Source organism: Ochotona princeps, chromosome 8, assembly GCF_030435755.1.
Source record: "Ochotona princeps isolate mOchPri1 chromosome 8, mOchPri1.hap1, whole genome shotgun sequence".
Classification (NCBI taxonomy): domain Eukaryota; kingdom Metazoa; phylum Chordata; class Mammalia; order Lagomorpha; family Ochotonidae; genus Ochotona; species Ochotona princeps.
Genome location: NC_080839.1, coordinates 53260311 through 53768369, shown reverse-complemented (window position 1 = coordinate 53768369; position 508059 = coordinate 53260311). Strand labels below are relative to the sequence as shown.

At 41.2% G+C, this 508059-nt stretch overlaps 4 protein-coding genes, 2 long non-coding RNA genes and 3 pseudogenes across 17 annotated transcripts; 4 read left to right on the top strand and 5 right to left on the bottom strand.

Moving 5' to 3' along the window:
* Positions 1 to 45792: 45792 nt before the first annotated feature.
* Positions 45793 to 84748, bottom strand: CDKL4 (cyclin dependent kinase like 4). Of its 3 annotated transcripts, XM_058667424.1 has the most exons (11): positions 84306 to 84742; positions 76642 to 76864; positions 69804 to 69925; positions 63760 to 63832; positions 58608 to 58698; positions 55781 to 55978; positions 54384 to 54466; positions 52590 to 52646; positions 48630 to 48764; positions 46297 to 46421; positions 45793 to 46133 (listed from the first exon to the last, which is right to left on the bottom strand). In XM_058667424.1, exons 2-10 carry the CDS (start codon positions 76807 to 76809, stop codon positions 46320 to 46322), a joined length of 1029 nt encoding a protein of 342 aa, XP_058523407.1. In that variant the 5' UTR covers positions 76810 to 76864; positions 84306 to 84742; the 3' UTR covers positions 45793 to 46133; positions 46297 to 46319. The 3 variants fall into 3 exon arrangements, with proteins under 3 accessions (XP_058523407.1, XP_058523406.1, XP_058523408.1); XM_058667423.1 differs by lacking the exon at positions 45793 to 46133 and having other exon boundaries at positions 46200 to 46421; XM_058667425.1 differs by lacking the exons at positions 45793 to 46133; positions 55781 to 55978 and having other exon boundaries at positions 46200 to 46421; positions 84306 to 84748.
* On the bottom strand, positions 64545 to 65030 carry LOC105941686 (nucleophosmin-like; annotated as a pseudogene).
* Positions 84749 to 87285: 2537 nt separating the features above from the next.
* Positions 87286 to 243993, bottom strand: MAP4K3 (mitogen-activated protein kinase kinase kinase kinase 3). Of its 2 annotated transcripts, XM_058668039.1 has the most exons (34): positions 243584 to 243962; positions 185750 to 185807; positions 167958 to 168048; positions 155643 to 155707; positions 153083 to 153138; positions 152542 to 152589; positions 147274 to 147316; positions 144565 to 144637; positions 141707 to 141838; positions 141465 to 141527; positions 141287 to 141368; positions 141082 to 141192; positions 133463 to 133541; positions 130422 to 130480; positions 129183 to 129245; positions 121168 to 121226; positions 114671 to 114709; positions 114074 to 114127; positions 111970 to 112012; positions 110128 to 110287; positions 109548 to 109660; positions 107704 to 107745; positions 104923 to 105007; positions 103266 to 103345; positions 101247 to 101307; positions 101044 to 101161; positions 98379 to 98437; positions 96516 to 96619; positions 95633 to 95804; positions 94623 to 94691; positions 94452 to 94544; positions 92942 to 93012; positions 89363 to 89418; positions 87286 to 88719 (listed from the first exon to the last, which is right to left on the bottom strand). In XM_058668039.1, exons 1-34 carry the CDS (start codon positions 243677 to 243679, stop codon positions 88632 to 88634), a joined length of 2685 nt encoding a protein of 894 aa, XP_058524022.1. In that variant the 5' UTR covers positions 243680 to 243962; the 3' UTR covers positions 87286 to 88631. The 2 variants fall into 2 exon arrangements, with proteins under 2 accessions (XP_058524022.1, XP_058524023.1); XM_058668040.1 differs by lacking the exon at positions 129183 to 129245 and having other exon boundaries at positions 243584 to 243993.
* Positions 94177 to 94272, bottom strand: LOC118760751 (U6 spliceosomal RNA; annotated as a pseudogene).
* Positions 243994 to 244132: 139 nt separating the features above from the next.
* On the top strand, positions 244133 to 301487 carry LOC131481012 (uncharacterized). Of its 2 annotated transcripts, XR_009245985.1 has the most exons (4): positions 244133 to 244283; positions 246688 to 246891; positions 286988 to 287076; positions 301400 to 301487. It is a non-coding gene; the product is annotated as an uncharacterized LOC131481012 (long non-coding RNA). The 2 variants fall into 2 exon arrangements; XR_009245984.1 differs by lacking the exon at positions 286988 to 287076 and having other exon boundaries at positions 244139 to 244283.
* Positions 249371 to 249482, bottom strand: LOC118760796 (U2 spliceosomal RNA; annotated as a pseudogene).
* Positions 278058 to 282732, top strand: LOC131481013 (uncharacterized). Its single transcript, XR_009245986.1, has 3 exons — positions 278058 to 278184; positions 281207 to 281289; positions 282604 to 282732. It is a non-coding gene; the product is annotated as an uncharacterized LOC131481013 (long non-coding RNA).
* Positions 301488 to 301502: 15 nt separating the features above from the next.
* Positions 301503 to 505041, top strand: TMEM178A (transmembrane protein 178A). Of its 8 annotated transcripts, XM_058668032.1 has the most exons (6): positions 315189 to 315231; positions 410778 to 410871; positions 417476 to 417565; positions 484585 to 484698; positions 487675 to 487812; positions 504086 to 505041. In XM_058668032.1, exons 3-6 carry the CDS (start codon positions 417538 to 417540, stop codon positions 504325 to 504327), a joined length of 522 nt encoding a protein of 173 aa, XP_058524015.1. In that variant the 5' UTR covers positions 315189 to 315231; positions 410778 to 410871; positions 417476 to 417537; the 3' UTR covers positions 504328 to 505041. The 8 variants fall into 8 exon arrangements, with proteins under 8 accessions (XP_058524014.1, XP_058524019.1, XP_058524020.1 ...); XM_058668031.1 differs by lacking the exons at positions 315189 to 315231; positions 410778 to 410871 and adding an exon at positions 301503 to 301584; XM_058668036.1 differs by lacking the exons at positions 410778 to 410871; positions 417476 to 417565 and adding an exon at positions 301503 to 301584 and having other exon boundaries at positions 315093 to 315231.
* On the top strand, positions 398789 to 400424 carry LOC131481011 (polycomb group RING finger protein 5-like). Its single transcript, XM_058668038.1, is given in 1 exon segment — positions 398789 to 400424. A coding segment is annotated over 1 exon segment (771 nt). The 5' UTR covers positions 398789 to 398927; the 3' UTR covers positions 399699 to 400424.
* Positions 505042 to 508059: the final 3018 nt, after the last annotated feature.

The window sequence follows — 508059 nt, the reverse complement described above, 5'->3', positions numbered from 1 at the left end:
CGCACCAGGATTCCATGTGGGTACCAGTTCTAATTCCAGCAGCCCCACTTCCCAATTTCTTGGGAAAGCAATTAGGACAATTCAAAGCCTTGGAACTCTGCACCAGTGTGAAAGACCCAGGGGAGGCTCCTGGCTCCTGGCTTTGGATGGAACACAACTGCGGCCACTGTGGCCACTTAGAGAGTAAATTAATGGATGGATGGTCTTCCTCTCTGTCTCTTCTCCTCTATGAATATCTGACTTTCCAATGAGAATAAATAAATCTTTCCAAAAAAAAGTCATCTTAACTGATTGGCTGAACGCCTACCTCACAATATTATTTTTATCATTAACCTTTTATAGAATTGTATATCATTATCCGTCAGAATCAGATACTAAATTCCTTTCATCACAAGTACTTAATGAATTGTTGATTGATTGACGAAGTTATGTCTGGACTCCACATTTATTTTTAGAATAGATGTTAACTAATTTACTTGAGGTATTGAAAGAGGAATAAGTGACTTGGTTTGTCTGGCTTGTATTCAAATCAAATGTAGCTTTCTCTCTCTCTCTTTTAAAGATTTATTATTTATTTTTAATGGAAAGGCAGATTTATAGAGAGGAGAGACAGAGAGAAAGATCTTCCATCTGCTGATTCATTCCTCAGATGAACGCAATAGTTGAAGCTGAGTCACTCCAAAGCCAGGAGTCAGGAGCTTCGTTGGGGTCTCCCACATAGGTACAGGGTCCCAAGGCTTTGGACTGCCCTCTACTGCCTTCCCAGGCCATAAGCAGGGAGCTGGATGGGAAATGGAGCAGCCAGGACATAAACTGACACCTGTAGGGGATGCTGGAGCTTGGAGGTGGAGGATTGGCCAGTTGAGTCAATACACCAGGCTGACTTATTTTTGATCTATCATTGCCTCCACCTATTTTTATTTTCAAACTTCATTTATTTTTATTGGAAAGTCAGATTTACAGAGAAGATCTTCTGTCTGCTGATTTACCACCCCTCACCCCAGTGGCTGCAACAGCCAGAGCTGAGCTTATCTGAAGCCAGGAGCCTGGAGCCACTTCCAGATCTCCCACATGGGTGCAGGGTCCCAAGACTTTGGGCCATCCTCGACTGCTTTCCAAGGCTACAAGCAGGGAGCTGGATGGGAAGTGGGGCCACCCGGATTAGAACTGGCGATCATATGGAATCCCGGTGCATGCAAGATGAGGACTTTAGCCACGAGGCGGCTAGAGACCCAGAAGAGCTCCTGGCTTCTGGCTTTGGACTGGTGCAGCTCTGGCCGTTGTAGTCACTTGGGGAGTGAATATTCCAACGAAAGATCTTCCTCTCTGTTTCTCCTCCTCTTTCTCTCTCTATATATATATCTGAGTTTGCAATAAAAATAAATAAATCTTTAAAAAAATTATTGATTTATATTTGAAAGGCAATTTTACAGAGAGAAAGATCTTCCACCTACTGGCTAGTCCTCTGTTGCCACAAAAACTGGTTCCATGAGCCAGGAGCTTCCTCTGGGTCTTCCACGTGGGTGCAGGGGCCCAACCACTTCAGACAGTATTCCAATGGTTTCCCAGGCATTTTAGCAAAGAACTGGATGGGAAGTAGAGCAGCTGGAACTCCCACCAGTATTTGCTATCTGGGCAACAGGCATGGCTTATCTCATTACCTTATAGCTCGGTCCCCTTTCATTTCTTCTCCAACCCCCTTGTTTCTGAGATTAAGCTGCTTTTGAAATATCAGCCTTTTGTTGCTGCAAAGAAGAAGACAAAAGGGAAAATGAAGTTGATATCATCCTCTCTCTGGAAGAGCATCCAAACTAGTTTGGTGAGTTCACTGCTGAGGGCAAAGATAGGTGTTAATACAGAACAAAAGAGAGAGATCTAAGTCAGCCCTGAGGAGTTGAGAAAATGCCTGGGGTTGAGAAAGCCCTGAAGGGAGAATAGTGTTGGCCAGGAGGTTTCAAGCAGCAAGAAGGGAACCCAATGAGCCTCCAGCAACAGACTGGAAGTTCACATACAAGTAACCTAATAAGAAATCTGAAAGTTCCAGCTCTGGAGATACCTGCAGGAAATGTCTAGCAGGCAGGTAAGAATGCAGCTGCAGAGCTACCAAGAGATGTGCAGATAGGAAATTTTCAACCTTATCTTAGGTGGCTTGGAATCAGCATTGGCAAGAGCCGGAAGAAAGTTCAGTATCAGTCATACTGTGTACGCATCTCTGCCCATCACTTCTACCCTAACAATATGTGCATGAAGCTAAACGCTGCTGGGTAGCGGCTGGGAGGTAGGCAACGGGATGGCTCGATGGCTAAATCCTCACCTTGCATGTGCTGGGATCCCCTTCAGATCTGGTTCACACCCTGGCTGCTCCGCCTGCCATTCGACCAGATCCCTGCTTGTGGCCTGGGAATGCAGTCGAGGACCCAAAGCCTTGGGACCCTGCACTCGCATGGGAGACCCAGAAGAAGCTCCTGGTTTCTGGCTTTGGATTGGCGCAGCTCCGACTGTTGCAGCCACTTGGGGAGTGAATCAGCAGATAGAAGATCTTCCTCTCTGTCTCTCCAGCTCTCTGTATATCTGCCTTTCCAATAAAAATAAATAAGTCTAAAGAAAAAAGTTGGTTTTAAAAAAAAATAAATACATCTTGAAAAATAATTGAACATGGCATGGCAGGCATTTAGCTTTATCTCATAGCATATCCATGTCACAGATCACAGTGCCTAGCTTGGATACCCGGTTCTACTCCCGAGGCAACTTCTGCTAAAACAGACCGTGGGAAATAGCAGTTGTAGAAGTCTTTCCGGGCCCGGCAGCATAGCCTGGCGGCTAAAGTCCTCGCCTTGAAAGCCCCGGGATCCCATATGGGCGCCAGTTCTAATCCCGGCAGCTCCACTTCCCATCCAGCTCCCTGCCTGTGGCCTGGGAAAGCAGTCGAGAATGGCCCAATGCATTGGGACCCTGCACCCGCGTGGGAGACCCGGAAGAGGTTCCTGGTTCCCGGCAGCGGACCAGCGCGCATCGGCCCGTTGTGGCTCACTTGGGGAGAGAATCATCGGACGGAAGATCTTCCTCTCTGTCTCTCCTCCTCTCTGTCTCTCCTCTTCTCTGTATATCTGACTTTGTAATAAAATAAATAAATCTTAAAAAAAAAAAAAAAGAAGTCTTCCCAAAGAAAGAAAGAAGGGCCGTTTCTAAGGAAAACTACGTGACAGCCTCAGCAACTGCTTGTCAGCACAATGCTGTAGTCTTAGCCAATCAACACATAGTTGACTAGCTATAGGTGGGGTAAGGCGGATTGCTAAATCTGTTCAGGGGAACTGGTTAACATTATCAGGAACTGTGTCCACAGGTGCAATCCTGGCAGCCCTCCAGCAACCCTGTAACTTTACACCACGCAGTCACGAGGTACATTGCCATACCTGGGTGACAAAGATGAAAAGTATGTAAGGGAATGCCCCTCCTGGTTCATGGTGCCAAAATACACCTGCTCCCTGCAAAAAAAGCCTTGGTTCCAGGTCTCTGTGAGAGAACCTTGCTAGGTGATAGAAAGTTACCAGGTTCCTGCCACAGGTGTGATGGACATGGATTGAGTGTCTGGCTCCTAGCTTTGGTCTGGGGTATCCCTGCTGTTGTGGACATTTTGAGGGGAGGAATCAGAGGATGGAAGGGAAATCTGTCTCTTTTCAAATAAATAAAGTGAATTTAAAATTTCTTGTCAACTCAATAGGCACAAAATAGTATTTCAATGAGGGTTGTTTTTTTTTTTAACTTATGGGTACCTGATTGATTGTAGCTCATCATTTTCTTAAAGTAAAGTATTCTGAAAACTGACTCTTTTTGGTTATATGAGTTGCAATGGCTTTCTTCTACCTTATTTGTATCTTGCCCTTTTCCTTTCTTAATGGAATATTGTGATTTTCAGATCCTTCGTTTCTTTTTATTTGATTATAATACAGCTCCATAGACTCTGGGAAGAAATTCTTAATTTCAATGAAATCAAATTTACCAGAGCCAGTGTTGTGGTGTAACAGGAAAAACCACTGTTAGAGATGCTGCGCTCCCATGCAGGCAAGAATTCAAGTCCTACCTGCTCTACTTCCTGTCCATCTCCATGCTAAAAGCCTGGGAAAAGCAGCAGAAGGTGGCCCAAGCGTTTGAGCCCCTGCCATCCGTCAGGGAGATCCCAATGAAGCGACTGGCTCCTGGCTTCAGCCTGGCTCAATCCTGGCTGGTGTTGGCCATCTGGGTTTCTACTTGTTAGCTTTGTCTTTCAAATAGAGGAATTTCTTAAAATAAAAATAAGGCAGAGTCCTAGTGGCTAAAGTTCTCAACTTGCATCCACTGGGATCCCATATGGGCACCAATCTGTTTTCCAGCAGCTCTGCTTCCCAACCAGCTCCCTGCTTGTGGCCTGGGAAAACAGTAGAGGGTGACCCAAAGCCTTGGGATCCTCCAACCACATGGAAGACATAGAAGAAACTCCTGGCTTCTGGCTTCGGATCTGCTCAGTTCAGGCCCTTGTTGCCACTTGGGGAATGAGCCAGCAGATAGAAAATCTTTCTTTTAAAAAAAAAAAAAAACAGTGTAATTTATCAATAGTTTCTTGTTTATTTTCTGATATTTTTTTATTTGGAAATTCTTTCCCATTTTGAGCTCATTAAGATATTATTCTCTTTTCATAGAAACACTTTCGATGTTTGCAGTTAAGCCTATAATACAATGGAATTGTCTTGTCTAGGGTGTGAGGCAGGGATATAATTTAATTTGTAAAATGTATTTACCAGCTCTCCACGTTACATTTATCAAACAGTGTGTCATTTCCTCACTCCTCTGCAAGGCCTGCTGTGACATCAATTATGCATTTATGTATCTAGCCCTCACTTTAAATAATTTTTTATTCTATTTTCATTTGAAAGGCAGAGGTATAGAAAGAGAAGTAGTGACACAGAGAGATTTTTCATTCACTGATTTACTCCCCAAATGGCTAGAACATCCAGAGCTGTTTTGATTCGATCTCCCGCTCGAGCACAGGGGCCCAACCACTGGGCCATCCTCCGCTGCTTTTCTGGGTGCAGCAACAGGGGGCTGAGTTGGAAGTGGAGCAACCAGGGCAAAAATCAGCGCCCGTATGGTATTCCTGTGCTGCAGTTGAAGGCTTGGCCTGTTAGGCACCATGCTACCACTACTGGCCCTCTATGGACCTATTGGTTTTGTCTGTTCCTGTGCTGATACCACTTTGCTTTTTTTTTTTTTAAGATTTATTAATTTTTATTACAATGTCAGATATACAGAGAGGAGGAGAGACACAGACGAAGATCTTCCCCAAGTGACTGCAATGGCTGGAGCTGAGCCAATCCGAAGCCAGGAGCCAGGAGCTTATTCCGGGTCTTCCACGTGGGTGCAGGATCCCAAGGCTTTGGGCTATCATCAACTGCTTTCCCAGGCCACAAGCAGGGAGCTGGATGGGAAGCAGGGCAGCTGGGATTAGAACCAGTGCCCATATGGGATCCCGGCATGTTCAAGGCGAGGACTTTAACCACCACGCTATCATGCTGGGCCCTCCACTTTGCTTTAAATAACTTTGCTGTGTAATTGTTATTCATGTGCAGTACATCAAAATTTTCCCACCTTGTTCTTCAGAAGGAAACTAAAGCTTTTTGCCTTTTTAAATTTGCATCTAATTTTTAAAAAATAGATTGTGTTTATTCGAAACATAGAGAACACCCCCCACCCCCATGCCAGTGCCCTGGGAAAAAGGCAGGAGCACAGAATTCAGTTCAGCCTTCCACATTGGTAGCAGAAACTCAATGAATCACCTGATCATCACTGATGCCTTCCAAGTTGAGAATCATGCATGGGTGATCCAAGTCGAGAATCGAACCCAGGTACTCAGGTATGGGTCACAGGGTCTTAACTGGCAGTTCTTGGCTGCCCTTTCAGAGTCAGACCATCATATTCTGCCAGAGACCAGCTCCAGCTGACTTGAGAACTTGCAAAAGATGTGTGGTTTGGCGAGAAGACAAGAAGAGATGTGGACCACTATGGCATGATGCTCATCACGGGCAACTCAGCAAAACTGTCTTCTTTATACAGAAATCATCACAAGTTTTTGCACAACATCCAATTGTTTCATTTTTACTTCATGGCTAAGAGAATACAAAAACAGTCCTTTAAAAAAACATTTTTATCATTTTACTTCAGAGAAAACATTTTCAGCAAAACATTGCTCATTCAAATCTGCAGTGACCTGGCTGAAGCCATGAACTCCACGGTTGGCAGCACATGCGGTTACATAGTGACAGGTGGTTTACTTATATCCAAAATCAACCTTCACTAAACCTAAACTGATATTACTTAAGATATCGAGACTACAGAATTAGAAAGAAAGAAGGAACATATATCACAGATTCTTTATTAAATGTTATAATCAGTCATACACAAATTACCATCACCTTCACCTAGTACTGATTCGATTTTTTTGTTGTTCTTTTGTTAAAGGGCAGTGAAAAGAATCAGGGTAGCTCAGCCTTTCTATGGACGGAGGGCTTTCCCAAGACACTTCTTGTTATCTTTTTAAACTTTTCCTAAATATAAGTGCTAATATAAGATAGATATTTCAAGCCATTTTCCCCTGGGGGCTCACAGCATTTGTCTCTCTTTAGAAGACACCCCATAAACTTTCTACTTGGCATGGGTGGGAAGCCAAAATGTGTCATTTCATGTAATGCAGCAGTTTGAGGCTGCATGGTAAATCAACTTTATAAGACACTTTCTTCACTTTTTGGCCAATAAACTACGAGCAACTCTAAAAAGAAGAGAAAGAAAACAAACACAAATGCAAAACCATGTCTTGTGCAACAGCCTGTTTCCCTAGTCTTTGAACATGACTTGTGTCTGTAATTTTGAATACCAGGAACACAGCTTCGTGAGGATTACACTAAAGACTTCTCTGCCTGAGGCAGAAGCACTGTTGCTTCAGAATTGCTTTCCTTGTAACCCATCTGCACAAAGAATGAAGAGTCTGCTTTCCTTTCTACAGTGTTTTTGGTTTTCTTAACTCTCACCAAACAAGTGCAAAACAGCAAAGGCTTGGGATGGAAAATGGTGAATACAAAAGGAAAAAAAAAAGGAGTTGAATTTTCATATACTCAACTGATTAGGTGAAGAAAGGCTTTGGGGGGCTAGCAGAGTTAAGCATAGTCTGCAACCCCAACATTCCGCGTGAGCACTGGCTCGTGTTCCAGCTGCTCCATTTCTGACCCAGCTCCCTGTTAGTGCACCTGGGCAAGCATCAGAAGAAACCCCGAGTGCGTGGGCTGCTGCTTCCCTGCGGAAGACCTGGCTGCAACTCCGGGCTCCTGGCTGCATCACTCTCACTCGGGCAATGGACCAGTGAATGTAAGAGTCCTCTCTGTCTCTTCCTCACCCTCCCTCTCTGTAACTCTGCTTTTCAGTTACATAAAGGAGTCTTTTTTAAAGTAGATGTTTCTATTACTGAGACTTCAGTTGGAATAGCTCTTGTGAAGTATTTTGTTAAAACATTCCTTTTAGTTGTTCATTGATGTATTAGGAGGGTGCAAAACAGGCTCTGAAGGCGAAACAGAAAGAGGACCAGAACAGGATTTGTGTGCCAGGATGTCTAACACTCCTTTTTGCTTTTAAAAAAATGTTCAATTGGAAAAGCAGATATATAGAGAGAAGGAGAGACAGGAAGAATGATCTTCCATCTGCTGTTTTCACTCCCTAAGTGGCCACAATGACCAGAGCTGAGCCAATCCAATACCAGGAGCCAGGAGTTCCTTCCAGGTCTCCCACGTGGGTGCAGGGTCTCAAGGCTTTAGGCCATCCCCAACTGTTTTTCCAGGCAACAGGCAGGGAACTGGATGGGAAGTGAAGCAGCTGAGATACTAACTGGAGCCCATATGGGATCTTGGCAGATGCAAGGTAAGGATTTAGCCGCTAGGCTATTGTACCAGGCCCTAGCACATTTCTTACAAGCTTATTTCTGGTCCTTGTCAATTTTTGTCATCATCTGTAATGCAAATTTTAAATTACACTTTATCTGATTCTTTCTAAATTTAAGAAAAAACATTTTTTAATAGTTGGCTAATGCACAGGCACCTTATTTTTCACTTTCATTAGTTTTAATATTTTTCCTTTTAAAATATATTCCATGATTCTCTACAAAGGAAACCATTTTGTGTGCAGATCCTGATAATTTTGCCTCTGGTTATTCGGCACAGGCGACAGTATCAGGCCAATGATTTCAGCAGCAACTTGGGGACCCCATTACCGCTTTTTCTCTGCCAAGATTAAGAATACAGCCATCATCAATGCTGAAAGCTGAGGAGTTAAGTGATCTGCCATGACCGGCTCCAGACCACGCCTCTTCTGCCGGTCTAACCAATCATTCCAGCGCTACTCATATCATCTCGTTCTCATTTGACTCAGTGGCAGATCAAGGACTTCCTATGAATACTTCTGTTTGGGGAGATCCAAACCCCAGCTGGAACTCTAGTCGCGGGAAAGTGTTGTTGTTTTTATAAACCTTTTTTTTTTAAGATTTATTTTATTTTTATCACAAAGTCAGATATACAGAGAAGAGGAGAGACAGAGAGGAAGATCTTCCATCCAATGATTCACTCCCCAAGTGACCGCAATGGCCGGTGCTGCACCGAGCCGAAGCCAAAGCCAGGAACTTCTTCTGGGTCTCCCACGTGGGTGCAGGTTCCCAAGGCTTTGGGCTGTCCTCAACTGCTTTCCCAGGCCACAAGCAGGGAGCTGGCTGGGAGGTGGGGTTGCCAGGATTAGAACTGGTGCCCATATGGGATCCCGGGGCATTCAAGGAGAGGACTTTAACCACTAGGCCACCGTGCTGGGCCTGAAAGTGTTGGTTTTCATCTTCTGTCTGTGCATTCACTCTAGAGCCAATACGTAATATTTGGTACAGTATTATCTAATGTTTCCCAGGCCACAAGCAGAGAGCAGGATGGGAAGTGGGACAGCTGGGATTAGAACTGGCACCCATATGGAATCCTGGCACTTGCAAGTCGAGGATTTTAGCCGCTAGGCTACTGCGCCGGGCCTAGATGAAAGGTCTTTTGATGTAGTATTTAAGCACTTGTACATTTCTAGAATAAACCTTGCGCATGCTACTTTTTGGTTTTGTTTGCTAATGTGTAGAGGATAATTCCATTTCTCTGCCTCTCTCTATTTACAATACCTGCCTTGAATTAATCCAGCTTCTGACAATCCCAGACACCTGCCTGGGGACTTGGGTATTGCTAGAGCAGTTGCACAGCTTGTTGCCATCTTCATTTCCTAATCATAAACTTCAAAACTTGGCACCCCATATCACCCAGCCATCCACCCTATCTCTGGAACACTTCCTAGGTCAACCTCAGAACGTCTAATTTACACCTTTCCCTCTCTTCTTGTATATTTTTTCCCTCACCCGTTTCCATCTGCTGCTTGTTCCTCATCTTCGCTTTGTACTTTAAGGAAAGCAGAACCATCCGCCTGGAAGCCTCTTCACCCTGCCAGCGCCTTCCCTGTCATTGTCCACACCCACACTGCCTCTCGCAAACACCTGACTTGTTGGAGCATCTCTCCCATCCCAGGTACCTAATCACTTCCCCAGGAGTTTCTGAAACAAGTGTCAATAGCCCCATTTTTTTTTTTTTTCTGAGAAGACTGAGGCTCAGTTAAATGCAACACTCTGCTTTCTGTCACTCAGTGCAAAGTTGTTGGTGAACTCCAAGGTCAAGGAGCCTGATTCCATCTCAGGGGCTCCTAATTATCAAGAACAGTCTGTGCACGGCTGTTTCAAGATGCATCTTTTTGAAAATGAGGCTGTCCCAGAGAGAAACATTCCAACACTTTGTTCTATAATCTGTCAAGGACACCAGTGTGTAAGGCTATTGTCACGTCCAGCTGGGCTGATGACAGGCTGGGACTTGAAAGGTCCCTTGCTCAATCCCAGTCTTGTTCTTCAGCATTTTGTTTTTAGTAGGCAGATTGGATCCTTAGTCGCTGTTCAGCTCCTCTCTTTACAGCTGAATCCTAGAAAAATGGCTCTTTGGCCCACGTTTGTGAAATCAAGGCATATTTTTGTGTTTATAATATCTACCTGGACTTATTGGGAGAGCCTAAAAAATGAGATCCGTATGAGCCATGCTAACTCTGCAGCATTAGAGGTAGTGGGGGGGAGAGGCTATTTCTTTATTTTTAAATTTTAATTGCCATTATTATTTCCCACATTATAGTTTTGTAACTATAGGGATGCCCCATTTCCCTCTACCACCCTTTTCTCCATTATTATAGTAATATAATCCTTTAGTAACAGCCATTAGTTTAATATTCTGCTATTTAGTGCATCATGGCACTGTAGGTACAGGCAAAGTTAGAAAACCTGGTATCGTGTTGTCAAGGTATGTTTAACTGTTTCACTGGGAGTTCTCTTTTTATTTTGGAGTACAGATGCTTCCTGTAGTGTGTCTTCACTTCCCAGTGTATGCTGGTCTCCATTTTACAGTCCATCTATGAAAATATATGTACGTTCGTATTCACTCATATATCTATTTGTTTTGTATTTTATGTGATGGTTAAGAGGGCTATTTTCTATATATTTTTTCAACTTACGAAATATTGGGACATTTTTAAAGAGCCAAATAGCTAAGCATGTATGTGTGTGTGCACGTTGAAATGTCTTTAATTATGCGTTCCTGTTGTATATAATTACCATGGAATGCAGGTGAGCTGAAGGCTGGACGTACTCTTCTCTCTGGGTTCTTGGGTTGCCGCGCTTGGCTTTGGCCTTGGTGGAAAGGCAGCAGCAGCAGAGGAATGTCCATGGGCGTCACACACGTGAGCTAAGGAGCAAGAAGTGGGGCTCACAGGCTTCACCCTGTCCACGTGTCCTGCCTCTTCAACCCATGGCTGTGATGGAGAGTCACAATGGACCTGTTATGTTATTTCAGCAGAAGAGGAGGACATGGCGAGACGGGAGGTAATGCTGATTGAGACACGGGATAAAAATACATAAAAATGTTTTGCCCAGAACTGCATAATTTCAGCCTTATCAGCTCTGGTGAAGGTGATATTTATAAACCACTTGCAACATAAGGGAAAACGAAAGCAGGCCTGGTTTTTCTGGGCTGTGGTCCCTCACCTGATAGACATACTCAGCCTGCAGTCTGCCCAGAGCTTCATACGACCCCTGCTGCCCAGCTGGAGTTCCGCAGGATCAACGCAGACTTGCTTTCCAAGCCCCTCACTTGCCTAATCCTAAATTTCTGACATGTCATCTGTGGTTTTGCCTGTCCTGCTTCTTCTTCCCTTCCTCCAGTGAGGGCTTTCCATCTGGGGGCGCCTCATCTGGATGTGTACCCACGAGGATGACCTGCCATCTCTTGGATGAGAGCATGTGACTTCTGGAGAAAGGCAGGCGCTGGAGAGATGGTCTTATAAGGTGTCCTTCAAATTGTGAACCTGATCCCATCCAGCTCCCTGATAATGTGCCTGGGGAAGCATCAGAGGATGGCCCAAGGGTTTGGGCACCTGGCATTCACATGGGAGACACAGAAGAAGATTCTGCCTCCTGGTTTGGTATGGGCCAGCTCCAGTCCTTGCAGCCATTTGGGGAGTGAACTGTCTGGTACAAGATTTCCGTTTAGATGTGACCTCAGAGCCCAAGCAGCACACGTGAGAACCAGGGAGGAAGGGAGCAGAGCCGGCAGGGGGAATATAGGGAGGCTCCCTTGCTGGACAGCTACTCCCCCTGGAGAGCGCATGCTGGGATCAAGGCAAACCGGACTAGGTAGGGCTACAACACCTGTGGGCCTAGATCAGGATGTGGACTAGATCAGTGAAAAGCCAGGCTGGGCTGATTGTTCCTACTAGTACAAACTACAATTAGAGTGGGTGAGGGTTGTTTGGGTTTAGCCATAGCATCAACTGGCAGAAGCTGGCTCTGGGGGCTAATTCAGTCAAGTTAAACCGCAGAACCACCTGGAGAATGCATAATCCGGGAGTGGAAATGGCCTAGGAGGAAAATAGTGGGCTCCTCTCTCTTGGGTTACCACTCCCACTAGAGGACACGAAAACAGGACAGGGGCTGGGGTGGCTAGACAGAAAGGCACCCAACAGCATGTGCATGGGATAGATAGTGGAGCTGGTTGGGTTGAACTAGGCTTCAATGCCCATTGACATGTATGAGAGCTGAATGGGATGTGGGACAGACTGTACTAGTCTGCTGCACATACTTTCAAGCACGGGAACCAGGGCAGGGGGCGGGCCTGGTGGGGGTTATTGTGGGTTGCTCTGACTACGATGCAGCTCCCACTGGTTTATGTGAGAGCCGAGTGTGTGCTGGGCAGAATCAGGCTGGACTGCAACGCCCATTGGTTCCAGTGGAAGACAGGGCTGGAAACAGAACCGACCCAACAATTGCAACCACCAACTGTGCCGGGCCCTATACTTGCTAGTACACACAAGAATCTGGTCTGGGAACACCTCACACAAAGTTTCTTTGGGGACCTCCCCAACTGAATTGCTGCACTGGGAACACTAACCATGAAAAGACAGAGTACAGAATAAGTCAGTCAACTACCTCAGCCATATGTTGGCAGTGAAAAACTGGACAAACGGAGACTCTAAGATGGACCACGCCAATCAGTGGATTCTTCAACGACCTCATCGTGCTTGGAGTGGCGAGATTGGCAGCAATTCACAACTGTTGAACTATCAAAACCACTTGAGCAAGACCCTCGGAACATGCCCCCCATCAGGGTCCTGGAATGGGTGGGAGATTAGGTGGGGCTTCTCCCTTTATCTCTCCCTTTACTCCAGATACATGAAAAAAAAACAATGTGGAAATAATAGTCTTGCCAACTTTCCTGTAGCTCTTGAACTTTTATGCCCTAGTTAACTATGTAAAGATTGTCAAAAATAAAGAAAAAAAAAAGATTTCCATTTATGTGCCTCTGTGTGTCACTCTGCTTTCCAAATAAATAAATAAATCTTGTTTAAAAATTATGCTCCTACACCTACAACTCCACTTATTCCCTAGAATTACTCCAAGACTAGAAAGTGGGTATTTGTAAAAACAAAAAAGACGGTGATCTGTCTAAATGGCACTGGGTGCCAACTCTGCTTTTTGCAGATAGCATGTAGCAAAGAACACACAGTCTCTGATAGAGCCTTTGTTAGTCTACTTTCAAAACGAGAGTGAGTTTTTATCTAGCAAGAAAGTAATACTGAGCTCAAAAGAGCCAAGTTCATTGATTTCTGCAGAGGAAAGTGATTCTTAGTCCCCCATCCAAAGCTGATGGCTGCCCCAGCGCTGACTTCTCTCAAAACATTCATCGTTCATATGTTTTTTTTTTAAAGATTTATTTATTTTATTACAGCCAGATATACACAGAGGAGGAGAGACAGAGAGGAAGATCTTCCGTCTGATGATTCACTCCCCAAGTGAGCCGCAATGGGCCGGTGAGCGCCGATCCGAAGCCGAGAACCTGGAACCTCTTCCAGGTCTCCCATGCGGGTGCAGTGTCCCAAGGCTTTGGGCCATCCTTGACTGCTTTCCCAGGCCACAAGCAAGGAGCCGGATGGGAAGTGGAGCTGCCGGGATTAGAACCGGCGCCCAAATGGGATCCCGGGGCTTTCAAGGCGAGGACTTTAGCCGCTAGGCCACGCCGCCGGGCCCCGTTCATATGTTTTTAGAACCTATGATGTTAAGAGAAGCATCTTTCTTCGGAAACATTATGAAAATAATTTGCGCTAGAGATGGTGTCGCTGTGTGTTAATTTCTGATATCACACCTGTGGGAGGCAGTACTTTCTTCTAGGTGAAGTTCTTCGGGCTTTGTAACTCTGACTATCAGGGAAAGTATGAAGTTCAAGATGCCCTTTGGAAAGAATGTGAAAAGGGACAGACCTTGAGAGAAGCTGAAAACCTGCCTGAGGTCCGACAAGGCTTCTCATAGCAGAGACAATGGCAGCTCTTGCACGGTATAGACGCCGGCTTACCTGCCGTTCACCTCGCATGATCCCACTCCCAGATAACAACTTGCACAATCTCTAATTTCGACAGGAAAAAAGGATTGCGAATTTCTTCCATTCTTATTCGGTCAGGTTGGCTGGAACTCCCTTTGAAATGTTCTTTCTGAAAAGCCCTTCCATGTGTGGCTAGCCTGCTCTTCCTCAGCCCATTTAGGATTAGTGGTTCTCAAAGTGTGGTCTTGGCACCAGCACCCTCTGGGAGCGCTCTACCCAAGACCTGCTGAATCAGAACTTCGAGTGGCATCCGGGAATCTGTGAGTTGACAAGCCTCCGGGGGGTTCTGATGTACACTGATGTGTGAGAACCATTGGATCATAGACTCCTTGCTTGAATTAATTATAACACTGGGATTGCACAATGGTACATTTCTACCCTCCAGGGAACACGTATTAGTTCCCATTCTTTTACACAGAAAAGTTTTCCTGTGTTCTGTCATATCTTTCTCTTTATTCCAGTCCACCTGTCGCAATGCACTCATCATAGATTAGGGAAATTCAGTATGCTAATTCTTACGTATGCTAGCATCCTTTTCTTCCCTTAAGATTTATTTATTTATTTAAGCAGAAGAGAGAGAGAGAAAGAGAGAAACAAGATACAGAGGAAGAGAGATCTTCTACAAGCAGGTTCAATTGGACCAGGCCAAAGCCAGGAGCCAGGAGCAAGGAACTCCACCCAGGTTCCACACATGCGTGGCAGGTGCCCAAGTACTTGGGCCATCTTCTCAGATGCATTATCAAGGACCTAGATCAGGATCAAAGCAGTCTTAACCTGGAATCAGCACTCTATTATACTACAATGTTGGCCTGATGTTCTTTTGGATGTCAACTAATCCCTAGTTTACCTGATGGAATCTGCTTGGAGCTATTTTTAAATTTTTATTTATTTTTATTGGAAAAGCAGATAAACAGAGAGGAGGAGAGACAGACAGGAAGATCTTCCGTCCGATGATTCACTCCCCAAGTGGCTGCAACAGCTGGAACTGAGCCAATCCGAAGCCAGGAGCCAGGAGCCTCTTCTGGGTCTCCCATGCGAGTGCAGGGTCCCAAGGCTTTGGGCCATCCTCAACTGCTTTCCCAGGCCACAAGCAGGGAGCTGGATAGGAAGTGGGGCCTCCGGGGTTAGAACCGGTGACCATATGGGATCCCGGCGTGTTCAAGGTGAGGCCTTTAGCCGTTAGGCCACGGCACTGGGCCCTTGGAACTATTTTTTCTGTTCTTTACACCTGGTTCTGAGGATTGCTGAGGGTGTACTTGCTGTCTGATGCAAGTACAAGCAGACTTTGTGTACCTGGCTGTGTGTTTGCCTGTTTTATACAACCTCTTCAGGAGTAAAAAAAAAAAAAAAAAAAAAAAAAAAAAAAAAAAAAAAAAATCCTGAAAGTGTGCTACTTGATCTTTCTTGAGAAGACCTAATATTCAAATGATGTTCTCTGTAATGAAAGCATTTACACAAGGAAAGTGGCCATTATTTTGGGTAGAGAAAAGGGCTACTCATAATTAAATTGTGAAGTCTAGTGCTCTTTAGAGGATTCCGGTGCTACAAATGGCAGTGTTTTGTGAAGATTCTGAGGTCTGATCACTGATCAGATGACATAGATACTTGTTCATAATGTGCAAGGACAAGCTAAAGACAGCGGGATGAGATATTTGGTTCCAGTCTTTAATTGGTACACTTCTAGGATCTATGGAACACCACATATACAGAGTCACTTAAAAATCATAGTGTCAGAGTAAGCTAAGCATAAAAAATCAATTTGCCAAGACAACAACACCATGCACTTCTTAAATAATTACCATGACCAGGCATTGCACCAAGAGCTTAACAAGTAACCAGCTCATTTCTTTCTTTCAAAACTCCTATGAGGTAAGCATTTTGTCTTGTAGATGAGAAAACTGAGGCAGAGAAACATTTAGGAGCTTACTTCAGGTCAGGCAGCTAAGTGGTAACTGCATTCCATGGTCTTAACCACCACACTGTAACACCTTTTCTAAATTTGCACCAGCAAATATAATTAAGGAGTTTACTTAGTGATTAACTTATTTAGTTTCACAACATTTTCAGGAAGAGAACCGAAGCAATGGAAAGAGCCCAGGAAATTTTGAATGTCAAGACCTGACTGTGGGTTCCAACTAAAACTCATGTTTGACCTTGGGGGGAGCTGTGCAGAGCTTCGGCTTCTTAATATATAACACAGGTCTAATGATGGCCGTGCTAGCTACCCCATGGCTGTCAGGAGCACCAGGTAGTATAATGTGCAGGAAAGTGTTGGACACATTGTTTAAATCATGCCCCAAAAATTTTTAAATACTTTTCTATTTACAAAACAGCGACTTTCGTTCCCAGTTTTAAACTTTCTAGATCCTTAAACTAGTTCTCTCTCCATGTATGACTGAAGTTTTTCAAACTGGTAACATTTTCTTCATTCCTTTGTAATTATTTGGCCTGCCGTCTTGGATTTTATTAACGACTTTATAAAATTGGTATGCAATTACAATCTTTTACCCAAGGGCAAATTTTAACTTGTCATATTTCCATTTTATCTGCAATATTCAAGTGACATAATCTGCCGCTCTGTTAGTTCATGCATTTGCACAATAAAATAGAAAAAAAAATAAAGAGGAAGAGAGAAAAGTTGGCTTGATGATTTTTTTCTTTCCAAGTAGAGAATAAGTAGGAAAAATGTGCATGGTCATGACCTCTTCGGCAGACAAAGGATGCTTGCTTTTGGTAGTGGCAATTGGTCACAGGGTAACAACCCATCTCCAAATTCCTGAGGCAGCCCTAGGTTTACAAGCTGAGGCTCTGAAATAGTTCCTAAGATGCAATTATTTCCAAATTTAATCACCCCCCCCCGAAAATAGCCAATTAAAAAATAATCAATAAAACAGCAGGCTCTTTTTGCAAAAATTAAAAACATGCTTTTCTTTTATTGGCTGCCTGGCCAAGTCTTGCCAAAACCTAGCCACCTGCTAGGTGGGGATGCAAGGCCACGGTGCTAGAGGTGCTAGAGGGTGGCTTTTCTGGGCAACCACTTCCTCCCAGTCTTTCCTGGAATCTGTTGCTGTCAGCTTCTGCTGAGATGTGACCTTGCACTTGCTGAGTAAAGATGGGCAAGGGATTATTTGTGTGTGTGCCCCCTTTGAATACTTCTTTCATCATTGCACTTGTATTCTTTAAGCGGCATCATTCCAGGGATGCTCCTAATTCGCTGTGTGCCCGGAGAAGGGTTCCGCCAGAATGATCTCTGCCCTCACTTGCTTTCCCACAGCCCCTGCTGCCCCATTTCCCCACGCTCAGCCCGACTGTCCAGGAAGTTGGGTGTGGTTTCCAGAAGGTTTGGTGGGTATTTTACATTTTAGTTTGCAGATGAGTTAACTCATTGTTGGGGCTTTTCTGTCAGCAGAAACCAGAGAGATTACTCCCGTGCCCCAGATTTGTTGAAATTCAAACTTCACGGGACAGAATGGCATCAGCAGAACTCCTGTGCAGGAGGGTATTTTTGTAAAATGAGGAAATCCTCCAGATGGCACAGGCTTGAAGGGAGAGAGTTGGAAAATCAATGCTGTGGAGTTGAGGTTCAGGCTCCTTTCTGCTTGCTTTCCAGAGAAATGTTCATTTACCCTGAGGCTAAAACAAACAAGAAACAAAGAAATTTAAGTTCATGAGCATTGTGAATTTCTCGTGTTGATGTCACTGAGCCGTGGAGAGCGACTCCAGTGATAGAAAAAACAAGCACTTGGTCCCTGCCACCATGCTCCAACCACCGGAGACCTGGAGTGAGTTCCAGGCAGCTGCCTTTGGCATGGCCCAGCCCTGACTGTTGAGGGCTTTTGGGAAGTGAATCAGTTGATGGGAGATCTCTTGTATTTCAAGTAAATACATTAAATAAATTAAAAAATAATAATAAAAGGTGCTCCAGTGAACAAAGCAGAGGAGGCTGGCTTTATTGGCAGTAAAGGGGCGAGGAAAGCCGAAACAGGGAACAAAAAGCACAGGTTGGGCAGTCTGAACTTGCCCTTTCCTTACAGAGTTTAAACTGAGGGTCTAAAACTGGCCTGTCTGGGAATTCTGCCTCTCCTAATTTCTGAGTTCAGATAAAAATGTTGATTTCAGCTTGACGATGTGGGACTTCTGCACAAGTGACTCCATTTCGATTTGGTCTGCTGGGGCCTAGGGCAGGAGTTTAACATCAGTGGCCTCCTACCCGCTTCATGTATCAAGAGGCATATCTAGACTCATGGGCTCTTTTGGTGTGTGGATTCTTTGTTCAACATAGTTTCCTGTGACTGGTGTTGTTGTATAGTGGGTAAAGCTGCCCCCTGGTATCTAGACATCCCATAGGAGCACAGGCTTGTGAATCCTGGCTGCTGCATTTTGATCCAGCTCCCTGCTAATTGCACCCTATCACCCATACGAGAGATTCAGAAGGAGCTCTTGGCTCCTGGCTCCAGGAGGACCCAGCTCCAGCCACTGCCCGTTTAGGAAATGAACTAACAGATGAAAGACCTCTTTCTCTCTGTTTCTCTCTCTCCCTGTTACTCTCCCTTTCATATAAATAATTAAATCTTTTAAAATACTATGCGATGGCAAATCTCTCATCTATGTTGTTGCGTGCATCAGGAGTTTCTTCCTTTTTTTGTGATAAAACACACACAAATGTACAGTTTCACTGTTTTTTCGAAGGCTGTGTTTATTTACTTCCGTTTTATTTGGAAAGCAGAAAGAAGGAGAGAGCTGGAGAGAAGCCTCCATCCATTGGTTCACTCTTCAAAAGCCTGCAATTGCCAGGGCTGGGCTAGGCTGACATCAGGAGCCAGGCACTACATCGGCCTCTTTCACATGGCTGGGCAGAGGCCCAGAGACTGTAGCTGTCATATTAGCCAGAAACCGGAGTAGTCGCAACTCAAACAAGGTACTTCACTGTGGAGTGTAGGTGTCCCAAGCAGACTTAACCGCTGCACCACATGCTGCTCTATTTGACGATCTTAAAGTGCATAGTTCAGTTGCATTAAGTACATACACCATGTTGTGCAACCATCATCATTATTCATTTCTAGAACTTTTTCATCATACCAAATGGAAACTCTGTATCCACTGAATAATAATTTCCCATCCCTGTTCACTCCAGTCTTGTCCCTTGTAGCCACCATTCCGCACTCTTCATTTTTTTTAAAACTTGTTTACTTATTTGAAAGGCAGAGTTACATAAAAGGGAATTGGCAGAAAAACAGAGAGATTTTCCATCCACTGAACCATTGTCCAGATGGCCACAACAGCTGGGTGGCTTCAGGCTGAAGCCAGGAGTCAGGGGCTCTGGTGCATCCCCCCAGGGTGACAGGCTCCAAGCACTTGCACCGTCTTTCACTGCGTTCCAGGTGCATCAATAGGGAGCTGAATCGTAGGTCACACAGCTGAGACCTGAACTGGTGCTCCGAGGGGGTGAGCCGCAGCATTAATCCACTGTGACGTGCCACTGGCGCCTCTACAGCCCCTCTGCAGATCCCTCTTAGTTACCCACATCCTTTCTGCTCAGACTAGTAGATTCTGATATTTTCGACCTAGAACTCTGGCCAATTTCAGAGAGTTACTTCTCTAAGTCTGTTGGCAGTGCTATAATCAAATATGCCTTGGATGAAATAATTTATAAATAACAGGAATTGATTTCTGGCTAACTCATGAACATCAGAGGTGATTTGCCACACACAGGTAAGAAAGAGACAGGTAAGAAAGACATGCTGGCAGACTCGGTGTCTGGTGAGGGCTCAGTCTCCGTTTCATGCGTGGCGCCATGTTGCGGCCATCCTCCCATGGAGGAGCAGGGAGTCCCGCAGACCTCTTGCACGCCTCCTGATGGCCCTGCCTATTAATCCTACTGCATTTCAGGTTAGATTTTAAAGCACAGATCTTGGAGAGGAGGCATAAACATTCAGACCAAGGCAATAACCACCACCACAAAGATTCCCTGGTTATCTTGGAGGGAGAGGGAGAGTATATAAAAAAGTCATCAAATTTCGTGATTTTACAAAAAGGTAAATATCCAAAATGTGTTCATGTTTAAGTAATGGAAAGTCAATCTCAATTACCATAAGCCAACTAGCACATTTTAAAAAGTTAACAAGCCAGACCAAAGTTTTCAGACATAGGTGATCTCTTCACCACAAATGGCGTGATAAGTGCTTTTTCAAAGGAATGTATCCGATGGAGGATATATTTTGACAAATATTCTTGGAAACGTTATCACTATATGACCTCTCATGAGCCTCAGGTCGGGCACGTGCTTAGCGGTTGCGATGCCACCTGGGACATCCCATTCCATACAGAAGGTCTGGGGATGAGTACTGCCCCTGCTGAGTCCAGTTTCCTGCTAACCTGTACCCTGGGAAGCAGCAGGTGATGGTTCAAGTCGTCCTCATGGGGTTCCTGGGTTAAGTTCCTGGCTCCTGGCCCTGTGGGTGGCAGGCATTTGGGGAGGGAGGGACCCATGCGATGAGAGGTCCCCCTGCCTTTCAAGTAACAGTAAACACAGAAAAAGTAAAACAGTAATGTCAAACAATATCATCTTGTTTTAAAAAGATGTCATACATTCACAGACACATAAAACTCGCAGACAGGATTTTCCAACATGTTCAAAATCTTTGGAAGACTTTCATTTAAAATGCACTTAGCAGAGATATAAGCATTAAACAACTTTCAATTAATTGCAAGAACTGACCTGTGAGAAAATGGAAAATTTTACTCTCCTAATTTTAACAAACCACCTACATAACTTAGGGATGAAAAGTGAATATTGTAATTTAGTAATGCTGGCCAACAATACGTACCGTTTTGAAGTATTTTTTTTCTTAACAAAAACGCTGATAGTCATTAGAGGAATATATTGAAAAAAGCAAAACATGGAAATAGATCTTTGGTTGCCTCATTATGCAGTGCTAACCCGAAAATTTTAATTGTGCCATAATCAAACATATTGATCTCAATCTATGTATTGTTATTACTAGTAATTATATTTTTAGTAAGAGCAAAATTTTTGGATTTACAGTAACTAAAGCAAACATTTTCAAATGCATGTATGTTTTAGCTTAGTAGCATGTGTATAAGTTAATACAGATGGATTAGGAGTGCATGCCCAAAACTTGTTTCTACCTTTTCAAAGTAATGTTTTTCAATGTGAAATTGGTTTCTTAAAAAATATTTATTTTTTATTGGAAAGGCAGATTCACAGAGAGAAGGAGAGACCAAGATCCTCTGTCTGCCGGCCTACTCTTCAAGTGGCCACAGTGACTGGAGCCGAGCCTATCTGATGCCAGGAGCCTCCTCAGCACCTCCTCCAGGTCTCCCATGCAGCTGTAGAGTCCTAAGGCCTCGGGTCATCCTGCAATGCTTTCCCAGGCCACAAGCAGGCAGGGAGCTGGAGGGGAAGTGGAGCAACTTGGACATGAACTGGTGCCCAGATGGACCCACATGTGGCCAGTGGCTACGTTGGATATCATAGCTTTACTGAGTCTAGTTTTACAATTTAATGTACTCATTTTCAAGATCATTTCTAATTTTGGCTGTTTTATTCTGGGCCAGTTTGTTGAAAACAGACAGACATGATCTAGTTTCCCAGCAGTTTTTTCAAAAAAACAACAAAAATCAGGACAAAACAATCTGCCAAGAATCGTATATGCCTGCTTCTGTGTGGGTTTTTGGACTCTTGCCTCTGGAATTTCTTGGCTGCTTCTTTGCAAGGTACAATCTATGCTGAGGACATCTTAAAGTAGATACAATAGTTCTTATCTACTCATCTCCAAAAGAGGATTTCAGGTAATTATCTTTTTAACCAGACTTGTGGCATTTCTGTAACTATTATCAGTGTATCTGAATTTTATCACATGAGTTGCATGTAATTGTTTTAATGCTTCATCTACCCTACTTGCAGGTAAACAAGGGGGCTGAAACTGAGTGGTTTGGAGGAAGGAAACTACAGGATCTTTCAGGGCCAGACCAACACACCCACCCACGTGGGAGTCCTGAGCTGGGCTTGGTAGTATTAACCACCTTCTACTGATGCACACAAAAGCTAGAGCTGTGGGGTCTGCCTGGCAGCACTCGAACACGGTACCCACCGCTGAGGGGATGGACCGTGTCAAGCTGGGCCATGACACTAGTTAGCATGTGAGAGAACCTGGTCTGGGAGCAAATTCTGTGAGGGATTTGTGGGCTCACCCCTGTGGACTTGCCACACGAGCTGGTTTGCTTGAAGGATGGAGTGGTGATGGGCCACACTAGGCATAACCATGGAACTTACCAATACTCATGAGTACAGGGGTTGGGAACAGGCTGGGGTGGCCCATGTTGCAGCACCCACAGGCACACCCAAGAAGTGGGTGTATGTGGAGGACGGCTGCAACATCAACCAGCACATACATAAGTCAAGACTGGAGGGCAGACTGTGCCAGGTAAGGTCCTAACACCTGCTGGTACATGTGAGATCTGGTTCTGAGAGTGGGCCTGGTGGAGGAATTTGAGCAACTCCCCTGGTGAACTGTAGCTCCTACTGGTGAACATGTGAGCTAGCTGGGTGTTGGTCAGGCTGGGCAGGGCTGCTTCACTTATTGGCAAATTTGTGGGTTTGCTCTTACAGGAGTGGACCAGGCAGAGCTAAGCCAAACCATAGCACCTTGGCATGTGCAAGAGCCAGGTCGGCATGCAGCCCATGCTGGGTTAGGCTAGGCTATCACACCTACTGGCATGCATAAAAGCCAGGGCTGGGGGCAGAATGGGCATGGCTAGGTTGCAGTGCCCACAAACAAAAGTTGGGACTAGGGATGGGCCAGGCCAGGTCAGGCTGCAGTATCAATGACAAAGGTGATGGGTTATGCCAGGCTGGGTCAGAGCAACCATCCCCATTCACAAGATCTGTAGTTGGGATCACATCTGGTCAGGGAATTAAGCCAACACTCCAGCTGGGCTGTGGTTCCCATTAGTAAGCATGACAGCTAGAATGGAGGCGGCAAACTGGGCTGGACATGGCTGCAGCCTCCCCTGGCATGGGTGCGAACTGGATCTGGGGTGTACCAGACTAGACTAGGGTCCAGCAGCTGCTGATGCTCGTAACAGCCACAGTGAATATAAGATAGATGGGATAGGTCTTCACATCCACGCAGGAGCTGGGTTAGGTTCATTTTCTTTTTAAAAGTTCAAAGCCTGATCCCAAGACCGTAGCTCATTCTACTCGGCCACATTGTCTTCTCAATAAAAGCAAAGGGAAAATAAATCATCCAACATTCAAACAGGGATGATGAATCCCCAGTGATATCACTGGCTGAAATCCATCCGCTATTAAGTGTCTCTAGCTCTCTCTGAGAGTCCCTGAACATGTTCCTCCTGTAATCTTTCCTGGTTATCTCACAAGAGAGCCGTTCAGCCCCTTGCTGAACTCACCAATGTGGGTGTTGCTGTCAGCCCCTCCCATAGAGACCATGGCAGAGAATGTAGGCTGTCCATCAAGGTCACATCAGCCCTTTGTCCACAGAGAAGACATACTGGACCGCTTGCCTTGCCAGAGGGGGCTTTGCACAGCCTCTGTTGTCCCAGCCCTGTGGAAGGTACCGCGATCATCAGACCCCAAGTCCATGAGATAGGGGGAGTTCTGTCTCCTTCATTTAGGGGGAGATCCTTGCCTCTGAAGTATCTGTCTTCTTCCTTCTCTTCCACCTGAGTGGTGCCAGCTCCCCTGACCTTGGCCGTTCTGCTTTGGGGCAGCACAGTATCTGTCCTTATGGGGACCTGGGCATCTGTGTGGAGCAGGTGACTGCTGATCCAGAACCTCCACCTTGGACAGAGAAGTAAGCTTCAGCCACAGCCTTTGAACTCCCCTTATGACTGACTGTGTTTTACTTCAGGGTAATCACTTCAACCGTTATGCCTATTTGTCTTTTCCTTGACTGCTCCACCACAATGTTAAAGCCCTTAGTTCCCCATTAGGCATCAACAGAAGGATATTTCTGTACATATTTGAGAGGCAGAGAAAGAGAGACAGCAAGCAAACACATATGCTCCCATCCACTGGTTCTCTCCAACAGTTGGGGCAAGGTTGGGGTTTTGAGTGACCGGGAAAACAAACTTAACAAACAAAAGTAAACACAGGTCATCAAACTAACCTCAGATTGCTTATCAGCATGACTGGATGCTTGAATGTTCTGAAACGATGCCTTCAATGATGAAGACAAAACAGGGCCACTAGAGCAGTCTGGCAGATGAAGCCAGCATCCCACATGAGCACCAGTTCAACTCCTGGTTGCTCTACTTCTGATCCAGCTCACTGCGAATGGCCTGGCACAGCAGCAGAGGATGGCTTAAGTGCTTGGGTCCCTGCACCCACTTGGGAGGCCCAGATGGAATTCCTGGCTCCTGGCTTCAACCAGGCCCAGCCCCAGCTGTTGTGGCCATTTGAGGAGTGAACCAGCAGATGGAAGACCCTCCCATTCTGTAGCAGGTGTAGTCCAGTGAAAATTGCCACAATCTTTCCTTTCCCCACCATCTTTTCCCTCTCCTTTCTTAAAAAACAAAACAAAACAGCAACAACAAAAAAACTTGCAAATAACCTGGGAGGCGTGTCCCCCAACAGAGACGGGGGAGGAAGAGAGTTTGAAGGGCTTTGCTCTGCGCCCCACCCCCCAATCCCTCCCTACTTATTCAAAGTCCAAGTTTTCACAGTGGTCCACAAGGTGCCCAGCCACTTTTTCAAAATTCCTTTTTAATTAATTTATTTAAATGAAAGAAGAGGGTGGGAAGGGAGAGAAAGAGGAAGAAAGGGAGGGAGAGAGGGGAAAGAGAGAGACTCCTGGTTGAGTCCCTAAAAGCCCACAAAAGCCGGGGGTTGGGTCAGGCCAAAACCAGGAGCCTGGCACACACACTCAGTCCCTTACTTGGGCCCAAGTACTGAAACCAAGACCTACTGCTTCCCAAGCGGGGGACTGAAGCAGAGCCATTGTGGGAAATGCGCCTCCCAAGAGGCACCCTCAACCCTGCACCAAGCACCCACCTCCTAGTCCCTGCCTCCCCGCTGGCGTTCCTGGCTTCTCTCTGTCCCACCCACCTGCACGGGGCCCTGATCCCTGCCCCCAAGCTTTGCGGCTTGCTCTCCTTCTGCCTGGAACATCTCTTACCCAGAAAAAAGCTTCTTGTGCATTTAGCATTCCCTCATGGTTGACATTTCTTTCCTAATGTTGTCAAGGTGGAATCCGTATTCCCATAGCCCTCGTCTTGAAGTGTCCAGTTCAAAGGCTTTGAGGGGAGTCACAGTGCAGGCACCCTCTCTCCGACCACGTGAGCCTTTGGTAGCAGGCACAGTCTCACTGTGTGCTCTGAGATCTACCGCCTTCTCCGGCCGGCTGCCTCTTCTCTGTGTGATTCTCCCACATTGCGCTTCCCCCACAGCGTTCTTTCGCACTTGCTTGTTGCGTACTTGTCTCCTTCCACCACTGGACTGTCAACTTTGCAAAGGAAGGGGACTCGTTTGTCCAGCTAAGGATGCTGTGGGGTAGTCTGTACCTGTATCCTGCAATCAAGTGGAGAATGAAAAATGATAACCCAAATTTTGCCTATTGTTTTTTTTCTTACTAATATGAAAGAAAGAAAATATATCTATTTGCTGGCAAACTCCTCAAGTGCCTGAAACAGCCTGGGCTGGTCTGGGAACCCAATGCAAGTCTTCCAAGTGACCGACAAGAGTCCGATCTCTGAGCCATCACTGCTGGAGTCAGGAATTGGAGCAAGGTATTGAACCCTGGTACTCTGAAGTAGGACGCAGACATTCTAACCCCCAAATCAAATCCTGCCTCCACTGATTCTTTTTGTTTATCTTTCAGATTTATTTACTTTATTGAAAAGGCAGAGTGACAGAAAGAGAAAGCAAGAGGGAAATATTTCGTTTGCTGGTTCACTCCTTCAAAAAATAGTATCAACAGCCAGATCTAGGCCAGATCAAAGTCAGTAATTGCGTCTCCCCCACAGATAGCAGAGGCCCAAGCACTTGAGCTATGAGTTGCTGCCCTTCCCCCACCCCCGCACACCAGCAGGAAGCTGAATATGAATTAGAGCAGCCATGATCCAATGGGCACTCAGATATGGCATGCTGGCAACTCAAGCAGTTGCTTGAAACTTGCTAAATCACAATGCCAGCACCTGTCCCTGCCTCCACTAATACTTTTGTTCTTTTAGAATCAATCGTTGCCGGTTCTAATCCCAGCTGCCCGCTTCCCATCCAGCTCCCTGCTTGTGGCCTGGGAAAGCAGTCAAGGACAGCCCAAAGCCTTGGGATCCTGCACCTGCCTGGGAGACGTGGAAGAGCTCCTGGCTCCTGGCTTCGGATTGATTCAGCTCCAGCTGTCACGGCCGCTTGGGGACTGAACTATTGGATGGAAGATCTTCCTCTGTGTCTCTGCTCCTCTCTGTATATCTGACTTTCCAATGAAATTAAATACATCTTTTTAAAAATGTGTTATTTAAAAGTATAGAGGTATTTAATAGAGGAACCAGCTAATGTTGTATCCATTTGGAAGGAAAGAAATGTGGGAATGAGAGGTAACAGACAGCAAAATTCTCCAGTCACAATGCCTTAAAGATATTTAGTTCAATGTTAATACTAATTCATAATACCACATGATTTCTACTTTGTAAGAAGAGTTAGCAGAGGTCTATGTTCTACTGACTTCGCATTAAGGCATGGGTAGCCCTGCAAAGACCTGCCCTGACACAGGCCCCTCCTATTGTTTATACTTCTGGACAGTCCCTTGGCACAGTGAGTCTGGGCTGCCAGGGAATCCCTTTAACTGATGGGAAGTGTCAGAGGGTCCCCCCCCAGGCAAGGGTTCAAGGCCCGGCAGCTTTGGCTTGTGTGCGTTTTAGAAGCCTGTGCAACACATCACAAGTCCTGCTACCGTGCTGGAGGACTCCATGGAGGGAGCACTCAGGGAGAGAAGGACCCAGAGATGACAGGGGAGAGAGAGGGAGGACCCCAGCTGAGCCCAGGATTCTAGAGAGACGCGTGGGGGAGGCCATCAGAGGCGCGTTGTTCCACGCATCTGCTGTAGCAGTACAAGACACCCCAAAGGAGACCGGCAGAAATTGTCATCCTGCTGAGCTGCAGCCAACCCACAGGACAGAGGGGGATGATAACATGGCTGTTGTTTCCAGCCAGTGAGTTTCGAGGTGGTTTGTTGGGCAGTCCAAGATAACTGAAACAGGCACTCCTAATCTCCTGTCAGGACACCCACTTCCTGCTCAAGTTCCAGAATATCCATCCCCGAATTCCAGGAACTGAGAAGAGCGAGGGGGTGAGGAGGAGAGAGAGAGGGGTACAGGAACAAGAAGACAGCAAGATGTGCTACATGTGAAGGGAGTTTGAAGAGCCCCTCTCTGGGCAGGCAACCAAAGGACTTTTATACCCGGGAATGTCACAATTCAAATTGGAAGGTGCTTGTCTTGCCCTGTGCTACTGCAATAAGTACCTATTTCCTTCCATTTGTTAATAAAAACGACTATGCATACCCTGCTTTGCATTGGTAGATTTTCGAGAAAATTAAGATTTGCGGCTAGATATTTCCTAAGGAGAAAATTTAGAACTCCAATGAAAAGATATAACCACTCTCTTTACCTGCGTGTGGACTTTACTTGGGCATGGCTTGTTAATTTGCTTTGGCAGGGCCCAGCGCAGTGGCCTAGCGGCTGAAGTCCTCGCCTCCAGCACTCCAGGATCCTGTATGGGCGCCGGGTCTAATCCCAGCAGCTCTACTTCCCATCCAGCTCCCTGCTTGTGGCCTGGGAAAGCAGTTGAGGATGGCCCAAAGCCTTGGGACCCTGCACCCGTGTGGGAGACCTGGAGGAAGTTCCTGGATCCTAGCTTCGGATCAGCGCAGCACTGGCCATTGCGCTCACTTGGGGAGTGAATCATCGGATGGAAGATCTTCCTCTCTGTCTCTCCTCCTCTCTGTATATCTGACTTTCCAATAAAAATAAAATAAATCTTTAAAAAATTTTGCTTTGGCAAAGGACTGTGATGGCATGCAACATGCACCACCGTGGAACAGATCACAGCCCTGAGAGGTTTCCTGGCCTTTCATCTTGGTGCCCTGCAGTGAGAAGGGCGTGTCCCTTGGCTTGGGTCCTGGAATGAGGAATCATACAAACTGGTTCTGGACCCCAGTGTGGAGTGGAGTTGCCGCAGCCGAGCTGCACCTGCCGGACTGGAACTGGAGCAGGACATCAACATCTGTTGTTGTAAGCCATGGGCGTTTTCAGGCTGTTATCAGGCACAAGCAAGCAAAACCAAACAAGAGGAAGTCTAAATCCTACACGCTTCCAGAAGGTAGGACAACAATCAGATCATTTCCAAAGGGAGCCGACTCAGATGATTTTCGACTCGACATCAGCAGTGCTAGGTATTGGAAGGTAATGGAGGCCTGGCCTCAAAGTTATTCTGAACTTTGTGCAAAACTATAAAGATACACTCAAACACACACATAAGGATTTGGAAAGCTCACCATCCATCATCTATACCTCTGTAAGCCCCCCAAAGTTATCTCATTGTATTTTTGTCCTACCAAAAGTGAAAAGAGAAAAAAACATCCTCTATTGTTAGTTGAGGGTGCAGGGAAACAAAAAAAAGATTAGGGGTGCTGGCCATTTATTTTGGCAGAATTCAGTCAAACATACCAACATTCCTAAAAATATTCTCACTTTACAATCCCACTCTTTTATTTGCAGTAATTTATTCGAAGGATAGCACGGACTCAGCTATGTAGATGAGGTACACAGCTTTATTTATAACAGTGGTTATCAGAAACAGCCCAACACAAGCTGGACATTAATTATGAGGGTATAACTTTCAAAAAATTCTTTTAAAAGAAATAGTTGGTGAACATCCTAAGAAATTTAAGAAAAATCAAATGTGTATTTAATAAAAGTCAGTTATTTCCCTCTCCTATCCCTCCTTGAAGGCGACTGAAGCTAGCTTCCCCTCCGACCTGCTGGAAACAGTCTCTCCATCTATTGCATCACCTCTGTGTGCCACGCTCTACCTTTGGCTCTGTCTCTACATCCATATTGTGCCGATATCTGTATCCAGATAGCCAATATTGGTATATAACAGCAGGTTATATTGCTCTGCCTTAGTCTAGTATTTATTTTTTAAATAATAATAATTTTTAAAAAAACAGAGAGAGTTCCCATCTGCTGGCTCACTGCCTCCATGGCACGCTGAAGCATGCCAAAGCTGGAAGTCAGGAACTTCCATCTGAAGCTCCCAGGTGGGGAGCAGGAACCCAGTGACTGCCCTCATCACCACGAGCCCCCAGGATCTGCAGTGCTGGAAAGCTGGAGGTAGGACCAGGAGTGGCACGCAAGCCCGGGTGCTTTGTCTTAACCAGCATTGTAACTGCAAGGTCAAATGCCGACCATGGCTTTTTATATTTGAATCTTGGAGATCTACCTCATTCGTTTGAACAACCACAGAGCAACCCTTTGATGTGCCTCCCTTCACTTATCTAGCCATTTGGAGATAACATTTGTCAAAGGTTTATGGAAGAACATTTAATATAACATGAACAGATGTTCGTGATTTATTGAAAAGATGCAGCCAATACCAGAATGTTGAAGTGCTGAGCTCGTCTGTACATCTGAAAGTAGCTTCTGGGTGCCTAGAATGTGTCATCCATTCTCATGTGAAGGCTTGGTGTTCGTCATTATGAATTCCTGGAATAACATATCTACTGCACCCTTTGTCCCGTGAGCTGGCTCGGTAACCAGGGAGACAGTCCTGATGGATTAGCTAAGGAGCTATCAGGAAGATAAGCCAGCAGAGGGAGCATGCAAGGTTGTATCGTCTTCTGGGTACTTGGTGATCTTCACCCACTTTGCTTATCCAGGTTGAGGCCAACCAAGGAACGGATTGAATTACCTTCCCGCCTTTCGCTTGCTAACAGACTTAGTAGAAGCGTAGACTCATCCAGATCTTATAGCTCCTCAGAAGTCATGAAACTAGTTTAGTACAGGTGCTGTCCTTGGGATCAAGCCTTAGAGATCAGCCTGCCCTGCCCCATCTGAGCCTGGACAGTCATTTCCTGAGCTGGATGCTGGATCCTCATCAGGCAGCAATAGTAAGAGGGAGACTGATGTGGACTCCCATAGTCTGAAAATCTGGGCATAGCTGGAGCTTATTTTTGCTACCTGAAAGCAGCTGCAATGGCCAGAGCTGTGCTGATCTGAAGCCAAGAGCCTGGAGCCTGTTCCATATCTTCCACATGGATGCAGGGTCCCAAGGCTTTGGGTCATCTTCTACTGCTTTCCCAGGCCACAAGCAGGGAGCTGGATGGGAAGTGGGGCTGTCAGGATTAGAACTGGCACCTATATGGGATCCCGATACCATTCATTTAAATGACACATGACAGTTGAAATTATGGGCAGTGTAATTTTATTGCTGTAAGGTGCGTGCTTACACACACACACACACACAGAGAAAATCTTATATAAACAGCCACAGTCGTTATCTCATGATAGTGAGATCACAAGTGACTTCCTATTTTGTTTTTTTTTTTCAAAGATTTATTCATTTTTATTGGAAAGCCGGATATATACAGAGGAGAAGAGACAGAGAGGAACATCCTCCCTCCGATGATTCACTCCCCAAGTGAGCCGCAACGGCCGGCGCTGCGCCGATCTGAAGCCGGGAACCAGGAACCTCCTCCAGGTCTCCCACGCAAGTGCAGTGTCCCAAGGCCTTGGGCCGTCCTCAACTGCTTTCCCAGGCCACAAGCAGGGAGCTGGGATGGGAAGTGGAGCTGCCGGGACTAGAATCGGCGCCCATACGGGATCCCGGGGTGTTCAAGGCGAGGACTTTAGCCGTTAGGCCACCGTGCCGGGCCCCCTATTTTCTTAATTTGGATTTATCTGTATTTTTCAGATTGCTTGCAAAAAAAAAAAGGCTCTATTATTTTTGGAAGCAGAAAAGCCAACACTATTTTTAATGTGCTCATCACAGAGAATTTGTAAAATAGAAAATCTTGTTGCCACATGGTATTGTAGGCTGACGACACAAAACACTAAGCAAGCGGTTCCTGCAGGTTAATGCTTCTGAGAGGATTGTGCAGAAATGTACGGGTACTTAATTTTTTTTTTTTACAATGTACATGTTGTTATCTCCATATTATGAAAAATAATAGAGGCTTAAAAATGTTAAGCTACCTTAAAGGGCTGCAACATTTTTTGCACCTTAAAAATTTCCTGGTTTGGGGCATTCAGGGTTGTTCCTACCTTCTCATGATCACAATCAGATAATGTCATGATGAAATCTTTGTTCTCGAACTTTCGCCTGAGTTCATTACACTCTATGATGAATGTGAAGCGTAAACTCTGATGCACTAATCTTAAACTGTTTTCTTGTAATGTCTGCTTGACACATCAACAGCAACTAGAGCGATGGAGGCAAGAGCCTGATGGTTTTAATCTACGAAGATAACTTGATGGGGGTTAATTCACTGCTGCTATTCTATTAAAGACACGAGAAGAGATTAAGTCAGTACTTCTTGTTTTTAGCACCTATTTTATTTTTTAAAAAAAAAACTTATTTAAAAAATAGGATTATATTGATTTAGTTCATTTATCATAAAATTCACCCATTTAAAATTACACAATTCAGTGGAATTGTTTTAGTATATACACAGATCATGCAATCCTCACAGATTTTTCTTAACATTTTCTTCATCTCTGCTTTTCAAAATTACTTTTCCATTTTATTTTGTAATTACTATATGTTCGGTGTATGAGGGGCCAGTGCTACAGTGCAGCGGGCTAAGTTACCTGAGATGCTGGCGTCCTAAACTGTGGAGTGTGAGTTCAAGTCCCAGTTATTCCACTTTAATTTTTATTTGTATTTATTTAAAGATTTGTTCATTGGAAAATCAGAATTACAGAGTGAAGGAGAGACAGACAGAAAGCTCGTCCATCTGCTGGCTCACTCCCCAAGTGGCTGCAATGACAGGAGCTTCCAGGTCTTCTACTTGGGTGCAGGGTCCCAAGGCTTTGGACTGTCCTCGACTGCTTTCCCAGGCCACAAGAACGAGAGCGGGTTAGCCAGGACACAAACAGGTGCCCATATAGGATCCCGGCACATGCGAGGTGAGGATTTTAGCAACTGGGCTATTGCACCATGCCCAGTTACTCCACTTTCTATTAGTTACCTGCTAATACACCTAAGAAAACAGCAGAAGATGGTCTGAGTACTATGGCTTCTGTCATCTGCATAGGAGACATGGGTGGAGCTTGTGGCTCCTGGCTCCAGCCTGGCCTAGCCCCAGCCCTTACAGTCATTTGGGGAATGAATCAGCAGATGGAAGAGTTCTCTCTCTGTCTCTCCCTTTCTCATCATAACTTTGTCTTTCAAATGAACAATAAAATAAATGAAATGATAAATAAATAAAAATAAGTGCATTATTTGCTCCATTAGCAAATAAGATGCTGGAGAGACACACACAATTCTATAAATGTTAGTTTGTCCATTCTCTTAATCTATCTTCAACATCTGCAAAGGTCACTTAAATTTTACAAGGCCTTGGTTTCCTTATCTTCCAAATGAGAATTTTATTGTGATCTCAGCAAAAATCTCCTTGATTTAAATGCTGTCTTTTTATGTAGGATTCATATTGCTGTTTCTATTTCCTAATAACTTTTTTCTTTTAAAGGCAGATCAGATTTATAGAGAGAAGAGAGACAGAGAGAAAGATCTTCCATCTGTTGGTTCACTCCTCAAGTGGCTGCAATGGCTGGAGCTGAGCTGATCTGAAGCCAGGAGCCTCTTCTGGGTCTCCCACGTGGGTGCAGGATCCCAAGGCCTTGGACCGTCTTCAACTGTTTTCCCAGGCCAGAAGCAGGGAGCTGGATGGGAAGTGGAACAGCTGGAACATGAACCAGCATCCACATGGGATCCCGGTACTTATGAGGTGAGGATTTAGCCACTGAGCCATTATACTGGGCCTATCTTTCAAAAATTTTAAAGTTGACTTTCTCACTTTCTGGCTACTACTGTAAACCTGAGATAAAAAACATTACACACTTCCCATGAACTTCATAAGAAGATTTACTTAACTTTTTTGAAAGTCAGTGGTAGAGAGAGGGCAGGAGAAACACCGAAATCTTTCATTAACTTTTTCACTCCTCAACCAGCCCTGGCAGCTAGGCCTGGGTTGGGCTAAAGCCAGGAGCCAGGAGCATCATCAGGGGCTTTCATGTGAGTGCAGTCACCCAAGCATTTGAGTCATCTTCTTGGCTCAAGAACGACTGTTTTCCCAGGCCATTCTTAAGGAGGTGGATCGGAAGTGGAGCAGCCAGGACAAGAACTGGCACCTACATGGGATGCTGGCCTTGCAATTGGTTGCTTTACCTGCTACACCACAACTTCGGCCCTGAAGCTGAGGATTCTTGTTTGTAAAATGTGAATGACAAACCTACCATCTATGTTGTCTAGGACAGTTCAGGCGGGAGTTTAGTGCCTGGCATGTGATCAAGGCTTAATGGAATTTAGTTCCCTTGAGTCAGTTAATCCACCAACAATTTAGAGACCATCAGAGAAGATGTACTAAGCCCTATGCTTGGGAGATGTTGGTCAAAGCCTATAAAATTTCTGCTGGAGGAGCTAGTCAAGCTGTTAAGAGTGCATTATGTTCTTGAAAACTGCTAATATAAAGGACATGAGTGTTCTCAATATACACAAAAAATTGCGCGTGGCAATGCACATGCAAAATGGCAGTCAGCAGTTTTGAAATATGTGTACTTATTTCAAACATGTACACGATGATATGCACTTTAATCAATTACACAGGCAGGTGTACAGCGGGCTCAGCAGCTGCTTGGGATGTGCACATCCCACATCACAGTGCCAGTTCGAGTCTGGACTTCTTTGCTTCTGATTCAACTTGATGATAATGTGCCTGGGAAGGCTACAGATGTTGGTCCAAGCTGCTGGGCCTCTGCCATCCAGGACGGAGACCACGATGGAATTCCAGGCTCCTTGGAGTTTCAGCCTGGCCCAGCTCTGGCTATTGTGGGCATTTGAGGAGTGAGCCATCAAAATGGAAGATCTCTTTTTAAAAGTTAGGTATATATATATATATATATATTTACATAAATTTGTAAAATCACTTTTAAAAGCCATTAATTTGCCTCTATACTGTGTCATGATTTGTATTTTAACGAATCAGCTATTTTATATTTAAACTATTTTTCCCTTCTACTACTTACGTCTTGAGATTTCTACAATTGTCTAGTACTTATTCTTAGATTTGGTTCTGTAAAATTCTCTAAAATATTAAACTGCCTTGGCCATAATTATCCCCTTAAGATTTTAGAAATTATGAAAATTAAAAAAAATACTATTTCAGATTGTGCAAAATAAGATGGTCAGCAATTTGAGATAGAAATCCTGAATACTTTAAATAATGTTTTTGATTTTTACATGTTGAGTGTGTGGGTGCGGTGCGGTGCGGGGTGGGGTGGCTCACAGTGTTGCTACCTGGAGCCTTCTTAGCATGCTGGCCAAGGCTTTGCTTGAATCCTTAGGAACTGGGCAATCTGGAAATTGAAGCTTCACTCTCACTGTGTTTAATGGTTGCCCTCCCTACCACGTGGATTCCTTTGTCAGTCTTATTGAGTAAAGGGCCTGATGTGCAGTTTATTGGCAAGGACGCAGTCTTCCTCTTAGCGGCAGCCAGCTCGTGGATCTGTGCTATGCCATTATCTGTAGCAACAGGGAGTTTAAACTGCTTACAGAGGCAAAACAGAACAGCAGCAATAAGACAAAAGCCAAACCCAGTACTGAAAGAAGTAGAACATTTTACCATTTGTGTATGTATCTTCGATTTGCTTCAAAAATGAAAGCCGAGCTGCTTCTTGCAAAACCACCACACGCCTTGGCGTTTGCATTCGCCACGGTGGAGGCAGCTGTGCACAGCGGTGTGGAGAAGGACGCTCAGAGGGAGAGAGGTGGACCGACGCAGCTCTAATCTCTTCCATGTGAAGTGGGAAAGGCACACCCTCTCACCTTCTCTCTGTGCAACTCCCTCCTCCCTGCAACAAACCTGAGGAGAGGAGGGCGGAGGTCTGCTGTTTATGCCACCTCCCTCAGCGGCGGGAAGGAGCCTCCAAGTCACCTAGCTGGAGAATTCCTTATCACACACGGCAGGGCCAGCCAGGAAAGAGGACCTGGCCAGGTCGTGGCAGGGCTGGCAATGCAAGTCAACCCAGTTGCTTCCGTTTCCCTACTGTTCTTCTGGATTTCTTTGAAAGAAAAGATGGCCAAGGCCGGTGCTGGCACATCTGGAAAGCAGACAAGGTTTCCCATCGGTGTATTTCCACGTTTCTTAGTCCTTGCGATGCACCTCTACTCAGTCACTCAAGAGAGACCCCACGCTGTTGTGCTGAACTGTCCCACTTTCCTGGACCTTTTTTTTTTTAAACATATGTATTATCAACTCCCACATCTAAAGTGCATTTTCTTCAAAATTGAGTGATACATCCCCAGCCGACTCATCTCTCATCCCCAATCAGAAAATATCTTGGAGTCATGGTCAGATAGATCGCGCGACATTTGTGTTGGTGTCTTCTTTAAGTTTTTTCATGTAGGGTACTTTTCTAATTAATTCCATGCGACTGTGTATACTTGGAGATTACATATTCCAATGAAGAGCAGCTTTCTTCTGTTTCTGCCCTTATAGTGTTTGCTGTACAATACACATTTTCAAAGAATGCTGATAAATGAGTTCTGTGAAAGAATAACAACTTGAAAAAAGTCATCACAAGCAAGAGAGGAGTTAAGCAGGATGAGGTTACACATCTCGTTGGGAGAAAACACAACAATCACTGCATTAAAATAATTCTAGAAAGACAGGCAAGGTGGGGAAGTGGGTGAAGCTGCCACGTGGGACACTCATACCCCATGTTATTTCACTTCTCACTTAGCTTTCTGCTGTTGTGATCTGGGGAGGTAGCAGGTGATGGCTGAAGTGGCCATGTCCCTGCTGTCTACATGGAAGACTGAGATGGGATTCTAGGTTCCTGGCTTCAACCAGGCCCAGCTGCAGCTCCAGCTATTGTAAGCATTTCCTTTTTTACTCTCTCTTGCTTTTGTTTTTCAAATAAATATATATTATAAATGTCAGAACTTTGTTTCGAAGAGCCAGCTTTTAAGTGCAGTCCCCGTTCTTCCTTATCTTTTAAAAAAAAGATTTATTTATTTTTATTGGAAAGTCAGATATACAGAGAGGAGGAGAGACAGAGAGGAAGATCTTCTGTCCAATGATTTGCTCCCCCAAGTGGCCGCAAAGGCCGGAGCTGAGCCCATCCAAAGCCAGGAGCCAGGAGCGTCTTCCAGGTCTCCCACATTTGGGTTGTCCTCTACTGTTTTCCCATACCACAAGCAGGGAGCTGGATGGGAAGAAGAACAGCCAGGATACAAATTGGTGCCCCTATGGGATCCTGAGAGTGCAAGCAGAGAAAGACAGAAGAGTGAATCTGTTGGTTCACTCTTCAAATGTCCCTATAGCAAGGCCTGGGCTAGGTTGAATCCAAGGTCAAAAGTCAATCCAGGGACCCAGGGCAATAGCATAGCAGTTAAAGTTCTCACCTCGAACGCCAGAATCCCATATGGGCACCGGTTCTAATCCTGGCAGTCCTGCTTCCTATCCAGCTCCCTGCTTGTGGTCTGGGAAAACAGTTGATGACAGCCCAAACCCTTGGGACCCTGCCCCCACATGGGAGACCCAGAATAAGCTCCTGGCTTCTGGCTTCAGATTGGTTCAGCTCCAGCTGTTGTGGCCGCTTGGGGAGTGAATCATCAGATTGAAGATTTTCTTCTCTGTCTCGCCTCCTCTCTGTATATCTGCCTTTCCAATAAAAATAAATAAAAATGAAAAAAAAAAAAAAAAAAACTCAATGCAGATCTCCCCTGAGAGTGACAGGGTCTCAAGCACGTGAGCCATCATCTGCTGCCTCCCAGGGTGCTTATGACTAGGAAGCTGGATGAGAAGCCAGGACTCAACCCAGGGGGTTTAAAATGGGACGTGATGCAGTTCTTTGTGGCCAAATGGGCCAAACTGGAAACCATAATGCTAAGGGAAATGAGCCAATCCCAAAAGGTTAAATACCACATGTTTGCCTTAATTTAAGATGATATGATGTTATGTATAACATGTTATGTTACGAATGTTATATGTTGTGTATAAACTAAAATTGAAATGTAAGTGAGGTGGCCACAGAAGGTGGCTAGGAACTCGCATTTACTTTTAACATATTGGTTACTCATTACTATGTCAATTAATTCCATAATGATGTAAATTTTTGCTGATGGTATGTTGGAGCTTTCAATTGACTGGGATGACACTCTGCTGGCTCTGTCTTCAGACCAGAAAGGGTATACCTAAGAAGCCGTTGAACTTGACTGGACAATAAGATGCTGGACTCTATGTTTGGTATACGCTTGCAATGGGGGAATCTCAACTGAACTTGAGCTGTGGTTATGCAACAAGGTGGAGGAATCCACCATGGTGGGAGGGTTTGGGGAGGGGTGGGGAGAACCCAAGTACCTATGAAACTGTGTCACATAATACAATGTAATTAATGAATTAAAAATAATAAATAATAAAAAATAAAATAAAATAAAAAAAGAAAATAAAATGGGACATGGGCATTCCTAACGGCATCTTAACTGCTATTATCAAATGCTCATCTCTAACAGAACCAACAGTAACCGTAGAATTTAAGAAGTTCAAATATTCTAGAGGGTAACATGAATAATATACTTCCATAGCTCTCGGTATTACAGAATGTATTCATACAATTGCTTCACTTAATACTCTTAACTACCTTACATGGTAGGTAGTTCTACTCGTTTTCAAGTGGAATGCACTAATGTTCAAAGGTCATGACCTCAAGGCAAAAACTTGACCTTCAGTTGGATGTGTTTCTAACAGAAAGAGGAAGAGGCAAGGCGATGGCGCCAGTCATCCTGGGCTCTTGTAGCTGCCAGAGACCATTGCACTGCAAGCAGATGCCCTTCTTGTACACCTTGAGGCTTGTCCCTCCCAGATCTGAAGGTACTTCCTACACCTGCTGAATGGGGACAAGACTGGGGAATGATGGGTGAAAACTCCCATCAGGACCCAGAGGGACTGGCTGCTTTGGGCTCATAGACAGAAAACTAAGTCTGTCATCTACTCAGCCATTGAACACAGACATGAATCATTTCCTTGCAAGAATTTCCTCTTTGATTGTGAAGAAATGGAGCCAATTTCTAGCACAAAGCTGCTCTAGCTTCTTTTGGCAAAATAAGGTCTCTAGAGCATTTCTTCCTCATGGTGCTTTGCGTTTCCCCACAGCACAGCTCCGTGTTGTATGAGAGGGGATGTTTCCCTTGGAAGTAGATCAGCTTTGATTTAGAGAGATAAGTGCTAAAGGCAGAACGAGGCCAGTGGGTCACAGGGACCAACGATTTTTCAGATTCCCTCCAATGTACTTACTAGAGTTCTAGGTTAGATAACATCAGATTTAATCCCCCACCCTTTAAAAAAACAAAGATTTCTGATTTTGTTGGCAGGATGACATCCAAAGAGAAGCAATAAGCATTAGAGTTTTCTATTGGCTGGTTCACTTGCCAAATGGCCACAAAAGCTGGGAGGGGTCCATGCCGAAGCCGAGAGCTTGGAATTCCATCGTTTGGGATACGTGTATCTCATTATCTGATCATGTGGATTCAAGTTGCAGCTCTGCTTCCAATCTAGTTTCCTGCTAATGAGCACTTAAAGTGCAGCAGGCGATAGTTCAAATATTTAGGTCCCTTTCATTGACGTGGGGGATCAGAACTGACTTCTAGGCTCCTTGTGCTGGTATAGCTGTTCTAAGCATTTGGGGAGTAAATCGGTGGATGGGTGGAATATTTATCTCTGCCCTTCAAATAAAGCAAAAAAACCACATACACACACACACACACACACACACACACACACACATGCACATCTACCACTTTAAATGGGACCATATCCACTGCTTTATGAATGGTTTTTCTGTCTTTTGATCATTAGTGTGAGCTTGGCTAAAGCCCTTTTCACCTCCCTAAACTCACAACAGGAACTGAAGTGAGAGTTTGGAACTGAAGATTTAAGAGAATTTCCTGTAACTAAGTACTGTAAAGAGTTACAGAAACATTTTGATAAATTGAAAAAAAAAAAGGATCTTACAAGGCTCAAAGTACAGCTGTTAAGAAGTTCTTGGAGAAAACAGCTAGCTAGTCAAACTGGAAAAGATTCTGCTAGTTTTTACAAATTGTGAAAATTCTCAATCCAAGACACAACAAAAAACTAGTTTGCCATGCCAGTTGCTCAGATATGCCAACCAAGTGTAAATTAAATAATGTGTTCTAGAATTTGCATATGACAATGATAGTTTTTCCTCATTTATATATAAAGTACCAGACAATGACTGACAGCTGAGTTGAACAGAAATTAAGAGACAGAAACATTTATACCTTTTATTAAAATAAGATAAAGAACATGTTCAGGATAAGTTATATGAAGTGATATAAATCTAACAAAATACTTAACCCTTCTCAATATCTGAAGCTCAATTTTTAGGAACACCATAATATTATGTATATTTAATTAATAAAACTAAAAGTGCATAATGAATTATTTACAGTAGCTTAAGTTAGCTTTATGTTTAGTACCAGATTCTAATGAGCAGAGTTACAATTTTCAGAGCTTTGAAATTGATTTTCATCTATACACATATGCTCTAGAAGCACACGTAGGCCCACAGCATCTTCACTGCAACAATATTTAGACATGGTCAATGACTGGAGTTCACAACAGAAAAAGAAAAATTTTAACTTGCAAATCACTTACACACCTGTTGGGCAAGATTAGCAATTCCCGGCTTGGGTAATTGATGGGTGTAAAATAAAAGGTGACTAAGTCTGAATCTTGCTGTTAAAACCCCAAATCTGTGGAATTCAGATGCATTTGCAAATTCTGTCAAGTAACCCATTACTGAGATTACTTCAGGGAATGCTACACTTAGAAAGTAACACTAGGTCCCCTGCTTTGCTCGATGTCTCAACACTTCACAGCACAATGTGTCACTCCCAAAATAATCAGAGGAACACATCAAGGAATCATTATCTACTTTCAAATCACACTTGTCTTGTTCAATGAATTAAAATAAGTGCTAATTAGCTTCAAAATCCACAGTTGCTTATAAAATGTAACCTCTATTAGACAGCTATCTACAAACTACTGTTAACTTGCAAACAGGAGAGAGATGAGATAGGAAGGTACTTCCCGGCTCCTGGCATTGCTAATGAAGAGCCTACAGCTGATGTAGGAGGCCTCTTCTGCTGGAAGAGTTATCTAGAATACCAACACTGTGCCTTGGAGACTCACAGAAGTGGAGGGATGAGGGGGAAGCCCCAGAAATCAGCCAGCTACTCTGCCCTCTTATTTTGTGCCTTAGAAAACAAAGACCCAGAAAAAGTGACTTCTGAGTGCAGGTATACAGAGTGGTACTCCAGATCCAGAGTCCGGCTGTCCTCACTTCCAGGCCAAATGAGCTTGCTTTTTATTTATTTTTATTACCTTTCACTCTGTCTCTTCTTTTTACTGTTCTTCTTTTTCAAAGATTTATTTATTTGAAAGGCAGAGTGCAGCATGAGAGAGAGGGAAAGACAAGGAAAAGGAGATCTTCCATCTGCTGGCTCATTCCCCACAGTTGGGATCCTGAAACTCCATCCGGGTTGCACATGGTATCAGGGACCCAAGGAGCTGGGCCATAATTCTCAATTCTCAGCCTCTTAGGCACGGCAGCAGGAAGCCAGATCTGAGGTGGAGGAGCCAGGACTCAAACCAGGCACCTGGACCTGGGATGTGGGTGGGTGTTCAGAGGCCGCCTACCCTGTAGCATACCTGTTCTGAAAATATTCTTTTATTCTCCATTTCCCGCTTAAAAATAAAAGACTTATTCTACTTGAAAATTAGAGAGAGAGAGAGAGAGAGTGAGAGAGAGAGAGAGAGAGAGAGAGAGAGAGATTGATGGATTGTATTTTCTTGCTCACTCCCCAAATGATTGCAATGGCCAGAGTTGGGCTGGTCTAAAGCCAGTATCTAGGAGCTTCTTCTGGGTCTCCCATGTGGATGCAGGGGTCCCAAACCTTGGACCATTCTATGCTTGTAGCTGAGACTCAAATCTGGACCTGTTGTAGGGTTTTTGAACCCCGAATACTGCAGCAACCTCAATTCTTGTCTCGCAGGAAAGAAGAATTTTCATGAGGACGCAGTTTAGTTTTAAAGCAAGATTTATTAGAAAAAGTTGAGAAAGTAGACTCCCATCCTAGTGATGGGAGGGGGCCTCGAGATCCTCTGCCATAGTGGCAGGGGGAAAGGCAAGAGAGAAAAACCCGTATTAATGGTGGGGAAAGCATCTTTTAAAGACTCCCCTCAACGATGTTTCTCCATAAACAAAGAAAATTCCTGGTTTCCATGGTACCTGGCCTTGGGACAAAAGGCCAGAAATGTGTCACTGGCCAACTTCCTTGGTCCCTTTCTAATGATAAAGAGGCCAGTCTGAAGCCCTCCCCCTTGGCAATGGCTGGAGACAGAATTGGGCGGAAGCTTCAGGTGGGGAATAGATATGTTAAAGTCACCCTTGTCTCCTGGGGAAGCAGTCCTGATAAGTTAAGATATGCACTTGTCTGGGGAGAGATGTGCTCTGGTGAATCCAAGACATGGTGGGGAAATTCCCTTTTATATTTGGGAAGAAAAAATGACTTGGGGACCCAGAATACCCTAACTGCCTACTACCCAATCTAACTCCTCTCACAGACCCACATTGTATGCTGGTGTTACAGGCAGAGGCTTAGTCTGATATGCATGGCACTGGCCACTATCTACCACTCCTAAAGACATTTGGTCTTCTACTAAAACAAGAATGAAGTTGTTGAGTATTTTAACAGAAAACACACATAGAACATTAACCTGTAAGTGATATTTTAGCTTGATGTTTTAAGCACACATATAAGTTAAAAACCTACAGGATTGTCTAAGGTATTATTAAGCTAATACCTTACACAAACATCCCACTATTTTGGGGGCCACAGCATCACTCCTTTTCTGATGGTATCTTTTCATTATACAAAAAATTATTTTCAAGATTTTTTTTCACATTGTTCCAAAGCTGGGATTGGAAATCATTGGTGGTGACAAATGACTAAGAAATGCCAAGTTTAAAAAATAGTATAATTTTAAGGCAAGGAAACTAAAGGAATACAAAACATCTTCAGAATTAAAAAAAACCCAGAATAATTTACCATTTTATGCCTTATAGGTTTGGAAATCTGCAGGGACAATGAAGAATGGTGGAAGAAGGAAGTTCTAGTTTCTTTTCCCAATTAAGAACTTAATCCTCAATCTTCTGTCTAAGCCCAGGGATTCAGAAGCCTCTTGCAGACAACCTGGAATGAGTCTTTAACTAATTACAAAAATCTTCGCCAAGTCACCTGCTAAAGGGCTCTGGGGCTGAGGCAAAGTGGAGCAATTAGATTTAAATAACCACCAGGCTTTGGACCAGAAATGGTCTCCCCAACAAACTGTTCAACCCATCTGGACAATGAGTAGCTGGACTCTTTGCTGGGTATATGTTTGCAAGGAAAGAATCTTGATGGAATTTGAACTGTAATACTGCATCAAGGTGGAGGAATCCACCAGGGGGGAGGGGTGTGGGGAGGGGTGGGGGGATTCCCAGAGCATATGAAACTGTCACATAATGCATAATAATTAATAAAAAAAATTAAAAAAAAAATAACCACCAGGGCTGCAACAGGCCCAAGGCCAAGTTCATGCACATGGCTCCTGGGCTGTGACAGGTCTAAGCAAAGGTCCTTGTCTACAGAGTTAAGAAAAAGTGTACATCTAAAATGGTCTGAGAAGTGCTGCATGCTAAACCAACCCCAAACCAAAAGCAACCTTGTAGATTCAACAGACACTAGGGTGTGGAAAGGCTGATGAAGAAGTCCACAACGGGAGGAGTCAGGCAGAAGTGGACCACAAAGACGAGTTCAGATGATGGTGCAGGATTTGGACAGCATCAGCTAAGAGCTATAGAAAGAAAGCTGGCGGGGGTGAGACAAGACGCAGGTGAGCCACAGATAGAAGGAGATATATGGTTACTCCTGAGAGCCCTGGGGCAAGATGGGTTTCAAAAGAGTCCGAAGTACAACTGTCCTCTGTGCCACTAAGGAGTGCAAGGGAATCCGTGTGACACAGAGGCAGCCCGAGGGATGCACTTGAAACAGAAGAGAGCAGCAGCCTAGGGTTCACGTCCCTGAATGACACAGGCAGTGGCAAGGCCAGGGAGACCGGGTCAGCTGGGGACGATGACACGGGCGGATGTTATCAAGATAATGATTTGTCTTCATGTCAACACGACTGCATCGGAACATTTTTGTTAAGTGTTAGATGCCTTTTTCTCTCTCTTCCCCAATGAGACCTAAGGGATGGATTTGAGCAAAAACAACACCACAGAGGAAAGCTAGTTTGAGTAACATTTTGAATACAATAAAAAGCAAGTGAAGACCATGAGCTCACCAATCCCTGCCCGAGACTCCATGATTTCATGCAGAGTGGGTTATGTAGTAACATGCTCATTTCTTATGTGCTTGTACTACCTGACATATATTTTACATATGATCTATGTCTACGAAGGCCAGAGCAGTGAGCTGGTTGGGTAACAAGAAGGTGTAAATGAAAAAAAAAAAATCCTAGCAAAGCTAAAAGGGAATATTTCAGCAAAGTTGCTTTTTATCTTCGGTTTCTCATTTTTCTTGTACTTGTGGTAACATCCTATTAAAGATCCAAGAAACACACACACTGTCGAGAACAGAATGAAAACAGGAAGACCCTGTCAGCTTTTGTTCACACTAAACATAAAAATGGGCAGATATGGTCCCTGAAGGCCTTCCAGTGAGGACAAAATGACTATTGAAATGTCATGATTCCTTAGTAAATAGGTACTCCTGAATAAGTCTGTTTCCATAACCACATTTGCAAATGCAGGTTTTCAGAGAGACACAGAAGATGCTAACTCTGCTTCCTTAACAACACACACTTCACTCCTGGTGCCAGACACCCCTAGCTCCTGGGCTATGGACCTCTGTAATTCGCGGGCATTCCCGTAAGCCTGCCAGCCCCAGAAGCAGGCTGGAGTTAGCGAAGTATTTTGTTTTCACCCATAGGAACATCACTGCTTTTAGCCATTTTGCCAAATAGCAACAGACAGCCCAGGGCTGTTACTTTACATGAACTTCTTGTTAGCAAACGAAGAACGCGATGAAACATTCTGCTTTGTTCTTGGATGTCTGGAAGAAAAGATGTCTAATATAATGCTTCAAAATGTGTAAATATATGCTTACATAGATTTTATGATATATACATACACACACACACACACACACACACATGCATATGTTTATTAAGAAGTTTACTTGGGAAAATAACCCAAAATTCAGCTTACCTATTAAATGTTTTCTTTGCTTCGCAGTTTTCAAACACAAAATGCAATGAACAGAAGGGTAGTTCTACTCTTAGAAGAGAACTGTTCTTAGAACGCTTACAAGCATTTACAAACCTGATCCGATTATGATGCATTTACTATGCGGGGGGCTGCACAAGTTCAGAGAGACTATGGGGGAAACTGTCGGGAAGAGTATTGGCAATAAGCTATTTAAATAGCATGCCTGGTAGGACTACTGTAGGCTCTGAGATGACAGCCAGGGAGAAAGGATAAAGCATTGTGGTCAGCAAAGGGGAGGCTAGGGTCAGCAACCAACCAGCCGAAGGTTTCATTGCATAATGAGGATGGTGATGTCTATCATTCATCCCCTATTTGTTATACAGGCAATTTCTGTGGCATTTTCTATAACTAGCTTTTTTTTAAAGCTTTATTTTTATTAGAAAGGCAGATCTACAGAGAGAAGATAAAGCAGAATAATTTTCCATCTGCTGGTTTATTCCCCAAACGGCTGCAACTGCTGGAGCTGAGCCGACCTGAAGCCAGGAGCCAGCAGCTTCTTCTGGATTTCCTGTGAGGGTGCACATGGCTCCTGGGCTGTGGGTGTAGGGTCCCAAGGCTGTGGGACATCCTCTACTGCTTTCTATGGGAAAGGGAGCAGCCAGGACATGAACCAGCACTCATATGGGATACTTTTGCTTGCAGGCAGAGGATTAGCCAGTTGAGCTTCGTGCTGGTTTGCAGCTATCTTTAAAAACAGAATTGTCGGGCCCAGCGGCGTGGCCTAGCGGCTAAAGTCCTCGCCTTGAACACCCCGGGATCCCATATGGGCGCCGGTTCTAATCCCGGCAGCTCCACTTCCCATCCAGCTCCCTGCTTGTGGCCTGGGAAAGCAGTTGAGGACGGCCTAAAGCCTTGGGACCCTGCACCCGCGTGGGAGACCCTGAAGAGGTTCCAGGTTCCCGGCTTTGGATCGGCGCGCATTGGCCCGTTGTGGCTCACTTGGGGAGTGAATCATCGGACGGAAGATCTTCCTCTCTGTCTCTCCTCCTCTGTATACCTGGCTGTAATAAAAAAAATGAATAAATCTTTAAAAAAAAAAAAACCAGAATTGTCTTTGTCTCATGAGAGAGCATTTAGAGAAACTAAAGGATAAACCCAGATGACCTTTCATGGTTCTCTTTCTTCATCAATGTAAAAACATGGAACAAAATGCCAGCATTACTCAACAGACCTGCTTACAAGAAGAGGGAATTAAAATGCAGGAACATAGTGTCATTCTCTACACAAGCAACAGCGAGGCAAGCTCTTTGGTATTGCTTTAAGGTACTTTGTGGTCTGTTGAAGCAAGGTGGCATATGTGAATCTTTTTCACAAAGCAAGGCAGAAGTCCACAAATTTCCAAAATAAATTGTCTCCGGAGGGGTTGCTAAGAGTGAAAATGTCTCCTTCAAATGTGCAGCTTCAGGCCTTACAGCATTTAAAGCAAATGTTCTAAAAGAGAAAATTGGCAAGGAGGAAGCCCGTGGAGAGGAATCAGCAAGGATCACGGCAAAGCAATTCTAGAAGGCATCTTCATTTTCATATGGCTAATTTGCATTTGAAACACTGAGAATCCCTATCTTGCTTGTACAAAAATGTGTACATATTAAATTACTTTGCACTTGAAAGAGCATTTTCCTAAATGTTTGGAAGATGATCCAATTTTAACTGGAGGACTTGTTTTCTTCCATCAGGTGTGGGGGAGATGTGGCATCCTGGTATGAGAGGCAACAGTTGATTCTAATAGCAGAACAAGATAAAAAAAATAAGAGAGTAAATTGAAACCAATTTCTATAGATACAGTTTGAGTTAAAGGTGGCTAAACAACAAGCAAAAGATATTATTACACCACGGTGTCAAAAAGATAGCCATTTTAAAATTAAGCTTGGTTATCTTTCTAAAAACTTGTGATCCCGTGAAACTTGAAAAGTAGCTTCTGCTGCTTGCTCTAGGATTCTCATGAGCTACTGTTACTTACTTCAATATTCCTTACAATTACTTACACAAATATTCCTGAGCATCAAGTCACTGTTTAAAAGATGCCCACTGGTTCTGAAGCCATAACTCTAGGAGTCTATATGCTACTTATTTCTAATTGTTAATAGCCAGGATATTAACATTGCAGCAAAGGTCTAACAAACCCTTACTGTTAACTCACGTATCCACCCTTGTTAAGATGACTCAGTATTAAAACAATTGTCACCCAGGCAGAATTCTAGAAGCTGGGATCTAGGCTGAAAGTCGAGTTCACACTGAATTCTAAGATCTTTCCGTAACTTTCCATTTGTTTTCTGGCATGGTAAAACGTCTAGGGAGAGATGTGTCCTCAGAAAAAGAGAACTTGAAAGGCATTTGATGTCTTCTTCCTGATCTTGCTTCCTAGGAACTTGACCTAGAGGAGAGAGCTGTTTAGGCCCCATCTCATGGTGGCTGAAGTGGGTAGGCCTATCACCCAATGTAGACAGGATGCCCTGAATGCAGGACAAAACAGCATTATGTAATCTTTGTAAATGAGCTGATCAAGCAGGTGGCTTATTTCTTTTCCTCTGGTTCTTCCTAGCTTTGCGGCGGCTTTCCGACTGGGATCAGAGAGGCTCTGAAGAGGGTAGGTGGCACAGACTTTGGAACCTAAATGAAGAGTAGCACCTGCCACCCTTGCAAGGTGAGTGTGGGCAAGCGAATCATCTGGGGCACCCAGAGGCAGGTGCGCAGGGACTCTGCTCTCCAGTGAATGGTGAGAAAGAGCTGAGATGTTTTTCAGGAGAAGGGTCCTTTGCAATTTTTAGTATATGTGCTGTTGAGGCGAGAACCAGGAGAAGGGGTACTTTCCCATACTACCTACATTGCACTTCAGATGGCTGCCTCAGTCTTATTTACACAAATCCTAATCTCTTTGCTTTTTATCTAAGCTGCATTGGGTTTGATTTGGAAATAATTAGCAATAAAAGGTAAAATAATAAATGTCATAATAAACATCTGGATACCTAGGAACCTTTGAACACAAGATATAATTTAATGTTTCATCTTGAATATAAATTGGCGTTTTCTCAATCAATAAACTTCTATTTTAACTATGAACCCTTCAGAAGAGAAAGATTGCTTTCCTTGCTTATGGAGGACAAGTTGATGAGAAGATAAAAAAAAACAAAACCTTACATTGCCAGTAGCAGAACAGGCAATTGGGGCTGGCAATGTGATGCCCAGGCAAAAGCAACACATGACAATTGTACGTCTCTGACACCACACTGCTTTATTAGTAAGCAATGTTCACCTATTTATTCATTAGAGAAGCATGGATTAGTACCTTCTATGTACCAGGTACTGGATTTACAAAATGAGGTTGAAAATCTAATCCCACACAAACCTCCTTCCATTGAATTTGTGCTTCCAAAATCTTCTAAAACTAAGGGAAGGAAGGAGAGTCTATCAAACTGCTCAACTAATGGTGACTACCGTGCTCTGTAATGCAAGCCCACTGTGGCACAGGATTTGGTTCCTAGTCAGCTGGTATCGTCCTTTGGTGTCTGGCAGAGCTTGTTCTTGGTTTCATGGGTTAAGCCGACATGGATAAAGAGACGGCAGAGTCATCCTTCCATTGGTGTGGGTCTGGACGCTGCAGCAAGGTACTGGGATTCTTTCATCACAGTGGCAAATTCAGTCCTGTCCTCATTAGGGTCCTATGGTGTAAAAGCTGGCAGGTGGCCGATCCAATCAGTGTAAAGAGTTGTGCAACAATTTGATTCAAATGCTTCTGGAATAAGATTTGCAACAACTCTGGGTGTTTTCATAGTTCTACGATTTTATTACATCAGTCATTAATGTCTACTCAGATGCAGACAACCAACCCAGGGTAAAGAAAGGGTCTTAGTGTCCACCTAGTCTCACTTTGAAAGGTGGAACAACCAAAGAATCCTGTTTATAGCATTTTTAACTTTCGAGTGGAAGTACCTGCTGACGTCTTCTGTTTCTTCCCTCGTTACGTGCTTTCCTTTTAATCTGTTCCTCTTGAACAGAATCAAAGTAGGAGCTCTCCAGGAGCTGGGCGCAGGTTAATCTGTCATTTGGATTCATCTTCAGACACCCCTTTGGATAATGAAGAAAGTAGACATTACAAGAAGGGTTTATTACTGTGCCCTCGAAATTTTGAATGGTAGCTGGATAAATACAAGTTTTAAAAACCTTCAAAAGTCTGTATGCTATCCGGTACTTAAAACTTATTAGTAATTAGAATAGTTCTTCTTTTGCTAGTTTGAATGCTTTGAAGATGAGATGCCTGGCCAACCAGTGTCTCACACTGGCTCAAGTGCTTCTCCCCAGGACATCTTTCCATCCCAGTGAAGGCAAAGCAGAAACCTGCAGGGGATAGCCATCTGGGAGCTTGTCAGCAATGCAAAGTCCTCCTCCAGCCCTGCCAAATCAAAGGCATTGGGAATGGGTGAGTGCCAGTGGTCTGTGCTTAACAAGCCCTCTGGGTGATGCTGATGCCCTTCGATCCAGTTTGAAAACCACCAGTGGCTTAAAGAGAAGGCTGAGGAAGTGTGAACTCCAGTGATCTGCATGGGGAGCAATGGAATATGGACTCATACAGGAATAATGAGAGACAACAAAGAGAAGATGGCCCTGTGGGCCTCTGTGTGTGAGCCCGTGGAAGCCGGTGGCTCAGCCACTGAGAACTGGGCTGGGAAGTGAGAGAGCAGCAGCCCAGGCACAACCCTGACAGTGGTTTCTGCCGAGGAGCTTTGATAGTCCCTGGCCAGAGAATGGGACAGGTTATCAGCAGCAGCCATATAACACGCAGGCACAGGTGAACCGACACTTCTGAAGACAGGCCAGTGTCACAGTTCTGGTTTGGAGGCAACAAGTGCTCAGCCAAGGGTGTTACCCAAGGTTGTCCCAGCTGTGGGCTGCTCTGTGGGGCCTGCTCCTAAGCCTGGCCTCCTCTGGTCTTTTAGATCCCTGACAACACTACCTCCCTCTAACCAGTCTCCCCTGCCTCTTGGAGTGGAAGCTGATGAGTGATATTCGAGGGACAGCACAGCCAGATTCACCTGTCCCTTCCCACCTACACCCAGTCACACTTACCCCCAACTAGAGATCCCTGCCTTTACCAACTCTAGTTGCCTCTAAACTTTAATATCTATAATCAGATGGTCTCTCTAAACTTTAATATCTATAATCAGATGGGAAGACTATTTTGAACACAAACCATGGCACTCTCTATGTCTTACCTCTCAATTAAAACATTTTTTTTTTAAAAAAGATTTATCTTCATTTTCCTGGAAGGCAGAGAAAGAGAGAGAGAGAGAGAGAGATGGCCACAAAGACTGATCTTCTATCTGACTGACTCCCCAAAAGCCCATAACAGATAGGGCTGGGCAAGGCCAGGAGCTCCAGCTAGGTCTCCCATGGGGGGTAGCAGCGCTTCAAGTCCTTAGACCATCACTTGTACCACTCATGGTGTGCATTAGCAGGAAGCTGGATCAGAAGCAGGGTAGGACAGAAACCCAGGCACCCTAACATGAGAGGCAGGCATCCCGAGCAGAGTCTTAGCTGCAGTTCCAAGCACTTGATCCTTTTCATAACTTCCTGGTTGCTGCCTCCATCATCCCATTCAAGTAGCTCCTTCTCAGACCCAGGGTCTCTACTTCTTACATGCAGAAGGAATTTTGAGTTTTCATTCTAGTTGTGTTAGACACGACTGACAATGTCCTCCTGCTTGAAACTCCTTGGCATCTCTGTTAGTTTACGTTGCTTCTGTCCACCCCTCAGCTGCTCCTTTTCAAACCTGAATTTGCCAGTTTACCTTCTTTTCCATTAACAGTTGGGTGGAACTCCTCAAGATTCAACTCTAGAGTCCTCATTTGTTTTCTTCATCTAGTCTCAGCATTTACCTGATCTCCCTGACACCCATGGCTTCAGTTACCAAGACTTGTCAGAGATTTCCGCAGCTGTAATTCTTGCCTCTGTACAACTGCTTATGGTGCTTCTTCTTAGTCTCAATGGCATTGTTAAGGGTTTAACTGTATCCCCTCAAAAGACTGTTCAAGTCCTGACTCCCAGTATTTCAGCAATGTGACCTTCTTTGGAAGTAAGGTCTCTGCAAACGTAGTTAAGATGAGGTCATAACAGGGTAGCATGCACCCCTAACACAATTATGACTGGTGTCCTTAAAAGAGAAAGGAGAAAAGGGTAAAAACAGAGAGAACATCATGTGGTGATGGAAGCAGAAATTGGAGTTACACTGTTACAAGCCAAGGAATTCTAACGGCTCCTAGAAGCTAGACAAGGCAAGGGAGAATCTTCACTGAGAAAACCAATGCCAGAAAACAGATACAACCACCATGACCTTCCATTAGCCTCTCCTTTACTCCCCAGAGACAGATAATAAAGACTCATCAGTTGTACTTAAAACATATATCCCTAACTCAGGCATGTTTACATGAGCTTCCAATCTACTGAAATCTAATTCATCACTAAACACCCATGGGCTTTTATATTACAGCCACGTTTACATTCTGAGATTGTTCATGCTGAGCTGCTCCATGGGGTATGGCCTGGGGCAATGCAAGCCGAGATCAGTTTAAGGAGCAGTGAGATGAATGGTGTGTGTGTGTGTGTGTGTGAGAGAGAGAGAGAGAGAGAGAGAGAGAGAGAGAGAGAGAGAGAGAGGGAGAGAGAGAGAGAGGTTGAGGATTTCATGTCTCTGCCTTCCTGGAGTTACAGCTTTCGGTACATTAAAAAGCAAAGGTAGTCTCAGAAGTACTCCCTGATTGAAGTGCTTCTATCCTAGGAAAGGTCTGGATGAGACAGGATATGAGAAATTCAGCCAGCAAAGTCCAAGCTTGTATCTTTTTCTGAAACTCCAATTTTCACAGAAAGCCCTCAAGTAGAATTTCTAATCATCTGTCACCTTTTTCGATGAGCAAACTAAACTGATCTAGGATAGTCATCAATATGGAGATGCATGGATAATAAAGAATAAAACTGTGATCTCTTTTGTACCCGATGAAGACCTGCCACACATTGGCCGCTGCAAGTACTGTCAATGGCCAACATTTCTACCTCCTGAGCAGGACTCTGGCCCAGTCCTGTTGGGTATTTACTGTTACAGTAGCCAGTACTTACTTATTGTTAAAGATATCCAACCACAATTAATTACAAAGTTTCTCTCATCTAACACGGGCTTCAGACCAGCCCAGCTCTGGCCATTGTGGCAATTTGGAAAAGTGAAACAGCAGATGAAAGATTTTCTTTTTCTCTCTCTTTCTCCCTGGTAACTCTGACTTTCAAGTTAAATAAATAAATCTTTGAAAAAAAAAAGACACAGATTGCAATGTCTCCATGCATAGAGATTCTGCTTCCATAGATTTGGAGCCAGGTACAGGAATCTGTATTTTTGAATAAGTGCCAGGCCATGCTGATGAGTAGCCATGTTTGGAAATGCTGTTGTAGAGAAATAAACTTAATTGATTGTTAAAGACAGATATTCTCATCCCCATTGACCAAATGGTTTTCCACAAACACTGTGGATGGAAGGACCACACTTAGCAGTGTGTCCTTGTGGGTCAAGCACGAATGGCAGGTGGATCATAGGTAAGTATCTTCTGATATTCTCATTGGAATTTGTCCTTTAATCATCTCTCTTGGGTTTGATGTTTGGGCTAGGTCTTCTGTCTGTATGGCTCTGACTCTGTTTGGCCTTCTATTAATTATAATGGATATGCTAGAATAATTCCTGCACAAACCATTGGTGCTCCTTTAGCTGTAATTGTTTTACAATTTCTAATAATTTTCAATGACTGTATTCTACTTCAGCATTAGTTGTCCTAATTCCCACTCCTCCCAGAACTACCACCTACAGCCATGATAATCTGCAGTCAACAACAGTTATAATTGATTCGTGAGTACCTTCATGAAGTTCAGAGCCACAGGATGAGCATAGGAGAACTTTTCCTCAAGAGTTTCCTGGACAACAAAGTGAAGGGTTTCAGTATTACATGATAACAAAGTAATGCATATTTTTATGTATTAGTACATACATACTAGTATATATTACTGGATACATAATATTAGAATATACATACATAGTATATATACCAGTCTATAGTAACACTTTAGGGTCAGAGTTGTACTGCCACTTTTAAAGACTTACACATTGCATCTTTATTTTTTTTTTTTAAAGATTTATTCATTTTATTACAGCCAGATATACACAGAGGAGGAGAGACAGAGAGGAAGATCTTCCATCCAATGATTCACTCCCCAAGTGAGCCACAACGGGCCAATGCGCGCCGATCCAAAGCCGGGAACCTGGAACCTCTTCCGGGTCTCCCACGCGGGTGCAGGGTCCCAATGCATTGGGCCGTCCTCAACTGCTTTCCCAGGCCACAAGCAGGGAGCTGGATGGGAAGTGGAGCTGCCTGGATTAGAACCGGCGCCCATATGGGATCCCGGGGCTTTCAAGGCGAGGACTTTAGCCGCTAGGCCACGCCGCCGGGCCCACATTGCACCTTTATATACTTTTACACTACAGGGTGAAGGTTCGAAAGGTGTTAAGACAGGAGTTCATTTCCTGAGGCGTTTTGACAGGGGCTGCATCAGTGTGGGCCCTCAACGCGCTCCTATGAAATCCTGCCACGTGGCCTGGTCTTTTTCTGAGCCTGTTTTGAGCCTTTCTGAGCACACACTGGGACCCATGTATAAGAGTCCTACAGAAATCAACAGAAACAACAGAATCATGGGAAGGGCAAGTTCTAACGTAATGGTACCATTCTGCTTATTTAGCTAGGCAGTGGATGACCATGAATTCGTTGCATTTTATTAATTAAACATATATACACATTATTGAGTAACCTTTGCCCTGATTTGATCTTTGACTTTAAAAAATTATTTAGGGTTTCTGACAAACAGAAGAAATCCAATATAATTAACAAGGTATTATTTGAAATAATTGATCTTAAATGTACAGCATCCAGAGACACTGGACCATCTGAACCTCCAATTGGGACGTGTCCTAACTCACAATCTAGCTTCCTAGATGTTTCCCTGTTCCTGTACCACCTGTCTTTTTCCCAATAGCCCTTTCTTTCTGTAGGCTGATTCCAGATCCTAGTGGGTCTAGCAGGGCACAGCCTGAACTCAGGCCACACTGAAGTACTGAATATCTGCAGAGAATAAGCGGGTCAGGCAGTCCCTGATGGGTTCAAGACTAAGGTGGAGTTCCGGCTGGGTACGGAGAGGATGGCTGTGCTCTGCAGCCTAAGGGACAACGCAAGGACCATTCTGCAGCATGATTGGCCTTCCACAGGAAAATATCAATCAGAGACAAAAGGGTTTTATCGATTTCCACTCTGTTTCACAAGTTGGAAAGACTTAAGTGGATGCATTCCTTCAAAATAAAGATTACTGTAAGTACTGTTGGTGACGATGTAATTATTTCAGGGAAAGTGAACCTAGCACTTTGCCCATAAGGGTTAAGGAATATGAGTGAGGCACAAAAATGCCTGCCTTTTGAAATCAGAATAGTGAAGACAGGCAGATAGGGAAAGCATTTTCTTGGCAGTTTTTTTTTTTAAATGCAGTTTCTTCAAAATGTCAGTATGTCCTAAGAAAACAGAAACCAAAAGTCTAAATGTTAAAAATGAAACAACTCCTTTTGAGACAGCAGCCATGCAAACAATACAGCACCCCAATGAGGCTCACCATGTCTTCCGGTTCAGGGATGCTGATGCCATGGAAAAACTGGTTACTTTTAAAGATTGATTGATGTCGTGGGATTAGTTTCCCTGTAAGATACAAACCGGCAAAATTCATGATGAAGGTGGTACCCCACAGTGAAGTGCAAGCCTGGCTGGTTTGTGAGGTGCATGACGGTTATTCGCCATGCTTCAAACTGCATCTCATCCAGCCACGGACAGTCTCACCACAGTGGCGGCCATGTCTTTGTCTCTACTGCACCTGTGGGGACAGCGCTGCTCAGGCAAGTTCCATAGCGTGGCCCAGAGCACACGGTGACTAAGAGACAGAGCAGAGATTTAAGCTTAGGTGGGACTAATGTCTTTCCACTGTACATTTCCAAAATGTACCAACAACACACACCAAAAACATGGCCTGCAGCCTCGCTCTACCCCATGTGTTCATGCAGTGTTGTCCAGGACAGGGCATCGTCCAGCAGCCAGCCAGGACAGCCAATTACTTCCGAGCGTGGAGGTTTCTCCTTCTTTGCACCCACAAAACTGGAGGGAAGCTGCAGCTGACCTTTGGGCTATACTTCATTTTCATCAGCTGGAGGTGAATAGATAATGACCGCCAAGCAAGCTGACACATGATTGAAAGGTCATGAAAAACACATGATTAGAAAAAACTAAATCTCAAGGCCCATTCCTGTTTCATTTTTAATTGGCTGTATGACTGCGTCAATCACGGAGGCTCCCTGAGTCTCAGTTTCCTCATGGATGAAATAAGTACAATAAAAATGGAAACTTTTTAAAAAAGATATATTTTACTTGAGAGTCAGTGTTAGAGAGAGAGAAGGATCTTCACCTGCTGGTTCTCTCTAAATGGCCACAATGGCCAGAGCTGAGCTGGTCAGAAGCCAGGAGCGTCTCCTAGCCCTCCCAAATGGGTTCACGCTCCCAAGTTCCTTTTGCATGACAACAGCAGAATGAAGTAGGCGAAACCCTATAGGCCTGCAAATCCTAAAACATTTATCATCTGGGCTTATAAAAACAATTTGCTGACCCAGATATAGAGTTCACAGTGGACAGAAATTGCATTTGGTCAAGTATCTCTTAGATAAAGCTCTAGGCAGCTGACTCATACCCATATCTCTGTCTCAGCCGTCCAAGGAAAGTAAATGTATAGTTTAGTCCATGGCTAACTGACCCTTTTTGGAAAAATATTTGAAAAGTCACTAAAAGCAGTTAAGACTATGTATTGGGAAAAGGACTGGGCTTTGGCTACAATCCCAAACCAGATCAAGAGTCCAAAGTAATATATATAAACAAGCAATAAAGTCCTTGTTTGGGTTTGCATTATAACAGGTATGCAAATACTATAACCATTTAGCAAGCCTGTAAGCCACAGAATGCAACTCATACCCAGTGTTCTGATGATCAGATAAAGTTGGTCCACATCTGATTTTCCTGGCCAGAGTGGCTGGCCTGTCAGGAGCTCTGCAAAAACACAACCGATGGCCCACACGTCCACTGAAGAACCATACTGGGTATCACCCACGAGAAGTTCAGGGGCTCGGTACCATCTGGTAGCAACGTAATCAGTGTAGGCATCTCCTGGAGCTGCAAATCATCCATCAGATCAGGTGAGTCACATTCTCCCGACAGGTGAACCTGCGAACTTCACTCCCAAGGGCCGGGCAGGCATTCAGCTTTCAGTGGTTCTCGGGACAGCATGGATGTCTGACAAAGCGGGGATCTGAGTGGACAGCTATGCTCTGCACTACGAAGGTGAAGTCAGCTTTCAGTGGCTCTCGGGACAGCATGGATGTCTGACAAAGCGGGGCTCTGAGTGGACAGCTATGCTCTGCACTACGAAGGTGAAGTCAGCTTTCGAGAGCTCTCTCAGTAGTTCACATCTACACCACCATGCACACAGGGAGGAAATGAGTTTTCTTGTAGCCGTAACTTCGAGTTTAGACCAACTATTGTTTCTTGCCATATTGTTAGCACAGTGTTTATTAAGGATTAAACTGTGTTTTCCCAAAAGACAGGTCTGAATTCCTAGCTAGGTTAGGGTGGAGCCTCAATTCAGTGACTGGTGCCCTCCCAAGGAGGTGATGCAGCTTGGTCTCTGGAGGAGCTGGTCCACTGTTTCCTGCAGCATTTTGTCATTTCACATTCTCACCAAAGATGCCTGAGGGCTCCACTTTCTACACGTAGTCATCAACAGTTGTTATTTAGTTCTTTTTGTGTGCCTTTTTTTTTTCCTAATAGCTGTCCTAATGGGTTTTGATTTGCATTTCGGTTAGTGACACTGGGCATCTTCATTTGTTTATTGACCAAGAGAGGTGTCTTCTATTCTGCGGTTCACTTTTCAAATGGCCACAATGGCTAGGGCTGGGCTAAGTAAAAGCCAAGAGCCTGGAAGCCAAGAGCCTGTGTCTCCCACAAGTGTGACATGGGCCCAAGCAGTGGCACCATCATCCACTGCTCCCCGAGCTGAACCAGAAGTGTAACAGCCAGGACTTGACCTGGCACCCATATGGGATACTGATGCTACAGTTGGGTCTCGTCCTCTATGCCACAATGCTGGTCCTGTAACTGGAATTTCTGAGGGTTCACCACCCAGACACTTTTGGGGTATTCATGCCATCAGAACTTCCAAGACTAATGACCAAGACTAAGCTGCTGAACTCAGCTTCAAGATTCTTCATTCAGAGAGACCGAGTTTAAGATTACAGAACGCTCAGCAGGAAAGCCAGAACACATATTCATTTAAAAAAAAAATCAAATGCAAGTATTTTCAGCAGTGCTGCTGGCTAACAAGGAAAAATTCCTCAAAGGAATCTAATGTTTGTGTTCTGAAGGTAATGACTTATATATGTAAGATTTTAAAAAATTTCCTTTTCATAGCAAATTGGGTGTTTTTTGGTGTATTAGATCAATGTCCAGGGGGGAAAAACCCCAAATCTCCAACTCCGCATCATTGGGTAGGGGATTATTCTCCACCTCATTTCCTAAGCATAGGGGTTACATTTCAGCCATTTGCTCTGTGTTTCCTGGCTAGCTGAGATTTTACCATGTAGGTAAGCTACCTTTTTACTTCCTTGTACACCCACGTTTCCCTTCTCACTCATCACCTCCTAAACATTTTCTGACACCACTGAACATTCTGCAAGCACCCATGCTGATGGGGGCCTCTTCTTTCATGATACGGATGCACTGTGGAGCTATCTTCCTAACTCACAGATTCGTTCCCAGCATTTGTGTGTCTCTCTCCAGCCCGATTATCATCAAGATCTCGCTCTCTTACAACCCCAAGCAGAGTGGCCTCAAAAAGACTTCATCAGTTTTTATTCTTTTTTTTTTTTTTTTTTTTTTTTTTTTTTTTTTTAAAGATTTATTTTATTTTTATTACAAAGTCAGATATACTGAGAGGAGGAGAGATAGAGAGGAAGTGGAGCGCCGGGATTAGAACCAGCGGCCATATGGGATCAAGGCAAGGACCCTAGCCACTAGGCCACGCTGCCGAGCCCCATCAGTTTTTATTCTTGCCCAGCTCTCCCAAATGCACTGCCACATCTCCTGGGTGTGAATCACAGCAGGACACGGGCTGTGCACCGTCTCATGCGGTAGCATGGATGTTGCTAGCATGCCTGCGGCACAGTGCTGGATTCGGGGAGAGTCCGTTACTGGCACCCATGCCCTTTCAGTACCTCTGTGCCTGGGATGGTTTCCTTTCGCTTAGCATTGTCTCTGTGCCTTCTCTGTCATCTCTAGTTTACCCTTCTAGTGCCATTAGTTCCATGAAGTTTTCTTCCCTCCCCACCCCCAGCTCCTCTCACTCTCACTGACATCCCCCTCCGGGGAACTGGCTGCAACAGTCACTTGAGTACTTTCATCCTGCCAACTATCTCATACTATTCTCTTGTTTCTGCTACTTCGGATGGTAAGTGCGTGGAGATCGGAAATGCATCTTGCAATTCCTTTCCTCTCCTGCGGGATACGGTGCGCAGAGGTGCCATCCAACCCATTCTAGCTGAACAGAATGGGGTTGAAGTGCGCTACTACAAGTAATGCCCTGACCACAAGTCTAAAGGGAGATTTTCCTTCTTGAATAACAATAGCACAATACTTAGCACACATTCAACATCTAAAGTAATAATTTAAATTATAGCAGTTTACAATCATCACAAATGGATAAAGCTAACAAAAAAAGAGAAAAAGAAAAAAGATTGCTGCCACTCACTCAGAATTCGTGCAAAGCCGAAGTCACAGATCTTGATTATTCCTTGCTTAGTGATTAAAATATTCTCAGGTTTCACATCTCTGTGAATACACTGCAAAACAATATTTGCTTATTTTCCTGAGACACCAAAATGACAAAAAATTAAACACTGTCTGTTTAAATGTTTGATAAACATAGCCTGTGAGATAAAAAACAAATGAGTTTCATTTTTGTAAGACAACTTAAATTGGTAATTCAATTTAAATAGGCAAATATATCTTATCAAAAAAGTCCAAGTGTTATATTACTGAAGAATTGAAAAAAAATCATACTTGAAAATTGTATTAATTTCTTTAAGGTAGGAAGGATCACACAGTCATTTCTTTTGCTTTCTACTGGATCCTGTTTGATCTCCAAGATATAAACCCTAAATGACATAGGACTCTGAGTAAGAACTGATGCCAGTTAGGATTCAGACACAATAACTCCCATCGATCTGAGAAGCTAGAGAAGCATTTAATTGATAACAAAAGCCCAAATCCACCTCTAGGGAGAGTGACCCTGTTATTTATCTTCTGGGTTGGGACAGTCCAGCGTGCAAGGGTGCTAACAGTGGCCCCCACGACAACAGGCCGGAAGTGGAACTGCGCAGGGTGAGCTGGGATGCAGAGTCCGTCACCTGCCTGCTGCAGCGTGCTCACATCTCACCATTGAGGAGTGGCTTTCCAGGTGTGGGGCTGCTGTGAGGAGACACCCTATGCCCTGCTCTGCAGGATGCTATCTTTCCAGTTTATCTACCCCTCCTCCTCTGCAAAAGAGGAAAATAATAACAATTTCCTGCTCCCTCCAGCCCTCAGAGCTCTGGCCTTTTGAAGGCATTTCCATATGTATTGTTCCAACCTTGAAATAATTCTGTGATTGCAGGAGCCTGAAGGTACTTCCGCATGTATTATTTCATCCTTGCAACAATTCTGTGATTGCAGGAGCCTGCTTTCCTCTGTCTGGAACAAGTGTACCGAGTCAAACCCTCTCTGCTCTCTGTACTTGTCAGATCTTCCAGTACCCCTGCCAAGCACACAGTTTTGAAAAAAAATTTCTTTGCTTCTATACCAGCTATCTAGGAAGAGGGAAGACTGGACTGTAAGTTTATTTTAGGTACTAGTAAGGGAACCTGGATCAATTACTGCCAACTGTTTTACAATGTATATGAGCAGCAGTTAAAAGAAACATCTGTAAGCCTCTTAAGAGCCTTATGGCTTTAGATAATAATTTTTGAAAAGTGTAATTTTAAAATATAACTCCTACAAGTACTTGTGATTCCACTGGAGCAAGTTATGTACATCAAATGAGTCTGTATAAAATTTCAAAATTTCTAGAATGGAGAAAATGGCCTGACAAATAAGCGGAATTACATTGATACTTTTCAGTCTACTCAAATACTTTTGGGTCTAATGCAAATCCTTGTGAAATTTATCACATTTATTTTTAACTAAAAAAATATAAAGGGAGATGCAATATTGACATGTGCCAAAGAATAGAAGCTTTTATTTTTGTAGGTACAGATAAGCTATTAATAAAGGATAGAATACTGTATAAAGATAAAGGGAGTAAAGAACAATTGAAGCAGTAAGACACAGAGCTTAAAGGAAGAGCTGTACTCAGACACCCAGCCCTCATTGTCTCACCACAAAACCACATGTACGTCGAACTCTGCAAAGATCATTTTGCACCAAAGAACATGTAAGTCAGTGTAGCAGAAGGATTTCAAGAAAGTTGGGTTTCACACTTAGTTTTTGGCAAACACTGCTAAGGCTGGGTATAGTGACTGATGTAGCATCATTTTTATTTGGCTCTAAAGTTGGCTTCAAGAAGAGGTATCCATGGTGTTTTAAATGTGACCTACTTCAAGTTTAAGAGTCATTTCAAAAACCTCCCACACCAGCAGTTTTGCTTCTTATGCACTGACTAAACAACGGTGTTGTGGGCCCGTAGTGTAGTATCCGCGGGTTAAACTAGTGTCTGAGATGGCGGCGTTTCATATGGACACTGCTGGCTGGAGTGTCACCTGTTCTGTTTCTAGTCCAGTTCCCTGCAGCCAAAGATGGCCCAGACCTTGGGTCCCTGTACCCACACTGGAGACCCATATGAAGTCCAACTTACTCTTATCTTGAAGAAACCACTGCTTGTCTGCACCAGTTTTTAAAATGTATCCTTTCCCTGCTGCCCTTTATCCTATTCTGAGTTTGCCAACATATGTCTTGTACTCATTCTCATTTCATTTAGGAAATTTGCTGTGTTAGTAAAAATCCCTGAAACCAAGTGGTGTCAGAAGTGCTGTGTCGGTAAGTGAGGGGCCACTCGCATCAACCCTCCTGCGCTGCACGGCAGTCAAGGCAGACCTGCCCTGAAATGTGCTTTAAGCAGTATGACCAGGGCTTCCTGCCAGCCATGCTTCCTGGTTCTCCCTTGAATAAATTCCTTATCATTGTGTCCCAGTATAGACTAAGCCTGAGACAGCACCTTGCACGCTGCAGCAGGAGACCAAGCTGACTCGTTCAAACCAGAGTGCTTTACCACCCGTCCTGCATAGGCCCTGCTACTGGTCGTCCTTCCCCGCTGTGCTTGGCAGGACTGTGTTCATTCTTTCAGCTGTGTGCGTGTGCCTCTGATGATGTGAAGCCCCTGCTCCCTGTCCACATGACCCTAGTCTAAACTCTTCCACTTGGGAATTCAGCTCCCATTTGTGGTGCCCCCTTGTTGGCGGGCTCTACATTCCCAACCCAATTTCCTGCAAATGTGCCTGAGTGACAGAGATGGCTCTAGTACTTGGGTTCCTGTCACCCATTGAGGGAATTTCCAGTTCCTGGCTTCCAAGTGATCTAGCCCTGGCCATTATGGGCATCTGAGGAATGAACTAGGAGATGAAACTTCTCTGTTTCTCAATCTTCCCTTCCCCCTCTGCCTCTTAAACGAGCAAATCTGCCTTAAAAACCAAACAAACAAAAAACAAAACAAAAAAACCCAGAAATCTTTAAAAGCAATCACAAATCTTTTGGCAACCATAGGAGAACTCTGATCCTTCCTAAAGCAACTACCTCTGTGGAAAGCAACAGACATGGATTCAATTCAGCATCATATTGACCAAGAAGGGGACAGTCAATGTGCACCATGAGAAATGTTCTGTGTGTTGTGAATAGCATCCCTGGGCCATGCACAGGGAATAGAAGCTTTTGGTTTGTTTTAACAAAATCCTCACTGACTCTCCTACAATGAACCACCATTTTGTATTTTCTTTTCCAGCAACCCTAGACTATTATGGTAGACATGTGGCTGGCAGCAAAACTGCCCAGATGGCCGTCTGCAGTGTGCCTTGGCATTTCTTCATCTAGGCACAAACTCAAAAGCCTTACGTACTCTGCAGAGCTGTCATCACAGCCAAAGCACCCAGGAGCCAACTTGAAGAAGCTCCCATTGGTCTAATTAATGGGATAAATTCAGCATCAGAGGGAACAGGGACATCCAAGGATTGAACACTTCATGCACACAGAATCCGTGCTCACAAGGATGCCCTTCCCTCCAAATCTCTTATGGTTCAGTGCTGGAGGTCACCGACATCCAACCCATCACTCCGAGCAGTGACGAATAAAGCACCGTGTCTTTATCTTATTGTTTTTAACAGCAACCAGAGTTTATGAGGTTAATTTCTTTCTCATGCAATTCCAATTAGTATATGCAGAATGAACAATACAAGAGAAAATGACCATCTTTTACCCTTAAGAAATCCTGGATACAGGCAACAGTCATCACCACAGAGATGACTCCCCTTCAGGGAGACGGCCAACAGAGCTCATGCTGGGATCACCCAGCCCACCTACTCGGCTGGAACCTGACCAACAGTGGGACAAAGAGCCACCATATGCCTCCTGTTGGTGCTGCAACCAGGAGGTTACAGCTCCACATAGGAGGAACTTTCTGAAAAAACTCAACTGTGACGTAAAGTCTCTGAGTAACAACTCTCAGGAAATGTGGGTGAAACACCCAATTGTGTTATACACCAGGAGTGAGCCATCAGATCATTTGTATAACCCAGGGTGTGCAAAGCGTGGCTCTTGGGTCAGCAACGTCAGCATTTCCTCAGGGAAATCAGAAATGCAGGTTCTTTGGTTCTGCCCAGACCTATTGATCAAATCAGAAACGTGGGTGTGGGGTAGGCAGGGGACAGCAAGCTCCTGGTGATCCTTACGCAGACTCTAGTTTGAATTCCAGGTGCTGAGGAACTTCTTGGATATTTACAACCATTTGGACATAGCATTCAAGGGCCACACAAAAGTACTAACTTAAACATTAGCCTGCTGTAGGTTTGCTGAGCTCTGCCTGTGTGTGCTTGGCAGGATCAGATCCAATGGTTCTCTGGGTCTTACATCGCCCATGGGCCAGACTTTTCCCAACAGTAACAGTATAGAAAATGGAATCAGGGCTCGGCAGCGTGGCCTAGTGGCTAAGGTCCTCACCTTGATCCCATATGGCTGCTGGTTCTAATCCCGGCAGCTCCACTTCCTCTCTATCTCTCCTCCTCTCAGTATATCTGACTTTGTAATAAAAATAAAACAAATCTTAAAAAAAAAAAAAAAGAAAGAAAGAAAATGGAATCAAAACATTTCTCCCATGCCTCCGGGGAGGGGGAGACTGTTACAGAATAAAAAACATAAGAGGGATAATTTAAAGAACCAAGTATCACGACACATCTGACCTGAAAACTTACTTTAACCTAGTTTGATATGGAGGAAGATGGTTGTGGTGTGATGGTCATGGGGGAAGAATGGGCAGGCAGAAAGGGAAGTGGAGGGGGAATCTTTATACCTACAAAAACATATTATGGAAAATAACAATAAAAATTTTTAAAAAAGTAGTCATTAGTAATACAGCAGCAGGTGGCATTAAGTTTATACAAACTTTTAATTCACAAAGAATTCGTAATCTGATTCTTATGTAAACTGAAAAAGGACCCTATAATACATATCTTTTTCTCATATTCTGGGATTTTCTTTTGCCTCGCTACTCTGGTTCTTTCTTTCCCCCACCACACATTCTGCCTTCTTCCAAAAGACCTCTGGAGGTTTTTGAAACAAGAGTCATCATGAAGGGATAAACACCTTAGACAAACGGTACTTACGTTATGTTTATGGCAGAAATTAAGAGCTTGAAGTGTCTGCCACAACACACTTTTGATCACTCCATCTGTAACACTTGGGGAAAAGAGAAAAAGGTAATGAGAACTCGTAGGTCAGCAGGCCAGGAGCAAGGGCTGGGAACTAGAGGAATGGTGGGGCTGCTCACAGTCAACCCATACAGCGCCAAGGCGGGCTCCCAAGAAAGGGAGAGCGCTGGACACAGAATAATCAAGGGTCAGCCATGCCAAATGACAGTCATTATTTTGGGGTAGCAAGATTTTTATTCTTACTTTTCTTTATTGTTTGACCTTCGGTGATAAGCATGCATCATTTTATACTTGTAAAGATTGAAATTATAAAAAATTATGTAAGTAGGGCCCAGCGGCGTGGCCTAGTGGCTAAAGTCCTCGCCTTGAACATGCCAGGATCCCATATGGGCGCCGGTTCTAATCCCAGCTGCTCCACTTCCCATCCAGCTCCCTGCTTGCGGCCTGGGAAAGCAGTCGAGGACGGCCCAATGCTTTGGGACACTGCACCCGTGTGGGAGACCCGGAAGAGGTTCCTGGTTCCCGGCTTTGGATCGGCACAGAACCGGCCATTGAGCTTACTTGGGGAGTGAATCATCCCATCCTCTTTAAAAACTCAACAGGCATTTTGTATAATGCATTCTTGGCAAGGGAACATGGACAACATTTATCAAATACGATAGGCAAAGTTGTCACTCTTTTTTGACTGGAGTATCTCATGCAGATTTCTTTGTTGGGTTTTTTTCTTCAGCTTCCTTCTCATCTTCATCAGCAGCAGCAAGCTTTACTTTTTTCCTGTAGTACCTTGCTGCCACCTCCAGGGGGCAGCCTGCTTTCCAGATACTCTGAGTAGCTTCACATCCTCTGGGTGTTTCTCCGGTTCTTCCTGTTCCTTGACAGCTATGAAGTGATGCCCACGAACATGCACAGGCCCTGAGCCACACTCCAACCTTAACACAGCAGGTGGTTTGATTTCAAAACCGCTAGTAGAAACTGTTGCCTGAACAGCCATTTTCAAAGTTGCCACAGTGACTTTGATTGTACTGCCTTTATAATTCATGACCTCTGCTTCAGCAAGGCACACTTCATTGTGGGCACCAGCGCCTAAACTGACTGGTTTTTAAAAAGATAACTGGTGCTCATTCTTACCACTGTTCACTTTCAAGTGGTAACTCTTATTTAGTTCACGGCCTAAAAAGATAGTCCTGGGGCCTCAGGGAGCCCATCTATGTCCATGAATCCTCCATGTTATGACAGGATGAACTGAGGTGGGAGAAAAGGCAGACTAAGATGCCCACCGCTGCAAAGAGCAGCCATGTAGTATGGAATCACGCCAGGTCACATGGTACATTTTGATCTTGAACCACTGAACCGGACATGCACACCTGAGACCTGGTTTTGTGGGGGCGGGGGAGAAATTGCATACTTGGAAGAGGGCTGTGAATTCAGCCAGTGCATGATAGTGGGAAGCACTCAAGCATGTGCTGGGGTTATTTGGTAATGGTTTTGTGCACCTGGTATAAAGGCAGACTTACAGCCAAAGAGGGGCCAGACAGAAGAAAGGTCCCATAAGAATGGGAAGCTGAGCTTCATGTCCTTGGCAGATTTTCCATGCTGTGTATTTTTCACTGGGGATCTGGGAAACGTGCACTTTGGGAGAATTCTGCTTTGTGTATCCATCTCTGTAAGTTAGAGCAACTGCATTCTTTTTAGCTTTTCTGGTTGATGCTTTTCCATAACGCACATCACTGTCCCATAACGATACTTTCACATTTACCCACTGCCAAGCTACCCTCTCTGGGGAAGGTTATACCCACTTCCACTCCCACCCAACATCTGTGCAGGCAAGTCCCTTGCTTCTACTGTCTTGCCAACATTTGAATTTGCCAATGTTACATTTGCCAATCTAGTTAACAAAAAATATGTCTTACTTCTGGTTATTACTTGTTACTCAAGTTTTAGTGGTTATTAATTTTCACAAGGCTATTGGACACCGTGGCTCTTCTCTTGTGTGTTGTCACTCATTTTCTGACTGGGTTGTTAGCTTGAACCTTAATTTACAGAGACTCTGAGTTTAGCAGGGTCTGTTAGAGCCAATGCATACTTCTTCTTTGTGGATTGTCAGCTCTATTGATGGAGATGGGGATGTTTGTGTATTTTCCAAGGGTTTATTTTACTACGTATCATTTTACAAATACTCATGTATCATTAATATGTAACTTGTCATTTTGAGGTTTTAAATAACATATTAAGGTCACTTCTGAGGACCTGGCCACAAGATGTGATCCCGTGAGGCTGGACTGTATGTGGCGAAGCAGAAACCAGCATGGGGAGGGAGGTCTTCTCACAACGGTTTGCTGGACTTACATCACAGTCATGGTGGCATGCCCTTTATCTCAGTGATCTGGTCCAACCTTTTACTTTGACTTTGCTAACGTGATGGAAGCATCCAATTCCCAGCAGCAAGTCTAGGGGAGCAGCCCTTTGGCCTGGGAGCTGATCCCTGGCCGATGCCCGGCTGGACCTAGTGGCCTAGCGGCTGATGCGTGGTTCCCACCCGGAGCTGCCTGATCTTCACTTCAGGCTCTGGCTCCTGACAGGCCCTCAGAGGCAGTGGTGAAGATTCAAGCACACAGGAGACCTGGATGGTGTTCCTGGATCCTGGCTGCAGCTCAGCCCAGCCTGGACCAACCCTACCACTGGTCCAGTCTTGGCTGTTGCAAGCATCTGGAGAATAACTCAGCTGATGGGGAGCTCATTCTCCTTCATCCTCTCTTACTTTAAGTAAATAAGACCACAACCAAAATCCTTTTACACTTGAAATGTCTGTTTCTATTTCTTATGCTGAATTCTTACAGAACTGTCTTTTCCTTTTTACTTAGAGCCAAACCTGAAACAACATTGTACAAACTGATTTTTTTTTTATGTAAGAGGCAGAGAGAATAGTCTAATGGCTATTTGAATACTTATAAAGAGCTGGCAGAATCTGAATCCCAGCTCTCTTGCTTCCTAGTGGTTCACCTTAGGCAAGGTATTGAAGATCTTTGTACTTTGGATTTTGCTCACATTTAGAAACATGAATAACTGATGCTGGCATTGTGGTGCGGCAAACTAAGCTGCTGACTGCAGTGCTGGCACCCCGTAGAGGAGTGCTGGTTTGAGTCCCAGCTCCTTTGCAAAGCAGCTGTGGCCCATGGATTCTGGCTCCAGTACTTGAGGCCCTGCCATCCACAGGAAAGACCGGAATGGAGTCTCTGGCTCCTGGCTTCAGCCTAGCCCAGCCCTGGCTGTTGCAGCCATTTGAGGAGTAAACCAGCAGATGAAGGACATGTCTCTATCTCTGGAGCCTGTCTTTAAAGGAAATACATTTCTTTTCTTAAAAAAAAAAAAGGAAAATAAATTCCACAAATGTGTGGGTTTCAACATCCACAGGATTCGAGAGAGGCTCTGGAGATCAGATGCGGCCAGCAGATGGAGCTGACCAAATGTCAAAGGAGGCCCAAGGATAGCAAGAAACTGAGAGGTGAGAGAGAAGTGGGGATGTGGGAAATCCAACAAGTAGGCTGCATGGCTGGAGCCTGAGTGAAGAGTTCGAGACACCTGGCAGAGGCCTTACGCATCTAGCTCTTGCTCAGGAATTACAATATCACGGCACCTCCAGCGGCGCTGGAAGGAAGGAAGGAAGGCACTTAACATTGAGAAGGCAACTCTGGGATCAAGGCGGAGAGGGGCCGCTTGGATAGCAAGGTCAATCAGCAGTCCTCCTCTCTCTCTCTTTCAGCAACTCTATCTTTCAAATGAACAAAAATAAATCCATCTTTTTTGAAGTGGTATAGCCTTTTTTAAATTGTTAGAGTGGCACAGCTAAATACTTGAACACTTGGAAAACTTTAAAAAATTTTTAAAAAGTAGAGATGAGGGTGAGGAGAGATCCTTACATCCTAAACACAGGAGTGGTCTGCGTTCCTCCTTCACCATGTGCCTTCCTCCCAAACTGTCCATCTAGCAAGCTTTTTGCTCCTTCCAAAGTTTCAGCCCAACTGTCACTTTCCCTGTAGAATCTTACCTGATTCCCCAATGCCAGTCATAGCTTATGTTCTAGTGGACATGGAGAAAGCAAATCATTAAAATGTAAGGAGGGGAAATTACCTTGATACCAATGAAGCCATGCATTATCTTCCCTACTAATCAAATAAATTAAAAAAAAATTAAAATGTACCATTTCTTACCACCTAACTCCAGTGAGACTGGCCTACATTCAGAACTCAACTAACAACACCTGCTGGTGTGGATGTGGGGAGAAAGGTACCCTCCTTCACTGCTGGTAGGAGTGCAGGCTAGTACAACCACTGTGGAAATCAGTATGGAGAGTGCTTGGAGAATTGCAAATAAACCTGCCATGTGACCCAGCTATCCCGCTCCTATGAATATAGCCAATAGAAGTGAAAACTGCATATGAGAAGGGGATCTGTAATCCTATATTTGCAGCAGCACAATCCACAATAGTAAAGACATGGAAACAAAGAAGGTGGTTAAAGAAACTGTGGTACATCTATTCCATGGAATATTATTCGGCTATTAAGGAGAATGAAATTATACTACTTACAACCAGGTAGTCCTAACTAGAGACCATAATGCTCAGTGAAACGAGTCAATCACAAATTATGGGTGTTGGGATTTGAAGAACAATTACCATATATTCTCTCTTATATAAGGAAGCCAGCATGTAAAGTGTAACTGGGTTGTTTTGTTTAGTTTTGTTTTGTTGGCTGCATCCCATGTGTTTTGATGTTTTTTTTTATTTCAGCTTTATTTATTCCAACTACTTTCTTTTCTCTTGTCGAATTCATTGCTGGCTCATGGATTACATGGTGGCATCATTTTTCCCAAGAGACTTTTGTGTTTCCTTTTTGTCACCTATGTTGGTTACTCAGTGGCGCATTTTTTCATGGTGCTGTAATTTGTTGTTGTTGCTGTTGTGGCTGTTCTAACTCATACCAGTTGTTGACCTTGTTTCATGGCTTCTCAATTATGGAAATGTATAATGATGGAGTACTGAGGTCTACCATACCCAGATGTGGGGGTATAATGCAACATGCATCCCTGCTTCCAGATGAAACATAGATTCCCAATGAAACTGTTGGAAAAGTGTAGACAATGGGATGCTGGACTGTCTGGCATTGTCTGTACCAGCAATGTTGGGGTACACTTAAATAAGAGACTGATGGAATTATGAAGGACTTACGAAGGTCCTTACGAAGGACTACACCATTGTAGCAAAAAGGGGAAAATCTGTCAGGGGCTGAGAGTTTGGGGGGAATCCCAGTCTATAGGAAATTGTACCACATAATTCAAAAATTCAAAAAAAGGTACCATTTCTTATCTATTAAATTTGAAAAAAAACTTTTTTTAAAAACAAAATCAAGATACAGAATATTATCAACAGTCAAGGAATCAGACCTTCTCATTCCCAGCTAGAGATGGTATAGCTAGCAGAGCAATTTGATAATATGCATTAACAGTTTTTAAGATGTTTTCATTTTTTTGACATTCTATCTGCTGGTTTATTCTCCAAATGACTGCAGTGCTGGAGCAAACTCAATCTAAACCCAGGAACGAGGAGTTTCTTCTGGGCAATCCAAGGTCTTGGGCCGTCCTCCACTGCTTTCCCAGGCCACAGCAGGGAGCTGAACTGGAAGTGGAGCAGCTGGGACAAGAACTGGTGCCCATATGGCAGGCTGGCGCTGCAGATGAAGGCTTAGAATCCTACACCACGGTGCCAGCCCCCTGTGATTTATATTTGTAATAAATTTGTCTTTCCTTTTATTTATTTATTTTTTTTTTGGTTGGTATTTTTTCTTTTGAGCAAAGCCTGAGATGGGGGAGGGATGGCAAGAACTGAAAACAGAATGGAAAGAACTGAAAAGAATATGGGTGTTGGGATTTGAAATTTGCCACACTGAATTCTATGTATAAGGCAACTGAGAACTGGCCACAAAGAATTTTCGTTTGTAACTTACCCAGTTGGGTTTCTTTCCAGCTCATTTAGAAGTGTATGATCACAGTATTCAAACACTAAATGCATTTTTCTCTTCCTCCTGAACACCTCAATGAGGTTCACAAGGTTGGGGTGTTTTAATTGCTGCAAAGGAATTGAATGTAAGATTTAGTCACATGTTGCTAGTAGTGGTTCCTCCTCAGACCTCTCAAAACTTCAAGAACACAAGACCTTGATTTGTCATTTGGTATGCAGCTTTGGTGGATGATTTTATACTCAGAAGAGAAACTGCTCTTAGTAAGTCATAGACACTGAAAGTTTTTATCTAATGTAGCCATAATTGATGGTAAGCAAAGTGCTTGAATAGCTCTCGTGACAGCTAATGGCCTACAAACACAACCACCGAGGTAAAACATACTGAGAACATTATAGGTAAACTCCAAATATCCAAGGCATATGATAACCTGAATAAAAAAACTGAGGCAAGAGCTGGCCTGGTAGTGCAATGGGTTGAGCTGCCACCTACAATGCCAACATTCCATATGGATGCTGGTTTGAGTCTCTTCTGCTCCACTTCTGCTCCAGCTCCCTGCTAATGCTCCTGGAAGAACAGTGGAGGGTGGCTCACATGCTTGGGCCCTCACAAGCACATGTGAGATCCAGATGGAGGTCCTGGCTTCTTCTGTCCAATGGTTCACTCGCCAAGGGCCTGCAACAGCTGGAGCGGAGCTGATCTGAAGCCAAGAGCCAGGAGCTTCTTCTGGTCTCTGACACGGGTGCAAGGTCCCAAGGCTTTGGGCTGTCCTTGACTGCTTTCCCAGGCCACAAGCAGGGAGCTGGTTGGGAAGTGGGGCTGCTGGGATTAGAACTGGTGACCATATGGGATCCCGGCATGTTCAAGGTGAGGACTTCAGTTGCTACGCTATTGTGCTGGGCCCTAAATTTTTATTTTATTTTTGTCAGCAGGGTTTAAATTAAGTTTAGAGTCTAGTGTCAGATCTCAGCAATATTTGGAAACTTCAAAAGTTCATGGAAAATATGGGATTCAAAGACAAGTGTACCCCAGTTGTAGGTAACTGCCCACTTGGGAGACCTGGGCTGGGTTAAACAGCAATGTCTGCCTCCTGCTGGTGCATCAAAAGCTGGGGCATGTTGGTATGGGTTAGGATGCGGTATCAATGCATGAGTGTTGGAGCAGGGGTGCTGTGCCACATAAGGCTGGGCTACAACACCCACCAGAATGCTAGAGAACTGGATCTGACAGTATCATTTGTAGGGGACTTTTGGGCTCACCTCTGTGAGACTGCAACATCCACTGGTTAGTGCAGAGAGCTGGGGTTGTGAAGAGCTGAGTCAGATTGGACCATGGGTGGGCCATGCCAGGCTCATGGGAAATATCCATTATCATACACAAGTTCTGAGGCTGGGAATGGGCCTTGTAAGGGAAATTTTGGGACTCCCCTGCTAGGCTGCAGCTCCCACTGGTGAGTGTGAGAGTCAGGGTTAGGGGCAGACCAGGCTGGGAGGCTATAGCACCTGTCAGCAGGTACTGGCTGGATTTGGGATGGGTCAGACTGGGCTAGGTTCCAGTATCTGTTAGCACTCATAAGCTAGAATGGGTGTGGTACAGGCTGGTGGGCTAGACTGCAGCATCTACTGGTTCATATGCAGCTGGGTCTGGGGGTGGGCAAGGATAAGATAGGGGTAGCACCCATTGGTGAGAGTTGGAATTGGTATAGGCCAGTTGAGCTAGGCTGCAGTACCCACAGCTTAGACTGGGCTGGAGCACTTGCTGGCACTCATCGGACCTGGAGCTGAGAGCGGGCCTGGCAAGAGAACTTGGGGAACGCCCTTACTTGGCTACAACTTTCACAGGCAAGCACAACAGCCAGAACTGGGGGCATGCTAAGCAGGGCTGGGCTGCAGTACCTTAGGCATATGTGTGAACTACATCTGGGGGCGGGCTGGGCTGGGCCAACCCATAATACACACAGGCACGAGTAAAATCCATGATGGGATGCAGGCCAAGCTCAGTTGAACAGCAATACCCACCAGTTCACATGAAGGTTGGGAGTGGGCCAGGCTGGGATAGATTGCTGCACCTGCTGGTGAAAGCTGGGACTGGGGACAAGATGGACTAGGCAGGGCTGAGCCAGGCTGTTATCAGCTACTGGTGAATGCTGATACTGGGGGCAGGCCATTTCAGACTGGGCCACAGCACCAGCTGGTGCACTCAGGACCCAGGGCTGGGAGTGGGCCTGGTAGGGGAATTCTCTTGCTGGGATACCACTTCCACTGATTATCATGAGAGCTGGGACTAAAGGCAGGCCATGCTGGGTTAGGCTGAGGCATCTGCAGGCATACAAGTGAGCCAGAATGGGTGCGGAGCAGTTGAACTAGGCCTCAGCACCAGCTGGCAAGTGCTAGAACTAGGTGTAAGTCAGTACCCTCTGGTTGGGCATGACATACAGGACAGGGAGCAGACCTGGTAGGGGAATTGTGGGCACTCCTCTGCTGGGCTGCAGCTCCTGCTGGTGAGTTTGAGAACCAGGGCTGGGGGCAGGCCAGGCTGGTCAAGGCAGCAGCACCTGTTGGCATACATGTGGGCCAGGTCTGGGAACAGGTTGGGCTGAGCTAAGCTGCAGTACCAATGGGTATGCACAAGATGCCAGATAGGACGTGGAATGGATTAGGCTAGGCCACAGCACATGCCAGCACACAAAAATCAGGACTGGGGGAAGGCCTGGTAGGGGTAACCCCGAATAAGCTGTAGCATCTGCTGGTGTGTGTGAAGACTGGGATTGCTGCATGCTGGTCTGGACTAGGCTGCAGCACCTGTTAGTTTATCCTCATCAGATGAGCAAAGGCAGAACACATTGGGGAATAATCCTGGCCAAGCCTTACAGCAAGTTCCTGGGCTGGTGGATGCACTAAGGAAGACCTGGTTAGCCAACAGACCTTGGAAAGATTTTCTCAACCTTGGTGCAACAAAGCTGACAACGTCTCAAAACGATCAAAACCACTCAAATAACACCCTTGAAATCTTCCCCACATCGGGCTCTCTAAGCAGTCATCCAATGACTGTCCCCCATCTCTGGGTACCAGTGTAGTTGGCTAGCAAGAGTGGCCCTCTGCCCTTCCCTCCCTGAGGACGGACGCAGGAGGGGAAAAAATTGAAACATTCGTACAACCTACCTTCCTCTATGCCAAGACCTCCCTACCCTCATCAGAGAGCCACATGTGGATCTTTCTCAACTATGTAAACAATATTAAAAATACAAAATAGAAAAAAATATTATTGCATGAGTACAAACAATTTTTGAATTCCATTACATTTTCTAAATAACTTTTTAAAGACCTGTACATTCAGTCTCAACTTTGGACATGATTAAAGTGCCTATTCTAGGATCCCCCCAGTCTGTGCTCTCAGCTTGTGGTATGTCAGTTCTAATTTTTGATTCTGTTGTATGTCCTCACACACTCTTGTTTCATGTATTAAATTCTCTCCCAGACTGAAGCAATGCAGCCTCTGTATAATATTGAAACCAAAAGAAAAATGCTGATTAAGCTCGAGAATCCACAACGACTATGACTATATATTAACATATAAAGCAGGACTGTTCCAACAAACTGCACATGTGGTCCCTCTGCCTGTAACTAGGGTGACCATCCTCCTATAATTTTAGTAATATGCCAAAATACCATCAAGGGAATGCCAACCAGATAGTACTCTGGGCCCAAAACTAAAATTATCAACCTGGACTGTTTTGTGCAAACCAAGATATATGATCACTCATAGAACTCATCTTCTCTGGTGTTTTCCCAGGAAAGCAGACAAATCAACTCCCCAGCCCTGCACTACTACTCACACAGAAGGACCTCTAATGAGAACACAGTGTTTGGCACACAGCAAAAGCTCAGTAAGTACTAGGCAAGCCCAGCAGAGAGTGTTAGGTGCAGGGCCTTCTGCTGCACGTTCCTACCTCATTATCTGGAGGCATAGCTTGACAAAAAAAAAAAAAAAAATAACTTACAGCTATGGGGCTTTTGCTCAACAGTTTAGGAAAAGAAAACACATTATGTTTTAGACATAAGCCCACAGGACCAAACAAAGTATGTGCGCTTCATGGGTTAACTTGGCAGAGGGGACAGGGTGAGCCAGCTGTTGGTGAAGTGCACTTCTACTGTGGAAAGAGGAGCACACAGATACCACAGTCTGATGCAATGTCAAGGTTCAACCTCGTCCAATCTCCTGTCTTTGGCAAGATTAGCAATTTACTTCTTCTTTGCAAACCAAATTCAGTTAGCTCAGAATGATGGCCTTGCCTGAATTAAAATAGGTAGTAAGTAGGGGGAAATAAACGCAATTTAAAATAGCAGGAGTTTGTACAGATGGGAAGGTGGATTTGGTAGGGAAGGTTAGTGTTTAGGGCACATGTGGGTGTGACACACAGTGCATGTCTTCTGAGAGCAGAGATGACAGTGAGGGGAATCTGGCCACTTTGGACCATAAAGCTCATGCTCAAACTGGGCACTTTCAGCCCAGAAGGTATTACCTGAGCAGTGGCTTCACTTGAAGATTTGGGAAGAGAAGGGAGAGGATGGGAAATGCATTATTTCCTAGAGAACAACACTGTGAGGTCATAACCACCCTTAGCTTTGCCCAGGGAAGGACACCAGAGCTGGCTGGCTGGCCGGCGCCCTCTGCTGGCCAAGAGGCAACAGTAAACTGCCTTTTTTTTAAAAAAAATATTTTATTTTTTTTTAATTGTTTATTATTTAACTTCAGTAATTACATTGTATTATGTGACACAATTACATAGATACTTGGGTTCTCCCCACCCCTCCCCAAACCCCCCCACCATGGTGGATTCCTCCACCTAGTTGCATAACCACAGCTCAAGTTCAGTTGAGATTCCCCCATTGCAAGCGTATACCAAACATAGAGTCCAGCATCTTATTGTCCAGTCAAGTTCAACGGCTTCTTAGGTATACCCTCTCTGGTCTGAAGACAGAGCCAGCAGAGTGTCATCCCAGTCAATTGAAAGCTCCAACATACCATCAGCAAAAATTTACATCATTATGGAATTAATTGACATAGTAATGAGTAACCAATATGTTAAAAGTAAATGCGAGTTCCCAGTCACCTTCTGTGACCACCTCACCTATACTTCAATTTTAGTTTATACACAACATATAACATTCAAAACATAACATGTTATACATAACATCATATCATCTTAAATTAAGGCAAACATGTGGTATTTAACCTTTTGGGATTGGCTCATTTCCCTTAGCATTATGGTTTCCAGTTTGGCCAATTTGGCCACAAAGAACTGCATTTTGTTTTTTTTAATAGCCGAGTAGTATTCCATGGAGTAGATGAACCATAGCTTTCTTATCCAATCCTCTGTTGATGGGCATTTTGGTTGCTTCCATGTTTTTGCAATTACTGATTGTGCTGCTATGAGCATAGGAGTGCATGTTGGTTTCTCATAAAACAACCCAAATGGCAAATAAACATATGAAAAAATGCTCAAGTTCCCTGGCAATAAGGGAAATCCAAATTAAAACATCAATGAGGTACCACCTAACTCCAGTAAGACTGGCCCACATGAATAAAAGCACCAACAACACTTGTTGGCGAGGTTGCGGGGAAAAGGGATCCCTACTCCACTGCTGGTGGGGCTGCAGGCTGGTACAGCCTCTATGGAAATCAGTATGGAGAATATTCAAACAACTCAAATTCAACATACTGTATGATCCAGCAATAGCACTCCTAGGAATATATCCAGAACACTTGTTTTATGAAAAAAAATATTTTATTAATTTAACGGTGACAGATATTGTGCATTTCAAAGGTATAGTTCTTTTTTTAATTTATTTATTTTTATTACAAAGTCAGATATACTGAGAGGAGGAGAGATAGAAAGGAAGTGGAGCTGCCGGGATTAGAACCAGCGGCCATATGGGATCAAGGCAAGGATTTTAGCCACTAGGCCATGCTGCCAAGCCCAGTAAACTGCCTTTTAATTCTGATGGACGTACTTTTGAAAACTCAGACTGCATTTTGTACAAATTAGTTGAAAGAAGATGCTATAAAGGATATCTGGAAAGATAACAATACTGTCTTTCTTTATACACTTCACAAGTGAGGGTGAACCGCGTGTTCTTGAAATCTCAGGGTCTTAAAGTCTGGCAGTAATCATGAGAAATGTAGGGCCTCAGGTCTGATTTAGAGCTGCCAGAGCAGAATGTGTCCTGCAGCAGGACTTTCTGTGACCATGAACATGCGGAAAACACTGTCCTACACCATATGGTTCTGAAATGCTTAGGAAAGGAATGAAAAACAGAGATCATAAAAGCCTTTATGGAAGCATGGTTTCCATCCCTGGGGCTGACATCCAACATACTTCTAGAAGCCAATGCAGCGCAGGCAGGGACCAGTCAACATCACCACCTATGGAGGCACAGCACAGTCGCCTGGGGCCCTCTGCACCAGCAGGTGCTCCTTCAGTTGCTGGCAGGGAGAGGTACTTGGAGGGACTTCAAAGGAGGGCCATGATTAGGGCTACAGGATCTAGGACAGTGTGGATATTAACTAAGTAGGATGGAGAGGTACTTCAATGTTTTAACCAACCACACCCATGCTCATAAATATACAGAAAAAAAGCAATAAAAAACAACACGGGAGTGGCCAAAGTCCAAAGTAATGGCCACTTTATTTCCCAAAATTGTTGATATCAAGAAATTTGAACGCAGTGGAAAAAAGAAAGAACATTCCTTAACATTCTTCGTAAGTTTTAACAAATGTATTTCACCCAGACCTTGGTCTAGATCCACACAGAGTATCAACTTACCTTCAACACACGTATTTCTCGTAGTGCGATTTTTTTCACAACAGGGTCATCTTCAGACTCCACAAATTTCTTAATTGCGACTATTTGTCCAGAGGATTTATTTCTGCATTTGAATACAACACCATAAGACCCTTCTCCGATCTTAGCTAGTTTTTCGTACTTTTCCATTATAGATGAAGTGACTTCAATTCTTTATGGATTGATTGGCAGTGTAATGTTGCACCTGGAAAATAACAAGATTCATTTACCTTATGAAGTTTTTTGTTTTTTTTTTTTTTTTTTTTTTTTTTTTGTAAAGATTTATTTTATTTTTATTACAAAGTCAGATACACTGAGAGGAGGAGAGATAGAGAGGAAGTGGAGCTGCCGGGATCAGAACCAGCGGCCACATGGGATCAAGGCAAGGACCTTAGCCACCATGCCACGCTGCCGAGCCCTACCTTATGAAGTTTTAAGGATAATATTCTTATAACTTATATAAAATCAATTTACCCAGGATGTCAAAGGCTTATTTCCATAAACTGATATTTTTAAAAAATTTTATTTTTATTGGAAAGAGAGGAGACATAAAGATTTTCTGTGCACTGGTTCACTCTTCAAATGGTTGTAATGGCTGGGGCTGAGCCAATCTGAAGCCAGGAGCCTCTTCCTGGTCTCCCACACAAGTGCAGGGTCCCAAGCCTTTGGGTCATCCTTTACTGCTTTCCCAGACAGGGAGCTGGAAGGAAAGTGGAACAGCCAGGACACGAACTGGCACCCAAATGGGTTCCCTGTACATGCAAGATGAGGATTTAGTCCCTGGGCCATCATGCCAGGTCTAATTTCAAACCCACTTAAAAATGCTAGACATAATTTAGTTTGGTTTAGTTCTGTCAATTTTTTTTTCCAGGCTTCACAAAGATCTCCTATATTATTTCTGATAATAGGTCTATGTAGTTCAGTTGAATGAAAAACATTTATGGAAATAAGTCTTATCCTACTGTTTTCAGTATCCTCATGAATTGAAAGATGATGCTGTGCAATTGAGCTGGTGCAACATTTCGTATTTTTGAATGTAGTGTTTGTCTTTTCCTTCCTGACTCAGATGCATACCACAACGGTTAGGAAGAAGTGCGTAACAAGACAGGAAACGAAGCACTCTACTTCCACCTGGTGGAAAGAAGAAAGATCGCCTGTTGAGCAGGGCAGCTTTAGCAACAATCCTCTTAGGCCTCCAAGGGTCCATGGAGGGACAGACGCTTCAATTCCTCACCTCTAAGGAAATGATAAAATGCAAAACAGAACACAGATTTCACTAACTCTTCATGAACCCCGCCATGTCCATAGAGACTCCTATGGATATAGTGGGTTTATTTTTATGTCTTGCATCTCCCATATGTGAATTTTTGTTAACTGAACTGCACATTAAATAAGGCCAGATGCAATGAAATGAATTAGTCTAGAAACATACAATTTAAAAATTCTAATTTGCTGGGCCCGGTGGCGTGGCCTAGTGGCTAAAGTCCTCACCTTGAAAGCCCCGGGATCCCATATGGGCGCCGGTTCTAATCCCGGCAGCTCCACTTCCCATCCAGCTCCCTGCTTGTGGCCTGGGAAAACAGTTGAGGACGGCCCAATGCTTTGGGACACTGCACCCGCGTGGGAGACCAGGAGGTGGTTCCAGGTTCCCGGCTTCGGATCGGCGTGCATCAACCCATTGCGGCTCACTTGGGGAGTGAATCATTGGACGGAAGATCTTCCTCTCTGTCTTTCCTCCTCTGTGTATATCTGGCTATAATAAAATGAATAAATCTTTAAAAAAAAACTCTAATTTGCTTCCAAAATCCAACTTCATTGTATCCAGAAGTGAATTGTTAGCACTTACATAACATTGTTCCATGCAAATGAGACATAACTTGCCCAAATACTCCATGAAGTGGGTGTTATTTCTACCCAACTGCACAGATGAGAAGACTGAGCAGGGTTTTGTGCAATGGCTCAACTGGCTAGTCCTTCCTTTGCAAGCACCGGAATTCCATATGGGCATCGGTTCGTGTCCTGGCTACTCCATTTTCCATCCAGCTCCCTCTTGTGGCTTGGGAAAGCAATGAGGACAGCCCAGAGCCTTGGGACTCTGCACCTGCAAAGGCTTGGGACCCTCCTGACTCCCGGCTTTGGATCGCTAAAGCCATCCTTCGCTTGGCTTTGCTTTCTCAGCTCTGCTGTTACGGCCATTTGGGGAGTGAACAAGCGGACTGAAGATCCGTCTGTTTGTTTCTCCTTTCTGGAAATACACTTTTCCAATGGAAAAAGAAATCTTCAAACAAACAAACAAAAAGACAGAGGCACAGTGAATATAGTATAGAATTAGAACCTAAGAAATAAGGTTCAAAAGAAAGCAATTTTTAAAAAATATTATTTCAGAGGCTGAGGATGGAGGTGGGAATGGAGGAAAGAAAGAGAGAGAGAGAGAGAGAGAGAGAGAGAGCAAATTTTCACCCATTAGTTCACTCCCCAACTGCTTGAGATGGTTGAGGCTGGGCTGGTGCTGGCCTGGGCCAACCTGGCAGCAAGGAACTCAAGCCAGGCTTCCTTGACGGGTGGCAGGAATCCAATCACTTGAGCCATCACTGCTGTCTCCTAGAGTCTACAGTAGCAGGAAATCAGAATCTGGAGCTGGAAGCAGGTGTTGAACCCAAGGACTTTGACAGGGGACATAGGCTCCTTGACCACTAGCCGAAATGGCTGTCCCCCAAAGGTCACAATCTTAACCATTCCTCCTCTCAGTTAATTCATAAGAACACTGAATGCAAAGGCTGATTTTATGAAGGTATTTTGTTAGTAAAACATCATGTTAAAGAGATGACCACTTGGATAATTTCCCATTTCAAGTATTAACTTACAAATTTTTATTTAGTGGAGTCTGTTGCCTATATATATATATATATATTTTTTTTTTTTAAGATTTATTTTTTTTTTATTTTTATTACAAAGTCAGATATACTGAGAGGAGGAGAGACAGAGAGAAAGTGGAGCTGCTGGGATTAGAACCAGCAGCCATATGGGATCAAGGCGAGGACCTTAGCCACTAGGCCACGCTGCCAAGCCCGCCTATATATATTTATATATATATTTAAATATTTCTTTAAAAAGCAGAGAAAGAGAGTGAGAGAGCAAGTGAGAGAAAGAGCACACCCAACTACAGCTAGAGCTGGTTAACTCCTCACATGACTGTTAACAGCCAGGAATAGGTCAGGCCCAAGTCAGGAACTCAGAACTCCATCTGGATCTCCTACAGAGGTGACACGAACCCAAGAAATTGTGCCAAGTCCTCATGATTAGCCTTTGTGGAGAACAGAGAGTGGTTGAGATCCTGAAAAACTGTAAGACACAGAGAAGAGAAAAAGCCCTAGGGCAGACTTGAAAACACCTTCTTCCAGAAGAAGTCTGGTCCTGTTGAACCAGAAGACTTGCTCCAGGGAAAGGACTTCACACGGGCATTGGGTAGCAGTAGTCAGGCTGGAGCTGCTCCTAGGGACGGGAGGGAAAGGCACCTGTAGGAGACTGAGCAAGGAAGGCACGAAGAGAGAGAGACTTGGGACCTTGCAAGACAAAGGAGAATCCTGATCCTGGAGGATATTTCCCGCTCTACTAAGTGGAGTGAAGCACCATCCATGAAATCAACTGCACTTTGCCACTAGGATGGAGAGGGCCCTCTTGATCCAGGATGACTGGCAGTTACTACCAGCGAAAGCCTGCCCAAGAAATACTACAGAGGACACTATTATCTACCCAAAGGTTATTATTGGAAGAAAAAACAGAAGACATTTCAACTGCTGAGAATCACTGGAAAGAAAAATACCATGAATGAAACAATAAAACTAACACAAACTGGTTTAAATACTCTGTAACATTTTGTGGGACACATGAAAAGGTCATAAATTAAAATATAGAAGAAATGAACAGAAAAAAACATGAATAAAATGATAGTTGCTTGAACCAAGGAAAGAATTGGAAGAAGAAGATTAAATACGCTGGAAACAATAAACTATAATATCCATGAGTTCTTTTTGAGTCTGCTGCAGACAATACAGGTTTTGGAGGGAACAAACATTCAGGCAGCACAATGAGAGATCAGATTTGTCAATGTACAATGCCATGAAACAATGAAGAAAAGCAGACACCTGCCTACCTCACACCAGATGTCAAGATTAACTCAAAACGGATCACAGACCAAAAGGCAAGAACCCAAACTACCCAAATCCTAGAAGGAAAAAACACAAGAAAAATTTTTGTGACTTTGTTAGGACAAGATGTTTTATATATGATATCAACAATATCACATTGTAACAAAAAGATAAATTGGAAATCTTCCATGTTAAAGTCTTTTGCTAGTCAAATAAGATGTTCAATTGAGGAAATGAAAAGCTAGGTCACAGACTGAAAAAAATATGAGCAAGTCATGTATCCAATAAAGAAACTGTATGTAGAATACATAAAGTATGCTCATGATACAGAAAATTCAGACAATTTAAAAATGGGCAAAAGATTTGAATTGGCATTTAACCAAAGAAGATACATAAATGTCTAAAAACACATGAGAGGGTATTATTAGAGAAATGTGAATTAAAACTGTAATAAGTTTTTTCTTTTTTTAAAATTTATTTATTATTTTTAATTCATTAATTACATTGTATTATGTGACACAGTTTCATAGGTACTTGGATTCTCCCCACACCTCCCCAAACCCTCCCACCATAGTGGATTCCTCCACCTTGTTGCATACCCACAGTTCAAGTTCAGTTGAGATTTCCCCATTGCAAGCATATACCAAACATAGAGTCCAAATTCAAAGACAATAAGGATGCAACCAAGCTACGTACTCACAGGTGATGGTCAGGAATGCAGGTCGGCAAAGCCCATTCAAAAACAGTTTGGCAGGGTCTCAATAGTTAAGCGTAATATAAACAGCAGTTTCACCTCTTAGTCTCTAATCAGGAAAATTTTTAAAATGTCTTCTTAAAGAAATGGAGGAAAATCATCATAGTACTGTTACTGAGCCTCAAATAGAAAACAAGCAAACAGTCTCATGGATATAGAAAATAAACTAGTAAAATCAAATTGACTATGACTGAGATGTTGTATTTCCTGCTTTTGATAACTTGTTCTGCGATCTTGTGAGCAAATGTCCCATTCTTATGAGATATACAGTGACATTTAAGGGCAAAGGAATAAGATGATCACAAATCCTTCACAAACGGCACAGAATATTTGATATTGACATGTACAAAAAAATAGAAAGTAACTGATAAGATAAATGGAATAGAATGTAATTAATGATATAGATATGTGACCAGGTGTTGTCCTTCCTTAAAAACATCTTATAGCCTTAAATGCCACCAGATGAAGTTGAAATATTTAAGTTCCTGTTTATATACACACACATACATATATAATCCCTCCCTCTACACACACACACACACACACACACACAGACACACATCTTGGCCCCACCTTGGTTTTCTAACTTTGTTTCTGATTCTTCTTTCAAGTACTTTCAAACATCTAGGTTTTGGCTTGCAATGTTTATCCTTGAATTTTTTTTTAAACATCTCACTAAAAATCTTTTTTCCTGCTTAGTCTTTCCTAGCCACTAACATAATTCTGTGTAAACAACTCACACCATTCCCTTTTTTTATATGTTTTTTTAAAGATTTATTCATTTTATTACAGCCAGATATACACAGAGGAGGAAAGACAGAGAGGAAGATCTTCCATCCAATGATTCACTCCCCAAGTGAGCCGCAATGGGTTGATGCACGCCGATCCGAAGCCGGGAACCTGGAACCTCCTCCGGGTCTCCCACGCGGGTGCAGTGTCCCAAAGCATTGGGCCGTCCTCAACTGCTTTCCCAGGCCACAAGCAGGGAGCTGGATGGGAAGTGGAGCTGCCGGGATTAGAACCGGCGCCCATATGGGACCCTGGGGCATTCAAGGTGAGGACTTTAGCCACTAGGCCATGCCGCCGGGCCCACCCCTATTCCCTTTTAAACATTACTTATCACATCTGACTTGTATGCTGAGCCCAGCTTTCCACTCACATGATTTTCTTTTTTTTTTTTTTTTTTTATATAAACTTCTCTGCTAATTCCATTTTCACGATCTTTTATTTTTATTACAAAGTCAGATATACAGAGGAGGAGAGAGAGAGGAAGTGGAGCTGCCGGGATTAGAACCGGCGCCCATATGGGATCCTGGCAAGTTCAAGGCGAGGACCTTAGCCGCTAGGCCACGCCACCAGGCCCATGATTTTCTTTTTAAAACGAAGGCATTAAATACATTATGTACAGTACTTGGTAATTAGAACTGTATTTGAGCAGAAAATAAAGATTATTAAATGGCGATAAGGCTATTTATTGTCAGGGGTCAGCTGTAATTTATTGGTTACTTTCATGGCTGACCATGACCTTCCGATTGAGGCTATCCACTTGTTGGCTACAGGGCCTCCAATGTAAGAATTTTTACAAAATATTTTGTGAATTCCAAGGAAATTCCGTGAACAAAATCAAGCCAGGTATATTCTTCCTGGGGACTACAGACACTTGAATTCTTTGGAAATTTTCTATTTCATTTTCCTAGTATTCAGGATTTGCAAAATGATGTACAGAAACATAAAATACTCAGAGGTGGATAACTTTCCATAACTGTATCACAAGCCAAGTCCCCAGGGCTTAGGTAAGGCTAAGGCATACACCAAGATAACAAAAACGAGACAGGAAGAAGCTGGGAGCAGAAAGAAAGTGAAAAAATCCCACGGACTTTGTAACCTAGGAGGTTCTAGGAAACTGGCGTGGCTTTCGCACGGGGAGAGCTTTTCAAGATCTGCCCAGATTAATTTGGGATTCTATAGGCTAAAAACCACAGCTTGTGATGTCGCTCTGTTTCAAGGAAGCAAAACACACACTCATATTTACTAAATATGGATCAGAAAAATGAGCTATTAAATCATTCTGAAAAAAAAAAGGAGGGGTGGGGAGCACGATGGTTCAACTAATTTTCTGCCTACAAACACCGACATCCACTATGGGCACTGGCTCCTGTCCCAGCTGCTCCGCTTTCGATCCAGCTCCCTGCTTAAGGCCTGGGAATATCAATGGAGGATGAACCCAAGCCTTAGGATCCTGCACCTATGTGGGAGACCCAGGGGAGGCTCCTGGTTCCTGGTTTCAGATCGGCTCAACTCCAGCCATTGTGGTAATTTGGGGAGTGAATCAGCAGCTGAAAGATCTTTATTTTTTTTCTCTGTAAACCTGCCTTTCCAATAAAAATAAATCTTAAAAAATCATTATGATTTGCGTTAATCAATTTCGAGGTAAAGTGAAGGTAAATGAAAAAATCTTGGCCACACGTTGGCGCCGTCTCCCTTCTCTGCCACCTCCGAAACTCCATCTCACCCTGTTGGCCTCCCTCCCACCACTCTCCTCGCTGGGACACAGATCAGTAGTGTGGGTGGTGGGAGCCACCTGTTATTACCAGCTCTTCACCACTCCTTCCCTTTCCTTCCAAGGGAACCCCAAAGGGGTCCCGCCAGGGTTATTTGAGTTTCTTTATCTGGGAGCCTCTATTCCAGGCTGATCCCACTCTGGCCCCCACCCACCAGCCCTGGTGGCCTGAATCCGCACTTACAGCGTGGTCGGGGTCCACCTGGTCTCCAGCAGCCCAAACAGCTGCAGCCAGCGCGGGTGACTGTGAGCAGGCAGCCGGCAGCTCAGCAACTCCGCAGCGAGCCAAGTTGTCCCGGCGTCTCCCAGGCAACCGGACGCTCAGGCCCCGCGGGGCAGTGGCTTCCGGAGAGAGGGTCCCTAGGCACCCGCCGTTAGGTTCAGCATGAGTGGGTAACCTCTTGGCAAAGCCTAAAACGTTAGGGTAAGGTTCAGCAAGAGATGTGCAAAGAGGATGCCCAGGAAACATTTCAGTTACTTTTTCCTGAACACTGGAAACACCAACTCTTGCTCCGTGGAGCCAAGGCAACGCGAGCTCGGATTTTGTTTGGCCTGCTTCCCTGTCTGGGTGCAGACACTCAGTGTGCAATCGATGTCACTAGTCTTTACCCTTGGGTCTTACTGTTCCAACTGGTTTTAATTTTTTTTTTGCGAACTGCCGGCAGGCTTTTCTGTGACAGCAAGCTTTTTAGTTGTGGTCCGCTGATGTCACGTTCACTGTTCCACAAGGATTCACAGAAGGGCATAGTTACTCCTCAGTACTGAAGTCAGAGAATATACTGCATGAATTTTAAGTAAAAGCCTAATACAGTGGTCAAAGTCACTTTGATCCAAATGTCTGGGTTCAAAGCTCTACTACTTACCAGCTGTAATCTTGGACAGGTCATTGAACCCTGCTGTGCCTCAGTCTCTTCATCTGTGAAATGGAGTTAAAACCTGCTGAATTGGGCTGTTCTGGGGCCTAAGCAGGTCTACTTAGGCATGTAGAAGTGCACCTGGCACACAGATATATACAGTGAGCACTATTACACATATCAAGTAAGATAAACAGTGAACACTATCATATATACCAAGTAATGGTTTTGAACTATTCACTTTCCATAGAGCTCATATTTTCAGTTTCCTGTCAATAGGTATAAGCTGATTACTCATTCCACCCTTTACTTCTCGGTCTCTACTGAACCAGACATATTTGAAAACTGAATGATGTTGATGGCCTATAAACTGACATTCTTCCCCAAATCAATTAGCAATAAGAGAGGAAGCTTGAATTTCAACGAAGACAAATAAATTGCTTCCAATAGTTAAGTGAGTGGTGAGCTTCCTTTTCAATGCATAAAGATCCACAGTCCAGAATTCTTGGGAAAAATCTGGAAATTTGCATATTTAATTGGGATCAGAGATTCTTTCTAAGAGGATGATCTCTTGCTCCCGTAACAATAATTTAAATTTAATCCCACTGGTGAGGTTTTCATTCTGGACTATACCATCAGACTAATCTGTACAACCTTATCAAAATATAGGCTATTATGTCTCACTCTCAAAAATTATGACTCTAAGGATATTTTAAAAAGTCCATGGGTAATACACAACCAGTTGTAGACTTTCTGAAAATATTCTGAAGGGCTTGACAGTTAAATGTAACACTTAATTTTTTTTTCTTTTTTTAAAGATTTTACCCTTTTCTTACAGGCCTTAGCAACCAGAAAAAAATGGGGCTGGCATCAAGGCATAGTAGGTTAAGCCGCCACCTGCATTGCTGGCATCCCATATGGGTGAAGTCTGTGTGGTGGCTATATGAACTGCAGATGGAAAATCTCCTTTATCTTGCTCTGTATCTCTGCCTTTCAAATAAATCTTAAAAGAAAAAAAAAACTAGAAAAAAAGTAACTCAGACATAGGGTCAACATTTCAATAAATATCAAGAACAAAATCCTGAAGGTTTGGCATTAAACTAATGATAATGTCATACTAGAAAGGGGTGTTTTAAAAACATAGGTATCAGTCACTAATTCTAACATTTTTCATAATTTGGGGAAAAACATAAATGTACATAATTTGCCATAATTATCAACATCTGTGCAATTTTCAACATGGAAACTGCTCTACAGCCAAGTGACTTCTCCAAGGTCCCAGTGCTGGACAGCATTACAAGCAGCAGTGGAAATAGTACTTGGTGGCTCTAATCCAGTTCTTCCCACTTCACCTTTCCATTTCTTACCTTCATAACCGCAGTCACCAGCACTCTCCCTTATCTTTCTGTTAGCCAGGTGTTGCCAAATATTTTCTGTAAGGTGTTATATAAAAAGCATTTTAGCCTTTGAGAGTCACTTTAAAAAAAAAACACAACTCTAACACTGCAGCAAAAAACCAGCCAAAGACAATGAATGGATACTTGTGGTGCTAATAAAAACAGGTGGCAGGCTGGATTAGGTTGAGGCCTGCTTCAGCCTAAAATCTATGTGTGTTTCGGGACAGCTGAACAACACCCTAGAACCATGTTAAGGTTTGTAACAGCTAGTTGTGTATAAACTAGAGATGTCAATGAAGTAGTTACAGGATATGGTTAAGAACTTGCATTTTCTAACATATTGGTCACTCAATACTGTATCAATTAACTCAATATCATATCAATTAACTTCCTGTTGTTGAAGTTGTGTAGTGGCTTTTCATTGGTGGGGATGATATTCTGCCAGCTCTACTTTCAGACCAAGGATGGTCTTGCAATGAAACTGTTATATTTTTCTGGACAATAAGATGCTGGACACTCTGCATGGTCCATGCCTGCAATGATGGAATTACGACTGGTCATGAGCTGTACTACTGTAATAATACGAAGGAAATCAATATGGGGGAGAGGTTTGGGGAGGGGTTGGGTGAATCCCTGAGCCTATGAAACTGTGTCATAAAATGAAATAATAAAAAAAAAATCTATGCATGTTTAACTTATTTTCTGATAAGCAGACTAAAGAGTCTCAAAAATTATGCTATTCTTAAATGGGGGAACATTACTGCTTCATGAACTTGATATCACAAATGAATAAAAACTGTGACTTGGGGGACTATTATTGGGTATTTATAGGAATTAAGTGCAAAACAATCTAGTTCTTTCCTTCAATACATTTTAGGGTTATAGATTAGTCAGAAGATAGCTACTATACAACAGCATGTTAAAAAACATGTTTATTTTACACTATATACAATCAGAAGCATATTTAAAATCATTATCCATTAAAATAAATGAAGACCATAAATCACAATTATTTTGTTCTTAGTGTATATATTCACATTAAAATATAAAGAACATATACCAAAAGAGCCAAAAGTGTGCATTTTCTAAAACCTGGTATGTACATATTCCATTGGAAAAAAAACAATGAAAAATGACTTCAACCAAAACTAAGTTCCTGTGATGTGTAGTAACCATTATATTGTTTGTATGAGGTAGTAACTAAATCATTTTGGCCATGTGTTAATACTCTAAATCAAAAGAAATATGAAAATAATAATAAAAAAATAAGGCTGATGAGAATAAAATTTCCACTAGAAATTTGAATTATTTTACTGTATGGAATGTTACCGATGCTTCAATGTGATTATATGAAATGTTTAGTGTGAGTTCTTCAATAATGCTAATATACTCTTTGTGTATTCTCTAATTCAGACAACAGTTGCAGTGTTACATCATGGTACCGTTATTCTGTGATTTAAAATTTTTCAAAGTTACTGTTTTAAAGAGACAGGCAATCTTACAGAATTCGTTTAAGTATAAAAAGATGAGTTACTACAACAGGTGGCTAATTGATGTGTTTCACATAGAAAACAATTCAAATACATTTAAAAAAGATGTGTGGAGCCAAATGCATATTGACAATGTCACAGCTTACTTTTGTGACTTAATACATCACATACCAATACTCTGTGCAAATATAAACACCAGTGTACTTGCATTAAAATTAAAAACAAGATTATAAAATGATTACAGCCTCCATTACAATTTTAAAAGTTACCAGATTTATATTCATATTACTAAATTACATATAATAAAAATACAATAGTGTTAAATGTACTTTTTCATTGCCGGCATCCCATTTTGTAATATAATCACACCCAGGAGTATACTAAAGAATTTTTAAAATATTAACCCCGACTGCATTTTCAGCAACATTTACATCTGTACAGATAAGACATTTACTTGTACGTCCCATAAAAGTACATTATCTACATAAATTCTTAGTGTATCTCTTCTGCAATACGAAGTTTCACAGAAAAATACTGCCTATATATACAAAGATTATTACATAACAATGAATTAAGCACTTGTGTGGTTCAATATGCTAAATATATCCATACCACTTAAAACAAAATCTCCCCATCTTGTCTCATGCCACAATAAATTACAAAGGAACCGAAGCCAGGTGACTGCAGCTTTTGTACAGCTTCAAGCATCAGTTAATGTTGCAGTGGTAGTGTTCATTCTTTCAGAGTTAACTGCCAGAGCACACTTCTCTCAGTAACTGTTTTCATGACCCGCCAGGATGTATAAATTACTATTTGCTGTGGGGTTATCAGTTGGTCTACTTTCCAAAACCACGACCCTAAAGGTAGTAAACAAAAATGTAAAAAGTTACAAAGTTATTCTTGAAAGCTAATGCTGATAGCAAAAATTCTCCTTAGCTTCCCCATCACATGCCTCTACCAAATTCTGCTCATTTCATTTGTGGGCAGAAATCCCTTGCTTCCCCATGGCTGAAGGGCCAGTTCCAGCTCTGTGAAGTGATCTCTGCCCACACCTCCCACCGCAAAGCCAGTGTTTTGACAGTCAAAGGGGGAAGCAAGGCCCCGTGAACCCAGGAAGGATTGGGGGAACTTGATTCTCACTACAAATTCTAGAAACAATGTGCAGTTCAAAAATAAGAAGGTAAATAGAGTAACTCCAAATTCCTATTTGGCACTAAAAGCAAAATGTTTTGTTTGGTAACATATAGCATTTCCCTCTTTCCTCTGCTGTAAATCAGACTTCAGATAGTTAAGCTCAATGGTAAACAGTCCTAACAGATTATAAATCCCTGTTACTTGGAAAGATCAGGTATAATTCTAGATACATTATAACCTTCTGACTTATGAATTCTTATAGTGAGAAAAATATAATGTTGAACATACTACAGAAATTAATTCTCTTGAACATGTGCCAGCTAAACATGTTTAGTACTATGTGTTTAATAAGACTTGTTTTCATACCTGTCAGATCCAAGTAGCCTGAAAATTCTTGTGCTATCTGAAATTTCTTGTGTTACCTGTTAATTGAAATATAGATTTAATTTCTGAAATTAGAGACAATTTGTATGGACAGTTCATTAAAATTTTATAGGAAAAAATACATTTCTTTTAAAAAGATTTATTTATTCGAAAGTCAGATATACAGAGAGGAAAAGAGACAGAAATCAGATACACAGAGAGGAGGAGAGACACAGAGGAAGATATTCTGTCCCATGATTCTCTCCCCAAGCAGCCGCAACGGCTGGAGCTGAGCCAATCCAAAGCCAGGAGCCAGGAACTTCTTCCAGGTCTCCCACGCGGGTGCAGGGTCCCAAGGTTTTGGGCCATCCTCGACTGCTTTCCCAGGACACAAGCAGGGAGCTGGATGGGAAGTGGAGCTTCCGGGATTAAAGCCGGTGCCCATATGGGATCCCGGTATTTCCAAGGCGAGGACTTTAGCCACTAGGCCATGCCGCCGGGCCAAAAAAATGTACTTCTTAATATGGAGATACATTCCTATATGTGTAAATCAGCTATAGGTGTATCAACCTGCTGGTCTATAAAGAATATGACTGATTTAAAATTAATCATAAGATACAGATGAAGGAAAAGTGTATCCTTGTTCAATCACAGACTTCAAGGAAAGAATTTCAAACAAAGCACTAAGTCCATTCATTATAAACCTTTTCTCACTTACGTTGATGCAAACAGAGAAGCCACTAGCAGAGTCTGGTTCTTTTACTTGAAGGGCTGCTTGTGCCATGTTGGAAATATTTAAAAGCCAGACATAACTTCAGGTTGGATTTCAACTCTTTCCAGCTGTGACACTGGGCACGCTGGAAATGGGTTATACCTATTCAGAGTGCAGGGTTTCTTACAAGCATCAGTGGGTATATTGCCTAGCTAAGGAAGTGCTCAAAATATAGCAATTAATTTTCTTGTTTCTTCTCTGTTTTCTTGAAATACTATTTTCTGATGACATCTATCCTTCAAGAAGTCTTCAGGGTGACCAACTAGTAGTTGGAGAATCAGAAGCAAATTGACAGGACAAGGGAAAACGCACTACTCACAGCTTACTGAGCACTGAACACAAACATTTCAAACTACAATGGCAAGAACTTCTCCAGTGAATTTGGTAGGTACAAAAAAAGACAATCTGATTTTGAAAACAAATGTATTTCATCAATCCCCTTACAATTATCTTTTGTGGAAACACAAGTTAATTCTCAACTTCCATGGTAACATAGCCTGCCCGCGGGAGAAAACAGGCTTACTTGAGGCACACCGGGGCGTCAGGCCTGCGATTCCCATCACACTCAGGGCTTTGTCTACTGAAAGGACAGGACACTTTTGGAGGTGTGCATTGAAGGGCCACCTTGGTGATTTTAACAAGTTTTTCAGGTGACTTGGGGGAGGGGCAAACCATTCTTTTTCTTTTCCTGTTTGAAATTTCCATCCTGCCTATTATTAACCGCTCTGTTTGTAACTCCTAGCTCCATTCCAGCAAGTGCTTTTACAGCATCTTCCTGGGAAGTGAGTTTCCTGCTGGGATTTACTGATAGAAACAGCATTAGTGGCCTTGCTCACCACAGACCACGCACATTCTCTGTTTCAATTTAATTTAAATTTTTTTAGTTTGAAAAAGATTTATTTGTTCAAAAGTCAGAGCTTCAGAAAGAAGGACAGACACACATAGAGAGAGATCTTCCACTTGCTTGTTCTCTCCCTCAATGACTACAACAGCCAAGGCCGGGCCAGGACAAAGCCAGGAGTCAGGGACTTCATTTGGACTTCCCATATGGATGGTAGGGGCTCAAGTCTTCGGTTGCTTCCTCTGTTTTTCTCAGGCTATTAGCAAGGGGTTGGATTGGAAGGGGGACATGAACGGAAACTCATACAGTTGCTGGCATGACCCATGATGTCTTCTGTTGCTGCTATGACACAATGCTGGTCCCGTTTCATTTCATATAATCCTAACAACTCTCACTTCATAGGCAAAAAACAAACACGAAAAGGAGTAAGATAAGTGACACGCCAAAGTCATGGGGCTGTAAACTAGCAGGGTGGAAAGTTGGAGCTAGGTGTTTCAACTTTAGAACCCAGACTCATGATCCTTATGCTACACTGCTTAATTGTTAGAAGAAATGTTTTGAGTTTAATAAGGACAGGTAAGGACACAACTGACCTTTTTTGCCTAGGCATTTGAATTCTCCTTTCATTCTAATGAAAAAGTAAAAGTTGTATCACTGATACTGACTTAGGGATAGTGAAGAATTTCTGAGGATTTTCGGGCCTCTAATATTACTGGGGGAAAGTATCGTATCTTACTAACAACTCTATCAAATTTTTAAAAAGATTTATTTTTATTGCAAAGTCAGATATATGCAGAGAGAAAGAGAGACAGAGAGGAAGATCTTCTGTCTGATGATTCACTCCCCAAGTGACCACAACAGCAGGTGCTGTGCCAATCAAGCCAGAAGCCAGAAGCCAGGAGCCAGGAGCTCCTCCAGGTCTCCCATGCAGGTGCAGGATCCCAAGGCTTTGGGCTGTCCTCAACTGCTTTCCCAGCCACAAGCAGAGAGCTGGATGGGAAGTGGGGCTGCCGGGATTAGAACTGGTGCCCATATGGGATCCTGGCATGTTTAGTCGCTAGGCCACAGTACCGGGGCCAACTCTAGCAATTCTTAAATAAACCTTTAAAATGTGGTTTGGAATTAAATTATTTCTGTAAGGTAGGTCAGATTTCATGAGATGCAGTTAAAGAAACAAAAACAGCGCAGCTAATAGAGAAATTTAATCAAAATTATAAGGAGATATCTCATTCCAATTACAATGACTACGATAAAAATGACAAAACATAAAAAATACTGGGATGGATGTGAAGAAAAGGGAAACTTTATCCATTGCTGATTTGAATGTATATTAGTAAAGTCATTATAGAAGAGTGTAGTGATTTCTCAGAAAATTGAATGTGTATCTATATGTAATCTAGTTCTCCTACTTCCTGGGATATATGTGAAAGAAGTGACATCACTACATGAAAATACCACCTGTCCTTTTGAGTCAATTGCAGCACCACCCAGAACAGCTAACGTGGCATTAATCCACTGGTGATGAGTGGATAAAGAAACTGTGATACATACACACAATGGAATATTACTCAGCCATTAAAAATGAAATTCTGACATATGTAGCTAAAATGTAGGGAACTAGAGGGCCTTATTTAAGTGAAATAGGCTAGACACAGAAAAGCCACATGTTCTGTTGCATATGTAGATGCTAAAAAAATACAAATATAGTCGATCTGAGGTTTAACAGTGATTACTTGATACTGGGAGACAACAGTTCCTACTAATGCATCTAAACTGTATGAAGAGCTGGAAGACAGCAACTGGAAGTCTCCAAATATGAGCAAATGGAAATGTTGACAGCTTGATGTTATCAATATCTGATGCATATGTGTGTTGAAATATTTTATAGTACATTACAAATACTGCATAGTATATTACAAATGTCGAAGTACTATATGTTAATTAAAAAAAAACACAACATAGTTCTTACCTCATTAGATCTAAAGCTTCTACCCTGCATCCCATGTTTCCAGAAGGCTAGCACACTGTCTTGCAGGCAAACTAGCAGGCAAGAACAGCTCAGTTACTGTTAATAGTGCAAAAGTTCAACTGAGAAGCATCATTCATTCCTTTTTCTATGTGATATAGTAACAGTTCAATTAATAACCAACATCAGCTCTTTTTACACATGAAATTTAAGAAATATGCTAGGCAGAATTTATTCCTCTTTTTAGTATGAAAGATGAAAGGTGGAAAAAAGTCCCCAGTAAACCAGCATGCTTCATTACCAGGTCCCTCCGGCACCTCTGGCCTGCTGGCTTCAGGCCTACAGAATACTTCAGAGACTGTGCTGTTCTTATTTTCTGAACCTGGTTGTGCCCTTTAAGGTAGGGATTTCATTTTTACATCTTCAGCAGCAATTCCTTAAAACTGATTTATTATCATCAGCATTGCTGGGGGGAGAGGCATTCCAGTTGAGGGAAAGAGGGGAATGGAATGAGAAATAAGACAACTGAACTAGCTGCTCCTGATCAGATCCCCTGTCAACATGTAAACAGGCAAATGGTTTTAAGATTTTATTTTAAAGAACACTAGACAATTTGTGTCGAGTTAAACATTTATTATCATCATTTCCCCCATTTTTACCATATTTTCCCCGAATATAATCATTTTGGAATATTGATTCTGCCAAAAATCATCTTTCAGAGAAACATCTTATCAAGTAAAATATAAGAATGGCAAAAAGTAAATTGCACATTCTTTGATCATCAGGTAGAAAAGCCATAGAATAAGTACAAAGTTTTTAAGTTGTGACAGGGAAGCTCTACAGAAGGCTAAAGAATATGTGATGCATACCAGGTTGTAAGAAATGATACACTTCTTTTAAAGATTCATTTTATTTATTTCAAAGGTAGAATTACTGGGAGAGGGAGAAAGACAAAGAGGGAGACAGAGGGAGAGAATTTGTACAAAGGCAGTGGGGCTGGGCTGGGGCTGGGCTGTGTTAAAGCCAGGAGTCTGGAACTCCCTCTGGATCTGCCAGTGTGGTGGCCGCGACCCAAGCACTCGCGCCACTTTCCACTGCTTTTGCAGGCATATAGTAGGGAGCTGGATCAGAGCAGCAGCAGCCAAGACACTTAACCTGTGTATGACTTGCCAGAATTGCAGGTGGTGGCTCAACCCACAGTGCCACAGTGTGGCTCCAAGGAGTGTTATTTTTCTTTGGAAAATGTTAACAAATATACTGTTTATTCCTTGCACAGCGGCCATGCTAATCTTTTCTGTATCGCTCAAATTCCAGTATACGTGCTACCAAGGCAAGTATTTAGTTACAGTATTTATGAAACAATTTTAGAGAATATAGTGAAAGTTGATAATAATCTTATGTTCATTATAGCCTATAGTTTAAAAAACGATGTCCTTAATAACAGATATTTGCAATTTCAGATACTTCCTTTTAAGCAATTCATAATGCAAAGAAATCTAAAATGTTGACTTACCTATTGATTCAATCTGGAAATCAAAGGTGAGTTCTGATGATAATTTTCTGCTAGATTTTAATCTTCCTTGGAGATTTACTATTTTTATACAACCTAGTCAGAAAAATATCAGTCAGAAACTCAGATAAGAGCAAACTAATTAGAATAAGATATACACAAATAAAAACTTACAATCTAAGCACACAAGGATGGTATCTCTCTCCAGCTGGGTTACATGAGTAACGCTTGTCTGTGGGCTATCTACAAAACAAATAAGGTTTGGTCAACTTTCAGAAAACGGTAATATTGAAAACATACAGATATTATATAAAAAGAATTCTGAGGATTATTGCTTTTGAAATGAATGGTAATCTGTTGCAAAATATGCACATGTAGTCGCTGGGCCAGGCTCAATTATGTAAGTACTCAACATACTAGTGTCAGTAGTAGTTAGTGACTGACAATACTATTGGAGATGTCATTATTTTCATTTCTTTTTGAATGAGGTAGTCCAATATTCTAAATTATGACTATGACCTATTTCAAGTTCAGAAGACTAGGGACTATGCTTTGTATCATATTAAATACTAGCCTATTTATTTAATAACTATGAATTTATTGAATGAATCAAACCAATTACCTGAGAACAAATAGGTTAAAAAATGGAAACATTTTGATATGTATGAAATGCTATCAAAATAGAGGCATTACTTTTATTATAGCAATATATTAAAGTTCTTACAAGCTGAAAATGGTTAAAACAATTTGATTTTCTATGAAGTAAACCTCAGTACAGTATATTCAAAGCCTGACAAGAGTAACAAAATTAAATTAAACCTATGAAGAAATCTAAAAATATCCGAACATATATAAATTGATTTTAGGAAAAATGTACTGTAATTGGTAATTATTTCTAACTGAGATCATAACAAATGTGACTTTAAGGTCTTCTTATATAAGGTGTCCTTTGACATAACAGTTTTTTAGTTTTGTATTTTGTGTTATATATTCTTTACAAATCAATTTGTCCTAAATGTGTCAAGCAAATTATTCACTTTAAACCAAATCATTCTTCTTGCAGTGCAATAACAGTTATCACTGGCTTTTCATGTAGTTTTTATATAGTGACACACAGTGAATTTTTTACTTATAAAATCAGCACATAAGCTGACCTTAATAATAATTCCATAAGAATCACAAACCTGACTCTGTAAACCATGAAGAGGTAGAATTTGGATTCAAAGTCTCAAATCGAACCACTTGGTTGAAGTCTCTTCCTCGACTGACACCAACACAAACTAAAGGGTATTGCTGTTCAGGAACTACCAGCATTTCAAACATTCTAAGTGGACACGGGATGGGAAATTCTATGTGCTACAGCAAGAAAGATACATCAAACAAAAGAGAACACAAGTCAAACATTTTTAGCTTTATAAAAAACATGTAATACAGCTATAAGATAGCTTATCACAGAAGCAGAATAAGGCAGGAAAATCTAAATTATGAAGTATCCTTCTAAATATTTCAGTTTACTAATATAGCAATGCTAAAAGCTAACAATCAAGTAATTTTAGAAGATTGATGATGACAGTGTATTTGTAAGTCACCTGGTCAATCTTTCTTTTCAGAGTTGGAATTGGGTGACCAACCCAGGGTCCCCATTCTCAATTTGGGCCATCTTCCCTGCTGTCCCAGGTGGATTAGAAGGGAGCTGGATCAGAACTGCAACAGCCAGTACTTGAACTGGTGCTCATATGGGACCTGGAGCTACAGGCAACAGCTTAACCTATTACGCCACACGCTGGCCCCTCAGTGATCTCTAAGTATCATGCTTTGACATCAGGTTGTTTGTGAGATGCTCTATTTTCAGCCCCCATGCCTTTGAAATATTTCTCCAGTCTCTTCTGAAACTTTTATCAGGTCAGTTAAGCCCCTTAAGAGTTGGTCAGGTAGTGACCATTCTGTTGTGACATCTAAAACCATTAAATAGAGAAACAAATAAAAATTAAGTATTTTAAAAAGAACAAAATAGTTGGTGATTAAACTCTCCCAGTGATAATGTCATATGTTGTCATTCATGCTTACCTTAATTAACATAAACTTCTGCATTGGTTCAACCCATTCTAATAGAACAACGCTAGTTTGAAGTGCCCCACATAGATATTTATGACCTGTGTAAGGATTTCTCACTGTCAAGGCAATAAAAAGTAAACATGAGTTATCTTATAAAATAGTCCTTACATTAATAGTTGCATGCTCAAAATACAAATAAAAACATCAAAAGCTGGCTGTCAATTCAATTCCTTAATTAGATGGCTCTACTGAAACACCACTTCAGATAACAGCAGGAAATGCCCTGATCACTTGGTGGATTTTATCAGTCAGCTGAATGAAAACAGCTGTTACAGGGTTGGAGGGCAGGAAAGTCTTTGGATCTTACAAAAGCAGTAAAACTAGCTGAGGCAACAACATCTTTTAGAAAGGGTCAAAGTAGATCTGGCAAGAAACTGTCAGATGGACAGATCACCATAAATTCAGGTGGCTCACAGGCTAATGAAGTTCAGAGCTGGCAATGCTTTGGTTCTAAAAATATGGCACACTCCCAACTCCTCTCTTTCTTAAATGATGTATTTATTTGAAAGGCATAATGGAAAGAAACAGCAAGAGAGTGGGAGAGTGATAGCTTCCATGTCTGGCTCACACCAATGGCTGTAATGCCAGGTCTGGGCCCATGCCAAGGATGGGAACATGAATTCCACCCAGATGGTAGAGACCCATGCACTTGGATCATTTTTGCAGTCTTCTGAGGCACATTAGCAGCAAGTTGGATTGCAATCGGAGCTGCTGGGATTTGAACCAGCACTCAGATAAAGGGTACTATGCTACAGGTAGTTCAACCTTCTGTGCCATAGCAGGCACAATTTAATTACTAGAAAGCACTATAGGCAGTAATGACACCTTAAAATACTCACACACACACACACACACACACACACACACACTGAAACACATCAAGAAAATAACTTTCCTTAGATTTTGGATTTTTCTTCTAGTCAAGATATAAAATAACATTTAAAATAAAGATAAAAATGAAATTATAAAAAAGTCATTAGCCTTTAAATCCATAAACTTCAAACAGAGTTGATGTAGATCAGGAAGGACCCTCTGCCTTAGTGTGCCGTGACTGAAGTCCATGTTCATCTGAGGCCCCTCAGGCTCCAGCTGCAATCTAAAAGGTTACATTAACCCACTCTTCTCTAAGACCTGTACCCAGCTCAACTGGACTAGCCACCATTTATTATGTAAGCGTAAGATTTAAATTTTTGTCCCCAGATATTGTTCTGTCATTTCTTATACTTGAAACGCCTTATCCACTACTCGCGGTTAAAAATCTGCCTTTTTTGAGGTCCAGCCCAAATGTCATCTTCTTCAATAAGCCTATGTATATAATTTTTTCAACATTATACCTTGTGCCACTAATACTGGTAATTTAAGAGAAGCAAAACACTGGTTCTGCTATATGCAAACTACTTGTTATGTAGGTAGGAAGAGGATTTTGGACTAGGATCATGTGGACAGGGAGACTCTAACCCTCACATTAGGAGCAGGGGCTTCACATCATCAGAGGCACATTCACACAGCTGAAAGAATGAACGCAGTCCTGCCAAGCACAGCGGGGAAGGACGACCAGTAGCAGGGCCCATGCAGGACAGGTGGTAAAGCACTCTGGTTTGAACGAGTCAGCTTGGTCTCCTGCTGTAGCGTGCAAGGTGCTGTCTCAGGCTTAGTTTACACTGGGACACAATGATAAGGAATTTATTCAAGGGAGAACCAGGAAGCATGGCTGGCAGGAAGCCCTGGTCATACTGCTTAAAGCACATTTCAGGGCAGGTCTGCCTTGACTGCTGTGCAGCGCAGCAGGGTTGATGCGAGTGGCCCCTCACTTACCGACACAGCACTTCTGACACCACTTGGTTTCAGGGATTTTTACTGACACAGCAAATTTCCTAAATGAAATGAGAATGAGTACAAGACACATGTTGGCAAACTCAGAATAGGATAAAGAGCAGCAGGGAAAGGATACATTCTAAAAATTGGTGCAGACAAGCAGTGGTTTCTTGAAAATAAGAATATATTGAACTCAAGCCTCATTTTCCCATCAACCCCAAACAGATTAAAGATTTAAATAAGAAAAAAAAACTCCTATTAAATAGTAAGAATCTTGAAGAATATAATCTTGGGAATTTAAAAAAACATAAAGGAAAAAGGACAAATCATGCAAGAAAATACTGCTAAATCCGGACACTTTAGTGTACTGTACACTGCACCTCACTTCCTTGAAACGCACATGCCATTCGGTTTGTTGAATCAGTTCACTCTGGTTTACCCACAGAAACCAAAGATAGGAAAAGAGGAGTCAAAACTTGAGGAAAGATAGTTCTGGCATATATAAAATACTTAAACTTTGTCAAAAGTTCCTTCTATTAGTACTTCTTTTTGACATCTTTGTTTCTCTGTTCAGGAAAAGGGAGGCAGTGCACAGGCACTTCAGGTGTTCTGCAAACACGACTCATGTGCGGTAGGTACATGACATTGTGAGTATAACGTTCACAAGATAATTTTGAATTATTTTGTGAAGTTACGATGAAACATACACATACAACAAATCTATTTTATAATTAAAGTTAATATAATGGAGACTGCTGGTGCACCAAATTGTAGAGACCTCAAAACAAAACTTTATTTCTGTATATATAACTTTAAATTTAAGGTAGCAAAGATTAAAAGTCACTGCTCTACATTGGTCTTTAACAGAAAAATAAAACGGCATTATAATTACACATGAGTGAGGTTTCACAGAATTCCAAACAAGCTTATACGAATCTTCTTAAAGGATGTTCCTTGACTGTACAATTAGTAACTGAATCAAAGCCAAGCAATACTGTAGTGCTGTCAACTTTGTTATCTATATTACCTTCATATTTATGAAAATCTATCATATTTAAAAACACTTTCTGTATTTTTTTTTGCTTATATTCAATACTCATCTACCTGAAACACAGAGAAACAGAGGGAGAAGAGAGAAAAAAGGTCTTTAGTGGTTTATTCCCCAAGGGGCTATGAGATGGCAAAGTTACGAGCCTCAAGTTCCATCCAAGCTTCCCCTGTGGGCGGCAGGAGACCAGCCCCATGAGCACCCATTTGCTGCCTCTCAGATGCAGCAGCAGGAAGCAGGACTCAAACTGGCACTGAGAAACGGGAGGTGGGTTTGTCAGTGGCAGTCTAACCCACTGTAGCACAATGCCCACCAATCTCTCTAGCAATTATAGATCACATTTACTGAGATTCCCATGTGCCATGCGTGTCATGTGCTCCACGTCATCTGGAGGCTGACTTCTGCTCAAGGCACTATAATTGGTAGTTTAAGAAAGAAAAAAAAACAATTCTAGTACTAGTCTCACTGACTAATGTTCACAGTGATTCAACTTATACACAAATCTGTTTTTCTTTTATGCTTCTGGTCAATTAAAGAGCATTCTGAGTTTGCAAGGCAAGTTGTTAAAAACTATTAGTATTTTTACTTATTTCACCTAAATGATGATTCAGAAATTATCCAGATGCCAAGGCACCAAATGACGACAGTGGCAATCCAGAATATCCTGATTCCACATTTCTAGTCAAAATGCTTCATCTTCGTCCCACCGACCAACAGAAACCCATCCATGTTTTGATGAAAAAGGTTAATTTTTTAGAAAAGATGTCAAGGTTAAATTTTAAGGATGGATAAATTCTATGTGGAAAGTCTAGTAAAAGAGAACAACATATTCTTAAGGTACTTGAAAGCTGAGGTTTAACATTATTTAACACTAATGTTAGATTTCAATAATGACTTTTTGTGTATGTATATGGTGTGTGAAATATCTTTCTCTCACCTTTTTTCCCCCTCCACACCTGCACTGTGTTTGTTGCACTGTATCACAATCCCTTTTTATAAATAATCTTATAAGAGAATAGCTACATTATCAATCTTTTGGAAAACATAAATTTTAATAAAGAGAATAACTTTTAGTCCACAAATAAGGTCTTATATTTTAATAAAATGGAGAGCATAGCAAAATTATCTTTCGAAAGAAGAAAAGCAAAACACATCTATTTCTAAATAGTTATCTCCCAATGCAAAAGCTTTTATTCAATACAACATTTTTATTTTTTGCATGGAGAGATGACACTTAAAAAAAAAAAGAAATGACACTTTGGTTAACATCTATTTTATGTAAGTTAATACAAATATCAAAAACCAAGGCAATTATAGGTGTATAAATTTATTGCAAAAAGCAAAAAAACTACTTGTATCCTTACAACTAAGAGGAATTTAATATTTTGAGAGAAAATGTTCAATATAACTGGAAGGTACAAAGTAGAACAATTTTATAACAGTATGATAAATGATAAATAAGTCTTGTTAAAGCGTTTTACTTTGGAGTTTCTGATTATATCTGATTCCTATGAAAACACATGTAATCTTTTTCACTTTGTAAAACATAAGTACTTATTAGAATGAATATTACTATCTGATGCCTCAGGGTGAAAACAGACTCCAATGTGTAGTTACCTGGGCAATATTCTGTCAGGGAGTTTGTGTGCTGGAATAGCAACAGGTAACTTCTGCATTTGTCTTGCATAATCAAAAAGCCCTGGTAAATTATGGGAATAAAGTTGAGAAGCTTTACCTGTAGAAAACAAAAACATAAATATGATCAAAAAGTCAATAACAAGTAGCCACAGTTGTAAAGTATTTAAAAACTAAAGACTCACCAGATATTGATAGCAAGCAATTGTTCATTACATATAACCAAGTACACCTTCGTGGGAACAGCTGATGGGGAAAAAAATGCAGTTTACAAAGAATAATGTATAATGGTGTTCTATAACATATAAGCTATCAGACCAATAAGCCAGTTCTTTAAAATATAATTTATTTTTAAAATTCATTTATAAAGCAAGATGACACACAAGTATGCACACGTGTATGGAAGAAAAACATTAAATAATCAATAAAGTTGCAGTGTAATAATGATATGATTAGCTCCAGTTTCCTTTATGATGAACACATATAACTCCGAACAAGGCAGAGAATGAGAATATTTCACACAATCAATACCTCTATATTTTGGTTCTGGGGCAGAATAACTAATACTTCTCTGTGTCCTGTCTCCCATGTGCATGTATTTAAGTATATTTACATGAGAATAAGATACAGAAAAAATGGATTGTGAAGTAGTGCAACAAACACTATGGAAAAACAGGTATGGAAGTGAAAAAAGGTTGAGAGAGGATGATACTTAACAAACCATACACATATACAGAATATCCTCTTGTGCATATAGAATTCATTACTGAAATCTAACACCTAAAAACTAAGAAGCAGTCAGAGCTTGAATGTATTTATGGGCAATAATGATAGTAGTATAAAGTAACCCATACTAAGACATTTCACTGTAACTGTAAGTGGTTTTTAAAGTGGTCTTGGTGAAGCAGCAGCATCTAGGCACAGACCTCACAGCCTACGTCCTGAAGCTTAGCAGTCAATGTGCCAGCCGGCCCTCCCTGTGATTCAGAAGTACGCCAAAGCTACAGCATCCTGACTCAACAAACTGGGCTGCTTGTTTTGCTCTGGCTATTTCTATGGAATCACTTCAAATGGATGGGGATGAGGGACAGGGAACACACAGTGAAGAGATAAATGACGAAGCTTATCAAGACTGCTAAGGATATTACTTTTTAGAACACAAAATCCGAATGAGGGCATTTAAACTACAAGAAAAAAAGGAAATAACACATGGGAGAGTACAATCTATTTTAATACAGTTTAAATAAACCAGAATTTAAGTAAAATCTGGTTAACTTATTTATTTGAAAAAAAATACACAAAAATACTCCATTTCTTCAAATATTTAAAATGTAGTACTGTCATACAGTGTTTTACTTTGTAAAATGTGTCTATGGCTGTGTCTCAGACTAGAAGATACCAACACACATTCCCTACTTTGGGGATTCACTGCTAATATTGAGGAAAAAAATGTCAAAAACAAACAAAAGGACACTGCCAGGCGATGCATATACTTCATACAGGTAAGTCACTAATCACTGTCGTTTTTGCCGGGATGGTGTTCCTGACTGCTTGAAGCCTCTCCCAGTCACTGTGATAATCAGAAACGCTTTACACAATCCCAGACGCCATTCTTTCCTGTTTTACCTCTGCCTCGACTCAGCACTTCTTCACCCTTTGACCACATCTCCAGTCTCACCCCGAACAGCTCCACACAGGTAATTCCAAACACTAACACCTCACCATCACGTCGGGGGTTTGGCATCTGCCTACCTACCCAGCTCCCTCCACTGTAACTGTTCTATACTTCAGACAGATTATCTAGTCACTGTTTCCTGTAACAGCCATTCTATTTCACAATTCCACACTCTTACTTTCATCCCCTTTCCACTCAGGGTCACTTTAGGTCCACCTCAAGCCTATTATTTCTCAGCCCCTCCCACCGCCCCCAAGGAGGAAGTGGCAACGTTCATCTCAATGACCTATGCCTATTCCTAGCATGGCATCCAATCTTAAGTGTTGTAGTTAGTGGTTTATATTTCAGTCTTCCTTACTTGAGCGAAAGTTTCAAAAGGGAATGTACTACTTTAGTGAATCTGTAATCAGTCTCTTGTAAACAGAACATGCTTCATAAAGATTTTATGAAAACCAGGTAGAAAATAGTGAATTTATTCCCAGTCTAGTGTCTGCTTAAAATACCTCAAAGAACACACAATATAACATACCTGTTCCATCGATGTTTCATGAAGTTCATTAAGATTCAGGGTATAAATCCCTTCTTCGGCACCAAATATCAAGTACTGGTCTGAAATAATGAAAAGTAATTCTCTAACTGATTTTGATAAATAAGATACTTTGAAATAGGATTTATGAGGTATAGAGACAGAGAAAAAGAGAGAGCTCCCCTAAGCTGGTTCACTCCCCAAATCTCTGCAAAACGTCAGGAGTGCACTGAAGCCAAAGCTGACCTAGAACTAGGGCCAGGTCTCCAATGCGGCTGGAAGGAGCCTAATTACCCAAGTCATCACTGCTACTTTATAAGGTCTATATTAGCAAGAAGGTGACGTCAGGAGCCTGATGTGGGATAGGAGTATCTTAACTACTAGCTTAAATGTTTGCTTCCTTACATAGTCTTAATTCAGTACATATGTGCTACTACATGAAAACCACAATTACTGTAATTTACAGGGAGTATACACTTTTAATTTTACTGCAAAGGAGATTAGATGCTCTAGAACAGGGGTGGGAAAACTTTTTTTTCTGCCAAGGACTATTTGGATGTTTATAACATCATTCTTGGGTCACATAAAACAAATAACTTAAAAATTAGCCTGATGAAGAGTTATTCAGTTTTCAACCCCTCCTGTAGTTGCCTTGGCAGATCAGACCACACGGTTCTGTGGGTCGTATATGACTCCCAAGCTGGGTGTTCTCCATCCCTGCTCTAGAGTCATGAATTGAGTTATAAGTAAATATTGGCCTCAAAGTTGCAAGGAAAACTTATGAACGGAAGGTACTGAAGGGTAGCAAGTCCAATGTTCTCTCAACGGAAGGTGCTAAGGACTGGCAGAGAATCAGTTCCTATTCTTTTAAAACCCCTTTAAAAGAGGATTTTGTGTAATTCATATACAGAATGCAAATACAAAACAACGCAGATTCAAAACATTTTCCGGGAGTATTACTTTTTAAAGATTACTACTATAAGCAGTAATATAAAAAAAATCCAGAATCTGACCACTAATTAAGAAGAGGTCAAAAACTTTTTTAGAGTAAACTGAAGAATACTGGCAATCGCTTAGGATTAATACTGGTGAATTAAATGCATAAAATTTGGCTGTGAAGTATTGAATCTTTCTGAATATCAGTTTTCTTAACTTTTACAATTATCTACCTCTGATTTTTAGATTTAGTAATACATATGTTTAGTTTTGTAAATACATACATAAAAATACCCGTATTTCGGCCTGACAGATGTTGACTTAGACATATAGCAAGAATAGTCCTGATTCACAGCCTACTGACAACCACTTTGAAAGCTCAGAGAGAGACCCTGGACCCTCAGTAGGTAAAGTCTCTCGGTAATGGCTGGGTCTAAAACATCAACCCTGAACTGCTGCTGTGCAAGTGCAAACCCAACACACCTGGAGGACATTGGGGTGGCACACAGCAAATGGCTTCACTGTGCTTACACGGGGACTACACAGTGGAATTCCGATTTTATGTGTTGCTCCAAACATTGACAGATTTACTTTAAAAATTCTTAAAAAAAAAAATGAAGCTTTTCCCCCAGAAAGATGTTTAGAATATGAATAAAATCAAATGCTTTCACATGATGTTAGTTGACTAAAAAATTAGACAACAGACAAAAATGAATGATGCTACCTCTTGTATCTGGGTTTATCCATGAAGATGCACAGTGAATTTTCAAGGGACAACCATTGAAAACCTTTGAAAAACATGCACCCATCTGGAAAGACAAAGAATAACCAAGATGAAACAGCTAATGCAGATTAGTGACAACATTTTCAATATAATATAAAGATGTAATGATCTGCTATTTTAATGTTAGAGGTTATAAATGGCACATTGAGACTATGAACATTATCAATGTAAAGAAATGAACGCATCAAATCAATATTATAATTTGCTTGAAAGTAGTACTGCAAAGACTCCTGGTACAACAAATGATCTACTTCAAAGAAAGAGAAAGAAACTCCATGTACATTTTATTTTTTTCTATCTTTGTAATCAAATAAAGATATAACAACAACCAGTTCTGGATAGTAGTTTGCTTCTAAGAGTATCACATCTTTCCTATCAGGAACAACACAACATCCTCTGATAAGAAAGAAACCAAAATTTACATTAAAAGCAGAGATTTTTCTTATTTGAAATAACTGTGCAATAACTGTGTAAGCTCGGTTTGGCATGATGGCTTAATTGGCTAAATTCTCCACCTGTAAGTGTCTGGATCCCACAGGAGAGCTGGTTTATGTCCTGGCTACTTCACTTCCCATCCAGCTCCCTGCTTGTGGCTTGGGAAAACAACTGAGGATGGCCCAAAGTTTTGGGACTCTGCACCTGAGTCAGAGACCAGGAAGAGGCTCCTGGCTCTTGGCTTTGGATCAGCTCAGCTCTGGCCATTGTGGCCACTTGGGGAGTAAATCATTGGATGGAAGAGCTTCCTCTCTGGCTGTCTTCCTCTCTGTATATCTGACTTTCCAATAAAAATAAAACAAGCTTAAAAAATTTACCCAATTAATCACATGTACTAGTGAAAAGTTGAGGGGAAAAAACAGCACAAAAATAGAGGAAATAAGTATTTTAATTTGGGCCACACTGTCCTAAACTAAAGCAACAGTGTTGTGTATAATTTTATAGCAGAAATATTTTTTCTTATAAACACAGATATAACATACTATGTAGAGATATAACTAGTTCATTGAAAATTAACACAAAATAAAAATAATAAGAACTTTAGAGTCTCCTGTGTAAAAGCAGATGTTTGTAAACCAGTATTTCTTAGTACCAAAAAAGAAAAATATACACTGGACATAACCCTCAGTTGACAGGAAAATATGAAAAAAATTTTTTTACAGTGGTAGAAGCTCAGCCTTTAAGAAAAAATTGGTAGGGCTTGGCAGCGTGGCCTAGTGGCTAAGGTCCTCGTCTTGATCCCATATGGCCACTGGTTCTAATCCCGGCAGCTCCACTTCCTCTCTATCTCTCCTCCTCTCAGTACATCTGACTTTGTAATAAAAAAAAAAAAATAAATCTTTAAAAAAAAAAAAAAAAAAAAAAAGAAAAAATTGGTCATTTGTGACAACTGGGATGACCCTAGAAGCCATTATACTACATGAAATAGGCCATTCATAGAAGGAGAAATACCATATAACTTCAGTTATACACCGAATCTAAAAATGTTGAACTCATAGAAACAGAGCAGTAAGATGGTTATGTGGTGGTAGTGGGGGAGCAGGAGGCAGGGGGAATGTTGTTTCCAGGATACAAACTTTCACTTAAAAAGGATAAATTTAAGAGATCTACTACCTATCAAGGTAACAAGTTTATTATAGTTTCTTATGTACTTGAAAAATTAAAAAAATTACTATACATGAATGTAAAACTAATTATAATATTCCATATACTTGAAAAAATTTAAAACATATTTATTTTATTTTCAAAGCAAAGTTACACAGAGAGATCCCTGTCCAAAGGTTCCTTCCCCTGACAGACCACAATGGCTGGGTAAGTCCAAGCTGTAGTCATGAAGTGTTACTGAGTTCTTCCACAGAGGTGCAGGGGCCCAAGCACTTGGGCCATCCTCTATTGCTTTCCCAAGCACACTGGCAGGCAGCTGGATTGGAGCAGCCTGACCTTAAAACCATCCTGGATGCTGGAGTGCTGGAGTTGCAGGTAACAGCCTAACTTGCTATGCCAAAATGCTTGAGACTTCTTAGGAGAGATTTTAGGTGTTCTCTTCGCGAAGAGTCAGTGTGTTAGGTAAAGCACATGTTAATTAGCTTCAGATATTCCATATTTTTTATATCACAATATCATGCTGCATGCCTAAAATATATAAAATTTTTACCTGTAATTAAGAAATTAAGTTAAAGAGAGAGGAAAAAGACAACATGGTCTAAGTTCAAAATAAGAAATGACAAAGACAGCAGAACATAATATAGAGTATCTAACCCTAGCTGGAATTGAGTGGAGTGTAGTGATCTGGCGAATGACATCTAAGGGTTTCCGTTTTATTCAGGAGTAAAATAAAGGACTTGGGCCAGCTACTCCCTCAATGCTTCTTCTAGCTGTGTATTCCATGTTTTTGATGGAGAACATGTTAGATAAATGTTTTATCTACATTTGATATTTTTTAGTATATCTCAATGTCATTTTCCTATTTTCTCAAAAAATAACTGTAAAGAAGTTATTAACTTCTGGAGCCAAAGAACTTTAAAATGTGTAATTTATTATAATCTAATCTTGAAAAGCTGCTTTTCAGATATAATCACATAATACTTAAATGAGTATAGATGTTTTTCATTAACAAAGAAGGATCTTTCATACAAGCAAAAATCTAATCAAAAAGAAACACTCAAGCAATTATTTGTATATGTAGTTACAAATAAAAACACAGTGTATTTGATATTTAGTACTTACATGTACTTTAGGTGTTGGCGGAAGACCGTTACTAATAGGTTTCTAGAAAAAGAATACAGGCATGATTACACATTTTTTGGTTGCTGTTTGGCATTAGAGCATTTCAAACACATTTGTTTGATTAAAATACATGAATACATTCCATAAAACAAAACAATATAGATAAGGTTGAGGTATAATGTAATCTTTTCACAGTCCATTTCTATCTGGTATCTGCTTCAAATAAAAATAATTTATTTTTATCTTTTCAAACGTTTTCTACATAAGTGTATGTACTCCCACATCTGTGTAGCTTTTCAGAAATACATATTCCTACAGAAAATATTGCTTTGGAGCGTTTTTATTTTATTTTAAAGATTTACTTATTTATTGAAATGGCAGAGTTACAGAGAGAGAGAAAAAAAGAGAGAAAGATAAAGAGGGAGGACGCGAGCGAGCTTCCATCTGCTCCCCTAATTTCTACATCAGGAGAAGCTGGGCTAGTCTGAAGCCAGGAGCCAGAAGCTCCTACAGGTCTCTCATATGGGTGCAAGGGCCATCTGCTGCTGCTTTCCCAGGAACATTAGCAAGGAGCTGGACTGGAAGTAGAGCAGCCGGGATTTGAACCAGAGTCCCTAGGGGATGCCAGCAGCACAGGTGGTGGCTTTACAAGTGATCCCAGGTAAATAGGGATACTGACTTCTACTTTTGAGGGTTTTAAAATAGAGTGGGCACATTGTCCTGAGGCAGAAGCATGGCTTTCCTTAACTATTTATCTCCTTTTCAAAAATTGAGAGTGGAAGAGGAACCTTCTTGGGCCAGTGCCATAGCATAGCAAGTTAGGATGCTATCTGTGACAGCAGCCCCTACACCCGTGTGGGAGACTGGGATGGAGCTCCAGGCTTCTGGCTCAGCTTGGCACAGCCCCAGGCTTTGCAGTCATTTGGGGAGTAAACCAGCAGATGAAAGATTTCTGCCTTTTTTCCTCCCCCTTGCTCTGTAACTCTTAAAAAAACAAAACAAAACAAAAATTGAAAAACAAGAAACTACCACCACCACCACCACCAACAAAACCCTCTTCCAAAGAATCTATTTTTTTCTTCAATGATACACTGGTTATTCAATAGCATGTTGTTTAACTCCATGGTGTTGTAAATTTTTTCTTTTAACTTCGTTCCTGTTGTTGAATTTGTTTCATGGCTTCTCATAGGAGGGAAAGCACAGTGATGGTGTAATGGAGACTATCGTATCCAGATGCAGTATGCATCTCTACTTCCAAATCAACGATGGACTCCAAATGAAACTGTTTACTATATCTTGATAATAGGATGTTGGACTGTCTGGCACTGTCTGCACCAGCAGTGTCAAGACACACTTAAATAACAGACTGATGGACTTAAGACTGCTTGTGAAGGACTATACTATCATAATAATATGGGAAAATCAGTCGGGGGTTGGGAATTTGGGGAGGAGGTAGGGAAATCCCAGATCCTATGCAATTGCACCATAAAATTTAAAAAAAAAATCTATTTTTATGTACCGACCTACCTACCCTGTACTTAATTTAACAGTTACACTGTGGACAGAACAATCGTAAGACTACTGCATATTCACCTGTATCATGATCACAAGTTTCGACACACAAGTAACAAATTGTTTTAAATAGTTTAAAAAACAAAAAGTCATCATTAAAGTGTGCTGTAGCAAAGCTACTTTTCTTCAAGATTTAAAGTTGATTTAATCATTATAACCAACATAATATCACTATAGCAATTGTAAAACATATAATTTGCTATAATTTTACTAATTAAAAATCTTGAACAGTGACAAGTAAGGAAGTGTAGTTTATGAATATCAATACCTACTGGTACGTCTTTCTTTTCTTTCCTTGAAAGGTTTGTGCCTCTGTTTTCGTTCTGCTGCTGATATAATGAGCCATCTCGGTCACCATTTAACTGGAAGGAGCCCACTCCATTCCCTTCATAAAGATTTTTAAAAATACATTGAAAAATGATTAATTTTTATTCAGGAAGTTATCAACTAGGCAAGAAAAATGTAATTTTTGAGACAGTTTCATTTTTCATTTGGGATGATCAAGTCAGAATATTTAGCACTAAAGGAGAATATGTATTATTCTATATATACCTCTATTTGTGGTATGCATAAGAGGTAAACTTCAATTCAATTTGTATTTAAGCACACATATTCATTTGCATTACAAAGATAAGTGTGAAGGCTATATGGGATATGAGAAACAAGAGACAGTACATCTGGTCATAAACACATGTAGATAAAGAGACAGAAAACATCTCCAAATCTATTGCTTTTTTCCTCTCTCGAATCAAAGGAATTTCAAATAATCTTGGCTTGATACTTTCTCCACTCTCGCCCTCCCCCATCACATGAATCCCTGGTAACACGTTTGATTTCACCCTCTAACATTACCTAAAGCAACAGGTTTCTGTGGGGGTAACCTGGGTGGTGGTGGTCTAGGTGGAACTTGGGATGGTTTTGCTGGGCTCTCTGTCGAGGGACATCTCTTGATTGTTCCTTGATTATCATCTTCAGTGGAATGAGTTTCTTGTGGTATGAAGATGGATTTAGGCTGAAACAATACAGAAAATGAGATCAGTGAATACACATAACCACCTGTCTAAAAGCACTGAAAGTACATATTGTTGTACTCTAAAAGCTTTATTTGCAATTACTAAATGACTTTCATGGCTATTCAACTATTCTGATACAAATCATTTCAATGTAACATTTAAAATAAATCCTGAAGATGCTTATTGAAGTGTATTTAGCAGGTTTTGCTTCGTTGCACTAAAGAAAGCCTCCGTATTTTTTTATAAATTTCTCCCAAGCCTTCCCACAAGAACTTGCCAAATAAAAGCCTTTTAGTTTCTTTGACTCCCTCCATTGTAAGTGAATCTCTTTATTTTAAATATTCAAGCTAATCAAAATTAGTTCCTTGTCAAGGTTAGTCTAAATCGACTTTTAGATCACTCAGTATCTTTGTTTTGGCTTAATATTCCAGACTAGAAGTAGGATAAGACATCAACTAACATCTTACATTGGAGAATATCAAAATAGGAATATGGGAAGTTTGAGAAACTTCTTGTGCAGATAATGGAAAAACTTCAAGTAAGCTGAAGATTTGGAAAAATTGCTTTATTCTTACAATTATGTCACTTCTTAAGAGTATCTCTGAAATTCAGATGTCTATACTCTTATCACAAGCAAAGCCAATATTGCTTAATTGTATGAAACAGGATTTTCTCCCAAAATAAAACGAAAGTATAGTAATAAATATGACGTTTAGGTTGGTAAGATTCTCACTTTAACACTGTGATTCCAACCAGTAACACAGTTTAGTTTACAACTACATTTCACTATCTATATGAACTTACACAATCAACTTATATTTCTACTATTTATATTAACTCAGTCTACCCTTAAAAATCTAGCAGTTGGGATTATTTTATTGTTTTACAAAGATTCTGCTTTCTAAAGGGATTTTCTTGGTGAAATACTGTCTTATTGTATAATTTTAATCTAAAATTAACTTCTGAAAAGTAAACATTTCTGATGATAAATTACTATCCTCTACCTATTTTCAGGAAATAGCTAACAGATTGTAGATTTCAGGGGGAAACAAAACTTATGAAAATGGAATTTCCTAATTAAAGCTTAATAACACTAACCTACTAATACAATCATTTCCAGTGTATATAAATTTCTGCAATATGCTTAAAATAAATAATGACAAGTTGGATATTTAAAAAAAGCAAATAATCAAAGCCATCTACTTATTTTAGTGTTAACAACTTCATGATTTTGTGAATTCTGAATTAAAATAAAAATAAACTCAAAAATATTAATATTGTATTGAAGTGTAAGACCAATTACACATACATATATACGCACAACTCCGGTGTAGGCAAGACTTGGGACCCAAACTCGTTGTGGACATTAAACTTCCAAGTCATGGTCAATGGTACTAAAAGAAGATCTTAGGTCCTGGGGACATGCCCTCAGAAGGGGGGAATCTAACAATTGGGGTGGTTACAAAGCAGGGCTCGGTCCATTCACACCCATCTAGTTTTGGGTCTTCTAGGAATTCTTCCTCAGCCCATGCTTCCTTGCCATGTGATGTTCTCTCCAGCCCTTGAGCTGGAAGACCACTGCCAAACGTCAGTCCTGGGGGCTGCCTGATCTTGGTCAGGAAACCTCCAAACTCTGAGCTAATACACATAAAATCCAAATTGGAAATGTAAATTCACCTACCTTTGGTGGCAATGGAGGTGGAACTTTTGCTTTCATAGTTGAACTAGAAACACAAAAAAATTACAATTGGAGCCATTCATTTTGTAAATGGAGCATTACTAAACCATAAAATTATTTTTTGAAGGCACAGGAAAACCTGCAAAATGACATAGTTTTTCTAAGATGTTGAAAATGAAGTATCATTCCTTAATAATTGGGTAGACATGCTTTGCTGGTTTTAAATACTACTACACTGTAATTAAAACTGAAATAGAGCATGCCCCACATCCGGGACTTGGGGTGGGCGGGAAACCAAGTGGGGCTTCTCCCTCAATATCCCCCTTTACCTCAGATACATGATAGAAACAATATGGACATACTAGCATTACCCACTTCCCTATCCCCCTGAACCTTATTTTTTCTTTTTTTTTTCCTCTTTTTCCTTTAACTGTAATTAACTATGTAAAGATTGTCAACAACAATACAATAAAATAGAAAAAAAAAAACAACTGAAATATGGCCCAGTACAATTGCCTAGAAGCTAAATCCTCGCCTTGCATGCCCAAGATCTATATGGGTGCTGGTACATGTTCCGGCTGGTCCATTTCTCATCCAGCTCTCTGCTTGTGGCCTGGGAAAGTAGTTGAGGATGGCTCAAAGCCTTGGACCCTGCACCTGTGTGGGAGATCCAGAAAAAGCTCCTGGCTCTTGGCTTTGGATCAGCTTAGCTACGGCCATTGCAGCCACCTGAGGAGAGAACCAGTGGATAGATCTTTCCTTCTCTGTCTCCCCTCTGTAAATTGGCCTTTCCAATAAAAATAAACGAATCTTTTTAAAAAATTGTGAAATACACTATTTCAGTTTATATCAAGTGAAAGGTAAATCCTTATTAAGAATGTAAACAACTCATACAGTAAAAAAGATATAGAATAAAATATATAACATTGTAAGCTTAATTTTTGCTATTGTTAGATATATTTTTGATGAAGCTCATCAAACACTCTGTGCTATGAAATTACATGCAGAAATAAACTAAGGTTCACTGAAACTCAGGATGAGTTTCATATATTAAAAAATAACAGATTACCAGATGATTGAAATAGGTACCAAAACAGTTAGCTAAAAGAAGCAAGCTCTGGCATTCCAAAGCATAGTAGTGAGACTACAGCAACATACTTAGAACTGAAGAGAGACGCTGATAAGGTGCCAAAGAAAAGGAAATATTATTTGCTTGATCTGATCGGTGTTGCTGTGCACATGTGTGAAAATACTGTATCACATTCAATAAGAATGTGCTTGTATTGGATGCTAATAAATTTTTTAAAATTACAAGTAAACAAGTGATCAAGCACACATTTCTCTAAGGAGGCCCTGAGAGGTGGCCCAGTGTGAGAATAGGGAGGGAGAATGTAATGACCTACGCCTTCAATTGCCAGTCAGGTGCTTCAAAACAAAATCCACTCCCACCAAAACAAAGACTAAACATCACTGCATATGTAATAGCAAAAATATTCCCTCTTCAAAACTAAAGCTTAACATCCAAAGTATTGGATCTTCATAGTTATTACAGCAGCTATCAATGACTGACAGTTTACTAAAACACGTTACTTCAATTTTTTTCAAAGAAACCGTAAGTGTTGTGAATTAAACTGTGTTTCCCCAAATTTATATGTCAAAGTCCTAATCCCCAATGTGATATGTATCTGGTGACTGGGCTTTCATGAGGTGAAGTTAAAGGAGGTCATAATGTTAGAGCCCTAATCCTGCAGGGCTGATGGTTTTATATAAGAAAGGGAAGAGAGGGGTCTCCTGCCCCTCTTTCCAACTCAACACATGCATGCAGTGAGGAAAGGTTAAGTGAAGACAGCCAGAGCGTGACTGCCAACAGGAGCCAAGCTGGCTTGCACTTTGGTCTTGAACTTTGTGGCCTCTAGAGGTGAAAACTGAGTCCCACAGAGTACTTAGCTTGAGTCGACTAATATAACTGAAATAAAAACAACAAACTGTGCTAAGATCAATGATACTGTATTACTTATATAAAACTGATCAGTATTTTCTGCCAGTTTTATAAAATCACTTCAAAAGAAGCCCTTTTCCCCCTCACCAAAATATAAATAAAACTTACTGTTTAGATTTGTCTTCATCCCCTTCATCATCCTCTAAGTGAGCCACATGTCCTCTAAAGGAAAACAGTAACGCCCTTGGTATTAAACAGTCTTTAACAAACAGTATCAAGAACTTAAGAGGGCAGGTACTGTGGCATTGCACATAAAGCCACTGATTGTGGTGCTGGCATCCCATATTGATATAAGAAGTGGGTGCTCCGCTTTCCATCCAGCTCCCTGCTAATGTGCCTGGGAAAGCAGCGGAAGACATTCCCAGATACCTGGGCCCCTAATGGGAGACCCAGAAGAAGCTCTGGGCTCCTGGATTCAGACCAGCCCAGCTTTGGTTCTTGCAGCCATTAGGGGAGTAGTGAATCAGTGGACGGAAAAGCTCTCTCTCTATTCTTTCAAATAAATAAATATCCTTTTTTTTTTTTTTTTTAAAAAAAAGAAATTCGGGGCTACTGCAAGACAGAATTTTATTTCTATATCTCTGTAAGACAAATTATGAATTAAAACAACACAATCAGGCAAATGACAGAATGGAGCAAACTGATTTTACTCATCTTGTGACATAAAGAATAAAATATTTTAGTTCAACAAAGAATTAAAATTACCGCTGATGTAATTCTTCTTCAACAGACTTTAGAAGACTCCTTAAAAGAAAATGGGAAAACTGATATAAATGCATAAGCAAGGAAATATCAAGTACCTTTCAAAAGTTACTTTATCCATAAATAGTTTGAATTACTTTCTCTTACCAGTTATTGAAAATTTGCAACAGTGATGAACCTCTGTACTATAACACATCAAGTTATACTAAAGATACCTCTATTGTCTATTGCTAATACCTTCATATATGTATTTTAAATGGACAAAATAAATAAATCCTAATATGCACTGAAAAATGCCAATTCAAACAGAAGACAACTCACTATGAAACGTCACAACAGTACTGACAAAACAATAATTGCAGGGTTGGAGTCAAGGAATTCCAGGACTCAAAGTTTGCCTGGAATATTACGTCTGACACCTGAAATTATATTTTTTTCTTAAAATAAGGAAAGTGACACACTTTAAAAAAAAACATGCTCTCAGGCAATCCTACAAAATGAAACTCCACATGTTGGATCTCTCTGCGGAAGCATGCATGCATGTGATGTGAATACATGAATGTAGTAGCACTTGGCTTTCACAAAAGACACTCACTTACCTGAAGGATCTGTTCTCCAGTGGTGCACTGGGCAAACACATTTACACTTTTGGGAGACTAAGCCTGTATCAGACCAGGTGTGAGGATTTTACCATTAGGAGCAGCACATACAACTTTAATTTTCAGGAATGTACGAGAGGATTTAAGGCATTCCTGAAGTTGCCTTACTTCTTCTCACTGCAAGTTCATGCAGCATACTTCCTACACCATATCCTTCAAGTATAAAAAGTCAATAGATGCCTCACAGGAAGTGGGAGAGAATATAATTGCTGAGATAAGAATGAGTCAGCATACAATTTACTCTCTCTGAAAGCATCTTATAATCATTTTCCTTTCATATATATATACGTGGAAAAACTTCTTTTGGAATTATCATAACATAAAATCAGAGCAGACTTTGGCTATCAAAGTTTTAATGAGGACAGTTCAATAACAACATAATTTTTAAGAACTCACAGAGTTAAGAACCCAGAGTGATACATGACTTGGGAAAACCATAAACTAACTGCACAAGACCCACTCCGTGGATTCAAAAATTGACCCACCAAAGTCAAATACAGTATTTGCAAAGTTTTCTAAGGGCTGGCGTTAGAAGGCAAGAGCTTCTGCCTCCAGGCAGTTAGCAAATGCTGGGCAGCTTTGAAGCACAGGCTGCCTGGATCTGAATCCTGCTCCAGCACTGCAGGTAGCTGGCCTTGGGGAGTTCTTTGTTTCCCCTGAGCTTCATTTCCCAGATACTAAAATGACAATTACAATAGTACTTTGGAGTTTCTCTACGAAGATAATGAATGAGTGACTACAAAATGCTCAGAAGGGTAATTTAGGACATAGTAAGGATTTGCTTGGTACTTCCTGTATTATTGACTATGGAAAGTTTCTTTAAATTATCAAGTTCTCAAACTGTGGTCCTATAATCCTGGCAGTCTCTTAACCTCTTGGAGGGGATCCACAAGGCAAAACCATTTTACTAATACATGATATTTTTCTCACTCTTCAAAATAAAAAAACAATTCACACAGTTTTAACATGTTACATAGCGAAGACTATTGGATGTATGACATAATAGATTAAATCAGTGGAAGATACGAACATCTGGCTTTCTCTATTAGGGCAATGCTAACAAAATTCGAAAAAAAATGTAAAACAATGTTATTTTCTCACTCATTTTGTTTCAGGAAAATAGCTGTTTTTCATAAAAATGGGGCAGACATTTGCTAGTGTTTAAAACTGCGTTGAATGTCTGGATCCCATATCAAAACGCCTAGGTTTGAGTACCGGCTCTGCTCTCAATTCCAGTTTCTTGTTCACATGCACCTGGGCACGCAGCAGATGATGGCCCAAGCAACTGAGTCCCTTTCGTTCATGTGGGAACCTGGGTTGACCTGACTCAGCCCCAGTTGTTGCAGGTATTTGAGGAAGGAGTCAGGAATATAAGCTCTTTATCTTTTTGCCTTTCAAATAAATCATTAATTTACAAAAATCATTGGCATGCCTTAAGAAAATGCTTGTTGCATGACACTAATGTATACTCTTATGCAACTGCTTGCTGCCTCTACGTTTCACAAGAGCAATCAGTGGCTTTACAAGAAAGCTACTGTAAAAAACAGTGGCAATGGGCCTTGCGTGGTAGCCTAGCGGCTAAACTCCTTGCCTTGCATGTGCCTGGATCCCATGTGGGCACCAGTTCTGGTCCCAGTGGCCCTACTTCCCATCCAGCTCCCTGCTTGTGGTCTGGGAGGGCAGTCGAGGACAGTCCAAAGCCTTGGGACCTTGCACCCATGTGGGAGACCTGGAAGAGGCTCCTGGCTCCTTTTCAAATCAGCTCTGGCTGTTGTGGTCAGCTGGGGAGTTAGTCAGTGGATGGAAGATATTCCTGTCTCTCCTCCTCTCTGTATGTCTGACTTTTCAATAAAACAAACAAACAAACAAACAAACAAACAAAACCCCGTGGCACTTCAAGTGATCTTAAGGCTTTTTTTAAACATTAATTTATTTGAAAGGTAGAGTTACAAAGACAGAAAGAAAGAGTGGTGGGGATGGGGTGGGGAGAAAGAGAGATCTTCCATTTGTTGATTCACTCCCCAGATTGCTGCAACTTCTGGGGCTGAGCCAGGCCTCAGCCAGGAGCTTTATAAGGATCTCCCATGTGGGCAAAAGGACCCAAGCATTTGTAGCATCTTCTACTGCTTTCCTAGGCACATTAGAAGGAAACTGGATGAGAAGTGGAGTAGCTAGGACTTGAACTGGTGCTTATATGGGATGATGGCTTTGTAGGTGGAAGCTTAACTCACTGTATCACAAGGCAAGCCTCTCAATATATTTCAAATACATACAAAAAAAGATATATGGGGCTAATGATAACATACAATGAATGCATTATTTTTAAATAAGTTAATAAATATTTTTGAAAAGTTCTAAGTGCAATTCAAGTATTAAGCTGTTAACACCCAACAACAGTATAAATGCTGGTTGCTGTCACAGCCAATAGCATAAACACTGATATGTAATACTTATAAATCAAAGTTCTGTAGAGTCCTCAATAATTTGTAAGACTTTAAAGGCACTGTGAGACCAGAAGTTTAACAAGTGCTGTTTTAAACTCCACTGCTAAATTATCTGTGAATTGGATGGTGAACTTCTGCATCACTTTAGAAGATATGGAAAAATACTTCTTGAGAAGCATGTGACAATTTTTTTTTTTTACAATATTTGTTGAGGCATTTCTCTCTATAGCAGAAAATATCAGGTTTTGAAAATAGTAAAAAAAAAAGTTAAATGTGCTTTTATTTTTAGTTGTCACATTGAATCAGATTTATATGATCTTTTATGTTCTAAAAAAGAATCTTTATCAGTTCTCCAACAATAAGAAAAAGGCTGAATAACAGTATAAAAAGGCAGCTGGCCATCGCATAGGAAATGATTTATTTTTATTCATCTACTTGTAAATCTTTTTGTGTTGAGATATTAGGGTAACAAAGTTAAGGAAGTCACAAAGTCTTACTGAAAAGTAGGAAGTGTGGTTTACTAATAAGACTTTAAAGAGCAGAAAATGAAACCTGACTAGATTTTGTTACATGTCCCATTTTCCATTATCTGCAGAGAATAAAATGTGACAGTGATTTACTCACCAGGACTGAGGGCTTCAAGTAAACAATATCACTGTTCAATAGTCTATCGTCTATTACAAAATTTTTAGAAAACTCAAAATGAAATAAAAATAATGTTCTTGGATATTGAATTACGCAGTCAATGTAAAACGACCAGGAAATCTTGAAAAAATGGTTGGCAAACGCAGATTTAACTGATGAAGTGACGAAACTGACTTAGGATAAATCTAAAACCATTACCAAAATACCCAGCCCATTTTCATTAGCTAAGGAATTCAAGCTGCACATTGCTAAGACCTTTCAAATTGCCATATTATCCCCCCAGACAGCCTAGGTATATTTTAATAAAACCTCCCTAATTACAGTTCTCACTTAGGATTTGGCATTCACTACTATTCTCAATTGTGCCAGACATTGTGGAGTTCGGTTTTCTTTTTTGTCCTACTAAATTATTACAAGAAGTTGTTTTTGGAATGTTTGCTCTATAGTAAAAACAAAACCAGAAGTAATTCTTAACAATAATCCACAACCCAAATAATAATTATTAAGATAATTTCTTTTGTTGGTATTGAATAAATGGTAGGAGAAGATGACCCGGGTGATAGCAGAAATCAAAAGAAAAGATGATACTCCATTTTAAATGAAAACACACATATTTTCTGTTAAGAGGAAAGGGCAGGGAAGGGGAGGGGAGGCGAGGGGAGGAACAAGAAGGGCGAGGAAAAGGGGAAAGGGAAGGAGAACGGACAAAAGAAAGAGGGGAAGAAAGGGAAGGAAAGAAAGAAAAATAAAGAAAAGTGTCTATGGAACAAATCTAATTAAATAGTCTTGCATGGTCTGGAATAGGTAGAAACCCATCAATGAAAATCTGTCTGCCTGATCACCTATGGGAGAAAGCAGGAAATCCTGTGAGTTTTAAATGCTGCCTAGTCACAGAATAAAGCAGACGTTATCAGTACAGGAAGAGAAGTGCTACAATCCATGCTCATGTCACATGTATGTATAGACCTGTACACGAAACACAGCCAAAGGTCAAACTTTTGGCCAACCTACCTTGCCTGTGACTCGTTATATAGAATATAGTTCCTTAAGCAGGGATCCAATTAATCAAAAAATGAAGGTCGGGCAAATTATTAACATTTTACCTAGCCAAAATAATTATATATGAAAATGTCTAACAATCAGAAATCAGACAATGGGAACTTTTGGAAATAGGAAATGTACTTAGTGAGGAATCTTTTTTCCTATATTTTGCAGGTATATTTTAAGTGAACTAAAACTGGTAAATGAAATATTTTTTCAAATTGTTTCTTAAAATAGATTAAAATTTGCTAACAGAGTCCTTAAAACTAATGGTTTCATATTTAGAAAAAATAATTTTAAAATATTTCAGAAGTTTTTATTTGCTAATCTAATAGACAAACTGCTTTGTTTTCTACCAATAAATTAAGACAAGTGACAAAACAGCAGACAATTTAGAGAAACAGCAGTTTTAGGTAAAATTTAGGTTTTATACAGGGAAATTTTACACTTATTTTCAAGATTGAGAACCACAAAAGCTAATAGTAATGACAGACTGAATAATAATGTAAAATGAATTTTATTTTAAAAGAGCCCTCAATATTTACTTAGGTCCAGCTTAAATTAAAAGAAAAAAGCATTAATCTAGGTGGTGACCAAAAGCCTTTTCTCTGCATTAGAAAAAGATAGCACAAATGAGTAAAAATTAAGCATCTAGTTTATAAAAATAGAAACATGATTTTCAATTATCATTATTAAAATTAAGCCACTTCAGTCACTATTTCATAGCTGCTTCACTTAAAATATGGGAATATATATGTCTCAAGTCTCTAACAGAACTGAAATTTTAAATGGTTTGGGTCATTAAAAAAACCCTACATTGCTAGAAAAGATTTTATAAATTTAAATAATTATCTCCTTTTAAATTACTTTTCTACTGATACTTTACCCAGAAACTTAGGAAATAAGATTAGAAAATTAATAGGGCCCTGGTCCACCTTTCACTGACTCTGGTCCACCTTTCACTGACTCTGGTATATAAACAACTTGAATGCTTGAAGTTTGCAGGGCTGCCTTTTCAGCCCCACGCTCCTACTTTGGGGAACCTTTTCTTGTGCCAAGGGCCTTTTGGAAATCTATAACATCATTCGAGGGCCATACAAAATTATCAACTTAAAAATTAGCTTGTTACCGAGTAATTCAATTTTGACCACATCCCAAGCACTACCTTGGGAGTGCTACGATTTCAGGGCCTTATGCTATATGGCCAGTAGTGCTGAACTGAAGCACCCCTCAACCCCATCGCTAAACTGTGCCTGGGGTAGAGCAGACATTGGAAAACTGCTGAATTTACTTTTTTTAATAACAGCGTAGATTCTAACAGCTACAACGTTAAGATGAAGATTTCTATGTAGTGTGAATAATCCTAGCTATTTTCAGCGGCCAGCACAACAGGAGTTGCTTTGTCAGGAATAAACCAGTCAACTTTAGAAATAAATCAATTGTTGAAATATATGTTTATCAATGTTTGGAACATATTTAACTTGCTTTAACAGGAAGAGTAGCAAAGTAACCTGATAATGAAAACCAAGCTGATCTTCCCCCTCATGACAAATCATTGAAGTGTTGGGTGGGGAAGCACTGGAAAAAGGTTTAAAGCATATTCTAAAATATATCTACCACTCTCATATAATTTACTACCTTAAATATTAATATATAAAGACAATCTAATTATACCTGAATTTAAACAATATTTTAAGAGAACTTTACTTACTTGTTTCCACCTAAAAAGTAACTACTTTGGTGTCCTTGTCCATATTCTAGTTGTAGATCCTAATAATACAAAGTAAAATATTTAGCAAAACAGTAATAATCCCACAATATGATACATGATATTCTTAAAAGAGAAATCTTAGACCCCAAATAAATCTGTATTGCTGTATATTCTTAATATGGTAGGGCTTAAAACAAATATCAGAAGTTTGTGGTTCTGATATTACTATTGGAGTAATTTTCCAGATACTTTTCTGAATAAAGGGTGTAAATTTCATTTATAGCTATTGTGACTATAACTAATATTTACAAACACCAGTTTTGATACAGAAATAAAACTCAATGTGTTTATTCTCAAGCTAAGATGAAGCAAAAATGATGAGAAAAGAAAAGCAACAAAAATCAGTCTGACTTTATCAAGTAATTTATGTATATATGCACATTCACATTACAATTTCATGTATGTAATTAATGTTTGCAAGGTATAAAACTGGTTGCTATTTTAAAAATAAATTTTATATGTGAACTGTACAAGAGTGTAAACTACACTGGGAGAATTTTAAGAATTTTTTAAAATAAACTTTAAAAACAGCAAAATTAAAAAAAAAAAAAAAAAAAAAGCAAACCCAAACTTCAAATGAATAGTAACAGAATTCAACTGTGAAGTTGCCCTTTCTCCCCTGTTAAAAAGCTGCTTTTTGGAAGCACTGTCTGAATTGTAAAGGTGGAGGGAGAGCTGGGGGAGACTGAACGTTTTAAATGAACCTTCTTTTCATTAGCATACAGTATATTTAAAGTTTTTTTTTTTTTTTTAAACTGATACAAGATATCATTGGTTGGACTCATGTTCCAGACTTGCTTGGAGCAACCTTCCAGGGCTGACTTCACAGTCTTTCCTGTGTCCTGTGTTCCTTCACAGGACACAGCGTCCTCCCAGCACTTAACATTGCATTCTAACTTCTTTACAAGGTTGTAAATCCAGAAGCCAGCCTACCAGTTCAGGCAAAAGACCTGCCACAGGATGTATTCTGAATAAATATTCGTTCAACTGTCAACTCTTCATTTTCCTGCAAATAGTAACTAATACTTCTGCCTTAAGACACACAAGGATAATTATGGATTTCAAAAATACTAAGTCTAAAAAACTGAGGATTCTAAGCAATGCCTTATATTTGAGAGAAAAACAATTACACCGAACCCGGTCAAAAATATCTAATAAAATTGAAATAAAAATTCTGGTTTAGACAACTCTCAAATTTTTTCTCCTTCAGTATTTGTGTTCTTTCATGCATAGTAATAATGTCTTTTATCAGTGACAAATGATAGCACATCATACATAAAAAGGTGACAACTGCACAGAGATCCTGTGAAATTCTAATGAAAAAGGACATCTGTTCTCTTTACTTTATAAATCTCTATTTTAATTGGGCAAAATCACCATCATCACATGACTGCACAGTTTAAGTGGTCATGACTTTGTCTTAGAAATATTTAAATCTAGTGTCAAGGAGAGGAGTACTAATTATTTTTTGCTTTCTTTAGCTTTAGATAGCCAGGCCCTGGACAGGGAAGCAACATCTTTAGCTAAGAAAATGCCTTAACCCTTTAATCAAATGACAACTTCCAAAAGCACACGTTTTTTGCTGAACAACCATGGCTTGTTACATAAACATAGATATGTTTATATAACAAGAATATACAATATGTAAAATACAAGAATATTCAGCTCCTCTGATATAAGACAACCTTCATGCAAAATAAATAAATATAAAGGTAAACACATATTTATATATATTTACTTAGAGTAACTGCTTAATGGAGACTAGCAGACTGGGAAGTGAAGTTACGTTGTAGCTTGCACCTTTACTCCTGAATAAAAGGACTCCCGATGAAATTAAGATGCTAGACTTTTTACTACTGTCTATATCCACAATGTTAGAATATACCTCAATATCAGAATGATAGACCTCTGACTGTTGCTGAAGGACTATACTACTGTAATCACTTGGGGGAAAACAGTGATTGGGGGAACAGCAAGAGTGAAAGGGGAAATCCCTGTGACTATGGAATCATGTCATGAAAAATTAAAATTAAAAAAAAAATAATTTGGAGGTTACTTCATCCTACAAAAATACTACTAAAATTATGCTAGGAAAGTGCTCAACATAACCCAAGATGATGGTATGTTATCTTGATCCTTTAAAAGTACAATAAAAACACATCTGAACATGCCAACATGAAAGAAATCAGCAAAATCAGGCATCAACCAATTAATGACAAAGTTTAACTACCTAGTAAAGTCAGGTAAGTAACAACATAGACTGAAACATGCAGTGACCTGGCACAGATTCAATATGAAGGCTCAAAATGAAATTTAAAGATGAATATCATAGCCCAATTAAAACACTCTTCTGAGCTAAAAAGTTCTAATTTCAGTAGCTCAGTTTTTGGTGAATGAGTATTTCTCAACCTAGAATGGAGCTTTGAAGGAAACATGGAGTAAGAATGATCTGAAAAAGACCAAAGGCTATAGAGCAACACTACAAAAGACAAATAAATGATCATGAAAAATCTTTACTTTTTAAATCCATTTGGGAAGAACAAAGCCTATTGTAGACCTGATGAAAAAAAAACAGTGGGCAGTTAACAGAATTAATATGAGCTGGCTACAAGAACACTAAAGAAAAAAAATATTTCAGTAATATATCTTGATCATGAAAACAAGGGAAAAGAAAAATATTTTCATCAAAGAAACATTGTGGTACAAATAAAGTTCGTAGTGAGATATCTTTACGGAGATGATTTACAGAAATAAAGAGAGAGCCCTGATGATGCAAAGAAATGTTTTCAAGGGAGAGTGACAGAAGAGGGGAAAAACAGAGAAAGAGTTCTTCTACATGCTGTTTCACTTTTCAAATGGCCACAACAAGGGTAGGGCAAAGAAAAAGTCAGGAGCAAAAAATCCCACCCATATCTCCCAGGAGGGTGTTAGTTCCCTAAATACTTAGGTCATCCTCCATTGTATTCCATATCTACCAGCAGGAAAGTGCACCAGAAGCAGAGCAGCTGAGACTCAAACCAACACTCTGAAACAATGCTGGCATGATAATGTGATGGATGAACTCACTGCTCCACAATGCCAAACCCAGAAACTTCAAATTCTTTCTTTTCAAAGGAATTAGTCATTTTATTTGAAAAGCAGAGTTACAGAGAGAAAAAGAGGGAGACACATACTTTTCCATCTGCTGGTACATTCTCCAAACAGTTACTGTGGTTAGGTTTGAGTCAGACTAAAGTTAAGAGCAAGCAACATCCTGGTCTCCCACGTGGGTGCAAGAGCCCAAGCACTTTGGGCCAACTTCTGCTTCCCACGGAAGGTACATTACCAGGAAACTGGATTCGAAGCGGAGCAGCTGGGACTTGAACTGGCATCCAGCAGCGGCTTTACCTGTTATGCCACAGTGTCAGCCCCCAAAAGAATTTATTTTTAAGAAATCAGAAAAGCAAATGGGGTCATAAATTTATCAAGCAGTCTTCTGAATGATAAAAGCAGATTAAAGGGCCTCAAACTGTATAACCAGACTTTTGTGTTGCATGCTTGGAAATGAATCAGCAGGTTAGACACACGTGAAGTATCCTCAGTTGTGAGTGTTAAGACCTGTTTACATCCATCCATATCAAATTACCTAGCATTGTAGATACAATGAACTTTTTGGTATCTGTGCCAGAATATTCAATAGAACTAGGAAAAATAGGGAAAAAATTAACCAAGAGCTGAGACAGATGTGTAATATTATCTTCTGAAGATAACATTTACAACATCAAATAAATCCATTTTTATGATTATGGGCAAATTCCTATTTAACTAACACATTGTAATGAATTTTTTTTCAATTCAAATATCTCTTAAAAGTTTAACATTTGGATTGACTGACAATACTGAAAATCAAGCTGCACTCTTCTGGAAATATAATTACAAGATACTTTTTTAAAAGTAACTTTTTCTAGCAATGGAAATTCTGGTGCAACATTCTAAATCAATTTATAAAACTACAAAATATGCTTAAATTTAAAGTGACCAGAAACCACTGCAAATTGTAAACAGCAAGATCTGTATGGGAGTAAATGTTTTTCTGGCTTTCCACAGATACAGGGTTGCTGCCTTGTGGCCAAACTGACTACTAAAATGACAGCCAGACATTCTGGTCACAGCAAGCATCTTTCAGAGGTAAAGTTTTGTTTGCACAGCAAAGATTTCAGGATTTGTAAAATTAAAGAATGGAAAAAATTAGTGGCACTCACTGGGAGGGCTATATCAAAAACAAACAACAGGCAGGCATTGTGCATTAAGCGGCCACTTGGGATCCCACATCCCATTGTAGTGTGCCTGGGTTTGAGTCCTGGCTGTTCTGCTTCCAATTCAGCTCTGCTGTGTGTCTGGGAAGCAGCAGATGATGGCTCCAGTATTTGAGTACTTGCTACCCACATGTGAGACCTGGACGGAATCCTAGTTCCTGGCTTTAACCAGGTCACTCCTGCTGCTGTAGCAGTTTGGAAATAAACTAGTAGCTGGATTCCCTTTTTTCTCTCCCTCTCCCTATGTGTTATTTTGCATTTCAATAAACAAAAAGAAATCAAACAAAAATCGAAAAGATAAGGACACAGAGAAAGTGGATCCTTCATGCAATACTGGTGGGAATGTATAATAGTGCAGTAGCTGTGGAAATATTACAGTTTTTCAAAAAGTTAACAAAGTATTGTTGTATAATCCAGCAACTGTACTACTGGTTGTATAACCAAAAGAACTGATTCAAATAGGCTTGTGCACAATTATGTTGACAACACCATCATTCACAGTCATTAAAAGGCACCCCAAGTATCCTTGGATGGGTGAATGTATAAACAAAATGTGGCATTTACATGAAAACGAATGTGTTTCCCCTTAAGGAAATTCTGACACATGCTATGATATGGAGGAAAGATAAAGCTAATACGATGTTGTGCTAAGTGAAATGAGCCAACTACAAAAGGACAATTGTAATGATTCCTTTCAACCAAGGTACTTTGTCAAATTCAGTGATACAGAAGAAAGAGTGGTTGCCAGGAGCTGGGGGAAGAAGGACTGGGGGAGCTGCTATTCAGTGGCAGTGGAGTTTCAGTTTGGGAAGATGAAACTATTGTGGAGATGGATAGTGGTGACAGCTGCCTCGCAATAGCAACAAATGTCTTTAATGCCACTGAACTACATACTTAAAAGTGGCTACAATGAGAAATTTTACACTACATATATTTTACTACAGCAAAAAATAACACACATGCTCACTAAAAATGAGGAGAGAAGCCCAATATTAGTAAAAACAAAATAAATAAAATGATGCTGTAGAGCAGGGCTCAACAACTCCCAAGCCAAGCAGCTTAGGTCAAATCTCAGCTCTACTTTTCTTAGCCAAATAATTAATTTCACCTTCCTTGCACTTTAAATCCCCTCATTTGTAAAGCAAGTACCATAAATTAATCTATTTAAAGTGCTTACAATTAATGGCTGTATATAAAATATTTCAGCTAAATATTAGCTTTTGGCATGGCTGAGATATGGCTAGGCTGATTTTATAAGCTGTAGCACCTGACAAATATTTTACTCAACCCTCTTTGCCAGAATAATTCATAGGTTAATTGTCCTTAAAATCTCCTTTTGCTACAAGGCGGCTCTACAAGTCACCTGCTCCTATGCATGACAAGAAACTCCCGGTTACATGCTGGGTGGAATGAGGATGGTGGTGGGAGCTGTTGAGGGGATCAGAGTCATTTTCTAACTTCTTCAATGTACCAGGCTAGTTCCACAAATGGTACAGAAAAGAACTCTGAAATGTTATGTTTTTTGTCTTGCTCTTACCTTTTCTGCGTGGAGGAATTAGTATATTCTATAGTCAAAGTAAACTTTTGATTCAGTGATCCTATATTTCTACTACCAATTTGGTAACTGTTCTTCTGGCTTATATATGCCTAAATCTGAAGAAACTTTCAATTCAGATATCAGATAATATACACTTCCAACAGTCTATCTCCCATGCTCTCTCTGATGGTTACCTCTCAATCCCCATGACATCAGACACATGCAGCTTTAAGATCACCTATCTTGGGCCCGGCGGCGTGGCCTAGCAGCTAAAGTCCTTGCCTTGAAAGCCCCGGGATCCCATATGGGCGCAGGTTCTTGCCCCGGCAGCTCCACTTCCCATCCAGCTCCCTGCTTGTGGCCTGGGAAGGCAGTTGAGGACGGCCCAATGCATTGGGACACTGCACCCACGTGGGAGACCCGGAAGAGGTTCCAGGTTCCCGGCTTCGGATCGGCGCGCATAGGCCGGCATCGGCCCATTGGGCCCATTGCGGCTCACTTGGGGAGTGAATCATCGGATGGAAGATCTTCCTCTCTGTCTCTCCTCCTCTGTGTATATCTGGCTGTAATAAAATGAATAAATCTTTAAAAAAAAAATAGAAAAAGATCACCTATCTTTCCGCTCCATCAGAATTGTCATTACTCTTCAATGCTTTCACAGCTTCCAAAGCTGGCTCTAGCTGCCTGCTGAACACAGGTGAAATCTACTCTAGGAATGAACAGGCTTCCTGCTCTCTTTCTTCAGAGCTAATGTGGGAAATACAGTAAATTTTACAGTGTTACCTATCAGTTTCTCTTTGATGGCTTAAATATTACAGCTACTCCCATACTGTCAGTAGTAGACTCAGTTTTATCATTTCAGCTGGCTATGTGACATCCCACACAGCTGCGGCATGTATGGATGACTCTCCCCACATTAATTCCCTTGACACAGGGGTGGTGTCTGTCCATTCTGCTGAGAAGGATTTACAATGGTTCCTACACAGTAGGAAATATAAGAACCAACCTTCTCCCTCCAAGAAATCAGACAATCACATTAGCCCGAGTTCTTCTCTACTTACTCTCCGTAGTTCCTATGTTAGGTAAGCTTTCCCCCATCAACAGCTGTCACCTGGCAAAATCCTGAAAATCTATCACATATTTTTGTGGCATGGGTAAGAGTTCATAAATGTAGGGGTTTTCTGCTCAAATAGCATTTTCAGAAAGAAATTTAACAAACATTCCTTAGAAAAAGTATGTATAAAAATCTCTTAGGTTTTGCAAATGTTAAAGTGCACAGCTTTGAGAATTAAAAAAAAAATCAGTAAATCCAACCCAAACTAAAAGAGATATTATTAAAGTAGAAAGGGAGAAAAGAGAAAGAAAAATCTCACTTAAAAGGCAGAAAACTAGAATCCAGGAGTGGATATGGGACAAGCTGTGGCTCTGGTCAGCCACACAGGAAGAATAACAGTTTAACATTAGCCCTGATACAGCATTTTTTCTTACATAATGTTAGGATAGTTGTAATATTTATCATTTCAGATATTATAATGCAAATATTTTCCTGAGAAAACTAGAAATGACAGAACACTGAAAAAATTACAATTTTATCTGAGAATAATTACACTGTTAATGGGTAAATGCTTTAAAAAAGTATACATATGTGTACATATTATGTGTACACATATTATATGTACACAATATGTGTACACATATTATATGTAACACAATATAATTTATTTTATCCATTTATATTTATGAATGGATCTATACCCACACACAGATGGTTTCTGGTCGATTAAACAAGTCTCATCACTAAAAGTGGGACACTTTTGTAGAAAAATATCATTTCTTAAAAAACTCCATATTTTTGAGTGAGAAAATTAAGTGTTAATGTTTTTCATAAAAAGAAAATACGTTCTATTTACTGCTACAATGCTATATTTGAATGGATATATTTATTTAACTTGTGATGGAAACAAGTTACTAAAATCCTTAATATACAGGTTTGCTAAATGACAGCAACTTACAAAATAATGCTTAAATTGGTTCACCAAAGCTACACAAAATGTTCGATTTTAAAAAAAGAAAACACAAGACTAAAGTAATGCTGACAAAGAAAATCAGAAGATGAGAAATACCAGATTAGATCTTGCAGTGTAGTATATTTCTTCTGAACTGTCGAAAAAACCATCACTGTCGGGCTGTTTAGCAGAGACCAAGAAACCCAAGTTATTTACACTTAGACTAAAAGCCACAAATTCACAAAGGGAAACTTTCACAAGTCCTGTTAACATAATGTTATTAAGGCAAATGCAAACTATATTAGGCAGCTTCTAGAAAGCAGCATTGCAAAAACGTTGCCTTATAATGTAGCTACTAAATTAGTATAGAATTTAAATACATGCAATGCCAACTCAAAAAAAGAGAAACAGAAAATAAACTCAAACTGCCTTAACAAAATACTATAAGCATTTATAAACATGACTAAATTTTCTTCTTAATCTTTCTAGCCCTCTGTATAGATGTTATGCTCAGTATTACTGCATGACCTCTTTAAGACGTCTCCTTTAACACTCTCTTCCTTCATGCTAGTACACTTAATGAGAATACCTCTGTTAAGATGAAAGCTAACAACTCCCTGGATATGCTTCCTTCAAAGCAGACATGACATTTAAAAGGAAGTTGTCATTTAAATCTTCAGTATTTATTAACAGTTACTTTATTTTAATTAACAAACAGCAAAAAAAAAAAAAAAAAACACCCCATATAATCTGGAGCTATGGAAAATAATTTTATTGGGATTAGTTTTTTTTTTTTGCTTTTAATTTTTTTGTTCCACAGATTACCATGTCTCAAATATCTGAAAAGCATTTTGCTTCTAAGATGAGACCTAATAGATTTTGTTTCTGGAAAGGTGTATGTAACAACAGAAGCATCACAAAGTACTCATACATCTGGTAGCCTTACATGAACGATAAAACTGATCTAGATGCTTTATCTTCCTGAGTCTGAATATTCAACAGAAAGGACTCTTCCCTGATGTTTAGAAGCCACTGTATTTATTTTAATAAATACATACATCAAAAACCCCTTAAAAACTGGGGTAAAAAAAACCAAAAAAAACCAAGGAGCTAGCATTAAAAACACTGAATTAGGGAATGGCAAAACTAGCAAATTTCTCTTAATTAATTTCAAAATTATTCAGTCTCAGCAACACAGATTTATTTATTTTGAATTTCAGAGCTACTTACCATTTTGTTTCCCCAAGTGATTTTTGAAAATATTAATTACTAGGTTTTTAAGTAAGTAATAATGTATCACAAAGAAAATTTAAATCTTTCACTTTCAGTGCTAATATTTCAAACTAAATTACTTACAAGTTCATGGTGTGGTTCTGTCTCCTTCCTTAACGGTGGATCAAATTTTACTTGGCCAACTAAAATGGAAAAAAGATAAGGCTCTGTTTCGCTATTCTTAATGACATAATAACTTCAAAGGTTATTTGCGGCAAAAACACACCTAATTTTGTCATCTACCATACACTCACCCTAAGCTGAAATTTAAATAAAGAATCTGCCGGATGGTAAAGCCCAAGAAAGATTTAACTGCTAACGTTGACTTTACTGTTAATCCTAGGCTGTTTCTCTGGTGAAAACGAGGATGCTGGGCAAAACCATAGGTATAGTTTTGTGTTTTGCTCAAGCATACAGACAATTCTGCCTCAGTCTTCTGGTGGGCAGACAGCAGTTTATAGACAGTACACGAGGCAGCCTGAGTCCAACATGGCCCCTAATGACTCCTCGCTCTTGGTATTTATAAGCTTGCATGTAGTCCCCTTCCATACCCCGCCAAGGCTGCAAGATGTGACAGAAAGCAGACAGTAGAAGCACATTACTTCTCTTCATTATTGTGTGAGCCCCAAGAAGAGGACTCTAGGTAAGGAAACGAGGCCTCCAACACTTCCAGCTTGGTCAAGCCTGCAGATTACTGTAATACCAGGTGATCTGGATTGCACCTTTCCAGAGAGATCCTGGGCCAGACCCACTCAGCTAAGCTGTTCTGGATTCCTGACCCTCAGATCTTTCCTAAAGAAAAACTGTCACCCCTTCTGTGGACTTGCCAGTTTTAATACAAACGTTAACTAAATATCATTCAGTTTAATAAATATAAAATATTGGTTGCATGAATAGGCACCAAGTAGTTGTAAATACAAAACATTATTAAGAGGAACAACCATATAGTTTACAAAATATATTTTTTCAAAATCTGTCTTTATTAGACAACAGCATTACTGAGCATGCTGCTTTATATGCTTTCTCATAAAAAAAATCCTAAAAAAAGAGGATATTTCCTAGGATATTAAAACTTGTAGGCTTCAAATACCAAACCCACATGTTACTAAAAATACTACTTTTTAATTCTGTCACTGCTTCAACACACCAGATATGACACCCATATTACTAGAAAGCGGGGAAGAACAAAAGTTGTGTTTAATGCATTTGTTTACCTGTACCCATCCCAAATTGGGCATATTCCAGAATCTCAAAATTTGGGGAATAGGGATCTCATTTCAAACAGCATACATGTGCACCTTGACTTTGGAGTTCAGAATCACTGATACCAGCAAGTAAAGAGGGATTCAGAAACAACTGCACTTTGCTAAGGCCTAATAATACAATTTTTGGATTGAACCTGGTGACAAAATGTAAAGAATTTTAGATTTTCCATAGTACAGAAAAAGTTGTCTAAATCAACTACAAAGACATCTCTACTTTTCATATATGAAAGAAATAACAAAGACATTTCACAATTACCTTTGTATATTTTAACATAATGGTAACAGGGGTAGGCTTCTGGTGTAGCAGTTTAGGTGGTAGTTAAGATGACAGTCCCGCACGGGAGTACTCTGATTTCCCAGCTTTGGTCCCTGGCTCTGCCTTCCTACTAAAACAGAACCTGGAAGACAGCATCGACGCCTCCCACGTGATTTGGCCACCCAGCCAAGGCTTCCTGCTTCTCCCAAAAGACTCAGAGTCATTGCATGCACTTATGGGAGTGTCTCTGTGAATAAAAGCCTCTTGATATGTCTTTTTATGTATCTCAAAACAAATAATTTTTTGAAAATGAAAAGTGGTTTCATTTGCTAAGGGTGTCATTTTCATCAATCTATTTTCATGGGAAAACTGGCAAATTTAAGTGGCTTCAAGAGAAGCTTTAAAGACAATTTAATAGAGTCATAATACTAACTATCTACATCCCACTTTCATTTAGGAGTATCCTTCTTTTAAGACCATTTCTAGGTACCAGCAGCACAAAATTTTGCCAAGGAACTTGATAAACATGTAGGATCCAGCCAATGTTCCAAGAGAGTGCAAAAAGGGCTTCCAGGACAAAGCTCACGGAGTTTACTGCAGTGGTTTTAGAAATGAAGCAGTGTTTGTAAAAGACCACTAGGCTGGCTAGATGAGACACAGGGTGGAGAGACGTTTGATGTGCTGCAGTCCATGCCACAGTCAATCTCCTCATCTCTGCACTTCCTTTCTGTTTCCTAGTAAGAGGTAATAGTGCCTGCTCCCACTTAACATACCTGTCTACTGAGATGGATTCATCTTAATTAAAGGATGAGTTGTATTATCTTATCATTACTAATTTTGCCAAAAATTAAAAATAATTTTATAACTGTATGTCCTCTTAAATTACTGTATACCTAATTCCAGCAGGGTCATACTGGATCTCAGGTACCTTAGGATGACTCTTTAATCAGCTGTTATAAACCAGACTGTACTAAGTTAGCATTTTAAGTCACAGGGAACAAATGCTTCCATGATATAAAAAAGTTAACACACAGTTTGTCATTGATAAGTTGAAAGTTTCCAATCTTAGGAGAGTGACCCCAAAAGCTGGTTAGGAATGACCTGGAGGGTGATTTTAAGAGGCTCTAAGACGAACCGAAACCTGTCAACTTGGGATTTGCAGAAAAGTATGGTCTGAGAATCCATTTCTGGAACTCTAAGATTCCTTAGAGTGTATGCGCGGTGTGAACCTCACTCTCCTGGCTGCTCCACATGTATAACCTGGGAGCCTGCTAGACGTGAAGAGCTGCAGATCTCACTGTGGCTCTGAGACAGAGGCTACATTCTAACAAGCTCTGTAGGTGAGTTATAAGCAGACATGAATTTAAAAAGCATCTCTATCTCACCTATTCCAGGAATTTTGCTTCTCCCAGTTACAAAATAATACATAATTCTCCTGCTACCTGAAAGGCCACAGGAATAAGAAAAAGAAAGTCTTACTGCTCTAATTCAGATTTATCTTTAACAGTGTCTAGCCAAGAAAAATATATGGAAGAAAATGAAATAAAATAACCAAATTACAACTTTCATTATTGTGTTATGAACTGTGTACAGGATATACTCACAGTTTATCTCTGAACGAGTTTTTTCTTCTCTCACATTTCTACTTGTTGAGTGAATTCTATGTGGTACTGCAGCAAGAGGCTAGAAAATAAAATCAGTATCATATGTGAGCTGATAATCAAGTCACTTTTGCCTGCAAAATTACCATAAATGAAAGATTTCATTTTACATAAAATGCTAATTGATGATTGCAAATGCTCTTAAGGCTATTACAGGGGCAGATCCTGGGTACAGTGGCCATCCTGCTACCCGAGCGAGGGACCTTGACTGAGTTCTGGGCTTCTGCTTTTGGTCTGGCCAAACCCTGAAGGCTGCGGGTATTTTGGGAGTGAAGATCAAACATCTTTATCTACCTCTATCTCTCCACTCCGCAAAAATAATTAAAGAAAGAAAGAAAGAAAGAAAGAAAGAAAGAAAGAAAGAAAGAAAGAAAGCAGGCAATCACAAAATGAACTAAAGCCATTAAGACAAAATATACTATCATGCATCATGTTTATACAAAGCAGAGAACTTCCATGATTAGATAGATGAAATTAAATACAAGTAATAGTATAATCTGCTTATTTGTAAGTGCAATGTAGGACTTGCCTAGATTCACTTTAGAAGGAAGAATCAAGTACCTGAAGCTCTTTGCATCTAATGTGACACTAAGACATTAAGGGAAAGAAAGATAGTAGTGCACTTGTTAAAGATTACATTTCTAATTATATTTGAGGATGACTGAACTCATATGGCTTTTAAAGATTTATTCTTCATCTCATGGATTTTCAAAATGAACACATATGGATGATAGGCAATATTGATCTATTTCAATTTTTGCGTAATTTGAAATATAACCAAGTAAGATTGTAGAAAATTACATAACTTGTAATTATGATTATGTGAACTTAATTTTTCTTTGGCACAAGTAAATTTATAATTCCGATACATAAGGTACATATCAATTTATTTTTTAGGGCCCAGCACAGTAGCCTAGTGGCTAATGTCCTCACCTTGCATGCACCAGGATTCCACATGGGCACTGGTTCGTACCCTGGCTGCTCCACTTCCCTTCCAGCTCCCTGCTTGTGGCCTGGGAAAGCAGTCAAGGATGGCCTAGAGCCTTGGGACCCTCCACATGGGAGACCCGGAAAACCTCCTGGCTCCTGGCTTCAGATCAGCTCAGCTCTGGCCATTTGAGGAGTGAATCAATGGATGAAAGTTCTTCCTCTCTGTCTCTCCTCCTCTCTACATCTGACTTTCCAATTAAAAATATAATTATTTTTATCGGAAAGGCAGTTATAGAGAAAAGAAGAGACACAATGAGATTTTCCATCTGTTGCTTTACTTCCCAAAAGGCCGCAACAGCCAGAGCTGAGCTTATGTGAAGCCAGGGAGCATCTTTCGGCCCTCCCACATGGGAGGGGTCCAGTGACTTGAGCCAGCCTCTGCTTCCCAGGTCGTAAGCAGGGAGCTGGAAGGGAAGTGGAGCAGCCAGGGACTTGAACCAGCGTCCGTGTGGGGCATAGGCACTGAAGGTAGAGGCTTAGCTTACTCATGCCACAGCACAGGCCTTGAAAAACGTATCAATACTTACTTTTTTTATTTTTAAAGAAGATCCACACCTTGGAATTATTACGTACAACCTAACTATGTAAAAATATGGCAAAAGAGTCTTAGGCAAAACAGAAGCTGCATGCCATCAACCTGAGACCTGCCAAGGGCTCCAATATCAGAAAACAGGATTTACGGAAACCTTTTGAAAACAATATCTATGGTGTAGCAGGAACAAAACAGCATGTATTTCAGAAAGTTAAAGGATTGTAAGAAAGGCTATTCAGAACTCCAGAAACCATATGTCATCCTGTATAACAATGATCAACTGAAGACTTGACTGATCTCTTCCTTCACATGTACAAATTCAGACAATTGTACAAAAAAGTAATATTTTAAAAAGAGATTTGAAATGTTGAATATGACATGCAAGTATTGCATATCTGAAAGAAAAGGATGCTATGACAATCCGTTGAATGAGGTTAAGGTAGTAAAAGATAATAGCCTGAAATTAAAGTAGAAAAAAGAATATTATGCACAATGTACTGTAATGATACATAATATATTTTCTAATAATAGAAACAGCTTTATTAATTTCTATAAGGAGAATATATTTAGTAGAATGTCAAGTAGAACATAGATTCTGCAGTAGCTCATCTGAAAATGAAAATTTGGATCTCAAAAAGGAGGGTTTTTAAAATCAAGATTTGTTTAGGAAAGACAGATGTACAGAGAGAAAAAGAGAAAGCTCTTCCATCTGCTGGTTCACTCCCCAGTGGCTGCAATGGTTGGAGCTGAGCCGACCTGATGCCAGGGGCTTCTTGCAGATTTCCCAGAGAGACGCAGGGTCCCAAGGCTTTGGGCTGTCCTCTACTGCTTTCCCAGGCCACAAGCAGACAGCTTGATGGGAAGTGGAACAACCAGCACACGAACCAGCACCCATATGGAATCCCAGTTCTTGCAAGGTAAGGATTTCGCCACTCAGTCATCAGGTTGGTCTCGAAACAGAAATTGCGTAGCATTATTTATTTTGATAAAGACCATGCAATACATCCCCTAAAATTTAAGATTTAATCTCTGTGAACTGTCTCATTTTCTCTATAAATGTAAAATATATTCATAGAACTTATGTTTTACTCTAAATTACTCAAATGATATTTAGAGGAGTGGTAAATGATCATTTTAATAAATAGTAATTAAAGAAACTATTTACAATGATGCATAGTCTCCAAAACATATTTTAAGGTTTTATTAAAAAACATATTATTTTTATTTGAAAGAGTTACAAAGAAAAGGAAATACAGAGATCTTTTGCTGTTTCACTCTCCAAGTGGCTATGACAATCAGAGCTGGTCTGGGCTAATGTGAAGTCAGGAGCTTCTTCCGGGTCTCCCATGTGGTTGCAGCGGCTGGCTCAAAGTCTTGAGCCATCTTCCGCTGCTTTCCTAGGCCAGAAGTAGGGAGCCTGACTGGAAGCAGAGTAGCGATGAACTGGTGCCCATATGGGATGTCATGATGCTGGCCATTAAAGATTTATTTTATTAATTTGAAAAGCAAAGTTACATAGAGCCAGTGTTAGTTTCATCTTCCAGATCACTCCCAAAATGTCTGCAAAAACGGGGCTGGGCTGGGTCAAACCTAGAGGCCAGGAACTTCTTCCACATCTCCCTTGTGGTTGGCAGGAACTCAAACACTTGGGCCATCCTTTACTGCTTTCCCAGGCACATCAGCAGGGAGCTTGAGCTTGATCTGAAGTGGAACAGCTGGGACATGAATTAGTACTCATACGGGATGACAGCGTGGTAGGTGGCAGTTTTTCCCTTATTCTACAACTCCACACTCTCCAATTTAAAAAAAAAGTTAAATTGCTTTCATGCAATAAAGTTGAAGTTATTTATATTACTTGTCCTTGAACCTTGTTTTAATTCCTGATCTATACTTTTGTGTTTGTTATTATAATTCAAAGGTTCTACATTATACCATCAAAAATACAACTACAGCTTATCCCGCTCTTATCCCGCTCTTTTCTCTCTCTTACCCCCCTCCCCTCTCTCCCTCTCTTGCTGTTCCTGCTCCGTTGGAATAAACCTCCTAAGATACAAAAAAAAAAAAAAAAAAAAAAAATACAACTACAAACAACTGGCCATCTGCAGCTGGGGTCAGACAAGAACATAATTGTATGGAATGAAATAAATATATACACAACACAATAAATAACAGTTTATGTAAGCAAGTGGTCTTGGCCAGAGGCCATTTGGTACCTTAGCAAACATTTGGCATATCTTGGAACATTTTTGGTTATCACAATGAAGGATCAAAGGTGCTACTGACGGCTAACAGGAAGAGCACAGGCATGCCGCTAAACATGCTACGGTGCCCAGGGCAACCACTACATAAAAACTGTCTGGCACAAAATGTACAGTGCTCCATTGAAATATTTTTCAAGAGGAAAAGAGGTGCTTATTTTTTTCTAGGTCAAGGATTGGTAAATTATAACCCATGCTCAACTGCTAATGCAGCTTGTGATTGTAAATAAAGTTTCTTGGAACTTAACCCTGCCCCCTACATTTATTATCCACAGTTACCTTCCCTTTATAATAGAAGTATAACTGAAAGGAATGTAACTCATCAAATTAAGTATATTCCTGCATGCTTGAAGTGGAAAGAATTTTTACGGACTCGTCTGACAGGTTAATGACCGGCCTTCAGTGTTTCTAAACACAGCCAGGCATATACATTCTTACCACAAACAACAAGGGGGAAAAAAAGCAAAAAAACTCTGTCAATAAGTTTCCTCTTAAATTTTGTAGAAATTTTAGAAGCTGGCATTTTAATACTGTAAGTGAAGCCATCACCAGCAACGCTGGCAGCCCGTAAGTGTATAGTATTTCAAGTCCCAGCTGCTCCCCTTTAGATCCAGGCCTCTGATGGCTGCTACATGCTGGGGACCTGGAAGAAGCTGCTAGCGCAGCCCCAGCATCTGTGGCCATCTGGAGAGTGAACCAGCAGACAGAAGATCTCTGTTTCTGTTTCCTCTTCTCTATTACTCTGCTTTTCCAAAAAAAAAAAAAAAAAAAAGTTGGTAGGAATTTAGGGAAACAAAGCAAAATCTTGATAAAGCTGATTCTTCATTCATCCAGGTGTTCATAATATTTTTAAGAAAAGCAACTAACTGCTAATGATAGTAAAAATTCAAGTAAATTATATTATGTCAAGCTACCTTTAACTATTTTTTACAGTATAAACATCACAACTTACAATTTATTATTTAATGTGAGACGAATCCATTAATCTACTATTTAGTGGATAAGAGCCAAATGAATAAACATCCACGCACTTGATGTGCTCTTAACTACATGTAAGCCTGTCTTGATTGCATTCATTTTACATGACTTTATTTTAGCATAAAGACTATATTTAAACATTATTAACACTTAGGAAAGTAGGTATGTTGAAACATCTGGATAAAGTGGCTACAAATCATCTGAAAATTGTATTGATGAATTTTTTCAATCTAACTTCTCATATTTCCCTGGTCACTTTTTCCTTTCACTTCTCAGACTGTGGGATTCTCAGGACTACAGATTGCGTTTCATCCATGGTGGGTCTCCAGTAAAAGTTCAGTTGAATATAAATGAATATTCAAAATTTAATATTTGAACAGCTGTTCAAAAGCTACAAGTAGCTCTCTCTGTTACAGAGAAAACTGTCATTAAAACAGTTGTTTCAACCTCTTACATTTAAAGTTTTGAAAACATAAATGTAATCAAATAATGCTAAAGGCATTAACAGCTTACTCGTTTTTTCTTTATAAATACAATCTTTTTGCCCTTTATGTTTTTTGTTGGAGGAGTAGCCATATATTTTCTTTCTTCTCATGTTATTAAAATCATCTTAAATATACTGCTACCTTTAGACAGTAATATTTTGCGGGTTCGTGGGGGTAAAGATCACGTTTTTACATTCGTCTGAGGACAGTCTTTCAACCTTATAAGTAAAAGAGATCCTGTGTAAACAGCGTTTGCAGCTCCATTATAAACACAGTGAAGCCTCATGCAGGTGATGCTAGTGTGTATTCAATGTAGTTAGTTCAATATCCAACATTTCTACTTTACAGGAAATGATACCTTTGAGGTTATGATTTTTATGGTTCATTTTTTAAAAAGATTTATTTAATTAATTTATTTATTTGAAAGACAGATTTAGGGCCTGGTGCTATAGCCTAGAGGCTAAAGTCCTTGCCTTGATGTGCCAGAATTCCATATGGGTGCTGGTTCGTAACCTGGCAGCCCCTCTTTCCATCTTAGCAGCCCCTCTTCCCATTCAGCTCTTTGCTTGTGCCCTGCGAAAGCAATCAAGGATGGCCCAAAGCCTTGGGACCCTACTCCTGCATGGGATACCTGGAAGAGGCTCCAGACTCCTGGCTTCAGATTTGGCTCAGCTCCAGCTGTTGTGGCCACGTGGAGAGTGAACCATCGGATGAAGCTATTCCTCCCTGTCTCTCCGCCTCTCTGTATATCTGACTTTCCAATGAAAATACAATTGTAGAAAAAAAAAGGCAGAGTTAAAGTGGGGCAGGAAGAAAGGCTGTTTATTTATTTTACTTGAAAGTAAGAGTGACAGAGAGAGAGAGAGAGATCTTCAATCTGCTGGTTCACTCCCCAAGTGACTAAAACAGCCAAAGTTGGGCTGACCTAAGCCAGTAGTCGGGAGGTTCTTCTGGTTCTTCCACAGGGGTGAAGGGCCCAAGGACTGGGAGTCATCCTCCACTGCTTTCCCAGACCATGAGCAGGGAGCAAGATAAGTAGAACTGGGACTAGACCTGGTACCCATATGAGATACATAAAAATATAATCAATAAAATCAAGCTCAGAGTGGGCTTTCGTGCAGTCACTCAGATATCTATATCCCGTACTGTATAGTGAGTGGATTCCTGTCTAGTCTCTGCTTCTGATCACAGCTTCCTACTGTCGCACACCTTAGAAGGCTAGTCATAGGTCCCTGACACCCAGGTGGGCAACTCAAATCCTAGATGGAATTCAAGGCTACTGGCTTCAGCCTGGACTAGCTGTAACTGTTGTGGGTATTCGAGGAATCAAACAGTAGAAGTAAGATCCAAATACAGGAAAAAAAAAATAGAATTTTTTGTTTAAAAAAAAAAAGTAAGACAGATCAAGACCAGGATCCAAGTTAGCTACAATGAGGCTAGGTAAATTTCAGGAAATAAAAATGTGCAAATCTTCCAAGAGAAACAGATATTAAAATATTTGCTATAGTGAAATGGTAGCAAAAAGTCTTTCAAAAACTCAGATACTAGATATAGGCACCTCACCTTAATACCAAATGCCTGACCTTAATCTTAGGCCATTTTAAGAGCCTTCCATAAAGCCAGCTGAATTCAGAGCTGTTTACCTCTGTTACAAACTCAGTAACAGAATTCTGCCAGGTTCTATATAGTGAGTTGTTTCAGATGCGACAAGTACTAACTGTGCTAGGAATGTTAAATATGCAATCAAAAGTGAGGTTCCCATTAGCATTAATGCTTCCATCATATCACAGTTTGTTAATTCTTTAACAATTAAGTAGCTCATTTTTAAACATTTCCATAGTGGATAATTAGTGTTTCAGTCACTAACAAATTCAATTCTATAATTCCTGCTGATATCTATTAACAGCAAGTACAGTATAAGGATTGTTTTTGAGAAGAAAATGAAATAGAAATTTTCAAGATACCCTAATATCTAGCTTAGATGCTTTCTATTTGCTTTCCTTTTGCAGAGACTATTTTGTAACTTATCTAAAATGACCACTTTAAAATAACTACAGTAACTTCAAAAAGTGGATTAAATGATTCTGACTTTCCATTTTAGATGAGTCACCAAGAAGTAGCCTACAAGGCAAATTTCGCACATGAATTTTAACGAGACAAAATCAGAGTGAATTGTTCCCCAAAGAGTTTTAAAATTTAAACCAGTCAGAAATTAAAAAAAAATATTTTTATTTGTGTATATAGTGTTGATTTGTGTATATGCGTACGCTAATACACACCCATATGTAACAAATATCAGCTGAATGAAACAGTTCCTACCTCAGGATCGTCATCATCAAAATCATGGTAAGTAGTGTGATCTGGATTATTCACTTTATCCAACAGCTCAATTGCTAAAGACCGCGTCAAAGGTTGTGTGACAAATGGGTGCTATCAAAACAACACAGCACAGAACATGCTCATTAGAAATCTAAATAACATTTTATTTTTTGAAATGTTATATATTTAAGGGCAAAAATAATACCTGCAGTAACTTTTCAGCAGTAGGTCTTTTTTTGGGGTTTTTGGTAAGTGCCATTTTCACAAAATGATGAAAACTATTTGACCTGTAAGAAGTTTTGAAAATGAGAATTTTCTATTTCAGTTTATTTTTTGCTCATGCTCTTTATACGATATAAGTAAGTAACACAAACAGCACTTACCATTTCAACTTATCCTTCAGTTTAGGAGGCTGAAAATTGCTTTTTGTCATTAGAAATAATGCTCTGCAAAAAACAACACACTGTAAGCCATGGTAAAATTTCATATTGTAATATCTATTATGAACTATTTAACCTCAAATAAGGTAAAGAAAGACTAAGTAAGAAAGTTGCTTCTTCATGATATAATGAATAAAACTAAGTGGAAACGGTCACCACTTAATGTAAGAGTAAGTGACACTGACCTCATTGGATGTAGGTCGAACATGGGAGGCTGAAGCTCGGCCAGCTCGATGGCCGTGATCCCCACTGCCCAGAGATCGCACAGCTGGTTGTACCCTCCTTTCCTCTCCACAGCCGCCACCTCGGGAGCCATCCTAAAGAAACAGTTCAGAAAAGAAAGCTCCTTTTATTATATTTTCTGTCACATGTCTATCTATCACTATCTAAATTACAACCTAACAGGTACTGAACTCTGAAAAATGAGGCAATCCTAAGCCCCTACTATGATTTCTTTGTTAATTTTTGTTATACTACTTGTTACAAAACCTTATAAAAACATACAATTACAGTACAGCAACAAGCCCAAAATTCATCTACACTCCAATCTTTCGGCCCGATACATGCAAATTCTATAAAGAAGTAGCATCTTTTGTTTCTATCTTCTTACATCAATAAACTGTAATATGGTCTCTCATTAGTTCACCAAAAACTATTTCTTAGGGACCAATACTTTTCATATGTAATTCACACTTATAATCTTATCTGACATTTTTTCAGCTTTTATTTTAATAGTGGAAAAGTAACAAAAATAACTGTCTGCTTAAAGTTATTCAAATTCACTTTTTGTTTCTTCCTGCAGTCCTATTCTTTTTTTGTAACCAGTAATACTATTATTATTTCACAGCATCTGTAACATACATTATCCTATATATCACTAAGGGTGACAAAAACAAACATACAGAGTACAAAAAAAAATCTACTGTAAATGAGTGAAATAGACATTCTGACATTTGATCATTGGTTATAGTCTTTGTATTCTTGAGGAACAGTGGTTTTTCTACTTTAGTACTTGTAGAATTTTGCATTTAGTAAAGTGATAAGTTTGTGATTACAGAGAACATTCAAATTATATCATTGTAAAAATTAATAGAAAAATGAGGAGGTGAAGAGAGGGTAGGAAGTATAACTATGTTCATCAATGATACATAATTAATCTATACCACTTTCAGTACATACCTTTCTTCTCTTTTTAACATATTTTATTTTGTTTTATGATATAGTTCCATAGGTTCTGGGGGTGCCTGTGCCCTTCCCCAAGGTCTCCCCCACACATTGATTTCCCATCTAGTTTTACAATGGATGTCCTTCATGAACAGCCACAAGTCCATCATGTTGTTATGGAGATGTTTCCTGACACTGTAGGCTTGGTCAGGGAGTCCATCATTCTAACCATACTTCTGTACATTTGTATATGAGTGATTCAAGTGATTAATGTTTAAGTTTTTAAATGATGCCTTAGTTCTACAATCTTTTTGACCTTAAAGCAGATGATAAGAAAATTAAAATTATAGTAAGAATAACAAACTTCTACTGAAGGTAGAATTTAGCCTGTCTACTATAAATGCCCTATTGTAGCGTCAATGTAAACTGGTGACATACTGTTAAGTTTGCCTCTTCTTAACTAAATTACATTAGTAGATGCTTTCTACTCTTCTATAAAAATTCAAATGAACTGGTAAAAATACAACTATATTGTCACTAGCCAATATAATCTTATTGTTGCACATGTAGTCCAGAGTTGATTAAATATAGTTATATGTTACACAGCTGTATTAGGAACACCAGACATTTGAAGGAAGACTCCATCGTGAAGGTATGACTCTAACAAACGAAACAAATGCAGAAAGAAAGTGAGGTAAGAAAATAACAGATTACTTCAAGTAGTTTAAGACACATCTATAATGTTTTCAGAAGGAAAGAACAGAAAAAAGTACAGCAAGGAAACTTTCAAATAGCACAAGAAAACCTCCTCAAACAAAAAGATAGCAATTTTTATATTGAAAAGCACAAATGCCAAGTATGATGACAATAGTGCAAACAACATAAAAATTAAAACCATGCTGAAGTGTATCATCAAGGAAATCAAAACAAAAGGAGGAACACCAGAGCTCAAAGAAACACTCAAAGAATCAATGTCACAATGGCATTACACTTTCAATTAGCAACACAGAAGACACTAGTTATCTTAAAGAAAAAAAAACCCGAAAAACAAAAAACCCCAACTTAGAATTCTACATCTACCAAAACAATCAACCAAGTGCAAGTCTAGACATGCAAAGTCCCCTAAATTTTACTCTCTCTCTATCTTTTCTTAGAAAGCTATTAACACATATTTCAGAAAAAAGAGAGTAAATTATGAAATATGAAGACTTTTCACACTCAAGAGAATAGTTTCCAAAACCAAAGATAAAAAGACTCCCAGGGCACAGCTAGGCAAAGCAACTAGCAAATAATAAGACTGAAATAAGAAGAGAACTAAGTGAAGGATTACTTTAGAAAAAAGACAATTAATACAGAGTCAATAATCATAAAAAATTTGCCCATGTAGGGCCCGGCGGCGTGGCCTAGCAGCTAAAGTCCTCGCCTTGAAAGCCCCGGGATCCCATATGGGCGCCGGTTCTAATCCCGGCAGCTCCACTTCCCATCCAGCTCCCTGCTTGTGGCCTGGGAAGGCAGTTGAGGATGGCCCAATGCACTGGGACACTGCACCCGCGTGGGAGACCCGGAAGAGGTTCCAGGTTCCCGGCTTTGGATCGGCACGCATTGGCCCATTGCGGCTCACTTGGGGAGTGAATCATGGGACGGAAGATCTTCCTCTCTGTCTCTCCTCCTCTCTGTATATCTGACTCTGTAATAAAATGAATAAATCTTTAAAAAAAAAAATTTGCCCATGTAAACGATCCCCAAATGTACGTGCTTGTTACTTTATCAGTTTATGATCTTAATCATAAAAATTTTGATCGATCAATATGTTTAGAAATTTATATCCACTGATGACAGAACAGTAACAACAACTAAATATCAATTAAAATACAATTACCAATATGGTGTACCAATGAAAGACTTCCGTTTAGCAATAGTAGCTGTTATCTGGGCAGATACTCCAAAATCAGCTATGAGAAAAGAAAGAAAAACATGAAGAAAATGGAGAGAAAACGGAATCATTTACGGCAACATGGAAATAAATTTTCAATCATTAACTTCACAAAAATATGAAATATTAGCAAACATCACATTAGAGTTTTTGACTTTAACAGACCAGTATTTAAATATCATAAAGCAGTTTGTACAGACACATATGAATTCCCCTTATTCCTGACACAAATCATTTGACAACAAAGATCAAGGCCAAATAATTTTGATGTAAAAGTTATAACAAGAGAAACTAAACTGCTAGATTTATTAATATTTCACTTCCTAATTCTAGGGTCAAGAAGTCAAGGACTTCCACTGAATAATATCATTAGTTAGTATTATATTCCATTTACTCTCTGTCACACCCATGGTGACCAACACCAGAAAAACTGTTAAGTCTACTTGGCAATCAATCTAACTTGAAAAGCTATCCAACCAGAAAATTTCTCAAAGTGTACAGAACAATACAATCTAAAGACCTATTTATTTATTTTTTTTTTAACTGGAAATGCAAATCAAATTGTCAGAGAGAAGGAGAGACAGAGAGAAACATCTATACAATCTAATAACATCAATCACTACTGGAAAATTTCTTTCTCTGTGTGATTTACTACTATTCTACTTACTATTTAACTTATATGTTGAAACTTCATAGTAGCACTAGACCATATAATATTTTCTAGCTTATTAATGATTCCTAATTCCTCCTCAACCAAGAAAAATTATACCCAGAATGACTTTAGATTAGGTATATTAATATAGCCCAATGGACAGAAAATACCCATTAAGCCATCAATCACTAGGTTTTCTATCCTGTTTTCTCATATTTACATATCATTTAGGAAAATTTTATGATATGGTAATTCTTTGATATGTATTCTATCCTGTTTTCTCATATTTATATATCATTTAGGAAAATTTTATGATATGGTAATTCTTTGATATGTATTTTAAAATAAGGCAGGCTTATACAGGCTAAAGGTCACATAGATTTATTTAAACTTTTATAAAATAAATATGTATTCTGAATTTTTATTTATGCTCTGGATACAGTTCAATGTAACTGTCGTAGGGGTGGCATTTACTAACCAGTTAAACAGCTGTTTGAGATGGTCTGCAATCCATAAGGAGTGCCTGAGTTCAAGTCTGGATTATCCTCTTAGCTCCAGCTTTCCAATACTGTGTATTCTGGAAGGACCAATGATGGCTTGTGCCATTCACATGGAAAAGCTGGAATGAGTTCCAGGCTTCCAGCTTTGATCAAACCTGCTGGTTGTGACAACGTGGGTATTTGTGGATCGAACCAATGGATGGGACCTCTTGTATCTCTCTGCCTGATACATAAATAAATAAACCTAAATACTTCTATATTTACTATTAAATATTTTATTTAATACTCAATATATAATTTTGTTCATAAAAAACCATAATGAACATTTTTCAAATGAAATCACTATTAAGGTTTTGAAATTTATATTAATAATAACTTACACACCAAAGAGCAACATAATACTATGCAAGTTACTGTTTTAAATAAAGCAACATCCAGTATGTAAATTGAATTCTTAAAAGCTATAATTTTAAAGCACATTTAAAGAATGTAGATAGTTGGAGCTACTAATTTTACCTTTTTTCATTTCATGATACTTTTTTTTAAGATGTATTTATTTTTATTGGAAAGGCAGATCAGATTTATGAAGAAAAGGACAGACAGAAAGACCTTCCATCTGCTAATTCATTCCTTAAAATGGATGCAAAGGCTACAGCTGAGCTGATCCAAAGCCAGGAGTCAGGAGCTTCTTCCAAGTCTCCCCTTGGGGGCAGGGTCCCAAGGCTTTGGGCCATCCTCCACTGCTTTCCTATGCCAAAAGCAAGCAGCCAGATGGGAAATGGAGCAGCCAGGCCACAAACCATCTTGTAAAATAAGGATGCAGTCATTGAGCCATGGCATCACACCTATACTCTATTCTTCCTTCCTTCCTTCCTTCCTTCCTTCCTTCCTTCCTTCCTTCCTTCCTTCCTTCCTTCCTTCCTTCCTCTTTCTTTCTTTCTTTCTTTCTTTCTTTCTTTCTTTCTTTCTTTCTTTCTTTCTTTCTTCCTTTCTTTCTTCCTTTTTACAACAAATTTGTGTTGGGTTATGGACAGCCTTTGATTTTGTTTAAGAAGAAATAGATACAGAGTTAATATGTCCCCCAAAGTAAGATTTTCATCTAAAACTGCATTGGTTCAACTGGATAATCTGCCTCAAAGCTTAGAATCCATATGGGCACTGGACTGTGCTTTGATTGCTCCACTTCCCATCCAGCTCTCTACTTGTGGCCTGGGAAAGCAGCAGAGGATGGCCCAAAGCCTTGGGACCCTGCACCTGTGTGGGAGACACAGAGAAGCTCTTAGCTTCTGGCTTCATACAGGATTGAATTGGCTCAGCTCTGGCTGTTGGCGCATTTGGGAAGTGAATTAGTAGATGAAGGATCAATGTCTGTCTTTGTGTAAATCTCTTTCCAATAAAAATTACATAGATGCTGTCCGAAGGGAGGGGAAACCCAGTCCTACAAAGTAAAACACAATTTGTCTTCAGACAGACTTTAATATAACAGAATTCCATTCTACTTACCCAATTTCACATGACCATTGTCTGTTAACAGAATGTTAGCTCCCTATAAAGTAAGAACATTTAGTTAGTAGGAAATAAACACTTCAACAGACAGCACATATAATAAATATGTGTACTTGAAAACAATCATAGCCTGAGGCATTGAATTACTTAAAATGTAAAATGTGCACAGTTAAAATGTTATATCATTATATTCACAGGAAAGCTTACTATCTGGTTTCTAGGCAATCAGTTGTCCTTACAAAATGTCGTGTTGGGGGCAGCACTGTGGCTCAGCATGCTAACCCTTCATCTTCAAGCACTAGCATCCTGTAGAGATGCCAGTTTGTGTCCCAGCTGCTCCACTTCTCATCCAGCTCCCTGCCTATGGCCTGGGAAAGCAGTGGAGGATGGCTCAAGTCCTTGGGACCATGTACCCATAGGGGAGACCTGGAGAGTGAATCAGCGGATGGAAGATCTTTCTCTCTGTCTCTCTTCTCTGTAAATCTTTCTTTCTAATAAAAATAAAGAAATCCTTGAAAAAAAATTGCTCTGCTTTACAAAAAAATGCTCACTTTTACATCTTAATACAGGATGAATGTTAATAGAAGAGTGATTTATTAGTTTTCATCTAAATGCTATTTCCTCATTAGTCAGAAATTATTATATAAACTGTTACTTTACATTGGTATTTTCAATTGCTTGTATTACACTTCAAATTTAATTACTATCTATTGTTCCACCCTCCCTTCACCTCCCTAAACAAAAATAGCTGTTTCTAGTAATTTGTCATCAGTTGAACCAGTGGTAATGTGTGAAACTACCTTTTGTTGTCTCTGGCACATGAGCCTCTCCATGTTAAGGGACCTTCCCCAGAGTTTAGGACCATTTAAGTCTCAGGCCATGACATCACAATGCCACCTGGCTGTAGGAACTGTTAGTACTCGTGTTTTAACCACTTCTGCTTCCTATTTCATCTTACAGATGCTTAATAAACAACAATATTGTGGCATTATAGATTTTTCTCTATTAGAGCTTTTAAATGAGCAAACTGCCTCTTTAACCCAAAGTGCCATAAATGGTGTGTTAAGTGAGAAGATATTGGGAACTTTCCCAATCCAAACAGACACAAGGTGAGAATTAATCAAATATCAGAGGAAAAATAAAGAAAGTAGAGAGGAAGGCTCACATTGCAAATGTCACCAGTGAAACTAAACTATACCTACTCAGATTACAACACCTAGAATAATGGGGGAGGAGAGAGAAAGAAAAGACAGAAGAGTATGGAATTTTTTTTTCTACTAAGGGTCATTTGGATATTTACAGCAACATTTTCAGGCCATATAAATTCTAAGCTTAAGAACTATCTGCTGGGAGCTGGCACCATGATGTAGGAAGCTAAGTTTCTGTCTGCAGTGCCTGCGTTCCAAGTACGTGCCTGTTTGAGGCCCAGCAGCTCCACTTCCAATCCAGCTACCTACTAATATGCCTGGGAAGACAGCAAAGGCAGCCCAGGTCCTTGGGCCCCTACACTCACATGGGAGACCCAGAAGAAGCTGCAGGATCCTGTCTTTGGACTGTCTTAGCTCTGGGTATTAGGACTATTTGGTGAGTGACTCAGAGTAAACAAAGAACCTCTTTATCTTTCTTCCTTTCTCTTTAAATCTGCTTTTCAAATAAAAACAAATCTTTTTTTTTTTTTTTAAATAGCATGATATAAATTTATTGAATCTTGAGTCCCACATCTGGTTGTCTTGGTAGGGACAGATTGAATCATTTTGTGACTTTATATAGCCCATATGCGGTGTTCTCCACCCCTAGACAGCACAAGGATTTTAACTTGATCTAAGTCCTAGACTACTGCCAGTGTTCAGTTTGGCCTCTTCGTAGCTCCAGATTAGTCTTCCTACTTATATCTTGTGTATATCATCCTTCTTCCCTCCCTGAAAAACTACCAATAGCCAGATGACACTTGTACAAAACAAATAAACAAACAAAAAACAAGTTTGTTTATTTGAGTGTTGGTGCTGGTAAAGGAGAGCCCTCTCTTCCATGGAGTCATTCCCCAATGTTTGCAATGCTTGGGACTGTGCCAGCTAGAGCCAGGAGCTGGGAATGCGATCCAGGTCATTCCACGTAGGTGGCAGGAACCCAAGCACTTGGGCTATCACTGCAGCCTCACAGGGTTTGCATGAGCAGGAACTACAGTTAGGAACCAGAGTCAGGCACTGAATCTGCGGGCGCATTTTAACAGCTTGGGGTTACATTGGGTAACATCTGAAACACTGGGACTCTAGTGATAAGTATGTTCTAGCTCCCAAGGAAGTTTAAATCCAAGCAGGACAGAAAGAAATTCTAAAACATGATGACTTATTGATCAATCTACGAATTAACCTGTGAGTGAATCAACAAATGCTTAGTTCAGGCAGAGTTAATCTGAAGACAGATAAAGCAGAGATAAAAAGGACTTTGTAAGGTAGCAATATATGAGGAGAGATCTGGATGGATTAAGGGTATAGAACTACACACATTCTGGGAGAACATTCCAAGAAGAGGGAAAGACTTGGGCCCAGAATGAACTCGATCTATTTCTACAACAGTGAGCTTAGTGTGATCAGAATAGAAGGTATAACATGGGGAAGTGTGCAGCATGAGATGAGGTCATGGAGAAATCCAAGGGCCAGATCAAGCATAATCCTGTTGGCCATAAAGATTTTGTACCAAATACAGTAGTAAATCAATGGTATCTTAATAAGCAGGATTACTTTGGCTGTCAGGTGGAGAAGTGATTATAGAATCACTCAACAATGGAAGCAGTGAAGTCCAAGAGAGATAAAATACAACAGTGGATTAGATAAGGATACAAGTATTAGCGAAGGTCAGAATCTACCCATTTAAGTCCAAACTTTGAAGTTTAGCACACACACAAAAAATGTATAGTAGAGCACTAAATTACCCGGCCAATCCCAGCTCCATTCACCTACACTCTCTTCAATGCTACAGAACCATTTCTATGTCCTCTAAAATGGTCTCCTGCTTTCTAACCACTGTATCCCTGCTTACTCACATTGTTCTCTCTGCTCAGAATACACTCTAGTCTCACAGACAGTTACATGCAAGGACTTAGAATCTTTCTTAATTCCCTTATCTCCTCATGGTTTCTATGCCTTTGAACTCAAAAATTATTGCTTCATGTTTTTACAGTGGCTTATGAAAAACACCTAAAGCAGGGAATCGCACCAAGTGATCGGTGAGCCCACTGAAAATTCAAGGAAAACTTGAGAGTGCACACCAGCATTTTCTGAGGAGGGCATCCAAGGCATTTATCAGAGACTCAGAAGGCAAACCTCAAAAACAAACTCAAAATAGGTTAAGATATTTGCTAGCTCCAGGATCAAAGGAGAAGATGAAGAATGTTCAACAAGGAAAAAAGGACAAGAATGATACATAGAATGATAAATAAAAATATCCAAATTGAAGAGCTGATAGCATCTTAGATGTACTCTCAGGAGTGCTGCCAAAGCACCTGGATCGCTAAACTAAAGCTGGCATGTCCTGGGCAACTATTTTCTTTTTCTTTTTTCTTTTTTAATTCATTAATTACATTGTATTATGTGACACAGTTTCATAGGTACTTGGATTCCCCCCACCCCCCCCCCAAACCCTCCCACCATGGTGGATTTTTCCACCTTGTTGCATAACCACAGCTCAAGTTCAGTTGAGAATCCCCCATTGCAAGCATATACCAAACATAGAGTCCAGCATCTTATTGTCCAGTCAAGTTCAACTGCTTCTTAGGTACACCCTCTCTGGTCTGAAGACAGAGCCAGCAGAGTATCATCCCGATCAATTAAAAGCCCCAACATACCATCAGCAAAAATTTACATCATTATGGGATTAATTGACATAGTAATGAGTAACCAATATGTTAAAAATAAATGCGAGTTCCCAGCCACCTTCTGTGACCACCTCATTGACATTTCAATTTTAGTTTATACACAACATATAACATACATAACATATTATATATAACATCATATCATCTTAAATTAAGGCAAACATGTGGTATCTAACCTTTTGGGATTGGTTCATTTCCCTTAGCATTATGGTTTCCAGTTTGGCCCATTTGGCCACAAAGAACTGCATTTTGGTTTTTTTTTAATAGCTGAGTAGTATTCCATGGAGTAGATGAACCATAGCTTTCTTATCCAATCTTCTGTTGATGGGCATTTTGGCTGTTTCCATGTTTTTGCAATTACTGATTGTGCTGCTATGAACATAGGAGTGCATGTTGGTTTCTCATAAAACAAGTGTTCTGGATATATTCCTAGGAGTGCTATAGCTGGGTCATACGGTATGTCGAGTTTGAGTTGTTTGAATATTCTCCATACTGATTGCCATAGAGGCTGTACCAATCTGCAGCCCCACCAGCAGTGGAGTAGGGTTCGAACCATAGCTTTCTTATCCAATCCTCTGCTGATGGGCATTTTGGCTGCTTCCATGTTTTTGCAATTACTGATTGTGCTACTATGAACATAGGAGTGCATGTTGGTTTCTCATAAAACAAGTGTTCTGGATATATTCCTAGGAGTGCTATTGCTGGATCATACGGTATGTTGATTTTGAGTTGTTTGAATATTCTCCATACTGATTTCCATAGAGGCCGTACCAGCCTGCAGCCCCTCCAGCAGTGTAGGGTTCCCTTTTCCCCGCAACCTCGCCAACAAGTGTTGTTGGTGCTTTTATTCATGTGGGCCAGTCTTACTGGCATTAGGTGGTACCTCATCGATGCTTTAATTTGGATTTCCCTTATTGCCAGGGAACTTGAGCATTTTTTCATATGTTTATTTGCCATTTGGGTTTGTTCCTTTGTGAAGTGTCTCTGGGCAACTATTTTCATCTGCCATTCAAATGAAAGCCCACCAAGAACTGTAAGAAATAATATATCCATCTTGATACATTATTAATCGTCAAAGGACAAAACTTAACTAAAAATTACAACTTTATGGCTGCCAAATACCATTAAGTAACTACAAAAAAACTAAATGAATTTTTACAAACCCTAATTCACTGACATAGATACTTTAAATGGGTAAATGTTATGGTATAAGAATTATCTCAACAAAGCTGTTGTAAAAAATTAACCAATTTTTATGATTCATTTTATTATAGAAATGTTTTATTTCAGATAACAGATCTGCTAAACTGAATAATCAAAACAACTCTGCCCAACAATGTGATCAGGATATTTCAAAATAAAAGATTATCAGGTTAAAATATAATATTTACCTTAATATCTCTGTGCATTTTTCCTTTACTGTGAAGATAATATAATCCCTAGAGTTAAAAAAAATTAACAGACAAGATTATATCAAACAGCACACTTCAGGATTTTAAGCAATCAACTGGTAATATCCCCTGCATTTCATTTATCCCCTTACTGAAGTTCAGTTGGAGAACTAATTTTTCTAAGAGAATTAATTTTCAATAACTCTGGAAAAAGTTCAAAACAACTTTTAACAAGTATATATCCAATTAGTTTCAGACTGGGTTTCAATTTTCCAATAATGCTTAACTCTCCAGCCTTTCTTTGATATTAACAGAAATATGAAAACATAATATCAAAACCACAATGCCTGAAAATTAACATATGATATTTTGGTTTTAATCTCTATAAATATAATTCGAATTTGTTATATAATTTTCAAATGTATTAAAAATCTCTAAGAATTAATCAAGCTAATTAGTTAAGTCTTACTTAGTAGGTAATGTATAATAAACGTTGGCTTGATTAAGAATTCTACTTTTTTAAAATCAGTCTTTGCGTTACCTGTAGTGTTTCTCTGCTAACGTACGCAATTTGCAGTTCCGAGAGAGGTCCAGTTACTGTAAGAAAAGAAGACATGTCAATACACCTAACTCAATGACAAGCTTTTTTCGTGTTTAAGATTTATTTTTATTGCAAAGTCTGATATACAGAGAGAAGGTGAGACAGAGAGGAAGATCTTTCTTTCGATGATTCACTCCACAAATGACCGCGCTGCAGCTGAGCCAATCTGAAGCCAGGAGCCAGGAGCTTCTTCCATTTCTCCCATGCGAGTGCAGGGTCCCAAGGCGTTGGGCTGATCTTTATTGCTTTTCCAGGCCACATGCAGGGAGTTGGATGGGAAGCGGGGCTGCTGGGATTAGAACCAGTGCACATATGGGATCCAGCACATTCAAGGCGAGAACTTTAGCCTCTAGGCTATCATGCCAGGCCCTTGATGATACTTTTAAGTGACAAGATTTTGGGAACTACATGAAGCAGCAAATTCAGTATCCCTAATTACTTCCACTAAAATGAAATTTTCATTAGGGCATGATTTGAATTTCTCTTAGCGTAACATATTCATTGTCTTACCTACAATATTTACAACAGTGCCTGGGGCAGGCATTTGGTACAGAAGTTAAGATGCCAGCATGATATATTACAGTGCCTTTTCAAGTCTGCCTACTCAACTTCTGATCCAGCTTCCTGCTAACACACACCCTGGGAGGCTGATACAGGCTGCAGTAATTGGGTCCCTGCAACTTATGTGGAACTCTCAGCTGAATTTCACACTCCTGGCTTTAGCCTGGCCCTGTTCTGTCCGCTGGCAGGCATCTGGGGAGTAAAACCTCAAATGGCAGATTTCTTTTCATTTGTTCATCTTTCAAACTTTCTAGTAACAAGAAAATAAACAAATAAAACAAAAACCACACCCTACTGCTCATGAGAAAGTTTTCTTCCTTCTTAATAAAGTGAAATTCCAGAGAAAAGATAAGAGAGATTGGAAGAAAAAAATTCAAACATGCAGCAATTGATAACTGTCTAGATTTGAGTAAAATTCTTGGGCCTAAGTACTTTTGGGCCCCATGCAGACACAGTAAAAACAAATTGACATTAGACACCAGAAACACCACAGATAAAGAGTCTCAAAAGCAAACAGAGAGAAGGGGAGATCATCTGCAAAGCAGCAACAGAGGAAGAGAAGCTCCCGATAACTACAGAAGCCCTGTCAGCCAGTAAAAACTAGCATCTATGTTTCCTAAAAATAAGGAAAACACTAATAAGGAAAACCTAAACTTAGAAAGGCTTTTATAACTTACTATACACAGAAAATACAAGCTTCCAGAAATAATCTAGTTCTGCAATGTAAAATAATGACAAATATCTCTCAATTTTCACAATCTTTGAAATAAAAATGCTATTACATATAATTTAAAGATTAACCTAATGCTCACTTTCCTCATTAAGTTTTCTAAATTTTACAAAATCCTTTTTCTTATTTCATCTGTAGTCAGTAGCACATAAAAATATTTTATGCCAATCTCCATGTTAAGTAAAACCTATACTATGAAGATTCTGTAAGATGAATTGTAATAAAAACAGGAAAATTCCAATTCAAATAGTAGTTTAGCATCTGCTTTGTTATAATCAGCTCCCAAATGACTTAACAGGCTCCACACTAGAAAATATGAACACAAATTCTACATGAAAAGAAGATGAGAAGATTGTTTTATTTTTTCTCCAAAAATAATCACAAATTACACGTTATACATCTCCAGCAAAAGAATGAGCTCACACTGCAATTTGTGATAGAAATCAATAGATTCAGAATAAAGGGAAAGATGAGACAGTAAATATCTAAAGTCAGTTTTACTTTAAGTCTGTTTATATCCTCAACTGAATGCCAATGAGAACTGTTTCAATCATTTTTTCATTTCCCAGAATTTTGCTCTAACAGAAGAAACATTTAATTGATGCTTCTTGGATAACTGAGAGTGAAAATCAATAATCTCTGCATGATTACTACTCGTGTACCAATTGTATAACATTGCATAATTCTACTTTCTTAGAGTTAGCCATCCAAATTGTCACATTTCTACAAGTTAGTTGAAATTTTCAACTAAGGCCCAGTGTGATGGTTAGTGGCTAAATCCTCGCCTTGCACGTGCCAGGATCCCGTATGAGTACCATTTGGTGTCCGTGTTGCTTTGCTTCCCACCTAGCTCCTTGCCTATGACCTGGGAAAGCAGTGGAGGATGGCTCAATGCCTTGGGATCCTGCACCTGCGTGGGAGACTTAGAAGAAACTCCTGGTTCCTGGCTTTGGATCAGTTCAGCTACAGCCACTGTGGCCACTTGGGGAGTGAACCATCAGGGAGAAGATCTTTCTCTCTGTATCTCCTTCTCTCTGTAAATCTGTCTTTTCAATAAAAGTACATAAATCTTAAAAAAAAAAAAAACTGTTTTGAACTACAATGTGTCTTCAACATCAGCAAATCATTAACACAGCTTTTTTCCCTTAAGAAAAGTTCATGTTTTCAGTAACTGTGTTTACATTTTATAAAATAGAACTTTGGTCTTACCATGATAAATATCTTGTAAAGAACCACCTCCACAAAACTCCATACAAATCCAAAGTTTATCTCGCCTATAGAGAGAAAGTAAGCATGCATTATATCTTCATGATTGGAACTGTTTGAAATAACAAGTATCAGTTATACTCTAACCTTGAAAAACCACATAAATGAAACATGCAACCCAAAAGAAGGCTAACAATTTCTATAAGTAAACAGATGACTTAATATATTATTGTAATTGAGTCCAAGGTCTTAATATTTAAAATATATCATCTCCAGTCTATAATGCCATCAATTATATCCAAATAATAAAATTTCCTTGTAGTTAAAAACTTCCCTTTTGTAGTTTATTCATCTTCTCAGACTGATCAAAGAAAAATGGAAACACATCTGAAGGAGTATCTTACCAACAAATCAGACAAAATATAAATGTTACTTTCGTATTGATGCAACAATCTTGCTCAAAATAATCCCACTCATTTGCCTTTAGAGAGAATCTTTCTTGCACTCACAGCCTAAGATATCATAATCATATTGTCACTGGAGAAATAACTGGTAAATACTTACACAGATTATCACTTCATACATTTCTTTGTTCAATGATTCATTACTTCATCTCTTAAAAAGGATGAGGAAATGTACTGTTCTGAGGGGAGAAGCTGGAGTACAAAGTCCTAGCTCAGCGAGCTAATGTGGAAGATTATGTTTTAATTATGAATCTCTCTCACCACTGCCTTCATAGTGCCTCAAAGAACACCCAACAAAAGAATATTGGCTCTAAATTTGTTCTGTAAGTGAATGAAAAAATGACTGAACAATCAACAAATCAATTTGTCAGGAGGCAATCAAATACAGTCAATGAGGCAATATCTGACTTGATTCCTCCTGATTTCGCATAGCACTAGAAAGCAGGAATGTCTTCTGTATTTTTAAATGGCTTGCAAAAATCAAAATAATATTTCTTGACACATGACAATTACCTGCAACTCAAATTTTAGTGCACATAAATTTTACTCACTATAAATCTTATTATATAAGATTTATTGGAACTCAGTGACATGCATTCCTTTAAATACTGCCTACCTGCTTTTGTACTAAAACAGCAGAGCTAGATAACTGTGACAGACTATGGTCCAACAAGCTCAAATACTTTAAGGCCCTTTATAGGCCTTGAGCTGCTGCCTGTTGGATTAGAGTCTAAAATGACTAATGCATAATTTGGAAACATATTATGTGCTTTTGGGAGCCCAGAGATGAAAATCAAGTCGAGATTTTAGGAGGATATTAACATCTGAATTGAGTCTTGAAATTAAGGTAGGAGTTTAACAGGAAGAGAGTGATAGGACCTATAAAAATGAATGAAAATTTGAAAGAAGGTGCAACACTGGAGAGACCTGGGAACCCATGTGAGTTCAACAGGCTGCCTGAAGAGATGATGGCAGGCAACGAAGCTAGAATAGGCTTGGGTCATAAGGTGAAAGAACGCTTGTTTTGTAGACTCATCAGTGTGGTTACCTTGTTGTGGATACTCTATTCTATCATTGTCTCTTTCAAAACATGGTTGGAACCAAATACTATTCTGAGTGTTACATGAACAAATCTCTAAAAGGGGAAGTGGCTATCAGCAGGACAGCAATATACATGTTGGTAGTGGCAGGATTAGCAAGACCCAAGAAGTGTGCTGACCTGTGGTATATCATACTATGTAACATGCAACAAGGGCACATGACCTATCAGAGAGTAAAGGCCAGCCACCTTACAGAGTAGCAGGATAGTATGGTTCTTGATGGCAAAACCCAGGATTATGAAGCCCAAAAAGTCAGCTGGGACCTACAATTCACAGATTACCCACACATGGTGCAACTGGGATCCAACAGGTGATGTGACAGTTTCTGATTTAACTTCCAGTATGGTAATAAATAAATAAAAACATACAAATATGACTGGCTGACACAATGGCTCATCTGGCTAATCCTGCAAGCACTGGGATTCCACATTGGTGCTAGTTCATGTTCTGGCTGCTCTACTTCCCATGCTTAGGGCCTTGGAAAGCAACAGAGGGATGGCTCAAGTCCTTGGGCTCCTGTATCCATGTGAGAGACATGGGGGAAGTTCCTTGCTTCTGGCTTCATACTAAGCTCTAATCATTCCAGTCACTGCAGTCATTTGTGGAGTGAATCAGCAGATGGGAGATCTATCTCTGTCTCTCCTGCTCTCTCTCTGTAAATCTGCCTTTCAAATAAAAATAAATAAATCTTAAAAATCAAACATATTAATATAAACCAGCTTCTCAAATGGTTGCCTTAGGCTAGCACATGTGTGGTCTTACACAAAACAAGAGCTTTGTGTATGTGTGTGTTTAAGATTCATTCTATTATTTTTTTTAGTGGAAAGGCAGATCCAGAGAAAAGGAGAGACAGAAAGATTTTCCATCTGCTAGTTCACTCCCCAAGTGGCTGCAACAGCTGGAGCCAAGCCAATCTGAAACCAGGAGCCAAGAGCTTCTTCCAGGTCTCCCACAAATGTGCAGGGTCCCAAGATTTTGGGCCATCCTCTACTGCCTTCCCAGGCCACAAGCAGGGAAGTGGAGCAGCTGGGATATGAACTGGCACCCATATGGGATCCCAGCACATGCAAGGTGAGAATTTAGCCATTAGGCTATCACACTAGGCCCCCAAGAAGACACTCTGAACTGTGACTGTGCACAGTGAAAGTTTAAATTTTCTGAATAATGTAGCAACTCCTTTGTACTTACACACTTTATTAATTTGCCTGAAGGCGGATTTTAAATTTCTTAGCAACTACATTAAACTGCTGGTTTATAGGCTGTAAACTAAAGTCTCTTGGATCTTTGTTTATTTAAAAGATAGTTAAATATTTTTTTCTCCAGCCTTAAAAGTATGTATGCTACCAAAAGACAGTTAAAACTGCCCTGATTAAAGTGATATCCTCTCACCCTCTGCTCATCCTCATAAATAGTTTTGACTCTTCTGTTGTTTCTGACACTCACCTTGCTAGCTTCCACAGTGCATTATTTTTAAAAGCTTCAACATGGTGAATGAATGGTTAGGATGCCTGGATTTCAGATGCGAGAGTTTGGATTCTGTGTCTGCTTGTGGCTCTTGACTTAAGATTTCTGCTACCGCAGACCCCAAAAAGCTTGATGACTCAAGTGACTAGGTTCTAGTTACCCATATGGGAGTTCCTAGTTTCCAATTCCAGCATGACCTGAGACACTTGTAGATATCTGAAAAGTGAAACAGAGGATGAAAGATCTCTCTGTCTCTTAAATGCATTTCTTAAAAAAAGATTGATTTATTTCATTTTTAAAGGCAGAGTTACAGATAGAAGGTTGTGCCTTTGCTGGTTCACTCCCCAAATGGTCCCAATGGCCATGGCTAGCACAGACCAAAGCAAAGAGTCAGGAGTTTCACCTGGGTCTCCCACATAGGTGAAGGTGCCAAGATTTTGGGCCTTCCTCTGATTCATTTCCAGGCACATTAGCAAGGAGCTGGATGGGAAGTAAAGCAGCCAGGAATCAAACTGGTGCCCATACGGAATGCTAGTACTTTAAGTTGCAGCTTAACCCAATGTGCTATAGTAAGCTGACTGAAACAAATGTTTTTGCTTTATTCTTTAAAGAATATTTATTTATTTTTATTTCAAAGGCAGAATTACAGAGAGAAGGAAAGACAGAAAGATATTCCATCCATTGGTTCGCTGCCTAAAGGGTTGCAATGGCTGCAGCTGAGCCAACTTGGAGTCAATAGCTCTGTCTAGGTCTCTCATGTGGGTGCAGAGTCCCAAGGCTTTGTGCCGCCCTCCACTGCTTTCTGAGAACACAAACAGGGAGCTGGATGGGAAGTGGAGCAGCCAGGACATGAACCAGTGACAATATGGGATCCTGGCACTTGTAAAAGGATTAGCCATTTAGCCATTGTGCAGATCTCAAATAAATATTTCTAAAAAGTATTCAAGGAAATGAAAGATTCTTTAGCACTGCTGTTGTGACACATACTTGCAACAGGCTTAACCCACGTCCTTGAGGCACTGAGCTATCATTTTTATGTATCCTAACTGGAAATCCTGCCAAGTCCCATGCCAGGACACACATATACTCTACTCTTCTCGTCTCTTCTCTTTCTCTCAAGGTTTGGCTTATGAACTATTTTATATCAGCTATAGTGGGTTTACTGATGAATTCAAATAACATCAGTATATGTATATGAAACAGAGAGAATATTCCATTTACTGGCTCACTTCCCCAATGGCCAAAACAGCAGGCCTGGGTGAATATGTAGCCAGGGCCAAGAGTTCCTTCTGAGTCTCCCACACAGGTTCAGGAGCCCAAGAACATGGACCACCCTCTGCTGCCTTCCCAGGCACATTAGCAGGGAGCAGGATTGGAAGTAGAGCAGCCAGACTTGAACCCTTAGGGGATGCTCAGGCTGCACCGATGGCTTTACTTGTTATATCCCACAGCACTGCCCCCCAGCCTTATATTCCTTTCATTTTTTAAAAAATTATTTATTATTTAACTTCATTAATTATATTGTATTATGTGACACAGTTACATAGATACTTGGGTTCTCCCACCCTTCCCCAAACCCTCCCACCATGGTGGATTCCTCCACCTTGTTGCATAACCACAGCTCAAGTTCAGTTGAGATTCCCCCATTGCAAGCGTATACCAAACATAGAGTCCAGCATCTTATTGTCCAGTCAAGTTCAACGGCTTCATTTTTTTAAAAAGATTTTATTGTTATTAGAAAGCTGGATATACACAGAGGAGAGACAGAGAGAAAGATCTTCCGTCCGATGTTTCACTCCCCAAGTGAGCAGGAACGGGCCAATGCGTGCCGATCCGAAGCCGGGAACCAGGAACCTCTTCCGGGTCTCCCACGCGGGTGCAGGGTCCCAAAGCCTTGGGCCGTCCTCAACTGCTTTTCCAGGCCACAAGCAGGGAGCTGGATGGGAAGTGGAGCTGCCGGGATTAGAACCGGCGCCCATATGGGATCCCGGGGCTTTCAAGGCGAGGACTTTAGCCGCTAGGCCACGCCGCCGGGCCCATTCCTTTCATTTTTAAAGATTAATTTATTCATTTGGGTCTCCCATGTAACAGCAGTTGAATGTCTTCTGCTGCTTTCCCAAATTAACAGCTGGGAGCTGGAATGGAAACGTAACAGCCAGGATGCAAATCAGTGCCGATATGGGATGGAGTTGCAGGTGGTGTTGTAACTGTAGTACGATACTAATACTCTCTCTCTTTTAAAAACTGTCCTACTTGCTACAAAAAAGTGAATGAAAGAAATGAGATCTCTGCTTTCTTACATATTCCAGTATTATAATACCCTGAAATTAGTCTATTTAAATTATTTTCTTCCCTTGCTTAATATATGATTTCCTAAGCTACATTATGCAAGATAAAAGAATTGAGACCATATATTTAAAACTAACTCTTAAGATGTTTAAATTATATTAAACATATTTAATAAATATATACTATATATTTAAATGTAAACATTAAAATATTATATTAAAATATAAAATAACACTCTGGGTCTGGTACGATAGCCTAGCGGCTAAAATCCTCGCCTTGCGCATGCTGGGATTCCATATGGGTGCTGACTCATGTTCTGGTGGTTCTGCTTCCCATCTAGCTCTCTGGTTGTGGTCTGGGAAAGCAGCTGAGGATGGCCCAAAGCCTTGGCCCCTGCACCTGCAAGGGAGACCTGGAGGAAACTCCAGGCTCCAAATCAGCTCAGCTATGGTCGTTGGCGGCCAACTGGGGAGTGAATCATCGACCGGAAGATCTTCCTCTCTGTCTCTTCTCTGTGTATAACTGACTTTCCAATAAAAGTAAATCTTTTATATATACACACATATGTAAATCTTTTATATATACATATATGTAAATCTTTTACATATCTACACATATAATAATATTCTATTTAGTTCAAGCCTGGTATTATCAAAAAGCTAGTTGGAGTCACTAGCAAATTGACTTCCATCTGTTTCATGCATATCTCTCCTGTGATTAATCTACATCGCTTTTGGTCATTCCAAGCCATCTGTAAAGCCATCGGGAAAGCACTTGAGTCAAAGTGCCATTTTATGCATGCCAACAAAATTACAAAATCTTTATTAATAGGGAACTAAACTGGAACAAAATCAGCTGCTGAGGTAAGTAGTTAATGCATCAGTACTGGCTTCCTGACGCAACAAATGTTTAGAATTCTATTTTCTACCTTACAAATGAATTTTCCGGTTTGCTAGAAATAGAAAAATAAGAAGGCAGAAAATAGATTTACTTAAACTGCTTCAGTTGATGTTTACTAAAATAGAGGAAACAAAATTTTAATACCTATTTCTACTACCTGAAAAATCTTCCTTTTCTAAGATTTATCTATTTTTATTTGGAAGGCAGATTTACAGAGAGAAGGAGACACAGAATGCGAAAAATCTTCCATCTGCTGGTTCACATGTAAATGGCCACAATGGCTGGAGCTGAGCCAATTCAAAGGCAGGAGTCAGGTACTTTCTCTGGGTCTCCCATGGGGCTGCAGAGGCCCAAGGACTTGGATTATCTTCTGCTACTTTCCCAGGCCCTAAGCAGGGAGCTCAACGGGAAGTGAAGCAGCCAGGACACCTACCACAGACCACAGAGATCCCAACAATTTCAGGTGAAGGATTAGCCTGTTGAGCCAATGCATCAGCCCCACCCCCCAAATCTTCAATTTCTTTTTTTGCTGTTGTTGTTGGTGCTATTTAAATATTATTTTCCCCTTTCCTCCATCTCCATTTCCCTTAGCACACTCTCTAATCTTCCAATAATTTGTAATATATCAGAGACATAAAACTGCTTGAACAAAATTAACTATAACTGCCTTTACACTTTATATCACAATTTAAAAATCAAAATAAAATGCTACTAAATTTACCAAGAATCTGCAGTTCTATACTGCCTTTGGAAACCAGCACACCAACGAACCCTTCCGGGACAGGGTGGCTACCTTTTATTCACATGGGAGTTCCATGATCCCTGGGCTTTACTGAGGCCGTCCCTCTGATTAAAGGGCTGGTGAACAACTACTCACATACTCAGCAAAATAACTGAACCTCAACTTCAGCCATGAAGAGGACAATAAACAGGTCCACACTGGTAGATGGTTTTTTAATGATTAATTGAATACAAATCAAAGTTTGAATATTTTGGTTCATTTTTAAACAGATACGCATAAACTACTGCATTCCAAATGTTCTACTTAACCCATTCCATCCATTTCCATTTCCATAATCAGGGTTAATATTATGTGGAGTATGCTGCCAGAAAGAAATTACTTCACAGTTAGACCTGTGAAAGAAATACTACATTCTATAATCTTTTGCAAATTAGCAAGGCCACTGGCATACCAAAGGCTCTGAGAAGTCTTGTGGAGGACAGGAAGAAAAGCAGCCATTGAAGAGGAAAACAGAATGAAAGCAAGAAGGACAGGAGAAGGACAACTGGGAAGAGCATGAAAAGGGAAGAAAAAGCAAATGGGGATGGGGAAAATTGGGACAAGTAGGTGGGACAGAAAGAAGAAATAAAACTTCCCTAACTTTGTTTTGTTCACTGTTTACCTAAATTATTTTCAAGAACCTACTTTTTTTCTTCTTTTTTTAAATAAGCACCTACTAGCAACCCTTGGAACTACATTGTGTAGGAAACACTCTAGAAAGGCTCACACACAGAGGTATCTGTGTTTCATCAAAGTTTTTGCTTAGAGCAGTGGTTCTTAATTCAGAGCAATTTTGCTCCCCAGGGAATATCTGTCACAACTAGAGTGTCAGAGAGATGCTGCTGGCATTGAACAGTGGACAGGGATAAAACTTTTAGAACACACAAAAAATACTGCCTGAAGTGTCAGCATAATTGAAGAGACACTTCGGCTTACAGAAACAATTGGGGCCGTCCATCGGGGGGATTCAACAGATGAAAGATTCTTCCTCCTTTCTCACTATCTCTCTCTAGCTTTTTCAAATAAATAAATCTTTTAAAAAAGAAATAACAAACAATAATCAACTTTTAATTTCTCTTAAATACCGGAGAATGGGACATTAGAAATCTGAATTACATACCTCAAATTCTTTTGTTCACAATATAGCTGCAATGTTAATTTCTCAGTTTTTTTTACTAATACATGCTCTCCATCTATTGGTTCACTTCCCAAATACTCTGAATGGCCTAGGCTAGGCTGGGATGAAGACTTAATGGTCATTTTAATTCATACCACTTTCACTTTCTTATCACTTTCATCAGCCATACCACATACATTATCAAACCCATTATAATTACTACTATTTCTTAAAAATGACTAATTTTGTCTGTTTTACTTTGGTTTCTGGGCAGTTTTGCTCTTGTCATTTTTACTATCAAATAAAAAATAAAGCACTTAATGTTAACCCCTTGTAAACATCCTAATTGTAAAATGGGGTAACATCTATCACAGATGAGGCACTGGCAGTACTTTACAAAGAGTTTAAGAGTCAGATCATTAGCAGCAACAGTACTAGTAGGTAGCAATGATAGCAGTTACCACTTATTAAGTATCTGTTATGGTCTAAATAATGTCAAATGGATATCTCGGGCTGGCATATGTGTGGTCTTAAATTTTTAAGATTTATTTATTTTTACTGGAAAGTCAGATTTACAGAGTGAAGATGAGACAGAGAGAAAGACCCTCTGTCCACTGGTTCACTCACCAAGTAGTTGCAATGGCTGGAACTGGGCCAATCTGAAGCTTTCTGCAGGCCACAAGCAGAGAGTTGGATGGGATATGGGGCAGTCCGGAGATAAACCGGCACCCATATGGGATCCCTGTGCGTGCAAGGTGAGGATTTAGCCACTAGCCTATTGTGCTAGGCCCCATAAAAACTCTTAAAAGATCAACTTGCCCTTGGGGGAAAAACAAAACAAAACAAAACTATTGTTTTTCCCAAAGGAGTTTATATACGGTATTTTGTTATTAATTGATAATAATAATTAACAATTCTCAAGTCGTGATTTGGCTGTATTGACAAGAATCAATTATCTACCAAAAATGGAAATGATTTTAAGAGACTGGTCTTTTTTTTTTTTCTTCCCAGAAAACTGAAGAGGAAGGTCATATTAACATTTATTTTATGACTATGACATTCAGTTAGTAATATTCTGAGGCTTTGTCCCTTGAGATTTCCTCTTTGACTCATATACTATTTCGAATTATGTTATTTTATCCATTGTATTATTATTTCATAGGTTTTTTTTATGAAATGTAAGTTTATTGTAATGTTATCTAGACATCATCTTGAAAGCTTAAGACTAAATGTAAAATATTATTTATATAACAATCTTTTTTTTTTTAATTCATTAATTACATTGTATTATGTGACACAGTTACATAGGTACTTGGGTTCTCCCCACCCCTCCCCAAACCCTCCCACCATGGTGGATTCCTCCACCTTGTTGCATAACCACAGCTCAAGTTCAGTTGAGATTCCCTCATTGCAACCGTGTACCAAACATAGAGTCCAGCATCTTATTGTCCAGTCAAGTTCAACGGCTTCTTAGGTATACCCTCTCTGGTCTGAAGACAGAGCCAGCAGAGTATCATCCCGATCAATTAAAAGCTCCAACATACCATCAGCAAAAATTTACATCATTATGGAATTAATTGACATAGTAATGAGTAACCAATATGTTAAAAATAAATGCGAGTTCCCAGCCACCTTCTGTGATCACCTCACCTATACTTCAATTTTAGTTTATACACAACATATAACATACATAACATAACATGTTATACATAACATCATATCATCTTAAATTAAGGCAAACATGTGGTATTTAACCTTTTGGGATTGGCTCATTTCCCTTAGCATTATGGTTTCCAGTTTGGCCCATTTGGCCACAAAGAACTGCATTTTGTTTTTTTTAATAGCTGAGTAGATTTCCATGGAGTAGATGAACCATAGCTTTCTTATCCAATCCTCTGTTGATGGGCATTTTGGTTGCTTCCATGTTTTTGCAATTACTGATTATGCTGCTATGAGCATAGGAGTGCATGTTGGTTTCTCATAAAACAAGTGTTCTGGATATATTCCTAGGAGTGCTATTGCTGGATCATATGGTAAGTTGAATTTGAGTTGTTTGAATATTCTCCATACTGATTTCCATAGAGGCTGTACCAGCCTGCAGCCCCACCAGCAGTGGAGTAGGGTTCCCTTTTCCCCGCAACCTCGCCAACAAGTGTTGTTGGTGTTTTTATTCATGTGGGCCAGTCTTACTGGCGTTAGGTGGTACCTCACTGATGTTTTAATTTGGATTTCCCTTATTGCCAGGGAACTTGAGCATTTTTTCATATGTTTATTTGCCATTTGGGTTTGTTCCTTTGTGAAGTGTTTGCCCATTTCCTGTGCCCACTTCTTGAGTGGCTTGTTTGTTTTGACATTTTGGTTGTTTTGTAGCTCTTTGTATATTCTGGAGATCAGCCCTCTATCACCTATGTCGTGTGCGAAGATCTTCTCCCATTCTGTGGGTTGCCTTTTTACTTTGTTGATTGTTTCTCTAGCTGTACAGAAGCTTCTTAGTTTGATGAGGTCCCAATTGTTTATTTTGGTCTTGATTTCTACTGCATCTGGAGTCTTTTTTAGGAAGTGAGGGCCTACCCCTAAGTGTTGCAGTGTGTTTCCAACATTTTCTTCCAAAAGTTTGAAGGTTTCTGGATGTAGGTTTAGATCTGTTATCCATTTAGATCTGATCTTAGGGTATGGTGAGAGATGTGGATCTATCTCTTTGTTTCTGCAGGCTATTAACCAGTTGTCCCAACAGCATTTATTGAACAGACCTTCCCATTTGCCTGGACTGTCGTTTGTCTTTTTGTCAAAGATTATTTGGCTGTGAGACTGGTCTTTTGAGATGACGCAGAATCGCTTGTTCTGGGTCCTCTAACACACAAAGCAGTGCAGGTACTGTGTCAGGTTGTCTGAACCATTGATCAGGAAAGCAGTTTTAAACTGGTTGTTAATGAATCCACTCAAAATTGATTGACCTTGGGCAATACCTTGGCTAATTCTCTAAATTCTCCACTAAACTCATTTCTGTACCTTAACCAAGGGGAGACAATCAAAGCTGTACAAGAATGACTAGAATTCAAAGGGGCTCTCAGTCTGGTTGGTTTTTTACAAGCTGCAAAGACAAAAAGATTTTTTCCCAGTCTGTTTTTATTTGCTGTGCCTGGAAAAAATGTTTTCTTATCTCTAGGTCAGAAAGAATGAGAGTTCACAGTAGGTTATACCCTTATGTTCTAATTGCATATGAGGTTAAAACTGAAGAACTCCTTTTTATTCTGAAGATGTACTTATTTGAAAGGCAGAGTTGGAAAGATCTCCTATCTGTTGGTTCACTCTCCAAATAAGCTGCACTGTCCAGGGCTGGGCCAGATCAAGGGGTCTGGAACTCCACCTGAGTCTCCTCTGTGGACAGCAGGGCCCAAGTATTAGGCCATCTTCTACTGCTTTCCAACCATATTAGCAGGGAGCTGCTTTGGATGTGAAGCAGACAGAAGTCAAATGAGATGCCAGTATCGCAGGCAGCAACTTAACCAGCTGAACAGCTACCTTGCTTCCAGAACTGAAAGGTATTTTTACTATACAGGAAAGGTCTTTAATCTGTTCTTAGAAAGAAGCTTAAAAACAACTAGGTCACAGTTGCACAATTCACAGCTGCACAAGGAAATTAATGGAAAAACATTTGACGCTGGAGTGATTCCTTAGGGAATATGACACCTGGGGAAGCTGGTTTGGCAGTGCCAAAACAAAGGAAGCAAATTCATAGTCCTTGGAGTTCACTTCACGATCTATAAGAAATCAACCCCTGAAATAATCATAGTTCTCATCCTTTGGACAAAATCAAAGAATAGGATGAGGCGATACTCTGAAGATAAAAGCACAAATCCATAGAAATGTTAATAGGAAGAGATCCTCCTAAAAAACATACTCAAGTCTAGAAGAAAGAGGCAGCAGAATGACACATTCCAACCTCTGGCCACCACAGGGAGACTAAGCATAAATGCAGTTTGACCTGCCAGCTTCCTCATTGACATCACAGCCAGAATTGTGAAGTCAGAAGATTATGATATTGGTTACAGAATTAACATACTAAATCACAAACACTGCAGTCATATGAAAAATCTTCAGAGCACAAAGAAAATTACAAAGCATATATTAGAAATGATTTCATTTTGTTAAATGTATTAGGCAATGGAAGGACTATTAATCTTCAAAAGGGAAGCAACATACCTGAGATAGCTTCCGAAATAGGCAACGATATTTGGGTGTTTACAGTCTTTCATCATAATAATTTCTTGCTGCACAACTGCAAAATCTTCTCCTAGATGTAAATTAAAATGTTGAATACTTAGTAGGTAATACACTTCAAGATGCTCATTTACTCCAAAACATAAGAATTATATTTACTAACAATATAACATAGTTAATAAATAAAACAAGCCCACTAAGTGAATGGCATTACTTTTAATGATGATCTTGGACCTGTCTTGAGAAGGTGCAGCACAGTCACTAAAAGCATGAACTATGGCCCCTCATTCTCGGGATTCAATTCCTAGCTCTGTTTATCACTATGCTGTATGAACTTGGGCAAACTACTTGACTTTTCTAATTCCTCAGCTGTTAAACAACATTAATGGGCTGATGAATTAATATATGTAAAGTGCTAAGAACAATGCCTAGTGCAGACCAGACGCATTCACTATAATTACTCTAAGTCTAATGACCTGAACATGATCATCAGCACAGTTCATTACTAGGAAACACACATTACTTTTTATTCTATTACTAAATATCATTGAATATAATTTCAGCACAGAGAAGTAGTATCTTCTTAAACTAGGCTAGGCTCCTTTATACACCACACATGTTAATATATGCCCAATGGCTGTAGACTGAGAAGCCAACACTCTCAGTTTACAGTACTGCATAACCAGGAGCACAAGTACCTAGGCCCATCCTATGTGTGTGTGGCTTATTCCAACAATGGTAGGGGAGGATGTACAATACGATTTACTTGAACTAGGTCAGACTACTAGTGAACACGGATCTCCTACTCCCTCACTGCCCAAATTCTTCAAAAATAAGATCTGGCAATCATATAGTAGTGTCACATGCCATAGTTTCTGAATGAACACTTATCAGGAAGAAGAAAAGAGAACTACAGTGAATGCAAATGTGGTAAACCAGAGACTATGCAGAAAAAGAACAAACACAAGGAGTTACATTTAAATAAAAGTACCTTTGTCTTACCAACTTCATTTTGAAAATATTATACATCATGAATAATCCAATTAAATGTATGTTCATGGAAAAAGAAAAACAGAAGGATGTCCGAATTACTGTTTAAATAATAAATATGAGGTCATTATGGTTAAGTCCTGACATTTCTTGCCTGACGTTTTTCTATTATAAATGTAACTGAGACTTGAAGTAGCCTAATCATGAACTTTGTGAAGACAATGTCAAAACCATCTACTGTTCTAGTTACACAAGAGGAAGTAATAAAATAGACAGTATATCAAGTTCTTAATTGTTACAGTAACATGAGAACAAAAAGTAATCTAATGAAAAAAAAACAGGAAATTTTTGCCTCTAAAAATCCACAAAGTCACCAAATTAAGATTTTGTAATTTCACTTTTTATCACTATTAAGTTCTTGATTTTTTAGAGGTGAGATATAATAAAGCTATAAAAGCAACTACATTTTATTAGTCCTAGACTGTTTTCCTTTTGCATACATCTCAAAACTATACTTTTCCTCAGTCCAGTGAAGGGCTGCAGGCAAAGTTAATTTGGTTAGAGTGAACCCAAGAACTAAGCTTGATGGACAGAGAACAGACTCTTTCTGTAGGTACCCCTGTGAGCTGTCAGTAGTCATCCCTTCCTCTCAAAGAAAGCAAGCCTCAGAATAAAGCTCACCTGTGGAAGGGACTTCAGGGAAATAGAAAGATGGCACCTGATACCAAAACTGAACTACTACTATAAGAAGCCTTGCTTGTCTTTGTCATTTTCACATATGCCAGTATTGGATGACCAGGAAGCTCCTTATATTGTTTTAGTGACCTTTGGTTGGGGTTTCTGCCCCTTGTAACTGTAAGCATCACACCTTCCACAGTGAACTTTGGATACAGTCAAGTAGCCAAACAAGCAGAGGATTCAAACCCTCTTGGACAGGATTATTCCTCCTTAATCATCGTTGTATCCATAGCACTGAATACATGATTAATAAAGAACCGTTGAATGCATAAATCTACACTATATAGTTAGAAACTCTCTGTGACGCCTCAAAATTAGGAGTATCAGCTTTTTGAGTTTCATGTCATAACTTGCCTACTTACTATTCCTCTGAGTTTTACTAAAAGCTATTGGTGGCTGTAAGATTTCAACTATAATTTTCCCATGAGATGCTGTTGATTCAAAATGCAACATTTTTCCCCTTAATTCAACTCTGTGATTAGAAAATAGTCAAACCAACATTTTTGAGGGGAAACATTTTTCAAAGAAAATTTCTACAGAATTTTTTAAAAGAAATACAAACTGAAGAATTGATTTAAAAACTTTCCTCAAAGTTCATGATGATGAAAGCTAACAGGCCTAAGAAGGAACAAGTTTCAGAACATTTAATAAAACTCCAGGGAACAGGAGGCTGAACAAGATAATCCTTAATACTTTTTCCAATTCTGAAGGTTTCAAATTTTCTATGTAACATTTTTAAGACATTACAGTGGAGAATGTATCTTCCAGAAGATGTCTCTTCTCACCTACCAAAAAAGAGCCTAATGAGAAAGCCAGGCAAGCCTACAAATAAAATGCATGATGAACTAAGCAGGTAGAAAGACAAGCACATGCAGACTTTTCAGAGCATATGTGGGACATATTAAATGCTCCACAAACACTAGCTATTTACTGTAGGCTGAATAATGATCTCCAAAGGTAATGCAGGTCCTAATTTCTGAAAGCCAAAATGTAAAACCATATGGCAACAGGAATCCACAAATGTGATTAAGTTACTGAGACTGGAAGGTGGTTGGCTTGAGCTATCTCGGTGGTCTCTAAGTGGAAGGGAACAGAAACTTCCCTGCACAGGCAATGTGACAAGTGAGGCAAGATGCCATACCGCGCGATTTAAACTGAGGGTTAAGGAATGCAGCTCTAAAAGCTGGAAAGGGAAGGAAATGTTTCTCCCTTAGAGCTTCCACAGGCAGTATGCCTTGCTGACACCTTGATCTTGAGCCATTCAATCTCATTTCGGACTTCCGATCTCCAGAAATTTATGAAAACAAACATGCATTGTGTCTGTCATCAATTTTGTAGTATTTCGCTCCTGTAGCCATACCAGTAATATTGATATTATCAATATGTCATAGCTGTCTTGTCAAATAAATAATTTGAGTTCCCTCTACTTTTGTGTGAAAGTTATTGTTGGGAGGCAATATTCAGTATTTCTCACTCAGCAGTCACAATGATGTGCCCCAAACACTAGTTCTTGCCAAGGGATTGTGAGCAAAAGTAACGTGTCCCTTACCAAGTGTTTCTTTCCTCATTGGCAGGTTGTAAGACCGTGAAAAAAATGTAAGAGTTTCAATCCCTGACTCAACAAAAGAAAAGTCATCCAACAATTTAAATATGTGCACTGAATAATAAAATGAACTTGAAACAAGGTTTTATTGTAAGTCACTGGTATGTTTCAGTTTAGCAGTTATAGTGCCTAACACTATCCAAAGACAGTACAACTATTTTTACTACTTGGTTCAAAGGTCGCTCAAATTGTAATAGGTGCTTCACAAATGCTTATGTATAACACACACAAAAGATTATGTCCCTCTATTCAAGAGCAGTAACTAGAAGAAAAAATATGATCAACAAGAGTATAGGTGTTTCTATATGCTGAAATGCTTTTCTGTGAAAAAATACATTAAGTCTAAAGTGTTAAAGGGCATGTATAACAGAATCTATATTGGTAAGACACACAGTGACAAGCTCTGTATTCCCAACATTTTGTACAATTCTATATTTTCCTACCGTTTTTCTTGACAAAATAGTATATGATCTTAAACAGCTCCCCAAATGAAGTTAAAGTGAATACCTTTTAGAAATATCTCATTACCTCATCCTGCTGCCACTGTAAAAAAATTCCTAATACCTACTTTTAGATTAGCATAAGCATCTTGAGTTAACACACTACTCAAGAACTTTTACACATTAAGGAAAAATAAAAAAACCATGGTGACTGTATTGTACTGTCTGTGTCTTGCCTCTGCTTCCAATTCTAGCTTCCTGATAGCAGGCTCCCTGGGGGACAGAAGGTAATGCCTCAAGTATTTGGCTCCCAGACACCCATATGGGAGACTAAGTTGAGTTCTGACTTCTGGTTTTGGCCCTGGGGTAGCCTAATACTGTGTTGCATTTGCGGAGTGAATAACAGGATAGAAGACGTCTCCCTGTGTGTCCCCCAAATAAGTGAAAACAAATAAAAACAAAATAGCTATGTACTCATTCAAAGACAGGGAAACTGTTACAGCCAAACCACTGGCTGGGATGCAGCAACACTATTCTTGCTTGGTTAACAGCATTTGCATCTATAATCACAATGAAGCAGTGGATATGTGCTTGCACACAGAGATTGCATGAAAATCAAAGATATAGTTACCCATACTAGGAGATAACAGATCAGTTTGTTCATGCCTTAAAGGGACCAAATCATTATCTCTGTTCTCTAATTCGGTCCCCCGTGAAATAAATATGAGCTGAAAGTCACCTTTAATTATTCTTTATTTTCTAATTTTCCTTTATGTATTCTTTCTTTCTTCTAAATATTTAACACCTTCATGCCCCAAAAACTTGACATGGTTTTCCAGAGTATCTTGATAAATGTCAATACAATGAAATCATTCCTTTATAGCATCAAGCAACCATTTGACATGGACAGTAACTGAGCAGACTAAAAATAATTTTTAAAATATCTTAAATACTTTTCGAAGTTATACTTCTAGGTCTTCCACTTGGTTGTGAGAACCAAAGGACTTTCCTAGGCCATAACCAGGGAGCTGAGTAGGAAGTGGGGTAGCTGGGACATGAATCGGCATCCCATATGAGATGGAGGTGTGGCAGATAGAGGCTTGGCCTACTACACCATACATCAGTCTCAAGGATATACACTTTGGAATCAGAATACTTAACTATCAAACTTGGTGTCACAACTTACTAGTTGTATGAAACTGGATAAATTACTTTAATTATATAACAATAAATATGGAAACATACTTACAGAAATAATATAATAGCAATTGACCCATAATCAGAACTCCATGCTGCCTTATTCTGTTTTATTTTTCTCTAGCATATCTCATACATTTTTATTCACTACCTGCCTTGCTAACACACTGGGGGTAATCAATATGAATGAGTTAAGTACCAGCCAACTGCAACTCACAAGAGAAAGAATAAAGTATAAATGGTAGAAACACAAAGTTCTCTCTACTTACAACATATATAACTGTGCTCCTGAAACACAAACACACAGATACACAGAACAAATTTTTAAAGAATGCTTTATTTGTTTGAACAGCAGAGATGAGAAACAGAAAGACACACAAAAAAATCTTTCATCCACTAGGGCTGGGCTAAGTTGAAACCAGGAAGCAAGAACTCCATTTGTGTTTTATGTATGTAGCAGGGACCCAAGTACTGGAACATCACCTGTTACCTTCCAGCATGTACGTTACCTGGAAACTGGATCTCAAGCAGAGGAGGGACTCAAACCTGGCACTGTGTTGAAGACTTCCAAAGTAGTAGATTAACTTGCTGTGTAACAATGCCCACTTTTGAGAAACAATTTTTAAAAAGACTTAAATTATCAAATTAGAATATGCCAAGTCAAATTGCACTGTCTACGAGCAAGCTTAAAATGTGTGGCCCCTATACTTAATATTTTGAGAGAGAAGAGATCTGAAAAAAAAAAAAAACCTGCTTCATCTTTGAATAAAACAACTTACTATCATCAAGATGGCAACTTGTCTCATTAATTGATCCTTGAATTAATATCATTTCAATCTAAATACCAATTCTTTCTTTTTGTGACCAAAAAACATTATGTTTTGGGCTACTATTTAAAGTTTTCCATAAGCTAGCACCAACCTTCTTTCATACTCTTCCTAGAGTATACAGTCAAGCCAAATGGAGCTATTTTCCAAAACAGCCTAGTGCTGCACTAACCTCTTTTGATTTCACACTACCCTCATATGAAATATCCTCCATTTTATATTTGACTAGGGATTCTCCAGCCAGCCTTAAAGGTTCAGCTGAACACCACTTCCTTAATCATCCAAGTGAAACAAACCTCACCATCTTCTAAGAAGCTCAACAAGAGAATTAAGATAACATAAGCTTCTCTGCTGTATCACTGTCTTTTCGTGTGACATCTTGATATAGTCCAGAGTATTTTACAGAATACACAAAGACAGGTGTTCGAGAATCTGTTAATTAAGGCTCTCTTTTAGACACAGGCAACACCATTCCAAATTGACACACTATACTCCATACACACACACACACACACACACACACTCAAATTGATGAAGCTCTGCAGCGAGGTTGCTGTTTACACAAATACATGCTTCCACTTGGGTAACATGCTGCACAAAGGCAGGGACAAAGTCTTTTTTTCTTGCATTCGAACTAAATTAAGCACTAAATAAATACATAAGCTTGAGGCTAAATCACCAGTTCTACACAGCTTTGGGAATGAGGAAGAAACTATGGACAAAATTAAAAAGTGCTTTGTCTTTTATTTTTCAACATGTTTTGATGTGTAAATATCTAATTAGTGTAGCATAATCAGCCACAAGTCCATAATATTGTTTTAAACCTAATAAGGAGTGGTTAAGTAATCCATGATTAGCGTATAAAGAATAATTACCATAATGATAACAACCACTCCACTCACAACAGCAATACAGACAAGGCAGCAGTGGATTAGCAGCTGGTGGTAAGGGAGCTACCAAAGCATGCAAGACAGACAGGAAAAGGTGCCAGATAAGCAATTTCCTGGATGTTTTGCCCTGATGAAACTAAAAGAGGGTGAAAATGCCTCTCCCATCTCTCTGGACAAATGCATATCAACAGCTGACAGGAAAGAAGTTTCTTGAAATCTAACTCTGGAGAGCCATGACAAAGTAATGGAATGAAGCCTTATTTGCATATTTTTAATACTTTAAAACTCTGCTCTACAATTTAATGCATGTTGCTATCATGGAAGCAAAATATAGTACCTTATTTTTTTTTAACCACAAATTTCTTTCTGCTTATCACAGTATTTCTCATTTCCTATCCAGTTTTCCCCGTGAGCGGCTACCTAATCAGTTCTCTCTCTGCATTTACATTCTATTTCAATTACAAGTGCTGCAAACACCACCAGATGAGTAACTACAAGCAACTAAAATTCTGCCTTCAAATTATAAAAAGAAAATATTTAAGAGACCCATAACACAGATAGTTCTAATACCTTATCCGAATTGGAAAGTAAGGCCCAGAAGCAAATGTACATGCAGCCTATTCTGTCAGCAAGCTCTTCCAGAAGCTCTTATCTTCATCCGTTTTTTGTTTACTTTCAAAATTAGCCTCAAAAGTTAGAGCCGCTCCAGTCCAATCTGTCTTGAAACTACAGGAACAACCCTGTTATCTGATCAAACCATGTTTTTTGGTCCTTTGCAATGTGGAATACGACACACCATTGAAATCCTGAGCCATCTCATCATAGGAAAATACAGTTAATCTAAGATAGCACTGTAAGCTGTGGAATTGAGGTGAAACTTAAACCAAGCAGTGCTGCGATTAGGTTCGAGCAAGGCAGTGCACAAAGGCCCCTACTGGACTGCAGAGTGAACTCAACGTCCCCTCTCCCGAGCAACAACAAAGCAGCATATGGATGTTGTGTCTCAAAACCCTTATCAGAAACTCTGCACCTGGGATACAAACTGGGCCCGCAGCTCTAAGTCAAAGTGGCTTAGAGTCACCAGGGAAAGCGGGGTGTCTTATTCTTGCTGAAATAACTTCACACAGCCAGGTTTCTCATAGTCCATCATTTTTTCAGAACAAAATTTCTCAGTGAGTAAACAACTCCTCATTCAGAGACAGGGTTTGTTAACAATACTCTACATTATTCTTGGAAGGAACAGTTTCTTGTGAACTTTGAGGTTTTAAGTTTATTACTCCTGTAGATAAATGACCAGGCAGATTTTCACTTTCCCAGTCACTTGGGATTCCTATGACCAAAGATTCCTGTTCCATTTTATGTCAGAATGTGAAAGAGAGCTTGCTAATTATACTGATTACACTTTTTGCTTCTTGAGCATTAATGTCTCAAAAAATAGCCAACTTGGGTAAGTAACACTGATTTTGGAGAAACATTTACATCTTTTCCCAATGAAGTTTGCTTATTCACTATGTGTGTACAAAAATCACTTAGCTTGTTAGGTGATGATTCTACCACTAAGAAACTTCACTCACTATGGAACATCCCACTAAACCTAATAGTAGAGATAGTTTTCACAACACTGTCAATTTGAGAGCAGTTAAGAGACAGTTGCCTCTCAGAACCAGATTGCCAGGGCTCAAATCTTAGCTCTATACTACTTAGGGCAAAGAATTTACACTTGGAGTGCTTCCGTTTCCTTACTGGTGTTTAGAAGAAGGGGGTGGGGTAGAAAGAGAGGAAGAGCAAAATATAAGGATTAAGTGAATCAACTTATTGGAACAACTTAGAGCTTGTCAACAAATTAAGTTTGAATAAATGTCAGACATTTGTAACAATAAATATCAAGACTTCAACTAACACACTTGCAAGCTATATGCAGTCACTGGGAATGTTACAGTAAAGAAAATTAATAGTTCTCATGTAAATGACAGTTTAATGAAGACTTCAGCACCACTTTATACTTAACAGTAACACTTTCCATTTTTTAATAGTAAAAACAAGCTCTCATTATGAGGAAAAGATGTAAAGCTTCCCCAAGAATCATTATTAGGCAGTGAGTTCCTTTAGGAAAAAGGACCATGTCTTGTTACTGGTAATTCCAGTGCCTAGCTAGAAAATACGGCTGTCACTATACCTCAGTTTTAGGATATTTCCATTATCCCTAAAAGAACCCTCCCCCAGACACCAATAACCCATCATCTGACCACAGATTGGTCTTTTCTCAACATTTCTATGAAAGGGAGTCACACATTATGTTATCTCTGTGTCTAGCTCCTTTTACTTAGCATGTTTTTTGGTCCAAGTTCATATCAATGTCATAGTACATATTAGCAGATTCTTCTTATTTCTAAACCTTTCATGGTATGAACATATTATGTGTATTCATTCACTAACTGATGAGCAGTTAGGCTGCTTCCAATTTGGGGTTAGTATAACTAATTCTGCCATGAACATCTGTCAGGACTCACTGTGTGGGTGGATACATAAGAGTTGTTATATCATTATGGCAAATTGATATTTAACATTTTATTGTCAAACTGTTTTCTGAAGTGGCTGTACCATTTTATATTTCCACCAGCAAAATATGAGAATTCCTGCTCATGGTTATAATTTGAGCTCTTAACCTTTAGGCACACCTACTAAAAAGGTCTATTGTAAAGAAACAATAATTTCTTAATATTAAGAACTATATTAAGGCAATTTTAAGGACTAAAATAACAGCATGTTTAAGATCTGAATGGGTTGGGATGAAGGAGAGCAGACAGCTAACAGACCATACAAAGCTGGTCCTATCCTGATAACTGTAGTAGCAGCAAACTGCAATAATAATAATAGTAGTACATATTCTATGTAGGCACTATTGTCAATATTCTAGATGTGGTATTTCATCTAATCTGTACAACAATATTAAGAGAAAGTTAATGTTATTATTCTCCTAAACTTAAGGAATATGGAAAAGACAGTACTAGGATCAGAATTTCGTGCCTATAATGCTGGAAAAAGATGACACAAAAGTGAACATTTTTCCAAGAAAGATGCAATTAAATCAAAGAAATTAAATACAAAAATTCAGATAGCTTCTATAAGAATATTAAGTAGGAAATCTAATGTTAACTAAATTTAAGCATTTAAGTATATACTTGATATATATACATAGGAGAACATCAAAAACATCATGAGATTTATAAATAGATTTATTTTGGTGCAAAGCATTTTAAGTCAGTAAAATTCTTTTGTGATACTTTTTTAAAAATTACTTTATTTGGTTTTCTAGCAACAAAACTGAAACAACTCTTATCCAAAAAAACCAGTGAAATATTTTTGTCCACAGTAACTTCACAGAATTTACAGTTTACACATTTCTATTCTATAAAACATTTCTGATTAACTATGTTTCTCTTTGATATAATTCATAGCAATCTTTCATACTTGCCAGCAATCACTCAAATATATTAAAATATATCCTTTAAAAGGCACACATATTACAGGTTTAAATCTCTACTGCTTTAAAATTGTTGAGTTCTTTTACAACACAGCACTTTGTTACTTAAATGAAACCTAAACGGATAATATACAATGAAAATCTTCTTTCCAAAAACTAAGCCATGGATTTCTAAACAGAGTCATAAAGAGGAAGGTGTGAGTGTTGGAAACCCAGATGACTGATGATCCGTTGAAAGTGCTTTTCAAGTCTGCTGATAACTTACAGCTGGTCTTAAAAGTGGTCAATTAAATTAGGGTTTTTTTTTTGAAACTTCAATGACATTTAAAAAATGAAATGTTTTAGTAATCTACTGAAGCAAACTGAAAAATACTATTTTCTGCATGCAGTGATATTCAGTGTTTCTGAATTCATACATTTTATAAAGGATATGTTAATAAGTATATGTATTCTGATATTGAACTTACAAAAGTACAAATGCTGGGAGCAACTAATATTTAACACCCAAGTTCAAACTAATTGTGTGTGTATACATATATATATATATGTATACACACACACACATATATATACATATATATTTGCCTTCTTTTTAAATTTAATTTTTAAACTTTTTAAATTATCATTTTATGATATAGTTTCATAGGCTGTAAGATTATCATTCCCCCTCCACAAATCCCCTCCCACCCTCACTGAGTTCCCTTGTATTATTACTATAGTATAGTTCTTCATACACAGTCATATGTCCATCACTGGGGGCATGGACAATGGCAGAGAGTCCAGCATCATGTTGTCAAGATATAGTAAACAGTTTCACTGTCAGTCCATCTTTGATCTGGAAGTAAAGATGCATACTGCATTGTATCCTCACATATGGATTTGACAGTCTCCATTACACAGTTATTGTACATCCCCTTAATGAAAAGCCACAAGACAAAATCAACAACAGGGAGAAAAAAATTAAAAATGACATGTGAATGATTAATGTGTCACTAAAGAAATGAAAAAGAAAAATCAAGAACCTTCTTAAAGAAAATGATGCTACTTTATGATTTATGGGTCAGTGAAGAATTTAATGAGAAATGAAGTGTTTTGAAGAGATGAAACTAAAAAAAAAAGATCGAAATCCATGAGATACAGTTTCTGCTGATCTTTGTTGGTGAAATATGTCTCTTCTAGACAATAAATAGATCTTGTTTTTTCAATCTAGTCTATTTATCTATGATGTTTGATGGATGAGTTTAAGCCATTTACATTCAGGGTTAATATGAATGAATGGTACTTTGGTCCTGTCATTTTAGAAATGGGTTGTTCATTGGTTTAGTCTTCTGTTGTCATTTTACTGGGATGTTCTTCCCATTTGCCTTTGGTTTTGTTTGGTGCTATTCCTCTTCTCTGTGAAGAGAACTTCTTGAAGTGTCATTTGTAGGGCAGGTTTGGAAGAGGCAAATTCTTCCAACTTTTCTTTACTGTGGAAGAATTTTATTTCATTTTCAAAGACAAAGGAAAGTTTTGCTGGATATGTTATCCTAGGCCGACAATTTTTTTCTTTTAGAATCTGGAATATGAAACTCCATTCTCTTTTGGCCTATAGAGTTTCCTGTGAGAGATCTCCTGTGAGTTTTATTGGCATTCATTTATATGCCAGTTGATTTTTTTCATGTGCACATTTAAGGATCTTTTCCTTATTTTCACTGAAGAGAGCTTGATTATGATGTGTCTTGGTGAAGATGGCTTTTGATCAAGCCTGTTGGGAGTTCTGTGCCCCTCCTGGATCTTGTTTCCCAATTCTTTCTCCAGATTAGGGAAATTTTCCCTTACTATTTCATTAAACATATTTTAAAACCCAGCTTCTCTTTCTGCACCTTCTGGGATTCCCTCTTATATTTGGCCTCTTAATAGTGTCTTTCAGTTCTGCTTCCAGCTCTGCTTCCAGTTTTTTGTTTGTTTCCCCCTGACGACAAAAATATCTTCCAATTCTGAGATTGTTTCTTCTGCTTCCTTCAATCTATTTTTGACACTCTCCTCTGTACTTTTAATTTGCTCCACTGTGTTCTTCATTTCTGATATATGAGCTTTCATTTGATTCATTTTCTGTGTGACATATTCCTTAAATTCCTTGAATGCTTGCTTTATGTGCTTCTTGTTGACAGGAAGCTTTGTAACAAGTGTTTTGAATTCTGTATTCTCCATTTTGTCGATGTCTTCCTCAGTTAACTCTGAGGTTTGCAAAGGGTTTAGCTCCTTTGCAAGGGCAGTTTTCGGTGATATTCACTGTGCTTTTGTCTTTTCTTTTGCTCTTGGTCACTGTACTTCTGGTTATCAGATTCTTTCCCTTGGAGCAGGTTTCTAAGCTGTGTCACCCACAGGTCTACAGTTCGATTTTACTTATTGCAATCGGTACATGGCTCTTTGTTTGCAATCACTTGTGCCACTTCCTCCAGCGAGTTCCATGTCTGGGTTCTTATGTTAGAATTCCATGGTCTCTGTAGCCCCAGCTCTTGGCTCACCAGTCTTTACCTCCTGTGACACTGTGCTGAGGCTGCACCGTTGTCTGTACAACCTTTCTCCCACTTCTGGTTGGAGCAGGTCCCAGGATTAGCGAGACACAGGTGTCCTATATAGCTAGGTTGTTGCTGGTGCTGAGCTTGCTGGATCCTGTTGGCTGTTAGGTCTGAAGGCTACATGGACCTATTTGGACCTGTACAATGCAGAAGTCAGTATTATTTACCCTATGGGACCAGTGCAATGCATTGAGCTCAGTGAGTTCTCTTCCAGCTCAGCACATGCACAGCTCAGTATTGTCCTTGCAGTCTTAAAGCTTTTGACAAACTATACAAAATGGTGCCTGATCTGCCATTATCAGAATTGTTAATCTGCTGGTAGTTAGGTCTGAGGGCTACCTGGACCTATCTTGGGTGGAACCTGTAGGATACCATGCTGTTGCAGTTCACTGAGTCAGAAACGAGTTCACTCCCAGCTCAGTGCATGTGCAGTCCTGTCCCATAGCTTTTGCCTCCTTAAACAAAATGATGCCTGATTCTGCTCTAAGGTGTAGACTGGGCTGTGAAATCCACCCTGTTCCCACACCGCCTGTCTGGGACCTGCTGCTCTGTTTCTGCTCCTGGGGAAATCAAACAGACCAGCAGGATGGGCAGTTCTTTGAGTTCACCTCTCAAGCTCCCGATGAATATCCCTTCCCATCTTATTGGTGGAGTTCTGGTTGCCACAATTGTGTCCATGCTTTCCTGTGACTATAAGTCTCCAGGTACCCCTTGTTCTGTCCTCTTCTATTTCCTGCAATGAGCTTTTTCTGTTTTACACTAGCTAATTTTTTTTTTGTTTGTTTAAATGTGTCCTTACTGTATTCCACCACCTTGATTCCCATCACTAATGCATATTTTACACTAACAAATATGGCTACCCATGACTGCTAACACACACTCCTAACACACAGGGGACATCTTTGAGAAAATCAGCTAGTTCAGTCTTCAAGTCTAGAGTTAACTCAAATTTAAACAAAAAGGAAGAAACAAAACAAAATCACTGTAACTCAGGTATTTTCAATAATTTTTTTGAAAACTGCACATATGCATAAACTTAAAAAACATTTCGTAACATAATAAACTTATCCTTTAATCTCATCTTCCAGGATTTTGGAGTACATGTGTACTCCAAATAATAATTCTGGGTAGCAGAATATAAAAGATTTTTTTTTATTTTCTTCCTTCAGATGTATATACTTGTTTGATCATTTTGATTAATTATCCCGTGTATTTGTGGGGGAGGATTCAAGATGGACAACATAAAAACCTGAACATTCCATGAATTAGAAGATAACTGAATCGACGAGCAATGATGTTGCTCATGTTCCTAATTTTTAAGGAGCTTTTAACATGTTTTCAATGAGCTTCACATAGTAGCTCCTAAATTCAGTGTGAAGGATATTCATTTGATTAGGGCCTGAAAACAAAACAAATGGCAATTCTAGAATGACAATGGAGCAGACTAACTGCTGTACCAGATTCGTTTTATCAGACTGGGGCATAGGAAAGGAGATGAATTACTTAGATAACTTGAGAGAATGATGTGTATATATTATATACAAACCACTTGTGATTAGAAATGATTCATCAAGAAACACAGCTATTTCTTCATTATTAAAAATGGAGGCCCTGTTAACTGCGAAGTTTGCAGTTTATTTCTGTACTTCAGATTTCATCAGTTTCAAATATCCACTTTATTTCTCGCAAATTGAATAGCAGGAGATATGGAGAGAGAAACAAACCAAAAACCAAAAAACCCTGCTCTCATGATGACAGAATTTAATAGATTATAAAATCAAAACATCTAAATGTTTTTACTGATTATATTCTAATGTAACTCTATCAGTTATTAAGTGCATCATTAGAATTTCATCTAATAACATTTCTGAAAAGTTTACTGGTGATCTAAATCAGAAGTGGACAAACCATAGCAATAAGTAGCCTAGTTCTTATGCTCACCTGCAGAGACTGTGTTCCGACAGGAGTTCCCCAAACTCCTCCATCTGTACTCTCCCACTGCCAGATCTCACACTCATCGGTGGGTCCATGGGCCAGCCCTACTTAGTCTTATTTATTATTTCTGTGCTAGCAGGAATAGTGGCCTTTCCTGACTGGCCTTAACCCACTCGTATTTTTACTGTTGGGTGTTACAGTCCAGCTAAGCCTGGTCCACATCCAGACACAGCTCACGTATGGCTCAGCAGGGACAGAGACCTAGCCCAGCCTGTCCTATACCCACTCTGGTTCTCACGAGCACCAGTGGTTGCTGGAGTCTAGCCCACTCTGGCACACCCCAGACCCAGTCCACACCTGTGCCAAGGGACACTGCAGCCATATCCAGTCTAGAACGCCAACCAGATCCCCACTCCAGCCCCTGCACTCATCAGTGGGAACCACAACACAGCCAGGGCGCCTACACTCACCAGTGGGAACCACAACACAGCCAGGGCATCCCCTTAGCTCCCCAACCAGGCCTGTTCCCAGTCACAGAACAGTGGTTGCTCTGACCCAGCTTGTCAAAGTCCCTCACCTGTTGTGGCCTTTGTCTTTGGATGTTGCAGCCTGGCCTGACCCAGCCTGTCCCCAGTCCCAACTCTCACTGGTGGGTGCTGCAGCATAGCCCTGCTCAGTTTGCTCCCATCCCTAGCCTAGCCTGGCATGACCTGCACTCCATCCTGGTTTCTGCACTTGCTGGTGAGCTCAGGTTTGCTGGGCCCTGCCCGGTCTACCCCCTTCCAAAGCCAACCCACACATTTGTCAACAGTTGGAGCTACCTTGCTCAGCTTGTCTGACACCTAGGCCTGGACCACAAGCTCACCACTGGGAGCTATGACCCACTAGGGCAGTTACTCAAGTTCCCTCATTTGGCCCACTCCCAGACTCAGATCTCACACATGCCAGTGGGTGCTAGGCCTTTACTCAGCATAGCCTGCCCCTCCATCTTGGCCTTGTATGTGCTGGTCAATGCTGTGGCCTGGCATATCCCATATCCTATTTTAGGGTGCACATGCAGATGCTGCAGCCTGGACCTGCCCAGATTATTCTCAGTCTCTGTACCTGTGAGTGTTGACAGATTCCATGGTCACACCTAGCTTAGCACATTACCACCTCAACTCTTGAGCTAACCAGAGGGACTTGTATTTCCACAGGGTTGGGCCCACATATCCCCACACAATCTACCCCTGGACCCGATTCTCTCATGTGCTGGTTAATGTCATGGCCCTGCCTGATGTGACCAGTTCCCTGTTACAACAATCAGTCAGGTACTGGGATCTAACCCTGCTTGACAGATCCCTAGCCCTAGTCTTCACGTGGACTGGCATGTGGTGGTCAGCTATGTTCCACGCCAACAAGCCCTACTCAGGACTCCAATGTGGGCAGGTATATCGGTCTGATCCATATAGATCTTCCAGTCTCTCCCCTCCAAACCACCAGGTCTTAGTCCCCTCGCTTTACCTGCAAGTACAGTGGCCCTGTCATTGGGAGTACCCCAGGATTTATTCCTCACCTACACATATGGTGGCCTTATCCATGGATGTCCCTAGGCAATAATTACACACCCCCAAGACACCAGAGCTTGCCTCCAGGTAGCCAGTGGGCAAAGCCCAGTGCCAGTTAGTGCTCTCGCTGAGGAAAAGCCCAGGACTCAATCACTGCTTGGCAGTGGTAGCTGGGGCTAGGGCCCCAAGCATTGAGTCTGATCTGATTCAACTACCCCCAGCAGCTACCATGCTGCTGGGAGCTACATCCATCCAAGCTCCAAGGTTGAACTCAGCGTGGCCCCTCCCACCTTGTAGCCTGGCTTTCTAAAGAATGGTTTTTCAGGTAAGACTTTTATAAAACACATTTTGGGAAGAGAAGAAAAGCAAAAGGTAGCACTATATACAGATCCCATCCATAGTCTACAAAGTCTAAAATAGTTATCACCTGGCCTTTTCCAGAAAAGGTTGCTCCCCTTTAAACAAAAGCTCTGAATAGATTTCTGTTCATACTGAAGCTAAAACCTGATTTAGAAAGAAACTTCTAGGTTGTGATAGAAGTCACCAGCAAGGCTGTCTAACATCCAAAGCCATTGTTAACTCAGTCTAGACCACATACAATTACTATCTTAGGGTGAGAGGAAGAGTGGGAAGGGGTTTCTAAGAGAGGATAAACAGGAGAGAGAAGGGAGCTCAGGAAGATGTGGAGTTTGAAGGGGTTTTAGGGATCCAAGCACAGAATGTAGTTAAGAGACAAAAACTATGGAGTTGTGTTACAGAGACTTAACATGGAAAGTAATTTTTTTAAGACTTGAATTTTTTAAGGTTATTTACTTGAAAGTGTTGCAGAAAGGGTTAAAGAAAGATAAGAGAGTAAGGCATTTTCTATCCACTGGTTCACTCTCCAAATGGCCACAACAAGCTGGAGCCAGGCAAATGACAAACTGGGAGAAGGAGCTTCTTTTGAGTCTCTCATGGGTGCAGGGGCCCAAGTACCCAGGCCAGCTTTCATTATCTTCTGAGGTGAATTGGCAGGGAGCTAAGTGAAGCAGCTGGGACTTAAACCAGTACTCATATGGAATGCTGGCAGCACAGCCAGCAGTTTAACCTGCTTGGCCACACCCCCAGTCCCAGAAGGTAACTATTAAGTTATTAAAAATACTTAGAAGACAAGAACTAGATTTACTGAGAAACTAAGACTCAGACACAGGAAGTTACTTGTCTAGGTTAACAGAGCAGGGGTGGGGGAGGAACAGAAACTGGAACACACCCTTGCAAGTCTTGGCTCAGTCCTCCTAGGATACCACACTGTCCCTCATCAACAGGACAAGGTTATCCTAAAATGATGAGTTCAAACAGAAAAAGATCTCTTTAGGAGTTCTTTTCTCTCTCTCAATTACCTGTGATCATTTTAGGGAAGATTAAAAACACAGGTCTCAAAATAGCAGAGGAGACAGAAATCAGCTCCACTTCCAGATGTTGGGAAAAATAGAGGAACACTGTCCAAACATCATTAAAATAAATCTGAAGGTACTCAATGGCTTTCTAGTAACAAAAATATTAAATTTCAAAAATTTTACCTGGTTCCAATTTTATCACTTTAATTGCTGCTAATTCACCAGTGTTAACATTCCGTGCCTAAAAAAAAAAAAAAAAAAAAAAAAAGAATGATTATTATAAAGGGCTGGGGGCGGGGAGGGTGGGTCATAAAAAGCTTAACAGAACAGTATTTTAGCCTACTATTGATTTTTAATTATATGGAACTATTTTAAAGCAAGAAATGAAGGAGTGATTTATATTTGTAAAACAGAATGACAGTTTGTTCTTTACGCTGATTTAAACATTAAGACATGTAAATTTAATATCAGCAATAATGGTAATAGCAAATACACAGAAATCTTAGTTTGTGCCAGTCATATTCTGCTTTTACACTGGTTAATTTAATCCTTACAACAAGCCCATGAGGGAGGAACTAATACTATTTCATGCTGCTAATGCAAGAGCTAACGCACATATAAGTTAAAGAACTGGTTATGGTCCTACAGCAATAACTCACATCCCGAGACTGAAATGCAGGTGGCCCTTAAGCTTTGCACTATGCAGCCATTCATTTGATGGCTGGTATAGTGTTAGAACTGATCTTCCTTACTTTCTTTTATTTAAAAAAAAAAACTAAAAAGGCTAGTGTAATTATAGAATTTAAACAGTTCCTTGACTCCATCAAAATCACAAACATAATCCAATACAAACCAAACATATTTTGTCAAACCACATATTAGAAACAAAAATCACTTGAGATATCAATTTATAATATTAGATTCTGGGCATTTGCAACTTGTAATTAAGTCTAAATAACCAGAAACATTCTTTTCAATTTGTACCAGAAATGTCAGTAACTTTATTAAGTTAAAATGCCTAAATAATTAAATCAGGACTTTTCATAATGATTTAAAATTAACTGAGATTTCATTCATTTTCATGTCAACCAATGAAGAATATATGCAAATTCCAGAACACAGAAAGATCGACTCAAGTAGCCAAGGTTATTCTCAGTTGCCAAACTCCCCTATTAAAAAACTGATGAACCTCAGTGAATCACTGGACATGAGGTGAGTAACACTATCAACAATGGAACACATCTAAGAATAGCACTCCATTAAAAATACAGCGAAGGATCTAAGGGAGATATAAGGCAAAACCATCACGGAAGATATGAAATTTAATCTAACTCAAAAGATATTAAAATAATGAAATTCACAGGGAAAATTCATTCCTTCAAACCAAACCCCCATAGCCAACAAGCACTTACGATGCCCACAAAGAGGCAATGAAAACAGGTGCAAACACTTCAAAATCAACCTAAATTCCTAGTAAATGAGATAGATGTCTGAATTACACAGTGCTGGATGAACATTTTCCCAGGAGGAGAAGATACATAAATGATGAAACAGAATACTATTGCAGGGACACTCTGTAAAGGGTGGGGCATACCTGAAAAACACCCCAGTTTCCCACATTCACTTGAGTTGTAAAGCTTTGCAGCATGACCAGAAGCATGTGCTTCTCCACAACACCTTTTCTTAGGCTTCTCTTTTATAATTTGGTCCTGTAAGCCAACTACCTTTTAGCATCTTCTCCAAATGGGGCAAAACATTACTCTTCCCAATTCCCAACTATTAAAATCAGGCCATGTTTCTCAAACGTGGCACAGCAGAGAAACTCCTACAAAGCCAGGCATATTGTTTACAGTTCAAATTTTATTACCAGTGACCACAGGAGGGCATACTGTCTACTGACAATACAAGTCACACAAAGTGTTCAAAATGACTGTTGTCGAGAGAATCAAGATGGTGGAATAGGGTAAGGACACGTTTAAATGGACGGAACAACATTTAATCAGGATAAAGCAGAGAGGACACATTCCAGGAAATAGGAAAGGACAGAACAACAGCAGAGGGGTACCTGGAAACTGACAGACACAGGAAAGCCGCTGACACAACGGTGTGGTGTTGCAGTGACTGATACTCCAGCAGCATTCAGCTAACAGTGATCTGAACTCCACCAGCAGCCGGAACTCCACCAGCAACCAGGTGGGAAGGGACTTTCACTGGGAGCTTGGGAGGTGAGCCCAGACAAATAACTGTCCATCCTGCTGGTCCTTTTGATTTGACCAGGAGCAGAGACAGAGCAGCAGATTCCAGACAGACAGTGCGAGAACAGGGTGGATTTCACAGCCCAGTCAGCTCCCTAGAGCCGAATTGGGAGCCATTTTGCATAAGGAGGCAAAGGCAAGGGAAAGGACTGCACATGCACTGAGCTGGGAGTGCACTCATTTCTGACTCAGTGAACTGCAGCAACGTGGCATTCTACAGGTTCCACCCAAGACAGGTCTGGGTAGCCCTCAGATCTGACGGCCAGCAGATCAAGAACTCTAGTAGTGGTATGTCAGGTGCCATTTTGCAGACTGTGGCAATAGCTTTAGGACTGCAGGGGCCAAAAGTGAACTGCACATGTGCTGAGCTCGCGAGAACTCACTGAGGTCCATGGATAGCACTGGTCCCACAGGAAAATAACCGACTGTGGCAACGTACAGGTCAAATTAGTTCTGTGTGGCACCCAGACCTAATGTCCAACAGGTTCCGACAAAATCAGTGCCACCAACAACCTAACTATATAGGACACCTGTGTCACACTAATCCTGGTACCTGCTCCAACTGAAAGTGGGATAAAGGTTGCAGAGACAATGGTGCAGCCTCAGCACAGCATCACAGGAGGTGGAGAGTGGTGAGCCAGGAGCCGGGGCTGTGGAGACCATGGTGAAAATCTAACATAAGAACCCAGACCTGGAACTTGCTGGAGGTTGTGGCACAAGTGGATGCAAGCAAAGAGTTGTGTACCAACAGTAATAAGTAAAATCGCATTGTAGACCTGTGGGTGACACAGCTTAGAAACCTGCTCCAAGGAGAAGACTCTGCTAACCAGAAATGCAATGACCAAGAACAAAAGAAGAGACAAAAGCACAATGAATATCACCGAAAACTGCCCTGCAAAGGAGCTAAACCCTATGCCAACCTCAGAGTTAACTGAGGAAGACATCGACAAAATGGGGGACACAGAATTCATAACCCATTTTAAAGCTTCCTGTCAACAATGAGAAGCACATACAGAGTTCAAAGAATTTAAGGAAGCAATAAAGCAAATCAAGGCTGATATATCAGAAATTAAGAACACAGAAGAGCAAATTAAAAGTACAGAGGAGAGTGTCAAAAATAGATTGAAGCAAGCAGAAGAAACAATCTCAGAATTGGAAGATATTTCCTGTCATCAGGTGAAAGCAAACAAAAAACTGGAAGCAGAGCTGAATCAGGCCAAAAAACGTATTCAAGAATTGAAAGACACTATTAAGAGGCCAAATATAAGAGTTATGGGAGTCCCTGAAGGTGCAGAAAGAGAAGCTGGGTTTAAAAATAAGTTTAATGAAATTTCCCTAATCTAGAGAAAGAATTGGGAAACAAGATCCAGGAGGGGCACAGAACTCCCAACAGGCTTGATCAAAAGCCATCTTCACCAAGACACATCATAATCAAGCTCTCTTCAGTGAAAATAAGGAAAAGATCCTTAAATGTGCACATGAAAAAAATCAATTGACATATAAATGAATGCCAATAAAACTCACAGGAGATCTCTCACAGGAAACTCTACAGACAAAAAGAGAATGGAGTTTCATGTTCCAGATTCTAAAAGAAAAAAATTGTCGGCCTAGGATAACCTATCCAGCAAAACTTTCCTTTGTCTTTGAAAATGAAATAAAATTCTTCCACAGTAAAGAAAAGTTGGAAGAATTTGCCTCTTCCAAACCTGCCCTACAAATGACACTTCAAGAAGTTCTCTTCACAGAGAAGAGGAATAGCACCAAACAAAACCAAAGGCAGGGAGGGGTGGGGGGAATCCCAGTGCATAAAAAATGTATCACATAATGCAATGTAATTAATTTTAAAAAAATGAAATGCAATAAAAATGTTTAAAAAAACAAAACAAAACAAAACCAGAGGCAAATGGGAAGAACATCCCAGTAAAATGACAACAGAAGACTAAACCAATGAACAACCCATTCCTAAAATGACAGGACCAAAGTACCATCCATACATATTAACCCTGAATGTAAATGGCTTAAGCTCAATCAAATGTCATAGATTAGTAGACTGGATTAAAAAACTAAACCCATCTATTTATTGTCTAGAAGAGACACACTTCACCAACCAAAATCAGTGGAAACTATATTGCATGGGTTTTGTTGTTTTCTGTTAGTTTCATCTGTTCAAAACACTTTCTTCTGATTAAATCATAAAATGACTCCTAGATCATGCAGTAGCATCATTTTCTGCAAGAAGGTTCTTGATTTTCATTTCTTCAGCTACACGTTAGTCATTTAGTAGCATGTAATTTAACTTCTTGGTGTTGTTAATTTCTTTTTTCTCCCTGTTGTTGATTTTGTTTTGTGTTTTTTCATTTAAGGGGATGTATAATAGGTGTGTAATGGAGACTGTCGTATCTAGTAACATGTCATTTAATTTCATGGCATTGTAAATTTCGATTTTTCTTTCTATTGTTGATTTTGTATTATGACTTTTCATTTGAGGGGATGTACAGTAGCTGTGAAATGGAGACTAACATCCAGATGTGAGGACACAATGTAGTATGCATTTCTACTTCCAAAGATGGACTTACAATGAAACTGTTTACTATATCTTGACAATAGGATGCCTGACTCTCTGTCATTGTCCATGCCCGCAATGATGGACATATGATTGTGTATGAAGAACTATATTTTAGTAATGATATACAGGAACTAGGTGGGGGGGGAAGAAATTGGGGAGGGGATAAGGGAAATGCCAGGAGCCTACGGAATTGTATCATAAGATGATAATAATAATAATAAAATGTAAAAAAAATTGAAAAAAAATGGCTGCTGTCTACAACATAGTATTTTAAAAACAGACTTGCTAACAGTTAACACCAGCACATATTTAACAGAAAAACCATGAAATTTGCTACTAATGAGTAGTTTACTAAAGACAGTACCACCAATGGGCTTGGCTAGGATTTTCTTTTTTTTTTTTTTTAAAGATTTATTTTATTTTTATTACAAAGTCAGATATACTGAGAGGAGGAGAGATAGAGAGGAAGTGGAGCTGCCGGGATTAGAACCAGCAGCCATATGGGATCAAGGCGAGGACCTTAGCCACTAGGCCATGCTGCCGAGCCCGGCTAGGATTTTCTAAGGATAACTCTTTAAATTATGGTTCTCTAGAGTCTAGGAAAAAAACACAGCTAACATGATTACTGCTCTTTTTGTTTTCTATACTGCCTGAACTATTTTCCAATATGTAACTTATTTGTCACTATTAAATACTGTAAAAATAGGAAAAAAATTTAAAACTCTCAAGAAACTTTGAATCTAAAGCCAGGAACCAGGAATTCCACCTGGGCCTCCCATGTGGGTGGTAGGGGCACTAACACGTGGGCCATCTTTCACTGCTGTTCCAGACACCCTAGCAGGGAGTTGAATTAAATAAAGCAGCCAGGACTTGAACAGGCACTCATATAGGATGCTGGTATCATAGGCAATGGCATATTTCACTGTGCCACAACACTGCTCCCGGATAATCTTGTATTTCTAGAACTGACCTTAGTTCAGAGCTCTCAGAAATGACGAAATTTCAAAGCTGTGCTAGGATTCAGTCTGGGTTTTGTAAGACATTAAAGGCCATTCAGATTAGAACTCATTCAGCAAATGGTTTTTCTGAGATGATTTCACGATGAAGTTATCTCCAAGGATTAGAAAAGCATTCTTGGGATTTGAGATTGGGCACAACAACGTAATCAAGAAGCAATCATCTATTCTGCCAGCTCTGCCTTCAGACCAGAGATGATCTCCCCAAGAAACCGTTGAGTTTATCTGGACAATAAGATGCTGGACTCTATGCTTGGTATATGTTAGCAAAAAAAAGAATCTTGACTGAATTTGAACTGTGATACTGCAACAAGGTGGAGGAATCCACCATGGGGGGAGGGCTTGGGGAGGGGTTGCGGGAATCCCAGAGTGTATGAAACTGTGTCACATAATGAATGCATAAATGAATAAAAGAAAGAAAGAAAGAGAGAAAGAAAGGAGATCTTAGCAATATCCAATATACATTCTTCTGAACTGTTTCTGAAATTCCTTGTTACCTATAACATTTGCAATCCCTTTTTGTATTTCATTTCATCTATTAAAGATTCAGGATATTTATGCAGTGGGAAAAAAAAGCAATCATCATGAGTTAGAATGCGCTAGGTACTACACAAAGTGAGTTAAACACAGTGTTAGTAAAACACCTGATCATGTACTATGTACAACTGAGTACCAGCTGGTTCTCAGAGCTACAGTATGGCTCAGAAGGGGGTGCAAGGTTTTGGTCTTGGCTCTGCTAGGAATATGAAATGGGGTCTGGGTAGGTGATTTCCCCTGTGTACTCTTCCCAACTTCTCTGTTCTGATATATTTCATAAGAACCTGAAAATAGTCTAGTTCTAAAATCCCTATCAAACATATCTACTATAAATTAACTTATTCCAAATACTGAACCAGCTGGCTAGTTATATAAACATCATATAAGGAGATTAAATATAAAACAAAACAATGAAATATTGGCACTGACATTCTGAATGAACACAGTAAGGAGGAGATCCAGGAATCCATATTTAAGGCTTCCACAGCCAGGTTTGAGAACCCAGTAGAAAGCACTGTGCCATGTGAGTTTTATAAAACATAACTTTCAGGTCTGAAAGAGGTATTAGAGATGGCTTCTTGATGGTTTGGAAAATGGGGTGAATTAACACAAAGATAGAAAAGGGAAGGGAAGAGAGGCATAGAAAAAAAACATGGGCAAAGGCTTGGGGACAGAAAACACATGCTATTTTGAGTGTACTGGGCAGGCCAAATGCAGGGTGCCTCCCATACAAATACTCCCTTTCAGACGGAAATGGATAACCCATATTCACTGCTGAAGGAATCATTTCTATGTTTGCTTTTCCACAGTTAACTGAAGTAAATATACGCCTACCACAAGGGTAACCAACAGGAAGACTGATAGGGTGACATATCCCTGCATTGCCCGGGATAGCCTGGTTTCTAACAACTGTCATAGCAGTCTGCTGCTAGTGTCCATTCCCACTCTTTTTAAAATTCTAATCACATCATTTTTAAAGAAAAGAGTTCCAGAGAATGAGGGGAAGAGAGATCTTCCATTCACTGATTCACTCCCAAATGGCTGCAGTGACTGGGGCTCCCAAGTGGTTGCAGGGGCCCAATCATTTGTGTGGTCTTCTGTTACTTTCCAAGCACATTAACAGGAACTGCAGCAGCTCCTGTTTTGAGTCACAAGTAGTGGTTTAACCTGATAAGCCATAATGGTGCTAGCCATTTTCACTCTTAAACAATTAAACCTTTATTTAATTTAGAGGACAAACTAAAAGCTGTCCAACCAATAAATCCTCAAATCACATGAAAAAAAAAAAAGGCAATAGGGTAACCAGATACTCCAAAGTTAGGGTCAGCAATATATTTTATAAATAAGAATTGGTGCAGAGTAAGGCTCATTTGTTTCAGTGAAAGCAACAACTGCTTTTATAATACCGTGACAGAGTTGAATAGCTGAAATAAAGACCAGATGGCTCAAAAATCCTGAAGGTTTACTATTTGCCCTTTATAAAAAAAAGTTTGCTATGGCACTGTGACATTGCTGTGTTGGTAACCTATGGTGGTATCGGCTGTTGCACTTCTGATTCAGCTCCCAGCTACTGCACCTGGAAAAGCAGAGAAAATGGCCCTGGTGCTTGCGCTTTGCACTCATGTGGGAAACCCAGAAGCTCCTGCTCCTTTGGCCCAGCCCAGCCCTAGTCCTTGTGGCCATTTGAGGACTGAATCAGCAATGGAAGATCTTTCTTTCTCCTTCTCTTTTTCTCTCAAATACATAAAAGCAAATCTTTAAAAACAAAAAGTTTGTTGATGTTGATGCTTGTTCCAAAACAGCAATGCAGAACTTTCTGCATTGATGAGAACATTCTATATCTATTTTGTATAAAATCTGAGCCCCAGGTCACATTAATCCGCTGACATGTGGGCACCACAAATGAAAAACTTAGGTAGGTTTGATTACATAGTTTCATGCAACAACATCATTAAAACTGAAGGTTTTAAAAGGAAAGAGCTGGCGTGGATTGGCTCATGCCTTGCTGGGTGGTACACAAAGATTAGTCACTCCTCACCATGGTGTTGGGGATTTCCCTGCACACCCCCCCCAAAAAAACAAACAAACAAAAAAATGTTCAGCACCTTAATTGTCGACAAACGTCTTGTTAGAGTTACAAGCCAGTCTAGATTATCCTAAAATCTGCCAAGATCAGCAAAATTATAATTCAACACAACAAATGGCTAAATACTAAAATGAAATAGACATGAGACAGCTGAATGGTACCTTATAGCCATTTTAAGGTATATAGCACTTGGTTCTGTATATAAACTAAAACTGAAATGTCAATGGGCTAATCATAGGTTGTGGTTAAGAACTTGCTTTCTTTTTTTTTTTTTTTTGTAACACACTGGTTACTCACAACCATGTCAATTCCATAATATTGCAAATTGCTGTTGATGTTATGTCGGGACTCTTGGTTGAATGGGATGATATTCTGCCAGCTCTAACAATGGACCAGAAATGGTCTCCCCAAGAGACTGTTCAACCCATCTGGACAATAAATAGCTGGACTTTATACTTGGTATATGTTTGCAAGGAAAGAATCTTGATTGAATTTGAACTGTAATAATGCATCAAGGTGGAGGAAGCCACCAGGGGGGAGGGGCGTGGGGGGGGAAATTCCCACAGCCTATGAAACTGTAACATAATGCAAAATAATTAATAAAAAAAAACAAAAACAAAAACAAAAAAACCCTGAAGGTTTTAAATACTTTCAAATTAGCAGGTAATAAATAGTTTTTTCCCTCAGTAGCTTTAGCCCGTGCATAAGTTTACATAATCACCAGCAGCAAACAGAAAGGCTTCATCACTTCAAAAATGCCACTGGAAGTTAACATCTTCTCTAACTGCTGGCACCCACTACTTTGTTTTCTGCCACCACAGCTCTGTCTTTCTGAAAGCCTTACATAAATTAAATCATTCGTTTTACACTCTTTTGAAGTTCTTTATCCTCTTTATCCAGTTGTTTCAAATACCAGCAGTTTACTCATTTTATTGTTGAGTAATATTTCACTGTATATATCCATTTGTAACTTGAAGGCCATCTGGATTTTCAGCTTTTGGCAAATACGAATGCAGTCACCATAAACACCTTTGTACAGGTTACATAAATACTGGGAAATAAAGGTAAGTCCTATCATACCGAGAGTATAGGTTTAACTTTATACAGATCTGTCAAAATCTTCCCAGAGTAGTTGTGCCATTTTTCATTTCCGGTAGCAATATAACATTTCCTGCCAGTAGTACTGCATTTGTCATGTTAGCCATTCTGACAAATGTGTAACAGCATCTCATGGAGGTTCTGGATTTTGCTCATGGCTTATGACATGTTTGTCATCCATTGTGGAAGGGTCCTCTAGTCTCCTGCTATGTTTTAATTAATGTTTATCTTCTTACTAATGCATTTAAATTTTTAAAAAATCTATTTTAGAGACAAGTACTCATCAGACATATAATTTGTAACCATTTTCTCCTGGTCAGTGGCTTATCGTTCATTCTCTTAACAGTGTCTCTTGTAGAATGTTATTTGTATAAAAGGAACTGTGTCTCCTCAAAATTCATTTGTTGAAGTTATAAACTCCAGCACAAGACAGGGTGCCTGTATGTTAAAAAGGTAATTAAAGTGAAATGAAGTCACATGGGTGAGCTCTAAGGCAATTTGACAGATATCTTTGTAAGCGGAGGGATACCAGAAGTGCATACGCAAAGACAAGGCCATGTGGAGACAGCAAGAAGACAGCTGTCTGTCAGCCCAGAGAGCGATCTTAGCAGTTACCAACCCTGTTGAATGCCTAACTACAGATTTATAGTCTCCAAAACCTTAAGAAAACACCTTTGTATTGTTTAGATGATCCAGTGAGTGGTATTTTGTTATGGCAGCCCTCACAAGCTGAAACTAACACAGAGAACAAATGTTTTTATTTTTAACGAAGCACAATTTATCAACATACTTCTTTTATGGATTATGCTTTTGTTAGTCTCTGTGCAAGACCTTTTTGCTTAAACGCAGGTCACAAGATTTTCTTCTTGAAGCTTTATAGCTTTTCCTGGTTCCCACCTTCAGATCATCTCTGGGCATTGAAGCTATTTTGGGAGTGAACCAGGAGATAAAGACCTTCTCTCTTTATCTCTTCTCTCTGTAAACCTACCTTTCAAATAAAAAAACAAATTTTTATAAAAATGTTTAAAAATAAAAAAGTTTCATAGCTTTACATTTAGACTTATGATATATCTTGAGTTAGTTTTGCTTTGAATTGCAAAATCTGGGTTGATAAATGGTTCTAATACCATCGGTCAAAAAAATACAATTGAACTGGCACTCACTCTTATCAAAAAATAACCAGTTAGATTTATCAGGAACTCTTCTAGACTCTGCTGTTCTATGCTGACTTAACCATTCCAGTCTTGATTACTAAAGTTTTACTCTAAAAAAATTGAGTATTATGATTACTCTTTCTTCTTTGAAGTTGCTTTGGTTAGTGTAAGTCCTTTAGCCTTTTATATCAATTTTAATATCAAATTGTCTACATTTACAAAAAATTATCTTTGGATTTTTGTTGGAAGTTCATTAGCATTAAATCTAGGTTGATGTGGGAGATCTAACATTTATACTACATAGAGATTTCTTTTAAAAAAAATCCTTTTATTTGAAAGGTAGAGTTAAAACAGAGAAGACAGACAACGAGAGAAGAAAAAAAAAATTCTACTGGTTTACTTGCCAAATGGCCACAACAGCCAGAGCTGGACCAGGCCTAAGCCAGGACCCAGGAGCTTTCTCCAAGGTCTCCCACATGGGTGCAGGAGCCCACGTCCTTGGACCATCCTCTGCTGCTTCTGAAGGTCATTAGCAGGAAACTGGATTCAAAGTGAAGACGCCAATGTCACAGGCAGAGGCCTAACATGCTAGGTCACACAGCTGGACCCTCGTCTTTTAATTCATGAACATTACAGAGGTCTCCATCCAAATTTTCTATGGTCACCATGCAATGTAATTCATTGTGAAACAATGGCATAAAGCTGTTCCAGTACTGGGGCAAGCACTATGGTTATTAGGCCAAGCCTCAGCCTGCGGCATCAGCATCCCAGATGGGTTCCACTCCCAGCTGCTCCTCTTCTGAACCAGCTCCCTGCTGACGGCCTGTGAAGGAGTGAGGGTGGCTCAAGTCCTTGGGACTCTGAACCTATGTGGGAGAACCAGAGGAGGCTCCTGGCTCCAGAACAGCTCAGCTCTGGCCATATGGCCATTTGGGGAAAGGTCTGTCCCTCTTTCTTTCTCTGTAACTCTGACTTTAAAATGCAAATAAAACAAACAGTTAAACTGCTTAAGTATTTGAGCAAGTAGGATTCTGGGTAAAGTAAAGCAAAGCTGTGAAGAAACAGAAAAGATATAATGAAGAGCCAACCAGTCAAGAGCGGATAACAGAACAGATAGACAGGAAACACAAGAGACTGTAAGAACAGATCTCAAGCTGCCTTGAATTCCTGACAACTTTCCAGTTCCGTATCATGTTTCTCTACAATGGCCTCTCTTCTTGAATTAAGTTGAATGGCTCTTTGTTTCAAATAAGTAAACATCTACATTTCTATGATTATATGATCTTAAGTTTTTTAAATCAGAAAATCAGATTGAGCCTATAACACTACTTTTAGAAGTCCATCAGTAGTCAGTGATGGGCTACAAAGACAGAGTGTCTGTGAAGGATAGGAGTGCATGCAATCCCAACCTGTCAGTAAGCCCTGCACTGCAAAGCTTAATTTTGAATTCCAGAGTTCAGAATGGACTTGTTGTATGCCAATACCCCATTAAGATGGTAAGTGGCAGGCACAAATGCCAATTTAACTAGTAACATGCAGACTTTACAGTGGCACTGAGGTTGAAAAAGAACAAAGGCACCAGAAAACCGAACTACAGTTTCCCTGTGCAGAAGCAAAAGCAGTGCATTTCTAGCCTGATGGCGTTCACAGTCTAGCATGCAAAAAACAAAAAACAAAACAAAGCAAAAAACCACTCAATTTGTTCTTCAAAAGTATATAAAACTGGGTATGAAGTTTTCTCCCTTTACAAATACCTAGATATGACAGACAAGATAGAACAAGCAGTTTTTAAATGCACATAGAATACACAAAGGACAAAAGAAAAACTACACTAATTACGTGAAAAAAAACCTGTTGAATGCATCTTTGAGATTCTGTTTATATTTACTTGTATATACTGGTATTTATCAGAGCCAAAGACTGGAACTCAACATAGCTCTACAATGAAAGTGGTAAGTACTGGTGTCACCCTCACCTACTGCCTCCCACGGTGTGCAATATTAGGAATCTAGAAATGGAAGCAGGGCTAGGACTTAAATCAGGTGCTCTAAAATGTGATATAGGTGTCTTAACTAACATGGCAAAGTTCCCACATTACTGTATTTATTAAATGAAATCAGAGCAGTAAACAACATCTTAGCTTAAACCTGAAATCTTTTTTTTTTAAAGATTTATTTATTTTATTACAAAGTCAGATATACAGAGAGGAGGAGAGACAGAGAGGAAGATCTTCCGTCCCATGATTCACTCCCCAAGTGAGCCGCAACGGCCGGTGCTGTGCCGATCCGATGCCGGGAGCCAGGAACCTCTTCCGGGTCTCCCAAGCAGGTGCAGGGTCCCAAAGCTTTGGGCCGTCCTCGACTGATTTCCCAGGCCACAAGCAGGGAGCTGGATGGGCAGTGGAGCTACCGGGATTAGAACCGGCGCCCATATGGGATCCGGGGGTATTCAAGGTAATGACTTTAGCTGCTAGGCCACGCGGCCTGGCCCTAAACCTGGAAGCTAATGGCTAACACTGTTGCTCAACAAGCTAATTCTCTACTACAGGTACAGGCAACTCATATGGGCACCAGTTTTAGTCCCAGCTACTCCACTTCGTACCTGGCCCCCATGTTTGTGACCAGGGACAGCAACGGAGGATGGCTCAGGTACTGAGACCCTGCACCTGTGAGGGCAAGCCAGCTAAAGCTCTTGGCTTTGGATTAGTTCAGCTCTGACCAATATTATGGTCATTTGGTGTGTGAACTAGCAGAGGGAAGAAATCTTTAAAAATGAACAAAAAAACCAAAACACTTGGAATCTACAAATAAGAAATTTGATATTGATTAGATGTAGAATTTGGAACATCCTTGAAAGGTCAATGTCTCAGTGACAGGGCAGGTGGGGGCAAAGAGCTCCGTCCTCTGACACACAGAGCATTTAAAAAACAAAAAGCAACCTGTGTGAAGCATGCCTTTATAGAAAGGAGAAGTTTCTCTTCCAGAGACTCATAATTATAAGCCTGTCTTCACTTGAATATTGGGTTAAAATCTACATTTCTTACAAGGACCTCTTCAAGGCTAAAAAAAAAAAAAAAAAAAGAGGAATGTAAGGTGTTTCTGGGCCAGGGTGGTGGAAATACAAGCCATCTGCTGGAAATGGAAGCGAAGTTTCTGTAGAGAACCACATCTTCAACTTCTGCTCCATGAGATTCCTAATGTTTTAATCAAATCTGGTCTCACAAAAAATAATCACATACAAAAGGAGCAAACCACCGGAGCAGTCACAGCTCTGTAAAACAAAAGTCAATTTGTAAAATTTAAATTTAAATTTGTCTCATGGAGACAAATGGTTAAAAGTCTATTTGTTCCTGGTTTCCCAGAGTATGATTCTCCAGAATAAAAAATCAACAAGAGCCAGATATTTGCTTAAGCAGGTATTCTGAGAAATGAAGCTATTTTCTGCTTCATTTTGAATCTGCAGGTATCTTGGAGAGTCCACAAAGTCCAATCACACCAACAACCTTCTTCTTCCCAAGAGCTGAACCTGAGCTCACTGGGTGCTGCCAAGTACCACAACAGCATACTCCCAAACAAGCTATGAGAGAGCTTGAGCGAATGAGCAGGAAGATTACGGAACAAAGAAGAGCAGAGTTTAGAGAACAAGGCGGGCAGAATGTACTGCCTCACATTAATCAGACACAGCAGCAGCAGCCAGAGCCCAGATCTTTGACGTAACTGGAATTTATCTCATTGCTGCTGACAAATACAATTTTCAGAGCCATGTTTTGGTGTCAGGTTTGTGTTTCCTATGACAATCCCACCCAGGTCTGAAAGGGTTCAACTAAGGAAGATGGACAAGGAGTTTCTACCACCTTGAGTCAGCGCTACATCCTTCTCAGAGTTTCTTGAATATGCTTTAGGAAAGGACTTATCTGTGTGTCAGATGGAATTAGAGTCCCTCAAACTCCATATCTGATCGTCCCAAAACAGAAAACTAAAAATATAAACACTCATGAAAGAACAAGTCTAAGCTCATTTAAAAAAACAATTTTCTAAGCTATAAAAGTGGACAAGTCATAGAGAGTGACTAACACTAACCGGGTTCTGTATCTGCAGGTTCTAACAACCACCAACTGAAAATAATCTGTGTGGAAAAATTACATCTGTATTAAAATATATATATTCCTTTACACACTATAACAACTGATATAACATTTAAAAAGCATTATAAATTAAAAGTTATTTGGACAGGTGTTATGGGAGAATTGGTAAGTTATAGGTAAACATCAGGCCATCTTATTAAGGCACTTGAACCTTCTCAGATTTTGGTTAACCTCTGAGTCCTGGAACCAATCCATAGGAGATTCCAAGAAAGTCAATCAAAAAGTAAAAAGAGGGCCCAGGGATTTAGCTCAATGGCTAAATCCTCATACTGAAGCATTCGGATCCCATATGGGTGCCAGTTCGTGTCTCTGGCTGTTCCACTTCCCTTCCCACTCCCTGCATGTGGTCTGGGAAAGCAGCAGAGGACCGTCCAAGTCCATGGAACCCTGCACCTGCATGGAAGACCTGGAAGAAGTTAATGGGTTCTGCCTTCCAATCAGCTTAGTTCAACTGGCCATTGAGGCCACTTGCAGAGTGAATCAGCAGATGGAAGATCTTTCTGTCTCTTCTTCTCTCCATAAATCCGATTTGCCTTTCCAATAAAAACAAGTAAATCTTTCAAAAAATTTTAAAGATTCTTTGTCCCTTAATTCCAGTTGTTTGAAACTAGAATCCCTTTAGAAACCCTACTTCATAAGTCAAATAGACAGGCAGACAGAGGCAAGAAGGGATACATGCAAGCAAAAACATTCAAGGCTGAAATTCTGTTCTGTGTGCTTGAATGTCAGTTTCATTATTTCCTAAGGGTAAACACATAATACGTTTAGTAGCTGGAAGGTACTGGACAAGGTCCCTTATTTGCAAACTGGAGATAACATAATGAGGTAAATTATCTCAAGGAGTATTATAGGGATTGCATTAGTACTTATAAAAAGCTTAGAACAGTACAGGTAGATACTAAGAATTTGATATTCATTATTCTATTATTAACCAAACCAACACATGAATACACAGAATTATGTTTTAACCTTACAGCAAGGTAGACACTCTTTTGTTTGTTACAATGATCATTTTTATAATAAGAAAAAAATGAAAATTTTAGAAGTTTAAACAATTGCAATGTATATCTAAGACCAAGGGCACAGCATGGAATTTCTGTACCTTTTATTTTCCACTATCTCATGACAATGAAGTGACTTTCAGAATCTGTGATAAATTGAAAAAAAAAGAAATGTATGAAGAGAGTATACTATGTATATTCAGGAAAAATAGTAATTCCATTTTTAAAAAAAGCATCAATCAAGCAGGAGCTTCACAGCTAAATGTCTCAAGATGAAAGTTATATAAAATAATCATTTTATAAAGTAAAAAAAAAATTTCTTAAATTATCTGTTTCAGAAACACAAGCTTGTAAGTTCCAAAAGCAGAGGCTAGTGTAATCATGTTACACTGACATAATACGCAACTACTAAACATCTATGAACACACCTAAAATGTAAGGAGTACACAGAGAGTGGCAAAGAATATCAAACTGTATGGACAAAACATAATATCTTGGTTTTGGGAGAACATATCCCCCTGTAAGTCTGAGCAAATGAAATTAAATACTAGTTCCAAAATTATGATAAGAAAAAGTTTCTTTGGTATGTGTAAGTGTCAGCAATCCTAAACAGACTGACAATTAAGAAACCTACAATCACAACCTAATGTACTACGAATCATTTATGTTCATTCTGACTAACCAGTGAGCTCTACAAAAAGTGAGCTACCCACACAAAAGCTGAAAAGCATGGGAAAAGAAACAAATTGAGTGGGTGTGCTGGTGGGAGGGTAAGCAGCTAAAAGGGACCAGTGTGGCTGGCAACAAAGGTAGGAGATGGCCCCAGGCAGGAAACAGCTTCAGAAGCAGCATGGGGAAAGACTCGCAGGGCGCCCATTGGCAGCCAGCTACCAGTGTGGTATTCTACTACCCAAACAACTAAAGAACATTTTCAAAGAGTAACAAAGACAGAAAAAATTGCTGTAATTATCAAAACATTTTTAAAAGACCACAATAAGTAAAAAAAAAAAAAGTGTGTTTGCATAGGAATGGACAAATAGATCTACAGAGATCAAACACACTCCAAATTTAGCATATGACAACAACAGCAACTTAAACCAACGGTGAATACACTTTTAGAACAGCTAGCTACAATTTTTATGGGTGGAGGGACTTAAGACTCACAATGCTGTACACAAAAATAAATTCAAATGTGCAAAAAATAGAATTATAGAAATACTAGGAGAAAATACAGTGCACTGTGAAAAGCATACCAAAAACCAAGAAGTCATGGCAAAAAAAGCAGCAATACACAAATTAAGAATTCTATACAGCAAAAAAATGAAAAACACAAAGATGACATTAAATAGTAATTCATAGAAGAAATATACATAACAAAGTAATAAATTTTGAGCATATTACACTTTGGTACACTTCATATGAATGAGTGACAAGAATGAGAAACACTCTTACAAATTTCTGAAATTTTTAAAAAAGCAATTTTTAAAAGATCGTTTTTAAGGGTTTCACCACTTAAAAAATATATTTTTTGAGCTAGCAATTTTACTTCTTATAATCTGGTCTATTCAAAATTATATACACAAATATGTGTATATGAAAGTTTGCTGTAGCAATATGTATAGTGAAACTGTATATTTTCAGGAAAACAAAGCTTTGATGAATTCAGACTATGAAGTACCATACGAAGTAAAACTAGCTACTGACATAATATTTTGACAACAGTACTGAATTAGAAGATCAAATTGCAAAATAATATTAAAAAGAACAAACTACAGGTATGTATGAGTATGCTGTAAATACACATATACACATAACACACAGAAAAGCTCTGAGAGGTTTCATGAGTAAAAAGATGTTAGATACGAGTAAGAGGGAAGAGGAGTGAAAGGAAGTAGCCCTTACCTCCTTTTAGTATTTTAATTTTTAGAAATTAAGTATTAATAGGACCAACAAAATAAAAAAGGCAAGAATAAATACTAAGTATGTTTTAATTGGTACCTTTTTTTTTAAAGATTTATTTATTTTTATTGCAAAGTCAGATATACAGAGAGGAAGAGAGACAGAGAGGAAGATCTTCCGTCCCATGATTTACTCCCCAAGTGACCACAACGGCCAGTGCTGCACCAATCCAAAGCCAGGAGCCAGGAACTTCTTTCCAGGTCTCCCACACGGGTGCAGGGTCCCAAGGTTTTGGACCATCCTTGACTGCTTTCCCAGGCCACAAGGAAGAAGCTGGATGGGAAATGGAGCTGCCAGGATTAGAACTGGCACTCATATGGGATCCCGGTGCGTTCAAGGCGAGGACTTTAGCTGCTAGGACACTGCACTGGGCCCTCAGCTGGTAACTTTGAAACAGTAGTTTATATACAACATTAAAAACTACACACAAGAAACTAATGATGGTGGTTTATCTACAACGCAAGTCAAGTTATTCAAAGTACTGGCAGATTTTTTAATCTCTGAAAGCTTTAATATCTGTATCAGATACAGAGCAAGACAAGAGCTCTGGGGTGAGCTCAGCATTAGCCACTGAGGCTACGTAAGTAGTGAACCAGCAAGTGGAAGATCTCTTTTCTCTGTCTCTCCTTCTCTTTGTGTAAGCTGTCTTTCAAATAAAAACAGATGAATTTTTAAAAAGTAAAAATAAATAAAATAGGGCCCCTCGGCCGCGTGGCCTAGCAGCTAAAGTCCTCACCTTGAATGCCCGGATCCCATATGGGTGCCGATTCTAATCCCGGTAGCTCCACTTCCCATCCAGCTCCCTGCTTGTGGCCTGGGAAAGCAGTCGAGGACGGCCCAAAGCCTTGGGACCCTGAACCCGTGTGGGAGACCTGGAAAGAAGTTCCTGGCTCCTGGCTTTGGATTGGTGCAGCACTGGCCGTTGTGGTCACTTGGGGAGTGAATCATGGGACGGAAGATCTTCCTTTCTGTCTCTCCTCCTTTCTGTATATCCGATTTTGTAATAAAAAATAAATAAATAAATCTTTAAAATAAATAAATAAATGAATGAATGAATGAATGAATGAATGAATGAATAAATATAGGGACAAGTACTTTGTGTAGTAGTTACAATGCTACTTGGTACACTCCCCATATCAGATGTCTGGAGTTCAAGTTGTGGCTCCGCTTGGAATTCTAGATTCTTGCTAATGTGCATTTAAGAGGCAGCAAGTGATGACTCAAGTACTTGGGTCCCTGCCATTACCCATGGGAGAACTGAGTTATAGTTCACAGATTTCAATTCTTAGAAAAACATCAGAAAAAGCTTAAAAATTCATCAGTGACTTCACTCAACCAATGCAGAGAGCAGGCACTGATCACCATGTTCTTTATAATGAGCACCAGGGACAGCAAAGTCCAATGGTAGAATCAAAACAGGGTTCTGAAAATGTTCATGGATATGTATATTTTGAGGAAACTAGACATGGACTTCAAATTTTTTTTGCATCAAAACAAACATTTTTCAACTTCATTCACCCATATGCTTTAAGTTCCAATGCATAGTGTTGTACAAATAACCCCAAGAGGATCTTCCTTAGGTTTTAAGGAAGTCAGGGAAAGACACTCTCAAGGATACAACTACAATTTGATATTACACATAAAATGGATAAAATCTGTTAGAGAGGCAGCGAAAGAGAGAACTCCCATTAATTCTCCAAAACATCGAAACAGCTGCACCCAAAACTGGGAGCCAGGGACTCAATTTGGATCTGTCACAAGGATAGCAGAGACCCAAGTCTTGAGTCCTTTTGCTGCCTCTCCTGGGGTCTGCCTTGGCAGGAAACTTGTGATATAAACACATAAAAGCAACAATTTTTTGTTTGTTTGTTTTTGAAGATTTATTAATTTCTATGGGAAAGGCAGTTTTTACAGACAAGGAGAGACAGAGAGGATGATCTTCCATCTGCTGACTCACTCCCGAAGTGGCTGCAACTGCCAGGGCTGAACAGATCTGAACCTAGGAGCCAGGAGCTTCTTCTGGGTCGCCCACTGGGTGCAGTGTCACAAGGCTTTGGGCCGTCCTCAATTGTTTTCCCAGGGACCTGGAAAGGAAGTGGAGCAGCCAGGACAGGAACCATCTCCTATACGGGATCCTGGTGCATGCAAGACCAGGACTGAAGCCACTAGGTTACCTACCATCCAGGGCTTAAAAGTAACAACCTTCAAAACATTTAGTATCTGAGTCAAAAACATTTGATCGCATTATCATATATCATTTGAGTTAGTGTTTAGAGCCAATGTAATATTAATAGTTCAGATATATACTAATTATATTACAAAGTGTTAGCATTCTAATATTCAGTTCAGTAAAACAAAACAAAACAAAACAAAAAAAGGGATGGCATTATTTCCACCACTAAAAAAAAAAAAGTGAGATTTAGAGCTTTTGTGGTGACATCCCTTACTGGCCTTAGTTTGTCCCAAGTGCTCAACGTCTGACCCAGCTCCTTGCTGACTGCCTCAGAAAACAGCAGAAACTGACCCAAGAATTGGGGCCCTGTTACCCACATGAAAAACCTGAAAAGCTCCTGGCTGCAGGTTTGGCCTGACCCAGTTCTGGTCTTTGTGGTCATCTGAGGAGTGAACCAGCAGATTTCTTCTCCCTCTGAAAAAAATTCTAAATAATAATAATTTAAAAAAAGACACTAACTCAAAATGAATTTAAATAAAAAAATGACACAAACTCAAAATGTGTAATATGCTAACATGCAAAAGACTCTATGTAAAAAATATCACAGGAATTAAAAGCAGAAATAGTTCACTATTGACAAATCTGAACAAATACATTGAAAGCTATTACACCCAAATATTTACACAAATATTTTACTTTGTAATTTTTTAAAGATTTATTTATTTTTATTGCAAAGTCAGATATACAGGGAAGAGGAGAGACAGAGAGGAAGATCTTCCGTCTGATGGTTCACTCCCCAAGTGGCCACAGCAGCTGGTGCTGAGCCATTCCAAAGCCAGGAGCCAGGAGCCTCTTCCTGGTCTCCCATGTGAGTGCAGGGTCCCAAGGTTTTGGACCATCCTTGACTGCTTTCCCAGGCCACAAGGAAGAAGCTGGATGGAAGCGGGGCTGTCAGGATTAGAATCAGCGCCCATATGGGATCCCGGTGCGTTCAAAGCAAGGACTTTAGCTGCTAGGCCACCGCACCAGGCCCTGTAATGGTTTTTAATAAAGCTATTTCCATTCATTTTAATAAAGCTTTTCATTTTCCGCTTTTACTGAAATCAGAATGAAGTGCTTCTGACATTCTTTTCTTAAGAAATAAAGAAAATTAGATAATTAGATCTGACCAGACTGGCCAATTAGCTTTCTGCTCATCATGTGTCTTCAATAACCTATTGTATATGTTCTTCTAGATGAATGCACAGTTAACTCTCTATATCTGTAGGTTCATCAATAGACTGTAAGTAACAAATATTACATAGAATATACATTGTGTTAGCGCTCACAGAATATACACTGTGTTAGCGCTCATGAAGGAAGATGTGCACTGTGTGGAGATCTGGAAGAAGCTCCTGGCTCCTGGCTTCAGATCAAGTCAGCTTCGGCTGTTGCAGACATTTGGAGAGTGAACCTGCGGAAGGAAGATTTTTTTTTTTTTTTTTCACTCTTTCTGGAACGTGGGGCTCACCTGAAGAAAAACTACTTCTCTGGCAATATGCTTCTCTTGGAAGATGCTGTGCTTAAGTCATTTGCCAGCCGTTCCTCGCTCCTCTTTCAGAGCCGCGCAGTGAGAGGCCAGCAGGTCCAACCTTCATGCCCCATGTTGGGCGCCAGTTCTGCGGGGTCTCCCACAGATTCCTTTAGTACCCCGTTGCCGGAAGGGATGAGCCTGCTGCCCACCACCCAGCCTCCCGGCCCACGAGAGACAAACGGACAGACAGGGGTTCTGTCTAAGCAGTTCCAATTTATTGGGGGAAATTCAGATTCTTATATAGGGTAAGGGATAGTCTCAGGTCAGGAATTTCAGGAATTCCAGGAGGGAAGAAACTAGGAGCCAATTACTAGAAGCATGATTGCAGAAGCCACCTCCCATAGGCCAGGGGTAGGTGAGTGAAATGGCTCTGGCCAATCAGTCTTTCTTTGAAACAATGTGACACCTGCTCTGGTTCATGCCCAGGGCTCTGTCCTTGGCTGTCATCTTGCTCGCCACAGGCCAGTGACCTTGACGGTCAGTCGCCATCTTATTGACTTAGTGACCTCTTTGTCCCTGAGCCCCACAGCACTTCTGTATATACACACAGTGAATTTCCAGTCTATTAAAGAAAATCACTGCACTGTGAAAACTTATGCTATACTATATAACAAAAAGCCACACTGCTCATCTTGCTTAAGATACTAGTTGTATCTTATGTATGAATAAGGAACCAGCAAGAATGATAACTACCTGTGATAGTAAATACTTCTGACAATATAGAAAAAGGTTTTAATAAAGACCAGCTCAATGTAGGTCAGGCTGGGATTATGCTAAAACTGGTGCGCTTGAGGTGGTAAGCATCAGAATGAAGTCCAGTCAAGAAATGAAAGCTTAGATAAAGGGCCATACCCAACACATCATGTTATCTCTCTAACAGAAAAAAAAGGACATTCCTTTCACCTTTGGATTGACTGTGAGCTCTGTGTATGCTAAGGAGAGGAAATAGCCTGCATGTAGTACTTTACTAACTTAAGAAACAGCAACTAACTGATTTTCATGTTATTTTAGGATTGGAACTGGTTAAATGGAAGTATTCCAAAAACGGTCCCCCAGCTACCCAGCAGCGGGGTCAGACAACCCTGACAGAGATATCCACAGAGTCATAATCTAAGTCACAGTCACGTCGTTCAAGAAATCCAGGTACTTGAGTGGAAACTGTGCTAAGTCAAGGGCTCCTGTTAGAAGCACACATCCTAGTGTTTAAAAGAAACAGCTCTTAAGTTGTACTTTAGGTCTTTACATCTAAGACCTAAGTTCACAATATTTACATGGGGGGAGAGTTTAATCTTGGTTTTTAGATATATCTTTTGTTATCATTTAAAGGCATGCTCACCAGAAGAAAAACAGGCTGATGAATTTAAAACTAAGAATCCAATTCTAAGACCATGTAAATAGACACAATTTATCCAGACATCTCTGTTATGCTCAAAACCCAAATAACCAAGGAGGCAATATCACTGTCCCCTTGCCAACTCAAATTCACCTCCTCTCCAAAATTCCTACTACTCATCAGGGGTACTGCTGCCACCCAGTACCAGTCAATGCCTAAACCAGACCCTTCAACCTAACATAGTACCCCTTCCCAGCCCACTCTAGTCTTTCAAATTCAGAGAATTATAATATCCATTCAACATTTTACTTCCACATCCACTCTGTATGCTCTAGAGTTTCTGGCCCCCATGATCTCTTCTCTGGAATATTCTAAAATCTACAGTCTGGAGCTTTCATAGTGTTTATACCTAGACTTTCACATTTACTAGCACTAAGTTACTCAAATCACTCCTTCCTAGTTCCTGCTCCTATTATCAGCTAGCCTCCTGCCACCATACATGGAAGACCTGGATTGCATTCTTAGCTCCTAGATTTGGGCCTAGCCCAGGTATTGTAGGCGTCTGGAAGTGAACTTGAAGACAGAAGCTTTTTGTCTGTCTTCTGATTAATAATCAATAAATGAATGATTAACACATACACATGCACACAAATATGCAGCTGACTAGATATCACAAAAGGAATTAGTGACTCACAAAACAACAATAAAATCTATATTAAATGATACAGGAAAAAGACTGGAATAAAATGAACACAGAATACTGGATCAGTGTAGGTTAATTTCACATGGCCTGACAAACAGAAAATATTTTGGTTAATTGTGAGTTTTTTCCAAATTTGATGAAAACGATAAAAACACATATCCAAGGACTTTGATGAACTTAAAGCAACAGAACTGTGCTGAAAGCTTCATTAAGATACATCATGGGGCAGCACTGTGGCATAGTGGTTAAGGTGCTACGTGCAACTGCAGAACCCCTTACCAAGTCTCAGCTGCCAAACCTCAGACCCAGTTCACTGCTAATGCTCCTAGGGAAGCAGCAGAGGATGGCACAAGTACTTGGGTCCCAGTATTCACATGGGAGACCCAAAGGAAACTCCTGGTTCCAGCCTGGTCCTGCCTTGGTCACTGTTCTATTTCTGGGAATGAATCAGCAGATTTAAGATCACTCTGTCTCTCCTTCATCCTCTGTAACTCTTTCAAATAAATATGTGCTTTAAAAAGATTCATGATAACCAGACTGCTTAAAATTAACAAAGAGGGTCCTTCCACTCTTGTGGAGGCTGAGCTGCCAGGGGCTTTGCTCTCTCCCATAAGCTCTAGAGTCTGGGGACCCATGCTGGCAGCTGTCAGAGCAGGTCTGAGATCGTGGATGTGTTTCAGTTCCAAGGGCAGGTGAAGAAACAGAAAGGAAAGGCCCTTAGGCTAGTGTGGTGTACTCGTATGCCAGGCCTGGGGTCTCGCCATGCATTTCTGTTCCAGGTGAGTGGAGCGGTAAGGTCTCAGACCTGCATGAGTGCTAGAGGACAGGGTGTGGGGAACCATCTAGGATCTTGGGTCTCTGAAGGGCAGGCAGAACTCCAGGCCAGCATGCCACCCACCAGAAGGCTGGGCTTGGGAACCCATGCGCTCCTGGAAACAGCGACTGCGGGTTGCACAGGGTCGGGGTTATGGGGATGTGAGGGAGTATGTTGCAGATGAGGAAGGACTTCAGGGGGATTTCTACCGACAACGCCACTGTACTTGCAGGTAAGCAAGGGGTTCTGAGACTGAGTGGTTTGGAGGGGGGAAGACAGAGGACCTTTCCGGGTTAGGCTGACACACCTGCACATGTGGGAGACCTGAGCTGGGCTAGTTAGCATCAGCCATCACCAACCATAACCCTCTGACGCACACAAAAGCTAGGGCTGGTGGCCTACCTGGTAGGGCTAGATCAGAGCACCTGCCAGTACATATTGGAACAGGGGGCGGGTCATGTTAGATGAGGCCATGACACTAACCAGCATGCCAGAGAGTCAAGTTTGGGGGCAGATTCTGTGGAGGATATGTGGGCCAACCCCCATAGTACTGCAATATCTGTTGATTTGCTTAAACCGGGGGCTGGTCACAGGCTGAGCTCAGCATGACCATGGTTTGAACCCTCCAACACTCATGGGTACTGGGGTTGGGAACAGGCCAAGTTGGTTCAGGTTGCAGCACCCGCAGGTGGAACCCAGAAGAGGGTGTGAGGTGGGCCAGGTCGCAACATTCACCAGCTCACACAAAGGCTGGGAGAGAGGGGGCAAACTATGCCAGTTAAGGGTCTAGCATCTGTTTACACATGTGAGATCTGGGTCTGGGAGAGGGTCTGGTGGGGAAACTTGGAAAATTCCCTTGGTGGGCCCAACACCTCCTGCAGGTAAGTATGTGACTCAGACTCGGGAGTTGGTGAAGCCAGTCAAGGTAGCTCCACCTGTCAGCAGTGTGTGTTGGTTCTGGAGCGGGATAGACCAGGCAACGCAGGGCCAAACATTAGCTCACTGGCAAGCACAGGAGCCATGGGAAAGTGAGACATGCTGGGCTAGGTTATCAGACCTATCAGTTTGCATGAGCCAGGGATGGGAGGAGACTGAGCAGGACTATGCTGCAGCACCCGCCAGTGAGAGTTGGGACTGGGGGCAGACCAGAACAGGTCAGGCTGCAGTATCTGATGACAAAGGCCAAGAGAGGAGATGGACAAAGCCGAGTTGTGTCAGAGCAACCACTGGCATGTACAAGATCTGTGGCTGGGATCAGGCGTGGTTGGGGAGCGACGGGAATGCACTGCTATGCTGTGGTTCCCACTGGTGAGCACGAGAGCAGGAAAGGGGGCAGTGATCTGGGTTGGACATGACTGCAGTGTCCTGCGACAGGAGTATATGGACTGGGTCTGGGGTGTGCCAGAGTGGGCTAAACTCCAGCAGCCACTGGTGCTTGTGGGAGCCAAGGAGGTTGTAGGATGGGCTGGGCTAGGCCTTGGTACCTGCTGAACCAATTGTGTCTGGAGTGGACTAGGTATGGCTGGGCTCTAGCACCCAATAGTAAGAACTGGAATATGGGTCTGATGGTCAAGGCCACTATTCCTGCAAAGACAGGAGGTAGAGTAAGTCAGGCTGTGCCAAGGGCCCACCAGTGTGTGTGATCTGCTACTGGCATGAGACCTAATAGTGGAGCTTGGGGAACATCTCTATAGGGACACAGTCCCTGCAGTTCAACACAAGAAGCGAGGCTGGGAGCAGTCCAGACCAGGCCAGGTTACAGCATACGATGGGTCAGGTCTGGGAGCAGGCCAGGCTGGGCCAGTTCATAATACCCACTGGCAGACCCAAGAATCAGGATGGTGTGCAGGACAGGATGTGTCACGCTGCAACACCAGCCAGTTCACATTAGGGTCAGAACTAGGGGCTGGCTGGGCTGGGATACACTACAGCACCAACCACTATATGCTGGAACTAGATGCAGACTGGGCCGGGCCAGGCTATAGCAACCACTGGTAAATGGCAAGGTGAGGTAGGTAAGCCAGTCCAGACTAAGCTGCAGCACCCACCAGCACACTTGAACCTTGGGGGAGTGGGTGTCAGCCAAGTGAGGGGCTGTTGTGAGGCACTCTCCTGCTGGGCCACTACTCCCACTGGCGAATGTGAGAACTGGGATAGCAGAAAAACTAGGCCTGGCAGGGCCACAACATCTGCTGGCCTGTATGTGAACTGGGTTGGGGGACAGTCAGTCTTGGCTAACCAAATGCACCCACTGATGAATGCATGAGCCAGAATAAGAGCAGCCTGGTGTGGCTTTGCCACAGCATCAGTGTGCAAGTGCTGGGACTGGGGGCAAATCTGGTCAAGTTTGATTGCAGAGTTACCTGGAGAGTACAAGATCTGGGAATGGGGGTGGGCCCAGTAGGGAAACTGTGGGTACCTCTCTGATGGGTTGCAACTCCCGCTGGTGAGCATGAGAACAAGGGCTGCGGGTGGGTTTGGCTAGATAGGTGGTAGCACCGGCCAATATGAATTGTAGGCTGGTTAGTGGCATTAGTTGGGATGAGCTAGGCTTTAACACACATTGACACGGGCAAGAGCTGAATGGGATGTGGGGCAGATTGGACCAGTGTGCTGCACATACTGACATGCACAGAAACCAGGACTGGGGACAGGCTTAGTGGAGGTTATAGGAGTTGCTCTGAATAGGCTTCCGTTTCTGCTGGTGTAAATGAGGGCTGAGTGTGTGGTGGGTAGGATTGAGCTTGGTCGCAGCATCCATTGGATTAAGTAAAAGATGGGGCTGGAGACAGAACTGACCCATAATTTGCAACTACCAGTGTGTGTGTAGGCTCATGTGGGTAACAGACAGAACCGGATCCGCAGTGGCTAGCACATACAGGAGTCAGGTTTCTTTAGGGATCTCCACCCCCAAACTGAACCACTGGACTCAGAACTCCAACCATAGAGAGAATTGCAGGATCTGTGGTCTGACTGTGGAGTGTTATGTGTCAGAACTGGGTCTCCTCAGTGGCTTAGAAGCAGCAGTGAATGGTATACCCAAATGCACAAGGAGGATATGGCAGTCATTGGGAGCCTGCAGAGGACACCTGGTATCATAGCAGAGTTCAGAGGATAGAACAGATTGGACAACTACCTCAGCCAAGCATTGACAGCAAATATCTGGGTGAATGGAGACTCTGAGGTGGACTGTCAGTCAATGGACCTTGGAAGGATTTCCTCATCTTTGAACAGGCAACATCGATAGCATTTTCAGAACTATCAAAATCACTTGAACAGAACCCTGGGAACATGCTCCACATCAGAGGCTCTGGGATGACATTGGTGGGGGAGGGGGATTTCCTCATCCCTGGATCTTCAGGCAGTTGGGAGGCTGGGTACAGCTTCTTCCCTTCTGTCCCCAGATTCCCTGGATACAGGAGGAAGAAAAAGAAAATTTGGAAACAATGTTCTCACCCAGTTTCCCCTAATCCTCAACTCTTTCCACCCTAACCAACTATGTAAAAACAAAAACAAAAAAACAACTAATAAAGAGAGAGCCAGCGGGATGGCTCAACTGGCTAGTCTTCTACCTACAAGTGCCAGCATCCCACAGAGGTACCCGTTCATGTCCTGGCTGCTCCACTTCCCATCAGCTTCCTGCTTAAGGCTTGGGAAACTCAGAGAAACCTCCTGGCTTCAGATCAGCTCATATCTTGCAGTTGTGGCCATTTGGGTAGTGAACCCGTGGATGAAACAGTTTTCTCTCTGTCCCTCCTTTTATCAGTAACTTCTCTTTCCAATAAAAATAAATAAACACTAAAAAAACTGTGATAAAGAGAAAAACACTAAATGTAAGAGACAAAACATACTGAAGAACAAATTAAGAGCAGACTTTTGGTTGGAAACAACACAGGGCAGAACACAGTGAAGTAACATTTTAAGATACTGAAAAAAAGTTAGCTTTGAATTACCACCAATTAAAAAAAATGCAATATGACAAAACTAGGCAAATGGACAGAAGAATGGTCATAATGTTAATCTCTCATAATTCCAAATGAAACCCTCATATGTTGCTAGTGGGAATACAAAATACTGAAACCAGTACTTTGGAAACAATTTGACAGCTCCTTTAAAAATTACACAAACACCTACTCAATAATTTAGTGATTCTACTCTTATCTATCTAAGAACATAAAAAGTTACATAGTCATAGCCATATTACTCATAATAACCAGAGGTAGAAATAATGAAAATATCCCTAAACTGATTAGTGTATAAACAAAATGTGGTCTACAGCCACAGAATGGAATAGTATGTAGTAACAAAAATGTCTACTATTAATATATGCAACAATCTGAATGAACCTCAAAACTTTATGCTAAGTGAAAAACTTACACAAAGGACTACTAAAAAAGGCCATTTACACAAAATGTTTAGTAAAGGTAAAGCTGAAACAACAGTAGATCACTGATCAGCTAGAATAAGAGCTGAGCAAAGGAACTCAGCTTAGTGGGACTAAGGTAACACTTGGGATGATGGAAGCTTTTAAAATTACACTATAAAGATGGTTGGAAAACTATACAAACTTCCTTAAAAGACTAATACAGTCATGGAAAACTTGTAGGTTTGCAAGCCATACCTTAACAAGGCTTAAAGATTACCTCATAAATGTAACATGCAAAGCAAAAATAAGAATCATGAGTGAAGGGCCACTACTTTGGCTGTAGTGTGTTAAGCTGTCACTTGTGATGTCAGCATTTCATATGGGCACCAGGTTGAGTCCTGGCTGCTCTACTTCCCATGAACTCCCTGCTAACGGCCTGGAAAAGGCAGAAAAAGATGGCTCAAACATTTGGGTCACTGCCACCCATGTGGAGACCTGGATGAAGCTCCTGGCTTTGTCCTGCCCCTGCCACAGCCATTGTGGCCACCTGGGGGAGCCAGAAGATGTAAGATTTCTGTGTTTTTCCCTCTCTTTCAAATAGATACATGAAAAAATGTTTATAAAAATAAAAAGGAATCATGAATGAATAAACTGACATTCCTTACAATGCAATACTACTCTTCAGTAAAAGTGGATTAAGCTATTGACACACTCAACATTATGAATAAACCCCACAATAATTAGGATGAGTGAAAGAAGCCAGACAGAAGAACACATATTATACTCACATTAGCAGACCTAGAAGAAGCTATAGGCTCCCGGCTTTGGCCTGATACAGCCCTGGTGTTGCAACCATTTGAGGAATGACCAAGTGGATGGAAGTTATCTCTCTATGTCTCTCTCTATGTCTCTCTCTCTCTCTCCCTCCCTCCCTCCCTTCTTCTTCTCCTCTTTCTAACTTTGGCTTTGAAATAAACAAAACAGATCTTAAAAAAAAAAATCACACATCTGGTATGACATGTGGTGTAGCACACTGTTCTTTCTCCTGTGACACCAGTGCTCATATGGGAATATGAGTGCCAGCCAGTTCATGCCCCAGCTGTTCCACTTCTGATCCAGCTTCCTGCTGATGGCTTCGGAAAGCAGCACAGGATGGTCTAAGGCCTTGGGCCCATGCTCCCACATGACAGATCAGGAAGAAATTCCAGGCTATGGACTTGCCCAACTCTGGCCACTGCAGCCATTTGGGGAGGTAACTAGAAGATTAAGAATCTCCCCCCAGCCCTCCCACACCCTGCTAATCTCTTCCTCCCTATCTCCGTAATTCTTTCAAGTATAATAAATATATCTTTTCAAAAAATGATCACAAAGTTAAAATCTAGAAGTTTGTTTTTTTCTAGTGTAAATTCAAATGCAGCAATATAGATCCCTACCAGAGACCATAGGGGCCACTGGGAAGAAATATACATAAAGGAACCCTCAAAAGCCCTGAGGGAAGAAGTGAAAGTGCCATGGGCCCAAGGTCCTATCTGAGCCCATCCCTAACTTCTGTGTGTAATATGACCAACATGTTAGGCCTCTGCACTGGTTCCTAGACAAACCAATTACAATGAAACCCTGATGATTCTGGGATGGGTCCACACAGTATACCTTATTAGTGTACACCTTGACCAGTGAGGCAAATTTCTCCTTTAGAAATGCATAAAAATCCTGAGCCAGGCAATGCCTTTGACACAGCCCTTAGGGCTGCTGGGAGGGGTTCTCTGCCTCTTGCAATAATTTACTTGGGTTTAATTTACACTTTTTCCTTGTTCTTATGCCTCATCTGCTGTGGTTGCAAGACCAAGAACCCAGAAGAGAAGAGAAGCTGCCGCACAAAGTACTGCAGCCCTCCAAGGCCGGTGACCCAACAAGAAAGCAAAAGCTTAACACAGGAGCTGAGCTATTAGAAAATCTGCCACATTGCTTGGGGACGAGACTTAGATCCAAGCAACTGAATCTGTAGACTCCTCTGTCACCATTCCTGCAACACCAGAACTCCTGCAACACCACTTTTGGCCCAGAGCCTAAATCCTCATTATTTGGGCATATAACCAAGTCGTATCTACTTGACTGAATGGCCATTTCAATAATTTGCCTTTTCATTGTCTATTACATGCAACTGACTTTTGTCTGCTTCTCTGAAGAAACAAATGCAGAGATTCAAACGTTTACACAGGAGTGGGCTTTTTTTCCCCCTAATAAGAGTAGAAACTGTCTATCAATTTTTAGTTGTACCTGGAGTATATAAAGAGATTCATCAAAGAGGCTACAGTAGCAGTGAAAGAGCCACAAAAAAATGACAAGCAGAATCAACCTTTAAGATAGAAACCAAAGAGTACTTAAATTAGAGATAAGAAAATTCTAGCCCTGAGTAGATAAACAAATGAACCATTCATCTAATTAATCAGATAGCTAAGGAGAACCAAGCTTTTCCTCCTTGCCTTTCACCAGTATTCTCATGCTCTGATGATGGGGACTAGATTAGGACTGAAGTCTGGAAACTTTAGTACAAATTGGGTTGGATTGGGCAGAGGGGCAGTGGTTAGATACTATTATTGTTGAGGAAAATAAGCAAAATCACAAACCCCATGAAATAATTTACAGCCAAACAGAGGTCAAAAATCAGTCGCTACTAGGACAGGGATTAACTAAGAATCACTTGCTGTTTCCACAGCAGAAATGCGGTTCCGAGGGGATTTCAGGAACAACACAACTCTCTTGGTAAGCTCTAAAGTATTACCACAGCTAAACACAATTTTCTTCCTTTCTGACCGGAAACTTTACACTAAGCAACATGCCCCTAATCTTTACAGAAACAGACAAGTCTGGGAAACAGAAACTTCACCAACTGACAAAAACAAGAGACAAAGAAATGCACCAATCTTTTCCGGAGACCCCTAAATGCAGAGGGGAAAAAAATTCTGCTCTTAGCTTTAAAATTCTTATCTTATTGCCCAAACTCCAATTAGTATATGGGAATTTGGGAGTTACCGAACAGTTTCGAAAACCATTCTGGAAGAAATAAGAGGTAAACAGTTCAAAACCATCTTAGCTTACCATAATTATTAGACAATTTTTTTAGAAAATTTTTTTCAGAAATGTTTGAGAAATTGCCCCTACATTCCATCCCCACCTGCTTACAGATCTCTATTTCCTACCCTGCTTACTATGCTATATTTCTCTTAAGAGTATTTACCAAACAAATAAACTGAATGTTGTAAGTACACCAAGTTGATATAAACAGTAATTCATTTGTCCAAAATGAAACCATCTTCTCCATGAAGAATCTTAAATACCGTTTCCAACAACATTTTGCAGAACTAAAGTGCCTGAGAGCCTATTAGTAAATTCTATGAACTAGGTGCAAGGACTTATTATTTGGGTGTAGTTCATAACTAAATTTTCTTCTCTGAAATGACAGCCTATACTTCCAAAGTCCATAGTCCTCCTAGGAAGCAAAAAAGCCATAGTTCTCAAATTGTTCCAAGTTTATGAGCATCCTTTTATAAATATGTAGTATAAGTGGAACAACATTAGAGAATTGATGATTAAAGTTTCCTTCAGACATTCTATGCCAACTGATGTGACTTTAAGTTAAAGCAGCAATTTATCGTGGTCCACACTAAAGAAATGGGAGTTCTTGGCATTCAAAAATCTCTTCTCTTGGCATTTACTGATAGGCAAGTAACAAGTACAATCTAATTTTGATTATACTTAACTTGAACAGACTTATGAGATTTAATGCCCTTATAACAGAGGGAATGGAAAAGGAGATAGCCAGGAAAGAATTCAGATGAAAATGGAATTACGGTGTAAATAAGACATTGGGAACATTATTTCAACAAGGACCAAATGAAACCACATCCTGATAGTTTGTATGGTTTTTTTTTTTTTTTAAGATTTATTTAATTTTATTTGGAAGTCAGATTTTTACAGAGAGAGGAGGAGATACAGAGAGATCTTCCATTCACTGGCTCACTCCCCCAAAGGCTGCAACAGTCCAAGCTGAGCTGAGCTTGATCTGAAATTGGGACCCAGGAGCTTCTTCTGGGTCTCCCATGTGGGTGCAGGGTCCCAGGGTCTTGGGCCATCCTCTACTGCTTTCCCAAGGCACAAGCAGAAAGCTGAATCAGAAATGAAGCAGCTAAGACATGAACTGGCGCCCACATGGGACACTGGCGCTTGCAGGCAAAGGATCAGCCTGCTCTATGCCACTATACTGGTCCCATCATATGGCTTTTAAGGTTCTCCAGTCCTGGGCCAGGAACAATAGTCTAGTGGCTAAAGTTCTTGCCCAGCATGCCCAGGATCCCAAATGAGTGCCAGTTTGTATCCTTGCTGCTCCACTTCCCATCCAGTACCCTGCTTGTGGCCTGGGAAAGCAGAAGAGAATGCGCCAAGTTCCTGGGATCTGCACCCACATGGGAGACCTGGAAGAATCTCCCAGCTCCTGGCTTTGGCCACTTGGGGAGTGAAACAGCAGATGGAAGATCTTTCTGTCTCTCCTTCTCTCTGTAAATATGTCTAAGAAAAATAAGTAAATCTTATAAAAATTCTTCAATCCTTATAATAATATTGAAAGAATAATTAAACTAGTTACAATAGATTCCCTTTGTCAGTATTATGCCTCTGATTTTAAGACTTGAAACTGAGTTGTATAACTGCTGAATTATATGGTAAATTGTGTGGTAATGAGTTATATTCAATGTAGCTTAAAAAACTGAAGTTTGGCATTAGCGGATGTAGGTGAAAAATTGAACTGTTTCCAAACAAAACTCCAGAAAAGTTGAATTTTTCCATAGAAACAGATCAATGAAACCAACTGTTGGACAGGTTCTGGAAAATGGAACAGATAAGATGGTTCTGGCAGGTTAATAAAGAGATCCTTTTAGCTAATTTGGCCTTGACTTGACCAGCAGTCAACCCAGAGCCTTTGGTAACTGCAATTCAGATGCACTCCTTTTGCCTCTGTGAGTCACATACTTCCAAAAGCAGAAAAAAGAATATTCTGGCAAGTGCCAGGAATGGTCGGGAAGAGGGGAACTATCCACATTTTATTCAAATGCATAATTTACACTCTTCATAAGCATGATATCCTCATCCAAAAGAAAATACCTCATTTTCCTTTGGGAAGTGTACCATTCCATGGCTGTATGTTTGTCTTTTCAAGGAAATTTACTCTTTTCTAGCCACTGTCTCTTCTCATACTCAAGGGGGGCACTACGGAGATTTTTCTGGCATCACTTAATCATTACCAAACCCCTTTCCTGTTTAAAAACAAGCACTTCTTAAACTGTGAGCACCAACAGTACTGCTGTACAGCCCCATGTTTTCACAGACCTACTTTGTTAGTTTAGCCAAATGAATGCACTTGAGGCAGGCTTTCTGTGTGTCGTTATACATGAAACAGGGTCAATTAAAGTTCCTTTGTCATAACTTGGATTAAGATTAAATTTGGTTATGCATAAAAGTTCACAGAATAATGTTCAATACCAAGGCCCAAGTAATGGTTTCTAATATAATTCCCCTTTAGAGGAACCAGAGGGTTTTTTGGCTGATTATCAAGAAGGAAATTATAAGATGAGCCTGAAGCCTCTTGCAGTGTCAAAAAGTGTCAAAAACAAGAAAAGCAGCAGAAACCAACTGCTTGGTTGGGGAGGGGCTGGGGGAATCCCAGAGCCTATGAAATTGTCATAAAATGAAACACACACACACACACACAGTGAATGGCAAAAGCAACAAGATGGGAACATATGAAAGGGACACAGGACACAACCTGAAAGAGCTCCCAAACACTAAGCTGCAGCAATCTAAACAACAAAAACTTCCACTTGGCACTAGGTTAGAACCCAATATATGAAATAAATATCAATAAATCCATAAGGGTGTAAAATAACCGAGTATTGAGGCCAGTGCTGTGGCACAATAGCCTAAGCTTCCACCTACATTGCCATCATCCCATGAGGGTGCCAGTTCATGTCTCAGCTGCTCCACTTCTGATCCAGCTTCCTGCTTATTACCTGGGAAAGCAGAGTCAGAATCCTTGAGCCCCTGCACATATGTGGGAGACAAAGAAGCTCCTGGTTCCAGGCTTTGGATGGGTTTAGCTCCAGCCATTGCAATTTTCTGGGGAGTGAACCAGTGGATGGAAGACTTCTCTCTCTCTCTCTCTCTTTCTCTCTCTCTCTGTTTTTCTCTCTCTCTTCTGTCTGTTAACTCTGCCTTTCACATAAAAATAAAAATAATGGCCTGGCACATGGCTCAGTAGCTAAATCCTCCCTTGCCTTGCCTGTGCTGGGATATCATGTGGGTGCCATTTTGTGTCTTGACTGCTCCACTTCCTATCCAGCTCCCTTTGTGTGGCCTGGGAGAGCAATGGATGGCCCCAAAGTCTTGGGCCCCTGCACCCATGTGGGAGACCTACAGGAAGGAAACTCCAGGCTCCTGGTTTCAGATCAGTTCATCTCCTGCCATTGCAGCCACTTGGGGAGTGAGCCAATGGATGGAAGGTCTTTCTGTCTCCCTGTCTTTCTAAAAGAAAGAAATAAATCTTAAAAAAAAAAAAAAAAAAAAATTAATCCTCTTTAAAAAATGGATATATTAATCAGAACAAAGATATAAATCTCTAACAGAGAAATTCCAAGGCATTCATACAGCTATACTTTCTCAGAGATGAAGCCTAATTCCTCAGTCCTCACCTCGACCTCCAGGCACACCTATGAAGTTCAGTGGCTTGCTTTTAAGGAGCACAAGATGCAAAGGTGGGGGGAAGTAACATCATACTGTAGAAACTTCGTAAACACACCCATAGCGAGGTGACCAAGGTTAGTACCACTGGTGGTGAATCACAGTAAGAGCACAGAGCTCAATCCTCCCCAGAATCCACAATCCCAGTCTAAACATGAGACAACACTAACACCCTACCAAATGGTTGCTAAAAAAACTGGGTTTTATTGCTGCCATATAAAAGAAAATAAATGTAGTTTCCAGACATTTTTTTCTACAGCCCACCAAGACAATTATTTGAGAATGCTGTTAAACTCTTCTAAAAGTCTATTTAAATGTCACACCTTTTAAATCGCTTCTCATAAAAACAGTATGTTAGATTACAGAACTATTCTTTAAGTTTTAATTCAAGTGTTGCATTATAAAACAATAGAAACAGCTAAAAGATTTTCAGCATAAAGGGCCTGGTGTGATGACTAAGTGGCTAAATCCTCACCTTGCAAGCACCAGGATCCCAAGTGGGTGCCATGTTTGTGTTCTGGCTGCTCCATTTCCCTTCCAGCTCCCTGCCTGTGGCCTGGGAAGGTAGTAGAGGATGGGCCAAAGCCTTGGGGCTCCTGGCTTCAGATAGGCTCAGATCCAGCTGTTGCTGCCATTTGGGGAGTGAACCAGGGTGGGAAGATCTTTCTCTCTGTCTCTCCTCTACGTAAATCTGCCTTTCAATAAAAATAATCTTTTTTTTAAAAAAAAGCCCTCAACATAAATAATACTAACCCACTGTAAAAATAGTAACTCTGTCTAGTAATTAAGAGAAACCTCCAATTTCAGTTTTTGTCAGAAAAAAACAGCTAGCTTGTCAAATCTCACGTAACCACAGTTGACTGGAAGAAAAAAATTTCAACATGCCAAATCAAAACATCTTACATGATTAGTAGGCTCCAGTACTGTCAGTGAATAAACAGTACTAACCAGAAACCATCGGGCCTCAAAAAGAAAAATCCACACAATAAGTATGAATAAAAATGGCAGTGACTGACTGCTGAAACTGAGTGGCATTTGAAAAGTAAACCTAACTGTGTGGTCTGTTTCTGCAAAAGGTTTTGTACTCTCTGTGAATGCTCTGAAGATTTAAGATCTGTTTTAATAGATGAGGAAGAGGAATGGAGTAGAGGTGGGAAAGGCAAGGTACAGACTGCGGAAAGATGAGCAGGTTCTCACAATGCAATATCCCAGCTGGGTAATTCCTGCTACTCTGCATCTTCCATGCTTTCTTCTTCCCATCCATCCATGTTGTTACCTCTTAATAACAGAATGGAGGGATTGTGATCACTCTGACATGGGGATATCATAAACCAAGCAGAATTCTCAGGCACTAAAAGGGAACAGGAATCTGAAAGAAGACTTTTAAAGATGGCAAATGTTAAAAGAAAACTCTGACAGTAGCTGTGGGTAATCTCTCACTATTCCAATGTATTCCATTATTCTCTGTTTCATCAAATTCGATACTTTGTAATACCAACTCAAAGGATCAGAACATTCACATAAGGGTGTATTTTCAGCAACAGTCTTTGTATTATACTCTCATTCCTGACATCATACTGCAAGTGAAAAATTGAAACCATGGGCCCAGTGTAGTAACCTAGTGACTAAAGTCTTTGCTTTGTACGGGCTGGGATCCCATATGGGAGCCAGTTCGTGTCCCGGCTGCTCACTTTCCATCCAGCTCCCTGCTTGTGGCCTGGGAAAGCAGTCGAGCAGGGCCCAAATCCTTGGGACTCTGTACCCACATGGGAGACACGTAGCAAACTCCTGGATCCTAGCCTTGGATGGGCTCAGCTCTGGCCACTGAAGCCACTTGGGGAGTGAACCAGTAGATGGAAGATTTTTCTCTCTGTGTCTCCTCTCTCTGCAAACCTGCCTTTCCAATATAAACAAATAAATCTTAAAAAAAAAACTGAAACCATGATTTATGAATTTCTTAGATATTAAGAGAAAAGAGCAAGTTAGATAAGACCTTTGCTTTCTCTGAAAATCTAGGCAAAAGATGGCTCTTCCTCCACACCACTTTAGACTACTCCTTTTTTTTTTTAAACAAGGCTTTCCCTTAAAGGCCCAGACATAAAAACCTCTTGTTGGGCTTCCCCATTCTTTTCCTGAATATTTTCCCACTGTATGTTGTAAAGATGGGTCTGATCATTCACTGAAAGACCCTGCTTCCCACATTGCTTCCTGGGATGCTCTGTGCAAGCAGAGGGATCCCAAAGTGGGGAGATGGGGGGAGAGTGATCCACCCTTGGGCAGATACACTGGGGGAAAAAATCTGAGGGTGAACCAAAGCAGCCACAGCAACATGGGAACTCAAGTGCACAGGCGCAGGGCCTCCTCTCAAAAGGTAAGGATACCTCAAACACACACACACCCAAAATTAAACATCAATTTAACCATGCTGGCTTAATTCCAAGCCTCTCCAATCAAGAGGTCTCTTTTCAGTGTATAATTTTCTCCTAACTACTGTATATAGCTTTCCCCAACTCCCAATCAGGGAGACAGCTTCATGTTATACTTGTCCTGGTTCTTGCTCACTAGTGGCAGTAGCTGTTGTAGCAGGTCTATCGCTCCTCAGAGTGTGACTGGGCAGAGGGCAGGGACCTGGCATGACTCCTGTTTACATGTGTGCTTTCTGCTTCTTCAACCCATCTCTCCATTGGTCCCTTCAAATACACTAGCCTACCACTTCCCAAGAAGGGGGTAGTAGGAGACATCTTCCTACTACAGTATGTCATTTCAACCAGTCTGTCCCAAATCTAACTCCACATCTTGGCTCATTAAATTTTCCCATTAGTAAAGGTCATCTAAATCCCACTTTGTTTCATTAATTTAATTTGCATAATCACCACTCAATGGTGGACCAGTCTACCACCTTTCAGATAATCTAAACTTTTACTGTGAAAGATTGAGGATCAACAACAAATAAAAGTTCAGGATTAGCAATCACCCTAAACCTTGCCCAAGCACTCTACATAAGACTAAAAAGTGGTCCCTGGTATCAAGTACTTCCTATCAACACTTCTATTCAAACATTGTAAAGGATTTCCTTATGTCTATCAGATTTAACTTATACCCTAGAGTCTCTCAATATGTTTTCTGATCTTGCTCACCTCATCATATTTAATTTATACTCTAGAGACAGTTTCTCAATATATATTCTAATGTCATTCACCTCTCTATGGCAAAGCATAATGACTAAAAAGCATTTGTTATTGACTGAAGTACTTGAGTTTAAATCCCTACTTCACTACTTCCTAGATGTAGGATCTTGGGATTGTTGACCTACTTTTTTGTATCCCAGTTTCTACATCTGTAAAGTGAAAACGATAATGACTACCTCAGAAGGCTATGAGGAAGAGAATGAGAATGTGAATACCTGTAAAGGACTTTCATAAAAACAACCCTGGTGCACAGTAAATGCGTCCATAAATACCCATGAGCATATACATAAATGGCACCTATTACACCTATAACTAGCCAGCATTTCTAATTATTCCTAATATTAGTCACCTGATGTCCCTTGTCCTGTTTCCTACATGATCCCTCTGTACTTGCCCCTTCTTCCACTAGATCATTCTGCGGTACTCGTCTCAACCACAATGTCTTTCCACTTATCTGAATATAAACCACATATAGCTCCGTTCTTACTCTCGCTTCTAAAAGGTCTTTCCAACCTAGTCATGGACTACAGTTATTCTCTGGCCATCTGAACTCCTACTGGAAATCCATTCTTCAACATGTTCATAAAATCCTTCACTATTATTTGATGATACAAATTATGTAGCTTTACCCCCATATCTAGCGTCCTTGAGGAGATCATAAATACTATTCACCCAATGTCAGCCATGCACCAGTTCAGCACAGGTGTTCAACAAATTCTCTTTTTTTTTTTTTTAAAGAAAGAGTGTCAGATCTTTTTTTGAAAGATTGATTTACTTTTATTGGAAAGTCAGATATACAGAGAGGAGAGACAGAAAGAAGATCTTCCATCTGATGCTTCACTCCCAAAGTGACTGCAACGGCTGGAGCTAAGCTGATCAGAAGCCAGAAGCCAACAACTTCCTGCAGGTCTTCCACACGGATGTAGGGTCCCAAGGCTTTGGGCTGTCCTCGACTGCTTTCCCAGGCCACAAGCAGGGAGCTGGATGGGAAGCGGGGCTGCTGGCATTAGAACCAGTGCCCATATGGGATCTCCGGGGCACTCAAGGCTAGGGCTTTAACTGCTAGGCTATGGCGCCGGACCCCCAACAAATACTCTTCAAGAACACCCTAAGAGAGGAATAAGAATGATATGGTAGTAGAAGGAACAATCAGGACAAAACTCTTCAACAACAGACTAAGGCTTCATCACTGTCTCCTTTTACTTCCTAATTCGCTTGTATTAGGATTCTTAGTCGACCACTCAAAGAAAACAACTCTACCAAGAGCCTTTATGGCATCCTAACTAGACTCAATGGTCTTCTCCCAGTCTTAACCTCCCCTGGTTCTCTGTCACATCTGAGCACAAAATGTCAGCCTATGACAACGCAAAATTTTGTCATCTTTGGAAGATACCAAAAGATTGCCATCTGCAAGTAAAGAAAAACAGCTCTCAAAAGAAAATCCCATGATTTGGGATTTCTAGCCCCTAGAACTCTGAGGAAATAAAGTCCTATTAATTAAGCTATCCAGTTTGTGGTCCTTTGCATGGTAGCCCTGGCAAACTTAAATTGAATCAAAAGCACAGAATTAGAGTCACATAAACACAGTTTTCTGCTCTTTCACAGAAGAGCAAAAGCAGTAAAAACAAAACAAACAAACAACAAAAAAAACCTGGTGCTAGAACACTAGACATCCACCCACAATGCACATACCTTCCCAACTTCCCCCAACTTCTGGTCCAGATCTCCAGAGGAACCAGGATCCTGACTTTAGATCTTTCACAAACATTAACTCAAAATGGATCAAAACTAAATGTACAATGCACTATAAAGTTTCCATAAGACAGCATGGCCAACACTGGGAGCAACCAAGGAAGGAGTTGGGGACTCAGCCCAGGTCTCCTCGGTGGGTGCAAAGACTGAACTACTTGAGTCATCATCAGCTGCAGCTTGCCAGGGTCTGCACTGGCAGGATGCTGTAACTGGGAATCAGAGTCTGATATCAAAACCGCTACTCTGATAAGCAGGATAAGCCCCTATTTCTTAAGGAGAGTTTGTTGAGAGAACCCCAAAAGCAGAATCCATGAAAGAAACAGTAGATAGGCTGGACTTCATTAAAACAAAAATCCTCTGCTCCATGGAAGAAACACAAAGAACAAAACCAAGTCAGTGTGAAAAAAAATATTTTGCTAAACATACCTGATAAAGCACACGTATTCCAAACATAGCCAGAACTCTTTTAAAAATCAACAACAGGAGTCAGCGTGGTGGCTCAACAAAATAATCCTCTACCTTTCAGCACCAGCATGAAAAATGGATGCTAGTTAGTGTCCCGGCTGCTCTACTTTCAATCCAGCTCCCTGCACATGGCTGCGAAAGCAGTGGAAAATGGCTCAAGTCCTTGAGACCCTGCACCCACGTGGGAGACCTGAAAGAAGCTCCTGGCTTCTGTCTTCAGATCAGCTCAGTTCCACTAATCTCGTGACTGAGTCTTTTGGCTCTCCTCTGCATAGAATCATGTTGTCTGGGAATAGGGATAACTTTAATTCCTCATAACTTTAATAACTTTAATTTCTTTCTCTTGTCTAATAGCTCTAGCAAGGTGTTTCAATAATGCGTTGAGTAGTAGTGGTGAAGGTGGACATCCTTGTCTAATTCCAGATTTATCTTTTGTCTAGGAGTTCAAAATTATCAATATCTCATCCCCTAAAACAAATTTTAAAAGTAAGTTTTAAACAGCAGATTAGCTATAGATGCAACTGAAAATAACAAAGGCATGAACCATAACACAAGACACAGAATAGAGAAAGTCATGATGTTGAGACACAGAAAAATGAAAGACTCATAAACACTAAAGAGAAAAAAAACAGAAATGTGACAGAGGAAATGACAGTCAAAGACATCAGTTCAGTCTTTCAGGACTGTTGAAATATGCTCAATTTCATATTAAGAGAAGCAAAAAATACTTCAAGGTCTATTTTATTTTTATTTGAAAGATGTTTACAGAGAAAGGAGAGAGAGAGAGAGATGGTCTTCTATCTGCTGGTTCACTCCTCAAATGGCCACACAAAGCCAAAGTTGGGCTGATCTGAAGCCAAGAGCCAGGAGCTCTTCCAGGTCTCCCATGTGGTTACAGGGTCCCAAGGTTTTGGGCCATCCTCCACTGCTTTCCCAGGCCTTAACAGGGATTTGGAATAGAAGTGGAGCAGCTGGGAAATGTGAACAAATGCTCATATGGGATGCCGGCGCCACAGATTGGCCTGTGCACCAGCTCCACAGCAAATACTTTTATTTAAAGTGACATGTAATATTGTGACCCTCCAGAACATGAGTCTAAGAAAAAAACCTTAAAACTCAACCAGAGGGAAAAGATAGATTAGCAACAAAAAACAAATTGACAGCAAGCTTCTCATCATTAGCAGGTAAGCCAGCTAAACAAAAAAGAAAAAAAAAATCAAAGAGAATTCCAAACTTGAGTTCTACCCTTATTAAGTTCGCACTTAAAACTAAAGAGGAAAAATAAAGACATTTGGGAAGGGAAAAAACTCAGGTTACCTTTCACAATCTCACTTAACAAAAAAAAGAAAAGAAGAAAATCCTCCCTAAATACTACCTCAACATAGTAAAGAACTGAGCCCAGAATGAATGAAAGAAGCCAAAGAAGAAAACTGTGAGGATAGAAACTGAAAACACACAAAGAAATGTCCAAAAGCACTGTGTGTGTAAAATATGATGACAAAGCCTGATCTGGGGCAGTTATGAACAGTGTAAAACCAACGTAAGAGAGAATACAAAACGGAAAGGCAATGGGTGAAGCCAAGCACTCTGAAGTCTACATACTGACCAGAAGAACAGAGAGATCAATTAACTTTAAAGCAGCTATCAAGTTGAAATTTTTAAACATGAAATGTATTCACTGTATCCAACATACAGGAGAGGGGCAAAGCAGAAGAAATCCCACTACAATGCATCTAAATAGTGATGCATACGGGTTAGGAAGGTGAAATCCTAATGGATTTGGAAACCACTATGCTAAAAAATCAAATGAGTTGAATTTGAGGTGGGATTCATTGGTGTAGATGTTGGATATGAGAACTATTACCTCTTCCATTTCTCCATACGGGCTTCAGGCTTCATTAGAATAATTGCCTATTATTTCTTTCCCCACCTAAGTTCCAGTGCAGTATGTTTATCCCCACTGACTCTTCTGGAATGAATTCACAGTCACAGTTTTTTTTTTTTTTTTTTTTACAAATATAAACCTAATCTTTAAGTCCCAGATCAGGTCAAGATCTCTTCTTTTAACCTCCTACTAATTTAAATTTCTGCTGTACTTATGAAGAATCCTTGCTTTCTTCTAAGTGTTAAAATATTGCCCTAGAGAACACCTCCAGATGTTCTATTATGAGTATTCTTGAGGCACCAAGCTCTTTGAAATCAGAAGGCAACATTTTAGGATCTGCTAAACAATCCAGCAGCACTGTTTATTTTTCAGTTCTATATAAAACAAACTACAAAGTGTGTTTTCTTTAACAGCTTCAACTTAAAAATCAGTCTTACAAAATATGCGCACACAAATACATATTATATCTCATTTAAAAACAAACCAAGTTTATAAGATTTTTATTTTAATCTTTAAATGTACAGAAAAGCAGCTATCTTTTCAAATAGTTATTTCCTCTCCTTTTTCTTTCCTTTCATTTTTGCCAATTTTAAAAGAAGTCCATATGCTCAGGGCTAAAAATGAACAAGGTTAATCCAAATGAAGTCAGACACCAAGAGCCCAGCAGGAATTCTAACAAAAGCTGAAAACATAGCTCACATCAGGACTACTGCACCACAATGAAGCAGCATTCCATAATCTTTTACTACAAAATCAGGAGAGCGCGAGGTAAAATTTATGAATTAAAAGAAATAAGATAAAGATGCTCTATATAAATGCAGAGATGGACTGTATTCACAGAGCAGAAGATGCAATCTGTTCAGTTCTTTAGTTCTCCACCAACTGAGCTGCAGATCCCACGCAACTCGAATCAAAATCCCAGCAGGCTGTGTGCATAACAAAATATCACAAAATTATACACAAAGACTTAAGAAAAATACTTCGAAAACTGTGAAATTAATTGTACTGTGCTAATCAATTTTCCAAACACTGTAGTTACTTCAAGGTTTCACGACTGGGGCAAATTGGGTGTCAGGTACATGAAACCTCTTTGTACTCTTTTTGCAACCTTCTTGGAGCTTATAACTATTTCCAAGAAAAGAGGTTAAAACATAATCCCTATAACTTCTTGCATTTAAGTTGAAAAACTGATTCTAAACTATATACGTAAAATTTAAAAAACTAAATAAAATATGCATGGAAAAGCTAAGAACCTATAATAAATAATTTTGAAAAGTACTACACAAAGGTGTAGTAGCTTAAAAGAGCTGAATAGTTAGGCCAGTACTGTGGCAGCATAGCACACTAAGCACCTGCAGCACCAACGTCTGATATGGGTGCTGATTTGAATCCTGGCACCTCCACTAGGAGCTGTCTGATTCTGTTTCCTGGGAGTGTATCTGGGAGAGTAGCAGAAGATAGTCCAAGTACTTGGGGCCCTGCACCCACATGAGAGGCCAAGAAGAAGTTCCTGGCTCTTGAATTCTGCCTGGCTCAGCCATGGCTACTGTGGTCATTTGAGGAGTGAATCAGTGGGTAGAAGACTTCTCTTTATATCTCTCCCCCTCTGTGTATGTAATTTTGTCTTTCAAATAACAATTTAAAAATAAATAAAATTATAAGAGTCTAAAATTCATACATATATCATCAAATGATTTTCATTAAGTAAATTGTGATTCCTTTACATTAAGCACTGGAAAAACCTCCAGAACGATAAAAATCAGAATAATGATTCTGAGTAATAGGAATAGTTGGTGTGGTGAGAGTGGTAGTTTTAAGTGACTTGAGAAGGCCCATACAAACCTTTCTGAGGTTAAGTAAATGTTGTATTATAATAAACGTTCAGGTTACACAATTGAAAATATTTGTCAAAAGTCATCTAACGCAAACATAACATCTGTGCATTTCATTCACTGTAAATGAATTATAATTTGAAAAATATAAAACAGGAATGATCATTTAGCCTTGGGTTAAGATGCTCATATTCATACTGGAGTTCCTGGGCTTAATGATTCCATTTTCCCACTCAGGAGGACCTTGGGGTGACAGCTCAAATAGTTGAATCTCTGCCACAAGAACCACATTCATGATTCCCACCTGCTAGTCCTCCCTGAGCACTATTCATTGGTAGCATTTAAAGAGTGAGGCAGCAAGGGACTGGTGTAAGGGTTAAAGTCCTCGCCTTGAATGCACCAGAATTCCATATAGGCACTGGTTCTAATCCAATCCCGGCAGCCCCACTTCCCATCCAGCTCCCTGCTTGTGGCCTGGGAAAGCAGTCGAGGACGGCTCAAAGCCTTGGGACCCTGCACCCGCGTGGGAGACCCAGAAGAGGTTCCTGGTTCCCAGGTTCGGATCGGCGCAGCACCAGCCATTGTGGTCACTTGGGGAGTAAACATTGGACAGAAGCTCTTCCTCTCTCTCTCCTCCTCTTTGTATATCTGACTTTCCAATAAAAATAAATCAATCTTAAAAAAAAAAAAAAGAAAAGTCAAAGGGAGAAATAGCATTTTTGTGTGGTTAAGAAAATGCTCTTGACCTCTTAGAACCCCAGGATTCAAGGAACTATATAAGAAGACTATTTGGAAAAGCTGATGAGCATGTTGGAGACTAGTGACAAGGCTTTGCAGAGAAACAAAGAGGACTACAGTTTTAGGCCTAGTGCAGGAATATGTAATGGGAATATCTTATAAATGGGTGCTCAAATAAATTAACGGTAACTTATAATGAAGAATGATATCCATTTACAAGTACATTTGAGAGAAGGTGAGTTCTCATTAATTTTGCATGTTTTACTAGGAAATAAGAATTTATAGGATTTCTTTTCATTATTTTCTTGTTTTGAGTAAGAAACTAATCATGAGTCCCTTTATTTTTCAGTAGGAAGTGCTAATTCTTTAATAATATCTAGGGCTAATAGGAACTGATAAGAATCTACCTTTCAGCTCTGTATTAGGGATTATTAAGAAGATTAGGGAAACATAAAAATAAAAATAAATAAATCTTAAAAAAAAAAGAGTGAGGCAGCAAATGAATGCTCTGACTCTCTCTTGCTCTCAGATAAGCTGGATGGGAAGTGGAGCTGCCGGGATTAGAACCGGTGCCCATATGGGATCCCGGGGGTGTTCAAGGCGAGGACTTCAGCCGCTAGGCCACCGGCCAGGCCCTGACTTTTCTGATATTTACATTATGGCGCCAACATCAATGGGGAGAGCAAAGCATGAATTAGCACAGGTGAGCGAGGGGGCCATGAGCACATCAGCAGTTATGGTCTTCAGTGAGGACAGGCGGAGTCAGCTTCAGTTACTCTGCTGAAGTACAAACATTGGGAGTTTTATAAGACCCTGACCCTGGACCACTTGCAGGGTTCTTTGTGATGAAAAGGGAACTCTGCATGAGGCCTTTCTGCTGCACAGCATACAGTGCAATGGGGCCTTGGCAGCCACCTGTGTGAGCTGCAAGCTGATCGAGCCATTTCTTTCACAGAACTTGAATTTTATTCAAAAGGATGACAAATTATGACAAATTATGGTTAGTCAGGCTTGGATATTGCAGACAAGTTCTTGAAAAGTAATTTAAAATTAATTAAGCCTATCTATCACTCTGTTGAAACTGACAGTATTGCAAGTGGATGCATCCAAATTTTTCCAGGTGTAATTTTCATCTTGGAAGACATATCTACTTGAATCAATATTTTAGGACTTTTCTGATTGCTGGTATTATATAAGAAAATATGGCTACTTCAGGAAGATCTGGAGAATTCAGTGAAATTCAAAATGACCAGTGCATGCTACAAAAAGAAAAATAGCATTCACTGATTAAAAATCTGAAGATGTATATTAAGTTCAAGAAGGAACATGTGGTTAGCATTTTAACATAAAGACAGGAGGGGTCCTTCGAAGGCCCTACTTGGAATCCACACTGCAACTGGACTGGAAGAAGCTATTACCTGTCAAGTTGTAGTGAAGGATCAGAGGAAAACATCCACAACCATCTGAGAGGCTATCATTTAAAAAAAAAAAGACGTATTTCTTTGAAAGGTAGAGTCAGAGAAGGAGAGAAAGATCTATCTGCTGACTCCTCACATTCTCACACTGGCCGGGGCTGGGCCTGGCAGAATCAAGCAGACGGGAACTCCATTCAAGTCTCCCAGATGGGTCCAGGGGCCCAAGGACTCGGGCTCTCTTCCTCTGCTTTTCCAGGCAGATTCGCAAGGAACTGGATCATGAGTGGAACACTGGGAACACGAACCGGTTCCCATAAAAGTTCCTGGTGTCAGCAGCAGCAGTTTAACCCACTGTACCTCAATGTTGGTTCCTAGCAAAATACGTTGTTTTCCCCAACTACTCAAATGTAAGAGACTGAATTTTCTTATGTATATACTTCATATATTTATATCAGCCAAAAATACCACAACAGGGTAAATGAAGAAATGGAAAACCTGCTATTTTCTCTAAACAGATAGTAAAGTGATTTGAAAAACGTACGATATCACTCTTTTTTTTTTTAAGATTTATTTATTTTACTACAAAGTCAGATATACAGAGAGGAGGAGAGACAGGAAGATCCTCTGTCCGATGTTTCACTCCCCAAGTGAGTGCAGCAGCCAGTTCTGTGCCGATCCGAAGCCAGGAACCAGGAACCTGGAACCTCTTCCAGGTCTCCCACAAGGGTGCAGGTCCCAAGGCTTTGGGCCATCCTTGACTGCTTTCCCAGGCCACAAGCAGGGAGCTAGATGGGAAGTGGGGCTGCCGGGATTAGAACTGTTGCCTATATGGGACTCTGGCATATTCAAGGCGAGGACTTTAGCCGCTAGGCCACGCCTCCAGGCCCTACAATATCTCTCTTAACTGTTGGGGAAACTATAGCTACTTTTTAGAAAAATGTTGTTTATGTTAACAAGTGATAACTTTATTCCTCTAAATAACATTTAATTTGAATATTTTAACAAATCATTATGAATATAAATGCTCTTAAACTGAATTGCTAACATGGTAGATAGTGAGATCCAATTAACATAAACATTACAATACAATCATTATTGGGCTTTTCAATTTTTAAAGTATAGAAAGTACTCCAAAACCATAAATTTAAGATTTGTAGATTCTAAAAAGAAACTTCTTGGCAGTTTTTTTTTTTTTTTAGATTCACTTATTTTTATTTGAAAGGCAGATTTACAGAGAGAAGGAGAAAGAGAGAGACATCTTCCATCCACTGGTTTATTCCCCAAGTGGCAGCAACAGCCAGAGACTGAGCTGACCTGAAGCCAGGAGCCAGGAGCTCCTATCATATCTCCCTGAGGGTGCATGGGCCATCCTCTGCTGCTTTCCTAGGCTATAAGCAGGGAGCTGAATTGAACATGGAACAGCCAGGACACAAACTGATACCCATATGGGATGCTAGTGCCATGGATGGAGGATTCGCCTGTCGCAATATCCCATCTCCTATCTAAACAATTCTGTCCAGCTTTCAAGTATGTAATTAGCCCTACCCTATCTAGCAACTGTGATTTCTCCACACTCCCCAACACACCCTTCCACGGCAGTCAGTGCTTTGTTCTTCTCCCTCGGGCTTTACACATGTGGTCATACAGCCCCCTGCTTTCTCTTCTGCCTTCCTCCTCTTCTCCAAGCTGTAGAAACTATCCATCCTTGAAACAAGAGGGCAAAACAGACAGTATCTGAGTGGTAGGCCTGAATTTTTCCTCTAGTTTCTAGACAATGAAGAAAAGATTGAGCAAGGGAAGGTGAATGATTTATATAGGTAGATCTTTCTTGCAATCTATAATTTCCAAGAAGAGTTTACACAAACAAATGTCTGATTTGAACATACCCAAGTTTATGGTCAAACCTAAACTACTTCCAGAATTAAAGGACTAACGTAGGCATGACACTGTTATATTAAGAATCCAAACCTACAATCTCAGGTCAAGGCAGCTGAAACTTAAATGCGGAATCTTCCGAAAAAAAAAAAAAAAAAAAAGGGATGTAAAAAAAAAAATAAAAGCAGAAAAGAAACATGATTTCATCTCTTAAATTATAGCCATGAGCACTTGTCTGGAGGTTCCAGCCACGGAGCACAGCTCCTTTTATACCCATAACCGAAGACCTGTTCTGTAGCAAGGAAGGTTATCCTCCTCGGAGCACCCAGCTTCCGGAGGAGTGCACAAGCAGTAGCACTGAGGGAGGAAGTGGACATCCGCCAAGCCACGTCAGCCCAATCAACCCTGCCCATCAGCTAGGGAACAGTCATCACAGCCACATCACCCTCACATCCCAATCACAATGATTTGTATTACAGATGAACAAACATACCTTCTTAAAATTCATCTTAATCTTATGTTCAAAAAACAATGAAACCTGTATGTGGGACATTTGGTGTAAAAGTTCTAAGCCATGGCTTGGGCTCCCCTTCTCCTGCTCTCAGAGTGCCTGTGTTCTCGTCACAAGCTCCCCTTTCAATTCCAGCTTTCTCTTTTTTTTTTTTTATTAATTATTTTGCATTATGTGACAGTTTCATAGGCTCTGGGAATCCCCCCACCTTTCCCCCTCTCCTCCCCCCTGGTGGATTCCTCCACCTTGATGCAGTATTACAGTTCAAATTCAATCAAGATTCTTTCCTTGCAAACATATACCAAGCACAGAGTCCAGCTACCTATTGTCCAGATGGTTTGAACAGTTTCTTGGGGAGACCATTTCTGGTCCGAAGTTAGAGCTGGTAGAATATCATCCCAGTCAATTAAGAGTCCCAATATAACATCAACAGCAATTTGCAATATTATGGAATTGACATGGTTTTGAGTAACCAGTATGTTAAAAAAAAAACAACAACAAAAAAAACAAGTCCTAACCACAACCTATGATTAGCTCATTGACATTTCAATTTTAGTTTATATTTAGGACTGGCTACTATATACCTTAAAATGGCTATAAGGTACCATTCAGCTGTCTCGTGTCTATTTCATTTTAGTATTTAGCCATTTGTTGTGTTGAATTATAATTTTGCTGATCTTGCCAGCTTTTTCTTAATACACATTCTAGTGCAGAGTAGGTGACGGCTAAAGTTGCCTGGGTTCCTGTCACATACAAGACACCCAGTCTGAGTTCTAGGCTGCTGGCTCTGGCTTAGACAAGCCACAACTGTTGTGGAAATGTGGAGATTTGAATGGGAGATCTCAGTCTCCTGGTCTTGAAAAACTAAGTAAGATGAAGTAAAAGCATACATACAAACATAAACAAAATGCAACAGTCTACACAAAGTTACAGTTTGAGTCTTCCTTATCTGAACTACCTGAGTCAGAAATGTTTTAATTTAGTGTCTTTTTTAAGATTTTGAACACTTACATATACATACTACGTCCAAACACAAATTCATTTATGCTTCATGTACACCTTACATTTACACGATGTGTTCGGTGCACCTGAGCTTGTGGCCCATCACATGAGATCAGAAACACAAGCTCCCACTCGGGGCATCAAGTCAGTGCTCACTTAGATTTGGATTTTGGATCATCTCAGATTTCAGACTTTCAAATTAAGGAGCTCAACTTGTCGTTAGTCACCAAGTCTACTAAAATGGCAAAGTATCTTCATATGTATATGAGTTATAGACATTGTTTAATATGCAGGAGATACTTGCTTTAACCTACAGATTTGGTTTAGCCCCAGTAATAATTCCTAAAGCTTAATTCATTTGCTACTCATTACTGACCAAGTTCTAGGTCAAGCTTACTGTTGCTTTCTCTGTAAAGCCTGTTGTGATTTCTCAAGCAGAAACAATGGTCTCCTTCCTCAAGTCAGGTAGTCATGGTTTGCTCCTATCACATCAGCTTACTTGTTCACTGCACAAATATTTACTGAGACTCTTATCAAGACTGCATTTTTAAAAAGTATTTTAAAAAGCATGTTCAAAAAAAAGCATGAGTAGATTCTCAAAAATTTTTGCATCAAAGTACATTTATTTCTAATTTCATATTTTTACAAACATTCTGCACTGGCCTTAAATAGGGCTGGTTGTCATTTAGACTCTGGAACCCAGCAGTGAGCAAAGCAAATGTACCAGCTTCCTGGATTTACCCTCTCCTGGGGAGAGAGAGTTAACAAACGCCATAGTGAAACATCAGAAAAAGAGTAGTGTTGAATTTTGTAGGAAGCTAACCCAACTAAAGGGTTCACACCCCCCTACCTGCATGGGGCGCACACCCCCCTACCTGCATGGGGTGCACACCCCCTACCTGCATGGGGCGCACACCCCCTTACCTGCATGGGGCTCACACCCTCTACCTGCATGGGGCGCACACCCCCCTACCTGCATGGGGCTCACACCCCCCTACCTGCATGGGGCGCACACCCCCCTACCTGCATGGGGCTCACACCCCCCTACCTGCATGGGGCTCTCTAAGCACTGTGAGCACAGGAAAGAGTGTTCAGGATGGAAAGGAGGAGCCAGGCTATTATGAAGATCTAGTCTATGTGGACACTTATGATTAAATGTATAAAATGGTCTAGCTCTACTTGACAATACAAGGATATTTCAAAAAGTCTGTGGAAATTTTGAATTAAGATATGTTTACTTTTGAGCAAAATTTTTTTTGAAACTCATGCACAACTTCTTTATAATCAGCATTTCCATGAATTTCTGAAGACTATTTTGCTGGGATATCTTTTCTTATTATAAATAAATATTCACCTTCTAAATATTTAATGATTTTTGTCTCAATGAGGTTACTAAACTACATAAACGTCAGGTCTGACAAAATTTGCATCCACACTTAACAAAAGCCATTAAGTGGGGGATGAAAAATGGTTACATATATAATGATACAGAACAAACTGCCTAAAAGGTGACATTTGAGCTGGAACCTAAAGGAAATGAAGGAAACCATGCAGGTTTGGGGAGGGGAAGTCAGGGAAGGCAAATGCCAAACCTCCTCAGTGTGAGGAACAGAGCAGGGACAGTAGCAGGAGAAATACAGAATAATAAATACTCCATTATAAATAACTGACAATGATTAGTGTTAGGCACTGTTGTGACAGCTCTGCCAAGCACCCTCACACTATCACTAAGGAAACTGAGGCACAACAACAAAAATAAGTTACCAGTCCAAGGTCAAAGAGCTAGTGAGGGTGATACTAGGCAGCTCGATTTCTGCATCCTGCTCAGAGTCACCAAACTACGTTACAGAAGGCTTGGAGACAGACCGCAAAGTGCCCAGAGAATCCCTTGGCTAGCAAGAGATCTAATACAACAAAAATGAGGAACCCAAGAATACTCTGATCTCCAACTATGACAAATAAAACAGAAACCTGTGAATACTAAATACTAGTCCTTGTTGTTTTGCTGCTCTACTCACTGGCCCCTTCACATTTACTTTCACGTACAACTGTCCAATGTCTGATGGTAGCTCCATATACTTTCATGAGAGAACTCACTGTTCATCCTCAACACATAATAACACATTAGATATGTTTCCACAAATAAACTCACAAAGAGATCAAAGCATGGAGGTAAGTGCCTTCCTCGGGGAAACATCTGTATCAAAGTCAGCCGGCCTGTATGCTTTTATTTTTTTTTTCAAGAAATCACACTGCAATCTGTTCCATTGTATTTTTCATCTCAATTATAAGCTATTGATGAGAACGTGTACTTCAATCAACTTCAAATAACCTATGTGAAGTCTCTAGACTTTGTCCTCATCTGAGCCTAACCACAACTTGCTTTTCTTTACACGTAAGTCTCCATGTTCCTTATTAGCAGTCAGGTTTAAGAATTAAGTTTTCTACAAAGTTTCTTACAAATGCTAGAAAACAAGTATCTGATGATATTAATCAGGATACCCTAAAAGATGAAAAGTTACAAATAAGATAACACACAATTCTCTACACACATAACAAGTAAATTTCTTGATTCCACTTCCTAATCCTCAACATCTCTCATGTCAGTTGGCACACAAATCCAAACCTATTTATGAAGCCTACCATATGAGCACTGCTTTGGAGCTTAGTAACACTGCAAACTCTGCTTCAGAGGGTGGTTTCTATATACACACAGAGATAAATCACCAATATCAACATCCAAGCATGTGCTACAAGACACCAGGACCAAAGACATGTGACAGACACTACAGAGAAGAATCTTGTCATCAAGTAAGTTTGCCGTCTGCTGGATAAAGCAATGTTTAACACGTTTCTTCGCCTTAAGACTTCTCACTTTTTAATGTACCCATAATGCTTTCACACAAACATCCCAACCATATTTTTGAAAATGCCTATGTCCGGAATGCAGCAAGGGCCAATAAAGGCTAGTCCAGCAGTAAAAGGTAACTCTAAGGCACTAAGCCTTTGCTAACTGTCAACATTAGGGCTTCTGACACAGGTTGGCTAAGCAAAGGCACACATTTGGAGGAAGACACAGCCTGCAGAGGTCAGTAGCCTATAGCAGCCTAGAACTCAGAAGAAAGTGCAAGGTGGAGACAAGGCCAGATCCCCACAGGCAGTGAGCTCCACCAGGGGGGCGGAGCAGGGCGGGACCCTTTCTTTAGGGACATACCTAGACTTCCCTGAAAAACTCCTAGGCCCTACACTACTCCAACTTTGCTACCTTCTGCTCCTTCCTAGCAACCAATCTGGAAAAACATCAAAATATAAGACTTCAAGGATGGAATAATAAATTAGAAAAGACCCAGAACCCAAGAAAATGTGGCATAAGACATGTTACAATACTATTAGATGTTGATAATACCTAATTTCTCTAAGAAAACTTGCAAATGGCAACCCCCATACCATTTCTTTTGTTTCTTTTTTTTTTCTTGATCATGGACTTCTTTGAAAAAAATAATGAATGACGTAAGCCATGTCTCCAGAATATAAATACTAAAACACCAAGCTGTTTAATTTCAAGAGACTCTATTGGCCTCCTGCGGCTCAACCCAAAGGCTTGGCTCTCACTGCTGCTTAGGTTCCCAGGTAACCTTGGCTGCAGATGTTTGCAACAGATAACGCCTGCAAGGGATAGGGGAACTTAAAAGTAAGTTCTGATTTAAAAGTCAGACTAACAAAAATCTCCTATTCTTATACCACTTTAATACCACGCAGATTAAGGGGGACATTTGCACTGGCATGAAAACAATGAAGATAATGTATGTGTAGGGTAAAACTCTGGTCATTTCTGTAACAGAAGAGGCAGACAAGCACAAAAAGGAAATAATATCTTCAAAACATGCAGCTCCAAGAGGCTAAGTGATTTCACAAAGCTGCATGGCTGACAAATCCCAGATCATCCACAACCTCCTGCAGCCTTTGTAAACTAAACTATGCCACTCAAATGCAATATGCTCATACAGTGCGTAGGATACAGTTTGCAAAATAAAAATCCTCTAAACAACAACCTCCCAAGAATAACTACAAATAATTAGGCCTTTAGCTTCTTTAGTTAATCCAATCCCATTTTTAGCACCTAACCACTGACAAATTAAGTAGCAAATTATATGTACTGGGTTTTGAACGCAAAATATACTCCTCTAATGAACACAAATTGTATAAATAAGAATCGAAAGCAGCAAAACAACTATGAAGAATACATACCTTTATAGCATGAATATATATGGACAAAAAAATACAACAGTACAAAAAAAGAGTTTAAACTTTGGGTTACTTAGCAGGCAGAGGAATGATGTGGAGTTTCTCTGATTTGGGTCCCTATTATTGGGTCTAAATAGGGATCAAGCATCTCTTTTAAGATACATGTTTGGCAGGTGACAAAAACAGTGCAGCTCAGCTGCATAGCAGGGGTTGGGTGTTCCAACTGCTGCTTAAAGACCCACACAAATGCCAGGTGTGGCCACAACTCAAATGATGCACCTAATGTGTGTTTCTATTTCTTCATCAGAATGTAGTACTGCATAATCCACCTACCCTCTACAGACAGGACTGCTTAGGGTTAAGACTGGAGTCTCTGGGGCCCACAGTGGCTTAGAAAGTTAATCCTTCACCTGCAGTGCCAGCATGCCAAATGGGCACAGACTCACTTGGCTAATCCTTCCCCTACATGCGCTGAGATTCCATAGTGTCACCAGTTCATGTCTTGGCTGCTCCACTTCTGATCTAGCTTCTTGCTTAAGACCTGGGTAAACAGCAGAGGCTGGCCCAAGTCCTTGGGGTCCCTGCACCAATGTGAGAGACTGGGAAGAAACTCCTGGCTCCTGGCTTTGGATTGGCTCTGCCATTTGAGGAGTGAACCAGTGGATGGAAAAATCTCTGTCCTTCTCTCTGTGACTCTGCCTTTTAAATAAAAATAATCTTTAAAAAAAGAAAGAAAAATGCAGTCTTTTAGAATTTTGGATTTGCCACCTAGCAACTCAGACAAGTTATTTTAACTTCTATATACCTCAATGCAGTTAATAACAATACTCTATCATAGTACTAGTGTTACGATAAGTAGAAAAAAATTAGAACAGTGCTGGGTAAGTATTAAAATACACCAGAAATGTTAGATAGCATTATTATTTAGCACCATTATTTTAAAGAGATGACAAGTTTAATCAACTTTCTATGCTTCTACTGCATTCTAAAAAGAACACAGGCTCTAAATTTTTTATTTTTCAAATCATGGGGCTTACTACTGACTATTTTTAAAAATATGGTCACGGGGCCCAGTGAGGTAGTCTAGTGGCTAAAGTCTTCAACTTGCATGCACTGGGATCACATCGTGTCCCGGCTGCTCCACTTCCCACCCAGCTCCCTGCTTGTGGCCTGGGGAAGCAGTCGAGGACAGCCCAAAGCCTTGGGACCCTGCACCTGTGTGGGAGACCCAGAAGAAGCTGCTGGCTCCTGGCTTCAGATCTGTTTAGCTCCATTGTGGCCACTTGAGGAATGAACCAGCAGACAGAAGACCTTTCTCTCTATATCCCCTTGTCTCTGTATATCTGCCTTTCCAATAAAAATAAATCTTAAAAAATATACATATGGTCAATATACAGCCAATTATTCCTGTAAAGAACTCTCAAAAAACTTACCATACATACTGCCACTGAAGATTCATGTATTCATAATGTTTTACCTAATTTTTCCTCTAAATACAACTGTATTCCCACAACCACTCACTAGCACTTGGCTCATCAACTTTTATTTTCACAAACACCATATTCCAAAACATTTTCTCCCTGATCTATCACAACAGCCTTCTGCGACTCTTACCCTCCAAGCCATTCCTCACATTGCAGGAGGAAGCTCTTTCAAAACTGGAGCTCTGGAGGCAGGCATTTAGCCCAGCAAGGTCCAGTCCTCTCCTCCACATCAGAGGCTTGGGTCTCACACCTGCCTCTGGCACCTCAGTCCAACTGCCTGAGAACACAGACCCTGAGAGGCAGTGGCCAACTCTAACTGGGTTCCTGCCATTGGGTGGGATACCTGTTCGCAGTTCTCAGCTCCCAGCCCGGGCCATGGTGAAGATTTAGGGAGTGAGCCAATGGATGAATTCTCGTCTGATCTCTTTATCTAATAATTTTACCAAAAAAAAGTTTAATTAAAAAAATCCAGATCTAATTTCACTCCCTTGTCTAAAAGATAAAACAAATCCCTGCATGGCTCACCACCATCCTAAGGAGAGATGGGATTGCCTTGTAAGAACTCAGAGGCCTGCAAGATGGGGAACCACCCTCGCTCTGGCTGCTGAAGCCGTGAGAGCATTCTTTCAAATCCTTGCCCACTTCCTCAGGTGTCACAGCAATAGTACACAGGCTTCCTGTGTCCAGCAGAAGCCCCTCTTAACGTAGTCTCACTTCAGATTTTAGTTGAAAGCTCATGGAGCTGCTAACCTTCCAGAGGATCAGGTCTTCCAGGGACACACTCTCATGACCGGGATCCTACTTGCTGCACAAAACTACACTCACACTAAACTTAAATCATTATGCAAACTGTCGTCTAATTCTCTTCTCCTACAAAAAACTTGGACACAAACTTCCAGTAAGATAGGAGACCACAGCTTTCTTTTACTGCTACGAATGTGTATGAAGTACTTTATATATACTTTACATATCTCACGACTGTGAAAAACACAACCCTCCTATGAGCAACGCAGAACGCAGGCTACACCACAGGCTTATCTTCAGTGAAGCCAGAGTGGAAGTCTGGCTGAAATGCGGCACAACAAAGTAAAGACTCAACTTTGCAACGTCAGATTCTCTTTGCGCATCCTCAGGTGTTCCTGAAACAGGAGGAGTTCAACTTCAGTTACTAGTAAGAAGATACACAACTGAATCAAAACTGCTGCCACATTTGGCAAGATTCTCCCTCTCTCCTCTTGGCAGTCTCTCCGAGGCCAAGAGTTGAGCTGGCCAGGGAACACTGATTTATCTTCCCACATTTAGAAGCGGTCCCTCTACAACAGGAACATCGCACTGCAGACGGACTTTGAATTCTAAGCTTGTCAAACCAGTACCTTTCTGGAGTACTCAGTTCACTTTGAAAAAAAAAAGCGCTGATTGTTGCATATCACGGGCAAAAACAAGTTTAATGTGGCATCACAGACTTGGGGCAAACAAAGTAGATCTTCCCCTGTACTCTCACCCCTCACTCACATGCCCCCAAATCATACTAACTGCATTCCGTCAGCATAAGAAAAGCCATTACTTGCAAAAACTAAAAGCAACTGACAGGCTGACCCTAAAAGAAAACAAAAAGGATACAACAAAGTCAAGCAGGCCTGGTGGGCGACAGCAGCCCACCTAGTGCAAATGATCCTGATGGTTGAGCTCGAGTCACACGGGTTACACCAATGCCCAAGCCCCCTTGCTGTGCGGACCCCCGGCTATGCAACAATCGCATAGCCGCCCCGGTGCACTGAGAGCAGCCCCGGCCCCACAGAGGACGCGCGGGAGCGGAGGTGTCTACACCCGCGGCCGGCGGAGGTGCTCAGGTGAGGACTCGGGAGGTCTGGGAGCGGCAGGAGGGAAGCGGCTGGCCCTTTGTTCGTGCCCAGGCACCAGGCCCTCGGCGTTCTGTCCTCCTCCTCCTCCTCCTCCCCCGCCGCCTGCCTCTCCCGTCGACCCGGCAGCGCCCTGGCCCTGCCCGCGGCGGGTCGCGACCCGTGGCCTCGGCGGCGCGCGGCCCCTTGCCCTCCTCACCTTGTAGACGTCGCCGTAGGTGCCGCTGCCGATGCGCTGAATCAGCTCGAAGTCCTCCTGAGGGTTCCGGCGGGACAGATCGAAGCCGGGGTTCATGGCGGGCCCCGGGTGCCCCCCGCCTCCCTCCCGGCCAGGGGAGGGGGGGCGCTCAGGGGGCCACACGGAGAGTGGGCGCCGCGACCGGACCCCCTGCTCCCCCGTCGGTCACAATCGCACGGCTCCACGCTGCGGCCGCGGCCGCTGCTCCCCCACCTCCTCACGCCGCGGCCGCGGACCACCACGACCGGCCTAACCGTCCCCGCCCCTCGCAGCCCGCAGCCGGCTGAGCCCGGGTCACACCCACAAGGAGAGGAGAACGCTCGCAGCCCCTCGCTCCGGGTGAAACTCCAACATGGCTTCCGCTTTGGCCGCTCCTGCCCCTCCCCTTACTCCGGCTCCTCCACTCTCCTCCCCCTTTTCCCGGCCCGAGCCCGACTGCGCAGCCGCGATCCCGGTGGGAGCGTTCCCAGGACCCGCGCGCGCCCAGCGCCCGACCTCGCGTGTGCGTGTGCGCGTGCGCGCCCGGGTCGGCGCGCGCTCCGTCCAGCCCAGCTCGCGCGGAGGCAAGGGGACGGCCGGACGCGCGGCTCCCTCAGGTTCTTGAGCACCCCTAACCGCAAAAGAGGGGGAGGTTGCGGTGTTTGGGACCGGCCCTAAACAGGTGGTGTAGTTTTAATTTAAAGGATAGCCAAGTCCAAACTGTGTGGGTTTTGAGCACACTTAGGCTGCCGCGGAGCGCCGTGGCCTTCCCGGGGTTGGGCTTCGGACTCACACATACAGTTCTCGACCCTGGGCGTTTCTCTCTCACACACACACACACATACACACACTGCTCGCCCTGGGCGTTACACATACACACACACTCTCTCTCTTCCCGGCCCTGGGCGTTGGCCTGCCAGGGGACAGCCCAGGAGGCCCTAGGGCATCGCCCCGGGAGGAGGGCGCGCCCTCACCGGAGGGCGGGGACTGTGTGAGTTGTCTGGTGGCCCAAGGACCCAGAGCTGGTGCAGCGTGGACTAGGAGATTCACTCCAGCACCTGACATGTGAACACGTGACACTGCACAAGCTCCGAAGCTGCGTCCTTTCCTAGCCGGAGCTCCACCCCTGACGAATAAACGGATTGTGAGTAGGCGGTTCCAAACTTTTGGGGACACCAGCCCCGACTGGCAATACGGGCACAAGAAAGCATGCAGGAAAGAGAGGACTGTCTTTCTCAATATGCTGCCAGCTGGGCATTTCCAAAAGCTTATATCGACTAGCAGGTGACCACGTCTCTGGCTTCTTAATCCCTTCAGGCCCCACGCTAACTCCTGCTATTACCTCAAACCTGGTGGCTCCTGGGAAACTAGAACTTACCAAACGTGCTAAAGAAAATATAACATGTGAGATAATCAAGAACAGTCCACAGCTTCAGACTTAAAACCCTATCAGTCTTTTGCTTACAGTGAAATGGTGTGTCCACTGAGTTATCTAAGAGCTTGTTTACTCAGAGTACCTAGTGAGTGAAAGATGTTGGAGAACAGTCACTAGATGTACTAGTGTCTTTTCCTTTACTTAGCTTATAATAATCTGAAAGCATCAGTAATATGAAAGTATCATTTAAATTACTGCCCTTGGGGTGTGTGTCATTGAATTTCTTCTAGATGGATGTAAGACTCTAGTGCTTTTTTGTTTTGTTTTGTTTTTTCTTTTCTTTTTTTTTAATTTGAAAATCAGAATGACAGAGGGGAAGAGGCAGAGAATCTTCCACCTGCTGGTTCACTCCCCAGATGGCCACAACAACCAGGTCTGGCCCAGGTAGAATCCAGGAGCGATTAGTTCCATCCTGGTCTCTGCTAGGGGTGGCGGGGGTCCAAGTTCTTGGGCCCTATTTGCAAGTGCTGGATGGGAAGTGGAGTAGCCCCAGGATTCCAATTGTGGGTTAACCAGTTGTGCCGCCACAATCTCTGGTATCTTGATGATTACGCTGTTGACCATGAAGGTTAGTCCTTGGTTAAGGATACTGCTTTTGCTGGGACTTGGCAGCAGGAGGAAGATGGATTGCAGGCATTTTTTGGTCAGCTTGTCCACATGTGCAGAGTATTTGAGCTGCTTAGGCCAGATATGAAGATCATTAGACTGGAATTCAGAGAAGCAGACCTAACCAGCTTTCCCAAAGAGGAACCAGCTCTGTTTTCTTTCTCTGCCTTTCTAGTGCAGAGATTTTAGCCAGATTCTGGGGACTAAATGCTGTACAACAAAGTTCTAATGGTTTCATTGCTTTGTTTCCTGGGATTGTCATCCGTGCAGATAACTTTGTATTTGCATCACTAATAGACTTCTTTCAAAGGAAAAAGGCACCTCAGTAGGCTTGGAACTGTCTTCAAGTTTTGTTTGTTCCATTTGGCAGCACCAACTTGGTCTTTGAAAAGAGATGGATTCTCCTGTGAAGGCCTGATTTACCGTGTGGGTTACAACTTAAATAAAGGGAGCTTTTGTATCTCGCTACTCACAAAGAATTAAAGATTTTGTTCTTTGTAATATACACATGGCCAAATGTACACTCTCATTTTCTGTTCTAACACTCCTCAAGTAACACTCATACTTTCTTAGAATCAGAAAGACCTTCCCTCTTCTTTAATCAGAAACATCCTTAGAAGTCATCTGATCTTTTTAAAAACTGCTTCTGCAGTACCTCTCCTGGATGTATTGCCCCTGGAATAGCTGCAAAGCAAGGGCCCTCTGTGCTTCTCAGCACGCTCCACTTCACTGTGAGATAGTGCTCCAGTGAATAATCATAAAAACGAATAGAAAAAAATAGAAGTGTCTGACATTACCAAGTGCTAGCGAGGTGCCAGGACCTAAGCTGAGTACTTCCCATGCATTGTCTCATGTGATTCACGCAACAACCTGATGACAAGGGGATCTCCATTTTTGAAGCACAGATAGATTATGCTGCTCAAGACCGTACAGAAAGCTCCAATTTGAACTGAAGCCAGACTGTTACTCTCTAGTCTGTATTGTACACACATGCATGTATATAAGTTGGATATATATGTAAGTGTAATATTTATTTCTTTATTAGAGAGCGGCAAAAAGCTCCCATCTGCTGGTGACTCTCCAGATAACTGCAACAGCCAAGACAGGGTCAGACCTAAATCAGGAACCGAAAGTTTAATCCAGATCTCCCACATGGAGGGCAGGGATCCGACTACTTGAACCAACATCACCACTGCCTCCACATCAGCAGGAAGCTGGCATCGGAAGCAGAGTCAGGATTCAAACCCAGGTATTCCAGTGTTGGATGTGAGGATGTGATTTCTTCTAAGCCCCTAAACTAAAGGTTAGCCCCACCATAAATTATATGCATTATATTTAGTATGTGGCATTATGATATATGTCACATTGTATGTAGTAGGTAATATATAATTTCTCTAATGCAAAGCCAATACCTGCCTCCCTGTAATATATTTAGAGGTAATGATTACTAGATTCTGTTGATACAGAATGCAGAAAAGACAGGTACAATGCCTGTTCTAAAGGAATTTGCAATCTCACAAAACAGTGTAAGAAGCACTGGGAAGGAACAGAAATGTAGATGGGAGGAAGATTTAGGAATGAGACCAGAACCGCCGCTTGAGGACTATGTAGGAGTTAGCTAGATGATGGTGCACTCCAGAGTAACCACTGAGCCCCCACCACTTAGAGCACTTACAGAGGTCAGCATCATGCTGTAGGGAACACACAAAGGCTGCGGTGGGCAGCAACCTCAGTTGTGGGCATATCCAGTCCATCCTTCTGCCCTGGTCCATCCCTCATTGATTTCTGGCTTAGGGATTGTCCTTCAGCCACCTGTTGGATCTATTTTGTCTCTTCTTTTTAAATTTATATATATATTTTTTCTTTTCTGAAATTTTTACTTCTTTCCAACTATCTGTAAGAGAAAGAGGGAGATAGAGAGAGAGAGAGAGAGAGAGATAGAGAGAGATAGAGATCTCCCATATATGGATCTATTTCCCAAATTCACACAACAGCTAAGAGGGACCAGGCTATAGCTAGAAGCCAGGGACTCAATCCATTTCTCCCACATGGGTGATAGGGACCCAAATATTTGAACTATAACATGCTGCCTCCCAGGATGTGTGTTAGCAGGAAGCTGGTTCCAAAATGGAGTAGCCAAGACTAGAACCAGAAGCTCTAATATGGGAAGCTCTAATATGGCGGGGGGGCACTCCAAGGAACAGCTTGACCTGCTGTGCTGCATACCAGCAGCATTCTTTGGCTTACAGAGCTCCTGTTTGACACAAGGACCACTCAGCTTTTTAATACACCAACAGTTCCAGTTAAGGTACACTGAGCAAGCTTTAGCTCAGCAAATACGTACTATAAGCAGGCTGTCCAATCGAGAAGAGAGCTGGTAAAAAAGTCTGCCCGGGAGTGGGTAGACCTGGGCATCCACAGGTATCAGCTGTGTCGTTCTGGGAAATTCAGTTCAGTTTCCTTATTTGCATATCTCCTAACATGGTATTTCTCAATGTAGGTTTTATTAGCATTTGGGGTGGGACAATTCTTTCTTGTGTGGGATGGTCCCCATGCATTGTAATATTTCTGTGCCTCCCCCTTGCATGTCATTCCCAGCTGTATTGACATTAACAGCAAAAAAAAAGACACATCACCAGTGCCTGGGTGGCTGGTAGTTGTGGGTGACTGGACTGAGAATGTTTCTCTGACGTGTGTCTTGGGAGAATCATCACCAATAGCAAACTGTTTATCAAAAATATTCCTATGTTGTACGGAATATTGCCTGAGAGAAATTCCCATATATGAAGTATGGTCCTTTTTATTCCATCTACTGTGTCGAGTACCCAAGTAGTGTTTCACTGCCCTCTATGGATCCAATTCCACCTGCTCTTTATCACACAGTGCCTTAGACCCCTTTGGAAAGCTCCAAATCTGGACTTTCCAGGTTATGGAAGTCTTCATGGAGAAAGATCCTTCTCTGTCTTTCCTTCTCTCTATAATTCTTACTTTCCGATAGATAGATAAAATTTTTTTTAAGGAAAGGAAGGCCTGGCATGGTGGCCTAGCGACTAAAATCCTCACCTTGAATGCACCAGGATCCCATATGGGCACTGATTCTAATCCCGGCAGCTCTACTTCCCATCCAGCTCCCTGCTTGTGGCCTGGGAAAGTAGTCGAGGACGGCCCAAATCCTTGGGACCCTGCACCTACGTGGGAGACCTGGAGGAGGTTCCTGGCTCCTGGCTTCAGATTGGCGCAGCACCGGCTGCTGCAGTAAACATGGGGAGTGAATCATTGGACAGAAGATCTTCCTCTCTGTCTCTCATCTTCTCTGTATATCTGCCTTTCCAATAAAAATAAATAAATCTTTAAAAAAAAGAAAAGGAAAAATATCTTCACATTTCTAATTTGATTTTACCGTCTGCTGAACTGATTCAAATGACATCAGTGAAGCAAAGGAATTTTGAGAAACAATGGATCAGCAGTGCCAAGGAGAGACTGAGAAAGAGACACAGAATTGTACCGCTGATTGTCATTATGGAAGTCAGGACTGACCTAAACTGCTAAGGTTCATATTTCCTCTTTTGCCATTGTGTCTACTATTAGTTATATCTTTCCAAGTCCTTTTCAACATTTTTTTATATACCATGACCACCAAATATTTCATCTGGATGCATTTGGTTGATAATGCGAAGTCTTGTTGGTCTTTGTTAGTTTGAAGTCTGTCTAAACTTAGGCACCAAGACTTAAATTCAGTGTTCTAAATTCAGTCAAAAGTCAGTATTGACTATGAGGAAATTATTAAACTGATAAGAACAGATACCACACTTGATGTTAGCCAAAAGGCCAGGAAGTGATTATGAGGGAATTATAACTATCAATTATCTGAGCACTCTTGTAGCCTACACTTCAATTCATTTTTTAAAGTTTAGTGACTGATTTTTATTTGTTTATTTTGTTTATTTAAGAACCAGCAAGAGGGAGGCAGTGAGGAAAAGAGGCAGGGGGGAAGGGACAGAAAGAGAGAGAAAAGTCTTTCATCTATTGGTTCAATTCCCAAATGCTCACTACAGCTGGAGCTGTGTCAGACTGAAGCCAGGTATAGGTCTTTAATGTGGGTGGCAAGTACCCAAGCACTTAAATCATCATTTGCTGCCTTCCCAAGGTGCTCATTTGTAGGAAGCAGCGGTAGAAGTGGAGATGGAACTTGATTCTAGTCACTCTTATATGGGATACAAACTTCCCAAGCCATCAGCTTGACTTGCTGTGTCACACCTTTCCCTGATTCAGTTGTTTTTTCAATAGCCACAGCAAACTCAGAGGTACTGCACTCTCCATGCTGTCTTGATGATAATTTCTAATTACCTAACCCTCAATTCTAACTTGTCCCTGTATCTTGATCAAGAAATATCTTCCCAAAACACATTTGCTATTCTCTGAATGCCATATTTTTAGGTGTTCTTGAACTGTGCTGCCATCAAGTACCAAAGATAGGAGAGGTGGTCTTATACATCCATCTGAAACACTTTATCAAACTAGATACATTACACCCTACCAACACCGGATCAGGCTAGATACCATCTTTTTGTCACCAAGCATATTTAACACCACCACCAGCAATACTGAGCACAAATTTCCTTTGCTCAGTATTGCTACCAGTTAAGCACTTAGAAAGATCAATAGATTATGTAGCTGAGAGTCTGCCTGTCTTTGGAGCAGGCAGGATTTTAAGGCTGCTGTACTTTGTTCTGCTGCTTTATCTTGCTCTTTGCAGATGTATCCAAGTGTTGAGGATACAGACTATTGAAAATATACACAACAAGTGATTAAAGAACTATAAGGAGAAGTACAGATAATACAGGCTGGGTAAGGGCAATTGAGAGGATAGTTTTATGAAACTTTCTATTGTATTTCTGTCTTATTCCATAATTGATTAGAGCAGAGTATTTTCCTGATTCCCATTCATATTACATCCATTCAGAATTCTCCGTGTGTGTGTGTGTGTGTGTGTGTGTGTGTGTTGGGAGGGTGGTATTACCTGTCTCCTAATCCCCAAATACAGAGTAAGGTCATGGTTGGGCTAGACAAATAGCCCAAAACAAATCTTGTTACATGCTTTGTGTTTACAGAATAGATGACTACCCGCAGTGTTACACTGTGTGGCATCTTGCTCTATTAGAAGAACACCCTCACAATCTGGCAAAACAAAGCTAAGTGTAGATCAAGAAATAATCCATTCATGTCCTTTAGACCTAGTTTGGAATTTTCTTAATCAAAACAGAAATTCAGTTATGTAATTAAAATGCTATGCCAGGTTCTTTTTGTTGTTTCTTACCGCCTGTTCATAGCATAAGGCCTGCCCCAGGAAACAGGTCCAGTTGCTAGGTCTGAGCTCTTGGCAAAGCACGCCTGGATGGAGGCATGCCTCTCTTCTGTAACAGAGCCTGACCCTCAGCTGCAGATCTACTCATCTGGCTTGCCTGTTTTGGTTTTGTTTTCTTCCTTTTCATCTTTTCATCTTCCTCCTCCTCCCCTTCCTCCTCTTCCTTTTACTCTCTTCCTTCTCTAGTTCCTTTTCTTTCTCTCTTTCTCCCTTTCCCTATTCCTTCTTTTCTTCTGCGAGGAAGAGAGAAAGAGAAAAAGCTGTCTAGTTCACTCATCTGCTAGTTTCTTCCCCAAATACCTGCAGTGGCCACGGCTGAGCCAAGCTGGAGCAGTGAACTGATAACTCAATCCAGGTCTCCCACATGGGTGATGGGGACCAAACTAACAGCTAACACCACACTCCTCCACATCTGCTTGGCCTCTTTCTCCAACCCCAGAGTGGGTGGGGGGAAATACAGGATCTGCACTGACAAAAAGCTGAAACTTGGAGCTGAAGTAGAATCTTAACCCTAGGTACTCCATGTGTAGGATGTGAACCCAACATTTTTGGGTCTTAACCCTAGGTCAAACATTTCTCCCTTTCTTATCTTAAAACAATTTAGTTGAGAGACAAAGTAAGGCTGAATTTGTTAAAACATATCACATGTTAGAATTCATCTGGAGAAACGAGCTTCTTTTGTTGAGCAACTGATATTGTCAAAATAGTTTTAGCATGTGTTGATGATATCATTGTTCTCATTGTGAAAGGAACCTGAGGCAGGAAACTCGTGAAAATGTCTCTGCTGCTTCGTATTGTATTTGCAAATGGATAAGATCTTATATAAAATTCGGGAATAGCTCTTTATCTGGCATAAGCATAGAGTTGCATGTCCGTTTCCATGTCTGGAAATGTTTCTAGGCATTTGTAGTGCCTAGCGGTTGAACATTGATACATTGCTGATGCTATTATTTAGAATGTATGTATCCTCTCACTCAAGCATATAATACTCTGCTGCCTTTCCAAACATACTGCAAACACCAGGTTCACAAATCTGAGGGCAGTCTGTTTTCGGATGTGTAGTACAAGCCTCCTAATTGGTCTTTCTATCTCTAATCTATTTCTCTTCTAATACTATCATACCTGGGCAGTGAACATACTTCCAAAATGCCAACAATGGAAACATGGAAGACTTGAGGGAAGGCTAAATTTGGAACAAAAAAGTGAGTTCACATTTAAACCTATTGGTTTGAGGAGATGAAAGGGAATTCAGTGAGTTGCTACTGCCAGGATAATCACAGATGTGATATAAAACGCAGAGGGGTCAATTGGGGTCATACAGCGTGAGGGTGATTGGTGTAGTCATGCGCCCTCCTGAGTGAGGCCTGAGTGTACAGAACTGAGGTAAGCAAAATTTTTTTGCTTTCCTTTTTTTTTCTTTCTTTTTAAAGCAAGAACCACTTAAAAAGAACAGAGAAGGATTTTATTTTTTTTAAGCTTCAAAATGAAAATAAAATCACTGAATCCCATGACAAAAAGGCCTATTGTGAGATGATTTATTAAGGTGTGAATATTTATTTTCCACACCCAGGCAAGTGCTTTCTAGCTTTTCCTTGACCTATTGGTGATGTGGAATTTAGGGATTGGACACTGGCGAGCTGAAAGGGGCGGGGGGGGGGGGGCGGGAAGCGGATAAATTAGCCTAAGGGGCTAAGTCAACTTTAAAAATGTTTAATAAAGAAAAGAAAGGAGAAAAATGAAGTTCAAAGATCTGAGAACTAGAAAAAGAGACTGTGGACATATTTTTAAGAACTAGAATGAATGAATTTGTCTCATTGTTCTTTGAGAGTTAAAAATACGGATTAGAATGCCTTTTTTTTTTCAATTACTCTGTCACCTTATGAGGGTCGTTGGGCAGAGTCTGAGGTATGTGGGCCTTCAGGATTTATTAAAGTAGTAAGAATGCCAATAAGAAATTTAGTAGTGCTTTTCAGCTATTAAAGTATAATTTGGTCATGTCTAAGAATTCACAACACAGAAGCAGTTTTCTAATCTTCTACAACTTAATTTTCATTGCTCTTTAGAGTTTAAAAATGTTTTCCCAATTAGATAATATTTTCTCTTTGGAATGACTCCTTAATTATTATCATCCATAATTTATAGAGGGAAAATTAAAGCGCAGAAAATGAGAGCTAGAAACATATCAGGGTTTATAGTCAAATGCAGTCAACTTAATATCTACTAAGCATTGATTACTGAGTTTAAGGTTATACTAGATGCAAAGCAAATGAAGAGTGCCTGCTCCTCAGCCAGCATGTCATTCTTTCTTTGTTCTTGCCAGAGGTGTAATGTTCTCTCTGGGCTTGGGCTGGATGGCTCATGGTGAGATCCACTACTGGACATTGACACAGAAAGCCAGGTTACAGGAAATACTAATTCCAGGGTGCCAAAAGCTACAGGGGAAATGGAAAACTGTTAACACAATACACTACTTGGGAATCTCTAACATGGCACAAAACATGGGAAGGCAATTTAGCAAGAATAATTAAAGATGCCCTAATGTTAAAATCCTAAGTTTTTCTGTAAACACACAAGAAAACATATTAATGAGTATTCATGGAAGCATTGTCTACAGCAAGAAAATAATAGAAAATGATCTAAATTTCCATCTAGCAGAGAATGGATAAGAAAATTGTTGCATAGAATATTGTACATTGATTAAAATAAATGAACTGGAACTGGAAAATAGGTACATCTCAAAGAAAATATGTAACTGTGAGGTTTTTTTTAAAGCAGCAAAAGACCCATAAGTTTGTATACATAAAGCAATAGGCAAATCCAAAGGTCATAAACATTTAAAAATATTCATGATCATAGTAAACTCCATAGTAAGGATGTATGTTCCTTCTGCTATTTAGGACTTTGCTGATGCAATAGGCAAAACACTTCAGCTAGATCTGCGTTGTGTTCTTCCTTAAAGAAGTGGTGAATCTGAAGAAAATACAGGACAAAGCTAATATTTGACCAAGTTCATTGAGGAGCATGAAGAGTTTGTTTTGTTGTTCTCTATATTGTTGTTCTCTATATCTGTAAGTAGTATGCTTGAACTACTTCATTTAAAGGTACATAGGTGACATAGATTCTGAAATTCTAGACATTTGCTTCTTTATTTGAGCAAGTTTTTTTGTCTCTTCCCATGTTTAAATTCCATTCATTGATTTAATCACTAGCCCAAGTCTCACTATTCATTGAGAATTTTCATGATGATGTTGTCAGTCTAGACCACTGTAGGTCTATAAAGTTCTCTTGAACATGGTGTGTGTATAACCAACATCTTTCATGGGATTGTTTAAATTAGTTGTTTTTCAAAATACATATCTGTATGTATTTAAATACATATATTGTTTCCATTAGTATTTGACTATATTGTATACAAACTTTGTATTTTTGCTTATATTGTAGGAATCTAAAGAACAAGGACAATGTCATAAGCTTTTATTTATATACAGAACCATATGATTATCCGAGGACAATCAGGGTTATGGAGAGATAGGGAGAGACAAAGAGAAAGAGAGAGAGAGAGAGAGGTCTTCCATTCACTATTCACTAGTTCAGTCCTCAGTTGCCTACAATGCCAGGGCTGGGCTAATGTCAGAGCCAGGAGCCAGGAGCTTCTTCCAGGTCTCAGCATGGGTATAGGAGCTCAAACACTCAGGCTCTGCTTCACTGCTTTTCCCAGGCCATGAGCAGAGAACACCTGGGACACAAACGTGCCCACGTGGGACACCAGAGGACTTACTTGCATGCCACAACACTTGTTCCAGTCATGAACTTTTTATTTCTTCTGCAATATCTAGCTAGCCTACTAAATGTTTATTAAAGTTAAATGATACTGTTTATCCTGCTGATCCAGAAACATGGTAGGTCTTTCCATTTTCAATGTCTGCTTCCATTTCCTTTTTTTTTTTTAATGTTTTATAATTTTCTTTGTAGAAGTCTTCCACATCTTTAATTAGGCTAATTCCGAGGTATTTGAGATTTATCTCTGCTATTATAAAGCTACACTTTCTTTCTCAGCCATATTCATTAATTTTGTGTCCTGCTACCCTGCCAAATTCTCTTATGAATTCAAATAATCTCTCTCTCTTATAAAGATTTTATTTTGATTAGAAACTCAGATATACAGAGAGGAAGATCTTCGGTCCATTGATTCATCCCCAAGCGGCTGCAGTGGCCAGCGCTGAGCTTGTCTAAAGCCGCGAGCCTCCTCTGGTCTCCAATGTGGACGCAGGGTCCCAAAACCTTGGGCCATGCTTGACTGCTTTCCCAGGCCACAGGCAGGGAGCTGGATGGAAAGTGGGGCAAAGGGATTATAACCGGTGCCCATGTTGAATCTTGCGTGTACAAGGTGAGGATTTTAGCCACTAGGCTACGACATACAGGGAGGAAGATCTTCGGTCCATTGATTCACCCCCAAGTGGCTGCAGTGGCCAGCGCTGAGCTTGTCTAAAGCCGCGAGCCTCCTCTGGTCTCCAATGTGGACGCAGGGTCCCAAAACCTTGGGCCATGCTTGACTGCTTTCCCAGGCCACAGGCAGGGAGCTGGATGGAAAGTGGGGCAAAGGGATTATAACCGGTGCCCATGTTGAATCTTGCGTGTACAAGGTGAGGATTTTAGCCACTAGGCTACGACCCTGAACCCCCAATAGTCTCTTGATTGAATGTATGTTCTTTTTTAAAAGATTTATTTATTTTTATTGGGAAGTCAGACATACAGAGAGGAGGAGAGACAGAGAGGAAGATCTTCCATGCACTGGTTCACTGTCCATGTCGCTGTAACAGATGGAGCTGAGCCAATCTGAAGACAGAAGCCAGGAGCTTTTTCCAGATCTCCCACATGGGTACAGGGTCCCAAGGCTTTGGGCCGTCCTCAACTAGTTTCCCTGGCCACAAGCAGGAACGGGAAGCGGGGCCTCCAGGACATGAACCAGTGCCCATATGGGATCCTGGCATGTGCAAAGCAAGAATTTTAGCTGCTAGGCTATCGTGCTGAGTACCTCTTTTGGTTCTGTGTAAAAAAATCATGTCATGTATAAACAGGGATAATTTTAATTCCTCAGTTCCAATTGGAATTCCTTTTATTTGTTTTTTTGTTGGCTAATAGCTCCGGCAAGGACTTCCAATACTATATTGAATAGCAGTGGTGAAAGTGGACATCCTTGTCTAGTGCCACAGCTTAGTGGAAAAGCTTCCAGCCTTTCCCCATTTAGTATGATGCTGGCATTGAGTTTTTCATATATTGCTTTGGTTGTGTTATAAATTGTTCCTTCTTGGGGCCTGGCAGCGTGGCCTAACAGCTAAAGTCCTCGCCTTGCACGCCCCGGGATCCCGTATGGGCACCGGTTCTAATCCCGGCAGCTCCACTTCCCATCTAGCTCCCTGCTTGTGGCCTGGGAAAGTAGTCGAGGACGGCCCAAGGCTTTGGGACCCTGCACACCCACGTGGGAGACCCGGAAGAGGTTCCTGGTTCCGGGTTCGGATTGGCACGCACCAGCCGTTGCGGCTCACTTGGGGAGTGAATCATCGGACGGAAGATCTTCCTCTCTGTCTCTCCTCTCTGTATATCTGACTTTGTAATAAAATCAATAAATCTTTAAAAAAAAATAAAATAAATTGTTCCTTCTTTTGCCTGTCTTGCTTAAGGTTTTTAGCATGAAGTGGTGTTGGATTTTGTCAAATGCCTCCTCTGCGTCTATTGAGATGATCATATGGTTTTTGTTTTTCAATTTGTTGACCTGATGTATCACATTTATTGATTTGTGAATGTTAAACCATGCCTACATGCCAGGGATAAATCCCACCTGGTCTGGGTGAATGATCTGCCTGATGTACTGCTGGATCCTGTTGACTAGTACTTTGTTAGTATCCTTGTGTCTGTGTTCATCAGGGATATTGGTCTATAGTTCTCTTTTTCTGTTGCATCTCTACCTGGTTTTGGTATTAAGGCGATTTTGGAGTCATAGAATGAGTTTGAAAGGATTGCCTCCCTTTCTATTGTTTGGAATAGCTTGTGGAGGATTGCGGTAAGTTCTTGAAACATTTGATAGAATTCTGAAGTGAAGCTGTCTGGGCTAGGCTTTTCTTTGTTGGGAGGGATTTAATTACTGATTCAATCTCAGACCTTGTTATAGGTATAATTTAGATTATTAATTGCCTCATGATTAAGTTTTGGTAAATTGTATGTGCCCAAAATCTATCCATTTCTTCTAGGTCTTCTAATTTATTGGCATATAGTTGCTTGTAATAGTTCTAAATAATTCTATGTATATCTAAAGTATCTATTGTTATATTTCCTTTTTTGTTTCTGATGCTATTGATTTGTGTCTTTTCCCTCCTAAAAAAGATTAGTTGGGTTATTAGGGTGTCTATAAGTTAACCAATAATTATAAGCTTTTCTACAAAGTCTTTACATAAAAAGTTGAAAATACACTAGTTTTAGCTACATTTGCTTTATTTTCCCAAAGAGAGAACACTAATGAGCTGTGAAATGACCAAAATCTGGCAGCAGAAGGAAAAATAAAACATATTTATACATTATACATTCTGGATTATCAACTCTTGAATGATTAAGTGTGGAATATGTCTTTTGGGGGAAACAGATTTTAAAAACCCACTTTATGATTATGAAATTATTTTATCCATCATGTTAAATTTACAGATGATCCAAAGCCAAGTTTAACAAAATGCATTTTATAATGTACTACATAACCACATATACATATACCTTATTATCATCCTGGCCTTATTCCAGTATTTAATGAACTAGACAGAGTGGTCCAGGGATACTAAAACATAAAAACTGATCTTCCCATGGATCAGGAAATTAATTTTAAAGATAGAAACAATTACTCTGAGTTCAATTCACTCTTAATATATGTCATTAAATGTTTTTTGGTGCTTAAGTCCACCACTTGAAATTAAGGTTTTAAGGTTTTTCTGAAACCCCAAGAGTAAAATGTTAGTCTGTATCAACCCAGATGACTGCTGAAAAGCAAGGAAGTAGTGAGATCTAGACTGTGGTGTCTTACCTTGGAGTTGAAAACTCAGTATGGGAAAAAGATGCCTATTTAGGAATCAGTCTGGTCACTTTTACAACTGTGGGGTCTAGGCTAAAATTATCGTTACTTGCTCCCTAGAGATTTTATTAATGGATCATTGTAATGTCTTATTAAACAAGGCCAGCACTCATGGTCTTTTAGCCTAGGTGCTATAACATCTTAAATATTTGCCCTAAATTGAATCTGTTCTACAACTATACTAGAGGACTTCAAAGAGTTAACAGGAAATATGCATTACCTTCTAACTCCATTTTCCACAAACTTAAAAATATTATTTTCAAGTAGGTCTGATTTATCAGTGTTTTTTTCTTTTTTTTTTAAAGATTTATTTATTTGGAAGGCAAAGTTACAGCACGTCTCACACACACACACACACACACACACACACGCGCGCGCGCGCCTTCCATCAGCTGCTTCACTCCTCAAATGGCTGCGTATGGCTGCAAATGACTGGGCCAGGCCAAAGTGGAGGACTAGGAGCTTCTTGGGTCTTTCCCGCATGGGTCTGGAGCTCAGGCACCCAAGTTATCTTCTGCTGCTTTCTCAGAAGTGGATGAGGAATGGCACAGTTGGGGCTTGAATGGATACCCATATGTGATACTGACACTGAAGTGGAAGCATAACCCATGACACCACAGTGCCGGCCGCATCTACAAACAAGCCTCCTTGTATTTTTTTTTTACTGCATTTTAAATTGCTAAGATACTTCAGAAAAAGCGTATTTCGGGCCCGGCGGCGTAGCCTAGCGGCTAAAGTCCTTGCCTTGAAAGCCCCGGGATCCCATATGGGCGCCGGTTCTAATCCCGGCAGCTCCACTTCCCATCCAGCTCCCTGTTTGTGGCCTGGGAAAGTAGTCGAGGACGGCCCAAAGATTTGGGACGCTGCACACCCGCGTTGGAGACCCGGAAGAGGTTCCTGGTTCCTGGCATCGGATTGGCGCGTACCGGCCCGTTGCGGCTCACTTGGGGAGTGAAACATCAGATGGAAGATGATCTTCTCTGTCTCTCCTCCTCTCTGTATATCCGGCTTTCCAATAATAATAATAAAATCTTAAAAAAAAAAGAAAAAGCGTATTTCTGAAAGTTATTAACTTTTCTCTATCTCTGTGTCATTTGTGTCATCTTCATTTGTGTTCTGGCAAAGAAAACAAAAGCTACACATTTGTCTTGCAATTTATGAGAGGTCATGTATTTCCTCATGTTGAGCTGATTTGTAATGTTAGTTTTGAAGCAAAACCCTAATGTACAGTGACCAGAATTTTCTTATAGTCATGATGAGGTTTATGATTGTTTACATTGTTTCTTGGCCCAAGTAACATGAAGCAAGAAAAATGGTAGCATATAGAGAATTTATATTATGATTATTGGGTTGGGTTTCTTTCACTTATTTTTATTCGAAAGGTAGATTTATGGAAAGAAGTGACAGAGAGAAAGATCTTCCATCTGCTGGTTCACTCCCCAAATGGCTGCAATGACTAGAGCTGAGCTGATCTGAAGTCAAGAGCCAAGACACTTTTCTGGGTCTACCATGCAGGTGCAGGGTCCCCAGGCATTGGGCTGTCCTGCACAGCTTTTTCAGGCCATAAGCATGGAGCTGGATGGGAAGTGGAGCAGGTGGGACACAAACTGGCACCCATATGGGATACCAGCACTTGCAGGTAGAGGATTAGCCAATTGCATCATCATGCCCGTCGCTTTGTTTCTTACAGTTCCTAAAATCTAAGTTTTATGGACTTGGAATTCATCTTCCTTGGAGATATTATAATCAACTATAGATAGAGTCCAAGGCAAGGCCATAAAACCTAATATAGTAGGCGTGGCAGGATAAGTTGATTGAGAAACCGTATCTTGTTTTCTTGTTTGTTGGCTTATCATGGAAACCCAAGTATTTCCCCCTTTTCTTCTCTGGAGAGAGGGTTAGGATGTGGGGATTTCTTGATGTATAGATCCAAAGAAGAAAATGGCTTCACTTAAGGATAATTCGGACTTCTTGAGCTCAGAAGCAGGGAAGCAAGCAGGAGTCAGTTTCTGCAAATGCTGGTTACCTATGCCCACTCCATTGAGAGTGACAGCAAGGACATCTTGTCCTAGAATAAACAACGTGGTTAAGTTCATGGTAAGACTAGTCACACATATAAAAACAGATAGATACAGTTTTTCCCTGAGACTAGTATGAAATAAGAATGCCTTTTTTTACGTGTTTTTTTTTTTTTGAAACACAGATTTTATAGAGAAAGGAGAGACAGAGAGGTCTTCCATCTGCTGGTTCACTCCCCAAATGGCTGCAGTGAAAAGACTAAGCTGATCAGAAGCTGGGAGCCAGGAGCTGCTTCTGGGTCTCCCATATTGGTGGAGAGGCTCCAGGACATGCTTTCCCAGGCCATAAGCAGAGAGCTGGATTGGAAGTGGAACAGCTGGAACAGGAACCAGTGCCCATACGAGATGCCAGTGCCACAGAGCAGGAGACCACTGCACAGGCCCCATGAATGCTTTTATCATTATTATCTTGATGCCACATTGGACTAGACATCCTAGCCAGTAGAACACCAAAAAAAATTTAGTAAAGATGTTAAAAGAACTTAACGTTTCATTACATGACAATTATATGCTTTTAAGAGCAAATGGGGGCCCGGCACGATAGTGTAGTGGTTGAAGTCCTTGCCTTGCACGCGTTGGGATCCCATATGGGCACTGGTTCTAATCCCGGCAGCCCCACTTCCCATCCAGTGGCCTGGGAAAGCAGTGGAGAACAGCCCAAAGCCTTGGGACCCTGTACCCACATGGGAGACCTGGAAGAGCTCCTGGCATCCTGGCATTGGATTGGCTCAGTTCTGGCCTTTGCAGCCACTTGGGGAGTGAACCATTAGATGGTAGATCTTCTTCTCTGTCTCTCCTCCTCTCTGTATATCTGCCTTTCCAATTAAAAAAAAAAAAAGCAAATGGTTATAAGAAAACATGGAGTGAAATTTTTATGACCTTGTATTTTACCACATGATTTAACTAGTACGTAACGCGAAAAGTACAAGAAAAATTTGAAAGTTGGATTTCATGCATGTAACAAGTACTGCTCAGGGCAGGGGTTGAGCCCAGCAGTTACCATGCCCTTGGGAGCTCACGTTCATTAAGGGAGTGCCTGTGTCCAAGTTCCGGCTCCACTCCCAATGCCAGCTTCTACCTGCTGCCCACCCTGGGAGGCAGCAGGGCACAGCTCAAGTACATGGGTCCTTGCCCCCCATGTGGGAGACCTGAACTGAGTTACAAGGCAGGCCCAGCCATGGGCTGTCATGCTCATTTGGAGAATGAATTAGCAAATGCGAGACTTCAGTTTATCCAACTCTTATCTATAGCTGTACCTTTCAAGTAAATAAAAATATAATTAATAAAATATTTTAAAGAAAGTATTGCCATTCATAACTTTTTGTAAATGAAAAAACAAACCACATACCAGAAGAAAATATTTGCAAAATAATATCTGATGGATCACTTTTGTGTAAGTAATAAAGAATACTTACAACTCAGAATTCAAGCTAAAATAGCTAGTTTATAAAATGGTTAAAAAAAAATTAAAAGCTTCCTGGGTGACAGTGAGCAAATGCAAAGATGCTCCTGATTGTTAATCACCAGGGAAATGCAAATGAAAATTGCAACAAGAGACCTATATACACCCATTAGAATGACTAGTGTCAACAAGATTGAAATGTTAAATGTAAGCAAAGATTTGAACCACTGCAGCATTCATCTATAGCTATGGGAGTGCAAATGATAGACTTTGGAAAAGTTTGACAATTTCTTATGAATTAAGCAAATGCTTACCTTAAGAATTATTAATTCCAATTTTAGATATGTACTTAAGAAAAAGGAAGGGCCTGGTGGTGTGGCCTAGTGGCTAAAGTCCTCGCCTTGAATACACTGGGATCCCATATTGGCACCAATTCTAATCCCAGCAGCCACACTTCCCATCCAGATCCCTGTTTGTGGCCTGGGAAAGAAGTTGAGGATGGCCCACAGCCTTGGAAGCCTGCACCCACTCCTAGCTCTTGGCTCCTGGCTTTGGATTAGCTCAGCTTCGACCTTTGGAGACACTTAGAGAGTGAATTAGTGGATGGAAGATTTTCCTCTCTGTTTCTCCTCCTCTTTTTATATCTGCCTTTTATATCTGCCTTTTTTTAAAAAAGGATAAAACTGAAATGAACATTCAAACCATGAATTTGTGTGTACTTATGTTTTCGTTTACCTCTTTTTTAAATAAGGAATTTTTGTAACAAGGGTTACTGAGGACTTGAAACAACTGGAATTGAGGGTGTAAATTGGCGCAGCACTTTGGAAAACCAGCCGTGTCTAGGAAAGGTGGACAGGTGCGTAATCTATAGCCAAGCAATTCCAGTTCTGTTTGTAGTGACCAAGATTTGGAACGTGTATATCAAGAGTAGAGTGGATAAATAAATGATGGGAAATCTATTCAATGAAAATAAATGAGCTGCTGCTGTGTGAGACAGTATCAAGTCAGAGAAAGGATCTTCAAAAGGGCACATTTATTTAGAGTTCAACAACAGAAGATATGAAATTATCATGATAGACGTCAGGACTGTGCTTACCTGACAGAGGAAACACTTGTGTGCTTTTCTTCCTTGACCTGCATAGTAGTTACAGGAGTGTGTTCAGTTTCATTGTAATTTATGCCATCTTCTTCATGTATGTTATTTTCTACCTTAAAAATTGTAATTGTACCATCAACAGTCATGATATAGAGTATACTTTATAACCAAGTAAATTCAATTCATCTGAACTTGCCTCATGTAATGTCTTAAAAAGAGAATTACTTGTAATACAAAAGCATCTTTCATTTTATAACACAGCATATCAAATGTATGAAAGAAAAAGGATAAAACCAAAGCAGGTCTATTTTTCAATTTTGTAAATGTACCCTAAGGAAAGAAATAGCAGAAGCACAATGCTTGCTGTGTTTATTTTAATCATTATGTTTGCTAGTGAAATATTGAAATCATTTTAAATATAACCACTGGATCAAAATTTAATAAATTTTGAAATACCAACATAAGATAACATGCATTAAAAATAATGAATAGACGAGCTTATAAAAAGCACTAAGCATTTTTACAGGTATAATGTTAGAAAAATTCCAATGTAAGAGATCATGATTTCAAATATACAAAATGAATTGGTAGGTATTTGAACAAATTGAAAACTGTTATGTTGCAATGGTAAATTTACAGCTAGGTGAGGGTGGAGGATAATTCTGTGTTTGCTTATTATTTATTATTATTTGGATCATTAGAATTTTTGCCAGGACTAGAAACTAACAAACAAAAAAGATTTATGGAGCCATATGGCATAGCTTACACAATTAAAGGGGTTGATGAATGACCAAAAGAAAGGAAATGTAACCAGGAAGTACAAGATCTTACAGACAGTACTACCTGAGGGCAGTGTTATAGTACAGCAAATTACGCTCCAGCTTGGCAGGCCTGCATCCCATACAAGGGTGTAAGTTCAAGTCTTCACTACTCTGCTTCCGATTCAGCTCCCTACTAAAATGCCTGAGAAGCAGCAAACAAAGGTTCAAGCATACCTGAGTCTCTCTTTCTCTTTCTGGCTTTCAAATATATAAACCTTTTAAAAAGGGGAAGAGAAATGAAAGTTTCTTAGCTAACTTTCTAAGATTCTGTCCCTTAATGACCAGCTCTTGGTATCTTTTGTCCTTCTGTGCCTTCATTTAAAATCTAAATTATTGGGAGAGAAAATCTGATTATTCTTGATTGAGGCAAGTCTCCACCTTGTTCTTTGATAATTTCAGCAGAAGTAGGAAAGGCACTTTGCTGTAGGAGAGGGCTAGGACTGTGACCAGAAGAGCAGGGAGTCGAAGGATGCTGCATGGGTCAATACAGCAGTTCATCTCTTCAACAAATGGAGCATGACTACTTTGGTTCTTATTGAATGCTTATGTGCTTATTGTCAAAAAAATTCAGGAAAGTAAAAAGTATTGATGATGGATTTCTGTGTTATTTTTAGTTACTTATTTTCATTTGAGAGGCAGAAAGACAGTGTAGAGAGAAAGAGAGAGAGAAAGAGAAAGAGAGAGAAAGAGAGAGAGACCTAGATAGGATGTGTATTCTGTGGTTTTTTTTTGGTCCACTTCCAACATGCGGGTAATTGCTAGGGGCAAGCCAGGCCAAAGCCAGGAGCTGGGAAATCAGTCTTGGTCTCCCTTGTGGATGTGGAATGAGCCCAGTTATTTGAAACATCACCATTGTTTGCCAGGGTCTGCATTCACAGGAAGCTGAAGTCAGGAGCCAGAGCTCCTACATTCCAGGCAATTGTCTCTGAACTGCTAGGCCAGACCTCACATGGACAGATTTGTAGAGCCATTATTGGGGCACAAGACTTAAATATCTTGAAACTCTTGTTATATATGGCCAAAATGCCTTTCGGATACTTGCAATTCCCTAAAAACCCATTTCATCAAATTCTAGCTAGCCTGTTATTGTTACTGTTAGTAACTGTACCAATTTCTAAGTGAAAAAATAAACCTTCTTGGGTCTGGCGCAGTGGTCCAGTGGCTAAATCCTTGTCTTGCAAGTGCTGGGATCCCATGTGGACACTGGTTCATGTCTCAGCTGCACCACTTCCCATCCAGCTCCGTGCTTGTGGCCTGGGAAAGCAATCGGGGATGGTCCAAAGCCTTGGGACCCTGCAACTGTGTGGGAAACTCAGAGAAGCTTTTAGCTCCTGGCTTCCCATTGGATCAGCATCAGCTGTTGTGGCCACTTAGGGAGTGAATCAATAGACAGAATCTCTCTCTGTCTTTCTCTCTCTGTAAATCTGCCTTTCCAATAAAATTAACTAAATTTAAACTAAAAAGTACCTCCTTGTTTTCAGAATTACTTTTCATATAGTAAGTTTGAATGTTTTTCAAAATGTTTAGTGGCTACTGCTAAGAAATAAACATCTAGCAGGCCATAAATGCTTCCTGGTTATATTCTTGCATTCATCTCAAGCTTATTAAGTGCCTACTGTAAAAATAGGAAAAGGTCAGGGTTGGTGAGGTGGCATAGCAAGCTAATCTTTTACCTGCAGTACTGGCATCCTATATGGGTGCCGGTTTGTGTCCCAGCTGCTCCTTCCCATCCAAATCTCCCTGCTGATGGCCTCAGAAGGTGGTGGAGGATGGCTCAAGGCCTTGTGATCCTGCAACCCCGTGGAAGACCCAGTCTCCTGGCTCCCCGTTTTGGACCCGCTCATCTCTGGATATTGTGGCCATTTGAGGAGTGAGCCAGTGGGTGAACTATCTTTCTGTCTCTCCCACTCTCTCTTTCAAGTAAAAGAAATAAATCTAAAAAGAAAAAGAAAAAATAGGAAAGTATCCTCTTTCCCCCCAATTTTTTCACAGTCAAGTGAGTGAAACAGACAAGGAAGCAGTTAAATATATTCTTATCTAAGGAAATAGTTAAAAACAGAGTCCGGAAATGACTTGGTTGCTAAAGGACACTTCAAGTACTTTTCTAGAGCATCCAGAAGTAGGGAATGGGCGAGGTTGAAGGCTATCTGCTTCAACAAGTAGTTCCAGTTAAGTCTTACTGATCTACTCAGCTCTTTGTGAAGGTGCAACCTACTCCTGCAGGCAGTGGGAAAGCAAGGAAGAATTTTAAACAACTAGACGTGAGATGATCAGATCTGTGCTTTTGAAATCTCTCTTTGGCAAGAGTGTAAAAACAAACAAAAAAGCTAGAGAAGAGGAAGATGGGAGAGAGGACATTCAGACAGGAATAGACAGAAGTCAGCAGCTGTAGTTTAGGAAAGAGGCAAGGATCAGATCCACTCAGTGGAGTTCTGTGGGAGAAAGAGACTCCATCCACTTATTCACTCTCCCAAAGGACCCCCAATCAGGATGGGGAGAGGGGCTTGGCTGGAGCTGGGAGCCAGAAACTCAGTCTGGTTCTCCCTCCTGAGTGGGAGGAACTGAGGCATCACCACTGCCTCCTAGGTGTGTTTTGGCAGAAAGCTGAAGTCTGAAGCTAGAGTCAGTCATTGAACCTGACAGACTCCAAAACACCAAGAGTGTTTAACATTTCAGCCTTTTTAATATTGAAAAGAAAACAAATAACGCACAAAAAAAGCAAAAGCTCAGATGGATGTCTTAATGTGAGAGCCTAGTGAGATACAAATTAAGCCCCAGATTAGGGTAAGTGCCTAGGAGGTGAATGTCCTGTTGTACCACCTAGAGCCTTAGAATTAAAGAGTATATTCCTCTCATTCTGGAAGACCCGTGAGCGAACACTTTTAGCCAACAGCCATCATTAGGGATGGCCTTGGCTGAAGAGGACCATTGATCCAAAGTTACGCCTGCTTCCTGTGGAAGCCCACAGCCAAGGACTAATCAGAATAGGAAATATTAAAGCCTTTCTCTGTTCCCAGTTTGAAAGGTCACCCAACTGTGGAGCTCCTCAAAATTTAGCCAGTGGTAGCATTGAGACTGACTTCAGCTCGGCTGCTTTCTTTGCTCTTATTCCTTTCCTGACTTACCCTGTTTCTTCCTTTCTCATTCTATGTCTTTTCCTTCATGTCCCTTTTCTTCCCCTTCCTTCCACAGGTGTTGATCCCAGGAGCATTTCCTGACAACTCTGAGCATTCATCTCCAAATCTGCTTCCTAGGAAATTCATCTTGTGACACTCTCTTGGGAAGACTCCACCTGGAGACTTGGAGCACATGTATTCTCATGGCTGGCAGCCAAGAGGAGAAAAGGTGGTTCATGCTAAGTTTGTCCCTTCCAAATATTTAAGTCATGAGCCACTTATCTTGGCAGTAGCATGTTTAAATGTACAGAGAGATGCCAAGATTTGTAGCATATGTGTTTCTTCAACAAGTGAAAAACACAGGGATAACACTGAAGGAATTAAGAAATGATGATGCTGCAGTTTGTGACTTGGGTAACTAACTGAATGGGTAGTAGCACCATTTACTAGGATAAAAGAAAAAAAAAGCAAGTTTGGAGGAAACGAAGAGCTTAGTTAGAGGTGCTCTTAGGATGTCAAAGTACAGTTGTTCATTAGGCAATTAATGGTATGAATCTGGAGTTCAGGAATGGGATGCTCATCAGCATACAGAGTAATGACCAAGACCCCACAAGATTAACAGAAAAATACTAGGCAGAAGCCCATTTCCTTTTTAAAAAAATATTTTTCATTTCTTTGAAACTCAGAGTGAGGAAGATCTGGAGAGAGAAAAAATCTTTCATCCACTGGCTCACTCCCCAGATGACCTCAGTCGTTGAAGATGGGTCAGGCTGAAGCTAACAGCCTAGAATTCCTGTTTGGTTCCCCACATGGGTGGCAGGGGCCCGAGTATTTTGACCATCTGCTGCTGCTTTCCCAGGCTCAGTAATAGGCAACTGGACTGGGAGCAGAGCAAATGAGACTCCAGTCAGTACCAGAGGCATCCCAGGCAGTGTTTAACCTACCGTGCTACAACACCAGCCCTGAATTTACTCCTTGAAATGCCCCAGCAAACCACTTCCTGGCTCATGATGTAGCTGTTCCTCTGTGCCTTATTCATGTGGCCAGCATTCAACAGACATCAGATAATGGGGATGCCTGATGGTAAACTGCAAACATCCAAGCCAGGAGATGAGGTTGCACCATGAGAGTGACTACTCTCCTATCGGATGGCTAGATACCATCTGGGATGAATCAGGATGCAGGCCTGCTGAAGTATCAATGCAAGACTCAGTTCTCATTTGAAGATTCTTCCTCCTCCTCTTGTTTCCACTTCCTGTCATTTTCTTCCTCTTCCATTTACTGATAAAACTGACCAGAATCCTAGGAATAAATGATTTTCTTGACCTTCCTCTGTGCTCTCATCCAGGCCCTTTCCCTTGGTTCCTGATTGCCATTTTTTTTAAAGATTTATTTATTTTTATTACAAAGTCAGATATACAGAGAGAGGAGAGACAGAGAGGAAGATCTTCCGTCCGATGATTCACTCCCCAAGTGAGCCGCAATGGGCCGGTGCGCGCCGATCCGAAGCCAGGAGCCAGGAACCTCTTTCCAGGTCTCCCACGCGGGTGCAGGGTCCCAATGCATTGGACCATCCTCGACTGCTTTCCCAGGCCACAAGCAGGGAGCTGGATGGGAAGCGGAGCTGCCGGGATTAGAACCGGCGCCCATATGGGATCCCCGGGGCGTTCAAGGCGAGCACTTTGGCTACACCGCCGGGCTCCCTGATTGCCATTTAAAACCAAGAGAACCACAGTGAAGAGATTTTTGATTTATAAAAAATGATAAAATGCCCCAACAACCTGTCATTGATGTTTGCAGAGTTGAGATTCTACTACCTATCTAAGAGAACAAGGATATAATAAAAAAGATGATAAAAAACTTTGAGGATATTTTGGGAATGAATTTATGATTAGCAAAATACAAATTTTATTAGGAAGATTGAAGGTAGAGCTAAGGAAGCATCCAAGAAAATAGGGTATTGTGGGGGAAGTGGCAGGCAGAATTCTAAAAAAACCTTTATGGTCAATAAATAGTACTTCATGTAGATTCTATCCTTGTTCCTTTTATTATTATGCATACTTGGATGGTTTCTAGACTAGTTTTTATTTTTATTTAAATATGTATTTACTTTTGAGGGAGAGGAGAGAGATTCAGAGAGATCTGTCTTGCTGGCCACTCCCCACATGCTTCCAGTGGCTGTGGGTAGAGCAGGCCAAAGTGTGATTACCCCTTCTGTGGCAGGAACCCAAACACATGAGCCATCACCGCTGCTTCTCAGGAGCTACATTAGCAGAAAGCTGATGCCACGTGTTGGACACTGGTATTCTGAGTCTATCCTAACCACTAGGCTAGATACTGCTGGCTCATGAATCAGCTGGAAGTTCTTCGTAAGGAAAGGCCAGAGGTTTTATTAAACAGAAGGATAGAGCAGGTGGAAGAAACAGAGGAAAGAGTGAGAGGATAATTGATGGGTAGTCATCTCTGAAGGGGCTGGAAGCAGATGGGCTCACCTTAACAAGGAGGAAAAACAGGTAAGATGTAGAGACCCGCAAGGGATGGGTGACTGTAGGCAGAGGCAGTTAGACAGTTCTTTGACAATGGCTTCTATTTGCCCTGGAAAGTAGGGATACTGCCATCTGTTGAGGTGTAGGGGCTGAGTGAGGTGGTCGGGATGGGATGTTGGTAAGGAACTTTGTAGAATATGAAGGTTTTTTTTTTTTTTTTAATGAAAAAGCCTAAATGAAGGATGAGAAAAAAGAATCTGCTTTGGGAAATAAAGCCACTGGGAGAGTATAGGTGAGCTCAAGGCCTACACTAGCTGATAGTAGAAGGTCGATTGTCCAGTCCGAACCAAAGTGAGAGAGCACTGCAGCGGGGGAGATGAGCTGCTCTTGAAGGAAAAGGTGCCGGGTTGTTGTGAGATGAGAACTGTATAAAGAAAAAAATAGAAAAACATCCTCCCATGATGAGTCATAGGTCCCATTTTCATCAGCTCCCCAGGCCTGCTTATTTCCCTTTGGTGTTTACAGAGGGACATGTGATTCCCCAGGGGAAAGGTGAAGGGTGTAATAAGGAGGGGTGCAGAGAGCAAGTGGCAGCAGCCAGATCCAGAGCAAGGGGAGAGACTTAACCCCACCGAGAGCCGGCCCTCATGGCAAGAGCTTTCTTCATGGTTTAGCCCACAGACACTTGCTGAGGGGCTTAGACATGTGACCACCTTCACTGCTCTGTCTTCAGCTTCTAGAACAGAGCCTGACACAACATAGGTGCAAAATAAATATTTGGTGATGAATGGCATCCCCATTGCAGCTCTAGCCTTTTTTAGATGGTTGGCACACAGGCTCTCTTCTTTTGTTCTTCCCCTCTTTTAGAGAAAGTTTTCAGTGTTTGGGCCTGCTGTGGCCTTTCCAAAAGACAAATAGTCCTACTGCTGCTTCAAGGAGCCCACCACCCACCTGCTCTCAGAACTGCATCTTTTTGTTCTTGCTGGAAAGAGAGGCACAGCTTGCTTTACCAGAAACTTGCATAGGAAATGGTGCAATCTGGGCTGTTTTTCATCCTCCCTCAACCTCATTTCCTAAGTTAAAGCAAGAGAAATTTAAGGAATCTTAGGAATATGAAACTTCTCCAGAATGATCTTTATTGAGCTTGTGTTTGGAACCAGCTGAAATCCTGAAGGGCTGTCAAGCCAGCCAAGAATAAAAGAAAATGAGAAATAAATTAAACAATCCTCTCTGAAGTCTGAAAAAGATATCTAGAGCAGCTGCTATTTTTTTTTCCTTTTCCCAGAATGGTTTGCCTTTCCCCCAGTTTGTAATCATTGCAGGATTGTGTTAGATTATTTTAGGGTAGGAGGAGGGAGTTCAGGATTTTGGAAGGAGTGTGGTGTGGTTAAGTTGTGGCCTTGAAGCTTTGTAATGTACGCAGCTGTGGCACATATGCTCACTCCCTTTCCTGGTAGGATGCCACTGCCGTGTGAGGTCTGTATTCCTGGCCCTCTCTTCAGAGGTTTGTTCCCTGCTTCACCCCCTCCTTCCCAATTCAGTCTTTGCGGTTGGTGGATCATCTTAGCAGGATGAAGGACCATTTCATGAAGAGTGCAAGAAAGCAATGTGTGTATCTGCCAGATGGACAGGGAACACTGTGCTGCATTCAAAATATTTCAGCACCAGAGGCCCCAGCATGCCCCTGTGCTGTGAGCAGTGCACAAAGGCGGCAAGCATTCTCCCTGAACACTCCACCTCCCCTTCGCAGGGAACTGGATTGGCTGGTTACAAAGACACCAAGAAGATGGGAGGAGGCAATCTATAGAATGAGACTTGCTGGCCCTCTCATTCCTACCCCATTGTGAGGCTAACTACCCCCACAGCTGAGCTGTATATGAAAAAGGAACTCAAACTGACTTGCCCTTGGTCAGTCTAAGTAGATGTTAAGCCCAGACTAAAGCATGGAATTATTGTACCATGGCCTGGCTGAACGCATGCTTGGCTGAGTCATGCTCCACCAGGAATGCAGCTAGTCTGGAATGCAAAACGGGCCCAGATGCCTGACACAGAGCAGGAATTTATATAGGGGAAAGTCTTTTTCTAAGATAGCAAAAATCTACCTATAGTCATGAAAGCCAATACTGAGCTTAAAAACAAGTCAAATAACACAAATGCATAAACATTTTTCTTTCTTTTTAGAAATTTATTTGTTTGCCAACGTGCCAGAGAGACAAAGAAAGTGCTGGCAGGGGTGGGGCATGGGGGCCGGTTACTGTTCACTGGTTCACTTCCCAGTTGGTTCAAATAGCCAAGTCTGAGCCAGGGTGAAGGCAGTAGCCAGGACTCAATGTGGGTGACAGGGGCCCAAGTACTTGGACCACTCCCTGCTGATTTCCCAGGTACATTTAGCAGGGAGCTGGATGGGAAGAAAAGTAGCCAGGACTTGAACCGTGCCCTGATCTGGGATACTGACATCACAAGCAAAGTTGCTTAACTTGCTGTGCCACAACTTCAACTTTCTAAACGTCCTTTTTCTTCCTATCCCTCCTTTCATTTCCATTTCAGATTTCTCCTTAGGAGAAAAGATTTATTTCAATTTGGAGTGCATCTGCCTTTGCAGATATGTATATATCTATATTATTTATCTGTATTTCATCTGCATACATTGTATAGGTAAATATATACATATGTAGGTATGTATGTAACTGGCTAGCTAGCTGTCATCTGTCTATACTTTGTTTTGCTTTCACCTAAATGGAATCAGAGGGCGTGACTTATTCTTCAACTTCCTTATATATTTGTTTTTAGTTTAGCTGTGCCTCTTAGTATTCCTCTGTGTTGAGTATTCTCATTCTTTTTAGCATGCTTTTTCATGATTCAGATGCATCATTGTTGGCTTAACTGCCACTCCTTTTGATGACCCTCCAGGTTGCTATCCTGTCAGCTTGTACTAATACAAATAGAACAACAGAGGACAGCCTTATTTTGGCTGCTGCTTTTTTTTTTCCACTTATGCAAGTGTCTCTCTAGGGTGGATACCAAGTTTGGAAATCACTGCTTGAAAAGGTAGATGCATCCAAAATGTGGCATACTTCATGGTTTATTCTCCAAAAACCTCACCTGTTTGCTTACATGCTTGCCAATCTTTTTCATTTACAGCCAGTCCAGTGTATTAAAAAATCGTATCTGCCTTTCTATTTTTATTTGCATTTCCCCCAAAACTGACTGGTGAAACTGTATTTTTTTTTTCCAGATGTTTGGAATTACCTGTTCTTATACTTCATCTGTTTTCTGTTTTCTTGGCTCTCTCCTTAGGAATATATTGCTAGACAGATTATTAAACATGAGTGATGGCGAGGGGCCACAAACCACGGACCCTGCTTACCACTAGTACCTACCTAATATGATTCATTTGGAAGTTTAACTTGAGTTCAAAGTATCCTGATAAAACAGCAGCTCAACCAACACAGAATAAGCTAGTTTATAGCTGTGTGTGCACAGAGCCCCAGAGCAGGCAACACTCAGATGTCACAAACCAGTGCCAATCCTGAGTGTCACAGCCACGTCACTAGTCAATAACACTTATGCCTTACAAGATAAAAGCTGCAAACCGGGAAGACAGAGTGCCGCGTGCTCTCTTGACTGGCTGTTATGCTCTTCAAATATACTTTAATAAACTAGGCTTTCTGTCCTTACTTTCATTTCTCTGAACATTAAGTCATTACTCTAGCAGAAAAAAAAGAAAAAAGGGACAAACAAGCCACTGCGGATGACAGCATAAGGGCAATTTTTGTTGCTGTAAATGTTACACTTTCACCCTGTTTTTCTCTTGTTTACAGTTTCTTGACCAGAGTTAAAATTTGGTTATAGACTAATGTATTGGCTGTTTCCTTTACGACTTTTTGTATTTTGCATGTAGTTTCAGGTCTTTTCTCCCCTCAAGCTCATAAACATGGTCTCATTCTAACTATGAGTAAGAAAAAAATTTGAATGAGGCATTTTTGTGGTGGTCCAAGCCCACATTATAATTTGAGTTATTGCAGCGCCTCCTTTCTGGTCTCACTGCTTCTTTCATTGCTGCCTTTCCGACTGTTCTCAATACAGTAACCAATGTGATCCTTTTAAAACACGAGTCAAATAATGTCATTTCTCTGAATCAAATTATCCACTGGCTTTTCACGTTACTCCAAGTAAAACCCAATGTGACTGCAGTGGTGCCATATGTACCCTTGCACCTCAATACTTTTCTGGCCTCATTTCCTACTACCCTAATCCTGTTTTGTTTTTATTTTTTTGGCACATAGTAGGTCCTCAATAAATATTTGCAAAATTCATGAACTTGATTCCCATTTGTTTGGCAATGATATGGGAACATAAAATCTCTCATAAAATTGCTGGAAAGAGTGTAAGTTAGTAGAAACATTTGCAATTTCTAAATTTTTTAAAGATTTATTTGTTAGAAAGTCTGATATACAGAGGGGAGGAGATACAGAGAAGAAGATCTTCCATCCTATGATTCACTCCCAAAGAGGCCACAACAGCCGGAGCTGAGCCAATCCGAAGCCAGGAGCCCAAAACCTCTTCCTGGTCTCCCACGCAGGTACAGGGTGCCAAGGATTTGGGCTATCCTCAACAGCTTTCTCAGGCCCTAAGCAGGGAGCTGGATGGAAAGTGGGGCCGCTGGGATATGAACTGGCATCCATCTAAGATCCTGGCGCTTGCAAGGCAAGGACTTTAGCTGCTAGGTTACTGTGCCGAGTCCATAATTTCTGAATTCTTAGGATGAGCCTATTCCTTCTTTAGGCAGTTCCTCTTCTGGAAAGATTTTTGTTTTGTATGTGTCCAAATAGACTATGAAGCGTTTATTGCAGACATGTTTGTAGTAGGGGTGGGAGGGTGGAGGTGGGAAGGAATTAAGAAGAAATGATCATAGGACAGGGTATCCTAATGAAATACATATACAGTTTACTAATTGATGAATGACTTATCACTTTTGTAGAGTGTCTTTCATGATTTTGTCACAGGTTATTTTTTTAAAATTTTGACTTATTTTCCTTTGTTTTTGGAGTAAATTCTATTTTTTTGTTTGTGTTTCTGATTTTAATATACTACTGTTTTATTTAAAAGCTTTTCAATTTTGTTCCTGATTTTGAGCTTGATTTTCCAGCTTTTCTTTGTTTTGGATATGTGAGCTACAGTAGAATCATACAGTGAGTTGAACAGTACCATTTTCTCCTCATATTTATGGAATTGTTTCTACACAGTAGTTCTTGTATATCTTAGTTGAAAGTTTCATAAAAAAAACTCATTTGATTCTTCTGTTTATTGATGGGAATTATTTTTTGATTGATATCTGACCTCTCTCTATATACATATATATCTATGTACCTATATATTCAGAAACCCTGTTATTCTTGAGTTAATTTGGATCATTTGTGTTTCCTTATAAATATAATATTTCTATTACATCCATATGTCCAGATTTATTACTGTAAGATTTTTTTAAATAGTCTTTTCTTTAAAATTAAAAATTTTAAATAGGCATTTCTAAATTTTGCTGGAAGTCTTATATTCCTTTCTTCTTTTCCGTTATTTATGTAAATCTCTATTTCTCAATAAATCTTAATACAAGTTTATTAATTTTATTAGTTTTTCTAAGTGCTTGCGTTTGGTTTCGGTTTCACCTCCAGGGTGTTTCTTCTTAGTTACTTCTTTATTTGCATTTATATATGAACATTCTTTAGTTTCTTCAATTAGATGCTTAATTGTTACCAATATATTTTTCTTTACTTTAAAAAAATGATTTGTATTTGAAAGAGTTAGAGAAGGAGAGAAAGAGAGATTGAAAGAGAGAGAGAGAGTCAGAGTCTTCCATCCTCTAGTTCACTCCCCAAATGGACTCACTGGCTGGAGCACAGCTGATCCAAAGCTAAGAGCCAGGAGCCTCATCTGGGTCTCCCCATAGGTGCAGAGACACAAGGACTTGAACCATTCTCCGCTATTTTCCCTGGTTACCAGTAAGGAGCTAGATAAGAAGTGGGGCATCCAGGACATGAACTAGTGGCCACATAGGATGCCAGGCCTAGCCAGCCTAACCCATTATACCACAGTGCTAGTCCCATATTTTTCTTTACTAAAATAATTGAGCATATTCATTGCTAAGTACCCAGCACTGTCTTCCTACTAGACAACTCCTAGTAGGCTGCTGTTGAGGCTTCTCCATCATTGTACAGGTTTCTTACCTTAGTGTGCATATGTTTGCTCTGAGTTGATTTATCAATACAGTTGTCTGTAGAGTTCTATAGAGTTCATCCCACCCACTCTTCCTTCTTTTTCTTTTCTTTTTAAAAATTTCATCAATTATGTTTTTGATTCCAAGGATTTTAATTGTTTTTCATAACTATGCTTCATTTCTTTTTTCAAGAAATAACTGTATGTATATTATTATCTACTTAGTTCCCTTGAACTAAGACTCACTTCAAAGAAGTAATTGTTGGATATTCAGTTATCTTCTTTTTGTCTAGTGTAAATTCTTTACACCAATGCTTCTGGTTTTGGCTGTCCTTACTGTATCTGCTCCCTCCCTCCTCTTTCCCTCCTTCCCTAGCTTCTTCCCTTCTTCCTCTGCTTTCCTCACTGGCTTAGTCTTTAATAATAAACGGTGATAACTGCAAAACAGATTTTTTTCCCTGTCTCACTCTATGTTACTAAGGAGGAGTCTCTTTGTGTCTTGCCAGAACTTTAGGGATAAAGTTTGTGCTAATCTGGATAGGGGGTTCAGTCCAGAAGAGCTGAATTGATTTCTACATAAAGAGCAAGAAACTCTTCCAAAGTAAAAAGTATGTCTGAGCAGAGACCAAAAGGTGGAAGAGCAACCATCCGGGTGGCCCAGGTAAAGGGCAAGCACAATAAAATGCCTGTAGAGGAATGTGCATGGTGTGTACATGTGGTGGAGTCAACGAAAACATCTGCTGTGAGCCGGGGAGATGAGGCTATACAGAAAAGCTTTGTGTGTCAAGTTAAGAAATATTTTGGTGTGACAAAAACATTGCATGTAGTGGTAGGATCACTGCACTTTTTTTTAATGCTTATTTTTACTTACCTCAAAGGCAGTGCAACACAAAGGGGGAGAAAAAGAGAAAGACAGAGAGAGAGAATGAGGGAGGAATAGACAAAGAGAACTTCCAACCAAATGCCAACAACATTTGGGCCAGACATAAAGAGGTGGGCCAGACTGAAGCCAGGAGCCAAGAATTCAATTCAGGTCTTCCACAACAGTATCAGGGACCCATGTACTCAAGCCATCATCTGCTGCCTCCCAGATTGCACATTAGGAGGAAATGTGCTTGCAAGCGGAGGTGGGACTCTTTCCCAGACACTCCCGTTTGTGGGATGTGGTTATCCCAAGTTTTAGCTTAACTCACTGTGCCACAGCTCCCACCCCTATGCTTCTACCTGTGGATGGCATCTTTTACCAAAAGGGTTTGGGCTGCAGGTGTCTGATGAGGTTGTGGCTGCTACTCTGTGCTGCTTCCTTGGGGTTACTCGTGATGCTAATTGGAAGAGTACCCAAGGGGAGGGAGTGAAGGGGCAGCCCTTAGAGAGTGGGACTCCTGGGATAGTGAGAATGTTTGCCAAGTGAGGAGGCAGAATCTAGGTTTAGATCAGAGGAGCTAGCATCCCAGCTGAGTTGTCATGTCTAAAAGGAGTTTTGAAGATAAAAGTGGGAGCATGAGTGAAGTTGAGATCTCAGCCTCCTCATTTCACTGCTTCCCTACTTGTGAAATTCCTGTTGGTCTTTCAAGCTCATCTGAAATGCCAGCTTCTCTCTGAAGGCTTTCCTTTAGCTCTGGCTGCAAGGTTTATTTTCTCTTTGGAAACTTGTATTTTACAAGTGTTTTGTGGCTTTGCAGTCCCTTTAAGGTGTAAAATCTCTGAAGATGGGTTTGCTTCTCAGTATATCCTTGGGCACCCGAGATCACTCTGTACAGCTCTCTACTACAAAAATAATAGTTGAACTGAATCTGTACTTTCTCAGGAAAAGTACATCCTACAGGGTTTAATAAATATGAGTCTTAAATAATGAAATAGTTCCAGGAATTTGAATATTTCAAAGCTCCATCCATAGAAAGGCTGAATAATTCATGCAAATATTTGAAGAAAAGAACAAAAACTTATCATCTAATAATTCAGTACACTGCTCTTTATTTTGGTTCATAAAAGGAGATCTCACACTTGGTTTTGTGGGAAGCTCAGCTTCAGAAGCTTTGAAATGGAGATTTAATGAATTACATCACAATTATATTTGAACATTGAAAAGAAGCATTATCCAAAAGGCAAATTCCAAACTTATGCCTTTTTCAAAGGAAGTGTCATTTGGAAGGAAACTGATTCACACCATGAAATATGTGGCATTTCTCTCAGTTTCCACTCTCTTCTAGGATACTAGTGGGCTCATGTGATATATAGACATGTGCTTAATCAAATTTAGCTTGACTTCTCAAGTTAAGAAAATGTATATGAACTATTTCCGAGATAAGCAGAGGCACTTTCTTTTTATAGCACACATCTCAGGCTGCTGTACTTGTCTTACTCCTTTTTTTTGAAAACTTGGCCTTGTTTATAGAATCTGTAAATTGCTATTCCCTTAGAACAATACTAAAACCTATCAAGCTAGATGGTATTTTAGAGTGTTTTGTTTTATCTTCAATAAAGAATATTGCACTATTTATTTACTATTTGTATGAGAGAATTTTAGAAAGTTCATGGAGAATATAATGAAGATTCCTAGTTTTGGTGTAAAAACTTGAAATCTATGCATAATTTCATAAAATACATTTTCATGATCTATTTGAATACTCATTTTTAAAAAAATTAAAATATCAGAGAGACAGATTAAACTGGTCCTCTATCTGCTGGTTTACTCCCCAGATACTAGCAGCATCTTGGGCTGGACATGCTTAATGCAGTTTAAAAGGAGAAGCTCTATTATTCATCTGAGAATGGAACTTGAGTGTTGGACGCAAACCTTTTGATTGATTATTGAGCTGAGTGACGCTGAGTGAGTCAGCTAATCTCAGAGGTAAAATGAAAGGGTTATTGCCTCCCATTCTGTGATTCTACAGTTTGATGAATTCTGAAAATTGAAGACAAGATGTCAAGGGCCACCGTGAACGTGGTCCTCTGGGCTGAGTCACAAACGGGAAGAGCATCAGCAGGGCCTGTCTTTGTGCTTCACCTGGAATCTGTTTGTCAGAGGTCACACACACCAAATCTCAGGGGTGCACAAATGCCACCAAAACTAGCAGAGGTGGAGAGGAGCATGAAAAATTGAAGAAAAAAAAAAACCTTCACAGAGTGAAACAGAAGTGAGTTTCTAATTTTATTTCAAATGACTTGCAGGTCTGAAAAATTATTGAACTGTCACAGATGTTTATATGAATAAGCAGTATGCAAAAGGACCAGTTACAACACAGTAATTCACCAAGGTTAATCTTTGAAGAGTCTCATTTTTACAGTCCATTTAAAATGTTGTAGACTTTAAAATCTATTTGCTTATTGTTTCATATTTTGTCTTTTGTTCTTCAAAGCTTTTTCTCAGAAGTTCAGAAAAATATATGTGATATGTTAAAATAAAAAATGTAGTAGGAAAAATCTCGCATGTTGCAGAAAAAGACAAACTCTCAATGAACCATATATCAGACATAGAACTTATTTACTATAAAGAATATTTTGTGCATGAGTTTTACAATATAACTATTCAAGATACAGATTTTAAAATTTAAAATTTTATTTTTATTGACAAATAGCAATTATAGATGTTATCTGTCCGGTAAATATAGTGCTTTGATACGTGTGTATATTGTAGAGTAATCAAATTAGGCTAAGATGTCTCCTCATATCCCTATTTTTTTATGGTGAGAACATTTAATGTCAAGATATACATTTTTTCATTGTAGTTGACAGAAATAAGAGTAAAGATTTTGTGGTTGAATTTAAAAGCTGTAAGAATGCCTGCTTATATACAATTATATGTTACCTTTGAGGACATCATGAATACAGAATACTCATTCATGCTAGAATTATTTATCTATTCTTTAGAAAGAAAACATTACATTAAAAATGTCCAATATCCAAGTAACTTTGAAAACCAGATGACATAATTTCTTAGCTTTTTTGGTCATTGCTTCCTGTTGGCCTGTAGCAGTGATTCATGTAGTAATTGTAGTTTCTAGCATCATGCGGCAGATTGAAAGGATTGTGCATGAGATTTGGAACACTATTCTTGCTTCAAAAATGTGCAACTTCACTAGAATTCTGTTCATCAGAGAATGTAGTCTCACTAAAATTAAGTACTTTGATTTAAAATCTTCTAAGGCCTCCATGGAATACATACTATATAGAGAAATGTGACTGAATTTCACTTCTTAGTCAGTTTTTGTAACTTACATGTACAAGTACAAAAGAAAGCTTTTACTAATTCATCATGTCTTTTTGAAAAATAGGTCACTTTCATTTACATGTGTTGAAATACAGCTTTGTAAAACAGTAGGGTTTTTTTTCAATATATAGGGATTCATTTAAAGTTATAAAGACAAAGGCTGTAACATTTAAGTTTAAAACAAGAAAGAGTAAACAGAAATATAAACACAAAAGGACAAACATCTTTGAGTTAGCCCCCGATAAGGGTAGCAGATTTAATTGTACAAACAGGTTCCACAGACCACCATAAGGTATTTTTTTAAAAAAGATTTGTTTTTATTTGAAAGGCAGATTTATAGAGGAAAACAGAGAGAGAAAGATCTTCCATCCGCTGTTTTTGTCTCAGCCCTTGCTGAGCTGATCTGAAATCAGGATCTAGGAAGTTCTTCCTGATCTTCCATGTGGGTGCAGGGTCCCAAGGCTTTGGGCCATCTTCTGCTGCTTTCTCAGGTCACAAGCAGGGAGCTGGAAGGGAAGTGGAGCAGCCGGAATAGTAACCAGCACCCATGTGGGATTCTGGTGCATGCAAGACAAGGACTTCAGCCCTGCATCGAGTATTTAAACAGGAATGCTTAAACACTGATGGTGGAAATATGAATTAAACACTATGGAAAACAGTATGGAGATTTCTTCTTTTTTTTGTCGTCATCGTCTTCGTCCATCTGTCTATCTGTCTGTTCTCTGTCCGTTTTCACCCGGCTGTCCCAACAGTATGGAGATTTCTTAAAAGACTAGAAACACAATTGCCATTTGACTCAGAAATTCCCTATTGGGTATATACCCCCAAAATATGAACATGTTGTATCAAAGAGATACCCGGACTACTATGTTTATCATTGTTTATTATAGTTAAAATTTGGAATCAACTGAGGTGTCCACGGTCAGATGAATGGTTAAAGAAAATGTGGTATATAAGCAATGGAATAGTATTCAGCCATAAGAGTGAGATTCTATCATTTGCATCAAAATGGATGCAATATCATGTTGAGTGAAATAAGCCTAACACAAATACTGCAGTTAAGGAAAAAAAAAAGGAAAAATAAAAAAAAACCCCCACAAACAGAAACAAAGAAATGCCTGTTTGTGTCAGTATTGTTTTAATTACAGTTTCATGAAACTTTGTTTTATTCTTTCTCAAACCAGTAGTTGAGAATGTGGTGCTGCTATAGTTATAGTGATCTGTGATTATTTTAAAATTTACTGTAGATAGGTGAGATGGTAATTTTCCATTCAATCATTGTATATAGCCATTGACTGTATTCCTATTAAACTAAGATGTGTTTATGTACCACTTATTACATTTCTTACTTGGTGAAACATTCAGCCTTTTTACTATAATGTAAGTTTAGAATATGTTATCTCAAGAATTAAAAAAAAAGAAAATGGGAGGGAAGAAGGGAAGAAAAACTGGGAGCAAGTGAGAACAGAAATATTATAGTCTTAGAATTGTATCTACAAACAATATGGAATCTGTGAAAAGCTAGAAATAAAAAATAAAATGTGAAATAAATTGAAAATTAAGAATCAGTGAGTAAATTAGGATAATTATTGCATGCAAATTATCCTACTCTAGGTAGAGAATTAATTACATTTTTGTAATTAATTACATTTTGTTTTTTCAGAAGCGACCTCAAGAACCCCTAACAGCAGTTTGACTTACATCATATTTGGCCTCAAGAATCGTTAACTGAGTAATTCTCCTGTAGTAAAACTCTCCATTTGAGGCCATTTGCATCAGAAACGAATCCATTTGTAAACCTTATATATTTCATCATTTTGGATCTTCATGCTTTTTTGAAATTTATTTTTAAAAGCAAGTTGGAGGGGATGCATGACCATGACTGAACTTTCACCAAAGTTTAGAATTGCACATGAAAACCCAAGAAGTTTCTAGTTTTCCCCCCCAAAGGGTTAAGTGCCTCTGAGAAGTCTAACTAAATTTACTTCAGAAGTATTGCAGATATTCTTTTGCTGTGGTTTGGTTTATTTCCTTCTTGATAAAATTCTGTTTTCCTTCCTCTTCCTCTTCACTCTATTACTTAATGTGGCCCCAAGGTGTGCTACAGTTCTTTAAATCACTTCTTTCACAAATACACATGTACGCTTTATGAGAGAACTGAAAATTAGGAGCTCAAATTCTTCTTTCCCTCTTATTTTATTTTCCACCTTTGATATAAGAACTAAATCTTTTAAAAAAATTATTTTTGGAAGGCAGAGTTACAGAGAGAAGCAGGGACAAAGAGAGAGAGAGGTCTTCTATCTGCTGATTCAGTCTGCAGATGACTTCAGCACCCAGAGCTGAACCAGTCTGAAGCTGGGAACTGGGAACTTTTTGCAGTTTCTCACGTGGGTGCAGGGGCTGAAGTTCTTGAGCTATCCTCTGCTGCTTTCCCAGGCTGGAGGGAGGGAGCTGGGACTAGGACATGCACCCATATAGAGTTTTGGTAACACAGGTTGAGGCTTAGGCTAATATGCCATGGTGCTGGCTCTAAGAACTTTAATTAAAAACAGCAACAACATTTATTTACTTATTTGAAAGGCAGACTAAACAAGGGCTGAGGGTGGGGGCTGTGGAGAGAGAGAAAGGGAAGGAGAGAGACTCACTTACTGGTTTACCCTTCAAAGGCCTGCAATAGCTAGGTCTAAGTCCAGCCGAAGCCAGGAGCCAGACTGTGTGCGTTTATGTCTCCCGTGTGGAGTGCAGGGGTCCCAGTACTCAAACCATCAGTCGTTACCTGCTGCCTCTAAGTGTGTTAGCAGGAAGCTTGGTGAATCAAAGGTGGGACTCTGACCCAGACATTCGTATATGCAATGCAGTCGTTTAAAGCAGAGGCTTAACTCATTGTTCCATAATGTGTTCCCCTGCTTTCCTATTTATCCTTATTTATTTATTTAGCTACTTTTCTGGCACTAAATCATCAGCTTGTCCCTTTCTCTTTGAACCATATTGAGACACAGTGCAATCTTAAAATAACAAGTAGCCTATGTTTGTTTCCCATGTTCCTGATCCTTGGCTTAGCAAGGAAGAGCTTAAGAAGCCTCCTGTACTCCTTCAAGTAGGATGGCTTTGGCTGATGTCTCAGAAGCAGTGAATCATGTGGTACCATGTGCCCATGCTTTCCTCATGACTCATCCATTTCTCAACTGGCTGGGCGAGTCTGTGCTGCTCAAATGCCTTGTGCTGATGGACAACTATACCACTGATCTAGGGCCTCTCTCTCTCTAGGGTACCTCAAGTTCTGTGTAATTCCATCTAACACACAGGTCAGTAGTGGTAATGTAGGGTGACTTGATTTTGCACCTTAGTGAATACAAGAGATTTTCAAATAATTCAATCGAGCCTCACTGAGCTTCATTTTGCAAATGGAGAAAAGGAAGCAAGTAATTTCTGCAAATATTTTTCTTTGATTTATTTGAAAGGCAGAGATGAGAGAGAGAGAGAGAGAGAGAGAGAGAGAGAGAGAGAGAGAGAGAGAGAAATATGAATCATCTACTTGGTGATTTGCTCCCCAAATGCTTGCAACAGGTGAAGCTGGGCCTGATCAAAGCCGGGAGCCTAGAACTCAGTCTGGGGTGGCAGGAACCCAAGTACTTGAGCTGTCACCTGTTGCCTTCCAGGGTATGTCCAATAACAAGAGACTGGGATAGGAAACAGGAAGCAGGGCTGAGACTTGAAACCAGGTATTGTGTGAGATGCAGGTATCCTTTGCTGAATCTTAATGGAGCATGTTCTCTAAGCTGTTTTCCCAACAAGTCTTTCCTAGATGCTTTCCTATGTAAATTCCTAGTTAAGTAGAGAGCTGAAGATTTGAGTGCCAGATTCTTTCATCATACAAATCATTTTAAGAACTAGCAAGATCAGCACTTCTGATATCCATGAATGCATGTATTGCACACTTTCCACATGCAGTGTAGTATGTTAGGTTGTATACGGAGAAATGGAAATAAAGACATGGCTCCTGATGTATGAAAGTACTCTATTTGTAGAAATATGGGATTAAAAAGGGAAGTTTATTTTGGTTTAAAAACCTTTTGAAATCCATGCATAATTTGTTAATACTCTTCTCATGGAGTTTTTGCAGACCCTTTGTATGAACAGATTTTAAGAATGGTTTACACCAAAATAAGCTTATCTTTACATTTAATTTTCTTTTTTTTTTCTGGATCAATTGCTTTTTTTTAAAATTATTTTAATCTTTTTTAAAATTTATTTATTTTTATTGGAAAGGCGGATATACAGAAAGGAGGAGAGAGAGGAAGATCTTCGTTCGATGATTCACTCCCCAAGTGAGTGCAACAGCTGGTACTGCGCTGATCCGAAGCCAGGAGCCAGGAGCTCTTCCGGGTCTCCCGTGTGGATGCAGGGTCCTAGGTCTTTGGGCTGTCCTCAACTGCTGTCCCAGGCCACAAGCAGGGAGCTGGATGGTGCCTATATGGGATCCTGGTGTGTGCAAGGCGAGGACTTTAACCATTACACTATTGTGCCAGGCCCTACATTTAATTTTCTATGAAGTTTCTGAAACCCCTTTGTTTATGGTGTCTTACACTCTGGTTAGGAAAACTATAAGACAACTGATGACATTTTACTCCATCTCATCGGCAACACAAAATTGTTTTCCCTTTTCAATGGTCTTGTCTTTTCCACAACATTCCTGTCACGGCCAAAACTCCTCTTCATATGACCCCTCCAAACAAGCTCTCTTTTGCTTGAATGTAGAGTCAAATAAGCATTCATTTCTCCCACATGTCCTGGCTTGACTTTGCAGTGCAGTTAGTAGTTTCTTTTCTTGTAGGTGTTGCATTTCTTCTTGAGGCAGGAACTAGGTTTTTTTGTGAAGATGTTCTAGGCCATTTTGAGCTGGACGTAACTATAATTGGCTGGATTCCATTCACAAGTCTCATAGGGAATACTCAGCCTCACCATTTTTTTCCTGGCTATTTCCATGTGAGGTTGCCAGGCAGTCCAAGGGTCTTCCTTCCTCCTATGCCTAGATCCTTTTATCAGGATCCTTTTATCCTTGCAGTGAGATGGGACTGGTGTGAATGAGAACATTCCATTGAACTACATTGAAGGCACAGTCTAGCAACTCGGTTGGGATTCTCTTTTGGGGAGCCCTTTTTTAGGGGCTAGTGAGGTAAGAGGAGCTATTATTGTTCCTTCCTGACAGAAAATCACCCACTTTCTCTCCCCTTAGCCTACTTTTGGGTCCTTGATTCTGCTGTCTTCTGGGTGGAAGGAAGACAGCCCCGCTAGTTGCTTTACTCTAGGGTTCCCTAAAGGAGGACAGTTTGGGCAGCAGTTCACATACACTTTGCATGTTGCTGTTGCTTTCTGCTTGTTAAATCTTTCCCTTTCAAAGTGTATAATAAGAGAAATGGGGATGGAAAAGAAAGAGGAATATGAGCTGGGTGAGAATAATGACAAACTTAATTTTTATTCTTCTGTGGAGTCAGCATCTTGCTATGCCTCTCCCTGCATTCCACCGTGGTTCCTGCTGGGCCTTTTCTGGCTCAGTAGGCAAGCAGTGTGGCCCAAGATGCTGCAGGGTTAACAAGCTCTCAGGTGGTGCCTGTGCTGCTGGTTTCTGGACCACACTCTTAAGTTGCTTGGGTCTATCGAGGAATGGTAAATGAAAAGCACTAGTCCTGGGTGGGATGCGTGTCTATGTGGGTGGGTCAAGGTATGGAAGAAGGTAGATAGGACAAAAGTTTCAGTTCTTTTTTTTCATGTTTTCCTGTAGAAGGGCAAGAGGATGGGATACTCCTTGCTGTCAGTTACATCAGCACCTGGAATGAGGACGGTCATCTGATAATGCCTTAGAGACTCTGATGTGAGAAAGATGTGTTGCGAGGGTGTTACTTGAGTGGTTTTTGTAGTAATGAGATATTGTCAGCTTTGTTGCACCAAGGTTGAGAAAACCTTTCCATGATCTATTGCCTGACACAGTCCACACTAGCACATCCACAGACCCAGACAATTGCTGCAAAGCTTGGTCAGGAAAGTTGTCCGACTTGTTCTGCTTTCCATACTCTGACAAGGCATTCACTGTCCGCTGCAGGCCTAGGTGAGCTGGTTGTCATGTCCCTTGGGTGCATCTGGACATACTGTCCACTGCACAGGCATCAGCAGCTGCGAAGGTCCTGATACATGCACTTCAAGGTTGGACCACACATTCTGTGATTCTTGGCTGGAGTTTGAGTCCAGTAGTTGGGGAGTGCTCCAAGAAACCTCACCTGGGGTGACCTTGGTCCTGACTCTTTTGTGTACCAGTCAGTGCAAAGTCAGGTTTGGTCTTTCACCTGCACCAGCCAATGGACTTGCATGTGGATGCAGCTGCTGATCAGTTCCACTCCCACCCTCATCTCTCACATGAACCAACAGGTGCTGTGGCCTTGCCTAGCCCACTCCAGGCCTAGTCCTCACAAACACTAGTGGATTTCATGGTCTAGTCAGGGCAATCCCCAACAACCTCCACCACATCTTCCCCCAGTCCCAATCTTTGCCTGTGCCAGCATGTGCTGCAGGCTAGTCAAACTTATCCCACATTCCAGCTGGCTCTCATGCATATCTGTGGATGCTGCAGCTTAGCTCTGCCCAACATGCCCCTATATCTGGTCCACACATATGCCAATGAGTGCTGACACCCAGTCCAGCCTAACCCATCCTCAGCCCTCGCTCTTGTGCTCAGCAGTAGATGCTGCAGCCAAGCCAGGGGAGTACTCACAGCTCCCTCTCCAGGCTTATTCCTAGCCAGAATCTTGTGCTTGCCAGAGATTATTGTGGTCCAGGCTTACATAACTCACACTGGGACCCATTCCCAGTAACTGCCAGCAAATTCTGTGGCTTAGTTCGGTCAGCCTGCACCCATTCTGGCTTCTGTGCATGCTAGATGATATGGCACTAGCCTAGCCTGGCCTGCTCCCAGTCCCAGCTCTCATGCTCACCAGTGGAAACAGTGGCCAAGCAGGGGAATCTCCGGAGTTCCCCTACCAGGCCCACTCCCAGTCCCAGGTCTTGTGCATGTCACTGGGTAATATGGCCTAGTCTGACACAGCCCACCTCCAGTCCCAGCTCTTGCCAACAAGTGTAGTAGCCTAGCCCAGCCTGGCACACCCTCAGCCCTGACCCTTTTGTAAATTGGTGGGTTTGAAGCCCAAACTCAACCTGATCTACACCTGGTCCTGGCTCTCATTCATGCCAGTGTGTGCTGTGGGATGGCCCAGCCTCATTTGTCCTTAGACTTGGTCCCATACAAATGTCAGTGGATGCTGCAACCCTACGTAGCCTGGATTGCCCCCATTCCCAGTTTTCAGGATCACCAGTGGGAGCTGTAGTGTACAGGGGGAGTCCAAGTTGCTCTACCAGACCCCCTCCCAGTAGCAGATCTTGCATGTGCCTGCAGGTGCTGCCACCCATCCTGATATGGTTTGCCCTAGTCCTGGCATTCACTGGCCTAGCCTGACTGGCCTACACCCATTCTTGCCCTCTGTGGTGAGTAGTACCAGTTTCTTAACCATCTTTCATAAAATAATATTTGACATTCACTTAGCACTGAATTTGTGTCTGACCCTGTTTTAGGTGTTTTGCATCTATCACCTTGTATAATCACCACAATAGTTTTGTGAGATGGGAAAAGCAATTATTTGCCTCACTTTATAGATGGTGAAATCAAGGTACAGTTTAGTTAATTTATTAAATATTATAGTAGGTGGTAGACCTAGAATTCAAATTCAGTCTGGCTCCAGAGTCTGTGTATGCAGCCTTGTTTCTCTCCAACATTCTGCCCACCTCACATTCGGCCCTCACACAAACCAGTAGGAGCTGCAGCCTAGTTGGAGTGACCCACAATAACCCCCATCAGGCCTGCCCCCTACCCTGGTTCCCATGCTTGCCAGTATGGACAGCAGACTTGTCCAGTATGTCCCACATCCCATTTAGCTCTTACAAATGTCAACAGGCATTGAAGCCTAGTTCAACCCAACCAGCCCTACTTTCCAGCTCACACACATGCTGGCGGGTGCCATTCTGTCTAGCCACACCTGTCCCAGTCCTGGTTTTCATGCTGTCCAGTGGGAGTGGTAACCTAAGAGGGAGGTGCCCACTATTTCCCTCCTGGGCCCACTCCCGGATCATGTACTCTCTGCTGGTGGTTCTGCAGTTTAACTTAGTCAATTATTCATTACAGAAACTCATCCACTCAGGGGAACAATATTGATACATATAATTTGTATTAAAAATCTTTCTGCTTAGGGTCTGGTGCAATAGCCTAGTGGCTAAAGTCCTTGCCTTGCAACTGCCAGGATCCTATATGGCTGCCAGCTCTAATGCTGACAGCCCCACTTCCCATTCAGCTCCTTGTTTGTGGCCTGGAAAAGCAGTCGAGAATGGTCCAAATCCTTGGCACCCTGTACCTGCGTGGGAGACCTATAAGAGGCTCCTGGCTCCTGGCTTCAGGTCGTCTTAGCTCTGTCCATTGCAGTCACTTGGTGAGTGAACTAGCAGAGCAAAGATCTTTCTCTCTGGGTATTTCCTTTTCTCTGTATTGCTGACTTTTCAATCAAAATAAATAAATCTTTAAAAATAAAATCTTTCTACTCTTAGAAATATCTGACTATACCTTGAATAAGCTTTCCTATTAGGTTATGGAAATTTATTGAAATAAAAATCAAAGATAATAAAAATATTAACTATTATTTATTGGGGCATCATCTATGACATGAAACTTTTTGGTATTGAAAAACAGTTGAGATCAGGCGCGTTCAGGGTGGCATGGCCATAGACGACAACCTGAAACACAATTGAAAAGTAGAAATTTTATGTATTTAAAGTATACCTATTGATCATGTTATATTCTTAGTGAAATAATCATTAAAGTTTACACGTATTATAATTTAATAAATTAAACACAAATATATTTAGTTTCATTACATTTAGTTAAATGTAGATATAATTATATATGAACTTTAATATAAGTTTCTAAAATATAAATAAACTATATACATTTTATAAATTTAGTGAAGTAATCACCAAAAGGGACTGGTGTAGTGGCATGAAGTTTAATCCTCTGCCTGCTAGAGTCAACATCCCTTATGGGCACTGGTTCAAGTCCTGGCTGCTCCACTTATGAGCCAGCTCTTTGCTTATGGCCTGGGAAAGCAGCAGAGCATGACCTAAGTCCTTGGGCCCCTATGCCCACGTGTGACACCCAGAAGTTTCTGGCTGTCAGCTTCAGATCAACTCAGGTCTGGGAGTTGTGGCCTCTGGGAAGTGAATCTTTAAAAATCTTTTTTAAAAGTATTTATTTATTTTTATTACAAAGTCAGATATACAGAGAGCAGAAAGGACAGAGAGGAAGATCTTCCATCCAATGATTTATTCCTCAAGTGGCCGCAACGGCCGATGCTATGCCAATTCGGAACCAGGAACCAGGAGTTTCCTCCAGGTCTCCCACACGGGTGCAGGGTCCCAAGTCTTTGGGCCGTCCTCAGCTGCTTTCCCAGGTCACAAGCAGGCAGCTGGATGGGAAATAGAGCTGCTGGGATTGGAATCGGTGCCCATATGGGATCCAGGTGTGTTCAAGGCGAGGACTTTAGCCACTAGGCCACCGCGCCGGGCCCTAAAAATCTTTTAAAAACAATCTTTAAAAACAATCTTTAAAGAAAAATTACCACAGTCAAGCTAGTTAACGTATCTGACTTCATATAGGTGCTATTTTCTATTTTTTCTTTTGTTTTTGTTGTGAGATTCGCTAAGATCTACTCTAAGAAAACTTCACAATGCAATAATTCTGGATTATATTGTTAACTCTAGTCATATTATAGTGTAATAGATCTCTGGGACTATTATTAATCTTGTGCAGTTGAAATGTTTTACCCATTTACCAATATCTCCCCATCTTCCCTTTTCTCCAGCTCCTGGTCACCATCATTCTACAATCTGGATCTATGAATTCAACTGCTATAGATTATACATATAATTGACATCAAACAGTGTTTGTTTTTCTGTGTCTGACTTGTTTTTATTCAGCAAAATGTCCTTCAGGATCATTCATGTTGTCACAAATGACAGAATTTCCTTCTTTTTAAAGGCTGAAGAATATCCCATTGTGTATATAGACCACATTTTCTGTATTAATTCATCTTTGCTGACCATTGCGTGTTTTTCCCTGTCTTGACTATTATACAATGACTATGGGAGTGAACATATCTTCAAGATTTTTATTTATATATACAAGGGCACTTTAGAAAGTTTTGGGAAAATTGAACTAGCAAAAAGTTTATTTTGTTATAAAATTTTTGAAATCCATGCATAGTTCTTTCATAATATGTATTTTCATTAGCTTTTTGAAGACCCCTTATACGCATGGATTTCAAAATTTTGCACCACAATAAACTTTTAATCCATTTTTCAATGAGTAGGTTGAAATAACTTCATATAATTAGAAGTAGGATTTTTGAGATATAGGCAGCTTTAGTTGTTTTCTAAAATTTTGTTTTACTTATTTTTAAATTGATAGATCTTCTATCTACTAGTTCATTCTTGAAATGTGCACAGCCGCTAGGACTGGGGCAAAGAAAGGAGCCAAACACTCAATCTGGATGCAGATCCAGATTTACCTGATTTACCTGCGCTCATGTATATCAGCTCCTGTCTCCTGGACTGCACACAGACAGCCAGCTGTTTCTGATACAGCACGTGGCTGTCTCCAATGAGGACTTAACTACTCGGTCGAATGACCACTTCTGCTTTTCCGAATTTTTGAGGCACCTCCATACTGTTTTCCATTCATGTCTGTGCCGATTGACATTTCCAGCAGTAGTGTACATGGATTCCCTATTCTTTACATTCTTCCATCACTTATCTTTCACTGTGTAACGCAATCTAAATACACTTTAATCTTTACAACATTTAATAGAGTGGGCAAAAAGAAAAAAAAATCTGTAGTGTCACTGCAAGCCCTCTGGCTACCTCTAGAAAGCGGGCAATTCTAACTGACTCTCTGGGTGCAGGAAACGAGAGGAAATCTGGTCACAAGCTGGCTGAGAAGCCAGGAGAGAATGTTTGGGCTTCTCCCACCTGGTGGGTGATGTGGATGATATAGATGACCTCAGTGAAGCCTTCACCTTGCCAGGAAACTCCTCCAGTGGTGGTGAGTGTTCAGATGTGAAGTGTAGGAGCTGGGGGCAGCGGTGGGGCGGGGGGGCCCTCACACACACCCAGCCTCTCATCCCCTCCGTGGAAGCCAATACAGAAATCTGCCTCCACTTACTCACAGCCTTCTGAGAAACTACCTAGTGGACCTGTCTGGTTGCTGGATATAATTAGAGATGTTAAGTTTCTACGGTGCATCTTCTCAAAAATCTTATGAATTATGCATAATTATCCAATTTAAGAAATGAGGAAATTAGGGTTGAGAGGAATTAGGGGAGTTGCCCAACATCATTAGACAGTCTGCAACTGAACAATGGGCAATTCAAACTCTGGCCTGCATCTTTCTTAACCCATTAAGTCCCATACTTTCAATTCAGTCAATACTTCAGTGACATTGACACAGGTACATTAAAACATGTTGCAAATCATGATCTCGGGTTACATTTTCATTATAATTAAGAACAAAAATAGAGATTTTCTTGTAAGCAGGATGCTAGAACCATATAGTATCTTACGTATACAAGCTATCCCACAAATAGGCCATTGGGCAAATATGATACCCAATCATACATTACGCAACACACAAATAAGTGACTTTTCTGACTTGTTCAACAAGTATTTTTTGGTGGAAAGAATGAAGAATTACATCACACTTTGGACACTTATGTTGTCAATTTCACATGCCATGGCTTGTTTTGACATCATTGTTATTGCTATTTGAGAACAATATGGTTTCTTGTGTCAAATCTGACATCATCTTAGACAACAATAAAACCAGGAATGTTATGCTTTTGTCCTCTTGTTGGTTTCCCATTTCATCATCTTAGATGTGCTAAGATGTCTATTTTTGAAACCAAAAAAGTTCATGAAATTTTTCCTGCCTTTGTTCACAAATGTGTGAATAATCCATGCATTCAGGAGACACACATGTGGGCCAACACACCATTCTTTTTCTTTTCACCCCATGAGACGTAGACTATTCAGAAACCAAGAAATCAGGTTCATCCACACCACCGTGGAAATTGTGATAGGTATCCAGTCAATACCCTTGAATGAGGCACACTGACTCTACCCTTTATAGCCTGTTTCCATCTTCAAACTTGGCCAAGTGGTTCTAGTGTATCATAACTTATTCCAACATTTACTATCTAACAATTTGCAATGAGAATTTATTTATACGACACTCTTGTTTGCTTTTCTTTCATCAGTCTTGTCAGTTTCAGAGAACATTTATTTAGTCTTTCCCCTTCCCCAAGATGCTTGAAAGGCAGCAGTACATTTCAAAACACCTCACATAACTATGCTGTATACCTTGTCCCAATGCCCCTAGATATAGAGCGGTTGTTTTCAAACAGTGGTCATTTGAAATACAGCTCATTTCTCATAATAAAATGACAAGTTATTTATATAAAATAACTTTAGGAATGCATTTCATATATAACAAATCAGTTATGCATGTAATCTTTTTCACTTGAATATTTAGTAAAAGTAATTGTGCAGTAAAGGTCTTGTCGTTTTCACAGGGAATTCTAAAATAGTTTCCAATGCCGTAATCACCTGTTTTCTCTAAAAGCATGTTTGTGTTAGAGTTAGCGTCTGGTATATTTATGGTTTGGTTTAAGTTTCATAGTTGTCTTATATATAGTATGATGGGTTACAATGGGTTAATCTCAAGCTCATGTTCCTTTTAGTCCTCAGGGTGGTTGCTTTGATGCAGGGATGTTACAAACATCTCACCTTGGCATTTTTCCTGCTGCTGTCTTTGACCATCTCATTTATTATTACTGATTTTATCCAAAGTTCAAGAACACGTTAGAGAATTTTTGAGGTACCATTGAAATTAAGTGCTTAGACTTTTACTTTTTAAAGATTTATTCACATTTATGGGAAAGTCAGAGGAGAGACAGAGACAAATATCTTCTGTCTACTAATTCACTCCCTAAGTGGCCAGGGTGGCTCCTGAGCTGACCTGAAGCCTGGAGCAGGGGCCTCTTTCAGGTCTGCTCTGTGGGTATAACGTCCTGGATTGCTTTCTCAGGTCATAAACAGGTAGCTGGAAGGGAAGCAGAGCTGCTGGGACACAAAGTGGCACCCATATGGGATCCTGGTGCATGCAAGGCGAGGACTTTAGCCACTAGGCTACCACATAGGACCCAAGTGCTCAGACTTATGACCATGTACTGCTGAGTTACCTGCACACTGTCTCTTTCTCTTCCAGCCTCATGTGTTTGACATCTTACAGTTAGGGGTTCTTGCAGGGAAGGGTCAGTTAAAATTCCTATAGGCAAGCATTTTATTTCTCATGGCCTTGCAATAGAGGAAAGTTTCTTTTGAACTCATGACACTGTATAATGCAAAGACTTTCATGTAGTTCTTTGCAAGATGTACCTAATTTTGTAAGTAAAATAGTGAGTACAGTGGCAACATTAGGAATGGTCATTGTGTTTTGCTGTTTCAAGCTTTTGACTATTTTAAGCTAATTGTCGATTTATATGGGATAGTTACAGGACTAAATATTCTACATCTGTTTCTTTTCACTGCTGCTAAAGAAGGGATTGAGTGGTAGTCTTGTGGCATGGCTCAGCCTCCATGGGAGACCCAGCTGGAGCTCTGAACTCCTGGTTTCAGCCCACCCCAGCCCAGCCCTGTCTTTGGCAGTCATTTGGAGAATGAATCAATGGATGGAAGATGTTTGTCTCTTGACCTTTTAAATGAAAGCTAAAATAGCTAAATAAATAATATTTTAAAGATTTAGTATTTATTTATTTTTTTAAAAGATTTATTCATTTTATTACAGCCAGATATACAGAGAGGAGGAGAGACAGAGAGGAAGATCCTCCGTCCGATGATTCACTCCCCAAGTGAGCCGCAACGGGCCAGTGCGCACTGATCTGAAGCCGGGAACCTGGAACCTCTTCCGGGTCTCCCACGCGGGTGCAGTGTCCTAAAGCATTGGGCCGTCCTCAACTGCTTTCCCAGGCCACAAGCAGGGAGCTGGATGGGAAGTGGAGCTGCCGGGATTAGAACCGGCGCCCATATGGGATCCCGGGGCTTTCAAGGCGAGGACTTTAGCCACTAGACCACACCGCCGGGCCCAAGATTTAGTATTTATTTTTAATGCAAAGTCAGATACACAGAGAGGAGAAGAGACAGGAAGATCTTCTGTCGATGATTCACTCGCCAAGGGCCACAATGGCTGGAGCTGAACCAATCCAAAGCCAGGAGTCAGGAGCCTCTTTCGGGTCTCCACCACAGGTGCAGGGTCCCAAGACTTTTTACTGTCCTTGACTGCTTTGCCAGGCCACAAGCAGGGAGCTGGATTGGAAGCATGGCCAAAGGGATTAGAACTGGCGCCCATATGGGATCCTGGCATGTGCAAGGCAAGGACTTTAACTGCGAGGCTACCATACCTGGCCCATGATCCACTTTACTAATCAAATATACCTGGTAACTTAATCCTTTAATGTTGAAATGGCTTCAGTTTCCTTTGCCAGCAAGGTTGACTGTTAACTGTCTTACTTTTGTTTCTATAAGGCAGCATACACACACACACACACACACACACACACGCACGACAAGACATTAGAAAGTCAAAGATAAATTAGGTACAAAACATTTTGATATCTAGTTTTTCATCACATCATACACTTTCCATAAACTTTTTAACAACCTGTGTACATGTTTGTACATTTTGAAATTTGAAAGTGTTAATTCTTATAACTTGTCTATTTCCGAAATGTAACAGTAAATCTCTGCCAACCCTCTATCCAGCAACCATCCTCTCCTCTAACTTCACATAAATAGCACGTACTGTGTAGTTTTTTATCTGCAGGAAACACTCTTGAGTTGCAGGAGTAATAACTGTATTTGCTTTTTTTTTCTTGAGAAGTTAAAACTTTTCATGCCTTACAAACAGGAAAAAAAAAAAAAAGAACCAAAAAACAAAACTCCAGAAGAACCTATGTCTGTGATAACGTCTTCCATGGAAAGTGAGTTTCCAACACAAACTTCTTGAGAAACAAAGGCTGCTGGATTTAGCTTTCGGCTCTCACTTTCATTCAACAGAATTGTATGTTTAGACACAAGCTTTACCTAGAGATAGTCATTCCACCAGGAGAAGCAATATGTGAAGTTTTTTTTTTCAAGAAAGTTTTTGTGTGAAATCGTGACTCCTGCCAGTGATGTCGTATGTTTTAGTTAACTTTCTTCCCAGGAACTAGGAACATTTCCCAAGCCCCAGATAGATACAGCTGGAATGCTATTCCAAAGGCAGTTGCAGGGGGCTGAAGGGAGACATCATTTTACACCCTCTGTTTGTTTCTGATTGAAGTAGATTTTCCACTCTATTTTCCTTACGGTGAAAGCACAATTAACTTTGAAAATTATGCAGCCTTCTTCCGTCAGAGGAAAATGATCACGGTTTTTGTCACTGCTATTACAATTTATCCCATACTAAACTGAGCAAAGAAAGGTGATGGTTCTACTGGATTCCTTCCCAAGCTCCCTAAGGAGTAAAAATGTAGAACTGACTCCCCCATGGGACCTTCTGTTTCTGCTCCTTCCTCCTGCTTGAGCAGTGTAAGCGCTCTGCCACCAGGCTGTTGATTAGCTACTCTGCAAGCAGGCATGCTGCAGCAATTAATGTTCCCCATGTTGACTCTCAGGAAATACAATACTGTTGAAGTACCCTTCACAACCATCAAGGAGAAATTACAAATTATGTTCAACACACTTTAAAGCAGTTTTACATGTGATTAAAACAGCTTAAGAAGGATGGGCTGGAGCTGACTCCTACTGGTTTATGAGAACCATTGTTAAATCGTAAGGAATTCTGCCAGCCAGGCATTGATCCTGACATTGGATCACGGTGGTAGTATTTATGCCACAGAAATCAGTATCTGCAAAAATTCAGTCTCTCCATCCCAGCTTATCAGCACACTTTTGTCTATGCCATTAAATGGCATCATTCCATTAATACTTGTTGGCTAGAGCAGCACCTCTCACTCGTGCTGGACAAGTGTTTACTGATCACTCTTCCTAAGTTGAAAAGTCATTTAACACCTGTATCGGTGTCCAGTGTCCATTATACCCACTGACCATAGGGTTGGGACTTAAAATAGTCTAAATGTATTCTCACAGTATGGATGCCAGAGGTCTAGATTACCAGCCGAAAATCTAGGCGTCCGCGGAGTTGTGTTTCCTTCATGTGATGCAGGAGAGAATTTGTTCTTTACTTTTTCCTGCTGCTGTTGGCTTCTTGCATTTCTTAGCTTGCGATTGTGTCACTTGAGTCTTCAAAGCCAGTGTCTTCAAATCTCTCTCTGCTATCTCTTTATGATTAACATGTTGCCTTTTCCTCTCTCTTAGATGTGAAATCTCCCTTCCCCTCCCTCTTTTATGATTACACAGAGGATCCACCCAGATCACATCACTCAAGACTATTGTTCTAATCTCAAAATCCTTAACCAATGCCATTGGCAAAGTTTTTTTTTTTTTTTTTCAAAATAAGACAACACCTATAGTTTCTGGTGATTAGAATCTGGTATCTTCGGGAGGGCCACTTTTTAGCCTACTACAATACTCACCTCTGTATCTCCTTGTACATAGGGACATGCTGCATTTGTGTTACATCCTTAATAAATGACAAAGTCTCAGCAGTACTGTCCTTATGATGATGATATGGTTGGTCTATACTAAGTACTTCCTACATGCTAGGCAAAGTACCTAACGTATAGGAAAATCTTCATCTTGTTACTATGCCTTTCCAAGTCAAGAAATATGTGCTCAAATGTCACTAGAGAGTCTAAACTGATTTATCATGATACACATTCCCTGCTTCCCTCCATTCACTGGGGCTGTTCCTAGACCTTTCCCAGGGGACTCCTGTTTTATGTTGCCTACTCTTCTCTCCTAGTTCATAGTTTCCAGTCCTGTTCCTTAGTTACTCTTTCACAGCTTGTCTCTAATATCAGTATGACGGTAATTAGTAGGGTGACGGAAAAGATATTTTCTGACTGGGAATGACTTTCTGGTGTGCAAAATTCCTGGCCAGGTGAATGGAAGCTCTGGACCAAGGTCAGTTCTTGGGTGAAACCTTTACTGGCAATTGTGTCTCTCAGTCAGTGGTTTGAGGATAGCTCTGAACCATTCCTGTGAGTGACAAGCCTTTTCTCTTCTATCCTGTGGCCTTTGGAATGTGTGCATTCCAGAACTTCTCTCCTGTGATGTTTGTGCAGTTCACGGTTGCATTTTAGCAGCTTTACAGCAGACGAAGAACAGGATAAGGGCACTAATGTCTGATGACTGACTGCTTCATGAACGGTTCTGGTCTGCAATTGTACACATTGGACAAATGATGGTATATACATATTAAAACATTTTCTTGTATTATTCTTTGTAGTTACAGTTAATAATTTGTTAATTTTTTAAGAAATATAATACAGGAAGTCAGTTGGGTTTGAGTAGCACATCTATATTTCTGTTAAAATATAATTTTCAATTGTGGAAAAAAGCTGGTTGGAGCTGGCCCATATGGTAGCTAGTGTTTCATGAAGGAATTCATATCAGACTTAATCAGTTTTAAACATGCTCTAGAAGCGCCGCCATGTAACTTTGTTTACAAATGGAAAAATGTATTTCTGAAAACTGGATAGAATTAACAGTAACAGGTCTATAGCAGACTTGGGGAAGACTGTGTTAGCTTCACTGCTCTAGCTTCAAGTTATTAATCTGCCAGAGTCTTAAGTTCTTTTTTTTTTTAAAGATTTATTTATTTTTATTACAAAGTCAGATATACAGAGAGGAGGAGAGACAGAAAGGAAGATCTTCCGTCTGATGATTCACTCCCCAAGTGAGCCGCAACGGCTGATGCTATGCCGATCCGAAGCCGGGAACCAGGAACCTCTTCCGGGTCTCCCACACAGGTGCAGAGTCCCAAGGTTTTGGGCTGTCCTCAACTGCTTTCCCAGGCCACAAGCAGGGAGCTGGAGGGGAAGTGGAGCTACCGGGACTAGAACCGGCACCCATATGGGATCCCGGGGCGTGTTTAAGGCGAGGACTTTAGCCACTAGGCCACGTCGCCGGGCCCGTAGTCTTAAGTTTTTTATGTGTTAAATTGTGATGATAATTTCTCCTTCTGGGGTTTTAGGACACGCCTACCACATGTTTAGTATTGCAGATCATAGTTTTTACCATCTATATTAGAAACAAGGTTGAATGATTGGACTCTCCTTATATTTTATATGTTGAAACCATGACCCCCAATGTGATGGTATTAGGAGCTGGGGCCTGTTGGACAAAGCCTTCATGATTGGCATTAGTGCCTGTATGAAAGAGACCCCAGGTGTGTAGCTTGCGCCTTCTGGCAAGTGTGGTTGCAGAGGGAATTTGATTATATCTATATTATATAGCCCTTCATAGAAATTGACTACACTGATATTCTGATCTCAAACTTCTGGCTTCGAGAGCAGTGAGGAATAAAATTTTATTGTTTATAAACCATCCAATTACATTATTTTGTTGTAGCAGCTTGGGTATACGAAGATGTGCTGAACATGAACAAATGCATTGATAGTGGATCTCAGGAAAAATACCATCATGTTATAGTCATTCGAATAACAATAATGGTACTTTCTAATCTAACTTTCCACTTCCGCAATGCAGTTGTAATAAAAACATTACTTTTTTTTTTCACCTGGGGAACATTTCTGGCCTAACCTGGTGCCTGCTCTTTCCCTCTGGTGGAACCTGTGAACTCCACCAAGTAGTTCCTGCTCTGTTTGTTCACATATCTCTAACCCACCAGAGATGTCTGCCTGAGAGCACAGAGCTAATTTTCTGAATCTTCATTGCCTAGCAGAACTCCTGGAACATGGGGCTGCAAACACTCACCAAACTGAATTTGAATAAAGTCTCAGTTTTTGAAACACAAGCAAAAAATGAATGCGCATTTACTCTAGGAAGCCTTCTCTCATGGGAAAGAAGATTGATGCCATTGCTTTGTTTCTTCACATTCCTTTCTGAACCCTGTTTACTTTGGCTTTGACTTGGCTCTTAAGGACAGAGACAGACAGTGTTCAACTTTTGTGACTTTAGACCTTGCTCTCAAAGGCTAATTACAGACATAATGGATATTGGTTTTTATTTCATCATTCTGTGACTCAGACTTGGGGGAATTTGGGGCTAATTGAATGGAGAGTGACTTTAGTTTACCATCAGCAGTATAAGCTAACCTTTGAGAGCATCAAGATAAGCCTGCTGTATGTATAGTTTTATTTAATCATTCCCACAGCCCTTTTAAGTTGGTGTTATTATTATTTTGTGTATCTTACAGCTAAAGAAGCTTAGGTTCAGAGAGGAATTTGTTCAGGGTCATAGTAGGGCCAGGAGTGAACCTGCACCAACAGGACTCTGGAAGTCTGGCACTTGAACATCACGTTATATTATGTCTGCATGTTATTGTTTTCTAGAAGGAAAAACATTTCAGCCTCACTAAATGCTAAACTAAGGAGATGCTAGATTACACTCTGGGGGAAATAAAAGCAAGCCTGCAGGAGAAAGGCAAGTGAGGCACCTAGGGCACAACATTCAAGAAGTTACTCATTGTTAGGTGCCAACCTTGAACTTGAATGGCCTGCAGTTCCATCCGTGTGTGTGCCTGACTTGCCTCACCCAGGTGATTTGCTTCTGGGGCGCTGAGTCCAACAAGGGGCCTGTATCAGTAGAGGTCAGTCAGGAGAGAAAAGCCGTGTGTGATTGGCACAGGGAAAATTTAATATAAAGAATCATTAACCAGCAGTCCATTGTTTAGAAACTCTGTGAGGCTGCAGAGACAGAGACTGAGTCAAGGGAAGTCAAGAAGTTTTGACCTTCAGGACCAGAGGGAGGACTTTGTTTCTCGCTTCGGGCTGTGCCTGAGTAAGCACCACTTGCCCTGCGTGTGAGGCCACAGTAGATGCTGCAGCATTTTCTCTCAGCTCACCCCAGGCATTTAGGCTATTTAAAAAATCTAAATAACATCTCAGTCAAACCAACATTCCAAGAGGGAAATGTTTTAATGTCTTTTCCCAGAATGACCTTTAGGTCACACAGAGAGTACAAACAGGCTGGGTGACAGTCCATAGTTCTGGAGATTTGTGGGAACACAGAGGTTTTGGCAAAGGTACATGTAAATCTCAAGGAAAATTTGAATTTAACTCGATGTCACACAAACTGCACAGTGGAATTTGAATGCAGATCAGATTATAATAGCTGTTTGTTATCTCTCATTTGAACTGTAGAAACAGAATTGCTTGAACAAATTCCCTTCCTTTCTAGAGCTTCCAAAGTGCTTAATATTTACATAATGATTATTCTCCAGCTATAGAGGAAATTCCCTAAGGGAAAGAAAGCACCAATGAATTTTGAACTGAAATAACACGACAAAGAGAAAAAAAGGAGTGTGTTTAGTCTCTGCTTTGGAGCCTACTCTATCAGGAGAATTCTAAATAACACTGGTCATCCTTTTGCATGTTAAACTGAAACCAAGAGAAGGTAGTCTCACACATTTCAGTAATACTTGAATGTATTAACTAGGCCAAAGGTATAGCACCAGTTGAGGATTTATATCACATCTTGTATTTACAAAGTGGCAGACCGTGAGCATTTTAGTTTTTTTAAAAAAGATATATTTGAAAGAGGGAGAGGGACACACACACACACACACACACACACACACACACACACACTGTTGTGCCAGATTTTGAGATCCCCAGAAAATCATCCAGTCTGAAGTCGGTGCTAATGCATAAAGGGCAGTTTATTCAGGTTAACCTAGGTCTCCCAGCCACCCCCTCCCCCCAGCCCAGCAGAGGCAGCTGCAGCTGAGGATGTAGCAGGAGCAGCAGGGCAGAAAACAAAAGAGAGCAAGGTTGAACAACACAGGGTTCTTATACATTCCAGGCCAATAATTATACAGTCATGATTGGTCAGTTTAACTGTTAACTTTCAAAAAGAGCAAGCTGGCAGGCTTGGATTGATGGGTTTGAAGCAAGCAACTTTCAAAAAGTAGAAACTGATAGGCTATAGGGTAGTGGGTGTTATCAAACACCAGGGACCTCCTTCCTGAGGAGTGCTCTGCCTATGTGACCTGCCAGGTGCCCTGCTGTCAGGCCTGGAGTTCACACAGCCCCCAGCCAAGCAAGTAAGGCAGAAATCACAAAAGCAGAAAACATCTAGGTTCTTCAACACACCACACAAAGAGGGAGAATATCCCTCTACTGATTCACTCCCCAAATGCTTTCAACAGCTAGGGCTGGGTTAAGCCAATGCTCAGAGCCTGAAACTCTGTCTAGGTCTCCCACATGGGGGAAAAGAGCTCAAGAACCTGAGCCGTCATCTGCTGTGTTCCAAGCACAGGAACTTGACAGGAAGCTGGTCAGGAAGCAGAGGAGCTAGAACTCAATCCCGGCCACTTTCATACGGGGGTCTGGGCATCCCAATCAGTGACCTAATTCACTCTATTATATCTGCTCTTTGTTTCAAGGATGTTTTTATTCTGTTATTTGGAAGGAGTAAGTCCATATTTCTAGAACCCTGGAGATCCACTCACCATTCAAGGAAAGCATTGATGGTGTTCTTTCCTAAGAGGGCATTTGCAGACTGTTTGTTATTTGTGATTCTGCAGACTCTGGGAAGCTTTTCACAGTGAAAAGGGGAACAGGCTTGAAGCACACTCCTAGACCTCAGCATTGACCTACGTATGACTTGGGCTGAGATGACTTTCAACCTGGCTTCACTGCAGTATCACTGAGAACCTTAATACCCAAGCCTGGACATACCTCTGGCTAATTTAATGGGCATCTTCAATTGGTAAGTCTAGATTACTAGTATTTCAAATAACTTTTCCAAGTGATGTGAATACGTGAGTAGAGGTGAAAGCCAATTCTAGCTCTAATATATAATGCTATTGATACTGGTTTATTTGTGAAGTACATCTTAGTGTCCAAATCTTTGCATATGTTTTAAAAGGTGTTCTTAGTAGGACACAATGTCTTTTGGAGTCCACTGTGTGGGAATATGTATGCATCTTTATATAAAATCTGGATGTTAGAACAGGAAAATGAAAACAATAATATTAGGGTACAGAGAAAAAGGACATTTTTTGTTAGAATCTTAAAATATTGTGTTGTTTTAGTAACAGCCTCCCCCCCCCCACATACACACACTAATTATTAAACACTCCTTCCCCATATCTTTTTTTTTTTTTGGTCCATTTGGGTTTGGAAGTGTTCTTTCAGAAGGCTACTGAAGTCTGACCTCTGAATATGGTATAAATATTTCTGTTATTTGATTAGAGCTACTCAAATATCTTTCTCTGTTTTGAAAGGGTATTTCATTAAAGAAGTTGAGAATTGTGTGCAGGATCAAAAATTTTCATTATTGAGGGTTTAATATAATGTGGTAATTTGTTGTATACTCAGTTGTAAGAGCTAAATGTAGCTCATGACTTAATTCTGAAACCTAACAAAATGCATAGGTCATAGATAATATTCATCAACCATGGCTGTCATAAATATTCATCTGTCTGTCTTCATCAGGAAGTTATTAACAAGTCAAAGCTATTTGTGAAGAAATGAAGGTGATCTTATATCTATATCTACTCCTACTTGAAGGTAGATTCATTTTTATTTTAAAGATTTATTTATTTAAAAGGCAGAGTTACAGAGAACAAGGAAGAAACAGAGAGGTCTTTGATCTGCTGGTTCACTCCACAAATGACCACAACAGCCATTTCTGAGCAAAGCTGAAGCCAGAAGGTTCTTTTGGGTGCCCCACATGGGTGCAGAGGCCCATATGTTTAACCAGCTTTGTCCTAACGTCAATCCTAAGTGAATTCATCTTTAGAGTACTGCTATGGCAATTCATTTATGAGAGGACATTCCTTTTAAAAGTCTAATACTCTTCTGCACAGTTCATTAATGTTTATTTGTGGCATGGACATTATCCAATCAATGGACTATGTAAATAATCCATATTGAAAAGAGAAGTCAATATTTTATTCCTGCCCTTACCTGATCTCCTTCGTGATTGATAACCCATGCTAAAGAGTGTTGGACAGTTGATGTGCCATCTAGGAATAGAATAGAGCACAGACTGACAAACTTCAGAGCAGAGATTGGCGAATGTTTTCTAGAAACATCCAATAGTAAATGTTTTGAGCTTTACTGCTTAGTTTGGTGTTGTAGCACTATAGCAACCCTAGATGATACACAAATGAATGAATGTAACTGTTTCCACAAAACAAAACAAAACCTTTATCTACAAAAATATGTGGCAAAATGGACTTGACTGCTGGGCCATGGCCTGCCTACTCCTGGAATGGAAAAAAACCAACAAATCTTAAACTGACTTTCAGATGGTAGCAGAAGATAAGATTGGGAATTTTAACTAACACTGAAGGAGCCAATGTTGATAGTATTAAGTATTAGCAAGTAGGTATACCATGATAGGAAAAGTCATGAGAAAACATTAATTATAATGAGTGGTAACAGCAGTTTAATTAATCAATATGAAAACTTATTAATGACTTGGGTTAAATACTTTATGCTTCAGATCATAACTGTAAGATAGTATTATAATATTTTCCTTTAGTATATTAAGAAATTGAGGCACAGAGAAATCATGTAAATTTCCTAAAGACACAAAGCTGCCAAATATCATAGTTGAGATGTGGATCCAGATAACATAACTTCTAAGACTGATCTAACAATATATTACTACCCTTTCCCAGAGGACAGAACAAAGGCCAAAGTTGTTACATCTGGGATGGAATGGATGGTTCTTTATAAATGACCAATCCTGTAGTCTCTGTTTGGATAATAGGGGTTCACTGTGTTGGAAATTAGTGCCCTGTGGCATATACTGTGGTCACACAGTTCTCCTGATTTTCTCATATTTCTGTATGCCTTCAAGTGGAGGCATTGGTAGTGTTTTATTTAGGACTATTTTATTGGGCCTGGCACAATGCCTCAATGGCTAAATGCTCACCTTGCAAGTGCTGGGATCCCATTTGGACACCGTGTCATGTCCTGGCTGCCCTACTTCCCACCCAGCTCCCTACTTATGGCCTGGAAAAGCAGTGGAGGAAGGCCCAAAACCTTGACCCTGCATCCACATGGGAAACATGGGAAGAAGCTCATGATTCCTGGCCTCAGATTGGCTCAGCTCCCACCATTGTGGCCATTTGGGGAGTGAGACCCTGCATCCACATGGGAAACATGGGAAGAAGCTCATGATTCCTGGCCTCAGATTGGCTCAGCTCCCACCATTGTGGCCGTTTGGGGAGTGAGACCCTGCATCCACATGGGAAACATGGGAAGAAGCTCATGATTCCTGGCCTCAGATTGGCTCAGCTCTCACCATTGTGACCATGTGGGGAGTGAACCAACAGATGGAAGTTCTTTCTCTCTGTCTCTCCTTCTCTCTGTCTCTCTTCTCTGTGGATTTGCCTTTCCAATAAAAGTAAAATTTAAAAAAGAGAGGACTGTTTTATTAAGGTGTTTGCATGTTGAACAGCCTTGAAGATAGAAGTAATATCTCTTTCTGAAATAGAGAGATATATTTGCTATCATACAATAAAGGCAGTGTCTGCTTTTGAGGGTGAGGAGGGAAAGTTTGTTTACAGACAGACCTTTTATAAAGCATCGAGATTCATTAGCTGTGATGAAACACAGTGTGTGTGAGTATTTACCTGGGCTTCTCTGTTACATCTTTTGGTCTTGGGATAAGAGGAACTGATGTGAACTTGAATTTCACATTGCTTGCAATGCTGTGTATAATAAAATCATTTGTGTGTGGACAGAGTCTTGATTCAGGCATGCTAGAATCTGGCAGGCTAATTTGTTATTGTGCTTGCATGGTGCATTCTCAGACTTCTCACAGTTTTTGACATGCTCAGGAGGCATAATAAGATCATAATAGCCGGTCTAAGGATGAAGATGCAGGCTTTCCACTCTTGACTCAGCTTTGTGTCTATTAATCATGAATCAATGAGGACCAGAGGCCTGTTCTGAAGCTGGAAGACACAAGCTTCCGCAGATACCCATAGCTCTTAATTACATGATTAGCAAGGCATAGCAGACCTCAGAGAAGTTCTAGAACTGGTCACATGGAGTTGAAGATGGGCATTTGATTCACTGGAACACTTTCAAAAGAACCATAACTCTAATCACATTCCAGCTATCTAATGTAGTGGCTTCTAGGTTTAGCTGCTTGTCAGAATAACATGGCAACATCAAAATAAATAGTAAAACAGATTCCCGAGTATCACCCGTATATAATGAACCAGAATATCCATCTGGAGGAAAGGCACAGAAATCATTATCTTTTTTTAATGATTTATTTATTTTTATTGGAAAGGCAGATTTACAGAGAGAAGGAGAGACAAAGATCCTCTATCCATTGGTTTATTCCCCAAGTGGCTGCAATGGCTGGAGCTGAGCTGATCTGAAGCCAGGAGGTAGGAGCCTCCTTTGGGTCTCTCATATTGGCACATGGTTCTGAGTACTTGGGCTGTCCTCCATTGCTTTCCAGGCCACGGGCAGGGAGCTAGAAGGGAAGTAGAGCAGCCGGGACATGAGTCGGCACATATATGGAATCCTGACGCAAGGATTTAGCCACTGAGCCACACACCAAGCCCATCATTATCATACCAAGGCTATTTAGATACAGTCAATCACTGCATGGTTCTTATGATCAGGTTTAAATTTCTACCGTGGACAAATTCTGCTTCTCTGTACCTATTTCTTCATTTGTTTTAAAATTACTCTAGAACTTATTTGCTAATATGTTGGTGATCAGGGCCCAGCAGCGTGGCCTAGTGGCTAAAGTCCTTGCCTTGAACGCACCAGGATCCTGTATGGGCACCGGTTCTAATCCTGGCAGTCCCGCTTCCCATCCAGCTCCCTGCTTGTGACCTGGGAAAGCAGTCGAGGATGGCCCAAAGCCTTGAGACCCTGCACCCACGTGGGAGACCCTGAAAGAATTCCAGGTTCCCGGCTTCGGATCGGCTTAGCATCGGCCATTGCGGCCACTTGGGGAGTGAATCATCAGACAGAAGATCTTCTCTCTATCTCTCCTCTCTGTATATCTGACTTTGCAATAAAAATAAATAAATCTTAAAAAAAAATATGTTGGTGACCAGAGATATTCAACTATTTAAAATAAAATGTAGCACTTTGGCCAGGGGCAGTTAGCCTAGTGGCTAAAGTGCTCACCTTGCACGCACAGGGATCCTATATGGGCACTGGTTTGTGTCCTGGTGGCCCTGCTTCCCATCAAGCTCTCTGCTTGTGGCCTGGGAAAGCAGTTGAGGATGGCCCAAAGCTTGGGAATCTGCACCCGCAGAAGGGCTCAGCTCACCCAGAAGAGCTCAGCTCCGGCCGTTGTGGCCACTTGGCCACTTGAATCAGTGGATGGAAGGTCTTCCTCTCTACTCCCCTCCTCTCTGTATATGACTTTCCAATTAAAAAATAAAAAAAACCAAATCTTTAAAAAAGAAAGTAAATAAATAAAATGTAGTAAAGTAAAACTAAATTTAAAGTTCTCTTGGTTGCATCTGTCACACTTTGAATATTTAATAGCTACATGTGACTAGTGGCTGTTGTACCTTATAACACAGATGCAGAACATTTCCATCGTTGTAAAAAGTTGTACTGGATAGAGCTTCTCTGGAGTATTACATCATACCAGAAGGATGCTATTGAGGTCTGCTGGAACTGGACTAGAAAGACTCAGGGGCTAGCACAAATAAACTTCCGCTGGCCAGTAATGGGATTGAAATAATAACCACAATGGATTGAAACATACTAGTTATATTGAAGCCCATGAAGTCATAGTCACCTTAAAATAATATTTAGTGGTGACTGTTGAAGGACTTTGGGGGAACCAAGTCAGTATTTGGAAACTGTAAAATAAAGGTTTAACAACTATTTCATTGATAGTGTTCTCAAGGGAAAGGCTGAATGAATGTTTGAGATAGTACAAAGTTGCTTATCAGAAGGCTCATTAGCAGGTTGCTAATTACTTGTTGTCCTTTGCCATGTCCAGTTCAATAACACCTCCTTGTATTGGTTTTTGTATTTCCTTCTTTTATGCACCATAAGCTGCACACCTGTTCTCTGAGAGATTAATAAAAAAGTACTGCCTACAAGTCTGTGGCTTGGGCTCTGCCCTGTAGGGGTGATGATGGGGGTGGAGGTGGCAGGGAGCAGGGAGACTCAGGCTAGGATAACATCCTACCTCACCTTCTTTAAACATATCTAATTTCACCTGGCATATGACTCTATTTGGTTCAGGTTCCTGCTCCTGGTCCTGTATGTAATTGCTGGGGACTGTCCCTTGGAGAAATGTGAATGGGAATTCTTAAACTAGAAGAGGTAGAAGATAAAGATGGCTGTGGAAAGCAAAACTGAATGTAAACTTGCATTCTAACAACATTCCCTTGGTGATTTGACTGTACCTTAACATTAAATAGCCCTGCTCTAGGGGAACATTTTAGAAAGAGGTAAGATGTTGAGTTCAGAGGTCAGTAGGCAGCATATTGAGAGAATGAGAGAACACACTGTTAGCTGAGGTCCAACAGGAGAAAGATGAATTGAATGCACATGAAAACAACTTCAAGTTCATAATGAAAAAGAACTGGAAATATGTTTCATCTGATGTAGAATATACAATGTGCAGTCTGGTGCAAATTACAATAACAGTGAACAGAGTGTGTGCCAAGTCTACTTAAATTAAAATACTCGGTACCACAAAACTCAAAAAAATATTCTAGAAGGAAGATAACTTCCCAAATCAATAAACATTACCTCCATATTATGAGAATCAAAGGGCAGAGTCTCAGTAAATGACGGTAAAATGTTGAACCCAAGGCTTGTGTTGGAGGGGAGCTGTGTTTGGGGCAGGTAGAGAAGTCTTATGTTCTTTCACTTCTCTGTGGTAGGTATTGCTTGGGCTTCTCAGTTCCCGCCCCCAAATTTCTTACACTCTTCCTCCTTGGTATACCATCCCATTTTACCAAGTAAGACCCCTCAGCTATATGGCATGCTGCTGGTAGATATTTGACGAATGTTCTCCAGAAAAATCAGTTGATCAATCAATCGATCAATCAAGCTTTGGTTTGCAGTGTTTGCCAGTTTCCCTGGTACAGATACCTTGGCTGACTGGAAGTTGCCAGCGTGATGTTTCTGAACACAGGGTTAGGAAGTAGGATAAGCTTGATCTAGGACACCACAGGAAATACTTGGAGAAAGGACAAGAAGGACAACAAAGGTGGAAGGGACATTTTGTGGGGGTGGTTTGGAGCTTACAGAGCAAGCAGAGAAGATCCAATTACTGGGGATGGGGAGTGCTTCCTTTGATTGCAGTGGGTTTGCTTCGGATCCCTGAGTATGGACCCCTTCAAGTGCAGCTGGCTTGCTCCCTTGGCTGTATGATGCAGATTTGGTCATCTTGCCCACTTTGGGGCTCATCTCTTAGCTTCAGTGTTATAGAAAACTTCCTTGCATTGTGCTTCAGGAATCAGAAACTCAGCTGCAGAAAATGTTTTAGGACATGAGTGATTTATAGCTTGTGTTTATTGAAGATTCTTCTATAAACGTTTTCCAGGCTCTGGAATGCTCATAGCACCCTGCCCCCTTCAGAGCCACACCTATCCAATTCTTCCTTGGCTAAATACAGTGCCAGTAACCTTTATCCAGGTTTCCTAAGAATTACATGCCCAGGTTCTCTGGTCACAGTTCTAGCTCTCACCTGGTTTCCTGGGACATTGTCCAAGACTTACATACCTATCTTTTCTGGGAGATCTCCAGCTGACACAAAACTCCCATTCCTTGGAGTTATTAGCAGATAAAGGGTATCCAACTAGCCATGAGTACTGGCAGGGAATGTAGGACTATAACCTTTCCCAAAGACATGCATTTGGGTATCTATGCTAGCCCCCTATGGGTCTAATCCATAGCCCTGCTCTCCTAGGCATCTCCCAAGCTCTTTACCATTGATTTCTGTTAGCTGCAGCACTGGGCCAGCTCAAGGACCAGCATTCTTGTCCCTACCAACAATCGCCTGAATTTCCCATGACTGTGTTGTGGCTCACCAATTGTTTTTCGTTGGAAAGCATCTAGTCCTAGAAACTCAGTTCACTACAGATAGCCCATTTTCATGCTTATGAACCTGCACAGAAGAGGTGTGCGTGTGTGTGTGTGTGTGTGTGTGTGTGTCCCCAATCTGAATCATGACGAGTTTCAGGAAAGTGCTCCTACTTATAGGTTCAAAGTGTTCATTTTTGTGTTCTTCGTGTGTTTGACAGATTGTTGAGTCCCCTCCCCCGATGAATGTACATTCATCTGTAGATTTATGACTGAGCTTTTATTTCTTCTGAAATAGAGACAGAAATCGTGGCAGTTTCTTTGTCTCTTGCTGAAGAACTAGAGTCTATGGATTGCTTTCTTTCCAGTCATCCAAAGCTATCACTTGTTGTTCCTTTTACTTCTAATTTTGTCCCCATATCTTTTCTCTTCTCAGCTTGTAAACACATCACTGTCTTTCCTTACAAATACTGAGTCAGTTGACATGGTTTAGAACATGCTGACAGAAGCACTTCTAGGTGGCTCAGCTGATGTACCTTTTGTACCTTTCCTATTTTCCAAGGTTAGGGAAGGCACTGGATCCAGATATTGTGTCCTTCCTGCCAAGTGAGAACCTTGCTCTGACCAGAAGTCTTCCATTCAGAGCAGAGGCCAAAGGTCTCTGGACTTAAAAATGTCTTTAATTCAAGCCCAAGTGCAAATTCCAGCTTCTGCTGTCAGGCCCAAGCAGCTGACCAATATGGAACGTCTTTGACCTTCCTTCTTTCTTTCAGCTGTCCAATGAACTTGTGTCCAATTTGTCCTCTAACTCTCCACAGAGACTTTTCAATTCTACAAAGGCTCTGGTGAGTTTGGAAGGCTGCCAAGCTGGACACAAAAATGTTCCTGCAGGGAGATATTCTTCCCTAATTTTTGGTTGTCAGAAAGATGACTATCAGCAAATGGCCCTGAAAGAAAAGATGAAAGGGATCAACATTGTAAGCAGTTGGGAGCTTAGACTGTCCAAGCCGCTGAGCTCAAGATGAAGCTGGAAACAGAGCAGAGAAAATCCTGTGCTGGAATTGGTAGCATTATGAGTGACCATTTAGGGGATTTATCAGAGAAAGCCAAGTTGGATGGACACTAATGAGCTGATGACTCAAGTTGAGGAGTGAATAAGATCATAGCAACCAGAATCATCCTTGGAGGTAGGTTGTTTTATAAGGGTTACATCCCTTACTGACAGGCATGGGGTTGCATGATGGAATTGACTTATCCCTCTCCAATGAACAGTTTGCACTAAATAGAATAAGGACTGTGAATATGCCCACAAGTATTCTTAGCACATCCACACAAATGTGTTAGCTCTCCTTGTCTTTATGAAGGCCTTTCCCTTAGACAAGGGACTAAACTGAATGTTGGCAGATCTTAAACATACACAGGGCACTGAGCTAATATATTTTAGGTATTTGGGAAATGTTTTTAGTTATATGTAATAGGACTTATCCCCTGTTATGGATGCCTACGGCAATGGCCTTTGAAATGACCAGTGCTATTTTACCAATGTTTGGAATGTCCCAGAATGGTGTGGAGTGCTCTGCTTCTCTGTTGGAACAGTTTTATCTACTGATTCCAAAAGGATACATTTGGGTATTTCCTTTTCTCTAGAAGGGGTGACAGAGCACCGGGCTTGGATGGGAGTGGCCAGTCAGGCTAATAGTGTCTGATGGACACTGACATCAGAAGTCAGGCAAGTAGCCTTTCCCTTATCCTCCCCACCTCCAAAAATATCTTTCTCACATAGTCTCTCTATTGTTTTACCCAGTGCAGGTCTTAGTTTGCCTTATAAGGTGGTTTTAGGGTTTCAGACTCTCACCAGAGGAAATATTTTCCTACTGTTCTGCCTGAGTTGCCTGAGTTGTTCATTATGTCCATAAGGACAAGGAGGATTGTATGGGGCAAAAGGCCCAATCATCGTGGGAAGAATGAATCGCTCCAAGAACAGTGAGAGGGGCTGGAAGGCAAAGGCAGCTGCTGGGCAGGAAGTTGGGGGTGGAAGGGTTACGGAGAACAGCATCAAAACTGCCTTCTGTCTCGATGACTCCCACTAGGGGGTGCCCAGCATCCCAGAATACTCACTATTATCAGGAAGCTGAGGTTTGAAAGGACATCTCTTGATAAAAGGACATAAGCTGACACACATTTCCTATATTCCTATATCCTTGCACCTAGTTGTCTTTGCTTGCTTGTGCATGAATGTGTGTGTGTGTGTGTTCAAATTAGCAAGTGCACAAATGCCTCTGAAGCATTTCAGGATTCTTAAATCCATGGAAACTCAAATTAGAAATCAGGATTTCCTGATTTTCAATTCAGTAACTGAAATAGCTGTGGGCCACAAAGTCCTCCTGGGCCAAGGAGAAGTGACAGCCTAATGTTTTATCCCTGGGAAGCAGGAAGTCATGGCGACAGAAATGAGCGTATCTGAGGGACTGAAAGGAGAGAAGACCAAAGGTGAGATGAAATCTTGAGGTGGAATGGGTGACAGAGGGGGAGGAGAGGGAACTCAACAGAGCCAGGTTTCAGAATGAGCCCAGCAGAGCTTTCGGTTATGAATGGGTTTGTGGAAGGAACCTAGAACTTGGACCCTGACAGACAGGAATTTAAGTTTTAGTTCAGACATTCAATAATCAGGTTATCTTGAGAGTTTGGGCAAGTTATTCAACTTATTTGATCCTCAATTCTCCCATCTTCAAAATGAGACTACTAAGAATAAGATTGAGAGTAATGTATATATACTGTATACAAAGTACTCCTAATAATAATGAATATAACACTAAGAAAGTCTAGCCATCTGTCTTTCTCTGTTTCCTGATTGGAGTGGCTGAAGGCAAATAAAAGTGTTCCTCCTGCTGTGGCTCAGAGGATCTACCTTCACCTTGGGAGTTTTCTTCCCTGAAGGACTCTGGTATGGGTTCAGGGCATGGCTGGAGAGTCTTGGTGGTGCAGCTCACCATCTTGTAGGTGTTACTACAGCCCTCAGCCAGAGTTTTGGAAATCCTCATCAGTCCTGAAGCTTTCTATCTCAGAACCTCATGGTAACACAGAAGGCTAAAGGGCTGGGCTCCACATGTAGTGCTCAGCTGTATTACCAGCTGAGGGACACTAATGGGACAATGGCATTCCTCGCAACAGTTATCCCCTGTGTATGGCATAGACCACCTCTACCAGCATCTGCAAATGCAAAGTCCGGACCCCTGCCAGACCTGTACAACCAGACTCTAATGTTTCAAAGCCACTATTTACAAATTTGCCTGTCCCTGGCTTAAACTTGAACTTGGAATGGAATAGTTTACTCTCCCAGACTGCCTTCTTGGGAGACATAGTGAAGGCTCCTGTGTAGACTTTGAAAATTCTCCTCTACAGGTGTTCCTGATGTTACTATTTCTGAAGCCATCTTTATCCTAGCTAATCACATGCTTTCCTTAGAACTTTCTATATTTTCCCAGGAACAAGGGCTGTGAAGATCACAGGATGCCCTTCCTGGAAACGCCTGATATGGCAGTATATTTGGGAAAGGTTGGTGAAAGTGACTCTTGAGCCACAGTGGTAAGGCAAGGCAGCTGTCCCTCTGGGTCAGCCCCCAGTAATGGTTCTGCAGCCTCGGGCAAAGTCTATTGAAACTGAGAGGAAGCTTCCTTCCTATGAGCCAGCAGGGGCACCAGGAGAAAGACTAATCACTAATTGTGACTTCTTGTGTCTTGGCTGGCATGATGGCTGCTGGGTTAGTTGTGTTTACATTAAGGGTTGGGCCCCAAATTGCCCCTTCCTCTAAATCTGTGAGCTCTGATATCTTGGATTTGAGAGAACAGCTCAGGAAATGTGAACAGACTGAACAGAGTTCCTATGGACTATTTGAGCAGGGCTGTTTGAGCTGGCTTTTCACGAAGGACTTCTAATGGTAGATCATTAGAGAGAAAACACTGCAGCAAGGCGGTGGGGTAGCAAGCATAGCATTTACTGTATTTTTTTTAAGTAATTTATTTGAAAAGGAGTTAGAGAGAGAGAGAGAGAACGAGAAGGAAGGATAAAGAGAGAGTGAGCAAAATGCAAGAGATCGAGAGAGAGAGAGAGAGAGAGAGGTCTCCTACCTGCTGGTTCAGTGCCTGAATGGCTACAACAGCAGGTGCTGATCCAGATAGGGCTGGAACTCTTAGTCTCCCACGTGGTTGGCAGGGACACAAGCACTTATGCATTTTCCATTGCTTTCTCAGGTGCATTAGCAGGGAGCTGGACTGCAATAACAGAGCTACCATGTTTGGTTTTAATTGTCACTTGCAGCTATTATGGCAAGAGGGTCCTCCTTGGCTTCCAAGGGTCGCTGCACTGTAGAACTGCAGTGAACATTCAGGGCATGCCTGGGGATGCAGAGAGATCTTGCAATGAGGACTGAGCTTCAAAAGGTCCCACATAAACCAGAAATGTGCCTAAAAACAGTTAGTATTTAAAATTCATGTATAGCAAAGTGGACAATAAATACTAGTAAACCATGTATTTAGTCATTAGTGAATAGCGCATGTCACAGCCCTGTGTAGCTCACTAGAATGCTGGCCAATTCCAGTGGTTGGGGGACAAGGCCGTGTGGGTGTGGAGCTGTCTTTTGCCTCCTACCTACTAGTGGGAATGAGCCTCCCAATGGTTTCTTAACATTTTTTTGTTTTGGGGTATTAAGAGGATTCTTCTGACTCAACTGGAGATGGCTCCCTTCCCTAATTTATTATTTCAAGCCTGGGGCTGCCCCCCAACTGAGCTCAGTATAAGCAAACCGAGGCTGGAGAAAGCAACAGTGCAGGGACCCAAGTTCACAGCCACAGAGCTGCACCTCCACCAGAAGCAAAGACACACCCCAACTTCTTTCTTGTCATTCATCGGGTATTGCTGAACCTGGAAAGGAAGTAAGTTCCAAAGGCAGGAAATGACCCAGAGACTATAACAATATGTGAATAGCTAAACCGGTGCTTCCGCCACTTTGTTTCAAACTCTTCTAATCTGTGTCCCAGGAAGCCTAACCCATGGCCAGATGGAGCTGTTTTCAGCCGCCTCTTGGCATCTGCCACTCCCAGCTGGTGACATTTGCACGTTTCAGAAGGCAGACCTGTCCCGGCATCCTCAAACTTCCGGAGAGGTGTAGCCCCAGGAAAGTCCTTGGCTCTTTGGCTGACAGCATCAGCCATCTGATCTGCCTCAGCTGCAGCAGAGCGGCTGCTGGACGGCAGCCTAGAACACTGGCACACTGTTCTCAAAGACTTGCAGCATCTGAGACCAAAATGCCCTGTGTTGCCAGAAAAGGCTGGCTCCTTTGCCTGCTTCATAATCCCTTCTCACCAGGCTTTCGAACGAAACCCAATGAGTCAGGAAGGCAGAAAACGTGTCTAGGGGAGAACTGGGGGTGGGCTGTGCTCTCATTGCTTCTGAAAATCCCTTTCTATTGTGCATTTCGTAGGGATTTAGTTTGACTTGTTGTTTTGTTTTGCTTTGTTTCTTCCTCTGTTAGATCTCCTTTTGAGAGACCCTTCATTAACCACTCATGAAATGAGCCCTGGAAAAGTGGGCGACTTTGTGATAGGGAACTGGCTGGGGCTGCAAAGAAGTTGAGACTTCACTTTTATCCCCAGTATAAAGACAAGAAAAAAACTGCCACTGTTATTCCCAGAAGCAACCATCATTCAATGGCTTTGTTCTGGCCCAGGGGCCTGTGCTTTTCCTGGGCTTTTAATTTTTACTGAACACCATCCTTCGACCTTCCCACTGAGGGCTGTGTGCCAGTTGCAGTCTAAATACAGTGAGGTGGTTTCTGGGATAATTTCTCCAAACAGATATCCAACTAATCTCCCCCTACGTAATTGGAAAGCAGCTAACTTTGTTGAGTGAATAATGTACTTAACTCTTCAAATACTTTTCAAAATGCTAAACAGATTAAAGTAAAAATAATCTACTCTGTTAACATCAGATTTCTAGAAAAGTCCCAACAAGCAGGAGTGGAGAAGTTTAACATTGGTCTGGTTAGAAATGGTATCAGAGCAGGTGACAACGTCCTGCTGCATTCATGCATCAAACACCTGTCCTCAATCTTAAAGCCACAAGTCTTTCTTGTGGTAAACAATCTTACATGGAAGAGTGAATTTTCTTTCTGTCTCTGTCTCTCTCTTCTTCTCTCCCTACTGCCTCTTCCCTCCCCTTCTTTCTGCTGCCTAGGAATAAATGAACCAGGAATAAAATCTGGGAACAGCAGACAGAAGGCAGTCATTTCTCCAGCTATTCATACCAGCCAAACTGCTGTCAGAGTTACTGATACAATCCAAAGGAATTATGACTACAATTATAAGAATTTATGGTGAGTGAAATAAGTATATTGTTTAAGAAAATCAGAGTTTGATTAAGATGTGATTAAAAATGTTTAAACAATATGTGAAAAAGGTACCAAGTCCTACCTTTTTTCTTTTCTTTTCTTTTTTTACTGCTGTCAGCCTCGATCTAAATATTTTATTTTAAAAAATAACATACTTGAGAAGTGTATTTTTACCTAAATATGTAATGGAGCAGAAGATTTTGTTTTGTTCCCTTAGGCATGTATTTGGAAAGCCTGGCCATTGGATGCTACCAAATCTCCTCCTGTGTTTAGCATAGATGAAGAAGCAGAAGAGGGAGGGAACGCAGGGATTTTTTTGAGCATCTACAATGGAAGCACAAAGTTAAAATGTGACAGCAAATTCTGTGCTGAACCTTAGGTTTAACTGAGGTAGTAATTAGGTGCTTATTAAAGTAGATGCTTACATTTTGCAAAAAGAGAGAACGGAATTAAAGATGGAAAAAGAACAGAGCCGTGATTTCCATTCTATGCTATGTGCGAGGAGACCAGGACTCCAGAGCATACTCTCAGAGGTGCAGTGGCACATTTGAAAGGTCCCAGGAAACACAGTGACATTTGCTCTCTGTTAGACAGAGTCGGCTGCCAGCTCAGGGTAGTTCATAGTTCCAGTGTTAGATTGCATCAGTTGTTGTTCCACAGTGCAAGCACCAAGTGAAAATCAGAGTGAAACACCAGGTAAAGGTGCTGGCATCCAAGTGGGTTCCAAAATTGGAGGAAGTATTTGGTATTCAATTGGCATATAGGCTTTTATAAGTAACTCTGATAATTGAACGATGAAATATAATTTTTAAAATTTATGTTTTTTTCTTTTCACTTAACTATTAGAAATTTATGTGTTTTTTAACCCCAGTTAAAATCATCTCATGCATATCGATTGAACCAATTCTATAGTTCTAAGCTTGTCTATCGTTACTGCCCAAAACAGAAGATTGCTTTTTCATATAGAAAGATTAGTCACCCAATGATAGAACATACAGAAAAAAGTAATTGGACACGAATCCAAAATTTTGTGTATTTTTGACCCACTTATATTTCTCATCTCTTCTATGGAGTATGAACTTCCATGGGTGAAGTCTACACATGATTTTTGATCTCTACAGTAGAGACTGTACAGGTTTTTATTGTGCTGTCTATAATGTGTTAATGTTATGATTTGTGTGGGTGCCTGCTTAACTATGAGTAACTCACACATATGGCTCCATCTTATTGACTCTGGTATCCCAGCCCCAGATGCAATGTCTTAGGCACCACAAACGTGAATACATGCTCATTGAATGAATGAATGAATTGAACACATGCTGGTTGAGCATCAGCATTTCCAGCCCTACTTGTTCTTGTTGGGGAAAAGCCCATAACCTGAAATCATTCCACCAATCAAGACAATGTTGTACATGTATATTAAAGGGGAAAAGCTTTCAAGGGCCTTGTGTTTGAGAAGCAGATAGGCTTTGAATGCCATGTGTGACTTAAAAGCTGAATAAAGAGTATCACTGAATAAAGAATCACACAGAAGTATGAGGGCTGGCTCACTGTATTCAGTAGACACATTGTGCTCCTCAGGTAATTTTTTTTTTTTACCAACCTCAGTGAAATCTACTTTCTTTCCAGGCTGGAGAGTTATTACTAGTTGACATTATTATCCAGAATTTATACAGTATGTGTCTTCACAATTCTGTGTTCCTTTCTTCATGAGCTAGGCAGATGGTTGGTAATGAAAGAATGTTTTATCTGGTCTCACAGGTAGTTGGTATTCAACAAATTTTCATGACTGATTCATCACTGATATCAATTGCGAATGGGCTGGGGTAAACTTGTGGGAAGAAACCCTCCCATAGTTTTACAGGAAGGAGGAGGAAAAGTAGATGAAGTCTATGGAGGTTGGGGAAGGAAGGAAGGAAGAAAAGAATTCCTAATCTCCGTCCCACTTCAGCATTATTCAGGGTTGTATACACATCAAGTCCCTTTGCCTTGTGAAGAAGTAGATTCTTTGAGGTTGGATTTTTCCCTTCCCTTCCCCTTCTGCTGCCCTCCCCCCATCCCCTCTCCTCACTGCCTCTCTCTTCCCTTCCCTTTGCTGTTTGTAAGATTTATTTTTATGCAACAGGTGCTGTAGCACAGCACATAAAGCTACTACCTGTGACACCAATATCCCACATGGGTGCAAGTTTGTCTCCCGGCTGCTCCACTTCTGACCCAGTTTTCTGCTAATGGCTTTTGAGAAGCAGCAGAAGATGGCCCAAGTGTTCTGGCCCCTGCACTCCTGCAACCTACATGAGAGACCCAAATATAGCTCCTAGCCTCAGTATGACCCTGCCCTGACCATTGTGACCATCTTGGGAGTAAACCAGAGCATGAAAGCTTTCCTTCTCTGACTCTGTGCTTATCTTTCTCTCTGTAACTCTACCTTTAAATTTTTTAACTTCAATTTATATTTATGAGAAGGGCATAGTGACATACAGAGGAGGAGTGAAGAGAGATCTTTTGTGCTCTGTTTCACGTCCTCAATTACTGCAGGGTTGGGCCAGGCTGAAGCCAGGAGTCAGGAGCTCCATGCTGTCAGGGGCTCAGTCATTTGGTATGATCTTTAGCAGTGAGCTTCACTGAAAGCAGAGCCCCTGGGACTTGAACCAGTGCGCCAATATGGAATGCTAGTGTCACAAGTGGTGGTTTAACCTGATGCACCACTACACCAGTAATGAAGTTGCTGTTGAAAAAAATTTGAGAAGAATTACTTTCATGAGTTTAGTAAGCAGTTTCCAGCATTCTGCTTGTGCTGTTCATATCCCTTCATCCTAAAACTGGGAAAAAAAATTACCAACCAAGAAAAATTCATAGTCAGATGGATAATAAGAAATTCCTATGCAGAGTATTGCAATTTGGGTAGGGTGCTTAGGAAACAGTCAACCCCAAAGATTCTTAGTGGTAAGGACAAACTGAATATAAAATTGAGAAAGGGTGCTAAAGCTTGGATATTAGGATGTTGAAAGTCTCCAAAGGCTCTTTTATCAGTCTGAGTTGGGAGTAGTGGCAGAGGAGAAACCTGGGAGGAGGTGAAACCTTAAAGGCAGAACCTGAAAGAGGTGGGGCCAGTGGGTAGTTCTTAGGTCAAAGTGTGTCCTCAGAAGGAAGTTCTCAGGATAGGATTGTTATAAAAGCCTATGTTTTGGCCCAGTCACTATCTTGGGTTCCTAAATTGCCATGTAATCTTTCTTCCATGTGCTATTGCTGTTGGGGACCCTCATCAGAGACTAAATCAACAGGGCCTCCAAAACTATGAGCAAAAGAAAGCTTTTCTTTCTTTATTTCCCTCAGGTATTTTCATGTAGCAGTAAAAAGCTAACAATAAAAATGGGGAGAGCGACACTTTACAAAGTGTTGTATTTCTTGGGACTCTCTAAGAAATACAACTCCTTTGGTGGCTTGCACTAGTCCTGCCAGTTGGAAAATGAGATGTGTTTTGAAGGTGGGGATTTAAAACTGGTATTACTGGTCTAAAAAAGTAATGAGGTATTGGGTCTTGCGTAAGTACCCAGCAATTCCATTCCAGAAGATGACATTTCTCTATTTTGGTTTTTCTGGGGCAATGACCACAAATATTTGTCTGGAACACAAATTAGGAAAAAGGAAAATTGAGAAGATAAAAATTCAAACCTTTCTGGCAGTTTGTTGAGTGGGGAAGCTCAGGAAAATGTCCAGCCATCTAGAAAACACATGTTTTGTCCTAGCACTGGCAGTCCAGGTTAGCCTGGGTCCAAAGTGAAGGCCACTGAAGAGGTGAAATAACCAGCCTGGAGCTCTCATCACAATGGCAAGGCAAATTCCTGTCTTCCTGGATAGAGACTAATATTCAACCACCATCAAATGTGATGGGGATTAAGTGAGGCACTGTCTGTCAGAGCCACCTACACAGAATCTCAAAACTAGCAGATGCCCAGAACAGCAAGAAATGCAGCTCAGATTCTTCATTTGTAAAATAGATCAGTGCTGGGAAATAATTTTGTGATCAGAATGAGGAAACTCGGGCTGTATCATATCCTTAGAAAAAAATTAAAATATAGAAGAGATCCATGAGAACTCACACCCAAGGGATCTGCTGTAATTTTTATTTTGGACAAAATCTAATCTCAGAGATACTTGAGATAAGATAACTTCACTTGCATTTTACCAACTTCTCAAAAATATGTCACTTGGAGTCTTGAAAACAGAGAGCAACATAGAGTTAGATTTTTTTTAAAGGTATATTTATTTATTTAAGATGCAGAGTGACAGAGAGATTTTCCTGGTCATCTTCTGCTGCCTTCCCAGGTTCATTAGCAGGAAGCTGAATTGGAATTGGAGCAGTTGGTAGCTTAATTGGTGCTCTGTTACTGACTACTAATACTGAAAGTGGCAGCTTAACTCACTGTGCCACATTGTCCTCCTCCCCCTTGAATTTGAGCAGAAGAGAAAAGGAAAGAGAGATAAAGAGGGTGCAGAGAAAAGAGGAAGGCAGGAGGAGGAAGAAGATGAAAGGAGAGGGAGGAGGACAGGAGAGGAAAAGGAGAAGAATGGGTGGGGGGAAGAAGAAAAAGGAAGGAGAAAAAGGAAGGGAGGAAATGAGAGGAAGAACACACACACACACACACACACACACACACACACAGAGAGAGAGAGAGAGAGAGAGAGAGAGAGAGAGAGAGAGAATGAGATAGAGATGTGAGCTCCCATCTGCTTCACTTCCCAGATCCTCACGATGACTGAACACTAGACCAGGACTTAAACCAAGAGCCAGGAACCCAATTCAGATCTCACACATAGGTGCAGGAGCCCTATTGCTTGAGCAACCACTGATGCCCCCAGGGTCTGCATCAGTCCAAGCTGGGTATTGAACCCAGACATTTTGAAGTGAGATGTAGATGTCTAAACTGGCGTTTAACCACCGGGCCAAATGCCCATGTCTGTTAGAGTCTTTGGCCTCTATTTCACACTATAGTAGCAATTTTATGTCAACAAAGTTTTTACTGTTTGTATCTGCCCTGTAACCAGGCAATTCTACCCGCCTCATGTCTATGGTCACATGACCTCCAATCAAGTCTGATTTTATCTTTATATAAAATCCTAAATGAACACCTTTACAGTTATTCTTTACAAATTATATTTTGTTTTGATTCCCCTGTTTTATTGAATACATTCTGGATACAGATTATGGCATTTAATATGATAGTCTTCCAGCTTGGAAATCTATGTGATTGTATCAGGATTTTGTCAACCTTTATCCTTGGTGTTGATAAAATGTTGAGCAAGAAAGACCTCTATAAGGCACTGTTAGGCACCATCATCCAGGGTTCCATAACTGTACTTACTAGGTTGCTCAATAAAACACAAATCCATATTTCAGTGTTATAATTTCTTTTCTTCCTTGTCTATAATGACTTCATGGCTTAATCAAATAGATCCTTAAAATTTGGGCAAGTTGTACCTATGAAATTTCTCAACTTTCTTGGTTTAGTAACTGTAACAAAAAAAAAAAGAGTATCATTTGTCATGATCTTTTTTTTCTCAGTGACTCCAAGTGATCACCTTTAAATCTTTAAGTGCCCATAAGTCAGCATCTAAATACTTTATTCTACATCTTTCCTGAAAAACATGCCCAGCAGTTACTTCAGACTTCCGTCACAGGGGAAGTAGCTGTGTATAGACACTCTGGCTCTGGGTATATGTAATGAAGCTGAAGCAATGATCCCATGGGTATGTGTTGTTTTAGTCTTTCTCCTTCAGCAGATAAACTTCCTATCGTCGTACAGGAAGCTGGAAAGCTGCAGCCTAATCATACAGCACTGACAGGAAGATTGTTGTTTAGATTGTTCTTCCGGATTTCCCAACTGAATAATGTTGGTGAGGAATGATGACTTATTTTATTTATGACTCTGGATCAACTCCAAGGCTACTTGGCTTTACATTATGGAGGAGATATCCTGCTTCAGTGTTTGATATAAATTATTTTCTTTGTAAGTCAAATTTGTCTAAAATGTACTACTCTGAGAGTTTGTTTTGTAAGGCCAGCTTATACAGTGGCATTTTATAAATTCTTCAGTGATTTATACATTTGGTTTGCATTTTTAAAGATAAAGATTGATTAAATCAGGGCAAAAATGGATTCTTTTTATTTTTTTACTTCTAGAAAAGGTGCCCTAACCTTATCTTTTGTGACTGTCACCCTGAGCAGATAGGACTGGGAGGTCTTGGGACAACTAGGCAGCCAGTTCTTGAATATGAACTTGAGTATGCAGTCTAGCTACATTCTCTTCTCAACAGTTCTCTGATACACTCCTGCCTATGAAGGTCTGCTTCTTTTGATTTCTCTGGTTGGTATATTTTTCATTTTCAGCTATCTAAATCAGTTATTCAGTTTTAGTATATGTGCTGTTGAAGTGAGCACTAAATCAATTATTTAAATAGGATTCTATTTGCTGTCCCTCAGCTGTAGGGGCAAGATTAGTGGCTCACTGGTGAGGCTTCAGTCACATGTATGTGTTACTTGGCTGGGATCTCTGGGAAAGTCAGAGCTCCAGCTTGTTAAGCTTTGCATCTCCATAGACCAGCCAGAGCCTCCTGTGAAATGGGTGTTCATGATACATTCGTTGGCCCAGTGGCAACTCCCAAACGTGGACAGGAGTTAATTGCAAGTGACACAATGAACTTACCCTATATCCACCATGTCTTAGTCTTTTTGGGCTGTGCTAGCAAAGTATTATAGACTGGATAGCTTATACACAACAGAAATGTACTTCTTACATTTCTGCAGCCTGAGAAGTCCAAGATCAAAGGAGTGAAACATCTGGTGAGAACAGACGTTTTGCATCATTAATGGCACCTGCTTGGCAAATCTCTGGGAGTTCCTTCGTAAGGACACTAATGTCACTCATGAACCTTCTGTCCTCATTGTCTAACTACTCCAAAGGCGCCACCTCCTAATGCTATCCCATTGGTGACTTAGTTCCCACATGTGAATTTTGAGAGGACCCCCTCATTTAGACCCTAACAGCCTAGCTTCTGGTTCCTGAGATTGCCCTCTTCCCTGACTTCTAAAACATTCTTTGACTCTAAGGCTCATGAAGCCTAAACCAGCATTTGCTTCCTTTGCTCTCTGTGTTTATGATGTCTATTTTTTTTATTATACATTAGCCCTCCACTTTATTTATGCTTTTTATTCCATGCTTTTAGTTCCCATCAACTATCGTGTAAAAATATTAAATGGAAAATTCCAGAAAGAAACAATTCATACATTTTAAAATTGTGTGCCACTTGGTGTAGCATGCTGAAATATCATGTATTCTACCTGGTCCTTAAATCATCCCTTTTCACTCTATGAACACTACCCCTCTGTTGGTCACTTGGTGGCTGTCTCAGTGTTCACAGCAACTGCTGCAGTAGTATAGTGATTATGTTCAAGTTACACTGACTTTACTTAATACTAGCTCCAAAGCTCAGGAGCAATTATGCCAGCCATTTTGATACGACAAGTCATGAATTTCTTCCTTCAAATAGAAAATTAAATGATTTCTACTTAAGGAAAAAATACATTAAGGTTTCTAAGATTTACTCCAAGAAGGAATTTTCTTTTTCTTTTAAATCTTTATTATTTTCATTTTATTTGAAAGGTAGGGAAGCAGAGAGGTGAGATCTTCCATATACTCATTCATTTCCCAAATACCCAGAACAGCCAGAGCTGGGCCTGGCCTAAGCCTGGAGCCTACAACTTAATCTGGGTTTCCCACATGGCTATTAGGAAGCCAGATGCTTGGGCCACCAGGTGCTACCTCCGAGTATGTCACTAACAGGAAGCTAGGTCGGGAACAGAGGAGCCAGGTCTTGAACAAGCCAATTAGATATGTGAGCATCCCACATGTCTCGAATGCTGAACCAAGTGCTTGCCATAGAAGGAATCTTCATGAAACTACTAAGAAGAAGAGTGATGTTAATTTTGCTGTCACATCTCAGATTGCAAAAATTACAGCCTCATTGCATCAAAAGCACTTATTTAAAAACTGAGTTCATTAAACTTGTATGTGTATGTTCTGAAACTATGCGTAGTACTGAACCTAGCCATAGTTTTAGGCATCCAGTAGGGGTCTTGGAACCTGTTCCCCTGGATAAAAGGGGACTATCGTATATGCATAGTCTAGTCTGCCTTCTCTGTTTTATTGTGTCTTCAGATCAGGTATGAGACCTTAACTCTAATTTCAATCCTTAATGATAACTGTAATTGTAATTTCTAATTTTGGTGTGTAACTAATCCAGACATTGATCCTGGCCCTAATTCTGAAACCTCAGAATCAAGCAACAATTTTACTCACATTCTTTCCTAAATGTTTGCTTTTCCTTATGAATATTACTATGATCTTGACATAATTAAGATAATCAGTAACTTAAACAGCCTTGTGTTTTATTTATGCTTGTATTTTTTTTCAATGAAAAGTAGTCTATTGTGTAGGTATTTACTGTGTTTATTTGAAAGACAGACATATCTCTATCTGCTGGTTTATACCCCAGATGTGTACAGTGGCTGTGGCTGGACCAGGCTGAAGCCAGGAGTCGGGAACTCTATTCATATTTCCTACATGGTGGCAGGGAGCCAGCTACTAAGCCACAACAGATATACACCTGCAGAAGGCTAGAATGGGAGTGGAGCAAGGACTGAAAGTCAAGTGTGCTAATCAGGGTTGCTGCGTCCCAGGAAGTGTTTTAACCACTTGCCCAAATACCCACTCCTAAGAGTTATAGTTTAGAATAGCATATCTGGCACTGAAAGAGTTAGAAGTTCACAGTGCCACAGTAACAATTCTGGCACCTAGTCTGTAACTCAATATCTTACTGCTGTGACAATCTATAGAAGATTTATACTAGCCTTACCAACTAGTTACCAAAGACTAACATCTCACCATTCACTAAGAAAGCATTTTTTACTTTAAAGCTTGTCCTCTTGGTCCAGTGTGGTAGCCTAGTGGCTAAAGTCCTGGCTTTGCACACACCGGGATCCCATATAGCCACCAGTTCTAATCCCGGCAGCTCCGCTTCCCATCCAGCTCCCTGCTTGTGGCCTGGGAAAGCAGTCAAGGATGGCCCAAAGCCTTGGGACCCTGAGCCAACACAGGAGACCCCAGAGGTCTGGTTTCAGACCTCTGGCTCCTGGTTTCAGATTGGCTCAGCTCTGGCCTTTGTGGCCACTTGGGGAGTGAATCACTGAATGGAAGATCTTCCTCTGTCTCTTCTCCTCTCTGTATATCTAACTTTCCAATTAAAAAATAAATAAATCTTTAAAAAAAAGCTTGTCCTCTTTCTAAAAGTTTCATTCTGTCATCATTTTTATTTCATAGGATAATTCTATGGAAAGCTTAACCATAAAGTAAACCTGTTTATGTAACCAACACCACGTAATATCTCACTCTATGACAACCCTGTATACATCATTTAAGTGGGTTCAATGCAAAATGAGAAGATACTGCTTTGGCTAATAGCAATTTCAAAATGGTGACAGAAGACATGAAGCTAAACATGGGGTCTTTTGAGCCCAGTTGACACATTCCTGCAGTCAACTCTGTTCACAAGTGGGGCAACTGAGGGTCGGGAAGACATAGCTAGTTACTCTTCATATATATGCAGCTGATGAGCTCTGGCCTCCTGCTGCCTCCACCTGCCTTCCTGTTCTGTTTCCGCATCACCTGGAGTCCCCACTGCGAGGCAGCAGGAGTTTATCACCTGGGCTGTGGGTTAGATTTCCTTTGTGCATATCTTGAAGTGTTCTCAGCCTGCTTCTTTCCCAGCCCCATGGCTTGTATCTGTTTGCATGCAGCTTCCCTGTCTGGATCCCTTCCACTGGTTTTCTTGTGCTGGTGGAAGGAATGCCTGTTGGAACACTTTGCAAATTGGACTCCTGTCCTTGGCTCTCGGAGGTAGATAGGCTACGTACCTCCAACCTATGTTTCTCCTCCCTTTCCAAATGCCAAATATTCTGATTCCTCGAGGCCAGCCTTAATATCTCTGCACAAACAGCCTCAGGAAAGCCTCTGAAATACATTAGACTCTAACAAAGGGAGATAAGAAATTCCATTTTGAGGATTTCACAAATAAAAATTTGATGACTTTTTTTTTCTAGGAAATCAGTCCCTTATTTCCTGCCTTACCCTAATGCTTACCCTTCTTGAATTAACCATCTCTCTAATTGGACAGAATACCATGGAACTGATGAAACATTTTGAAAGAGTCTGGAAGAATTCAGATCCTTTTATTGTAATAAACTCCAGAGAGCACAGATCCTGCAGTTGGGTCAGAATGTCACAGAGTGTCCCTTTGAGGAGGCGCTGCTGCCCCCAGCTTCATTGCAGTGCTGGCCCAGCTTTGCACCCAGCCACAGCCTGCCTTTTGAGTTTAAGCTGGAGTCTTCAAAACAATTCATGAAAAGTGTGTATGATGAAAAATCAGTGCATGGATTTCATTTTTTTTCCAAAATAAAAATAAACTTATGTTTTTATCTCATTTCCAAAAATAAATTTTTTTTTGAAGTAAGTGTGAGAAACCTGCTGGTTCACTTCTCAAACATCTACAACATCTGGGGTTGAGCTAACCTGAAGCTAGGAGCCTAAAACTCAATCTGTGTCTTACACATGTGTGACAGGGACCCAAATCATTGACCCATCGCTTGGTGCCTCCCCAGGTGTGTGTTAGCAAGAAGCTGGAATTGAAAGCAGAGCTGAGAGCTAAAGCAGAACTCTGCTAGAGGTGCTGGCATCCCATATGGGTGCCAGTTCATGTGCTGGCTGCTGTTCTTCTGATCCAGCTCCTTGATTATGGCCTGGGAAAGCAGCAGAGGATGGGCCAAGTCCTTGGGCACCTACCTGCACCCACCTGGGCTACCTGGAGGAAGCTCCTGGCTCCTTGCTTCAGATTGGCTCAGCTCCAGCCATTTGTGATCATTTGGGGGAACAAATCAACAAATGGACGATTCTCTCTCTTCCCTTTTCTCTGTAAATCTGCCCTTCAAATTAAATAAAGTAGTGGACATCTTTATTTAAAAAAAAAAAGAAACAAAAAAAATAAAACAGAGCTGGAACTCAATCCCAGATACTAACATTTGGGAGTCATGCCAATGTCATGGTAGAGCCCTTACATTTCTCTGCGAGACGGTAGATTAAAAAACAGCCAAAAAGTGTATTAGCTTTTCACCACTATGGTAAAAATACCTGAGAGATGGAAACAGAGGTTTATTTAGCTCATAGTTCTGGGAGTTCAAGTCCAAGATCAGATGGCCCCATTGGTTTGGGTTTTATTGAGGGTATGAATAGCTCATGGAGAAGGCGTGACTGGATGAGGCAGAAAGCAACATGTCTGGTAAGAACTGCCTTGCAAGGCGCTGGCCCTAATGGCCAAAGGGCCTCCTCCTAGGATCCACCTTCCAATAATGCCATCCTGTGGACCAAGCCTTTGACATAGACTCAAGTATCCAAACCACAACACATATAAAGGATAGGAACACTTTCATAATACTATTAAACAAGCTTCTAAGGGCAAAGTTCAGTCACTTGCTGTGGCAGTGATGAGCAGAATGGAAGAATCACGTCAGTTAACCAAGGAGGCTTCCTGCAGGAGGCAGTGTTCAAAGCAAGTTTTGAAAGTGGCTTGGAGGAAAGGACAGGCCAAGGAAAGAGAAGGGAGAACAGCCTTCCTGGAAAGTGAGGTGGTGTTTTGCAATTTTTCTTCTTAACAACTGTTTCATCTCTCACATATATTTTTGCTCTTGTCTAAATAATTCAGGCTGTCAGTATAGGTCTGATCTCCAAGGAATCCTTGATTGGTGTTTGCAGGTATTTATAGTTATACTGTAATGTGCTTCAATTTTTAAAAATCAAGTGTATATATAATGAAAAAATCTTAATTCTGCATAAAAGTGCCAGGATGTGAACCCTTCATTTCTGAGTATTAGAGTAGGAGGCTTGATTTACCCCTGGGCAATTCAAAAACGCTGTTGCCAGTTGACCAGTTTATTTTCTCCTAAGCTCACTCCTCAAATTTATAGTGTTTTATCCCCTTCTTACTCGGTGGTAGCATCTGTTTTCTGGTTGATGGCTATGTGGGCTTCTAGCTAAAGCTAACCTGGATAAAGTTAACACTTCTCTGTAAAAGCGAATACTTTGTCTGTCTGGGATCAGCATACCTAAAAAGTTGCTGTAGATTACGTTTTGTGAAGGTGGGCATATTACTTTGGCATTCTCTAGAGCTTTGCGTCAAGACCTTCCCCATGGCAAGCACAGGATTTTCTGTAATGCTAACAGCAGTTTTGGTGGAAATAGGCAATTAGGTCCCTGTTCACAGAATTATACATTAGTAAACTTCACAGATCTGATTGACAAAACTGGGTGAGGGAGACCTCCTCTTGCTTTGCAGACAGACCACCACCATTCCTACCACTGTACATGGTCTTTCAGATTTGCAAGTTGGTTTTAAAAGCTGTCAGAATTATCCCCCTTTTTCTAAAAGCATTCATCAGAAAACCAGATGCAGTTAACAAACAAACAAACTGATCTGCCTGCTGTTCTGACTTGTTATAATAAGTGTTATTTCTACCTAGAACAGCTTCCTGTCAGCATCCTGCAGTTCCTTTAATAAGACTTCTGTGTTGAGGAAGAAAAAAGGTCTGCGTTAAAATTAAGCTTTGACTTGTCCTCACTCCTTTTCCTGCTCATCTGCATTCAGATCCAATTCGTTTTGAGCTGGAAAGGAACTAAAACATCCAAACCATCGCTGAGAGGGAGGCAGGAGGCGCTTGAAGGATGGGGTTGCCATTCAGATGCATGGCAAACACCTTTACTTCCACCATAGTGGGTCTAGCTGGCTGCTGTGGCCCACAGAGGAGGGGAAAAGATCTTCTGGTTCCTGGGGTCAGTTTCCCAGCTGGATAATTTTGTTCTAACATCCCTGGTAAGGTCCAGAGGTTCCTATGAATATCTAGAGAATTATTTTTTTAAGATTATTTTTATTGCAAAGGCAAATCTATAGAGAGAAGGAGAGATAGACAGGGTTTAGCCATTGAGCCATCACACTGGTCTCTGTCTAGGAGACTTTGATCCCATAGCTGCTCTGTGGGTTTTGATGAGAATTAGGAGGCTGAATGAAAAAGTGACAAATACACCTACAGAGAGAATGCAGTGTAATCAAAATATTACAGGAGGATGAGATTTTTCCTTTAGATTAAAAGAAACTTTCTATGATGGAAAATTTCAAACACTTGCATAAGAAGATAAAATAGAGTAGTGAGCTCTTATCCCTAGTACTCATTTTCTTTTAAACAGTTTTTATTTATTTGAAAGGCAGCGTGACAGAAAGGAAAAGAGAGAGAGAGATCATTCATCCATTGGTTTGTTTCTCAAACCCTGCGATAACTGGGACTGGGCCTGGCCAAAGCCAGGGGCCAGGAACTTCCTCCAGGTCTCCAGCACTGATTTTTAATAGTTGTTTTCTCATACTTCATTAGCTATGCTCTCACCAGCTTCTTGCTTCAGTATTGTTGTTAAAGCTAATCTTAGACATCATTTCATCTATAAATATTTAGTTTTTATTTCTAAAACTATAGCCATTTCAAAAAATTCAAGCATACTAGCATTAACACATCTAAAAGAATATTTAATCTCTTAGTATATTCAAATATGCTGTGCTTAGATTTCCAGTTTTAAAAATGATTTTTTTAATTTGATCATGATTGTTTGCTATGTTTAATAATATATTTTTTTAAAATAAGCTGTTTATTTTGAAGTAGTTATAGATTTACAGAAATGCTGCAAGCAATATAGAGAATTCCTGGATTCTTTTCACCCGATTTTTCCCCTAATAATGGCATACAGAGACTAAAAAAGTCCGTAGAAAATGCAGCTCAAAGAGATATTTATTTTGGTGCAAATTAGTTGAAAAAATCATGCACAGGAGGGTTTTTTCAAAAGTTTAGAGAAAAATAACTATTTGGGGGAAATGCTATGTATAGATGTTACAGTGTTTCCTTGCATTTGTGAAAAGTACAAGAGTAATGTTGGCATGTTACTGTCTTTATTCAGATGTCAGCCACTGTTCCCGTAATGTCCTATTTCGGTTCTAGGATCCAGTTTGGGAGACCACAGTGATCTATGCAGTCATCATGATTCTTTTGATTTCTCTGATTTGTGACAGTTTTTAAGAATACTAGTCAGATCTTTTGTAGCAAATCCTTCAATTTAGATTTGTCTGTTGTTTTATCCTGATTGGACTGGACTGGGATTGCAGGTTTCTCTAAAGAATTCCACAGAGAAAATTTCCTTCTCCATACATTATCAGGATGTCCACAGAACACATCAGCCAACTTTAAGCCTCTTCAGTCTCTTTGATCCACCTCTTTCTTTTTTTTCCCATGGTAGATTGCTTGTGAAATCTCTAGAGGATTTTTTGTTTTGTTCTGTTTTTGACAAATACGGGCTGTGGTCCAGGCTGAGTGACAGTGATCTTTGCTTCAAGCACAGGCTTCTGTCTCAACAGTTTCCAGCCTAGCCTTTCCTGCTCTTTTTTATTCAAAAGAAAGGCTTAGTGATTAATTTGTTTATTTGAAAGGCAGATATAAACACACATATACATACATACACAGAGAGAGAGAGAGAGAGAGAGAGAGAAACAAGCATCTTCCATCTTCTGGTTAACTGTCTAGCTGCAATGGCAGGGGCCAGGCCAGGGACTGAAACACCCAGGCCATCCTCCACTGCCTTCCCAGGTGGATTAGTAGGCTGTTGGATCAGAGGATGAGAAGTGGAACAGCCTACGCTAGAACTGGTGCTCCAGGATCACATGTGGTGACCCAACCCACTATGACACAATGCTGACCCACCTTCCTATTCATTTACATCCTGTGACATCACAGGACAGCGTGATATATGATATGATATGATATGATATGATATGATATGATATGATATAATATAACATAATAGGCCAGGTTCCACTGCAGGCTAAATATCAACCTGTGATTTTAAGTTGATGCTAGAAAGCAGGTCAGAGAAAGACACCCCCTTAACATAAAAAACACTTGAAAAATACCTGACTGAAAATTAGTTCTTATGTCACTGAAATCTTTAGATATATATCCTGAAGAGATACACAGATATACTAAAAAGAGAAGACACTCATCGAGTGTTCAGGCAATCCTTAATGGACACTGGGGATGACTAAAGTCTTCTGGCATTGGCTTGAGTGACTGGTATGCTCAAGATTTCACACAGCAGGATGTTAGCACACAGTCTATACAAGGAATGAACAACTATCTCCTCTTGAGTACAGTGCTTTGCATTTGACCACGTGTCTTTGCCTCTGTCACCCATGTTGTTGTTGAAACACTCCTGGGTAATTTAGGAACTGTTGCTGTTCTCTAGATAAGGCAGTTGAGAAGGTTGAGGAAAGTCCTATGACATGGTCATGTGGCCAGTTGTGTCTGGAAATGGGATGGGAACGTAGGTGTCCTTCCTTTGTGCACTGCAATCAGATTAGATCCAGGCTGATGTCACGCAGGTTCTAATTCTAAGCACTCTTTGCTCTGGGACTACATGTCTTAGGGCAAGTGATCAGAATTACAATCTTATGTTCTAGCTCCAAGGTTTTTATTGTGAATAGTCCAAATGTTGATTTGGATGACTTGTGCACTTAATCTGGTTTGATAGACATCCTGTGAGGGATAGCTGTTGAAGCAAGTTTAGATAGGCCAGGGGACACACCTCCTTCTGACCTCACTATTTGGATTCAGACAGTTTGTCTGATCCTCTCGGCACAGTGTTGTGATCAGGAGGACCAATACCGACAGCATCTCATTGCAGCTCCTGGAGGTGCTCTTTGTCTCTCAGCCTTGCCAGGCAAGGTCATGTTCAGGTTGATGTGGCTCAGCCTTCTGGGAATAGAATGGTGCTTCTGATCCCAGTCCTTGATAAGTCTCACGGAGGGCTCATTATAAATGCGGAAGGAGTAATTGCAAATCACAGAAGGCAGGAGAATACACACACATACACACACACACACACACACACACAGAGAGAGAGAGAGAGAGAGAAAGAGTAGTGTTGAGGTCAAGTTCTCCCAGTTAAGCACATCTCAACACCTCTGATGTGGTTTCTACTCTGGTAATAAAGATGCAGACACTGAGCGCTGCTGGAGTGAGTCTCCTTGTTTATAAAAGTGTGATTATAACAGGTGCAAAGCTGAGTTTACCTCTTGTTTTGTAAGTAGGATTCTATTGCTCCTTCCTCTTGCTTGGCATGTGGACAGTGGGGTTTAATGATGCTTCACACAGAGTGTGCCTCAACCATGGTAAGGCAATTCAAGAAAACTCTAGTTTGGTTTCGGGATTCTTGGCCCATTAATATTTTTAATAGTGACAATTAAAGCTGTAAGAATTCAAGTCTCAGCAAGGCTTTCTGAGAGGCAGCATAGTAATGAGGCAAGCAGAGTCCTGGGTGGTAAGGCCTCCAGGCTGTCGCTGTGCTTTGGATGGCTCTGTGTCCTTATTCCTGACTCTTAGCCTCTCACTGTGAGTTCCAGTGTACAGGTAGTACTCTCCTCGGCCTGACAGGTAGGTTCCGAGGAGCAGCTGACTGGGACTGTAAAAGGTGGTGGAATTTGGGGGGAAAAAAGGAAAAATGTTACATTTGAAAACAGAAATTACTTAATAACAAACAGTGACAGAATGCCTGCACAGTAGAATTTTGTAATCAAAGTGAAGATTTATTTGGAATTTTGAATTTGCTTTTTCATCGAGCATGGGCTATTTGAAGGTGTTGAGAAAAGGGAGACAAGGATAAGAAATTTAAAGTGCCAAGGTCCATGTAGAGGTTGATCCATAGCTCTTTCTACTTACATGAAAAAGGCCTTTCTATGATGATTACCCTCACCATGTTTGTTTTCCATACTGTTGCATGGCATACACTTCTCATCCCATCAATCCCCACAGTTGTCTAAGCTCAAAAGAAAAAAAAAATAAACAAACAACAACAACAAAAAACAAAGCCATTTGGACTGTTGGCCTTCTGAGGCCCTGGAACAATGAATGACCTAATTTTTTCCTCAGGTCCTGATGGTGGAGGCTGGCTGTCTCACCTTTTTAGCTGGCTTATCTTGAGGGGCCTTATGAAACACTGGACCTAAGAATAACCTAGTATTTCAAAACAAAGACCAAGTCCTGTGTGAGCCTCCCATAAAGGGAAATTCTGATTCCTTCTTGGAAGTTCAGGCTTGGATGGGAATCAGCTGAGTTATTTCAGGGCTGTCTGCTGGGCTAGACTTCCTCTGCACCTGCCTCTGTAGGGACCTTACTTCCCCTGACCTTCATCATGTTCTGGCTAACACCTAGCTGATGGCAAACTGTGAGTGCTCTGATGAGGTCCTGAATCTGACCAGCAACTGTGACTGCGCCTCCAGTCCCAGATCCCGAGGGCTTCTGGATGGAAGAGAATGATTAACCTCACAGGAGCTGTTTGAGCCGAGGTTGCCTCCTAGCTTTCATGAACTTAACCCAGGTCTTGCTAGGCTAAGGGCTACCATCCACAGGGACCAGGCAGCTGGCCCTCTTAGTGACTCTGGTGCTGCCATGCTGCAGACACTTTCTCTGACTAATTGTGACTTGTTTTTCTTGGGATACAATGTGAGGACAGAAATTACTTGATCACAATTCTGCCACCAGATAAAGGCCTGTCCCCATCTGTTACCTCAGCTCCTTGTCCTTGCCAGGGCTCATTGCTGCTTACTGGGAACTTTCCATTGATGGTTCAACATTCTGAAAAATTCATTGACAGCATCTTAGTCCTATCTTGAGCAAGTCTTAACAACTTCCCTCTGCGTCATACACTTGCTAAGGAGGTGGAATGGCCTGGAAATAGACCCGGATGGAGACTCTGGAGGACAGAGTTAATCGTTTCAGCTCAGGTCCCTGTTTTGTGACCTAGGAAATGTCCTTTCTGTTTTGCAGATGTTATTTTTCTTGCTTATAAATCAAAGGGATTAGCCTAATACTAAAATGGTCTCTAAAGGCCTACGTTAGAGTAAGTACAAAAATGATTTGGTAAAAAGGGTTTACAACTTGTAGATTTCAGAGCATGCTGTGTACTCATAGGTATAGTACAAATAGGTTTTAGAAAAGAAATTTAGAAGAGAAACTTTGTACCTAACATTTCTGTTAAAGCATGGAAATCAGCTTTTTACGTGGAGTCTTGCCTATTCAGCAGAATAAGAAAAATTCTCTCCCTGTGTTGGCCTAATGAATCTAGGTTTCTTTTTATTTCTTATTGCATTTATTTATTTATAATTGTTTTTCATGATACAGTTTCATGGTTCAGGTATTCCCCTTCCACTACCCGCCTTCCGTTCTCCACTGTTTTTCTCCATATTGTTACAATAGTATAGTCCTTCAGAAACAGTCAGAAGCCCAACACAAGGAGATGCATAGAGACAGAGAATTTACTGCTGGTAACTCCGCAACTCCCCAAATGTCTGCGACAGCAAGCACTGGGTCAGGCTTAAGTAAGGAGCCAGGAACTTAATCCAGTTCTCTCCTATGGATCTCAGGGAATCAAACACCATAACCATTACGTACTGTCTTCCATGGTGTGCATCAGCAGGAAGCTGGAACTGGGAGCAGAGGCAGGTACTCTAATAGGGGATGCAGGTGTCCCAGGTGGCTCCCTAACCTCTGCTCCAAATGTCTGCCTCTGGGCTCACTCTGTCAAGTTTGCTAATTACCACTGTATTACAAATAAGTGAGATCGGTCTAAAGGCCTTGAGTGCTGCAGCCATGGTGGTTTCTAAACTGCAGACTGTTGTTCAACAGTAGAAGCATTTACCAAAATCTTTTCTTTCTGGAAGTTAGTTAAACAACGTGGTTATTTATTTATGAGTTTAGAAAAGAAAGGGGGATGAAAATACTGCTAAATGAGATTGAGCGTGGGCAGGTGCTGGCCAGGATTTCTTGTAGCAGTGGTCCCTGGCAGCCTAAGCCTCCAGCCTCTGGGACCCAAACAGGCAATTATGTTAAACCAAGCGCGACAGAGTGGCAGTTTGGTGAGGTACATAAAATGGATTGAACACAGTAAACTACTCATTTGTCAGTAGTGATCCCAGACTCAGTGTCTGCGGAGATAAAACAGAAAGGATTAGTGCGCACACAATGTCCTCCTATTTTAGAATACTTCTTATGAAAACACATTGCTGCTTATTACAGGTTTCCAATTAGTATTAACTGTTAGTACAGCTTAAATGAATTTAGAGTTTTCAGCTCAACAGTTTCACAGTTGCACAAAGATTTTGATAAATGCTTTATAATCTCACTCAAATGTCCTAGATTACCTCCTCCTTTGCTTTAATTAGAACACTGGATTGCAAATCAAAATAAAGATATAAAATTTACTTTGTCTCACTAATGCTGTCATCTGAACAAATCACCTAATCTATTTGGACTTCAGTTCTGTTACATCACTAGTTTGTTTTTATCAGTAAAGATGTCTACATCATATTCTCATGTGGGAAAAGCAGATAATAAATGGTTTATTCATGCACCAGTCAGCTTCACTATAGTAATAATGATCCCCAACTCTCAGGGGCTTATAATAATAATTTATTCTTCCTTCATGTATTTGTTAATGATAGCAATCAGTTCCAATTTTAGCCCTATTGAATTTCTTCATTCTGGGACTGAAGCTGAAGAGACAACCTCCTACTCAGGATAGAGCCAAAGAGTAAGAGAATTCATAGGAAAACACAGAGGCCCTCAAAACTGCTACTCACCCGTGGTGTATATTGCATTACCCACAGGTCTCTGGCTTTGGCAAGCAACACATTGGTGATGATAGTGGGGTGGGATATATATTCTTTCCATAGAAGCCTATGTAAGTCATTTGGCAGCTAGAGGTCTTACAGATACTCCTATGAAAAGGGGAGCAAATAATTGAGAACAATAATATATCACAATGCGTTCATGTAATCTACTTTCCAAAAGTATGAGGGCTCTCCAAAAAGTTCAAGGAAAACGTGTATCATGAAAAAGCTGCTCATGGGGTTTTAAATTCTTTTCAATACCGAAATAAGCTTACTTTTCAATTTTGCTTTTCTACAAACTTAAAGCACTCTTCTATAGATATGCATGGAAAAAGTCTAAAATATTATTTATTAAAATATTCTGAGGCCAAGAGAACTTAAAAACATACTCACACAAAATTGTGTACATGAATGTTCTTTGCAGCATTACCTATAATAGCTCAAGAGCAGGAAAAAACTATTAAAGAACAAAGAACATATAAATAAAGTGTTCTATGTCAATACAACAGGATGGTTTCAAGGCATAAAAAGGAATGAAGGATGAATTTCGGAGATTATTGTGCTCAATGAAAGAATCCAACCACAAAAGATTATGTACTATTTCCATTTATACAAATTGTCTAGAATAGGCAGATCTACCAAGACAATAAGTGGCTAACTAGTTGATGAGGACTAGGGTGCCAGAGTAGAGAATAAATGCTGCAGGTGTGGGATAGTGGCAATAGTCACACAATCATATGACTATCTGAAAAGTCTCTGAATTGTAAATTTTTAAAAGCAAATTTTGTAGTATGCAAAAGTGTATCTCATTTTAAAATTCTCAGAAATCATTGGAAGACAATAAGGTCATCCAATGTAGATAAGGTTTACTTCCTTGTGTGTATGTTTTGGTTCCACCTTGATAGTAAGGAAAAATTATATTCAGGGAGGGAGAGAGAAGCTATTCTAGTGAATTTACTTTTTTATTTTTTATTTTTTAATTAATTATGTTGTATTATGTGACACAGTTTCATAACCCTCCCTGTCTAATGAATTGAAATATAAATGTATTAGGCACAATCCAAATTTCATTGGATTGCAACTCATGCATTCTAATCTTAAGTATGTAAACATTTAAACCATCACTTTTCAACATGAAGAAATATTATAGCGATGATGAAAATACCTGAAATCAGAAAAAAAAATAAAAACAGAATTTATAAGGAGTGTTCATGGTCAACACCAGCTTACCTCATAGGAAAAAGGGTTTTCCAAAAAGCGAGAGTGAGTCAGCAGCATGCCAGTCTCCAAATTCTTGTTTTCTCACTTGAGGAAAGGTCAAAACTGCAGCGTCATCTCAGCTCCACCATCAGAAATCCCAAATTCAGTGAAGTCTGTTAGTTAAGGGTTGCTTTTCACTTTTGGCTCACCATGAGAGCCAATACGCTAGCCAGGGAACTGGTTTTTCAGTTCTAGGTTGTGGGTGGAATGAAAAAAGAGAATGGAGTGTAGGGTGGATCCAGAGGAGTGAGTCTGAAGTCCAGTGCTGAGAAGTCAAGTTGTAGGTGGGAAAGCCTGAACCACCTGCTGAACCCAGAATTTAGGCCAAGTTGGTGATTACAGATACATCCTCAAGCACCTGGTCTACCCACTTAACAGGAATTCCTCTTGGGAAAGTTCTGTGCGTGCCTCCAGATTCAGGGGTGATTGATGGGTAATGGATAGTGTCTCTGCCAGTCTGTCCTCAGTGAGCAATATTGAAAGAGGTCAGTAAGGGCCAGTATTGAGGCATAGCAAAGTAAAATTGCCACTTGAGATGCTGGCATCCCATATGGGCTCTGATTCAGTTCCTGGCTGCTCCACTTTCAATCAATCTCCCTGCTAACGCACCTTGGAAAACAGCAACAAATGACCCAAGTATGCAGGTCCCTGAACCCAAATGGGAGACCCAGGTAAAGATTTTGGCTTCCAGCTTTGGCTTGACTTAGCCCTGGCTGTTGAGGTCATTTTGTAGTAAACCATTAGATAGATGATTCATTTCTCTCTCTCTCTCTCTCTCTCTCTCTCTCTCTCTCTCTCAGTGTCTCATCTTTTCCTTTGTGTGTGTGTCCTCTCTCTGTAACTCTATCTTCCAAATAAACAAATCTTAAAAAAGAATGGGGAGCAGAGTCAGCAATTCAACCACTCTAGAGATGAGAAAGATGCTGTCCTGATTAGGTATGGCCTCTGCCTGCCAGAATTGTAGAGAGAAAAATGACAGCTGAGAGAGGCCAGCATGCAATCAGCAGAAAATTAGTGCTCAGAAGAATTCTCCAATGCATAGGTATATGCAGGCACATGATTCTAAAAAGGACACAGCTTAGCTTCTTTACAAACAGCATATCATAAATCTAATTGGCCCACACATGGCTGTTAGTTACATTTTGATGTGAAAGGTCAAATGGAGCTAAAGAAAAAATAAAAGGGCCGGTGATTTAACAAAATTTTGTGAACAGCCATTCTTTGGCCAGAAGCATTCAAACGTACTGCAGTGATGTAGCCTATTACTCAAGATTTATTATTTGAACAAGGAAAGGGCAAAGAAATTGTTCTCCCAATCAACTCTGGCATGAAAATACAAGGTCTTGTTATGCCCTTCCTAAAAAACTTTCTGAAGAATAAAATCAAATCCATATACAGCATTGTGGTTCAGGCCATTTTGTTTTTTCTTGCCTTTTCTTTTTTTTCGCCTGCCGTTCCCCATAATATTATGCTAATTCTCATCTGCAATGTAGATTACATTAGCAGGGACTAACAAGAAGCAATCAATGTTTATAAAGTATGTTTTTCCCTGGCCCCCCTGACTGTGCCCTAGAGGTAGCATAAAGCTCCGGGTCTTAGAATGCTGCCCGACTTCTGAGGCTCCGCTCCGCGGAGTTATCATGAAGTCCAAACTGCTTAACATGGCTCCTGTCATTTCCCCATCCATACTAGACTGATTCTGTAAATGTGGTTTAAATTGTTTTACATGTTGAAAAGGTACTTAAATAATGGGACTGAATTTTTTTTTAATTATTTATTATTTAACTTCAGTAATTACATTGTATTATGTGACACAGTTACATAGATACTTGGGTTCTCCGCACCCCTCCCCAAACCCTCCCACCATGGTGGATTCCTCCACCTTGTTGCATAACCACAGCTCAAGTTCAGTTGAGATTTCCCCATTGCAAGCGTATACCAAACATAGAGTCCAGTATCTTATTGTTCCGTCAAGTTCAACGGCTTCTTAGGTATACCCTCTCTGGTCTGAAGAGTATCATCCCAGTCAATTGAAAGCTCCAACATACCATCAGCAAAAATTTACATCATTATGGACTGAATTTTTTTTTATAATTTTCATTTTATTTGAGAGCACTAGAGACTAACAGAGAGAAACAGGGACAGGCAAACAGAATCTTCCGTGATGCTTGGTTACTCCCCAGATACCCATAACAGATGAAGCTAGGCTGAGGCAAGGATCCCAGAACTCCATTTGGGTCTTCTACCTACTGGCAGGAACCTAAATATTTGAGCCAACCAGGGTGCACCTTAGCAGGAAGCCAGGATTAAAAACAGAGCCTGGATCCAAACCCAGGCACTTTAGTATGTGAAACCCACCCTGTAAGTTCTTTACTCTTCTTTCACATCTAAGGTAAAATCTATATTAGAATTTTAATTTTGGTTTAAAAATAACAAAATTTTCCACCCTGAACATTTTTACATAAAGTCTTTGGCTTTTGATACTAATTGGGAGGGCAACTTCCAACAGTTAGGGCTGTAAAAGTGTGCTTCAGGGCCTGGTGCCAGTAGCCTAGAGACTAAAGTCCTCGCCTTGCACACACCGGGATCCCATATGGGCACCGGTTCTAATCCCGTTGGCCCTGCTTTCCCATCCAGCTCCCTGCTTGTGGCCTGGGAAAGCAGTCGAGGATAGGCCAAAGCTTTGGGACCCTGCACCTGTGTGGGATACCTGGAAGAACTTCACATCGGCGCAGCTCTGGCTGTTGTAGGTGCTTGGGGAGTGAATCAACGTATGGAAGAACTTCCTCTCTGTCTCTCCTTCTCTCTGTATATTTGACTTTCCAATAAAATAAAATAAATCATGGTTTGAAAGTGTGCTTCAAAAAGTTTATAAAATAAAACTATATTTGGAATTAAAATAGGTGGGTATTGAGCTGTAGTATGTTAGAACATTGACAGGGATGTCTGCATAACATATTGGAGTGCATCATTTGCATCCAGGTTTTCCACTTCAGATCCAGCTTACCACTAATGCATACTGGGAGACAGTGATGATGGCTCAAGTATTTGGGTCCTTGCCATCTACATGGCAGACCTGGATGGAGTTCTAGGATATGGATGTTGGTTTGACCCCGTCCTGTCTTATTATGGGCATTTAGGAAGTGCATCAGAGGTTAGATTTATTTTCTCTCATTCACTTGCTTTAACTTTCAAAGAGGCTCAACATAAACATTCTTGAAAAATGCAAGCTTATCTGGGGACAAAAAGCTTTTGAAAATTTGTGTGTGTGTGTGTGTGTGTGTGTGTGTGTGTGTGTTTGTGTGTTTGGTGATATGTAGTTTTCCCTGAACTTTTTGAAGATCCTTGTACAAGCTGATGGTTTTTTTTTTCAGCTTGCGCTTTAAGCTGTGCCTGGCATGTAGCACACTCTCAATAAAAAAGAAGTGCTTTCAGGTGAATCTATGTCTTTGGGGCCCATAGTCTAACACATCCCTTATCTACTTCACCCTCACATAGCAGGACAGCTTGTATGAACCAGCCACATTTTTCCTGATTTCGTTTGTGATGAGTGATGGGTGAGGCTAAAAAAAACTACGTGCTTTGTGGCCATAGATGGTGAATTTTCTGTGAAGCTAATTGGCCCAGAATGATCAAGTCCATGATTTCTGACAGCATTTAGTACCTGCTGGATACGCTTGATTAGATAGTACTGTGTTCCCTTAATCATCAGCCACCCTGTAAGGCTTGTGTAATCAAACAAGCTTCAGAGTGGGAGATCCAGCTATTAACCAGAGACAGGGGTGTGTGGGTGGGTTGGAGACAGAATGAGGCAGGCTGAGCAGGAAGCCTCAGTTAACACTTAACCCCTCAGCCAGTGGTTTTCAAAGAGAATCACTTTTGCCTACTCCCATACCCTACCCACTCCATGTACTTTCTCCAGGTCAGTTGAAAGTGCAGGTTGATTCTGAAATGCAACCTAGACAGAGAACCCTGCTCTGTCCTGGCTGCCACTCAGCTCTTTATTAGAACAGCGTGAGAGGGAGTCGACCTGTGAAAACCAATTCAGTGGGTAGTAATGGTCCCCCAGCTTTGCACTTTGGAATCAGCTGGGGAACTTGAGGTGTGCCAGGACCCCAGCAGACAGGCTGTGATTGAATAGATCTGGTGTGCAGTGTAGGCTAGACACATCCCCCGGGTGATTCTAAGACACAGGATTAGAGATGCAGAATCTGTATCCCCTCTCAGATCTACAGCAAAAGAAGCTGCATTTAACTTTAAAAAAAATTGTGATAAAATATGCATAACAGAATTTGCCATCTTCATCTTTTTAAGTAACTAGTCCAGTAGTGTCAGCTACATTCATATTATTGTACCATCAATCTCCACAGCTATTTTCAACTTGTTTATTTTATTTTTTACTTATATAAGGCACAGAGACACACTCACATACCTGCACACAGTTTTATGGTTTTCCATGAAAAGATAGGAGAACCCTTTTAGCACTTTTAAATGAAAAGGAATAAGATTTCCATGAGGAAGGGCAACTGCTATTCTAGAAAATATGTAATTTCTAGTTGGTAATCTTGCCATTCTATAATAAGCGCATTTATAGACTAAAAAATTTTAAATTTTGTTTTTCGATTTGAGTTTTAGCAAGAGATCCTATATACTGTTCAAGATCTTTTATCCACTTAGTTCACTCCCCAAAGGTAACACTTGTAGCTGGGTTAGTCAGAAGCCATGTACCCTAAACTCCATCCAGGTCCCTCACAAGGTTGGCAGGGCCCCAAGTGCTTGATTCATCAGCTGCTGCCTCCCCGAGTGCACATAATCAGGAAGCTGGCACTGCAAGTGGAGCTGGGACTTGAACTCAGGTACTCTGATATGGGATGTGGATTGTTGTAAGTACTATCTTAATTCTTTTTTGTTGTTGTTTTCCTTTTTTTAAATTGCATTTCATTTTATGACATCGTTTCATAGGCTCTGAGGTACACCAAATATATGCACCCAGCACTCTTCTCACGTTGCAAAACCAAAGTACTATGCCTGTTGAACAGATTTCCTTTCCCCTCCTGCTCTAGGCCTTGGCTTACCACCATTTTATTTTCTGATTCTATGATTTTGACTACTGTACATACCTCTGTACAAGAGGTGTACTATGGATGGCTGATTTTACTTAACATAATGTATTAAAGGCTTGTTTGTGTAAGTCACGTGTATCATAGTTTACTTTTAAAAAGTATTTTAGCTAACATCTTTGTAATTTTATTTTTTAGATTGTATTTATTTAGGTTTTTTTGAAAGATTTCTTTATTTTCATTGTAAACTCAGATATACAGAGAGGAAGAGAGACAGAGAGGAAGATATTCCATCCATTGATTCACCCCCTGAGCAGCTGCAATGGCTGGAACTGCGCCAGTCTGAAGCCAGGAGCCAGGAATCTCCTCCAGTTCTCTGATGCAGGTGCAGAGTCCTAAGGCTTTGACCCATCATCGACTGCTTTCCCAGGCTACAAGCAGGAAGCTGGATGGGAAGCAGAGCTGCCGGGATTAGAACTGGTGGCCATATGGGATCCTGGTGCATGCAAAGTGAGGACTTTAGCCGCTAGGTTACTGCGCCAGGCTCTATTTAGTTTTTAAAAATTGAAACATAGAGCTACAGAGAGATCTTCCATCTGCTGGTTCATTTCCCAAGTGGTCACAATGGCTGGAGCTGAGTCGAACTGAAACCAGGAACCAGGGGCTTCTTCTAGGCCTTCCATATGGGTATAGGGTCCCAAGGACTTAGGCCATCCTCTGCTGCCCTCCCAGGCCATAAACAGAGAACTAGATAAAAAGTAGAGCAACTGGGACATGACCCAGTGCCCATATGGGATGCTAAAACTAAAGGCAGAAACCTAGACTACTATGCCACGGTACCAAACTCAGCATTTTCCTATTTTTTAAGGCTGGTTTATATTCCATTGTATGTATATGCTACAGTTGGCTTATTCATTCATCAGCTGACAGACATTTGGGTTGCTTCCATGTCTTAGCTATGGGGAATAGTGCTGTGTAGTGCTACAATGAATATGGGTATACACACAAAAGAAGAGGCTGTGCTTTCTGTTCTTTTGGGCATATATACAGGATTGAAAATTAGGGAGCCATATGGTGATGACATGTCTAATGTTATGAGGAATTGCCATAATGTGGTGGTTCACACACAAATACGCCATTTGATGTCCCTGCCAACAGTACCTTATGTTTCTGTATCTCCATATCCTCATTAATACTTGTCATTTTCTTTTTTCAAAAATTATTTATTTATTTCTTTTCAAATTGAGTTTTGGTGGTAGCTATTCTAATAGGTGTGAGGTTTAGCTCTCCATGTTTAACCATTTCCCCAGTGTATCATGAAGAATTGACACTGAGGAAATTGCCCATGTTGGTTCTCTGACTGCCTTAAGACTTCTGTGGCTGTCTTCTCCCATTATTACAGCATTGAGTATGGTTTTGTTCTTTCAATATTTGTTATCTTTCCTATTTTTACACAAATCAGATTATGACCTGTTTGAGCCTGTTTACAGAAATTGCCTTTATGAGCCTGTTCAACCTCTACTTTTTGCACCAGCAGCTTTGCTGAGAAGTGCCCTCTGGGCTCAGGTCTAGAGGACTGAATCTGAAGAAGAACCAAGCCAGCTTCCAAGGTTCCAGCTGGCCCAATCTCTGTAAGGAGACACAGTGTAAAGAAGCAGTCTAAGCAGCCCAAAGTAATGAAATGGGAGGAGTTACAATCAGAAGCCACCACCTTCATTTTCACTCTCCAGTGCACAGGCCCTGGATTCCTTTGGGCTCCTCCTCTGTCTCTTTCCTCTCCCACCACCCTTCTGTTTTCCTCTCCTTGTTGGTATATCTCCAGTTCTCTTTCCATTGCAAGCCTGCTTCTAGATCTTTTCATTCTCCAAGGGCTACAACCCAGCAGGCCAGGCACTGTCCAGGAAAGCTTCAGCCTCCTGGTTGGCAGGGAGGGGCAGCAGGCAGGGAAAGAACATTCACTGTGCCATGGGGGAAAGGTGGAGATTGGGAATTCTTCAGTGTTAATAACTGTGCTTTACATATTTGTCTTCTGATTTAGACAGACTTGCTTGTATCATCTACCCTAGTCCAGTTTCTGATCCATGATTGAATGTTCAGATGTGTGTGTGTGTGACAGTTGCCCTCTCCCTGACCTGATCCAGGTAGCCTAGGATCCAATTGCTGACACTGCTGCCAGCACTGAAAAGGGGTCTCACACCACCCAGCTTCCAGCATTGCCTAAGATTCATTTCCTTGTTTTCCTGATGCCATGGAAGTATTTGTTCTCCGGGGTCTCCGTTGCTTTTGTGGTCTCTTACATGCAATTGACATTCTCAACAAGACTCTTGGATGGAAGTGATATTTTGAAGATCCAGACACCAGCAGGTCTCTTTGGAAGTGATATTTCATAACTGCCATCTTATCCATAAAATTGATGCTTGATTTTGGCCCAGAGCTGAGTACAAATATCCTTTCTTCTTTCTAAGCTCTATATTCTCTGAATTGATTCATCACTATTCACCTCTGTTTTTAATGATGGATGGCAGCTTTTCCTTGTCTTTCTTGCTTTTCAACATGGTCATTAATCTATGGACTAAACTCTAGGGAAAGTACACTGTCTCTCTCCGTAGCACACATGTGACCTTCTCCTGTGGTCTTCAGGAAGCTGGACCCAGGAAAGAACATCAATATTCACCAACAGAAAAAGCTATAAGTAGTTTCACTGCTTGCTTAACTTGTAACATCAATTTTCCTGTGACTGCACATAGAATACTGTGGAAAATATCACAGCTTACTATGGCAAGTCAATGGGCTGATAAGATGGATGCTGTTTTGTTTCAAAATTGTGCCAAGTTTATGTTGATAAAGTGATTTTCTCCTGGGAATCTAAAAAGCATTTCCCATGATTCAAATGCTGTGTGACTGTGACTTTGTCTTAGGTTTGCATACAGCAGGAAATTAGATCAGGATGATCTCATTCATCTTTATAACTCCCCTAAGGATGGGACTTACTTGGAGGGTAATATTCTTCTTTTCACTGTTGCAGTCACCCGAGCTTAAGATTTAAGTCAAACCAGCACATCCCATATTGTTTCTAGACCCAAAAGAAATGGAACAGGTCTGTGTTTATGCCTACAGTAACAACAACAACAGCAAAAAATGCCTTAAAAACTGCTGTTGTATGGTGGGAAGGGGAACACTGTTGATCACAGGCAAGTGTGTCTCACACTGAATCTATTCAGTAGACATACTACTGATTTTTCTTTTTAGAGAAGACTCTCCGTCTTTTTAAAAAAGATTTATTTATTTTTTTATTGGAAAGTTAGATTTACAGAGAGAAGGAGAAACTGAGAAAAAGATCTTTCATCTGTTGGTTTACTCGCCAAGTTTCCGCAATGGCTGGAGTTGAGGCGATCTGAAGCCAGGAGCCTCCTCCGGGTCTCCCACATGGGTGCAGGGTCCCAAGGCTTTGGGCTGTCTTTGACTGCTTTCCCAAGCCACAAACAGAGAGTTGGAAAGGAAGTGGAGCAGCCGGGATATGAACTGGTGCCCATGGATCCTGGTGCATGCAAGGTGAGGATTTTAGTCACTAGGCTGCCATGCCAGGCTCTACTGATCTTTTTAAAAAAAATTTTTTTTTTGTATCCTGAAACTCTAGAGATTGTCAATTCTAACAGGCTTCTTGTGGAGTCATTAGGACTGCAGGCTTTTTATTGATGATGCAAATAATTTCCAGAATTTTCTTGAAAATGTAGTATTCTAGGTATTCCATGCTCTGGCTTTTGCCTGGCCCAGTCCTGGTTCCCCTCTGTGTAATGTAATTCTGTATTTCAAATAAATACATAAATAAATCTCAAGAAAGATTTACCATATCAATGTTACTTACTGTACATGTATAGTGTGCATTATATATATCAAGTAACACTTTTTTATCGCTATGAGACACAAGAAAGATTTTTGGGCAACTACCAGTTACTCTGATGGCCACAACAAAACTTTACTTAAGATGTTGATGCAGTTTAGGTGGAAATGCTTGTAGAAAGGAATAGTTCTTTATGTTGATGTCAGTTATTTTTACCTTGGTTAGAAAAAGAATGAAAGGGTTGTTGGATAGGATTGTAGAGACATGAGGCTTGAACCTAGGTATTTTATAGTTTGAGGGGCTAAGAGTGTCTCAGAAAGAACAGGAAAAGAGTGCAGATTAGGGCTTTAGGAGGAATAGCAATAATTGTATGTTATTATTATTGTTATTATTACTGTTTTATCTCCCATTTTGATTGGAACTGCTCTAATTCCTAGTCCCTGCCTGAAATCTTTTTAATTTTTTCACTTCAAAGGATATTGGCATTTCAAATGTCAAATGGATTATTTTGAATTTGCTATGTATCTATCAGTATGCCCAGTTTTTATTTTATAATATACAGAGCAGTACTCTGAATTAAAACCCACTCTTTCGGGTGGGGGGGTCATAGTGTTGTGGTGCAGTGTTGAAAGCCACTGCTTGCAACACTGGCATCCCATACAGGTGCCAGTTAGTATCCTAGCTGCTCTGCTTCCAATCCAGCTTCCTGCTAAAAACCTTGGAAAAAGTAGCAGAAGATGTCATAATGGGGCTCCTGCATCAGACCCAGATGCAGCTCCTGGCTTCAACCTGTCCCAGAGATGTTCTAGCCAGTGCAGAGTGAATCAACACACTCTCTCTCTCTCTCTCTCTCTCTCTCTCTCCTCTTTCTCTGTAACTCTGCATTCAAAATAAATGCATATTTTTAAAAAATAATATAACCTACTTTCACAACTCTTCTTTATGGCTCTCTGGACATTAATTTACACAAATTGAAAGCCCATTTTGGACAATGTAGTTCATTCTTTGTTGCTATTTATTTCTGTCTTGAATTGAACCAGTCAATGAGCAAAAGTTGCACAAAAAGACTTTCTTCTTTCAAGATTTATTTTATTTATTTGAAAGGCAAAAATGACAGAGAAAGAGAAATGGAGGGAGAAAGAAAAACAGAGAGTGAAGGAGAGATCTCATATTCACTGGTTCACTCCCCAACTGCTATGATTGAGCCAGGCCAAACCCAAGAACCCAGAACTCCATCCGGGTTTTCCACATGGGTGACAGGGCACAAGAACTTGGGCCATCTTTTACCACTCTCCAGGCACATTAGCAGGGAACAGTATCAGAAGAGGAACAACCAGGACTCAAGCACACACTTTAATATGGGATGCCAGCATTGCAAGTGGCAGCTTAACATGCTGCATCCAAAATGCTGATCCCAAGAGAATTTTCTTCAAATCTAAAGTTAATGAAAATTGAGAAATTTCTATGACTCATCAAAAACCATGGTAAACAGAAACCGAAGAGTTGGTCACCCCTTATAAATAGACAGTGGTCTTACCCCTTGCAAGCTATGAATGGTGATATTTTAAGGCAGCAATGGAAAGCTATTGTGTTGGTTTATCTTTAGCATCCCCCAAATGTTTATTGGGCCACAGTTAAGCCAGAAAAGATGCTGAGTTCAAGGAAAGAGAAAAAAGGTGTCCCATATACTAAGGTATCTAGAATCAGTATGAATGAAAGATGCTACCAGGATAATTCCCTCTTCTATGCCTAATAGGTTTTTCCCTGAACCTTTTCCAGTTAATAAAAGCAATTCCAGGGTCTGGTGCGGTGGCCTAGTGGCTAAAGTTTTCACCTTGAATGCGTCAGGATCCCATATGGCCACCATCTCTAATTCTGGTGGCTCTGCTTCCCATCAAGCTCCCTGCTTGTGGCCTTGGAAAGCAGTTGAGGACAGCCCAAAGCCTAGGGACCCTATGTCTATGTGGGAGACCTAAAAGAGGCTCCAGGCTCCTGGCTTCAGATTGGTTCAGCTCCAACCATTATGGCCACTTGGGGAAAGAATCACCAGACAGATCTTCCTTTCTGTCTCTTCTCCTCTCTGTATATCTGCATATATTTATTGCAATAAAAATAAATAAATCTTAAAAAAAAAAGAAAAGCAATTCCAGTTTGGTAGTCAGCAGTCCTAGGTTCAAATCTTGCCTCTGCTCCTTGGAAGTTATATATGTCCTTGGGCAAGTTACTTAACGTTTTTCCTTATTTCTTGTTAGTAACTTATCTTTCAGCTTTGGTCTTTTAGTCAAAAGGGGTAATAGATTTATCTCTAATACTCAGGGTTTCTAGTTAAAAGCAGTAACAGTTGACCATAGCTGATCAAACCAATAAAGAGTTAATTTAAAACAATAACTGCTTGCAGAGTGGTTGGGAGGCTCAAGAGGCATGCTTGAGGCTAAGTGTCAGGGGTCAGGGCCTGAGCAGCAGATGGGAACATTGAGAAGTTGACCCTGGTTACCCTGGGTGCACCAGTGGCTGCCGGGAACTCAACACTAATGAACCTGTGTCGGTGCTGATTCCTCTGAGACAGCAACTTGATCTTACAACAACTGGTAACCCAGAAAACTAGATGTGCCTGCCACCACCCTACTGTCATCATGATTTAGAGTCTGCTGGCGTCCTTCCTCTGGTTAATTATTTCTGATTAAACTCTTGCCTGGGTATAGCTTATTGGCAGATCTTCAACTTCATGCCTGTGTTCTGGCTACCAAGGAGACTAAGACAGCAAATTTTTTGACTTTACATTCAGGGAGGCAGAATGCACCAACTGCATAAGGCAGCCAAAAGACATAGCATACCTTCTCTCTGAAAGAATTGTGAAGATGGAATATGCATGTATTTGGCATGCTGATGAATTAAAAAATCTTTTGCTCCCATTTCTGTTTTCTTTATAAGAAGCATCTATTTGCTAATCGAGTTAACTTCATCTACCACTCCCAAGACTGATTTCCAAGGAGGCAACATTTGCAAAAGTGGAATAGAACCTCTGACTCCAGGTGAGGGACACTCAGATGGTGTCCACTTCCCTCTGCCATGACCGAGAAGGTCCTGACCTGTTGACTTCTAACTCTTGTCCACCTTCGCCTGTGAGGATTACACTGTCCTTCCTGTTATGTTTGACCATTTGATGTTTTTGACCCCAATGACCCATTGACATTTCTCTTCTCTTGGCTCTGAGGCTTTTAGCTCATAATGAATCTTGATACCCATTCGATTATCAGCTAGCCCTGACTTTTGGATTGGTTGTACAGCATTCTCATGTTTTTCTTAATAATTGAAGGAATCATTTTAAGAACATTTTATTTCATTATATTTTGTATTGTTTTAGATCATCGAAGTAACTTTTCTAATGTCTAAGAAAAGAGAAATGAGAAAAGTGTGAAGGGAGAAAAGCAGCAAACAAATGAACAGTTACAAAACCTATCACATGGGAGACTCTCCTCTTTCACTTCTCTTTAAAAATGAATCATCGGATGGAAGATCTTTCTCTCTGTCTCTCCTCCTCTCTGTATATCCGGCTTTCCAATAATAATAAAAAAAATCTTTAAAAAAATGATTCATTGAGATTTTGTAGACAAAGGAATCTCCCTTCCAACCCCCCAAACTAAGACCTCCTCCAACAAAGAAGTGAGTGTCTTTCTTACTGATAATTTTTTCCAGATCTTAAGACAATTTCAACTTTCTCTTCCATACAAACTATACTTGCTAAGTTGCCAAAATGTTTCCCCAGCTGAAACAAAGGGTAGCATTCTCAGCATTATCAGCCTGATATTGAGCTGCAGGGCTGCATGGGCTGAGAATGCCTTGAACTTGGGGGAGAATGCAGCATGATCCTGTTCTGCCAGCCCACCTCAGGGGGCCAAGAAGGATCTGTCCATGCTTATTTATTCAAACTGTCCTGGTAACTGTCTACTTTATTTGACAGTCTGAGAAGTGTTATGCTGAGTTGCTGAAATGTCCTTAGAAGTCCTTGGACCTGTCTAAGTCTTGGAACATGCTATCTTGAGAAATATGCTTAAATAAGAATGAAAGATGATTGTTGTTTAGAGCTGTTAGAGTGCAATTAAAACAGTTGTGCTGTTTTACACCAGGAATCTCCCAAGGACAACCAGAGAGTTCTGCCAGGACATATTGCAAAAGTCACCAAATTTTTTCTTGCTCAACTTCATATATCAACATAATATCTTATTATAGAAAGCTGGAGTATATCAGGTCAAAAGAACTATTATGCCTTACAGAAACGTATCTTCAAATGTGACCCCATTTGCAATAGTGGGAGAATTTGAACAGCAGTCAGATCACTTTGAATCCCATCACTGCTACTTTTTTTAAAGTTTTTTTTATTAAATAAATTTTTTATTTTGAATTTTGAGGTACAATTTTGTATAGACTAGAATTCCTCCCCAAACTCCCACCCTTGGCAGATTTTCCCCATGTTGCTACAAAAGTATAGACCACTGTTACTTTCAGAAGAACATGTAGGATGAGGTATTGGTTCTGTTATTTTATAATTACTTTGTTTTCAGAAGTGAAGGGCACAGTTAAAAGAAGCGTGTGTTATTCCAGAATCCATCTTATAGAATCAACGTTAGCTAAGGTCCCCTTTCTTAGTAGCCATAATATAGGCTCCGGAAGAACTGGACAAAGTATGGTAATTCCAATGTGAAAACACAATTCAGAGAAGGTCCACAACATAGTACCATGACAGTTGGAATTCTACCATGGTGCCCAGACTCCTGTTGCCTGTGGAATAGCAAGAGAAAAAAGTATGGTAGAATCACCAAATCATGACAAAAGTCAAAAAGAAATGAAAGTCTTTTGGATAAAACTTGTCATTTGGTAAGCAGCAGGTGAAATAAGAGCTACAGATAAGCAAAATTACACTGAAGAATGGGATTGGAATGAATAAAAAACATTCCCAGCTGGTTGATTTCATGCTGAAGGAATTCTCGTCCATAGTCTGTTAATGGAGGAGAGTTCCAGAGCTGCTGCCACTTCATCATGGGGCATATAGACCTGGTTTTTAGAGGTTAGTGATCTTGTCCTAACTGTAAAAAAAAAAAAAAGTAACTTGTGCATGAATTAGTGGCAGAAACTACTACTGAGTAATACTGGTTGAGAACCAGATGGATAACAACCTATCTGCCCCTATGTATAAGTCTGATTTTTGGAGAGTTAGTCTGGTTAATTTGGAAAAGTCTCTTGGGCTTCTAAACCCAACTTCTAAGAGTCAAAGGCACTTTTTCCATTTACCTTGTCCTGGATCTGTTACTGATGACCAGTTCTAAGAACAGTCTGTGAGTTTTCAGAACCTGAATGCTGTATTCACATGATGGTAAGGTATTTCCACTAATTATTGCCTTGGACTAGAATGTAAAACCAGGAGTGAGCTTTTCAATTCACCAAGTGCAGAAAGAGACTCATGTCTAGAGAGGGACTGTGATTTATTCAAGATGACCTGGGAAAACTCTGGTACAGCTTTCTAGAAAGGAGTTAAAAATTGCCCAGGGGCACAATGATTACACTTCTTCATCAGGCAGAATTTGTACGTTAAACTGTTGTCATTAACCAGGGAGCAAAGATCTTCCACAAGCTTCAGGATTTAACCTACCAAGTGAAGACCATTTTGTTAATACATGAGTCTACATAAATTGTGATGAGGAGGCATTAATTTTGCCAATTAATGCAGCTGTAGGTTTCAGGGAGGCTATGGTTTGATTTGGAGGGATTGTAATAGCTGTTTATGTACAACAAATTCTTGAGCTTTGTTACTGCTCTGTACTTCCTTACCGTCTTTTTGCACTGACCATGAGCCATAATATAAAAATTTAATTATTCTAAAATGGTTGGCTAGCTGAATTTTTAGTTGTGTCTTTCCATTTCTACCTCTTATACATTGTTGCACCCCTAGCCTTGAGGTTGTTCCTGTTAGGATCTCCTGGGCTTAGTGGTCCAGGTGCGGGTCCTGCCTTTGCCCACAGGGCAGTTATTCTCCCCCCAGTGAAGGAAGAGTTCAGGCATGATTGCTGTTTGTTACCTGGGAGGGGGCATCAAGAGAAAATGATCCAGGTCAAGTCTTGATCCCGGTGGCGACTACATTTTATTAGCAAGTCGTCCCCTCTCCCCAACTGTTTTTATACAAAGTCCATCATGATTCACTTTCACTTTTTTTGTTTACTCACTGGGGTTCCATTTTGACAGCGGTTCCTTGTTAAACGCAAAGAGGTGGTTCTCGCCTGTATCTGACTTGTCATGGTTGACACAAAACTGGACTCTTCCTGTGTCCCCTCTCAGAGGTTCCCTTTCCTCAGCATGCCAAGAACCTGTGGGTGCTCAGGAAGTGCTTGTTCACTCATTCTATAAATGCTTACTGAGACCCTGTGTCAGATGACTATGTGTCTCTTTCTTCGGGAGTTGCGTTGGTTTAGAACAGCCAGTCTTGCACCCCAGAAAAACCCTCACCAAACTTGGACAGTTGGTCACCTTAACCCTAACCCAAGCCCCTTCTGGGAGATATCTAACTGACTGCTCTCTTTTCAGTTGACCTTCTATGATTTTTTTCTCCCAGAGAAATAGCATGACGTGATGGGAAAGATTCTTCACTAGGATCAGGAATCTTGGGCTCTGGTCCCATTTTGTCAACAAAGGGACAGTAAGCAGGTCAGAGGTAGATCATTGAACTTTAGAGTCCCTCTCCAGAGAGTAAAAGTCAGGTTTGGTGTTTTTTTGCCTTTTATGTCCTGGGTTCTATAACTCCATTTGTAAATCAATGTGATGTACCAACTCACTCTAATTAGTATTCTGGTTAGTAACAGGCAGTAGCGCTGAGGGGACGCTTGGTGATGGTGCTGATGTTTACATAGTCCTTATTTGCCACACACATCCATTGTTTTATTTCATTCTTACACATTTGGACGTAGTAATTTATAGGCAAGAGACTCAGGCCTAGAAAAGTCTCTTAACTTGTTCCAAATCAAAGATGTAGACCTATGAGTTCTGAATTCCAAGTCCAAATGTGAACTATTGATCTCACTGGCTAGAGATAAGTCAATGGTTGAAATGAACAGGCTGATTGTTTCCCTTCAAAGAACCAGAAAAGTGAAACAGTAGCTGTTTGGAATCAGACCTTTGCATTCCAGGCTGCCAAAGGTTATGGAATTAAAAAACTGGGTATTTCAGAAATAATGTCTAAAGCTCATGCAAAGGCCCCTCCAAATAGTGGTGGGACTGGATTAAAAACCAGAGCAGCCTCCATCCCAGCCCCACTCCTCCCTGCCCATTTTTGGTAACGTTAGAGTTCAGAGGGTCCCCACTAGCAGCTCCCACTGTCTCTTCCTAATGGCCTGTTAAAAAATTCCAATGACATACAGCCTGCCTAAAAGTTTGTGTGTAGGGGGTGGGTGAGAAGGGCAAAGGAACAGCACTCCTAGGCACATAGCTTTCCATTTTTAGAAAAGATTCAAAATACAAACAAAATAAGGCTAAGGAATCACATTCATTGCAGCTGGCAGAGTTTCAGTTAATTAAACTATGGTTATTTTATACCTACGTGCCCCCATTCCTTATGAAGCAATACGCTTTCACAAGGGGGAAGAAATTAATGGTTCGTCTATAGGGCCAATGCTAATTAGCAGCATTTGTTTTACTGTGATTTCCAACGTGAAAGTATGCAAAAAGTAAATTTGTATTCTAAGAATGTGATTGCCTTGGTCTGAAGCATTAAAAGGAATTAACAGTTCCTGGGAACTCACCACCATTTGTTCTAAATTCTCCAGAGTAGTGAAACACTAATGCCAAGGGCAGGGTAGAGCCAGAATCTGTGGCCAGTCAGGCTGCCAGCTACCAGCATGATCATTTCTAAAACCTAAGTCTGACCCACTTTCCTTCCTGTTGCAAAACCGAAGGTGGGTGTCCTGCCTGCTGGGTCAAGGTGAAGCAAGCAGGCCAACATTGAAAACATTTCATGATCTGGCTCCAGCCCACTGCAGCCTTATCTCTGGCACTCACCACTACACGCCTGAAAATCCCATCATAACCCGTATCCCAGAATTCTTCTCACTCCTCTCTGACTTCTGTCATCAGCCATTCCCTTTTCTTTTATTGCTTTTCACACCGATCAATACCCCTGCCACTTGGAGAGTTCCCATCTGTTAACTTGAAGCTTGTCTTTTTTACCAATGCTGTCTCAACTTTTCCTGACCAGTTTAATTTCTTCCTCCCATGGACTCCCATACCATTTGGCTATTTTTATCAGAGCATTTATCATAATGTATTATAATTTTATTGACATGGCTATCTCTTTCATTAGATTGTGTCTTATTTAATCCCTGTTATCCTCTTCCATATTCAGGGTCTGGAACAATCCTTCCCATGGGAAGTACTTAATAGATGCTTATTGAATGACTAAATTATGGCTAATATGATATGTCAGTTAATATTTGTTGTGTGTCACTTATGTTCAAAGCATCATGTAGGTACTGTGTATGTGTGGTAGGTGGCAGAGACAAAAACTAAGAGTGGTATGGGTCATAGTCATAAAGAAACCCCAAAGAATGTGTGAGACAGTTAAAAAGGAAAGTACAAAGTCCTGGTCATCATGGACAGACATGGATACATGATTATGGATGCTTAGAACAAGGTCACAATCATTGGGGTGGGGATTGAGGTGGGAGGATGGTGTGGCAAAAGAGATGGCATGTGGAAGGATTTGACAGCTATAGCCAAGGTGAGGGGAGAGGGAGTCCAGGCTGAGGACCAGGATGAACAAAAGTACGATGAGAAGGACATAGTAAGTTCCCTGGAGCCAAGGAGCCTGAGAGTTCCGGTCTTACCATATCTAAGGAGATTGCACATATTTTACAAATTTGAAGTAAACCTCATTAATACCAATAAATGCATTTCCCTAGTTGCCTTTATTTGAATCCTCTAAGCAAGAGTGGTGATTAATCATCTCCAAATTGCTCAAGGATAAGAAACAGGGTGCTCCTAAGACTTTAGCAGCAGGAAATGCTTGTTACAAATAAACTATTTACATTTTACATTGTGAGCAGGAGATAACAATAACAGTAGGAGTTAGCACACGTTCTTAAGTAGAAGCTATTTCCGATTGCATTGCAACCAAGTTTTAAATAGAGTTCTAGCACATTGCCAGAAAATACTGAATTAGTTAATAATTTCTGTTAAATTGTAGATATTTTTTAAAAATTAAAAATTTATTTGGAAGGCAAGCAAACACAACTATACAGACATTCTCCCAGGCAGAGACCAGGAACTGGAAACTCAACCTGGATCTCTCCTGTGATTGGCAGGTACCCAACTATGTGAGCCAGCACCTGCAGCCGCCTAGGGGATACATTACCAGGAAGGTAGAATCAGGAATGGAGCTAGGACTTAAACCTGAGCATCCTGATAGAGAATGTGCATATCCCAAGTGATGACTTCGCTGTCATGCCAAATGCCTGCCCTAAAACTGTGTGTTTGTGTGTGTGTGTATATATATGTATTATAAAATATATAAATTTAAATTTCCAATCTATTTATTTGAAAGGCAAAGTTAGTGAGGGAGGTGCAGAAAGAAATGTTCCATTCTTGGCTTATTCTCCAAATGGGAGGGTTGGGCCAGCCCAAAGCTGGAAGCTGGGGCTTCATTTGGATCTCCCACAGAATGCAGGGGATGGGGCTCCAATTGAGCTATCTTCTGTTGCTTTCCAATCTTCTGAGCTTTAGCAGGGAGCTGGATGGGAAGTAGAGAAGCTGAGACTTGAACCAGTGTTCATATGGGATGCCCACTCTCATTGTGCTGCAATGTCAGTTCCTACAATTTTTTTTGAAAATAACAAACATGATCCAGAAATCCCACTACTGAATTTAAATTCAAAGGAAATGCAATCAATATGTTAAAGAGGCATCTGCATTACATGTTTATTGCAACATTTATTCACAATAACTTAGAAATGGAAACAACAAAAGTGTCCATTTATTGATGAATGGATAAAGAAAATGTAACATGATTACACAATGGAATACCATTCAGTTATAAAAAAAGAAGTAAGAGATCTTGACATTTGCAGCAATATGGATGGGACTGGAGAGCATTATATTAAGTGATGAAATAAGCCACGCACAGAAAGACGTGTGTCACATGATCTTCATATTTGGAGTCTCATGTTTGGCTACTATGGGTTGGTGAGGGAAGAATTGAAGTAGGGATAAAGGGGTCCAGTGTGATGGCCCAATGGCTAAATCCTTGCCTTGTAACTGCCAAGATGCCACATGGGCATTAGTTCATGTCTCATATGCTCTACTTTCTTTCTAGCTCCCTGCTTGTGGCCTGGGGAAAGCAGTAGAGGATGACCCAAAGCCTTGCATGGGTGACCTGGAAGAAGCTCCTGACTGCAGACTGACTCAGCACCAGCTGTTGTGGCTACTTAGGGAGTAAATCAGTGGATGGAAGAATTAAAAATTTTAAAAATCTTTAAAAAAAAATAGGGATGAAGAAATACTGATTAACGGGTACCAGATTATAACTAGAGAGGAGTAAGAAGTTCTGAGGTTCTTTACACAATCGGGTAACTATAGATAATAATAATACACTCTATTTTTTCTATAAAAACAGACTATATGGTAGGATTTTAGATATGTTAACCATGTTTGAAAAGAAAAATATATTTACCATGACTGGAATTATATACACACTTAACCATCACATATTGTGTTATAGTTTTGTCCAATTAAAAAATTATTTATTTGAAAGAATTACTGAGAGACAGAGAGAGATTCTTCCATGCACTGGTTCACCCCCTAGGTGGTAGTTGATGGCTGGGCCAAGTTGATGTCAGGATCCAAGAGCTTGATTCAGGTCTCCCAAGTAGTGGCAGAGGCCCAAGTACTCGGACTATCTTCTGCTGTTTTCCCAGGCCATTAGCAGGAAGCTGTACCAGAAGTGGCATAGCCCAGACTTGGAATGTGCCCATATAGGATGTCAGCGAAGCAGGTGGTGGCTTTATGCACTATACCACAACGTTGGAGTCAGCTATGAGTAATTTTTATTTCAAAAAACTTTTAAGCAGTAGGTTTATTTTAAAAAGAAACAGTATTTTTGTTCCTTACCATTCCTTTATGAAAATAAAAAAGGTTTGAAAAATCGAATACAAATAAACCAGCCATAAAACTGTACTTAGTTTCTAACTTCAGGTGAGAAGGCTTTGATTTTTTGCTTAGATTATGCAGTATATACAAACAATGAGGAGCTTACAGAAATAAATCATAGTATTATTGAAAACTTTTAAAGTTTAACTCATGGAAGTTTTACTTCAGTGGTTGAGTTACAGTGACATTGTGTAGATTTGGCATGTAATCACCCTAGGCGCTTGAGTTTATGCATTCAGGAACTTACAGATGTCAGAAGAAAGATAACCAAGTAACAATGGTTTCTTGTACTTCTTCCTTCCTTTTAATAGTCAACTTGCCCTCACATTTGCTTTTTCAATTTTTCCATAACTGGTAAGGTAAACAGAACATATGAATGAATAAATCAAAAGGCAGAAATGCTGAATATTTGCTTGTACTCAGACAACTGGTTATTGCTATGGGAAGAACCAGAACTCTTGCCATCTGAGTTCTTGTCTTTGCTGTATTGTAGTGCTCATGAATAAATGTGCTGCAATCAGAATGTTGTCAAAATGGAACCAAGGTCAACATACCTGGTAGAGAGTGGAAAAGCAACTCCATGATAGATAGGGAGGACTTAGAGAAAGCATGTGGCTTACCTTGACCTGTATAGGCCCACTAAATGGATATGTCTGATGTTCATGTAACAGACATTTTACTATTAAAATCTGCATTTAAATCTCTCCGAGTCATTGATGGCAACTCAATAATGTCACCTTTCTATGGTGGTAGACAGTAACAATTATAATGAGCTTCTGTAGAATTTTTGACCTGTACTGTAAGAAGCTTTATACCCACCACATCCCTTCACAATAACCCTAGGAAGAAGGTACTACTATTGTTCTCATACAAGTGACAATGTTGAAGCTTAAGTAGTTTGTCTCTACAGCAAATAAATGACAGATCTGATAACTGAACCCAAGTAGCCTGCTCTGAAACCCCAGGGTTTACAATACATCATTCTAGCTCCCATAAAACCCGTGGAGTGCCTGTTGAGCAAGGGAATGGAACCTGAGTGGGAGTAGGGGTTGGACTTGATTGTGAAGATTGGAACTCAACTATTAGATCATGTCTGAAAAGGTGGATACTATAAGGAAGGCCTTTCTAAGGACCCTGGAAGCTGCTAAAGCTTTTGCCTTGAGGCATGATCTCCAATGCTGTGTCTCCATGAATAAACCTGTTGACAGGCAAATAAAACATATCAGAATGTCATGGACCAAACCCATTCTTATGTTTTTCCATCTCTGTTTTTCCTTCTTGCTGTTAAGAAATTTATCTCTGTGATTTGGGCATAATTATCTAGATCCTAATGTGGCTTCCAGTAGAATTAGTTCTCCATCCTTTTGAATCTTTAGCAGGTGTTCTCACTCTCAAAAGACTCAACTGGTTCTGAGGAGACAAAGCCAATATTTCTTTTTCTTTTTTAAAGCCAATATTTCTTAAATGTAGGATTGGCAAAGGCTTCTGTCTCAGCAAAGAGCTTTTGGGAACAGGACACTCACATCCTGTTTTCATTCCCATTGCTTGGGTGGGATGCAAAGCTAGCTGTCCTCCAGAGAGCCCGTGTTTTGCTCTCTGTGGACTTGACCTGCTTCTAGTGACTCTCAGAGGAAATGCTGTGCAGCTGCCCTTTGCAATGAAATGCTTTTCTATTGAACCAAAAAATAATCACATCCTCCCATTTACTCTTTAGGGTACAATTGATCTGACTTGATTTGTCAGAGAACCAGAACTGCAGGCAAATAGACGCCAGAGAAATCAACCAATCTTTCAAGCCAGCAGTAATTGTTCCTCCCGTCGACTGGCTAAATGACTTGTGTCTGGGGGAGATGCTTCATCAGAAGGCCTGAATGACAGAAACACTGAGGATTCCAAAGTGGCCTGTAACAGAAGTGTTTCTTCATGTCCTACAAGGCTTTGGTCTCATGTTTTCTCTCCTTTCCCTCTTCTCCTGTCTCCTGGGGCTAATGTCGTCCAGCAGAGACCAAAGGCGATGTGTGTACATGATGTTGTGCAAAAATAACTTGTGTAGAAATGAAGAGAAATGGGTCCTAGCATTTAATTCTAGGATCTGCTTCCTTGTACCTTAAACATAAGTAAACCCAAGAATTCCTATACAAGGAGCGGTATATCAGAGTAGTGAAGTCCCTTTGCTGGGGGGAACACCCTCATTATCTTAAATGTAAAAATCTGGAATAGTTTAAATCTGTAAGCAGACTAGAAAAAGAATATAACTGAATCATGTACCTACTTCTCAGGCTTGAGAGTGAACACCTGACCATGTTAACCTGGATTCTCTTTCTCCCTTCACTTTCTCCCTCCCTCATTTCTGCTTCTCATTTGTTTTCTTGAGTATAATTAAGTGTCCCCCCTTCCATCCCATTGTTTAGTCTTCCTTTCTGTTTAGAGAGAACTGTTGTCATCACATCAGAAATTTCATTAACCTCACCTTATTATAAACTACTACGGACAATGCTGGAATGTCTATTCTTGCTGAGGTCCCAGCCCATGTGTGAGTTTTTTCCTCCTAATAAACACTTAAGTTTGGTATTGCTAGGTTACAAAGTAGAATTCATTTCCTGATACTTCTAAATTGCTAAACTGTATACTTAAGAGGTTGGATAAGAAGAATAAGCTTAGGAGGCAAACTTTATTTCCTGTAACCTCATCCATGTTTTGGATGCATAGCTGGCCCAGCGTTTTAGGACTTCTGTATCTGCAAATTCAACCAACCAGTGATTGAAAATATTCAAGAAAAGTAGTCTATATTGAACACACTCAGACTTGTTTTCTTGTAAACATTCTCTAAATAATGTAGCATAACAAATATTTAGATGGCATTTCCTTTGTATTAAATTTTATAAGTAATCTAAAGATGATTTAAATATGTGGGTAGTTGTATATAGGTTTAAGGCAAATACTAGGCCATATTAAATACTTAAAGGGACTTACTTGAACATCTGTGTATTTGGGTTTTTTCAGGGAATCCAGGAGCCAATCACTCATGGATAATGAGAGATTTCTGTATTTTTCTTATCGCAAGTGTATATGTCTTTTGTAACTTATTGGAGTTAAAAGAATGCCTGGAGTAGTGTCTATTATTTCGCTATAATTAGATTAAAGGCAAGTAGCTGGTCCCAAGTTATTCCTCTGGGTTCTTTCCTTTTATTCCCTAGTTTTATCATTGAACTTAGTTGAGCAATCTATCAAATTTGGGAAAATAGCTTTTTTCACATCACCTATAATATTGAGAGGAAATCAACTCTTGTAGGAAGAAAACTGTGTGAAGCTTCTGAATGATGTCAGAAGCCATCTGACATCATGATGTAAGAAGCTGGGGTCTTGGGCACCTGTGGTCATTGAAAATAGATCTTTAGACCATTGTGTAACTAGCCTGTGAAAGTACATTTGGACTTAGTCGCATTGGTTTCCCATACCTCTCAACTGCTTAATCACATTGGACTTTTACAATCTTCCCATAAGAGGCACCCACAGTTATTTCAAAAGCATACCCCAAGGTGTTGAAATATCACACATGCTCAGCAATAAGTGTGCTCTTGTGTGCTTTGACTTATAAAGGACCCTTACTCTGAGCTGGGTGACTAGGCCCTATGTAAGCCTGGGACTCCACCAGGCACATCTCTTCCCTTCTAGGAAACCAGAGTTGCTAGAGCCAGAGCAGGCTAGGGAAGGGAGGGACGGACACCTTTCCACTTTTCTTGGGCTCTAAAGCAGCATACTCGTGTCCAGATTTCCTTATGATCTCCTCCTGTTTCTGGGTTCTGGCATATGTCTTCTCATATAGGTTCAAAATTAGTCCTTTATCATGGATTTGGAGTCTGAGGACGGAAAATATTACTGCATCCTTGTTGTCATATCCTGCCTGCTTTCTGTACTCCTCTCCTCTCCTGGGCAATTTGCCCTCCAGACTCAGAACTTTATGGCAAGGAACGGATGTGAGTGAACTTGGGAACCTCAGAATCCCAGAGGCATTAAAGATGTTAAGTGGCCCTTTGGGGACCATAGAATATCCATCTGTTGATTCGTTTCCCAAATGGCTTCCACACACAGCAAGAGCTGAGTCAGGCTGAACCCAGGAGCCAACAACCCTCTCTTAGTTCTACACATGGGTGCCCAGGGCCCAAATACTTGGTCGATCATCCCCTCTCTTCAACCAGGCAGGTCAGAAATGGAGAAACTGGAGCTCAAACTAATATGCTGATAAAGGATGCTGGTGTTGCAAGCAGTGGTGGCTTATTTCATTCATCCACCACCATCACTCTCCATCATATTAAAGCAGACAGTATGTTTTCTAATTTTATCACTCTGCTTTGATTATCTATTGCAACATAACAAAACCACCCCAAAATTTAATAACTTAAACAGCAATTCATTTTTTTTCATATGAATCTGTGAGCTGACATATATTTTCTCTATTGTTTTCCCCAGGACTTGCTTACATTCGGCCACGTTTAATTGGTAAAAGCAAGTCACAAGTTTCAGACAGACTGAAAGTAGAGGAAAAGATGTCATTTCTTTGATGGGAGCTGTCACCAAATGATTGTGGCTATTGATCCTTCCTGAAATATTTCTAATAGTTGTGTAACAAGAATGAAGGTGGTGTAGGGGTCCTTCTTCTTTCTTGAGACAATGTGTTCCCTGTAGACCATCCAGCATCTTTCATTTAGATGAACCAGCAAGGTATCAAAGTTTGGTATTTCTTTACCAATGTTGGGGAAATGAAACCTGTAGTGAGATGAATAAAGACATTGTGTGTTTCGGACACATGTATGAAATAAGCCTTTTGTTGAAGATTTATTTATTTTTATTGGAAAGGCAGATATGCAGAGAGGAGGAGAGACAGAGCGGAAGATCTTCTGTCTGATGATGCACCCAACAAGCGACCACAATGGCTGGAACTGAGCCAATCCGAAGCCAGGTTCCCGGAACCTCTTTTGGGTCTCCCACACAGGGTCCCAAGGCTTTGGGACGTCTTCGACTGCTTTCCGAGGCCACAAGCAGGGAGATGGGTGGGAAGTGGGGCCAAAGGAGTTAAAACCAGCACCATATGTATTCTGGCAAGTGCAAGGTGAGGACTTCAGCCACTGCACTATCGTGCTGGGCCCTGAAATAAGCTATTTTTGTGTAAGTCATGTTTGAGTTAGATGTGCCTTTTGTGGGCCACAACCTCATTCTGAAGGGTTAAAGTGGTACTATATGGGGCTGATACAAAATAAAATAAATGAGCTGGCTGCACCTGCCTGTAACTTAGCCTTTAAGCAAGAACTATAAAGGGGCCCTTGAGGTTCTGGGTTCTTTAGCTTAGTTCAGTGGAGCAGGGGAACACATAAGTTAGCAGGGAAGAAAGCCCTAGGCAGGAATAAAATGTGTGCAGGACTATCTATCTCAGGAAATGACCCATTGTCATAAGCAGCCGGATGGCATTCAGAGCCAGGGGAGGGAGGAGGATGCTAACCTGTTTTTGGTCTAGTGCCTTTTGACTCATCATGTGCTCAGTGGACCCCAAGGAGAACCTTGAAGCACTTTGCATTCTAATAAGACCATCCAGTAACTCATATTCTCAGTGACGTCTGAGAAGCACTGGCCTAGAGAACTTTCCTGATATTGTTTAGTCCCACCCCCTAAGGGAACCCTTCCCTGAAGCTGTCCTTACTTCTAGAAAAGAAACTTTCCTGCTTTCTGGAAACAGAGAGATCTGTGCTTCTCTGTCAGTAGTAACCACAGCCTGTGGCCTTTTGTTCTAAGCTAGGGTTCTTAAGTGTTTTTTATTTTTTTAATTTTTATTAGAAAGTCAGATATACAGAGGAGAGGAGAGACAGAGAGGAGGATCTTCCATCCATTGATTCACCCCAGGTGGGCTCCAGGATGGGGAGTCCTGCCCGGATCCCAACTCCAGCCACCATGTGCACGTGGTGAGCTGTCCCTGGGCTTGCCTGGGTTCGGGGGCTGCTTCCCTTCTGGTTGAGTACACTGAGGGGGGAATGTCTCTATGACTGGGCAGGTCTGGGGCCCACCCACCGCCCTCATTGGGCAGTGAATGGGATTGGGGAGGGGCACGACCTTGGGCCTGGGGATTCACTCCCCAAGTGACTGCAATGGCCAGAGCTGAGCTGATCCAAAGCCAGAAGCCAGGAGTCTCCTTGGGGTCTCCCACGCGGGTGCAGGGTCCCAAGACTTTGGGCCATCCTTGATTGCTTTCCCAGGCCACAAGCAGGGAGCTGGATGGGAAGCAGGACTGCTGGGATTAGAACATCACCAATATGGGATCCTGGTGCGTGCAAGGGAAGGACTTCAGCTGCTAGGCTACTGTGCCAGGCCTGTTGTTGTTGTTATTCTATTATTATTATTATTATTATTATTATTATTATTATTATTATTATTTACTTGAGAGACAAAGTTACAGAGCTAGTTAACTTCCAAAATGTTTGCAATGACCAGAACTATACTGGACTGAAACCACATTATAGGAACTCGATACAGGTGTCAGGGACCTAATTACTTGAGCCGTTATTGCTGTCTCCTAGCATCTGCATTGGTGAGGAGCTGGAATCAGGAACTTGTCCTTGAACCCAGGTACTGTATTGTAGGATGTGGGCATCTTAACTGGTATGTTAAATTCCCAGCCTGTGTTTTTTGGGGGGGAGTGGTTAATGTTTTAATGAGGTACAGTCCATATGTAATTCATCATTTCATGTGGTTTTCAGTATTTTCACAGAATACATAGTTATTAGTTCATCTTAGACCAAAACTGCATGTCCCTTGTTATCAGCCTCCTCATCCATCCACCCTGCTTCTCCATCCATCAGTAACCACTGATCTACTCTCTTGCCATTGTGGATTTCTCTATCCTGGACTTTTACTTGGGTGGGATCTTATAGGATGTGACTCTTAACCGTTGCTGTTGTCAAGGGCACTCATTGAAACTAATGGGAGATAAGAGCTTTTTTTCCCGAACATATATACCCAGGACATTCAACCAAAATTTCATAACATTTTATGAATCCTTTGAAGTCTTGGTCTAAGCTAGTGGGTCAGAGAGCAAGCACTCTTGCTTTATGGCCAGTCAGTTGTTGTAAGCAGTTCTTGCACCCAGGTGAGTGCCACTGGCCAAAGCAATGAAATGGCTCAGGGATAGGTCACACAAGGTCATCCCCTCCTCAAGGTGGAAAATGAGGAAGGCAATCTCAAAAGTGAGGCACCGTATGTTTACTGAGCTGAAGAAATAGTGTTTATAACACATAGTTTGCCAAGGAGGGGGTGATGGTGAACAGATGTGTCATTTGCAATTATTCCTGAAGATGTTAATTATGCAAATTAAATCTGATTAGGATTCTAAAAAAAGAACTCTATATATTATGGGGTTTTGGATGCGTACAATCAAGCATATTTTCTGACTCTTCTTCCAGGTAATCATGGTTGGTGCCAGGCTTACTCTGTTGCCCGTGTGCTACCTTGGGAGGCGGAGAGGAGTTCTGGGAGACACTTTCCTACTGCAGCATGGCAAAGCTGAAAGTCACCTTTGAGGTCATTGAGTACAGATCTATCTGTGTACAGAGGTACACAGTGAAGTCCTGGAATATTATGTGACTTATCACTAGCAGAGGGAAGAAAGAGCCATGTCTTTTGATAACATCGATTCACTCTCCCTTGCCTTATTCATCAAAGAAGACAGAAGTCAGCTACCAAGTTTTCAATACCTTAAAACTATGAGGAGTCAAAGCCTAGATAATCATGTGAACAAAATTTCTTCCTAGTGTACTCAGGGGGTGTACATACTTGTTTGTGGGAAGCAGGATTGTAGAATACCAAGAGGGCTGTATTCTAGGCTGGGCTAACCTTTGGAGTGATTGCTGGTCATCGTGGCTGTTTAAATTAAAATGAAGCAAAATTAGAAATTCAGAGGCTGGCATCATGGCTCAACTAGCTAATCCTCCATCTCCAAGCGCCAGCATCCCATATAGGTGCCAATTCATGTCTCAGCTGCACCACTTCCCATCCAGCTCCTTGCTTAAGACTTATGAAAGCAGTGGAGGACGGCCCAAATCCTTGACACTCTACAACTGCATGGGAGACCCAGAAGAAGCTCCTAGCTCTTGGCTCCTCAACTCCAGCTAGTGTGACCATTTGGGGAGTAAACCGGTGAATCTAAGCACTTTCTCTTTCTGTGTCTTCTGTTCTCTGTAAATCTGCCTTTTCAATAAAAATAAATAATCTTTAAAAATCAGAAAAATTAGAAATTTAGTTTCTTAGTTACACTTTTCATATTTCAAATATTCAGTAGCTACTGTGTCTACTAGCTACAATATTGGACAATATGGAACATTTCTATCACTGTAGAAACTTCTTTGAGATAGGACTTTTTATGGTCTAGTCACATTTTTTGAAATTTAAATCCCAGTTCTACTAGTGTAAAAGCTTGTGTGAGTTATTTATGCTTCTTAAACTTGTTTTGTCATTTGTAAGATTAGAGTATCACAGTATCTGCCTCCTTGGTTTGTTGTGAAGTTTGTAGCTATAAACGATAGAGTATGTCAGTGTTGTGGTCCAGGAGGTTGAACTGCCAACTGCAGTGCTGTCTTGCATCTGAGTGCTGCTTTGACAAGCAGCAGCTCCTTTTCCAATTCAGCTCCTTGATAATGCACGTGGGAAAGCAGCAGAAGATGGCCCAAGCAGGAGTCCCAGATGGAATTTCTGGCTCCTGATTTCAGCCTGGTACTGCCCTGGCCATTTTTACCATCCAGGGAGTGAACTAGAGGATGGAAGATAGCTTTCTGTTTCTCTGTCTCTTCCTCTCTCTCTGTAATTCTGCCTCTCAAATAAATAAATAAATGTTTTTATAATGAGGCAATATAGAGCCAATGCTTATCAAGAGAGATTTATACTTATGGAGTTGAAATCAATGTTATTACCCTATAAAACATCACGACATCCTGCTTCAGAGTGTGTGGTGTCTTCTTTTGAAAAAAAAAATGTATTTATTTGAACATCAAAGTTAGAGAGAGAGAGAGAGAGACTTTCCACCTGCTAGTTCATTTCCTGATGGCCACAATGGCCATTGTTGGGCCGTGCGGGTTGAAGCCAAGAACTTCTTCCAGGTCACTCACTTGTATAGTAGTAGGAGCCCAAGCAATTGGCCCATCTTCTACTCTTTTCCCAAGCCATTAAAAAGGAGCTGGGTCAAAATTAGAACAGCTGGGATATGATCCAATTCCCACATGGGATGCCAGCATCGCAGGCAGTAGCTTTTCCCTCTGTACCACATTGACCCTATATACTCTCTTCTGATTGAAATAGTGCAGCGTGTTTTATGAAACAGTAAGGAGTCACTTGATTGGAGCATTGGAACTCCACAAAGCCTTTATCATGGCTTTATTCATGACTTTATTCATTTTATTCATGGACTGTATAGGAGCTTGGGAATATGGAGATGCAGGTGGGAAGAGGTTGGAGTGAAAGAAAGAAAGAAAGAGTAGGATGAGTTTTGAGAAATGGCAGGTCACTCTATCCCACATGTAGGTCAAGGGCTGGACAGGCACCTGTATGCATGGGAGTGACTGCGGTGTGCCTGTGGGTCATGGATGTGATAGAGTTTACCTCCTCATGGCTGTTTCACTAACTGCTTGTCTACTTGTCCACAAGAGGGAGGCAAGGAAGGGAGAGAGGAGGTTCAATGTCCAGCTGCTGCTTTGCTGGCAGCTCTGGGTAACAGTTTGCTGTGGAGGAAGCTGAAGTTCCCGATTACAATGATTGCCTTTCCTGCAGGCTCTTTGCTCTTGATTATGTTTGCCTTGAATCCTGAGGAGAGGGCCCCTCCCAAAGGCTGTATGTAGTCCAGAAAGTCACAGTGCCACACAGGCAATGTCACAGGCTCGGCACACAGAGGTGTGAGCAAATGGAAGGTGGTGGCTGTCACTGAGATAATTCAGCCACTCCACAGCATCGAGTACACAGCCAGGGCTCATAAAGCATTATGCTTGGACATAGGGAACTGTTAAAAATTATTTTGCCCTTAGAGAGTTTATGAGTAATCTGGGAGGTAGCAAACCAACAGACAACAGTAGCATAATATGGCTGAGGGGAAAGAGCACTGTAGTAATATTCTGGAGATGCACTTTATTCCCTCATCTGCCATTAATTAGCAGGGTGATTTTGGGTCAGTTATTGTGGTTCTTTGGATATCCTCACTGTCATCAGGAATGTGTGTAAACTGATACCCTCAGAGATTTTGAGGTTCTCCATTTCTATGATTTGGAGCCTCTAACTCAGATGCAGGGCTGTGAATATCTGTGCAGGGAGTAAGAGTCTTCCACTAGTGCTCTCAGAATACCCATTTTAATTCATATTTTAGAAAAACAATGAATATGTCTTTTTAGAGTAAGTATGCTGCTGTACCCTGATAGAAGGGAGCTAATTAATGTACTTGACCCAAATCCGCAATATTTTCTTGGCTACATTTGAGTGACTGGGGTAGCTGTGTCTGAGGCAAGACCATGGGTTTTCACTCTTTGGACCCACCTCCTTTCTTGGGAGAGCCTTCAGAGCAGTGCTGGTCACGGCAGAGAGGTAGCAAATTCTTCTTTTGTCCTGATGCCTCCTCCCTGTAGGCCTTATGCATTCCAATGGCCAAAGCAAATGAACTTGCAGTCAGCTCCCTGGGCCAATTCATTATAAGCATACTCAAATGCTTGGGTCCCAAGGTATACTTTTGGGACAGAAGCAGAGATCCCATTTGTCCTAAACTGCAATCTTTTTATCCAATCTATCTTCTACTCTGCATTTTAGGGATTATGGGTTGATTGCTGGTCTAGTAATGAGATGATTCTTAATTTCCCACAGGGACAGTGGATTTTTGTGTCTTCCTGTCTGTGCTAAAACAAAGGAGCTTTGAGACATATGTCCCCAGCCTTCTCCATTATTGTTGTCTCTACAAATTAGATTTATTGGCATATTTACATCTGATTTTGTTGATTTGAAGGGGAAAAAAGGAACAGCCCGTGAAGTCATTAGAAAGACCAGCATAAAAAGAAAGGATGAAATACAGGTCATCCTGGGACATATCTTATTCACTTAGAGAAATAATTTGGGAAATTTATGTTGTAAACAATGACTTATAATGTTAAAAAAAGATAGGAAAGGTTCTAGTTTCATTATCCATCTACAACTTTTCAAGTTAAAAACTTTCAACAATGAAATGGTTAGCAGAAGATACCCTTTTAAATGTTATTTATTTATTTGTTTATATATTTTTATTTTGAATTTTGAATTACGTGGTACAACTTCATATAGGCTGGGATTCCCCCACAACTCCCACCCCCGACAGATTTTCCCCATTTTACTTCAATGGTGTAGACCTTCATAAGGAGTCATAATTCTATCAGTCTCTTATTTAAGTGTACCCCGACATTGTTGGTACAGACAATGTCAGACAGTCCAGCATCCCATTGTCTACACCTGTCCAACAGTTTCACTGGGAATCCATCTTTCGTCTGGAAGCAGGGATGGATATTCCATTATACTCCCACATCTGTATATGATAGACTCCAGTGCTCTATCACTATAGATTTCCATAATGGAGAAGTCAGATAGAGAGAGAGAGAGAGAGATGAGTCCATTTTCTGGTTCATTCCTCACATGTACATTACATGTAGCTAGGGTTGGACCAGGCTGAAGCCAGCCCAGAACTCATTCTGGATCTCCCATGTGAGTGGTAGGGACCCAAGTACTTGAATTATCCTTGCGCCTTCCCAGGATGCACATGGACAGGAAGCTGGATTAAAAACAGAGAAACAGGTATTTGAGCCAAGTACTCCTACATGGTGTGTGAGTTCCTAGGTTTTGACTCAGTGTGCCAAATTTCTGCCTTCAGAAGATACCTGTGGATATGCTTCGCTGGAGATAATGTCATAGTCTTTGTGGTTTTCATAGCCCAAACCTTTATTTCTTGCCTTTGCTGCACACAGCACTCCATGTCTCCTCTCCTTTATTTTCTGAAGCAGATCTATTCATGTTACTATGTCACCTAAAATCATCCCTGCAAAAACAAATCCAAACTCCTTAGCACGGCACAAAAGGCCTCACTAAGCTAATAGGAGCTTCCTCTCATTTCAGCTTTTTTCTTGCTTCAATCCTCTCTGTTCCTGGACTCCTCCCCTACCCCCCACTTTTTTTAAAAAGAGTTATTTATTTATTTGAAAAGCAGAGTTACAGAAAGAGACTGAGAGGTAGTGAGAGATCTTCTATTTATTGGTTCACTTCCATTGGACCCCAACAGGTGGGGCTGGGGCTTTCTGGGGCTAGGAGCCAGGAGCTGCTTTAGGTCTCCCACATGGTTGCAGGGTCCCAAGACTTTGGACGATCTGCTGCTGCTTTCCCAGGCACATTAGTAAGGAACTGGACCAGAAGTGGAGCAGCTGGGACTCAAACTGATGTACACATGGGATGCTTGTACTACAGGTGCAGTCTTAATCCACTATGCCACAGAACTGGCTCATTCTGGTTAATCTAGGTGACACCTCCATGAACTCATAGCTCTCACCCAGACTCTCCTCAAATGACCAGGCTTCTCTCTTCTGGCCTGCTTGCTTTGAATGCCCTTCTTCTTGTCTCTGCGGTGAACACATCAAGACTGAACTCAAGTGTCAGTGACGGAAAACTTAGTTGCTGTCTCCTCTCCCCGGGAACATTTTGCTCTCGCTCCCCCGCCCTGATCTGTATAATTGCAGACTCTGCCATGTTGCATTACAGTGACAGGACAGGTGTCTGGTGCTCCCACTGATCTAAGCTCCCGGAAGACAGATGACCTGTCTCCATCTTCACACCCTGTTTTCAGTGTCTCATGCCTCTCTCTCTCTCTCACAGTGTTGGACACAGAAGGGACATTCAATAAGCAATTTTTTTGCCATATGAATGGGCACAATGGAATATAGCCCAGATTGCTGATTGTTAAGTTGTTTTAATTATGTAGTGTGTATGTGAATTCTCAGATAAAATAAACCTTCAGGGTAGAAATTATTGAATTGAAATATTAGTGTAGGAACTTACTGCAGCCCATGAAAACCAACAGATACTGTAATTTAAGGGGGGATATTAAATCTATCTCAAGGCACAAATCAGAATAGAGGCGCAGCATGAAACACTTGTAATAGGCTCACATTCGCATTAGCATTAGTGTTCGGTAATCCTTCCTTTTTTGGGGTGGAGAATGTCTGTTTCAGTATCAAATATTTCATCGGCATGCAGTATGGCTTGTGGAAAGAATTTTTTTCCTTTGTCATGTAAGACTCAGTAGATCAACAAAATACCTCTGTTGGCAAGGATTTTGTGAGCAGCTATGAGAGTGAGCACAGGGATAAAGAGTGTTTATTTGATAATTTGCCTGAATGAAATCTGGAATGATGCCTTTTCTTTTGTTGAGTTCGGTGTGCATTGGGGATAAGGCTAGCTCTCAAAGGCAGAAGACCTTAAGGGGAAATTTCGGACAAAGATGGAAGCCCCACAGAGTGAGCTATGGTTTCTGAGTTGTTTCAAGTTCCAGTTCTGAGGGTGGGGAAGTTACACAGCCTCTGAGAGCCCTAGATCCCCCATTTTTATATAAAGAAGGTTGTACTACATGGTTTCTACAGACATATTTCATTGCGGTCCCATTCTGGCTCTGAGTGCTCCTCTGTAGAGATGGATTTCCTGTGAAGCTAATGGCACTTAAGCTTTGGGGATCTTTGTTTAGATGGCTCCTTCCAGAAGCCCGGAGAGCAACCCCATCAATGCCTTTACATGCATGTATATTTATGGAAAAGCTTTAGCTGAAATTGGCTAAGACAGCTATTTCTTTCTAATCCCGTTCTCTACCCATCACAATTCCCTAGAAATATGGTGACCTAGAAGTGGTTGCAAGGGTCTTTGAAATCCTAATAAAGGAAGCTTGCATTGGAGATACTTTGCATTTTATTTCTGATACATGAAAATTGTATTTAATTATGCAGTATCATGTGATTCTTTCATCCATGTGCTCATTGTGTAATAACCAACCTGGCTGAGTGTATCTGTCTCCTCAAACAACTAGCATTTCTTTATGGTAAATGCATTCGTAGCTGTTTCTTCTAAGTATTGGAGATATGTTGATTTGGGGATTATTTGATTTACCTTCATGTAGTTTAGTTATTCACGTGGCGTTACACTGAGTTCCTCATCCTAGTGTAATGTGGCTTCCAGGACTAGATCACCTACTGTCCCGGCTCAACCAGCATTAAGGACCAAAGTGTAGAGAAGCTCAGTGTCATGAGAAGAACTTATTCTACAATGTTTGCACTAGAAACATGTAAGAAGCAAAAGAGAAGCACAATTTAAAATGTATAAGCCAGAAGATTTTTCAGTCATGAGACATGTAAAATTGTTAATAGATAATTTAAATTGCAGAAATGCGTGGACAAGATGGAAATGTTCATATACATATGAATGTTCATAAACATATCCTGGGACAGTCCTTATGTTACAGCATGTTGAGCCACTGCTTGGAGCACCTGCCTCCTGTATTAGAGTACTGGTTTGAGTTCTTGCTACTCTTTGCTTCTAATCCAGCTTCCTGCTAATGCATTTTTGACTTAGAATATTTAATGTCTAAACTTTATTGGGACATAACCCCATCACAGGTCACAGAGAATCTGTATTTTATTATTATTTATTGCCTCAATGTAAATGAATGTTCAATTTGAATATTCTTGTTTGGCAAAAAGAATTATATAAACTTTAGGCCCCTCAATGTAACTGCATATATTGCTGCATCATTCATAGAGTGGAGTTTGTAAAATTTTCCATTTATATTTGAGTCCTTTGGAGATACTGTTAAAATGCAGCCTCTGAAGGGTGACATAGTGGTACAGCAAGTTAGGCCTCTGCCTGTACAGCCACAACTCATGTGGGCATGGGTCCAAGTCCTGGATGCTCTATTTCCAATCCAACTGCCTGATAATGTGCTTAGGAAAGCAGTGGAAAATAGCCTAAGTACTTGGGACTCTGCGACACATATGGGATATATAGGTGTGGCATATACACACACACATTTAAAATGTATATATAAAAATTATATTACATGTAATTATATATCCATACATATGTATAGACATATGCACACATATCATATATAAATATATTAGCAATGTATATATGTATAGTACAAATATATTCTACATATACATATATATAATAAATGTGTGTGGCATATAGATATATGTGTGTGTGTATATTACATGAAAGACTCTTCAACTTCATAGTATTTCTAAGAAAGGAAAAATGAATTCAATTTATGTAACCATAAACAGGTATCCCAACTATGGAACTCCTTTGCAATGGAACAACATAGCTAATCTTAGTTAAGAAATGACTACATTCTGTACTGTGATAAGTCTTAACTAAATTAGTTTTCACAGCAATCATTTTTCCATTCAACAATTTTTTTATAATATATTTTTTTAAAGATTTATTCATTTTTATTACAGCCAGATATACACAGAGGAGGAGAGACAGAGAGGAAGATGTTCCGTCCGATGATTCACTCCCCAAGTGAGCTGCAACGGGCCGGTGTGCACTGATCCAAAGCTGGGAACCTGGAACCTCTTCTGGGTCTCCCACGCGGGTGCAGTGTCCCAATGCATTGGGCCATCCTCAACTGCTTTCCCAAGCCACAAGCAGGGAGCTGGATGGGAAGTGGAGCTGCTGGGATTAGAACTGGCGTCCATATGGGATCCCGGGGCATTCAAGGCGAGGACTTCAGCCGCTAGGCCACGCCGCCGGGCCCCCATTCAACAATTTGTATGCATTGACATGGGAGGATGTCCAAGGATATAATAAGCCAAAATCAAGCAGCAGAATATTATGTATCATGTATTATACATTAGCATTTTAATAAAGCAACAATGAGAAATAATATGTTTGATTCTGATGCACATGTCCCTGTAGATAGATACCAACATAGAATAGAAATGAAGAACCGTTCAGCTCTATCAATTCATCAAAATGTCCTCATGCAATTTGGTTACCTAGTAACACTTTCAGATGAAGGCAAACTAAAAAATGGTTAGGTGGAACCGATAGTATAATCTCTGGTCAGTGATCAAAAGAGTGATCATTTGAAGTGATCTCTAATACTGAGGATGAGGGGAGGAACTGACCCATACATGTCCCTATATCTCAGTTGTCTTAGGACACACTAGTGGAACTTGTCCTAATGTGTGCATTATACTCTCTTTACCTTTGTGGTTCTATGTCTCTCACTTTTGGTCCATGGCCAGATTTTATTTCTTTCATATATTCCAGCCTCAATATTTTATTAAGAAAATTTTCAAGCATACAGGAAAGATGAGAGGAAAATGAAATTTACAGGAGGACACTCAGATATTTCTGTCTTGTAGATTCTACAGCTAACATTGTAAGATGCTTGCTTTATCACATGTGTATTTATCTCTCTGTATGTCCATTAATCTATCTCAGTTTCGGGAGGCAGTGCTAACATCAGTACACTTCCTGCTAAATACTTCAGTATGCCTTTCAGTAACTACAGTTTAATATATTTTGTTGTTCTTTTTCTTTGCTTGTACAATTTACACACAAGGAAATGCATAAATTCTAGATGTACCATTTGGTGAGTTTTGATTAATGCTTGTATCTAAGTAAGCCTGGCATCTGTCAAGGGAGAACATTCCTGTACCTGAGATTGCCTTTGTGTCTTTCCCTGGGGTTATTCCCCTGCCTCCGTACCAATTCTTCCCCAAGGCAACTACTTTTCTGATTTTTTTTTCTACCATTGACACCTGTCCTAAGAACTTTTCAAAACTGGAATGATACAATATTCCTTTTATATAAGTCTGCCTTTACTCAGTGCAATGGTTTTGGGATTCATCCACGGCATTGCATTAATGCTTTATTCCTTTTAATTACGTAGTAGTATCATGTTGTATAAATAGAGTGTGATGTGTTATCCTATTGATGGGTGGACTGTTCCTAAATTTTGGCTATCATGATTAAAATTTCTTGAGTATTCTTGTACAAGCATTTATATGGACATTAATTTTCTTTCTTTTTAGGAAATTACCAGTGGATGGAATTGATGAGTTACAGGGTATGTTCAGGTTTAATTTTGAAGAAGCTGTAGATCTTTTCCCAAGGTGGTTTTACCACTTTAGACTCTCCCTGACAGTATATGAGAGTTTTAATTCCCAGACTCTTCTATGACATTTGGCATTGTAGTCTTTTTTAATCTTAGTCACTTTTGACATATGTCTAGAGGTAACTCACTGTAGTTTTAATTTGCTTGTCCATGAATGTGTGTGCCTGTGTGTATAAGTATATAATATATGATGGATTTTCTTTATTTGGAAATAATCTTAAAATTTCAAGAACGTCTACATCTTCATCATTGTCTTCAGTTGCTAATATTGCTGAAAAGTCCTTTTTCGAATGTCTATCAGTTTTTTTTCTGAAACTTTCGAGATGAAACTGAACATATGATGTGACTTCACTCTCACATCTTCTAGTATGTATCTGTCCCCAAACAAGAGCCCTTTCCCCTAGAACCATCATAGAAACCTCTGTATCAGGCTGTTAATGTTATAACGCTGCCTAGGTCATGAACACCATTTTGATTTTGCCAACCATCTTCCAAATTCCTCCTTTTCTGTTGTGTTCTAGGATGCTTTCCTAGAATACATATCACATTTAGTGTTCGCATCTCTTCACATCCCTTCAAATTTTGAGAGATCCTCTCTCTATCTCTGTTTTCCACATAATTGACAGCTTTTAAAGAGTTCAGGTCTTTCATTCTGTTAAATGATCTTCAACCTGAGTCTATTGGATGTTTGTTCGTGACCATCCAAGGGTCTGTGTTCTTGGCAGCAGAGCTATAGAAACATTGCTTTGTTTTAGGTTCTTCACACTTGGGGCACGTGTTGTTTCCTTTCCAGGTCTCCCCACTTTAAATTCAGCATTTTGCCCTTTTCAACTGATTAGTGATTTGTGGGTACATATTCCGTTAGTCAATATTTTGTTCTTTATCAAATTCCCAAACTTGGACCACTAATAGAATCAATCACTTTTGTACAGCCTGCCAAATTTTGTCACTTTCCCTGATTTCTTCTCTTTGCTTTGGTTGACCTTTACTCTATGAGAAAGAGTCTTCCTTTTCCCTCAGGCATTCATTCATTTGTTTGTATCAGTGTAAACATTTGGATTTCAATTTATTCAAATGGTATAACTCATTAATGTCTCTTTATGCTTAAATTACCCCCAAATTTTACCCTTTCAGCCTGCCTTCTTTGTCCTTTGACCTATCCCTGCATCTCACTGAACATCTCCTTATTCTCTCACAGAAGACTGTGTTTCAATTCAATGGACGCATGACCTATTGCAGCTCTGGAATCAGTTGTTTTCCCCAGGGTACCCACTTGGTTTTAGCAAAGGATAGCATTTAGAAGCCAAGGGCTGGTGTTCATTGCTTTTGGGCCCCCTCAGGGGACAAGACTATGAAATACATGTAATTTTCATGTCTATCAATATAGGTTTGAATATATACATATACACATATGAAATAGATAGATGTTTCTATATTTATCTCTATATGTATGGCTGTTACATATACACACATAATGAAAGCATACATTCATGCAGACATCTTGATTCTATACCAACTCTTCAGGGTTCCTTCTAGGCTTCTTCCGTTTAGTGTCTATAAATACCTTCTCTGGCACTGATAATGTTGGCTCCTATTATCTGTAACATATTTGTTTGCTTAATATCTCAGCCATATTTTGTCTCTTCTCCCCATTATCTCCGCATCCTATTTCCTCCCTAACTTGCATCTCCCCTGGTCCCTGCTCCAGATCTTGATGTTGCCTGCCCCTGCCTCTGCATGGTTGCCCAATTCCCTCTCCACCTTGTGATTTTTGTTATTTTCCTGACTTCTCAGTGTTGATGAGAGAAGTGAAGGGACCAAACAGCAGGTTACATGGTAAAAATTTACACTGTGCACAGCCCTCCATATCCGTTTCCTAGCCTTGGTGCTTGAGTCTTTAGGCAGAAAAAGCACTCTGCACTTAAAAAAAAAGGAGGAAAGATTGAGTGTATATTGCAAGTTAAAATTTTATTTAAATCTCGGAAAACTACGTTTAAAAAAAGATTACCAGAATTTACAACATGTTCCTGCTGTAAACTCAACTCAAACCCTTCATGATTTTGCCCAGCAGGGGCAAGTGCTACTAACATTAAAAAGTGAATAGCTTATTGCCTGCAAAGGGGTTAATCAATAATGAGTTTTAGCAGAAGGCTCCATTTGCAGAAGTGTTGGCTGTCCTTTGGAGGGCACAGCAGGCAAGGAGCCCTGCTACCCACACCTCTCCTCTGGCCTTGGCATTCATAAGGTCTCAGCTGACAAGCCTGCAGGAACCAGTGTCTACTTTTCACCCACTGATTTAGGCTTTATGGGGGCATTTCTCATCTGTGCCTCTGCCTCTTGCCTTAGGGAAGAAATGTGCCAACAGTTTCACAATCTTAAATCAGAGACACAATATGGCTTTTGGGAACAATCTGATAATACCTTCTGAAAATCTTGGGTGGTAGGCACACCTTTGAGTGCCCTAAACACCATGCAGGCACAAGCTCTGACTTTAGCTTGATGTTTGATTCCCTCCTTGCATTTCCTGTGCTTACCAGAGCACGCTGATTCTTGCCTTGGAATTGACCAGATTGCATAGAACCAGGGTGCCCGGGATCTCTGTCTCTGGCCACATGCTTCCTGTTCACTGAGGAACCCATTTAATCACGTCCTGGCTCTGAATGTTAGTGGCAGCTTGTGTAGTCTCATCTGGGCTCAAGAGAAAAGAGTGCTGTAATGATTAGATTGCCACTGTGAGCATGCACTAAATGTGCATCATATTTGCCATCCCTCTCTTAAGATTCAACCCCATATTCTAGCAGAAGATAAGTAAGAAGTTTTGCCTGAGGTATATAGTAATTATTTTCATGTCTTATTGGTTGTATTTAACATCTGTTATCCTTATTGATATATTAATGTTTTTGTACAGTGTGCTGCTTGAACTAGTGATAGAAAGGAAAGGGAGAAACATGAACGTTCATGGAGTATCACGTAATTGTCAGTTATTCTTCAGGGAATTAAAAAAATCTCATCCAATGTTCAAAACAAACCTATCAAGTCAAAATATTATTTATTTTTAAAAAACAATGAAGAAGCCAAGTCCAGAGTGATAAAATACTTAAGTCATATTAGAAAATATTAGCCCCAACCAAGGATGACAGTTATTTTGAGATTTTTGAGTAGTTGTTCCTGTTCTTGGGAAGACTAAAAAAAGTGAGTCTCACCACAGGCAATCAATCAGATTTTCAGGCAAGGAAATTTCAGGCGTAAGAATGCTTTGCAAGATTCCCTAGATGATTCTAATCTGCAGGCAGGGATGAGACCCGCTGCTCCAAGAAAAATTCAGATTTACAGAATGCCAGCCCTGAGTCTCACTTTTTCTTTTTTCTCTGTGTCTTACCTGATTTAATATCATGAACAGTATTTAAAGGAAGCATGACATTTAGCTTACAAGAGAAGACCAAAGACCAGAAAATATTAGTCCATTGCTGAAGATCCTACAGTGCAGCTTGGATTTGAAAGTGCATGCTCCTTCCATGGTGTCCTCCTCCTTACATTTGGTTTCTGAACCCAAGCTCTATTCTTAAACGTAGTGTTGAACAAATCTAGTTTCCATTTGGTTTTCAAATTTGATCCCAGTCAGTCTGTTTCTTGCTTGACCTGATTGTCTAGTGTGAGTTGGAAGCAACATTTTCTCAACATTTGGTTTAATGGGAGAGAAGCTCGAGAGGTGCTTCCTAAGGTCACTGTGTTTTACACCATGCCCTTTGGGAAGCTTCAGGCATGGCAGTTTCTGGAGCAAGTTCCTAAACAGTGCCTTAAAGCATGTCTGTGTCTAGGTCAGGTAAGTTTGGATTCACCACTTCTTTGGCCCCCAGGCACTTTGAAAAGGTACAGAGGAGCTGTGGTCTAGCTTCCTGATTCTGTGAGAACCCGGCATTATCTTCCTGCTTTGGCCATTGTGATACTAAACTGACTTTTGTTCCTTTAACAGAATCAAGAGTGTTCATAAGATAATTGAGTAAATACTAGAACTTTAGATTTAGAATGGCCCTTCACATTAATCTAGTTCCAATGCCTGCCTAAGGCAAAAATGTCATCTCCAGCACCACTGTCAGAAATGAGTTAGACTGCTTAAGTGCTTCCCAGGGATGGGGATGCATGATTGCCTGCATTCATTGACATGTTGCAGGGCAGCCCTTGCTGCTCAGAGGCCCTTTTAAAATCAGCTTTATATATTGCTTCCTTTAATTTTCAAGTTCCTCAGCTGATTGATCTTCCTCCATCTTATCAAAGGCTGATTTCTATAAAGCTGATCCATCAGCTAAGTACTTTATGCACATTAGAGTTGAATAAGCAAGGTTAATTCTAGGCAAAATTAATAAGGTCTCTGAGAGAGTTGATTTTCAGTGTGCTTCACAATAGTGCTTTCCTGTAGAGAGAACTGCTTCTCTTCCCCTTCCTGCAACTGGTCGTTCTCTGCCAGAATTCCTGCTATCACAAGAAGTTTGGAGGTGGACGTCTAGTTCCATAGTCAATTCAACTCATTGAGTATCAGTTCCTCTGCTTGGGATCCAGCTTCTTGCTAATGTGCACCCGGAGAGCAGCAGGTGATGACTCAAAGACTTGGGATCCTGCTCCTGGTTTCTGGCTTCTTCCTTTCCCCAGCCCTGTCTTCCGCAGGCTTTTGGGGAGTGAAATAGCAGGCATTTATGATCTCTTTTTGTCTCACGGTTTCTCTGCCTTTCAGATGAAAGGAAAATAAATAAGTAAAAGTTGGGAGAAGATGAAAAAGTTTGGGAACTCAGCCACCATCAGGTATAGATGTAATTATTCCTTCACAAGAGCTTTTACCATTTATTAGGACAATGCTCTTAAAGATTTGGCCTAAAGTAACATTTGATAATGACTGGTTGTGATCACATAGTTTAATAAAGGGGAGGGGGGTTAAAAGGTAACATCTTTTTGTGCTTCTGGCATCATTTTAAAGAGGGACACACAATGTATTATTGAGAGCATGGTCCCAGGAGCCTACCTTGACCTGGTCAGAGCTGTTCCTGCTGTAAGAGTGTAGCAGGGGTTTCATGTGAAGGTGCTGGAGTACAGAATAAGTATGGTAGGGATTTGAGTTCTTTAAGGTCTAAATGCATTTAGGAGATCGATTATTTGCAGTTATTTCCAGCAAGATAAGCCATCATTTGCAATGCCACTGGCATCCCATTACTGGAGTGCTGATTCAAGCCCATGCTGTTCCAGTGCTGATCGAGCTTCCTGTTAATGCACTTGGGAAGGCACTGGAGGATAGCCCTGCCACCCATGTGAGAGACCAAAATGGGCTTCTTTGCTTCTGGCTTTGGCCTGAAAATGAATATTGCTAAGAGTTGCTTGTTATATCACATTCAGCAAGATAAAGCAGGCCCAGAACAACAAAGACTGAATAGTCTCACTTGTAAGTGGAAGCTAAGAAAGTTGATTTTGTGGAAGTAGAGAGTCGATTTGTGGTCACTACTAAGAATGGTGCTGGAAGAGAGAGAGGTAGGGAAAGTGGATAACGGATACAAGAATTCACTGAGATGGCAGGAATGATTTCCAACAGCAGGGAAACCATGTTTCACAGTAATTGATTAGCTATTTTTATACAGATTTTATTTGTTTTTATTGAAAAGTGATATTTACAGATAGAAGGAAAGAGAGAAAAAATTTTTCTGTCTGATAGTTCACCCCCCAAGTGTCCACAATGCCCAGAGCTGAGCTAAGACAGGAGCCAGGAGTCTTTTCTGGATCTCCCAAATGGGTACAGGGTTCCAAGGCTTTGGGCCATCCTCCAGTGCTTTCCCAAGCCACAAACAGGGAGTTGGATAGGAAGTGGAGCCATTGGAACTTCGACAGGTGCTCATATGGGATCCTGGCTCTTGCAAAATAAGGATTTAGCCACATGAGGCTGTGATAGCCAGAATTCTAAGGAATTCTAAGCTTTTGAGCACAAAGAGATAATACATTTTAAGGAGGGGGAAATTCTGGTCACCATAATCTGATCATTACACATTATATACATATATTGAGTTATCACAGTATACCCGTAACCACAAGAATGTGTGATTATCATGCAATTAAAAGTAAGTAAAAGATTAAAAAAAATAGCCTGGTAATAGAAGGAAGGAAGAAAAAAGGAAAGAAGCAAAAAGGCCTGTTTGATACAATTAAGTCCCTCCAGCTTTTGAGGGGCCGTCCTGGGTATAACTGAGGATCTGTTTCGATTCTCTTCTCAAAGATAGCACCTCCCACAGCACAGCTTTCTCTGGATCATTCCTGCTGCCCAAACAGGCAGGGAAGCTTTCTTCAGAACAGACAGCTATGTCTCTTGATGCCAGGCATAGATGTTCCTTGAAAGGCTTTCTGTTCAAAACAGACAAGGTCCCAGCTCGCCTTCTTTCAAGAGCGATGAAAATATCAGAGCCTGTGGTAGTTGGGGCACTGTGGAAACTTAATTCCTTAGCCCCAAGGTACAGGGATGAATGTGGGTGTTTTATTTATTATTTACCAAGAAGCATATCTAAACACTACCTTTTAGGAATAGGTAAGAAACACTGATGAAAATATGAGCAGAGCAGGCATAAAAAAGCCTTTGAAACTAGGGCAGACTTTCATTAGCAAACTACCTGGGCTCTGGGGTCAGGCAGTTTGCCTGCACCGCCCTCTCCTCATCAGAAATCAATTTTTTTCCAACTTGATTTAGACTCCAAGAAGCAGTGAGATTGGGGATTTCAAATGAACCTCTGAGTCCAGATGTGTCCATTATAGAAACCACTGGGCAGTGAGGCATAATTAAAAATCTCTCCTTCCCTGAGACAGCAGAATGGCATTAATTTTGCCAACTTGGCTTGACGAGAATTGGCTAGAATGTCTGAGTAGATTTCCAGCTGCTGCTCATGTAGCTCTGGCTTCCAGCAGGATTTGCATTCCAAATAAAAAGAGGCCTGAAATAGATGCGCAATACGTGTTTGGAGCTATTTTTAATCAATAATCACTTGGTTAGCTGTGAAAGATTATCAGCAGGTCACAATCCATTTTGGATTTTTGCTGTGCCCCATAGAACCTCTCTAAACAGGTGACCTCAGCTTCCCCTGTGGTCCTTGTGCATTGTTAGCTCTGTGGATGAAGGCTAGAAGGGAGATGAGTGGACAGTGGCCGCACAGGTGCACCATGGTTAGAAGCTCCAGAGCTGGAAGGTCACTTGTTTGGACAAAGACTGTTTAAATTGGCTCTGTCCCATACTTCCTTCCCTTCCCTGAGAAATTTTGTGAAGCAGTCACAAGCCAGAGGACTTTATTTTCTAAACATCTATTCTGAAACTCACCAGATTACTGTCCAGCCACCCAATTTCTTTCATTTCACAGAAGAGCTCAGAGAGAGATATGTATTTCTTATCTGCAAAGCCCCATCTAGCTCTGGGCACCGTGCATTTCTTTGTAGATAGTGTCTCTCTAAAAACTTATGATTTCATTGGGGACTACAGCTAATAATATCTGCTAGGGTTTTTTTTTTGTTGTTGTTGTTTGGTTGTTTTTTTAGTAACAGTACATTACATTTGTTTATCATGGTTACTATTTGCCATCAAATCTATAATCTCACTGGCGAAACACATTTAAATCATATGAATACCTGAATGATTACAGCTGCTTACTGATATTGATAAGTACAATACAAAAACATTATTTCCCTTCCCCTATTTCTCCATTTTCCTTTCCCAAGATGAGTTTTCCTTTTGATGCAGTTCATCTGACAGTTTTTTGCACATATCCTGACAATTGTGCTTCAATTGCAACACAGAGTCTTAATCCAAAGGACCATTAGTCTTACTGTTTTATTACTTTTCAACAACAATGACAAAACCGCTTTGTCTTTTTACTCCTAGTATTCATTTTACCCTCACTTCCCAACCTTGCTGTTCTTACACTTCCACCAAACTGTTTGTTGTTGTTGTTGTTGTTGTTTTACCACATCTATTTCAAGTTTGGCTATAGTTTTGTGTCTTCTGGAGAAAGGCTCACAAGGTAATTTCTTTGCTCTTCTTGAGGTTTTGAGGATTGATCTGCCCTCTATCAAGAGTATATGATTGTCATGGACCTGGAGGAGGGAGGGAGGGACTAGTTGCCCAGGACTGTCCTGGTTTTAGCACTGAAAATTCTGCATCCTAGGAAGCTGCTCAGTCTGGACACACTGGAATGGTTGATCATGCTAGCTCCTGGCATGACTCTGGGAGACAGGGAGAAAATTAAACTTATCAAGAAAGTGAGATTTGGTGTCTCCAGTGTCTTGGTTATGTTCTCAGGGGATTAAAGAAGATATGCTTCTTCCCTTGTGCACGCAGGGACTGCTGTCATCAGCCCTTCCATTCTTCCTAAGGTCACCTCTGTTTTCATAGTCTCCATACCTTAGCCCTAGAACCTAGAAATTCTGTCCATGAATTTTGATCATAGCAACAGGTGTAGACTCCAGAATGAATGCTCTTTTGCAATATAGAGAGGATCCAGTCTGGGAGTCACTTTCACTGAGAAAGCCTTAGTGCTGTCAGGGACACCTTTATTTCCCCCAATTGTAGATTATTCAGCTGTGTTCTACCCTCTTCCACATCATTATAGTAGAACTATCCCCTTGCTTACTCCTTAGAAAAGCTCATCTTGCCTTTGGGCTTTACATGCCCACTATTTCTCATATGTGTAATACAATGCTTTTGGAATATCTCATTGCTTACTTGGAATATGGGCTGTTTATATACAACAATTAACTGATTTCCTAGAATAAATGAGTACCACTACTATATGTACTTGAAAACTATCAAATTCCTATCTTTGGCTCTGTAGTTGTTATTGAGCACCATATTGTTGACCCAACTGTTTTCTTGGCATTTACACTTGGATGTCCAGTAGATAAAAATGTGCACAGATGAAACATGTTGATTTTTTTATACCCCTACATGTTCTTTCCCATTTGTTATTTTCCCAGCCTTTTTTTCTCGGGAAATTCTCACCCAATCTGTCACCAATCCCCATCAATTCTTCCTGATTAAATACTAAGAATTTGCCCACCTCTTTCAAGCTGCTAGACTGGTTCAAGTTGTCATCATCTCTTTTTTAACTACAGTCATTTCTTAACTGGTCTTCCTGAGTCTCTCTCCCATCCCATTTTTTAAGCTGTTATCCATAGCTATCTTTTACACAGATGAATCTCATTATTTCATTTCCCTGCTTAATACTCTCCTATTGTTTTCATTCCCTGGCTGTTGTCCATCCTTCCAGCTTAATTTCCTCCCACGTTGCCTTGTGCTTATGAGCCTGTAGTCACAGAGTCTGATTTGGGTGCCCTAGAGTACACCACGCTGGCGTCAGAGCCTTTGTGGTCTGTTTTCCTAGTACCCAGGGTAGCTCATTGCGTGACTTGCTCTCTTTCCACATTCAGGTCTCAGCCCAAGTGCCACATCCTCAAAAAGATCCTTTTTTTTTACTATTATCATTTTATGATACAGTTCCACAGACCCTGGGATTTCTCTAAACCCCTCTCAGGATTCTCTCCCCACATTGAGTTCTCCTATATTATTACAATAGTATAGTTCTTCATAAACAATCATAAGTCCATCATTGCGGGCATGGACAATGGCAGAGTCCAGTATCCTATTGTCAAGATGTATTTAATAGTTTAATTGGGAGTCATCTTTGATCTGGAAGTGGAGATACATACGGCATTATATTCTCACGTGTGGATATGATAGTCTCCACTACACAGTTACTATACATCCCCTTAAATGAAAAGCCACAATACAAAATCAACAACAGGAAGAAAAGTAGAAATTTACAATGCCATGAAGTTAAACCATAAGCTACTGGATATAATAGTTTCCATTACACAGCTACTGTACATCCCCTTAAGTGAAAAGACACAAAATAAATCAACAACAGGAAGAAAAATAGAAATTTTGAATGACTAATGTGTTGCTGAAGAAAATCCAGAACCTTCTTAAAGAAAATGATGCTACTGTATGATCTATGAGTCAGTGAATAATTTAATGAGAAAAAAAACTGTTTTGAAGAAATGAAGCTAAAAACAAGAACATCAAAATCTATGAGATGGGCCTGGCATGGTAGTCTAGCAGTTAAAATCCTTGCCTTGCACATGTTGAAATCCCATATAGGCACCAATAGAAACTGCAGTGACTCTGCTTCCCATCCAGCTCCCTACTTGTGGCCTGGGAAAGCAGTTGAGGGTCTTGGGGACCCTGCACCCACATGGAAGACACAGAAGAGGCTCAGGGCTGCTGGGTTTGGAACGGTACGGCTCCAGCCATTGCAGCCATTTGGGGAATGAATCAGTGGATGGAAGATCTTCCTCTGTCTCTCTTCCTCTCTGTATATATCTGACTTTCCAGGTTAAAAAAATCCATGAGATATGGTTTCCTCTGATCTCTGTTGAGGAGATGTGTCTTCTTTAGGCAACAAATAGATGGGTTTTGTTTTTTAATCCAATATGCTGATCTATGATGTTTGATTGATGAGGTTAAGCCATTTACATTCAGGGTTAGTATAAATAGGTGGTAATTTTGTCCTGTCATTTTAGCAATGGGTTGTTCATTGAGTTAGTATCCTGTTATTTTATTGAGATGTTCCTCACATTTGCCTTTGGTTTTGGTGGGTGCTCTTCCTTTTCTCTGTCAAGAGAACATCTTTAAGTATCATGTAGGGTAGGTTTGGAAGAGGCAAATTCTTAGAGCTTTTCTTTACTGTGGAAGTATTTTATTTCCTTTTCAAAGATAAAGGAAAGCTTTGCTGGGTACGTTATTCTGGGCTGACAAGTTGTTGCTTCTAGAATCTGCAATATGTTTCTCCATTCTCTTCTCATCTTTCAAATGTAGTACTCTCCTTCTGCTTAAACTGCTCACCACCCCCATGCAGTCTTGTCTTCCTATCCCAATTTGGATATGTTTTCTTTTTTGCTTACTCATGCTGTTCTTGAAAAGCAACCACATTGGAAAGTAGTGTAGGAACCTACATTAGGCACCCAAACTTCACAGGTCTGAGATCAGTTCTTCATTTAATTCTGCAACTGTGTTCAAATTTCTGATTGTGCTGTGTGCCTTAGCATTCTCATCTGTACTTGCTTCTTGTCTAGCAACACTGGGATGTTGCTGCACTCTCAATAATCCTTGCTGCTGGATTCAGGGCCTGTTAATGTAGTGTGAGACAGAAGAGTGAATTTGGAGTGTTTGTTCCTCTGGTTCTCTGGTTCTTCCCTGTGGATCTAGGAGGAAGGTTGTGTTCCTGACTGGAAGTCCCAGGTTCTGTCTAATGGCCTTTTGAAAAGCTTCTCGAGCACCCATTAACCATTCCCCTCATAGCCCAGTGGTGACAGTGGTGTCCACTGTGGGCATCCCTGAGGTTCCTTTGCACCCTGCATACATCTTCAGTTATCCTTCCTTAAGCTTTCCTCAAATGAATGTGCCATCTGTTTTCTACCATGAGTTTAAGGATACAAGGACCTGTCTGTCTCATTCCTCCATGATCTTCAAATCTTGGCATGAATGGAATCACAATAAAATTCTTTAGTGTGCATGGAATCAATGAATGTACAGATGAGTAAACTTAAGAATAAGTAGGTGTCAAAAAAAAAAAAAAAAGAATAAGTAGGTGTCACCCTGGGAAGTGAGATGGAGAAAGGTGTTCCAGGAAAGAAACAGGACAGAAAGACTTGAAAGAGAAGATGAGGTTGTGAGGGTTTCTGGTAATGAAACCAGGCTGTTTGGGTGATTGTGTCCTTGTCAGCTTTGCTGGGGAAATAGTATTCTCCAAAAGACAGTGAGGAAGTAATGTCTTGGTCTTTTCAGGCTACCGTAACAGAAACGCCATATTCTGTGTACCTTATAAACAACAGTTATTTTTTTTCTTACAATTCTTAAGATAAAGGTGTCAACAGATTCCATAAGCAGAGAGGGCCTCTTCCAATTGTTCATAGCTGGCACCTTCTCACCATGTCCTCACAAGATATAAAAAGCAACCAAACAAGATCGCTGGGCCTCTGGAGAGAGACATAAAGTGAGTGCTTCTGTCCGGTGATTCACTGCTTAAATGCCTACAGCAGATGGAGATGGAGCAAGAAGCCAGGAGCACCGTCTAGCCTCCCAAAAATGGTGGCAAGAGCTCAATTACTTGAGCTATCACTACTGCTTCCCAGGGTCTACATTGTCAGGAAACTGAGGTCAGGGGCTGAGAGCAGAGAATTGAACCCAGGAGCTCCAATGTGGAGCTCCTTAATCCCTATGTCAAAAGCTCCCTCCCTAGATCCTGCTTTATAAGGGCACTAATCCCATGGATTGCAGTTCTACTCCATGGTCTAAAGATCCCTAAAGTCTCTGTCCCATAATACTATCACATTGGGGATTAGGCTTCAACACATTAACGCATTCTGGGTCTTCCAGGTAAGGGCAATGACCCATTTTACTTGAGCCATCACCTACTGCCTCCTAGGAGGTGCACTAGCAGGAGGCTGGAGTTTGGAATGGAGTCAGAACTTGAACCCAGGCAGTCTGATTTGGAAAGAGGGCAATTCAAGTAATGTCTTAACTACTCCCTTCTAGATTTATGAATTGGAGGTATCCTGTAAGGAAGATTTATCCCTTTCACCCATCTACTTAGTTATTCAAGCATTTATTTATTTATTTAGGATGTATTTATTTTTATTGAAAAGGCAGATATACAGAGAGAAGGACAGACCGAGAGAAAGATCTTCCATCTGCTGGTTTACTGTCGAAGTGCTGCAACAATCCAAAACCAATCCAAAGCTAGAAGCCAGAGCTTATTCTAGGTCTCCCATACAGGTGCAGGGTCTCAGGCTTTGGGCTGTCCTCCACTGCTTTCGCAGGCTACGAGCACAGAGCTGGATGGGAAGTAGAGCAGCTGGGACACAAACTGGCGCCCATATGGGATCCCAACGCATGCAAGGCAAGGAGTTTAGCCACTAGGCTATTGTGCTGGGTCCTCAAGTATCTATTTATATCAGTTATGGAATGGTGGATATCTATTATTTGGATTATTACTTAACATTGTATTTATTTTTTCATGGAAATTGATCTGGTTTTGGCTACTAGAAGGCTCTTTTAGTTTGATATATGTTTCCATTTGATAAATCTACATACTATTTTTGAGCTCTTCCTTATTTCTGGCATCAAAAGATGCTTCAGCCAACTATAGCATTTTTTTAAATTTTATTTTAAATTCATTAATTACATTGTATTATGTGACACAGTTTCATAGGTACTTGGATTCCCCCCACCCCTCCCCAAACCCTCCCACCATGGTGGATTTTTCCACCTTGTTGCATAACTACAGTTCAAGTTCAGTTGAGAATCCCCCATTGCAAGCATATACCAAACATAGAGTCCAGCATCTTATTGTCTAGTCAAGTTCAACGGCTTCTTAGGTATACCCTCTCTGGTCTGATGACAGAGCCAGCAGAATATCATCCCGATCAATTAAAAGCTCCAACATACCATCAGCAAAAATTTACATCATTATGGAATTAATTGACATAGTAATGAGTAACCAATATGGTAAAAGTAAATGCGAGTTCTTAACCACCTTCTGTGACCACCTCATTGACATTTCCATTTTAGTTTATACACAACATATAACATACATAACATAACTTGTTATATATAACATCATATCATCTTAAATTAAGGCAAACATGTGGTATTTAACCTTTTGGGATTGGCTCATTTCCCTTAGCATTATGGTTTCCAGTTTGGCCCATTTGGCCACAAAGAACTGCATTTTGTTTTTTTTAATAGCTGAGTAGTATTCCATGGAGTAGATGAACCATAGCTTTCTTATCCAATCCTCTGTTGATGGGCATTTTGGTTGCTTCCATGTTTTTGCAATTACTGATTCTGCTGCTATGAGCATAGGAGTGCATGTTGGTTTCTCATAAAACAGTTGTTCTGGATATATTCCTAGGAGTGCTATTGCCAGATCATACGGTATGTTGATTTTGAGTTGTTTGAATGTTCTCCATACTGATTTCCATAGAGGCTGTACCAGCCTGCAGCCCCACCAGCAGTGGAGTAGGGTTCCCTCCCCCCCCCCCCCCCCCGCAACCTCGCCAACAAGTGTTGTTGGTGCTTTTATTGATGTGGGCCAGTCTTACTGGCATTAGGTGGTACCTCATTGATGTTTTAATTTGGATTTCCCTTATTGCCAGGGAACTTGAGCATTTTTTCATATGTTTATTTGCCATTTGGGTTTGTTCCTTTGTGAAGTGTTTGCCCATTTCCTGTGCCCATTTCTTGAGTGGCTTGTTTGTTTTGACATTTTGGTTGTTTTGTAGCTCTTTGTATATTCTGGAGATTAGCCCTCTATCACTTATGTCGTGTGTGAAGATCTTCTCCCATTCTGTGGGTTGCCTTTTTACTTTGTTGATTGTTTCTCTAGCTGTACAGAAACTTCTTAGTTTGATGAGGTCCCAATTATTTATTTTGGTCTCGATTTCTACTGCTTTTGGAGTCTTTTTTAGGAAGTGAGGGCCTACCCCTAAACTATAGCATTTTTAAAAAATGATTAGACATTACTTTTTAGATCAGTTTAAAGTTTCTATAAAAAGTGAGCCAAATGTACAGATTGCCTGTAAATACCCTCAATTTCCCCAATTATTAATGTCTTGCATTGGAATGATACATTTATCATAATGAATGAACCAATTTGATATTATTAACAAAAAATCTATAGTTTACATTGGAGCTCGCTGTTTTGTCTGGTTCTGCTGGTTTGACAAATACCTAGTGCCATGTGTTCACTATTGCAATGTCATATAGCGTGGTTGCACTGCCCTAAAAATCCCCTGCGATCCACCTACTCCTGACATCTTTTCTGACCCCAAATGTCTGGCAGCCAATGATTCCTTTACTGCCTCTACAGAATGTTACATAGTTGCAATGATATATTATCTAGCTTTTAAGACTGGTTTCTTTCACTTAACAATATGCACTTAAGAACTTTCCATGTTTGTGTGGCTTATTAATTCATTTCTTTTAATTGAAAACAATATTCTACTGTATCAATGTATCACAGCTTGTTTACCAATTAACATTTTAAAGGACATCTTGATGGCTTCTGAGTCTTCACAATTATGAAAACTGCTATGGAGGTTTTTGTGTGAATATAAGATTTCAACTCATTTGAGTAAATACCTAGTGCTGGATGGTATGCTTTACTTGGCAAGAAACTACCAAACTGTCAAAGTGGCTGTACCGCTTCACAGTCCCATAAACCACTAACAAATTTCTGTAGCTTCATATTCCCACCAGCAGTTGAGGTTGTCAGTATTTTTAATGTTAGCCATCCGAGTGGCTCTATACTAACTACGTGGTTTGGCTAGTCAAAACCAAGAAGTGTTATCTGACATGTGTTAGGAAGAATGTGACCTAAGAGTCAGATCCTGGAACTGGAAAGGGAGCAAAAGAAGAAGGCAAGTTCTACCTGAAAGCACGAATAAAACACGATTTCCAAATTCAGGATCAAACCCAAGATAAGAAAGTAAAATCTTATTTTCCAGCATCTAGAATACAGAATACCTTTTCCTACTATCACAACTTTGGTATGTTTTTGTTTGCTGGAATTCTTCCTCCTTTTTAAAAAGACAAATGAATGGTGTATTTTCTGTTCCTATTAATATCTAGGGATGTCTAAGCACAGAAGACAAGGAAGCAGTGTAATAGAAAATCTGCTTTACATTTCTGCACATTTTTTGGTTGATCAGTTTTTCTCCCATCTCATGCCATTTGGGTACAATTATCAAATCAGGTAAATATCTGGACCTGGTTAATTGTAATGATCCATTCACAATGACTTATTCAAAGTGTGGACTTGGGTGTGTGTTTTGGCTTAATGGTTAAGATGCCCAAGACCTATTTTGGAGTGTTTGGTCTGATACTACCCTTTGGCTTCTGAGATCACTTTGTTACTTATGCAAAGCCTGGGAGGCAGAATTCATGACTTGAGTAGTTGGATTCCTATCATTCATGTTGGAAAGCTGGGTAGAATTCCTAACGTCCTGACTTCAGCCTTGCCTAATTGGCTGCTGAGGGCATTTAGGAAGTTGACTAGCAGTTAGAAGCTGTTTCTCTCTGTCTCTATCTCCTTGTCTGCCTAAAAAAAAAATGAAAGATATGGGCATACAATCCAAATAGGGAACTATAGTGGTCCCTACAGGGAAGAAGAGTGTTAGAGGGCAAGGAGTTAGCTGATTGGAATGCTCACATCCTATGTCAGAGTGCCTGATTCAGGACCTGGCTACTACATGATTTTAATCCAACTACCTGCTGATGTGCCTGGAAGGCTGCAGATGATGCCCACAAAATATGAATTCCTGACTTCCACATGGCAGACCTGAATGGTAAAGGCAGACTCTGGGAATAGCCTGGACTATCCCTGGCTACTGTGGACCCTTGGGGAATCAACCAGTGGTTGGAAAATCTCTGTGTTTCTCTCCCTCTCTCTTGACCACTTTGCTTTTCAAATAAATAAATAAATAAATAAATATTTATAATGCGTACATATTCTAAACCCATATGGAGGGTTGGACTATCAGCAGCCATCTTTCTTGTTACATGAACAGAACTTTTCTGTGAGAGGAGAGAATGAGGAAACATTAAAAAAAAAAATCAAAACAAAAGACAGGAACAAGTATATCCAAGAGGTACAGAGAAGAAGAGGGCTAGATAGAGAAAGTGAAAATGATCCATAGAGAATTGAGATCTTTGGTACATTGAGTTACTTTTTAAAGATCTATTCAGTTTTGTTTGAGAAAAATATTTACAGAGGGCCCAGCACAGTAGCCTAGTGGCTAAAGTCCATGCCTCGCGTGCATTGATATCCCATATGGGTGCCAGTTTGTGTTCCAGTTGCTCCACTTCCCATCCAGCTCTGTGCTTGTGGCCTGAGAAAGCAGTGGCGGATGGCCCAAAGCCTTGGCTCTCTGCACCTGCTTAGGAGAACAGGAAGATACCCCAGGCTCTTGGTTTTGGATCGGCTCAGCTCTGGCCATTGTGGCTACTTGGGGGGTAAGCCAGGGGTCGAAAGATCTTTTGATCTTTCTGTCTGTCTCTCCTTCTCCCTGGAAATTTTTCAAAATAGTAATAATAATAAATATTTTAAAAATTAAAGATAAAAGAATACTTACAAAGAAAGGAGAGACACATCTTGTATATTTGGTTCACCCCTGCCAAATGGATTAAATGGCCGTGCTGGGCTGGTCCAAAGCCAGGCGTTTATGGGCACAGGGGTCTGAGATCTTGGGTCATCTTTTGCTACTTTCCCAGGTACATTAGGGACCTGGACTAGAAGTGGAGCAGCTGGGACTCAAATTGGTATCTGTAAAAGATGCTAGCTCTGCACAGAAAGGCTTAACATGCTATACTATGTCTCTGGCCTCATTATACTGAGTTTAAGTCTTGGTATTGGACCTTTCAGTTGCACTAGCTAAAATTCATCTTTTTAAAGAATTGAGTTGTTTTTCTTTCCTTACAACTGGGAGCAACATAGAGTTGGTAGTAGAAGTGGGCCAATACTAGAAGCAGATTCTACAATTAGGAACTTGTTGAGTATAATAAATACAGCATGTGATGGTGAAGGCTCCCATACTAAGGGCGGGGAAGTTGGCAATCCTTGTCATGCTATTCTAAAATATATGGTTGAATGATCACTTGTCGTTTCTTTGGACTCAGACCACATGACTGACGAGACTAAAGCTTTAAATAAATCATAAAAATTTTGGGATGTCTGCTTCTTGCATATCATTCAAGAAAAGAAAAGCTTCAGTATAAATTGGTCCCTCTGAAAGCAGAAAGAAATAGATATATAACTTCATTAAGAGATACCTTTCCTTTGTTTGGATAAGAGCAGTAATCTCAGACTGTTGTGAGTCAGATAATCATACCCCTCATGAAACTGCGAAGACCAATCTCCCTGCCCCAAGAGGAAGCTAGTGTTGGTGGGAGACACAGTGGAGGGAGATGAGTGGAACTCAGGAGGAACTCGAGGCATCAGGCCTGGTCTTTTAAATCCTTCCCAGACTCTCCGGCTGAGAACTTTCTGGTGGTGAAGGTAGGAGTTCATTCCTTAGTAAACAACCCGACACCAGGATTCAGCATGGCTTGCATTAGTTTGGCCTTACCACCTCAGCCAGCATCATTAAGGACTAATTCAGCTAAAGGCTAAGCCTTATGACTAAGAGACAGATATGCAAAATATGACCCACAATCAAGCATATGACAAGACTTCTGGTGTTGTTCATTCACAAAAGGGGCTCAGGCAGTGGCTGACTAATGGTATGAATTGCCAGAGGATTACCAGTTCAAAGATGCTTGGGTTTGCTAAGTTTCTAAGGCAGGAAGACCAAAAGTAAGAAGGATAGTAAGGAATGGGACTTCCAGAAGGGATTCCCTTCTAGCATTTATGTGTTTCAGGCACAGCTTCCGAGCGTAATGAATTTGCACCATCTGTTCACGGGGCAAAGCCTGGGGCAGTCAGATTGGTGGCACTGTCAAGTTGCAAACCCTTGCTGTGCTATTCTACAGGGAATGGTACATGCTGTTTCACATTTCATGTCAGCTTTTCCAAATAGAGTTTTCAGTAAAGATATCCTGTTTCTCTTCCCCTTCCTAATGAAAGTAAAGGAGATTATGACACTAATTGTTTAAACTATTGGATGAAGAAGAGCCATGTCTGCATGTGAGCTGTTATCTGCCAGAGATGCCAGCTGCAGAGGTGGGCGGACATGATGCTGCGTTTTGAGTGAGGGTGATATGGGTTACATATTATTTAGACAAACACTAAATGGAGGTACTTAAAAATTATATGTGAAAATATATATATTAATTCATATGGCTGGATGTATAGTTAATATTTGCTCCTATTATCTGTCTACTTTTGTGTGTGTGAAGGAAATGGCTTTCTCTCAACTCATTTTGCGGAACTGATCATCATAGTGTATTTCCTGGTAGGAGCAATGGTGAATTATTCAAGCCTGATCAATAATTCTCTACCCCCTGGCCCTCAGTGACCAGACATGACCAGTGTAGAGGCAGCCCATGAATTTCCTGAGATTTTTAAACCTTGTGTGTTCAGAGACTCATTTCCAATGTAAACATGAGTGAAAACAATGTGAACTTTAAATGGACTGTGTTTCCTGAGATCTGGAAAAAGTATGCTTATATTGGGAACAAATGAAGCCACTCTGGAAAGAAAAGCAGAGAGAGAATGGAGTAGGGCACAGTAGAGTTGGTAGTGGGAAGATAACAGAGGGGGACTGGTGTTATTTGAGTCTCTGTATCCAGCTGTAGCTGAACTTGCCTTAGAAGTTGCATGGGTCAATATATTCATTTATTTCCCCATAAGTTAGTTTGAAATGGGTATCATCTCAAAGCTAACGGTTGTAAAAGCTGGGTATAAAATCTTGAACTCTAACCTTTGTTCTTTAAAATTCTATGTCGTCTTGCCTGATTTCCTTCTAATATATACAAAATAATACAAAAGGAAAGTCTGGGGCAAGCCTGATTGACCAAACTTTATGTCTAACTATTATTCTTATCTCTATGTTTGGAGAGTTTTTTCCTTTCAAGTAAAAATCTCATCCAAGAACTTATTTAGTTTTAATAATTTTTTTCATGTATGAAGACTCCTCAAAGAGTTCATGGAAATGTATATTATGCAAAAAATTATGCATGCATGTATTTCAAAGGCATTTTTCTAGCAAAATAAACTTATTTAAGTCCTATTTTCTATGACTTTTTAAAATATCCTCATATGTATACAACACTGAGTATATATATGTATACACACATGTATGTAGTATGTATATATATATAATCAGGGTGAGCTTAAATTTACATATTTGAGGCTTTTTCCAATTCATGATTTTTTTCTTTATTATACGTTCAATTCCATTTGCTTTAGTTCCTTTTTGAAAACTTTTTTAACTTTGATTTCTTCCTTTGGTATGTTTTACCTATGCATTGTAAGTTTGATCTTCATAAATTGAGGGAGGTGAGTCACAATGATATTCTAACAGCCTCAGAAAGTAATAGCAGCCCAATAAAGGTCAACTATCCAATGTCTAAATTGGAACAGAGCAGGCTTTAAAATTTTGTGTTAATTTTATTTGAAGGGCAGAGTTACAGAAGGACAAGGAGAGACAGACACAGATCTTCCATCCACCCATGAGGGTGGAAGGAGCCATCATTTGCTGCCTTCTACAGCATTAACAGCTAGCATAAAATAATTCTTATTTTACAGAGTCACAGTTTTGGAGAGAATAGTAATCTTTGTATTTTTTTTTTTACAGATAGGCTGGCAGAATAACTCTAACATTTTTCAATAGCTCTCTTTAGTTTAGATCTATCAGCATGGTGGTTAATGAAAGTATCTTACTCTTTAGAGTCGTGTTTACATTTTTTTCCCTTCTAAACTCACAGATATTTTAAGAAAACTGTGGAGACTCTATCACACACCATTTAAAGCTGAAGCTCCTCTGTTAATTTAAGAGCCAGATAATGTATCATGTACTTTTTTATCAACAGTCTCTTAATTAGTTAATTCACAGACTAGCATTGTTGAGTGCCTTTCAAATGCCAGACACTGCTTACTAGGCTATAAAGCTGAATACAAGCTATTCCAATTCTTAAGGATTTAACTGTCTAGATGGGTGGGTAGATGTGTAAAATAACCAATTATGAATGACATGTGACATCCACAGTGCTCTGAGAACAATTTGGGGCAGGCTTCACTAGAGACCACAGATATTTGAATTGAGCTCAGTTAGAATCAGCAGTAAAATCAGCCATTATGTTGCCATTGGCCTGCATTCTTCTAATGTGGCGGAAAGAGGGCTAGGCTATATATTGTTGTTTCTTTTAGAAAATATAGTGTTTTCAATTTTTGTCCTGTTTTACATGGGCAGCATTGCCTTGCACTTTTAAAACTTTCTCTTTATTTCTGCTCATTGAGGATGAAAATGCTATGTTCTTACACACTTAATTGCTTATGAATTGGAACATGCCTGAACATAACTTTGAAGAGAAACTAATGAGTTACATTCGAAGAGAATGTAAAAGTTTCCAGGATAGCCTAGTCTGAGCTCTCGGTCTCTGCTGTGATTTTGTGACTGCTGAGAAGCACAGCCAGGTAGGAGCTGAACAGAACAACAAAGAAGACTAAAACTGAAGGGCACTAACAATTTCTAAGATGTTTTCACAAGCATCATATTTAATGTTCATAAAATCCTCCAAACCTGATATTATTATTGTATATCATTTACAACTGAGGAAAGTAGATTTTAGCTTTGACATGGTATTTGTTTGTAAAAGCTGTATTAAATCTCTGGACTTTCAGTCTTGTGTTTTCCCAATCACTCAGTGCAATGCCATGTTTTTGTGTGTTTGTTTCTATTCTAGTTCATAGAACTTTGCAAGCCTGGGATCTTTTAATTTATGAAAGATTGTATGAATAGTATCTAGCACCAATTTTTTATTTCTATTTCTTATACTCTGTATCACTTTGTGTTATGTCATGTTTATGTGATTTGTGTTTTCTGAACAAGACACTTTTTCTTTGCTTAAAATCTAGTCAATTTCCTTTGTACCCACTCTCTATGACTTCTCCTAAGTTTACATCCTATGAGCTCCTTCTTGACTTTCCGCGGAAGTCGGCCAGATTCCATTTGTCATGCCTTTGGCTGTTCTTGTCAGCCATTGCAGTAGAATTTTTTACAAAAAGTCTGGTAAACGTGGGCCTGATGCAATGGCCTAGTGGCTAAAGCCCTTGCCTTGCATGTGCCAGGATCCCATGTGGGTGCTGGTTCATGTCCCAGCTGCTCTATTTCCCATGCTGCTCTCTGCTCGTGGCCTGGGAAAGAAGTGGAGGACTATTCAAAGCCTTGGGACCCTGTACCCATGTGGGAACTCTGAAAGAAGCTCCTGGCTCCTGGCTTCAGATTGGCTTCACTCTGGTCTTTGCGGCCACTGGGGAGTGAACCAGCAGGTGGAAGATCTTTCTGTCTCTCCTCTGTATATCTGCCATGCCAATAAAAATAAGTACATCTTTAACAAGTCTTATAAACAATGAGTTCTAATGTCAGTGGCCATTACTCATAATGCCTTCTTTTTTTCCTCTCATTTCAAATAACACTTCGAACTTGTCCTAGTCTATTTTCTGTTGCTCTAACAGCATACCTGAGACTGGGTAATTTGTAAAGATGCTCAAGAGGCTAGAAGCTGGAAGCCCAAGGTGAGACAGCCACATCTGATGACAGTCCTGAGCTGCAGCCACACGTGTCAGAGAAGCAGAAGGGCGGGTGGGCACATGCAGAAGAGGGAGGACACAAGGGATGGCTCTGCTTTGTAACCAGTGCTAGTGGGGTAACTAGTCTAGTCTTATGAGAGAAAGAGAAAAAACTCACTCCCTTGTGAAAGCTGTTATTCCACTCGCGAGGGCCCTGCCTCTGTGGCCTGCCTCCTGCCAGGACCCTGCTCTCAGCTCTGCTACAGTGAGGAATTAAGCCTCGACACAAGTTGTGATGGGGACAAGCCATAGCAGGTCCCAGTCTTAAAGGGCAGGCCATGCCACCTTTGTTCCACGTGCAACCAGGCTCTCTTCACGAAGACAGTGAAGGCAGGTCCTGACCTTTTCAGTCAGACATTTCCTCCCATCAGGAATTTCCCTCTGATATTCCCTAGATGAGTCTCTCATGGGAGTGGTGTAGGGTTAACTCTGGTCATAGACTTCAGAGTCAGTTCTGTCTTCAGATCCTGATCCTGCCACTTCTTGATTGAATCAACTCCTGTGACTCTCACATGAGATACATTACACACAGCAACCTGGCAGAACTGAGAAGGTAGAAATGGATGTGAAAGTATCATACCTGCGATAGTGTTAGAAACTGAATGGCTAACAGAAAAAATATTAATTTACATGCTCAGTATTTCTGTGAATAACTCTTTGGCTGATGGTCCTCTTTGTTGCTCTACTAGCAATTCAGTTAGGTGTCACAAACTCAGCAATCTCTCACTTGTTTGAAATAATGTTTTGTTTATTTTTTGCCTAAACTAATTCTTCAGCATTTTTGATTCAACTAGCTGTTCTTATACATTTTTGCTCATCCTTTTCCATAAGAGTTTTTAGGGCCCATTATTATCTGGCATTCTTATTTTAAAGTTTTGGATTAGCATTTAGTTCTTGTACATCCCATGAGTACAGTGCAATATCAAACGATACACATAATATGAATGAGCCATACTAAACAATGAACCTTTGATTTTCGTGTGTGTGTGTGTGTGTGTTTGGATCTACTGGATTCTCTGTTCATGTTCTTTAAAACAGAATATAATACATTATTTTAAACTGTAACGCTTCCCTACCACACACACACAGTGTTGAAGACTGCTAAAGACCATTACTTTCACTAGTTTCAAAGACTTCACTAACTTTTGGTTGTCATTACCTAGCCTCCCTCCAGTTCCCTCCCATCAACCTCCTCAGCCTCTAGTAATCACTATTTCAAATTGTATGTGTTACATGTAGGTAGAAGTTAAATATATATATATATTCCTATACATGAGAGAATATTTGTCTCTTCACATTATGACTTCTGATTCCATACTTTTTGCAGCAAATTCCAGAATTTAGTTGTTCTCTGTGCCTGAATAATACTGAATAATACTCTACTTCGTATACATACCACATTTTCTCAGTCCATTAATTACTGAGGAATGCCTAAGCTGATTCCATATCTTGGCAACTCAGTGCTACAGTGAACATGGGAGTCTAGGTTTCTGTTTGATATGCTGATTTCATTTCCTTCAGATATATACCTGGAAGTGGGATGGCTGGGTCACAACGGGCTGATCTGTTTCTACATTTCCGAGTCATCTCCATACTGTTCTCCATATAGCTGTGCTAATTTGCATCTCTCTTCCCAGTAGTATACTAAGGTATTTCTTTCTTCATATCCTTACCAGCATTTGTTGATATTTTGTCTTCTTAATAATGGCCGTTCTGACTGAAGTGAGATGGTTCCTCATTGTGGCTTTGATGTTCGTTTCTCTGATGCCTGGAGGTTTTGAGCATTTTTTAATGTATTTGTTGTCTGGAACCTTAGGTTGGGGCAAATGGTTCCTCTGGGTCATCTCTGACATCTTTCACTTTCTATGCTCTGTTAAACCCACATGCACTCTGACAATCAGCTCCAGCTCCTAAAAAGTAATTTTTCATTAACATTGTAAAAAAAAAAAAAACCTGCTATCTGTCATTTAACATTTAGTTCATTCAGGTGAAAAAAAAATCAGATGATTCCCCAAAGAAGTAATTTGTGTTTTGGGTATAATTTGCCAAATATTTGCAAGTGTTTATTTTGAAGATATGTTTTGTTGCAAGGTAAAACAGTATAACTGCCAATGCGAGTGGACTACATGCTACCATTACTGCTATAGGTTGCCTATTCCACAAACAACCAGCCGGAAATGAGTTGATATTTAAATTAAACAGAGATGGGGAAGGTAGGAGGAGGGAAAATCTTCCTAGGCAGTAATAGGTCCCATCTGGAATTTTCCTCTTGCATGAGTTCTGCAGTTAATTAGAGAGCAGCAGAGCCAAAGGGAGCTTTGGTGTGTACCCTTCGAGTGCATAGTTACTCCAAGTTGGCGCCACATGTGGATTTTTCCCTCACTGACCTTTCAGTTTGGGACTAGAAGGACTTCTGTGAAAACAGACAAGTTTAGTTGTAGAATATTATTACTCCAGGAGAGCTTACAGATCCTTAGCCCCAAGAGATTTTCAAAGTTTTTCAAATATAGGAATCCCTTTTCAACATTATGTTTTTTGGATTGTTATATAGAAGAAATACTAAAACTTACAGAATCCACAGACTGAAAAAGTGTGTCATAACAATATATGATTATGAATTCAAAATGTTTTCATGTGAATAAAGATTTCATTAATCAGAACAGTAAGTACATTTGAGAGTACTTCAAAAACTTCTGGGACAGGGCGCTGGGACCGGCCAGGCCGCGACAGGCGGGCGTTGTTTCTCTTTCACTTTCCTTCGCTCGGAGGTCGGCGATCTCCCAGGAATCCTGGCTGTTCATTCCCATGCTTCAAGGCACCGCGTCAGGAACCACCACACCAGCTCCTGGGATCAGCCACTCATCCACCTAGGACCCCGCTGTGTCTGAAGTACCAAGGCCAGGTTTGGCTGACCACGAATGGCTACCCAAAGGAAACACCTGGTGAAAGATTTCAATCCTTACATTACCTGCTATATCTGTAAAGGGTATCTCATCAAGCCGACCACGGTGACGGAATGCCTCCACACCTTCTGTAAGACATGTATTGTCCAGCACTTTGAAGATAGCAATGACTGTCCAAGGTGTGGCAACCAAGTTCACTAGACAAATCCTTTAGAAATGTTGAGGTTGGATAATACATCAGAAGAAATTATATTTAAGCTGGTCCCTGGACTCAGAGAGCAAGAACTTGAGCGGGAATCTGAATTCTGGAAGAAAAACAAGCCTCAAGAAAACGGACAAGATGATACTTCAAAAGTTGACAAGCCCAAAGTGGATGAAGAAGGTGATGAAAATCAAGATGATGAAGATTATCACAGAAGTGACCCACAAATCGCCATATGTCTGGATTGTTTACGAAACAACGGCCAGTCAGGAGACAACGTGGTAAAGGGTTTAATGAAGAAATTCATTCGATGTTCTACACGTGTGACTGTAGGAACCATTAAAAAATTTCTAAGTTTAAAACTAAAACTTCCAAGTTCTTATGAGTTGGATGTGCTGTGCAATGGTGAAATTATGGGGAAGGATCATACTATGGAATTCATCTGTATGACAAGATGGCGTCTAAGAGGCAAAAACTTTCGGTGTGTGAACTGCTCATCTTCGCAAGTCTGCCCACAGGATGGCCCTTTGTATCAGTCGTATCCTATGGTATTGCAGTATCGACCAAGAATTGATTTCGGTTAGACCAAGGGACCTGGCCGTCACTGAGATGAATCCTGCACTATTGGTTTACTCATGAACAGATTGCACCGTGAATGGTGTGTGGACGAGAGGGAAACAGATTTTCAGCATGCAGATAAGGCCATTGTCTGTCTCAACTGTCAGTTGCATTCATGTTGTTTCTATCAGAAGCAAACCAAGTGCCATTTTGCTCCTGAACTGTCTACGCAAGGTATTTGTGCCATCTCACAGCGTGCAAGTCGTGGGTAAAATCAGGTGTGCATCAGGAACCTAAGTATTCGCTTGCCTGTTCCAAGACTGTAACATTATTTACACTAGCTCAGTGGCTCAGTCTTTGTGGTACTGCAGTTTTCACATACTATTTCATTAATTTTTATTCAAGTAGAGTACTGTACAAGAACCTGATAGTTATATCTTGAAATTATTTTGTATGGAAATAGAGAAGTGGTTTCTGAACCATTGTCCTGTTCTTGGTTAAGCTTTTTATGTAAAAAAAAAATCCATGCTTGAGTGTGCAAGTCCTCCTGTGAAGAATTCCAGTCATTCTTTAACCTTGGAGCACATCCTCACTGTAGACCTTCTAAGCGTCTGTCTAGGCTACCAGTTGCACAAGGAAGGCACGTCAGCCCTCCCAGTGGAAAACACATGTGACTTCCTGGACAATTGAAGATGGATTCGCAACCATTCTAAATGTTGGCAGCTGATCATTTACTCCTAATAAAAAATCAGTATGTAAAAAAAAAAAAACCTTCTGGAAAATGTTTATTACGGCAAAATGAGGCATGATTTCAAAAATGCTTTTGCACCAAAACATTTATCTTTTAATTCTGTTTTTCTATAAGCCTTTGGAATGTTTCATATATTTAAAAATAAACAGCTATCCTTACGTGGGTGAGACCTATCAGTGATTTCATCTGCTGCTTGCTAAGTATACATATGGATTTGCGAATCTTGTGGATTAGAAGGCCCCTAGAAACCTACACCAAAATAATCTGACATTTTAGCAAAAGAATGAAGGATGGTCTTGCTAAGACCACAACTTGCTGGTGGATGAGTCTAAGTCATTAATATCTTTTATGTCTTAAGCTTCTCTATGAAGTTATTCAGATCTTCTATGGAGTTATTTATTCTTCTATGTTCTATGTTCTATATATTCTTCTATGTTCTAAGTTGTATGAAGCTATTTATTCAGAAAAAAAACATTTTATTAAGTAAAATAGCTCAAAGGAAGATGAAATGTGCATATTGTATATGAAAGTACATACTCCTGTATCTAACAAAAAGACCTTTAAGTCAATTCGATTTTGAAAATAAATAACATATCTAGCTTTATAATGAAATATTTGTTGAAGTTCACAAGAAAGAGGAAACTTGTGTTGGTTACTTCGAAGTTTGACAATGCTGAATTTCTAGCTACAGGTAACACCTATCCCAATTCTCCTAAAAGTAGAGAAAAATTAAAAAATCTTATTGGAAAGTCAGATCCATTGAGAGAAGGAGAGAAAGATCCTCCATCTACTGTTTCATTCCCTAAGTGGCTGTAATGGTTGGAGCTGAAACTATCTGAAACCAAAAGCCAGGAGCCTCTTCTGGGTCACTCACATGGGTGCAGGGTCCCAAGGCCTCAGGTTGTCCTCTACTGCTTTTCCCAGGCCCCAAGCAAGGAGCTGAAAGGGAAGTGGAGCAGCCGGGATATGAACTGGTGCCCATGTGGGATTCTGGCACATGCAAGATGAGTACTTTAGCCATCAGGGCCCAGAATTTGAAAAAAAATCTTAAAGATTATGGATTTTAGATAATGAATGGGCACAAAATCCAGCAAAAATGGACATCCTCAAATTCTGCCAACTTGGAAAAAGCAGTTCTGGCTGCTGAAATGAGAAAAGAAATGAGGAAAAATCACCAGCCAAATAATACATGATAATATTGGCAGACATAGGAGGAGGAGTGCGTCAAAGACATTAAAAAGCCATTCAGTGTTAGAGTGACTTGATGTAGCTGGGGGAAGATGAAAAGAACAATTGCTGTTTCTTAGATATTTTTCATGTTTAGATAGAAGTGGGTGTCTCCAGAGGAGTCGGGTCTTCAGCCAGGGTTTCTGTAAATGATTAATATGAGGTTCAAGAGGCAGAACTGAATGCTAATAAATTTATACTCCCCTTGGAAGGCCTATTTCTGCCAGTACTGCACTGGTTTAGAAAGCTTCAGGAGTTCAATAGATTAACCTTAGACCTCTCAGGATCTGAATGATCCTGGAGAGTCTGGGTTGATTGTAATTCCTGTGAAAATTTGGGTCATTAGTGGGCAGATCTTGGGTACCAATCTTATCTTTATGTGGATCTAGTAATCACAAGGCTTCATCTTTTGGGTGGATATAGTAATCGTAAATTTAGATTTTAAAATGGTCAATAGTGGGTCTATGTTGTGGTGCATCAGGTTAATCCTGTCACTGGTATCTCATACCAAAGCACTGGTTCGAGTCCTGGCTTATGGTTTAACTTCCTGCACCTGGGAAAATAAAGGGTGATGGTCCAGGTACTTGGACTCCTGTTACCTAGGTTGAGTTATCCTGGTGAAGTCTTGGCTCCTGGTTTTGGGCTGGCCTGGTCCTGGTCCTACTCTTAGTCCTATTTTGACCATTTGTGAAGGAAACCTGCAGAAAAAAGATCTGTTTCTCTGTGTATCTGTCTCACTGCCTTGGTCACTCTGCTTTTCAGACAAGTAAAATGATTTTTTTTTAAAGAAAGATCAATGCTGCTTATGTAGGCATCATTTTGCATGTGCTTGCTATAGATAAAGGATCTATCTTACATTAAAAGTTTGCAATTTTCATCCAAGCCAAATGACTTGAAACAATGAGATTCATGAGGAAGTTTGGTAAGATGTAACTCCACCAGCCTTGTCTTTGGCATGTTAACATCTAGATCTTCAAGAGCAAAGAATGGTGATAATTGGTGTGACTGCAAAAGTTGTGCAAACAGAGCACAATTAATTGTGTCACCTTGACTGCTAAATATAATAAAACTGGGGTCCAGACAGCACTGTGCTGCAGTGGGTTTTTCTACCCTCCCATGTCTAAACAGTGTTTACCACGAAGTAGAAGTCTGTTCTTTTCCTAATAACTCTCCCATTAATGCTGTAGTGCTGAGAGCTGTCCTGAGAAGAGTTCTCAAAGTGGGCTGGTTATCAGAAACACTTGCACTGCAGGCAGAATCGGTTGCCTTGGTGAAGTCCCTGTGCATCTGAAGAGTGGCTCATCTGTTCCTAGCTGGAGATTGCTGGTGCTCACCCAGGCGTGGTCCCCACGAGAATCCTAGGAGACTTAAGCTGCTGCCAGATAAACAGTGAGCCTTTAGGGAGAACCAAATAAGACAATTTTATTCCCTTCAATTCCAGCAGGTCTAATTCTAGGAGGAAAGGCAGTAGGAGAAGGGTTTAAGAAAAAAGGACTGGTGCAGGAATGGCAAATTGAGGAAGATGCAGGAAGAAAATGGGAAAAATAGATTGAAGACATGAGGCAACTAAGGTAAATAGGAGAGGTTCTGTGGCTAGCTTGTATGGGAAGACAGTTGGGTTTGAAAAGAGTAATCTAAAAAGGATCTTAAGGATGTGGTCTTTATGACGTGCTGGGTTGAAGCTCCTAGTCAAGAAAATCAGTGAAGTTATGCATCCTGCTCCATCCAGCAGTGGGAGCTGGTAGTCACATGTGACTAGTAAGCTCATACATTGTTTCTGAGATGTGCAGCCAGTGTAATGCACAAAAATATAAAAACAAGTACAAAAAGATTATATATATATGATCCATTGTCTTATACATAGGACACCTGTAAAACCTGAAAATGAACAATAAGTGTACCATTTATAGTAGCTTTTTGTCCTGTGTCAATCTTGCTGAAATATTTGGATTTGAAAACTTGGGACTTAATGGGTTAAGTTGTCTTTCTCATTAATAATATTTTTGCATTGATTATACATGGAAATGATAGTGTTAATATGCTTGTTCAAGTATATTTCACAAAATAATGTAATCATTTTTGACATGTTTATTTATTTGAACATCAGAATTACAGAGAGAGGGAGAGAGATTTTTCATCCACTGTTTTACTGTCCAAATAGCCACAAGGTCAGAGCTGAGTCAGTCAGAAGCCAGGAGCTGGGAGCTTCATCTGGGTCTCCCATGTGGGTATCCACATGGGATGCCAGCCTCATAGGTGATGGCTTTATATGCTGTCCCTCAACGCTGACCCCAGTCTGCTTCTTTTCCGTTTTTCAAAAGTATAGCTGTTAGACACTTTTAAGTCACATGTTGTTAAATCATTCCTCAAAGCCTCTGCAGTGTGAATTTGGGGTTTCATGGGAATTAATTCAGGGTTGTGCAAGCAGTCATCCCTATCCTTGTGCATCCGTGGCCGAAGCAGAAGGGGTCAGATCTCCTACAGGTCCAGCCCGAGGAGGAGCCTCTGCAGCCTTTGGTAGATGTGCACACGTGTTTGTGTGTGCGTGTGTGCGCATGCGTATACAGGTACCTACAGAGATTCAGGAGGATGCAGAACCTGAGAAAAACAGCACCTGCCCTCAAATACATCAAATGGAACCAAATTCCCCTCGGAAGAATGGAACTTATATCGACAGAGAAGCTTCAGGGGACAAGGATTGGAAACTAAGGAGATGCCCAAGTAAGGAAAGGAGTGGGGATGTGTTCCTCCCTTAGAGTGGCTTGCCAAGACTTTCCTGAGAGACAGAGGGAACGACAGAAAGAAGACATAGGAGAGGGGAATGGAGAGGAAGTAGGAACTAGAACTGAGAAGAAAAAAGTAGAACTGGGAAAGGCTAGACATAGTTACTGTAGCTTTTAATAGGTCTTATGAGCTTAAATAGCTTGAGAGAGACCACTCTATAGAGCAGAAATCCTTTGTAAAAGTATTTGCAAGCCAAGGCAAAACTTGAATTTTCTAAATGCTCAGTGGTTGCCACCTTGAGTCTCTTTACCTACAAAATGGTTGTAAAGTAACCCAATTCTTCATCCAGATAGGACTAGGGAGAAAGGAGCACTTGCCCAAGTGATGAGACAAAATGGTTCCAGGCGTCCTGTGGTCTCTCATGCTCCTAAAGATGTGCTCTCCAGAGCTTTCCACTAAAGGTCAGAGGGCATGCGTGTCTTCAACCTTGGTATGATATGACTGGCTAACATTTTATATAACTCAACCACCAGAATACAACTGAGTCCTTTAACTAACCAGAATAATGTTTTTCTTCTTCTTCTTCTTTTTAAATTTCATGTTAAGACAAGAAAAGACACTTACTCCAAAGAGTTACCAGAAACACATGGAAGCTTCCAACAGAGTTCAGCCTCTACTCTGGATCTGAACAAATTCAGTTCAATTTCTTATCCTATAACTCCTGTGTCTATGGGATAGAACAGTGAAAATGAATGTTCTAAATAATGGCCCTAGGCACTGCAAGGGGCTGAAGTGCCTCACAAATCATCAGAGAAGGATTAAATTATGTCCCATACTTACCAAAGCCAAAAAAGTGAACTAATAATATATTTTACAAAACGCTGCTCCAGGAGGTGGAACTGAAAACAAGGCAGGGCTTAACCCTAACATAACTAGAACATCTAAGGAATGGAAAAGGTCTGCTGCTAAAGCCTTCCGGTTAATGGCTTTGTACACTGTTAGGAGATACGAACAGCTCCTGTGTGTTAGGCACTCTGAGAGAACTGTTACCACCAGCAGCCTGGGGGACGAGCTGCACTGGCATCCATCAAGACGAGTGAGAAAGGCAACTTGTCAGCTTCTCCACCCAGATCCAATGCATGGACATGCATTCAGGCTATGTTGTCAGGGGATTCAGAACACACAAAAGGTTGAGAAAAGGTGTAAGATTATAATCATCAGTTTTTTGGAAAGGAAGAGGCTCCTTTTCCTTAAACGGAGTTGTGGGGGTCATGACTATTTCTTCAGTGCTTTTTTTATATTCTTGGTTGAAGAAACTCCTGGTTCCTGGCTTCGGATTGGCTTAGCACTGGCTGTTGCAACCACTTGGGGAGTGAACCAGTGGACGGAAGATCTTTCTTTCTGTAATTCTAATTTTCCAATTAAAAAAATTATTTGAAAGGCAGAGAGAGAGAGAGAGAAAGAGAGGGAGAGAGAGAGTGGTCTGCTGGGTCACTCCTCCCTAGATACCCACAGTAGCCAGGGCTGTACCAGGTTGAAGCCAAGAGGCCACAATTCAGTTGGTCTTCCACATGAGTGGCAAGGATCCAAGCATTAGAGCCATTATCTACTAGCTCTGAAGGTCTGCGTGAACAGCCAGTTTTATGAATTTTACAGGATTGATTTTAACTCTTATTTCCATTAATTCCATTTTATGGATAAGGAAATTGAGATACAAGCCCACTAAAGCAATATGTCAAATAAAACCCCATACACTGAGTAGTAGAAACAGGTTTTACAGGTAGGTTGCTACTAATTGGCAAGACATTATTTGGTCTTTTTTCTCAAGTTTTGAGCTATCTCCAGGGTGGGAAGATATGGAGTTCTGTGGGTCTGTCTCCAGGAGTTTTCTTTGACCTCTCAAGAAAGCCTAAAATTTTCTGCTTGAAATTTTCAGCTAATCATGGGAAGTCATGGGTAGAGGGTGGGTTCCTGACATTCCACCACTGTGTTGTGTTCAGAAATACTGAAGAGCAGAATGGAGACCACAAAATTTGTCTGAAATGTCTTCTTTCATAAATAATTTCTTTTAAGCTTAGGTGTTTACTTTTTCCTCCTTCATGGACAAATAAAGATTTTGTAAGTGTAGTTCACATTTCAATAACTGTGTGCACTGCAGTGCTCATCCCCCACTTAATAATCTGCCAGTGTTCGTCCTTATCATTAAGCATTGTTTATATATCTCTTCATGTAAAAATGTTTATTTGATTTAAAAGACAGAAGAAGAGAGAGATCTCTTCAGTCTGCTGATTCACTTCCCACATGTCTACAATGGCTAGGCCTCAGCCAGGCTAAAGCCAGAAAAATTTATCTGGATCTCCCACATGATTAGCAGGGACCCAACCATTTGACTTATCACTTGCTATCTTAGGATACATTGGTAGAAAGCTGGGTTGGAAATGGAGTCACTGGGATATGAACCAGGCACTCTGATATGATGGGCACCTCAAGCAATGGCTGATCCCACTCTGCCATAATGTCCACCCCTGTACCTCATTTTTAATGATAACATACCATCCATTAAATGCACCCACCTCAGTTTGCTAAACAAAGTGCTATTGCTGGATTTTTTTCCTCCAGATATTTGAATATATTCAATGTTATTATAAACTTAATAAATTCTTGTGCTGTTATTTTTAAGATAATTTCTTAAAAGTAAAATTGCTTAGTTAAAATGCCTGATAATTTTTAAGACTTTAGAAATATATACTCAAAATACCTACTGGAATGTTTTCCTAGCTCCTATTTCTCCCAGCCAGGTAGTAAAGTGCCTGCTTCCCACACCCTCACCAAAACTGGAGATTATTCTTTTTTACCTCTGCTAATTCAGTAGACAAAGACTGAGATCATTGTTCCTTTAATTTGTGTTCTTACTGAGGTGGAACAATTTTCTGTATGTTCACTGACCTCTTGTATTTCTTATTTGGCAATATACTTACTTCTAAAACTCAACTATACACAAGGGAGAAAGATGATTTCTGTAGCTGCCATTAGCTGTCGGCATAATCCTGCCTTAATTGCATCTTGTGGCTACCTAAAAATAAACTGGCATCTTGTTGTCTTTGTTAAGATAATTTTAGTTGAATCATAAAACATTAAAACTAAGCCTTCAGTTTTATTACACATCACTGTCTCATCAACTATTATTTGGGGGTGGGAGATGCGTTCTAGGAGAGGTGACTTGATTGTAGAAGCTGTGTGTTAAAATATGAGGAATCAGAATACCCAGGAGGGTTCTAATGGTAGGATTGGGTAAAAGGAGAATGTGTGAGATACAATTGGAACCCTTATGGGAGTTTTATTACCATCCCGATCTCTAGGAAGAGGGAGAAATTTGTATAGGAAGTTTTCTTTTTCAATCCAAGATTGAAAGTAGAGGACCTTGTCTCCAATTAAAACGGAGGCACAATTTTGAGTCTCCCTATGATTGTTTCCCAAGTCCTTGAAGTGAGTTAGGACAGAAGACTCCTGGGGCTGAAGAGCAAAGTGGTTCCCTGGAGTCATATGCCACTAGGGTTTGACGCAAAGAGATAGTCTGGTGGGTCTTGGCTGCATCACTCAGGCAGGAGCATCTATGGTTTGATTAAACAGCATTTCCCCTGTCATCTTCCTAATAAACATCCCTTGGCGCTTTTACTTAGAGTAGACACTTTCCAGGCTCCATCCCAGAATCACCGAGGCCAATTCTTCAGACTCTGCTGAATCTATCCTCTAGAAATGTGAAGACATCCAAATTTAAGGAGTCTGAAGAAGGCTGCTTATAGGAAACAGCTTTGGGATCTCCACCCACTCTCTAAGATATCCAGCAGCGGATCTTCCTAGTTTATACATAAGGCCCAACCATTTATAATTGACGTATGTCCTCCCAAATGCCTGGCAGGGAGAGGGCCAGGCTGTACTCAATTTTCTTCCTGCATTTGATATGGTGGTGAGAGATAGACAATCTGTCCCTAAAATTTGGAATCTCAAAAATGGAGGCTGCCTTATTCTGCCATGGATATGAAGAACCAGTTAAATGGCCTACAGGGACATAAAAAAATGAAGCACATATTTGAAGTAGTTAGATTTGTTTTGGAAAACTCACATCCCGACAAAGATACTCTAATATTTTAAAAAGTCACCTATGCATTGCTAAAACCTTTAAATTAAAGATCAATTGAAGTTCTTCTATTTTATTTGATTTTTAATTTATTTTCATTTATTATTGAAGTTCTTCTATTTAACTCTGTTTTAAAGTGCTGCTGCTTCTGGAAAGATTAAGTCTACAAAACATTAATAATTTAGTATAAGTTACTTTTACTGGATACTGCAAACTAAGAAACAGAAAGGTGGGGAATGGAGATTGAATACAGTATGATAAGGAAAGATGAACTTGAGTCACAGGAGAGGTGTTAAAGACTGATTGGGCAGCATAGAACTTAAGTGTGGTCATTCTGGCTTCTCATTGTAACAGTGTATGTGCAGGTATTTCTAGTGTAGCTTGATATGTCCACCATCTGTGACAGAGAGCATGGGTTTCAGATGCCATGTGGGATATACTGGACTCAGGGTTTTGTTTGGTTGGTTGGTTGGTTTTTGGTGGCTGTAAACAATACTTGACTTAAAAATGTAATGGAACACTTGAAGATAGCTCAATGGGCTTAGTACAGTTGAGCCTGTGTTCCTCAATATTCAATTAATTGCATCACTAATTGTGCTTAGACCTGGCTCATTGCACAAGGGTGAGACAAATTCTCTCTCAACAGAAATTTGGGAATGATTCTCCAACTCTTAGGGCCAAGTGCATGTCTATTCTCAGTATCTTGATTTATGGTTTCCTTTTGTTTGTGTTTGAAGGGCTTGAGGAGGTCTCTAGAAGTTATCTCAGTGCTGCATTTGATTACTACCTTGGTGATACAGTTAAAGAGTTATTTGAGGGCTAGTCCTGAAAGTTGGTTGAGGAGATGAAGTAGGAAGGTGAAGTTCTCAAATTCCCATGCTTTTTGCCCTGACCCTCTTATCTGTGTGCAGACTGTATCTCTGTCTCTCTATGGTAACTGCTGCCATGGTAACTGACAGGTCCACCTGCTTGGCTAGCTGCCCACAAATCTGTTGTGTTACAGTTTGGCTCTGGGTCACTTCTGTCTGAAAACCCTACTCAGGGGCCATGGCTTGGTGTGGGTGCTTGTGCATGGATGTAGATATATGTATTGTCTTTATGTGGATGTGTAGCTGTGTGTGACTATGCGTGGATATATGTAGATGTCCGTATATGTGTGTGTGTTTGACTGCTGCCATAGATACAAAAAGAGGCTCTCTGCTGTGGACCCACCATTCAGGGCAAGTGGCTATTCCTTACGTAGTTCTTGTGCAGTTCTCACTGACACTGGGAGTAAAGGAGATAGAAACTCACAAATGACTCCAAGCTGTTCTATGATCTGTTGGAATCTGGATCTGCTTGTCTCAGGAATACAAAGTCCAGTCCTGGAACGTTGGCTGAACTCACAGGGGGCGGTGGGGAGGAAAATGTCTGATCTCCTGAGCCCAGTGTAACCCAGGGCTGATTTGAATGACTGGTGGTGAAGTATGTTCCTTAGCCATGGGCTGGAAAGACATGTGAGAAGAAGGCTCAGAAAGTCTTTGCTCACCATGGGGGTATAATATAAGGTAGCAATTTGCATTATATAATAAATTTTTTTTGTTATCTGGTGATTATATCTTTAGGAACTTTGCAAGGGTGAATTCCTACCTCTTACGAGATCTGTGAATCATTCCCCTCATTTACCTCTGGGCCAACAGAAGCATATAGAGATACAATGACTGATTTGAGGTCATGAGTAAGAAAAACAGTTATCCCTTCCTACGCCCCTTGCTCTGCCGGCCTGTCTTCATACTGTCTTTTTTTTTTTTTAGATTTATTTTATTTTTATTACAAAGTCAGATATACAGAGAGGAGGAGAGACAGAGAGGAAGTGGAGCTGCCGGGATTAGAACCGGCGACCATATGGGATCCTGGCATGTTCAAGGCGAGGACTTTAGCCACTAGGCCATGCCGCCAGGCCCCAATACTGTCTTTTAAGATAGCTGCCATCTACAGCTTTTTGGTGGAAAGGAGGAAATTCAAGTTCAAATGAAGGAAAAGGACATTGTTTCAGTCCAGCATACTGTTAACGTTTCATCCAAACATGTGCCATTAGACTAGCAGCACCCACGTGGCTTAATATAATTATGATTAAAGTAAGGCTTAAAACATTGTATTACAGCATACTAACATTAACATTAATGTAAATTTGGGGTGAAAACTGTAGACTCAAGGGCAACCTACATTTATTGCAGCTGCACGAACCACAATGCCTGCCTTTTTTTTTTTTTCCTGTCTGCTCAGGGATTAAATTGAGTTCAGATAGCCGGGAGCAGCTATGGAAGATACCAGGTGTCCTGCATCCAGCATCTGGCACTCTGTCACAAGGAAGAAAACAGTAAGGGGCTGGTATCCCTGAGAGAGTGATTGGCTCCTTTTTGCTCTCCTGCAGACTGATTTACTTTCAAATTGATGATGTCACCAAGCAGGATGATGCAGGAGTTTTTTTTTTTTTTTCAGATTTCTTAAATTTATTTTTAGCGGAAAGTCAGCTATACAGAGAGGAGGAGAGACAGAGAGGAAGATCTTTCATACACTGATTCACTCCCGGATTGGATCAATGGCCAGAGCTGAGCTGATCTGAAGCCAGGACTCAGGAACTATCTCCACATGGATACAGGGTCCCAAGGCTTTGAGCTGTCCTCTGCTGCTTTCCCAGGCCACAAGCAGGGAGCTGGATGGGAAGCGGAGCTGCCAGGATTAGAATTGGAGCCCATATGGGATCCTGGCATGTGCAAGGCAAGGACTTCAGTCACTAGGCTACCACACTGGGCCCAGGATGGTATACTTCTAAGATCACATACATTGTACCCAAATGACCTTAGAACTAAATTGTGCCACATAATAAAGAGTATTTGGAACCTCCTGGTGTATATTTCAGATGATGATTAAACAGGTTATGATAGATGAGTAATACAAATGGTAGTATAGATTGGATTTCTGCTATCCAAAATGCTTAGAGCCTGAAGTTTTCAGAGTGCTTCAGATTTGAAAAACCTGCATGGATTTCACCAGTTGGTCATCCCTAAACTGAAAAACTCCAGAATCCAAAGGTTGTTGCACAGAGCTTCAGAGTTTGGAGTACTAGTGATACTCAACCTGTGGCAATAATGATAGTTATCAGACCCCCTAATGAAAAATGATTTCTTACGTTGCTGAAATATTTCATTTAATTTTTTAAAATCCTGGTGGATGGGACTGTTAATAAATGTTAACTCAGCACCAACTGTTTTGTTCCTTGGTGGAGCAAGTCCTTTCTGAGCGCCAGTTCCATATATTTAGTGTACAACAGAGAGATCATGATTCCTTAAAGAGTTCTCATCAGAGAGAAAAATACAGCATGACAAGGAATGGCCAGGAAGCTGGGAGCTACTGGGGAGGGGAATGTGAACTACACAGGGAATCAGAGAAGGCTGGTCCTCAAGGCTGTGTGGCCAGTTGCTGAGGAACATAGAGGTCATGGGCTCCTCTCCTTTGCCCCTCATTTTGCAGACACCCTTCGTTCTAACAGGGGAGTGAGCTGTGTCTATGTTCCAGTCTCTATCTCTGTTGCCATGAAGACAACCCTGCACACTGATAGAGGATCAGTGCCTTGTCAGCTAAAGAAAGCATCATTACTACTATAATCAGATACTTTCTGCATATATGAATTTGTTTAAAACATCAGAATGCTGGCTTGGTGAACAATGACTCATCATGTGGCTGGTGTATTGTGGGCGTCTTTAACAAACAGACTGCACACACAATGCAATCTTAGTTAAGAAGCTGGACCTTGTCAGATAACCCTTGTCACCCATGTCTGTTATTTGGCAATCACGAGAATTGCAGACCTGATTATAAAAAAAACATTTAAACCGGGCCCGAAGGCGTGGCCTAGCGGCTAAAGTCCTCGCCTTGAAAGCCCCGGGATCCCATATGGACGCCGGTTCTAATCCTGGCAGCTCCACTTCCCATCCAGCTCCCTGCTTGTGGCCTGGGAAAGCAGTTGAGGACGGCCCAATGCATTGGGACACTGCACCCACGTGGGAGACCTGGAAGATGTTCCAGGTTCCCGGCTTCGGATCGGCGCGCATCGGCCCATTGCGGCTCACTTGGGGAGTGAATCATCGGATGGAAGATCTTCCTCTCTGTCTCTCCTCCTCTGTGTATATCTGGCTGTAATAAAATGAATAAAAATCTTTAAAAAAAAATTTAAACTTTGTCTTCTCCTTTTTGTCCATCAGACATGGTCCTTGGAAAGATGTCTGTGCCAATTTCCAAGGCAGGGGAGGAAACAGAATGCTTAGACTACTAACCCATGGGGTTTACTTGTCCGTGCAATTTTAGAGGGATTACCAAAGAATTAATTGAGTTTACAAAAACAAGAGTCAAGTCGTTTCTGGAAGAGAAATCCTTTTTAGCATTCAGTAAAGAGACTGAAGTTTACTGAAGTTAGAATGGTTCTGCTTTCGTTTAAAAGGAAGTGGCTAGGTACAGGAGACAGCACTTTGGCTTGTTTGACAAGAATGCTGTATATCTCAGGCTTTGTCATTGTTGATCCAGGTGGCAGTTCAGACCTCTGAGCCCCAGTTTCCTTACCTATAAAATATGAAGAACCATAGTCTCTGCTGTTTGGGGCAGGGTAAAGTAAGGCCTTTTGGAATCGGAGAAAACCAGGTTCTTTCCCAGATCGGCTGCTCATTAGCTATGTGTTCTTTGAAAAAGTCACTCAGTCTTCGTGCTTTCTTTTCATCATCTGCAAAACTAGCACAATAGTAAGAACTACAGCCCAGGTTTGTCATTCAGATGAAATGTACTGTGCTTAGTATTGTGCCCAGCACATTTAAACTCTTAGTAATCGAGATCTATTTTTATCAAGTTTCCCTGTGTCCTATGTTATACCCTTGTAATCAGTGATTCGGGAAGTAAAAAAAAATAATAAATCCCATAATAGAATTTTACAGAAAGCTTAAGTAAAATGGTAGTCTTTAGCTGGCAGTGTTTTCCCAAGGACCATGCACTGTTTGAATGAGTTCTAGCATCTAAAAAGAATGCATGGGCCAGAGTTGCAGGGCCGTGGGCTCAACCATCACCAATGACCCTGGCATCCCATGTTGGAATGCAGGTTTGAGTTTGAGCTACCACATTTCTGATTCAACTCCCTGCTAGTGCTTTTGGAAAAGGAGCAGAAGGTAGGCCAAGCACTCGGCCTCTGCCACCGTGTGGGAGACTGGGCTGGGGTTCTGGGCTCCTGATTTTTCTAGGCATTTGGGGATATGGACCAGCAGATGGAAAAATCTTTCTCTTTCCTTTCTCTCCTTTTTCTGTCCCCCTTTCTATGTCAGTCTTTGAAATAAATTTTAAAAAATAAGTCATTTTAAAGAGATTTACTGGAAAGGCATATATACAGAGAGAAGGAGAAACAGAAAAAGCTTTCATTTGCTGGTTAACTCCCTGAGTGACCACAACGACCAGAGTTGAGCCCATCTGAAACCAAGAACCAGGAGCCTTCCTCTGGGCCTCCCACATGGGCTCAGGGTCCCAAGTCTTTGGGACATCCTTCACTGCTATTCTTATACCTGAAACAGGAAATTGAATGGAAAGTGGAGCATCTGGGATATGAAATGCACCCATATGGGATCCTGGAGCATACAAGGTAAGGATTTAGTCACTGAACCATTGCGCTGGGCCCAATAAATAAATCTTTTAAAAATAAAAAGAAAGGGTGCATTATTATTTTTGTGCCAAGTCTGTGGTTCATTTCCAATTTCATTTACTTCAACAACTTACCAATATCATTGAATGTCTTGAAGGTTCTTGACATTGTGATAGTTTCTAAGGATAAAAAGGCAAATGTGCCATCTCTCTGGTTATTGTGAGTCTTGCAGTAGAGAGGGCAGAAATTACATTGTTGACCAGTCCTTGTGCTTTGCGTAAGCCCTATCAGATTTGAAACTCAAATTTTCCCAGTTTTATATTGTTTCCTAAATTCAGCTTTTTTTGTAATAATGTTGGGTTCAGAGCATTGCTTCTTGTATTCTAGTTCCACATGACCTCAGATTCCAGTTGTTGAAATGTGCACTTGGAATTTTTTCTTCTTAAAACAAGTTTAGGGGCCACCATTGTGGCACAGTGGATGAAATCACAAGCATCCAGTGTCTGAGTGCCAATTCCAATCCTGGTCACTCCACTTCTAATCCACGCCCCCACTAATGTGCTTGGGAGAGCAGCAGAAGATGACCCACATGCTTGGACCCCTGCCATCCAGGTGGAAGCCCTGAATGGAGTTCCAGGCTCCTGGGTTCTGCAGCCTTTGGAGTAGTGAACCAGCAAATGAAAGATTTCTTTCTCTGTGTTTCTGTGTGTGTGTGTGTGTGTGTGTGTGTGACTTCATCATTCAAATAAATAAGCAAATCTATTTTCAAAGTGTTAATTTGAAAGAATATTTGAGACAAATTAAGAAAATGGAAAAAATCTCCCAGGCCTTTGTACAGTTGAAATAAGCAAGCAAGCAAAATAATACGAGAGGGTAACCTGTTCTTCTTCAAAAAGTAATAAACATAGATAAATTATGCTATAAATAGCTACTATGAGCCAGGCATTGGACTAAGCTCTTTGTGTACAGAAATTCATCAGTCCTGATAATCTATCCCTGATAGGTAGATTCTGCAATAATATTTGTTTAACTGCTGAGAAAATGGAAGAACAAAGAGATTACCTTGTTAGATAGATATAAGTAGCTAGTTCAGGATTTAGTCTCTTGTGTCATGACACAAGAACCAGGCAGAGGACTCATGTTCTGAATGGCCTAATATATTGCAGTAGTTCTGTATTGTTTTATTAAATACTGAACTCGGTGAAATTAAATCACAGTAGGATGAAAATATATTTCACAGTTTTATTAAATGGATACATTTTACTTCTGGGCAATTATCCAGGTTCGAAGCATATATTTAGGTATTTGCAGCTGTGATTATTGAATTGACTTATAGTGGCAAATCAGATTACACAGTGAAGAGAATTAAATTACTGACACACTTTTGGGATACACCTTTTGATCTTGGTGTGTGAGTGCAAATGTTACCTCATACCCAGCAGGCCTTCTCCCCAGCTTGAGTGTTTCCTTTGAACTACCTGCTCTATTGAAAGAGTTTTCATCTAACTTGGAACTTGTGAGTTCTAAAGGGAAATTTATTCTTTTTTTTTTCCATCATGACATAGCAAAATGGGGATCTTTTATTTATTTATTTATTTTTATTGATTACATTGCATTATGTGACACAGTTTTATAGGCACTGGGATTTCCCCTCCCCCTCCCCAAATCACCCCCCCATGGTAGATTCCTCCACCTTGTTGCATTATCACAGTTCAAATTCAGTTGAGATTCTTTCATTGCAAGCATCTACCAAGCATAAAGTCCAGCATCTTGGTTACTCAATACCATGTCAACTAATTCCATAACGTTATAAATTGTTACTGATGTAATGTCGGGAAATTTATTCTTCATTCTTCAGCAACATATAGGCCTGCAGTAAATAAATGCTCCTTGTGGGTAAATTTATAGCTTCTTTTATTTGTTTATTTGAAAGACAGAGTGACAGACAGACAGAAGCAGAGGGAGGGAAAGATCTATTTCCTAGTTCACTCCCCCTTTCTCTCCCAACTGCCAACAATAGCTAAGGGTGGGCCAGGCCAATGCTAAGAGCCAGGAACTCTATCCAGTCCCCCATGTGCATGGCAGCAACCTAACTAATTGCATCATCATTGACTGCCTTGCTAGGTGCGTTAGCAGGAAGCTGGATCAGAAGCAAATTAGCTGGGATTTGATTTCAGTCATATGGGACACAGTTTTCCCAAGCAGTAGTTTAACCTGTTACCATACTGTGTCTGCCTCTATTATCACTTTCATAATTATTTTTCTATTTAGTTTGGAAAAGCTAAAATTACTAAGTGTTCTAACTTATTTTTCTTCCTAAAAATGTTCTTGCATAGGGTGAAAATAAAAAATATTTTTCCATCCTACTCTAATGGTCAAATGATAAATTTGTCTTTTTTCCAGGAAACACCCACATCTCTTACATCATCTGAGATTTCTTTCTTCATGTTTTCCAAAACTCCCAAAGTTAGACAGTCCCAAACACATGCCCATCTTAGTTACAAACTTAATTGCAGCAGCAAGTATGTTAAACTCACCTTTGGAAATAGGTCACACTATTGACAAACCCACAAATGATGAGCTGTGATGTTGGATCTGAGTGCTTGCTTGTGGTCAGGTGTTTACTGCCCAGAGCCAACCAGCCACCTCCTGCCCGACACTACAATATGATTCTCTATCTGTTCCTTTGTTTACATAGAAGCTGCACGTATTCACAAATCCTGAACTATGCCTGATTTCACTGTGCACATAGATTAAGTCTGAGTCTTACCAAACTCTGAGTCAAGGGCAGATGCTAAACTCGGAATGTTGAGTTTTGAATGCCTAGCCTGCCTATAGAGGAAGTTACCAATGTGAGTTCCAAAAACAGGCTAGAAAGGTATGATAGTGTGAGTAGAATTTGGCCCCTCTACTCCTGTAGATGGTTAAACCCTGAGGTTACCAGTTACTGGTACTAAGAGAGTGAGAACTTAAACAAATCACAGTATTTGGGAAGTGGGCTGAGTGAGAGGCCCTTGGGTCATGGCGGGTAGCATGACCTTGGAAAGTAATTGGTTACAAATCTTGATTCAGCCCTGCTGCTCTCTGTGCCTTCTGGCCTGCATGTGATTCTTCCTCCCGCTGCACTCCACACCACATTGCCAGTCTCACCAGAGGCCAAACCAATGCAGCTGCCAATCTTGGATATGAACCTCTAAAACTGAGCTAAAGAAACCCATTCTGTTTAAAAAGGTTGCTTTTCTTGGGTATTTTATTATAGTGATCAAAAGCAGACTAACACAAGAGGCCACAATGTTCACTATTCTAGATGCAGCTTAAGCACTACTAGGAGTAAGACAAGCATGAAGAACAGGTGGACAGAGGTGCTCCATGGAAGCTGGGCTGAAACGAGTTGCTGGCGAGTACAGAGTGCATGCAGGGATGGAGAAGGGAGATTGTGTGTGTGTGTGTGTGTGTGTGTGTGTGTGTGTGTGTGTGTGTGTAGGGAGGGGTAGATTTATAGGCTGCTGAGTGGCAGCTGTCAGACTGGATGCAGAACCGTGAAGTTTGCAGCTTGCCAGACATGTTCTCTGGTTCAGTGCACCTGTTCCTTCCTGCCTGTCCTTTGCTGCCAGGGCCCCAGCAAGCCTCCTGCCTGCTGGAGTCTGTGCTCTGTTCCTTTTCCATTTTCAATTTAATAGGATTGATGTTACTCAGATCTCCCAGGACACATGGTATTGCTCTGTTTGGCTCTTACTCTGCTTTCAACAGAAGAAAAAACAAAAGAGGACTGCCAACAAGGCCATTTCCTTCAACCATAGTCCCACCGTGCCTCCTGCTCCTTGTGAGTGACAAGACAAAGATTTGAAGCAGGATTTTAGATTAAATTATTTAATGTTTTCTATCATAGAGTAGAAATTGCAGGGAGGAGATAATCTCTAATTAGGGTCAGCAACTGTCTGTCAATGTCTTGCATTTGTTTGTGTTACTTACTAACCTGGTTATAGAAGTCACAGAGGCAAGAATAAATTAGGTTCTAGATTTCAAAATCATACCCAGAAGTCTTTATAGCTTAGAATCATCTACTTCATTTAGACATATAACTAATGCTGCGATAGAATTCCTGGGTTTGGATTGCCATGGCTGAAATCATCTCAATGAAAATAAACCACAGCAGGAACATTAGCCTCAGACTCCCACTGAGGAAAAACAAACAAATCAGAACTTTAAAGTATACAACTTCATGTTTTGGTCTATTCATATGCATGCATTGGGAAATTAATACCACAATCAAAATATTATCATATCTTCACATGGTTGCTATTTTTTTCTATCTTTTCTCCCTTCCTCCCTTCATCGAATCCTACTCTCTCTCTCTCTCTCTCTCTCTCTCTCTCCCTCCCTCCCTTTCCTTCCTTCAGTCTTTATTTCTTTCCTTCAATACTTTTCTTTCTCTCTGATTCTATTTTTCTTTCTCTATCCCTTTCTTCCTCTCTGGTGAGAATGTTTAAGATCTGCCCTTTTAGCAAGTTTCTTTTTTAAAAATCTTTTTTCTCTTGGAAAGACAAATTTACAGAGAGACGGGAGATACAGAGAGAAAGATCTTCCATCCACTGGTTTACTCCCCAAATGGTCACAATGGTTGGAGCTGAGCTGATTTGAAGCTGGGAGCCAGGAGCCTCTTCCTGGTCTCCCGCATGGGTGCAGGGGCCCAACACTTTGAGTCATCCTCTACTCCTCCCATGCCTTAAGCATGGAGCAGGATGAGAAGTGGAGAACCCGGTCAGGAAATTCAATCATACAATACAGCATTATTAACTGGTGTCACCATGCTATACATTAAATCTCTGAACTCGCTTATCCTGCCTAAGTGAAACTTTGTACTGTAGACAAAATCTTTCAATGTCCTCCTCCTGTTTCTTACCCCAGAACCTTTGGCAAGCACCATTCTGTTTTCTTTCTCTCTATGAGGTTTATTTTAATTTTAATTTCCACGTACAGTGAAGGCATGTGGTAGTATTTGCTTTTCTGTATCTGACTTATTTCATGAGCATAATGTTGTTGCAAAGGACAGGAATGGTTTTTAGTGGTAAGTTATATTCCATTTTAAAAGCAATTTAACTTTCTATGGATCCCTAGAGGTACAAGCAGTAAAACAATCTTACACATATACTTCTTTTTAAATTTTATTTACTTATCTACTTATTTGAAAGGCAGGAGGAACAGAGAGAAGGGGGAGGAATCTTTCATGTTCTCATGTACTGGTTCACTCCCCCAACTGCCACAATAGCTGAGACTAAGTCAGGCTAGAGCCGGGAACCTGAAACTCCACCCAGGTCTACCACATGATCAGGGCTCCAAGAATGCAGACCCCCTTTGGCTGTGTTCCCAGGTGCATTATCAGGGAGCTGAACTGGAAGCAGAGTAGCTGGGACTTGCAGTACTCTATATGGGATGCTGGCATGACAAGTGGTAATGTAACCACTGTGCTGCAATGTAAATTCCGCTTCTATCTCAGACCAGTCAGATTAGCCATAAAAGTAGCCAGTATATAGTTACTGACTAGGATGGGTGATCAGTCCACATATTGTTTGCAGATTGAATCAAATCACAGAAAAGGACATAATTCACTTTCACATAGGGAGAAAGTCTATTTTATTTTCACACTCCTGTGTCTGATGTCCTTTCATGAAACACAGTTAGTTTGCTTCTTAAAACTTCCCTGCTGGTGAAAGACATGCATTTATTTTTAATACATTCTTAATTACTGGTCTGTAAGAATAAACTATGCCTCTGGGACAGAAATGCATTGCATGGATACACTTTGTGAAGGTAAACACACAGAGGCATTCTGCTTTCTGTTAATTAATGGTAGTGATGCCAAGTTTTTATAGGAAACCAATTTTGCTTTCGAACACCAGGGAGATCTTTGGGCATAAGAAATGTTTCAATTTAGGAAAACTATAGCACAGCCAAAAACTCAAATGCAGTAGGTGAATTACAGTTGGTCTAGCAAATGGTATGCATTAGGAATTGGGCCATGAATGTTCAGTAAATATAACTAGACCCCTGAAAATATTTTCTTGAAGCTAGACAATTCTGAAGTCTGGGGATTTTTCCAGCTTTTTCCCAGGAGGTGGAGTTCAGATGCATAGATTGGGACTGTGAGATAACTTGGGGAGGCTGGAGTTGTGAGCAATCCGCTGGGTAGAACCTTTCTGTGAGTATGTCAGGGCCTTACCTGACTGGTGAGGGATCCGTGTTCCCCAAAATCACATGGAGCCCAAATATGACCCTTTGGCAGAGCAGAGTTTGGGCTTCCTCTTGTTTTCACTCATTAAGAAGTTATTAATAAATGCTCACTAGCTATAACATGGCCTCCTTTGTATATTTAAAGCAATCCCAAGCTGGTGTTGTCAAAAGTTTCATTGCACACACGGATGCTTCTTTTCAGCAGGAAAGTGGGGTTTGACAGGGTAAGAGAAGTAATGAGGGCTGAGTCATCCTATACAACAGGCCAGATAAGCCCTCTATAGCTTAGTCAACAGGTTCTATTCCAGGCCCCAGACTGAATCCATCTTGAGCTTGTGCATGGTTGTCTGTAAGGAGGCATGGTTAGTGAGGAAAGCTTGCTGAGAAGTCAGGGAAGTTACAGAAAGTGAGAATATTCAAGTCTGGGTTTTTGGAACCCTCCCTAAGGTGCCTACTCTTTGACTTCTCAGGATCAGTTCTGTAGAAATATGTGTCCACTAATACACACACAGTCAAGTTCATTATAGCACTGTCCCTAAGAACAATTGATTGGCAATGGCCTCAGTGGGAGGGGCCATTATTTATGATAAAATATGAAGAGAGTATTCTGTAGTTGGGAAAGAGCCAGGTATTTTACAAGGATATATGGGTAAGGGAAAATATCAGGTAATCATATGTAATTTGTAATTATGTAAATATGAATATGTAAATTGTAGAATTCTATTCCCATCTTTTAAAAAAAGTGTGTAGTCCAGGGCTAAGTCCAGGAGTGGATCTCGGGCAGGTGAGATGGCCTTTCTCCACTTCCTTGCTGCTGGGAAGTTTGCAGTTAGCATGTATTACTTCTGTAGCTAATTGTATATTTGAGAAAGAGAATTAAATCATTTAAAAGTGTTTCAGTCAAGATTTCCAAAGTAATGCTGGGATTATACTGTAGCCCAAAAGAATGAATCCATAAGAGAGTCTGTGGTGGTCTAGGCCATTGGAGAATACATTTCATCAAAGAGGATATGTTTAAGATTTGTATTCTGACTTCTGAGAGGGGTAGGATTGTACATTCAAACTGTTTTGCTCTGCCCCTTTTGTCAGTTTAACAATATTGATGACAATAGGTTATTTATTTCCTATTTTGTGGTTTACAAAGCTCTTTTATATCTTGCACAGTACTCCTCCCAAACTTGTAAAAGGCACTGTTGTTCCCATTTCAGAACATGTAACTGAGCTTTAGACAGTCAGTTGCTATGTTCTGAATGATACAAGCAGTTGGAGAAGAACTGCAAAAGTAGTCCAATATGGATTCTGTCCCCAGCTAGGCCATGAATTCCAAGCAATCACCAGTTTTCTAAGTGTTAGACTTTTCTATTATGAAACAAGGTTTGGGAAGTTTTCTCTACACAAGTTTACAATAGTTTAAAAGAAACCGATTAGCCCCGCCCACTACTACTTACCGAAGAACTCTCAACCAGTCCCTGGGTGTTACAGAGCAGCTCGTGTTGCACAGATGCTACATTCTTTCTCAGAGGGTTTAAGTATCAGGTGGAAGGCTGAGCACTGTGATGCAACTGAGAGAACAAGCTCTGTTCTTGAAGACTGGGGAACAGCAAGGTGACACGCCTGATCATATCATCTGGGCACAGGTGAGCTGTCAGGAGGCTGCCAGTCCTTGTGCACCTGTCCTAACTCAGGAGGTCATGGACCATCAGAAGTCAGCTGTTCTTTCTCAGTGTTGGTGATTTCAGCTGCTGTGTTTGGATTCCACTTGAGAGGAGACAAAGAGTTTTGTTCAGATCACATTAGGATGTGGTGACTCTAAGTAAATAGTTGGTAAAATAATTGAATTTGCTATGTGATTATTTGTTAATGGCCAGAGTAAAATAAACTGACATTTCTTATGACTGAATTATCAGCTTGGTCTTACTAACGCCTTCTCTTAAATAACTGAATCTTAGTTAACAAAATTGTCATGAATATGCCCTCACAGGGTTGCACTTAAAGGAAAGGTATAAGCTTTATTACTTAAATATGGCCAAACCAACCAAGTGGGATATGACTGACACTGAAAAGACATTTTATTACTCAACAGCTTCCAAGAGAAGGGGACACACCCTGCAGGGCACTATAGGATAGTTCCAGGGGTGTTCAGTAGGCAAAGGGAACCATGGGAAAGCCCTGATTGTAATTTTCAGGAGAAGGAACAAGTGAGGCGTGGGAAATAGGCTGAAGATTGGCTACTTTGAATACTTCTAGCAGGCTCTGGGGGCTAGGTGCTCTCTCTGGTTGTTTTGTTTGACTCAGTGTGTGAGCACACAATGCAGGTTATCAGGAGCAAAAGATCTGCATTAATTAAGTTCCATATGAAAGGTAGACTACGAAATGAGTCCCTTATTGTCTTTACCAAATAGCTGGAAGTACAGTCTCTCCAGAATTCGCAAAGCTCTAGGTGGCAAAGCATCAGAATAAAAAGACATACTCGCTGTAGGCTGGTATAAGCTAGGTTAGCCTTAACAAGAAGCAAAGAATTGGCAAGCAGGTGTGCTAATAAAAATGGGATATATAACCTATCACTCTGTATAGCAGCCCGTGTGCCAACACACTCCCCTTCACCTCCCTTGAGGTTCAGCATTAGCAGGTGTGGGAAAGACTTATGTGCTTTTTTCTTCCAAGATCACTAGGTCACTTTTTCACTTAAAATAGTTGTGGTTCAGTTGTGCTATATGATTTTCAGGTAGCAGTGGGTTCATAATTGTAGATCTTTGTAGCCTTTCTAATTCCTTCCACATACACAGACATTAAGTCATTTGTTAAGGGTTATCATATATTATCATATATTTAAAAATGTGTGTGAGTATATGCAAGTTGATGGATTTATATGCTTATTAAATTAAATTATGAAATTATGGGAAGATAAACATAAATCGTAATGTTGGTACCATGAAATTTCAAGAGGCATATATTGTAAAGTTGAAAACATCATTTCACAGGATTCTTCCTCCACCTCCAACCCTAACACATTTGTTCCCTGTCTACTTAGAGAAAACATGTTCTTGCAAAGTACACATATAAGCACACATCTTGCATTTTTTAAGAAATGATTTACACATCAATCTCATCAGAACCAATAGATGAGCTTACTGGATGGCACCTTAAGTGATTTTATTATGACTTGACATTGGCCTCGTTTGCATAATTAATAAGATGGACGCCATGATCTGTTCTCTGTGCACGTTCATCTGAGCAGGCACAGCCCTCTAAGGACCCATGAGACGGGGCAAGGGACAGGCTGGCCCATTGCTTTGTTTTCTGGCCAGCTTTGGGAGAGCCGAGGATTTCCTTCACATAGTACTGGCAAACTAATGCTTGTATACAAAGGTTTCTTAAAATGTGTTTTTAAGAAAATTTTACTTATTTACTTGAAAGACAGCATTCCAGAGTAAGAGGGAAGGAGCGACAGAAGGAGAAAAAGATCTACTCTCCAATAGTTCACTTCCCAAATGGCTGTAATGGCAGGGGTTGGCAAACACATTTTTAATGCCTATACCCATTTGTTGGCTCAGCCAGAGTACTAACAGCTCTCACAGCCAGAAGTTCTCTCTGTTCAGGGTCCATGTTAATCCTTTTGATGTAAGTAGTTCTTTCCCTCCATGACCTTGTCCATTTCTCCACACTGCTACTAAGATCTTCGTTCCAAATGATGCTAATTAATCATCTGTAGACCAACTTCCCAAAAATGTACATTTTTCTTATCATGACATTAACAGGAGGAAGAGACCTAAAGTTGCCAGAGCAACAAAGATGGGAGCAGGCATAATTCAGCCACCTTTGAACCCTTCACTTGATATGTCTGAACTCTACTGCATTATTGACACCTTTATTTTTTAAAAAAGATTTATTTGTTTCTGGGTCCAGCATAATAGCCTAGCAGCTAAAGTCCTTGCCTTGCAAGCACCAGGAACCCATATGGCACTGGCTCTAATCCTGGCAGCCCCACTTTCCGTCCAGCTCCCCGCTTGTGGCCTGGGAAAACAGTCCAGGACAGCCAAAAGCCTTGGGACCCTGCAACCGCATGGGAGACCTAGAGGAAGTTCCTGGCTCCTGGCTTCGTATCTGTACAGCACTGGCCGTTGTGGTCACTTGGGGAGTGAATCATCGGATGGAAGATTTTTCTCTCTTCCTCTACATATCTGCCTTTCCAATACAAAATAAATAAAATCTTTAAAAATGTTTAAAAATATGTATTTATTTTTATCTGAAAGGCAAATTTACAAAAAGAAGGAAATGCAGAAAGATTCCCATCCACTGGTTCACCCCCCCAAATGACTGCAATGGCTGGAGCTGAGCTTATATGAAGCTAGGAACCAGGAATTTTTTCTGGTCTCCACAGGGGTTCAGGGTCCCAAGGCTTTTGGGCCATCCTCTACTGCCTGCCCAGGCCACAAGCAGGGAGCAGGATTGAAAGCAGAGTAGCCTGATGCAAACCAGTGCCCGTATGGGGTCCTAGCACTTGCTAGGTGAGTATTAGCCACTGAGCCATTGTGTCAACCCCACATCTATTATTTCTCGTGCTAAGAATACAAACAGTTTTCAATTTCTCCCTCCTTCCTTCCTCCACCCCTCCCACCTGGGCTGTTTTCTATAAAGTTCTTATGTGCAGTGCACATTTTTCTATCCATTTATGAACTTGGCTCCTTATATTTCTACTTGTTAACCTTGATGTTTTCCTTCTTTCTGTACAATACAGTCCTCCTTTGGATCAGCACTCTTCACTCAGTATACCCCTGCCTTGTGAGTTACTCTTCTTTTTCACAGCCCTTATTTACAACCCAAAGGTAGCCTCTGAAATCTTGATAGATTGGTTTTAGATAATTAGATCAATAGCTATGTATGTGTTAAGTACCCCATGAGCATGCATTCTGATTGAATTCAAAAAGAAGTTGAAAGAAAAAAAATATTGGTATAGGAAAATGCTCACGGTTCACATGAACCAGAAGAACCCACTGGATTTATCTTTCCTGGGACTGTAGCAGACATAATAATTTGCACTTGGGCTTCGCTGTTGCTCTCAGGAACATCTACAATAATTCTCAAACATTTCCTGCTCCCAGATGGCAGCACCTTGAGTGAGGGGATTAATGTTCAGGGACAGCAAATGCTTAAAGTGAAAGGATGCCTGGGGTTCAGGAGGATGAGCTCAGACTCTCACTCTTCAGTGGTGGAGAATTTTAGTGTTCACATCTTCTCAAGCGTAGTAGCCCCCAAGAGCATAATCACAAAGGGAAAAGGGAAAACACTGTGCATTTGGGATTTGTGTCTAAAAAAGGAAGCCGTTTAACTTTCATTAGTTTCTGGTTGTTTTTATGTCAAATTACTATCTCCTTAATAAATAAAACAAGATAACTTGTGATCTTACAGTTCTGTAGGTCTTCATTTCTAATTTGTGTCAACACTGCTGCAGGATTAATGTTTAATTTCTCTTCTTCCATCGTATCATTATTCTTCTTTCCATTAACTAAGATCTTGTGTTCATTAAATCATCCCCAGCCTGAATCTAGCTGATATTTCCAAGCTTATCCTGAACTCTTCATCACAAGTCCTCCTCTGTGGCAGAACCAGGGACGTCCCTTGTTCACTGCAATCTCTGCGTTTCCTTGTTTTTTTGTTCCTGAAATTCTCTTCTTCCTCTCCACTTACTCTTTGAAAGTATAAGACCCATTAGCTTCTTTGATCATCTCTGTAAGATTTCTTCTTTTTCTGAAACACACTAGCATTTACTAAAGATATTATGAATGAGGAGATAACTTCATTGGAGCCCAATCATTACACTCATCTGCCTTCCTGCAAATATTGCTATGTTCTCATGGATGACCTACGCACATGCCTTCCATACCAACCTATCCACTTATCTACCAGCTCCTTTTTTCCTCTGTACAAAGTTCCCTTTCCTTCTTGTACCTTGTACTGTTATCCTCCCATCTTCAATAAGACTAGAAAATCTTTTCCTAATCTGTAGTCTCACTTTTATACCTAGCTAGTATACCTTCTTTTTTCCTCCTTCCCTTTATGGCAAATGTTTTGGAAGAGTTGTGGTCTAACTCCTCTCTTCCCACTTTATTTTAATTCTAATCAAGTTACTTTCCAGGCATTCTGCTGAAACTGCTCCAGTTAAGGTCATCAAAGTGCTCTGCATTGCTAAAGTCAATGTTCAATTCTCAGTACTCAGGCCACCCAACCAATCAGCAACTTTGGTACATTGATGATTCTCTCCTGTTTGAAACACTTTCTTCATTCAGCTTCCATATACTCTGCTCTGCCTGGAACTGAGTCCCTCCCCCTAATGCCTTTGATGTAGACTTTATCAGGCCCTGACTTCTCCCCCTCACCTTGTAGTTTCCTGTGTGCACTTTAATGCAAATCATCCCTGTTGAAGATTCATCCACTAGTTAAAGAAATTGCACTGCAAGATCCTGAATCATGGATGGCGAATTCAGTGATCACCTGTGTAATTAACATCTCAGTGCTAAGATTTGTTCTGGAACTTTGCAGGATCTCCTGGCCCTGGTCAAACATAATAATTAACAATTTACCAGTAGACTCTAGAAGCTAGAGACACTTTGCCATCCCAAAAAAGTGTGCTAGTATCTCATCAACTAATCAAAAGAAGGTTACAAGCACTGCTGACCAATAGAGGACCAGCACATAAACTAATCCAGCGTTGTTCAACCACGACTTTAATCCAGAAGTTTCACCACTTACTGTCCCTCACAGAATTTGAGAATTGAGCAATATTATATGATTCGTTACTGTGTAAATTGCAAAATAAACTTCTTTGTTCCACCACCTCTCTGACAGGTGCTGTGTGCCTGGTGAGAAGATCTTAGTTTCCTTGTGGTTTAACAACATGATTACTCCCTTTTGGTCTCTTTTGCAGGTTCCTATTGATTTCCTAGATTCAGTGTATTGCAGTTTTCTGTGTCCTTCCCTTTTCTATGAATATCCCTTTAGTGGGTTATATCAACCAGTCTAATGCTTGAAGTCCCATCTACATGTGAATCTTTTTGGCTTCCAAATCTATCTTTAGTCTGAGCCGCTCCTTTGAACCATAAACTTTTATATGCAGTTGCTCTTTCAGTATCTCCACCTGAAGTTAGTTATCCCAAAATGATCTGAGATTGTCTCTTTCCCAACTTGTACATTCCACAGTGTTTCCCATGCCTGTTGACAACTCCACCCAGTTCTTTTCTTTCTTTTTTTTTTAAAAAGATTTATTTTTATTACAAAGTCAGATATACAGAGAGAGGAGGAGAGACAGAGAGGAAGATCTTCCATCCGATGATTCACTCCCCAAGTGAGCCGCAACGGGCCAGTGCGCGCCGATCCAAAGCCGGGAACCAGGAACCTCTTCCAGGTCTCCCACGCGGGTGCAGTGTCCCAATGCATTGGGCCGTCCTCAGCTGCTTTCCCAGGCCACAAGCAGGGAGTTGGATGGGAAGTGGAGGTGCCGGGATTAGAACCAGTGCCCATATGGGATCCCGGGGCATTCAAGGCGAGGACTTTAGCCACTAGGCCACGCTGCCGGGCCCCCAGTTCTTTTCTTTCTCTCTTATCACACACTGTATACACCATCAAATTCTATTGATTCTGCTCTCAGTGTTTACCTACAAATCAACTACTTCTCAGCACTCTGCCTTCACCACCAGGTCTGAAACATTGCCATCTATGAAGTACAGGGAAGTTAAGAGTGCAGGCTCTGGAGTCACACACCATGTAGGGTTGATCCTGGTTCTGTCACTTAGCAAGAGTGTGACCATATATACTCTTTACCTTGTCTGTGCTTCAGTTTGTGTATAATGGGGACAATAATAAGAGCAATATTACTATCCCTGTTATAAGGATTAAATGAGAAAGACATGTAAAGTACTTAGCAGTGCCTATTAAATCATATGGGATCAATACATGCTAGCTATACACCTTATTCTGTAAATCTACAAAAGCTTCAAGAGCACACGTGGGAAATGGTAGGCAAGAAAAGCAGAGAATTTGGGCCTGGTGTGATGGCCTAGTGGCTAAAGTCCTCACCTTGCATACCTGGGATCCCATATAGGTGCCACTGGTTTGTATCCTGGCTGTTCTGCTTCCCTTCCAGCTCCCTGCTTGTAGCCTCAGACAGCAGTCAATGACAGTCCAAAGCCTTGGGACACTGCACCCCTGTGGGAGACCTGGAAGAGACTCCTGGCTTCTGGCTTCAGATCAGCTCAGCTCCAGCCATCGCGGCCACTTGGGGAGTGAATCAGCAGATGGAAGATCATTTTCTCTGTCTCTCCCCCTCTCTATATATCTGCCTTTCAAATAAAAAGAAATCTCTCTCTCTCTTTTAAAAGAAAATCAGAGAATTTGTGGAAACAGCCATTCTCTTAAGCATAGGCCATTCAGATCTTTAAACACCTACATCCACACAAAACCAGGCTGGAGTATTGTATCAAACCTGTTGACCCTGTTTCCTGCTTGGTATATTGCTTTTTGTGCAGTGTTTACTTATACATTTATAGAATCATAGTTTGTAGTTAACATTTCTTGATCATGTACTAGTTGATGTCACTTTCTTTTTATTCCTTGATGCTGAGAATAATTTGTGTAGCTCTTCTTCTTGTAATCTCTTTTCTGATACTGGGAGCCTCAGGCACCTTTTGTCCTGGTCCTTGCTGGGTTCCAGGCGAACCTCTCCATTTTTGGATTCTGTGTCTCATTTTCCATCACTACTACCAATTACAACATCAAAAAATAGGCCCTAGGGACCCAGTCTAAATTCTCATTTTCTTGATGCAAAGAACCTGAGTTTCTTGGCAAAAATGATAGATATGAAAAAAAGCACATTGCTGAGTGAAAATGGAAAAAGCAAGTAATAAAACTGTACCCACAAAATTCAAAGCCAAAGCAGTCATCCACCTTGCAGAAAAAGAAATTAAGAAATTAAAGAATGAAGTGCCCAGACAGTACACTTTTGTATTTGGGCTTAAACATCTGTATTTGAAACTTCAGGAATTTCCTTCTGGCTAAATATGAGATTTTTTAGAGACTCCTTTTCTGTTGTGCTTCCTTTTCAATGGGATTTGGAACAGCACATGGTGACTTGGCTAGAAAACATTAAGAGACATCTCCCCTGCTGCCTCCCACCTTCCTCACTTACCACTCACATAGTTACAGGCTCCCAGTTGCATGCAGGTTTCAGGCACCAAATAAATTACTCAGGTGGAAGTCACATATCAAAGCCACTCACTTGAAGTCCTACTTGGCCATTCGTGCGTTTTCTCTCTCCCTCTTTTAATCAGCCTCATAAATCTGACCCTGACAAGGTCCTGCCTCTTCATACCATGGTTAGAGGTGAGATGGTAATTTGTCCCTAAGCTTTTGTTTGCTTCTCCACTTGAGTGGGTATCAATGCCATGTGGCCCACATTTATTGCAGAGGCTCATCTGTGCCCCTGAGAGGGTGTGCCACACAGTCCTGCCAAGCTGGTTACTCTTTCCAAAAGAACAGGATGGTCTTCCAGGTACTGCGCACATCAGATGGCCATGCCCCACAGCACCTGACGAAATTCTGGCATGTCAACAGCTGCAAAGGACACAACACATTGTCTTCTCTGGGTCTGAGTCATAATGGCTCCACACAGACTTCTCAGTGATGACCTGGACTCAAATTTTTCAAGTGATTTATCCAAATTAAGAACTGAAGACAGAAACAGAGCTGTCCACAGCGGTAACCTTACCCTCTGAATTCACCATTTTCAGGGACATCTGCTTCTGTCTTTGTGTTCTGGTCTGGACAGTGAACATCTACAAAGTTGACCTAGGTCATGTGGGCCAAGTTGGAGTTTCACCGCTTGTGGAGATTTGCCTCTGACTTTAGGAGATGCATCTTTGCAGAGGCTTGAGTCCCTTCTGGATTCTTCTCCTTTTCTCTCCACCCTTGTTATGAGGAGGCCGTCTCTTGCTCTCCTCCAGATATTGTTCACAGCTGGATTATGGCCCCTTGTCCTCTCATGGCTTTCCTTGTCCCTTATTTGGGTAGGGAAAAGGTACGAATACTCTCTTCCCTTAACATGGTTTATACCCATAAAATGCAGTTGCTGTGGACAATCATTTTTCTATGGAGGTTTTTCGATCTAGTCCATTTCAAAGACCCTGAGAAATGGAGATATCTTATCACACATTGGGAGCTTATTTCTACTATTCATAAATAGCATTAAAGTCCTTTTATGGGCCCTTAACAAAATAGCCTATTGAAAGAACACGGTGGCTCCTCCTACTTTGAAATACTCATTATTTCACCGACACCACAGGATGATGGATGTTTTCAGGGCCTTATAATAGGCCTCCATGCTTTTTGTTAGAATACAATCCTTTGGAGAGCCATGTTCCATGCCACATCCAGTATTATGGTCTGCAGTTGTGAGCAATCATCAAATATTATTGTTGGACAAATGTGAACAGTCATCAGATGTTATTGGTGGAGGTAACAAATGACAACAATGATCATGACTGTTGTATGTGTATGTATTGAGCACTTATTATATGTCAGCCTTTGCATTCATTATGTTGATGAGTGTGTTATATCTGTCATGCTTTTGGATTCTCCCCAGTCTTGGCTTTTGGGAACACACATTTTCTTGATTTCTTTCCTTTTCAGTTATTCCCAAAAAGTATCCCCTATCTCTAATAGGGTTGGAAATATTCTAGTATCTCCAAGGCTGCATCCAGACCTCTTAGTTTTTCTAGGAACGCTCTCCCCTAAGCAATCTCCAAGCCCCATGGTTTTAAGTATCAGTGTGAAGTAATCACCAGCACCCTGACACCTTCAAAACTCTAACTCTCTAGTCCAGTTTCTTTCCCTTTCTATCAGACTCACATCTCCAACTGAGATTTCTAAATGGCATCTCAAACTCAGCCTGTGCAAAACAAATTCTTTTAGTTCTTCCAAGTATGTTTCTTCCCTAGCTGTCCCTGCTCAACATGTGGCACATTGTTCAAAGCAGAAGTGTTACACGGTTCTTGATTTCTCCTCTCTCTCCTCTGCACACACAGGCATTCTGTGACTTCTACCTCTGCCCACTTCTATTTCCACTCTTGGCTCCTTAGCCCAGTTACTAACCCCTCCATCTGAGTGATTGAAATAGCCTTCCAACTATTTCCTGGTCTTCATTCTTGCCACCCCGAGTCCCAATCCATTTTTTTTTAAAAGATTTATTTATTTTATTACAAAGTCAGATATACAGAGAGGAGGAGAGACAGAGAGGAAGATCTTCCATCCGATGATTCACTCCCCAAGTGAGCTGCAACAGGCCAGTGTGCGCCGATCCGAAGCCGAGAACCAGGAACCTTTTCCAGGTCTCCCACACGGGTGCAGGGTCCCAATGCATTGGGCTGTCCTCGACTGCTTTCCCAGGCCACAAGCAGGGAGCTGGATGGGAAGTGGAGGTGCCGGGATTAGAACCAGTGCCCATATGGGATCCCGGGGCATTCAAGGCGAGGACTTTAGCCGCTAGGCCACGGTGCCAGGCCCCCCAATTCATTTTTTTAAACACAGTTGTCAGAGTGATGCTGAAAAACATCCATCAATTCTCCATTTCTTGAAACTCTAAAGATGTTTTTCAGATTAAAGTTCAAACTTCATAGCATAGTCTTTAAAAGCATGCGTGATCTGGGATTGACTATATCTCCTGCCATTGCCTCTTATTTTGCTACTCTGTGCCACATCAGTCTCTTTTCATCTCCTCAGTGCTACACACCTCCTTTATTCAATGGAACCTTTACAGCTGGGACCATTCCCTCTACTGATAATGCTCTGACCCTGTCCTGTGGGTACTCAGTAATGTTAACTGAATAAGTGAGACAAGTGCACTGCTTCTCTTACTTCATTCATCTACTAATAAAGACTAAAACATGTCATTAATAAATTCTTTAGCCATTTGTATCATGAGATTTATGTTATACAGGTTTTATGTAATAAATCTATGGATTTTCTGAAATGTTCTTGTATTTCCACATACAAAGTAGGAAGGAGAGAGTAATGTGGGCAGAATGTATTATGATAGTCATGAATCATTAATCTGAAGAGGTGGACGTTGATTTCCCTGCTTTTCAGTGTACTGGCGTTTGGGAGGTTGGGGGCAAAGGTGCACAGAAGCTGGTTACGGATGCACAGTTAGAAAGCAGTGGGTCTGGGGTTTACAGGTGTTTTGATCCCAGTGCCCATGTGCATTTCCTAGATCCCACTGCCTTTGAGCTGACACATATGAGAGAAGTTATGAGAACAAGGGGGAAGAAGAGGCCTGGAAAGGCTGGTTCCATTGTATGTCTGGGCATCCTGACAGGTGTCTGTGAACTGGTGACACTGCACACCTTAGTCATACACAGTCCGCCTTGGTTGCCACACAGGGCTTGAATGAGCTTACCCTAGACTCTAACCTCGAAGCCTGGTATCCCTGAATAAGGTATGGCAATTAATGAGCTACCATCTGCTAAAACATCACTTTGAGTGGGACTTTAATGCTTATGGTTTTCTGTGATTCCCCTCCACCACCATATGTGCTTAAAAAGCTCCGAAAAGGAAACAACTTAATCCAGGAATGTGAAAAAGAATGGTGACATTCTGTATTGTGTCAGTGAAATGAGAAACTGATCAGGAACCATCTATTTTGGGAATGCTGTGGAATTTCGTGGTTCTAGTCAACCAGCCAGTGAGAAAATTGCACTGCTAGGGTGACTTACTACACGTGTGGGGTATAGAAGAGCACATGATGTAGGTGTTACTTCTAAAATTTACTTTTGGCTTTGTTCTGGATTGAGCTGACATACATATACAAAATAGTCCTTCTCCCTCCACGAAACAGCATCTCTTCCACTTGGCTTATTCATAATCTCCCCAATGGAAATTAATCTCCCTGTACTAGGCTTTTCCTTTGTGTGTGTGTCTGAAACAATACTCATCCAAGGCTGACCGCTTTCCATTTCCATCTTCTTCCTCCATTCACCTAAAGCTCTGAAAGGGGACAGGCCTTTGCATAAACCAGTAGGTCAGAGTACGATAAACACATGAGAGGTGCCATTAGATTTAATGAATTCAAATACAGTGTTTTTAGGAGAATAATTTACAGTGATAGCTTTAAGACACCTCAGATATTGCAAAGAGGACAGATGTAGATCGGCCGTTTAATTGACTATATCTTTAAATATCGAACAAAATCTAATATTGGCAAGGAGAAAAACTCTTTTTGTGAAAGTGGTTCTGGCTAAACTGCATCGTTTTCATGGTGGAATCCAAGTGTTTTTAATGAGGAAGAGTTTGTTTTTAGTCCTGGCACTGGAAAAAGGATTAAAGATTTTTAGAATATTCATGGCTAGCTTAGCATAGTTATGTCAATAAATCATCGCCATACCTCTGTGATTATTGGAGATCCCTGTGTGTGTGTATGGACCTTTTCATAAGGAGATATTTATTTAAAGAACTTCTTAATTATAAAGAGAAATCTAGTTAATGTCACAAAGCACCTAGACATTATGATAACTGTGTTTGTAGAAGGCAGAGGCATTTTGTTTTCTAAATATTTAAACATGCCCAAGACATCAGTTGTGATGTCTGAATGCTAGGGAAATAATGACAGCAACAAAGAAGGGCTGCGGGGGGTGGAGGTAATGTGCTGGAAAATTCCTTGTAGCCTGGAAAGGAGAATTGGAAACTGAAGGATGACTCAATCAAAGAAACTTTTGAGGAAGATGAATTTGGTAACAGTATCCAGGATAACTACAGGAAGGGTTGATCCAGGAATCAAGCTGTAAAAATATATGAAGCGACAGAAGCACAGCATTAGCAAGTGATAGAAATGTGGAGGAAGAAGGGGATATAAAAGACATTTCAAGGGAAAAAAAATCTCTACAACTTTGTGCTGTAGATAACTCAAAAAAAAGAAAAACCCAAAAAAACCGAAGCTGAGTCTTAAATGACTTGTCAGCAAGAGAAAGAGAAGCTGGAATGGTAGCTGTATTGTGACCAGGACAAGTTGAGTCCCCTGAAACAGTGAGACGTCCGAGAGGACAGTTTCTGGCCCTTATCCCTGTCATTTCAGGACACGGCCATTCTCTGTGGGAAGCAATGGGGTAGTCAACAGGAAGAAGACAGATGTTGAAGGGGAAAAAAGCAAAGTCTGAAAATGTGGAGGTCACAGTACAGTCCAAGTGGAGCTTGTCCCAGTGTCCCGGCTGGTGCTTGGGTTGCCCCTCATCTTCATCACATGCCAGGCCGGATGCCCTTTTATACTGTGTTCTGGCTTAGGTCTTATGTCTAGTCATCTGCAGGTATCTAGCCTGTTAGAAGATGTCAACATTATGATTTAAAAATGTAGGAAAAATCTTATTTTTGTAGTGGCCCCAATAGTAAGTCTCCAAATGTACAAGGTAGATATATAAGTAAAAATTAAGGAGGAATAATCTGACTACAGTGCCATTACCTCTATATTGTTCCCTTGGCAAAGTTTAACTCATCCTTTGAGGACTAACTCAAAAGTTACTGTCTTGGTGTGGCCAGCCTGGCTTCCTCAGACAGTTAGGCTTTCCACTGTGGAGATTCCCATAGCACATTGTTCTCATTTCTGCTTTAGTGCTTCCCTCTTGTGCTGTGGATCTGTCTCTTGTTACATGGTTGGGAGCCACCTGAAGGTGGGAATCGTTTGTTAATCTTTGTATGCCTCACTAATAGAGCAGGGAGACTGGGTGATGCTGCAGTGCTGGAGCTAGCAAAAAAAGATAAAATTTTAAAACATGGATAGAGGGCTGGCATTCTGATGCAGCAGGTAAAGCAACATGTTTCCATGACACCAGCATCCAGCAAGGGCTGTAGTTCATGGTCCAGCTTCCTGTTGATGAGCCTAGGAGAAGCAGCAGCAGGTGGCCCAAAAGCTGCTGCCCCTGCCACTCCCATGGGAGACCACATGAAGTCCTTGGCTCCTGGCTCCCACCTGACCCATTCCTCATCATTGCAGCCATATTGGAGGTGGGGGTAAACCAATGGGTGGAAAACCTCTATCTCTCTCTTGCACTCCCTTTTTCTCCCTCTCTCTGTCTCTACCTCTCTTTTTATAACTCATTCAAATAAGTGAATATTTCAAATCACATGGACAGAGCAGTGTACAGCGGCTGCAGCAAAGCCTGTGTGTACATCGTATGTCATATCCTTGCCAGCGCACTGAATGCTGCACCAGCAGAGGCAATGGTCTCATTACACAGTGCTGGCCCATATTGGTAATGTGTGGCATTTTTTATGAAATGCTGTCAAAGGCAATCCATCATGTAGGCAGCCTTTGGATTATACACTGAGACTGGTCTTAAACAGAGATGTACAGGAATCTCTCGGATAATACTGTTTTCTAAGAAGAGCACAATCAAGGAGTTCTGGCCAAGAAAATGAGGCAGAACCGTATGCTTTTTTCAAGCTAAACAACAGTGCCTGACAAGTGCCTATCCAGCCCCAGCTGAGGACAGGGCTTTGTGTGAGACTGATTGATGATGAGGTTACTCTGAAATGTGATTGAACACATTTCTTGGGGTACACTAGGTGAAGAGAGGGGGATACAGCCCTTAAAGGTTTCTAATAATTTTTTCTCTTAAGAGTTATTTCTGATAAAAGGACACATGACAACTGGGTGAATTTCAGATGTCAACTGTGGACTCGCAGTTAAAGATATTCTGAGCATAAGATCTGGGATTTTACACATATTATGGTGTCCAAATACAGGAAGGCTTTGAAGTCTCATCATTTGTGTGCAAATCCAGATAAGACTTCTTTGATGAGCTTCATGTTTCTTGTTAAGGAAACGCTTATAGGTGAGAAGAACACTGGCATTATAATTCTTTGTCTTCCTTAATTAGACTAGAGCTCACCATAGATCTTGCTGAAGCTGTGAGAAAATCCAAGCAATAATTCACATTGTCAGGTCAGCAGAAATGGTCACAGGGGGTCTGCTATGATGGAAAGATTTGCTTAAGTGATCTATCCGTGAATGGAACAGCTCGGAGGAGCTACACCATCTTCAGCGCCGAAAAACAGCCTCTGAAGATGCTGAGTACAAACAGCAGCAAAAATAAATCCCAGCAAGAGTCTTATAGCAGCTTTGCAGATGTCATTCCAGAGGAAACTATATAAATCACATTAATGCCAATTGATGTGGGGCACTAATTAATAAGTCCCATTAAATCATGGGGTAATGACATTTAGCATCTAATGAATACCTCCTAATCTCTTGATCATTAATATTTCATAGCGTAAGAGCCCAGGAGCTGGCTTCCCTGGGCTCCCCGCAGCAATGTCTCTGTCTCTGACATGGCCCCAATGGCATTAGGTGGCACAAGGGTATTAGCCCTGGTAGAGACTAAAACAACATATGAAATTAACTCTTGAGTGCTCTGGGTCCTAACATTTTCTGATCTCCTGCAGTTTTTAGAATTGGCATCTGCAAACACCACAGACACACAGCACTGAGCTTAGTCCTTGGCTTGGGTGTGCAGACTGCTTTGACCCTCCCAGCCCAGAGAGGAACTTGCCCAGGAGGAAAATAATCGCTTTGATTTATTACTGGCGCTTGCTTTAGTCAAAGGCAATGGCCAGCTCACAGAGCAGGTGCTATTGCAAGGGCTTATTGATCCGATGTGCTTACAGAAAAATTCCAGGAGGCTGATTCTCCATCAGGAGATGGAGGTGGTCAACAGAAAAGAAGTCCGGCTCAGAGCCGACTGGAATGAAGCGCGAGAAACATCTGCGACCAGTGCTCTTTAACTCCAGTAGCACTAGGAGTCTTCTTTGAGGAAGAGGGGTTTGGAGAGGAGAGAATGCCAGGAGGTTCCCTGGGCGAGGTAGAGAGGCGAGAGCAAGTAGTGCAGGGGTCCTAGCAGCTACACCTTCCTTCTGGCGAGATTTCCCAGCGGTTCTTATCACCTCGCAGTCCAACCTGGATGGGATTTGCTCCTGTGGGCTGCATGGGACGCTGATGGAAACCACCGTGGGCAATGAGAAACCCAGTGTGAGGCAGTGGATGTTTTCTAAGGTCGGCGTGGGAGAGGACTCGTGCGGTGCTGTGCTCAGGGGTAGGAGGAGAGAGGCCTGGAGTCCATGGTAGGGGTATAAAGGCACCTGGAGCCGGGAAGCGCGGCCCAGAGCGAGAGGGAGAAAGAGCAAGAGGAAGAGTTGAGAAAAGTAAGGGGAAAGTAGGGACTGGGACGAAGGGAGAGAGCGCTGAGCGGGGCTGCGAGAAGGGGATTGCCAAGGGAAGGGGGCTCCATGCAAAGAAGGACGGACTTCTGGAGCCTGAGGTGGGCAGAGCATCGAGGGGAGCGACGCGACTTGGGGGAGCCGAGAAGGGGGGGGGCTGGCGAGGAGCAGGCGGAGGAGGAGGAGGAAAGCGAGAAAGTGAGAGTGGTGCGGGGCCTCGAGGAGCGGGAAGAAGGCTGGGAGCGGAGTCAAGCCGGGGGCGAGGCATTGAGCCAGTCCCGCGCCGGGGGCGTGGAGGCCGCGCGAGGGAGCCGGGGGCAGGTGCGGGAGGCAGAGAGGGAGGGAGCGCGGCGGAGCGCCGCGGCCAAGTGCATTGTGTCTGGCGGCGGCGCGCGAGCCCACCGCGGCCGCGGCGGGGCGGGAAGCCATGGAGCCACGGGCGCTCGTCACGGCGCTCAGCCTCGGCCTCAGCCTCTGCTCCCTGGGGTTGCTCGTCACGGCCATCTTCACCGATCACTGGTACGAGACCGACCCTCGGCGCCACAAGGAGAGCTGCGAGCGCAGCCGCGCCGGCGCCGACCCTCCGGACCAGAAGAACCGCCTGATGCCGCTATCGCACCTACCGCTGCGGGACTCGCCGCCCCTGGGGCGCAGGCTGCTCCCGGGTGGACCAGGGCGCAACGACCCCGAGTCCTGGCGCTCGCTGCTGGGACTCGGCGGGCTGGACGCTGAGTGCGGCCGGCCACTCTTTGCCACCTACTCGGGCCTCTGGAGGAAGTGCTACTTCCTGGGCATCGACCGGGACATCGACACCCTCATCCTGAAAGGTGAGCGACCGGTGCGCGCCCTGCGCCTTGGCGCCCACCCTGCGAGCACAGCTTGCGGTCCCCCAGGGGTGCGCCGGTGCCAGTGGCCACCCCCCGCAGCGGCCCCGCGCTCTGCTGCCCACCGCATCCTTCTCACCCTTTCCTCAGCTCTCTCCCTGTCCCCTTTCCCATCCCTTAATTCTCTCTCCCCTGCTTTCTTGCCAAGATCGTGCCCCTTTCTGCTTCTGCCTCTCTTTACTGCCTTTGCCTCCCTCTGCTGCTCTTCTCTGCTTCTTCTAGGTTTTTTGCACCTGCCCACCTCGGAAGGTACCCGCCAAACAGACTCGACCTTTCCAGTCGGGCGCCTTCTCTCAAGTTGTGCTTTCCTTTTAGAAACGAACACCAGGGATGTAAAGAAAATCTTAGAAGGGGGGACCAGGGCTTTCTCTTGCACTGTGCTAACAACGTAGGTACCAGGTGGAGCTGATGTGGTCATCTCAGCTCAACTGATGAAGGAGCTAAGGAGGCCCAGGGTTGGTGTGGGTTAGACTTCAGACGCCAAGAATCCTTTCCTTGGTGGAGGCAGCTACAGGCAGGCAGGACATGTGCTTTTCCTAACCTTCTTGATGACCCGGGAACCCTGCCCTACTCCTCCTTGCCTGGGCACCCCAGTGGGGAGACTTGCCAGGGAAAAATGCTCCAGCCTGTTATAGTAGAAACCTACACATCTGTGACTGTGTAGTTTTATTTTATTTTTGTTATTTGGCACTGAATTTTAGAGCGTCATTCTTCTTGTCTGAAATCTGTGCGGTACCTGGCGTTTCTACCTGTCATTACAGAGTTTGTTTTTTTGTGTGTGTGTAACCCTATGCATGTAATGGTATTCAGTGTGACAATCCTGTTATGTCAGTGTGGCTTTCTTGAACTTTCAGAACTAGACCCTTAATAGAATTTTCTCCTCTCTGAAATGAGAACCCCCCCACACACAAACACACACACAACAACAACAACAACAACCAACGACCTTTCTTTTTTCCCTTTTACCCAAAAAAGGTAAAGTCCAAAATTAGTGTGTTTTCATACTTACTAATACTTTAGGAAAGCAAGTGAACAGATTTGTGTTGAATTACAGCTTGGAATGGAGTTATGTAGAAAGAAGGGGGTTAATAATTTGTTGGCCTTCAGAATCTTGTTAGTTGGCATCTTCTTCATTTCTCAAACATGTCAGCTTCCTTCCTGTGGCTAGCTCAGCTGGAGGTTGCCATCTGAAATCTGTTGGTGCAGGAAGCACTCCAGCACTTTTGGGGGGGAATTGGTACACTCCACTTCCTTTGGGAAGTACACCTTCTCTCCTGCCCTAACTTGCATCCAAAAATCTGATTCTGCTTCCTGAAGATGTTGCATAATTAATTCTGATAGTAGCATTGTGTATTACAGAATGTCACTTAAGCAAGGCAATTCTGAAAGCCAAACAGTGTGGTCCATCTCAGGACATGACAGAACTGTGTTCTCTTGTGGCTTTTCTACACTCAGAGTGATTGCATGTAAATTGGTATACAGTGATGTCTGGGGTGGCAGGACGGAGTACAACCTGCTGCAAGGGAGGGTACCCCACAGAGTGCTGTGGATGTGTCCTGGCTAGCATAGTCCTGCCTGGGTAGTCCAAGAATCAAATAATTTTGGAGGTGGCAGAACTGAAGAGGTTGTTGAATCCAATCCAGCATTTCACCCACTATTCAAACTCCCTTGTGCAGTCTTTCTGTAGAGCACAAAACTCACATATCAGTCAAAAGAGCTAGCTTGCTCTGGTGATAAGTGCATCTTTTAGATGAAAATGACATCAGATTTATACTACTGCTGATGCTCAGCTGATCTTTTGTGTAGAGTTCTGTTGTAATCAGAAGGTATGGGCCCCTTTGCTGGCTCTGTGCTGGATTGCATAGGGATTCTCCAACAGGTGTCCTGACCTCCTTGGTCCTACTTTTTTTTCCCCTGTAGTATTAGGAAAGGAAAGCTGAGGTTATTCAGAAGATTTTCTAGTTCTAAAATTGACAAGTGTACCTTCCTGGAAAGTTCACAAACAGACACTATTAAAAATGAGTTTGAGGAAGGATGGCACTGGTGCCCCAATAAGCTCATGGTTTGTTGTTTGGGAGGTGGTCAAAAGTGATCTTCAATACGTTCAACACTACTTCTAACCTTCCCTACAACTGGTTACATAATTCTTTTGGCTCTCAATTTCAACATCTATGAAATGAACAGATGACATGAACAATTTTAAAATTCTGATTCTACACATAATTTGAGAAAGGAAAATGTCACCAATTTTTTTTTTAATCTCTAACAGTTGATTTTGGCACTGTATTAGGTAAACATTATCACCTCTCTTTTGGCACCTGAATTTATTGGGTGTAGTATGAATTTCTGAAATGAGCTCTATGAAACTAAAAGGTTGACATTACAACTGATTTAAAACTTTGAGTTACTAGTATCCCAAGTTCTGTTCTTTCTCCTTTGGTGTGTTAACATCATTTAGAAAAGTTAATTACGGGAAGCAAAAAAGTTTGAGTCAAATGGGAATGGAAAGTCGTGGAAGAATAGGGTGTAGGAACTGCCTTTTATGTTTAGCAAGCTTTTGGAAGGAAAAAAGAAGTAGGTTGTTCTCCCTGTAGTCTTAGAAAATAAAGCAAGGAGGTGAGTGAATGTTGCAGAGAGGAGATTGTAGAGTTGAGAATATATATAGCATTTTGACAGGTGAAATGGTTTTGGATTTCCTATTAGTGGGAAAATATTTCTGAGATGTGTAGAGGACGTGAGAACACACAGTGTGGACAATAAAAACTAGTTTCTATATTACGAACTTTAAAATATGAATCTACTTAAGAGAACTCATACGAGCCAATGTAGCATTGATCTCACTTGGTAGTTTGGAGATCTCATTCTCCTTTTCTCCCTCAGATAGTGATTTTTGCTCACTTGTCTCCAGCACTAGCTTTGGAAGGGCTTAGGTTGGATCTCTAGCCAGGATCTTCCAGAAGAATGAGGTAAAGTTATTAATAAAACTATTAAGAAATGAGAAGCCTATATTGCTTTACCAGACTAATTTACCAGTGCAACTTGAAAACAGTTCTTTTTCCAGCAAGGTCTCCTAGTAGCTTTCTATTAACCAATCCACATTTCCGTGTTTTGTGTGGGGGATAGACAGCATGAGTACCAAATGTTTGAAAGATGTTGGGTTCATACTGTCTAAGTAATTTAATATCAAATTCAGTAAATATCCATTGAAAGCCCATTGTGTACAAGGCACCAGTAGGAAGATTTGGAAGTTACAAGTGTTTTTTTTGTGTGTGTATGTTTTAGTAGGCTAGTTCATTCTGAATTATTCTTCCATATATATCTTTCCTGTGACAGTGGCCACTTTTTGATGCTATTGGAGCTTTTCTGGCCAAAATAAGGGCTGGTTCTGAGACATATGCAAATACAGCCAACCCCAATTCAACAGAAAGGCTGGAAAAGTCCAAGGAGCCTTGTAATAGCTTCGGCATTTTTGTGCCATTAGGGTGGAGGTGGGGTGTTGGAGGAAGTCTTTCTATTTAAAAATCACAGGAACCTTTTAAGGTGAGGGAGTGAAACATAGTTTATATATAAAGACCCCAGGAAATGACAGGAAGTGATCTAAAGATAAATTGATTCCTACATTCATCCCTTTATTCACTCTGAATAGATACTGGAGTGGAAGGTGTCTGGGTGTAGAATACAGGAATGAAGACAGTGCATATAATCCCTGACTTCACAGTTATTTCAAGTACTGGAGTTTGTTTTTTCTAGTGGATTATATAGTAACTACCCTTCATAGGCCACAGGAAGATTAGCTCACTAGGGCAGTAGAACACTTCAGGAAGGCTGATAGCCCTGGTTAGGAAATGACAAAAATCACAATTTGAAGTCATGGTGTGTTGTACCCTTTGGGGGCTCCAGGCCATTCTGTTCCCAGTGCAATTCATGTTTCCGATGCAATAAGGTAGCAGGACACATGGAAAGAAGCTCAGATGAACATGTAATGCTTCTCCCAGTGATTGAGGACTCTGACCTTCATCAATGACCTTTGATGAGACTATGAGTAGCTGATAGAGAATTCTGGAAACACCGATTTTGAAAGGGAATCTGATTCATTGACACTATATAGGAAATTCCAGCTCTTGTATTAGCCTCCATTCTAATTAAAAATCTACATGAAAACAATTATTATTATTTTTGAGATACATGTACTTTCTGTGTGTGCATTGAATTCTGATATTATGTATGAAATACAGTAAACAAAAAGGAAATTATTGTAGTGCCTTGTTTTTGTGAAGTTAAAAATGAAAGGACTTCAGAAACATCAAGACTGTAATTCTATGTGCAGAATGTTAACTCGTATAAATCATTAGGGATTGGATCTTTGAATCTTGAAATGAAACAGGTCCTTGCGGTTTCAGAAGCCCTTTCCCTCTAATGAGATAAACAGAGATGTCAAAGACAGGGGGACATAAACACTTTGTCATTTTGCTCTGTGGAAGAAAAGGCAAATACAAGACATGGTGGAAATTCATCGGATCGGCTCTTCACTCTGCTAATGATTTATCTGCTTCCCCTGTTGCTTATCCTCCATTAAATTAACAGTCTGTACAGGACCCATCAAGTTGTACCTGACACCGAAAGAGATTAATGTTTTTCTTCAGCTCATTTGTAGACCAAAGTATCATTTGTGTTGGGATAATCATCTCCCCAGGGCAGATGGACCTAGGGGAGCGTGCAGGCCAGCACTTTAAAGCTCAGGGCTCTCAGGCCTTCTCTTGGGCCTGAAGAGGCTGTTGCCAGGGGATTAGTTGGTCTTGGGGGTGCTGCCAGTGCATGTGAGACTTCCTTTGTCTTTGTCTCCTTACTTCTTGAGGCTAATGGGTGACCCAAATTTTTTGGAGTATCTACACATTTGACACTCATATAAATGTATCATTCATTTTAAAATTATGTGTATGAAACATACATATAATCATATATATTGTAAGACATAGGCACAAGCAAATTTGGAAAGGATGTAGTAATAGATGTAAACAGTTCAATGACTTTCATCCCACTTTCCAAAGATGAGTACTCACTAGCACATATGTGCCTCACTTGAGAATGGCTCTTCTAGCAGAGCCCAGCCTCTCATCTGGGCAGCAGAGGGAGTGATTTTTCCCATCATGACTGAAATTTATGGCAGGTCTCCCAGGGTGCTGTTCTAGCACATGTGTTTCTTTTCTTCAAGGGAGAGAATCTATTGTGTTTCTGTTCCAATCCTGAAATTGAGTGCACTACTGAATGAGCCCTTTTTGATTAAACATTTGCTACTTCATACTACACAGCTTTAAAGAAAAAGTATTCATTTCTACTTGAAAAGCAGGATTTTACAGAGGAGCTTCTTATTGGCCTCCCAAATGAATGCAGGGGTCCAAGGCTTTTGGCTGTCCTCTGCTGCTTTCCCAGGCCATCAACAGGGAGCTGAATTCGAAATAGAGTAGCTGGGACACAAAGCAGCACCTTCATAGGATCCTGGAGCTTGCAAGCAAAGGATCAGTGTACTATGCCACCATGCTGGTCCCAAACAACTCTTAACAACTAACTTTGTAGTTTTGTCATTCCCCACAGAGTGTTAAGGCTACCCATATCCAAATGTCATGTTCTCTGTTTCAACACATTCTTGCAGTTTATCCTGAGCGCAAATTAAATTCTTGCCACTCTGTCATCAAAATAAAATTCTTGTTTCCATTCTTACCATCTGCACACAGGAAATGCCGTTGAAAAATAATTTATAGACACAAAAGTGGATAGTTTGTGATCAAAATTTCCAGACTCAATGACATTTTCATTCACCATGACTTGTAGATAACATTTAGCAATGGCCTTGGGGTGTGGGGAATGGAGGAAGAAGACTTTTTGCTATGTCATAGAAAGTTCAAATCCAATTATATCTGAGTGGCTGTGATATTTTTGCCCTGTCAGATGCTGATTTTTCTTCTTCAAGACTTAAAAAAGGGCCCTCCAAGCACATCAGGCAGGCTGCTCATAATTGCAAGTGTTGTTGATTGCTCCAAAAGAGAAGCTTTTGTTGGTAGGAACATCTGGAGTCCTTGAGCCTCCCAATGTCAGAGCTAAGTGCGGGGTCCTGAGGAGTGGGAACCTGGAAGGAAATTAGATCTGAGGGCTTCCCAACAGTCACCATGAAGACTGTTTTGTCTTTGTGTACACCTGTGTTACTGTGCACTCCAGATGCTGAGAGTCTGATCACAAATGATATAATCACAGGTTGGCCAATTATAACCACAGAATACTAATCTGTGGCCTCTTGGTGAGCAAACCATGAACTCAGATTGCCTTCCTTCTCATACTGTGAGCCCCAATTTTCTTGAATCCATCTTTCAGGGAGATTCTGATGTTCTTTGATTTTTCGATTGTGTAAACATTTGGGGTCATTCTCTCGTATTATTTGCTGCTTAAAAGAGTAAGGATTATCATATTTGATCTGTTCCTTCTTATTTTTCACCCTATCCAAACAGCAACTGGTAAGGTAGGGAGAAAAAGTTGAAAAGTTGGAATTGGCAAAAAATACATATAGTAAATGCGTCTCCTACTTAGCATTTTGGGGGGAAATAAAACAATAACTCATTTTTTTGGAATAATTTAGATAAGATTATTATTTTTAACTGTGTGGACTTTTTTCCGTTTCAAGATATCTTTCTTTCCGATAATCACCATCTTTTTAAAAACATACCACCATTGATGTTGTGTAAAGCTTTGTTAGCTTGTTGAAAGATTTTTATCAGGCATTTGTGAATAGAAAATGGACTTTATCTTCTGGAAAAATTTTTTGATGGCTTATTTTCTCTTACTGTTTCTCTGTTGTTAAGTGATTGTGGTGATTAATCTGTTTTATTGCAAGTTTTAACTAAAAGGATGTCATGACTTCTTAGAGCCAGAGAGAGTCACCATGGCCATCGTGGAGCTGACAGCCTTTGTTTGCTATGGAGTAACTGGGAAACTACATGCTGCTCTCCATCTTTCTTGTAACTCAGCCAGATAAGCTGATTGCAGACCAAACAATAATGTCTTGGGGGTGCCCACCAGCGAATGAATTAGTGAGCCACAAAAGGGGAAAAATACATACCATACTTTAGTTTCTGTTATGTTGAATTACTAAGGACATCCTGAATTATTTTCCATAACTTGCTAGAAATCTCCTAGTGTTCAGACTTTGTAATATTTTGTTCATAGGGAAAAATCAATCAACTCATTTCATCCCCAAGTACCTAAAGGCTGTAATATGTTTCCTTTTGATTGCTCCAAGTAATTCAAGACTACATAGGTAGACTGGGAAGAGGCTCCAAAAACATAAATGGGAAATTCTGGATAGATAGATAATTCTAGGAAGCTTAACTTGTCTCTTCACAACAAGTCGTTCAACTGCAAATCAGCACTTAGTCTTCTGCCGGCCTTGCAGATAAGCAGACTTTCCGCTTAAGGTAATATCAGAAGAGGCAGGGTGTGCTGAGTCATGGAAGGAGGCTTCATTTGACTTGGATCTCTTGCCTACATTTCAGGGAATTTTTACTTGGTGTGGGGGATGTGAGCATTTGCTTCACTCAACCATTAGTCAACGAATGTCACTGTGTGTTAGAAAAGAAATTGCTTTTTCAAGTAGGAGGCTGCATTGTGAACAACACCTTGTAAAGTCCTGCAACTCCCTTGGGATTGAGCTTTGTCTTTTTAACACTCACAGCAGTGAGGAAGAGGGTGTGATTGGCAGCCATCTATTGGCTAATGTGGGTCGGAATGACTTTTTGTAAGCTCTCATGATTATGAACACTGCTTCCAGTGACGTTTATTATCACTATGGAATTTTAAGTGTGTGCATCCTGTTAATCATTACTGCAATAAGTTATCCCGGAAAAATAACAGCATTGATAACTTGCCATGTATTTGAAAAATTCTGAAACACTTGACCATCACGACAATTTGACCTGAGAGAAGATAAACTGCTGGGCAGAAAAACAACAAAATCATAATGGCCAGTTGGAATAGCAGATGGAACTTAGTTTTTGTTTATGCCACTTAATCAAGAAAAAGATTATTTCTAACGTACCATAGGAAAACTTTGCTTGGTGTTCTGACAATGAAAGTTCTGTTGAAGGATGCTGCAACGTGTAAGTATTGGAAAAAATTAAGAGGGCAAAATAAAGAATGGCATAGAAAATCATAGTAACTGCTAAAATGGATGGTTTTGAAAATGGTTTTCCTTCAGGTGATGGAAACAAACAAAACTTGCAAGGAGTCTGTTTACTATCCAGCAATAAAAGGTAAAATCCAGCCTGTGCTGAAGAAACGGCGTCGCATTCCCTTTATTCCTTTTTTTATTCTTCCCTCTCAGGAATTAATTGCCTTTTCTGTCTGAAAGAAACTCAAATTGGTGGGAGGAAAGTGAGTGAGCACTTGTAGAATCAAAGATTCATGGAGTAGGAAGAACTTCAAGCAGCGATCCTTGCCTGATTTATATTCTGGGATGCCCATGAGAGGTGGTTTGTACTTGGGCCACCAACTTGGGTCACTCACATACAGTTCTTAGCTTATCAAGTTTCCCCTCCTTCTGTAGAACGCCAGTGAGCAATGGGGTTGCTGCTTGAATCAGTGTTAACTTCTGATTTCAGTTTCCAAAATGTAAAACATTGTTTGGAAGGGGAAGGCTGTTTGATTTTGCATAAAAGAGGTGAGGGAAGGAGAAGGAGAGGATTTACTCAGATTATAACTTTCTCGGGGTGTAGACTCCTTTGGGTGCTGATGGATACTGTGGCAGGGGTGTGTTACTCCACTGGCCATCTCTGGAGACAGACACTGATTTTGAAAATTGGAAACTGTATGAATAACTCATTAGTTATTTTTCTGCACAGGTTCCTACACACCTGATCTGATAGCTTTAAAAAATGAGAGGAAAAACCACAAAGGGACCCAATTTTGTATGCCCTCCAATTGTGACAGCATTGGTGAAATAAATGTTTCTGAGATCCGCTGAGAGGCATTACACAACATAGTTCCCTTTTCTTTTAGTCATGCATACAGATGATTTTGCAGTAATATTTGATTATGCCATGGGGAGAACGGAGTGCTTCTTACTAATAGATCCCAGATTTTTGTTTAGGAAATTTGTGGCATGGGTGTTTTTTAATGCATGTTTTTGTTTCTAAATTAACACACGGTTCTTGTTTTCCCATGCTTCTAGTTCTATCTGCAAGTTAAAGTGGCAGACCTAATTGTTTTTCATTTATTCCTCACATATAGGTAATGTGTTCTGGAGTTCTTTTTATTTCTAAAATGGTCAGTGTAATAATGAGGAATGAAATGTTATAATTTGACTGTGAGTATAATTTTTCAAAAGTAATTACCAAAGTGTCTAAAAGATATTTATTAATTCAATGAGTTTACAAGTTAAAAAATTTTCAGGGTCAGAAAATGCAATACTCAAACAACAATGGCTTAACCTTCAAGGGAAGCATATGTCTTACGTAACAGAAGCCTAGAGGACTCTTGCACCTGGCTAGTTAAATGAAGAGGTTCGATGCCACTGGACTCTTGCAATCCTAACAGACAATTTTGCTTTGAATTTTTTATCTTCCTTGTCATAGGAGTTCTGTTAATCACACTCCTACATGACAACAGTTCAAAGGTTTGGAAATAGAAGAGACCATGTCCCTTTTTTGGTCTCTTTCTTACAATTAATATAATTTCTCAGAAGTCTTCAGCACATGTACCACAGGGGACATCAACCAGAATTGTGTCACATGGCCACTTCTAAACTAATGCCTGACAAGTGGAATAGAGTTGCCTTGTTATTTCACAGGCCAATCAAATTTCAGCTTCCGGGGCTGGGGAAGGACCAGTGCTCCCACTGCTTGACATTTTAACTAAATCTGACTTCTGTTGTCCAGAGATGGTGGCTGTAGTGTATACACTGCGATGCAGGAGTTTTCAGCGTAGCTGTGTCTACTCCACAGCAGGACAAGGTTGAGAAGAGAACCTAGATGCCTTGCTAGTGCTACCAGATTCGCCACTTACTCTTTCTGCATTCTGCTTGATGGGCATATGGAAGTGCCTGAAACTCTTTATTTTTGAAGAGTTGTTTGTATCACTTTAATCTGTAGGAACCCAGAGGCCACATAGTTATTTCCAAAGAGATTTATTTATAAGTAATAACACTTTTAAAGTAGAATATGAAAAGTTCAACATTGTGCATTTTAGGGGTTATCAATATACTGAGACCAGATGGTGCACTTTAGCACACATTGTGTTGGGGAGGCCTTGTTAGTGCATGGCCCTTTGCCTAACCTGTTGGATGGAGGTCCAGTATACTCCAGAGGAAGAGCTTCCTGCAGAGCATCTTTCTGAACATGTTTCCCCACTCCCTTAAGCCTGATCCATTGCTAAAATATGTGCAAATCACAATAGGACTTGTTTTCATTTCTTGATTCTTTAGGAGAAAAACAGCAGCAGTAGCAGCAGCAAACAGTAACAGTATATTTCATACTCATCCCATCACTGCTGTCTTAGTGACCATGAGCACAGCTTCCAAGTGCACTGTGATAACTTTGAGGAAGAAAATTAGCCAGTCGCTCTTTGCTATGGCTTGTGTCCTGGTGTGTTGATAAGAGGCACATGTTCAAGATGTGAGAAGCTAACCAATTCCAATTTGAAGAAAAACCACTTTGCTCCCGTCTGTGTTGGGTTTGCACAGCCCTTGACATTTCTGTAAAGAATCATTTGCTTTAGAAATTACAGACCTGTAATACCAGCTGAAGAGGCAGTTGTTTAAGAGGGTATGTTTCTTTTTGGAGGAGTGGGTTAGAGTGGGGTGGACTGAAGCTTGGCAGCAGGGATGTTCGTCAGACCACTCCAGTGAGCCTCGCATTTCTTGATGGAAATGCTAAGCTCCTCTGGGAGCTCTCCTTTGATACTGAGAGGTCTGTTGATTAAAGTTTGATACCTCCTCCAAGCAGGAATTACAAAGCAAGAAAATCTGAGCTGTTGCACACAGGCTTAGCTCACAGGATTTCAGCACAGCAGCCTTGGGAGATGGTGTAAAGCCACAAGGTGTGTGGGTGGGCATATATTTGGACCACCAGATTGCATGCCAACTTGTAGGTTCAAAAAGATGAAAAAGCAAGGGAACAGGCAGGAAAGAAAGGAAAGGAGACAGGAAAGCCAGGAAGGAAACCAGGAAGGAGCAGATGTGCAAGTTTTTCATGTATCTTTGGGAAATCATCTCTATAGGATTTTGTTTCCTTAAATATCTACTAGGTACATTTAGCTTTCTAAAGTACAATTTTATCATGCCTTTCCTTTGACTAAAATTCTCTCATGGATTTCCCCCCAAAGTATTAAACATAGAATTACCAAATAATTCCACAATTTCACTTGTAGATATATACCTGAAAGAATTGAAAACAGGTGCTCAAACCAAAACTCCTATGTCAATGTTCACAGCAGCACTATCCACAATGGCTAAGAGGCAGAAATAACTCTGTGCCTATTGGCTGATGAGCGGATAAAGGAAAATGGAGTCTGGCCATACAGTGAAGCGTTGTTCATCCACAGCAAAGAATGAAGTACTGGCACACGCTACAACACGGATGAGCCTTGAAAACACTGTACTCAGTGGAAGAAGGCAGACAAAAATATGGTTGAATGATTCCAATGATGTGAAGTATCCAGAATAGGCTGGGTCATGGAGACAGAACACAGTGAGGGGAAAGCAGGGAGTAGTGGCTTAATGGAGTGGGTTTTTTTTTGGGGGGGTAATGAAAATGTTCTGCAAGAAGACAGCAGGAGGGACTATACAGTGCATTCATGATCACTCTTTAAAATGGTACACAGCAGCAACAAAACTTCCCCCAAACTCTCTCCTTTCCCTTTCCAGCCACAACTCTAAGTCTCAATTTCAAGTTGTAAAAGCACTAGCTACTCTTTTGGCTACATATTCGGCCATTTCTCCATGAAATCTAGGATCAGGCTAAGCTAGATCTTTTACTATTTTGTGATTATACATATCCTTTCATTGCATATCCTGTCTCGATGTCAATGCATATCCTGTTTCCTCTGTAATCTTGCTTCGACCATATGTGCAGTGTCTACTTTTCCTTGAAAGTTTAGTGCCATTGTTATTTCTTGTCTTTCTTTGACTCTTTATACTTGTTTCTTCTCCCATTTCCTGAAGGATGAATTGTTTCATAATAACTCTCCTCTTTCCTTGTTGTCTTCTTTCCCATAGCCAACTGTGGTCCAAAAATTCTATATGGAAAATTCCAGAAATATTTAATGTTTAGTTTGAACTGCACACCATTCTGAATACCATGACAAAATTTCATGCCGTGTGGGTCATGATTCCTTTGTCCAGTTGTCGGTGCTGTGTGTGCTACTTGCTGGATAGCACTTAGTAGCTATCTTGCATATCAGATCTGTTGTCCCGGGACTGCTGTAGTTACATTCAAGTGATACTTTTTCTACTTAACAGTGACCCCAAAATACAAGAGTGGTGATACTGGTAATACTGCCATAATCTTCACATATGGTTATAATTGCTCTAATCGCTTACTGTATCCTCTTTATAAATTAAACCTTATCATAAGTATGCATATATGTATGTATAAGTAAAAGCAGTGTATATGGAACTTGGAGATACCCACAGTTTCAAGTATGACCTCTTTAGGAAGGCCACCATCTGAATTGCAGCTCCCTGTGTGCATATATACCTGCCTCTTATAATACATTGTACCTTGCAGTGTAATATGTCTCCTTGTCCATTTTTCTTCCTTCCTTAGAGCTAAGGACAGTTGCCACCCAGCTCAGTATCTGGTGTCAGGCAATCTTTCCATAGAAAGGCTGTTGAAAAAATTGCATTGGATTGATTCAAATCACAGTCACATCCTGCCCATTTTCTTCTCACTCATTGTGTTGTGTTTTGTTCCTTTCAAGGACAAGGAGAAAGAAGAATAATCCCCGGTTTTCAAAAACTAAGACACGACTAATTAACTCAAAGCAGATAAAGTTGACATTAAGAAAAAGTAGTGATAGTAGATGTTTTTTAAAAGTCAAAATTTATGGTACACTTTTATTTTTGCAGTATTCAAGAATTCATTTTAAAATGGAGAGTGCTCTTTATGGGGATTTTCATCAACAAAGGTTCTTAATCCTTAATTGAGGGATAATACTGTCATTATCTTTCTGCTTGTCTCCGCAGGCAACACTACCTGCAGAGAACTGCTCCTGCGTTTCTGTTCTTTCACAGCACCTAGTGGAGGGGTTTTTGAGTGATGGGAACTCAGTATTACAAAGGTAGTGTCTTGCCAAGTGTATTCTATACATGTCTTTGAACAGTTGTGGTTTATTAAATAGTCTTTCATCTGTAGAGTTATTGCCAGTCAGCTTGCATGCTTCCCTTGACCAGAAAACAAAGTAACTGGAATGAATCTGGAAATACTCTTGATTGTTGCTTCTACCTGTTCTGCGATGTCAGATTCATTTCCAGGGAGATCCCTTTATGCTGGAAAAAAGCTGGGGAGTTGTGGTGTTCTTGGGACTCTTTCAGCGAAAGTGGCCTTTCAAGTAATACAGGGTTTTACTGGTGTTTGGAAGTGATCTACCTGTCATAAAATTCATTCTGCTCCTTATTGAGATGACAGGAGTTAGGAGACTTGGGGCAGCTTCTTCATTCTGCTCTTAATCACCTATGGCCTTGGGCACGTCATCTCCTCTCCCCAGATCTCAATGTCCTCATGTGTAAATAGGGAGGAAGGGTTAGTGTGGGGGGCTCCTGCCGCCTAGCCAGCAGTAATTGCAGAATACCTAGAAGACAGCAGTGTGATGGACTCAGCCAAGTGTCAGGATGGGAAGAGGTTGGGATAACCCAAGTGTGAGAGCTCATGCCATTTTTCAAGTTGCTCACTCACTTAACTTCCTTTTGCCGCTTTGGATGTGATGTGCCTTCTTCATGTTAATTTTCTTTTTCATTCCCCAAGGAATTTAAAAGAGAAATCAGGACTTTTAATATTGTTCCAGGAATTCTCTTCTGTGGGAACAATGATTATCATTTGGCTGGAAGGACTCAACTGGATGGGTTTTTTTCCTTCTTAGATGATTCCACAGGGAATTGGTAATAATAAGTTATATCTAGTTTTAGGAACTTGAATCAGAGGTTATAATGGAGAGCAGAAGAAGAGTATACCCTTTAGAAAATTGGGTAGAATGTACTGTTTAAATTTTTGCCTTACTCGTTTTATATTTCTTTGAAGAAGTTTTGCAAGGATTTTCATGACAGAAAGAAATCATATGCAGGCTTACTGCTTTGCTTCACAAGGGTACTCACTACCCCTGATGTACGTGAAGTCAAAGCAGCATCTCCGGTTATGCTTAGTTTTGTTCCAAAGTCTTAGGGATGCAGTTTCTGAATTTAATAATCCACTGTGTTAAATACTTGGAAGCTATATTGGAATCACTTTAATTTAATCCCTATTATGTGTCTTCATTTCCATTTTAAAATGATGTTTTGAGGTAGCTTACTGCTTATTATAATTGGCGTAATAGTTAATTTCAGCAAAAAGCTCTATTTAAAAGATTTGAACATGCTATGACTTTCCCTAGCCCCACATTTGCTCCTTTGTGTAGATAAAAGGAGACCCTTTTTAGCCATTGGGCGGCAAGGATTGTAATGGCAGATCTGATGCTAGATAGGGGTTGTTTGTACTCAGAGCCTTCTGCACGGAGCAGACCAATCATCTGTGACACTGGCATCTGGTCAGACTGGTTCTTATTGAGAGAGCCAGAGTGTGACAAGTGTGGATTAAGGGACTGAACAAGTACCACCTGAGCTGTGCCCTGCCATGACTGTTGCTCATTTGGAAGACTTGCCTGGAAGATGATCTAAGATAAGGAAAACAGACCTATTGAAAGTAGGTTAATAAAACTGAACTGATGAGTGAGGGGCAGGTGGAAGAGTGTTACGCTTGGGACTGGCAGATGAGAAAAGCCCTCCCATGCTAGGCTTCACTTTGGTCTCTTAATCTGGGAATATGTTCCTTTGGATTTTACTCACTCTGTTGGGATTTCCATTTGTTTAGTTTTCCTGTCCAAACAGTAATACTGGGGAACAGTCTGATGAAATCCATGGGAGATTGTGAACTAGGAAAGTAAAATTATTCTGTATTAGCCTTTTGATGAAGAGTTAATACCTCATGGAATACAGGAAAAGGTGCCTTAAATTTATACAGCAACTTCCTCAACATAAATAAAAAATTTTTTTAAACAGAGAAGTAGGTGATAGATTCCCTGACTAAGCATATGTAATTGAGGGAGATTAGTCCGAATATTGGAACTACTGATAACTACTGTTTGTGTGCAGTGGGAGAAGGTGTTCAACTGGGTACAGGGTGGTTAGATTAGGAATCTTGGTGAACAGGAACCGCAGGCCTGGTTCTGGCTTGTCTCACTTTCTGTGGGATGTTGGCAAATCACTGTCATCTCCTTAGAGGTCAGTGTGTCTTAAAGTGGAGAATCAGACTCATACTTTCTAAGAGTTTTTCAGGTTGTTACATTGTGTGACTTACTTAGGCCACCAGGAAGTAAAGGGTTGGTTTTCCAAATAGCTAAAAATCTACCTTTCTACAGTTCAAAGCTTATTTTTATCTAGCTGAATGGATGTATTTATTCAGTGCATTGTGAACATGTCTGCCTTTTGAAACAGCAGTAAATGTAACTTTTGCTTACTGACTCAGGGTTATCATTATGAGCTATTATGTAATACCTGGGTACCCTTAGGGACTACAGAGGTGTGGAGAACTATGTGCCTTGAAATTAAATGGCATGGGTTGTTCTGCTTTATAAAGTGATCGTACTTGTTCTGATTTTTTAGTGCTTTTTGCTTTGCTTAATGTAATTCCTTACCTTCTGTTATCTAGCTCTCAGTGTTCTGTTTGTGTCATGTTTCCTTTTGCTTCTTCTGATGGGCCACAGATGAAGCAAGTTGATGTTGGGTTTGAAGTTAGGGCAAATAGTCCTAAACGATGTTTAGGAGGAGCTGCTGCCAAAGAAGATTCAGAGGGCTCCACTGTCACTGCTTAAGGCCTTTAGGATGCTGCAGTCCATGACCCCAGTAAATCCAGCATCAAGATATATAGGATTTTATATTTTAAGAGTGACATCAGCTTTGTGAATATCCATTCTAGAAAAGAAAATGAGGATGAGAACAGGATGAGAATGACACAATAAATATCAGAAATCTCAGAAATATGAAGAGGTCATGGAGTGGGCAGATCTGCAGGATCTGTGAGAGTGTCTGGATGTTTGATAGGCATGGCCGGATCTCATTTGCAGGCTTCCACATAATCATCGTGTTCACCGTGTGGGTTGCCTCCTCCTCCTCTCGATAGGGCAGACGCACAGGGATTGGCTTGTAGCAAAAGCTGAAGTAGACCCTCAGAGGCATAACTTCAATTATTACTCTATGGCTCCCTAAGACTGCTTCCATTAGATTAAAGAAAAAATAAGTTGGTTATTCATTTTCAATTTATATTTACTTATACTATTTATATTTATATTCATTTATATTTAAATGTAAATGCCCCTTGATTGGCCGGTAAGCTGCAGTGCTATCCACTTCAGCATCAACTTGACACTGACTAATTTGCACTGATTTGTTTAATTAATCTCCAGGCCTGGGCATTTTACAAAGCTTGCTACCTCCCCTATCTTCCCTCCCCCTATTCTCACCTCATTCATCCAACAAAGCCAAAAATGTTATTTTTAGGCTATAGAAGCCATGTTAAAAATAACCACTAGGCTTCTTGAAGCTTTTCTCAAGTTTTAGAAGAAATAAATTCAAATGCTCCCCATTTCATGCTTTTCCTGGGGCCCAAGGAATAGAAGCCGGAGTTGTCCTGGGACCAGGGTTTGCTCTTCCTGACAGTGGGTGGTTGTTCATCCCAGTCGTCTGAGGCTGGGAGAGGCTGGGATCTGTAGCTAGAGCTTCATCCAGGATTGTGTTTCCGTAGCTTGGGAGGGCGATGAGGAAGTGTGGAGAAAACCTGCGAGCTGATCAGGACTGAGAGAAGCAGGATTGTACAACCCCTGTTTTAGCATGAATGTTAAGAGTGGTCGCAATTGAGTACTACTGGCCTTAGCTTTTTCCTTTTACTGAACACCAGTATCAATGGTAATGACAGGCAACGTGTAGAAGCAACTTCTGCTTTCTTCCCTTTTACAACTGGTCTCCTTCCCCTTCCAGGAAAACACTTTCAGTCACCATTGAGCTCAGGATTCTGGAATTTCTATTACTGCTGCAGCGTAGTCTGCCTTTTTTTTTTTTTTTTAATCCTTGGCTTTGGATTCGCTTCTTTATTGATTTGGGCTGATAATCATGTAGGCTACTGGGATTTTCTAATTATTTTGGCTGTCTTCATTCTTGGATTGTGCCTGATTTATTCTGTTCAAATAATTTATCAGCAAAATGAATTCAGCCGGTTGAAGAGCGCATGCATCTACCCAGCTCTGATCTGCTGCTGTCTCCACTCCTTTGTGTCATGTTAAATGAATCAGTTCACTTCCCTATTTTTCATTTTTCCCCTTGTGAATACAAAGGAAGGACCTTTATCTTGTGACTCAAGAGTTAGGGTCACTAAAATCAGATACTACCCAAATGTAAGTTGTTGCCATTGGTTTGAAAGTGTCAGTAGTTTAAGTCTTTATTTACATAAATTTTTAATATGGACTCATAAATACATGCTGGTTGGAGAAAATATAGAAAACTGTAGAGAAGGAAACAAAAATCATCTGTCACTATGCTACTTAGTCATATAAATCTGTTAAAATATTTTTCGGTCAACCTTTTAACAAACATAGACATACTTATTTAAGATAAGATCTGCTGGGCCCGGCGGCTTGGCCTAGTGGCTAAAGTCCTCGCCTTGAACACACCGGGATCCCATATGGGCGCCGGTTCTAATCCCGGCAGCTCCACTTCCCATCCAGCTCCCTGCTTGTGGCCTGGGAAAGCAGTCGAGGACGGCCCAATGCATTGGGACACTGCACCCACGTGGGAGACCCGGAAGAGGTTCCTGGTTCCCGGCATTGGATCAGCGCACATCGGCCCGTTGCGGCTCACTTGGGGAGTGAATCATCGGACGGAAGATCTTCCTCTCTGTCTCTCCTCCTCTGTGTATATCTGACTTTGTAATAAAATGAATAAATCTTAAAAAAAAAAAAAAAAAGATGCATCCGTATTGATGCATTTGTTTAAAAAAAAAAAAAAAAAAAAGATAAGATCTGCTTCATGTCCAGCATGAACCCATGAGAATTTCCCAGTTTTAATCATTTTAAATATCTACATAATCTTATATTGGGTGGATGGTTAATCATCTAGTGGACTCATTTTAATTTTTTTTTACTATTATTTATTATTTTTAATTCATTAATTACATTGTATTATGTGATCGTTTCAATTTTTTTTCTAAGATTTATTTGTTTGGAAGGCAAAGGGCTGGGCCAGGCCAAAGTCAGGAGCCTGGAACCCATTTAGGTCTCTTACACGGAAGGCAGGGGCCCAAGCACTTGGACCATCTTCTGCTGCTTTCCTAGGCATATTAACAGGGAGCTGGATTAGAAGTGGACCAACTGGGATTTGAACCAGTGCCCAAGTGTGATACTGGCATTGTAGGAAGCTTCTTAACCCAGTGTGCCAGAGCTCCGGTCTCAAACCCCTCTTTCTGACTCCCATGTCTCTTCCTGCTCCCTTTTCACCCAAATGGCAGAATCATCTAAAATAAACCAGTCATATCACTTTCCTGTCTAGCTTCTCTGATCAGTCTCCAGATGAGGTCTTGTTGAGGCAGAGCCCCTCCTGTCTGCTCTCCGCCTACCTTTCTCCTTAGCACTGGATTTCTCATTTCTTGTCGTGTCTCACTTTCTGCTCCAGCAAAACTAGACGTAGGGTCCTCCAGACGCACTTTTGCTGTTGCTATTCCTGGATCTGCAATCCCCACTCCTTCACCAAGCACCACCATCACACTGCCCCTGGATATGTGGGCTGACTGGCCCACTCCCTCACTGGGATCCTTTTTCTCTTGCAGTTCTTTCGTGGCTGTCTGTATCTCCATCACTTCTGTAACTGCAGGCTCCCTCCAATCCGTCCTCCATGCCGGTGCTTGTTTGTTTTTTAAAAATCAATTCTGACCATGTGTCTTCCCTATTCAGAATCTGTGGCTAGCTCCACTCTATCTCCTCCTAGACACCTAGTCTTGACCTGGCCTTCGGGCTCTCTGTGGCGCAGCACCTGCCCTCTTTCTTCGCAGCATCTTTCACGATGCCCCCTTGCACTCTGCAGCCCTTTCCTGTAGATTTTCTTATTGTGGGAATGAGATGCCCACCCATTACAGAGCCCTTGTGCATACTCTTCCCTCTGTCCCAAGGGAATCATTCTGCTTATCTTTGGAATCTCAGCCTTTCCCCTCAGAGGCCTTCTCTTTTTCTCCCATAGCTCATGGTATCCTTTTCTAGGCTGCCAGTGTTCTGGGCATTTCTCCTTTATATCAGAGTTATAATTTTAGACTAGGCTGTAAGCTCTGTGAACGAGATGTGATGTGATTTGTGTGTGTGTGTGTGTGTTCACTCAGTTTATAGGGAAGATAGGAAGGGCAGGGGAGGAAAATTCACAGATCCAACATATGAGAATACAGCCACCCTTCAAGAAATTTAGCTGGATAATACTAATTAAGTTAAATGTGACCTAGGCAGGAAGCATGAATTTGTGATTCTCGGCATGGAATGCCTGCTCCTCTACAGTCCTTGGAATACCCTGTGAGATTAACATTGCTAGCTTCATTTTAGAGATTGAGACCCAGGGAATTATTTTGTTGAAGGTCATAAAGCTAGCAGGTGGAATGGCCATAATTCAATGTTAAGTCAAGCTGCAGGGTAGGGAGGCGAGGCAGAATGAAGAGCATGCTAGTGCAGGCTGTGTCCTAGGAGGGTGACTGAGTCCTGGAGTGCAGCAGTTGGCGAGTTTGTCTCAGGAAGTGTTGGGCAGCTACCCAGCTCATCATGGGTCAGCCAGAGCTGGCAGCACAGCCGAAGCTGATTTTGTCTCTGCTCTCCTGTGCTCCTGGTGATGGACTGTGTTGGCTGGGACCTGTATTGCTCTCCACAGGCTGCTTGCCAGGGTGCTGGTGTTTTTGGAGGCCACTCAGCTAAGTCCCCAGTAGGAAGCAAGTGCTCAGCCTTGGGAAAAGACAGGCACTTGTGAACCCCGCAGGGAAACAGAGGTGGGCTCTCAAGTGACCCACAGGGCTGGTCAGCTGGGGAACCTTGCAACACTACAGCTGTAGCCCCAGGCTTTAACAGCCACACAGAAACAGAACAGAAACCTACTGGTAAAAGGGACTAAGCTATAAAGGATGTTGCCAGAGAGCTTTGGAAAAAAAAATAGCTTCAGAATTTTCTTAAATTAGGTTTTTCCTTTAATTACCTACTTATCCTTCAGGAAGTTGGAGCGGTCCCATTCCGTATCAACATATTCCTTGTCAATTATGCACAGGCTCAGGCTTATGGTGCCGAGGGTGAGGCTTAAGTACAAGGCAGCTGGAATGCTTTCCCCTTGGGTTGAGGGGAGTGATAGGAATACTGATGGGCTGCAACTCTGGGTGGATGCTAGTGCTGACTGAGGGGAATCTAACCACACATGGCCGGGTGAGGGGCTGGGACTGACAGAGAGAGCTGTCGTATTGGGCACTGCAGGTGGGGGCAGGTTGACCTGCCAGCTGTGGGAGAGTGGGCGTTGGGTGCAAACCTTTGATTTTTGTGATCCTGGTAAACTGCCTACTCACAGGTTCTTAACACTGAATCTCCAAATAGCTGATTTAAAGGGGTGCATTGTAAAACTGCCTGCTGGCGCTTTTTCCCCTTGCCTGGTTGGCTGTGTCATCTATGCTGCTTGACAGAAAATTGGGGCTGGAAACATTTTGTGGGCATGTTCTGATGAGATGCGGGGTGAAGTGCGGCTGTGTGTGCGTGTGTGTGCACACATGTGCGTGTTTTGAGTTGCAACAAGAATGGAAGATGAAGTTTGACTACTTGTGAGCTCTCTCACCCTCTGCTTGTCCTCCGGCACCTGGGCTGTCTCCAAGGAGTAGGTGGGATAAAGATAGTGGTAAAGAGAGAATTGCAGCTCCTTTCATGCTGTCATTGGAACAAGGCCAGAAGTTCATTTATATTTCCAAGCAGCTGGTGGTTATTTGGACTGAATGTTGTGGAGAAACAGGTGAATTCTGCGGGAAGGAAGCCCACGGAACAGCTTAGAATGTGCAGCTGTAGCCCTCTTCCCCAGGCACAAAGAATCCCTCCCTGAGATGTCAGTTGTACTCTGCAACGTGAGTTTTCCCTTCCCATCCTCACCTGAGGCGTCGAACCCCCACACCCACCCTCATCTCTGCCTTTGGGCTCAAGTGAGTCAAGCAGGCCGAATTCTTTTCCTTGTTCTTCTTCCCTTCCCTCTTTCCTCACTTTCTTATTACTTTCTACCCATCTCTATGCCCCCTATATCTCTCTCATCTTTACTTGAGTGTCTAGACACCTGAAAACCTACTTGGCAAGCAGGAAAGAACTTCCAGTTGAGTCTATCTGATCAAGGAGGGTGGAGGGCAGCTTCAACATGCATCAGTGCTAAAGCAAGAGGAATGGGAAGATACAGATTAGGATAATGATAAAAGCAGTGCCACACATCAGCACCCGCCCGCCTGCCTGCTCTGCTCTTGTCCTTTTAAAAGGAGTGAATCTTAACTACAAAGTCTGTTTAGACAACTAAGGACTATTTTGTGAGGCAGATGCAAATTTAATCCAAGCTCTGTCGATAGGATGGGAGTTGGCGCTGGGTTTTGTTTTGTTTTCCACCTCTCTGAGCCTCAATTTCTTCTTCTTTCATCAAGCAGAATCTATCACGTGATAGGAATGAGAATGAAGCTGCCAGCCCAGAGCCCCGCCTACAGTCAGCCAGTGGTGGATCATTATCTAGTTGTGTGTCCTTTTATAGGACACCTGAGTGTTCTGTGTGTCTTGTTTCCTAAAACCAGGAGAGGTGAAAAATGTCTGCCTTATGTCACCAACAAGAATGTGAGAAGGCACTTGAAACAAAGCAAAGCATGCCATATAATAAGAACGTGAAGTTCATTTCCCATAATTACGTTACAGTGTAATCTCAGAATTGTGCTCGTTGGGCAGCAGGTTTGTGGAGTGACTTGGAGATGTCTCTGGAGCTGTTGTGGCAAGTGGAACACGTGGGAAACAGTGATTGGGGCTGCTGAGTTCAGAAGACCATGCCCTGCCACTTCCCGCACTGCCATCATGGCTTTGGGATTTGACTTTCATTTTTTTTCCTAGCGTAAGGCTCTTGCCTTTGGAAGGGGGGAGTGCATCCATTTGTAGATTTGATTGTTCCTTTGCACATTTGTCTCTGGCCCCTCGTAGACCATTTAACTGTGGGAGGGCATGCTGAAGAAGCAAAAGCAAATGATGTTCAGATTTGTCAGCTTTGCTTGATCATGACATAGAAAATTGAAAATACTTAAAATCAGTTCAAATTTTTTTTTTTTTTTTTTTTGTCAATGGACTGCAGCTCTATCGATTATAAGGCCAGCTAAAGAATGTGCTCTCTAATCTTGAAGACCAGGGTTCCTGGTTTCCATTTATCTTGATGTATGTCTTGACACATCCTGTCATAATTCCAGCAGCCCATCTGGTGAAGGGGATGCAAGAACACTGTTCACGGTAACAGATACATTTACATTTTTTTCACAGTCTGAGCAAGCTATTGCCCGTGTCTGCATTTTCATAAATTAGCTGTGCTGAATGTCACTTTTCTAATCTCCATATACAGTAGCAATTAGTCAGTTCAGCTTGATCCAGAGTTCATTTTCATAAAGGAAACAAACTTCTAAAATTGGAACTCAATTAGGATTTCATCAAGACACCTGGAAGGGACTAACAGTGAATTGTTTTTAAGGACTATTTACCCTGGAACACTGCCAGCAAATTCTAAATGTGTAGCCTTTCTGCAGTAAGTTGCTCTTTTCTGAGTTATTTGGGAAATTGCTAAAGCCATCCGTGTTTATAGGTCACCATGTGGCAAATAGGAAATCTCTTCTTCCTATCCTTTGTTTAGTTTGATTTTGCTAGTTTTTTGTTTTTGCAATACAAGTACTAAATTCTAGAACCACAGAGCAGGAAATGGCACTTGTTAAATCAATGTTTGTTGGATAAATGAATAAATAAATGAGTGACAGAATGTACAAATGATAAGATGACTGTTTTTTAACATGAAGACAGAAAGTAGGATGCTGTTTGCCAGAGGGTAGGGTACAAGGTTAATAGGATTTTTTTTTTTTTTTTTTGGTTTGTAAAGCTTCAGTTTTGCAAGATAAAAAAAACTCTGGATGTGGATGGTGGTGATTCACAATGATGGGGGTAAACCTAGTGCCACTAAACTGTATACTTAAAAGTGATTCAGAAAGGGTGATGTTAGCAAGATGGCAGAAAAGGAGATTCCAACTCCTGTTACTCTCCCATTCAATAAACACACCCAAAAAAATGAGTTTTTAACTGCCACCCATGGACAGGAATACTTCTGTGAGGATGCAGGAATCCAGTGAAGACTAGATGTGAATAAAATTATGGTTCATTGGGCCCAACATGGTAGCCTAGTGGTTCAAGTCCTTGCCTTTCATGCATCGGGATCCCATATGGGTGCTGGTTCTAATCCTGTCTGCCCCATTTTCCTATCCAGCTCCCTGCTTGTGGCCTGGGAAAGCAGTTGAGGATGGCCCAGGGCCTTGGGATCCTGCATCTGTGTTGGAGACCCAGAATAGTTTCTGGGCTTCTGGCTTCTGATAGGCGCAGCTCCAGCTCTGGCCATTGCAACTGTTTAGGGAGAGAACCAGCAGACAGAAGATCATTCTGTCTGTCTTTCCTTGTCTGTGTATATCTGACTTTACCAACCAAAAAATATGGTTCTTCCCAGCACAATAGCCTAAAGACTCAAGTCCTTGCTTTGCACGTGCTGGGATCCCATATGGGCACCGGTTCTAATCCAAGCAGCCCCACTTTTCACTCAGCTCCCTGCTTGTGACCTGGGAAAGCAGTTGAGGGTGACCCAAAGCTTTGGGACCCTGCACCCGCATGGGAGACCCAGAAGAAGCTCCTAGCTCCTGTCTTCAGATCAGCTCAACTCTAGCTGTTGCGGCCACTTAGGGAGTGAATGAATGGATGGAAGATCTTTCTACCTCTTCTTCTCTCTGTGTATTGACTTTCCAATAAAAAATATATGTATGGTTCATTGAAGAAGTAATAAGAACAGTTTTACTTTACTCATATTACATGTTTCTCAAGGTGGTTAAGTTCATTTTCTGTTAACTTTTTGAGAACTCTTTGTATACATTATAATTCCACTTCCCATGAACTTTGAGAAGTACCTCCATATTTATAGAAACATAAATTGTGACATCATTAGTATAAAACATGCACAGGAGGTACAAGTCAGCTTTTTTATCTAATCAAAATTATTGTTACTTATTACTGTCTGATACAACAAAAAAAGGTGTTGTGTGTAAGCTTGCTGGTAATCACAAACAAAAAGTATATAGTAGATAAACAAAAGGTAGATAACAGAAATATAAATAAAATACATCAAATATAACACCAGAAAAAGTCATAAGGTATAAAGGATTATAGGAAGAGAGAAGGAAAAAGCTACAAAACAGTCAGAAAAGAAGACGCAGCCACATGATGACTTTAAGAGGCGCATTTTCGCTTTAAGAACTCATGTTGAATGAAAGCAAAGGGAGGACAAAAAGATCTTTCGTGCAAATAGGAACCACAAAGAGAAAGTAAGGGTGGCTATACTTGTATCAGACAAAATGGACTGTAAGTCAAAAACTATTACGAGGACAAAAGGTCACTCTATATAGTAAAGAGGTCAATTCATCAAGAGGATATAACAACTGTAAATATATATGTGCCCCTTATTGGAGCATCTAAATATATAAAACAGATACAAACAGAACTGGAAGGAGAAATAGACAGCAATACAATAATAATAGAATAATTCATTACCCCACTTTTAACATTGACTAGATCATCCATTCAGAAAATTAATAAAGAAATCGCTGACTTGAGCAACACTACAGACCAAATGGACCCAACAGACATACAAAACATGTCTTCTAACAATAGTACAAGGTCTTCCCAAGCATATGTGGAACATTTTACGGGATGCATCACTTGTGAGGCCATAAAAACATCCTAACAAATTTTGAAAGATTGAAATAATATTCAGTGTCTTTTCTGATCATAATGCTACAAAAGTAGAAATTACTAACAGAAGAAAAGTTGAAAAAAGCATCAACCAAATTTCAGTGCAAAATATCAACATATTCTATATGCTTATAAGGAGCAGTCTGAAACAAATTACCAAAGTAATCCCATTTATAGTGTGCCAAAATAATGAAGTACTTTGAAATAAATTTTACCAAGGAGGTGAAAGATCTGCACAGAGAGAAGTTAATATTTGATGAAAAAAAAACACAAATAAGTGGAAATATATATCATATTCTTGGTTTAGGAATATTGTTAAAATGTCCATACTGCCTAAAATGGGCTACAAATTCAATGAAATCCCTGTTAAAATTCAAATGACATTTTTTACAGAAGTAGAATAAGCAATACTAAAATGCATAGGAAACCACAGAAGACCCTGGATAACCAAGGAAATCTCGAGAGAACAAAGATGGAGGCATTATATTTTTGTATTTAAAATCACATTACAAATCTATAGTGAGCAGTGCAGTATAGTACTGATGTAAAACAGATGCAAGGATCAGTGGAACGAAATAGTACAGAAATGAATTTGCTCACATATGTGCAATGGATTTTCCTAACTATTTGTTGTTGTCATTGTTTTAAAGGTGTATTTTACTTATCTGAAAGGCAAAGTAATATATAGAGAGAGAAAGAGAAGAAACTAGATCTTGCAGTGGAAGGGAAGTGGGCCAGACTGAAGCCAGGAGCATAGAGCTCCATCCAGGTCTTCCATGTGTGTGACAGAAGCCCAAGTACTTGGAGTGTTAGCAAGGATTAGCAAGGACTTGAACTGGTGCTCTGCTTTGAGATGTGAGCTTTGCAGGTGGTGGCTAAATTGGCTGTAACATCACTATGATGGTCCCTGTTCAATGAATTGTTGACAAGGGTGTTAATAATACAATGGGGGAAAGATTAGTTTCTTCAATAAATAGTGTTGGGAAAACTAGAGATCCACATGCTAAAGAATGAAATCTAACACTTAATATCACACAGAAAAATTAGCTCAAATGGATTAAAAATTAAATGTAAGACACAAAACAATAAAACTCCAGAAGAAAATGTAGGGTAAACGTTCCTGATACAATTTTGACAGTGATTATCTTTTTGATAACACACCAAAAGCACAGCCAACAAAAAAAATTAAACTGTGTTATTATATAAAACCAAAAGATTTTTGAACAGCAAAGGAAAATATTGACAAAATGAAAAGAGATCATTTGGAATGGAACTAAATGTTTGAAAACTATCTATCTGAATATACTAATATCCTAAAGATATAAGGAACTCATATATCAATAACAAAAAAAAGTAACCTAGGTGAAAAATAGAATAAGAACCGAAATAGACTTTTCCAAAGAAAACATGCAAATGGCCAAGTTACATAGCAAAATAGCACCATTTATCATTGGGAAAATGCAGGTAAAACCATAATAAGATACCATTGCACAGCTGTTAAAAAAAAAAAAGCAGGTGATAGCCATTGGTGCAGATTTGGGGCATTGGCACCCTTTTGTTGAGAATGCAATGTGGTAAAGCATTATGATAAACAGTACATGATGGTTTCAAAGGAAATTAAAAATACCAGATGACCCAGCAATCTCACATCTGAGTATTGATTCAGTGGAATCAAAATCATAACCTTGATAAGATGTACACAACCTCAGTTTCTTTATAGCACAGTACAGAATAGTCAAGGTGTGGACACCGCTTAAATAGCCATCTGCAAATGACTGAATAAAGAAAATGGGGCATCAGGATGCAATAGAATTCTATTCAGTCTTAAAAATGGAAGGCAATCCTGCATTTACAGCAGCATGGATGGGCCTGACAGATAGTATGCTAAGCAGAGTAGATCAGATGTTAGAAACGCAAGTACAGAACTGCATAATCTCACATATGGAATCTAAAACAATCAGACTCAGAGAAGCAGCAAGTAGCAAGGGGTCTGGGCAAGAGCAAGGGAGAGACGGAGGGGGATGTAAGAGAGAACATTTCATCTCTGCAGAAGGAATGAATTCTGCTGGACAATAGCTTGGTGGACACAGGCAGCACTGACTGCTGTAATGTTTACTGGAAATTCTCCTAATATGGTAGATCCTAAGTGTTCTTTTTATTTTTATTCAGATTTATTTATTTTTATTGGGAAGGCAGATTTACAAAGAGACAGAATGATCTTCTGTCTGCTGGTTCACTCCCCAAATGGCTGTAATGGCCAGAGCTGGAGCTGTGCCTATCCAAAGCCAGGAGCCCGGACCCTGTTCTGGGTCTCCCACATGGGTGCAGGGTCCCAAGGCTTTGTGCTGTCCTCCACTGCCTTCCCAGGCCTCAAACAGGGAGCTGGGTGGCAACTAGAACAACTGGGATACAAACTGGTGCCCACATGCGATCCTGGTGCTTGCAGGGGAGGACTAGCCACTTGAGGCTTTGTGCCAGCCCTCAACCCCACTAAGTGTTCTTACAACACACACACACACACACACACACACACACACACACACACGTAGCTGTGAAGTGGTGGACATGTTAATTAGCTTGATAGGGGTTATGATTTCATAATATATACCTCTATCAAATCATGAAGTTGCACACTGTCAGAATGAGAGATCTTTAAACAGTTCAGGGAAAATATGTGTCATGAAAAATTTGCATACATTTCAAGAATTTTTTGCACGAAACTCATCTTTGAATTCTATTTTTCCATAACATTTTGAAATAACTTTGTATACACAATAAAATATAATGAAGATAGCAGGTTTTATGATCTATATATTTCACCACAATAGGACAAACTGTGGGGAGCGGCAGGTGGTGAGGGAGAAAAAGGTAGCATGTGAACTTGGCCTCTTCCTTCCTGCTCAGTACTGGAGGTGAGAATGCAGTGACACGGAGTACTCAGTCCCTAGGTCAATGTTACTGTCCTGCTTACGGTGAGGGAAGGAGGGAGGAGGCCGACACAGATCTCTGTTAAGTATCAGCTATCAGCCAGGCTCGTGTTAGGACACTGGCGTACATTATCGTCTTTAATATACATGGCAAGTGTGTGGATTTGCATGACCACTGATTTTATAAGTGAAGAAATGAAGGCTCTGAAGGGTTGAATCTATTAGTCTGAATCCCACAGCTAGTTTTTCTTCCTGTTTCCACATGCTTGCCTTTTAGACACACGTATTAAATGAACTGGGAGGGGGAGGAAATAGCCCCAAGTTCCTGCCAGTATTTAGAAATACATAGGTTTAATCTTATCCTTTAAAAACCTCCTGCATTGCTGTTCACTCTAATTTTAAGAGATATCCTGGAGAGGGAGGAGCGCTTAGGTTTTCCAGGTTGACTGTGTACCTGAACCCTGGAGGCTTTAAGCTTAGCTGTGTATAAACAACCCATGTCCTGTGGAGACAGCCTTTGTTTATACTGTATTGATCTCTCTGAGATGATTGTGCTGGGACCAGAGCAAGAGTGACCAGCAGTGATGACCCCTGACCTGTCCATGGAACACGGTGTCCCCTGTGGAAAGGAGAGCGTCACCCTGAGTCAGTGACCAGCAGTGACCCCTGGCCTGTCTGTAACACGGTATCCCCCGTGGAAAGCAGACATAGCCTTTGTGTCAGTTGAGCATCCACTGAGTGGATGGCGGTATTCGATTTCCCATGAGGATGTGCTCACAGAAACCATACCGTCTTTAGCCTCAAGTCATGAACGCCATCCATTCCAATGAAGTCATCGGCTGTGTGCCGAGTTGGTTCTGAGGATCTCTGGGTTTAAATTTTTAAGTATTGTATTACCTGTTATGATAGACATAATAAACTTACCACATTAAAGGTGACTTAACAAGGAATTTAGCAAGTGAGTGATCATCTCTCTCTTACCTAATGGCACTGCTATTTTTGCATGGGCTCATGCCTCATGGAACACACTTATTTCTGAGTTTCTCCATTGCTCTTGTCCTGTTTGATGTGCTGTGATAAATGCTAATCAGTTAATTCAGAGGGTTGAATTTATCTGATTACTTACTGTACTCTCTGTCTTTCATCCCTACAAACTATGTGTATGCAATTTAAGGAATTCAGGGAAACCTTGACTTTTGAAAAAAAAACTAGTTGTTTGGGTTTTTTCCTTTTGGAAAATAAAAAAGTAGCAGTAATAATAATAATAATGGAAGCTAAAACTAATAGTATCAAAAAATTGTTTCACATATCCCTCCCATGAGAGGATTCCTATCAGTTCCTGTCATTATCTACAAATCATAGCCGTGTAGAAAAATGATTACTCAGAGGTTCAGTAACTTGCCATTGGCAGACAACTGGTGATTTTTGAAAGCAGGATGTAAATTCAGATTTTAATGCTCCGAAGTGAACATAGGGTGAACAAAATACAATTCCATAACTACGAAGAGGTTGATTCTTCATCAGTAATAAGAAGCATTTGTGGCAGAAAAAGATCCTTTTGTGGAAAAAAAAAAAAGATCTAAAAAAAGATAACCTTCAAGCACTCTTACATCCAACACAGTCATGCGCCACATAATGACATTTTGATTAATGACTGACTGCATATCCCATGGTAGTCCCATAAAATTATAGCGGACCTGCAATGGGAATGCATAGGCAAAGAGAGAAGGAAAACACCACAGAAAAAGAACCTGAAACCATTCAGTAAAGAATTGAAAGGAAGTATTTGCAGGTCTAGTAAATTCTTTAGAAAGTCAGAAAAAGGAAAACTCAGCCAAAATGGTTTTCATCATAGAGAGGAATGTTCATGGCATGTTATCTTGCTTCCACGCAAATCTATGAGGAAAAGAGACCAGGCAAACCTCCCAGGAGGTGTTTCTGACTAGAGTAGCCTCTCCTGCAGAACAGCCTCAGGCAGGCAGCTCTTTCAGGGGACAGTGTCCTCTGAGGTGCTCAGAGCAGCTCCTTGTGTGGGAATGCCTGGAGGACCATCCCGTGGGACCATGAGTACAAGTGGAAGACGGGGGGGGGGGGGGGGGGACTTTGCTGATTCTGACTTTCTGCAGCCCTCAGCTAATGTGTGTGCCTTTGTCTTTTTGTTTTGTTAACAAAAACTGTAATGTGTAAAAAGCAAAAATAGAGAAAGCCTAAATAGAAGAAAACACTTTTTGTACTGCGGTCCAATATATTTTTTTAAGAATTATCACAAGTCCAAAGTTTAAAAAAGTCACGCGCATTCAATGTTAAAATGCTACAGTAAGCTAAAGTTAATTTACTACTGAAGAAAGAAAAATCTTTTTAAGTAACCAAGTGTAGAGTAATAGCACTGATAGTCTTCAGCAGCGGACAATAATAGCCTAGGCCTTCACATTCACTTACAATTCATGGACTCACCCAGGACAACATCCAGACCTTCCACCTCCATTCCTAGCAAGGCCCCTAGACAGGTCTAATATCTTTAAATCTATATATTCTATATTTAGATACATGGAGTTATACTACAGTTGCTCACACTATTCTGTAGAGAAACATTTTGTATACATTTTTACCCTGCAAGCAACGTACCAGTATACTGCACAGCCTGTGTGTATTGCAGACACTGTGTGTGTGATCTTAGCACTTCTCAGAAAGGTGTCCCCACTGGTAAGGGATCCATGATTGTGTTGCTGCTCTCGGCTGCTTTCGCTGTAATTGGAGTCTTACTGACTTTCATCTAGACATCTCCCCCTCTAGTGTGGTAGCTGCCAACCTCCCAGAGATCACAGGGAGATGAACCTTTTCCCAAAGGAGATGTGATGTGAGTGGAAGACACAGCAGACTTTGCAGATTAACAGGATAAAAAGTCTGTGAAATAACTCAATTTTCAAAATACCGACTGCCTGTTCAGAATCAAAGATAATAAGGTTCAGCTCACCTATTCACATTTAAAATTGTTTATTCCTTGCCTTATGTTTCCTAGATGTTCCTTGCCTTATGTTTTCTAGATTGACTTGTTTTGTGTGTCTTTCCATTCAATTCTGAAGATCTGATGAGGGGTTTCCCTTCAAAGATTTCACTCTCTAGTCTGGCTTTGGTCATTGGAGGGTCTAAAAATCAGTGGAAAGACACCAAACTAATTGTATTTGATTTATTTATCTAAATGAAGACCACTCACACTCAACAATGGGGTGATGAGGAGAAGACTTTTCTGCTTAGCAGCACCCTATTGACTCTGAAATGAAACCTTTGACAAGAACACCCCTACTGCCCTGTCCCATGACCCCATAATGGATCTTTCCTCTCAAACTAGATGCATATTGACAGTGCTGGTGGAAAAAGGAGTTATCTGTCTGACCAAGGACTGCCTGTGAAATTCCAAGTTGCCTTTCAAGTATTTTTGGAATCGGTGCAAACTGCCACAGACCCCTCTCTGCTGGAGAATCGTATGCATTAAGCATACGGGCACTGTTGCTGTCTTCAGTAGCTATTTCTGACATATCTCTTACATGTCAGGTGTCCAGAAAAAAGCGAGAGCCTCTGCCCGTGAGCAATTCTGGCCGTTAAGAAAAGGGCAGACTTTCATTAGGAATAACAGGAACATTGTGACGGTGACCCAGATCATGAGGTCTCTGCAAGGCCAAACCAGAAAACAGCACGCTGCTCTGGCCGCGGTGTTTGGGGAAAGCTGTAAAAGGCAACGAACCTGGAGGGCTTCGTGGGTTTTAAATGGGTTTAAGGCAGTGGCTTAGGCATAGGAAAGTCACAGAAATGAGGGTGACACTTCCTGGGGACACGCATAGAAGGGATGGGACGCCTGGGCACTTGACACAGCTAATTAAATGTGAGTTGGGAGGCAGAAGAGATGACAGGAATGTGGTGCCTGGGTTTGATTCAGATGGGGCCAGTTGCATGTCCTTGGACATAACAGAGTCAGGCCACGGGAAAACCCAGTTTCTGCTCTGCAGGAATGTAAGAGACTTTTCTCATTTTCTGCCTGTCAAAGTATGTGAGTTGGCATATTGATGAAACAAGACTAGTTACTAAGCAATTATGTTGTACTTATATGTTTTGATTACTTGGTCTTATACCTGTAAAACCCTTTCATGGAAAAATGATAATAACAACAAATACAAAAAAAAAATACATAGCAAAAATAAATTTATAATTTTATCATGCCAAGTTGAGCTGTCTCAATAAATTTAAAGCAACGTTAAGTTTTCTTTAATGCTAATTCTTTTTTCATATTTACTTAGCTATTTGAGAGATAAAGAGACAAAACTCCCCTTTGCCGGTTCATTCCTCATATGGCCACAAGAGGTGTGTGTGCTAGACTTGGCCATAATGGGAACTGGGAACCCAGTCTTGTTCTCATGCGGGTGGCAGGGACCCAGCTTCTTTCTCCATTACTCCTGCCTTCCAGGGCCTTCATTAGCAGAAACAAGAGGTCCACGGCAAACCCAGGCCTTCCAATATGGAATGTGGGCATCTTAACTGGCATTGTAATCCTACTAATCTGTAAAAGGTGGGTAAAGAGACGTAGCAGGCTTCCAGAAGATCTCATATTCCAGCTCACTGCCTAGTAACTGAAGCTCCAGAAGGTTTAGGTCTTTGCACAGTAGATTAATGTGGTGGTTGGACATTGGGTGGGGTGAGGTTGCGAGAACTGTTGCAAGGAGCTCAGTTAGGACATGCTTTGGGGGTGAAGAGATGGAGTATCGTGTTCTCCAAAGAGGCTAAGCAGAGGGAATGGGAGAGCTGCTGGTCTCTAAACTACCTGAGCAGAGCTACTTGGCCTAGGCAAGGTTTAGTTCAGCTTTCAGCTTGCACGTGGAAGTTCAGGATCAGGTGGCCTCATTTCTAGTGTCTGAAGGAACATCCTAACAGCTGGGATGGGAGGGAAGCCAGGAAGCAGAGAGGGAAGCTAGACCGAATTTGAACTCCTGCAATAAACCCTCTGGCCAGAATCACTCTCTACGGACACATCTCCGGTGCCCAAACACCTCCCACCAGACATACCACTCAGATGCCATAATTAGATAACTCTCTACTCTAATCCATCAAGTATTAAGACATTAAAGTTTAAACATCAGCCTGAGCTTGAGGGAGACAAGTCTTTTTAACCCCTAACAAAGTGTCTGCTTAATCCTGTACACTTGGGTTAACCTGTGATGCTGTTTAGGTGCAGATTCTGGGAGGGTGGCAGTGGTTTCCTATGGTGAATGTGGACAAGTACCAAGTCCTGGGCTGGGCATTGTGGCACACCTTGAAACTTCCGTATCCCTTATCTGAGTATCTACTTTGTCTCTGCTACTTCACACTTCCAATCCAGCTTCCTGCTAATGTGCCTGGGAGGCAGCAGATGACGGCTTCAGCACTGGGGCTTCCTGTGGAGACCTGGCTTGAGTTCCTGGCTCTTAGCTTTGCCCTGGTACAGCCTAATGATTGTGGACATTTGGAGAGTGAACCAGAAGATAGAAGCCTGCTCTGTCTCTCCATCTCTCTTCCTCCCCCATTTCTGTTACTCTTTTAAATAAACAAATAGATTATTTTTTAAAGATTTATTTTTTCTTATTGGAAGGTCAGATATACAGAGAGGAGGAGAGACAAGAGAGGAAGATCTTCCATTGGATGTTTCACTCCCCAAGTGACTGTAACAGCCGGAACAGAAAATCCGAAGCCAGGACCCAGAGCCTCTTCTAGGTCTCCCACACAGGTGCAGGGTCCCAAGGCTTTTGGGCTGTCCTTAACTGCTTTCCTAGGCCACAGGCAGGGAACTGGATGGGAAGCAGTGCCTCCGGGATCAGAACTTGGTGCCCATATGGGATCCTGGTGCATGCAAGGAGAGGACTCCAGCCTCTAGGCTACCATACCAGGCCCAGTAGATTGTTTTTTAAAGAAAAGAAAGATCATTCACTATCTAACACTGACAATTATGCTGTGCTTAAAAATAGATGACATCCTATGCAAGTCTTGAATTTTCTCATTTTTTCCAATAAGCTCATGAGGTATCTGCCATTATTTTCCCTCTTTAACGGACTGAGGGAACTCAGACTGAGAGAGGTTAAGTAATTTGGCAAGAGTCATGCAGCTGGGATGCACATCCGAGTCTGTCTGACCGCAAGCCCTTTAGCCGACATCTGTGCAGCCTCTTCACTGACTGGCAGTACTGACTTTTATAGCATCTTTTGCTGCTTCTCATGTTCCTCCCTCATTTAACCTTGAGTGTGGATTTCTATGAATTATCTTGGGACCAGCTCATCTCTCCTCATAGCAGAAATAACAGAGTTCACCAGACCACAGCTCCATTCCTACCCACTGTGCAAAGGCTCATGTATCATCTGGTTCTCGGGCTCATACCATCATCAAAGAGGTTCTACTTGGCCCTTTAAGAAGCTAATTAATCACTAAATATAGACCACAACTTGTTCTTTTCTATCCTCTGCATGTTTCGTTCCCCCATTGTGTGATGCCATCTGGTGCTATGAGCTCATGCTTTTTGTGTTTCTTTTCACAGAGCCAGACTCGCTCTCTAAACCCAGAATGCCAGTTAATTTCAAAGTTTGCAAGTATGGCTTTGAAAAAACTGGAAGGTGATGCCTCCTTGTGGATTCTCACAGCATCGCTCCTTAGCGTTACTGTGGGAGAGGTTGGCTCTGCCATCATCTGTGTGTACATGGAGACCTGTCTTGTTGTTAGGTCTGAGTTTGTCTTTGGCAAACCATCACATGGGATTTTTGTCGGATTTCGTTTTGTCACTTTAATGTGAGTGCAGTAGGAAGGAGACCCTTTAGGATAAGCTTTCTTTGAATCTATTTGAATTTTTGCTGTGCCAGTGGACCAAGTAAGGGTTTCAACAACAAGGACCTGAAACAGCTAATGGTAGTCTCCAACACGGCTGCTCATCCTTCTTTACTTGCCCTTTCTCTGCTCATCCTGCCTGATGTCTCTAATCATCGTTCAAAGAAGAGGAGCGCCAGCACCAGGGTATGTTTTTTTTGCAGATTGAGCTAGGTAGCCTGGGCCTCACCATCAGATCCTCAGTCTTTGGGATCTTTGAGTGCTATTGGTTACTCTCCTCCCGTCTAGAGTGCATCAAGCTACCTGTCTCCTTTCTCATTTCATCTCACAGCTTAGCATTTGAAATTTAGCATGAGAGCCCACAGGGGAAAGAAGGCACTTTGGTGATGTGTGCACTACTTACCTCATTCCTGGCGCGTGGGGTTCCCCTGGGCAGCAGCTGAGCCCCAGGCCAGCCGTCAGCTTCCTTCTGGCTGCACTGTCTGCCCACTGGGATCCTGCATGTTGCCAGCATGGATCGAGGTGGAGATGAGCCTAGGGAAAATTGCAACGATTTTAAAGGCTCCACCTATTTCCTTAGCATGGAAGTTGTTTTAAGGCTATCTCCTATGAGTCTGAAAAAGCAGTTTCTCCTTGATCCTTAAGCAGCTTAAGACAGCCACGCAGCCAACCCTGTCTCCAGTGAAACACTTTTAGAAGCATATGGACAATGTACAGGCAGAACCCTTGATCAGGAATCAACTTTGTTTCCAAAAGAGCATATGTTGGTACTGGATTGGCACGTTATTTTTTGCTTCACAGAGACAATATTTACAGTTCTAACTACCCACAAAATTGTGTTTCTGAGAGAAGAAAAATTTCTGCCTTTTCTGAGTAAGAAGTCACCAATTTTAGGCAGCATTATGTACATTAAAGCTTGATTACTTCCTTATACTGTGGTCTCAGGGAGTTAGCTAACCTGTCTGAACTTCAGAATTTTTCTGCTTAGTGGTTTTGTGGTTTTGTCAGATGGTTTTTGTGTGTCTATGACAAGATCAAGCAATTTCTTTTCTTTTTGATATAGTCCATTGCACTGATTTTCATTTATTGAACCAACCTTGTATTCCAGGGATATGTGCCACTTAGTCATGATTTACAACTCTTTTTACATGTTAATGAATGCAACTTGGTAGCATTTTGTTGAAGATTTTGCATATATGTAAAGAATATCACATGACTTTGCTGTTGTATGATAACTATTTTTCATATTGGTGTTGTACTAGTCTCATAGAATGAGTTAGACACCATTCCTTCTTCCATTTTGTTTGAAAATCTATGAAGGATTGCTTTAAATATTTGGAAAAGCTTACTAATGAAAACTCACCAGTGAAACCCAAATTTCTGACTAAATTACTAGATTTCTTTTCTTGCTATGATGTGTTTAGATTTTGCTTTGCTTATTTAGTCAGTGTTGAAGTTTGTATAAAAAATTCCTATTACATCTGTACTGTCGAATATGCGTCCTGGCATGTGATTTTTCATAATTCTTATACTTTTTATTTTTGTAAGATCATGAGAAAAAGCCTCAGTTTTATTCCTGCTTTTAGCAACTTGAATCATCACCCTTCTTATCTTGGAAAATATAAAGATTTTTCAGCTTTGTTAATCACTTCAAGTAATCATGCCACTTTATTTCCTCTAGTTGTGTATTCTCAGCTTCTTTATGCCTTGGGTTTAGTTGGCTCTTCTTTTTCTAGTTTCTTTAAGTAGAAAGTATGGCTATAGATTGGCACTCTTTTTTACTATGTTTGCAGCAATAAATCTCCCACTAAGCATTGCTTTAAATGTACGTCATGAGATATATTGTGGCAGGGTGAGTTTGGGAGGGGTTCGGGCCTTGGGATTCGGGGGCAAGTGCCGCTCCTCACAGTGTGGCGGCTGTGGGGGGTGCCCCTGCCGGGTCGGACCCAATGCTGGGGGCTCACGCCAAAGACACTGCCACAAGGCAGTGAACGAGTCCTTGGCCTCCCCTAGGACCCAAGAGAGCTCTTCCCTCAGGGTAAGTACGCCATGAGGGAGCTTGGGAACTGGGCTAAAATTCCTAACTCTGCCCAGCTGCTAATATCTTGTGGCAGGGTGAGTTTGGGAGGGGTTCGGGCCTTGGGATTCGGGGGCAAGTGCTGCTCCTCACAGTGTGGCGGCTGTGGGGGGGTGCCCCTGCCGGGTCGGACCCAGTGCTGGGGGCTCACGCCAAAGACACTGCCGCAAGGCAGTGAATGAGTCCTTGGCCTCCCCCAGGGCAGCCAGTGCACCATGTGGTGCCAGGCTCTGCCTGCTGGCCGCCCGGCCAGGGAGCTCTGGGGTGTTGGTTGTCTGAATCGCTGCTTAGGTAGCTACTTGAGTCAAGGACGCTAAGTCACACTGTCTAAGGCAGAGGCCAGGACAAGTGAGGGACTGAGATAAGCTGAGTCAGAGCAACCACTGGCAGGCGCATGATCTACAGCTAGGAACAGGCCCAGTTGGGAGGCATGGGGACACCTTAACTGGGTTGAGGTTCCCACCAAGGGGCGCGTGTGCTGGAATGGGGGCGGCATTCTATCTAGGAAACAGTTGTAGTCACCCGAGGCACTAGTGTGGGCTGGGATTGGATGCACCAGGCCAGTTCAGATCCTAACACCATCTGGTGTCATGAAGAACCAGAGGGTAGATGTGGGACTGACTAGGCTGGGTCTCAATCCCCTCTTGAGCCATGCGTGAGTTGCATGTGGGTATGGACGAGCCATGGCCAGGCTGAAACATCCAACAACAAGAACCAGAATGGTGTGAAAGCCAGCCAGGAAAAGCCACTGTTCCTGCTAGGACAGGAGGTGAACTGGGTAGGGTTGGCTCAAGGACTCCCTGGCATGCGCAAAATCTGCCATTGGGAGGGGTTCTGATGGAGGAGCCTGGGCAACTCCTCTGGCAGGACACAGTCCCTGCAGATTAGCGCAAGAAGCATGATAGGAAACAGCCCAGAATAGGCCATGGAAAGTTTCCCACTGGCACACATTCAGCATGGGTCAGGAGCAGACCAGGCTGAATCAGTTCATGTCACCCACTGGCAAATCCGATCACCAGAACAGAGTGTGGGATGAGCCGGGTTTGGTCGTGACAAAACAAGTACACATTATGGAATGCCAGGGCGTGGTTGCCTGTACTGGATATGAATGCAGCATCCAACCAGCACACATGAGATCCAGGAAGGGAGGGGCAGAGCTGGCAGGGGGATTAAGGGGCTGGTCCCCTCGCTGGACAGCTACTCCCACTGGAGAGCGTGGGCTGGGATAGAGACAGACCAGACTAAGCAAGGCTACATCACCTGTGCGCTGCATGTGGATCAGACCAGGGAAAAGCCAGGCTGGGCTGATTATTCCTGCTGGTGCAAGCATAAATTAGAGTGGGTGAGGGATGTATGGGCATAGCCGCAGAAGCTGGCACTGGGGACTAATTCTGTCAAGTCAAATCACAGAACCATATAAAGAGTGCATAAACCGGGACAGAGAGACCTGAGAGGGAAAAAGTGGGTTCCCCCTTCTTGGGTCACTATTCCCTTGGGAGGGCATGAAAACTAGGACGGGAGCTGGGATGGCTAGATAGAGAGGCACTCAACAACATCCGTGAGGGCTGAATGGTTGAGTTGGTTAGATAGAACTAAGCTTTAATACCCATTGACAAGTACAAGAGCCAAATGGGATGGGGGACAGACTGGTCTTCTACTACACATACTGGCAAACCAGGGTAGGGGGCGGGCCTGGTGGGGGTTATTGTGGGTCGCCCCAACTAGGCTGCAGCTCCCACTGGTTGATGTAAGGGCTGAACCAGACTGGACTGCAACACCCATTGGTTCCAGTGCAACTCGGGACCGAAAACAGAACCAACCCAGCAATTGCAACCACCAGCTGATCGGGGTGATGGACTGTGCCGGGCCCTGTGCTTGCTAGAACATACAAGAAACTAGTCTGGGAATACCTCAAAGTTTCTTTGGAGATCTCCCCAATCGAACTGCTGGACTCAGAACTCTAATCAAGAAAAGACAGAAGACAGAGCAGATCAATCATTCATCTCAGTTATATGTTGGCAGCGAAATATGGGGCAAACGGAGACTTTATAATGGACCATATCAATCAGTGGACGACCTCATCAAGCGAAACTGGCAGCGATTCATAACCGGAGAACTATTAACACCACTCGAGCGCATATCTCAGAGCATGCCCCACATCCGGGACTCGGGGTGGGCGGGAAACCGAGTGGGGCTTCTCCCTCAATATCCCCCTTTACCTCAGATACATGATGGAAACAATGTGGACATAATAGTATTACTCGCTTCCCTATCCCCCTGAACCTTTTTTTTTTCTTTTTCTTTCTTTGACTGTGAATGACTATGTAAAGATTGTCAACAACAATACAATAAAAGAGATTAAAAAAATAAAAAAAAGTACCTCATGAATTTTGATGCATTGTGGCTTTGTTTTCATTCATCTTAATGTTTTAATGTTTTAGGCTCTGTTTTTGTGACTTCTTTTTGATCTATTTATTTTTTAGAAGTGTATTAGTTAATTTCCACAAATTGGTAAATTTCACAAACTTCCTTTGTGATTCATTGATTTCTGATTTCATTGCATTGTAGTAGAACATGATTTGCTTAACTTTAATACTTTTACTTTTAATGGGGTTTGTTTTATTGCCTAGCATATTGTCCATCTTGGAGAGCACTCTCTGTGCACTTAAAAAATATATGTATTCTGCTGATACTGGGCAGAGTGCAATAAAGATGTTGGTTGTGTCTTGTTGGTTTGTAACATTGTTCAGGCTTTCATTTTATTTGTTGATCTTCTGTCTACTTGTTTCACCGCCATTGGAAGTTGGTTATCAAAGTCTGTAACTATTAGAATTGGGTTGTATGTTTCTGTCTTCAGTCCTGTCAGTTTTCGCTCAGTGCGTGTTGAGCCTTTGTTGGTAGGCACATAACATGTTTGCAATTCATTCCTAATGGGTTGATCTTTAGCATGAATGTCTTTGTCTTTAGTGTTTTTTTTTTTTTTTTGCTTAAAGTTTATTTTGTCTGATATTAGTATAGCCATTCCATCTCCTTTGGTACTATTTTTGAAATAAAATCTCATTATTTTACTTTCAACGTATCTTTGAATCTAAAATATGTTTCTCATGTGGACATATTTAGCTGGATCATGTCATTTTATTTATGGTGCCAAATCTCAATTCTTAGCAAAAACTTCTTTATTTGAAAAGCAGAGAGAGAGAGAGAGAGAGAGAGAGAGAGAGAGAGAGAGAAAGAGAGAGATATTTTCCATCCACTGATTCCCTTCCCCAAAAGGCTGCAATGGCCAGTGATGGGCAAGGCCTGAGCCAGGAGCCTGGAAGTCCGTGCAGTTCTCCCACTTGGGTAGCAGGGGCCCAAGAACTTGGCCCATCTCTGCTACATTCCCAGGCACACTAGTGGGAAGATGGAATAGCCAAAACTTGGAGCATTGCTCTCATTTGGGATACCAGTGTCATAAGTGGCAGGACCGTAAGTGGTCCTCCAATCTTCATATTTTGAGTGAAGTATTTAATCTATTTACATTTAATGCAATTTTTAAAAAGGTAGGATTTACTTTTGACAGGTTGCTATGGTTTTCTATATACTTTATATCATTTTTTATAAGATTTATTTTATTTTCATTGAAAAGTAAAATATACAGAGAGGAGGAAAGACACAGAGGAAGATCTGTTCTATTTTGATTCACTCCTCAAGTGACCACAATGGCTGGAGCTGAACTGATCCGAAGCCAGGAGCCAGGAGCCTCTTCCGGGTCTCTCATACGGGTGCAGGGTCCCAAGTCTTTGTGCCATCCTTGACTGCTTTCCCAGGCCACAGGCAGGGAACTGGATGGGAAACGGGGCTGCTGGGATTAGAACCAGTGGCCATATGGGATCCTGGTGCGTGCAAAGTGAGGACTTTAACTTCTAAGCTACCACTCCAGGCCCTACTTTATATCTTTTTTTCTGTTCTTCCATTACTGCCTTTCTTCTGTGTTAAACAGATGTTTTTGCTTTACATTTTTAAAATTCTCCATTACATGTCACTTTCCAAGTGGTTGTCCTATGGATTAAAAGTGACATCTTAATTTACAACCATCTAGTTTGAATTAATACAGATTAATTTCAGTTGTATGTAAAAACTGCCCCTGTATGTCTCTATGCTCTGTTCCCTTCCCTGCACTGCTATTGTCATATAAATTATATTTTTATATGTTATATGTCCATCGGCACAGGCTTATAAAATTATTGCCTTCTATTTTGTGTCTTTTAAGTCAGAGAGAGGAGATGGGGGAGTCATTAGCAATAAATGTTCTTTATTTCTTCATATGGAAGCAGTTACTGTCTTGATTTCAACTTGAGGAGCTCCTTTTGGTCGTAAACAAGAAGGTCTGTTAGTGGTACATTCCTTCAGCTTTTATTTATCTGGGAATGCCTTCGTTTTTCTTCATCTCTGAAGGCTTACTTCCCTGCCTGTAGGATTCTGGATTGTCAGTGTTTTTCCATTCAGTACATTGTACACCATGTTCCTGGACTTACAGTAGGGCTACATCTGATTAGCCCATCATAAGCTGAAAATATTAAGTCCAAAATGCATGTAATATGCCTCACCTACCAAACATAATAGCCTAGCATCCGTGTGCTATAAAGCGTTGCTTGTTGGCCCTCATGACCAAATTGTTGTCTCAAAAATGAAACTTGTTGTCACTGTCCAGCATGAGGAGCAAGAGTATCTTATTGCACATCAGTCTCCAGGAAAAAGATCTACATTCAACATTTGAAGTACGGCTTCTATCGAGTGTGTGTTGCTTTTGCATCATTGCAAACTGGTGGCTGTCCTTATGTCCTCGCTTCTGCTCTCTGTGGTTTCTCATGAGAAATTAACTGTTAAGCTTTTGAAAATACTTTGTACATGGTAGGTTACTCTTTTTTAACTACTTTTGACTCTCAGTCTTGTGGTTTCAATAGTTTCATTCTCGATATAACTCTCTGAGTTTACCTCATTTAGATTTTGCTTAGCAGAATGTGTAGATTTCTGTTTTTCATTAAATTCTGCTGAGTTTTTAACATTTCTTCAAAGACTCCTTTCCCCTTTGTTTTCTCCTTTCTTGATTCCCAGTGTGCTTCTGTTGGTCTGATTCAAGATGATTCATAGGGGGCCCACGGCTAAAGTCCTCACCTTGGACACGCCAAGATCCCATATGGGCACCGGTTCTAATCCCGACAGCCCCACTTCCCATCCAACTCTCTGGCTGTGGCCTGGGAAAGCAGTCAAGGATGACCCAAACCTTGGGACCCTGCACCCGCGTGGGAGACCCAGAAGAGGCTCCGGGCTCCTGGCTTCAGATTGGTTCAGTTCCGGCTGTTACGGCCACTTGGGGAGTGAATCATCAAATGGAAGATCTTCCTCTCTGGCTCTCCTCCTTTGTATATATATCTGATTTTGCAATAGAAATAAATAAATATTTTTTTAAGATGTTTCATAGGTCTCTGAGACTCTCCTCATTTTTCAGTCACGCTTTCCCTTTATTTTCCTCAGGTTTCATAAACCTAATTTATCTGTCTTCAAGTTTGCTGATTCTTTTTCTGCCAATTCAAAACTTCTGTTGAGCCCATTTATTGTATCTTTCGATTCTGTTACTGTGCTCCTTCAACCTCAGAATTTCCATTCGGTTTGTTTTCTTCTCTCTCCTGGTTTCTGACGCTTTGCTAATGCTCTGCTGAGTGAGGCAGCATTGACATACTTTCCTTTCATTCTCATGACATAATCTGCCTTACTTCATTGAGCACTTGAAACAGCTGCTTTAGGGTGTGCATCAGGAAGTTTCCCCGTCTTTGCCATCGGAGTCTGCGTGCCTTTGGGCCATGCCTCCAGCTGTCCCTCAGCTTTCCCTTACCGTTGACATCAGATGATTTCAAATGCAATGATACTTTTGAAAAATGAAGATTACATGTGCCATCCTTTATCTGTCATTGTTTTGGTAAAATTGTTTGCTTGTTTGCAAGCACTGGCCTTTCCTGACTTACATCTAACTTATATGTCAACACTGAACTTGTCCGGGAATCTCCCAACCACTGCCATGGAGCCCATGCTGAAAAAAAAGAAAAGTAGTTTTCGTTTTTAGAAAATTTGTAGTTTCACAAGAAAAACAAAGGTTTTTTTAAATAATCAGAAGAAGTCTTGAATAATGAAATTCAAGGACACTTGCTTCAGAATTAGTTGGATTGTTAAAATTCAGGTTTCCACTCCCATCCTGAGTCTTTCGATTAAGAATATCTGGAGGGCCTGGCGGCGTGGCCTAGCGGCTAAAGTCCTCACCTTGAAAGCCCCGGGATCCCATATGGGTGCCGGTTCTAATCCCGGCAGCTCCACTTCCCATCCAGCTCCCTGCTTGTGGCCTGGGAAAGCAGTCGAGGACGGCCCAATGCATTGGGACCCTGCACCCACGTGGGAGACCCGGAAGAGGTTCCAGATTCCCGGCGCACCAGCCCGTTGTGGCTCACTTGGGGAGTGAATCATGGGACGGAAGATCTTCCTCTCTTGTCTCTCCTCCTCTGTGTATATCTGGCTGTAATAAAATGAATAAATCTTTAAAAAAAAAAAAAAAAGAATATCTGGAGTATGTTCCAGTGGATTTTCATTGTGAACGACACCGCTCACCTTCCAGGTGAGTCTTTGAACTGATGTTGAGAATTTCCTTAGGAGATGATGAGGCAGCTGTGTTCACAGGAAGGAATGCCTGGCCCCTGACACCACTTGTCCTCAGTTATTGGTCTCTTGCTTTCACAGAGTCTTCGCAAAGCTCACTTAGCTTTTGTGTCCCCTCAAAGTCCACCAATTATGCATTTGTTTACATCTACAAGGTTCCATATTTTAAGAGTCTCCAGAGTCAAGGAACTAACATTCACTCACATTTTTAATTAGTTAAATCATATTACATTTATCCAAACAGCTATCTAACATGATTTAACATAGAAGGGGAAGTTTTGTTGATTTGAGAGGATAGCTTTCGTGGGATCCACGAGTGTATAAAATAACAGGTCCATGTTAATTTATGCACTAGAAGCACACGTTGAGGGAGAGTGATAAGCAGGAGGAAGGCATATGAGATAAACCAGGGTTCCTTGTCTACTTCAAGATAATGTGCTGAGAGCTGCCATGCAACAGAGTTCGCTTTCAGGCATCTCATTATGAAGTCTGGGGCTATAACTCCCTTTGACTTTATATTTCACTAAGCAGAATGTGTAGATTTTCTGTGCATTTTGTTTTTTTTTTCTCTGTTTTATTCTTTCAGTGTTTTTTTAAATGTATTTCAAAAGGCAGAGAGAAGGAGAGACAGAGATTTTTCAGCTGCTGGTTCACTCCCTGGCTGGCAGCAGTGGTCAGAGCTAGGCCAATGCATAGCAAGGAGCTTCTTCTAGGTCTCCCACACGGGTGCAGTGTCCCAAGAACTTGGATAATCCTCTGCTACTTTCCCAAGCACATTAGCAGAGAGCTGGATGGGAAGTGGAGCAGCCAGGATGCAACTGATACCCATATGGAAGTTTGCACTACAGGCTCAGGATTAGCCTACTCTGCCACAGTGCTGGTCCCATGTTTTTCTCTACTTTGAATATTGCCTTTTTGCTCAAGATCCAGATCTGATCAATAACATTCCCATTAAGAGATGGCATCTATCACTCTAGAGTCAGACATGCTTTCTGTGTGTGTGTTGTCTGGAACTACCACCTAACTACCGTTTAGAATTTTTCTTTTATGAAACAGTATCTCCTGATTTGCTTATAAACAGTACACTTCAGGGCTGACATTATGATTAGTGTTGACCTGTTCGGCTGTTCAGCTATTAAGCTGCCAGTGGCATCCCACACTGTAACACCTGTTCAGGCCCAACTGCTCAACTTTTCATTTGGCCCCATGCTACTGCCTCTAGGAAAACAATAGATACTGGCCTGAGCAGTTGGAACTTCGCCACCCATGTGGGAGACCTAAACTCCTTGGCTCCTGCTCTCAGCCTAGTCCAATCCCAACTATTGCAGCCATTTGGGGGAGTGAACCAGTGGAAGAAAGATCTCTCTCTACTCTCTTTCGGTTTCTATCTCTCCCTCCATTTCTCTTACTCTGATTTTCAAATAAGGAAATAAATAAATCTCAATAAAGAAATAATACTTCCTAATGAACTTTTTGCTGCAACTCATTTGAGAGTTCAGATGCATAATATACATATTATTTTAAAATTCTAAGCTGATTTCTCCCATCTACCCCTATACCCTGAGGACTTTTTCCTTGAGGTTTTATCTTTTTTAAAGACTTATTTATTTATTTTTATTAGAAAGGCAGATATACAGAGGGAAGGTGATACAAAGAGAAAGATCTTTCATCCACTGGTTCACCCCCCAAGAGGCCAAATGGCTGGAGCTAAGCCAATCTGAAGCTAGGGACTTCTTCTGGGTCGTGCACATGGGTGCAGGCTCCCAAGGCTTTGGTCTATCGTCAACTGCTTTCCCAGGCTACAAGCAGGGAGATGGATGGGAAATGGAGCATCCAGGAATAGAACCTGTGCCTATATGAGATCCTGGTGCATGCAAGGCAAGGACTTCAGTCACCAGACTACTGCGTGGAACCCTCCTTGAGTAGTTTTGCATTTAGCCAATGCATATCCTATTTAGGGAAGGGTACAGATCCTTATAAAATACAATATATTAAAAAAAGAAACATGATTCTGAAAATTATTTCATGTTCTAGATTTTTTTTTAACTGACCTTACCTCTGTTAATGAGAGTAATCAAGAGATTTCCTTTCTTTCTGAAATTTGGCTCAGTTTAGAATCGATTATTCTGCCTTAGGTCTCCAGAATTCTATTGCAAATGAATAGTAAATTGCATTTCTTATTTCCCTGCAGGTATTGCCCAGCGATGCACAGCTATCAAGTACCACTTTTCACAGCCCATCCGCTTACGAAACATTCCTTTCAATTTAACCAAAACAATACAGCAAGATGAATGGCACCTGCTTCGTAAGTATTTCTGGGAAATGGCCCAAGAGGACATGGTTTCTCTGTGGACAGAAAGTGTTCCCCTGGCCCCCTAGACTGAGATGTGATTTATTCCTCTGTGTACTCCTCTGGGCCCAAGCAGCCCTCACCAGAGACTCCAAGGATCATTTCACTGTGCTGTGGACACACCCTGTTTGCCAATGCAGGGGTGGGACTCTGTGAAATAGTGTGCCTGTCTGCCCTGGTGCTTTCTCATACAGCAGCCAACAAGAGTCCCGAGCTACGAAGATTTGCTTATACACCCGTCCTAGTGATCCAAGAAAATTATACCTTACATGCTCCGTTTTCTGTTTTGTTTATACAATATTTACTTTCGCTACTATGTGTATCTCAGATGTTGGCATTTCTGCTAGAACATCTTCATGAGTGTTAGTTACGTTGTAATTTTCTCAGAGGGTGTCAGTTAACCTTTACCTTTCAGTGGAAGGAACTGCTCTTTTTCACTGTCAGGGAAACCTGAAACTCTGTGGAGCAACATGCAGTGTGAAACTAAAGAAGGTTGATAGCTACCTGAAAACAGTTGACTCAAGTGGCCTGCTGATGGATAGTTCAAAGACAGAAAAAAAAAAGGGTAAAAAAATACCAAGCTGTTTTAGTTCTTCACCCCAAGCAGGTGATAGTAGATATGTCATCATTTTCCAATAAAATAAGTAGCAACAGCCTGAGTGACCTGTTTGATGACCAAAACCACTGAAGAAATCCAAGCTGATTTCCATAGGCAGACCCTAGTGCAAACCAAAAGGCTCTGCTAGAAATCCCAAACACTTGCACACAAGCTTTCCTGGGGTCGCTCCAGTGATGGTCTGATTGTGAGCAGCAGCTTTGTGACTTGGAAAGTCATTGGTCTGTTTTTGAACAGTGTGGGTTCCTGAAAGTTCTTTCTCACTAGTAGATGTTAATAACAATTTCTCAACAGAAGAGAGTGTCTTATTTAGGCTGTCTGACGTCTTCATTCTTTTGAGTGTGTTTGGAGTTGTTGGTCTTAATCATCTATCCAAAGAGCCACATAGTTAATGCCTTAATCAAGTAAGAAAAGATCATCACAGAATCCTGAGCAAGAATCTCATCCCTTAAAAAAAAAGAAGAAGATTTATTTTATTTGAAAAACAGATTTTAAAGAGAGAGAAAGAGACAGAGTTTTTTTCATCTGCTGTTTCACTCCCCAAATGGCCACAACAGTTGAAGCTTCTTTCTGGGTCTCCAATGTGGGTAGAGGGGCCCAGGGACTCGAGTCATACTTTGCTGCCTTCTCAGGTCATAAGCAGGAAGCTGGATCAGCAGTGCAGCAGCCAGGATTTGAATCAGCACTCATGAGATTCCAGCACTGCAGGCAGAGAATTAGCCTGTTACACCACCATGCCAGCCCCAGAATCTCATCTCTTTATTCTGAGAGTTTGTATACCATCAGTATCCAATAAGGTAGTATTTGAGCATTCTTTTCATAATTCTTCTCAGTGTTCTGAGGAAGTGATGCTCTTAATAGGAATCTTTCCAATCAAGTCACACTTAGTGATCTGTGCCACATTTCCTGGAGAAGCTTAGCATGCCTGGTACCAATGCAAATCCCATGTGGATTATACTCAACCTTGTGTTTTGTAACAGTCCTGCAAAATAGAAACATCTCTCAAACCACAGGGAATTTGAAAGTTGGTGAGATAATGCTGGCTGTACCTGCCCAGCTGTGGGTGTCTCCAGACTACGTACAGCCTTACCATGGAACTCAGCGGCTTGCAATGATTGCTCGTCCTGGCCTCCTGCTCTGTGTGTTTCTGTTTCCTCCTCTAGGCAGAGAGGCACTAATTGAATTTGAGTTCTCTGAGCTAGAAATGAAAACTCTCCTTTGAGAAACAGGATGGTCTGTGTTAGCTGGGATGTTAAGAGACAGACCGGATGCTACTGTCATCCATTCTACAGGCCACACCCCTAAGATGCCCAGGAATTGCACCAACCTGCAAGGAGACAGCTGCCTGGGCTCTTCCACACTTCAAAGAGTGTAGTGTGCGCTTTGTTGAGGCTCTGGGTGGGCATTTGCCCAGACCTGTTGCCTGTCCTCAGGGACAGCAGTGCTGCGCTTGGGATCTGCTGCTTCAAAGAGACTCCTAGACCTTGAGCTAATAATGTTTCAAGTCAGTTTTGTTCTTTAAGTAAAAAGGGGAGGAACGAAATTGAAGGGGAAAAGAATAGCCAGCAGATGGACATGGGAATGTTATTTCTGCAATGAAAAGACAAGCATCCAGATACATGTGGCCAGTTTTTGCAACAGACAGGCACCCATGGGTGGCTTGTTCCATAAGGACAGTCCCTTCCTCAACCTGAGTTATGGATGTTTGGGTTTTAGGGGAAGGTGTACTTACGAGCTGATGTCTCATGTGTGTGCTTTGGGCCATCATAATTGCCTTTGCCTGTCTCAAATAATTTTTGGCCATAGGTAAGAGTAGTTGTAAATGAAAACAAACAATTGGAATCCACGGTCTGTGGATAAAATTCTGTTTCACTATGGCTCCGTTTTGAGAATCCTCCCCCAGAGCCAGATACATTCTTAGTCATTACAGTGATATCAACCTACATTTCTATTGCTGCTACTTACAGCTAACCAAGATATTTCTCAGTCTTCCTCCCTCCCAGTTTACTGAGATGCTGACTAGCTAAGTTTCCCTGGGGTTGTCTCCTCCTCCGTTCTCTACTTGCTATGACTTTTCTCCATAGACTTACAGAGGCTTGACCTCCTCTAGTTACACCCCATCTGTGCTTTCGTGAAATGCCTGGGAAGAGCATTCCTTGGCCATTGTCACCTGTCACCTGTGAGCCCTAAACCTGTCTGTGTAACTTAGCAGTTGTCATCACACATACAATGTACACAGAGCACTTGGTTCTTTCATTTCCAGTCGCTTTCCTGTCTCTTCTGATTGTGAATGTGTCTTTCTGTTTCAAAACTAGATTTGAGAAGAATCACAGCTGGCTTCCTGGGCATGGCCGTCGCTGTCCTCCTGTGTGGCTGCATTGTGGCCACAGTCAGTTTCTTCTGGGAAGAAAGCCTGACGCAGCATGTGGCAGGACTGCTGTTCCTCATGACAGGTATGTTGCACACCTTGTGCCACCTCTGCCTGCCAAGGTGAAGGCTACTCTGTTAGCGTTGCTTCCAGCTGTGAAAAAAGCCACCCGAAGGTCATTTGACGTGGCTGGGTAATTCAGAATTCCAAGAAAACAACAAAATGCAGCCCCAATTGCTCCGACATGGTCTGCTAGTAGACTAGATGGGAGCGTCTCAGCTTTAATCTCTGCATGAGTCAGGTTTGTATTTTTCCATTTCATTCTTTCATGCTGCACCAAAACCTTGGTCCAGACTCTGGGCGAGCATGAGCCATTACTTATGAGGAGCCGTCCAGGAGAGACAAGCTTATAGACCATCCTAACTCATTCCTGGCTGAGAGTTCAGCAGATGGCTTAGTGGTGATGACATGGGCACCATTTCTGTCTGTAGGGATACTTCCAAAAGCTCACAGAAAATGGCGTTGAAAGATACATTGACTTTGGTGCACAAGGATGAAGGTTACTGAATTGGTGGGATAAATGGCATGTGCTACCATGAGAATCACTTATTGCTCAAGGTGCATTTTCTGTGAACTTCTTGAAGTGCCCTCACCTAAAACCATTATCTGCTTCCCTCCATAGAGATTTCCTTGAGGGCTTGCTATGCATCAAACATACAAAAAGTGAAGCAGACAAGATTCTTGGCCATTTTTCCTGTGAGGAGACAAACACAATGATTGGTGATCACAAGCAAAGCTGTGGGAAAGTAGGAGGTTGGGCAAGGCTTCACTGAGGTGTGATTTCTAAGCTAGATCCTGAGAAGCAGCCATCCGTTGCGAGTGTCCTGCTGGCTGTGGAAGCCACCAGTGCCCAGCTGAAGGCCAGGAGGGTCAGTTTGAACTATGGAAAGAAGAGCAATGTGGTTGGAAAAAGTGGAGGAAGGGATCCATCGCAGTGGAAGCCGCAGGCAGTGGCTGAATCTTTATTCCTTTTTAAAGATTTATTTATTTCAACAAAGAGTTATGGAGAGAGGGCTGTAAGCAAGAAAAAGAGTAAGAGAAAAAGAGAGAGAGATCTTCCTTCTATTGGTTCACCACACAGATGGCCACAATGATTGGGCAGGGATGGGCCAATCCCAAGAGCCAGGATCTCCTTTCAGGTCTCCCAAACCACCCTCTCAGGCACATTACCATGTAGCGTGATGGAAAATGGAACAACTGGGATGTGAACCTGTATCCATATGGAATATCAAAATTGAAGGTGGTGGTTTTACCTGCTATACCACAATGCCAACCCCAGTGGCTGAATCTTTAGGACTTTATTGTTTATAATGAGGAACTTGGGTTTGACACTAAGGTTGAAGAAAGACACTAGAAGGTTTTAAACAGAGGAGTAACAACTTCAATCAAGAGATTGGGAGGAGACTGTTGCAGACATGGTCAGGGTGATTTTGATTAACATGTGAAGGATATTTTGTATAATAGGAGTCAGGAGAGGAACTGATGGCTAATACATATGGGGGCGGTAGGAAGAAACCTTCCCTTCCTTTTCATCCTTCACACACACACACACATACACACAAAGTGAGTCTGTCAGTGACTAGAGAACCTCATTTCTCGGTCTACACCCAGCCTCAGATTGAGTGCTACTCTGGACAGTCATGTCTCATGCACCTGCTTCCAGTTGCCTGCAGTGCTGGTACTCATGCGGACTTGCCGTGTCTTCCTACCCTTTGTCATGCAATGGGTCATGTCATGAAACCTGAGCTGACAGGAGGCAGTGCCACCTGCCAGGACTGACACCACCTCTATCTCTGTCTCTCAGAACTGGCAGGGAGGTGACTGTTTACCCTGTGGCCTGCTCACTCCACTGTTACCTCCCTTTTCCTACTCACGCAGGGACCAAACCTTCCCCAGCCCTGTGAGCACTCAGGGAAGTGCACTACCGCAGTCACGGATGTAGAATGTTGGGCATCCTTGCAAGCATCCTAACAGTATGTTCAGAAATCCATGAGCTCTGCTAGTTCTGAGCAGAAAAACAGCTTAGCTTACTGGATTTTGGTAAATACAGGACTATAGTAAAAGGAAGCTAAAATTTTCATTCCTGAGGTTTTTGGAAGAGGATTTGAACTCTCAAAACCAGCCTCTGGGTGCCAATTCTAGGGCCGTGAGTAAACTCCAATTGCAGAAACAGGCATTTCATGCGGCAGTTGTATCCCATATGGGATTGCTTGGGTTTGACTTGACTCAGCATCTGATTCCAGCTTCCTGCTAATGTGCACCCTGGGAGGCAGCAGGGATGACTCAAACACTTGGGTCTCCATGCCCGTGTAGGACACCTGGCTTTGTTTTGGCCCAGCTATGGTTATTGTGGCCATTTGGAGAATGAACCAGCAGAGAGATCTTTGTCTCTCTGCCTTTAAAATACATCTTTAAAATAAATTTAAAAACTTTAAAGGCAAAATTTAAGCAAGCCTTGGGCCCGGCGGCGTGGCCTAGTGGGTAAAGTCCTCGCCTTAAACACGCCCCGGGATCCCATATGGGCGCCGGTTCTAATCCCAGCAGCTCCACTTCCCATCCAGCTCCCTGCTTGTGGCCTGGGAAAGCAGTCGAGGATGACCCAAACCTTTGGGACCCTGCACCCGCTTGGGAGACCTGGAAGAGGTTCCAGGTTCCTGGCATTGGATCAGCGCGTACCGGCCCGTTGCGGCTCACTTGGGGAGTGAAACATCGGATGGAAGATCTTCCTCTCTGTCTCTCCTCTTCTCTGTATATCTGGCTTTCCAATAACAATAAAATCTTTTAAAAAAAATTTGAGCAAGCCACAGAAGCAGCATACAAAGAGACTGTGCTAGCCAGAGGATTTCTTGAAACCTGTGTTGTTGCTTAATACTCATTAGTATCCCCTGCCCTTTATTAGCCGTACTCCAGTTTTCCAGATTCTTGTCTCTATATACATTCAAAAAGAAGAACAGGTACAGATTTGCTTCTGTCATCCATGGCAAGAGACATCACAACCCATTGTCAGGAACAATGAGAGAAGCTCTGGGTTCTAGAAACTACTCCTGTGGAGTAGAACACTTTATTAAAAGAACACATTTATTAAAAGAACACTTTTAATACAGGTAGTACTTGGGATAATTTAAGATGCTCTTAGAGTGTGAAACAGTTGTTAACATTAAAACAAGTCACCAGTCATGAAAGCCCAGTGGGTGGATGGTCGTTGGGAAGCCGAGGGGCCAGCCTAGAAGGAAGGTCAATGTTCACCCCTGGGTTCACCCTGACAGCCAGGTGGCATACAGAGGTACTTCCAAACATCTGAAACTCATGAAGAGTGGTTTTTTTTTTTTTCCACAATATATGTTTTCAGTGAACTCTTTGAAAATTCCTATTTATAAATGTAATTCAAAAAAATTATTGCCCTCAAATAAGCTTGAGTTATGTTTTCCATGAACTTTTTGGAGTAACCTTGTATTTATTCATGTAATGCCTTGCTATGGGATTTAGAGATGATCATTTTGGTTTTGCTACTGCTAATCTCGCCTTTGGAATTTCCTTTGGAGTCGCTGAGATAGCAGTATTAATCTGGTCTGTGAGATAAATTAGCTGTAGGACCTTCACATGCAGTAGCAGACAGAGCAGAGAGGAGTGAAAAGAATTGATTTTAATTAAGCAGAATGTCTTCAGCGGCTCCAGTCAGCTCCCGCCCACAGATTTTTGATGCTAAACATAGCCCCATCTAAAGCGCTGGCATCTTCATTCTGCGCCTAAACTTCAGTGAACAACAGCAGTGATGTGACAGTATGCGCTGGTGAAACAGAAACTTTGGAACCTTTCTCCTTCAGCCTCTTTGTCTGCAGTAGCTCTTAAGTACCTATATGTGGAACAGCGACTTCCAGTTCACATCAGGGAGTCAGGTCTTGTTCCTTTTTTTCCCCCCTGGACTCTTGTACAGGGTCCTCCAGCAGGACCAGAGGCAGGCCTCACACCCTTAAGGCTTTGCCTTTAGGATTTTGATATCATGTCTTTTGGGGTTATACACACACAGAGGTTGAGGGAAGTTTGGAACTTCTGCCCCTTAGTAGGTCATGCTGCCTACAGGGTACCCATGAAAGCCTGTACAGTAATGATGCATTTTATTAAATCGCAGATGATGACAATTATTATACTTTAAGTTACAAATACTTGAAAGGATTAAATTTAATTAATACATACTTTTTGTTGTTGTTATTTGAGAGGCAGAGAAACAAAGGCCTCCCATTCACTGATTCACTCCCAAATTACCTGGGAGCCAGGCCCACAATTGTGGCGTCTCACACCTGTGACAGGGACCCAAGCACTTGTGCCATCACCACTGCCTCGTAGGGTCTGCGTGTGTGAAAATCTAGAACAGGAAGTGAAGCTGGAACTCAGACCCAGGCACTCTGATACAAGACATGGGCATCCCAACTGTTGTCTTAACCTCTGTGCCAAGCAGCCATGCCCAAATATTTTTGAAGTATGGATTTTATGTTTCTGCGCTATAATTTTTGCTATCTTTAATACACTAAGATTACATATGATAGAAGTTGGACCTCTGTTGGTGGGGGCCTCACGGCCAGTACCATTCTGGAAGAGTTCACATAGCACATATCACTGCTGGCCTGACAAGTTTCTTACCTTGTGTGATCCATTCTTTTGCTTCATTGCATCCACATTTTTTTTAAATGCATCCATTGGGGGTATATTGAATCACTGATATCTAAAAACTATAGATCCATACCTTATCTGAAACTGCAGTGGTAGTTGTTTTGGAATTCAAGATTTTAACAAAGCTGTTGTAGAAAGGTAATATGATGCATCCACCGTACTACTATCTAACAGCCTCAGCAAGGTTTTTGGGTGGCATCTGAAATCAACAGCATGAGTATTTCTGCAGCGAATCATATGAATATTCACAGGAGGCAGGATCAGTGAGCACTGGACTAACCCCTGTCCGTAGACCAAGTGTTACCACTGAAAGAGATGGCTGCAATCTCCTAGTAAAAGCTTGTGTGTGCTTTTCATTTAGGACTTACACATGTGGATCTGGTTTTAAATTTTGGCCTCATTAATCCTGCCAATTTAGTTAAAACAATGTTGGCATGGATGTTTTGAGTAATCCATCTGAAAAGTAACATGAGATGTTTTTGCTGGAAGGACAAAGAGACCAGAATGATAGGCAGGCCATTTTTTGAAGAAGTGGCCGGGGAGCGAGGGGGATCAATGTCCATTCCTTTGGGTTTTGTAGTTACGTCATTTATCACATAGGATAACCAGAACAAAGCGGGTTTTTCTGCTTTCAGCCTTTTAAGTGAATCAAAGACAGGTGGCCAGAAGACTAGGCCTCGTTACCCTAATTACATCTTAGCCTCAGGGGCCTGGAGGATTTTAGGACAAGAAATGAGGTTGATGTTCTGGGGTGATAAACTTACTGTTGTCCTGGTCAGAAAATTTCCCTTCTGGCCCCGCACTTCTATGATATCATGCTATCTTCTAATTAAGTATATTGGCAGAAAGCATTTTAATATTTTATGAGCAAAGTAGCTGCATACAGCCGCCTGACAGGGAGCCAGTAATTATTCACTCTTTTGAAGATGTTCCCAGCACTAGCCAGCAGCCACTCACAACTCAGGATCTCTTTCCCCTGGGGGCCACCAGCAGAGCTGAAGGTTTCAGCTAAGTCAGGGAAAGGTAAGTCCCCGGCCAGGGAGGCGGGAGAGGTGGCGTCTCTTCTTTTGGGACTGCAGGACATGGCCCCTTACATCTGGAGCTTTTTGAATGCATGAGGGGCTTTTTGTTTATCTACTCATATCCTGTCACATGACCCGCATGATGAGGTTGCTACTGATAGTGGTTCACTATGGTCAAGAGTAATAACTGCAGAGGGGTAAGTTGGAACAAAGTGACACTGGAGTTAATAGAATGTCAAGGTATTGCAGAAGTCAATTTTGGTCAGAAGATTTTCTTAGATCTATGATCTTGGCTTTGTTAGACAACAGACAGAATTTACAGGAAGTTGGAATCTCTGTAACTTTAGTGAGAGACGTATGCAAGAAAGCAGAGTAGAAGGAATATGTTAGATTCCTGACCACATCAGTCTTAAACCATTTATGGCTGCCCCCAACCAGAACTTTCCTAAGCAATTAGAACTTTATCTTAGACATCATAGCTACTCAGTAAATGTGAATATCTGATCAAGTAAGAATATAGTCTTATGATGATCTATAAGAGGTGTAGAAATGTAGTTCATTTGCTGACTACACACACACACACACAGTGTTATGTGCTGAGCCGTGTCTCTTCCAAACTCTAATGTTGAAGTCCCAACCCCTAGAGAGTGCCACAGAATGTGAGCTTATTTGGAAATAATGTCTTTGCAGGGAAAGCTAATGTGGATTAGGTTATGAGGACAGGCCCTAACCGGACACACTGGAGCTCTTAAACAAGAGGAAGTCCATACACTTGCAGAGGGAAGATCGTGTGAAGACGTAGGGAGAAGAGGCCTGCTATAAGCCTGGATGGGAGTTTCAGAAGAAAGCAATGTGGCTCACACCTGGGTCTCAGATTCCTTGCCTCTAGTCATGTGACAATGTACACTTCTATGGTTTAGCCACCTGACCTGTGGCACTTCAGCATGGTGGCCCTAGCAGACTCCTACACCGAAGACTGAGGTGTGCATGTGGAACCTATGGGAGAATTCCACAGTATAGATCCCAATCTGTTAATCCAGCTACACTAAGCATTTTTCATTTCAGACAATGCCTCTCCTTGATGTCTTCCAATTTGAAAGATTGCTTTCCCCCCCCTTTTTAAAACATCTTGAATGTGTTCAGCTTCACTTCAAAAGCTTGCTGGAGAAGTTGGATACAATGCTTTGTCCACAAGTGAGATACTTCCTTGAAGTTACCACAGGTGGTCCTGCCCTCCCACAAATAATGGCAGGAATAATGTGGCAGGAGCTCTTAAATAGTGCTGTTCCTCTTCATGTCTCCTTCTTTGCTTTCCTTCCACTCAGAACAAGTTCAAGAGCACCTTGGCAGGAGAAGAGAGGTCACTGGGGCCAGCACATGGGATTTGTGGGCAGAGGGAAGGGCAGCAAGGAGGCATGCCTGAGAGCTCATAGACCTGCTCTCTGCCCCTTGAAGTGAGTAAATAAAGAGACCAAGACACAGACAAGCTCTCGTCCTTGGATGAGTGCCTTATCCTGAAAAGAATTTACCTGATAACAGAGATATACATACTATTTCACTGTAAAATCAATACAAATGAGTAAATAAGGCATAGGCTGTGGTATTGCTGGCATGAACTTGAGTGAAAGCTCAAATCCTGGCCCTTTCACTTCTATGAGCCAGCTCCCTGCTGCTGCACCTGGGAGAACAGCAGGTGATGATGGCCCATGTGCTTGGGCCCCTGCCACTTAAATGGAGACCAGGCTCCTGGTTTGACCAGACCCAGAACCAGGCCTTGTGGGGAGCAAACCAGAGACGGCAAAATCTCTATATCTTGCCTTCTGTCTCGATCTCACTGCCTTGCAAAATAAACAAACAAATAAATGAGTCTTCCTTCTGCCTTTGCAGAGCCAGAGCCACCAATGGCTTCGCTATTTTCCATGAGCTCTGGGGTCTGGGGTCTCATGTTGGTGGTTGTTGGAGCAGATGTGAGACTGTGAACATGTTTCAGTCACAAGGGCAGGTGGGGAGGCAGGAGGGAAAGGCCCAAGGTGTGCCTATGGACCAGATCTGTGGTCTCACACTTGTACTTGTTTCCTAGGTGAGCAGAGAGGTAAGGTCCCAGAACTGCACATGTGCCAGAGGACCAGGTCTTGGAACCCATCTATGAGCTTGGATTTCTGATGGGCAGGCAGAGCTCCAGGCCAGCATATCACCCAACCAGAAGACTGGGCTCAGTAAAACTTGACTGGAGAACCCATGTGCTCCTGGGCACATGGAATGTAGATTGCTCAGAGAAGTGGGTATGGGAATGTGAGGGAGGGAGGACTGCTGAGGGAGTATGTTGCAGATGAGGAGTGACTTCTGGGGGATTTCCACCTACAAAGCCACTGTACTTGCAAGTAAGTGAGGGGTTCTGAGAGCAGTTTGGATAGGGGAAGCTGGAAGACTTTTCTGGGTCAGATGATGCACCCGCACAAGAGGGAGACCTGAGTTGGGCAGGTTAGCATTGACCACCGCCAACTATCACCCACTGGTGCACACTAAAGCTAGGGCTGGCGGCCTATCTGGCAGGGCTTGATCACAGTACCTGCCAGTGAGTGACAAAACAGAAGACAAGTCACATTAGGCTGGGCCATAACACCAACCAGTATGTGAGAGAACCAGTCCTGGGAGCAGATTCTGTGGGGGAATACAGGGGCTCACCCCTTTGGAATTGTAATTGCTTAAGAGCTGGGGGTAGTGGCTGGTTGAGCTAGGTGTGACCATGACACCTCCAACATTCATGAGATTGGGAACAAGTCAGGCTGGTGCAGGCTGCAGTACCCACAGGTGCACCCAAGAAAAGGGTGTGGAGTGGACCAGGCCACAGCAGCCACCACCTCATACACAGGCTGAGACAGAGGGGGCAGACTATGCTAGGTAAGGGCCTAGCACCTGTTGGCACATGTGAGATCTGAGTCTGGGAGTGGGCCTAGTGGGGAAACTTTGGAAATTCCCTTGGTGGGCTATAGCTCTCGCTGGTAAATATGTGATTCAGGCCTAAGTGTTGGTCAAGATGAGCAAGGCGGCTCTAACTGTCGGCAAGTATGTGGGTTGGTTTTGGAAGGGGTTGGACTGGGCAGGGCTGGGCCAACATTAGTACACTGGCATGTGTAAGAGCCAGGCTGGAATGAAGTCATACTGGGCTAGGTTAGTAACACATCTATCAGTTTGCATGAGCCAGGGATGGGAGCAGAAGGGGCAGAGCTAGGCTGCAGCACCCCCACCAGTGAGAGTTGGGACTGGAGGTGGGCCGGGACAGGCAACTGTAGCATCCAATGGCAAAGGTCAAATTGGGGGATGGGTTATGCTGAGCTGGGTCAGAGCAACCATTGGCACTTGCAAGATCTGTGGCTGGGAATAGGCATGCTTGGGGAGCTAAGGGAACACCCTGGCTGGATTGTGGTTTCCACTGCTGAGTATGAGACCTGGAATGGGGGTGGTGATCTGGGATGGGCATGACTGTAGTGTCCCTTGATATGTTCATAACATTCACTGGAAGGTCTGAGAACCAGGATGGGGTACAGGACGGGCAAGGTTGGGCTGCAGCACCATCCAGGACTGGGCATTGGGTAGGTTGGCTAGGCTATAGCATTTACCAGCATGTGCTGAAACTGGGGCAGAACAGGCTAGGCCAGACTATAGCACCCGCCGGCTAATGCCAAGGTGAGGCAGGCCATGTCAGACTTTGCTATAGCACCCACAAGCACACATGAGACCTGAGGGTGGGATGTGAGCCTTTTAAGCAGGCAGCATGGGCCCTCTGCTGGGCCACTGCTCCCACTGGTGTGTGAACTGGGATCAGACCAGGTTGGGCAGGGCTGCAACACCTGTTGACCTGAATGTGAAGAGGGTTGGGGGAGAGCCAGTTTGGGCTAACGGACTGTATCACTGGGGCATGCATAAGCCAGAGTAAGTGTAGGCTGATTGGGCTTTGCTACAGCATCAGCTGGCAAGTGCTGGGACAGGGGGCAAATCCTGTCAAGCTAGGCTACAAAACCATTTGGAGAGTGCAAGATCCAGGACTGGGAGTGGGCCCAGTAGGGAAACTGCACTCTCTGATGGGTTGTAGCTCCCACTGGTGAGCAAAACAACTAGGGCTGGGGGCAGGCCTGGCTTGATACGCAGTGGCACCCACTGGCACGAGGGTGGACTGGATAGTGGGGTCAGTTGGGTTGAGCTAGGCTTCAATGCCCATTGACATGTAGGAGAGCTAAACGGGTTGTGGGACAGACTTGACCAGTCTGCTGAAAATACAGGCAAACACAGGAACCAAGGCTAGGGGCAAGCCTAGTGGGAGTTATTAGGGGTTACTTCAGTTCCTGCTGGTATACATGAGGGCCGAGTGTGGTGGGCAGGCTTGGGCTGGGCTGCAGCACCCATTTGTTTATGTAAGAGATGGGACTGGAAACAGAACCGAACCAACAATACCAGTGTGTGCATAGGCTGATGTGGGTGACTGACAGAGCTGGACCCCGTACTGACAAAGCACCTACAAGAGTCATGTCTGGAATCAATTCAGATGAGGTTTCTTTCAGGATACACCCCTCCCCCACCAACTGAATCGCTGGACTCAGAACTCCAACCATGGGGAGAATTGTAGGATCTGTGGTCTGACTGTAGAGTGCATGTGTCAGAGCTGGGCTTCCTCAGTGGCTCAGATAGAACAGTGGATGTCATACCCAGATGTACGTGGAGGCTATGGCATTCCATTGGGGGCCTGCAGAGGACATCTGGTATCATAGCAGAGTTCAGAAGATAGAACAAATTAGACAACTACCCCAGCCACGTGTTGACAGCAAATACCTGGGCAAATAGAAACTCTAAGGTGGACTATGTCAGCCAATGGATCTTGGTAGGATTTCCTCATCCTTGGATTGGGGAGATTGACAGCATCTCAGAACTATCGAAGCAACTTGATCAGTACCCTGAAGAGCCTGGAAGTTTTCTGCCCTTTGTGATTCCGCCTTGATGGCTTGGCTGGGGGCTGTGTGGATAACAGGTCTGACACCCAGCAGGACATGTGGCGGGTCACGTAGGCAGACCACTCCTCAGGAAGGAAGTACCTGGTGTTTGATAAGATCCACTACCCTATAGCTCATCAATTTGTACTTTTTAAAAGTTGCTAGTTTCTAACCCACCAATAGAAGCTTGCTAGATCATGACTGTATAATTAATAGCCTGAAATGTATAAAAACTGGGGGGCTTGGGTTCTCGGGGTCTCTCGCTCGGGCACTTGCTGTTTGCTAGCCCTTCGGATCCGGCAGCGGCTGCCCCTCCCCCGCCCAGCCATGCTGGGCCTGGAAGACCACCCGGTCTTCCAGGTGGCTGGAAGACCTGGGCTGATCTGAATAAACCACTTTTATGCCTTAGCACCAACTTCAGACTTGATGATTATCTGGGGATTTCAAGAACCGGCACAACAACCCTTGAAGCGTGCTCTACACTGGGGACTCTGGGATGACATTGGGTGGCCTTCCCCATCCTTGTGTATTGAGATGATTGGAAGGCTGGGTGTGGCTTCTCTCCTTATCTCCTACCTCTCCCAGATACAGGAAGAAGAAAAAGAAAATTTGGAAACAATGCTCTCATGCAGTTTCCCCTAGTTTTTGGCCCTTCTCACCCTAATTAATTACGTAAACATCATCGAAAATAAAATTTTAATAAGATAAATACATAAAAGGCCGAGGGAAACTCGTAGCTGCAAGCCAAGAGGGACCTAAGCATGAGAGTAAAGCAGTAAGCATGCCTTGGAATCCCGTGGCTCACTAGCAGAGATGGAGCTTGGGGGAGGAGCTTCAGCCCTCTGGCAGCTTGGACAAAGATAAATTCTATTAGTGCTGCAGTTCCCAGTGTCTGTGAAGTAGGAACTGACCAAATGCCTGGGGCAGGCACAACTGTTCATGACATTGAAGACAGAGAGAAATCCTCATCTTGGTGGCGTTCTCAGATTAGATTGTTTCTCACATTCCTTGTCTGTTCAGTATGAACCAGTGGCATAATGTTAAGATTCATTTTGCCAAAAGCAGATTCATGGAGTTGGCAGGGGGAGAAGCGCTAATGCAATCAGCGTTTAGTGCAGGATCAAAGGGAGTATATACAGAAAAGAAAACCATTTCGTAGTTACATAATACTATTAAATTTATCAGGAAGTTTTAGGAAATGTTCGTATTCCACTTTTATTTTGGATTGACGGGATCACAGAGATTTAACACTGCCAGGGACTTCGGTAGCCAAGCCCCTTGTTTTTATCCAGATGGCAAAACTCAGACTCAGAGAATGAAGCCTCCATGGCGATCAGGAGTGGAGCAGGAGCTGGGGTATATGTAGTGTTTGCCTCCCAGTGTGATGCGCTTAGACATCAAAGGATGCTTAAAAGCCCAAGCTTGAACTCCTGCTTTCAGAGGTCATTAAAATGTTGCTTGTAAAAGTGCTTGCTTTGGGGGGCACTGAGCATGTACAGAGAGGTATCTGTGGAAGGCAGTGGCTTTTATCTGTGCCTGTCTTCTGTTATGTTTTACCTGTTCACGTGCAAGAGATCTGTTTTTCCTAATGGCCTTACTCGGTTACCAGGGTTCATTATTCTGTTACCAGTGTTATTTGCAAACACTATCTTTGGTTGCCAGTGAATGAATTTGTGTAGATGTAAGAGCATTTATTCATTTGTTATTTACCAGGTTGGAGAGCAATGGAGGTTTTTTTTTTCTTTTTTTTTTTAATGACCCATTCCTTTATGAAAGAATGATTTTCAGCTTGATCTTTCTTTTGGAGAACTCAAAATGGTATCTTTGCTGTATCTTTGTGGTATCTTTGAGAAGCAAGAATTCAGAAGATTTGATCCTTGTTAAAAAAAAAAATCCAATACACTTTACAGCTTAAAAACAGAATTAGATAAAGTGCAGGAAATACTAAATTATCTCAAATCAAGTATCCCTTTAATTGGTGACAATTATTTTATAAATGCACGTTTGGAGAAGGATTCAGGCGATTTACCCTTACAGTATTTGAGTGGAGTAGAATTCTAGCACTTTCAAAAATGGCAATAAGGTGATCTCTTTTTCCTCCTGAATTTTGCTGCTAGTGTTTTTGATCTCCAAAGCTGCAGGTTAATAAAAGGGATAGGGCCTACTACTTCTAGCTGTCACCTTGCAGTTCCAAAATCTGGACCTCTCTCTTCACTGGATATGCTGCCTATGTCGCTAAGGATGCCAAAGGAATTTCCTAGCAGATGGGTGCTCCCTCCATTGTACACAGAGAATGAAGAAGAATTGCATAGGACAAGTAACAGATCTGGAGGTGCTGATATTTGACTGAGTGCTAGTGTCTGTTTTTAGTACCCAGCTCCAGTTCAGCAGCTGTATCTCATTCTAATCGCGTGCTATCCAAAAAGGAATATACAATATGGTAGAAAAGAAACATGTACACCTTTAGAACATCAGTGGAAGTGGTTGCTGTGTTTGAGGCTTAGGCAGGGTGTTTGTCAAGGTTCTGATTTTAGCATTTTAGGATAAATAAACGTAGACAGAAAAGTGAAATTTGGTTCTCGCTGCTTTTTCTTATGTCACTCAAATTTCCTACACTTTGAACTGTTGATATGATCTCCTTCTTGGCAATTTTACATCAGTCCCAAATTCTTCCCAGACTCAAGTTATATTGCTTAAGTCTTCACCTAAAAAAGATAAAAGGCTGTAGTACCCAGTGAGAGCTGGAATGAGTGTGCGCCAGTCGGGCTAGGCATCACTACCTGCCAGCAAGTGCCAAGATTAGGGGATGATCATGTCAGTACGGGTAGCAGCACCCACCAGCACACACAAGATCTGTTGCTGGGGATGGATCTGGTAGGGGAAATAGGGGAACATCCCAACTAGGCAGAGCTTCCACTGGTGAACATGAGAGTTGGGGCTGAGAGCAGGCTAGACTAGACTAGGCTGTAACACCTGTTGGCATATGTATGAGCTGCATTTGGGATGGGCTGATCAGGGCCAGTCCACAGCAGACACTGGCATGAGTGAGAACCAGGACAGGGTATAGGCCAGAGAAGTTTGGACTGAAATGCCTGTCAGTTCACATGCAGACTGTGTATGGGCCTGGCTGGGTTAAGCTGCTGCACCTACCAGCGAGAGCTGGGATTGGAGGCAGACTAGGCTAAGCCAGGCTGTAGCACCTGCTGGTGAATGCCAACACTGGAGGCAGGCCTTCTCAGACTAAATGGCAGCATCTGCTGGCACACATAAGACCCAAGGCTGGGAGTTGACCTGTTAGGGAAACTTTGGGAACTGGCTTGTTGGACTGCTGTTTCCAATGGTGAGTGTGAGAGTTGGGTCTGGAGGCATCCAGGCTGGGCTAGGATGCTGCACTTGCTAGCTTTTATGAGAGACAGAATGGGTGTTGGCCAGCCAAGCTAGGCCGCAACACCAGCTTGCAAGTGTCAGGACTGGATGTGAGTCATGTCAGGCTTGCCTACAGTATCCCTTGGCAAACATAAGATATGAGGCTGGGGACAGGGTTGGCAGGAGAACTGTGGGCACTCCCCTGCTAGTTTGTGCCTATCGCTGGTGAGCACAAGAACCAGGGCTGGGTGCGGGCCAGGCTGGATAGGTGGAGGCACCTGTTGGTAAACATGAGGACTGGGTCTGGGAGCAGACCTGGCTGAGCTAAGATTGGGGTGTGCATGAGAGCTGGATGGGCTGTGGGCTTGGCCAGACTAGGCCATAGCAGAGGATGGCATGTGCAAAAACTAAGACTGGGGTGGGTCTGATAGGGGTTAATAGGGGTTGTCCTGCTAGGCTGCAACACCCGCTGGTGTGTGTGAGGACTGGGTCTGTGGTGGGTGGCTGGGCTGGACTGCAGCACTTGTTGGTTCATTGACCAAAATCTATAGCCACCAATATGTGCATTGGCTGGTGCAGGTGACACACTGAATCTGACCCTGCATTGGCTGGTGCACACAACAGTTGAGTGTGAGGTCACCCCAGGTGAGGTTTCTTGGGGGATTCCCCAACTAGACCACTGGACTCAGACCCTGGCCACAGGGAAAATCACAGGATGTGTGATCTGACCCTTAGAGTGCATGTATCTGGACTGGGCCTCGTCAGTTGCTAGTACCCATGCAGTGGACTCCTAGCATGTCCAGGTGCACATGGGGGATAAGACAGCGAGCATATCTAGGCCTGCAGGGGACATCAGCTGCCTCGTCAGAGGTTGGAAAGCGGAACAGGTTGGACAATTCTCCTGGCCAAGCTTTGCAGCATGCTCTTGAGTCTGTGAATGCACTAAAGTGGACGTTGTCAACCAACAGACCCTGGAAAGATTTTCTCAACCCTGGGACAATGAAATCAACAGCTTCTCAGAAAACAAATAAACGAACAAACAAACAACAACAAAAAAGCAAATTAATACTCTCATAACATTATTCCCCACATTGGGGTCACTAAGACATCATTAGAGATCACCCCCATCCCTGGGTGCTGATGTAGTTTGACAGCAAGGAGCAGCTCTATCCACTGACTCTCCTGTGGGCACAGGAGGAAACAAAAACCTGAAACATTTGTCCCACCCTCCTTCCTCCAAAGCTGACCCTCGCCACCCTAATCAGAGGCCCACATGGAGGTATATCCCTCGTAAGCAATATTAAAGAGAAAATAAAAAAATTTTAAAAATGTATTTGTTGAGGCCTGAATATCTGTCAGATGCTGTGTGTTTTTTTTTTTTTTTTTTTTTTTTTTATTGTAGTAGCTTGGTCCTGGCATGGTAACCTAGCAGCTAAAGTCCTCACCTTGCATACACTAGGATCCCAAATAGGTGCCTATTCTAATCCTAGCAGCCCTGCTTCCCATCCAGCTCCCTGCTTGTGGCCTGGGAAAGCAGTCAAGGACGGCCCAAAACCCTTGGGACCCTGCACCAGCATGGGAGGCCTGCCTGAAAGAGGCTCCTGGCTCCTGCCTTCAGATCGACTCAGCTTTGGCCGTTGTGGCCACTTTGGAAGTGAATCATCAATGGAAGATCTCTGTCTCTCCTCCTCTCTGTATGTCTGAATTTCAAAAAAAAAAAAAAAAAAATTAAAAAGTAGCAATTTGTAACAAGAATTCATTTAAAAGATTATTTATAAACAGTGATAAATTTATGAGAACAGTAACTAAAAAAGAAATCAGTTTTTGTAATAACTGTAAATACATAAAATGTGCCAAATCAGGCATAGAGCAAAAAGAAATGGAAACTATTAGGTTTGAATAATTACAGAATATTATTTCTTGAAATAGTTAGAATCCTTATTAAATTGCTTTTAGTTTAAAAAATGTACTCAAATATCCCTGAGAGTTCAAGGCAGATAATTCTGAATAATACGAGATATCAAAAATCTCATCTTTTTCATTTCTGCTTCTCTGGTCCTTAGCGTAGGGTCTACATAGAAATGTTGCCAATGTTTAATGCATTCGTTCAGCTAAAAGGATTCTGGATCCTTTATGAATTTGGAACACTTGCCTTACTCGCTGATCCAGTGCTCACAAAGGCCTGTCTGGCATTTATTTGCCTTGTAGCAGGGAAAAACTGTAAGTGATCATTCTGTTCTCTTTGTATTATTTATAGGGATATTTTGCACCATTTCCCTCTGCACGTACGCTGCCAGTATCTCGTACGATTTGAACCGGCTCCCGAAGCTGATTTATAGCCTGCCTGATGACGTAGAACATGGCTACAGCTGGTCTATCTTCTGTGCCTGGTGCAGTTTGGGCTTCATCGTGGCAGCAGGAGGTCTCTGCATCGCTTATCCATTTATCAGCCGGACCAAGATCGCACATCTAAAGTCTGGCCGGGACTCCACAGTATGACTGTGTCTGCACGCAGGGCCCCGCCACCATGCGGGCAGCTCCTGCAGGGAGCAGAGAGGAGTTCGTGTGGGGATTCCAAGCACAAAGCCGTCTTCTCCATCCCCAAGGGTCGCCTGCCAGGCCTTTCTGGATGACTGCTATAAAAATCTTGCAAAACCTCCCAACTTTGCTAAGGACAAGACTACTGTGGATTCAAGTGCTTTAATGACTATGCTTTGACAGTGAGAAATCAAGAGCAGTGCCATGGAACATTCCTGAGCAGAGGGGGGGAACAAAAAAGGAAACCGCACTGGAAAGATTTGTATGACTTCCACTTGGTTCAGAAAGTTTGTATATAACGGTTACCTGAGAATCATTTCTATTTGCAGAAGGATTCAGAACAAAGCAAAGTATAATTTTCTTGTCATTGTACCATGCTTGTTCAATTTTAACGCAGCATCTTTGGAACTTGTCCTAATGGGGTCTCGTGTCAGCATCCAGTCTCTGTGCGTTTGTGGATGTTCCTCGTCACAGGAAGATTTCTTCTGTTGCCTTATTATTTTTTTAATTGAAACCTCTCCTCTGTCTTTGTACTGGAATCAAAATAATAAGAAAAACAGATCAACCGTACAAGAGTTAATCCGTGACACTATGCAGTATGGTTTGAAGTCCTGTGGTTCGAATTCTGTCTCTTTGTGTTAACTGGATTTCTGCATTAAATGACTGCCCCTTGGTAACGTGGGTGTGTTTTCCTGCGTCTGTGAGCTACGTTGACAAGCCTGCCTAGCCACGGGGGACAGCTGAGAACTCTGTTGTTTTAATGACATTCTTTTTAAGGCAATTTACTTCATTTCAGTTAAATTGATCTTAATTTTCTGTAGCAACCACACACTCACGATGGACAAAAGATGTCATTGTCAGACTCATTTTAAGTTGTACTATAGTTTCTGTCTTTGTCTCTCTCTCTCTTTTTACCATGTGCCTGGTATTACAGCACTTTCATAAGTTCGTGACAAGTGGAATTAGAAGGGAAGTTTATGTTGGTGCAAAAATTTTGAAAAATTTGGAGGATACATGACTTCTGCCCTTGGACTCAGACGTCTTGGGCCTAGTGATTTGTCGGTGCTGGCTACAGATTAGAATCACCTGATGAATCCTCCCACTGCACGGAGACCGGGCCCCACCCAGCCATGTCACTCAGAATGGCTACAGCTGAGCTGTTATTTTCTTTTTCTTGTGGTTAACAAGAACCCAATCACTTGAGCCATCAGCACTGCCCCCAGGGTCTGTATCAGCAGGAATTTAGAGTCAGGAGCTGGAGTTGAGGATTAAACTCAGCTGTCTTAATTTCTGCGCTAAATACCCCCTCCCCCCTCCTCTCCTCTCCTGCTCTTCCTTTTTCTAAAAACTAATTTAGTACTCTTCAAAGGAAAGTGGTCATTTATGCCCTCTCCCAGTCTCCCCCAAGAACAGTCTGCCTTCCCAGTGGCAGCACCTGGGTATAGTCGGATGAGCGGTTGGACAGAGGCTTGCTGGAGCCGGTGGCTACCCAAGCCCTTTCCCTGTGCTTCTGGGTGGAGCTGAGGCTTGTGGGTATATTCACTGTCAATCTCGCAGGCCTGCTTGATAGGCTGCTCTTCTTGGATGCAATCAGAGAGGTAGGGAAAGGGGCCATTGTTTCTGTTTATGACTTATGTGGGAAATTCTCCAAGCCACAGAGCTCTTCCTTTGAAGTCTTCTTTTAAAGATCCCCGTTGAAGATGTCAAGACTCTTGAACATTCCTATTCCAGCCGCCAAAGCAGTGTCTGAGTGAGTAACTTTTGAAGTTTCTGAGATGTTTCCTGGGGGTTTCAGGTGAAAAAGGAAGAAAGCCCGCCGGTGGTGTAGGTTGAAGGGTTCACACACCAGAAAGGTTTGCTCCGAAGCCGAAGCCAGGCGAGTTCACTTCGGGTTCCTTGCGTGAGCTGGCCACAACCAAGCCTTCTCCCCTCCCTTCCCAGCCTGAGTGAGCTTGGAGCGGGGAGTGCTTTGTCTGGCCAAGCTTCCTAGCCCTGTTCACTGTCACCGAAGGATAAGACATGTTGCCAGCGTTGTGGTCGTCATGGGGCGTTTGGCTGCCATTCCTTGTCCTTTTCCTGGGGATGTTTTCTTAATTGACTTGTGAATGAAGAGTAATTGACATGTCCGCACACTCCTGTGCAGGACAGAATAATTTACTGAGATTCTTTGTTCTCTGCAGGTTCTTTCTGCCCCCACTCTATTTCTGTATGTCTTTGCCTTAGGGGATTTTGCTGGGCAGGCAGCAGAGGCGCTGGGGTCCTCCAAGTGAGGATTTAGAAGGTCCAAAATGGCAGGCTAGCAGAAGAATTTCACAGGCAAGAAGCACTCAAGGGCATCCCAGAGATGGGAAAGAGACTAGGAAGGCTGTCACGTGATTGCCGCTCAGCCCCCTGGATGTATCTTGGCATCAGGGAATACGGGGACTGTTGGTACAGCCAGTGGCTTTCACTGCCCAGAGGCCATAACCACTGGGCTGGAAGAGACCAGAGACCAAGTCCTGGAGCATTAGGCTTCTCAGCAGGAATGGTGCTGAGCCTTGGAGATCAAAATCTCCTTGAGACAGTCACAGGTACGTGAGCCCTGCTTTGATGAGCCTTGTCATTGGTTTGCTGCAGTGAGAGAAGCATGACCCTCACCCTGTGCCCCATTCCTCTTTCTTTTCACCCCAACAGAAGGAGGGGCTGGGGCATTGGTAGTCAGGCTTTCCCCGGATATGGGAGACCTCATAGATGATAAAGCCCCTGTGAAATTCTTAATATCTTTCAACAGATACCATTTGGATGCCCAAGATATGCATGATTGTAGGCACTTGGGAAATATGAGTGAAGCAAGCAGATCGAGGTGCTTACCCTTGTGAAGGTTACATCCTAATAAAGTGTGGTCTAGTATAACCAAAAAATGGAAGTCACTTTTTCTGGCTCTAAATAATTTCATAAACCTGTAATTAAAGTAATTCAAGGTTGTTAGGAGAAGTTTCTGGCTCAGGCATTTGGCCTAACATTCAAGAAGCTGGTTTGGATGTGTGGATTTCACCTTGGAGTGTGTGGTTCCATCCCTGGCTCTGACTTCTGACTGCAGCTTCCAGCTAATGCAGACCTGGCGAGACAGTGGTCCTGGCTACAATCAGTGGGTCCCCGCCACCCCTGGAGGGAGTTCCCCACACCTGGCTCCAGCCCCAGCTGTTGTGGGGATATGGGATATGAACCAGTGGATGAGAGCTCTGTCAGTATCTGTTCATCTTGGTCTCTCAAACTAAGAACCACCATAGTCCCATTAGTTGCACAATTCACTTGACAGCATTCTTTCTCTTTATTTGAGGTTATCCTCAGCAAAGTAAAAAGCACATCGTTACCTTGAGGGCGAGGCGTTGCCACTTGAACATTTCACTTTTGCAACTTAAGTCTGAAAAAATCCTAAGTGCGCTGCATAGGTGAGCTGCAGGGCGTGAACGGAGGCTGGCAGAGTGGGCACTCGGGCAAAGGGAGGCCCATGAGCCTGCTTCAACCATCCGATGGAGAGTAGTGCGTCTGGGATGTTTACTCCTCATGGACACTGCTCCCCCCCCACCGCTGGTCTCTGCTCAGGCTCTCAGTTCAGGACACTTGCTTGCTCTGATTTTTCCTCAGTCTCGGCTTCAAGGCATCCCTCCTGGAGGTCCTCCGTGAACATGAACGTGTTACATAGCTTTGACT

What these genes read in the sequence shown, in the direction of transcription:
- MAP4K3 (XM_058668039.1), bottom strand. Translation starts at nt 243,679, where the DNA reads ATGAACCCCGGCTTCGATCTGTCCCGCCGGAACCCTCAGGAGGACTTC. An exon ending in GATGAAGACAAATCTAAACA is followed by an intron (nt 112,013 to 114,073) that starts GTAAGTTTTATT and finishes TTGTGTTTCTAG; the next exon opens with TTCAACTATGAAAGCAAAAG. An exon ending in AAGAAAAGAAAGACGTACCA is followed by an intron (nt 107,746 to 109,547) that starts GTAGGTATTGAT and finishes TTCTTTTTCTAG; the next exon opens with AAACCTATTAGTAACGGTCT.
- TMEM178A (XM_004582755.4), top strand. Translation starts at nt 438,077, where the DNA reads ATGGAGCCACGGGCGCTCGTCACGGCGCTCAGCCTCGGCCTCAGCCTC. An exon ending in CGACACCCTCATCCTGAAAG is followed by an intron (nt 438,477 to 484,584) that starts GTGAGCGACCGG and finishes ATTTCCCTGCAG; the next exon opens with GTATTGCCCAGCGATGCACA. An exon ending in AGATGAATGGCACCTGCTTC is followed by an intron (nt 484,699 to 487,674) that starts GTAAGTATTTCT and finishes TTTCAAAACTAG; the next exon opens with ATTTGAGAAGAATCACAGCT.
- CDKL4 (XM_058667424.1), bottom strand. Translation starts at nt 76,809, where the DNA reads ATGGAAAAGTACGAAAAACTAGCTAAGATCGGAGAAGGGTCTTATGGT. An exon ending in CTGGAAAGAAACCCAACTGG is followed by an intron (nt 63,833 to 69,803) that starts GTAAGTTACAAA and finishes CTTTTCCCCAAG; the next exon opens with TGTTACAGATGGAGTGATCA. An exon ending in TGGCTCTGAACTTCATGAAG is followed by an intron (nt 48,765 to 52,589) that starts GTACTCACGAAT and finishes CATTATCCAAAG; the next exon opens with GGGTGTCTGAAGATGAATCC.